General features: G+C 45.1%; 2 protein-coding genes and 4 long non-coding RNA genes across 58 annotated transcripts; 1 reads left to right on the forward strand and 5 right to left on the reverse strand.

The window, feature by feature from the left end:
• On the reverse strand, window positions 32,701-88,690 carry PROX1 (prospero homeobox 1). 14 transcript variants are annotated; one of them, XM_005656754.3, is made up of 6 exons: window positions 85,572-85,656; window positions 85,330-85,435; window positions 75,846-77,637; window positions 68,769-68,876; window positions 62,372-62,566; window positions 32,701-38,319 (listed from the first exon to the last, which is right to left on the reverse strand). In XM_005656754.3, the coding sequence occupies exons 3-6, from the start codon at window positions 77,568-77,570 to the stop codon at window positions 38,131-38,133; spliced, it is 2,217 nt and encodes a 738-aa protein (XP_005656811.1). In that variant the 5' UTR covers window positions 77,571-77,637; window positions 85,330-85,435; window positions 85,572-85,656; the 3' UTR covers window positions 32,701-38,130.
• LOC106507881 lies at window positions 84,541-278,141 on the forward strand. Of its 40 annotated transcripts, XR_002335978.1 has the most exons (13): window positions 85,079-85,218; window positions 85,509-85,644; window positions 92,406-92,540; window positions 110,318-110,436; window positions 117,767-117,878; window positions 119,532-122,130; window positions 126,009-126,177; window positions 178,701-178,773; window positions 182,207-182,370; window positions 271,202-271,296; window positions 271,569-274,072; window positions 274,827-275,997; window positions 276,161-276,420. XR_002335978.1 is itself a non-coding variant. In XM_021063830.1 (6 exons), exons 1-5 carry the CDS (start codon window positions 85,066-85,068, stop codon window positions 271,205-271,207), a joined length of 594 nt encoding a protein of 197 aa, XP_020919489.1. In that variant the 5' UTR covers window positions 85,042-85,065; the 3' UTR covers window positions 271,208-271,296; window positions 271,569-274,072. The 40 variants fall into 40 exon arrangements, 5 of the variants coding, with proteins under 5 accessions (XP_020919490.1, XP_020919489.1, XP_013845118.1 ...); XR_002335988.1 differs by lacking the exon at window positions 178,701-178,773; XR_002335990.1 differs by lacking the exons at window positions 117,767-117,878; window positions 119,532-122,130; window positions 126,009-126,177 and adding an exon at window positions 86,412-87,896 and having other exon boundaries at window positions 276,161-276,416.
• LOC110262308 lies at window positions 315,046-317,057 on the reverse strand. The gene is made up of 2 exons (XR_002347127.1): window positions 316,098-317,057; window positions 315,046-315,225 (listed from the first exon to the last, which is right to left on the reverse strand). It is a non-coding gene; the product is annotated as an uncharacterized LOC110262308 (long non-coding RNA).
• LOC110255529 lies at window positions 318,866-339,198 on the reverse strand. Its single transcript, XR_002336013.1, has 3 exons — window positions 338,592-339,198; window positions 337,206-337,273; window positions 318,866-321,081 (listed from the first exon to the last, which is right to left on the reverse strand). It is a non-coding gene; the product is annotated as an uncharacterized LOC110255529 (long non-coding RNA).
• On the reverse strand, window positions 346,667-356,638 carry LOC106505041. Its single transcript, XR_001299099.2, has 3 exons — window positions 353,959-356,638; window positions 352,649-352,800; window positions 346,667-348,876 (listed from the first exon to the last, which is right to left on the reverse strand). It is a non-coding gene; the product is annotated as an uncharacterized LOC106505041 (long non-coding RNA).
• On the reverse strand, window positions 376,563-441,560 carry LOC106508353. Its single transcript, XR_002336014.1, has 3 exons — window positions 441,303-441,560; window positions 390,648-390,741; window positions 376,563-376,771 (listed from the first exon to the last, which is right to left on the reverse strand). It is a non-coding gene; the product is annotated as an uncharacterized LOC106508353 (long non-coding RNA).

Below are 556,212 nucleotides of genomic sequence, written 5' to 3' on the forward strand. Positions count from 1 at the left end.
ACGAATGGATTAAGAAGATGTGGTACATACATACAATGGAATACTACTCAGCCATGAAAAAGAACAAAATAATGCCATCTGCAGCAACAAGGATGGAAATAGAGATTCTCAGACTAACTAAAGCAAGTCAGAAAGAGAAAGAAAAATAAAATACAGTATCGCTTATGTGTGGAATCTAAAATATGGCACAAATGAACTTATCACAACACAGAAACAGACTCGCAGACATAGAGGACAGACTTGTGGTTGTCAAGGAGGAGGGGAAAGAATTGAGATGGATGATGAGTTTGGGACTGGTAGATGCAAACTTACATGTAGAAGGGATGAGCAATGAAATCCTACTGTATATGGCATAGGGAATTACATCCATCTCTTGGGGTGGACCATAATGTAAGATAATAGGAGAAAAAGTATATATATTATACATATATCTGTGTAACTGAGTCACTATGCTGTATGGCAGAAATTGACTCAACACTGTAAATCAACTATACCCTAATAAAAGTTAAATTTAATTTAAAAAATGGTTATAAAGAATAAAAAAGCAAAGGGCAGAGTTTTATTTCCTAATACTTAAATGTCCCCAGCATCTTAGGGCAAGTTTTGTATCCAGCTTTACACATTTTAGCAAATCCAAATATCTTCATTCCTAGGGAATCAAGAAGAAAAAGCTGAGTTTCTTAGTCTGAGGTCACATCATGTGGTCCTCAGCCCAGGCTTATCCTGCCTCCTCCTTAGAATTCAACCCAACTGGGCAGATAATGGTAGAAGATGGTTTGGGGGGACCCGTGGAATCTTGAGACAGCCTCTCCTGACTGTTTAAGCACATGGATTATGACAAAAATCACAAAGTGCAGAATTGGCAGATTCTCCCAGAGCAGGAGGGGAAGGTGATAGCCTTCTCCAGAGTCAGAGGAGGGATGGGTATTGAATAAATCACAACAAATATGTGATATGTCCCGCGAATGATATGAAAAATTAAATACAAAGAAAAGTGAAGACAGGACTTAAATGTCAGAGCTGTGGAGAGGGTGAAGGGGGAGGTAGTGGGGGGGGGAGGCAGCAGGGGGGAGGGGGCAGAGTGCTAAATTTGTGCAAAGAAAAACACTGATGCTATGCCTAGTCTGAAAGATGACATGTTTCCCTGGTCCAGATGGCAGTTTTTTTAGCATTTTCCTTGCATTTTCTGATTGAACAGACTTCGCTCGGAGGCTGTTATTAATGTTAGAACTCGGGGGCCCGGGCTCCTGTTTTCTTGCCAATGCAGGTTGACCCTGCTGTTCAGGTGAAGGGGAGTTCAGAGTCTCAGAGAGCAGCAGCAGCTTGTGCTTCTGGGGAGATGGAAGGCTACTCCCGGCAGCCGATTCTGCCACGCCATAAAATGGAAGGACCTTGGCTCCCCGTATGAATTCTCTTTGTGATTTGGAAGACAAATACCTCCGCTGAGTTGTCTGTGAACAGGTGCTGCAGATGGCTGGACCCCGCTCTTACAGGCTGTGTTGGAAGCGAGGGAGGCTATTTTACTCTTCTGTGGCCCTGCTAAGTCATTAGCGAAGGGTGGACACTCAGGAGATAATGAGTTATTTGTAATATAAGTAACTTGGGGTGGGAGAGGGGGAGGGGTGGAGGCCGCCATGGAAGGTCTCCCTGTGAATAGATCATAAAGTTACTCCAGGGATAAAGTCACCGTGAGGCTTCAAAATGTGTCATGATTTCATTTGCCACAAGGCACCAGTTGGATACTTTTTCTTCCGGAATCCCAGGCAGTCGGGAATTCCTCAGAATCCTTCCTCATCTTGATATTGGATTCAGGGCTATCTTTCTAAGGGCAAAGGACTTCAAGGGAAGCCAAAAAGGAGGGGTCAAATATCACCTTCCAGAGTGGTTGGCTCTTCTTGAGATCTCTAGATAATGATGGATGCCCAATGCCTTTGTTCGGAGATGTCAGCCTGTGAATAAGAGGCAGAGCTCCTTTTGGTTTTAGATGTCACTGATGTCTATTTATAGTCATGGCCAAATGTGACCTCATCCTCTAGGTTCTGCAAGCTCAGCAAAGCTAGGCCAGGCTCACCTGGCCACAGGTCTCTGAGGAGCACCCCAGATGCTGCAGTGTGTCCTGTCAGCAATGCCAAGGTTTTGCTCTTTTTGCTCCTCCTCAAATGCCTCACAGCTCAGCACGTCAGAGGACAAGGTGAGCGGAGGATCCATCTTTGAAATCAGAAATCACATAGAAGTCCCCAAATACGTGCAAGAGCTGTTGTGTTTTCCTTTTCCTTCCCTCCTTCGTTTTTTCCCTCTCTCCCTTTCTTTCTTCCTGCAATCCTCTGCTTTCCTTGTCCTTTCTTGTTTTCTTTTCCATTTTGGAAGACTAGAATGGAGAGGGAAGAAGATGGTGAAACTATGAAGAATTGGATAAAGCGCTGATGGAAGGGTCCTGGAGACCCTAAAGGCATCTGGGGATTCAAGTAGGACCCCAGTTCCTTCTCATGGGTACTGAGATATTGAGACCCAGGCAGACAACACATCTGTAAAAACGTGTCAGAAAATGGATCGTCTTGGGATGAATCCTGCTGCTAGTGAGCTCACCCTAATTTCCCAGTTCATTTCTTGGGATCCCTTGTTCATCCAGCCAATACTCCCATGCTCTGCTCCCTCTGAAGTCAGCTTCTCTCCATTTCCCGGAGTTTTTCATCCTTGTTTGAGAAAAACGGACTTAGCGGTAAAGCTAGAGTTTTATATCGAAGACCGACTCCATTTCTATGACATGATCTACTTCGTTGAAGTCAATGAACATTTTTCCTTCTCTGAATCCAAGAATCTTTACTAAGCCATCAAAGGGAGCTGGCTCTAGAGATCCCTTCCTTCATATTTCAGTCAATACATGTTTTTTCACTCCTGCCTGAAGCACGTGCCCTCAAGTCTACAAAGCCATAGGAATCATAGATTCAGCTGAGAAATCTGTTAGGTCAATCATTAAAGAAATGCTATTGTTCAGTTGTGAGCTATGCATTGATGTGGCCAAGAGGGGTGACATAGTATGAAGCCTTGCTTAAATGTGGTCCCTGCCCCGCAGTGAACCAACATGGACTGAACTGTAGGTACTCAGAGAATCCCATGAAAACTTGGGGAAACGACACCCCAGTGAAGAGCGTTCTGCAGTGGCTGAGAGGAGGCCAATGATCTTAGTCCTGGGAAGAGGGTACAGGTGATGCCCTCAACGTCTTAACAGCAAAAACCATATTTAAACCACATCTGTGCCATCACAAATATGTATTCCAGAGTGAAACTTACCTTGATTTGAAAATACGTGTTTAAAGAGTTTTTCTAAGATGTGATGACCCAACAAGAAGCTGAACAAAATCAGGGAGTAAAAAATGTGCATTAAGAAAATAGCAATACAAATATTCCTCTTTCACTGAGGTCCCCATCAGCTAAAATCCCAAGCAGCTCCTTTGATTTCATTTTTGGTAATTGCAACAGAAAATTGCATCTGGACCGGCAATGTGTATACCATGCTTCAGCCCAGTGTGCTTACAAATTGCCAAGTTGCAGCAAAGCCCCAGCAGAAAGGATAGAGAGTTCTCACAGTAATACTGGCACGCCTTGAAGAGCAGTGCCATTTACTGACACTGTGTCCCAGGAAAAAGAAATGAACTGGAAACTGTACATCAGGGTTGTCATCAATGTCAACCGAGTTCTGATTTTTCTTCTCACCCCCCCCCATAATTTGGCTTTCAAAATTGCATCTGCTGTTCTCTCTTTGGTAGATACAAAAAAATATGCAGCATCTAATGGGAATTCTCCTTTTTTCCCCTCCTGGAAATTTGTTCTTTGGGAGATAAATTTGGATATTGAACTGAAGCAGTAGGAAAAACATTACAGACAAATCACTATCACCTGTGGGGGAGGAAGGGACAAATCCATTCTTGAGAGCTAGACTAGACATATTTGAGGAAAGATTTAATTCCATGCTGGTTTCCCTGTCCCACCCAGAACTCTCTTGGTGGTTCCCCCAGGCTGTCAGTAAATATGTTTCTAGAAATCCAAACTTATTTCGGTATTGACCTGAGTGGAACAGGAATACTTCTTAACCCCATAGCATTGCCGTTGGCATATTGCACCAGGGGGTTAATATATCTCTGTAATTGTGAGCGATCTAGAGTTCATTGGCGCTAAAGGTGCATGTTAGACCATGCTCTATTCGGGAGCAGTGGTGGCCAGCTTTGGGTTAGTGAATCCCTGTGTCCGTGTAGCATCATCTGTGTAAGGAGTTAATGTCACAGGATGCTGGGGGTCCTAAGAGGGACCTCCTCCCTAAAAGGTTGGGGTTATGTTCCGGAACACAGAACTTTCAGGGTTTACTCTCGGGCTGGTTTCACTTGAAGAATTCAGAGTCTGATCCTCTCCCTGACAAAAATCCAACAACCACATGACACATACACATCCCAAAGACTAAACAGCAATAGCATGTTTTTGAGTGTACGTGTTTTAGTTTGTTGCTTTTGTATTTACACCTCATCTATACATCTGGGCCAGCTTGAAAAAAAAAATTACACCACTTAATCACAGACAATCATTTCAAACAACTATTAACTCATTCCTTTGGTGGTTTTCCAAATAAAAGTTGTTTGACGAAAATCAACTACGGTTTCACGCTCTTCCCTACAAAGGTGAACAAAAACAGACTATTTCTGGAACAATCTGGCCAATAACAGGTGTCTACTGAAGATAATTTCACTTATGTATAGGCTGCAAATAATTATACCTTGATAATAATAGTTGTCTTCCCGAAAATACAGTATGGTTTGTTCTTTGAAAACGTTTGCGACGACACGAGTACGAAGTGGTTACATAGTAAAAATTCCCACTAAAACAGGAAAACAGTTGGAAAATAGGCACAGTCTGGTGCTTTTAATATATTCATCACTGTGCAAGATATCAGTGCCCGGTCCTCTAAATAGTGATCAGTCAGCCACATCACGCCAAAGTGGGTTTCTATCCATACTGAGGTTGTCTTCGCTCCGTCTCTCCTGACCCTGACTAGGAAAGGAAGGCGAGCTTGGACACACCTGATGGCTGCTTGCCGTCATGCAGCCGTGGGAAGGGCAAGGGTACTGAAGCAGCGGAATCAATCACTGGACTCATTAACCCAGCCGCCTCCCACCCCTCCCATGAGCTCCCCAGCCTTCCAACCTGAGCCCCCCCCCCCGCCCCACCTCTGTCATCCAGACTCACCCAAATCACCTTCAAGGGCCTGTGCACCTGCTCACTACACCACAGTTCCCTCCTGGTCCCTTGCGAATGGGCAGCAGCTACTTCGAAGATTTCCAAAATAAAACCTTCACTTCCCCCAACACATGCACACACATGCACAGCCATGTACGTGCGTGCGCGCGCGCGCGCACACACACACACACACACACACACTGTTAAGATTCCACCAGTGCCGGCATTGTGGACAGAGGCCCCCCTGCTCCCGGTTCCTAGTCCCCCTTCCTCTCTGCCCCCAACACCCCAAGCCTTTCTCTCCAGCCGGCCGAGGACACCACGCCGCCCACATTCTGAGACCTGCATGGCCACTGCCTTCGGTCTCTCTTGCTTGAAAGCGGCTGCCTCCCATCAGGGCTCTGTTTGCCAGCCCTGTACTGTACTTCATTAGGCAGCTCTCTTTAATGGTTTCAACAAAAGCCATCATTTTAGCCCAACTGCCTTGACTAAATTAAAATTTCCAATCTCTGTTTGAGTGCTCTGCAACTGATGTATACATAAGCAAAACTGGTCAACATCTGCCAGGGGGTTGGCCAAAAGTTCTGTAAAGATGTACTTCCCATTCCTGAAGCATGTGCAAAGTAACAGCGTCCTTATCCTCCTGAGAGCTCTCATGGTTTTACTTCACCATTTGTTCAAACACACTTTAGCGGCTTCGAAGCCATCCAGTTGATTCTCCCCTTGGTTGCCGTTTTATCTGTAGTGTCATTTTGAGTAATTGGGGTATGGTAGCTGATCAACTTACAGGTTTCTCATTGGCAGAAAGGGACCATATTGGCACCAAGAAAGAATATGATGGGTCCTCTCGGTGCATAAGCAAGTGTCCCTCTCTTGCACTTGGCTACCCAAGGCCATTAGGAAATAAGCTTAATAAAGCCTCCAAGTGTATATATGTCTTCGCTCTTCCCAGGCACAGGGAGGCGCCTATAGAAGAAACACCGCACACCAATGTGGAAAGATGGTCAATGTACATATTTAGTCAGTGATCTGTGAAAGTTTTTGAATTAGTTTTTAAAGCTTTGTTAAGACCAGAACGCACAGATGTTGAAAACAAGTTCAGATGTAGCGACAGATGGTATTTGATTATGAAGCAGACTGTTCATATAATACAAAGATGCTGCTTCTGCCATACACAAGTAACTGCAGAGAGTGCAGTAGAAATTTTGGAAGGCAGGCGCTTCGAGAGGGTCTTTGTGCAGCAATAACTTTCCCATTTTCCAGCAGTGCTAGAATTGGGATAATTTCCCCCTTTTCTTTTCAATCAGAGCCTCTCTCTGCTCTTCCATGCCCCGCCTCCCCTTTCCAGCCTCTCTCACTCCAGCCTTACGAACTCCTCCCTCCCTTTGGTGAATTGTCTCACCTCGCACCGCGTCTTTCAGTCTTTCACAACCGTGGGGTCGATCAGAGGATGCATGGCCTCATCCAAGGCCAACCCGTGCCCAGAGTTAGGGGAAAATAGGAAGCGGCTGCCAAGGTTCCTGTCGTCAAAGGAAAAAAGACTTCATCGTTCATGCTTTGCAATGAGAGCGTGACCTTTAAACAGAATCCAGGTTGTGACTTCAGGCATGCTGAGGTTGCTGCTGGCCCAGCACGGGCATCAGTGAGACTCAGCTGCCTTTTCTGTAAAATGGGAATAACATTGGCCCCACTGACCTCTTCGAAGTGCCCAGAAGATCACATAGGATGCCGGATTAGAAAGCATCTTGGAAAATAGAGAGTGCTACTAACAATTGCTATTGTCAGCGTCTGAAAATGGGAGGGCATTGCGTCTTAGCTGAAAGGAGAAATCGCCCTGGCTCTTGGGAATTCTCAATCGGAAATTCACCCTCCTTGCCTGTAGGTCCTAGAAAGAGGCCGTGTATCAGAAGTTGGGCTTATTAAATGCTGCAAAGTCAGCAGAACTCCAGGCTGGAGAGGTACACCCTCCAAATGGTTATTTCACTTTTTCCAAACTAGGGGCTTTGGGGGATCAGTGATTTAGAGATGGTGGCACCATCAGGAGCTGGCCAGCGATAGAACCTTCTCAGCAGGGAGGTCCTGAGTGTAGTGCCAGGAAATAGACACACTTGGAAAAGCAGAATGTGGATTCCACAGCCTCTGTCTCAGCCTCCTTCAGAGGCCAAGCTTTCAGGTCTAGGTGAGTTACTAGGCCTCATTTTTAAAGTTTTTATGGTCCAGTGACTTTTCTTTCTCAACACAGTTGTGCCCTGGGTTGGTGTTATGGTGGGGGAGGGGAGGAACGGGAAGGGGGCGCGGGCAGCGCAGCCTCCTTCCTGCACGCTTGCAAGCCCACCGCCCATCCCCGCAATCCAAGTCTCTTGTTTTGAAGAGCTTACTCTGTGCCAAATAATATTTACCAAACACAGATGAGCCACAGGAGAAGAAGGAAAGAACCAGGGTGCCAAGATAACTTGGAGGTTTCCAGGGGAGGGATGGGTGGACAGCAGCTCGGGGTGGATGAGGATGCAAACGGGAGTTGTCAGGTGTCCTCCTCGGGTGGAAGTCTGTCCTGTGATTTTTACATGCTGCTCCTACAGAAACCTCTTTTTTATTTTTCTCTCTTTTGGCTGCCCCTCAGAATATGGAGGTCCCAGGTCAGGGATCAGATCTGAGCCACAGTTGCAGCCTATGCTGTATCTGCGGCAACACCACATCCTTAACCCACTGTGCCTGCCAGGGATCGAACCTGTGTCCCAGCGCTCCAGAGATGCTGCCAATCCTGCTGCACTACAGTAGGAACTCCGAAAACCCTCTTCTTTTTGGTTAGCTCCATTCGTTTTCTGGTTAAAGAAATCAATCAAGTTTTTATTAAGACTGAAACGGATGGGACACTAAGTTAAAATAAATGCCCTGGGGCTAGATTGGCCAATAAGAAAAAGGATTTAAGATTGTGTCTCCAAGTTGCAAATGTATGTGCAAGCCCTCTGTATCTGGATGGCAGGCAGGATGGCTGACATAATTTACAGGTCTCAGTCCAGAATGAAAATGTGTGTCTCTTTGTTCAAGAATCATAAAGAATGTCAAGCGGGTGCCAGCAGAGCAGTAAAGCAAACGTGGGACTCTCGTAGGTGTGGGACCCTGGGCGGCCGTGAGGGTCTCGCCCCTATGAAGCTGGCCCAGGTTGAGAGGAGGGATGGAACGGCGACCTTCTCTTGTTGCCTCTGTTTAGAATTTCAGCACTCTGCTCAGGAGAGCTCTGTGGTTTGACTCGCAGTTGATTGAACTGTGAGACATTATCAGATGATCTGCAAGTCTATTCTGCAAGTCCATGATTTGCAGAATAGACTTGTGGTTGCCAAGGGGGAGGGGGAGGGCATGGGCTGGTTGGGGAGCTTGGGGTTAACAGATACAAACTATTGCCTTTAGAATGGATTAGCAATGAGATCCTGCTGTGTAGCCCTGGGAACCATGTCTAGTCACTTATGATGGAGCATGATCATGTGTGAAAATAGAATGTGTACATGTATGTGTCACTGGGTCACCCTGCTGTACAGTAGGAAAAAAAATCATATTGGGGAAATAACTATTTAAAAAAAAAGGATGATCCAGAATGAGGAGGAGGAACACGGAAGGCGCCAGTCACGGAAGGCAAACATGCAAGGAAGCAGGCTGGGCAGGGCTTCCGAAGTCCTGGGTTTGCTCTCAAATCCTAACGTTAATCAGACTTATGAACTTACCTGGGAGAGAGGAAGAATCAGACCTTCCTGCCCGGGAGTCTCCCAGAGTCGTGCTGAGCTGCAGGGGTGAATGTCATAGTGTAAAGCACAGAGGCGGGCAAGTTGCGGCTCCAGGTTCAGGCCCTGGGTGCTTGGGGGGGGAAGTGTCGGACTAACCACCAGTCAGGGTTGGCGAGGCACCCTTGCGGTGGGCACCAGCGCTACCACCATCCTATCAGGGGACACTGGTGATTCAAATCAGACCGCTGGATCCTCTCTCTGAATATTTGACTGAATATTACCCATTCCCCAGACTTGGTAAGAACTTTTAAGGCAAATTTGTGGGCGGTCCATAGACCCCTTATGAAGGTTCACTTGAGTAATGAAACCAGCTCCAGAAGAGGCTATGTTAGCCCATGAGAAATAGAAATAATAGTGAACTTGATGAGCAGAAACAGTATCACTCTGCTGATGAATCAGTGCTATTCAATTAAAGAGCTCCTTTAAATAGCAGGACCCAGCTCCTAATCCGGAGTAGGGATGCGGGAGGGTGTCTGGCCCTGGCTCGGGCTCTGTTGTGTGTTCTTGATCCTTTTCTCTGAGAGCTTTTTTGGAGGAGAACTAATCAGGTCCCCTCCCCCACGAGCCACCGTCACTCCCACACTGAGGGTCAGAATCTCCAAGGAACATATTTCAGTCACCTTGGCGGGGACTCTGTCTGAGGAAAGAAGACGTAAATAACTTAGTTTTTCCAGATGAGCCTGATTCAAGTGTCCTGCTCTTGGGGTAAACTGCCTCCATTCAAGCGACAGCACCCAGCTGGTCCATGCCCCAATTCCTGCCCATAGCATCGATGAGATGATGAATTTGTGTTGCTTTAAGTCCCAAAGAGTATGGTAAGTTGTCCTGCAGCCATAGAACACCAATACGTATTACGATATTTTATTATCACATAGTAATAGCTAGTAATAGACACTTACGGAGTGTCTACTTAGCTTTGTACTAAGGTATTTACCTGTGTTCTCTTAATTCTCCCAACAACCTGGTGATGGAGGTCTTTAAAGGCTGTTTGAGAGACAGTGAACCTGAGGTTCGGGTAACTTGTTCAAGAGCACAGACAGAATAAGAGCGGGATGAAGGATTTGAACCCAGGTCTGTCCTGTCTAGAGTTCAGGTCAACAAAGCATGAAGGCAATTCTTTTAAATTGTGACTTCTTCCTTTCTTTTCCAGCCTCCATCCAATCCACTGACTTTTGGTCCCATGTCAAGATCAGGCTGTGTGCTTGAGTTTCTGTCTCTTCGCTGTAATTTCTGCAAAGTGCTTGAGAAACCTAGCCCACCCACAGCCTAAAGAACGCCAGGCCCTGGGTGCCAAGCCTTCCTTGAGAGACACGCAGCACCCGGGCATGACCTGACAGGACCCTCATGACAGTCACTTTGGCTGCCTTCTGGGCCCATGTCCCCAGAGCTGTAATACCTTAGGCTCCAGCAGTTCTTCTCAAGAGCAACTGCCTCTGGTGTCCCCACCACCTATGGGACACTGCAGTGTGAATTCATTCTCTATGGCTGGGTGACAAACTACCACACAGCGAGTGGCACAGTGGGCAAACACATGACATGGTGCAGGCAATGGGAGGGCTTTGCAATCAGATATATTTGGATCTAAGTTTGGGATTTCTTAAGCCTCCTACTTACTGGCACTTAGCTTAGAACCAGTATGTAGAGGACATTTCTTAAAATTTGTGGAACAAATAAACGAAGTTAAGAAATACTTGTGATGATCCTGCTGTGTAGCCCTGGGAACCATGTCTAGTCACTTATGATGGAGCATGATCATGGGAAAATAGAATGTATACATGTATGTGTCACTGGGTCCCATGCTGTACAATAGAAAAAAATAGATTGGGGAAATAACTATTAAAAAATATAATAAGAAGAAATACACATGATGTCATCAAGATGGCGGAAGAGGAAGCCTCAGGCCTTGTTCTTTCATGGAAACACTGATTTAACAACATTACATGGTGAAGAAAGAGAAAGTCAAGAAGTATTGTTAGAGTTTTTGGGTATTTTCTTTTCTTTTCTTTTTTGTCTTTTTGAGGGCTGCACCTGCAGCACGTGGAGGTTCCCAGGCTAGGGGTCTAATCAGAGCTACAGCTGCCAGCCAATACCACAGCCACAGCAACACCAGATCCGAGCCGCATCTGCAATCTACACCACAGCTCCTGGCAATGCCAGATCCTTAACCCACTGAGCGAGGCCAGGGATCAAACCTGCAACCTCATGGTTCCCAGCAAGATTTGTTTCCGCTGTGCCACAATGGGAACTCCTAGGTATTTCTTATCATTTCTTATCCTAGGTATTTCTTATGACAGAGAGTTAAGAAAAGTCAAGTGCATTTGGCAGCCTTAGTGAAATGCATCTCTACTGATTTATGTATTTTATGATTGAAATTGTTTTATGATCTGGGAACTGATTTATTTATAAGGTCTTTTAAAGTTATAGATAATAAATCATGTTTAGTTACACATTGAAAAAATCACTTTCATAGAAAAATACATTTGGCAACTTGAATGTCTTATCTCAGAGTTTCCATGTGGAGCTGGGTTAGCTGGGTCCTCTCCTCAGGGTCTCACCAGGCTGAAATCAAGGCATGGGCCAGGACCGTGATCTCATGCAAGGTTTGAGGGTCTCATACAAGCTCTCCAGTTGTTGGCAGAATTCAGTTCCTTGTGGTCATAGTACTAAAGGGACCATTTTCTTGCTGGATGCTGACTAGGGACCACTTTCAAGTCATGGGGGCTGCCATCAGGTCCTTGCCATGTGGCCCCTATATAGACAGTTCACAACATGGCATTTACTTTTTCAAGACCAGCAGGAAAATCTCTTTTTAAGGGCTCACCTAATTAGTCCAGGCACAATCTAGGATAACTTTCTTTTGATTAACTCAAAGTCAACTGCTTAGGGACCTTAATCACATCTACAAAGAACTTTCATATTTGCCATATAATGCAACACAGCTGTGGGAGTGAGAGCTCATCCTGTTCATCCCGCACACAAATAAGGGACCATACAAGACATGTCCCTAAGGGATGGGAATCTTGGGAGTGCCCGAATATTGCCAGCCACACAGAACATTAAGAGAGCACAGCCCTCTCTGAGGACTAAAGGACCCTGAGGGGTTAGGATGTAGCAGATGTAATTCTTGAAGGTGCCTGAGGGAACTTGCAAGTGGATGATGACAGCTGCATGTCATGGTCCTCCAAGGCAACGAATAATGCTGATAGCTTGGGATTCTCTAGTTCAGAGAAATCCAGGACTTTCATTTCACACATTCCCAATTTTCAGTAACACATTTTCATCCATGCATTTTATTCTTCTTAATTATACTGGGGCAAAAATTATTACTATTTTTTTCAGGAAAATTTTTATTTTGAGGGTTTGCAATTGTCCTTCTTTCTCCTGTTTTCTAATATGGAGTAATTATGGATTTTAGAAGCAGTTCTCAGGCTCTCCTTTGTTGTGGAAAACCTAGGTAATGGGCATATGACAGAGAATATGAAAGAAATACACCCAGGCATTTCATAGGCTAATGTAGCAGTTAAGAGCACAAGTTCTGGAGCCAGACAGATGAGGTTTAAATCTCAAATTTTCCACTTACTAGCTGGGTGGCCTTGGGCAAATCATTTCTTTCTATATCTTCATGTTTTGGGTGTAATAATAGTATCTATCCTACCTGATTGTGAAGATTAAACGAGTTGATTTGTGTAAACTGGAACAGCGCCTGGGATACTGTAACTCGATGGAAGCATTTCTTATCATTACCATTCACAGAGTAAAGTGCTGTAAGAGAAGGAGGGAAGGGTGGGAAAATGTTTACACAAGAATTTGGGGAGCTTGGGAATGGAAAGTAGGAGTAGAGAGAGGGTGAGTTTCAGGGAGCTGATGCTGACATAGGGGAGATTTTAGAAGGGGCAGAGATGGAGAAGGAGAAATTTTGACATGTTTGTTGTGCTTTCACAGTTCATTTTGTCGTGTGGCATTTCATCCGGGGATTGTGTGAAGATTTGAAGTGCTTTTAATTACTGTATTGTTTCAAGAGAGAATTTCTTTAAATGCCCTCTTGGGTTTAGACTGGGCACGTTAAACTAGAGATGCTCAGTGGATGTCTGAGAGGGAACGTTAGACGGACAGTTGGAAGTAAGAGTCTGGGAGCCACCCAGCTGGAGCAACGCATTTGGGAGTTGCCTGCGTATAGGTGGTATTTCAAGCCATGAGACTGGTAAGATCACTTGGGGGTTGTCCACACTGGAGGGAAATCCGATAACAAGTTTGGATCTTACCTTTGTAACCTTAAATATCATCTTTAAATCCCTAGTTCTGGTTCTAACACCTTTACACTGTGTCTTTAGACTCCACCTCCTAACTTTGGCCAATCATACCTAGGCTTTTTCTTGGCCAACATTGAAAACATTTACATTCTTCTCTGCAACCACCTTTTAGTTCTCTGTCAGGTCCACATGCGGATCCTCAGCAGCAACAAGCAGTAAACACTATTGATGTTATTGAAGTGTGTCTTGGGAGTTGGACAACGCTAAGCCAAGCTGAGTGTCATGAATACATTTCCTTCTTTACTGCTTCAAACCATTCGTTAAATAGTTATTGATTCCCTGCTCCATCACAGGCATTGTTTTAGTTGTTAGCATATCATACAAAACAAATTGCTTGCCCTCATCACATTTACCTTCCGCATAGATGACTCCATATCACTTGAGAAAGAATGTTTCTAGAGTACATTCAAAAGTATTCTCTTTTGGAAAACCCTCTTTTTATCCCTTTTATCAGATTTTTTGTTGTTGTGGTTGGATATTATTATCACTACACCAGCTTTCTTTTAGTTAGTGTTGGCATGGTCTATATTTTTCTAAAATGCATTATCTTCACATAATTTATCAGTTGCTTAAAATCATGCTGTTTTATTTTTCTTTAATTTCACCTTCTTATATTTTTGTTTCGTCTATTTACTTTTTATTCTCTCGGAGTTTCCCTTTGTTGTTTTTTTTCCTTGTTATGAGATGAAACATAATTTCATTATCATTTCACAAATATTTTCCATCTTCTTACTCATTCTGCCCATTATGCAGACTCTTTTTAACTTTTCTCAAGCCATCTTTTATGGAACTATTGACTTCCTGTTCTAATTGGAACTAATTGTATTCTAAGCTTGCTGCACAGCTGTCAACCCGTCTTGTATATAATCCCTAGATTTTAGTTTTTATTCCACATCTTCCTCTTTTTTGGTTTTCAGCTTCATTCTGTTTGAATATAAGATATCTCGGGTAAATAGTTCAGAAAGAATACACGGAAAATAAGTTTTTGAATTGCTGCACATTGAATCTTTAATCTTTTTTTTTTTTTTGGTATTTTTTGTCTTTTTAGGGCTACACCCATGGCATATGGAGGTTCCCAGGCGAGGGGTTGAATTGGAGCTGTAGCCGTCAACCTACACCACAGTCACAGCAACACAGGATCCAAGCTGCATTTGTGGCCTGCACCACAGCTCATGGTGACGCTGGATCCTTAATCCACTGAGCAAGGCCAGGGATCAAACTTGAATCCTCATGGATACTAGTTGGGTTCATTAATTGCTGAGCCATGATGGGAACTTCCAGAATCTTTAGTCGTATGTTTAATTAATAGTTTGGATTAATATTATACCCTAGGTTTTCATAGTCAATACCTGAATAGTTCTTTAGGGAGTAACAAAGAATTCACGCAATAAAGAAGAAAAGAAAACCATTTAGGCAGTGGAAACAGCTATGCAAATGTACTAAGACATGGAATAACAGAGTATGTATTGAGAACCACAATCAATTCAATATTATAGGGACATAAATGGCAAGAATTGGAGGGACGGGAGAAAGTAGTGGGAGATACAGCGGAAGGAAGAGGTAGAGGTGTCTCCTAAGGGTCATGTCTGCCATGCTAAGGGGATTGGACCTAATTCTTCTTTTTTGTTTTTAAACTTTTTAGGGCTGCACCTGAGACTTACGGAATTTCCTATGCTAGGGGTCGAATCAGAGCTGAAGCAGCCAGCCTACGCCACAGCCACATCAACATGGGATCAAAGCCCCGTCTTCAACCTACACCATAGCTCACAGCAACACCAGATCCTTAACCCACTGAGTGAGGCCAGGGATCGAACCTGTGTCCTAGTGGATGCTAGTCAGATTGGTTTCCGCTGAGCCATGATGGGAACTCCTGGATCTAATTCTGAAGTGAAAGGGAACACCAGATTAGCCTTAATCTGGGAAATACCAGAGATGTGATAGACAAAGACTGATTGCTTATTACAGTTGAGTGGAGGATGGCCATGAGATTGGAAGAAAAGGGACCAGCCCAAAAGCAGCACTCATTAGAGCAGGAGTGGAGAATGAATGGTAGGGAAGTAGCCAGGGACAGATCATAAGGTGTATGACGAGCCACCCCAAGGAGTTAGAACTTTATTCGGGAGCAATGGTAAAACTCCAGATTTTGAAGAGGGGGATAGATGAATGCTTTAGAAAAAAATCACTGTGGATATAGTACAGGAGAAGGAATTCACGATGGGGTGGAAAGACTGCAGGTAAAATGGCCAATCATGATATTGTTTACTTCTTGCCATTGTCGAATCAGAGATCAGAGTTGGTGGGGACCTGAGTTAAGAACTGTGGCAGAGAGAAGGGACCAGATCTGAGTGACATAAGGAGTGTGAGCAGACAGCCGGGTAGCGGTTAATTAGATGCCGGGATTGAGAGAAGAAAGACGGAAGGATTCCTGGCTTCTCAGTTTGGGCCAGAAGATGGGTGGGCGAGGACACCCCTTAATGGGGAGAAGACAGTTTAGGAGGAAGGATGCCATGATATGGGTTAGAGGAGATTAGTCAGTGTGGCTCTTGACTATAAATTGCTTTTATCTGTCAGCAGAAGCAAAAAATAATAATAATAAATAAAAATAACAACAGCCGAGAGTTTTTCCTCCTCCAGTGTAAGAGAGCATCCATACCACACAAGCCCCCCTGGAAACATCCTCTCTTTGGCTCCCTGGCTCTAGAGCCTTCAAATGTTCCCTCTTTCCTCCAAACACAGGGCCTACTTGTCTCCTTGACTAGAGTATAAACTCCATCGGGAGAAGATCCACGTTTGCTTTGCTCACGTCTGTTTCCACGAAGCCTAGAACGAATGTTTGTTGAAGGAATGAAAGACAATGCCCTGAAGCATAGTGTGGCTGTGTCTGCAGAGCAATGACTCTTCTCTGACAACTCTCAGCAGCCGCTGGAGAGGTTGCAGGGCTGATTCCCAGACAGCCGTTTACCATGGGCCATTGGGGTACACAGTTCAGGCAAAGCTATAACCTCAAGGCCTCCAGGACCGCTTCAGGTTCTGCACAGGGGAAGCTACGCTTGCTGCCAGCTCACCCTGGGCATCACCCTGCAGGAGACTTGAATCTTGCCTGGAAGATGAGGGGGCACACACAACTGAAGTGCTTTCCTGCGGGCACGTTCGCCGTCTTGTAGACCCTGAGCTCCCAAGGGTCGCCTGGGTCTTGTCCATGACCTTCCCTGGACCAAGCTGAGGGCTGGGCACATAAGATGCGCTCAACACGTATGCATTAAATAGGCCAGTGTGTACATTAGGATGGAGCTACTGATCTGCATCTTATGTTGTTTTAAAGTAAGATTTCTTTTCTTTTCTTTTTTTTTTTTTAAATTGTTTTAGAGAGTTCCCTTCATGGGTCAGCCGTTCACAAACCCAACTAGCATCCATGAGGATGCGGGTTCAATCCCTGGCCTTGTTCAGTGGGTTAAGGATCTGGCGTTGCCATGAGCTGTGGTGTAGGTCACAGACCTGGCTCGGATTTGGGGTTGCTGTGGCTGTGGCATAGGCCAACGGCTGTTGCTTGGATTCGGCCCCTAGCCTGGGAACTTCCACATGCTGCAGGTGCAGCCCTAAAAAAAAGAGCAAAAAAAATTGTTTTAAAATTATAAAGACAATAAAGTTCATAAACATTCAAATAGTAAAAAAATTATACAATAAAAAGTGAGAGCTCCTCTTCACTTTTCTAACTCTCAAATATCTTTTATCTATCATTTATCTGTATCTATCATACCTATTTATTTTTATCAATCTGTCATATCTATCAATATATCCATTAATCTATCATCTCTATCATTATGTATGTATGTATCTGTTCTATTATCTATCTGTCTGTCTGTCTGTCTATCCATCTATCTACCTGATCTATCTCTTTCTGGTAGAAATTGGTCCAAAACATTTAGCATCAAGCAGTAGGCAAAACATTTTCTTTTATAATGTGCCCCAGCCCCACATCCAGCAGGATGGCTGAACATCTAAACCTGATTGCCTGAGGGGACTCTCTCTCTGCCTTGAGGTTGATCAAGGGCTTCTCCAGTAAGATTGAGGATGGGCCATGGGTCTTGAGTCAGCTATGCTTCTGTACTGTTTCCCGCTAACAAGGCTAAAGGCTACTGAGGCAGGTGGGTCTGCTGGGCATCGCTGCCACTGTGACATGCCTAGTGGCAGACATCTTTGCTTCTGCTGTCAACACTCTGTTCCCACAGGCAGCTGTGTAGCAATTCCACCCATCCCTCTACTTCAGGGGAGCAGGTCTCTCCTCTCCTCACCCAAATCCTAACTTCCCATCTCCTCTGAGTCCCCAGGGCATGGAGTTGGTCTACACTCCTTTCTTCTTGAGACACAAAAGTTTCCATCCTTTTTTTCCCTTAGGGATAGTGCTTTCACCCCATAGATCTGACGGTTAAAGACAAGTAAACCCCTGGAATGAGTGAGCCAAATTCGGAACTTAAAGACCAGATTGCCCTTAAAGGGAAAGCAAAAATAATTTATTCCTCCTTCTGCTCCTCCCTCTTCATTTCCCTTTAAGACAGGTACATAAGAAAGGCATCAAGTTCTCAATTACTCATTCTGTTAGACATATAGAGAAATACAATTTCAAATAGAAGCAGGATTATATGAATTCCTGTATTTTAAGTCTGAAATGCATCCATTGTGATGCATACCATTATTTTATGTTTTACTAAAAGGAAATAAATGCTACCTACTGTAATTATTAGATACTCTAGATTGTGTGATGCTTCACAGTTTCAGACATGTTGAAATGGGAAAATGATTTTTAGAATCAACAAAATATTGTACTACATTATTCTACTGCTAAACTTTTCTAGGTAGTAATTTGCCTTGGAGATTTTTCTGTGTTGATATATAAAGATCTACTTTATTTGAAAAATCACTCTAGGAGTTCCTGTCGTGGCGCAGTGGTTAATGAATCTGACTAGGAACCATGAGGTTACAGGTTCAATCCCTGCCCTTGCTCAGTGGGTTAAGGATCTGGCGCTGCCATGAGCTGTGGTGTAGGTCGCAGATGCGGCTCCAATCCTGTGTTGCTATGGCTGTGGTGTAGACTGGCGGCTACAGCTCCGATTAGACCCCTAGCCTGGGAACCTCCCTATGCCGCGGGAGTGGCCCTAGAAAAGGCAAAAAGACAAAATAAATAAATAAATAAATAAATAAATAAAAATCACTCTATAGTATCCCACATAAGGATACAAAATAATTCATTTAATCATTCAACTACTGAGAGATTTTTTTGAATTTGAAAACAGTGCTTTAATGAAGACATATATTTTATGCATTTTGTGAATATTTCCAGTTCTAGATGTAGAATTATTAGATCATATTAAATTTTGTCAGTTACTGTCAGTTTGTCTTCTAAAGAAAATCTATTTATAATCCCGCAGTAATGTCTGGAAGAGCCCAATTCCCCATGCACTTGTGAAAACTGAATGATATCTATATTTTCCATTTTTCTAATCTGATTGGCAAAATACTATTTTTTTGAATTGGTACCTCTCTGACTGCCAGCGAAGTTGAGTATATTTTCAGATATTCATTAGCTTCTTCATTTCTTCTCTGGCATTTTGACTATTTGTATCCTTTGATCATTTTACCATCAAGTGGCACAATTTTTTTATTGATTTATAGATGCATTTTATTTTATATTAAGGCTAAGGTCTATATACAGTGTATATATGTGTGAATATGTATTTTAAACTCTCGTCTATCAATAATTTATTTTTGCACATGTTATGAGATGGAAACCCAAATTTGTTTTTTCCAAATCATTAGTAAATCATCCTAATGCTATTTGTTGAATGGTTTATTTTTTCCTCCTAACTTGAAAGTTGTCTTTACTGAAGACCAAATTCTTATGTTTCCTGTGTATCTGTTTCTGGATTTTCTAATCTGCTTTCTTGAACTATTTTCTTCAATCCTTGTGTTAATAACATAGTATTTAATTATTGTAACTTTGTATTTTGTTTCTCTATCTATTGGAGCAAGCCATAGGAAAAAAATAGATAGAAATATACATTAATTTTTCCAAATATTTATTGAATGTCTCCTATGTGCTGGGATTTAAGTCCTTGAGTGTATCTAACAAATCTACTAAATCTTAATATAATTTTAACAGTTTTTAAATTTTCTTGGCTTTTTTTTTGGTGGCATTTTTCTTTTTTAGGTGAAGTTTAAAATTGTTTATTAAGTCATTTAGAACTCTAAATTTGATTGGGACTACATTAATTTATAAATTGACTGCATTGATTTTTAAAGTTATTGAGCAAATTAGACAAATTAATGTATCATTTTGAAACTTTCTGTTCAAAAAATTACCCAACATTTACATGCCCCAGTTTCCTTTTTTAAAAAAATGAGCATAATAATAATAATATCTCATAAAATTTCTGAGGTTAAAGAGAGCATCTAGACAATTCCTGCCACAGTATAAGAACATAATAAGGGGAGTTACTGTGGTGGCGCAGCGGAAACGAATCCAACTAGGAACCATGAGGTTGCAGGTTCGATCCCTGGCCTCCCTCCGTGGGTTAAGGATCTGGCGTTGTCGTGAGCTGTGGTGTAGGTTGCAGACGCGGCTCGGATCTGGTGTTGCTGTGGCTGTGGTGTAGGCTGGTAGCTACAGCTCCGATTAGACCCCTAGCCTGGGAACCTCCATATGCGTGCGTGCGGTCCTAAAAAGACAAAAAAAAAACCCACAAAAAAACAAAAAACATAATAAATGGTACTGTTACGTCATTATTATTGTTATCATTATTGTCTCAGTATTTTTTAAATCTTCCTTATGTCTTTACAGTACCATTTTATAGCCTTATTCCTAGTATTTTATAGGTTTGGTTGTTATTTTATTTCCATTTTTTGTTCTACTTGTTTCTTGTTAACCTGTAGAACAATAAAGGAAATGTGTGTTAATTGGCCACATATTTAATGAGTGCCCGGTATGGTCTCTTCCCATCCTCCCTCCAGTCTAGCTCTGGGGTACTGGGAATCACCAAGACTGAAGAAACAGAGGCCAAATTCAGGAGTTACGGCATGACTTCCTCTCAAGGCTGATGGGTTATCACTCCAAAATCAAACACAAATAGGCTTTCAATGCTCAATTGTTCATATTAATCTTCTCTCTGACCAGATTGTGTACATTGGAGAATTGACTGTATTGCATATGGAAGTAATTATTGCCATCAGAACCTTTGAAGACTGGCTTATACAAAATACACATTGGACCATCTACTTTGCAAATAGCCATTAATCGAAAGGTTAGGAGGCAAGTTTGTTTTGGGACACCTGGGAGAACTCAGGGTGCCCAACAAGAGGATATGGCTTGGTGGATTCCAGCCATTCCCAGAATGCTAAGAGAGGAAGTGGCGAACGGTTACATAATGTACTAGAATTTTTAGATACAGTAGTTTCAAACAAGAGATAGTGTTGGAGCACAGCAGCTGAGGCTGTATGAGTCTGAAAGGGTATCACTTCTCCTTGAAATTGTCCAGGAGATTTATCAGTTAGTTTACTGGGTAACCAAGTGACAACATGAATATCAACGGAAGAATACGATGGCCTTTATGGGGTTGAGATGAAAAGGCTCCCCAAATAAAGGTCTCCACATGAAGATTTTTTTGTGGGGACTGTGTCCAGGTCTAGGAAGCAGTCATACAATGTATATATTTGCCTTCTTTCAAATGGTTGGTGGAGCTCACTCAGTTTATACTCAGATCATTTCAAAGTGACTATTGCTATTCTGAACAGGGTTTAACCTTCATTTTCTCTATTCTTTCTTCCCATGATGGTGGCCCCTCCAGTGTCACTGGCCTGATTCCACTATGTCAGATGTATGCAGCAGAGAAAGGGGATACACCAGCAGCTGGAGGAGCTGAGCGGAAGGAAGGAGACGAAAACATATTAATCCCATTTTAAGCAACAGGCACTGTGTGAAGTGGTTTCGGATACAATGCCATAGTTAATCCCCATGGCTATCTTGCAAGGAGAGCTTTGTTATGGTTATTTTTTTCACGTAGGAAGAAACTGAGTCTTGGAGAAATTAAGATTTGAGCCAGGGTCTGTTTATCTCCAAAACCCATGGGTCAGAAGTGCCAGTTCATTCTCACTTCCAATTAGAACTACTAGACTAGGCCAGGTCTTCAGGAGTTCTGAAGGCAAGAATTATGTAACGTTGAAACCAAAGATGAGTCTCAACTAAGCTGGACCTAGCCACTTAGCAATGTGTTTCTTTTCTCTCTCTCTCTCTCTTTTTTTTTTTTTTTTTTTTGGCCATGCCTGTGACATGAGGAAGTCCCTGGGCCGGGGATCGAACCCTTGCCATGGCAGCAACCAGAGCCACAACAGTGACAATGCCATATCCTTAACCCTCCGCGCCACCGGGGAACTCCAGCAGGGTGTTTCTTTATTGGCAAAACATTCTGTCAAGCCCTCCCTGATGGGCAAGTCAAAAATGTTTCCTACAGAATGAAGACTTAAAGCCATCATGGGAATGCTGCTACCTTCCTCTTTCAGCTTCAAAATCTACTTGCTGGAACCAGGTCATGGGCTTGTAGAACTTTCTGTCTACAGTTTTGCTTGGTGTGTTAAGATCAGACGAACAGGGCTGAGGAAGCTGTAGGCAGACAGAATTAGTGATAATTCTTTCCCACAGTACTGCACTCCATTCTTTTAACATACCTCAAGTGCATGCCCTCGGCCAAAACAGATCTGGCAAGGGGGAGATTAACAATGATGACAAAAATAGTCCCTGACTTGATAAAACAAATATCAACTGGGTCAGGGGACAAGAACTGCCCATAACCAACCTTGGGATCTGATATGCTCTTCATTAGGACAGGATTGCACCATCTTAAGTATTTCACCTCATGCTAACTCTGAAGTTAGCTCTTCTACCGCTGCCCTTGAACTTAGTCAATATTTGCAAACTGCGGGGACCAAAAGAGGATACAGATCAGCAAGAGGGGTAAAAGTAAGATATTCTGGAATAACTTTTTTTGGTTGTCTGTGAGTTCATCATTCCCTGTTTGTTGATCTTGCAGAACCGAACTCCAGAGAGGTTACCCAGGTAGATGTTTTATGGACTGTCGTGTGCGTCGTGGGGTGGGAGGTGGCTGCGGTGGCCGTGGTAGATTTTCGTTGAATAGAAGGCGGCTTTGTCTGGGTCTGGGCTCCCTAATTTCCTCTCAAGATAAAGATGAGCTCATTTGAACCTATCCGTCTCCAGATCAGTAAACACTCTGCATGGGTCAGATTCCAGCCCTGGACCCTGGGCTCCTGCACTTCGGGAGCCCATTGATTTTCCCTTCCTGAGGCTTTAAGGTGAGAGGTCAGGGCAGGTGGGGGTGTGGGTGGCCTAGATTTCCTCTGCCTCCCAGCTCTGCCTCCATACACGCTCTGCCTGAGGCTCCAATTCCCAGCAGTGTGAGCATCTCATCTCACTCAGTCCAGAGCGAGTTTCAGCATCTTAGGATGCACGCTCCACCCTCTCCTCTGCCGCCCCACATTCCCCTCTACCCAGGCGTGATTTCCTGCCATCTGTGTCATAAGTTCATTTCTTTTCTGATCACTCCCCCTAAACTCTGGTCTTCCAAAATAACTTTCTGTACGTCTTTCCTTACTTCTTCCTCATTTGTGGTAGGGAACTGCCAGCCCATCACACTGCCACGCCAGCATCACACTGACCCAAGCCACACAGCATGTGCTGCCTTCCACACCCACCCACCTGGAGCGCCTTTTTAGGAGGGGGCAGAGCTCACTCCTGGGTGTGTAGCAGGTGCTCAGTGAGGGTCAATTCAGGCTGTTAAATTGAGGAAAAAAAGAAAAAGGAAAAAGGCACCAATGGTGCATTTAACATGTCAATAACCACTCTCTGGGGACAGTTATGGCTCCAAAACCAAAACCCAAAGTTAACAATACATCTTCCTTCCTTCCTTTCTTTCTTCTTCTTATTTTTTTAAATTTTTAATTTTTTTTTTTTTTTTTAAGTCTGCACCCAGGGCATATGGAGGTTCCCAGCTTGGGGCTGAATCGGAGCTGCAGCTGCTGGCCACAGCCACAGCCACAGCCATGGTGGATCTGAGCAGCAAAAAGAGAGGACCAAGGATGTGGCCCAGAGGACACGGGTCCATCCTCCTCCCCTGAGCACGATGGCCCAGAGACCCTCTGGGCCTGACCTCCTACTGTCCTCCCTGCGGCCCGCACCGTGGTCTAATGAAAAGGACGCATGTCTGCAGGTCAGGCCACTGAAGCTGGTCCCAGTGGGACCACTTGTATGGCCTTGGACAAGGGGTGTTCCCCACTCTGGCCTTGCTTCCTTTTTTTTTGGTCTTTTTAGGGCCGCAGCCACAGCATATGGAAGTTTCCCAGGCTAGGGATTGAATTGGAGCTGTAGCTGCCTGCCTACACCACAGCCACAATAACATGGGATCCGAGCAATGTCTGTGACCTACACTACAGCTCACAACAACGCCGGATCCTTAACCTACTGAGTGAAGCCAGGGATGGAACCCCCGCATCCTCATGGGTACTAGCGAGGTTGGTAACCTGCTGAGCCACAGCGGGATTCTGACACTACATTTTTCTACCTGACCCCCCCCCCCCAACCCTTACTGTTCATGGAGCACATTCTTTTTTGTTTTGTTTTGTTTTGTTTTGTTTCGTTCAATGGCCACACCTGCAGCATATGGAATTTCCTGGGCCAGGGATTGAATCGGAGCCATAACTGTGACCTACCCCATAGCTGCAGCAACACTGGATCCTTAACCTACTGCACACAGTGGGAACTCCCAGTGGGGCACATTCTATATCAGCACTTCACACGGTACATCTCATTTGCTCCTCAGTTTGAGAGGTAGGTGTTATTTTATGAAAACGAATGATGAATCAAAAAGACTGAAAACCTGAAAAGTCATGGATCAGGCTACAGATGCGGGTCCTGTCTGGTGGCTCTACGCCTCCTACTTTCTTCAGGAGCCCCCAACAGCTAAGGCGAGCTGGGCAGGGCACGCTGCCCACTGGACAGCAAAGCAAGACCGGGGGATGCAGGGCCTTGATTCCCCTCTGAAGGGAAAAGCATGCTTTCCCGCTGTGCTTTTGTCTCGTATATATGCCTCTTAGAAACAAAAGTTGTGCTTGATCACTGAAAAAAATCCACACTACAGAAATGTGTAAGATAAATGTGACAGTTATCCCCTCATCTAAGTGCTTCTTGGTCTATTTCTCGTCCTCAAAAGTAGCATTTACTATGGTGGCGTGTGTATGTGTGTGTGCGTACACTCCTCTGCACCAGCGTGCGTGAGCTGTATAGATACAAAGAAAGATATAGCAACGTAAAAATCCCCCGCCAGACTGGGGTCATGTCACATGAACATTTTCCTACATTTACTGTTAAAACTCAAAGACAGAGAAAGACAAATATATGAGATCAGATCACTAATACCTGGAATTTAACAAAACAATGTACAATAAGACTTACAAAACAGAAACAGACTCCAAGTTTTGCAACCAAATTTATAGTTACCAAAGGGGAAATATGGGGCAGGAAGGGTACATTAAGGGATTGGGATTGACACATCACTGGACATAAAACAGGCAGGTAACTAGGACCTACTGTATAACACAGTGCAATCTACTCAATACTGTGTGATAACCTATATGGGAAAAGAATCTGAAAGAGAATGGAGATGTGTATATGCATAACGGATGTACTTTGCTGTACACCTGAAACTAACACAACTTTCTAAGTCAACTACACGCCAATACAGTGTATTAAGAAAAAACTCAACAACATATTGTGGATAATTCTCTTTTTCACTACACAGCGGTAGCTCACCCACAAACTTCTAATGGATACATAATATTCCATAGGCCATGGAATCAAAATATCAATCTTAAAAGTGAAATCACAAATGGAAACTTTGGAAAAAGCCAGATGCAGTTTTTGAGTGGCTGTGGTGACGTATTAGGAAGATGGTTATTCTTGGGGTCAGTTCTACCCAAGTTAATTCACCGGAAACAAGCACAAAGTAACACAATTGAACAATTGGCCTTGTGATGGACATTTAATTTGTCTCCCATTTTCCATTATAACAGACAATCCTGCGTGCGTATTCCTGAACATGGCACATAAAATTTAGACAGGTTGGCTGAGGTTGTCCAGCTTCAAACCAATATCTGTGACTTTTGAATTTTTAAACAGGGTCTTAAGACTCAGGGTTAAGACAAGAGTCTTGAAAGTCAAGGCTTTTCATTTGCCACAGCCTGACTGTTTTTGGTGAGAGAAAAGAGTATTTTTAGTTTTTCAAGTTAAGCCAAAGGAATCAAGGCGTAAAGCCTCATCCTCAACAAAGGATAGAGGGACAACAGAGGAGGAGCTGGCCTGGACCACCTTCACTCAAGGCGTAAAGCTTCATCCTCGACAAAGGATGGAGGGACAACAGAGGAGGAGCTGGCCTGGACCACCCTTCACTGATTGGATGTTTTCCTGGACCAGGGGACAAAATGCTAAAGAGAAGAGGGACTTAATCAGACTCTTTCCCTGCAAAGGGGCCCTGCCCTTTCTGTCCTGGGCTGAGCCTGGGCTTTGGGTGCCAGGGATGGAATCGCCAAGTACGTTTGGAGTATAGAAGAAGGGATTCGTATCTATGCTGTGTCTGGCATCTAGAATATAGTAGCTATGCAGACACACCTTGGGCCAATGTAACATGGCTGCAGTAGGGTACAGACTTTACAGCACCAGGGACAGAGGGCATAAACCTCTGAGTGGCTTGTGAAAAGAGTCCACCATTCATGTATCAAGAGCACTGGAGGAAATACAATGGGGAAGAAAGTCAGCCAGTGAAGGCCTCAGGATGCCTCAGGGAAAGTGATGTGAACTCTGCAGGCTGGAAATCCAAAGCAATAATGGCCATTTTAGCAAACAAGACATCCTACCCTGATGACACGTTAGAGGCTCAGGACTCCTGGCTCAAGGACTAGAGGACCTGGCACTGTTAAACATCGGCCAAGAACCAGAAGCCTCCTTGCTCACACCCAGAAGCTTAGATGCCACCCCATGGGAAAGGAGCAGAAGGTGATGGAACTTCATCTGAAAAGGTTGAGCACATCTGAAAAGTGACAAGGTTCTTTTCTACCATCAGACAAAAAAGGAGCTTAAGGTAGAGACTGAGTTATAGAAGAAAAAACAAAACCAAAAAACCCCCACACATTTCAACTTAGCTGGATATGTGCCTCTCTGATTCCTGTCTGCTTATGTGTCTAATTATCTCCATAAGGTTGATAGCTAGATGGGGCATTGGTGAGGCAAAAGCATGCACATTAAAAAAATAAAATAAAAGATACTGCCAAGTCCTTCTCCAAAGTTCTAAGCAATGGCACCTCTCATAAGTTTCACCAGGTGGCCTGGGGTCAGTGCTGGCCAAGTCAATACTTCTTTAGAGCCTGGTACCTTATATTTTCCTCTTATAATATAGGCTCTAATTTTAAGTCAATATTCCCAAAAATGAAAAAGTCACAATTTCTTTTATGTCAAATAAATAGCCTATCTTTAATTAGCATATTACTTTAATTGATGTCTTTTCCTTTTTCTTCTTCTTTTTAAAAAAAAGTTTTATGAAGTACAATTGACTTAAAATGTGTTAGTTTCAGGTGTATAGCAAGGTGGATCAGCTATACATATACATGTATTCATTCTTTTTTAGATTATTTTCCCTTACAGGTTATTACAAATTATTGAGTATAGTTCCCTGTGCTATACAGTAGGTCCTTGTTCCTTGTCTGTCTTCTCTTTTTTTAAAAAAGAAATTATTGAAGGAAATCCTTAAACCTCTACTAGATGAATCTGACTTTTCCTAAAGACTCTGAATTCCAAAAAGACATATTAGAATGAGACATGGCCTCTGAATTAGGCAACCTGGCAAATTGAAATGGCTGAAAGAGCAAAGGCTACTTGGCCCCAGTAAAAGAAAAAATTAGGAGGCAATAAATAGCATGTGGTGATTGAGTTAGCTGACAGTCTCAAAAGATATTTGTTTCCCTTGTCATTAGAAGGTAGAAAAAAGCAAACCAATGTATAAATAAACTTTTTCCTGCTTCTCACCCAGAAAAGCAGTGAGTCCAGATCTTCCTTCACCCTAGTTTGCTACAATTAATAATCACTGCTTGTTTATAATATAGCCTTTTTTTTTTAACTATACTAATGGATTGAATTGGCTTATATTTTTATTTAGGATTTTCCAACTGTAATAAATGTGAGTTTCAAAAACCAAAAACATATGTGTGCGTATATACCTATATGTAGTTTGAATGATTTATCCAATATTTTAAAATATTTGCTAGAATTCACCCATAAAACCATGAAGGCTGAGTGCCTTTGAAGAAGGAGAAGAGATCCTGGTTTTGTTTTATTTTTTGAACATTTTCAATTTCTTTTAAGACTTTGGTTCTATTAACATTTTCTACTTCTAAATTTCAATACCTTCTTTCTCCTTAAAAATGCATCCAGTTCACTGGGATTTCCTGTATATCTAGCCATAATGTTGATTCTATAAATTCTTGGGTACTGGAGTTCCGTCGTGGCTCAGTGGTTAACGAATCTGACTAGGAACCATGAGGTTGGGAGTTCGATCCCTGACCTTGTTCAGTGGGTTAAGGATCCTGCATTGCCAGGAGCTGTGGTGTAGGTTGCAGACGTGGCTTGGATCCCGCATTGCTGTGGCTGTGGCGTAGGCTGGCAGCTACAGCTCTGATTAGATTAGACCCTTAGCCTGGGAATGCCATATGCCACAGGAGCGGCCCTAGAAAAGGCAAAAAGACAAAAATAAATAAACAAACAAACAAACAAATAACTAAATAAGTAAATTCTTCGTACTGAATGGAGAAAAGCCATAAATCATCCTCAGCTGGGAATCTACCTGTTCCTCATAATTTTTTCTAGAATGCAGATACCTACACTCAGATGCATGGACACATGCTCATGAACCTTACTCTGTGTCAGACTTCAAGACTCTCTTGCTCAACGTCATTGTCAGCTACTGGGTTATGAACAAGGATTTAGAGAAAACACTTCTTCTGGTTACCAGCACTTTTCCCGTTGTGAATAATTGGAAATAGGTCCATTGATTTTTGAAATTATTTCCCAACAGGTCAAGGGTAACAACCATGACAAAAAATCCATAGCTCCAATTTTCATGGTCTGGGGCTACTCACACCAAGGAATTTCCAATACCAGCAAAGCACAGAGTACTATTTGCACAAGCACTGGGGAAAACCCAGTGCTTTCTCCACCGGCAGATTTATTTGCAGAGACATAGGCATTTTTTCCAGGGTCGCTGCCAAACTATCTCCTGAGCCTGTCTAGCTAGCACCTGGGCCACTCAGCAGGGGGCTTTGCAAATAATCCCCTCCCCTTTGCCAGGGTAGAGCGATTGTTTCAGCCTGTTATGGCGCCTTAATCTTTCGAAGCTGCTCCACTCCTATTCTGGGGCCTTCCCAAGCATGACTGGCTGGAGGTGTGGCCACAGCTGCTATAGACCTGAGGCTGAGGGCAAGGGCCAAGGAAATAGCAGACATGGGAAGAAACTTTCAGTTCCTGGAGAACTTCTGTGTTCTTCAAAATTTGAATGTCCTGGGAGGCTGCCATGGGTCTGGGTGTAGTTCTGAGATCACAATTTTAAACAATATGGCAAGATGACAAAAGCCACCAGCTGAGGGAGAAGAAAGGGAACTAATAGTGATTCGGCACAAACCCACGGGCCAGGCAGGCTCTGTGCTGTTTCTATGGTAGAAAAATAATCTTCTTCTTCTTTTTTTTTTTTGATGGTTTGAGAGAAGTCACAGAAGCAACTTTTTTATTTTAATTTTCACATTCATCCTCGAAGACCTCTTCCTCTAGCCAGTGAGTGTTGTGTGGTTATTCGGCAGAGAACGCCTTTAAGTGAAGCTCCCGCAGAACTTACTTATGGAATTTAACACTCACCTTTGTGCTTAGAGATCTGCTCTATCATATCTGATGAGATCGTTGTTGTTCTAAGCAGAGAATCCCCTTTTGATTGTACCCCAATATAAAGATGAAGCTTCTTTGGCTACAAGAAGAGGTCCCCATCTGGTTCCCCCGCCCCACCCCCCGCAAGGTAAGAATCTCAGGAGTAAAAATCCCTGAGGTAGATTTTCTCTACAATTTCTTCAGCACTAATTATTTTCCTCGGTTACCAGAAAAACAAAGCCATGTCCAGTGGAGAAGGGGTCCTCCCTCTGAGTGACTTGGGAGACATTTGGAAGGGCTCTATGATCACGGGCAGGAATCAGCCCTGGAGAGAGAAGGAAGGATGCTCTGAAGATGATACTGAGTTTAGGCAAGGTGTATCCGTGAGTGACACTGCTCAAAAGTCCTGGCCTTGTGATCAGTGGGGAAGGCCTCCAGCCCCTCATCCCTCAGGTGAACTTGGACCTAATATGTAAAGTGTATTCCTGTGCATATATATTTATGCATATACCACTGGATGAGAAATATACCAAGCCAGGGATAGCTTCACGTTAACTTTATGAACAGACAGGGAGGCCTGGGGCCACGTGGAAGCACTAGATGCTTGGCGATGGGCAGAGGCACCTCATGAAGGGAGACTGGATCCTGAATGGGGAGAGAAAGACCCAAAGTCACACTCGGCCAACTTCAGAATTTTGCCTTTGTCTTGCCCTGCAATTTAAACTGCCTTTCTTAGGGGAAAGAAAAACATGTTAGCTTTTTTCTTTTTTCTCTTGGCATGTAGGAACCCTTTGGAGAAGGTCAGCATGGTGGCTGCACGGATGCGTTCAGACTGTTGTAATTCTTTTGACTCTTATGGACACTCAGAGGTTAAGTGTTGTGCCCAGGTTTCCCATGGAAGCTTCGCAAAGACTGTTAGAAATGAATTGATTAGAGGAAGGTCTCCAACACCCCAAGTAGGGCACTCTGTTTTTCCTTTAGGTAGAAAGGTCACCCTTTAGATTTTGAACTCCGGTGTCTGGACCCTTCCTCCAAAGGCTGATATAGCTGGTGTGCGTCTTTTATTTCTTTGGGCTTTTTGTCTTTTGTGGGGGGCGCTGCACCTGCAGCACATGGAGGTTCCCAGGCTAGGGGTTAAATCAGAGCTGCAGCTGCCAGCCTATACCACAGCCACAGCAATGCAGGATCTGAGCAGTGTCTGAGACCTACACCACAGCTCATGGCAACGCCACATGCTTCACCCACTGAATGAGGCCAGAGATCGAACCTGCATCCTCATGGATACTAGTGGGGTTCGTTAGCACTGCACCACATGGGAACTCCCACCTTTTATTTCTTTAGAAATAGTTCACAATTTTGCTTGGATAGCACACCGGCTCTTTCTAAAATCGTATCGGCTGTTTTCCTTTAGAGACACTTCCCTTGTATTTTATGCCTTCAGAAGTGTTCAGAGACCCCCAGAACCTGGCGACGCATGGCAAATATTTGATGTTTTCTTATAACTTGTATTCAGGGACATCTATTCCTCACCTCAGCATGGGTGAGTAAATTAACTGCAAGGATGTGGTGATTTTTAGCTGTTAGTCTTTAAGAAAAACTTGTAAATCATGTATGATGATAGATGGAGATACAATGAGTAAAACCATCCTTTTCTTTACTACAAGTTGGGGAAGCTTTACAGTATAACATGGGCAGTGGCAGGCATTGAGACAGATGTAGGTGGAATGAGGTTTGCGGTCAGGATTCAGATCAATATCGAGAGTGGTGATACACACTAATCTAGACCATTGCTGTCAGAGACATAAAAGCAATGATTTGAAGCTGGGTTTTTTTGCTTTTTAGGGCTGCACTCCCAGCATATGGAAGTTCCCAGTCCAGGGATCCAATTGGAGCTACAGCTGCTGGCCTACACTGCAGCCACAGCTGCAGCAATGCCAGATCCAAGCCGTGTATGCGACCTACACCACAGTTCATGGCAATGCCGAAACCTTAACCCACTGAACGAGGCCAGGAATCGGACCTGCCTCCTTGTGGATCCTAGTCGGGATCGTTAACTGCTGAGCCACGATGGGAACTCCCGAAGCTGTATTTTAATTAATTATTATTATTTTTTTTTGCCATACCCACAGCATGTGGAAGTTCCCTCAGGGATGACCCCTGTGTCACAGCAGTGACAATGCTGGATCCTTAACCTGCTGAGCCACCAGGGAATGCTGAAGCTATATTTTAATTAAACCTCCTATCAAAAAACATCACCACTTGCTGCAACTTCTTAGAGACTTAGTCGCTGCCCGGATTATCCAATCTGATTTAAAGCAAATCGGTACAAGGAACTACAAGAAGATGGAAGCGATGACATTAGTGCAAATGCCCTCTCTCTTTCAAGAGCAGTTAGAAGGGAATGGGGGTGGGGGGGATTCCTTTTTTTTCCTCTAAGCAGGGGATAAAAAATTTGGCATAGAGGGACAAAGGCATGCTCTTTGGCACAATTTAGTTAGGAAGGCTGGAATTTAAATTTGTGCCATGCATAGAAAAAGAGCTGAGAGCGGAAAAATACTGTTATCATTTAATAGTTTTGAGAATGCATTGATTCTAAGCACCCTCATGACAACAGGGTTCAAATATAAAGCTTTCATCATTGAAGAGAAAGCAAAAGAAGATGAAGACTCAATCATAGCGTGGAGGGAAAGGGAGGTGCAACTGTGAGTGACCTTTAGCAGGTCAACTGCAAGTAGGCAAGTGATTTCTGCTGATTCTTCGTGTTCCTGATTTGAGGATCAAGGAGACATGACTTTAAACCAAAGCAAAAGAGATGAAGGACATTTGCACAAGCCACCCACCCAATGTTCTTAGTATGAAACCTGCCGCCGATCATGTCTAAGGGTACATTGTAGAGAGGTTTTGAATTTACACGAGTACTTGGTTCGGCGTTCAGCCAGCGTAGAAACAATACAAGCTCTCACTCCCCAGATTTTAAGTAATATACTTGCCATCCTGTGACTCTGGGGGAACATCTTTTCTTGTTCTTCGAATCATTGAATCATTAGACATTCGCAATTGAGCTGAATTGAGCTCACGATATCATTTTGAGCCAAAAACGTTTGTCGTTTTTAAATGTGGAGGGCTAAAGTGAAATCTGTGCGAAGAGGCTTCAGAAAGCGAGCGAGCCAATTAGTATAAATGTCGGAAGACACAAAGATCATTTCTAGGAGCTGCATGTGTCCATGTCAGGTCTGCAGCATGAAAAATCGTAATAAAAGGGCAACTCCATAACTGGTACTACGGTCACAACTAGCCTGCTGTCCTACAGTTGGACAGAGGCCCCAAAACTGAATGTCACGTGTTTTTAAAAAAAATCAAACGGCACTGAGCTTGTAATGTATATTTTATTTTGCACAAGCTTGCATATATACTGCACATACATTCAGTTTAAGAGAAGATGGAAGGCACACAAGGCAGTTGGACTACTGTATCCTTTAAGTGGTACAAAGCAAAAGGTAAAAGTTTGGAGAGTATACAAAAGCTTAAACACACAAAGTAAAACCCCCGTCCCCCCCTCCCCCCCAACAACTTTTTTTTCCTGTTTTAAAATTTAGTAGCTGCCAAACTAAATTTTTTACTTTAACTTTAAAATCAATTGTCTACTGCACCTTTTTATTTACTTTTTAATATGGACAGGGAGTCTCATTTTTTTTATCATATCAATTAATATTACAGTACATCCTTGGTAATACAAAATTGTACACCTTCATCAAATAAATTAGGATAAATTAAACCAATAAATTATGCAAAGTCTTCAGAACAATAGACAACAACAAAAATCCACAATTGAAATTGCCTCTAGCTAAAAAAAATCAAAAATTGACTTTATCAGTTCAGTTATTGTACTATATTCAAATCAAAGGGTCTTTATTACAAAAAAAAAGCTTAATAATGCTATTTACAACATATTGCTAAATAATATAAAGGCAGTGTTTTGTCACGGTTTATACTATATACAGATGAGAAATGGCTGGGACAATATTGGGAGAAGCCATGACCTTTGATTCTTCTAGGTATCGCTGAGACCAATCCCAAATATATTTGCTTTTCCAATGCTCATATCGAAGTGGTAATATACAATTTTAAAATGCTTTTTCCCCCCTAGGGAGAGGATTCAAATATTTTAAAAATAAGGAATGAATCCATTTTCACAAAAGAGGGCCAGTCTGTTTGCCTTCTCTGCTCCTGTTTGGGCATGACTGGGGGTGTTAGATTTGAGAGAGGGCTCAGTTGAAAAGACTCAAAGTCCAGATGCTTCCAGCTTCTGTTATATTCTTAGAAGGATGACTATAAGAAGATGCAAAGGTTAAATACCAGTTTTGATCCCAGCTCTGAAGAACGAGCATTTTAGCTTTAGACTTAGAGATGGTTTACAACCAACAGATCTACAGAAGACAAAACTGCATTTCCTTCAACGTCACATGTAAGTGCAATACAGTAACTGCTTACTCATATAAACCAGTTACGTTCTTTAAGGGGAGCTTTTTGAAAACAATGTTTCTTGTCATTTGCAAACACAGAGTTTGTACCAGAACGAAACATTTGTACTATTCACACCAATGAAGATTCTATAATATACATGGCAAAGAGATTCTGCTCTGTTCTCACATGTACACTGCTTCTTTCCAGGGAGTCTGTAAACTACGTTGTCTCTGATGAATTTATGATTGCTTCTGGGGGACATCCTATTTGTAAAGCCCCCTAAATCTTTAGCTTTATGACTTACTATTAACCTGTATGTGTATGCACGGGTGTGGGGGGTGGGGAGAGGGTTTACATACTAAATGCCTTCATGTACACAGAAAAGAAATTTCATAAATTTACAGAAACTGCATTACCCTTGCCCTTGACATCTGATGAAAGAGACTGTTATCTTTTAAAAGTAGAGAGCAGGATTTTCAAGAATGCTTTCAACTGTCTATACAGTCACCGAAGTGTTCCTAAAAAATTCAACAGATGTTGTGAGAATGTAGTTATTTATTAAAATCTCATGTCTTACGTAACAACAGCCATGGGGTTAAATATTTACATTGCTTTATAAAAGTTCCCCTCTTGGTTTAGTGTTTTTGTTTTGCTATTTTTTTTTTGTTGTTTTTAAAATTTTAAAAAATGATATTCACCCACATCCTTAGCACAGCAACAAAGATTCTGCAAACATAAAACACTTTAATTAAATAATACTTGGAGGCACAAAGCAAACTTCAGAAATATGTGGGTGAACATTTCCTTAAATAATGACTACATTCTACCATCTTCCACGTTGTTTTACCATTTAATGTGAAACGTCCTCATTAAACAGCCAGAGATACAGTAAGAATTAAATGTTTTGTTGTTGCAAATAGAACATTCTTTTCACAAAACATAACAAATGTCTAAAATAGGTCCTTAAATCTAGATAGGAAAAGGTAAGCTTTCCACTTCACACGCAGATATATATGTATATTTTTACATGTGTGTATATGTGTGTATGTGTTTTTATGTTCACACATCTGCACACACATATATAGCACATGGTATGAAATATTGCTTCTATACTACTTTTCATTAGGCTAAGAAAACACAAGATTTGCACCACAGTTACAAAAAATTGGCTTCTACAAGAATTTTCAAAACTCGAATGCTGCTCAAACAATTGAGGAAAAAATAATTTGCGGTATCAAACTGTTCTAAAAATTCTCTTCTTCAAAAACGTATTCTCCCGCTTTGTTTTAAAAAGACACAAAATATGCATAGCTATCAACGTTATGTCAAACAGCCAGAAAAAAAATCTAGTGTTTATTGCAGCTGTAGTAATTGGAAATAAAGTCAAAAAGATGAAATTGAAAGCCACAGAAGGCACAAGAACAATTGTACTGGTGGGAAAAAACTGGTATTTTGAAGGATTTTTAAAAATCCCCCCGCTGGTGCATTTAGGTCTAGGCACAGACTATAACCTCAAGTGTAGATGCAAAAATAATTTAGGGTTAGCAGAAAATAAGTGGAAATGCGGTATTTCAACAAGGACTTTAGACTTTGTTTCCCTTTGTAAACTGCCCCTCGTCCTTCACCCTCCCACCTCGGAAAGTGAACTTGCTCCTAAGCAGCCAATTTTTACTTGGTGAGAGTTGAGCTAAGATTTGAAAGACGGTGATTTTTTTCTTTTAAAAAAACCTGGTTAAAGAGGAGTTTTGAGAGACAGGCTTTTGTCATTTTCCAATGCTCCGGGAGGCACAAGATTTTACGGTTGTAAAAGAGAAAAAAAAAAAAAAAATTCCTGAACGCAAAGTGATTGAGTTCTATTTCCAGGACAACAAGGTGAGCTGATCCTCATGCTGTAATTTCTACTCTGAAATCATTTCTATGCCTCGGTGAACACTGAGAGGATATTAACGTAGATTAGTGCATCAACATTTGGTTGTGAACACACACTTTTGCTTAATTTGTCTATTTAAATTAGAAAGGCAGGGGAGACTAAAACTAATCAATGCTGAATTTGCCCCAGATCAAGAAGATACTAGCAATCTGTCTATATAGGTAAATACACAACAGTTTGGCCTGTTACCTTGCGAATGGCAACACAACGGTGATATGAATTACACGGAACAGCAAAGACCCAGTTGTATACTGATGCAGACAATGGATGCCATACTCCTGGGCATGAAACAAGGTGAAAAGAGTGTGACCACAAGTTGAGATTGCTTCTCTACTTTGTGCTGATTGGATTTTTTGGTTTGCATTTTATTCCAATGGGATGATTATCCAAACCTTTTTTTTTTTTTTCCCCAAGCAAGCCGGAACAAGAACATATTGGATCTGATAGCTCTGTGTACGCTGAGAGTGCAAGCTGGGTGATGTGTTGGGTGAAGCCAGGGGGTGTTCCAGCCTGTGCTTCTGAGATCTGCCCACATTGCGAGAGGCTGTGTCTCCTGAATGATGCAGGCATCACAGGACTACGCCGTTTCATTTAAAGTCAGCAGGTTTTAAGGCTTTGTGCTGACAATAATTGCCTTCATACATTCCTGTCCATCAGCAGAATTTATAAATGATGTCAAATTACAGCCATTGGGTCAGCTAGTCAGTCACATGGGTCAACCTGCATTCTCCAAAGTCAAATGCAATTTTTATAAAAATCAGGGGGAAAAATGGTATTTATGTTGTATGTGATCTAAAATACCAGGTTTGTTACCGTGTCACTGGAGGAGATGTAGATCAAGTTACCTAAGGGGAGGGAGGGTTCTGGAAAACACTATTAGAATGAAAAAGGAATTCTTACTGCATCTGCACACAAAACCCAGCTACCAAAAACAAATGTGAATGCCCAAAGGCTCTTAAAAAGCAAGTATGGGAACATCTTTGAAAAACTGGAAGAAAAAAAAAAAAGAAAGAAAAAGAAAAAAGAGGAGAACCATTGAAGAAAGCATGAAATAGCAGCTAGCTTTCTTATGTGTGCTGAAATTGTGTCTTTTGGGTAAACTCCCAAACTCTCCTATTCTCTACAAGCTTCTCAGGTTTTGGTCAATACTAGCTTCTGAATTAGAAGAGACTTTATCAATTGCCTTAAAACGCTGTACCTAAAATGAAGAAACACTTAATCGACTGTCACCACTTTGACCATCCATCAGGGTAGTGTGGAAATGTATATGAAAATAAGTCATTCTCTTACCAACTCCTCTAGGGAGGGGAAGATCAAGTCAACTAGCAGCTGTCAACAAACTTCTAGTGTAGGCAGGAATTTTATGGTCAGGCTGGGATGCCCTTTATCCCTTACCACAGAAAGGTGTTCAGAAAATAGTGTTTTGGCTTTTCTTTTTTTTTTTTTTTTGACCAAAAAAAAAAAAGTGTTAAATATTCAACAAATAATTGCTCTTTTAAAGCATATAAACAGAGTGGAGCAAAGAATAAATTTGAAACTTATGTGCCTTTTCATATCTGAAGCAAGATAAATAGAAAATAACACGTTATAGGGGTTTTTCTCTATGAAGAATGATATCCACTCACTTATTAGCAAGAAGAGCCTGTTGCAGAATTTCGAGAGGCGACTAGAAATCACGCGAGGTTCTAGTCTCATCTTGAAAGAGTCAGTTTTGTACCGAATTGCTTTGCCTCCATAAGATACCAATCCTAGTTTGGGGTGTTGGCCATTTCTCTTAGGAAAGGCTTTTTGACAGTTAGTGATGATGTTTCTTTTTCAAATCTGGCCTTTTGGGCTACTTTTGAAAAGTGAACTATTCATCTGCCACTGGCATTATTTTTAAACATATGATAAAAAGCTACTTACTGAGTTCAAACCAAACATTTCAGTTTATCACGTGGTTTCATTGCATTTTCCTATCTCCTTAGCCGTGAAAATAAAAGACACATCACTGAAGACAGAGCTGCTTGCTGTGTCACGGGTCTCCCTCCGCCAACCAACCGCCAGTTGCAATAAACCATCAATCAAGCAAAAGCATCTTTAACAAATGCCCTCCCTTGCGAACACCGACGTTACACACGCCAACATTCTTTTTTCCCTGAAACTTAACCCTATTTTAAGTCTCCACATGTTAAGGGCCTTGGGCAAAAGTAAACTAAAGGCGGAAGGAAAAGAACCATCCCCTTGCAATGGAAAACGGAAGAAAGTGAGAGGAAGATGATGAGGAGGAATTACCAGCCGATTTCAGAACATATCCATGCCTCCCATACACATATACATGAACTCAAAATCTAGACACGTGTAACTTGGACATCCAAAGGGGACTGCGACTACTCGTACATTCCGAAAGAGTTGTTGAAATTTCTACTCATGAAGCAGCTCTTGTAGGCAGTTTGGGGATTTGAAAATCTCAGGGACTTCACTATCCAGCTTGCAGATGACCTTGTATATGGCCTTCTTCCAGGAAGGATCAACATCTTTGCCTGCGATAATGGCATTGAAAAACTCCCGTAATGTGATCTGCGCAACTTCCAGGAATCTCTCTGGAACCTGCTGATACAAGGAGACAATGGCATTAATAAAGTTTTCAGTTTCAAGTCTCCAGTTCTTCAAAGGAAATTGAGCTAAGTTCTTTCTTTCAGAAAGGGGCTTACATGGCACCTGCATTTGCTAAAAATGGCCGGCCTCTATTCTCTTATGTAAAGTTGTTATATATAGCAGCATTGTAATGTGGGGTTGACAGCTTTGGAGAGTTTTAGAAAAAGACTCGTGCAAAGGATACAGGCAGACCTTCTGAAAAACTGGGATTCCACTGTGCATATTTGGATAAAAAAGTTGGAACTTCTCACTTCATCCAATTGGTATATTTCAGAAGCAAGTCTCCACCTGATCGTTCAGAATCGGAATCATATTTCCATTATGAAAACAAAATGTGTTCTCAAAAGTAGACTAAGAAGTAGCCTTTGATATGAAAAATTAAAAAAAAACTCTCACCGTAGATGAAGAAAATCAAAGTCTGTTTCCTGCTTCTATCAGATGGCTGTTGACTCAAATACTAAATTGTGTATCAATGTAATTTACACTATAAATTGCAGGCAGGAGTTCCTGTAGTGGTGCAGCGGATATGAATCCAACTAGGAACCATGAGGTTGCGGGTTTGATCCCTGGCCTTGCTCAGTGGGTTAAGGATCCAGCCTGGTCATGAGCTGTGGTGTAGGTTGAAGATGTGGCTCAGATCCAGCGTTGCTGTGGCTGTGGTGTAGGCTGGTGGCTGTAGCTCTGATTGGACCCCTAGCCTGGGAACCTCCATATGCTGCAGGTGCGGCCCTGAAAAAGACGAAAGACAAAAAAAAAAAAAAAAAAAAAAAAAGAATAAAGTGCAGGCAGACCTCATTTCACTGTGCTGCTTGCTTCACTGTGCTTCGTAGGTGCTGTGTTTTCTGCAAACTGCAGGTTTGTGGCAACTGTGCGTTTGCGGAGCAAGTCTATCGGTGCCATTTTCCCAACAGTGTTAGCTCACTTCGTGTCTCGGTGTCACATTTTGGTAATCCCAATATTTCAGACTTTTTCGCTACTGTTAGATTTGTTATGGTGATCTGTGATCAGTGACCTCTGATATTACTCTTGTGAAAGGATCTGAGCTCACTGAAGGCTCAGATGATGTTTAGCATTTTTAGCAATTGAGTGTTTTTGAATTAAGGGATGCACTTTCTTTTTGGACATAATCTATTGCACTTTATAGGCTACAGGCTGGTGTTGATGTAACTTTTACATGCACGGGGAAAAAAATTCATGGGACTGGCTTTCTTGCGACATTTGCTTTATTGCGGTGGTCTGGACAGGGACCTGCACTATCTCCAAGGTATGCGTTACTCTCTCTACAACAAAAAGAGTAAGAGGATGACCTCAATGCCAAAACCCAAGATCCAAAATGTGTACGCAGTCCTAAAATCCTACATCGGAAGCTGCTTTGCCTTGAGATTAGAATTGCCCCACAAAAGAATGACTTACTTAGCTGATAATAACAATAAACCCCAACATTTTTGGAGTGCTTCTTCTGGGTCAGGCACTGTGTTAGGTCCTGAAGGTGAATTATGCCATTCAGTTCCCCCACAACTCTGTGATTATTAACCCCATTTTACAGTGAGAAAATTGAGGCTCACTTGTTCGGTCATGGGATTCCACGATAAACATTCTCCAACTATTCTTTTCAGAATCCTCTTGGTCAATCCTTATCTTCCATAGTGATTAATCTATGTGTGAGTGCGTGGTGTGTGCTTATTAATTGTCTATTAGTCGTTGTTTATTTAATAGTCTGACCTCTTGTCTAGGAAAAGGAATAGCTCTTGATGTACATATTTAGCCTTCTTTGTAAGTTATCTGGTAAAGCATGGCCTGTCTTTCCCCACAACAAGATAAGAGATTCACAGAATCATTCTATGGACTCGTAACTGTCCAAGTAGATACCGACACTCTGTAGATTTCTTCTACTGGGGGTCCTTATACAGTAACAATGTTTTATTTTTATAGTAAGTGCAGACATAAGTAAATGCACTGCAGCTGTATGTGTAGAGAGATCTGTCTACACATATACAGGAGGCAAAAGATTTTTGTCTCAGTTCAGATGTGCCATTTACCAAAGTAAAAGGGAGGGACTGTCCCTCTGAACATATTTGATCCCTGGCTCCCCCTCTTTTCTCAATCTGTGCAGTGGAACATTTTATAATGACAGTAACTGCTAAGAAAAAAACATGAAATGATCATCTGACATCCCTGCCTTACACATGTGGAGTTGGAGTGAGAAGTTCAGTGCTTCTCATGACAAGTCACCTGTCCTTTAAAAGAAACCCCAGGAACAAAAGGGCCCCCCCCCTCCTCTGGGGTCGACCAGAATCTAGAAAAGGTGCAAATTTTGGATAGCCCCTCCTCAAAACATACATATTGGCTAACTTCTTAGGACAAAGTTCCGAACACCGCCTGGAAAATCATGGAAGCAACACCTTGTTCCCCACGAATGTGCCAACTCGCACATCCCCGTGGTCATTCCCTGCCGAGAATTCATCTACCTTCTCTCCTGGACTTTGATGATTTTCTCCCAATCTCCTGCATAGACATGAGTATTTTTGGGACAGAAAGGGCCTGGAGGAACCATCAGCCCTCCCGCTCGCCTTATTCGACACACAAAGCCATTACGCAGCCTTTTCAAGTACTCTTCCCTCTTCCCCAAAGCCGGTCCTTCACACTTTATCAAACGGGCATTATTGAGAGAGGGATTCTGGCTGGAGAACAGTTAGGCAGTGCAACTACCCACTCTAACTACTTGGTTTGGGAGCTGTTAGCCAAATGCTACAGAAACATAATCATCGGCATTTATTAAAATCAACATTTCGAGAAGTGTGGTTTTCCTGGCCATGGGCAAGAGATCCATGAAGGAGACCTATGTTCCTCGAATGCTCAGGGATGTGGCATGGCGTGGCAGAGAGCTGCAGGGGACGGGAGCAGGGCAGCTGCTGAGATGAAGTCAGAGAAGGCCAGAACCCCTCCCATTCCAAGGACCCCCTAGGAGATCTGGGGACCCAGGGGCCAAGGGAGCAGGGGTGTTGTTCAAGACAGCCAGAGGAAGGAGAAGCTTCTAGAACAGCATCGGCACTTGTGCAGGGAGGGAAGTGTAGTTCTTGGGTTTGCCTGAGAACAAATCAAAGCTATTTCTTTGGGGGGGGGTGCTGCCTTCACCCCGTTATTCTTATCATTGGCCATGCTGGTCAGTTGTCTTTACTGGGGTTTGTCCTCTTCTAAACATTTGTTTCTTTTGACAGTAATCTTGGGCTGTCCTTTAAGATTTCTTGCACTTGTGGCTTGATGTTATTTAACTTTTCACTTACTTATATCTAATAGTAGTGAATTTATCATAAGATGTCTTTAGAAGAAAAGTCCTGTTTCAATTCTGTGTATCCCTCAAAATCTTTAACAGAATTCTTTTGCATCATCTTTGATAAATAGCTCATGAGACCCTGTCTTCGGTTTTGTTCCACATTGCCCTAAATACTTTTTTAAAAAGGAATTCTATTTTATTTTTGGCCGTGCCCAAGCCATGTGGCAGTTCCCAGGCCGGGGATCAAATCCACACCACAGCAGTGACCAGAGCCACTGCAGTGATAAGGCTGGATCCTTAACCTGCTGTGCCACAGAACTCCAAAAAAAGGTAATTTTAAAGTAATGATTAAAAAAGGAGAGAGAGAATTTAAAGAGTTGAACTAGATCTCAGGACTCATTTTATAGATGAAGAACCTGAGATTCTATGAGATAAAGAAATTATGAAATGGAGATGGATGGGAAGTAGCCTTTCAGGTGTTTTTCCACTAAGCCACGCTGGCTTAATGCATTTTCAGTAATTCCTACTTAGATGAGGCGTCAAAACCTTGACAGTCTGTGGATTTGTGATTTTCAAAAACCCCAGAAGAGCCAGTAACTTCAAAATAAGTGGGAATGACACGAATGATTCTCAGAAGGAGACTCTGGTTAGTGGTGTATGTTTGGGAAGGGATGAATTCTTTGTGAACCAATGAAATGGTTTGCTAATTGCGTGCTTCCTTTGAGGCAATACTCAAGCCAAGGATTGGGCTAGACAAAAGAAAGTTATCATCAGGAATTCCCGTCCTGGCGCAGCGGAAACGCATCCGACTAGGAACCATGAGGTTGCGGGTTCAACCCCAGGCCTCGCTCAGCGGGTTAAAGATCCGGCGTTGCTGTGGGCTGTGGTGTAGGTCACAGACGCAGCTCAGATCTGGTGTTGCTGTGGCTGTGGCATAAGCCGGCAGCTGCAGCTCTGATTAGACCCCTAGCCTGGGAACCTCCCTATGCTGTGGGTGTGGCCCTAAAAAGACAAAAAAAAAGAAAAGAAAAAAAGAAAGTATGAAAAAGAAAAAGTTATCATGAGATCCTCTAATACCAGAGCAATTCCTCCTTTTTTGGAGGCTCCAGAGAGGTAAATTGATGGGTAGCAACAGATCATCCGAGAGGATGCCAAGGAATTCCATCCACAGGTGGACATATCACCCATGAAAAAGAGACCCGTATCTCTCTCCGCCAGAAAAGTTTCCCCAACTCCACTTAACAGGGTCATGGGGGGGGGGTCCTCTCTGATGTTTTTTAGAGGGTGTCTTAGAATTCAGGCTTATGCGAATGGTGTTGCCTGTATTTTTCTGTACCTCTTCACACCTAATGGATTTCCAATCACTAATAAACATCTGCAGAACCGTCCTTAGTGACAAGTAATCCCTTATCTAGGTTTCTTTTAATAGAACCCAGCAATCTGCAGAATGAACCCTAGAGTATCTCCTCAGCATCAGGTGGTAACAGTCAATCAAGTCCCTGGAATGCAAGACAATGCCGGCCGCTGGGAGGGGGAGGGAAGGCCATGCCTCTGGACATGCCACAGGGGAAAACAAAGGGCTTCCAAAGTCTCTGGCTGGAACTCTGAAGCTATTGTGGGAGCCGCGGTGCTGAGTGTTCTTCAGGAGAGGAGAGTGGAAACTTTGCTTAGATAAAAGGCCTCCCGATATGGGAGCCTCACCCCAAATGGTCTTGCCTCTCCTTGCCTTGAGATTTGGAGGAGAATATTTCCACGAGGAGGTACCTGGGGCTTGGCTCTCAGCAGCCACCCATTTCCCCACAATCGTTTGTACTCAAGTCTCCTCAGAGCACAGGAGAGCCTTGGGGGCTTGGATGAAATGGGGAACATGGGAGGCTATTTTCAAGTCTGCTGTCTGTGGCTTGGTTGCAAGCCCACACACACACACACACACACACACACACACACACACACACACGGTGTGTTGGGTGGGTGGTTGTTTTGCTGTTCTTTTTTTTTTTTTTTTTTAATCAGAGTGAATGGCAAAGATGCATTTTCCCCCGTCTTCCTCCTCCTCTTCCCAGTTGCTTTACCTTCAAGGATGATTTGTTTTATTAAACTGACTGTCCCTAGCCTCTGCAGTACATAATAAAAGCCTGACATAGCAGGCTGCCTGCCTTCTGTGTCCTGCAGACACTCATCATAAGTGTCAGGACATACCAAGGTTAGCGGTCACTGGAAGTGTGCTCGCTGGCCCAAACCTTGCCAAACGCTCTTGGCAGCTGAATGAATGTCACAGAGAATAGAAGGGGAATTACAAAGGTTAAAAAGAAGACAGCCTCTCCTATTTTCTGGAGACAGAGAAGCTGATTTTTCACACCTCTGAAACATCCAGAGACTCATCCATCGGTGTCTTGCGGGGACCTAAACCTTGCCCCTTGCACAGCTCCCCGTGGATACCTTGCCTTCCTCCCTCCCCTTTAAAAATTGGTCCACTGGCCTAATTTCATCAGTGAAATGATCTTTGCTGAAACGGACAGAAAATAAACCAGGCGTAGACCTCTCTCTCTAGCCTTTCCCCCAGGGCCAAAGGCTCCCGAGGGCTTATCAAGCTTATCAATCAGTAGCTTACAATCTTATCAAGGGAGATCATCTTCTTTCTGTTCATCTACTATTTTGTTCAACCTTCAATGGGTGAAAGGGAAAAGGAGACACACCTACGGGCAGAAGTGGATAACTGATGGAAAGGTAAAATCTTGGCCAGTATTTTGGTGAATTAGTTTGTGCGGGGGCTTTTCCTTCTTCTCTCTCCTCCATAAAAAAATACTATAAAAGGGCACTAAAATGCTGACTGTAGAAGACAATGTCAAGGAGAAAAGGGTACTGGTATTTTGGATACTCTTCACTGCTCGCCTTGGAGAGAGAGTTATTCTTGTCACAAACCCTTTTGTCTGCATCTGCTGACTGCTTGCCTGTAGCCAGCAGCATACTTTAACTGTTTTGTCACCTCCTAACATCACATGCATCAGCTGTTGGGCTTTTGTTACGGGTATTGTAGAACTAATCCGCTGTGGCTGTTCCACTGTGCAGTAAATAAAACAGAAACGGGCTTCTCAGACAATTCTGCATGAATATTTCAGATGGCTTTTACAACTCCGATTCACAAAATCAAATAAATAAATAACTCCCACAGCCCCCCCCCTCCCCCGGCCTCTACCCACACACAGAAACAAAACCCCTCAAACTAGACCCAGATGCCTCCAAGTCAACTGCATTGAAGGCACTGACTTGAGCCTTCAAGCAATTGTTTGAGTGACGTTGAAAGAACAGCTCTCTCTCAACTTCAGCACTGGGTTATTCATATTTATTAGTAGAGTTAAACACATCTGATTCTGAAAACTGGGTAAGTGGCTCTGAAAATCTTGAGAACTACTTTTCCCCTTGGGCTTCCAAAAAAAAAAAAATATATATATATATATATATGCTATCAGAAATATATAATTACAGTGGCTCTGTTAAACTGCTTTTATTGTTTCCATCTGCATTTTCTTCCCTTTCACTCATCTGAAAGGGGTCACAGGAAGATGCCTGTGTACCCAATTCACCCTAAGAGCCTCTCCAAAATGTTTAACCTGTATAGGAGCGCACAAGGAAAAGCAAACTTTAGGCTGGGACTTCCCAAACTGAATTGACACCATGAGTTCTCTTACAGGATGGATAAGGTATTCATCACATACAGTGAGGACTTTTCTGGAGGACTTCTAAGGGTCTTGGGGGAGGTTAGAAGGAGACAGGGCACCTGGACGCGTCTGCAGGTGCGTGCACACACACGCATGCGCACTCAGATCCTAGGCCAGGCGACAAAGTTGAAGTCCTTCCGCGAGTATTCCTTCACCCTAGTATGCGCGACGCCTCTGAACAAACTCGCCCATCCCCGCCGTTTGTTAAGTCAATATTGATCAAGGGGAGACGTCTCTCCTGAGAGCGGGGGCACTAGCTGGGGACTTACGCTGCAGACGGAGCGGACTTAAATGGATAAACTCAGATCCTTTAGTAACTCCTCACAGAGATTACGAGACAAAAATGCAAGAACAGATGCGTTATTGCTCTTCCCCTTCTCTGCCAGAAGCAGAAGAGGGGAATCACGGGGTTAGGGAAGATGGGCACGAGGGGCTGTTCCTAGGGTCTCCCCCCGCAGTCCTGCATGCATTTCTCCTGTGTGTACAGCTGGGGTCTAGCTGGTCCTTCAGGAGGGAAGAGCGGTGTGGGATGCTATCCCGAGAAAACGGCCGGACTGGGTGCCAACACCCTCTCTTTATGGGACAGTTTCGGAGAGAACAAGCACGAATGTGCTTTGGGAAGTCTAAATTATTATCCAAAGGGAAGGTGGTGGTTTTGAACCTTAAGCACCAGCGCAATGCCTGGGAGCCCTCTCACTGTGATTAGTACATGTACGCGAGGCAGTGTTTGGAGAGATGCTTTGAGGAGGTTCGTGTGGGTGATTTGAGTGGCCGAATCAAGGCGCTGAGAAGAGCTGCTTTGTTTCCTAAGTTTTACTTCGGATGCTTCACCATCGTGACTAGAACCCTGTCCAGGGCTGGCCGATTGGCCACACGGGCTTCCCAGGGAAAACCGGTTTTAAAATCATCTCTAGAGACTAGGTGTTAGGTATTAGGCACTGAGCACCGTGGTCAAAGACTAGGTGTTATATTTAAGAGCTCCCACCAAATGGCTCCATGGTGTTTACATTTTAATAGGATGCTCGCACCTCTGTTTGGAAGGGCTGGAGTTAACCAGGGAGCACTGGCTACAAAAGTGCTTGCAGACGCCTGCCTGCCAGCCTACACCAAGTGAGGGCCAGGAAGATTCTGCAGCCACGACCGGGCTCCAGGCTAAAGTCTCTTTGACTCTGATGCTCCAGGTGGCATCCAGCTTCCAGGGACCTTACGGGATTAGGTCAGTGTAATGCCCACACAGTTTTAGGCCTAAGAGTGGGCTCACCTCCTACTTGAGTGTTTTGCTCCTTAAATACATGAAGACTAAATGCTTAAAGGAAGTGGCTAGAGTTCAAGGCTGTCCTTAAAACAAAACAACAACGCAAAAAACCCCGCCTAGAGGCCCCCCCCCCCGCCGCCCCATGTTTCCTCAGTCTAAGCAAAGGAACACATGGCAATAACAGTCGGTATCATTTTTTTTATAAACCTTCAAAAGAACAATGTTCTGTTGAGCAAAATTCAGTAGCATTCTGTAAACATTAATTTAAGGAAATCAATAGACTCGGTGAGCTAGAGCCATATTGCAAGATAAACTGGCCAGAGTGCCACTTTGTCAAATAGATTTTCGTTTTCTCGGCCTGATAAAGACAGTTTCAAAACGGGGCAAACGTGTTGCAACCAAGGTTTGAAAAGTATGTGGCCTTCAAACAGTCTGCTCGTTCCTCCTACAAAGCTGGATAAACATACTTTAAAAATGATAAGATGGTTTCGAATTGATTTGGCTTTCACATTTTACATATAGTAGATTTCTTGGTTGTCTCACAGGAAAAGACCAAAACAAAACACCACGCATTCAGAATAGAAAATAAATGTACTTGGGAGAAGGGGTTAAATTATCTTGCGGAAAAAGAGCTCTGGGGGGCAGTGGCAGTTGATGCTTGACTTTAAAAAAAGAAAGGAAGAAAGAAATCTTTATTCATGCTGACCTGATGGGCAACAGGCCTTCTTGCCAAAATCCCAAAGCCAAACTCTCTAGTGGGTTTGGGATCAGAGGTTTCAGCTGGTGGAAGCTGCTCCCGTTCTGTGAGCACCGGGCAAGGTCATGTCAATGTGTGAGGGGCTGGGGGGTGGGGAAGCCGGCCCTCAGCCCTGGGGAGGGCTGGGGAGGGGCCCTGGGCGAGATCCTTGGACAGCTTCAAGGTTTCTTTCAGCCAGGCTGAAAGAGCTGCCGGGATCATTAGGAGAAAGGGCAAAAGGAAAGCCTGTCTCCTGTCTGTCGCCATGGCAGGGACCTACCTCGCGCATGTGGTGATACCCTTCCAACTTAAACTGCCCGCCATCCCCCAGTGCCACGCCTGGCAGAGGAGCAGCTTGATAGGACACGGTGGACATGGTCCATGGGGGGGAAGGTAATAAAAAGAGCCAACAGCCACATGGAAACTGCAAGGAGGGAGGCTAAGGGTCCCCCTTGAAGGGACAATGGAACCAGCAGCCATGAAAAGGATGACAGGGAGTGGACTCTGGTCCTGTGGCGTGGGCGGTGAGGCCATCACCCCTCACAGGGACTTGCCTCAGCTGCCCAAGGAAGGGCAGAGGCCTGCCCTGAGGGGCTTGTGTCCTCACCTGTTTGAGTCTTTATCTTTTAAGAGCGGGTGTTTGGAAACTACAGCATCCCCCATAAAATGCCTACAGCTTGCAGATGTTGATAACAGCTGCGGTAAAAATACACTAGGATGGAGTATTTTGTATACTTACGACTTTTGCTGATAAAAAAGAAGGTTTTGGCATCTATGCTACCTGTGAATAATGCGTGTATACATTTTACCCATGTAACCATTCCATTGACACCTCTGCCTATAGCTATCAAGGTCCAAAAAACCCTCTCTCCCACACCCCCAGGAAAGGAAGTACGAGCTTGCTGGGAACAGAACGACACATGTCTTTATCATAAACGCTGTGAGATGGTCAAAGTTACTTTGCGGGGCTGAAATCTGGCTCACCAAATGGGCTTAAAGTGGCTCGTTTCTTTGCTCGGGCTTGGAGGTCTCGGTGGTATTAGGAAATGCAATGATGCTATTTGCTGTAAGGAAGTACGTTTGCCTTCGTGCCCAAACTCTGCACGTCTCACAGAGGGACTCCACCTTTAAATGAGCATCAAGCAAAATGAAGCCAAAGCACAATCACAGAAAAAGCATCAAAACCTAAAACCTAATACTCTCTCTCATCCCTCTGCTCCCAAGATATTATGAAGATAGTCTCCCAGCTTAAAAACGAAAAGCGCGCTCTCTGCTGGAACTGCTCATCTGGTAGGTGGTTCAGGTAAGAGCTGGATGGAGACTATGGCATCGGAGAATCACAGTACTGGGACTTCAGAACTAGGAAGGATCTCAGTTCGTGTTCCACCCAAGACAGAAGGAGCCTCAGGCAGGGCTTGGCACACTTTCTCTGCAAAGGGCTGGAGAGTAAATACAAAGGCTTGTGGGGCCACATTTGGTCTCTGCTGCCTATTCTTCTTCTTTTCCACAACGCTTTACAAACGTAAAAACCCTTCTTAGCAAGGCTCACAAAAAACTGAGTACCAGATCTGGCCGGGAGACCAGAGTTTGCCAACCCCTGCCCTTAGCCAAACTGAAGAGCTAACCACTCTTCTGAAGGCCTAATGCTCTTTCATTCTTCTCTAATCCCATGTCCCTCGCTGGGTCAGCACACTAGTTGTTCTTGCAAGGGTAGCTGGGATCAACTTCCCTGAATTCAACCTGCACTGTCATGCCACACCTCCGGGGCACGTAAGGTGGCCCACGTCTGCGGGAATAGTCGATGAGCCACCCACTGGGAGGCCAGGTCAGGCCCTGCTCCCCCTGGGAACTTTTCCTTGGGAGCTTTCAGGCCCGCAAATCTTCAGATGTACTAAAAGGAGGGAAGACTCTATCCCTCCTTCCTGACATAGGGAATGAATCAGTTTTGACGGAGAGATAAGCAGTACACCTGTCACTCTGTGGCGTCAACTAACTTCCCCTCCAATCAGCCCCACGAATGATGTGCCATCCGTCGCTGAGTTCAAAACAGGCTGAGAGCGCCTGAAGTTCAGCTTTTGCTACAATCACTGGGTGAGGTGGTAAAATAAATAGGGCCAAGCTTGGTGCCCTTCTTGGATGGGAGATTATTCAAAAACAACATGGCACAGCCTCTCCAATATTGCACCAAGGGAAGCTGGGGCACAGATAATCCGTAGTTACTCCTGTTTCGTTGGAGAATGCATTACGTGATTGTTTTCTGCAGCAGATTTACCTTCGTAATTAAGCTTCGCCTAGGCTAACAATGAAACTAGCCTGTGTGCCCTTTACTCGTGTTAACGGCGCCACGTGAGTCAGAGGCCTAGGGAGGGATTGCTAGGAAGTGGGGTTCAGGGAGGACAATGAGAACAGCACTGCTCCGAGTAAGCACCAAAGAAGGTACTGGAGCTACGGAGGATCATGGAACAGAGCTCCGGAGAACACGAGAACACTGCTGACAAGGGCTTATGCATCCCCAATAACATCTGAGTTGCTTTGGGAAAGGACTGGGAGGAGAGGGGAAAAAGTCTGAGAAATTCCCTTTTGTATTTCTAAAGAATTCTTTGGGGCTTCTCCTCCACAACTACCCTGTGCAAAACGAAGGATGACCCATATTTCAAAAGCAACCCAAGAGTTTATAAAGGTCTTTGAAATTCCTTTTTCAAGAGGAGCAAATATCTGGGAACAGCAGAGAAACAAGATTCCAGAAGGGCCCCGGGAGTCTTTGAAAGTCCTCTAGAACCCTACCGACATCTTACGGGTCGAGTCTCGAGGTAGTATTTGCAGTGGGAGGACTTAGGATGCTGTCAACACCTGGGGACTGGCCCGTGGAAGGCGATGTCAGGCCTCCACATACTGATTATTTTGTACACCTTCAGCTCACTTGAGATGATCAATCTTTGAAAAATCCTCTGTTAATAAAGGAAACGCAGTGGCCTTGACACCACAGCCTCCTTCTGCTTCCGATCACGCCTCTGCCTTCACCCCGACTCAGACCCCCACCTGGGTTCTCAGTGAATCCGTTACTTTTCCTAAAACTCATTTTCAGTATCAGCTTTAATTGTAAACGGTTAAGGTAGGCTAAAAAAAAAAAAAAAAAACCACCAAAACCAAAACCAAACAAAAACAGAGGTTGGGTACCATTACCATAAGAAAGATGAAAAATACATATCCACATGACCGTGTGAGGATTTGATACCTGCCAGCTACAAATGCATACGTACAAAATCCCAGTGGAAAAGGACCTCCAAGGCAGATGACTATCATTGCGAGAATGCGTAAGGAAAGGACGCTGCTGCTTTTGCAAAAATCACCAACCACGCCTAGCAGTGAAGGTAGTTCACTCAACAACTCCCTGAGAGAGGGCGAGATGTCGTTTATTACATAGATGTTAACATATATGACACATGCTGAGTGTCTGGGTTGAGCTGTGGCCTGGGTGGAATGTGGGTGGGGACAGGTATGTTAGTTTGTTCAGGTCCACACCAGCTCCTGGAAAACTCAGAGGCATGCGGGCTCTCTTGGTGAATGTCCTCTCTGTTTGGGTGCCTTAGCCAACACAACAAAGTGAGTACCAACTATAAGGACAGTAAATTGTCCATGAATTTGAAAAATCCATCTCTATGATCCCAGCAAGGGAATCACCACATCTCCCAGGGCGCTGTTGAAAGATCTGCAAAGAGGGCCTTGGGAGGACACTAACATGGGCACCCTGGAGACTTTGACAGAGACAATTAAGCCACAGCAGAGCCACAAGGGTGGAAGTGGCTCACGTGGGGACCATCTGTATTCCCAGGGGCTCCTCAATCACAGCTTAAAGCTCTGCATCAGAGGCAGGCCTTAGAGAGAATGCAGAATGTCCTCTGTTCTAGAACCACAGATTCTCAGAGCTAGACCAAAGCTCCATCGTTAATCTTATCACGTTACAGGTGAACAGAGTGGAGCCCGGTGAGGCAGGTGTTGCCAGAGACAGACCCTCCAACCTGGTGAAGAGTTCCCCCGTACCCTGTCACCTTGTCGCTGCCTTTCTTAACTGGTACCCGTGATTCCAGAGGCCCGGAGCTGTTCCAGGCGGATATCACCTTTATGGCCACCCTTGGGGCAGGAGGAATCACTTTCTCTTTTCAAAACCAGTTTCGCATTGATTCTTTGTCCCAGTTCTGACGAGAACTCCCTGTTTGCTCTTCTGTTTGTTTGTTTTCCTATTTAGGGTCAGTAGGAAATGATGCAAGAGTTAGGCTCCTGACAGCAGGGACAAGGTAACTTTTATTTGGCCCTACAGATGAATGAAAGCAAATGCTTACACAGCATTTACTTTGTGCTCATGTGGTCATGGACATTCATGTAATTCTCACAAGAGCTCTGAGAGGTAGGCACTATCATGTCCCCCATTTTGCAGATGAGGACACTGAGGCAGGCACAGAGAGGCTGAGACACCTGCCAAGGGTTCACTTCAAGAAAGGGGCAGCCCTGGGATTTGATCTCAAAGACCGGTTCCAGAATCGATGCTCTTAAGGTCTATTACTGTTATTAGTCCAAGACCACTGCCATTGGAAAGACTTTCCCAAAGGAATTCCTTTTAAGACTCCAAGGTGATGCTTTTCTATAAAATAACACCTACTTGTCAATGAACATGTTGCCTGCTGGAGAATAATATAGAGACCAGAATTTTCTTGCTTTGGTGTCATTTTTATAGACTCAAGCCGGAGACTAAGGCTGTGTCTTCATGATGTCAAACACGCCAACGCTTTACCTACAACACGGCTGAAAACATCTGCACGGCAGGGCGGATCCGTGCATTTTTTATTTGGCTGGATATGTTCCGTAGTCGTCATAATCAGATTTGCCAGGATACTTGCCAAGAGTCTCATAAATCGGTTTCATGGGATCACTGTAACCAGAAAAATGCTCCTGAGATGTTACTCAAGAAATCCAACTTCTGAGCATGAACTAACTTGTGGGGCAATCAAAAAAGTTCATCGGAGGTGTGCGGGAGGCACCATCCCCAGAACCGTGGGGTGGTTGCCCGCTGGACTCCTGCCCCTCTGTCCTGTAATTGTAACTGTCCCTCAGGAAAACACGGTCCTGCTGGAAGAGCATTACAGAAGGGCAGCTGAAATGATCAGGGGCAGCCCACTTACTGTGTGAGATTAGACTTTTAAAAGGATTAGAGCTCCTTAATCTGGAGAGATGAAGATTAAGAGGGAGTAATGATCAAAGTCTATCAAATCAGAAAGGAAATGGAGAGTATGGCCGCAGTCCTGTTCGCAAATCCCGGGATATTCTAACAAGGGCTATCCCTTTGGAGTCCCAGGGAAATCACTTTAACAGCCATGACAAGAAGATACTATTTTCACAGCAGGTAATACATTTAGAGAATTATTATCTTGAGGAGTGGTGTGTTCTGAGAATGGAGTTAGCTTTTTAAAAGGTTTAAATAAACCCAGGGTGATAAAACCATAATGATCAAATAATGGGAGGGTAGGAAGGTTCTGGGGATCTCTTGAGTCTTTTGAAAATGATTCCATTGATGACAGGCACCTGCTCTCCCAAGGTGCTCCCTGTCCAGGGCTGGTGGCCCATGGATCTGGTCCCTGCTCTCCTCGCTTGGTCAGCTGGCTTGTTCCTAACACCCGGAACAGGTCTCAGTGACTGGAAGGCTGGGAGATCTAGTGCGAAATGGCCGCTCATTCCTGGGAGGGGGTTTTCTTGAACCCTTGGCTGGGTCTTTGCCCTAGGATTCCGAATTAGAATTCAGAACAACAGTCTGACCACAACTCTTCCTCCTTTCTGGACCCCTTAGCATTAACGCCTACACTTTACTCAAACCTGGAGACGCTGGAAACATCTTAGGATGCAGCCAGTTGGGGAATAAAACTGGTTAAACTCTCTACTGGAGAAGCTCTTCCTAATGTGCTAACACAGATCAATTAATTCACATTTAAGGGGAAATTAAGCAGACCAATTACAGAGTACCCATCACAGCCCAAGATATTAAGCTCTAAAATGTACTGCAGTGGATGAAGACATCAGCACACCTTCACCAAAGCTGTGGCTCCGCACAAAAATACAGAATACGATTTGGGAGAAGGGTGTCCGCTTGTTTCCAAAACAGCCAAGCAGTCAGCCACTTTCCATACCTAGTAATAGGTCATTGTTGGGGGCTGGGGGGTTATGACAGCAGGAGGAGGGGGACCCACCTGGGTTTGGGGAGGGGGCCGAGTGGAGACCAAGATTCCATGCAGAGAAGAGAACCTTGAGATGAGGGTAACATGCTCGGCGAGGCCTGAGGACTATCTTCCGGACTCCCAGTTCAAAGTGCTTTCTGAAAACTGGTAAAATGTGGCCCCATGCAGGAGGACGTGAAAGAGCCAAGGAGCGGGAAGGGGTGCGGGGAGGCGGTGCTGCAGGAGAAAGGCGGCGGCCCCTACCTACCCTCCTAAGCTGGGAGCACTCCCTGGCTCTCTTTTCACATTGCACGTCTGAAAACGTTTGTCCTCACCTGGGGGAGCTCTCGAAGGCACCATTTGGGGACGGGAACAGGAGCCAGGTGGTGAAGGGAGCCGGGGTTAAGGGGTAGAGCCGCCTGGTTTCGCGTGGCGCCCGTTAGGGGGCTCCGGGCAAGGATACCGGGACATCTGGAGTTCGGAAGTCGCGGGAAGTGGGGGGAAGAACCAGGAAGATGAATACGCGATCATCAGCCACACAAAAGAACGGAGCAAAAAGAAGCCTGGATTTGGGCACTCGCGTCTGGCAAGGAGGCCGCCAGCAGGACTAATGAAGCATTTGTGGTGCGGGACGATTGCCAGCGCAACAAAGAAGATGCGCTTGGGCTCTGCAGATGTGCCAGGGCCCCCAGAGCAAAATAATGACATAATCACCATCAGTGTCACAGACCAGACTGTACACAAGGTGACAGGGGAGGGGGGAGCTGTAATCCACTGGCGGCGAGGCCTCTCCGGGGCCTGCGGTGGCGCCGCCTTGAGTCCCGGGATGCGGGCGCAAGTACCTGCCCAGCTCTCTGCAGCTGCATCTTTACACCCTAAGGTGAGGCTCGTCCCCACCGGAGGCGGCTGTTTTCATCCCATCCCGGCTCCCTCTGAGGAAGCCACAGAAATCTGAAGTGCTTAGGAGAGATCCGGACTGGGTGGAAAAGGCTGGAAAAAGAGGAGGAAGGGGGAGAAATGGAAGGAAAGAGTTTGCCGGCAACCTCCCTGTGCCTTCTAAGTCCTGGGCTCCGGCTTCCAGGAACCTGACCCTCGCTAGACAAGCTGAGGGTGAAACGTGAGCGGGGGTGTCAAGGTTTCCTGCTGCAAAGAAAAAGCAAGACATATTTTGGGGAGCCTGGGAGAAGCACCTTGGAAATAAAGAGTCCAGCCCCCACCCCACCCCCAAGTGAGTTGGAAAGCCACACGCGGCTGCCCCTGCCTGTGCCACACCAGGTCTCTCCGCCTGCCCGTCACCTGCCCTGGCTCCTGCTCCCTAAGGTGGGGTGTTAGTACAGCTGTCTGGCTTTTAAGTGACTTTTGTCAGTTTGAAAGTGAAAGTCTGTTTGAGGAGCTGAAAGAACAATAACCCAGAGGCCGGAAAGAAGGGCTGGCGACACAAAGGACTTAGGCTCCACTCGTGTCCCTTTTCATTGCTTCTAATGAAAGATTCATGAGAATAACTTTAATTTTTTATCACCCCGCCTTTTTGGTATGACTATATTAGTTGTGTCAACTTCCAGATACAGGTTCTCTTTAAACACCAAAGGGCCTGTTATGAAAGCGTCTTCAAAGAGCCACAGGGACAGAATTGATCCTGGCCATGCTGTAAGTCCCTGCCTCCAGAAGACAAGGCTCGGAGGGACATTCTTTACATGCAGTTCCCTTCGGCCTGGAGGTCTCTGGCTGAAGAACCCTCCAGCCAAGGGATCTTAAACCTTTCTGATGCTCTAGTTCAACTGCTCCTTGGAAGAATGATTCTATTTGTTTTCTTGGCGTCCCTCTGTTTAACAGGAACCGTAGTATAATCATCATTAATCGCTCTCTTTTCCCTTTACTTTTCAAATAGCTGTCTCCACAGTGCATCTTTATTTTGTGTGGCAGCCAAAAGGGCGGGGGCGGGGGGGGGGTTGGGGAACAGATTGTATTTGTTTTATGTCATGTCACCAAATAGCATTGAACGCTGGCTTGAGGCAATCATCGAAGGTGAAGGGATATTTTAAAAGGAGGATAAGCCACTTTCAAGAACCAAAGTCCTCCGCTTCATCAAAAGGCATGTTTGCAAAAATCCTTATTCCTGCAAATGCAGACTGAGATCGTTCAGAGGGGTGAGCGAGTGCCCATCTTCTGCCTTATGGCTGAAAAAAATCCCCCAAACTGCGGAAGGCCAATAAAATCCTGGGGCAGGGGTGGGGGCAGGGCAGGAGAAAATTTGATTGAAAATGGTATCTGCCACGTGAAAAGGGATCATCAACTTCTGAACAAGCTCTGGCTTCCCGAAATGAGTTTGTTTAATCGAGGCGACACAAACAGGCTGGTTTTCAAAAGGTTGTTAGAACTTGTGCAGACATTTAATCCAGGATGGGCCAAACACAATGATACCATCCGGCTGAAAGCTCCAACCACCACCAGCGGCTCTGGGGCTCCCTTTCTCCTATTGATAACCCTTTGTGGGGCCAAGAGAAAGAGGCCAGGCGAGGGGAACTGCGTGTCAGACAATGGACCTCACTCCACGCACTGCCTCTGAACTTTCCCCGTCTCTGAAGGACAATTAATTACGAAGGCCTTAGGGGTAGGTCGAAGCAAGGGAGAACCCACGGCCGTCCCAGCACCGCGGCTGCCACCTCTGTGTCTGCTAAATGGCTTCGCCTGTTGGGGTACAGCCACCAAGAGAGCCAATAGATCACTGGGGGGGTCGGGGGGCTGGGGGGGAGGAAAGCAAAAGATTTTTTTTGTGTGTGCGCCTGCCCTTGTATAATTCTATTCTCACTGTGAACTCATCCATACACAAAACACAAGGACAATTTTTTTTTTTTTTAAAGAGAGAAAAGCCACAGGGTAGGTTTGCCGCAGAAACGGCCTCTCAGTGGTGTGTTAAAAAGGATGGTCTTTTCACCACATCATTTCACAGAGGCAAAACAGACAAACACAAAGAGTTGAGACTTTTTCTCCGACATTAAATGGAGTAACTGATAAGGTCAGACATATGATACCTAAAGACATGAATCTGTGAACTCTTGAAGTCAAAGGGCCTCTCTGTGCCGAGGAACAATCTTTCAAAGGAAATAGATCATAGAACTCCACTGAATCCGCTTTAAACTTTATGAAGCAGGAGGAGAAAAAGCTCTAAGTAGGGAAGCTTGACAGAAGAGCCTTGAACTATTTTCTGAAGGAAAGATGAGACCCTCCCTAGGCTGCCACAAAACATCTTTTTTTTTTTTTTTCTAAAGGCTCCTCTGAACTTTGATATGTGCCAAGACACTGCCATTGAAAGCTGTATAATTATGTGCTATAGCCACTGTAGAAAATGCTTTGTTCCCCCCAACAAAGGACAATAAGCAAAGCAAAGCGACATTACACTGTATCTTTTTCTTTAAGAATGTTGAGAAAGGTCATGCCATGCTCTAACTAATAAAGCTGTGGAGTAAGGAGGTTTTAAAGTTGATCTTCCTGTGCTTGAATGTAACCCAATGACAAAAAAGACACAGGGAGCTAAAAATGCAATGACATTCCCAAATAGATGATAAATCAATGGGCCCGCTTCATTATACTGATCAACATCTTGAGTCTCAAAAGGACAGCGGTGCAAAAACGAAGCTTCGGGCATGCAGTTCTCCCTCTGCCCCTGCCACCCCCCCCCCATCCTTGCAGCCCCCTCCACCCGGCCTGGCGTCTGTACGGCTCCCCCCTTCAAATTTCAGGCGATCGTTCTGCACAAGGACTGTGTCCCCGGGCAGCCATGTGTGTACATATATTTAGAGAACATTCATTTGGTCGCTTAAAAGATCAATTTGGCTTGTCAGTGGTGGGACTGGCAGGGAAGGAAATGGTGAAGGTTTCTTTCCTCCTCACCACCCACCAAGAGTGCGTTGTGCGAGCATTTAAACGGCTCGGCGGCTTTGAGGCCAAAAGACTGCAACCGCAGTCAAAGGGTTTCACTCATGTGCCAGTTTTCCAAATGATCACTCATATTTAAGTATCTATTTGGAGCAGAGGGAAGCGCTTCCTAAATCCACCTGTCCTCATTTTTCTTGAAAGAGATGACAAGGCGCGTGAAAGACTTCCAACTGTACTAAATCTTCTCAAACGTGTGCTGGGTTGAGAGCGGGGGTGGGCTTGGTGGTGGGATGGGGGGGGCACCTGAGGGCGAGGGGTGGGGGGAGAGTCAGCGTGTGTGTTTACCTGTCCTATGTTCGCAGTGTGTGTGTGCTGGGGTCGGCGGAGGGGGGAGGCGAGGTTGGCTGCCTTTTCCTTTTCTCTAAGAGGAAAGCGTGAAAACACAGAAGGAGGCCTGTGGAAGTAGCCTTCTTCCCTGTCATGTGACACTTAGGAAAAAAAAAAGGCACCACACAGGCTCCAGGATGGAGCATCTGCCCAGTGAGTTATCAGTATCTTTGGAAGTGACATTTACAAGCCTGCGGATCAATGAATCAAGCTCTCCTTCCTCTGTGTGTTGAAGCCTTCCATCCAAAGCCTGGGTCTTTATGGAGGGTGAGGGAAGATTCTCACTCTTCCTGGGAGCTGGGACCCCACCCATAGGTCAGCCCTGGCCAGCCACTGCCGGCCCACGAGGGCTGACCGCAGCGGGGGAGGAGCTAGCTCATGGGACTGGAGAGTCAGAAGCAGTGCTCAGTGCAGCCTTAGAAACGGAGAGGGAGCCGGGCCTTGTTTCCTGCCTCTCTGGTGAGGCACACCAGAGACCAACCCTAAGTTCAAGGCCTATGCCCCCCCACCATCAGGAGGATCAGCCTGGATAAAGGTGTCGGTCACATGTTCCGCCCAACCTACACGCAGGCCATCCCAGACCCCCAGTCTCTCGGTTGTCCTGCCCTTCGCAGCGGCCAGCCTGCTGCCGTCAAACTGGCTGGATGGCTCCTGGAGCAATGCCTTTCACCTCTGTGCGACGTAGCTGAGGTCTTTGCAAAGACAGGTAAAGCCACCTTGGAAATGGACAGCGTGCATTACCTGCTACCCGGGCACAGCAGTGAGGGAAATACAGAAGTAATAAACTCCAACTCCTGTGGCCCGAAAGTCAGAGCTATCAGTGTGATTTAAAAACTGGGAAGGAATCCCAAACCTCCTTTGCCTCCCCATAAAAACCAATTTTGGAAGCTCTTCAAAGCGAAGGGAGAATGAAACATGGAAAATATATACCATAACACCTGGAAAGACAAATTTATTGTCACCAGTCTCATTCAACGGGAGAAGCAGGAGTGAACGAGGCGGCCTGTCACCGGGCACGCCTCTCCCCACACCTTCTTGGACTCCCATCAGGAGCCAGACGCCCCCGACCCCATCCCAGCCAACTGGCTTCTTTGAGCACAAACTGGAAGCCTGGTTCACCCCCTCCACCCCCTGCAGTGTCTTCTTCCCCTGGGTCTTCTCAAGCTCTCACCACCCCAAGTCTGAAGGCTGTGCCAAGAATCTTGGCAATTGTGTAAACTGATACAAAAGGCAGAGCAATCTCTGCTGTCACTTAGAAGGTCCTGACTCATACAGGCCAGGAAACGCAGGGTCTAGAGGAGGAGGGAGACACAAGCCACTCCCTCCCAGCCCGTGATAAACCCTCCCCATCTGCTTTCTTTTCCCATAGGCCAGGGGTCAGCAGCCACTCTAGCCTTGAAAGCCATCAGCAGCAGGGGCTGGAGGGGGGTGGTGCTAAGCGGTGACAGAGGTGCCACCAGCGAGCTCTGACAGAGGCAGAGATGAGCGAAAAGCTGAAAAAAGACAAGGCTAAGAGGGGAGAGAGAAGGAAGGAGAAGGCCAGGGCCAGGGAGAGAAAGGCTTAGCCCCCTTCTCCCTGGCTCCCTCATCCCCCACCCATTGAGAACGACTTTAAAAACAGACTCAAGCTCTCGACAAGCTCCAGTTTTCCTTGTAGGAATAGCCACATCGTGAGCACTCACATGAAATAAGTTAATAGCGGCAGAAGACTTAGAAGAGGGTCCAGGAGATAATATACAGTCAATAAACATGAGCTCTTTCATCATTGCCGCAAACCACGGACCGAAGTGAAAAGTGCAATCAAGAAGATGTCTCATTACTTGGCCAGCTAATACTCTATCGGTTTAATATATTCCTGTGAATTAACTGGATCTTTAGGCATTACGGAGCTATAACTGCAGTCTCTCTCCCAGATCCCACCTCTGTTTAAACATTTAGAAAGACAACTAGGTGTACACTTCCCAACTCTGCCATCCTCTTCACTTGCTCATATTAGACCATAGATTCCTTTGGCTTCATCTTTGGAAGAGAAACAGAGGCTGGAGTCAAGCAGGGCGCACAGTATCAGTTGAGGTATCAGCTCGAGGTGCTGGGTCTACTTCTAGCTAGCAGCCACGGCTCCCACTGGGAAAGCAACCATGATAAGCCCAGGGGCTTTTCAGGCATCTCACTTAAGCACTGACCTCCGCGTACTAAGGCACAGAAAAGGAGGATGCTCTTATCTGCAGCTTCCGTTAGTAAATGCCCCAAATGGAGAGGCTCAGTGGAAAACTATCTAGTGACACGAGGATCACGTGGGACAGTGGGTGTGCATGGGTGCACATGTGTGTGCATCGCGGAGGGGGCAGGGCAGAAGCCACGCTCCTCCGCGGTTCTAAGCGCATTTCCGGAAAGAGCTTAGTTTTAGTGAAGGAAGAAGGAGGCCCAGAATAGTCCACTAAACTTGTCTGAAGTCACATGAGAAGTGACAAAACTGCTCCCCGGGCCCCATCCTCTTTGCACTGAAGCAGTCTTAAAATAGACACTGCAGATAAAGGAGAGGTGGCCTGGCTGGCAGTGGATGTGATTCACAGAGAGAGGACTATCAGATGCTAATCATATTAAAGGAGGATTTAGATGATGCTAAATGGAGCAGCTCGTTGGGTACCTCTGGATGTCAGCCGTCCCCTGTTTGTGTCATGTTGGTCGTTGCGCTGGTGGGGGATTAAATCCAACCAGGTAAGGGTGAAACAACCCTAAGAAAGCCTAATGGGCCCTGGAAGATCTGTTCCCTCCAGGATGTTCCTCAGGAAAAACACAGAAACCATTCCACGAGTCTTGGTCGATTCTTTTATGAAGCTTGACCCCTGTGGCCAAACGGAAATTGGTCAACATACACTGGAATTTGCTCACTAGCCCACCACGGAATTCTCTCAGCTCAAAGCTGACAGCAACAGACTTCTCAGAAAGGGGGCAAGGAGACGGGCCGCTTTTCATACGGTTTCTTAAAAATGTTTAGCCATCGTCCTATTCTTCAGCCTTGGAAGACATCTGCTCAAGGGTTCCGTCCACAGAGTAAACCACAGAGACTTTCGAATACGAAAGCAGAAAGTACAAGAAGGAGCCTCACTTTTCATGTGTTCAGCCAAAGAAAAGCTTCGCTTATAACCCATTTGGCAAAAAAAAAAATATACTGGTCTTGGACAGCAAAGAGAAATTGGTGGCCTGCAGTCAAAACACTTCCAACTTTCAAGGAAAACCCATGACTCTCCCACTGCTAAGCCTCCACATTCAGTTCTTTAGAAGCCACCCAAACTGATGTGTGTGGCTAAGAGCACGGGGAGACAGGTTCCCAAGGAAACGGTAAAAGGAGGGTGGGCTGTGGGGGTGAGGGCTGATTGACAAGCCCAGACCGAGCTGTCCTACACTCCTTCGATGTTGAGAACTTCCTGGGAATTTGGGGGTACCTATTTCCTGTGTGAGCAAAGCAAGAGTATTACCATAAGGTCCCTGCATGAACAGAAGCGGGAGGAAAATTCCCATCCTCAAGATAATATAAGAAAAGGACCGACTCTGTCAACCACGGCCAGTCCACTCCCATCATCGGGGTCGGGGGTTCAGCCCCCAGAAGCCCTGCCCCACTCCCACCTCCAACTCTTGTTGCCTCAGTCAGCAGGGCTCAGCAGAATGCCTTTGTGGGTGCTGGGAAATGCACGAGAGTTGTTTCATAGAGAGTTGTCGTGCTGCAACAAAAATCGCTTGGGAGGCACCCTACCAGCCGGGAAAGGGATGCCTTCTTACATCCACTCATCCCACAGTGCTGCATAGATCCTGCTTTCTGGGAATCGCCTACACTGCTTCACGGGTACCTAGAACATGCTGCAGACATACAGATGTGTGTGTGAGGCTGGATGAACAAGAGGGGCACGCCTGTGAAGCCACACGGGTGCAAGATGAACTCACGGAGCTTTCCTCCAAAAAGAACAAAAACAAACCAGAGAAAGATGTCGATGAATCTCTTATCATCTGTACTTAGTAAATTCTCATGCCATTGCTTCCATAAAGGAAAACAAATGCTGGTGAAAGTTAGAAACCATGAAATCACTGCCCCCATCAATCTTTCTAGACTTTTAAAGAGAACAACTTCTGAAGCTATCATCAAACACAGGGTAGGTCATTCCAATCCATGTGCCGGAACCTAAATATAAAAAAGGCCTATTGAGTAGGGACCTCTTCCTGGAAGGGAATCACTCTGGGTGTTCCCTGCTGCCATTTTGTTTGGCTTCTCCAGTGGCCACACGGTGGGTCTTCCACATGCAAGCAGCAGCGTGGGGGGTGGGAAAGGAAACGGAGGGGGGTCAGCACCCAGGACTCTGTTGGGATCCACAGGGGGTGGGGGTGGGGAGGGCCCCTCATTGCAGTTCCACCTCTTGCCCCACTGGGGGATGTTGTATCAGATACCAGGGGAAAACAAAACCACAAAAACCAAAAAAAACAATTTGGGGCATTTCTAGAGAAAATACATTTTTTTTTTTTTGAAAAGGGAGATGACCAAAAAAAATAAAGATGAGTTCCTACCTCAAAGTCATTTGCTTTATTGTAGTGCATGTTCAGAGCCCTGTACAGCTCACAGTCTCTGGTTATAGACAGCTCTTCAGTACTGGTGACTCCATCGTTGATGGCTTGACGCGCGTACTTCTCCATCTGAATGTAGTAAAACTCACGGAAATTGCTAAACCACTTGATGAGCTGAGAGGTAATGCATCTGTTGAACTGTTAAATTTAAATGTTGAAAAGGATGAGAACATTGCCATTGTCTTCATTCACTCTTTAAGCATTTGAAGCATTTTTAAAGTTCCCCTCCCCTCCTTCCTTGGAAAGGCATGTTTTTAATGCCTCCAAAATGGCACCAAGAGGCACAAGCGACGAGGATATACTTACGGGACATTAGAGAACCGACCCACAGTGGAAATTGCGTCACGACCCTCCCCATCTCAAACGGAAACCTCACTCTAAATCAGATTTTCCTGAAGCTGAGTATCTTATTTGAAACATTGTTCTTCATCTTTCAGTAGAACAAATTGCATTTGTATACTTCTTATGGAAATTCGTTCAAGCCGTAAGGGTCCTGGGAAGGCGTTATATTCAAGTACCAGAGGTGGTGAGTCACGTGGCTCCACCATCTAGCATGATGATTTCTTTTAGTAAGAGAATTTGTGTCACCCCATGACAGCCTCATTCAGTGCTGGAAAACAGCTTTCACATAAAAGGGGAAGAATCTGGCACTTGCCTATTTTTCGGTAAGGGGTCAACCCTTGGCCATCGGCTCTGACCCCATTGATGTCCGCACATGGGACTCACGTCCAGGGCTGTCTGGTCAGATCTCTGTACCTGTTCGCATCCCTCCTACAGCCTGCTGGAGAGAGAACCCATGCCTTCCTGCCACTGGAGTCTATGCAGTTTGGGAGGTGTGGTTAAGACACAGAGCACAGCCAGCACAGGCAGAACCTTTATTACATTTTTTTCTTTTTTGTCTTTTTGCCATTTCTTGAGCCGCACCCGCGGCATATGGAGGTTCCCAGGCGAGGGGTCGAATTGGAGCTGTAGCCACTGGCCTACGCCAGAGCCACAGCAACGCGGGATCCGAGCTGCATCTGTGACCTACACAGCAGCTCACGGCAACGCCAGATCCCGAACCCACTGAGCAAGGCCAGGGATCGAACCCGAAACCTCATGGTTCCTACTTGGGTTTGTTAACCACTGAGCCACAACGGGAACTCCAGAACCTTGATTACGTTTTTCTAAATGCCAAGTTACTACAACAGGATTAGGCTTTGCAACTTTGTTTACCAAGGTTTCCCCGCTGACCTTTTAAATGAAGATGTCTTCCTGGGTTCACTGCAAATGATACCTTTCTTATTGACAGTCCTCTGTGCACGTAAAGGACAGATGCATCTCAACTTGCCAAGTCAAAACCAATAAATCCATAGCTTTATATCAGGCAGGCTGACAGACAACCCCCTGCCTTTTGTCATCACAGGCATCCCCTTCCCTGGGCCCCCAGAAAAAGAGGTACATTCATCAAAAATCAACAAAGACCACTTATCAAACACTGGCCATGAGAACATCCAGGCTCCCACAAGATGACAGCTAAAGTGTGTACCGGGGCTGTAATTACTACACAGAAAGTTGTTTCTATACTAGCCAAGATAATAAATGAATGAAAATTTATGGCAGAGAGTGGAAGTAACAAGGAAACAGAAGCAGGGAGACTGGTGTTTCTCCCAAAAGGCCAACTTGCATCATAATTGCCATGGAGTTGCAAGGGCCCTTACAGATAATTGACCAGAAAATGATTAAGTCATCAGCAAATCGCTTCTGCTTGCAAGAGTTCAAACATGTACTTAACCTATCCAAGAATTATATTTTCACTCTGTGTGTCTGCTCTGTCTCTATTCAGCCTTGCGGGGAACCCGATTAAAAAGACAACTGAAGGACCCCCGTTATCTGATCTTCTGGTTGCCGATTTCAATAGAACTTAAACCCATTACGATTTGCTGAACTTGGAGTTCTTTCCATTTTATCTCAGCAGTAAAATACACTGTCCAAATTTCCAGACACTGAGATAAGGACTACAGGCCCCCGTGACGGCTTACTGTTCCTTTTTAATTCTTTTAGAATAAGAAACAAAACATTACAAAATGATAGCAGGCTGTGCACTGGGGAATGAAAATTGCTTTGACATGGAGATTAGGCTTCTGCATTGTTACAAGACATTGTCTCATATGGACAAGAGTACTGTAGAGGAAAAAAATAGAAGGGTATTTTTTTTTTCTAGAATGGTCATGAATGACCTAATGGGGAAGGACAAAAAAGTAAGTGCACTTTGCCATTATTTAGGGATGGGACAGAAAGGGAGATTTAAAGCTTATTGTGAGCGAATGGAAATACCAGAGAGGAAGAATGGGCAAAAACAACAGCCGCCCCAAACAGGAGACAAGTGCAATGACCAGCACAACAGCTTGAAGAGCAGGGGCTGCCTCCACTAGGAGGGAACTGAGCCGCGTTCGGTTTTCGCTGCTGGCCACGCCAGAAGGCAGACCCCTTCTCTTTTCCAGCTCTTCACCTTGTGGGGGGGGGGGGCTGCAGAGAAAAAGCATGCACCTTTAAAGAGTTAATGCCCCCCATTCTGTAGGGGCTTCCAAGCAAAGGATCAATTGTTCTATCAAGGAAAGCTCTGTCGTGTTCCTGCAAAAACTAATCGCTACAATAAAGAGGCTGTGTTTCCACAGTGTACAAGTCTCTGTGACTTTGATTAATGCTTCCCACGGGACATCTCAGCCTCAATATGGGCTGAAGAAACTTCCTAAATATTCAATGAGCATGGTCAAAAGATGTATAAAACAAATCAATCTGACACCTTAATCTGGCCAGGCAGCAGTTGACTCGAGGGGTGGAGGGAACGAGAAACATCATTTAACACCGCGGCTTGAAAAGCCGTGAGCGTCTGTTCTTCAAAGCTAAAATGACACCGAATCTGTTGTACTTAGTGGTCTAAGAGTTATTAGTTTATACATGACAATCGGCACCCAGGGGCGCCCGGGAAGATGGTGGGGCCCGCGGAGCCTGGGCCTCAGTCCCCCTTTGGCCCCCTTGCCCTTCTCAAAGGATGGGAAGGCCTGATGAGCTGAGCTTTTTTGTCTGGCTAAATGTTGTGCGGAGGAAATTAAGCTAGACCCTCTGCGGGAACGTGGCAATTTGTGTAGATTCTTACTCTGGGAGTTAAGCTAAGCTGGCCCTTGTTTCATTCTTCCTATATACCATCGCCCAGCACCGTGCAGCTGCTCTCGCCCAGCCAACATCTCGGGGCTGTGCAGGACTTCCTCCTGCCTCTTTCTTTCCAAGGAAATTTACAAGCGCTCACCTCCTTTCCAAACTGATGGTCACTGGTGGAGTGTCTCCCTTCCAAGAACAAACAGAAGGGAGGAGGATCGCCCTGGCAGGGTTCACCTTCTGGAGCTGGGTGGAGGATTAACTCAGCCCAGCATCGATCTCCCCACTGGGCCTGGATGGACACCTGGGCTACGCCTTATTCATGACCCCAAATGCTTTCCGCTCCTGTTACGTCGCTCCGTTTCTTGCTTGCAAAATGAAATTCCGATCACTATTCGAAATGGAGTGACTTTATGATTTAGAAGGATCATTTTGCTCGAATTAGGAATTTCCTCTTCATATATGGGCCACAAACAAGTATATGCTTGTGTCACTGCGACAGGTATTACTTGGTCTGGAGACATATGAACATGTCCTTTCTAAAGATATACGGGCCAGGGGTTCACTTCTGATCAAACCCTACGGTCTCTCCTTCAATTTCTAGGGATCTCTCAATTCTGTGGTTTCTTGAATCCAGATTGAAATCGAATTTTGAATCGTACCTTCCTAAATAGAGAAATACCTAGTTATTTCAGCCTGGCAAATAGGGATCCGCATTTATATACTGATATCTTGATAGAGGTATGTTGTATACACACACTCACACACATATACAACACAACATACATATACGTGAGTATATGCATTATCAACATTCAAATTCTGGATTTTCCTTAATGTTAAAGAAATCAAGAACGCTCTGCCATTGTTTTCTAGAAAGTTTCTGCAGCATCTTGCCTGGGCTATCCACCCTTTCCTAAGCATGATTTCCCACCATCGCTAGCGTAAGCTCAGAGAATACAAATTCATTTATTACTAGCCAAAGAAAAAGCACAATAAGTTAAAAGTGTATAATTCATTCCAAAAACGAAAGAGAAATGACCTTTGGTGATTTTCTGCTTTGCATTATATGCCCTACTGTTTCCCCTCCATTAGAGTGGATAATTGGGAGTTAACCAGACTCATCTTCGCGCTAACAGCCTTCTCTCCCAGTATGGACAGAGTATGGCTAGAATCTATAATCTGAATATTAGCGCTTTTTAAAATGAAATAGGCACCCAGGTATTTAACTGTTATTTACGTAGAGTCGGGGATTATTTGCCAAACTGGATCACTAGGTGTATTTTAAAGGAATGGGAACAGTTTCTCGCTGGTTTTCACAGCCAACAGCCTCGCCCACCCTTGCCCATTCCCCTACCCCACATGCGTGTGCGTGCACACACGCACAATCATGAATGCTGCTCATATTTACATGTAGTGTTGGGCAGTGCTGGGGAGCTTTGCTGGCTCAGAATGGCTATTGCTTTCCACCCCCCAGGTGGCTGCACTTCAAGGGTAGGCGAGTGATCCGTACTATGCGGTTCCTAAATTCTTGGGCCTCCTTTTGGCTGAAAGGTGCTATGTAGATAACACAAGGCAATGTCATTGTATCACAACACTGCAGGCGTGAAGGCGGTAACATGGACACCGACAGGCACACAGATAGACACACACACACACACACACACACACACACACACACACACACACAGATGCACGTGTGCACCATAACAATTTTCTCTTTCCCATGTCCCCTCCTAGAACTGAAGTGTTGGGAGGATTCCCTGGAAGAAGAACTAGGCTCTAGAAGCTGGCTGGTCCTCAACCAGTTGACAAATGCCCTTCCATTTGTCAGTTTTAGATGCCCTTTCCCCTCGCCCCCCACGTCCAAACCCTTTCCTGGCCTTCGGTGGGCCATGGCACGTCTGGGGCTTCGTGAGTCTTAACCTGCCGTTTAAGTCCCTGGCTTCCTCTGCCTTCCTCATCTGCCCGGTCTGCTGGCACCGAATGAGGAAGAAATGTGCCTTCCACTTGAGGAGCTCAGCCAGGGAAGGAGAAAGATGAAAGGCTGAGGTTGATACACAATTCAAAAGCAAACAGGAGGGAAAAGAGAACTTTTCTTACAAGGCCAAACAAAACATCAGTGAAGAAGACCGAAGGGGCCTGGCCCGCAAAAGGGCCAGTGAAGCCACTCGGGGCTTCGGGCACAAAGCACACTGCGGAGAGGGGACCCGGCAAGGAAGGGGCCCGTTTTGGCAGCTCGGCTCCTGGGTTCTCAGTGGCAGAAATAAGGACCTATTGGGGGGGTTGGGGGGGAGCGCACCCCATCCTCCTGAACTCATCTCAGCTAATGTAATGTTTATCAAGTTCGCCGGATAATGACACCAGGCGTGTCATTATCGTCATCAACAGCCCATCTATGTTTTAAAAAGTTACAGATAATTAACACAACATCAAGTTGTTGCAAACAATTACTTAAAACCCACACACAGACACAGGCACGCACACGTGCACACACACACACACACACACACACACACACACACACACCCCCACACCACACACACCACAGAACCAGGAGGTCCCCATATTCTGTAGAATGAGGGAGGCTGCAGCTGTAGGCCGACAGCTTTCATATCCTCATTTGAATAATGTGTCCTGAATCTGTCACTTTATTCATTCTCCTTATGCTCAGTGTTCTCTACATCAACAACAAATTAAGTTGTAAATAAGAGACAATCATCACTTTTGTTTTTAAGCAGCTACTGCATAGAGAATTTCAATGTAGGCGCCTTTCGACGTGGGGGGGGGAAAGAGGTGCTAGAGTTTGCTCTCATAAGCACAAATATGGGGAAACTAACAGAAACAAAAACAGAAATTGTTTACTCTCGCTGAGGGGGAGGAAAAGGAAAACATTCTCGAAAGCACATCCCTCTGGTACCAATGAAATTTCTTCCAAGACGTTATGAAGACATGTCAAGATAGAGGCGAAGTTTCCTGGACTAGAGTGAAAAGCCGTGCGACCAGTCCTGGGCTTAAGACGCAAGGAGCCTCCTCGTGGCTTAGCCTGGTTTTAGACCAAAGGCCAAGTGCATTAAATCAATTACCACCCAGGTGTGCTCAGGAACCGGTTCCACACGCATCTCCATGAACTTCCAAGAGCTCAGATCACTACTTCGTGCACAGAAATGGAAAAAAAATTACGAATGAAACATGTGCTTACCTTCACATCAGAGAAGTAGGTCTTCAGCATATTGGAGCTGGGATAACGGGTATAAAAGAACATGAGCTTTGCTTTTTTCAAGTGATTGGGTGACAATCCTTCCTGCATGTAGGATGCAAGTGGTTAAGGAAACGAGCTCTTGAAACACAAGCACCTACCACCCCTTCCATCACCCTCCCACCTACCACCCCGTTCAAGAATCTGGGGGCCCACCCAGCAGCCATGGGAATTCTGGGAGATAAATGGCACCAACCATGGAATCCATAGGTACCTTGCGGCATCTCGCACAAAATGACCATTGCCAAACGTAACGGTGAGGAGGCACAATTTAGCTGCGGAATCTTGGCGACCCCGTGGAGCGGATGGCCACCCCCCCAACTCCCCCGCCATTCGAGGTCCTTACTCACTAGCTATACGTTCACTTGTTGCTAAGGAGACAAATGCACCCAACAGGTACCACACAACTCTTATCATGAGAGTTTTTTTTTTCTTCTTCTTCACAATTACAGTTCTGTTTGTTCTTCTCTCTGCTCTCTGCGGTTGACATCCAATTATTATACTAATGTACGTGAAAATATAAAATGCATTATTTTGAACACGGTTAGGCAAGCCTCACATTTTACCTTTTAGTGCTAATATAATGGAGCATCTTGACTCACTTTTCTTCCTATCTTATTATTATATCCTTTTAATTGTTTCCTTTTCAATAATAGCTAAAACTTGGGAGGGGTGGTTGGGGCCCTGAGAGAACAGGGAGGGGGTGGCACTTTTGTTAAAGCAACGATCCAAAACCAAATACAATTTGCCTCTCCTGGATTTACAGTTAACTCCTTTGAGAGTGGCCCAGTGGTTGGGGCTAACAAATCAATAAATGTGGGTTAGCAGATCAATAAATGGCCACTTACCCAAAATAAGAAGGCCTATTTATCTGGAAACATCATTACCTTTTAGATCTGTAAACAGCAGCAACTAAAACAGTTCCCAAGAGAATGTGAGTCTAACCATAACAATCCAGGCTTCCTGATTCTCCCCCAGATTCTTGGCACTCTTCAGCAGACTCGGAGCTGGGATGGCTCTGGTCACATCTGTGCCGCAGCCTGGCCCTGCCATTTCCTCAGCAAATTAATGGCTTTATAATTTATCAGAAATGAAGATGCACGTGGAGAAAATCAATGTGGTCCCCCACAAGGTCAATTAAGGGTCCTTCCTAGAAGCTTCTCTAAGGATTTTCTCTTAAAAGAGAGTCTGGGAAAAAAAAAAATAAGGAGAAACAGAAAAGAAAATACGCACGGGTGGGTGTGTGCAAACCCCCCCCCCACACACACACACAAACACACACACACACTTGGCTCACACATCCAGCAAAAATTTCACACTATATGAAGCAAGGTCAAAGAAACAGAGATATGTAGGAGAGGTTCTAAATGACTTCCGTCAAGTACAGCGTGACCAATCTTAGCAGGAGAGGGAAACCAGAACGTTACCAGAGAAGCATAATCAAATTAATATTGATAAGCTCTTGACTACTTACAACGGGGTGTTTAACCGAAGAGTCTGCTGAGAATTGGATCAATTAGCACCCCCTTTCATGGCACGCGATTTGAAAAGAGATCACCTGGGTTTGTAAATTGAAAAGTTAAATATTGTGCCTTTTGGTTTGGCTGCAGAGAGACACCGAAGGAAGAAATTTTGATTTTCTATCTGTAAGCCAAAGCAGCTTAACTGAACTTGTGTTTTTGTTTGAGATCCTTAATGATTACAAAGACGATAATTTATGACTGACATACTTCTTGTGCCAAGGGAAGAGCTGAAAGGCCTCCAGTAACCTCCATTAGACGGAGAGAGAACACTAAAGGAGCCGGCACACTTCAGGACCATCTGTCCAAATGGATAAGTGAAATAATAGTTGCAAGCTGTCTCCTATTGCCTCATGATAAGAGTTTTAGGCAAGTCCAAACTTCAACAAACATCCTCAGGTCTGGGTTCTAATCTGCTCTTTCAGACGGCTACATTCAAACAACCTTGTACATTTAATTATTAGTGGGGAAAAGTCCCAAATCTTTTCACAATGGGTCTCATACGAAACCAACGGTTTTGCTGTGGTTCTCAGACAATTACTGAGCTATCAAAACTTCCTGAAGCTTTCACGATCTTTAAATTATGCTAAGATGTTTCCATTCTTTTTATTTAAAAACAAAACAAAACAAAAAAAAACCCAGCAAATTGCTCATCTTCTTTAGATTGGATTTGGGGTTTTTTTTTTTTTTTAATTTCATGAAACAAACAACATTCGAATTTGCATTTCTCAAGTTCATTTTTGCTTTAAAACGCTTCCTGTTGGTAATACTTGGAATTGATCAGTTGAACAAGAACACAGACTACGTCTCTATTTCTTGCTCATCGGGTAATGACGCTAAAATTCCCATAAAATATATGTTTCTAATAAACTATTAAAAATAGCTAATGAAAGATTTAAAAGCCAAGAGTTAGATAATCCTTTTTTTTTTTCCTCCTCAAAATAAATCTGAACTGACCAATTGGTTAATTTCCCTTTTAAGTGCTTGTGCTGAAAAGCAACTGTTCTTCCAAGAAAGCACTAGCTGTTTCCAGGATACTTACACATGCACAATGACTCATGATGGAATAGATTCAGTAAACATACAGCTGTACTGAACACGAGCTAAGCTCCATTCAAGGCCAGGAAAGAAAATGAGCACAAATAAATATTAAGGAGGTAAAGGGGGGTGGGGGGAGGGGGGAGGGAACGCAAACAAGATCTGTCCCGGCAGCTCATGGGGCTTTGCCTCAATTCTCTTAGCCATAGCTTTGTGAAGACAGATGACATTCAATTCTATGTATAATGCAAAATAGACAATAACTGCTGAAACTTGAGACAGCTGCCAGGTGTAAAAAAAAAAAAAGAGAGAAAGAAAAGAAAAAAAGGAAAAGAAAGAGAAAAAAAAAAGATGATAAATCCATAAATTAATGAAAGACATCTGCTCCGGAATATAAAAGATCAGAGAGGTAGGGGACTGCAGCTGAACCTAAAGCAGTGTTCAAACAACCTGAGAATTTAAGTGTTGTCTGTTTACTAAGCACAATGTAACCTCACCTAAACAGCGCCGCTGAAGGAGCAGTGGAGGCAGCAAAAAGGCAAATGGGAGAATAATAGGTTGTGAAGGCTGCAGGCAGAAAATTCTTTTTTTTTTTCCAAGTGAACCCTGAATTGTGGCGAGAGGTCTTACAGGCTGCCGTGCCAACCAAATGGACTGGGACTGCTTACCTCTTTCAAACACATTGAGACCCGAAGAATTTTAGCTTTCTCTTTGACCTCTGATTTGCTCTGTTTCTAAGAGGCTTTCCCCCTTAGAAACCTTAAATGCAGAGAAAAGACCTAAACTCTCCCATTTAATAAAAGGGATAGAGCAAGTTCTTGCCCCACTAAAAAGTGTAACATAATTGGTGGGATGGGTAGTTCATGGAAATTTTTTAAAAATTCACTTATTTCATAATTTGGGCGGGGGGGGCAGGAGGGCAGGAATCCAGAGACTTCCAGTCTTTAACTTACACGGTTCCCTATACCTAATACACCTGCTAGAATTATACACGGTTCCTTATACCTAATACACCTGCTAGAATTACTAGGGCCCCACGTGACTTCCGAAAAATGTAAAAGACCCACTTCTATGGATTATTTCACCTTTTAGAAATTCATTTTTTCATTCAGGTTTTCCAGATGGATTGTCGTTTCAAGTTGCTCAACCATTTTCCTTTTTAAATTTTGAGTCGTCTTAACATCCTCCCCTCAAAGTCGAGCAGGGAAAGCTGGCTGGCACGGAGAAGAGGCGGTTTCTTCACCTGCGTGTCTTAAGCGCTTAGAACCCCACTCTTGTGCTTTACTTGGGTGCATGCAAATGTCGGAGGCCTGAACAAGGCTATTTTTCTTGAGATGCAAAGAGGATGAATGACAAGGAACATCAGGAAGAAAGACAATTGGCTGGCTGGTTCTTTTGGAATTTGAATAAAACTTAATATTTGATTAAATAGACTCATTTGCAAAGATACGGAACATATTTTTTTTAATATCAAAGATGTGAGCTTTTGGAGCAGGTGCTACTGACATTCAATTTAACATGCACCCTTGACTACTTCCTTTCGATTAGAAGGGATTTCGAGGTGGTGTGCTCTGTTTTGTACAACCTGGAGGCCTAAGGTGCTGAACTTAGGACGGATTGATCTGACAAGCTAGTGTTCTCAATCGTTCTTATCTTGGCTACTTTGTTCAAGGAAAGAGATGATGCCTTTTGGAGGGGGAAGGCTCATCCCATAAGAATTCAATTCTCCATCAGAGTTTGGAAAGCCATGAGCTAAAAATCAAACCATAGACATGATATTCCTGAAGGTACTGTTTCATCCCACTTCTCGTGTCTATTGATGTTTTCTAAGAATACCTGCAGAACAGGTTCAAACAGGGTCTTGTCTACCTACACTGAAGGAAGATCCCATGCTGTGATGGCCAGAGATTTCTTTAAATGAGAAGCTCGAGAATTTTGCCTAGACACCTTCAGGTAAGTCCAGGGGAGAACGCATTGCCATACAAGGATGGAGAAAAGGAGAAGGTCGTGTGGACCATAGACAAGGCTGCTTGCCTATCTCCTTCCTGAGAAATCCTGCATCAGTGAGAGAAAAGGGCAGAAAGGCAAGGTAGTAGAGGGGGAAGCAGAAACAGAGGCTAAAAGGCCAGCAGTTGGGAAAGTAATCATTAATTGCAGCAAGAGGCCACCATTATTCAGCGACACAAAAGAAACAACTCCAGGTGTCAGCAACTAACATCTCACGGGAACACAGGTGTTTCCAGACCATCGAGGTTCCATAGAATCTTCCCCGGTAGGAGAAAGAGAAGTTGTTCCTCTGAAGAAGCAGCAGCCAGATTCTCTTTAAAGCCTTTGATATGTATGGGAAGAAAAGGAACGTCTTTCCATTCAAATCCTCAAAATTCCTCACGGGATTTAGAGGGGGTGAAACAAATGAGCACAAGCCAAAGACTTTTTTTCTTAGAAGGCACAACTTACTTATAAAAAACAATCAAACAAACAAACAAAAAAAGCAAGCAAAAAAACCCACAAGTATAATTTTCTGCATACAGTGACGTCCAATTAAAAAATCCACCTAAACTGGCATCTTGAGTTAAAGGGTTTAGGACAGCCTCAGAAGACAAAACCTGGCTTCAAATATTCACCCACATGGGCATGTCCCTTTCCTCTGTGTGTGTGTTTGTGAGAGAGAGAGGGGGGGGGGGGGAGAAAAACAACCAGCACCATTTCATTACAACTGGCTTCAAAACAAAGTAAGGAGTCTCTGAGAAGCAGCATGGGCTGTAGCCCTGGCCTGATGTGAAACCCAGAAGATGCACGCCTGCAAAGGGTAAAAAAACCCACTCAAGGCCTTGTGTCTTCTTTGCCTTTCTCATCACCACCAGCTATATCCCAATTTGAGCAATGTTTATGGCCTGCTTATGACAGGTAAGGCTTGGTGCATGGCGCAGCCTTGCTCCATAACTGGTGGATTAAACTTTAGATCTTTGAAAGGTAGACATTAAAACAGCAGCCAAACCAAGACTCAGTTTCTATGTACGACTTGAGTCCTTCAATCTTTCTCTCAAGACATTATTCTCGTCCTCTCTGGGGAAAGAGACTCTGTGTTTAACTGCCAAGTGGGTCTCATACTTGCGGCTCCAATTCGCCTTATCAGAAATCTTCCCTGCTATCCGGAGTTGGCTGGAAGGATGCTCCCACTACCTAGGAAAACACATTTCCACCATATCAGGGACTTTGCCCTTACATGGCAGCCTCTGGAGTGGGCTCAGATGACGAAAATGTCCATCTCTCGTCATCAAGACAATTGCTCAAAATTCTCAATTTGGCAGTGGCCAGTTTTAATTGCAGAATTTTACAACCGTCTGGCAATTTATGATACAAGAAACCTGCCTCGACTTGCCCCCAAATGTTACTATCCTACCCCCGAAAACATCAACAATCACAAGATTTTAAAAGATTTACTGAAAGGACCAATTTACAGAGAAAAAAAGGGGGGGGAGGGAGTTAAAAATAGCTGGAGTTCAGGACAGGTCTAATAAAAAAAATATAACTGGCATCTCTACATAAAAGTCAGAGTCCAAATATAAAAGAGACATAAAAAGAGGCATTTTAAAGTCGAATACAGCTGAGTTTTATATTTAATCGTGCTCTCTCGCTTTCCAAAATAATTTGCTTTGTGTATGTTGGGACAAAAGATTTCTGTGTATGGCTGAACAGAGGTTAATCATGCATAGAGGCAGCTGCACCAGACCCAGAGAACAGACCTTGGGTGAACGGGAGAGAGACGGATGCCGTCTGAATAAATCAGTACCTGTATATTTCCTTAAAAAAAAAAAAAAAAAAAAGAAAGAAAAAAAAACCCCCACACACCTCACTTAAAGAATCAGGAGAGACTCCAACTTCCCATCCATATCCATCTTTCTCCCACGGCTGCCTCCCCCCAGTAAAGCGTCCCCCCCAAGATTTAATCAGGCCTTCTTTAAACGGACCAGGAGCCTCTCGGACAAGAGAATCCTTCTAATGGAATCTTAGGGATCTGAAAACGGACTTTTCTCTCTTTCCTCTATTATGAACCATACGACCTTAAAAAAAATCTGATCGAACTTAACATTACAGCAAGATTTTTTTCTTCCATCTCTACATCTGGTCTGGGGGCGGCGGGGGGAGAAGAAGAAGATATTAGAGGAAGAAACAGCAGGAAAAAAAAAAAAAAGACTGCTGCAAAAGTACAGATTAAATGCTAGCGCTCTGGGGCAACGCGCAACTTGTGAAAGTTGCCAAGAGGTGGGTTTTCTGGGACGCTCTTGTGCCACTGGAAGTGCCACGCGCCTGTCGATGAGAGCCTGTCACTGCAAGACTGCAGTGTCCAGAAGATGCTCATCTACATTATTCTAAACATTGTGTCCCCCTGACCTTTGGGGAAAGCCTTTGTGTTGGTTGGTTTGGGTTTGTGCTCCTTGAGGGGCAAACGAAAGGATATTGCACTTCCCGAGTAAGGTGAGATTTCGGACATGTCTTGAAGCTCTCCACACTCGGATTTGATGAGCGACAAGGAGAGCCCTTCTGCGGCGCTGGGTGGATGTGCTGGTGAACAAGGGTGGTGGCTCAGGTGGTGGGATGACATCTTGGTCCTCAGACTCGTGGTCTCCCTGGTTAAGTCTAGGGATTCAGGAGAGGCTCTGTCTTTTCCCGAGAAGGAGCCGGAGGGAGCACCTAACGGACTCTGAAACGGGTAGGCCATCAGGGGGAGGGGGAAGGGGTGGCGGAAGGTGGACGTGGTGAAGCCCGCGGTGGCCGACAGAGGCGACTGGTGCAGGGGCTGGTGGTGGCCGCCGGCGGGGGGGCCGGAGGCCGACTGGTCAGAGGAGTTTTTGCGGACCACCAGGGGCAGCGCTTCCGTCTGGTCGGTGGAACTGGGCATCTGCACGTTGCCGAAGGTGTCCAGGGGGTTCGGAATGATGACGTCGCCAAAGCACTGCAGGCGCTGGTTGGCGGTGTGGAAATTGTGGTTGTCCCCGTTGACTGCGAATCTGGCCTGGGGGATCTGGAGCGGGGGGAAGACCTGAGGAACCTGGCGGGAGGGCTTGGCCGAGAAGACTTTGACCACAGTGTCCACAACTTGCGACATGGCAGTGTTCAGTTCCTGTTTCAAGGTCTCGGCCAAATGTTTGCCTTCGGGTTGTAAGGAGTTTGGCCCGTGGTCTCTTTCTTTGTTGCTGCCTTCCCGCTTCGGCTTGTTTTCTGCCATCTCCTGCTCCCTGATCAGGGCCCGGGCGCGGTCGATGAACTGCCCTGGGTCCAGCTCGCACATCTCATTATCTGACCTCCCCACGGAGTCCTGGGCCCTGGCATCCAGCATCTCCGAGCGCATGCTGTCTTCAGACAGGTTACCATCTTCATCATTTTCAGAATCAGTGCTGTCATAGATTTGGTAGAACTTTTCCTGCAGCTGGCGCAGCTGTTTCTGCATGTCCTCCAGCTGCTGTTTCAGCTGTCGGCGCTCCTCTCGCTTCTGTTCTTTGCGGGCTGAAACCAGCTGCTGGAAACTCTGTTGCTGCTGCTGGGGCAGCTTCTGCTTGCGTTTGTTTTCTCGGTAACTTTCTCGGGGACTCACAGACTGCGGGGCCATCTCTCTTTCATTTTCATTGCCCCTTAATGCCACGCTGGGGGAATGGCTCATACCTCGGATTATATTCTCAACCCGGGCGCGCTTTGCTCTCAGGTGCTCGTCACACAAGCGATCCATATCAAACTGGCTCATAGTAGGCCTGCCAAAAGGGGAAAGACACTCAGGGGGGCTGTCTCTTGAAGAGTTGCTGCATATATCCTCCTGATGTACTTCGGAGCCTGTACTAGAGAGACCGCTGGCTTGGAAACTGGGCTCCGTGCCACCATTTTTGTTCATGTTATTTTTCAACAGCTGGGAAATTATGGTTGCTCCTGGAAAAGGCATCATGGCATCTTCATACGAGTTCGCCCTCTTCAGCAGCTTGCGGAGTACATTTGACTTTTCCCCATCTGCATGCTGCACCACTGAATACTCAACATCCTGCTCGGAACCTTGGGGATTCATGGCACTAAAAAACGTTGCTCTTGCCTTAGCAAAAAATGCAGATGCTGTCCCTACCGTCCTTTTCACTCCAATGTCAACTCTTCTCCTCTTGGTTTGCCGGCTTAAGAGGGCTGTGCTGTCATGGTCAGGCATCACTGGACAGTTATTGTGCCATCTTCAAAAGCTCGTCAGCTGGGCACAGCTCAAGAATCCCGGGACCCTGGCCAACAGAACAAAAGGACTGATGAATCATTTTCTTTAAATTTCTCCAAATTTCCTGACCTCAATCCTGAATCAAATGCAAAATGCATAGGCTCTGGGATTTATGGCACATTACAATTATTGCAATTTATTATGCACTCTGCTTGAAATGAAACATTTTTAAATATTTCTGCTCCACTGGTTTAAGATGGATTAAGATTAAAAAAAAAAAAAAAAAGCAAAAACTGCTTAAGCACCAGTAATATGATTCTCTTTCACAAATGCCTAAAATGATACTGTTTATCTTCAGAAGAAACAGTAGATTATAAGAACACAGCCTCTGACAACCGATTGATTAAATTTTGGGCATTGAGATTCATATTACAAAAGAAGATAAAAGTGGTCTACACTTCAGAAATAAGGTTAAATTTTGAGGATGCATGAAATTTGGAGGAAAAATTCCATTTCTGCAAGAAAATTATTGTGGCTTTAATGCCAAGGAGGGGAAAAAAAAGCTCTAAAAATGCAAATATTTCATGCGCACCCTTTATTACTGAATTTTAAAATATTTTTGTCATATGTGAAACGGGAAAGAGAATACTCCCATCAGCATCTTTCCAACATAAATGGTCAATTTAACATGGAAATAAATGCACAAATACTCATTTCACAAGTCTGCTTATTTAGCACAGATAGGCGTTTTTGAGTACTAAAATCACATGAGAAGATGGTATCTGTTGCTAGATTTTAATGTAAGTATGGGAATATTTATAAATTTTCCTGATGTCTTTTTGATGACTGAAATTATTATAAAGTTGGACTCGGTGCAAAAGAAGGGCACTGTCCCATTTTAGAAATCAATATGTGGAAAACAATAAATTGAATGAGGCAAAAGGATAAATACATCTTCAGCACTAGGTATTTTTTCTATAAACTGCCAAAATCATACTTCAAATGCCTAAAGAAACTCTTTTTAACACAGGCCAGTTGTGACTCATTTCTTAGGCCAAATTAAAGGGGGGGGGGAACCCCAGGAAATAAAAAGACTGAAAGAAGATACATAAAGAAGAAAGAAAATAACATCAGTTAAACCTGTAAGAAAGGGACATCCCATCTCTGCCTATGAACTTCCATTGTTTCTTGAGAACACGATATGCAAAGAGAACATCTTTCCTCGCATTTTATAAAAGGCACTTGACATATTTTGAGACTTACGCACCGGTGATGCTAACCCCAAATTTGTATAAAACGTTAAGATGTCACATCTTTTTGCTTGCAACGAACGTTTTATGAAGAAAATAAAAATATTTTTCCCACAGCGTTTATCTAATATGAAACTTCACGTTTGCTTAACAGAGCACATCTTCACAATAACAGGGTCTATTGCCAAAGGCAGCGTGCAGAGTGTTTGGAAGAGCTCCCATCTCTTTCGGTTCACCTGTAAAAACATCTACGTGCTCCCTAGGACTGCATCTGTGGCTAGTTTTAAAGAATGACTATCCATGCAAATAGGCATAATTTCAGCATGAAATAACCTGTAAAAATCAAGAAATGCTCCATGCTTAGATGGCAACGTGCATTATTTTTTTTTTAAGCAACAAAGATTTCCTCATGCAGTCCTTGTTCCCAGTTTTTATGTGAAGATAGAACATTCAAAGAAAGCCTGTTTCAGTGTGTCAAGAAAGCAACAAGATGCTTCTTTATAGGTTTTCTGTATGCTTGTGGATGAAATACATTTTTTATGTCTCAGGATAAAACTTGGAATGGAAACAGATCTTGAAAACTTCCAAGGAGGGGCCCAAACTGAATTCAGAAGGATTGCGACTCCCCCTCACACACTAATAATTGAAATTGGTTTCAGGAATACGAAGATGCAATGGCAACAATTTCACTAGCACGTTAGATCTGAAAAATCAGGTGTGGCTGTCAGGTGAGAGAAAGAAAAGGGGGAGACTGAGACAAACAAGAAAAAGGATGAATTGTTTTAAAGATGAGACAGACTTGCATTTGTGGGGTGGGGGAGACTCTTTGCAAGGAAGATGTGTGTGTCTATCAGCTTTCCAAAAATGGAGTTTACTGCCATCACTTAAAATTTTTGCCTTCTCTTTCTTTGTGCAAATAATGTTCTCTTTACTATCCCCTGAAAAGCACACAGAGCTCCAGTCAAAACGTTAACAAACTTTCTCAGTATTTTTCTTCCCCTGTTCCTCTTAACATCCAATCTCGATTTTCCCCCTACTCATCCTTGCTCCCGGAAGAGCATCTCCACAACAGAGGCTCAGAAACGACACGCTGGGGTAAGAGATGAGCCCAAGGTCATCTCCAGCCATCCTTCCTTTTCCGACTGCCATTCACCTCTGCGTCAATTGTACTTCCTCCCATCTAGCCCAGGTATCAACAGCTGCATTCCCACCTCGTGCCTGAGCCAAGAGGAGGGCTGTGCTCTTCCTAAGGCAGAAAGAAATGATATTCTCATCCTCAGCCGAGAGTAAGTGTACATAAAACATGCTTGTTGGGTCCTTTAAGAAGAAAATATCCTGTTCACTTCTTTCAGACTCACCACAGGAAACTGATGTTTGCCATTCTCTTTCAACTGGTCATTCTTAGATTAAATAATGATTCATTTCTGTTCTGGGCTACGAGCATGCATATACTTTTGGGGTTTATTGTAAAATATCAGCTGACACATAACCTTCAGGACAGAACAAATGGGAGAACGAGGCAAAGTTATGTAATCCAGCAAGACAAGGCATTATATTAATAGGTATGAATAATTAAATGTACCTCTACCTATAGCTTTGACCTAAACTCAGAAATAAAGGTATAGCAGTCGCATACATTAGGATTATAACCCGTGGAGGTTATAGACGAGATTAAATAATTAGAACTGGTTGACAGTAATACTTTATTAGCATCGTGTTCCATAAATAAGATATATATATATATGGAGATATATATATATATGAATATATTACCACTGACTACAATGTAAGTTAAATCACTTGAAAACCCTCTCAAAGGCTCTTCTGTGATCGCACCATTCAGAATTTAGAGAATGCTGTGGAATGAATTTATCATTGATATCATCCTGTCCATTAAGAGTTTAAAAATTCCTTTATTTCTCCATATACGTACTCAGCCACATCTCTCAACGACCATTATTCTTGATTCTCATTATATTTTAATATTCATATTTATTTTGAGTTTAACCAGGCAACGTGTGAAATCTTTTGATCAGCACCAGGGAATATCAATACCAGCGAGTGTGCAGAAAAATAACAATGTGGAATTTGAATTCCAATGTATTATTGATCAGGTACACATATTCTATTCTCGTAAACTCCTCTTCAATTAATATGAAAATCTACATGGAATATTTTTATTATTAAATATTGTGCTGTGTCACTTGGGCATCTAACTACACAAATGCTGTCATAATTCCTATACAAGGGCTATCTTCGCTTGGCAGCTTCCTCCCAGAAAAAAGATAGGAACAGACATCCCAGTGTGATCGAGTCAGATTTTTAACTACTCCAACCGAGTCTTCATTAAAATCTGAATTATCTGCAGAATGTCAGAGAATTTAACGTGGAGAATCCTAAGGAAGCTGAGGACAGTGTTAGGAGAAAAGAATTTTCAGGGAAGAAGTTCAAAGGAACACTGTCGTGTGATGGAGAAAGTGGTTCAATGCTCCACTTTAAGAAAGAAGTCATTTGGGGAAGGGCAAGGAACTTTTATGCATCTATCTGGAGTCCAGATTCTGGACAAAGAAGTGCCCGCTGTGGTTATTATTCACATAGTTCAGTCGAATCTTTCAGGAGATGGGGAAGTGGCAGGGTGGCATGGCTTCCTGCTTGGATTATTCAGATTATTGGTCCTTGTTGACAGAATGATGTGAGGACATTGTCGAAACCTCGCCTTTACTTCTTTTAGAAAACCACCTTTGAGTGGGCCTCTGATCTCCTTGGTTCAACCTGGCTATGAAATCTCAAGTGGAATGACACTAACAAAGAACATTGGAAATCTGTCTGGAAATCAGAAGTTCAGAAGGGAAATCAGATGATTTCATTTAGGAACTCCCCACCCCTGCCCCCTACCAAGCTGTCTCCTTTGCTGTATTTAAAAGTTCATTTCTGCCAATTAGCGACTTTTCCTTTGGAGATGTTTCGGCTTGCTGTCAGGTTAAGGAAGCCTTTGATGTTTATTGTGAAGAATCCGCTTGATATTAGCGAATGCTTAAATTAACTAAGATTGCATTTCAAAATCTCCTATCAGGCTTTAATATTTCCTATCATGAGAATTCTCAAATCATAACCATTTCACTCAAAATTCCTCCCTTCCATCAAAAACTCCATACATTTTCTGCCTGCAAAAGGAACACAGAACATTTACAGAGACAGGCCTAAAATATTCATTTCTCCTTATTTAAAAAGCAGTAATTCACCAAATTAGTAAATAAAAAAAGAGAGTGAGAAATAACTTCACGAAAAAACACACTTTCTGAAGAGAACGGAAATACTCTATGTGTCCTTTGAAGCTTTAGAAAACACCAGGCAATAAGGTTTGAGAAATTCCTTATGGATACATCCTTTCCCATTTATCCAGGTACATAATGAAAACCCAATAAGAATATATCACGCACAATCCATCTTCATATTCTAAAATCAGGAACATTTTATAATCTTTTGTTAATCCCAAACCTAAAAAGTCCTTCCATTACCAGTCGCAGATGCAAAACAATGCCTAGAAGAAATTCGTGCAAAAAGGCCTATTTCACTTTGAACAAATCAAGAGCAAGCCTGGTAGCTAGGTTATGTTTTAGGATTGTAAGGGCTACTTATCAAGGAAAGATGCTGGGGAATGAATAAAGTGAGAACAAAGATGCATGACTTTTTCCCCACAAGGTGGTGATTAAACGAAACAGAATTCTGCATCATGGACACATAAAAATATCAGCAAGTGCCAAGCACAGATAACCCTTATTAAAAATAAAGCAAGGGAACATATCCCTAAATGACATTTTAATTACAAAAGAACTTCAAAAGCATGCAAGCAAAGTACTGGGAGGAACTTGCACGTTTAATTTGAAAGAATAAATGACACATACTCTCTCATTTTCATGAAACAATGACCATCACCCCAGCCACCAAACCAACCAACAAAAACCATTCGCCACCTAAGCTATTTCTGTGCCACTCAAGAAGGAGCCTGTCTAACGAAAAATTTTAAAGGTCAGATTTTAAGAATCCAGATACACTGTTAACCCAGAATTCTCAATAGCTTCCCTCACACGTGAAGCCACGGTCCTTACCTTCGTCTGTGTCACCACGGCAGAGCCAGGTCCATGTTGTCACACATGGACAGGGCAACCAGATTACCCCCTCTCTCTTCCTCACCACCCACAGCCCATTGCGTTTGGCAAAGGCTCAGAAGTTCTTGCAAGATACTCTTCAGAGACCTGGCTGCCTGCATCTTGCATCAAATAGAAAAGCACAGTTTTCCTTCCCCATCAAAGTAAGAACCAGGACATCTGGCACATGTCTGGTACAATGACAGGCTCATTCTACTTTACGAGCGTATTTAACATATGACTTGAAAGAGTTCATGCACACACCCATTCTTTCTGGGCAGGGAAAAAGCAGCACGCTAAAAAGATAGGCTTTCACAACAGTAACACTTTCAAACTGACTTTGGTATTCTTGGCAGTTACACACACCACCCATGGATGTCCAACACCACACAGACACACACACACACACACACACACAAAAGACTGCTCTCACCACTCCCCCCAGGCTCTCCCCACCCCCGACACCCTCACAGACCTGGGAGACAGGCGCAAACAAGAGGGAAAAGCAAAGAGAAAGTCAATCTCTCTCCACCTGCTGCCTGAAGTGGGGGTACTTTCAGCTGCCTGGCCGACAGGAGCCTGAGACACAGCCTCGGCAGCAGCCTGCCAACATCCTTAAGGAAAATAAACAAACACATACCAACTTGTCCCCCCGCCCCCCTTCCAAACCAAAGAACTCACATGGCAGGGCTCACAACATGACAACAGCCCAGTTCCCATTAGTCTGGACAATCCTATTACCCAGGGCAACCATAAATTCATAAACCTCTGCAACCCTGGAGCGTGCACTGTGGCCTGGAACTGTTCAGACGCACACAGACACAGAGGAAATTTGCACCTGTCTTTCTTGACACAACACACCTGTCAGGCCCTGCCCATGTGCAGACTTGGGCTAATAGACCTCTGCCTAGCGAGGGTAGGAAAGGACATTTATTTTTTTGTAAAAGAAGATTATAGATGGGTGGGGCGGGGGGAAGAGCTAGAGAAAAGACTTCTAGCCTTGACTTTGAGAGAAGGCCACCCTGTGCTCGCACTGTTTTTATAAGCTCCAGGAGACAACGCAGACCTTCTTGGAAAAATAAAAAACAGGCAGGTGAGTTCCCAGCCTTCCCCCAGGCAGAGTGGGTTCTGGATTGCCAAGAACAGCAGTTTCCCACTCCAACCTGCCTCCTTGGGCTATTGAAGACTGTCGCTCAACCCCTCCTCCCAGTTCTTCCCTCCGCCTGCCTGGAGGACTCTCAACTTCCGAAAAAAGCTCAAAAGTGGCGGGAGACCTGAGAGTCTCTCTCCAAAGCTACTCCCCTTTACCTCCCTCCTGCCCCCCTCCCACCTCACCCCTCCAACCCACAATCTCCACCTACGTACAGTTTTAACCGGAGGAGTAAGTGGCGGGCACATCAGAAGAACAAACAACTTGCTAAACTGGGCTCTGGGTGATGTTTTCCCCCGGACTTGCCCTCTGGTCCCCCTCCTTGTCTGTTCAGGCCAGATAGCAGCGCTTCCCGCCCCCTCACTATTCTTCCCTGTAACAATCACCCTCACCTCTGCTCTCCTCCCTCTCCGGCCCTCCGAAGTGGGGCAGAACCGTAGGTACCACCCAGACCCACCAAGATCAGATCCAAGCAGCCCAACCAGCCGCGTCGACTGCCAGCGATGACTGTGAGCACATCCGCTGCCCCCACCCGGACCGCGATCCTTCTGTCCCCCCGCGGCGCTCCGGCCCCAGCCCCTCCACACCACGCGACCCCCTGAGGCTCCCGGGGCCATCTTACCCCCTACGCAACTTGACCCAGCCCCTGGGTCCTGGGAGCTCGGGAGAGGGGCGCCGCGCTCGTTTCCCGGGACCATCTCGCCACTGCTCCAAGCCGCATTTCAACATTTCGCCTTCGACAGCGGTCGGAGAGGAAAGTAATAGAGCGCCCCCCTCCTCCCTCTCCCTTCCTCCCGACTCCCTGGCCCTCTGCTGGGGTTAAAAAGGAGAAGTGAAAGGTATGCAAATGACAAGCAAATTGGAAGAGCCTGGAAGAAAGGCAGCTCTAATAAACAAGACAAAGAGAAAGGACGTGGGGACTGGCCCAGGAGTTTTCACCCGGGGAGATGGGAAGGATGGAGCTGGGAGGAGAGCGGGGACCCAGACGAACAAAAAGCAAGCCGGTCCCCCTCGCGGTCCTCTCTCCCGAGAAGAGAGGGCGAGAGAAAGAAGGAAAGGAAGCAAACGCCTCCTCACCCCCCAGAAACAGTACACAAAAGGTGACAAGATCAGCGACAAGTCCAGCACTCTCAGCCTCCCCCCGCCGCCACCACCACCCCCAAGCCGCCAGCAGGAAAGAGAAAGAAATAAAAGCCAAACGGATCACTTACTCTTAGGGACTGGGAGGAGCGGAGCGCTGAGTTCCACTGAGGCTCCAGCTTAGAAACTGTTTAGAGGCTATTTTATTAGGATTCATTTCAAGAGCACCATTTTATCCTGGGGGGGGGTGGGGAAGAGGTTTACACGGGGCTGAGTAACGGGAGTCTCTTTTCTTCTCTTCCCATTCAAGAACAAGCCGGTGCAAGTGATTCTGGAAAAGGGGAGGGGACTCGCGAGGGGAGAAGATACTTACGCGGTGCAGAGAGCAGTGGGACCGAGCCTTTTTTGCAGGCGGAGAGAGGAAAACACACGCGCGCACACACACGGTGAGATCTTGCGGGTGATGAATATGATAATTGGACCAGGGACGGTGGGTCCGTGCGGGAGCGCGCGAGCGGGCCGAGGGGGAGAGGGAGATGGGACAGCCAGAGCAGGATGGCCAGGGAGAGGAGAGGGGGCGAGGAGGGCAGCGAGGAGAGGGGAAGAGAAGAGGCGAGAGGAGGACCGCCGAGGATCGGAGAGAGGAGGAGAGGGAGGAGGAGGAGAGGAGAGGAGCGAAGCGGAGAGGGAGCGGGCGGACCCGGCGAGAGCTCTTTTGCGCCGCTCTGCTCTCCCCGGCTGCAATGGTGTATTATTTCCGAGCGCTCCCTCAGCTGAGGGCTCCGCTCCACAACAAGATTTACTTTAAGACACAGCTGAAGGAAACAGGAAGACTGCACGTCACAGTCTGACTGACGTACCCGGCCCCAGCACCCAATCGCGAGGCGCCTTCGGATTCAAGGGGGGATAGCGAGGCAAGAGAACTTGGGAGGAAAAAAAAAATATATAAAAGGGGTGGGGGTGAGGGGCTGGGAGGAGAGGAGGGGAGAGGGGCCCCGCGCTCCCCTCCCCCGCCTCCATGCCCGGCCCCCACCCTCACCCTCGCCCAGCCGCTGCTTCGGGGCGCCGGGATCGCCGCGCCGGGGCCGGAGCGAGCCATCTGCGGGCACTGTGCAAAGCGGGCGGGCGACCGCGCCAGCGCCGCTCGGCTCACGATCGCTCTTCCAGGACGCAGGTCCTTTTTTTTTTTTTTTCTTTTCCCTTCATTTCCCAGATACCGCTGATCAAGTTGGCCGAGCCGCCGAGCGAGTGAGCGCTCCTCGGACAGGGGTGCAGGAAGGCACGGAAAAGTGTTACTGGAGAATAAGTGGGGGTTTGAGGGGTGGGGATGGCATCAGAGAAGGGAGTGGGGCTCCTCAAATCCTTCCACTTTTTAAACGATCATAGCTAGTATCAAGAATACGTGTCATCCTCCCTTCCTTTGAAAGGGGAGGTGGACAATAAAATACAGGTAGGTTTGGGATGAAAACAATAGGTGCTAGAGGTTTCACGCCGGCTTTATTGCATCTGATATTAGAAGACCAGTTTTGGCTGAATCCTAGTCAATCTCCGGTCAAAACTGTTAGGCAGAAGAAGATTTGTCCTTGGTTACCTCTGACAGCGTTGTTTGGATTGTAGGTACAGCAGCCTTTATGGAAAAAAAAAATGTTGCAAACATTACCACACGATTACCGCTCAGTAACTCACTCACCCCAGAATGATCAAAGAGAGGGGTTTCATCGAGGATTTACACAGTTTTGACGCCTAGGTAGCAAACTTTAAAGTTTCCTGGGTAAGAAATTTCAAACGCTTAAATTTCGGGCTTCTAAGTCAAGCCATAGAAAACTCACTTTGGTTTGACATTTCTTGGACGAAAAAGAGCCCGCACGATTTCTTCAGATAAGGTGGCTCTTAAAGAACTTCTTGGGATTTGCAAGTTGCTATCGCTAAAGCGCAAGCTTCCAGCGGCAGCGAGAATGTCTCTTTCCCCGGGAACAGTAAACGGCTTTTAATAAAGCCACCGCGTTTATGACCTAAAGATCCTATAAAAGCTAGGACTTGCAAGGGCTGCGAAGCAGAAACATTCATACCTAGTCAATTAGACACTCCTTTTTTTGGTAGGATGGAGACAAGTGTGTTTCGTGTGTCCCTCGAATTTAATTAGATCAAAGGTTGAATCATGTTGCGCCTGTGACGACAGGATGTTTATGAAGTGTGTTACAAGTACACTGACCGACCACGACCACCATCTTCTGCAACACACACACACACACACACTTTTTCTAGGACATTTACAATTTCAGTCCCAAATTCATCAAACTGTGAAGAAGTCTAATTTTGAATAAGAACAGTGATGCTAATACATTAGTTCGAGTCCTTACCCCGTAGGGAACTTTTGGCACGGGATTCAACCATTGAGAAAAAGAAAAAACAAAGTCAGGCCGGCCTGGTTAGGTGTTGCGGATAAGAAAAAAAGACTCGCTTGAACACCCCCAGCCTTCGTTTCTCCCCTTTCACCGCCTCCAAACACTCCCTCCACCCCATTAGGGAAACCACAGAGACGCTGGCAAACACACCACCCATACTTCCAATAATCGACTATTGTATCAAGTGTTCTAATCGGGATGTGACAATTTAGGCTGGGGACAGAAATAATCTAGCAACGTGCCCATTAGATACAGAATGGAATAATGTCTCTATTGGTTGGGTCCTTTTCGAGGTAAGCGGGTGTACTGAGGGGAGAAATTTGGGTTCTGCGAAATGTATCAGGGCTACTTCCTTTCTTCTTTTTCCTCCTATTATTTTCTTCGAGTATCCCAGTAGGGCCTTGTTAGCGCCGGCCCACAAATAAACTGGCAGGAGTAAAGGACACATGCCCTCCACACCTTAAAACCATCTGCTCAGTCTGACATTTAAAAGGGAGAAGGGCAGGGAAGGAGGGGTGGGAGAAGGGGGAAGAAAGGAAGCTGAGAGGGAGAAAAGGTTCAGACTCGGGAAGGAAAAGGCTTGAACTTTAGCCCAGAAGTTTATGTCAATTGCACCCAGCGCTCGGGCGCACGTTTTGCACACACTACGCCCGGGGACTGGCGGCAGCAAAAGTTCCCCGTGAGCCCCAGTAAGTCTTTTATCACTCCCGGGGGAAGGTAGGCCGGAGTTGAAGTCGGGGTAACCCGCTTGGCAAACGAGGAAGCTCCCCCACCCCCAGCCTCGGCGGCAGAGGCTCGCGGCTCGCCAGCTCTGCCGCGGCGGTTCGCAGCCCGCATTTGGGCGCAAGAGTGGCTTGTTGATAGAGGAGAGCGCGCGACGCTGGTTGAGCGAACTCGGTCCGCAGCCCGGCTCCGCGAGCTGCGTCTGCGGAGCCCAGTCCTGTCCCCTAATGTCTGGGCGACGTACAGGCCAGACTCCTGGCAACCTCTCTCACCAGAGCTGCGGCGTTCTCCCGGGTCTCGGGCGGCCCTGGAGCAAGGCGAGAGGCCCGAGCCCCCTATCTCGGGCTACTCCCGGTTTGTTTTCTGATAGGAGCGAAGCGATCAGTCAGCCCGGAGACGAGGAGTCGCCTAGATATTGGCTCGGTCCCTGAAACCAGCGGCCAAGCCTAGGGTCAGTCCCTTTCTCCGCCCCATTGCCCACACGACCCCAATAACTTAAAAGTTAACACAAGTTCTGACCCGTCTTCCAACAAACCCCATCCTTACGGGCTGCGTTTGCTTATTTATCTGTGCGTTCTTAGTCAAACTCTTGCCCTTATCGCCTATGCATCTGGTTCTGGGTGAAACACCCTTCGCCTGGACATTTCCTCCGTGTATTCCCCCCTCGGGGTTCTTGCTTAAAGCCAGTAGGTGCGGACAGGAGAGAAGACTGCATAGAAGTAATTTAAAACCTTACAACCAACCATCAGCAGATCCTCAACAAACCGATTCTAGGAATTTCGACCAGATCCAGTTGAGAGACAAACGTGGATATTTATTTCAGGAGGATGCTGGAGATCCAGCCTGGACACACACACACCACCATCCACCACCACCCCGAAGAGAGGAAGAGAAAGAAATAAAAAAACAACTCTAGGGTGCAGGCCGGCCTGCTTCAGGCTGTCTAGAAGCAGACGGACTGACTGCCATATTCTCTCTCTGTCTCTCTCTCAACCCCTGTGCCCAGTGTGATGCCAAGTGCAACCTGGATTTGTTCTGAATTGAGGGGGGGGGAGTGAAATGCCAGGAGATCAGTAGCAAGTAGCAGCTGCAAGGTTTCTCTCCTGGGAACCCCACTGCTTAGAAGCCTCCGGAGTGATGTTTGTTTAACCAACAGCTTTCAAAGTAAACAGAAGCGAATCACTCCAGAGAAGTTGAAATATAACCCTTTCAAGAATTTGGGGTCAGGGTGCTGGCAGAAAAAGTATAAAGCCCCCACCCCCAAATCAGGGTCCACCACAAAGCCTAAAGGAGCCTAGAACTGTTAGAAAATTATACATTCATTGAAAGAGTTCATTTCAATAAAGAGGCCTCGAAGAAAATCACTCTTCTCCTGCAAACACACACCACCTGCGGGGAGAGGAGGCCGGTTGTAAGTGATGGAAGGGGCACACTACTACTGGATTTTATGGAGGTGGGAGAAAACGATCAAAGGGGGAGGTACGTTCGCTGCCCCGGAGTAGAAAGGAGTGGGCTGGGAGCTCTGCGTCGCCAACGCTGGCTTTGCCTCAGGCACCGAACTTTCCAATATCAAGATATTAACAGATGGTGGTGAGCACATGGAGGGCTGTTACTTACATAATCCAGCCACTCCGCCCGGTCGCGCTGAGCCCGGCGAGGCGCCCGCCAGGCCAGGCGCGCGCCATCCGAGGGGTGCTGCTGCCCGCCCCCCACCCCCGCCCCCAAATACCTTGCCTTTCTCCAACCCCATCCGGCTCTTTGAGGGCTAGGATTTGAAGAGGACGTGATTTCAGAAACACACACACACACCACACACACACACACACACACATCTGCTTGTGCATTATTTTCTTCAGTCCACATAGTGAGGAAGCCAAGGGCGGAGGGGATGGAGGAGACGCTTTCGGGGAGAACTGGGCGCTTTTCCTCCGAATCCGGAGGCGCTAGGAAGTGGAGTTCGCGCTATTTACACTCCTCCCTTTATGGTGCAGATTAGCACCTCTTTTTCTGTCCCTGAAATGCAAGGGCAGGCTCCGGCCGCAGCCGGGGGGGGCGTGGGGATGGGTGTGAGTGCGAGGGGACGCCTCTGCACGCGGGGGCGCAGTGGGCAAAGTTACGCAAAGCCTCTGCGCACCGCTACACTTCGGAGGTTTGGCAGGTTTTAAGCCCCGGTTCTCGCAGGCGGGGAGCCCCTTTCGGGCGGCGCGGCGCCGGCTGCCTGCAGGCCTTTGGCACCTCCCGGAGGCCCTGTCCCTCCCCGTGTGCCTGCGGACCTCCGCGTGCGTGCGGGGGGACGGGTTTGGGTGATGAGCTTCCTCCCCGATGGCGACTAGGGGCCGCCGAAACCCGCGAGAAACACGCCTGCGTGTGTTGGAAAAGTTTCGGGTCGGGAGGGAAGGCTGGGAGTCTCCTCTCCCGGCCCTCGGCGGGCGCGGCTTCTCGTCGCCGGCGGCTTTTGCTCCCGGTGCCCTCCTCCCTCCCAGCCAGCCCTTCCTTCTTCGCCTCGGCCCCGCGCTCGGTGTCGCGGCCTCTCGGGCCCGGAGACGACGTGCGCGAGAAGCGGCGGCCGGGGCGCCGCGCTGCGGACGGAGGGTGCGTCCCTCCCGCCCGTGCCCTCCGTGGGGTGCGGGTTGCCCCGCCCCGACCCCGCAGTCCGGGCCTTTCCCCCGGGCGGCCGCGGGCCGAGGAGCGCGCGCCGGCCGCCGAGGGCAGCCACCTGCTCCCCGCGGGGCGCGGAGCGGGGAACGTCCGACGCCGCCGAGCCCCTGCTGCGCGGCGGCCGCCCCCGCCCCTCGCCGCCCGCCTGTTGCTGCGGGGCCGAGGCTGCGGCGTGCTGGCAGCGGGTGGACTCGCTCAACCTGGGAGGTGGGGGCCACCGCCTGGGACCCGGGGAGGGGCGGGGACGCTTGGAGGGCTGGAGACCTCCCGTTCTGCCCACCCTCTTTATTGTATCAGGCTAAGGATATTTGGCATCGCTCCCAGCTTGCCTTTCTTTGGTCTTTCAAGTCAAGGATGTGAATTCGGAGGAGACGCTCTATTTTCAGGGGCTTTGATGGTAGGAGTTAAGTCATCCCTAAGGTCCATCTTACAAGGCTTTTATTCAGGACGCCAGCGAGTTAGAAATAAATAGGTGTGGGCCAGGCGCACAGAGGGAAAAAGAGAAGGAAGCTCCCGGTTTGGATTTATTTGGGGGAAGAGAGAGTGACTCTGGAAACTTGCATTTTGTTTAAATTAGGGCAAGACAGAGTTGAAAGCCAGATTTCTATAATTTTTCTAGTAATATTTCTTTTATGAAGTATCTAAGTGTCTGTTTGTCATCATTCTGAGATCAAAAGGAAAATCCATATGCTGCATAGTTTTTCGAAATTGCTATTTAAATATGTTTTAAATGTTTTATCCAACGTGGAGAAGGCCTCTCAGAGGCAAGCCTGGTGACAGGGATGGCAGGATGGTTTGATGGGGAGCAGCAGCTCCCCGAGATGGGTCAGTCAAGGAGAAGCCCCAAGGGAGCTTTTCAGAAATAGAGATTTTTGGGCCCACCTCAGCTAAGCAATCAGCTGGAGGACCTGGGAATCTGGGGGTCATGCTTGTTTCCAGTTACTGCTCAGCCAGTTGCAGACCTTGGGACCCTGAGCATGTCACTTTTTCACAGCCTCAGTTCTTTTTATCCGACTCCTAATTTTAGAGAGACTTACCTAAGTAATATTGTTCAGCACATGATTGGTGCTCAGTAAAATTGGAACCTATTTGGTCTACGAATGTATGTCCTACAGACTTGCGTTGGTCTGTACTCTTTCTGCACAGATCCCCCACCACCACCAATATTTTGGTGAAGCCAACCGGATTGGCATTCAGTATGTAAGTGTCTGTACATTTTAGCTCATGCATAGTTTAGCATGCATAGTTGCCACTTTGGGCACTATATGCTTACCTTTCTCCTTTTCAGGCCATAAAGTATAGAACTGGTGCATGTTCAGAAGCCAGGCCCTGTGCTCTTGGACTTAGAACTGTCCATTAGGCCCACTGGCAGGCAGGGGACATTTGCCAATCTGAAATCTGCTTTTTTTTCTTTCTTTTAGTCCTTTCACCTTCCCTGTTTTATAAATGGCAAACCTTTCCTAAACAAGCTGTCCATCCAACCGCCAAAACCACAGGACAAGAATTTCTACTCAAGGGGGAAACAGCAAGAAAGAAAAAAAGGTCACCATTCCTAGGTAATACTCAAACAAATGTATATCATCTGTCATATGTGTTTACATGTCTGAATGAACAACTTCCCCAAATCTATATCATGTAAAATACGACCCTTCCTAAAATTATGCTGGATCCAGTGAATACAGGCATCATCCCCCAAGGCGGGTAAGGCAGAGCCCAGCCAGACAGCTGTGAGAAGGGGGCCGAAGATGGGTGGAAAGAGTTGGTTGTGACTCTACAGCCATGCAGGGGAGCAAAGCAAGAGGAGGGGGATGGGCTGAACAGGCAGCAAGCAGACCAAGAAAGCTGAGGATTTCTGAGCTGGAGATGAAGGTCGATGGCTCATTGAACATCCCGAGGAAGGTGTTTGAGAGAAGTATCCTGGGGACTTGGGGCGTCTGTGGGCCCAGCCCCTAGGCAATGAACCCAGGAGCTGGGTGTGGGCTGTCTGAGTAGGGGAAGCCCAGCACCCCCCAGGTGCCTGTCCTCTAGGGTCTGTGGATGTCTTTGGGCCAGTGTGGAGGATTCCTGCTCTCTGCTTCCTGGGGGTGGAGTCCCCTGGGACTCTAGGGGACAAAACAAAGGCCCTCCCGACAACTATACAGAAACACACATCTGGGACCAAGCTGTAGAGAGACAGGTACCAACTTCTAGCTCCCAAGCACCTTCTGGGTGGAAAAAGTACTTTTGTCTACACTGGTGGGGGAGGGGAGCAGGAGCAGAGGTGAGAGGAAGAGTTTGGAGGGGCAGGGCAGGGTAGGAGGGGAGCAGAGGGATGGGAAGGGAGTGTGTGTGTGTGTGTGTGTGTGTGTGTGTGTGTGTGTGTTGGGGAGGGGGGAGGGGAGGGTATAGGTGAGGCAGGCGGTGGGGGGGGCTGGGTGTCTCCAGGAAGATTCGTGGGGGGTGGGGTGAGGGAGTAGGGTTCAGGGAGTGGATTTCTGGGAGAGGCAGGGGTGGCGGTGGGGGAGTCGAGGTCAGGAGCAGGGAAACGGTGGGGGGGCATGGGGATTTGCAGGAGGGGGCATGGGTTGTAAAGTGTGGTTTGAGGTGGAAGGGGAGGCAGGAGAGGAGGCCAGGCTGGAGGCCGGGGGAAGGCCGCTGCCTTGCCAGCTCCGGAGCCTCTGCAGGCACTTGCACACTCCCTGATCTTGGTTGGTGGGAAGGCCTCAGACCTCTCTTCCCTATGCTCCCCCAGCCAGCAGCCGGGGCCCCCAGTGGGGGGCGCTGTGGGAAGGGGAGAGGAGCGCCTGCCTTGGCCGCAGCCCCTCCGAGTGCAGGGTCCCCCCAGCGCCCCCCACTGGCGGCCGGGCATCCAGCTCCCTCCGTCAGGTCCCTCCGTCAGGTCCCATCTCCTCTTCATCCCCATCCGCGGTCCAGGGTGGCTCCCTCCCTCCCTCAGATGTCCCATCCTCTTCCCTCCCAGAGAAGGTGAGTTCATCTCTTGGTCTCCGCGCTCATCTTCTTCGCAGGTGGTGCCTGGGGGAGGGGAGAGAGGGCAGGAGGGGGTGTAGAACCTTAAGTGAGCTCAAAGAAGATGGAATCATTCCGTTCAACCGCTAATCACCATTGATTATTGCCAGCCACTGCTGAGAGTGGCCTTTTGAGGGACTGGAGTGGACCTGACAATTTGGGTTCTTATCCAATGATCTCTCTGCATTGGATCTAGCCAGGTGTCTGAAACCTCAGCGAGGAACACTAGCAGAAAGGGATCTGAGTGAGGGGCAAAAGTGTCAACACCTCCTTCTCTAGATATTCCAGAGTGGTCTTTCAGTGAGAATATGGGAGGGCGGGGAATAGGCCTGATGATAAGCAGTGGTAGATAATTCTAGCATCGACCGAGCACTTCCTAGGTCAGAACTGTGCCGGATGCTTCACCCCCAGCACTTCCATTTTCTTCGTTCTAAAATGCCCATAACTCACTGTAAACCAGCTACAATGAAAACATAAAATAAAATAAAATAAAAATCATTATATAAAAAAGTAAAAATAAAATGCCGTAGGACACACCATCCATCTGAAGATGACTTTAGGGAGAAAAGAAAAACACAAGGACCTAAATGCACAATTGATTGTAAGACACATTGATTTCACGAACATCATAAAATTGGAGAAAAAGTGAATCTTGGTAGTGAAGAAATAGGTACACTAGGTGTAGTTCTCCCTACAGCCCTGATGAGAATTACCCCCCCCCCTGCTCCCCCCCCCCCCGTGTTGTATGGATGAATATAAAGAGACTGGGGAAGGTTTCACCACCTGCTCAAGGCCCCAGAGCCAGTCAGTAGCAGTCAGAGCTGCAACTCAGGTTTGCCTGCCTTGGGAGGCAGAACAATTCCCCTGGGGGCCCTTGACCCTTTCGCCATCAACACCCCCCCCACACACACACACCCTCCAAACTGGGGTGGTTTCCAGGAGGAGAAGGTCACTCCTGGGGCGTGGGGGAGAGGTACAAAATCGTCAAATTACATTTTTCAGATTCAAATAAAGTCTTTAAAGGGCAAAAACCATGCATGCCAAGTTCTGCTGTGCGCGGCAGGAAGTCGAATTCAAGGGTCCCTGTATTGCAGAAAATAGAATTGTAAAAAATAAAAGGGGTGGGGGGAGAAAGTGAACGAAACTAATCCTATTAAACGTGGTAGCATGTTTTTGTGGCACGCAGAGAGAGATTAAGCACAGGAAAGGGGATAAGTACTGCTTCAGTTTCACTAAACTAATGTGACAACTTGTCATTGGAAATCTTTGCAGCTTGTTAGTAGATGACTAGCTGATTCAGAAGTGTTTTCTATCATTCCCTTTGTGTCGGCCAGGAGTTTTGTTTCTTTTTTCAATTTTCTTTCTTTTCCTGTTCCTTTCTTCCCCAGGCTGCTCTATTTTGCTTTTTAATCCTTCATGTCTCCTTCAAGTCAAAACATTTAGCTGGCTCTAATCAAGATTTGGTTTTGAAGATGCCCCTTGACCTGTCTTGCCCAGAAAAGCCCCAAAGGGGGACTCCGCTCCATCGCAACCCCGGGGTCTGTCCTGTGGCCTGAAAAACCGAGCTTCTGGGGAAAACCTCTCATTTCACATTTCATTTCTCTGCCTTCCGTCTCCGTCCCCCTTTCTCCTTTTCTTTGCGTATTTTTGGCTTCATCCTCTTATTCTTTCTTTTCTTCCTCCTTGTTTCTGTTTTCCCAATTTCCCTCTTCTCTCTTGCTTTCTGCCCATCTTTGCGTTCATCTTTTTCCTAGAACTTCTGTTACGTCTTTAATTCTGATAACCCTCTTATTCTTTCTCTCCTCCAGACAGGACAGTTACACTGGTAGAGAAAAGCTATGAATCTTTCCTGGTGGTTTCCACCGCTTTCCATTAGTTGCCCGTGAAAGGGCCAGCGTCATGGGGAGGGGACCCAGGGCTGATCACAGACAGGCAGGGAACAAAAGGCGGGTCTACATCAGGAGGAGGAAAGAATTTGAGGCTTGGTCAGTGTCTTTCCAGAGCAGGTGTCCAGCTTGTTTGGAAGCGTGGCTAACTGTCCCTCTGTCCCCTGCCTTGGCATCACTCACTCCCACTCGCCTCCTCCCTCCCCGCTCCAGCTTACCCCACTGGCTTCCCACCAGAGGCGAGATGTTGAGTCAATGGAAAAACAACATTCGCCAACATTAAAGGGAGACTGTTTAGAAAAGGAAGGCCCTGCCGAGGTGCAGAGGAAGCCTGTACATTAACACGGGCCACCTCTTATCTGGGGCAGCTGGGCCCGAGCTGCCTGTGCTGATTCCCTGGCTTTGCCAAGAGGCCTTCTCGGCAGAGGGGCCGCCTGCCTCTCGAGATGGGGGGCTGCTTTTAGGCACAGGCATTGCCAGCACTTTTAGACACAAAAAAACTGAAAACAAAAACAAAAGCAAAACCCCATGGCTTTTCTTCTAGGAACTTAACGGGAGAACCTGCGCCAATAAGCCAAAGTTTGCAAAAGTCAGGGCTGCTCTTGGCCTCTGTCTCTGGTCACCTCACCGTGACCCTGGCCCCTCTCAGCTCCAGTCCTTTTGAGGACTCCCGAGCACGGGAAGCACTGGCCACTCTGACCCGAACGTGAATTAAGGGAAAGGACAAGCTAAAGTGACCCGAAGGAGAAGAAGGAAAAGGCACGAGGGGAGGTTCACCCTGGCTCTAAATTGCTTACCGTTAAGTCTTGAGCCAGCTCCTGATGGAAAGATAGGGTAAATCCCTAATCAGTCAATAATTAACCGAAGCTCCATTAATGGTCCAGTCAACCAAATCCCGCTGACACCTTCAAAACCCTGCCGGCGTGGGAGGGTTAGGTGGGACCTCTTGACAGAAAGGTCTGTTTAGCCTGCCATCCTCTCCACGCACGGGTCATCGTAGAAAGGGGAAAATTATTCCTGTAGCTGCCGGTGAAATCTTTTCTTAGCTTAACTCCTTTGGATAACTTCTGGAAGTTTCACTTTTGGAAATCTCAGAGTGTGTGTGTGTGTGTGTGTGTGTGTTTGTGTGTGTGTTGTGTACCGAACAGCTTGGCAATCCGTTCATTTCCAGGTCGGTTTGCATCAAGTCCCGGGTGTGCTCTGAGGGGTCTGAGTGGTACGATGTTATTCTGTCTAGAGGCGCATATTCTCTCTCCCTAGCCGTCTCATCTCCGTCTCTGGTTTTTTCTTAGTGTCTGTAGATATTTCTGTTCCTTGTTTCTCAGTGTTAGCTCCTCCTCAATTTGTGATAAAAGGAGAAATGTGTTGTAAGTAATAAGCAACCACCCAGCCCTACCAAAGCTGCAGATTATTCTTGAATTTTAAAGAAGTAGGGCTTTAATAGACTAATAAAGCTTTGATTTTGGCACTTCTGGTGGAATCCAGGTCTTTTTACTTCCTACGGAAGCAAATTTTTAGGATGGTGGGTTTAGGCCTTACATTTTCTCTGCATTTAAATGTTTTACTGTTTGTTGTTTTGCTTTACTTTGTTGCTCTTCTGTGTAGCCTTTAGTGTGTTACCGTATGTTTGGAGGTAAACTATTAGATGAGAAAAATCAATGTATTCAGTGTAGTTTGAATTTTTCCTAAAGTCACATTGTGGGTCATGATTGTATGTCAGTTGATGAACTTCTAATGCTATCTGCTCAAGCCACTTGAAAACTTTTGTTCTTTTGGACATGGAAGAATAGGGTATGAGAGTGTGGCTCACTACGAATCCATCTCTATCACAGGTAAAAAACCAACAGAAGGCACCTTTGGCTCCTAGGGTACCAGTGGTTATTCCTGCAAGTTGAAGATGGTTCATCCAGCTACACTTTTGTTGGTTCCACAGCTCAGCCTCTGCAATCACCAACGCATTATTTGCCTCTCCTCATAGAACTCAGTAGTCTGGGTGCTCAATTAATCTTTGGCTGCTTGGGGGAGTTGCCAATGGGTGGAAATTCCGCCAATGATCTGTGACACAAACATTAATTGAGTGGTATTTCTTTTTTCCCCAACTCATCCATCTGTCCTTTCCGATGCAACCTTTGAGTTTCAAAAGGGTAGAAGGCAAGCTTTCTTTCCAGCACTCATTTAGCCTAAGAAGACAACCTACGAAGTAGGCAATGTATTCTACTGTAGCCTTGTAAATAACTCTGAAAGATTCACCAGCCTGAAGCAACGTCTTAAATACAAAACCAATTACGTTCACCCTTTTTTCCCCTTTGCCCATTAAAACTTCCTGCTTTCATGAGGCAATCAGTAAATGGCTAGATCCAATGTTGCTAGAATCAGTTGGGGGTACAAGTGAGAGTGGAAAACGTAAGACAGAAACAGAAGTTTTTTAGAAAATTAGTCATTATCCATTGTAGGTAGACAAATCAAGGGCCCAGTTTTCATGCTGATTTTGGATTATCCTAAAACTTCAAAAAACATATCACTAATAAGAGTGGTTTTTTATTTATTTATTTATTTTTATTTTATTTTTTTGTCCCTTTAGGGCTACACCCATGGCACATGGAGGTTCCCAGGCAGGGGTTGAATCGGAACTATAGCTGCCATCCTGCACCACAGCCACAGCAATGAGGGTTCCTTAGCCCACTGAGCGAGGCTGGGGATTGAACCCACATCCCGATAGTTGCTAGTCTGGTTCCTTAACCACTGAGCCATGATGGGAGCTCCTGATAGGAGTGGTTTTAAGTAAAGCAGAAGATATACATCAAGTTGACTGTGTGGTGTTCCTGTTGCTCGAATATGAAAATACGATTTTCACAAATGGAACCAGCATCTATTTTTCAATAGGTCGAAAGGCATTCATAATTGCACTAATCATTTTTGAATATTGCACTAATGATAGGAAAATGTAGGTCTTGACATTGGCGCGTTTAGTTACATTCACTGTGAAAAAAATGTTGTTTACCCCTGGAGAATTTCTTAAGGAAAAGAAAAATCAATCTCCATCAATGAGCAATATTTTTCTCCCCTAGGGATATTGATTTGAACATTGACTTCACAATGGCTGAGTTATTTCCCTCAGACCCCTGCGATGAATTGTTAGGTGACATGTCTTGTATGTGACAGTGAACATGGTGTTTCTGGTATAGTAATCTCGTCAAGGAGATCCCAACTTTGGAATTGTGGTTGGTTTGGAATAGTCCTGCTTTTGTCCATCTGGGTTGAATATTTCCGTGGGATGTATTCCAAGTTTAAAAAGCGTCATCGCTCATCTTTCTGCTCTTTTAAGTGAAGTATAGCTTTTTCGATGCTTGGGAGGGAGAGTCAGGTGGCAGGGAATAATTCACTTATCTGCTGGCTCCTCAACTGGGCACACTCTCAGCTCGTGTGTGTGCGTGGGGCAGTGGGTGGGCAGTGACGCATGTGTCGTCATGTAAATGTCTTTGTGATTCCAATTTCTCCCTTTATGTGGATGGTACAATGTCTCTAATTTGAAAATGAAGCAGATTTTCAATTTACTAGAGAAACCAGGATGTAAAGGAACGTTGTGGAAGGCGGAGAAGAGGGAGAAGACTCAGAAGTGTAGAATTCTTGTTAGTGTGAATGGTCATTCTTTAATTTATCTGTTAGAATTTGGGTATATATATATATATATATATTTTTTTTTTTTTTTTTTTTTTGCCACACTGGCAGCTTATGGGAGTTCCCTGGCCGGTGATCGAACCTGAAACACAGTGGTGACAATGTGGATCCTTAACCCACTGAGCCACCAGGGAACTCCTCTAATGTGTTTTCATAATGAGGTGTTTTTTTTGTTTGTTTGTTTGTTTTTGCTTTTTAGGGCCTCACCTGCGACATATGGAAGTCCCCAGGCTAGGGGTCAAATCAGAGCTACAGCTGCTGGCCTATACCACAGCCACAGCAACACAGGATCCAAGCTGCATCTGCGACCTTCACCACCACTCACAGCAACACCAGGTCCTTAACCCACTGAGCAAGGCCAGGGATCGAACCTGCATCCTCATGGATCCTAGTCAGATTTGTTTCCGCTGCACCACAATGAGAACTCCATAAGTTTCTTTAAAGTGCTTATTTATCCATCCATTTATTCTGTAACGATTATTCCTTTACAATTATTACACTTATTCCTTTACAACTGCCTATTCTGATATGTTCCTATCATCTGCCAGACGTGGTTCTCAGCCTTGGTGATAAGATAAAGAGGACCCATCCGAGGCATTCACCGTGTGGTTGCGAAGACATTCGGTCGGATAGTTATAAATGCACATTGACACAAAACACTTTAGGAGCCCTGAGGCTTATCTTCATGGCCATTTAGGGCATCGACGAAGCCTTCGAGGAGGAGCTGAGTGGACATAAGTAACGAATCAAACCAGGACCTTAGGAGAGGAACAGATAGAAATCTGGTGAGAGAAATCTTAAGCAAGTTCACTGGACCTCTCCGGGCCTTAGTTTCTTGGTCTGCAAATTGGGAGTAATAACAACATCTGCCTTTGGAGATGATTGTGAAAGTGAGATGATTGTGAAGAGTGAGATTGTGTGTGTGGCACAGAGGAGGCACGCCATAGCATGTGCCAGAAAAAGGTATGACAAGAGTGACATTGTAGTACCGTCTGCCATACGAATCGGACACTTCACATGCAGCACATCTTCGTGCTGACTGGGTCCTGGGCAGGAGACCGGCAGTTGGTCCAGAGGCCCCATGAAGGTGAAATGAGGGTAGGATGACAGGAAGGCATGGTTGCCTCTAGGTCGAGGGAGCCCGAGGTGGCCTCTTCCTGCTGGAGTGCAGAGCACCAGGGGAGGCCTGGCAGTGGTCTGGGATGGCCCAAAGCTGGAAGGGGACCAGCAGCCGTGTTCACTTGGGGCTTCTCAGTCCCGAGGAGTTTCCGCGAATGCGCACCTGCCTTTCTGTCACCTGGCTATGCTCGCTCCATCTTCCTGCTGCTCTCGCGCTCCCCGGGCTGCCTGCTGTCGTGTGGGGCCTCTGCTGTGTCCTCAAAACGTATGACTGAGTCTTCAGACTTTCGTCTCCTTCTTCACATGCTGAAACCATCCAGCTATTTCTTATGCCCAGGTGACCTCAGAGTGCTCGGACTAAAATGCTCACTTGGGTGCTTATCACAGAGACTCATGACTTGAGAATTGCGGTCGGATCACGGCCTAAAACTCTTGGTATTGCTCTTAGGATGAAGTCCGAAATCCTGCATGTGTCCTCCAGGACGTGGCAGCATCTCGCTCCCGTCCACGGCTCCCACCTCCTCTCTTGAAACGCTCCTCACATCCCCACGACACGGGCCCTGTTTCCTGGCGTTTCCAGCCCACGAACACCTTTCGACGTGTCGCTGCTGCTCTTTGAAAGGCCCACCCAACGCCTTCTCCAGACAGACCTCTCTCTCTAGTAGAGTCCTTTGCTCACGGAGCACCTCCCTCATGTCCTGGGTTAGAAACCCTCATGAGAACGTGCTCGCCACAGCTGTAGTTTTCTTTTATTCCGCTTGTCATAATTGCATAAGTTATTTGCACATAAACCTTGTTCATCCCACACGCATTCTTCGAGCCCAGACCGTAAGCCCGTCAAAGCACTCATCACGTTGCTTGTATTTTCATAAGTGAGGCAATGAATGAGAAACAAAGATATGATACAGTGTCAGGTAGTGACAGCCACTCTGGGAAAACGTTAAGCTGGGCGAGGGGACAGAGAAGACTGAAGATCAGCTGGGGATGATAAAGACGAAGGACTTTTGATTGGCCCGTTCGGGATAGAATTCCCAATCCCCAGCCCGTGCCCAGCATCTAGAAAGTACCTCACACATACTGGCTGAGTGAGAATCCTACCGGCTCAGGCAGCCACGAGGGGCGAAGGGTCGTGCCATGGGCTAAGTCAGGTGTGCAGCGGGCCTTGTTGCTCCCTAAGTTCCTGGCTGTGTCTGGGGCAGTGTAGACTGTGTGTTCGCCCAACACCCCATAGGGATCCGCATCAAACCGAATTCCCTGTTCACGCTGATTAGAGCCACACCTTGTGTGCGGTCGCTCGGCCCACTTTCTTCATGGCCGAGGCAAACTTGCAACTGGCTGCTGAATGAAATATTGACGCTTTGAAGAATTGGCGTTCTCACCAGTTTCTATTTGTACGGATGATCAGCTCTTTCTCAGGGAGGAGGAGGAGGAGGAGAATTTTTTTTTTCTGTGATCTCTGCGCGTCTAAATGACTAATGAAGTCAATCTGGGCCTGGCAGGTTTTTGCCACGACTTGGACAGACGTAACGCCCATGATGTTGTGTTACTTCTCAGCTGGCCGGCTCCCTGGTTCCCACTGCAATGATCTCATTACTGGCATTTCATTTTCCAAGTGTCAGATCGTCCCCGTTTGTGTTGTGTGATGCCCCTGTGTGGCTTGGACGCGAGGCTCTGCCTGCCACTTTTCTTGCAGCCAAGGTTAGCGTCTTGAAGAATATCTTTACGATTAAACATCTTCTATGTGCTTCGCTTTGTTTTCCTTTTGGTGAGATGGGGAGAGAGGGACATGCATGCACTCATAATTATCTTCTTTAGTTGGCAGGAAGGAACGTTTGGGACAGGGAGAGTCGCCATCCGGACAAACTGGGTCCATTCTCTAGACGTGGTTTGGACAAATTGAACCACGTGAAGGATCTGAGCAGCAGGAATGGGTTCCTCTTCTCTCTTCTGGACCCTAGTGCACCTTTTCTTTTGTGCTGTCACCTGGCTCCACGCCTCCCCCAGTGGTGGCCCTGTCTTTCCCTGCTCCCGGGGTCTCTTCTGGTTCTGCCCATCTATACAAGTCCAGGCTTTCCTTGAACCACTCTCTGGACTGGCAATGCCAACGGAAATCCCTAGGTGAGGTTCGTTTTGGCTCGAATCCGTGCTGGTTTGACCGTCCCTCCTGCCTCTGTCTGTGCATGACTGTTTATCTCCAAGACCAGCTCCCCAGCTCCCCAGCAGAAAATCACATATTTTATATCTAGCAATAACCGCCTTCTTCAGCATCCCGAGCCGGGCACTCATCATGAGATCTTCGAAATAGTTGCTGCTTGTGGGATTAAGAAAAAGGTGGAAGAGCAATAGAGGTTTTTTTCCCCTCCATTTCTACCCTGTTTCCTTCCATCTTATCCACGTGTACTGTATATTTATTCAGTTTTCACTTCGTGACTGTCTCCCTTCCCGTAAAGGTTGGGAAACACATCTGCCTTATGGACCAGGGTGTGCCTGATGCTGGCCAGAGGAAACAAGCCCAGTGAATCTCCACGGAGGAAAAGGAGCTTATTCAGGGTGGATTTCCACTCACCCTAAAGGAGCGAAATGGAGTCAAACTTTGGTGGGTTTTGTTTCCTGTGAGCCAATTCGTATGCACTGAGAAATTCAATTAACTGTATTCATCAATTTTTGTCTCTAGGTTTAGAGTCGTGAGGCTAAGGCCCAGAATTTCCGGTCCCACCCCTTTGGTGGCATGAAAAACAACAACAAGAAAAAAAAAAAAAAAACTTGGCCTGTTACCCCAACCAGATTTTTTTTCTTTGTCTCCAAGAAGGCTCAGCTGAACGCTGGATCCCTTACCCAGTGCAACAATCAAAAACTCAGAAAACCTCAGCTGCCTCCGATGATGTCATAAAACCCTTAAGAATGTTCACTGCTGCGTTGGGCACAGGTCCAGCAAACACAATTCTTTCTGCCAGTTATTCAGGGTCTTTGACAGATTAGGTGGTCTTTTTTTTTTTTTTTTTTTTTTTTCTTCTTCTTTTTTTTTTCATCCTCTTTAAAGGCAGTTCAGTTTACCTCTAAGCAAGACATTAGCTCCGGCTGCCCCAAATAACATTTTAATTGAAGTCTCAGTCCAAACAAATGCCCGGCCTCTTTATTAACCCCAACAGTGTAATTTTTCAACCTAAGACTGATGCAGGGGGAAACTGTCTCACTTAAACTGCCATGCAATGGAACATGCCAGTTTTCCTCAATCAGTCTCTTTTCTGACCTTAATTTGAACCTTAATCTCTTTTAACCATGTTCTCTTTATTAGCTGCTCATAGCCGTGGCACAATACTAATTTTCCTGTTTTTAGACTATCAGTTTACAGAGGTATTTCGCTCCCCCTTCTGCCTACAAATGTATCCAAGATTTCATGGACCTTTTTGGGAAAGGAAAGATACTACTTAACCTTTTTTTTTTTTTTTTTTTTTTAAGGTTTAGTAATTTAAATAGCCGCTTTGCAAAATGGTCTGTAGAATTTTAGGCTGGTATTTTTTGAGGTACCTTACAGTTCAGGTATGAAAAATTATATACATTATTGTCAGAAAAACCTAAAAAACCTTTTAAATGGTTACAAAATATCTTCCATCAACAGATAGGTCCACACTCATAAAAATAGCATGGAAACTAAGGCTATTATCTTAGTAATTCAGGCAAAAACAATATGTTTTTATTAGAAACGTCTAATCTTTGGGGGGAGACCTGAATTATCCAGATAATTGCTTCAATTCCTTCCTTTTTTTAATGCTTAGATATAATCAATGAGTAAGGACAGAGGAAAATCATTTTTTCTTAATTATACCTTCCCATTTTTTGACATTGGTGAAATGATCCGAATTAAAAAGAAAAAAAAATTCACCCTTTGCAATAACAATGAAAAAAAAATGTGTTTCTCTATTTGGAGTCTACCTTAATATAGCAGAACTATGTAGGTAGAAAAACAGTGCTTATGATCATGTGCTCAATTAGATTTATTATAGGTTTTTGTACTTTTTGGCATTAGCATGAAAGCATATTGGTTATTATTCTTTCTAACCTAATTGAAGGCTTTGTATCTCGTTACCCCTCTGTTCTCTGCTTCATACAATAGTTTGTTGATTGCAAAAATTACATTGCTGTGACTTTAAAGTCCTAGAACTAGAATTGTCATGGAAAGTTGGAGATTCAGCCTGGTGTTTGGAGGGCAAGGACCATGTGCCCTCTGGGTGTGAGGAAGTAGGCAGCTGGGAACAATGGCCTGTCCCCTGCAGTGTTCAGTGGCAGTAGCAGCGTGTTGGCACGATAAACTTTGCCTTCATTTCGCTGGCTCAAACAATTAGTGGGATTGAATCAGAGTTCTCCTGGATCACAGTTTATTATATGTTATTAAATTCCATTATTCGAGAAGTTGCTGCTACGATTATAAAACTTCTCAGCGTCTCCAGCATCTCCCTTCTCTGTGTACTTTCTTTTATGTTTCTCTTCGGCTTCTCTGATAGACAAGGTTTCTTTTCTCTCTCACTTTCTCTTTTTTTTTTTTTTTTTTTCGTTTTCTTTCCCCTTGGTACTTATTTAAAGCGCTAAGAGCTAATTTGAAAATACATCTTTGAAAGGGCAACAAAAATGAGATGTGAAAAAAAATGGACCAAGATTCTTAATTAGTCCATTATTTGACACGCACGATTTAACATGGTATGCTTAGCATTGTGCATTCCCCAAAAGAACAAGGCTCTTTTTTTTTTTTTTTTTTATCCCAAACTTTAACTCCCTCTCATTCATTATATCCCTTCTTGTCACTTTCCATTAGCTGATCATGACATCCTTTGCTGGAAGGGCGAGCAAGCAGATTACTTCCAAACTGGTGTAAGTGACACTCAAAAGACTGGCCTAAAGGGGCTTCTGAGACAGCACCAAGCTCCTCAGCCCCTGGAGTTGGAGAATGTCATTTCAATAATATCTCGGAGGCCATTGTCACATCATTTCGGTAGCAACTTGGCAACTTCCCAGAAGTGGCAGGGTGGGGTTTTCTGCTGGAACTCATGAGTGGTAGCAGCTAATGTTTTTACAGTTACTGATTATCACCTACTATATAATAATAATTATGATGGTATGTATTGTGCCAGTCCAAACCTTCTGTCCAACACCGTGCATTTTACAGATGAGGAAACTGAGGACCAAAGAGATTGAACAACTTATCTGATAAGGGGCAGAGCTCGAATTTTAACTGAGGTCTGGCAGATGCCAACTTATGTCTTTTTCCATGAGAACAGGCTATATGTACCACACCAATGTCTGGGAAACCCAGCCTGTCTCCCTAAATCTAAAGGATAAAGAGGTAATCAAAAGAATATTCATGTTAATGCAACTGAAAAATATCCCGTCACCAGGCACTTCTCAGTGGGGGCAGGGGCTGACTGAATGAGTCAGCCAGGGATCATCGAACAGACTCAGATAGATTGTGTGACGAAAAGAAGAGGAGAATCTGATGCTTTGGTCAGATCAGCCCTGGAGATGAGAAGTGTTCCCCGGCCCATCGTCCCTGCCTCCCTCCATCCTCCCCTCTTCCCAAAGGTCCCACCTCGGGAATCAGATCCTCAGCCTTGGAAGCCGTTGACCTGGGGAGAGCTGAATGGATGCAGGTGGAAAGTGGGACCCAGTCAGTCACAGACAGCCAGGAACTCTGGTCTGAACAGCGCTAGGACGGATCCTGGCTGCCCCTCCGACCCTCCCTTCAGCTTCTGGCCTCTGGTGGGCTTTTGCTCCTGAGAAAAACGTTTTCTCCATCAACCAAGTTTCAGCTTCTTTCCTTCCTTAAGCAAGATTTAGCTTCTTTTCCCAGTGACCCTTCGAAACATTTTGACTATAAAATAGAGAATATGGAAATACAAAGCAAACATTAAAGTTCCTTTACTGTTCTGCCAATGGGGAGAAACGGATAGTCTCCTGGTACCTATCTTTCCAGGCAAGGCTATCCGTATCGTACATGCTGGGTGGTAAAGCTGAGTGGTGACAGGGATAGACTCTGAAGCCAGACCACCCATCTTTAAGTCTAGACACTGCCGTCAGCAATGTCACCCAACCCCTCTATTCCCCAGGGTCCTCACAGGTAACGTTCCTCCCTCAGTGTTGTGACCATGCGCTAATATTAGCATGTGAAGCACCTGGCCCATGAGAACCACTTATTGCATCTTAGCTACTGTTACGTATGTGTTGATCTCATGTTCTTATCTTACTGGCTTTTGCTAACCATGCTCCAGCCTCCTCGGGTCCAAGCCCATAGATAACTTCATCCTCAGCCATGATTCTGTGTCTTTTCAGTCCATTTGGTTTGACCAGCTTCCCCCTCACACCGCTTCAGTGATTCTTCCAGGTCTCCATTCCTGTCCATTTAACCATAACTCTTAAATCAGCATTGCCAGCATCTTATTTCCACTCCTCTCTGATGGACACATTTCTGCCTGGATGCCCTGCTTACCCAGCCTGGCACCAAGGCAAAGCCTGAGCAGCCATCCTCATTCTCATCTGTCTTGAACTCCTTGAAGTGAGTACAGATGGAGGCAGTTTTAGGAACTGGTGATCACAGAGCAGCAGCAGCAGCAGCAGCAGCAGCAGCAGCAGTAGCAGCAGCAGCAGCAGCAACAGCAGCAACCCCTAGTTGGGACTGTCAATGACATTCTGGGTTCCATATATATACATATATATATAAATGCAAGGGCAAGTTTCTTGTTTAAACCATTTTAAATGTAAAAAAGAAGGTCATTATGAAGGTTTTAAAAAATCTTTTAAAAAATCCTCTTTGTCAAATCTATCTCAGTGATCATTGCACCACTGAGAAGGAAAACATGTACATTAAAAAATATATCCGTATTTTAACTTGGGCGTGTAGGCAATGGGAGAGCGGATGGCCAGCTACAGGAGTGGCGGGACAGGGACTTACATCTAGTGAAGCTGGGACCTTTCACGTGGACCTTTCAGACTAAAAAAAAAAAAAAAAGAACATGTTGATTTTACGTGCCAAAGTCTTGAAAGGGCCTTGACGGCTCCCAGCTTTGGTGTATTTTTCCAGATGGCAGATGCCATTTTGTGTTTTGCATAAACTGACTAAATTTGCTTGCTCTTTGTACTTATTTCAGAGGCAACCATTCTTTGCTTTCAATAGGACAGAAGAGCTCCTTGGCACTGCACCCCTCCTGGTCTGGTGCGGGAGGAGTGGTAAAGGGACTCTTCTGAGGATCCCCAGGCGCATCCCAAACTTGCTGCCTGCGCACTGAGGGGAGAGGTTGGGCCAGGGCTCTGGATTCTTGTTACCTACGGATGTGATTCGTTTGTGAGCGAATCACAGAATGTAAGCAGTGCTGGAGAACTTTTGCAAGTGATTTTGCAGCGAACAATTGGGTTCATGATGTTCTTATTTCACCTCCTCTGCAGCCTGCTAACTGCTGGTTGTATGATCCCTTAACTCAATGCCTTTGGGCTTCAGTTTCTGCACAAAAATTAGGATGATAGTAAAAATAACGCTTAACTCTTAGGATTTGCTGTGAGGATAATGAGTTATCCATGTAAAGCACTTAGAGCAGTGCCCGGCGCATGGTAGGTGCCCAGGAAACTGTTGATCACTATCGTTGTGATTTTTTTCCAGGGGAATGTTCGCTTTTTTCTGAGTTTCTCTCATTGACCCTGCCCTGCTCCCATCACCATTATGCTAACTCTTTGGGTTATTTTATGGAAATAGGCTAGTGGTAGAGCGGTTACGCTGCAGGCTTTGCCGTTAAACATTGCCAAGTTGAAATACTTAAAGTGCTACTTAATAGCTATATCTTTTCAAAAAGTGACTCCGTTTCCTCATTTATAAAATAAGGACGATAATCACAGTAACTACCTCATAACATTTTTGAGAGGCTTAAATGAGACCGTGCTTGCACAGTGTCTGGCAAGAATATACAGCATGGGGAGTTCCCGCCGTAGCTCAGTGGTTAACGAATCCGACTAGGAAGCGTGAGGTTGGGGGTTCGATCCCTGGCCTTGCTCAGTAGGTTAAGGATCCGGTGTTGCCACGAGCTGTGGTGTAGGTTGCAGACACAGCTTGGATCCCGAGTTGCCATGGCTCTGGCGTAGGCCGGCAGCTACAGCTCTTATTAGACCCCTAGCCTGTGAACCTCCATATGCCACGAGAGCAGCCCAAGCAATGGCAAAAAAAAAAAAAAAAAAGAGAGAGAGAGAGAGAATATACAGCATGGTGTGTATTATTATTTTTGCTGCTCCAAATATACTGGATAGGGCTCTTCTACCCCAAAATGCTTCTAGAAGCTGCCAAGGCTCCAGAGCTCTAGCTTTATGTCAGCTCCCCCACCAGAAAAAGAGGGCAAACACAGAAATAGAAAGATGCTGTGAGGCCATGACTTGACTGCAGCTCTTTGCCAAATCATGACACAGATTTGACAGAGTCAAGTATTGCTCAACGTGGATTTCAATTAAAGTTAGAAAACTCACACTTCTGAGCAGGCCAATACCAGCTCATTACACTGGGGATTATTCCAAAGGGTAGGAATTATTGAGATGGGAACAAAAGCCTTATTCCTCTATCCTGCCCCCCACCCCCAAATAAAGCATAGAGTGAGGGAGGTTGTGAGGAAGAAAAAGTTACCTGTGCTGGTGACCTTTCATGGAGGTATGTGGCAATTGTACATTATGAAATATTCAAATTTTATATTTTCTTTCTTTCTTTTTTTTTTTTTTTTGCTTTTTAGGGCCACACCCCACAACATATGGAGGTTCCTGGGACAGGGGTCAAGTCAAAGCTACAGCTGCTGGCCTGCAGTATAGCTCATGGCAATGCCGGATCATCAACCCACTGAGCAAGGCCAGGAATCGAACCCCCAACCTTATGGTTCCTAGTCAGATTCGTTTCCACTGTGCCACAATGGGAACTCCCTCAAATTTTATATTTTCAAAAATGTATTTATTTTTTCCCTCAAACTGAAAATGGATAGAAATTGCATCTGTAAGGGAGAGAAAACCCGCTAAACAATATAACTGTGTTTATGGGACAGTTGAAAACTGTCTAAATCCCTTTTATCCTCAGTCTCTATATACAATCAAATAAAGAGAAAACAACGGAACGCTCAAAACTCTTGCCCCAAAGCCAGCACAGAACCTGAAAGAAGTGAGGGTGAGGAGCACGGGACAAGGAACTGTAAAAACATCAACAGTCTTGCAGATATTTTGTTTGCCCTCCTAGATTTGTTTTGACCTCTCCCTTCCCCTGCCTGTGACTCCCAGCAGTAAAAATAAGATGGGATTTGAGCTGGAAGGAAAAGGCGCTGAGATGACTTCCTTTCTCAGTTCTGACAAGATAACAGCCTCGTCTTTGTTCTTGACCTCACGTTTAGACATTGCTGAGAACGTAGACTTCTGCAATTATCGTTAATGGTAAAACAAGAGAGGAGCAAAGCTCACAGGAGGCAAAAGAGAGAAAGTGCTTGTCAAAGGAAAAAGGAAGAAAAGTTGGAAAGAATAGGAGGGCGCAATGTTATTAAAGTGGGGAAGAGACCTTATGTAGTAGAAAAGATGCCAGAGGACTTTATAGTACTGTAGCAGAGGTGGCTAGCTGGCCCATCAAGACTTATCCTCTCCTTTCACAGAGCAGAGTTGCTTCTGGGAAGCAATTGCCTGGCCAGAGACTACATTTCCCAGCCTCCCTTGCACGGATGTGGGACTATGGACTAGCTCTTATCAGTGAAACAAGAGCAGAGCTGAAGAGGTATGTGTCACTTCGTTCTCAGTTAAGACTGTATAGGTCCTCCCTCTCTCTCTCTCCCTCTCCCCACCCTTCTACCCATCCTCTGGCTGGACCATGCCAGGATGAACTCAATGCCACCCACACACAGGAGATGTAGAGCCCTCACATGGAAGGTATCCGGATTACAGAATCACCGTTGGAAGGGGAGCAGCCCAGCAAGGTGGCCCAACCAGGAATATCCACATTAGATGTTTTGTGAGTGAGAAATCCACTTTCATATGTTAAGGCATTGAGCTTTGGGGGGATTGTTTGTTATACCAGCAAGCATTACTTACCTTGACGAATACGGAAATTGATACCAGAAGGAAGCTCCAGAGGCAGTCGCTTTCTCTTTTCATCTTTGCGTAAAAACCAGTTAATCACTTCCTGATATCCTCTTTTTCTTCCATTATGTTGTCCAAGGCAGCCAATAACAAGCAACACGTGCTGTTTTTCACCTATAAGCACGAGAGTCAATGTGGTCTCACTTTTGAGTTACGAAAGGCAACAGTTTTGCTGACTGCTTTTCCGCTGTGGGATAGGGATCTCCGGCCATCCAGCCTAATAGATCTGCCTCTAGCAACTTGACCACAAAGTCAATGCCACACATGGTAGGGTATTGTTATAGGACCCCGCATCTGGTACCAAATAGAACAGTCAAGTTTAGTTGGAAAAATGGGAGCCTCTTGTGGCAGATAGAAGGGGTTGTGCTCAACGAACCATTTCTTCTTCCTGGGTGCAGGGGGGCCACCACACTCCCCTCTCCCTTGTTATTTTATTTGGGCCCTGGGACCAGTTCTTTGTCGTGGGAGGTTAGCAGGAGTCCTGGGCCCACCTTTGGTCCAGGGAGTTGAGTGCATGTGTACTTTCTGTGGCTCTCTCCCCCTCTTCCTCAGGGTTCTTGGAGGGGGGCATGTGTTTGGATAGTGTAGCTATGGGATAGAAGCCACTTAGCTTACATCCTGAGCAAGAAATGACCTGTGTTTTTCAAAAAATAATTCAGTGTGAGTTGTTATTCTTTATTTTAAGAGGGTGTTTAGCAAAGATTTTTTTTAATTGTATGATTTTTAAAGATTGTACTTCATTTACAGTGATTAGAAAATATTGGCTATATTCTGGTGTTGTGCACTACATCCTTGGAGCCTATCCTGCACTCGGTAGTTTGTACCTCCCACTCCACCATCCCTGTATTGCCCCTCCCAATATCCCCAGTGGTATCCACTAGTCTGTTCTCTATATCTGTGAGTCTCCTTCTTTTTTTTATATTCACTAGTTTATTGTATTTTTAGATTCCACACATAAGTGATATTGTACAGTATTTGTCTTACTCTGACTTATTTCACTTAGCATGATGCCCTCCAAGTCCATCCACGTTGCTGCAAATGACAAAATTTCATTCTTTTTTATGGCTGAGTAGTGTTCCATTATATACATCTTCTTTATCCATTCATCTGTTGATGGACATGTAGGTTGCTTCCATGTCTTGGCAACTGTAAGTAATGCTGCTGTGAACATTGGGGTGCACGTATTTCTTCTTTAACATTTTTGGGTAAGGAGTGGAATAACCTGTATTTTGCTGTACTATTCGGGGTTTGAAGGTTGAAACTGAAATATCCCTGTCCCATTCTTACTAATATGTTTGAAGTAGTCCCTTCAGGGAGGAATTTGATAGAAGCAAGGAGAGGTTTACAGAATCGCTGGGCGAGCTGGCTGGGAAATAAAGGTTGGGTGTTAGCACCTTGTAAGTAACCTCAAGTGAAGAAATCACCAGGAAGCCAAGTTGCCACTGATGACCCCAGTGGCCTGCAGCACTGAAAGGGGTGATTCTGAAGAGGACACTCAGGGGCTGACATCCAGCCCCAGGTCTGCCCACACACCTGCTTGTAGCTACTGATAGAGAGAAGTGGTTTTTACTTTGATTACACCTCTCAATGGCAGGTTACACCAAGAACCCTACTGGCAAGGAAGCCGGGGAAATGTCGTTTATGGAGGCCCTGCCCTTGTGGTACAAAAGGACACAACAAAAAATTTCTGGTACAAGTTCTCCTTGTTTTTCTCAGGAAATTCAGGTGGTCATTCCTCCATAACCTGTTTTCTCTTGAAAGCTCCTTGAGGTCAGATTATTATTATTTTTAAAAAGTTTATGATTATACCTGTGGCATTTGGAAGTTCCTGGCCTAGGGATTGAATCCGAGTGGCAGCTGTGACCTATGCTGCAGCTGTGCCAGTGTGGGATCCTTTAACCCACTGTGGGGCCAGAGAAGGAGTCCAAGCCTCTGCAACAACCTGAGCTGCTGCGGCGGATTCTTAACCCACAGCGGGAACTCCTTGAGGGCAGATCTTAATCCATTCTCTATCCCCAGTGCCAGACAAAACCAGACAATAAATTATTCTGAGTTGATTTGAATGGAATGACAACAGAATCAATAGTAACTAAGAAAGTTCTCCCCGTGTGCTGGAGTTAGATTTTAAGATCATCTCTTAGTAGAATCTAATAATAATTCTTCCTAATGACAGCCCTAGATGCTGCCCCAGCTTAAGCCATTTTCCTTCCTAGCCTGCTCAAAGAGCATGAAGAGCTTCTTGCTCCACAATGGCCTTAAGCTTGAGTTCTGGGTCCTGTCCGCACAACCCAAGTGGGAGGTTTGACAATAGTTTGGTTTATTGGATCCATTGAGACTGTCAGTTACATATTTTTTGCTTTCACCGGCATTGTCAAGTTGGTTGTATAGAGTTAGTCAAAGCATTTCTTTCTTTATTCATGTGGTTCCAGACAGGCCCTTCATCCTCTGGCAGAGCTGGGATCTCTCTGGGAATGTGGAGTTTATGCGTGCCCACTGGGTCCAGGTTTGGAGTATTCTAAGTCAAACGAAGGTAGAGTGGATTTGGGTGTTAGGTTTGGGTTCAGCCATCAGAAAAGGATACTTAGGAAGGGGAGGGCCAGACCCTGGTGTCGTTTCATCTGAGAAGACACAGGGTTAAAACTCCGGAAGATAAAAGACATCCTCTTGATATTTATTTTCCTCACCCCAAAAGGCTAAGACTATTGTGTCTATAGTAAAAACAATGGTGGAATGACTCAGACTTATTTACAACCATCAAAGAAATGAAAGATACAGATCATGTCACTAATTAATCTTTTTATCATTATCAAGTGGTGACTGTACCCGGCTGAAGTGAGCTGCGTGCATAATAGCACAATTATGGGGATGTGATGATGTCACAGCTGCTAGTGCCCAGCAGCTAGCCTCTCTTTTCCATTCCCACCCACCCTGATCTGTGGCTATATTTAGGTGTTTTATACTGTGTACCTGGACCACAGTCGATTTTACAAAATTAAAAGAATAGAAGAGTCAGAGTTTTCATAGGAAAAATCAGGCTTCACAATGTCTATCTCCCTTGGTGACCCATGTTCCTTCTTGGTTAATATATTTTCTCCTGTGTTGCACCTAGAATCATGGCTGAAACACAATCATGAGTTTACTTTGTGTAAAGGGAAGTAGGGCATTGAGCAATCATCTAATGAATACAGTCAAGATGGTTAGTGAATCTGGAAAATTCCACTCTCAAAAAAATTACTTTCTCTCCTCTGTAGCAGATTTCCTCTTGGCCTTAATTATCCACAGAGTTGTCCAATTTTCTGATAGTCTCTACCGTTGTTGACATCACCTTAATAATTTATTTAATGGATCTCCCTGGGTTCACTTGGGAACCCTTTATTCTTAGTGGCTTCTTTTATCAATTAATTTATGTATTCAATAAACATTGAACACTGTTCCAGTTATCTATTGCTGTATAATAAGCTACCCTAAAACCTAGTGACTTAGTGCCGTAATTTATTATCATCATGTCTAGTTCTTGATGTGGATGGGCTCAGCTGGAGTTCCTCGTACAGTTCCGGTCAGTGGTAGCAAAGGCTAGAGTCACCTAAAGGTTCGTCCACTCTGTGCCTGTCGCTGGGCTTTTCAGGAATCTCTTTCTGTCTGCGACGTTTAGCTTGGGCATCCTCAGAGCCTGTTGGTTGTTTTGGTCATCGGCCTTGTTACCTTGTGACCAGCTTTCTCTAGCACAAGTGTTCTAAAAAAAATCCAAGTGGAAGTTGCAGAGCTTTTTTGGACCTGGCTGTGGATGCCGTGCAGATCACGTCTCTCTTCTGTTTGTCCAAGCAGTCACCAGCCAGCCCAGATTCCAGGAGCTGGAGAAATAGATTCTGCCTCACAATAGTGGAGTGGCTTGTGCCTTCAAGGAAGGAGAGAACCCATGGAGGTCATCTGAATCCAGGCTACCACAGGCACCTGCTGTGTGACGGGCCCTCTGATAGGTGCTGGGGAAAAGCTGAAAAAACCGGGCACTGCCTCTGCCTCCGAGGAGATTAAAGTCTAGCTTAATTATCTTTAGTTTGACGTGATGGTTTTTACAGTCAAGTGCTACACAGTAAATCTCAACATCAAGTGTATTTGGTTCTGAAACTGGCAAAACAGCTGTTCTGATCATTTGTGGTCTGGTCATTTTGACTTTTTCAATCACCAAACTGAATGAAATTTGTGGTTCTCTAATCTATAGCTTGATAACCAATTTGATGAGCTGGTTCATCCCTGTATTTTTTAAAACATAGTCTGAGCAAAACTGGGAAATTCATCTGTGGCTTAACCTATTGACTTCCTGCTGAGCCAGGAGGCTGCATCTAGCTTTTTAAACTCGTAATAGGGCCTAGAAGAGAAGCTGAAAAGTCAGATTTTGCTTCTGATGAGCTTCTGTTCTTCGGGCAGTTCTGATCTCCTGCAGCTGAAGCAATGTGTGACAGTTGCGGAGCAAGAGGGGCACCCAGACACTCCTGATAAACTAGGCTGGGCGGGATCTTTCAGCTTCCCTCCTGGGAATTGTCTTTTGGGGGAAAGGAATGGGTTATTTGCCTCAGTTTTCTTCTCTCTTGTCGTTAAAGGAAGGTGATTGAGGTTCGTTAAGTAAAAGGAGATTTCAGGACAGGAATGTTGACAGAAGAATCGGTGCTGTTCAGCAATTCTCAGATCTTATTGTTTTTGGCACAGTTTGTGTCCATGCAGGGTAACAGCTATGAGGGGCTGGGGGAGGGGGCTCATGATGACACAAGCGATACCTTGACATTTCAGAGACAAAGGTCCAAACCTGAAAAGGTCCAAGAGAACATAGGATTCCCGGGCACCCTTGTCAAGCTCCCTGCTGTGAAATTCGTACCATACTGGGCCTTCTAGGTTATATATGTCTCAGTGCCATCGCACGGAGTGTGAATAGGCATCACAGGCGATATTAGAGTAAATAAAGTCAGTAAAGTGAAATGACAACAATAACACGTACTTGGCCTTAAAGACAAGACAGGTTCAAGCAAAACTAAACCGTGGCATCACTGTCATGTGGCAAGTCTCCTCCTATGACCACCCTTCACTCAAGTTTTAGTGGCCTTGTAGCTCCTACTTCACCCCATGCATGTTTCTCTCACACTAGCGAATCTTGTGTCCCCTGGGTATGGTTACTAAATTAAACTTCTTTCCATTTCTCATGCCTATTTCTGTATCTATCTGAAATGCCTATGTCTACTTATCTGGAAATTCACAATAGATTTTAATGACATCCTGTTCTTCATTGGGCCAGCATATACGTATTTGATGTGTTTTGTGTGAGGTTGTTATTTTGTGTCTGCTGATAGATACATCACTTTATAACATTTCATTACATCACTTTATAACATTTTCACCTCCTTTCCCCAACTGGTTGGCAAACTGGCAGGCGTTTCCCTCTACACACAAACGTACATACATGTATGTAGCATGTATACACATGTACACACAGGAGAGACCTCTCAACACTGATCCACATGTTCCAAGCTCCAGTTGCCTCTTGTCCTTTCAGGTTAAAATCAAGTAGGTTACTTTATGAATACCTTGATGATTTAGATCAAATACATATTTTAATGGACTACTCAGATTTTTAAAGCACCTCAACTTCATACTCATAGGAATGACAATAATCTAGATTGTTGCTCATCTTTCCTCCGGGAAAATTCTTTTCAGAAATCCATGAGAAACATAAGTACTTGAGTCTGCAAGTACTTGTGATTGATTATTTGAGGCAAAAGTGATTTTTCCTACCCCCTGAAATTACAGAAGTCTTACTTTTCAACTTGAGGCTACCAAGCCTTTGAATTTCCATGTTGACCTTGTGGGTGTCTATCAAGTTTTGTTTTTATTGATTGTGAGAGAGTTACAAGCATGGCTTGGAGGATTTAAGCTCTTTCCGTATAATGTCTAAATAGTGCCCCAGTTGGACTCCCTAAATGAACACACACTTTGAGTTGAAACGTGTGGTTGGCCTCTGGAAAAAAATCTCCTAACCATCGTGTCATCCCTGCTCTTCCCTCTTCCACCTAATTTGCTGTCGCTAAAACCCTTTTATATACAACGTTTGGTGCTGCCCCTGTCTCTCCCTTAGACAGGAGCATCCCAACTTGCCAGATACCAGGGCCACCAGGAACCATTTTCCATTCTCCAAATCTCATGAATTATTTCGACATTCCCGATAATCACATTAACAGGGACTAAAGTTTTCTTCTCATAATTAGGCTTCTACTTAGAAGGTAGATCCAGTTGGAAGCATTAACATCATAATGGGCCTTTTTCACACAAAATGACGATGACTGAGAGCAGATCTTTTCTGGAAAACAGGTTTTGATGAGGGCAAGGTGGCGATTGAATTTGGGACAAAGGTAGCTCACCGCAGTCTTAAAGCCCTGGATTCAGAAGTAGGACATCCTACCCTATGGAGAATCCAAAATGATCCATTGACGTGCAGAAATCTTCTATTTATTTGAAAAGAAGATATTAACTCTTCTCTTTATTTTAATTTTAAATTTCATCTTAAAGGGTTTTTTTGTTTGTTTTGGCATGTGTATTTTTTTGAGGCACACAATACTGAAATACACGTGTACCTTGTAAGTAAAAATACCCAGTTTGGATATGCCTCACGATCTTTTTATTGGCAGAGGGACGTGATCTAAAAAGTTAGAAACCACTGCTTACAAAGAATGAATGTGAATGAGGCCCTCACGCTGCTACATGGAAGAACAGGAAATGGTTACAGAACAAGTATTTGCAACCTCAGAATTCTGACTCCAGTTATTCCTGATTTCAGTTCATTGATCAATAGGTAGTTTACTAACCCTCAACCTGACGCAGGACAGTCCCTTTTAAGATGTGGAGAAATTGCTCAATCTTAGGATGTTGACCGAAGAAAGTAGATTTTAATCATGCTTTTTTTTTTTTCATGTTGTTTTCTCAAGGGTCCCATGGGAACAGAAAGTTTTGAGGGTGTTTACTGTTTGTGCAAGATGACTGGTTGGGTAAAGAAGTCCAAAGTTTATCATCTGCAGAACAAATAAAGCCTGGGCAAAGGTAACTGAAATGAGCATCTCCCATCTTGTCCCTTCAGCATGTCTAAGGGGATGTTTGCCCCAAGGATTGCATAACCGAGAACCAAATCCATGCAAGTCACACGGAGAGGAGGTGCCTTTTAGACTCCAACCCGTTAAAAATAGTCACTGACGTCTATTCTTCGTGCTTTGATAGGCAGTTGATGGCGGTGCCTGTACAAAATCATTAAAAAAAAATCTATTTGTGGGTGAGCTCCTTCTAACTATCCAGGTATTACTTGCCCAACAACATCTGAGGGGCTGAATTAGAATTGCTTTCTCCTTCCCCAAAGGTAGACACAACATGGTGCTAGGCAAATGCTGAAAAAAGTTGACTAATCCAGGGCTCATCTGGACTTTCGGTGGTGGTGGTGACAAGTGACAGCAAGGACACCTGGACTATTTTTGTGATGACCCCATGGTGCTCACTGACGAGTATTCAAAATGGACAACGTGGAGTGTGACGCTTGGCTCTCTTTTAGAAGAGAACATCTGGGCATAAAGGTTGATGGAGAAGTGGGGATGTGGTTGGGTGGTTGAGCGTAAGAACTTATTGGGAAAAAATGCTTTGGGTCTCAGAGAGCCTTACTGACCAAATATTTACTTAATCATTCTCATTTTTTTGACTCTTTGTTGCTGTTTTTGTTGGAACGTGATGTTTATAAAGCCAGTCAAAGACGCATTTTATATAGTACAGTCATGCAGTGTGATAATAAACGAGCAGAAGCCAATTATGGATAGAGGCTAAGTAAATGACAGAGTTGACCTTTCATTGCAAAATTAGGTTTTGCAGAGTTTTATACACTTTTTCCAAATACGTTTATCACCCGAAGACTTTTGCTCAAATAGATATTTAAGAGAGGGTTTGAACATTAAGAACAAAGCCATCAGATGGAGCCTCTCTGCCTCCTTTTTGGATGGTTGAAAAAAAATTCTAACAGAACTGATCATATGTTGTGGGAAATGCACAGAGAATTGCCTCTGTCCATGTGAGTGTATGTGGCTATGCAAGGTAACAACTAAAACTCGTTAGTGTCCAGAGTGTCCAGATAAACATAGCATTTACTGTATAACTTTTTAAAAAGAAAGAAAAAAAAAAACCCAGTTTTCCAATATGGAAAAGATACATTCCCATATCTGAAGCCTAAGTCATATGCTATGACCTTGATTTGAAATTTCACTCATGACCAGCCACCCACGTGGAAAAACTAAATGCAGTACCCATTTAGTGTAGATATTTGCGAGTCCTGAAGACTACGAGACATTGAACTGGGTGGTCAATGGGTGTGTAGACTCTGGACTCTCAAAGTCCAGGGCAGACAGTTATCTTTCTGAGTCTGTAAACTTGTAGTTTTTCCTGAAAACAATGACCTTTGGAGGGCCCACCAAGCTCTAGGATTCCGTCAGCCACCTGTCCAGCGCTTCCCACGCTGTGTGCACCGTCTCTTCTCCCTTTAAAAAGGAGCTCCTTTCGGAGAAAGGTTGGGAACTGGGAATGTGTGCATGTTGAGAGGAAAAGTGAGCTGCATGGGGAGAGATGATGGAACAGTTTGTGGTTCCAAAATAGCCTTGGAAACTTGCAGAGGCTCGCAGATGAGCCAATGGATAATAATAAAAACAATAGTTCTATACCCAGGGACACGAAGGCATTTGGTGAAGAAGATGACAGAATGGCAGAGAAAACGGGAGGGACAGAAGGACCGAGCCGAGAGAGCCAGAGCGAGGGTGCACAGGAGGCGCACGGCTGGCGGGCTGCAAGCTCAGAGGGCCTGCTTTTCCAATCTGGCACGGAGCTTGATGAGTCTGTTTATTCAGCTACGGTATCAGACGTTCCCTTTTCCTGCCCGAAGAAGTCCCCTTTGAAGAACTGCTCTGCTGGGGAGTAGTTTCCCCTTGGACGGGCTACTCCTGTTTTCAGACCTAAAGGAAAAGTGCTGGAAAGGCCACAAGAATGTTCTTTAAAGCGATATTCCAGCGCCACGTGAGGGGAGGATGAAATAGCAGTAAAAAGATTTATTTCCTGGTTGAGGTATTTTTTTCCCCTCTCATGTGAATTTCGTGCTGCACAAAGGTGTCACATGAATGCGACGGGGGTCAGATGTTGTTGGGTTCCCTCCAGACCTGTGTGGTCCGGTGGAGGCTGGGGGTTGGGGCGGGGAGAGGGCAGGGGCATCTCAAGCTTCTGTAGGCCTGGAGTGAGGAAGGCACCCCTGCGAGAGGCAGCGGGCATTCACTAGCACTGCCATGCGAGCCCTGCAAGGCTTTACCTGCAGAGGACTCAACGGTGGTGAATTACCAAGAGGACCAGCCTCTGCCTTCAAAGCAGAGCAGAGCCGAGAAGTTTCGGGACTTGGGAGACAGGGCTCGTAATCAGATCGGGTCATTCAGAAGTTGACATTTTAAAAAAATTTGTAAATGATTTTTATTTTTTTTGATTTTTAACTCTGGGGTTTGACGATGAATTTCTTCGATTTCAGTGCCTCTTTTTCCCTTGCAAAGAGGGTTTTCCTCTCGCTCTCACGTGGATCCTGTGAACTAGCTTGGGCAAGACGTCAGCTGTCTCAGTCTGCCTCCCTACCAGAGGGTCTGGCCCAGCGAGAGATGGTTCCCCAGCGTGTTATGGGCAGGGGCACAACGGCAACCCAGGGCACCTGACTCCTGGACCAGGTCTCTGTTCTCTGTGGTCTTGGGACCTGTACAAAGGGACGATGGGAGTTGCCGAGAAAAAGGCAGGTGACCTTCTCCGTCTCCTCCCAGGCCCATAGAAAGTTGCTGGGACTTTGAAGCCAGTGCTTTGCTGTGCCCGACCGTGCTCTCCAGGACTGGCCTGAGGGAGGAGATTCAAAGCGAAACCTTCAGAGGGGAAGCTCAGATTCTAGTCCCTGTGGCTGCCCAAGCCTCTGGTGGGTTTGTTTGGTCTTTACCTGCACCGCATAAAGCAGGAGTTCTCCAGAATGAAAAGGGTCCTTTGATCCATCTCTGAGATGAACCCTTTGAGCGAGAGATGCCACTTCACGGCGAGGCCTGGCTTTCCCGGGGAGGGGATGGGACCCGCACTCTCCCCCTGACTCCCTTTTGAGACCCTGACTCATGGGGAGGCTCAGGGTCTGGGAGCGAGGCTCAGGCAGGGCTTACGGGAGGATTAAGAGAGAACCAGCATTTTCTTCCGGGCAATATGGGTTTGTCTGCCAGGGCTCTGGGGAGAAACCAGAAGAGGGCTCGTTACGCGCTGCCTCTTCTGCTTTGATATACGCAGCCTTGTATTTTATCTGTTTCTGGGTGTTTGTCTCCTCTCTACACGTAGAGCTGAAGTCGCTCGACATTGAGCCGTATCTTGTAATTATTTGTATCCTCTGAGGCTTCCTAGTGCTTAAAATATCTGATGCGTGAATGGGAATCCATTTCCAGCCACCCCCTTATCCCACCGTCTCTCCGCCTGTGGCTTGAATCGGAACCACCTGGGAAACAGGCACACGTACTTTGAAATAAGGCCTGAGCTGAATCTCACGTGAACCAAAGTTTAAGAATTGTTGCTTTATCCCTTTTCTCCTTGGCTTTGAGAGCTCTTGGTGACTTTGAGCAATGCTGTAACCACAAACACAGTCTCAGGTGTGTGGAGTGTTTTCTGATGTGCAAAGCTTATTTCTCATGTGCGTCTCATTGAATCCTCCTGGAACGGTCGAAGTTACTAACAATGAAGTGGGTTCTTTTCCCACTCACTTTGCAGACGAGGAGACAGAGGCGTGCTGGTCTTTGACTCGCCCGGCCCGTTTGTAGCAGGGCCTGTGTTCATCCCCAGGCTTGTGAGTCCAGGTACCGGGCTCTTGCCCCGCAACCCTTGCAGCTCCGTGCCTTTGCTGGCATTGCCGTTTTTTGTTCGAAAGTGTTATTATTCCTGGAGTTCCGTTGTGGCTCAGCGGTAATGAACCCGACTAGTATCCATGAGGACGCTTGTTTGATCCCTGGCCTCGCTCAGTGGGCTGAGGATCCTGTGTGGCTGTGGTGTAGGCCGGCAGCTGCAGCTCTGATTTGACCCCTAGCCTGGGGACTTTCATATGCCACGGGTGCGGCCCTCAAAAGACCAAAAAAAAAAAAAAAGAAGAAGAAGGTGTTTTTCCTGATGCAGCTGGCTGTCCACACAGCTGGGGACAGTTACCGTGATAAAGATATGAAGCCGGGAGAAGCTAACACTGTCTGTATTCCTAGCGAAGCCTGGAGTAGGCCAAGCAGCTAAGGTAGGTAATGAGATATCCTCTCATGCAAATATTAGAGTACAGAATTTTTGTTCATTATTTAATTGGAAAAGCAGAACTGGGTACCTGGTAAGAGGTAAGTCAAAGGCCGGTCTGTGTGTTGGGTGACCTGTGCTCTCCCGACTTCCTTTTACTGGGAATGGGGAAGGGCTAGGAAGCAGGCCGAGCCCCTAGAATTTGCTGTGTGACCGGATTCCCAAGGATGAGCAGTCCAGCTCTGTTGAGGCTGGCTGTGGTAGAGGTCTGGGAAGTTCCCAGCTAGGGCCAAACAGGTGCCCGAGGAAGAAGGGTGGGCCCGTGGAATGCTGCCAAGGTGGTATTCCTCTCCCTTGATTTAAAGGGTCCAGAAGGCTCTAGCGTTCACTTGGCACTCAAGGGGACCCATAGCCACACTTGGAGAGGCAATATAGTGGTTGCTGCAGGGCATTCTCAACAGAACTTTCTGGATGGCTGTTTGCTCATTGGCGAGTGGCAATATGCAGACAGCCGTCAGGAATGGAGTCTCATCAACTGAAAGAAAAGATGGGCCTGAAACTTTTGCTCGTGCTCAATTCTCTTCCACCCAGCTGGGGAAGGAGCGCTTCTTTCATCGTGGAGTAATAGATGATTGATTTGACTGTACCCTGATTAGAAAAGGTTTCATTTTACTTGTGCATGGTACATGGAATTAGTTAAGGGTTGCACAGGAAAAGAAGTGATGGACTATTGTTCACATTAAATTATAATGACAGCCTTCCTAACCACTGTGTATTTATTATGTAAGAAAAGAAAATGTCTGGTAAAATTCTGTATAGGTTAATAACACCTTCATAATATACTCCTTCTTTTCTATTGACTTGAATAGCCCTCCTACTGACTTTTAATGGATTATTAGAGTTAATTACATCAATTGCAATATAATTGATTCTTAAATACTATGTAGAAACCTCATACAATTATGGAAAAACAAAAGTTATCTAGACATCTCAGATCAAAAAAGATTTGGAATTCCTGCACATTTAATTTCTGATAATCACTAGTCAGTTTGGACATTAAGATTGCATGGTGTCCTGTTTTCTCTTTGCTAGGTTTTGACAGAGTTGATAGTTTTACAACATTTAACTCAATACGCATGGAAATATAAGATTAAAGCTGTGAATGCAATTTTTTTTTTTTCTAAAAAAAGATCACATCATGGCTTAAAAGCTAAAATGTGTTACCTGCCTAACATTGACAGAAACAAACTCAAGGGAAAAATCAAAAGTGGATTTGATGTTGAGTTTTAGAAATCTCTTCTCCACAGGTGTAAAGATTCCTGTGGGTCTTAGGGTTTGTTACCTGAGGGCTTTAAAATATGACAAGGGGATGAATTGCCTAAAGGGGCAAAAAATTTCTCGCATTTTATTACCAGACATGGGCTGTGTGTTCTAATGTCAAAACCACTGGCTGAAAAGTGAAACATCATTAATATCTGTTATTTGATGTCATACAGATCAAAAGAAGGCCGTATAATACAGTTGTTTGAATGCAACCTTTTCATTTTTAATGGATTTGGGAAAACCAGTTTGCGGGTATTGACATAGTTATAAATGTGAGTTTTCCAAGGGATTCTCCTGCTTCACAGATACAGATTTCTAGACCATTCTAAAATGGTCTACAAATGAATGTATAAAAGAGTGACAGCCTGATGCAGTGGTCAGGTCACTGGAATAGGCAGGCCCAATGCTTTCTGTTACCACTTAGCTCAGTGACTTACCCTGATTAGGTCTTAACGTCAGGGTGAAAAAGTCAGAGTGGGAGAGAGAGAGTAAGCGAAAGAGAACCTTTAAACTCTCCCTGGATGCTGCTGCCTTTGAAATCCTGGTGCTCTTATTGTCTATAGTAACTCATTTGGTTCTTAGTAGAAGCTGCCTTATTTCGGCACGTACGTTGTGTCTATCAATATGCCTCAGTATGTGCATGTGCACGTCTTATCTAGTTAACTTGGTTATAAGTTTCCAAGGGGCCATGGCACATACACCTCTATGTCCTCAGAACATACACTGCTGTTTCCTAGCACAGACCAGCTACTGTTTGAGCAGCCAATCCAAAGGAAGTGTTTCCACTTATTTCTGAAAATCTTGATATGATATAATAAGGATAATGACAAAACATCCCATGCATTTATAAGGATAATGACAAGACATCCCATGTAATACATTTTATCTGATGAAACTTTGAACTTTAAATCAGATGCATTTAAGATGTAAAATGTTACTCAGTTTTTTCATAAATTGAAATCCCATTTCCAGTAAAATTTTTAATAAGAACTGCAGCACCCTATCCTAAAGATCATCTGGAAGGGCAGAGCATGACAGTAGCCATGAAAAACAAACAAAAAATTAAAAGGACTGGGGACTACTCTAGTAGTTATCAAAACAAACTATGTAGTCATTGTTTTTAGTTTTTATTTAAGTACAATTGATTTACAGTATTGTGTCAGTTTCTGCTGTACAGCATGGTGACCTAGTCATACATATATATGCATTCTTTTTCTCATACTATCTTCCCATCCTGTTCTATCCCAGGAGACTGGATATAGTTCCCTGTGCTGTGCAGTAGGACCTCATTGCATGTCCATTCTAAATGTAATCATTGGCATCTACCAACCCCAGACTCCCCATACAGTACACAATGATAATGACCCAATTAATACAAAAGTTCCGTGATGGAGAACTGAAATAACCAAAAGATTAAAGTCCAGAAACAGAACCTAGAATATAGGGGAATTTAACAGTTATTTTACAGAGGCATTTCAAATCCGTAGCTAAAGAGGAGACTGTTCAGAAAATGGTACTAGGAAAACTGGCTCTCCATCTGGACTCATACCATACGCAAAAGTAAATTCCAGATGGAATAAAGCTCTAAACATAAAAATCAAATCTATACAAGTACTGGAAGGAAATATGAACGAAGCTTTTTTACTATTCTTGGGTGAGAAGGTCTTTGTAAATAAGACGGGAAATCCAGAGGCCATTAAGGAAAAGCTCACAGAGTTAAAAATATATACACTGAAAGTTAAAAGAGAAATGGCAGTTCGGGAAAAAATATTTGAGTTAGACATGACCTAAAAAAGAGTCACTATCCACCATTCAAATAGTGCCGCAAGTTAATAAAAAAAAACATTAACACGTAAAATGGGCAAAAGATGTAAAATAAGCATTTCTCAGCAGACATTGCCAATAGCGAAGAAACATTTGGAAAACATGCTCAACCTCATTAGCAGTAAAAGAAACTTGTCAGAAAAGAACACGAGTTGCCATATTCCCTGACCTATCAGATTGGCAAAAGGTGAGAGAGGGTAGATTGGATAGATCAGTTAAAATGAATGGATATGCTGTATATACTGCCAAGGATGGATGTCAGTCCTGGGCTGTTAGGTCAAAGAAGCGAGTTGTAGAATATTGTACCTTGCCTCATGTTATTTTGGTAATACTTCTGGAAACATGTATGAATATATTGTATAATTATTAAAAACTTTATGCATTGCAGATACATGACATGATCTCATATAGTAGCTGTCTCTTGGAACAGCACTAAGAGTTTAAGCATCTACCTCTATTCTTTGGATTACTTTTCAGCTGGAAAACATTCCTCTTATTATGCTTTATTTAACACTCATCAAGCTGAATAACTGGTCTTTAGGAGGCAGTTACAAGTCATTAGTTCATGGGGTGTAATTGAATTTGAGTATTATATGAACGGAGCGCGGTATTTTATGGAAATCTCGGTCAACTCTGATTAAATTCTTCAAATCAATCTTGTTGAATTGGGTCAGTTAAATAGGGATCTGGCTCCCTGCTGTCTTAGTCAAATCTTGTCCGGACTTCTTCAAACTTTAGGTTCCTAAGCTTTGTGCGACAGCTGTGGTAGATCTGTCTCCTCTGTCCCTTGGTGATTATTCCACGTGACATCCAAGGACGCGTCTCACCTGCTTCATGGACACTCTGTGCGTTGGCTAAATCACAGCCTCCTGGAACCCAAGCCGCCAGTGGCATTAAACGAGTCAATGTAAGTCAAGTCTTGTGATTAGTTTGAACTTGCTTCCAAGTTGTTTTGTTAGCAAGGAGTTAAACAAGTTCAGACCTTTGGTTGTATGGGTCTTTAAGGAAAGCTTTTTTTCCCCCCATTCCAATGACTTCCTGTTCATGGGAAAATGAGAGGAAATGAACCTCTCACAGGAGGATGGACCCACCCTTTTCCAGTCGTGTGGCTAATTTGTCAGGTGTAATATTGGCACCTGGTGGCTTGTGTTGGCTTCCTGCCCTCCCTTGCTGGGGAAGTATCCAAATACTTGCAATAGGCGGTAGACGACTTCAAAGCCATTTGTAAGAGAAAGGATATTGTCATTAGAGAACTTAGTGGGGAATACTCCCAGTCATTTAGAGATGTCAAGATGAAAGGAAAATTTTAAAAACACATTATCTAGATTTTTGTCTGATGTATCATATAACCCGCTAAAACAAAGCAATGCAGTGGACTTAGCAATAATACATTTTTAAGAATATGTATATATTGATTGAAAGTTTAGTTTTCCTGTTTTTGAGAGATTAGCAAAGGTATCAATTATTTATAAGGAGGTAATGAACTGTTTCTTTTTTCCTATTACTTTTTTTTTCTTTTCTAGGGCCGCTCCCACGGCATCTGGAGTTTCCAGGCTAGGGGTCTAATTGGAGTTGTAGCCACCGGCCTATGCCAGAGACACAGCAATGCGGGATCTGAGCTGCATCTACACCACAGCTCACGGCAATGCCAGATCCTTAAGCCACTCAGCGAGGCCGGGGATCAAACTGCAATCTCATGGTTCTTGGATTCGTTAACCACTGAGCCACGACGGAACTCCGATAATGAACTGTTTCTTTAAGGATACAATTCTTCTTGTTCTAAATCATGTTTAAATAGGTACTCTCTTCGTACCAGCTAATGGAATTATATCCTTTGAAACAGAAGGGGAAACCACAGTAATATCAAGTGGATCTGAGAAGTGAAAAAGGACAATATGGATTTTCAGAATTCATTAGAAATTTTGGATGGGTAGAGCTGGTTCCGTTCCATACCTTTCGATTTGCAGCGGGAAATAATCACTGCCTTTTGAACAATGGCGTAGTTAATTGTCCAGCAATTCAAGGTAAATTTGTCCACAAATGAGGATTAACCAAAGTATAATCAGTGGTCATTAAACCGTAATCAATTCTACGTAACAAGGGAACTTCTGTTAGTTTTTATGATTAATGTAAACTCTATTGGCTTTAATATCTGCAATTCTCACGGCAGAGTCAGCATTTGTGGACATGGAAAATAGACGGACTAAGCACACTTTCAAGGTGTCATCCGGTGTATGCTTCAGTCATGTGATCAGCAAGTATTTATTAAGTTTGTATGGGCCTAACATAGCATGAGAAAAGTTTCATATGTTATAAATTGAATAGATATTTGTTGAATGTTTACTCTATTGAAGAATATATATATATATATATATAGGTGGATTTGTTCTGGCAGCCCCTGGAGACTTCCATAAGGGGGAGAAAAAAATAAAAAATAATTAAAAAAAGGTCTTCCATAGGGGGACAGTAAAGATGCATTGCATAGGGACCCCTCGACTCTGGGAGTTGACGGCACATGTTTCATCTTTCCAGCGGTCTTCCAATCTTCCGCCCTTTTACAGCTTAGTCTGGCAAACTTGAAACACATGAACTCCTAGACGTAATGCATTCTGGGGTATAAACTGTAAATGGGGTGAGAGTTTAGAAAAGGGAGGATGAGTGAGATTGAAATTAACCTTTGAGGAGAGGTTGGTTTGCTGAGTCTTGAGAGTCACTAGTATTTAGACCACCCCCAAAGGAAAACAGTGGGCCTTTTGAGTGAATGGGAACTAGGAATGGGTGTAGAGGGGTGGGTCCTTTGAGGACGTCCACATGACGGTGGCACTGGCGGCAGGGTTCAGTGTGGAGGGAAAGAGTGTGGATTGGGTCAGTGGGGGATAACGTGAGTGGTCTGGTGAGCTCTGCAGAGGAATTTAGCTTTTGAAGAATGGGGTGTGGGGAGGCTAATGTGATTTCCATAGTCACTGAGGAAGATTTTTCTGGCCATGATTTATAGAACGACTTCAGCAAGGAGAGGCTGTCAGCAGGGAGACAGCTATTAAGGGGACTCTTTAGGGAGCCAGGGTTAAGAGACAACCCCAGAGGGTGATGGGAGGAACGGATAGAGAAAAATGAGCTCAAGAGACATTTTGAAGGAAGGAGGAGGCTTGGGGCTGGGTGGCATTGGTTGTAGGGGTAGGGAGAAGGAAGAGAAGTCAAAGAGTTCCCCTTGTGGCTCAACAAGTTGAGGACTCAACATTGTCTCTGTGGGGACACAGGTTCAATCCCGGGCCTCTCTCAATGGGTTAAGGATCCGGCATTGCCACAAACTGCAGCAGGGGCCACAAATGCGCCTTGGATCCCATGTTGCTGTGGTTGTGGCGTAGGTCTGCAGCTGCAGCTCTGATTTGCCCCCTAGGCTGGGAACTTCCATATGCTGCAGGTGCAAAATAGAAAACAAAAACAAAGGTAACTCCAAAATTTCTCTCCTCGAAGGCTGGGTGATGGATAACACCACTGAGCTCTTAATGAAGGGAAATGAGGAGTTCTGGTTTTAGGTTATATCTGGGATCAGCCGGGATGTCTGCAGGGACTATCCCATCAGTAGTTTGGCTCCTAGTGAGTAGCCAAAAGGCCAGGAAAAAATCACTGCGTGTGAATCCAAAGACCACAGCCTGATTTTCATGGTTGCTCTCATCCATCCCTATCCTACCTATTCACATTCATCTTCATCGACTCCCCCACCCTCCAGTCTGTACCCCTCCTCCTGGTCCAGTCGGTTAGCAAACTATGCTTTTTTTTTTTTTTTTTTTTTTTTGTCTTTGTGTCTAAATTCTTGCTCTTCTCCTCGCCTGGAACCCACTCCCTAAATCCCTAATTTTTTTTTTTTTAATACACCTCCCTGTGTGTTAGGGCCAGCTCAGGTCCTTTCCATGTGAAGGAAAAACCTCCAGTGCTTACTCTTCTTTCTGTTTTTTGGAGTCCTGGAGCATTTAGAGCTTACACTGTTTGTAAACACTCAATCATATACATGTCTTGTTTAAGCAGGTCAAACACGAATACCTATCTTGTTTTGTCAGTAAAACTATAAAATGCCTCGAGGGTTAGGATCAATATTCCTCCAGCACCAGTGAGGAATTGTGTCTGACTGCTAAAAACAGAAGCTCCTCAACAGTAGCTTTCAGAAATTAGGAGCTGGATTTTTTGTCATAGATGAGAAGGATGGAGGCCAGTGATCCAAAACTGGTTTGGCAAATCACGATCGGAGCAGAGACCCAGCCTCCCACGACCTTTCCTCGTCACCACCCTTAGCTTGGATTAGTCCCTCCAGAATCACAAGCTGGCTATCCTCACCAAGTGTAGTTATCCACGCTGCAGACAGAAGTGGGAAGGGGAGGGGAAGGCAGGCTTGACAACCTAATCAACCTCCTTTTTTATTTTTAATTTTTGGGGGTCTTTTTTTTGTCTTTTTAGGGCCACACCTGCAGCCTATGGAGGTTCCCAGGCTAGGGGTCCAATTGGAGATACAGCTCCCTGCCCCCGCCACAGCCACAGCAATGGCCAACACAGGATCAGAGCCACATCTGCGGCCTACACCACAGCTCACAGCAATGCCAGATCCTTAACCCAGTGAGCGAGGCCAGGGATCGAACCGACAACCTCATAATTCCTAGTCAGATTCGTTTCCACTGTGCCACGATGGGAACTCCCTAATCAACCTACTTTTAACCTGCTTCCCTAGAAGTTCCAGCCCACAAGTTCGGCTTCCATTTTGTTGGTCAGTAGTTAGATACATAGCCACTCCTGTTTGCAAGCAATGCTGCAAATGTTGTTTTTTTCAGTTGGGCATATAGCCATCCTCAACAACATCTGGGTTATTTTAGTGACGAGAAGGGCTGTTGGCAACTCATAGGCAGTCAGTTTTCTGTGCTCTGTCTCTCTACTTCTTTCTGAGTGTGTGCATGCACACTTGTGTGTGTGTTCTTGTTCAGACACATACACCCAACCCATATATATGGAGAAAGAAAGAGGATGCTATATCTCTGTATCTTTCTCTCTATATTTTTGAATGATAATGTATAGTATACATTGTCTGTGTATATACATAGAGATTTGTTATGTCTAGCTCTCTCTATATTTGAATACACATACACACACAAGCTAGACATTGTTAAAACTGAGCAAAATCCAGTAAAACTTACAAGAAAGTAATCTGATGTATTAAATATGATGCCAGTTGCCATGCCTGTTATAGCTGGGCATAAGTGGAGCTATTTTTACATAAATAACTATCGGTATTATTTGCACAAAGTTACACCAAGGCTTTTTTATTGTTATGGTAGCTTTGATTAGTTTCCTAGTGCCCGTAGTCAGCATCACTGTTGATAGGAATCTCTGAAAACTGGTCATACCCTCACATTTCTAAGAAGGGAAAAGTAATGAATTAGTGCATTGGGGTTAAGCTTCTGCATTCTCAAATTTCCCCTTGGTTTTCTTCCACTTGGATGATTTAACCGGTGATCCTTCCATTGTGTTTGTGACATATTTTTGAATGTTAGAATTATTATGAGCACGTATGAAAAGATGAAAATACACCAGAGGAAACTAAAAAGAAATCGGTTGACAATTCCAAAGTCAAAGCCAGGCTAACGCGTCTTCGAGAGCTTATAGAAGCATCCCATATATTGGGTCTTCCACTGGTCACTGTTTGTACTGTGTTGCCCTTTCCCACCCTGACTGTGCCCTCTTGTGTATTCCCAAGGCAGTGACTCCATCCTTTTATGAGCAGAGGTGTGACTAGGACTCCGGTACAACTCCAGGTTCCATGCCCTTTCTGCCGTTACCCACAACAACAACAACAAAAGCAGCCACATGGGGTTGTGTAGAAATGTACGGAGACCCTCACCAACCACGTGGTATACAGAGTGAATATTATGACTCCTCTTTAGATAAGGAAACACTATGTAAAAACCATGGCAGATGGTGGAAGAGCAGCAGTTGAGACACTATCATTGCCTCATTGGTCACTGGAGGAGAGTTCCCCATGTATTGAATTAATAGCTCTTTTTTTTTTTTTTTTTTTTTTTTGCCTTTTTAGGGCTGCACCTGCAGCATATGGAAGTTTCCAGGCCAGGGGTCGAATCAGAGGTGCAGCTGCCACCCTATGCCACAGCCTCAGGAACACAGGATCAGAGCCGCATCTGTGACCTACACCACAACTCACGGGCAACACTGGATCCTTAACCCACTGAGCAAGGCCAGGGATCAAACCCGTGTCCTCGTGGATACTGGTGGGGTTTGTTACCATTGAGCCACGCTGGGAACTCCCAATTGGTAGCTCTTAACCAAACCAACAGATCAGAATGCCCCAATCTGAACCCCTTGGATTAATCTATTGTGATGAGGTGACATTTGCTTGCAGGGCCATTTCCTAGACACTCTTCCTGTTATTTAGTCTTAGCCGATGTAGTTATGTCTTGGTAGCGAAACAACCAAATCGATAAGAAATATAAAATTTACCGTATCCTCTTGCCACACCTCATTGCCTTCAATGTGGCACTTGAGCTTTTAATTTTCAAAGACAACATTATTGCTTAGGGTTTCGGCATCTCTTAATCTGCTGGCTGATGGAGTGTGTGGCAGGCATTTTCACACCAGGACCATATGTGATATAATTACCTAAGCATCACCAAGGAGCTAGGTATAGGACCCGTTGCATATCTATTAAGGGGATGTCGGTGCTTAGGTAGCATAGATCAATGGCAGTGAAATAGTTAAAGACACTCAACATTAATTGGAACTCCCTTGTTTGTTTTCTTTTGAAACCTTAAAGTTATCCAAATGGAGTGTTAATTTAGAGGGGAAAAAAAGAAGAAATGTTTTCTTGGGAGAAGACAATATTTTGAAATGTTTTTAATTTATGAGAGCCCGTTTCCTTCAGTCTCCCATTGCTGCATGAGGTTGAACAAATGTTAGCTGCAACTAATTAATTAAGTTTGCAGAAAGTAGCAGCAGGGGATTGGAAACTTGAAGTGGAAGTGAGCATTTTGACTGTAAACATGTTGCCTGCCTGAGAGACTATATCTGGATTGAGTGGTTGCTGAGTTATCCAAAGAAATGCATTATCTCTGGGAAAATCAGACTTGGCAGAGAGGAAAAAATAACAATGTCTCTTGCTGGCAAATCCGTTCATTTATTTCCTGGGTTCATCTCATGTGTTTTGCTTGGTTGCTGCCACACAATATTGCAGTGCCATCCTCCCTGTGTATGAAGGTGACACCACAGACTTGCCCTCAGAAGAAGAGGAACTAATATTTGCTGCGTGCTTTTTTCTGTGCTAGTCTCTTTTATATATATATATTTTATTTCTCTATGTAGAGAAGATACAGTGCTCTCATTTTATACATAAGGAAATTAAAACTTAAGAGAATTTAGGAATTCACTCAGGCTCGGTTTTAGGCAGTGGAACTGGGGTTTGAATGCAGGTGATCTGACATTGGAGCTTTTTCAGCTGCAGAGGGATGCTTTCTGGGGGTACAGGGTGGGAAAGGGCTGCAGGGAGAATTGGCGGGCTCTTGCCTGGTTTCCCTTGTGGCTGAGGGAAGCTTAACTCGGGGGAAAGACCTAGGGCTGGGGAACCCAGAAAGGTGATTCTCAGGCCTGAAGATGATCTGCACATCACATCAGAAATACCGGGTTGGAGGCATTCCTGAGCAAGATTCCCTGAACTTGGATCCTGGTCCCTAGTCTCACTGGGCTGGTTGCATCCCTTCTCTCAGGAATTTGAACCCAGACATCATATCAAAAAATGTGAGGGGATTAAAGCAGAGAAGTCATGATACAGAAAGAGGGGCCTGGTCTGCCATAATGGACCCCAGGAAAGCCGAGGTGATAAGGGGGTAGAACAATCATGATTACTCATTGGAAGTTTTCAATAGAGAGAGGAGGCAAGAGCAGAGGCCAAGAGAGAAGTAAGAACAAAGCGAGGTGAGATGGAGTCAACCCCCAGCCCTTAGAGCTGTTTCTGTTCCAAGGGTCTTTGTGTTCCAGTCATGACACAGCTTATGCTGATCTTGTTATTACAAGCCTACCACTTCAATTTCATCATTTTGCTCTTTGCTCTGCCCACACTGGGCATTGTATCATTTAAAGGCTTGTAGAAGAAATGTGTTAGAAATGAAATAGACCAATTCAAGATGCTGAAAAATGCTGGAATGTCTGAGGAGAATTGCACATAATTTTCTTAGAGATTAAATAAGACTTAAGTGCATGTCATCAGCCTTCTATTGGGTTTACAATGGGTATTGCTGATAAAATAATACAAAATAAAAATTTTGGTATCTAAACCTGTACTTGGTAAAACATAGTAGAGCTAAAACTTGACTGGATGATGGATCTCCTTGACTAAGTTGAAATCTGCAAAATTTGAATGGGTAAAGTTAAATTTGGAAGCATCCATGGTCACAGATGAAAGCTCATGATGGTAGATGCTGTGAATGATGTTATTTCGTATGGCCAAAAATACTGCTCAATAAATCAAACCTTGGTATAACTTTGCGCAGAAAAACGAAACTAGATAAAATCATGTCAGTAAAATAAGAACAAAATAGAAAGATATTGGGAGAAGCCTGCCTATTCTATATAAAAATTCTTTGTGGGACTAATTTTGACTAATGGAAACTTCTGCTTCCATTAATAGTATGTTGTGGCAGGCTATTGGCTCCTGCTGTGAGAACTAGACAAAAGGGGATACATTACAAAAATTATATTTAAAACACTGGAGAACTAGGACACCTAAAGTATTAGATAAATTAAAATTCCAGGGAGTTCCCATCGTGGTGCAGTGGAAATGAATCTGACTAGCATTCATGAGGACACAGGTTCAGTCCCTGGCCTTGCTCGGTGGGTTAAGGATCCGGCGTCGCCATGAGCTGTGGGGTAGGTTACAGACGTAGCTCTGATTCTGTGTTGGCATTGCTGTGGCTGTGGCTGTGGCAGGCACCTGTAGCTCTGATTGTACCCCTAGCCTGGGAGCCTCCATATGCCTCGGGTGCAGCCCTAAAAAAGCAAAAAAAAATCCAGAGGGAAGTTCCGTCTCTAGATTTGCTGAGATGATTGGCCATTTTCTTTCCTGAGGACACTTGCAAGTGTGGTCACAGGCTGAGGGGCAGTCAGCCTTGGCTTACATAGTGGGATTCTACTAGAGAAGACAAACCTGCCGAGCAAGCTGACAAGCTGGGATCTAGAAGAGCTCTCAATGAATGTTTCAGCCAGTTTTCCAAGGATCATTGCCTGAGTGCTAGGGTCACCCAAGTCTGGGACAGTTTCCAGGCTAGGAAAGTAGACTGAAGCATCTCACTGCCTCAAAGTGTTTGGGGAACCCTCTAGATGAAAGGGCCTGCAGGACACACTGTCCTTGAGATATTCGCAAACAGACGTGGACTGTTTCTAACTGAAGCTGCAGTCTAGGGCTGAGTCAGCTCAAGTCCTGATTGAATGGAGGCAATCAGTTCCTCTCCCTCTCTACTTTTCAGAGGAAGGCATAAGCCCTCCGAGGGAAATAACACAGACTCCAGCCTCTGAGAATCTTTACACACAATGTCCGCTATACAATAAAATCTTATGAGGTTATCTGAAGAAGCAGAAAAATATGACTAGCAATCTAGGAAAAAAGCAAGCAAGAGAAGCAAGCCCATAGATAATCTAGATGTTGGAGTTAGTTCCAAGGATTAAAATAACTATTATAAATATGTTAAAGTGCAGGAAACAATATACAAAAGAGATGAAAAGGAAGAGAGGTCCAACTGAGAATTTGAATCTATATGAAGGACTCAATCAGCTATTCTATTACCTAAAAACCTTATATTTGACATGAAGAACTCAGGAGTTACCTCTGCGGTGCAGTGAGTTAAGAATTTGACTGCAGTGGCTTGGATCTTTGCAGGGGAGGTGCAGGTTTGATCCCAACCTGGCACAGTGGGTTAAAGGATCTGGCATTGCCACAGTTGCATTGTGGGTCACAGCTGTGGCTCAAAATCAGTCTCTGGCCCAGGAACTTCCATATGCCAAGGTGGTTATTAAATTTTTTTTCATTGTTTAGGTTTAATAGCATATTGGATGCAACAAAAGACAGGAGTAATACTCAAAGAAAATAACTAAACTGAATCATAAAAAAAATCAAAAGAACTGCATGGAACAGAAGAGATATACATGACACAGTCAAATGTTCTAATATATGTGTAATTGGAGTTCCATGGGGATAGGAAAGAGACAATGAGGAAGCAGAAATATTTGAAGAGATAATTGTTGAGCATTTTCCAAAAACTGATGAAAGACATCAACCTGTAGATTCAGGAGGCTCAGCAAACTCCTAGTGGGAGAAATTCAAAGAAAACTACTCTTAAGTACGTTATATTGAAACTGTTAAAAGCCAGATAAACACAGAACCAATAGAATTTGCTCTAGAGAATTGCTTCTTAGTGAAGATTTATTGATGTCAGCATTACTCTAATTAAAATGCTTACATTTACAAATCCAAAATCAACATGTTCTTGAGGTCAAATTGCAGGTGTAAAACCAAACCGGAGTAAAAGACATCTTCTTTTCTGGCATGAGTGGGTAGGTTTGTTCTTTGCAACCAAAGAACCTAACTGAAGTCCCCCTCTGAGTATTTCTACTTTACCAAGACTCTTCTTCCCTAACTGATCAATCTATCTTTTTGACTGAAGGTAGGGCTTTTAGTTATGCCTTTTTTTTTTTTTTTTCTTTTGGCATAATTTCTCTCTCTCTCTCTCTCTAATCCCAGAATTCCTAGATTTTCACAGGTGTATTTCTCTGGCTACAGAGTAAGTGAGCTTCCCCAGGGGGTTCTGATGAGGGACCTGTCTTGGTTACTGACCCTGAAAAGCGGTGTTCAGCCAGACCCTTTGGCCTTTGAGGTCTGTTTACTATGGTTGGAACAAGTGGTCAGGAAGGAACAGTGTATCAGGTTGTGCTTGCTTTTCTGGATTTGCTTAAGTGGTTTTTAAAAATAGATGTTACGCAAATATAACAGATTATGCCTAACTTGGGATAGTGGGAGCCTACTGCACCCCTGGAGATTGGTGCATTTCAACCAGTGTCCCATCTTGTGTGCAGATGAAGGAATAGAGATCTCTTGTCTAATCTGAATATTCGGCAGCACCTGCAGTTTTCCAGGTAGGCCTTGCTGCAGGTCTTCAGGTTGTTCTGTCTGCTTGTTTTTCCCTGTTCAGTTCTTGATACTAGTCAGACCTGGTCTGTATCCGAATCCCCATGACGCAGAGCCAGTCAGCCTGGAACTGCGCTGTTTGTGTGCTCAGGTCCTGAACCAAGTGTACAGGTACATGCCCCTTGCATATAACCTGCCTCATTATTCAGTTCTCCCACAGGTCTGGGCCACTCTTAAGACTGTGACCCTTTGATTTGGGGCCAAGATTTCCTTCCTAGCTCTTGCCATTCTCTCTCCCAGGAGCTAGATCCTGACCGAATAGCTGTTATCTGGGCTTCAACCAGTCCTGTGTGTCATGAGCTTATGAATATTGTTCATTCATTTATTATTTGTTGGTTTTTTTTTTTTTTTTTAATAGCAGCTTCCTTTTTTTTATTCTTCTTTTTAGGGCTACACCTGCAGCATATGCAGTTCTTGAGCTAGGGGTCAAATCAGAGCTGCAGCTGCCAGCCTATGCCACAGCCACAGCTGCACCGGATCCTTAACCCACTGTGCAAGGCCAGGGATCAAATCTGCATCCTCACAGACACTGTGTCGGGTTCTTAACCTGCTGAGCCACAATGGGAGCTTCCCATTATTTGTTTTTGTAAATATTTATATAAATATTTATCAATCACTTAGTATGTGTCTTACCCCCTCTTCAGTGCTGAAAATGTAGAGGGGAACAAAATGGTGTAACCCTTGTTCTCAGAGAGTTTAGATTCTAGTGGGGAAGAAAGATATTAAGCCAATAACCAGACAAGTAAATATCCAGTTACAAACTGTGATAAATCCTATGATGGATGAGAACTAAATTCTCAGAAGAAGTAGCAGGCAGGATCTAATTTGGATTGGGTGGGGGTGAGGAAAGTTCTCCCAGAGTTAGCCAAGTGAGGACGATGAGAAAGGTGAGCAAATGCAGGTGAAAGGTCTCAGAGGTGGCACTGAGCTTGGCCTCTTTAATGACTTCCACAGTGGCCAGTGAGATGAGAGCACTGATGGCCAACCCTGACTGTGTGAGCATCCAGTGGCTGCCATAACTAATCCTTGCAAACATACAGCCTGCAACAACAGGACTTACTTTCTCATAGATCTGGAGGCCACAAGTACAAAAGAATATCCCCGGGCTAAAATCCAGGGCAGTGCTCCTTCCAGAGGCTTGAGGAGAGCCTTGCTGTTCCAGCCGTTCTTTACTGTTACAGCTTTCGGTGGCTGCCCACATTCCTTGGCTTGTGGCCACGGCACTCCAGATCTTCAGATCTCTCTCTGCTCTACCTTCATGTCACCTTTTCTGCTGTGTTTCTCAAATCTCCCTCTGCCTCTCTTGTATAAGGACAACTGTGACTGTATTTGGAGCCCACCCAAATAATGTAGGGGAATCTTCCTAACTCCAGATCCTTAATCATATTAGCAAAATCCTTTTTTTTTTTTTTTCATATCAGGAAACATCTATAGGTTTCAGGGATTAGGACCTGATATCTTTGGGGGCCATTATTCAGCCCATTACTCTGGATTGCTTTAGTAATCCCTGGAGGAACTTTTATTTTTATTTTTAAAATTTTTTTACTTATTTTTTCGCTTTGTAGGGCCATACCCCTGGCATATAGAAGCTCCCAGGCTAAGGGTCGACTCAAAGCTACAGCTGCAACGCGGATCCGAGGTGCAACCTACACCACAGCTGATGGCAACACCAGATCCTTAACCCCCTGAGCAAGGCCAGGGATCAAACCCGTATCCTCATGGATGTTAATCGGGTTCGTTAACTGCTGGGAGCTCCCCTGGAGGAGCTTTTAAATCTGCATCGCCCACGCTCCACCTTACATCACTTAAATCAGAATCTCTCTGTGAGGCTGGGGCATGGATATTTTTAAAAGCCTCCCCAGGCGATTCTGAAACAACTGCTAGACTCTGTGGCAGATAACGTCTGGCCTAGAGCATGATGAAGGAAGAGCAGGTGTAGTAACAGGCAGGATGTCATCACAATTTGGACACTTCTCCTGCTTTTAACCTGATGGGACCTGTTGGCCATCAATGCCGACTGAAGGAAGCCCTCGCTGAATGGACCTCTTGGGAAGGTTTTGTGGTTTAACTTCACTGGGAGCATCTTGGCCCTGCTTCCTTCCATTCCTGCTTCTTCTTTGCCATCCATCTGACGCTGAGGTCTTGGAGCACGTGATGCCTCAGTCTGCCCAAGTTCTAAAGACGGCATAGAGCTTACAAGTGAAGGGGGCTCAAACGTCGCTCATACTTTGCAGGCCTCACACAGATAGAGCTCACACAAATACAGCTGGGCGCTCCAGAGCTGTAAGCCCAAGTCTGAAGATACCTTTGTAAATTTGTAGGAAAAAAACAAAACCAAACAACTAAGGTTTGAACTACAAACAACCTTAGAGGCAGGCCCAGAACTGAGGAAGCATGTCAGAGCCTCCAGAACTCATGACTTGTTTTAGCCGTAGAGAGGGGATATTTTTCCTTTCTCACTGGACCCACTTATCTATGAAGATGCTGGTGTTTTTCAGTGAATGTATTTGGGGAAAATGGTAATTGGGTCTATCAAGATCCCTGTGTTGATGTGCAGCTTTGGCCCTAAGGACAAACGTAGACTCGGAACCACATAGGCTTGTCACCTGGGAGCTACGAGGATGACCAGGGAATGTGCTAAGAATTTGATTGTCTGAGAACAAGAACCAATTTAGGGAGTTCCTCAGTAGCTATTTGCTAGTAGATCAGTGTTTTCAAAACCCAGTTAGAAAGTCCCAAGCCCCACTCACCCCTGGACCACTAATATCAGGGAAGCCATCTTTGCTTTTACAAATCACTGAATTGTCTCTGGGGAGGCAAAGAGGCAATGATCTCTTGGGGGCTGCTGTCTTTTTTACGGTCATCAGATCTTGTCATGGGCTCCAGCCACAGGGGAATGTTGGTAACACCTGGAAAAGGGAGGGTTGTCTCTTTAAGTACTGGGAATGTTTAACTGGAAATCCTTTGTGGATGGGTCCAAGATCTGTATAGCCTCTGTCCTTCTGATGTGGAACGCCTCCCTAGCACAGGGCCCCAATTGGTCTCCTGCTCTTTGTTGCCAACAACCATCTCAGCTTGGGCCAGACATCATGAAAAGATCCAGTAACAGCATGATGCTTCATGTGGGGGGTCCTTCCGTGGTCTTCCTCTTTGTAGCTACCCTCTTGTCTCCAGCATCACTTGCACCCCATTTTCTCCTATCACAATGCAAATATGAACTGTGTCTGTTTATTAGTGGGTTTCCTTCGGAGTACTCTTTCAGTTTAGGGAGGCTGGGGGGGGGCATTCTTTTCTGAATTTTTAGTGTTGCATATGCTCAATGCTCAAAGAAAGGTTTGACTTTCTGGTGGGCTCCCTTTCTGAACCTCTTTTTAAAGCTTCCTGTTGGACATACCCTTTCTTTTCCAAAATGGCAGTTTCGTGTCCTGTGAGACAGGAAATGCCTTTTCTCTTGATTGCCCCTTTTCAGTGGAAATCTATCACAAAGGCAATCACAAAGAATTCTTTCCTGCTAAGAAGTTGGGTGCTCCAGTCATACCTGTCTTATCTAGAAAGTGGTTCAATTATTTTCATCTCTGACAAAATGATGAACTTCAGAGGATTTGCCCAAGGAGAGAGGGTGGAAGGGTTGGCATGGCTAGCTTCACTACCCTCATGTGGAGTCAGAAACCTGAAAACAGCCTCGCTCTCAAGCATGCATTCCCCTCTTTGTCCGGGGAGTAACGATGGCTGAGGCGTTGGCATGCAGATACTTGCAGAGTGAAAATGGATACACTTCCCCAGCTCCTCATCCCTGGCCTGGAGGACAGCCTGCCAGCCGTGCATGCATGTTGGTTTGGCACTGAGACAAATGTTCCCTGGAGCATAGACTGAAACCACCAAACTGATATCACAGGGGACACCGGCCAAATCCTGACCTCGCTCTCTGCAGGTGAGAGGCTGTGGAATTAACCTGTGATGCTCTCCGGCTCCCGCCTGGTGGGTGGTCTGGATTTGTTTTCTTTTTCTTTTTTTTTCTTTTTAATGCCACATTTGAATCTCCTTGCTCTCCCCACCCAACTGGTATCTACCAGCCACAGAGCCACTCTGCCGGTCTTGGCTTGGGAACAGTGGGCAGTGACTTGGCTCCAAGAAATGGGCAAACCACACGATTTCTTCTTGCCCCTTGAGAGGGAAGGGCCACTCATGGGCTGTTCCAGCCTCGAGCCCGGGTGGCAGGGCCCTCGGGCTGGCATCGCTGGCATCTGTGGTCGCGGTCTGCTCCTTTTGCGTCCCTCTCTTCCGCATTTTTCCTCCCACCGTTCCAACTTCTCCCATCTCCCCCCCGCCTTTTTTGTTTCCAACCCTTATTTATTCAGAGCTTCCAATATTCTAAGTTTTTCATGAATCCAGGGCTTTAATTTAGCATGTGGGGTGCTGGCGCTTCCAGCGAGCTGCTTGGGTCATTATTTCCAACGTGAAGGAATAAAGAGGCAGCAGGGTGCAGTGGACAGCATGGGGGCTGGACGCCAGAAGGCCCCGTGCTAGTCCCTGTCTTGCATCTAAGCAGCTCTGGAACCCTGGCCGGGCCTCGCCCTGGCTGCCAGGCTCAGTTTCCTCCCCAGAGGGATGGGGAATCGGGGCGAGATGATTTCTAAGGCTCGTCTCATTCTGTGATTCTGTGGAGCTCACTGGCCACGTGAAATCCACATTGGGTTGTGCCAGTGTCACTTTCCTTTGTGTTTTGAAAAACTATATTGTTACGAGGATGAATGAGGAGATGTGAGCAGAGTCCCTAAGCTCGATGTCTCCAACGCAGAAGACCAAGGGGAAAACCTTCCTGGAAATCACTTTCCAGGGGCCATAGATTTAAAAAGGAAAAAAAAAAAAAAAAAAAGAAAATTACGCTTCCTGCCTTGACATGGGAAATGATGTTTTCCACCAGGATCCGAAAGTGATTCAAGTGGCATTTGTTGTTTTTTTTTTAAAGATCCTCTTTCTGTACTGTAGCCTGAGCACCATGCACTTGTTAGAGTAAAATTGTACTTTTGGAAGGAAAAGGTTAAAGTTGGCTACTGATATTCATCAGGAGATGGATATTTAATCTTTAATCTCTTGTCCTAGGCCTCTACTTTGGATCAGCTCATTATCCCGATAAACGATGTGTCATTCCCATTATTTATGTTTCACTGCAGCCAAAGTATCTGGACCTCGTTTTAGTAAGCGCCATTCATTTCGACCCATTCAGTATTAATCTCCCTGCTAACATCTTTCCTGTTCTATGTGCTGTCCCCTATTTGCTTTTATGTTTTCTGCAGAGTGTTTATAAAAGGATAATCTTTTACAAAGCAGACAGAATTTTTGTGTATAAACTGCTCTGTTTGAATGCCTCATTGATATACCATCTGAAAACTGAGGTGTTCAGCAAGATTAGCAAAGCCCTGAGCTACTGAGCTGCGGGAAAACATGAGAACCAGCGCCTTCTCTCCAGGAGGCAAAGGTGACGAAAGATGCCGTTGCCTTCTCAGGAGCCGCAAAAGCAGAGACATGGCCCACACGGGCCCCCATAGGCCCGGCTGCCTAGAAATGCCGGGGGTGCGAAGGCAGCAGCTCCGAAGTCCCTGGGAAAAGGGTCGAAGAGCGTGGGGATCCTCTGACTTCTTTCCTGGATTTTTTTTTCTCATAAAAATGCCATGATGCTGCACATACCACATCACTGGGGAGTCCTCACTTTGGCGAAAGCCTCTGAGATGCTCCTGCCGATGCTCGGTTGTTCGGGGAGGTCCCATCCCGTGTGTTCTCCTGGTTCACCTTGCGGAAGGGACGGTGGTGGGAACGAAGGAAGGGTCCCCGGCAGAGAACCGTCTCTCCCTGCCTCCTCCACCTCCTCTTTCCAGGGACTGGACCTCATCCAAGCCCCAGAGAGGAGGGAGGGATCCCTTCACTTCACAGCGGACAAAGAAGGGTCCTTTGTGGAATTTTGCATGGCATGGGGTCTCAATATGCCACCGATGCAAAGACTTAACAGATGGACTCTGAGAATAGGAATACATGCAAGGAAAAAAAATTCCAAAATATCAGTGAAAGGGGTTGCGAGTCTGGCCGCTGCGGGAGCTGAGCGCAGGGAGCCGCACCAAGCAAATGCTTTGGACCTTAGACAGGGGGAGTTCAGCTGGTAGAGAACCATGGAAGCATCTGAAACACAAACTGTGCTTGGGTGTTTAGTTGGCCGTGTGGTGGGGGAAAAAAAATCCCAAGAAGCACAGTGCCAAAAATTATACGTGCCTTCAAAGAGTATTTTTTTTTTCCCCAACAAATTGATCACTTTGGTTGCTCAATAGCAAGGCTTGTTATTTTCTCAGCAATGCCCTTTGGGCACACGAGCATTTCTGCCTGCATTTCCCCGTGGATCAGGGAAAAGTTTGACACAGACATGTGGCGGTGCCATTTTAATGGCACAAACCCTTAAATACGAAGGGCCTGCCAGATCTCTTTGGAAGATCTGTGCTATAACAACGCTCAGAATCTATCTGTCAAGACTCTCGCCGCAGTGAGCACTGTGCAGGACCTGGTTTGAGCGCCCAGATGCCATTGTGGGGGGTTTATTAGGGTGTTCGCTGGGATGGGTGCCCTTGCCTTGACGTGCTGTCCACACCAAGATGGGGGCTGACAGACATGTGGGGAGAACCTCGAATCCAGTTCTTTGGGGCCCTCTGTGTAGGCTCTGATCTCTTCCTCGCCACTTGGCAAGAAAGCTCTGTGCTTGCTGGGTTGGAGGGGGGGTTTGGGGGGTGTGTGGAGGGACTGGGAGAGAATGGGGAATTCTTACAGTGAGCCCAAAGAGTGGTTCTTTTTTTTTTTTTTTGGTCTTTTTGCCATTTCTTGGGCCGCTTCTGCTGCATATGGAGGTTCCCAGGCTAGGGGTCCAGTCAGAGCTGTAGCTGCCGGCCTATGCCAGAGCCACAGCAACATGGGATCCGAGCCGTGTCTGTGACCTACACCACAGCTCATGGCAACGCCGGATCCTCAACCCTCTGAGCAAGGCCAGGGATCGAACCCACAAGCTCATGGTTCCTAGTCGGATTCGTTAACCACTGAGCCACGACGGGAACTCCAAAGGGTGGTTCTTACGACAGGGAGTCAGCCTCACGACCGTAGGGAAGTTCGTGCTGTGGGCTCCTTTGGCTGTGAAGAGCTACCTTAAGAAGATACAAAATAAGCTTCAGTTGTTTCAGAGGTATTGATCTCGGCGGTGCCCTGTTTTGGACTTCATTTTTCCTATTTTCCGTGACTTTTTTCTTCCACACTTGTATTTCTTTTTCAATTACATTTTTTGAGTTATAGTCGATTTACAATGTGTTAGTTTCAGGTGTATAGCATAATGATTCATATATATACACATTATATATATGCTTTATATAGATGAAAGACATATATGTGTATACTTTTTCAGATTCTTTTCCAACATAGGTTATTATAAGATAGTGAATATAGCTGCCTGTGCTATACAGTAGGTCCTTGTTTATTGTATTTAAAAATTTTTTTTTAATTTATTTTATTGACAGAGTTGATTTACCATGTTGTGCTGATTTCTGCGGTACAGCAAAGTGATGCAGTTTTGTATATATTTTTTCCCTATTCTTTTCCATTATGGTTTACCATAGAGCATTGAATATAGTTCCCTGTGCTGTACAGTAGGAGCTTGGTATTTATCCTTTCTTTATACAGTAGTTTGCACCTGTCAGGCAAACCTCGGTAATCCCAATACACTTCTCTTTCTTCTTCCCTTTTTTTTTTCTCTTTAATTTTCTTTACCTCCTTCCCTTCATCTCTTTTTCTTCCTTCCTTGACCATTTCCAGCCCTCATCCTGGAGCCCTCAAGTATAGAACATGCCATCTTTGCTGCACAAGGGTCCCAGCATCAGGAGGTAGCCATGGCCAACCCCCAAGTGTCTAACATAAGGATGTGGCATTTCAGCACCTGTCACTTATTAGCGGCTGCCTGAAGCCTTGTGTTGAGAGGACTCTGCGATCCGGGCTCCGAGGGAATGACTGTCCTGATCAACTGGATGTGACAGCAAAGGACAGGGGGGAAGAGGGGAGGAGGAGCCCTCGTGACAGAAACTTGCCATCCTGGGTCTAAATCAGGGTTTATCAACCACGGCACTGTTGACATTTGGACTGGATGATTCTTTGTGGTGGGGACCGCCCTGTGCACTGTAGGATGTTTCGCGGCATCCCTGGCTTCCACCCACTAGATGCCAGTAGCACCCCCACAGTGACAACTAAAACTGTCTCTAGACATTGCCAAATGTCCCCTGGGGGGTGAAATTGCCCCTGTTTTAAAACTGCTTGTCTAAATAATTACCACAAGGACTAAATACAGGGATGTAAATGAGAAAGTTAAAGGGGCTGGAGGGATGCAGGCTGTGTGAGAAACAGGAGGATGTGTGACGGCAGAGAAGTTCTGTGAGCTGTGCGACATTCCGCAGTTGTCAGGTCATATCCACAGCTGGACCAGGACTCGGGACACAGAGCCTTAGAGCGCAGTAGGAAGGACTGGAGTTGGACTCTAGTTTCTCAGTCCTGAGGCTGGTGGAACTCTGGATCCCAGCATCCATGAAGATGCCGTGTTGAGTGCTGGCGTTCTCAGTGTCCAAGGATGATGGTGGTCCTTGGGGCTCCCGAGAAGGCGGAAGGGCCCCGGGGCCGGGGAGCAGGAAGGAAGTTCCCCGAGAAGCCCTGGGAACCTTTAATGAGCAATGGGAGCTGGGACCCTAGGAGATGAGAGAAACGAGAATCACATCCATTTTAAACCTCCTTTATGGGAACTGGTTTATTCTCCTTAAATTTCCTGCCTTGATCTGAGTACGAACAGCGAGCAAATACTAATAGATTGGATAAAATAAACTGGTGGTTTAGGATACATTCAGAGGGCCCGAATCTCTCCCAGACTCTGTTTCCATTTATGGAGCTGGAGTTTGAGCTTAGGTCGATTCAGGGAATGTGTGATGGGGTGGGAAGTTCTGGCTTTGACTTCAGCTCTGCTCCTTGCTCAGAATCTGAGACAACAAGCAAATCATCGCCTCCCTCTAGCCTCAGTACGTATCTGTGAAATGGGGATAGTTTTTCCTGCTTAGAAGGTTGTCGTAAGGACCGAACGAGATGATATGCATCTCCTGCCTTCTCCAGGGGGCGGCACAGATTACAGGCCCCCAAAGAGTCCATTACTTTCCTTCCTCCTCTTGTCCCCCTGAGCCTCGCAGTCACTCTCCTCCCGGAGTTTAAGAATGTGCAAAGGACAGACACTTCTGGGTTCTGAGAAATGCTTCCTTGGAACTGCCTTCAGCCACATTCCAGCCACCTTCAGAACACTGAGAGCTTAGTAAGAGATGTGTAAGCATCAGATCGGACTGAAGGTTTGGGTGAGCGTAAGTTTATCCTGAGGCCCTGGGTCCCCTTGGCACCACCTGTGTTTGGAGGCAAAAACCTCCTCTTGCACCTGTTCGTATCTCAGTGCAGTTGGAGGGGGTGAGCCGCAACCAGGTCTTTAACACGGTGAGGTGCGTCTTTTTCCTCTTTTTTTTTGGCTGCACCCACGGCACGTGGAAGTTCCCAGGCCAGGGATCCAACTTGCACCACAGCTGTGACACTGCCAGATCCTTAACCTGCTGGGCCACCAGGGAATATAGTGACTATGATACAAAAGGCATTTCAAGGAACCAAGAGAGGATGTACGTATCGTCTCAGACCGTTTCCTTCCAGAAGCTCATAGGATTGAACCATGAAAGTGCCACTCTTCAGATAGGAAGGGGCTTTGTGGAGGACATGAATCCAGCCCACTCTCTTCCTAGTTGGGGCCCTGGGGCTTGGGGAGCAGGGGTTTGCCTACCTAGCATGGCCATCTTGTTAGAAGCAGTCTTGGACCCTGAGTCTGGCTCTCCCATATCCTTTCATCAGCCTGAGCTTACTGTGCCATCCTGGCAGGTTCTGCCCTGTGCCCAATGAGAGCTGTTTATGGGCTTCTGCCCTGCTTTATGGATTTAGCCCTTTCTTCCTCACGAGGCCAGGTTCACACATTTTTTCGACATCATCACTTCTGTCACTCCCAGGTATACCTCTACTGCATTTATGTCACAATTCTACTGCTTACCCTCTCCTAGACACTGGGCAAGTTTCTTAGCCTATATTAGCTTTATATTAGTCAAGTCTCTACAGAGAAGCAGTACCAGGAGGAGATCTTCCACCCATCCATCTATGAATTTTATAGACATATTATTCTCTCTTTCTCTCTCTTCCTCTCTCTATATATATGAGAATATATATTCTCATATTCAAACATTCATATATATACATATGAACTGGAATTGGCTCACAAGTCCCCAGATCTGCAATTGACAGGCTGACGATCCAGGAAGCACTGATATTTTAGAGTCCAAAGGCTTTCGAAAAACTAATGCTCCAGCTCAGAGACAGTCAAGCAGGAGTTCCCCCTTACTCAAGGGAGGGTCAGCTTTTTGGTTTCTTCAGGCCTTCAACTGATTGAATGCGGCCCACCCACGTGAGGGAGAGCAGTCTGCAGTCTACCTACTTAAGTGTTAATCTCCTCCCGAAACACCCTCACAGAAGCAAGTCGGCAGAATAACGTTTGACTGAATATCTGGGTACCCCATGGCCCAGTGAGGGCGACACAGACGCTTAATCCCCAAGGGCTTCACGCTCTCCATTTATGGAACAAAGGTCATGATCGTACGAATAAGGTCACTGAGAAGAACCCTCTCTGATCCTATGAGTTAATGAATGTAAACATTGGTGAAAAGAGAGTGCCCTTATCGTTTCTCCAAAAATGCTGTCGTTATCGTGGGTTTTATTGAAAGCACTTACAGATAGGGACTAAGATCCAGACAGAGGGAGCTGAGGGTGCTGGGGAGGGTGGAGAGAGGCAGGGCTGGCTGCACGGCTGCGTAGCTGGTGTAGTCACTCGGGGCCCCACACGCGGAAAGGCCCTGTGCTTCTTTAATGCACTGCTGCGGCTATGTCAGCTTGCTTCATAATTGTTGAACAAGGGCCCCGAGTTTTCATTTTGCCCAGGACCTCACAAATGATGTGGCTGGTTGCGGGCTGCAGAAATGGAGACTCTTTCAAACATGCCCAGAGAGGTGTGCGCGAGCAGGCTGGGCTCTGCCCCCTCCCAGGTCCCCCTCCCTCTGCTGCAGGATTCTGCCAGCCTGAAAACTGCCACAAGACATTCATTTTTAATGACTCGTTATGGGCTTCTTAGCAATATATCTTTGGGTATTAAGGTGTGGAGTCAGAGGCTTAAAATGATTGATGTCTTAGCTCCACACAAGGGTCTCCCACTCGTACCCAGTGCCAGGTATCCACTTGGGAAATTTATGGGAGCTCTTGGCAGCCTAAGCGGCCATCAAATATTAATCAAAAATATGTAATAACTAATATATACTTAAAGAATTGAGGAAAATTAATATTCAAGGGAAGCATTCAGGGACCCATAAAAATAACAAATGCTAAAGAGACTCAGTCAAGGTTGGCAGGCTCGGAACTCAGCCTGTTCTCACACTTGCTTGGAGGTTCTGGGATTGCTGGCTGATTCTCACAGGCTGAGATGGCAGGAAGGGGGGTACTCGGTGCTTGTTCCGTTGGAGCTGGTCCCCTGCTGAGGAAAGGAGCAAACTTCTGCTTCGGGACACGCGTTTCTGCTCCCCCCTTCCTCTGTACCCTGTTCTTATAGCACCGAGCACGTCCAAGCTCAAGGGGCCGCTCATCCGCTATGGTTGCTCTTTCGGCAGCCCCTTGAGGACTGACTGTGTCTCAGCTCTCTTTGCACTCTCAATACCTGGGACCGTGGCTTGCCTAAAGTGTTAGGTGGACACATACAATCTCTCTGCTCTCGTGGGGCAAAATGGGCAGATTGCACTTTTACTTGGTTCAACTTTAAGAAACGATGAAAATGGACCTGGCTTTTTTTTTTTTTTTTTGTCTTTTTAGGACCACACCTGAGCCCCCCCCCCAAATGGGGGTTCCCAGCCTAGGGTCGAGGCAGAGCTGTAGCTGCCAGCCCACACCACAGCCACAGCAACGCCAGATCCGAGCCGTGTCTGCAACCTACACCGAAGCTCATGGCAATGCTGGATCCTTAAACTACTGAGCGAGGCCAGGGATTGAACCTGCATCCTCATGGATACCAGGCAGATTCGTTTCTGCTGAGCCACAATGGGGACTCCTGGACCAGGCTTTTTTTAGTACAACTTTAAAATTAAAAATGAATGCCCTCCGCAGAGCAGGTTGGAAAAAATTCTGATAATTCTTGCTCTCAGCGACTGAAACTTCGGATGACCCATTGACAGCAAGCAGATGTCCAGTCATTTACTGGGGCAGTCCCATTTTGCAGTTTGCTGGCCAAAATAAAGGGGAGGTAGACCTGCCTGAGCACTGGCCAAGTCAGCTCAGTGGTCTCCAGTTACTGCTTTCGGTCAAGAGAAAGTCTGTATAGGTTTTTCTTCCCTCTCATGTTTCTGGTCTTCAGCTCATTCTCACCACCACCCCGTGCCGGTCCTGCTTATTTTGGCAGCACTGGATATGCAACGGGTTGACGGGATTAACTTTTATTCACAAAATAAAAATGATTTAACCACAGAACTCAGAGGAGCAGGGCTGCCGTGAGTGGCCCTCCCAATCGTCTCTGTGGAAAGAGGGGGATGCCCGGCTTCCCTGGGGACGAGTGATGCTCTTTGGTCCCCAGAGAGAAGCGGGTGTCGACTTGGAAGGGAGAGGTTCGTTCGGGTGTTGGACCACCGCGGCAGTTGCCCGTCTCTTCTGTTATTGTGGAAAATCAGGAGCAGAGCCTGTCACTTGTCATCTGTTCTTCGAGTGTAACCAACTTTTCTTCCATGGGCCATTTGGTGTGACTGTGAGTGATGGCTCTGGCTAAATGACACCATCCTGATGGTGGAGTAAACAGAAGTGATGCTGGAACAGGCGCCTTGGACGCAGCCTGTGTTTTCAGAGAGCTGCCGAGGGGGCTCGGGACTGAGAGGAACGTGCAGCAGGCTTGGGACTGAGGTCTTGCGTGCATGCACCTCCTTTAATGCCTCTGAGCTCCCGAGGTACAGGCCGGGCTCCTGTGGGGAGAGAGACCTGAACACCCCCGCTTGCACTAGATTCCATGCAGGAGTTTAGAACATGCTTGAAATTTCAGTGTCTTTTAGCTCAGTGCCCTCATTTTCTAACCAGAGGCACAGAGAGGCCAAGTGGCTTGTCTTAGGTCATATGGCTGGTTCTGGCTGAGCTGAAACGAGAACCAGCTTTCCTGGCTCGTCTTTATGCATCCCTTCTACTTTGTCATATGTATGTCCCCAACTTCTTTCCTCTGTGCTTATGTACCATTGTTTTTGTTTTGTTTCATTTTGTTTTTGTCTTTTTAGGGCTGCATCTGCAGCATATGGAGGGTCCCAGGCCAGGGGTCAAATCTGAGCTGTAGCTGCTGGCCTGCACCACAGCCACAGCAATGCAGGATCTGAGCCGCATCTGTGACCTACACCACAGCTCATGGCAATGTCAGATCCTTGACCCATGGAGCCGGGCTAGGGATCGAACCCGCGTCCTTGTGATACTAGTCAGATTTGTTAACCGCTAAGCCACGACGGGTACTCCATATACCATTGTTTTAATAGCAACTGCTTGTTTTTTTGAGGTTTCAAGAAACCCTCTGCTGCCATATGAAATGTACACATCAGTTGTAAAGCTTAGTTTCAAAAATAGGAAAATGAGAAAAAGTGCATTGAGAAGCAGTCTGGCGTAGCGGATGGAAAAGTGAGTTCTGGATCTCAGGGAGACCGGGCTCCATTTCTGGCTCAATCCCTTCCCCTCATCTTGGGCAAGGTACTCCCTGTCTCTTAGTTTCATCATTTTGAGGCTAAAAATAATAGCTGCTCCAAGGGTGGACGTGACGAGGAATTGAGATAATATATGTAGATGCTTGGCACACAGTGCACAATAAATTTGGACTGTTATTATTTGTGTATGTGGTTGTGCACATACACTGGATCCGTGCACCAGGGAGGTGGGGAGGAGTCCTTCGGAGGGGGTAGCAGTTTGGGGAACGGCTGTGTGGTTCTCTGTTTCAATTTGTCTGAGAAGATTTTTTTTTTCTGAGATGTGGCACACTGCCATAACCCTGGGTTTCCAGAAGCATTTACTGGTCAGGCGCTAGGCAATCCTGACATCTGCTAATAAGCTACGCTGTTCTTCATATTTTTTGCTCTCTCCAGCATCCTCTCCCAGGATTGAATAAGCATTAAAAAGATAATTCATGCAAAGTGCAGCAAAGTGCCCTTTGTGGGTGCATATTTGCTTTGCACCTATCTGGCGTGTAGTAACTGCTCAGTAAACATCAGTGGCTCTCGTTATTGTATCCGTTATTGTGGAACTGTATGAGAGGTAAAGGAGCAAGTTATTATTAATTTCACAAATAACTTTGGGTTCGTCTATCTGGATAGCTTATTAATTTCCCAAGTGTCTTCACAACCCAGTTGGGAGGAAGAGGATGCATCTTTCCATTGTACAGGTGTGGTGACCGAGTTCCTGAAAGGTGACATCACCAACAGGCAGTGACCTAAGAAGTCAGGGCCAGAACCAGGGCTGGAGTACAGACTTCCTGGCTCCTGACCCAGGTTCCCTTCTGCCATGCAGGCTTCATCGGCAGCTGGAGAGACCAGGGAGGGATCTGTTTCAGGACTCGCTCAGTTGCCCTTGAAAGTTTATCATCTATGACTGAGTGTTGATCAAAAACACACTGATTCCTGAGGAGACCTTACAGGATATCCTGTTGAGACTTTTCCTCTTTTTTTTTTTTTTTGGGTCAGTGCTTTGCTGGCAGATTAAAATTTAGCGGACCCCATTTGTAGGAAGTCTGATAAAATATTCTCTTCTCAGTTGCAGACAATTTCTCCATCTGCCACTTGGCCGAGAGAATCAGACTCAAACACCCTCATGAGAGAGGAGAGTGACATCAGGCAGAGGAAAGTATAGGAAAGAGCAAGGGGGTGTGGCTGGGCACAGTGTCTACCTGTCTGATGGAGGGGACCAATCCGTTCTATTAAGCAGCTGCTTTTTCTTCACCAGTTGACCAAATCCACCTAAAATTACTTTTGTCAATTATTTGGTATCTGGTAGATGCAGCTCTATGTATGCAGTGCATAGATTTTAAAGAAACAATAAACTTGAGTTTGGGCTGTGGGGTGTACATGAGCTAGGGAAGGAAAAGATTGGTGCCCATATGAAGTGAGGTCAGAAAAACTGACTTGGGGAAAAAATAATGCAGTATGCTAAAGACATTGCAGGAAGTCAATGTAATCCACCTAAGGAGGCTTTTATCATACCCATTATTTGCAAAGAAATGTTTTGGGGTAGATAGAAAATGAAAAAGACATGGTCTTATATTAGAATTGGTGAGGAAAACATTCCTTCATTCAACAATCCTCAGCAAGGCACTTTGCTGGATCCTGGAGGTTTACAAGAGGAAATCTACTCTCTTGGACCCAAGGTCTTGGTGGAAGAGAGCAACAGGGCAAACAGGACCATAGTGTGGGATTCACCCTTAGAAGGGGGTAAAGAGGGTATGGTGATGGAGATTATCAGAGTGGCTGGGGTGGTGCTCTTTCAAATCAAGGAAGCCCTAGAGAAGCATTATTGGTAAAGGGAATTTCAAACACAAAGATCTAAGAAGAAAAGCCCTGGTCTATTCTAGAAACTGCCTGAAAGAACGCGTAGTTGAGGTGTAGTGGGAAGAAAGATGATAAAGCCAAAACAGGAATCTAGATGAGAAACGACAGGATGGGACAGTTGGATGGAGACAAGTGGATAAATTCAAGATCTTTGTGGGGGGGGAATGGTGGAGGGTGTTAAGATCAATGGCCTTGGCTGAGGGGTTGGATATGGGAGTCAAAACACACCTAGATTTCTGGATTAAGAACTTGATATCTGGCGGTGCCACTTACCATGACAGGAAGCCCAGAGAGGGAGTATCTTTGCAAGGGGGGGAATAGAGAATTCCATTTGGAGGCTGCATAGTTTGGGGAGAATGCCCAAGTAGATATGCTAAGTATGTGTGGTTATATATGATGGTCTGGATTCATGACAGGTAAACTATTAATAGAGAAATAAACGGATAAGAGAAGTGCTAGGTGTATTCAGAGAATAAAGCAATTAATTCAGACGAGGGGTACATAAATGACCACAGGGATATATCAAGTTCAACAAAGACCATCAGCAAAGGAACAGAAAGCGGATAGGGAGGGAACTAGAGAAGTGCCTTTCTTTATATGATGAAAAGGTTGATGATGAGTGATCTTAAAGACTATAGTTCTAAATTTCTCCCCAGAGAATTTAACTAGGAGAAGGGACCGGGTGAGGTCTGCTCTATCACTGAGAAAACGAATATTCAAGCCACAGACTAAGAAAAAAATTGTAAGATGTATTATATATAAAAATTGTAATATATACATAATTGTAAGATATATATGATATGTATCATATATAAAGATCTCATATCCATAATATATAAAGAATTCCTACAAATCAACAAGAAGACAAACAAAAAAATGGGCAAAAATCTTGAACAAACATTTCATAGAAGATCATGTACAAATAGTAAGAAGCAGATGGAAGCTGTTAGACACTAGGACAATACAAATGAAAATCATGATGAGCTGCTATTTTACCCACATGAAAATGGCTAAAACCCAAAAGAGGGTCACTATACGTGTGAGCCTGTGGAGCAGCCAGAACTTTGATGTGTCTTTTGGCAGCAGTGTAAAAGGACACACCCCTTTGGAGAATTATTGGGTAATTTCTTAGAAAGTTGAACGTGTATGTGCTCTATGACCCAGTCGGTATCTAATTCTAATTCTATATAAGAAAAATGAAAACGTATGTGCACAAAAGGACTCTTACAGAAACGAGGATAGTAATCTTAGTCATAAGAGCCAAAGACTGGAAACAGACTTAATTTCCACGGGCAGGAGAATGGGGAAATGAATGGTTTATCCGCACAGTGGAGTCCGATTCAGCAACACAAAAGAACAAGCTACTGAGAAATACAACATCTCAAAAATATGATTCGAGTGAAAGAAGCCAGACATAAAAATGTACTTGCTTTATGATTCCATGAACATGAAGTTGTAGAATAAGACAAATTTTTTTTTTTTTTTTTGTCTTTTTAGGGCCGCACCCACAGCATATGGAGGTTTCCAGGCTAGAGGTCCACTTGGAGCTGTAGCCACCAGCCTACACCACAGCCACAGCAACATGGGATCCGAGCTGCATCTGTGACCTTCACCACAGCTCACGGCGCTGCCAAATCCTTAACCCACTGAGTGAGGCCAGGGATCAAACCCGCATCCTCATAGATGCTAGTCGGATTCGTTTACCGCTGAGCCACAACAGGAATTCCAAGAACAGACAAAATTGATGTATAGTAATAGAAATCAGAAAGCGATTCCCTGGTAAGGGGCATAGGGAAACTTTCTAGGGTGATGGAAATGGCCTCTCTTATTTAAGTGGTGGTTACAAGGTCTGTACATTTGGTGAAACCCATTGACTGAATGCTCAAAATCTTTAGATCTTGTGTTTTATTATAAGTAACATATATCTATGAAAAACAGTCTGGATAGTCTAATTTCAGAGCCTAAACTCTTTTTTTTTTTTTAAATTTTCCCACTGTACAGCAAGGGGGTCAGGTTATCCTTACATGTATACATTGCAATTACAGTTTTTCCCCCACCCTTTCTTCTGTTGCAACATGAGTATCTAGACATAGTTCTCAATGCTATTCAGCAGGATCTCCTTGTAAATCTATTCTAAGTTGTGTCTGATAAGCCCAAGCTCCCGATCCCTCCCACTCCCTCCCCCTCCCATCAGGCAACCACAAGTCTCTTCTCCAAGTCCATGATTTTCTTTTCTGAGGAGATGTTCATTTGTGCTGGATATTAGATTCCAGTTATAAGTGATATCATATGGTGTTTGTCTTTGTCTTTCTGGCTCATTTCACTCAGGATGAGATTCTCTAGTTCCATCCATGTTGCTGCAAATGGCATGATGTCATCCTTTTTTATGGCGGAGTAGTATTCCATTGTGTATATATACCACATCTTCTGAATCCAATCATCTGTCGATGGACATTTGGGTTGTTTCCATGTCCTGGCTATTGTGAATAGTGCTGCAATGAACATGCGGGTGCATGTGTCTCTTTTAAGTAGAGCTTTGTCCGGATAGATGCCCAAGAGTGGGATCGCAGGGTCATATGGAAGTTCTATGTATAGATTTCTAAGGTATCTCCAAACTGTTCTCCATAGTGAGCCTAAATTCTTAAAGTACATCCCAATTTTAAGGGGACAAACAAGCAAGGGCTACACTGAGAAAATTTACTGAAATAGTATGGGTGAATTTAAGTTATTAGAGTCTGGGAGTTCCTGTTGTGGTGCAGCAGAAACAGATCCGAGTAGTATCCATGAGGATGAGGGTTCGATCCCTGGGCTTGGTCAGTGGATTGGGGATCCCACGTTGCTATGGCTGTGGCATAGGCTGGCAGCTGTAGCTCTGATTTGATCCCTAGCCTGGGAATTTCTATATGCTGTGGTGTGGCCCTAAAGAGCAAAAAAGTAAATAATAAATGAATAAAAAATAAATAAATTAGTAGACTCTAATGGTCTTGCTTTCTGAGTAATGCCTGTGATGCCAGCCCACAGCTTCTCAGGTTGGTCTGTGTTCATGTGGACACGTTGACATGCGGTTGAATTGGAGACATGCAATTGTTTATGTGGTTACAGTGCAATATGGCCCACACCTATGTAGCACCTATGGTATGCTAGGCCCTGGACGTGCTGTGTTTCCTAAAGTAGCTTGTTGGCTCCCAGGGGACAGGTGTTTTGGCACTGCTTTCTCTGGCTTCCTCCACAATATGGCTTGTTCTCTCCTTGATTGCCCACAGAATGATGTCTGCAGAGAGACGGTGCTGTGTAAATATTTGGTGAACGAATGGAAGAAGAAATGAGTTAATGATTCACATAGATTGTGTGAATATAAGAACTCAGTGTCTTATTTCTTTTTTAAAAATAAATGTTACCATACACCTGACATTAAAACAAAACAAAGCAAAACAAAAACCCCTTACCAGTTTCTCTTCACTGTCTAAATCAAAGAATGGAATAAGCAAAGAAGATACAAAAAATAAAATGCTCTTAAATGTTCTTTATCTATAAAGATGTAGAAAATAAAGGGATATTTTCTGTCCCTTTTGCTTCTGTTATTGAAGGCCAAACTGATGACAACTGTTCTAGTGGTTGGACTTTGGATTATTAAAAAATATTTTGCAAGAAATAAGCTTGGCTTATGGAACCAACAATGAGATAACCTACTTTGGTCAGAGTGACAGCAACAGTTGATATTTCTGGGGGAAAACACTAACCAAAACAAGAACCGAAAAAAGTCCCTTCCCATCTCAAGAGGCAATGGGGTATAAAGGAGATTACACTTAGCTGAAGATGCCAACAGAGAGTCTTTGGAAGATAAGTTTAGTGAGGGTCTTTTGTCAAAATTTACGAACAGTCAAGATTTTTTCCATGGCATATAAAGTGGTAAAATAAAACATGCAATGAGTTTAAGTCTAGAATAGACTTGTAGAAATAAAACAGAATTAACCTGGGTCAAATGCTTCGTTCTCTGAATGCTTCTCTTAACACTGTGAATTAGCTAAGTGATACAAGAAAACAAGTTTAAGAATCACTGTGTTGAAAAATAGAATGTAATAAAAATTTATGAGTCAGCAACCGGATAAAAAAAAAAAACAATTCTAATTGTACAAATTTGGTGAACAAGATGAAAACTTGTTAAATACTCGGAAATTTGGATGAAATAGGATTTTATGTTCTGAGTCTAAAATTAAAACACCCAGGCAGTGTGTATTTGTTGAATATTTTTTGAAATTTGAAATTAATTCATTATAAATTAATGAAGAAAATTAAGGATGCATTTCATCTCTGTCTTTCCATGGAATTTGCTATTTCCTCCAAGAATACCTAGTAAGAGAGCACAAATGTTGTTGTCTGGAGAATATAAATAGACACGAGGTGGGGGGGTAAGAGGGAGAGTTTCAGGAGAGGGAGAAGTTGGGGTTACATGAGCTTCATTGACTTACACTGTTTGACATTGAACCACAGATTTGGTTTTGAGTTTCCTGATGACCACATTAAAAAGGGAAACACAGTTTACTGGCATGATTTATAACAGAATGTACATTGATTGTAGGGACCTTAGGCAAAGAGTATCCTAACTAGGAAAAAACACAGCTCAAATGGCTAAAAGCAGTGTGTGTATGTGTGTGTTGATTACAGGAGACCAAACAACAAAATGGATAGTGTTTTCGATAACATCCCTTTAGTAACTAGAAGAGAGGATTTTCTGAAATTCCTTCTCCAGTGTCAAGCTGGAGGAAGGCAAGGCTGCATACGAGGCCAAGACAAATAAGGAGGGGTTGGGCTGTAAATGAGCCACCAAGTCCTCCAGAGCAGGCTTCTCCTGCAGATTGAGCTGTGAAGAACTTGGAGTTACCTTCTCTGACATAGGTCTTCCGTGAGTGTGCTGGGTGGTGATTAGACAGCGTTAAACATCAGCTTCGAGAAGGAGAGTGTTGGCAGACGAATGAAACTTGAGAAGCCAAGCTAGGGGAGGAGGTGGCTCGTGGACAGTGGTGGGAAGTGGCTGATGACTGTCCTTCTGTCCTTCGGAGTGACTCTCCGTAGCTGATGTGGTATCCTTGGGTTTGGCCATCCAGAGCTGTGGCATCACCTTTTGCTAACTGAGTAGCATGAGTGAAACCTCCTAATGTCTCGCTGGTCAGTTGCCGCATCCTGCGGCAGTGCTGGGGAGGGAGAGCTTGCTCCCCACTCCTGATGGTTCTTTCTGTGCAGGAGGTGTGGCGTTCCGGGTCCTCTCCTTGTTTGACTCACTTGCTCCAGTGGGGTGATTTAGTGGATTGGCACATTTAGGAAAAATACCACTCCCCTTGCTTTCTGGGGAGCTGTCTGCCTGCCTGCAGGAGGCATGTGACCTCTTCCCCCTCTCCACGGAACAGGCCATCTTCCCAGGTCCAGCATCCCTCTGCCTGGGAGAGCAATTCTGCGTACCTCTGGGGCACTCACACTAAGCAGTGTCTTGTCAGTGGGCCTTTATTGGGAATAAAGTTTTTATTTTGGCCTCCCGCTGCTACTCCTTTGTTTTGTTTTTCAGTTGTTCAGATCTCACGTGAAGCAGGGTGCTATTTATGGGCCCCTTTCCAGAGACCTCCCCCACCCCAGGATGGACTGTTTGTTTTAAAGTTTTATTGAAGAATAGTTAATTTACAAGGTTGTGATAATTTCTGCTATACAGCAAAGTGACCCAGCTATACATGCATACGCATCCATTCTCTCTCAGATTCTTTCCCCACATAGATCACAGAATACTGGGTAGAGTTCCTTGTGCTATAGAGCAGGTCCCCATTGGCCAATCATTCATGTACTTCAGTATGCATAGGCCAATCCCAAACCCCCAGTCCCTCCCTGCCACCTTTTTGGAAACCATAAATTTTTCAGAGTATGTGAGTCTGTTTCCATTCTGCAACTAAGTTCATTTGTATCCTTTTTTGGATTCCACATATAGGTGATATCATGTGGTGTTTGTCTTTCACTGTCTGACTCACTTCGTTTAGGATGATAGTCTCTAGGTCCATCCATATTGTTGCAAATGGTATCATTTCATTCTTTTTTGTGGCTGACTTATATTCCTTTGTGTATATGTACCACATCTTCTTTATCCATTCCTCTGTTGATGGACGTTTAGGTTGCTTCCATGTCTTGGCTATTGTAATAGTGCTGCAATGGACATTGGGATACATGTATCCTTTTGAATTATGGTTTTCTCTGGATTAGGATTCCTGGATCACATGGTAGAGAATGGCTGTCATCAAAATGTCTACAAACAATAAATGCTGGAGAGGGTGTGGAGAAAAGGGAACCCTCTTACACTGTTGGTGGGAATGTATGTTGGTGCAACCACTATGGAAAACAGCCTGGAGGTTCTTCAAAAAACTAAAACTATAACTACCATAGGATTGACTATTTTTTAATCATACCCATCTAGTCCTGGCTGTGGGGTCTAAATAAGATAATGAAATGGCACAGCCGTGGTATGGTGTGAACACTGTTTAATGCTGTTGGTTGTTTTCCTCTGATCCATTTAGTCTGGAGGTATAATTGAGTAATACAGATTGCAACATCCATTATAAGACGACAGTCTCTGACACTGAAAGAGAATCTGTGGAGTCTTAGGCACTTTCCATCAAATCCTTACCTTCTGGTTTAAGGGGCCTGCAGACACCAGACAAATACATCTGTTTTTCTGGGGCGGCCTGCAGTGTCTTGTTCCTTAGAGTGACAGCATTGATGTTGGCTGCAGACGTGGCTACTATCTCAAGATTCTTCCCAGCACCACCATCGGGCTAGAGCCTGGTGGTGACATCCTTTGTTGGCCTCCAGGTAAAAAGCATGGGGTCTCTAGAAGCAGGTGCCAACTTAATAAGTGTTAGGCATGGCCAGGTGTTAAGGGCCCTGTTGGACATGTGTGCAGGATAGAGAGGACGGCATGGTAGGCTTCCCCAGGTGGCTCTTGCTGTAGAAGACAGGGCTCACACAGACACCATTTCTGGAAACGTGGTTTCCCAGCATGGCTTTGCATGCCTTCTCCATCTGCTCCAGAAGCATTGTTCTGGGCACCTTGACAGGAGGATTTGAAAGGAAAAGGGAGAACAAAAAAAAAAAAAAAAAAAAAGTTTTATCATCTCCAGATACCTTCAGCTCAGGGATATGAATGAAAAACACTTACCTTGTGACCTTTCAGGCCTACTGCAGAAGGAGAACGGGAAAATTTTAAAAATATTACAACAAACACAAAAGGCACCGTCTTGTTTCTTTTCTGTCCTTATTTGCTCTTTATTTAAAAGGGACCAAAAAAAAAGAATTCTGGTATTTAAGCCAACCTGTTGACAGACAGTTTGCTCTGCTTTGATTTGCACTTCATTTGCATGAATAAGAAGTAGAGAGAGAGTGTTGTGACTTAGTGATATAAAAGCTATTAGAGGGGGCCTTGATCATTACCTTCTTTGTCAGAGGGCAATTGTATCTTGCTTTCAATCCCCAAATGCCATTTAAAACATTCCCCAAAGCTATGGAGATTGACAGAGTATGCAGATTCCTTCACTTTGGGGCATGCAGAGTCAACTGCAGACTGTAAAATTGACCAGATCCCAAAGTGAAAAAAAAAAAAGTGACTTCTAGATGAATTAGAGTGTCTACGCAGTCAAGGACACATGGGGGACGGGCAGCATCATCCATTAGAGCCAGAAGCTGGGAAAGCCAAGAGGAAGAGCACAACCTTCCTCTTCCAAGGAAAACCTCCCTGGTCCTCACCAAGATGCATGCCCCGTCCACTCACAGTGGAAACAGTGCCAGGGAGAGAGGGGAGGGCAAGGAGGCACATCCCTTCCTTTCAGGACTTGACTCAAAGTTGCATGCATGGCGTCTACTCACGTTGCATTGCCCAGGCCTTTCTCACACGGCCACACTTGGCTAGCTGCAAGGGAGGTTGGAAAATGCTGTTTTTAATGTGTGACCATGTGCCAGGGTTTGCCCCTGTGAAAGAGAGGAGATGGTTACTGGTGTCTGGGTAACAGGCCTGGCCAGCAGGTTTGGGGAGAAACTGTTGGAAGGCTGCTCTTGCTTGCTCGGGAATGCAGAAAGCAGTATTCAGGTGGGTCAGGGGGCAAACCAAGTGATGAGGAGCCTGGATGCTCCTTTTCCTGTGACTTCACATCCAGCAGTTTTTTTTTTTTTTTTTTTTTGTGGTTTATGACTGCTTCCAAGCCCATGTGTTCAGCCCCAGGTTACCTTGTAGTTCTTAAGACTTGTTTTCAACTTTGGGTTAAGAACATATATTCATGGTCTTTTGTCAAATGATTCCATTTAATAACCATCAAGTGAGCAAATACTACAGACTACTGGACACATCAGCTGTGGGAACACGGTGCTCAAAGTGTCTGCCCTTAGGAGTCTTGCCATCCACAACAGGCTTTCTCAACCGAGAAACTATTGGTATTTGGGGCTGGATAATTCTTTGTTGGATGGTGGTGGGCTCTACCCACTGGATGTCAGCAGCCACCCCCTCTTAGTTATGACAACAAAAAAATGTCTCAAAATGTTGCCAAATGTCCTTAGGGGAGGGGGGGCAGGGGCATAGCCCCTAGTTTAGAATCATTGATTTAAGGTGTAAGTTAGGTTACTGGATCTCAGTATATGAGTCCAAGGCCAGAAGCATCAGTGAAGATTTATCAGAGTCATCAGAAACTTGCTAGAAAAGCACATATTAGATCCAACCCCAGAAGGATTGAATCAGAAACTCTAGGAATGGGACTCAGGAATCTGAGCTCAAACAAGCTCTCCGGGTGATTCTGATGCTTCTAATTCTAATACTTGAGAACCACTGAGCCAGATTCTTCATTAACTGGTTTCAATTCAGTGAATTAAGTGGTACAGGAAGGCATATCCTGAATGCCATGGGAAGCCAGAAAAATGCAACTCATCCAACCTGTAGGAGTCAAAGGAAGCTTGTCAAGTAGGCAGATGTGATGCCTGCATCGGAACATTTGTGTAGAGAGCGAGCAAGTGAAAAAGTAGAGGAAGAATAAATAAATCTACCCAGGCCTGGAGCAGCAAAGTGCATTTAGTGTCACTAGACCCCAAAGTCTTCAGTCAGGCAGCTAGGCTTTGGGACACGAGGGGCAGGCGTGAACTTGGTTGGGAGGGGGGATCTGGCCTGGTATGTTGGACAGTTGTTTTTAGGCTGCTCAGCTTCGGAACCCTTGGTTGTGCCCACAACATGTGTAAGTTCCCAGGCCAGGGATCCAGTCTGAGGCACAGCAGTGACAACACCAAGTGCTTAATCATCAGGCCACCAGGGAACTCTTTTTTTTTTTTTTTTAAATTCATGAATCTTGTGGGACACCAGGTTATTTTTGCCCTGGAAGAACTGCACTTTCAGAAGCCAATTCTCCCCTGCCCATTGGCAGCTAGGGTGAGGGCATGTACCTTAGGCCTGGCAGTCAGATGCCCCCTCCCAGACTGTGATTCTGGAGCCAGGAAGAAGAGATACATGGTACTCAAGCCAGTGACTGTGGCAATGTTGAGAACAGCATCCTCTTGTCATGTTTGGCCATGGAGCTCTGTCCAACATGAGCTATTGGCGTTCTCACCAAGGCAGTCCTTTGCCTGTGGTCCTGGCTGTCCAGGCTCCCTTGGTTCTTTCCCATTTTCTTCTCTGGTTCTTTAGCCTTTCTAGTGATTCTGTGAATTACCTTTTAGTAAATTCCTTCTCCAGGAGTTCCCGCTGTGGCTCTATGGGTTAAGAACCCTGTTTAGCATCCATGAGGATGTGGGTTCAATCTCTGGTGTTGCTCAGTGGGTTAAGGATCTGCCATTGCCACAAGCTGCAACATACGTCGAAGATGCCCCTCAGATCCCGCGTTGCTGAGGCTGTGGCGTAGGGCAGCAGCTGTAGCTCTGATTCGACTCCTAGCCTGGGAACTTCCATATGCCGCAGATGAAGTCCTAAAACAAAAAAAGGAAATCCTTCTCCATTTAGCTATTCACGGATCATCATCAGCTGGAGATGGTTTCTGTTGCTTGCAGCTAGGAATCCTGGATGTTACATGTGAGAAATGAAAAGCCTCTGCAGAAGGGCTGTTTCCCACTTAACGTCTATACAAAAGGAGATGAAATAACGACACCAGTCATTTACTGAGCACATTCGCTTTCAGGCCCTTTACCTAGACTGTCCCTTAATCCTGGGAATATCCCGTGAGTTAGACGCCAGTGTCATCATCCTCATTTTATTCATGGAAAGCTGAGTGTGGAACCCAGTCGTTCCGTCCTCAGAGCCTGTTTCCCTGACAGCCATGACCGAAGCCCCAGCCAAATCCCATGGGTTGTAGACACGGCTCGGATCTCATGTTGCTGTGGCCCATACCAGCTCAACTCCCTACCGCAAATGACACCCCGTCTAAGCTCGCTTGTGTATCTGGCAGTCTTTCCCATATGTTTCATTTTACCCACATGGGGTGTCTGCTCTCTGATTCGCATGATCAGGCACTCGTTTTCATGTCACCCTGGAGTTTTTTCATCTCTCTCTGATATCTTTCTCTTGTAACTACATCATAAGTGACCTGAGGGCTCGAATCAGAAGGTGGTCACAGGCCAGAAAGGTTGAGGACGTAGCTCTGACCTTGCAGTGTTGCAGTGGGCAGGGACAGTCTTTAAAATACTATATTAAACAAGTGGTTCACAAGCACACTGGCCAATCAAGGCAGCCAATGGCTATAAACATCTGAACTGCCTGCACTGTGCAAAGCATGGACTAGTAGCTTTAGCTGTTAAAAAAAAAAAAAAAAAAAAAAAAAAAAAAAAAGATGAGTTCCCGTCCTGGCATAGCAGAAATGAATCTGACTAGCATCCACGAGGATGCAGGTTTGCTCCCTGGTCTCTCTCAGTGGCTTAAGGATCTGGCATTGCTGTGAGCCGTGGTGTGGGTTGCAGACACGGCTCGGATCTCATGTTGCTGTGGCTGTAATGTAGGCTGGCAGCTGTAGCACCAATTCGACCCCTGGCCTCGAAACCACCCTATGCTGCGGGTGCGGCCCTGAAAAGACAAGGAAAAAAAAAAGTGATGGATAAAGTTCTTTTGTAAGTTGTATGGCATGACAAACATTCCTAGCATTGTTATTTTGCCCGTGTCTCTTTTAGCTGCCCCAAAGCCTGGTCTCATGAACTTGGTAGGTTCTTAATAAATCTCAGAATTAATGGAGGAATGAGTGGATAATCAACAGGATGCATGCTTCCAACCTTCTGTCAAAATCAGCAATTCCCTATTTTGGTTGAATGGGACACCCTGCATCATCTCCTTGATTGTTTGTTGGTGAGGGGGTCATGAATTTCTCAAAGAACCCCCACCCCCCACCGCCATCCTTAGCTTTGATTCACAGATTTGGACACATAGTGATGCGAGTCATACTGCATCTTCAGGGACATGGAGACATCAAACTAAGGAAGCTGGCTCAGCAAGTCCAGTCTGCGCCTCCCTGGGTCCCCTGGCTCAGGTGAGGGGACAGGTGTCCTGCCATGCCCAGCCTCAGGAATGGGCTGACAACCTAGGGGCTCCGGGTGGCAATTCTCCAACGAAAGCTGCCGCTTGAGAGAGCACCGAGTGGATGAGCCTCGATCGCCCCCGAGCCCACCCTACCTGCCTGGCACTCAGAGCCTGTTGCTGAAAGTTCTTTTTGTCCTTCTGTTCCGTCTTCCATCGCTCTCATGCCGACAGCTGCAGGAACACATGGAGGTTGCTTGGCAGCTGCTAGACACAGATGCTGGGCTCTGTAATGTACTTTTCCCCCCTCTGCTGCCGCTTCTGAGTGTTTCTCTGGCTGCCTGGATGTCTTCGTCCCTGCCTGCGGGAGGGGTGTATGCCGAGGTGCTAGTGGGGTGTGAAACCTTGGGGAACTGGTGCTGCTGAGCTGGCAAGATGGCTAAGTCCTCGAGATCGGCTTTGCCTTTTTCACACTCAAGTGTCATTTTTAACTGTTCTGCATGCCTGAGAATAATTTCAAGCTGGCCTGGAGGAAAATAATGACGGGGTGTCTTTTTCTCTGCACCCTCGAAGCCCCCGCCTTCAGCCAGGTCATTATTTCACGGCTGCTTCCTTGCAGTGATCTCCCAGTTTAACGGGCCTCTTGGCCTCTCGCCGGCCCCTCTTCTCCCACCTTCTGTGGTGCTGCCACAGTGATTTTCCTGTAACCAAATCTGACCACATCACTTCGTCTTTTTTGAATCCTCATAGCTTGGAAAATTAACGCTGAGCTTAGTGTGACTAAAAGGCCCTCCGTGACTCATCTCTGCTGCAGCCACAGCCATTCTGACCGAAACAAATCCGCTGGGTCTTAACTCGATCTTGCACTTGTACTCACACAGCCTGGGAATTTCTTCCTTCCTCTTCTGTGTGTTCACCTGGTTCGTTCCATCTCAGCCGGAGAGATCGCTAGGGCACTCTTTTCTGGGTGTAGCATCCCCCTTGGCCTGATTCTCGATGGGCCAAACTGGAGAAATTCCCAACAGGGCCATTTCCGTATGGAGATAACCCCTCAGGCAAAGCTGCTGCCGATGAAAGAGCCTACTCTGTGCCAGAGAGGATGCAATGAGCTCTCTGGTGGAGGCAAGTCCAGGACGTTAGAGGACTCAGACGCCTCTAATGTTGCTTTGGGAACCTCCCCAACTCCCTTCTCAGTTAATAGCTCTGCAATACTTTAATCGTGTTTTCGTTTTTCTGTCTCCCGAACAATCTCAGAGTTTCTTGAAGGCATGGCCTACGTCTTTCTTAAGCTGAATCCCTCCTGCCCACTCAGTGTCCATCTCAGAACTTCAAGGAGCTTCTTTGGGCACATGTACCTCTACAAGTACATGGTTGTGTCCACCTGGAGAGACTCTTGCAAGATGCCTTTGCTCTGGGCCACCGTGTGTCTGTCCAGGTGAATGGTGACCCCAAGAAAGTGGGCTGGAATCCTCTTGGGTTGAAGGGCATGCGAAAGTACATGTGGGAAGTCAGGGCGCCTGCAGTGTCTGAAATTGTTGACCTTGTTCCTGGAAACTGGGGCCCTCGTCTCGGCTCTCATCTCTTCCCTCCCTCTTGAGAACCCCTTGCCTCTGACTTACTTTCCTTCTGCTTCTGGTCAGAGAAGGCATCCATGAAAGGAAATTGCATTTTACTTCAAAGTCATAGTTATATACATTAGAATTCTGATTTTTGGAGTTCCCTGGTGGCCTAGCGGTTGAGGATCTGCTGTTGTCACTGCTGTGGTTCATGTTCTATCCCTGGCCCGGGAACTTCTGCATGTTATGGGTGTGGCCAAAAAATTGATTTTTACCTTTGCATTATAGAGAAATTAGAAAGCTCTGTCAAGTGAGAAGGGAAAACAAACTTTTGCGTATTCCTCCCTCCCTGCAGTGCGGCCCAGATCACTGCCATTGAGGTGTTGGTACACTCCCTCCAGCCTTTGCTCTACACATATGTACAGAAAGTGTTGGAGTGAAGGCTTTGGATGCAGGCTGCCTGAGTCTGCATCTTGGCTTTACCACTTACTGGCCGGATGACCTAGGCCATGTGGCTGACCTCTCTGTTTTTCCTCATGGCTCAGTGGGGTTCATAATGAGACTTAGGAGTTCCCGTTGTGGCTCAGCAGAAACGAATCTGACTAGCATCCATGAGGATGCTGGTTCGATCCCTGGCCTTGCTCAGTGGGTTAAGGATCCAGCATTGCTGTGAGCCGTGGTATAGGTTGCAGACAAGGCTCGGATCCCTTGTGGCTGTGGTGTAGGCCAGCAGCTATAGCTCAGATTTGACCCCTAGCCTGGGGACCTCCATATGTCTTGGAAGGGGGGACCCTAAAAAGACAAAAAAAAAAAAAGGGCTTAGAGCACAGCGCTGTTGAGAGACTGAAAGAATCTATCAAGTGCTTACAACCGTACCTGGTGCGTAATAAGCATGAATGCATTTAATTAACAAATATTTTTTGAAGGCCTGTGTTATGCCAGGCACTTTTCTCGACAGTATTTAACAGCCAAAGGAGCTGCTGCTATCAGGCAGCTTATATTCTGGTTTAACCACCCAGTACATTAACTCGTTTTGTTATTGAAAGAGAATCAAGTTATATACTGTATGGAATCTGCTTTTCTCATTTACAGCATCTTGCTCTGTGTTATAACATTTTTCGGTGTCATGAAATCTTGTATTATGCCTATAATAGTGATATAGTATTTCATTGGACGGATACCATATTTTATTGAATACTCTCCTTTTACTAGATATTTTAACAGTTTCCAACTTTTCACTGTTTTAAAAGCCAGTATGATGAAAGCCTTTACACATGTCTGTGTACACTGACCTGGGTATTCCATCAAGGCAGAGTCTTGGAAGTGGCGTCACAGATCGGGAAGATGTACACGTGTGAGGCTTTGGTGGAAGGTTCGCTTGGCTTCCTGTGAGCGTCATGTGCCAAATCGCCATCCTTTGTGCTCTAGGTGAGAGCACAGTTCCTCATCCTCCCATCCGAACCAGTCCTGATGGGAGGGTTTTTCTATTCTTTCTGCATTTGGCAGATTAGGGCAATTGGTATCATGTCATTTTTTATTTGATTTTTTTTAACTTCAGAGGCGAAGCTGATTATATGTGTGTGTGTGTATATATATATAATCTATTTGTGGTTCTTATTTTCTCGTTGACCACTTGTGTCCTTTAAAGCCTCTAACACTAAGATGGTCTTGGATGCTTACACTGAATAGCTTCTCTCTGAAAGACCTAGATCCTTGCCAAGCTTTGTGAGGCAATGGTTTCAAAGGACATGTGCCCAACCTTCTCTGTTATGAATTTGCATTTTCCACTAAAAATGTCTAATATGTTATAAATTTGACTTTTGTGCACTTTGGCAGTGATGTGGTTTTAATACTAATGAACCGCTTTTTGTACAGCATCTCAGGGAGAGCAGGGGTCACTTTGCCCAGGCCGAAAGATGCTAGGTGTTACCTGCTTGTGTATAATGGCGGGATGAGCTGGTGCGCACCTGTATTTTCTTCCACGGTAGGTGTGGGCGTAGCTGAGTGCATGTCTGTGTCTGCCTGTGTCCATGTCTGGGTCTTGACTGAGGTCAGGAAATAATATGTCTGTTTCGGGGGTGGGGGAGGGTCTCTGTGAAGTCACATGCGTACCTTTGTATTTCCGTGTCCTGAATCTGTCTCCCAAGGGACATGTAGTTCAAACTTGGCTTCTTTTAGGAAGCCTGCGCTGCTTATCCAGTCATCCTCTGATGACTTCCCGCTGAACTTCCTGAGCACATGTGTTTCATATCTAGACGTGCAAACGCAGTGCTAAAAATGTGCCCTCAATAACTCATCTGTAGTTGTTCTTACACACAGAACCCTCTGCCTTTGCCTCTGACCATTTGGAAATGAGGTCCAGGCTTTATCCCAACCCGTCCGAACAGACCCAACCCACAAAGCCTTAGCGAGTGATGTAGAAGCGACTGCGGTGTGATGGGGAGATGGAGGAGCGCTACACCCTCCAACACCTGCCAGTAAACAAAGACCAAGAGTTCCGCCTCCTCTTGTCAGAATTCCTCCTTAGTCATGGCCCCTGGGTCTCCCTCTCCCTCTCCCTCTCCCTGAAGCTTTCCCTAAAGCAGTCACTGAATAGCAACTCCGTTCCTTGTCGCGGAATTTGAGCTCCCTTCTGAGTGTCTTTGTCAAAGGCATCCGCTGATCTTAACGCCCAGGAAAGCCAGCATTTATTCAACCAAAGTGAACCTCTTTCTGTGGGAGGGTAAACTGCTAAAAAGAGTCAGGGTTTTTTTGCGGGTTGTTCCAGCAAGCTACTTCGTCAGGATTTGCTTTGTGCCTTCATCCAGTTTGATGACAAGGACTGTCTTCCATTCATTTCGTGTCCTGTCTCAGCCTCCTTTTCTTCCCATGCGTCCTCCAGGGCTTTGCACAAAGTAGGGTCTCAATAAATGCTTGCCCATCAGGAAGGAAATCTCCTCTGCGGTCCCATTACTGAGCACAGCATTTGGAACTTAAAAGGCACATGGATATACAGGCAAATACATGATTAAGCCTTGGTTTGTGTACCCCAGTAATGCAGCGGGTAAGAGGGTGTGGCCCGTTGGACCCCGTGTCGCTGGTGTGCCCACTGCTGTCCAGGGTGTGGGCAGCTCTGCAAGACTCAGCTAATTGACATCCTTCTCCTTCTAGTGCATTTCCCTTTTACTCTAGTTGGCTCATAGGATCTGCTTCTCTAATTCTTTTTGCGTGTCTTCCTTCATAAAGCATTGGGCCAACTCAGGAGGGGATTTTCAAGATCCTTTTCCCAGAATATGACCTGCCTGCCATGGGACCTCACCTCCTGCCTCAGCCTTTGTGTGGTGTGGTTCCTGGGGCGGGGCCAGGCGGGGACGCTGAGCTGTCCTGGATGCTGTTCTTTTGCATTTCTCCTTTGACCACACAAGGGTCAGGACAAGGAGGAAATCAGGAGACAACGGTAGAGATATATTGATTGCCAAAGGGGCAGAAGGGGCCAGAGAAAGTTATGGGAAAGCAGAGGATTCCACTTGGAAAGAAAGATAGCTGGGCGATGGACTAGAGTCCATCCCTTGCTACTTTTTGGATTGCTCCTTGCCCTGTTCTGAGACATTTCCTCTTGACTTCTTTGTGTGGTTTCTGGGAAATGCACAAAGTGAAAAATGCCAACCAAGTATGAAATGGTGGGAAGTGACTGGGAGCCAGAAAGGAATTTCAGGGTATCCAATGCCCAAGGAAATCTAGAGGTCAACCCAGAACCTGGGGCTCCTTCCCCAGATAAAGTGTCAGTCTAAAATGTGTTCAGAGAGAGAACCTCCCATCAGCTCCTGGCTAGTTCTCACCCAGAAGATGCCGTGCTTTCTTTTTTCTGCCCCTTCCCCCAGAGGTAGATCTCATAGGATTCGCGGAGACGAGAGTCAATGCTGAATGAAGAGTAAGGTTTTCTTTTATAACAGTTTTTAGCCACCACGGGTGTTTGCATAGATGCATCCTGCACCTCTTTGGCTCAGACCCGTGTGTTGTGGTTTATTTTTTAAAAAGTGGATTCGATTGTGGTAAGAACCCTTGCCGTGCGATCTACTCGCTTAACAAATTTGAAACTACGTGGTACAGAATTGTTAACTGCATTAAGTGTAGGTAGGTATTTAGGGTATACTGCACCTCTTATGCCCATAGGTGTATTGTTAGGCATTGGTCCGATGTTGTCCAGCAGATCCTCGGCGCTTGCTTATCGTCTCAGCTCAAACTTGCTGCCCATCCGTTAGTACTTTTCCATTTCCCTCTCCCCCCCAGGCCACCAGTGCTCTTCTACTCTTTGATTTTATGCATTTGAATATTTCAGATACCTCCCCTAAGAGGAATCAGGCAGTCTTTGTCCTTCTGTGACTGGTTGATTTCATTTAGTCTAATGCCGTCAAGGCTCTGCCTTTAAGCCTCTGTTCATGCTTGGGTGACAGGGGATCTCAGAGCATGCTTGCCCACCTCTGCCCCTTCTGGAAGTCAGCGGCCTCCTGATCCCTGGAGTCCTGCTCCCTAAACCCACGGTGCTCCCCCTGAATTGTCTCCCTGAGGTTTGCCTGGCCCGTCCGCCCTGCCTGGCCCTGTGGGCTGCCCCTGCTCCTTGAAGCCGGACTGCCCCCTGTCTGCCCGGCTCTTTCCACTCCCCGGGCCTCCAACCCTCGCCATTCCTGCCAGACCTGCCCTGCCGAGGCCCCTGCCTGGCAGGACATGGTGCCTCTGATGACTAAAAATAGGAGTTGTAGAAAAGAACGGTGGGACCCAAATAAAGTCTGAGGCAGGAAATATAATGATCCGCCGAAAATATGATTCTGTGGCTTCCGCGGGAGCCCTGTCTCTGCTTCAAAGCATGTGAGCTATCTTTATTTTGCATTCAAACTATCTTTTGGGGCCAGGTTTCCTCCATAACATGGCTTATTACAAAATGGATCTGAAACCCTAGGGAGTTTATCTGTAGTTAGTTTTTTTTTCTTTCCAGTAACTGTGGGTCGGAGGTATTCCAGCCATTATTAACTAAAGGACTACTCTGTTTTATGACATCTAATCAGGTGGATGTCCCACTGGGAGGACAGATTGTGTCCCTTTTTTTCCCTCTGGACTGAGGAGATAAAGAGATAAAACTCATAGGTTGTTTTATTTTTTTTTTTAAAATCAACAGCATGGTTCCCTGGGAGCTGGTCACGTGAGCCTGTTCTGCTTGGGAGCCTGGGCTTAATGGGGGAACCGGAGGGCTTGTGAGTAGGACGTTTTGTCCTCCCAATGGTTGGGCTTGGTCTGGTCTGGAAAAATTCCTGTTCAGGATCCTCTTGGATTCTGGTGGTTTAGTTGTGTTGTCAGATGTCTTTACTTCCCTGAGAGGCCAAGTTCACCTTCCATTTGGAGTTGGAGAGGCTCACGATGCTACAAATATTAGGCAGATAGTTCCTTGGAGGATTTATGCACCGTTTTCATTTCATAAGGTGGGCCTGATCATACCTATGTTGACATTTCTCAGGGCTCTGATACCCGCAGGCATGGGTACATAAGAAACATCCAGTTCTATTCAAAAGCAGGTTTCGTTGGGGCCTTAGTTGCCATGCAACGCCAACATCCCAAACATCCATCTCTTGGGCCCATCATACTGACTCTAGCATCCCTACTGTTAAAGAAGGGATGCTCCTTGAAACTATGTTTTCACCCCATGTCATCTCTTGAGATGACTTGTGTCTTGAAATAGGAGTACCGTTTATTGGTCCTGAAACTTCCTCCTTCAAACCAGGAGATGTCCCCTGGGCTCGGAAGTTAGGGATTTGGGGGTTTGTGAACAACCCTGTTTTCACGATGGAACTTTTCATGATAGTGTTACACTTCCTCTGACATTCCCTCAAGGTTTGCTTGTGCAGCATGAGTAGGTCTAATTCCTTCAGGCGGTGCTCACCCAAAGGTCCCTCTGATCCTGTGATGGTTGCAAGTTCTCTCTGAACTGCCTCGGTCCTTTGGCGGTTCCACGTGTATTAGCAACTGTCTTGTCTTCCTTAACTGGAGGCTCCCAGAAGGCGCGAAACACCTTCTTAGTAATATCTCTGCCAGTGCCTGCCCGAGAGCTGTGCCTCCATAAACACTTAGAAAATTGAGGTGGGTGAAGAATTTATGGCTGAGAACTTAAAGGAAAGTCGGTCAATTTCAGTGTCTCTGGTTCTTCCTATCTTAGGGCTTAAGAAACCTCTAGGAAGCAACCTCAGGGCTGCCCAACTTTTAGTAGGAGAGCAGGGAAGAGATTTCATGAGATTTAAGAGGCTGAGAAAGGTATCCTGCCTAGAAACCCCTTTCCAACAAATCCACATAGTTCTCTAAAGACGCATCCTTTGTTAAAATGAGGGGGTCACCCGCTGTGGTGGGTAAACTTACAGGCTCTGGGCCTGGGCCGTCTGGTTGGAATCTCGGCTCTGCCATTTCCTAGATGTGTGGCTTGACCTCTTTGGGCCTCCGTTTTCCTGTCTGTAACATGGGGGTAACAGTAGCAGCCTGCTTAGCAGGGTTGTGGTGACAATGAAATGAACAAATATTTCTAAAGTGTTTGAAGGTGCTGGAAGAGAAATCAGTGGTCAATAGCCAGACCAGCAAATGTTCCTGGGAAGGTCCTGGGTAGATTGCACACTGGGAGATGCCAGTGTGTGAATGAATGGCTTCCTCCCACCTCATGCAGGAGACAGTAGACAGTGGGAACTCCTGGTAGCACAGAACAGTCCAGAACAGCCAGGGGGAGAGCCTTCTGGCCTAATAGCAGAAGTCACCTTCTCAGAAATAAATAATAAGAATAACAAAACACACCGTTACATACCAAGCACCTCCCCTAGGCTGGACCCGGTGATCAGGGTTCTCTATTACCGAGTTCAGTTCTTAGGGCAACCTGGGGAGGTAGGGGGCTGTTTCTTTCCTATGGAAGAAAAAGCAGGGGCTGGGAGAGATGGCTTAACTTCTCAACATCACATGGTTAGCAAAGGTAGCGCCAGGAGTCAAAGCCTGTGCTCCTAACTAGTTCATCCTTTGTGTCTTCATCTTATATCTATCAAGGATCTTCAGATCTTTATGTCATTTCTCAGGTGGGTATCATCCAGGATGTTGGAGTTTACATTATCAGTTAGAAATCTGGCTGATGGAAAGGGCACTGAGTTAGAAGTCAGGAGATCTAACTTCTGGTCTAACGTTGCCACTGACTCTGCCATCCGGGACAAATGGTTTACCTCTGCTGGGCTCCCCAGTGGGACCAAGTAATGCCTGCCCTGCCCATCTCAGGAACTATGGTGAGGAGCAAATGAGATCATTCTCTTTTAAATTTATCGAATCATGAGTGCTCCCTGGAGGCTCAGGACAGTGCTAGCTGCATTTACGTGTATTTTTCATTATGGTTAAATAACTTAGGACACACCTAAAAATGCAAGAGAGTGTTGTTCCTGTGAGTTTGGACAATATGAACCAGTTTTTTTGGGGGGGGCCTGATTGCCCCCAGACAGACTGAACAACAAGGCTCTAGAGCTGGAAGAATAAACTGTATTTTTGAGAGGGAACCTTACTCTTGCATTTCAGCCTGCCTCTTCCAACTCTTCCATGAATAGCAGGCACATTGTGAGGGTTGCTTTAGAACCAAGATGCCAGTGAGGTTGGAGAAGCCTCATTGGAGCCCCACCGTGAGATCTCTGCAAACTCGAGGTCCTCGAGGAGTACTGAGTACGTCGGTCCCTGCCTCCATCCACTTGCTCTAGTGAGATGTCGGGCTTGCTCCATGCTTTGCTAAGAGGAAAGGTATCAAGATGGAGAAGAAGGGTTTAGGAGCTAAGGCACTAATAAGAACATAATCTAGGGTTCATATTTGGCTGGTATGTACCAGCGTGACCATGCTGATCTTTCCCAGCCAGCACCTGCCCGGAGATTGGTCCATGCCCACCTTGGGTGGCTTGTTAGATATATTGACTCTCGCCTCTGGATAAAGGGCACCTGCTTTTTGGCTTTGAGAGGCTCTTCTGAATTCTGTGCTCTGTCAGGTGCCAGCTCTTTTCCCATCTGCCTCCTGGGAACACAGAGGTAGCACAGGAAAGAATGTGTGGGCTCGGGGCCGGGCTCCACACAGGGCAGACACACCGACGTCCGGGAGAGCCTGGAGGGGTGCTTCCACTCAGCTGGCTGAACTCCGAGAACGGGAACCAGATCTTCAATTCTGCCTCATCTACAATCCTGTGCTGACGCTTAGAAAGTGCCCAGTGTGCGCTCAGTGAAAGAATAAAACCATCAGAAAGGATCCGGAGAACGTCAGCCTAGTGAAACCCTGGGTAATTCATGGTAGAGGGTGAGTTTAAGACACTACATCACACCTCTTGGAGTTCCCTTGTGGTGCAGTGGGTTAAGAATCCAGCATTGTTCAACCTGCAGCAGTTCAGGTTGCTGCTGTGGCACGGGTTTGATCCCTGGCCTGGGAACTTCCACCTGCCGCCACAGGAGTGGCCAAAAAATAAGTTAATAAAAGACACTTTTTAGAGAATTTCCAGTTTAGGGTGGCCCATCCCATCCCTATGAGACAACGATAAAGGACACACAGATACGCATTTTATTTGTGCAAACAGATTGAATTTTTAAAAATAAAGGTTATCACCGAGTAAATGAAAGAACCAAAGGAAATCGAGGGCGAATAGAGATTTTTCTTGGACGGAAAGGGCCTGGGAGAAGCAAATTCCTTTGGAAACAGCCCAACGTGTGGCATTTCTCATCTCTTCCTTTTTCAAAGGCTGGTTTTGTTGGGTTTTTAACTGAGAGCCTCAGGATGGAAGGAGAAGCTATCTCCCCAGCACAGAGTTTTCTCCCCCTTTTCCAAAGGGAAGGCAGATTTGGGAAACTGGCACTGCCCCTGCCCAGATGGCAGCCAGCAGCTGGCTCTGGCAAGCGGAAGTTCTCACTCTCGGCTGCTGGCTGCCCGGCCCCTCCCGTTTCCCCAGCAATGCCGGGGCCATTGGAAAGGAGAGAATGTGAGAGTCCTGCCATGCCAGCAGCTCCGCGCCACCCTGACCTGGCTTCTCTGGCTCTGGCACCCAGGCCCGCAGCCGGGGCGCAGGGGGAGCGGACCCAGGAGCCCCAGCCAGTAGCTCGGGCCTCCCCCTTCCTGCCTCAGCTGCTGGCTTGGCCCACGCCGAGCCACACAATGGCTCCTGACAGCTCTGGGGCTGCAGCACGAGGGACAAAGGGTGGTGCTGATTTCAGGGTGAGTGTCCTGGCCATGCACCTGCAGGCTGGTTTGGGTGACAGGGCCCAGACGATCAGGCTGGCCCGCGGCTGCCCGCATCCCACGCCAGACACCATCCTCTCTCCACCTGTCCCCGTTTTCTGCACTCGAGGCACATTTTTCTCTCCCCCTTCTCTCCTTTTCTTCCTTGTCCCTCTCCTTTCTCTTTCTTGCTTTCCATTCCTCTCTCCCTTGCTCTCCCCTTTTCTCTTGCTTACCTCCCTCCCTCTTTCTCTTCCTCCCCTTCCTTTCCTCACAGCGTGTCTTTCTCTTGCTTTTCTCTTCTTTAGTTTATTCTTCAAACGTTTATTGACTGCACCTTCTCTATCAGTCCCTCTACGAGGTCCTGGGGGAACAAGGATACAGTATATGCCTGGCCTGACCCCGAGGCGCTCACAACTCCGTGAGGACTTTGGCGCAAGAGATGAGTCTGTGACAGTCACTACAGTAGGGTGTGTTAAATACTAAAAAAGCCCACAACTTCTAGGAATATAGAGGAGAGGCCCCTTCTGGGGGAGAGGAAGCTGCGGCATTGCCAGGTTTCAATGTAGTTGCTTATTCTGCTTCTCATGTTCCTGAGAAGAGGTTTTATATCTCTAAGGTCTGGTTAGAACAATGAAAGATTTGCTTTTTGTTTCAGTTTCTGTTTCTGATTCAGATACCAAGGCTTTGAATTTTTCTCATGTCCAGTTTATCCTTTTTTTTTTTTTTTTTTTTTTTTTTGTCTTTTCTAGGGCCACACCTGCAGCATCTGGAGGTTCCCAGGCTAGGGGTCCAATCGGAGCTGTAGCCGCCTGCCACAGCCACAGCCACAGCTACGTGAGTTCTAAGCCGCATCTGCAATCTACACCACGGTTCACAGCAATGCTGGACCCTTAACCCACTGAGCAAGGCCAGGGATCAAACCCTCAACCTCATGGTTCCTGGTCAGGTTTGTTAACCACTGAGCTATGACGGGAATTCCCATTTTTTCTTTTTGGATAGCACTTCTGCTGTTGCATCTAAGACCTTTTTGCCTAACCCAGGGTCTCCAAGAGTTTCTTCTGTATTTTTCTTTTATCATTTTACAGCTACATTTACATTTGTGTCTGTGATCCACTTTGAGTTCATTGTTGCATGCAGTAGGATAGAGCTGTTGGGGGTTTTGCTGTCGTTGTTTTGCATGTAGGCCTCCACTTGTTCTAGTTCTGTTCGTTGAAAAGACGCCTTCCCTGTCGAATTGCCTTTGCAACATTATCAAACGTAAGGAGACTATATTTGTGGGAATCTTTTGGATGGACCCTTTGACAAGAGTATTTGAATGTCCACTGGATTATCTGACATATTCTCTATGTCTCTCTCAAAATAAATCTGTTGCTACTTTGTAAATAGCATCCTAGGCATAGACAAGGGTTGTTGCTCAGCTGGGCAAAAGAAAAGAAATTTTGGCAAATCTAGATTAGAATTCACTTTGCCCCTGATTACAGTGTGACTTTTGGTTTTAGGACGTTTTGACCTTTTCCCCCCCCCCTTTTTTTTTTTTTGTCTTTTTTTAAAGGGCTGAACCCACAGCATATGGAGGTTCCCAGCTAGGGGTCACATCGGAGCTGTAGCCGCTGGCCTATATCACAGCCACAGCAACATGGGATCTGAGCCACAGCTTGCAGCAACACCAGATCCTTAACCCGCTGAAAAAGGCCAGGGATTGAACCTGCATCCTCACGGATGCTGCTGGTTGATTCGTTTCCGCTGAGCCATGAAGGGAACTCCGGACTTGATCTTTTAATCTTGAAGAAGTGAAGGCAGGACTTGTTAAGAAGTGTCATAAAGATTAATGAGGGGCACGGCTGGGAGAGGACCTGGGATTTGCCTCGCCTGCATCCAGATATTTCTGTAATACCCTCTGTCTCCCTTTACAGTGAAATATGGGAGGGGGAAGTGGGGGAGGACGGTGCAGGCAGCTCTGAGAAGAAGTTTAGTGTTAGGTTAGAAGCACTTTCAAGGAAGGTCTGTCTTCTTTTGTAAAAGACTGTCCCTACCGTGGGCAGAAAACAGGTCCCCTCGGAAGCTCTTGTTTACCTTCTGCTGCATCAAGTCAAATTCAAGAATTACCCGGGAGATGGGTTTAATGTTTTAGTCCCCATGGCGTTCCTTTGGCCTTCCTTTACCAATAGAAACATTCTTTTACAAATTTGGAATGAAAAGTATGCAAAATGGTGTCTTCATATTGCTTAAATGCTTTCCGCCCATGCCACTCATGTCTGATTTTTCATGGCCTTAAACCACCATCTGCTGGAAGGGGGGGAAGGACCCTTGCAAGGTCATCGTGTCCTGCCCTCCAGCCTCAGGCCCGGCTGCACTGGGGACATGAATAAGAAGTGTTTCTACCTTTCTCTGAGTGGTTCCCATCCTTGGAGGGCTTTATCTTTGGGCTAGGCTCCCTCTTCCTGCCAAGGACTGTGTTCCTGGGTGACCAGCAAGGACTCTTCATTCGCACCATACACGCTGGACAGCTTGTGATCATCGTGTTGTGTCTTTGACCAGCTTTGCTCTCCTCTCCTTAATAAATCATTCAAACACTTCAAGTCCAAATACTAACACTGGGGACAGCTTGTGATTAACCTCTCTCCACTCCAAGAAGTAGCCAACGTCAGTGATTCTTCCTCCTAAAATTGCTTAACCAGTTTTTAATACACCCAAAAGACTTTCGCCTAGAGCCCTCTGGCCATCTATTTTCCTTAATGGTCTTTTATGAGGGACCTTATCAAAAGCTTGCAAGGAAATCCAAGTAAATTATGTTCCTTGGTTCACCTTTACCTACTATTTCATTAACTTTTTCAAAAACAATATGACATAGTTTTCACCATAATTAAAGGGGTTGGGAAAAGGGAACTTTAACTACCGCTTGACAGTTTCCGTAGTTGCCTAGGAGAGTTGGGTCACTGCTCGTATTCTGCCTCTGCTTAAGGACACTAATTCATTTCCCAGGCTGTCTGGCAAGGTCAGCCACTGGTTCAAGGTGGAAATGACAAGTTTTTAGGCTTTCAAGTGTGCAGTACTCAGCTCTCCAGAGAGCCCGGAGGAAGGAAACCACAAGTTTACCCAGGTCTGGCCCAGACAAAGAGGAAATGATGGGACTGAACCAAGACCAGGGCAGAGGGCGGTGTCTCCGTGGAGCGAGGGGGAGAGCCAGCCCCGAGGGCTCAGACCCTCCCAAGCCACGCTTTATTTGCCTGGGAAAAGGAAGGGCCGAGCATGGCATTTGGGAAAATGTTCAGGGTTCCAGGGGCCGTGTGTCAGGCCAGAATGCAAGGGCGGGCAGAGGCTGGTGGAAGGAGAAGGAAAGAGTTAGAAATAAGCTCGCACGCCTGGTAGGGGCAGCATTAAAAAGGATGCTGATCAGCATCCCCCGTAATTGCAGTGCGTTTGTGGAGTGTCTCCTGTGTGCAAGTGTGTGCCAGGCATGTGCACAGGCCTCTCTCATTGAAGCTTAATAACCGGGGGTGGAAGATGGCATCGTCCTCATTTGCAAATGAGAAAACGAAGGCGCAGAGAGTTTAAAGGACCTGCAGGTCACACCGTTTATGAATTATTAGATTTGGGAGGCCATCTCCTTCCCCTGATTCTGAAGCACACAGATTTTCATGATGCTGGCCCCTCGATTTTTAGCCAATTAGTACCAACTTCTCCCATAAGTCAAATATTCTGGTGAACGCCGTGGTCTAAACCTTCTAAATATGATTTGCCGGTTTTCATAAAATAGGTCTCATTACTCAGTGGTTTAAAAAAGCAGACACTATTTAATTTGCATGAGTAATTCACAAAAGCATTTAAGGGTTACAGTTCTCAAAGCATCCTATGAATCTCCATTTTTACTGGGCTGAGAATTTGGAAGGACTTGTTTACAGAGGGCTCTGGCTGACAAAATGCTAGTAAAATTGGCTTTTCCTGTAGAAAGGACCTAGCAAGGAAAAGCAGAAAAGCTTCCATTTCTTTCTGGCTTACTTCTTGGTTTCCACTGGCTCACTGCCTATTTTTCCTTATGTCCCAAGGAATGGGCCATTTTTAGTCTTTTCCACGACTTCGAAAGCCCACCGTAATTGTCCTACCACATGCTTCATGCCACATAGAATATGATGCTTGCATATTGGAAAGGTTTTTTTTTAAGTATGTTTTGAAGACCTGCGTCCTCTCCCCAGGTGCTGTATTCCAGGGACCATGACACCTCACCTTCCGGCTCCTGCATCCTTCCTGCAGTATCTAAGGGGACAGGTAGGTGTCTGTGGCACATGGGCCAGGCTGAGTAGCCCAGCTCCTGGGTGCTGCACTCTTGATTTGCCAGCATAGTGACTCTTCATTCAAACCAGGAGTCTGAGAAGCCGAGGAACCAGAAAAGCAACTTGGACTTTTCTTTAAAGGATGGATGTGCTAATTGGAGAGAATGCAAACATGGTAGCCAGAGAGAGAAAGAAATCTTTTATTCTAGCATCAAAACTGGGAACCTGGGTGAGGAAAATAAGGCTCCTGTCTTAGGAGGGGAGGTAGTCTGAGCTGCTAGTCCTTACTAAGGTCAAAGTCTGAGCTCAGCAGTTTGAAGTCCCAGTGTGCTGGAAGGCATCAGCTCTGAGGTTCATCGGGTGTGTGGCCCCGAGGCAGGTCCCCATGTGCCAGGCCAGGCAGAGGGCTGGGGCCCCTGGACCATGCTGGCAAGCAGCAAGGGTCCTGCCATAGTCACGCAGCTGCGTTCCAGTTCTTGCTCTGCACCTTCTAGCCTCGGTGACCTTGGACAGATAGATAGACTGTGGTTTCTTACTGTTTCAGTTTCCTCATCTGAAATGTGGGAACAATGTCTGACTTATCTGGTGGCTTGAGGAGTAGGAGAGATGGAGAGTGTAGGCAAAGTGCCTGACAGCACATAGCAAATGATTTCTTTCTTATAAATGTCTGGCCTGCTATCTTTCCAAATGCTGAAATGGATTCACAGCACAGCCAGTGTGAGCACTTTTGTTTTCTATATTCTCTTCATCGATGTAAAGACATAACATTTCTTAGATTAAAAAGTGTAGTGACTAACCACCCCCCCCCCCAACCACACAGGCACCTTGGACCTATGTTGTGGAAAGAAAAGGTTAATAACTTAATAATAGATGAAACACCCTACAAAGCCATACAAGCTAGATGACATTATACTCTTTCTATCCACCTTGCATTCTACCATTTAAAGCAGGGATCGGGCCTCTGGGCAGTTTGACCAGCAACTTTGTATCATTGATACTGTCTGGGGTTAAAAATCACATGCACTGCTCTCAGCTGCGTTAAAAGCATGTAGCATTTTATATTTTCAGTCTGATTTTTCATCTTGCTCTGACCTCTCATCTCTCTCTCACAGGGAAGCAGAGGGGGACCAAATAAACTTGATAACTAAAGACAACCCCTTCTCTTGGTGGCAACAGATTCTTTGGGGTAAATGCCCGGTCTTCCAGGGGTTCACGTCTCGCCTCTGCCTGTCAGCTAGATGGCATCCGGGCGCAGGAGGCGGCTTCTGTGCCCTCACGGGGATGGGGAAGGGGACCTTGGGTTGGCTTGTTATCTCTGATTCCTGGCTGGTCTTTGCCATAGGATGCGTCTGATGCATTCCCTGGGTCCCTTGGGCTGGTGGCCCTAGAGAAATGGCATCTTCCTCTGGTCTTTGGGGGTCTGTGTTTAATTCTGCCCATTGTCCTAGCCGTTTGCTTCCAGAAGTGGTGTCCTTGCCTCCTGTGGCCATCTGGTTCCAACTCCAGGCCCCTGCACATCCTCTGGCCTCTCAGTACCACTCTGTCCTCCCATAGGTGTACATGGAAACTTCTGGATTCCATGTGTACCAAGTGCAGGCCTTGGGCAGCCAGAAGCTCTACTTCAGGGCACCTAAACAGTTAGACCAGCCCAGCTAACCTACCTGGCAATGGTGCCATGATGCCAAGGCCTTAACACAAACGCAGGCTTCTGGGTGGAGGAGGAGGTTGGGGTGGAAATTCTCTTGGTGTATTCACAGGAGAGCAAGAAACAGGTCCCATTGCTCTGGGGACTTCCTAGTGTGGGTAGTGCAGGGGGTGAGGGACATTCGTAAGTGGCTGGTTTCCTTCTTCCTTGATTTTTCCATTTCTTCCTCCTCCTAGCAACTTTCAGCTTTCCCTCCAGGCAAGTGAAAATGCCTCTTATGTCATGGTCTAAATTCCTATACCTATAAAATTCCATATCATCTCTCAATGCATTGCCTTGCTTACAGAAAGGGAGATTTTGAAGTTGAGAAGTCCCTTTTCTCAAAGCTTAGCTTGCAAGCTTATCTATCGTTGTATTAAGCACTCAGAAAACACTCATTTGATGGTAAATGTTGAGCAGTGACTTCCTTTTTCCAGCAGGTATTTACGCATCATTTAAATATGAAGAAACATTATTTGATGGATGGGAACCCTAAAGAATCATGATTTAAAGGAAAAGGGAGATTATGTCACTTTAACCTTAAAAAAACAATACCTGTTGGGTTTGCTTTGGAGATTATCTCGCCTTGGTTATCTGCTGGCATTCCACTCATCAGTGGGGTTTAGGGATGGTGCTGGGGAGGAAGGTGCTTTGCTGAAGAGCCCCCCGTCAAAGCGCCGAACGTAGGGTCCAGTTGTGCTGAGACCAGAAAGTGCCACCACCTGCCCTGAAACGTCCAAAGGCAGGACTTTCTTGGGCTGCCTGCCTTTGCCGCTCCCTCTATTTCATCATTAGAAGCTTCTACTCATTTCCTTCCCTCTGGGTTCATCTCAACTCACTTTAAGAGTTGAGCTGCCGTCTTGTTTTCAGGAGGTGACCTTCTACTCACCTTGCTTGATTTGGAGATCACGAGAAGCTGCCTCCTGCAAACAGAACTTGCTCAGAACGTTGCTGAATCCCTTTAACAAATATTCATTGGGCGCCTACGTGCCAAGCCGCTGTTGTGGGCGCTTGGCCGGTCTCTGTGGTATCGAGTGTGGAGGAGCAGAAAAAGAGGACCTCCGAGGAGAAGGGAAATAGAAAGACAGGGATTAATCACCCTGGAAAAGCACCAAACACGCCATATACCACCCACCTCATCAAATCCTGCAAAAGCTAGACATTTCTGGATTTTCGTCTGTTCCTCTCTGTGCCCGTGTTTTGTGATTACTTGGATCTGTTCTAACTGGGCCCATATCGGCCCCCCTCTGGAAATACAGCAAACCCTTAGGAGGTGCTTGGGACTCTGCAAGTGCTTTGATCCCACATTTGTAATATAAAAACAAAACAGCATTGTTGTTCGGTAATCTAGTCGGTGACTGAGTGAAGAAAGATCATCTCTTCTGAGCCTGGCCAGCCGTGGGTGAGGAGTCGAGTGAATGATACCTGGTGACGCGGGGTAGAGAGCTGGCCGTGTCCCAGGCCCATTTCCTGTTCCTGAGCACACAGGGGCATTTCTCTTCCTCCTGGTTGGGTTGGGGTCATGTGACTGGTTCTGAAGGCCATAAGCCACTTAAGGTCTTCCCCTGAAAAGCATCTTAAATAGGAGTTCCCTTGTGGCACAGTGGGTTAAGGCTGCAGTGGCTCAGGTCACTGCTGTGGTGCAGGATCAATCCTCTGGCCAGGAGCTTCCACAGGCTGAGGGCACAGAAAAAACAAAAATTCGTCTGCAACAATATTCTGACTTTTGCTTCCCCTTCCGCAGTGAGTTTAGATGCCACTGATACAATCCCAACATCACAAAATGGAAGGAGTTTGGGTTCCAGAGTAACCAGCCTCGCAGGAGAGCTGCCAGACTTGCCTTGGACAGTGACACGAGGGAGAAACAAACGTATATGTGAGATCGCTGAGGTCATGTTACCGCGACTGGTATGTATTTGCTCTGACACAGAAATTGGTGCCAAAGGTGGGTTATTGTCATAATCAAGTCATATTCTCTGACTGTTACATGAACCTGCATATGTATCATTGGTTTAGGAATTCAGCAACAGACTGAAAAGAAACTAATACCAGGACCTGGAAAGATGGAAATTCAGGTTATTCAGTGACAATTCATTTGGTACAACTATTGCCTGCTTTAATTAGGAGGTCATCCCATCACAGTTTTTGTCTTTAGAGCAGTTGGTTAGAAAACAGAATCTTAGCAATGCTTTTGGCTAATATAGGTATATGTATTACAAGAAAAAGATGACTCAAGAAAGAATCCATGAGTTTGCTGGCAAAAATAGATACAGAGTTTAGAAATTTGGGCTGTAGGATTAGAAAAAAAAAGTTTGCTCTGGACTCTAACAGAAAGACACGGTACCAAAAGAAGGCTTCGAGTGACAAATATTCAGTAAAAGTTCTCAACCTGCTTCCTCGACATGTGAACACTCCTGGTATTTTGAGATCGGGAAAACCATTCCATTTTCATCTGCTGAGATCTTAAAGCCTGTGGCTGAGGTCTAGCGCTTTATCTTTGTCATCTAGGCCTATGGGACATGACCTAACCAAGACACTAGTCAAGACTCTAGTCACTAGAGAAGCTCAGGTCAAACAGAACCCAGCTGGAGACTTGGATGACATTGCAGCCCATCTAACCCATCGATAAATCCTTGAAGCTTTAACCCTGCCCCCCCCCCCCCCCCCCGTGTTACAGTGCTCTCTCTTTCAGGAGAAGGATGGTGGAATTACTTTGCATTGGAATTAATGGTGTAAAGAGCTACCTTCTCTCTGAGTAATGCTAATTCGTCTCCATCCGTGGTCATTTGCTGCCTATTAGAAATAACCTGACAGCCTGCATCTCATTACCATTGCAGCAGGTCCGGCTCCCAAGAATAACCTTCTAAGGAGGATGAAATGTACGCCAGTGGCATCTAATACCAGGGCATTCACATTCATATTTTTAGCAGCATATATCAGTTAGCCCAACCTTTAGTGTACTCTATGTACTTTTAATAATCTCCATAAAAGCCTGATTTCCAATCCCTAGGCTCAAGCTGACAGTGTAAATAAAATCACCCAAATCCACAGGGTAAGAGAAATGAAAATGACAAGGATTAAAATTTGGTCAAACCTCTTTCTTTTTAAAAATTCTGCTTCCCTTCCAATTGGATCACGACCCTCTGTGTGCTCAGCTTAAGACCAGACGGTATGCTTTCACTTTTATTCCTCTCTGCAGCAGGCTTACAGTATTTAGTGAGAGTCGGTGAAGAATGTGTGCTGGGTAGGGAGTTAATACCATAATCCCCTATCGTTGGGGTCAAATGCTGAATAGAGCAAAAGAATTAGAAAACATGGTACATACAATGGCAGGAAAAAATGCATCAGCACGCTGTTCGGTGAACACTCACGTTCACCACGGGCAGGTGATGGCCATGAGGTCCTAGAGCGGATAAAGAGATGTGTACTTGAAGTCCAGAGAGTGCCCAGAAGCAGGGACGGAAGGCTTGGGCGAGGGCTTAATACCTCTGTTCCCTGGAAGGTGGGTGTCACTATTTTTATTCGCTTCTTTCCAAGTACCTGCTCCGAGTTCATTCCTAAGTAACACATTTAGCCGCTCGGTTGTTTCCCAGAGCTGAACCTTGAGGGATCTCTTTTCACTCTTCAGCAGTGGGTGTGAATATCGTTCTCAAAGCGCCGTAATACATCTGTCTCTGGAGGATGCTCTTAACGAACAAGTAGAAATTTGAGGCACTGCAGGCCAAAAAGGGTTGAACAGGCCCCCTTCCACTGTATCCTGGGAAAGTCAACCAGACTTTCCTGGAGTAAGATTACAGGCAAGTAAATGACTTTGTGCGCAAGCTTGGTAAACAGAAGTGACTGCGTGGCTACGTGTGTTTAAGTGGGTTGATCGCAAAGTGACAAGTTGAATTTAACCAGTATCCTTTGAGGTAGCAGCTCTTGTAGAGTCAGCATTTTTAATTTGTTCCTTATTTTTAAATTTACATACAGTAAATTCGGGAGTAGAGAATTTTATCTTTTTGACATGTGCAGAACTGTGTAAACACTCCTACAAGCCCCATAGAGAGCAGTTCCATCACCTTGGACAGTTTTCTGTGCTGTTTCTTTGTAGTCAGAGGGTTCACTCCCAAACCCTGAAAGTCTTAAATACATCTGTATACAATGTTACACATGTGTAATATACACCCCACATCGTATATATATTATAGCGAAATAACAAAAACATCATCCACACATTTTACATACATGTGTACCTTTATATACGTAAATATTTAGAAAGCCAACTTTCTTTTGTCAAAAAGACTACTTACGGCTCAGTAAGTTCAGCACGTGCAGAGTAATAGCCTAACCAGCTATTGTATCAACATGAACAAAAGTGCTCGTTAAGTGGATATTGAATTGAATACTAACCCACAGATGGAGTAATGGTTTTTACTTAAACTTTTGAAAGCTACGTGCTGCAGTTGTACCGTAAAAACACAAAGAGAAATGAATAAGGAAAAGAGGAAAAGAATGTGTGTGTGTGTACGTGTGCTATGTGTGTAGGTATGTGAGATTTCATCACAAATCTGCTAGCCCCCTAGACTGAGGAAGAAGACTAGTTTTTTGCACATGACCCGTACTATGTGTATACATGACTAAATGACTGAAAGCCAATGGCCATAAAGGAAAATTATTACAAAAATTATTAATTAGGGCTTTAGAGTTTATGTTTCTGAGGACTAAACTTTGCTCACTTAGGAGTTCCCGTCGTGGCCCAGGGGTAATGAACCTGACTAGGATCCATGAGGACGCAGGTTGGATCCCTGGCCTCGCTCGGTGGGTTAAGGATCTGGTGTTTCTGTGGCTGTGGTGTTGTGGTGTAGGCTGGCAGCTGCAGCTCGATTCAGTCTCTAGCCTGGGAACTTCCGCATGCCACACGTGCAGCCCTAAAAAGCACAAATAAAAAACAAACAAAACAACAACAAAAAACCACAAGCAAACAAAACCACAAAAAACTTTGTTCACTTAAAGAAGACACTGAGTAAGGTTTGATTCTAACCAGGACGAATGACATGTTATGAATAATTCGGCACATTTTGTCTCTCCTACAGGGTAGATTGACTAAATTACTAAAGAAATCTTATTCCAAGCAAATAAATCATTATTGAAATAGAAGTATTACTACGTCCTTAATGTTACGTGTTATCTTTACGACCTTTCCATTAGCCAAGGTCAGCCCCTCCGTTTTCACTGGCTCCCCTTCTGGAGGGTGTTCTTTTCCTCTTGCTTCACTCCCGTGTTCATGGAGAAATTCTTTACACCCTTAACTAGGTAGAGACTCTGGGCTACACCTCCAGCTCAGGTTTCCCTCACAACTTTGACTTTGTCCCACGCTCTACTTGATCTCTCTCACTGGCCATGCCATAGACCCTAAATTGTCCTAAATGGAACTCAGAATCTGTCAAACCAGATGGTTCCTCCTCCATAGAATTTTCCATATACTTTTCTTAGCTCTTATCTCACTTCCTGTTTCTTTCGCAGGACTGCGAGCAATGAACACGGGTCTTTTTCCTAGTGCCTGGCACAGTGCCTGGCATCTGGTAGGGATTCACAAATATTTGTGGAAGGCATGAGGGTGTATGACACTCATATGCATATAAATAGAAATTTATTTCCATCCCCAACCCCCCTGTTTATGGTTTTTAAATGGATGAGTCGCTCTGATACACATATAGATATAAGCATTTATTTCCACTCCAGCCACCAACTACCCTATCCACACAATGTCTAGAGATCAAATAACGTCTGCTTTATGCAGCAGAGAAAAGACTTAGCACCTTGCAGTTTCTTTCCTATTATCTTTTCTCATTGAAATCATATTCTCTTTTTATTCAACATTGTAACGGAAGCTTTTCTCCGTGTCTTTAAACCCCAGATATTAGTTTCACCCATTGAATAACACTGCCTCGGAAAGGAATTCTTGCTTTCTACCAAAAGTTCAGCCGGGAGCATCCCGAGCCCTTCCTGTGGAAGCTCCCCTTCTTCCGCAGTTTCCACTCTACACCAGCGGTTCTCAAAGGGTGGTCCTCAGACCAGCAGCATGAGCAGCATCTAGGAACTTATTAGAAATGAAAATTCTTGGAGTTCCCATTGTGGCGCAGTGGAAACAAATCTGACTAGGAACCATGAGGTGGCAGGTTTGATCCCTGGCCTTGCTCAGGTGGGTTAAGGATACAGCGTTGCTGTGAGCTGTGGTGTAGATGGAAGACGCAGCTCGGATCTGGCATTGCTCCGCCTGTGGTGTAGGCTGGCGGCTGCCGATCCAATTAGACCCCTAGCCTGGGAACCTCCATATGCCACGGGTGGGGCCCTAAAAAAAAGAGAGAGAGAGAAAATTCTTGGTCTCCACCCCCCTCCCACCCCCCACCCCCTTTTTGAATCAGCAACTCTGGTGTGGAGCCTGAGATCTTTGCTCTCCAGGTGATTCCAGTGTACAGAATAGTTTGGGAATCACTGTCATACACTGTCCACGAAAGATCCACCTGCTGCACGGGAATTTTCGTGCACTAACCCTTTTTCCACCCACTCTCACTGTGCAGTAGCCCCCATCAGTTCCATACCATATTCATCTTGAGAAAAGCCTTCTGTGTTTAACGATGTGTCTTCAGAGCAGGACCTGGCTTCTTGTATGTAAAACATAAATGTCACGATGGTATAAGGCGATAGTTTTTCTTTTTTTTTGCCTTTTTGTCTTTTTAGGGCCGTACCCACGGCATATGGATGTTCCCAGGCTAGGGGTCCAATCGGAGCTGTAGCTGCCAGCCTACACCACAGCAACAGCAACTGGGGATCCAAGCCGCGTCTTCAACATACACCACAGCTCACGGCAACGCTGGATCCTCAACCCACTGAGTGAGGCCAGGGATCGAACCTGCAACCTCATGGTTCCTCGTTGGATTTGTTTCCACTGAGCCATGACGAAAACTCCAAGGCAGTAGTTTTTTTTTTAACTTCATTTTAGGAAGAGAAATTTCTTCAAATGAAATATTATGTAGAAGCAGTGCTTGTGTGTGTAGGGTGTGTGTAGAGGGTACAAAAAAGAATCATGATTGAGTGTGGTTGAAGGGGTTGGGGAAGCAGAGCCGGCTCATTGCCTAGGCTTCCATCTACTCTCCCCCATGATGCCCCCAAGGAACAGAATCTGAGGGCCTCAGTGGAAGGAAAACGAGGTGGGGAGGCGGGAGCCCTGGACTCTGGTTTGTTTCTTTGGGCAAATCATGTAGCATCACTGAGCCACATTTTCGGTGCCTGAAAATGATCGGTAACTTGAAATTTCTCTTGCAGCTGGATGTGTCTTCTTTTCCTCTTTTGCTGTTTAGCTTTGGGTCGAACAAGCTCTGAGCTGTTTAGAAGGTTCTTCCTCCCTTGGGGACACAGGAATACATGTTGGCTGTGCCCTTGGCAAATCCTGTCTTCCCCTTTGGGGTCAACTAGCAGGCATTGAGGAATAGATGGGAGTTGCCAGTAAAGAGAAAGACATCTTCCACCAGAGTCCTGGTAGCACTGAACAGATGTTCAACCCCAGCTTTTGACAGGGACTGTGCGCTGATGACACGGGGATATGGGACAAATTCAGGGAGTGGCAGAACAGAGTCGCAGGGGCCTTTTCTGCAGCCTCGTCCTCCTCCCCTTCTGCCCCCGCTCCCCTCCCCTTTCTCCTCCTCTCCCGCAGAGACAAGGCGCTGGCCTTAGTCACTCCTGCCGTGTTACTCAGCCCGACTCTCTGTGTGTCAGGCCCATATCTCTGATGGGTACCGAAACGTCTGGGTGCCCTCGGGTGCCGTGCGTGTTATGTTCACACCCCCTCCTGCAGGCGCCTCCGTATTTCCACCTTCTCGTTCTCCCTGACCCTTCTCTTCTCCCTTTCAGCTCCCCCGACTCTGCCTGAGGCCACTTCTTAGAGACACCTCTAAGCCTGTGCCGACGATCAGAGCGAGGGTGGAGACAGGCAGGTCTGAGCTGTGCCATCCCATTGCCATCGACGGAATGTTTCTGTCCCCCCCTCCATCCCCAAGCTCGAGTGTCAAAAGCCCAGGCTAATGCAGTGCCCTCAGCAGTGGGATTCCTGTCCTTGCAAAGGAGGCTTCAGCGAGATCCTTCTGCCATGTGAGGACAGAGTAAAAAGATGCCCATCCCTGAATCAGGGAATCAGCCCTCACCAGACACTAAATCTGCCAGTGCCTTGACCTTGGACTTCTAGTCTTCAGAACTCTAAAAAATTTCTATTATCTATAACCACCCCCTCTATGGTATTGTGTAGCCAGAATAGATTAAGACGCCTAATGGTCTGTAAAGTAGGCTGTGCCTGTGCACGTGTGTGTGTGTAAGAGTGTGCGTGTGCTTGTGTGTGCGCATGCATGTGTCTGTGTAGGGCAGTGGCTGTGGAGGAGTGGGGACCCGGAGGGGCAACGTGGGCCTGATCTTACACTCTTGTAACTTTGCTCCCCCAAAGTGTCCTCTGATGCTTCTGGAAAAAAGGTCATTCTGGCCTTGGCTCAGCAAATGGCAAAGGTCTAATTCTCTGCGATTCAGAGACCTTGCTCCGTCCGTCATTCCCTGTTGTGTCAGAGGTTTTGACAGAAATACCAGATGCTCTTTAATTAAATTTGTGGACCAAAAATGGCCTGACAGGGAAAGCATAGTGATAACAATCCATGTATACCTTTCATTTTACACTAGACGCTACTGCTTGTGCACATATACTTATGTTTTCAAATGGGACTTTTAAAATGGAATCTATACATCTGTGGGGATTTTTTTTGCCTTTATCATATGGAAAACGAAAGCATAGCCTGCTTGGTTTGGACAGCTGGCAGCATTATCCATCCCTCTTTCTTCTCTTCAGTATTTTTCGTCTCTTTTCCTTCTGCAAGTACATCGTAAACAGGGGCAGGTCTCACCCATCTTTTGCCTTTGCGTTCCCCTTTGTCCTCTGGTCTCCTCTCTTTCTCTGAGCCAGGCTCACTGAGACAAGAGTTGACACATAGGGTCTACAGCGGTGCCCCTGCTCTGCTCCTCACCAGTCCCCATGAATCCACTCACTTCCACTGCCGCTCAACCCCCACACCCCTGGCTGAAACTGCTCTTGCTAACTCCCCTGTCCCAGATCCCATGGCAGCCTTTCAGTCATTATTGCCTTGGACCTCTATAAGAAAAATTCATCATTGCCTTCTTGATTTCTGCCTTTGGGGTCCACAACCCTTCTCTCTCCCAGTTCTCCCCATAGCACGTGGATGCATTCTTCGCAGCCTTTGCTGGTCCTTTAAATGCTGTTGTTCCTTGAGGCTCTGCCCTGCCCTGTGCCTTCTGCTTTTCTAGGCTACGAACTCCTCCTGGGCAAAGCCGTCCACATCCAGGGGTCCCGCCCTCATCTATGTGCTGATGATTGATTTCCAAACCTATATCCTCAGCTTAGATCTTCCCCTCATGAGCTCCAGACATTTATTTTAGAATGCCCCCATTTAATAGGTACCTTTAAAGTAGTCTGTTAACACATTACAATTATCGTCTTAACTTTTCAATTCTGTTCCTTTTGTGTGATGAATCGCACCATCCAGCCACCCAAGTAAGAAATGGAGATTCGTCCTAGACTTGCCTACACCTAAGTTCAATCAAGCAAACACTCCGAGCACAACAACCCTTGCTCATCTCTCCACCAACCGTCGTCACTGCTGCCTAGGTTTTAGTTCAGGTGTGCTCCCTTTTCACCTGGACAGATGCCTTCCAGCTCTCAGCCTTTAGTCTGTCACACCTACGAATTGCCTTCAATCCCCTGTCCTGGTGATCCTCCCAGAACGGCGTTGTCCAAGACGGTAGCCACTCGCCACATCTAGCTATTAATTAGAATTAAATACATTTAAAGTTCGGGTCCCCAGGTACCCTGGCTCCATTTAAAGTGCTCCGAAGCCCGTGTGGCCAGTGGTGGCCCATTGAACAGTGTAGATAGGGAGCATATCCATCACCGCAGAAGTTGTATTGGACAGTGCTGTTCTAGCATATATCGTGTCATAGCCCTGCTTGCTTCCCCCATTTAATAGGTTGCAAAAGGGGGAAGCAAGCAGGGCTATTCTTGCTTCAGATTAAACTCCAAACCCCTTGGCCGGGCATGTAAAATCCTCCCTGCCAGGCCCTTCTCCTTTCCACTGTCCCTCCACTTAAACCTGTGCTCTGTCCCGTCAGCCAGCGGGCCTCTGTCCCCACGCCTATGCTTTTGGTTATGCTGTTTCCTCCACATAGAGGAGGAAGTCCTGTGTGTTCTTCAAACTCAGCTCAGGCACCATTGCCTTGTCTTTCTAGGCAGACTTTATACTCGCCTTTTTATATTTTTTCCCTGGCAACTTATATTACCATGATACTCCTCATTTAAAAAAAAAGAAAAGAAAAAAGAAAACAAAACTATTGATTCACTGTGGAAGGCTGAACAATGCCCCCTAGCCCAAGACAGCCACATCCTAATCTCCAAAACTGATGACTTTGTTACCTGACATGGCAAAAGGAAGTTTGCATGTGTGGTGGAGTCATACAGCTCTTAAGATGGTAGGATTATTATGGATTATCCAGATGGCCTCCTTTTGCAACCACGTAAGAAGGAGGCAGGAATGTCAAGGTCCAAGAAGAGAGAGAAGAAGGATATGGGACCATGGAAGCAGACTTTAGAGTGATGTGAAAATGGGGGTGGGGGGCACGAGTCAAGGAATTCAGGTGTCCTCTAGAAGCTGGAGGGGACAAGCAAACAGGCCCTTCCCTGGAGCCTCCAAAAGGAATGCAGTCCTGTTGACCCAGGACTTGTGACTTCTAAAACTTTATTATAATAACCTTGAGGGTGTTTGTTGGTTTTTTTTTTTTTTTAAGGCTGCACTTGCAGCATATGAAGTTCCCAGGCCAGGGATGGAATCTGAGCTGCAGCTGTGACCTATGCCATAGCTGTGGCAACATCAGATACTTTAACCCCTTGCACTGGGCCAGGGATTGAATCCTTACCTCCATGCATTCCAAGACACTGCAGTTGAATTCTTAACCCACTGTGCTATGGCAGGAACTCCCTAACCTTGAGTTGTTTTAAACCACTAAATTTGTGGTAACTTTTTATAGCAGCACATTTACTTGTCCATCTATCCATTCATACATCTATGCCACTTAGCCTTGGATGCAAATTTGCTGAATACCTGCCTTGTGCCAGACCTAGCAGTCTATATATAATAAGAATAATGAATAAGGTTCAGTTGTTGCTAGGGGAGGAATGATGGAGGAAAGCAAGAAGGCAGGAACCCTGGAAACCTGGAATTGGAAAGCTCATGAGGGGCCAGACTGTGAAGGGCCCCTCCTGCTGCTGTAGATACTGCAGAGCCATTGAAGGTCTTTGCATCACTAGTTCATCATCGGATCTTTGGCGGCGCTAGCGTGGAAATGGATGGATGTTGGAGGAAGGAAGACACGTCAGGTGGCTGCATTTTTTTCTGGGTGGGAGACGAGGACCAGAAGGAGGACCTTGGGAGCATGGTCAGGAAGTAGACGGGGTAACGTTGGGGTGGTATTTCAGAGGTAGAATCGATGGGGCTTTGTGATCAGTTAAACAGTGTGCATGAGAGGGCAGAATCCAAGATGACTTGGCTCCAAGATGACCCCGAGAACGGATGACTCCAAGTCAGTGCCTGGCACACAGTGGATAAGAAACAATTGTCTTGAATTGAATTGTGTGGCAAGAAGACAATGGAGTAGATCATCACTGGGAGGAAAGGATGATGCCAGGGAATCTGAACAGTGGAGGGAAATAAATAGAAGAGAGTGTGTGTGTGTGTGTGTGTGTGATTGTGTGTGTGTGTTGGCGTGCATGCACACGCACAGCGTGCTGGGGGAAAAGGTTGTGAAACATGTGTCTGGAATACTTTTTACTACTCAATTTAAGCTTTTGCTCTTTACGCTAGAGTCATGTTCATGAAAGTGAATTGAAAAAATTGTATAACCACCATGAAGATGCCAGATTTCTCTCAATGGCAAGTTTAGCTGCTGTTTTGATCTGAAGCAGTCTTGAGCAGGGGAGGGAGAGCAGGGGTGTGGGTTGAATTTTTAGTGCATTTGCTGTATGATTCTGGAATGAGGGCAGCGCTTCTGTTTTCTTCCTCTCCACATCCCCTTCGTCTCAATCTGAGAATGAAATGCGCTCTGACACCAGGCGGGGCTGCTTAAGCCTCCCTTGCCCAAGACCCTCTGCAGTGGCCACGTGGTGGTATGTGTATGCTGCGTGGAGATGGATATCAATGATCTCTGCCCCTGAAAGGGACATCCTGGTTCCACAACACTGATGGGGGAATATGCACAATTGTCTAGCAAAGGCCCTGAAGCTCTTGCTTCCCACCAGCCTTGCTCTGTGGCATGCTACTTATGGTCCCAGTACCCAAGAGGGTCCATGGTGGGGGCGGGGGGAAACAGATCTCTTCTTGGGTTTGTGTTTCCAAAGCTATGAATTGTGACCTTGTAGAGGTAAGGGGAAAAGTCTTAGGGTCCACTTACTTTGGGGAATTCTGTTAACAAATGTCCTTACGTCTGCAAGACCTCTCAGAAACTTTATAGATGTGAGCTATGAATGTCTGAGACAGGGGTAAGGATTTTCCTAAACACACTGGCCTCCAGAGCGCTAGGAGCATTCTGTGGAAAGGCGCTCCCTGCACCAGAGTTTGGAAAGAGTGGTCTTAGTGAAGTAGAGAGGGGCCGTGGTGTTCTTATGCGCTTATCGCAGGAGGCTGTAACAAAGACCCTTAGCCACTACTCGTCTTCACAAAGTCTCCAAGGAGTGTGAATCACTAAAGATCCACTGAAATGATCCTTGGACTGATCTTTCCGGTCTGACACATTTAGTGTGGATGGGAACTCACTTCGCTGATGACCCAGGATATAGGTGTAAATCGAAGTCATGCCCATCATCCTGCCACATCGTCTCAGCTTAGAGTTTGATTTCTTCTCTCTACCCCCCAAATGGCTTCTTTTAAAAACAATTCATGTCGGTTTCCTTCTTTAAACATGTTTTTAAAATACTTTGAAAACACTAGGTAGTTTTCTTTGGCTATTGGAGTGTAAGACAACAATAGTATTAATTCATTTCTATTCTGTTTCTTCTAATCCCATGTGACTACAAACGCACAGTATTTTGCAGTGTTCTCCCTGGATCCTTAAAACAACTTGACAAGGGGGAAATGAAACCCCACTGTTTTATTTTGCCATAACCAAATACCACAGACCAGGTGGCTTACAAACAGCCGAAACGTACTGCTCAAAGTTCTGGAGGCTGGAAATCTAAGGACAGAGGGGCCACGTTCTGGGGAGGGCCTTCTTCCAGGTTGCAGACAGCTGAGTTTGCCATGTGTTCTTGGAGGGTAGAAGGAGCCAGGGAGGCCCCTGGAGCCTCTTTTATAAGGGCACTAACTCCATCCATGAGGGCTCCACCCGCCCACCCCGACCCAATCACCTCCCAAAAGGCCCCACCTCCTGATCCCATCAAACTTATTGGGCATTAGGTTTCAAACACATGAATTGGGGGAGAATATAAGCATTCGGCCTATAACACCCAATCTGTAGAAAAGTGAAGCACATAACATATTCGGATGCTCAGTTGGTACTGGGGATCTGGCCAAGCGTGTTATGTGTACGAGCTCATCTGAAGCTCCCATTGCTCTCTACATGGGGACATGCTCTCCTCATGCTAGAAATGAAGAACTTGAGACTAAGAGAATGAGGGAACTCATCCCAAATCGCATAACTTATAAAATGTAGGTGTGGTATTTAAACCCATGCTTTAACCTCCAAACCCACTCCCCTTCCACCATGGCACCCGTTAAAGCCGAGAACAAGGGCAACTCAAGATGTGCCCAAGTTTACACAGCACGTTCGGGCAAGTGTTGAATTGGAACCTCACTCACTTGCCTTTCAGTCCAAGGACCTGTCTTGTACACACTCTTGCTCAGTCACTGGAGAGCATTTTCAGGAGTAGGTAATGACCTGTGAAATGTCACCAACAGCAGCCGCAGTCACAGCTGCGTGAGAGTGACAGGAAGAGGTCAGACCTTACGTCTGCGATTCGCAGAAACTTTGAGGGTGGTGAGGGAAATACAGAAAAGGGTTCAGGCATCTCAAAGAAGAAGAGGCCTTCTATAAATCCAAGGCAGTTACACACAGCCTCCTGGGTTCACAATTCCAGTGGGCTCACTCACATTGGCCAAACTTACGTGTGCTGGTGCCCAGTAATGGTCCCTCTTGCATGTTTCGGCTTCCAGATCATTAGGCTGAGGGAGGCGAGGACTTCCCTTGAGGAAACAGTCGTTACTCTGCTATTCCCTCAACCCTGTCATTGACTCCGGGAATCTCTGAGAATCTCTGGAAGGGACTTCAAAAGTCACTGAGTCCAGCTGCCAATATAGTCCCTTGATAAGCGGGCAAGTGGGAATAGAAAGTGAAAGTGCCGTTAATTCTCAATTATTTGGATGTAGATTGTCCACAGACATGGAGGGAGAGATTTGTGTGTTTGGAGACAGTGCTTGGGTCTCTTTCTTATCTGTTCCTTCTCCAAGCTCAACCATCACAGATCATTTCACTGTCCCTTAGAGGCTTTGCTTTCAAACTTTTGAAATCACATAAACTGCAGCCCATTTTCATCTAACGAGGTTGATGCTGCCTTCATTTTCATTCCAGAAACTTTTGGCTATTCCCCATTCAGGAGGGATTGACTGCATTTGAAAGAGGATGACAGAGGAATTATTCTCCCTGAGATTACCCTTCAGCTCCATCCCAGAACTGAGAGGCTCTGCTAACTGCCACTGCCATAATGACTAGCAATCACGGCACAATCACGGAAATGAATTAAATTATTAATTTCAATAGCACCCCATGGTGCATTTATAAATTCCACCATCTGGGGAACATAAATACGGAGGTCCACATTCTAAACTTGGAGGCATGGTGCTCGGTGCCAAGGGCTGTATCTTTGAAGGCAGTAAAGATTTTTCAAGATACTATATGTGGAGCGGCAAGCTGTGCATTTGAGAGAAGGATCTGTCCCTGGGTCTCTATTAGCTTGACTATTTATTTAAGGCTCTGCTCTCCCTTAGTTTTTTAACCAGTTCTTATCGATGGACCCAAATGTGTAAAAATCGTGGTTTAGAACGAGTACAGGATGGGAAATAAAATCGACCTCTGACCTGAACTGTTTAGTTATCTACCCCCTTTTCTTCATTTCTTCATTTGCTTTCCTCCTCTCTCAAAGTCTCTTCTCTTAATGACAAGCTTCGCTTATGCTAATTTCTGTGTTAATGAGTTCCTCGTACTGGGACAGCTCTTCTTGGGTTTTGAATATGTTCAAAAAAAATCTATCTAAAGCCTTAAGGGAATTTTTCCTGAAGTAGAGAGGATGGAGCTTCCTGAGTGGTGTGTAACCTACTCTAATCCAAGAGATTTTAAACTCTTTTTCCTTATGTGGAACCATTGGGCCCGGTGTTGGGGTTCCGTGAGCCTTCCCGGTTTGCCATCTGTGCCATCCTCAAGGGCTGGTGAGAGAGGGGCACATCTAAAGAGCAGACGTAAGTGGCTTCTACAGAGCCCTGCAGGGACTCCCTAGGCTACCGTCTTCCCCCAGTGGACCACCAACTCAAAGCCAAGCAACAGCCTAGGCCTCTGCCGCTGGAGTGTGACCTCCTAGTATCCATAACAACTACGTCTTCAGCCGATAAGTTCACTTCAGGTACGTGAGAAAAATGCATAGCTCTCTTCAGGATAAAGAGTTCTATAGCATCCATGATGTCGGGCAGCTCTCGACTTTGTTTTCTGTGTATCCAGGGCTTGAATGCCTTTTGTGTGTTGACTGGCTGATGACGAAGCTGACGATGGAGCAGCATGGCCGCTCCTTTCTGGTGCCTCTGCATGGGCACATCTAATCAGACATGGCTGAGTCAGTCTTGTAAATTAATGTAAGCCTGCATGCCAATGTGGTTTCTAACTGAGACAGGGGACAAACTCTAAAGGTTGTCCCCTGTGCTGCCACCATCCACCGCCGATATTCGCTGGCCGTTCAGTGAAACATAGCTTTCACATGTGAGGTTAAATAAAGATATTTGGGGGATGGCCTGTTCTAGCAGCTGTCTTTTAGAATGAGTCCCTTCAGTTCCTTGTAGAGCCAAACATCAGGGTAACTTGAGATGCGGTGACCCAGAGCTTTGGGAAGAGGTGGTTTGTGCCTGATTCGAATTTCATTCCTTCATTGTTTCAGAGGCCATTCTCATAACTTAGCCAAATTAGCTTCTCATTAGCCATGTTACAGCAAGAGAATAAAGAGAACCTGCAATCACAATGGATTTAAATGAAACTTCTGATCTTCATGGCAAGGTCCTTGCCAACAGCTTCCCTTTCCGTCCCTGGATTGTAAACCTAAACGTTCATCAAATTGGAGGAGCTGGACCTCTAGGGACTCCCATGTCCTGAGTTTATTAATGACAATGAAGGGCCCCAAATCAGTGATTTATGCAGTTTAGCCACGGCTCTCCCCAACCTCTGTGGGAGTTAGTAGACTGGAATAATTACAGACTAAATAGTGATGATAAGGAGGAAATGTACTGTAGTTGGAGTTAGTGGGCTGAGAAAACAAATGTTTCCAGTCTCAGGAGAATCTGTCTGCTGTTATAAAGGAGAAAAGTAGAAGCAAAGAGACCTTGCCCTGATCCGTCTGAGTTCAGTACGCCGGGAAAGACGATGTAAAGTTATCATAAACAACAAGAGGAGACAAACACAAAAGGCCCTGCAGCGTCCCGCTCCCTGCTCAGCCTACCAGCAGCAGCAAGAAGACAAACAGTCGGCCCTGGTTTGGAGACGACAGTCTGGAAGAGTCCCCGGTTGGCTCTCAGAGCCACTGCTCATGAGACTGGAGGAACCCGTGGAACGCTGCCTGCATGTGCTTCTGACTCAAGCACCAAAGAAAACTTCTTTCACACCAAGAATTGAGAAACTTCCTATTCCGAGGTGAGCCAGGAAGTTCCTTCCGTGTGAGCCTGTCTCAGCAGCAGCTCTTGGTAATTACAAGGAGTCTTTATTCTTTGGGTGTCAGAGCAGCTCACTCTAAGCCACCAGCAGCTCTGTGTTAATGACAATTCCTCTGAGGCCCAGGTCAAGTGGCCTGCCCAAGGCCATGTTGGAGGGCCCAGGTGGACCACAAGCTCAGGAAGCACAGCTTCCTGCCAGAGATAATGCCTCTCCCCTACAGTCTGCTTGAATCTCACTCTCTGGATAGACATACTAACTCTGCCCTGCAGCCCATAAAGGGAAAGAAAAAAAAAAAGGCATTTCTTTCTAAGATGAAAGCATATGGTACCATCAAGGGGGGTAGGAGGGAAGAAGGCTGCCTGGGAAGATTCAAAAGTGTGCTGGTGACACCTTCAAAGGCAAATCGCACAGGAGAGAAGAAGATGTTTTCTCATTTCTTGAGCAATATTGAGGCAGCCCTTCAGCCCAGGAAGGGTGCCTGCCTGTGTGAGGACCAGCTCCAAACTCACCCAGTACTTCTGTTCAAGGATAATTGGTAACACCAGGTAACACCTTTTAGGTGAATTTTTCTTTTTCTTTTCTTTTTCCTTTTTTTTTTTTTTTTTTTCCTGATCTTTTTAGGACCACACCCACAGCATATGGAGGTTCCCAGGGTAGGGGTTGAATCAGAGCTGTGGCTGCCGGCCTACAGCACGGCCACAGCAATGCAGGATCCGAGCCATGTCTGCGACCTACACCACAGCTCATGGCAATGCTGGATCCTTAGCCCACAGAGCAAGGCCAGGGATTGAACCTGCAGCCTCATGAATGCTAGTCAGATTCATTTCCACCACGCCACGACAGGAACTCCCAAATATTTCTTTATAGTAAGATCTGATGGCCAATTTAATGGCCTCAGAATAGAGAAACAATACAGCTCTATGGAGAATTATTCGGGGAATCTAAATAAAATCCAGAGAATTCACACATTGATCTCTTCTAATATGGCCTCTACAAGGTAGCATAAGTTGGCAAACATCAAAACAAGATCTTTCTAGGACTCACCTGGCTTCTCATTCTTCCCCTCGGACAGCTGCCCAGTTTTTCATAAGGGAAGCAGCATCAGATGTTGCTGCATTAGGAGAATCTAATGAGGAAGAGGCTGATTTCTGCTGGAGGGGGCACCCTGGCTGCCCTGCCCAGCTGCCCTGCAGGCTCAGAGTGCAGGAGCTCCTGGCACAGCATCATAGAACCTGGGCGGGCGTGTGTGACACACCTGTGAGGACACACAGCTGTGCTTGTTGGGAGGCTCCCTGAGAGGGGAGGGACCTGCTTTACTGAAACCTCTGCGAGTCTGACTACAAGCCCATCTCTGATGCTCCTTTAGGGCTGTCTCTGAAGCTCCCAAGAGACTAATCACAGGAGTCTTCTGCTTTGGGGAAATCCAGCCACCTCTGGATTCCTTGGGAACCTGCCTGACATTATTGGCTATTCCTGGGTACCCAGGACATGACCAGGAATCTCTGGATAACCCATGTGATTGTTGTATAAGGAGGTCAGCCCCCCACCCCATTCCAAGGCTGTCTCTGGTCCGGAGCAGGGGCAAGGATGACCTGTTTCTGCGGATGGATGGCACCAATGTCTAGCTGCCCAGAACCAGGCCTAGATCCTGTCCTCTGGTGTCTACATGCTGTATGTTTGCCTGGATCTCTAACACTTGTTTCCTGACTTGTTCATCCGGGGTTCTCTAGGGAACAGATGCTGAAACAGAGATTTGCGTGAACATGTGTGGTGTAGTGGGGTGTACCCTCAGAAATAACATCCTGCAAAGGACCAAGGGAGGCAAGATTGGACAAAGGGGGAGAGTGGAATTGAGATGCAGGTTTAACAGAGGCTTCGCTAACCTCACAGGGAGCTCTAGAGTGGAGGTGGCCCTTCAGAGTTGTTCTGAATCGAGGCAGGTAATTCCAGGAATGTTGTACTTTCTGGTCCTGGGTGACCTGGAGGATTTCAGCATAAGCTGGTTCCTGCGGCAGCTCTTGGCACTAGCTGGGGGCTTCCCGGGGACACGGGTGTATCTTTGGTGAGGTAGCCTCTTTCTGAGGGCAAGTCCCAGAGAGGACATCAGCTGTGAACCACCAGGAGCCAACTTACAATTGCTGGGGAAATAGGTGTCTTGGTTCATCGTGTGTGTGCATGTGTGTGTCTGGGTGTGTGTGTGTGTCTGGGTGTCCCGTGCCAAACACTGAAGTCCACTGCTTGAGCCATTCAGATACATTTCGTGTGTCCAGTAAGGTTATGCAGTCTGAGCATAGCTCCTCCAGGATCCTGGGCCTCTTTGGGAAGGTTTTCAAGACTAAGGTCGTGGGACCAACTCTAGTTCCCGCAGCTGTAGCTGGTCTTGAGACCACGACGGAGAGGCCCTGTCTCCATCATCTGCTATCCACTGGCTACTTTCCCTTAAGAGCAGCACATCTGCCCTCAGGTGGGACCTAAGTCTTGGTGGCTTCCTTGATGGAATAATCCAGACCCTCATTCCTGGAGGATCCGAGTCCTCTGTTAACGTGCCCGCCTCAGACCATGACCGTTGCCCTTGCCTATTTGCTGTCAAAATGGATCAGCTGGGCACCAGCCATCTTCTCTCCTGCCCCCACTGTCACAGCCTGACCTCTTCCTCCTGATCAGAGTCAAGTACCCCAACCAGTACCGTGGCTCCCTTCCTCGTCTGCTTGTCTCTAGGTTGAAGGATCCTCAAGTGACCAGGTGGCAGCGAAACTGAAAGGTAAATGAGATTCTTACTGTGACCTTAATAAAAACACCCCCACCCCTGGGAACCACAGAGCCTAAAGTTGTGGGGATGGATAACTCAGATTTCTCAAGTGGGCCACAGGGAGTGAAGGTGAGCAGAGCCACTCCTGCTTCCACCTGTTGGCCCCCACTCCCATGAACTTGCCCTCTCAAGGCACAGCGCCCTATGGTGGTTGTTGATTAAAGATGGATGTCCTATCGTTACCCTGCTGGCTGCTCATGCATTGTGGGAAGCCTGGTCATCTCATGGCTGGCTGTGCTTGGTTGCCTTGCTGACCCGCAGGCTCATTACGATAATTGGACCCACCTAACTTCTGATCCTTCCATACAACCACCCGACCTGTGTCCTACAGCCAGGCTGTCGTCCCCATCGACAGGGAGCCCAGTTTTGTAACTGTATTCCTATCCTCTCCTCTGGTCAGCAAAGAGCAGCCAGTACTGAGTTCCTCCATGATGCTGGTGCCTCTCTCACTAATGTATTTTTTAAAATCATTTTGGTGAATGGAATATGCTCTGGATTCTCCTATTAACTAGATGTTTTACAGTCACCTCATATTGGAAGTTGAGATCCTCAGGGAGCAGACTCTGAGATGGAAGTTATTTATTTATCATTAAAGAATAGTTGATTTACAGTGTTGTGCCACTTTCTGAGAGTTGGAATTTAGTGCAGAGGAAGTTTCTTCAAGATGCTTCTGGGCTCAGCAGCTGGGAGAAAGGAGGCAAAGGCAGAAGGTAGCCCTCTGACAGTTTCCACACAGGCCTCGGCTGCCTCATGGGGCTTTGAGATGGGGCCAGCTCTTCTGAGCTGTCCTGAGTTGGAGCACGTGGGCCAGATGCTTATAATCCTACCCCTGTCACTGCGTGCGGACTGCTTCTGGGAAAGGGCCATGTCCCTGGGAAAGGCAGCTCTGTTCCCTTGTGTTCCAGAAAGAGCATACATCTGGGTCGGTCACCTGCTAGTACTCCAAGCAGCTGGGGAATAAGTCCTTCGTTCCTACAGGCGGGTTCTGGAGGTGCACCCCAGCACCTGCTCTACCTAGGAAAGTCAGCTCCCTGAGCCTTTTGGTCCCTTTTAGTCCCATCTGCTGCCACAGTCTGGGACTTCTCCTTTACAAATTTGCAGAAAAATTGAAATCAAAAACGTTTTCTAGGCGTTCCTGTTGTGGCTCAGCAGTAATGAACCTCACTGGTAACCCTGAGGATGAGGGTTCGATCCTTGGCCTTGCTCAGTGGGTTAAGGATCCGGCGTTGCCGTGAGCTGTGGTGTAGGTTGCAGACGTGGCTTGGATCTGGCATTGCTGTGGCTGTGGTGTAGGCTGGCAGCTGCAGCTCAGATTCAACCCCTAGCCTGGGAACTTCCATGTGCCTAGGGTGTGGCCCTAAAAAGACAAAACAAAACTTCTAAAAATGTTCATATATTAAAAAATTGATAAAGACTAAGCAGTCAAGTGACTGCTTTGTTTTTCCACTTTAACTTTTCATGATGTCTCTTACATAAAGAGCTGGTGACTTCTAGAGCTTAGATTTGTATGTTTTAGGGACCACAGACTTCAATTAAAAAAAGAAAAATCGAGGCAGATTCCCTCTTGGCAAGTCCCCGGAGCCCTGTGTAACTGCAGCCTCACAGGCTGGTGTGGATCCTTTCTGCCTGTCCTCTGAAAACAGGAAGAAAAGAAGGACCCAGGCCGCCCTGCGGCTCCAAACGACAGTGGAAGGCAGATTTTGTAGGTGTCCAGGGATAGGCACCCGGCGTTAATGAGGTGAGAATGTGTTTCCAACCTGTCACAGCCACAGTGTCAGGACGCCGTCCCTCTGCTCATTCCAGGGAATGGTGTCAGGACCAGGCCACAGGAGGTGCCTAAAGACACATGCCAGCGCTGTTACGGAGAGGCTGGAGGGGCCGAGGCAGAGATGGAAAGACCATGGATTCAAGTGCTGAAAACCGGGGTCTGTTCTCAGTCCAGGAAGCCTGGTCTCCGGGACCGCTGAGCAAATTCGTGAGGCTGGTGTCTAAGGTGACACTGGACCTTCCGCAGATGCTGATTGCAGAGTGATGGGTAGGCCCCTCAGGGCCACAGAGGCACCCCTCGGAGCAGGGTGGTGGTTCACCCGAGCTCTCCCCTGACTGTGGTCCAGGTGCCTCAGGTCACATCCACTCCCTTGCCTTTCTTTGCTCCCTTTCTGGCTTCTGTGTAAATTGTGCGGTGTGTTTCCGGTTTCCAAACCAGCAAGTTTAAACTCCTCTGCTTGCCGCCAGCCAAGTTCTGTTACATTCTAGATGCCCCCCCCCCCAATTATTTTTACTGATCAACACAATGTTCTCCCCTCCTGGCCCCCTGCGGACGGACACAGCTCCCTCTTCTTACTTCAAGGCCTTTGCTCATTCTGTGTCTTTTTACTCTTTCCAGTTTCCACGCTTCCTTTAAGTTCCACATAAAAATTTACCTTCTGTGTGAAAATTGTTTCACTTTTCCCAGTGATTCATCTCTCCCTTCTCTGCAATCCTCTGGTAGCCAGAGGCATGTCAATGCAAGCTGACGCTAGAGGACCGATGTTTAATAATGCTTGCATGGTGTTTCTTGTGCATGAACTCGTTTTGCCCTAAACTTAAAGCCTCCTTAAGGAAGGCGTCCAGGTCTTCCTCTGCTTTTGGTAGGCACACACATTTTTTGGGGAGCACTGGTCGATGGAGTTCTTCTTATCCCCCAGCCAAAACCATCTAAGCTGGGAACACAGCCCCACATATACATACCCTGAGCCCTGAGGATATACCAAAGTCTGTGCTTATCGACCCTCTTCTACCCAATCCAGAAAGGTTCTGTGCATCAAAAAACACAGCAACCTTTATGCAGGACCATTTGTTGTTCATTGTTCTACTCGGTTGTTTCAGGTTGGAAATTTTGACTTCCTGCTTTTGCACAGTCATCTGGCCACGCTGCCAATGAACTAACTTCACTTAGGAAGACTGTCAGATCCTGCCTGGTTCTCAGGCTCTTTGTCTCAGATCAGATGTCCTTGACCCCACTTATAGACACATCCCTCTCCTAAACGCCAAGGCAAAACTGAAGTTTACCCCGGACAACGACAGCAGACCTTGGGCTGGAAAGCTGAATGGTTGACCTTGGCCTTATTTTGAGGCTGAGGCTCCACATTTGCTCTGGATCTGAGATCTGGATCCTGTCATATTCTCTTCCTCAGAAATGCAATCAGTTCTCCAGCATCTGCCTTTTAGAGGGTTTATACCAGTTGCACACCTCCCTGATTCTGCCTGCTTTTTTGGGCCTCCTGGGGTTGACCTCAACTGGGTTTCCCAGTAATGCTTCTCTTTTTAAACCACATGAAATGTCTTGACACCAGTCCTGTGCCGAATTCCCACCTAAGTCCACACTCTACCTGTTGGTGTCAACTTCTTTCAGGCCTGTTGTAGAATCTGAACTCTGCCTGCTTTAGCTTAGGGATTTGTTCTGACCTCCGTCCTTCTCAGGCTGCTCTAGGCTCTTCTATGTAACTTAACTATTTGCTGGGAAGTAACAAGAGCAAGTGTCATCAAGGCTCAGTGGGTTCAGCACGTGATATGTCGACAACTCAATGATCAAGGCCTGAAGTGGGAGGACAGGTGGGGGCCGGGGACATCTGTGGCTGAACCCTGGGAGAGCAGCACAGCAAAGATGTGAGGGGGATGCAGTTCCCATTGTGGCCCAGCAGTAACAAAACTGGCTAGTATCCACGAGGAGGCAGGTTCAGTCCCTGGCTTTGCTCAGTGGGTTAAGGATCCGGCGTTGCCGTGAGCTGTGGTGTAGGTCACAGCCTCAGCTTGGATCCTGCATTGCTGTGGCTGTGGTGTAGGGTTCAACCCCTAGCCTGGGAACTTCCATATGCCGTGGGTACGGCCCTAAAAAGCAAAAAGCAAAAAAAAAAAAAAAAAAAGAAAGAAAGAAAAGAAAAGAAATTCGGCCAGTTAATAACCCTACAGTGGCCTCTAAATGTTCAAGTGAAAGGAGGAGTCCTATGTCTCTAACTTTAAATCAAAAGCTAGAAATGATCAGGCTTAATGAGGAAGGCACATTGAAAGCTGAAACAGGCTGAAAGCCAGGCCTCTTGTGCCAAACAATTAGCCAAGGTGTAACTGCAAAGGAAAAGTTGTTGGAGGGAATTAAAAGTGCTACTTCTGTGAAGGCACCAATGATAAGAAAGCGAAACCGCCTTATTGCTGAGATGGAGAAGGTTTCAGTGGCCTGGATGGAAGGTCTGGGGAGGTTTGAGAGGACCGACTCTAATTTTGGAAGTTCTACCTTTGAAAGTCAAGTGCTATCAAACAGCATTGCGTGCTGCAGAGAAATCCTTCATGACATGTCAGGTTGAGGTGGTGGACGTCACTGTTGTCTTATTTTAAGAAATTGCCACAATTACCCACCTTCAGCAAGCACCACCCCAATCAGTGAGTAGCCAACGTCGAGGCAAGACCCTCCCCCAGCAAAAACATGACTCACTGAAGACTCAGATGATGGTTAGCAATAAAGCATTTTTTAATTGTTATGTACATTGTTTTTTTAGATATAATGCTACCTCATACTTAATAGACTATAGTGTAGTATAAACATCACTTTTACATGCACTGGGAAACCAAAAAATTCATGGGACTTGCTTTGTTGTGATAGTTGCTTTATTTATTTTATTTTATTTTATACTTTTTGCTTTTTAGGGCCGCACCCATGGCAAATGGAGGTTCCCAGGCTAGGGGGTCTAATCAGAGCTACAGCTACTGGCCTTTGTCACAGAAACAGCAACGTGGGATCTGAGCCACGTCTGTAATCTACACCACAGCTCACAACAACGCTGGATCCTTAACCCACTGAGCAAGGCCAGAGATCAAACCCGCAACCTCATGGTTCCTAGTTGGATTCATTTCGGCTGCATCATGATGGGAACTCGAAATAGTTGCTTCATTATGTGGTCTGGAACTGAGCCCACAGTATTACCAAGGTATGCCTGTAAATTGTATGCATGTGCTTGGCGGGAAGTGGGGGAAGTTTCATTTTGTCTGGTGCTAGAAAGAGTAGAGCAGAAGGAAGAGTTAGCAGCCAAATGCACAGGGTCAAAAACATATCTTCTATAAAGTAAGACATATTCTGAAATAGAACCACATTCTGGAGTCTAGAAGTATAATTCGCCTTTGGATGGGCAAACTAGCTTCTGGGCATAATGTCTTCTGATTCATTAAGTAATGCTGCCCTTAGTATATGAGAACAATATAAAGCTAAACCACTGCCATCAGAAGTGGCTTTTTTTTTTTTTCCTAGTAGAGAAGATGTTTCTACAATGAACTGTCCACGCTCTACCTCTCCTTGTTCTCATTACGTAAATCAACTGTGTCATTGCTGATTGACTCTGCCTAGAGTTGTGGTCCATGACTATAGAAAAGCCCTCAAACTGATCTGAGAATTGAGGTATCTTCAATTTTATTAGCATCATGTCTTGACTCACCTACTCAGTCATTGCATCCCAGGAACTTATTAAAATAACTTACCTTTTTCAGGAGTTCCCCTCGTGGCTCAGTGGAAACAAATCTGACTAGCATCCTTGAGGACTCAGGTTCGATCCCTAGCCTCGCTCAGTGAGTTAAGGATCCAGCGTTGCTGTGAGCTGTGGTGTAGGTTGCAGACAAGGCTTGGATCCCGTGTTGCTGTGGCTGTGGTGTAGGCCAGTAGCTACAGCTCTGATTTGACCCCTAGCCTGGGAACCTCCATAGGCTATAGGTGTAGCCCTAAAAAGACAAAAAATAAAGTAACTTACTTTTTCTACAAGTGGCATGCAACTAATTAGAATTTTTCAAAAAATTCCTTAACGATGATATTCATACATATACCCTTGCACACAGAGACACAAATGTACAAGTTCATTACCTTTCAGAACAAGGAAGTTGTAATTAACAGTTTAAGAACCGCTCCAAACCTCTGCACTGCCATGGAGAAACACGAGCCATTCCAATTGTAAAACCCTCTATGGAAATATCTCTGCCACATATTTCTCAGTGGACACTCAAAAGGAGTGTTCTGTTTATGGGCAGAGCTTTAGGCATCAGGACTAACAGCAGGGAGGGGTTGCAAAGCAGGGCACTAGGGGTGGGGTTCCACGCCTGCAGAAGATTCAAGTGGCTCAGACCTGAGAGTCTCTGAGAGAAGGTACAGCCCGGCGTTTTCCAGCACATGCATCCCAGGTGATGTTCCCAAATCCTTTGTCACTGCCCAGACCAAAAACCGCATTGACAGCAGTTCTTGTTGGACTGAGCCATGCAAGGATGGAAGATGCTTAGAAACTGCTTGTGGATGTTCAGACTGGAGTTCTTTGACTGGAGAAGCTGTCGCTTCTTAACAGCCAGCCATCGCAGGCTTTTCTTGGCTCCAGGTGAAGAGGTGACTTCCTCCTTTGATTCGCTGTTCATAATTGGGCTGACTGTTAGCGGAGGTAGTGAGAAAACAATGCTAATGAGGTCAGGGGTTCATTGCCCACGTGGGTCAGTTAGCTTTCGTTTGTTCTCTGGCCAAAAGTCTACATCCTCTAACTACTCTGATGACAATAGAGATTTGGAGAGAGTAAGGGAACGTGGATGGGCTTCGAATCCTATTCTTGCCACGGTGGAATACAACTCCAAGATCATCTGCTTTTGCAGCAAAGTCATCTTCAGGGTTGAATGACTGCTCATTAAGAAGCAGTAAGGAAAATGAAAGGTACAGTTCCACAGTGGCGGTAAACAGGCTAAAGCTACAGGATCCATGCTCACAGCCAGAGTATCAGCTTGGCCATTCATGCTAAAGAGGAGATAGCAGCTGCAGAGGTGATTATTAGTCACAGCCAATTTTCAGCTTCTTATTGGCCAAAGGTTCAGCATTTCTAGATGTTTGCGTAAGGAGTAAAGTGGATTGGTTTGCGTTTCTTTTCCTTTCTTTTCTTTTTTTCACTTCCAGTCTCAATTGAAGATTCTAATGAACAATGAAATGCCCATTGATAGAAAGAGAAGGCTTGAGGAATCAGCCCTGGTGTGACATAGATCAGGGTTTTTTAATCACAATTCATCATTTTTCCTGCTATGCCCTATTTTCTCAGAATTACTGTATCTTCCGTAATGCTTTGTGACCGTGTAAATCAAAGTAGGCACTAACCAAACACAGTGGAAAAACCATGGACTTCTAAGTTGATCTTAGTTGTGTGTGTGTGTGTGTGTGTGTGTGTGTGTGTTTGCATACTTGGGGAGGCTACTTAACTGCTTTGAGCCTCAATTTCCTTGCTTGTAAAATGGGAATATTGGTGCTTATTTCTCAGGGCTGTTGGAACAATTCGATGATAGAATATCAAGAAGTCTGGCAAGTCTAATGTGGTTCCTGGCCTATTTTAAGGCTGACTAGAGTTCTTATTATCAGCATTGCATCTATGTGTAATTGTTTGGCCATATCCCCCCCCACTTTTTTGCAAAACCAAATGTGTCGAGCATCTATTATGAATATCTCATCAGCAGACGCTGTGGGTTGCCTTCCCATATTCCTTGGCCACCTGAATTCACTAGCAGCTGCAGTGGGCAGGTGACATCTTCCCACCTCAGGGACCTGGGTCTTTCCTCTCCTTTGCCTGAGGCCATTCAAAGGCACTTGCAAAGACGTAGAAGAATTTATGCTACAAAGGCAACCTCAACCCCAACCGAGTGAAAGAAGTGTGCAGGTGGAGGGATTCTAAAATATTGTCCACATGGTTTCCCAGAAGATTCTCAGTGTGATGGAGCTGAAGTTGCCCGCCCGGAAACCCACTCATGAATTCACCTTTTTTGACTTTTCTGCCTTCTCTGTCTTACTTTCCCCATTTCTTCACGTGTGACTCCTGGACTCACTTTGCAAATAATTTCCTAGTCCCTAGTTTTGTACCTCAGGGTTTATTTTGGGGGAACCCACACTAAGACATCGATCCTCATGGGGTTTTCAAAAAATTGACATGCAGTAAAATTAACTTTAGTTTTGCTGGGTAATTCTTTGAGCCTTAACAGTATGTACATTCCTGTACCCATAGCCACAACCAGGATACAGAACAGTTTCGTCACCCTAAAAATCCCCTTAACCCTTGGCAACCATTCCTATGAGGTTTCCCTTTTCAGAATGTCATATAGTATGTACCCTTCTGCCTCTGACTTCTTTCTTCAACACGGCGCCTTGGACTTTTATCCCTGTTGGTTGTGTATTAGTAATTCATTCCTTTTCATGGCTGAGCAGTATTCCATTGTGTGGATATAAGATGATCTGTCACTTTATTTGTTAAAGGACATTTGGATTGTGTTCAGTTTTTAAAGATTATGAATAACCCTGCTCTAAATATGCACATAGGCTTTCGTTTCTCAAAGGTAAATAAATACCTAGGAGTGGGTTTGTTGGATCGCGTATGCTCAACTTTATAAAAATTTCCAAAATGTTCCAGAGTGACCGTACGACCGTGCACTCCCACCCGCAATGTGCAGGTGTCCCAGTTGCTTCACATTCTTGCAAGCACTTGGTATTGTCATGATTTTTTTTATTATTTTAGCCATTCTGAGAGGCATGTAGCGGTATCTCTTTGTGGTTTTAATTGCATTTTCCATAATGGCTCATGGTCTGGAGCATTTTTTCACCATTCACTTGCTTATTTACCATGATCTTTTTTTTTTTCTTTGGAGAAGTGTCTGTCACGTTATTTGCTCAGTTACTTAATTTGGTGATTTGTTTTCTTTCTGTTGCATTTTGAGAGTTCTTTATAATCTATGGATATAAGTCCATTATTAAATATGTGATTTGCAATTATTTTCTCCCACTCTGTAGCCTTTTCCTTTCTCTTAATCATAGGGTTTTCATAAGAGCTAAGGAGTTTATACTCTAAGTTCTTTAAAAACTGAATAGACATGCTCCTTTCCTGCTAGTTGGAGGAAGGCAATATGGGGAAAAGTTTGATTCGGTAGTCGGGCAAACCTGGGTTTGACCCCTGGTTCTGTCACCCGTGAACTACTTTGCCATTGACTAGTCTGTTAGTTTCTCCATCCACAGAGTGTAGGCCACAGTACTTACCACACAGAGTTACCGGGAAGAGTAAATGACACCGTAGGTGTCAAGGGCTTAGCCCAGTGCCAGGATGTTGTAAACGTTCAATAAATGTAAAAATTATATTCTTGATACAGTATTTCCCTAAGCCTTTTGGTGATCTGCTTCCTCTGCCTTAATTGTCCTGCCCCATCCTACCCCTCACTTCCTCAGTTCCCACCTAAGATGATTCCTATTCAGGGGCCTTTGACATCACCAGTTTGGGTCAGGCACCCCTTCTGGGTGCTCCCAGAATATGCTTTAAAGACCTTCCGTCGGTCTATGTTTTAAGCACAGTAAGCTGTGAGCAACCCGAGGTCAGGGCTAATGTCTTTATCATCTAAAAGTATTCCGGGTCGCGTTTGATGAATGAATGAATAAGTAAGTGAACAAATTCATCTCATGCTTTGTCTGGGAGTTCCAATTAGACATCCCTCTGATTATCGCCCAATTCGGTCCCTTTAAGACAGCCTTCAACACCCTACATGGATGCCTGTAACTTACACGGGGTCCCAGCTTGCCGTCAGCCAAACAGACACTGCATCTTTGACAAGTTGGATGCCGAATGGAGAAACTTGAATGCTTTGCATCTATTTACTTTTACCACATGCCATAAAAATTAAAAATACATTGTACCACAAGTGCAGTATTTAGTGTCTCACTTTAATTACATTCAAGTGTGTTGCTAAATAGTCTTGAGAAAACCTTAATGACCAGCTGTTCTACCCTTTTCCCATATGTCAGAAATGGTTTCTGAAATCACATTCTGGGACAGTAAGGTTGTGTAATTAGACCGTGTATAGTTAACACGTCTAGATTTTCCGCTTAAACTGTGGATCCTTTACACTAACATATTGTGTGATTCTGCCGGTTTGGCGCAATACAGTTAAATGACATGCCAGCAGCGACGGGGATATGCAGACTCCATCAGACTTGTTACCACTACTGCATCTTTATTTCCTCATATCTTTTTCATCGTCGGGATGGCGTGCTTTTGTGTGTGTGTGTGTGTGTGCTATGCAATATTCAGCATGTTTGGCTGACAAATAAACTTAGTAAAGAGGGCTGTAAATTTTTAATATTCCCTTCATCATGCCATTTATCTCACTAGAATTAGATGTGAGCGTGGCTTTTGCATCCTTTCGAACAAAGAGCCATCACTCAAACACACAGCAACCATTTAAGGCAACAAAACAAAACTGAAATCCCCCAAGGTTGCAATAGAAGCCAATATTTTCCACGGCTTCTGGTGGGGAAATGGGGATTTTTACTTACCCCCAAACTCCCCAGTTTGGGAGATAAAAGAAGTTGAATTTAGACAGTTGGTTATTGTGGAAATAAGTCATTAATTACTTCCAGTTGCTTGACTCTGAGCTTAATGGGTTGTTTTGAAACTGTAGTAATATTTTGATGAAGTTTGGTTAATTCTTTGATTGTTGAGTGTAGACAAGAGACCAAAACAGAAATATAAAATAAGGAAATGGGAAAATACTGTCAACGAATAATATTCTTTGGCTCTTCCTTTCCTTCTCCCTGCGCCCTGCCCCCCCCCCCCGAAAATGTCCTTTGACATTGTCCCAAATTGCAAAGCCATATATAGCTCTGATTTCCAATTGAAACTTGCCCATATAAATATATTAAGACCAAGTCACAACTGAAACATTTTTGAGTTCTAAAGCATCAAATTCATTTTTGAAAAAGGCTGCGAGAGAGCTTCACTGTTCTAAGACCGATTTACACCATTTTTTTTCTTCTAAGCTTGAATTTCCAGTGACTTATTTAGATGTTAGCACTGACAGCTGTAATCATGTTTTAAATCTTGCTTTGTATCCTTAGTTATAATGTTGTTCAATTAATATTCAGAATAATGGAAGCGATAGGCCCTTTTGAAAAAGACTTGAATACAGTCCAATGCTTTGGGAAACTGACTCTCGAGAGGATTAATCAGCATTTAAAACTTGCATTAATAAAAATCTGATCTTCTGCCGTGCGGCATGCATAATACTTTTCATTTTTTAAACATTTGGGTTTAATAATACTGCATCCTTTGTCCTGATTTTTAAAATGATTTTAAAATTGAGCTCCTTCAGATCAATTTTGCCTTGACCCTTGTACATAATTGGACACTTGCAATTTAAAAACATAAGGATGCTCTTTTGCACGGTGCACTAAACTGTATTTCCACTATTAAAGATAAGGGCAAAAGTGGACTACAACTTAGTACTTACCATTTCGTTTTTTTCCCCCTCAATTTGTATCCAAAGAGTTTTCTGGCTTTCTTCAAAGCTCAATTATCCATACCCAGTCCTTGAGGAAAACAAGAGCTAAAAACTATGTTTTCATAATGAAAAATGATCAATCGTAATAGGATCTTTGACTGTAACCAGTATCTATCAAACAATTGATGATTAGCAGTGCCTGACAGAAGCATTGGTGGCAGATGCAGTTTTATCCACAAACCGACCACAGGTTGTGAGGTGGTTGGGAGTGGATTTGAATGGAGAGTGAGGACCAAGGCTTCTAATAGGAACGAGTCTTGTGTTTAAGACGTCTCAGAGGATGGAAAAGGTTTTTGTTGGTTGGTTTCCATGTTTTCCTTGCTGTGGAAGGGTTTGCCCACGTGTGGCTGTCAGGGAGGTAGGCCACAGCGCGGGGCCCTGGGCCCCGGTGGGTACCCTGCGCTCTCCCAGAGGGAGTGGCAGTAGGGCCTGCTTCCTGGATACACCCCCTCAGGATCCTGGCTTTAGGGGAGTTTGTTTAGCTCCCTGGGGGAAGAGAGTACCCCCCCCCATCTGGGGGGCAAATTATAGACATCTTGACAGGCTCGAGGCCTATTCTGCTCTTAGCCCAATATAGTGTTTCTAAGACTCAAATTAGATTAGGTCGGTTCCTTGCTTTAACGTGTAAATGGTTACCCCTGGTCTATTAAAGAAATCCCAAAGCTTTAGCGTTATTGGCATTACCACCATACCTTCGCTATCTGACCCCTGACCACCCTTCAGGCTACGTCTTCTCCTCTTCTTCTGCTACCTCTAGACACCTTCGCCTTGTGTCAGAGTAGCCTAGACATCACTCCGAAAACATAAGTGCTTTTCTTTTGCCGGCGCCCTTGCTCAAAGAACACCCCCTCCTTTGCCCTTTGCCTGCATGGAGAGCTCCTACTCATCCTTCAGTGCCCAGCTCAAAGGCCTCCTCCTCTCTGCGGCTCTTTCTGAACTTTCCTTGTGTTCTCTCCTCTTTCTCCTTCTTCCACCCTGTCCCCACCCAAGAAGATTCACTCGCTCCTACACATGCGATCCCTCTACTGTAGCAACTATCCCTCATGCTATAGGTATTTTTTTGTTGTTGCTCCTCTCACAAAATTATGTATTGTGCAGGTATTGGAATACTGGCTCCAAAGCTGCTATTGCATAAATATTTGCTGATGTGAATTGCCCTTTAAAATGCACTAAATGGGAGTTCCCGTCGTGGCGCAGTGGTTAACGAATCCGACTAGGAACCATGAGATTGCAGGTTTGGTCCCTGCCCTTGCTCAGTGGTTTAACAATCCGGCGTTGCCGTGAGCTGTGGTGTAGGTTGCAGACACGGCTCAGATCCTGCGTTGCTGTGGCTCTGGTGTAGGCCGGTGGCTACAGCTCCAATTGGACCCCTAGCCTGGGAACCTCCATATGCCGTGGGAGCGGCCCAAGAAATAGCAAAAAAAAAAAAAAAAAAAAAAAAAAAGACAAAAATAAATAAATAAATAAATAAAATGCACTAAATGTATTTCATGATCTTCGAACTGAAAGAACATCAAAGAATTTATATGCAAAAGTTGGTTTGTTTTCCCTAAGTCTATCAAATATAGTAATATATAAATTAAGAGCTTAGACCTACTCTTTAAGAACTTTCTTTCAAGAGATACATAATTTTTCTATTCCTGACCATAAGATGTATCTAATAATTATAAAAATATCCACTTTTTTCTGATCTTGGAGAAACTTAGAAAGGAAGTAGATTGATTTCTTGGTTTATACTGTATATCTGATAAAATTCCCAACCTCCAACGAGAATGGCTCTTAAATATAGATCTCAGAAAAGTGTTAGGTCACATGCAGTGTAAACCTACAGAGACTGCATTGAAAGAATGCTAAAAATACAGTTTTCTATACAATGATGTAGACGGGGAAAGCAGCATTACTCCACTTCAGATCTATGGTAGTACCTGCCATACACCCTCCAAAGTCATAGTATTTTCCAGAAGAACAGATCCTAAGGCTATTGCCTGTCAGAATCACCTAGAACAGGAGGTGGAAAACTATAGCCCACAGGCTAAATTCAGCATGTTGCCTGCTTTTGTAATAATAAACTTTTCTTGGAACACAGCCATGCCCTCATATTCTCATATTGTCTATAGCTGCTTCCCCACTACAGTGGCAGGGGTGAAGAGTTGCAATGAAAACTGTATAACCCATGGAACTGAAAATATTTTTACCATTTGGTTCTTTGCAGAAAATGTTTGCCAACCTTCGACCTAGAAGTTTCGCTGGGGTTTTGTTTTTTAAATAATGCAGGTGCCTGAGTCCTACCTTAGATTAGTAATTGGTAGAATAAAACCTGGTATTTGTGCTTTTAAGAAGCTCCACATGCGATTCTGATTATAGACTCTTAATTTTTATTTTTCAAGAAGTTAGCCAGAAGAGGATGTGGAGAAAAGGAAATCCTCATACACTATTAGTGGGAATGTAAGCTGGTGCAATCCCTATGGAGAACTGTATTTAGTTTTTCCTTTAAAAACTAAATACAGAACAACCATGTGATCTAGCAATCCCACTCCTGGGCATTTATCCAGAGAAAAGCATAGCTCACAAAGATACATGCACCCCAGTGTTTATTGCAGCATTATTTACAATAGCCAAGACATGGAAACAAACTAAATGTCTATCAATAGAGGACTGGATAAAGAAGAGATGGTACATATATACAATGGAATATTATTCAGCCCTAAAAAAGATAAAGTAATGCCATTTGCAGCTACGTGAATGTACCTAGAAATTATACTAAATGAAGTAAGTCAGACAGAGGAAGACAAGTATCACTAATATGTTGAATCTAATAAAAATGATACAAGAGAACTTACAAAACAGAACCAGGCCCAAAGATTTTAAAACCAAACTTATGGTTACCAAAGGGGAAACGTGGCAGTGGAGGGATAACTTAGGGGATTGGTATTGACATATGCACACTACTATCTATAAAATAGATGGGTAACAAAGACCTATTGCATAGCACAAGGAAATCTGCTCAGTGCTGTGTAATAACCCATATGGGAAAAGAATCTGAAGATGAATGGATATACATATATGTATAACTGATTTACTTCACTGTACACTGGAAACCAACACAACTTTCTAAGTCAACTACATGCCAATAAAAAATTTTTTCAAAAGAGAAAAAACAAACAAACCAAAAAAGTTATCTATAAACTGTGCCAAGCAAATTCTTAGCACAGGAATGTCCCTCTGTCCCTCTAAGGTAAGCACCGTATTTTACTTACCTTTGTATCCATGACACCTAATACAGCTCCTGACGTTATAGATGCTACGATGCTTTTGTTAAGTGAATGAGTGAATAGGCAAGGTAAGGAACCCACTAAAAGTCACAATACATTGCAAGTACCTTCTCAGGCCCTGGCCATGTGCCCTATTACTTTCTAGTGAGATTTCTTTCTTTCTCCCAACTTCCACCTAACCTAGAAAGACACAAACGCTACTGATTCTCTGCGGGTCTGAAATGTTAAAAAATTTTCCAAGAGTGTCAAATGATGCATGCCTTGGTCGGCATAAACATGGCCATCATCTCATTGCTTGGGACCTGCAGGAAAAAAAATTCAAGTCATCATGAGAAATGGTGCAGATGGTATATTTGGCATCACCAGCCTGCGTAGATCAGAGATGCATTTATTTACATGCCTTTGTTTGCATTGTGACCATTTATCTGGGCCCTTGCTCATATTTAACCTTTTGAAGGGTCAGCAGGGAGCAGGCCATTTTGCCCTTGGGATTGGATGGAACAAGCCCCCTGTAGGGATGATGTTTGCCTTTCTTCCTACCTGCAAAACGCTCGTTTCTTACAGCAGCAGAAAACATTTGGTTATGTTATCTCGTGGGTCCAGGAGGAGTGTGGACTGTGCCAAATTTAAGAGCCATTGCCAAATGCCATGGTTCGCATTATGTAGACAGCACGCCAGTGGAACTGGCGCTACTCGTTGTAGATTTGAGCTCTCGCCTCAGAGGCAAAGGATCCCTGTTAGTTCTTTCCAACTGGGATCATGCCCTTCGCCGTTAGTTGTGAGATATCTTTGTGTCTGTGCAGGCACCACTGGCTGACCACTGCCGCTGACCTCTTCTGTGCTGGGACAGGGAGCCCCCAGAGCGGTATCAAAACGGTCTCGGCTCCCATGGGTGACTTGCAGAGGCGAAAATACAGCAGGGTGCCTTAGAGGGGGCCTTGGAGAGCTTGGCTCTGGATGCGTACAACAGAGACAAGTTACCTTCTCTGAGCTTTGGTTTCCTCATCATTCAACAGGAATGATCAGAGTTGTTATGACAACTGAGCTCATCCGTACAAATTGGCACCAAGTAAGTTCTCAATAAATGTTTTTATTGTTACTATTAGAGTTGATAAATACAGCTTGCTTAACACACGTGGTGGTTGCGAAGATGAAGGAAAACAACTGATTTTGATGTGCTCTGTGAATCTGCAGATGTGAGAAATGTGTGTTTCCCAGGGAAGGAAGAGTAATTGCTTATAGAAGGGTTAGTGCAGGTTTGTGTGCCTGACACATAGCGAGGCCAAATGAACCAAAATGTCAGAGTTTGGGGAGGAGAAAGTTTTATTACAGGCGGAGGAGACAGGTGGCTCATGCCCCGCCCCCAAAAAAAACCTGAATTCCCTGAACAAAATTGTAAAGTTTTTTTTTTTTTTTTTTTGCACATTTGCGGTATATGTCGGGTTCCCAGGATAGGGATTGAATCAGAGTTACCACTGCCAGCCTACACCACAGCCACTGCAACGTGGGATCCGAGCCGCGTCTGCCACCTATACCACAGCTCACGGCAACGCTGGATCCTTAACCCAAGGAGTGAGGCCAGGGATCAAACCTGCCTCCTTATGGATCCCAGTCAGATTCATTAACCACTGAGCCGCGCGGGGCACTCGCTGTAAAACATTTTTAAGAGGCAGGTGAGGGAGGACGTTCACAGGGGAAGGGATCCGCCCCTGCGCAGTTCTCTGATTGGCTGATGGTGAGGTCATAGGGCGGTGTCAGAGGGGTTGACGTCATCAGTTCTGAGGCTCTGGGAGCCCTGGGGGCTGTGTGCTCCTGGACAAATTGTTAACGTTTTCCATTTGGGGGGTGGGGAGCAGGGTTCACATTTATACAGCTCAGGAACTGTGCATCAGATCCTGCTATGTAGGTATCTCAGAGGGGAGCTCAAGCAGAGGATGTGGGGGGAGGGCTGTCGGGGGAGGGCCGCTGCAGAGGCTCTGTCGAAGCATGTTTCAACATGACTAGTTGACCAGGAGTCCCCAATATTTTTGAAATAAGAAGCTGCTGAGTCAGATGGAGAAATACAAATACTGTATGATATCACTTATATTGGAATCTAAAAAATACAGTCAGCTAGCGAATGAAACAAAAAAAGAAGTGGACGCAAATACAGAGAACAAACCAGTGGGGAGGGGGAAGCAGGGAGGGACCGTGCAGAGAGCTAGCTGAGAGGAAAAAGCGGTCGTTAGGGAATTAAAATTGAAAGCATCTCTCATTTGATAAATAAAAATTAAACGCAACAGAAGGTAATAACAGAAAGCAACTGATTTATGATCAGCACAAAAATTAAAAGATGGGGAATTTAATTTTAGAGCGAAAAAAGAGCAGCTACTGTTCATTTTTCCAAACCCTGGAGAGACCAGTGGCTTCTCCGTCGGTAGGCAGGTGCTCTGATGAGCTGTGTACCAGTGAGGAGGTGGCGGATGTGATGGTGGGACGGCTTCTGAGCAGAACCAAGGTTGGACCCGGATCTGCCTAGACTGCACTTGCTGCTGTGTGTTGAGATGTCCCCGAGGGAATGGAAGGGGACTTCTTGCAGAGAAGGTGTGTGCGGCGGCTGAAATGTGTGAGCCATCTGCTCGGGCTGGCTGTGGGCGGGGGGGGGGGGGCGTCGGGGGGGGCAGCAATCAGGAGGGAGAAACAGTTTCAGTTTGAGGATGCGGTCCTTCGTTCGGCCTGGGAGCCTAATGGTTTCAGCCAACAGGCATTTATTGCTTTCCTACTGTACGTAGACCAGTGCAAAAGGGTTTTGCTTTGAGGAGGCTGAGCGAGGTGATCATTCTCCTGGCGTAATTTGAAAATGTGAGAGGAACCAAGGCCGTCTGTGAACATAATGGGAAGGTGTGAACATAGTCAAGTCCATTATTCTTTACAGGCGTATCTCAGTGTGGCTTCATGAGGAAGATGGCTGCACAGTGGTCTCTCTCCGGTTTTGAGGAGGAGTCTTAAATGCAATGGGAATAATTCCCAGATGGCGAAGATGACAGCCACTAGCCATGACACCCAGTATCAGAAGCCTCAGGGTAGGGATACCCAACCGGTCCCCTGCAAGCCCTGTTCATACCACTCTGAGACATCCACCTGTCCGTCAATGCAGGAAGAAGTCAGGTCTGTCAACCATAACTAGCCTGTTTCCTATTTCACCTTCCTAGCAAAGTGCAGGGCACATAATAGGTGTTCAGTACAAACTTAAGACTCATATGATACATATATTTGTTATACGACTAGATGTTGTGGGTTTTTCTCCATCTGAACTTAATAATTTTGGGGGGAGGTGCTGTAGGTAGAATTGCGCCCCCCCAAATCATGTGTTGACGCCCTAATCCCCACTGTGACCACATTTGGCCTGAGGAAGCCATGAAGGTTAAGTGAGCTCATAAGTGAGACTTCCAAGAGGATGAGTGTCCTGGTCAGAAGCAATAGCAGAGAACTGGCTCTCTTTCCCTCCTCCCTGTGGGAGATCTCAGCACGAAGGCAGCCATCTGCAAGCCAGGAGAGAGCTCCCAGCAGAAACTGGCACCTTGATCTTGTCCTGCCCGGTCTCCAGAACTCTGAGAACATAAACTCCTGTTGTTTAAGCCACACGGTCTGTGGTGTTGTGTTATGGCAGCCCCACCAGACCAGGACGGGGGTGGAGGTGGGGGCGTGAGATGCTTGTAAATGTTTTCAAGCTGGGTCTCCTGGAACCTGTGCTCAGTGAAGACTGTAAAGCCAGAGGCTGTTTGTAAAAGTGGGCTTTCTGTATGATGCTGGGAGTAAACTCCAAATAACCCATCTGAGTCCCAGGGTCCTATTTGGAAGACTTTCTTTTAACATTTTTTAAAGATTTTTTGTTTGACTGATTGTTTTGGGGCCGGGGGGGGGGGTTGGCTGCGCCCACCGCATATAAAAGTTCCCTGGCCAGGGTTGTACCAGAGCCAAGCAGTGACAATGCTGCTGGATCCCTAATCTCTAGGCCACCAGGGAACTCCTGCAAACCTTTTTTTTTTTAAGATGAAAAGTGTTGAACAGAAAGAAGCAGAGGGTGAATAAAAGAGGAGAGGAAGAACTCAGGAATGAAAGAAAACACGCTTGTATTGGCCTACAGAGAGTAGAATGCTTAGACCAAATTTAGTACTGAATAGTTCCTTTGAAAAAATCATGTCTCCTAAAACCAACTCCAAATGGAGTCATATAAACCCAAACACTAGCATCAGGGGAATTTTCCAGTGAGGGAGAACATTTTCGCAATATTAGTAATTTAGTTTTCTCATAAGGAAATAAAAAGGAAATTAATTCAATGATTTGTTCAGAATAGTTATAAAAATGTACAGGCTCAGAGATTAGTGGCAAATCTAGTTCCTGCTGGAGGCGGCAATTCTTTGGTCTCCTAGAGGAGATAAATTCTAATACTTATCTGTGTTGAGGCAGAGAAGAGGAAGGGCTGGTGCTGTGGCTTCTGCCCCCTTGTCCCAGAAAAGGTACAGGCATAGGGAGTAGACCTCCTGCTCTCCTGCTTTATTATTATTTCTGTTTCCTTTTTTTTTCCCTTTTTCATATTTACTTGACTTTTTTCCCCCATTTTTATTGTGATATAATTGACCTATAATGTTGTATAAGTTTAAGGTGTATGTTGTGATAATTTGATTTATATGTATATTTCAAAATGATTATCACCATAAGGTTCAGCATCCATCACCTCACAGATACTTTTTGTCTTTGTATGTGTGTGTGTGTGTGTGTGTAGAACTGTAAAGATTTACTCTTAGCAACTTTCAAGTATACAACACAGTACTGTTAACGGTTGTCACCCTGCTATACTTGAGATCCCCAGAAATCATTCATTTCAAAACTGGAAGCTTGTATCCTTTGATCACCTTCATCCATCCAGCTTACCCGCCTCAACTGCCAGCAACCACCAATCTACTCTTTGTTTCTATGAGGTTTTTTTTTTAATTAATTTTTTTTTTTTTTTTGTCTTTTTAGAGCTGCACCCATGGCATGTAGAAGTTCACAGGCTAGGGGCTGAATCAGAGCTGCAGCTGCTGGCCTACACCACAGCCACAGCAACTCTGGATCAGAGCCACTTCTTTGACCTACACCATAGCTCATGGCAACACCCTATCCTTAACTCTCTAAGCAAGTCCAGGGATCGAACCAGAGCCGTCATGGATATTAGTTGGCTTTGTTACCACCAAGCCACAGTGGGAACTCTCTATGAGTTCATTTTTAGGTTTCACATATAAGTGAGATCATACAATATTTATATTTTTCTGACTTATTTCACTCAGCATAATACCCTCAAAGTTCATCCATGTTGTTGCAAATGGCAAGATTTTCTTCCTTTTTATGGCTGAATAATATTCCATTTTTTCTTTCTATCTATCTCACATTGCTTTATTCATTCATCCATTGACAGACACTTGGGTTGTTTCCAGACTTTGTTTATTATGAATAACGCTGCTTTGACCATGGAGTACAGCTATCTCTTTGAGAGAGGGATTTCATTTCCTTTGGATATATACCCCAAAGTGGAATTACTGGATTCTATGATAGTTCTTTTAATTTTTTTGAGGAAACTTTGTATTCCTTCCCATAGTGGCTACACTCACGCCAACAGTATACAAGGCTTCTTTTCCACCATATCCTTGCTAGCACTTGTTATTGCTTGTCTTTTTTTTTTTTTTTTTTTTTTTTGGTCACATCCACAGCATATGGAAGTTCCCAGGCCAGTGATCAGATCTGAGCCACAGCTACAACCTGCACTGCAGCTGTGGCAGTGCCAGATCCTTAACTCAGTGCACTTGGCTGGGGATCACAGTTGCACCTCAGCAGTGACCCAGGCTGCCCCATCTCTTGTCTTTTTGATGGTAGCCATTCTAAAAGCTGTGACGTGATACCTCACTGTGGCTTTGATTTGCATTTCCCTTATGATTAGTGAGTTTCAGCAACTTTCTACATACCTGCTGGCAAGTTTATATATATATATTTTGGGAAGCTGTCTATTCGGGTTCTTTGTCTTAATCGGGTTCATTAGGGAGTTTGTTTTGTTGGTTTTTTGCTGTTGAGTTGTGTGTTTCTCATATATTTTGGATATTAACTCCTTATCAGATATATGGTTTGCAAATATTTCTACCATTCTGCACACTGACTTTTCATTTTATTATTTCTTTTGCTGTGCAGAAGCTTTTTAGTTTGATATGGTTCCACTTGTTTGTTTTGGTTGCTTGCGCTTTTGGTGTCAAATCCAAAAAATGATGCCTCAAAACCAATGTCAAGAAGCTTACCCCCATGTTTCCTTCTAGGACTTTTTTAGTTTCAAGTATTGCATTTAAGTCTTAATCCATTTCAAAGTAATTTTTGTGAGCAGTGTAAGATAGGGGTCCAGTTTCATTATTAAAGAAACTACCTTTTCCTCTGAGTATTCTTGACTCCTTTGCCAAGTATTGGTTGACCATGTACACTTGGGTTTATTTTTGGGTTCTCAATTTTGTTCCATTGATCTATGTGTATGTTTATGCCAGTACCATATTTGAGCTCAGAGAGGTTAGGGACAGTGTCACGGTCACATTTTGTAAGTAGTGAAGCTGAGATTCAAATATAGATCTCTCTGAATATAAATTACTTAAGCACACACAGACTAGAATAATATGATCCAAAAGGGCTTGGATCATATTATTGGCAAGAAATAGCTAATCAAGCCATGGTCTTCAGTTTTATGTTAGAGCCCAACGTGTGAACTATATCCCCTTCCATCCCACTCAGAATCTGTCCTCCCATCAAAATCATGAGGTTGTGGGTTCAATCTCTGATCTTGCTCAGTGGGTTCAGGATCCAGTTGCCATGAGCTATGGTGTAGGTCAGCAGCTATAGCTCTGATTAGACCCCCAGCTGGGAACCTCCCTATGCTGTGGGTGCAGCTCTACAAAGCCAAAAAAAAAAAAAAAAAAAAAAAAAAGTTCCTGAAAAAAAAAGCAAGGTTTTTATATAAAGGAATAAGGGAAAGATTGTAACAAGTTTATGTATTATTGCGGAAAAAAAATAGACTTGAAAACAAATATGTCCATTAAAGGCACTGTGATGAAATTTTACAGAAGAGGGTGAGAAAGAAAGGTGATTAGTTCTAAGAAGTGGGACGAAGTGGGCAGCAGCCGCAGATTTAAAAAGTAGGTGATTTTTTTGAGATAATATTTAAAAGATAAGTAAATATTACTTTGCTAGCCAGGGAGAGGGGAGGGGCTATTAGAAGCATTGCAGGTAGGAAAAAAAAAAAAAAAGTTGAGCCAAGGTATAGATCGTGGTGGCATGGAATAGCATTGCGAAAGACAGAGCTGGGAGGTGGGAGAAGTTTCCTGTGATGAGCACATAAGGTGTGGGCAGAAGTCTGGTGAGAGAAGGGTCTAGAGAGGAGACTGAGCACGCAGTTAAAGGGTGTGAACTTCATCTCCAGGGCAGTGGAGAACTGTTAGAGGGTTTCAAGCACAAAAGAGATTTAAATAGAAGTACTTTTTGGGTTGTTGTTAAGGAAGCGCTCAGTTGATGGTTGTATTCAGAAAGTTTTGACGAGGTCAAGATCAGAGTAGACAGGAGTTTTAAGGAGAGAGAACAGTGGGAAGAATGTGGGAAGGCTAGAGATCAGAAACAGCTTGGTTCATGAAACAAAGTGTTCAGAGCAGAGAGACCGTACCAGGGGCTCCAAAGTGAAGCGATTAGGGTCAAGCTGCAGCAGGGGGCACAGAAGAGAGAAGTGACACTGGGGAGCTTAAAAAGAAAAGGCAGCGTGTAGGCGCTGACTGACTGTGTGGGCGAGTGCAGGGGCTCAGGCGACTCCCAGGTCAGCTTGGGTGACTGCGTGGACAGTTATGCCACTTAAGATAACAAAAGAGGTGGTAGGAGCAGCAGATTTGGGGAGGGACCTTGTTCAGTGGGGTTTGGTACATATTGTTTAGAGATTCTTGTGGAACACCAAGTTGAGATGGTCCATCCAGTCGGCAGTATGCAATTTAGGAATGAGGTTTGATATAGAGAAGACAACGCCTGCGTCCACAGCACATAGACCGGTAGACGTTCAGGGCGTGAAGGAGTGATTACCTGGCGGGAATGTCATCCAAGGTATTGTGAAATAAAAGCAATACTAAAGACAAAATCCTGGAATAAAGGGAGGATGTCAACATTTGGGAAACAAGCAGGGGAAGAGGAACCAGAGAAGAAACTGCTGGGATTCTACACTTTTGAAGGGAAAAGAGAGAGTGGTAAGAAACTAGAGAGATTCAGAATCAAAGCAAAGACTTAACTTCACTTGGTTAAAGCAACAAAGAGGGAGAGAGGGAAAATCCAGCAGAGGTAGATACTGCTTCTGAAGAGAAGTAATGGAATTGGGAAAAGAATGGTTGAAGGGGTTGAGCACATACTGAAGGGCAGATGGTACATCCCAGGAAACTGGGGGATTCAGGGCAAATTGTAGGCGGGGCAGGGAGGGCTCTGGAATTAGTCATAGATTCAGGGATGGGAATTTCCACTCTTAACCTTAGTTTTCTCTGTAAAGTAAGATGCAGATTCATTTGCTGAAAGAAGGGGGTTCATGATGGGAAAGGAATGAGAAAATGGATAAGGGTTGGAATAGCAACTTTGGGAATTGGAAGAGGGACTTGACCAGGTCTAAGCGTAGAGAAATGGAGGGATTCAATGGAGTCGCATGCCCCTCTGCATTTCTGGAAGGAAAACATGTCCCTGACTGTCAGAAAAAGAATAAAAATTTCCAGAGTATATGAAGTCAGCCAAATACATTGTGAAACAGGAATCATATTCTATTCTAAATATGAATACCCACAATTTTTATATCAAAAAAAATTTTAAAGCCAAGCAAACTAAGCACTGGGATGTATTAGGAATGAATTCTTAGTGTCCAAAGGTCCCACAGGAGAGAAAGAACTAGCATGGTCCGTGAATAAAAATCATCGTTCTAGGGAGTTCCCGTCGTGGTGCAGTGGTTAACGAATCCGACTAGGAACCATGATGTTGGGGGTTTGGTCCCTGCCCTTGCTCAGTGGGTTAAGGATCCGGCGTTGCCCTGAGCTGTGATGTAGGTTGCAGATGCGGCTCGGATCCCGCGTTGCTGTGGCTCTGGCATAGGCCGGTGCCTACAGCTCCGATTCAACCCCTAGCCTGGGAACCTCCATATGCCATAGGAGTAGCCCAAGAAATGGCAAAAAACAAAACAAAACAAAACAAAATAAAAATCATCGTTCTAGTACCTTCCTAACTAAAAAATAAAAGTCCTCCAAGCCCAAGAATACATAGATTCTACTGCTATTTTTGCAGCGAGATAGGTTTATAGACTGCAAATCTGAGGTGACACAAATTTCAGCAGTTGTGTGAGTGCTTCACAGCTCAGCCATAAGAGCAGTGTCAGATGGTAGATGGCCAGTCTGACCCAAAGCAGAGAGTGTTTGTGTCCCTTGTAGCAGAAGGACAGAGCAGAGGGTCCTTCCCCGGAGAAGCAGCTGAGTCCTAAGTGGAAGGCCCATGTCCAATTGAGAGGAGCGTTGGATCAAAGCCTTCCACATCCCTCCCCCAGTAAGACAGACAATGTTCTGGTCAGTCTAATCAAGACGAAAAGGTAGAAATGAAACACCAATCACCAATTTAAAAAACTCTTTATAATGGCGTAACAGAAATATACTATGTTGATATGATTTAAAAGTTCTCTCTGAAACCAACATCCGATGTAATTCTTAAAAGTAAAGTAGCAGAAAGGTTCTTACTAAACATAAGACCATTGTGACATCAAAATTACTCATTTTATGCTATTCTGAAGGTACAGCCGAAGCAAAGGGCAGAAAAGAGAAAGAAGAAATAGGATTATTGGAAAAGAAAGAAGAGATATTATTTATAGCTAATATGATTATCTGTTAGAAAACTCATAAAAATAAATTTTAAAATTATTTGAACTAGTTAAGGAATTTAAAAAGATCAATTACAAAAGTAATATACAAAAATTTACTAGGTTCCAGAAGTCGGCAACCAAAAAGCACTAGGAAGAGTTCCCGCTGTGGCACTGTGGGTTAAGAGTCTGACTGCAGCAGCTTGGGTCACTGCGGAGGCAGAGGTTCTGTCCCTGGCATGGCACAGTGGGTTAAAGGATCCAGCACTGCCTCAGCTGTAGTGTAGGTTGCAACTGTGGGTCAGATTCAGTCCCTGGCCTGGAAACTTCCATATCCTGTGGATGAAACATTAAAAAAAATAAAGAAAAAAAAAAGGGAAGAAAAAAGTTCTGCCCACCCGAGTAATATAAGTTATAATATCTAGGAATAAATTTTAAAAAGTTCTATCAGAGCTCATGAAAAATAATTGGTAAATTTTACTGAGGGACCATTAAAAAAACTTCTAAGTTGGTGCTGCTGTTTTCATGAGTGATGAAATATGTATGTAAAAATATTGATAATTCCTAAACAGATATATAAATACACAAATCCAGAATTTTTTGTGGGAGTTCCCATCATGACTCAGTAGTTAATAAACCTGACTGGTATCCATGAGGACACAGGTTCAACCCCTGGCCACGCTCAGCGGGTTAAGGATCTGGCATTGCTGTGAGCTGTGGTGTAGGTCACAGATGCAGCTCGGATCCCGAATTGCTGTGGCTGTGGCATAAGGCAGTGGCTATAGCTCCAGTTCGACCCCTAGACTGGGAACCTCCATATGCTGTGGGTGCGGCCCTAAAAAGACCAAAAAAAATTGTTTTATAAAACTAGTGAAAATTATAAATTTTCCTACATAAATGAGCTTATTCTTATAAAAGCCAAGGAAGAAAACTGAAAAAATTGAGAGGGAATTTCTACCACCAGAAAGCTGTAACTTATTATAATGTTCATTTGTATATCCATAGATTGAGATAGAACCAGAAATAAACCTTAGTATATAATTAAGAACTTAGAATATGAGAAAACTGAAATTAAAGTTGGTGGAAAAAATGGTGGATTGACCATTATATGAAACAGTTTTAATGGTTGACTGTTGAAGTTGCATCCTCTGCTAGACCAGTGAAAGCGTCTGCCTGAATTTGCAGGGCTTTCCCCCCGCCTGATACAGACCCACATCTCCTAACAGCCCTGCTCCCCCAGCCTCCCAGGCATGACCTCCCTTGGTCTGTATGTCACACAGAGGCCACAGTAGTTGCCGCAGTCAGGTCCAAGCCAGCTGAGTCCAGGGAGCCCAGACTTTCCCAGCAGCTACCTGGAATGTTTGAGTGACACAACTCAGAGGCAGAAACCTTGCCCATTGAAAGAAAGGAGACAGAGAGTTGACAGATTGGTTCCCCTCTCTTCATCCCTGCCTGTCCTTTTGGACTCAGGCATGGGCTCTGTCAGCTGCTCTGCTTTTGACACCCTGCATCTGAGCAATGGCTGTGTCTTCCTGTGAACCGGTGGCTAGCCTGGTACCCATGCACGGCTTTGACCTCCTTCCCTTCCTTGCGTCCTCATCCTCCTTTCCTCACTCTTCATGCCCTGGAATCTGTCCCTGGAGACAAGACAAATACCAAAGAAAGGGACTGGCTACATAGATTTTTGCAAATTAATAAGATGAGATTCTCTGCACCTCTTTCATATTTTCATATCATGAAAGTTGTCAGAAAACGTCCTCAGCATGTACTGGAATACAAGCAAAAAGTCATTTTATATAATTTTGTAAGCAAAATTATTTTATATAATTTTGTAAGCAAAGCTTACAAAATTATATAAAATAAACATTTAAGTTAAAAAAAAACCCTAAAGACTTTACACAGTATATGCAATTCTCTTCTCTTTTTTAACATCTTCTCCAAGATCGAACTAAACTCAACAGGAACTCTGGAATGCTGAGAAGCACAAACATTAAAAAATTAATGATGAGACACTCAATGTGTTTTTTTCTAGAATGATTTTTGCTGATTTTTTAATCACAAAATATTTTTAAATAATTTTGGGCCATAGACCTAAAAGTAAAAGGTGAACCTACAAAAATTCCAGAATAAAACGTAGCGCAAAATCTTTAGGAACTTGAGGGACACGAAGAGATTTCTAAGGACATAAAAAGCTCAAACCACTTCATGATTTTAGGGAAAAAAGTGACAATTGGACTTTATGAAAATTTAAAATTTTCCTCTCCAAAAGATACTTTTACAAAATTAAAGGGAAAGACACACAATGAAAGAAAATATTTCAATGCATATTTTTAACAAACAATTGCATCTGGAATAGATGAAGAACCCTTATAACTCAATAATAAGAAACTCAGTTTTGAAAATAGGCAAAAACATTTGAACACACACTTTATAAAAGAAGATATGGAAATGGCCTAAGCACATGAAAATATGGTCAAAATCATTAGTTATCATGGAAATGCAAATAAACTGCACACCCACTAGAATGGTTGAAATTAAAGATTGATAATGCTAAGTGTGGGCAAGGATGTAACCAGAGCTCATATGTATTGCTGTGGGAATGTAAAACGGTGCCACCGCCTTGAAACATTGTGTTTCTTAAAAAGTTAAACATTTACCTACCCCGTCACCAGCCATCCTACTCCTGGGCTTTACCCAAAAGCAATAGAAGTATATGCCTATCCAAAATATTGTGCACAGTGTTCATGGGAGTTTATTTGAAATAGCCCCAAACTGTAAATAATCCAAATGTCCAACAGCAGGTGACTAAATAAGCAGATAGTAGTATATCCATACAATTGAATATTACTCAGCAATAAAAAAAAAAACCAATGAATTACTGAGGTATACACCAATATGGATGAATCTCAAAGTGATTATGCCAAGTGAAAGAAGCCAGATACAAAAGATACTAACCCACTAATACTGCGTGATTAGTTTTCATTCTCTGTAGCATTTTCTATAAATGTAATCTAGCTAGCAGATTAATCTAATCAAAGCCAGATGAGTAGTCTTCTACGGCCAGGAGTAGAGGGAGGGATGGGCAGTCAAGGGGCACAAGGTAATTTTGGAGAATTATGAAAGTTTTCTGTGTCTTAATAGCGGCGGCCGTTTCATGGATACATACATTTGTCAAAACTCATTGTCTTGTACACTTTAAATGGATATAGTTAATAATATATAAATTAGATGTCAATAAAGTTATTTCAGAATTACTTTCTTCCTGCGTTCCTTGCTGGCTGAGATCTACTCGATCTTGATTGGTCCTTTGCTTATTGCCTCTTCTCCCACGTAGTATCGTATGGCCATAAGCGATACAATTATAACTGCTTCTGCGTATGGGGGGATGAGGGGCATCAAGGAGGAAGAGTTTGAAATTCCAAAACGCTAGGGGATTTTTGGTGGAGAGAAAGTTCCAGAAGCATGGAAACCAGAGGAAAGGTATGGGACTTGGAGAGGGAGGACAGAATATTGGGAAATTTGAGGTGGACAGACTCATGAGAGTGTGTCATAGCCATGTCTGATAACCTTACATGTTCCACAAACAAAAAATAACATCTGAGAGATGGTCCTGGATGGGCTGGTAGTTGAGAGTGTCCTGTACTACAGAGTTCAGCAAGAAATGAATAAAGGATTTGATTGACACAGCAGGGAGTCAAGGGATGAGCAGAAAAGCCAGACAGGGGGAGATGGACCTCTTGTGGTCTAGGAGGGTTTTCAGGCCCCATCTCCTCCTACGAGGTGCATGGGGACAGCATGCCACTGACCATTGATTATATTCATGTCTCAGCTTCACAAATACTCAGCACCTGTCTTGACTCCCCATGTGGAGAAATTGGGAAATGAAGTTGCTTGTACCCTAGTTATTGATAGGCCTTTGTCTGAATTTCTTTTCTTTTTCTTTTTTCTTTTTTTTTCTTTTATGACCACCCCTGCAGTATATGGACGTTCCAGGGCTAGGTATCAAATTGGAGCCGCAGCTGCAAGCCTGCCTATGCCACAGCCACAGCCACAGCCACAGCAACACCAGATCCGAGCCACATATGCTACCTACGCCACAACTTCCAGCAATGTTGGATCCTTAACCCACTGAGCAGCCAGGAATCAAACCCTCATCCTCACAAAGACTATGTCAGGTTCTTAACCTGTTGAGCCACCACAGGAACTCCCTGATTTTCGAAATAAGCACCAAATCTGTTCTCTCTCCAGCTGATGGAGGCATGATGCTCACGATGTAGTTCCACCTCCCATGAGCCACACCCCTAGTCTTCCCTGCTAAAAGGAACATGTTATTTTGCATAGAGTGTGTCCATTGAAGATCTTCGCTTTGTACTGCTAAGGAAGACCCTACCAGCTGGATCGCGAGGTTGGAACTGTGGCTGAGAAGATCTACGCCAAATAAATTTACTATAATGACTTTGATCTGTATCATTAGTCTTAGATAATTGTACTGAAGCAGACATGACTTTCTTCCAGAGGCAGACTGTTAGAATGCATGACATAATAATACAATGATTAATCTGACCCAGCCCTCACAGGAGGGCCAAGAGGTACACATTCACAGGCTCCTAGAACTGCTGTAAAAGGACATATCAACACAGTATTTGGGGGCGAAGCATCAATCCTAAAATATGTCGTTAAGAAGAACATCTGGTGGAAACACATACTTGGATCCTTAAACTCCTATAAAGAGGACAATTCACAGATTATAAATAGAGTATACTTCTGAGATATACATATATAGTCTTTTGCCTTTTCTTGAGCTGCTCCCACAGCATATGGAGGTTCCCAGGCTAGGGGTCCAATCAGAGCTGCAGCCACCAGCCTATGCCAGAGCCACAGCAACGCGGGATCCGAGCCACATCTGCAACCTACACCACAGCTCACAGCAACGCCGGATCCTTAACGCACCGAGCAAGGCCAGGGATCGAACCCACAACCTCATGGTTCCTAGTCAGACTTGTTAACCACTGTGCCACAGCGGGAACTCTAGCTTCTGATATTTTAATTTGGGGTTTCAGAATTTAAACTTAGATGGCTGATCCTCAGCACCGTGTCTTTCTTGTGAATAGAGAAGGAGTCCCATCCCCCCTGAGTTCTGTTTTTTAAAACAAGGTAGAAAATTTATACAAGGTATTGCTAAATGATACTTTCCAAGTATTAGTTATGGATCCATAGGTGATTGATTGTGTACTTGACTAAGCTTGGTTGCCAAGATAGCAAAGAAAAGAGCACCCTTACTGTTTTTTGATGTTCGTTTGTTTCTGATCGTGGTTGTAGAAGAACTGGAAAAAAAAAATGGTTTCAGGAGAGAATAACTAGCAGGCAAATTAATTAAGGTCTGTTTGTGGATTTTCCTTTCAAGGCATTGATTGGTCTTAACTAAAAGATTCTATTTTCATTCAAAGTGTTAGAGCCCACAGAGGCCATCAAGTGGAGGCACAACGGGTATCTGGGAGAGCAGGGAGTATGGGGTCCTGCAGAGTTTACTGCATGCTATCCCTCTCCCCCACTTTTTTAAAGCTAAGATTGAGATCGAACATTCCAAAATACTAGGGATTACTAGGTGAAGAGAAATATCCCAGGGGTCCCTAGAGGCATAGGATCAAGATATACAGGGAGGAACAGGGCTTGGGAAGCTCTGGGCTGAGGGTTTTCCATGCATTACATTTAAACCCCACAACGACTCTAAGTTTTATTACTGTCCCTGTTTTTTCAAATATGAAAACTGAGGGACAGAGAGATTAAGTGATAGGTGCCTATTCGCAGAGTTAGTAAGTGGAGGAGCAAGGATTTTCATCTCTACACTGTGGGCTGAAACTATGATTAGTAGGTAATATGTCATGTCAAAAGTAACTAGCCTGGTCTCCTTCATTAAGCAGATGCTTAGGAGGTACCAAAAAAAAAATGTCATGGGAGTATTAATTCATTTGCTCTTCCTAGTAGGACAGTCAGCTGGTACCTATAGATTTTACAGTCTCAAAGTGATAAGAAATGGTCATCCTTAAACCCTGTGTGAGGGAGAAACGAACACTCATACCCTCTGCTCTTCCCGTTACGTGTCGTCAGTGTGGTTCACATAGGACCCTACGCTGAAAACCAAGGTTCCTCAGTGTGTGTGGTGGAGGCACCTTGTGAGGGAGGGGGTGAGGAAGAGGAGATGGTTCCTATTAATCTGCATGCAGAGTTCTTTAATTTGCCCCACCATTTAAAAATGACCAGTTAGGAGTGCTTGGTGGCTCAGTGGGTTAAGGACCCGGTGTTGTCAGTGCTGTGGCTCTGGTTACTGCCATGGCATGGGTCTAATTCCTGGCTTGGGAACTTCCCCATGTCTTAGGGGTGGCCAAAAATGACCAGTTAAATCAATAACTTTGCGGTGGAAGTGGGAAGATGCACACTTGTTAGGCAACACATGAAAAACACAATCAAATCACTTGGCTGATTGCCTTCAATCAATACTTGCAAAATTAGGAGAGGCGCTCCAACTGGTTACTTATTTCTGGCAGCCCCTAAACTCCCAGCTATTTTATTAAAGGAGTTTAAGGTAAGGACAGACATTAAGGTTTGGCCCATGAATTGCCCTGTTCTAGCAGGAGAGTAGGGGGCTGTGGAGGTGGGTGAGGTACTCTAAAGAAACATACTGGTGTATTTGCTCAAGGAACTCTAGCAAATGTGTATCTTTCTGCCATTCACCTAATATTGAGAGATTTCTAGCATTCTCGCCATTGAAGTCGATCCCTGATATACCATAAAGAAGTTCCATGTTAGCAGATTTTTGTCTTAATTTTTATTTATTTTTTTTCTTTTTAGCATTTTTGTCTCTTGCTTGTAACTTTGGGAAGACCGAATGAAGCCTTCCATAGCTAATAAAAGCAAACTCACGCAAATAATCACCTTCTAGTACTTCTTTCCGCATATTCTAATTTTTTAATGGAGAAAATGCATTCTTAAATTAAATATGCATAATAAGGAATACTAATAATAAGAATAAAGTGGAATATGTGAGAATGAATCTAGTGTTGTAAGCAAAATGCATTTGATTTGCAAAGGATAAAAGCTGGCTTGAATTAGTAAGAATCAGTGCAAAAAAGAAAAGCCTCATAATGTTCATAAATTGTCCATAATTGTATGGATTTTAAATATAAAAGTTGGCAGTGGCAAAAGCTAAAAGCCATTAGGAGAGATACCATTGTGCAATGTACTAGGAGCAGCAAGTCACAATCTTATGAAAAAAAATATTCTAGCTCGAGTTTTCTAAAATTTTGATAACCATACTTGAGACGTATCTTGATATTTACTACAATGCATGCATTGTTCAGCATGGCATGGCCTAATGCATATATGAATCGTATTCGAAAAGAGCTACTAATTAACATGAATAGTCTTCTTCCATGAAGGTCGTTTATTGCAAAGTTCATTTTTCCCCCATTTTTTCAGGCTGAATTTCGCTAAAGGAGTCCTCAACAACAGCCATTAGTTTAAGAGACTAGTCTGTTTTCTCTCTGACATTGGGTCATAGTTTTAAAGACTCTTTTTCTCCTGCCAAGAAGCCATAAAAAATAATATTTAAAAGTAAGAGAGATGGAAAAGAGAAAACAATCTTTCTCTTAGTGAGCAGTACATCCACTCCTTAAGTTTTATTTTCTCATCAACTTTATTCTTTCATCAACTTCTCATTTTTAGTATTGAAGACTTTATTTAGCTCTTGTTATACTTTATTTCAGATGAAGTCAATAAGTTGTTTTTGAACACTGGGTTGCCAATACCTTTCTAAGATTCATTGGGATTGCCTCTGAAATGTTCTCCAAATAAATAAAAGTACTTGGGGACTGTGTTCTACTGTTATGCGCTGAAGGAACTTCCGGAACATTTCAATTTCACTCTTTCGGTTCTGGGTCTCATAGGTGTTTTGGTTTAGATGTTTCAAGAAACTTAATTAAGAGGAAGGGACTCCCAAGGATTATTGGGAAACAAGATTGCCCACTGTTTTAGTTGGAGCTTTGTCTCCATTTGTGATGGTTAATTTCATGTGTCAGCTTGGCTAGGTTATGGTACCCAGTTGTTTAGTCAAATTCTACTAACTGTTGCCATGAAGATGGGGTTTTTTTAGATGTGATTAACATTTAAGTAAGTAGACTTTGAGTAAAGCAGATTATCTTCAAAAGTGAGGATATGCCTCCTCTAATCAGTTGAAGGCCTTCAGAGCTAAGACAGATTTCCCAAAGAAATTCTGCGTCAAGATTGCAACATGGAAACCCTGCCTGGTTTTTAAGCTTCCAAATTCTGGGCTCAGGATTACAATACCAACTTCTCTCTGAATTTCTCACCTGATAGTCTGTTCTATAGACTTGTCAGCCCCTACAATCACTGAACCCATGTTTTAAAATCTCTCTATGTCTATGTCTATATCCATATCTATTTCAATCCTATTGGTTGTCTTTCTCTGGAGATTCCTGACTAATCCAATACACCACGTAAGTAAAATTAGTGGTAAATTTATAGTACAAAAACCTGTTCTCCTAACCACTTGACTTATAAAATAGAACTGGATTTTAGGCCAGGTTTTCATGATGTAACAAAGTGATTAAAGAGCCGGTCACTTTATGATTTTGTCTACATGATACTAGATACCCTATTTGGTAAACACATATATTATTTTTGCTCATCAATCTGGTTTGAATAAGTCCCTAAGCATTTGACTGTTTCATGCAGTTTTTGATGTCTAGAGACTATGGAAGCCTTGAGAGGCTATTGTTGGAGCTGACTGAATCACCCCAGTGAAGCTTGGCTCTTGAAAATAACCAAGAGGTGGTTCTCACTTTGTGTTGTAATGTATAACTTTTTATATCATTTTAAGTTTTGAACCATGTAGGTGTTTTATTTTATTTTTATTTTATTTTATTTTTTGTCTTTTTGCTATTTCTTGGGCCACTCCCGCGGCATATGGAGGTTCCCAGGCTAGGGGTCGAATCGGAGCCATAGCCACCGGTCTACGCCAGAGCCACAGCAACACGGGATCCGAGCCGAGTTTGCAACCTACACCACAGCTCACGGCAATGCCGGATCGTTAGCCCACTGAGCAAGGGCAGGGATCGAACCCACAACCTCATGGTTCCTAGTCGGATTCATTAACCACTGCACCACGACAGGAACTCCCCATGTAAGTGTTTTAAAAGTCAAAATTAGGAGTTCCTGTCATGGCTCAGTGGAAATGAATCTGACTGGCATCCATGAAGACGCAGGTTCGATCCCAGGCCTTGCTCAGCGGGTTAAGGATCTGGTGTTGCCATGAGCTGTGGTGTAGGTCACAGATGCGGTTCAGATCTGGCGTTGCTGTGGCTTTGGCCTAGACTGGTAGCTACAGCTCCGATTGGACCCTTAGCATGGGAACCTCCATATGCCACATGTGTGGCCCTAAAAAGACAAAAAAAAAAAAAAAGTCAAAATTAAGTAAAAGGCATCCAATCATCCCTTTACCCTGCACCCCATTGCCCAAAATATCTCACACTAGCAGTTAGCCAGTGAGAGAGGATAAAATTCCTCTCCCATCTTCCTGATATCAATGTCCCCATTCATGGAGTCAGTATTCAAAATTGTTTTCTATATATTTGTTGACAGTTCAGTGACCGTCTTACTCAGCTCAACAATGTATCTTCTCACAGTTCTAGAGACTGGGAAGTTCAAGAGCAAGGCCCAGCAGGGGTTGGTTTCTTTGAAGGGCTCTCTTCCTGGCTTGCAGACGGCCACCTTTTTGCTGTGTTCTCACGTGATCTTTCTCTAAGTACCTGCCTGTGGAAAGAAAGACCCTCATCCTTAGGGTCTCATTTAACTTTCAGTACCTCCTAAAGGTCCCATCTCCATGCACAGTCATATGGAGGGTAAGAGGTCAATATATGAACTTGATGTGGGGTCGTGGGGATACACCTCAGTCTATGGCAATGAGACACTCTGGTTTATACTCAAGATATTTCTTTTTTGGATACTCTTCTGGAGACTACAGTGTTGTAGGGGTTTATTGAGCCGGGGTACAAATGTCTACAACATGAGTGAGTGTGATGAATGCTGAAGGAAGGGTCTACAAGTGATGGAGAGATCACATCCAGCTGAATGATTGGCAGAGGATCCTGACAAAGGAGCCCTTGCTTTAGGCACTGAAGAGAGGTAGGATTTTGGTCCATGGCAGAGTGGGGAAGGATTTGCAGTGTAAAGATTAGCAGGAGAAAAGCAGTGGGGGATGAACGTGAGGATGAAGCTGGTCAGAGAAGCCAGACTGTTCTAGGTTGTCTGCAGCTTATGGAAGTACAGCAGGACGTATGAGAAGGGTAGACTGAGCCCAGAGAACAGAGGGGCTGAAATTTCAAGGGACTTGTTGGGAAGACATTGGTGAGTCACTGAAAACTTCTGTCTTGGGTGGTGCTGGTTATTTTATAAACCTCCTCTCCCTGCTACTGAACACACTACCTCAAATGTCTTTGCTGGAGAAGTCTGATTTTATCATTAAGAAACAGATTCCTTCAGCTTTGGACCAGTCCCTAAATGGAAGCTTGCCCTTGTGCAGAAACATGTCTGTGAGGGATAAAACCTGACGGGGGTTGGGAAGGCAGTCAGCGGGGAGGAAGGAAGAGGCTCTGAATGAAGTAGTTCCTTTAAATGAAGAGCAGCAAGGATGCTGCGGTGTGTTTTCCTGTTTGGGACGTTTAATTCTTCACGGTTTGCTTGGCTGTCAGAACGCTTCACGTTTTTATTTGTGAACATACATGCTGATCATCCTTAAGACAAAAAAATCTGATGGCAGGTCCCTCGATGCCCTTGTTCAGAGCAGATGTTGCCGTCAGAGCTGGGCTTTCAATTCTCACCTCTGAGATGTTGTAAATTGCATTAAGAAGCATCTCTCCTACACTCTTCATGTTTCACATACACTTGTTAAGGTAATGTTAGGTAAGGGGAGAAGTTGAAATTGACACACGTAACAGATTTGTAGATCATTAAGATGGAGCCATACTGCATTGATGTAATTACTCACAGCTCATCGGACAATGAAAATATACAAAGGCAACAGGGACGTCAAAAAGAAAGAGATGCACACACTTAGTTCATCGTTACAGAACAGTTCTATGGACCCGTCAGGTTTAGAAAGGCTTAAACATTACCTTTTGTGTAATGGAATCAGAGAAGGGTGGTCCAAAGCCACTGTCTTCACATAGAAAATAGCAGAGATCGAAGGGTTATGGGTCCTGAGCTGAGAAAAGAAGTTTTGCTCTTGGTGTAAAATGAATGTCTCTTGTCCCACTTCTCACAAAGGAGAGACCTCTCTCTAGTACCCTGGTGTGGGGCCACCTCACCTCTCCTTGACCTCTTCTGCAGGCTGAAGTTTGAACATTCCAATTTGTTGTTCGGGCTCTGTTGGACGTAACCTAAGTCTGGATGGCAGGGTGAAAATTGGATAAACAGCCATACTGACTCCAGGGAGATTTTTTTTTTTTTATGCAAACATCTGGTTCTTGAATTTGGCCATAGTAAGGCCTAGGGGAAGGAGAAATTTCAATTGATGAAATAAGATCAAGAAGATGTTGCCTCGCTCATTTTTTTTTTTTTTCCTGTTTCAAGGAGTATAAAATCTGCATCCCTCCAGCATCACAGAGGGAGGAAACTCTTTCCAAGTTTCCTCTGACACTGGGTTTATGCCCAATTCTAGTTTAGGTGAGGTCATGTGGATGCTTTTTCTGGTACTCTGCTGTACTACAGATGTAACCCACTTTGAAAGAAACTCCATGCATACATATAAAAATATGAACATAAATATGAGTAGAGCAATCCACCAATTTTTATTAGGCACGTCCCATGTTCCCAGCACTGGACAATATACCAAAGTGTATTAAAAAATGTGGAGGGGAGTTTCTATTGTAGCTCAGCAGGTTTAGAACCTGACATAGTGTCCATGAGGATGTGGGTTCGATCCCTGGCCTTGATCAGTGGGTTAAGGATCCAATGTTGTCACACGCTGCAGCGCAGGTGGCAGCTGTAGCTCCAATTTGACCCCTAGCCCAGGAACTTCCATATGCCACAGGTGCAGCCCCCACTAGAAAAAATAATAGAAATTTTAAAAAATACAATGAGATCCTGCTGTATAGCCCAGGGAACTATATCCAATCACTTGTGATAGAATATGATAGAAGATAAGAAATTTCTGTCAGAAATTGACAGAACATTATAAATCAACTATACTTTAATAAAATTATTTCAAAATGGAAAAAAAAAAGATGTGGAGGAACAAATCCTTGCACACAGGAAGCTTAAAGTTTATTGTTTGTGTTTTCATTTTAGTCTTCTTCTTACAGCCTCACCTACAGCATGAGGAAGTTCCAGGCTAGGGGTTCAGTCGGAGCCGCAGCTGCTGGCCTACACCACAGCCACAGCAACACCGGATCCCAGCCACATCTGTGACCCAAACCACGGCTTATGGCAATGCCAGATCCTTAACCCACTGAGCGACGCCAGGGATTGAACCCACATCCTCACGGACACTATGGCAGTCAGGTTCTTAACCCCCTGAGCCACAGCAGGAACTCTGGAAGCTTAACGTTTTAATGGGAAATTGAAGTGATAACAAAAAAGACAACCTATAATTTAGTACTAAATTGCGAGGTACCAGTATGAATAAATGTGATTATTTGTAATAGAAGACAGGGTGGCTTCCTGAAGCTGGAGATGGCTTTACATAGGAAGTTTGGATCTGCGGCATCCGAGGTGCAGAGGAGCCCTGAGCAGGCAGAGCCTAGGAGAGAAGCATTTCCAGTGGGGAAACAGAACAACAAAGGCTACTTGTCACCTGCCTGGTCATCCATTTGCTAAGAGCTATTTGTATGGGGCGTTGTTATCCCTACTTACCACTGGGGAGGTGAAACTTGAGAACAAGGAACTACCACCACCAAGAATAATAGCTAACACTCATTTAGCACTTTGCGTATTTTAAACTATTTAAGCCTCCTAACAACCCTACCTGGTGGGTACTATTCATATATCCCATTCAGACTGAGGAGCCCTGAACACAGACTGGTCAAGTGATGAGCCCAAGGTCACCCAGGTAGTAAATGGCTGATGTGGGATGAAGCCCAAGCCTCTCTGGTTCTAAAGCCCACACCCTAAGGTACTGAACCGGCAATGTGCTGAGCAAAATGATACTGGCCTTTGCAGAAGGGGTGAGGTTTCAGTGTGGGGGAGGGGAGGAGGGGTGGGTAGGCATTGTTCGCATTCGTAAGCAGTTCTTGGTTTTAACATGTGAAAGGCCATAACGACTTTTAAATTCAAGACCCAGCACCCACATTCAGGATCTGCAGACCTTTACAGGACACCAGCATTACATAAAACACACATCGAACCCTTTTGGTACAGAAGGAACCCTTTCGGTACAGAAGGAAGCACATCAGAATCTCGCTCCATCTTGAGACTTCCCAGTCCAGCCTTCTGCCAGGCCCAGGGCCACAGAGATACGAAAGCAGAGGCCTCCTGCCTCCGCGCAGCTTCTCATGAAGGACCTGTTACTAATCTTAAAACATTGCTGAGGTCTTGGTAATTACCTCCTACACAGACTTGGATCTCTGAATTCAGCGAGGATACCTGATCATGTGGGCCTTCTTTGCATCTCTTGGTAGAACAACCGACCAACCCAGTTGGGAAAAATGTATGACGTCAGGTTGATGTTCAGAACAGGCCGTATGGTGGGGGTGGGGGTCAAGGAGAGAGAGACCCAGACAGAAAAGAGGAGAGAGAGAAAGTGCTGTAGTCAGAGAGGATCCAGGCTAGTTTGTCATTATCAGAATGCCTTCCTCTTATGTAAACCCTATTGCGAAAATTCCATTAGTTATGATTCATTTCTTTAGGCTTCTTTCCATCGTAAAGCCAACAAATCTTCTGATCCAAAGGTATCTACTGCCGTGGGTTTAAACATAGTCTTCAACAGAATAATTGATTTTTCACAAACACATGCTTCCATATCACCTCAGTATAAGATAAAAGGTGAGCTAGTCTGGGAGAATCAGGTCCCAGGAAATGGGGACTCTCTCTCTGCTGGCTTGGCCTTCCCATGCTTTCCACGTTAGCCCCTGGGGCACCCCCCGCAGAGTCGTTCAGGAGTGGAACTTACCATGAAATCTCTCATGTACCCGAATTAGGATGCAAGTAACAGAATACCTGACTAACCCATGGCTTGCTTAGACAAGATAAAGCTTCATTTTTCTCATAAAACTAGAAATCTGAAGAGGGTGGAATGCCAGGGTTGGTTCAGTGGCTCAGAGATCTCTAAGCTCATGGCTTCGTGATTTCCTTGCTTTTTGCTTCATAACCTGCAGAAGGTTGCCTCAGCTCCAGACATCTTATGTTTGCTCAGGGCAAGAAGATGGAAAGGCAGTGCTAGCCATATCTGTTCCCTACACATCCAGGAAAATAAAGGCTTTTCTGGAAACCTCCAGTAGACTTCTGTTTAGGACCTACTGGCCTGAAATACGTCACACGGTCCCTCTAATCTCCAAAGAATTCTGGGAAAACATATTTAGCCATGTTGCCACATCGAAGAATACTGGGATTCTATTCTCAAGGAAGAGTATATTGGGGCTGCTGAGTAGATGACTACCAGCATAAGACACAGGCTGATTTTTTTCCTTATGTACCTCATGAAGAAAAACATTGCATTTGCAAGGTTTCAGTGATAGAAACGGCATACAAAATTTGACTAAGAACCTGGGGATTTCCCTTTTGATAGGAGCAAGGAAGTATGGGTTCCTGTAGGAAGTTGACGGAGAAGGGGTGATGAAAGGGGACAGAGGTGTAAAGAAAACGGCAGAAAAGAGTTAAAGATGAATTACCGGCAGTTCACAGGGTCCTCCATGCAGTTTTGATGGAGTGTACATAATTCGTCTAGTAGAACAGCAAATATTCTGGAACAGTGAGCCTAATATAATGCAGCTTCTTTAAAAATAGTATGTTGTCTCAAGTGTAAGCATTGTGGCTTGTTCAACCAAATACAATGTGCCTGATTATCCAGAAAACCGATTTGTTGAGGCAAAACTGAACTTCTTAAATATGTGATAGAATAGAGGCAAATGTTGTTAAAAATGTGTTTAAACACACACACACACACACACACACACACACACACACACACAGGCTCCCATGTCTCTCCCTTCCTTTTAAACAGATAGTCAGGGGACAATTTATCATATCTGTTTTGGGGTAGAGTCATGAAACATTTTCAGTGGAGAGCATGAATGAGCAGGGACTTGTCCTGAAAAACAGAACACAAAGAAATTATTAATCATGTTTCCCTTTGTCTATTTGCTGTTTCGCTTCTGAAGGGAGTATTAGTCCACTAAGAGATGCATAATTAGGAGATATGCCAGATGGGTAATCAATGTGATTTTAAATTTTTATGGTGAGAGAAAACAGGGTTGTAGCTTAGACCTTTTTTTTTTTTTTTTTTTTTTTGGAAGGCACTTTAGTTCTGTGCAGTTAAAAAACAAATATTTTGCATTAGAAAGTTACTGTCTTCCGTGAAATTATGTCAAATGTGTTCTTAAATCCCCCTTCTATTTTTTTTTAAAACGGATGAAATAGAAGAGCTGAATGGATCTACCAAATGGCCGAGCAAAGCTATCATGCAGAGATGGGAGCCGAGGCTCCCTGCAAGCAATGACTGGAGCATTATTTAATCATAATCATCATTATATAAAAAAAAAAAAACCACCCATAAACTCCACTTCCTTTCCCTTGTTTCCCAACCAACTGAAACTGACTCGTTCTTTCCATGCTCAGGCTAGAAGGACATTTAAAGGAAGGGCTTTCCGAGTTTCGCATTGAAGCAGAGTGAGATCTTCAGCCAAAGAGGTCACTGCTCGGCCCGTCAGCTGGGCTTGGTGATGAGGTCACCTGAGAGGACCAGGAAGCAGAATAGACATCCCAAGGGCTGTGCTTTTAAAACCGTGGGTCCAGACACATTAGGGAACAATGAAATCAATTAAGAGGGTTCTGACTGCATATGACTTCTTCGGGAAATAGAGTTGCACAGATAGAATAAAAAAGTCGTGTGTAGCCAGAGTGTTATTGAGGAAGTTTTGTTGCAATAATATACTTGTGTTCTTACATTGATCCTGTTTCTTTCCGTGGGTCGTGGTCAAAGTTTCAATCTCTTGCTCAGGGCTGTGTGACAGGCAGGTGCTCTTGACTTACAACCTGGATTGGAAGGAGGGGAAGGGGGGGGGTGGCAGGGGTGGGGGGCACAAGGCGGAAATAGAGTCCCGGGCTCCTTTGTCCGTGTTGGGATGTGCCCTGGCTGGTTGCACCTGTAACCGTGGGTGTCTACATCTTCATTATTTGCACAGAGATGGTTTCCACACGAAGTTGAGGTTTTTGCCGAGGTACGCACGTGGAAATACCGTCTGGAATTTGATTGGAATTGTATGACCTTACGATGACATCTTTATTTCGGTGGATCTGCCAATCCAAGTGTGAGGGGTGTGTCTATACTTATGCTAGTCTTTTTCTCAATCCCTTAGCTCCATTGAAGCTTTTTTTTAATTTTTTTTTTTTTTTTTTTAGGGCCACACCCTCAGCAGATGGAAGTTCCCAGGCTAGGGGTTGAACTGGAGCTGCAGCTACTGGCCTACGCCACAGCCACAGCAACGTGGGATCTGAGCCGAGTCTGTGACCTACACCACAGCTTCAGTCAACGCTGGATCTTTAACCCTCTGAGCGAGGCCAGGGATTGAACCCACATCTTCATGGATACTAGTTGGGTTCATTACCACTGAGCCACAATGAGAGCTCAGTATTTTTTTAAAAGAGCTTTTCTTTTTATACTTGTTGATGCCTCTGTGTTTGATATGTTTTGGTTCTATTGTGAATATATATATATGTGTGTGTGTGTGTGTGTGTGTGTGTGTTTATTTTGTTTGTTTGACATCTTTCCCCCAACATGTACTGAACTCTCAGGCTCATAGAACCTGTGGATGGATGACTTCTCTGTGTCCCTGCCTCTGCTCACGCGCTTCCTCTGAGCAGAGAAACTCCCTGCACTGCTTGAAGATGCTGGTGCAGTTGTTACTACTGCTCTGATTGGCTGCCGCCCAGGCAGCACCGTCTCTCGGGTCCTCCTAACTAGTCAGGTTCTCCTCTTCCCCGCCCACCATTCTCCACAGAGCCATTGTGGTGATCTTTAAAAACGAAAATTAGGAGTTCCTGTCGTGGCTCAGTGGTTAACGAACCCGACTAGTATCCACAAGGATATGGGTTCGATCCCTGGCCTCACTCAGAGCGTTAAAGATCTGGCATTACGGTGAGCTGTGGTGTAGGTTGCAGACTTGGCTTGGATCCCATGTTGCTGTGGCTGTGGGGTAGGCCAGCAGCTACAGCTCCAATTCAACCCTTAGCCTGGGAACCTCCATATGCTTCAGATGCAGCCCTGAAAATACAAAAAAAATAAAAAATAAAAAATAAAAAAAAAAAAAAAAAAAATTAAAATCAGATCATGTTACTTCCCTCCCTAAGACCTCTCATGGCTTCTCTTGCCTTTGCAAAATCCAAACATGTTTCAGGACCCACAGGCTCCCCACAGTTTTGTTCCTGCCCATGTCTCTGGCCTCACCTCCTGGACATTTCCTCATTGTTCATGATGCTCCAGCCACGCTGGCCTTCCTTCAAGCCCTCAGTTCTCCAAGCTTGTCTATCCTTTGGCACATCTGCTGTTGCCTCTTCCTATGATCCTGGGTTGCTTCTGCCCCAGATGTTGATCACGTGGCTAGTCCGTCTTGTCGTGTGAACACTAAGTAAGTGTTTTAATTAATTTTGATTTTGAGGAGCCTTTTCTGAAACACGTCTAAGGTGAAGTGGTACTCTCCCTACATCTAGTCATGATCCACGCTGCTTCTTTTAAGACGTTATAATATTTGCTCTTTTCTTACTTGCTTCTTTATTATCTATTTCCCACTCACCCACCTCCCCAACAGCCACAAGAATGCAAACCCCATGAGAGGAGAAACTTTGTCAGGGACTGCTATCTGCCCAGTCCTACAAAGGCACTAAATAAATACTTGTTGAATTAATGGATGGTCCCATAAACTAGGAATGATACCAAATACAAAGTGCGAAAACCACTCAGTCCTTATCTTCAGAAACTCTACAGTGTGAAGGCAGTGATGCTGTGAAAATTACCTGCGCAGTTTTAGGAAGTCATTTTAGTGTTTGCATGTGTACAAGCAGGGCTAGATGGAAGGGATTCCTTTAGAACGTAACTACTGAGAATGTATTTTATTTTTTATCTTTATTGTTATTATTATTATTGCTTTTTTTTAAAGGTCCACACCTATGGCATGTGGAAGTTCCCAGGCTAGGGGTCTAATCAGAGCTACAGATGCCAGCCAACACCACAGCCACAGCAATGCCAGATCTGAGTCGCAATGGCGACCTATACCACAGCTCACAGCAACGCCGGATCCTTAACCCACTGAGCAAGGCCAGGGATCGAACCCGAAACTTCATGGTTCCTAGTTGGATTCGTTTCCGCTGTACCACGACAGGAACTCCAAGAATATATTTTAAATGTTAAAGATACATTTTAACTATTAAGAATATGTTCATTGTTAAAGATATATATTAATTTGATTTTACAATGTGTTTTGAAGACTTGGCTCTAGGTAAACTGGGAACTTGTGGAGACATCCTCAGATGGATAAGGTCTCTCTCCGTGAAGGAGAATGCTTTTCATGTGATGAATGAACTTGTAACAACATAGGAAGGCAATGGACTTGACCCACAGTGGAAAGGATGCTCTCGTGAGGGCAGTTAAGGGACATGGGGGCCATGGCTCCTGTTGTCCCGGTACCATGGTGAACACTCTTTGCTTTTTCAGAGTAAACCATTACCGACTAATCACACTTGAACTTATTGAAACCCATTTTGCATGAATTTAACATTCTCCCTCTAAAAGAAGTAAGGGTAATTTGATCTATAATTCAGAAGCAAGCCCGCCCTCCCCCACCCCAAATGCAGCAGCAGGCTGCCCTGAACCATCACACCGCCCATGGCTGCGATGGAATTGTCTCTGGCTCAACTCCTGCCGAGGCGCTGCGTCCTCCCACCTCCCGCACTGCCTAGGACTCCTTTGGCGAGGACTGGATGATATTTCCGTGTAGAGCAGTGCCAGGTGTGGAGGGCCAGGCCTATCGCTCCTTGGACCTTGGACCTTAAGTGGTTTACCAGGCTTCCTCCTTACCTTTCTATTGGCCACAGACTCTCCGCTGAAACAGAGACATCCTGCACTGAATGAGTGTGGACATCTCAGAGCCAAGAGATGGAGGATGGGGAATAGAACAGACGCAAAGAGAAGCCCTTCCAGTTTCCAGAGAGCATGGCAGGGCCGTTTACCGCAGAACCTCGTCAGTGGTTGAAGTTGATCAGAATCTATCCAATATCAGCCTAACAAATGAGTGAATGACCCCAGATTTGAGGAGAAACCATCTGATATGATTTCCCCTTTCCTAGTAGGAATGTGAGAGTCTAACACCTGGCTCCCTGGGACTGTCTAAGAACCGGTGCTCTGGATATCAGGAGGGTGCAGTTTTCTGGCCTCAGTTCCATGAAGTTTCAGTGGTCTTGAAGGTCAAGACCATTGCCATGAAGATGTGATTACCTAAGAGTGTCTCAAGTGGCCTGTTCAGCACCAAGTATTTAGCTGAGGAGAAGGGCCTGCCATGTTTCCATCACAGAGGTGAAGAAAGTGGTCATGACTTGGCTTTTTTGGGCCACAATTTTCCATTCTGGGTTCTGTGAATCTAGCACACAGCTCTGGCCTGTGCTACTCCGACTTCCCTCTTCTTCTCGGCCCTCCCTAAAGCTTGTCTGAAGAAGGCTGAGGAGCCATTTCCTGACCTCCACCCCCCCAAACCCTAATACTTCTCATTACCATTCCATCAAGCAGTAGCCAAGATCAGAGTTCACAGGACAGGAAGGCCTATAAGGAAGCTTCAGCTGGTGGCCACCTGTACCTTGCCACTGTAGGTCAGGTGTCTGGGCATAACTTTCCACTAGATTGAATCTGTTCCTTTATAAATCTAACTCCAAAAGCATCCCTAGAAAAATTACCCTAATGCAAGTAAGAATAACCCAGGACCCTTGATCCTTATCTAGGGTTGGGGTTTTCCAAAAGTGTTTCCTTTGTGTGGTGGTACCACTGTTCCCCACAAATTATTATTATTTTTTTATTTTTATGGCTGCACCTGTGACATATGGACATTTTCTGGGCCAGGGGTTGAATTGGAGCTGCAGCTGCTGGTCTACCCCACAGCCAAGCAACACCAGATCTGAGCTGCATCTCACCAGATCCAAGCTCTACCTGCAACCTGTGCCGCAACTCATGGCAACACCAGACCCTTACCCCACTGAGCGAGGCCAGGGATTGAACCCACATCCTGAGACAACATTGGATTCTTAACCTGCTGAGCCACAACGGGAACTCCCCCCATGAATATTTTTTTTTTTTTGTCATCTTTTTAAGGCCACACCCATGGCATATGGAAGTTCCCAGGCCAGGGGTCAAATTAGAGCTGTAGCCACTGGCCTACACCAAGCCACAGCATCTGCAGACCTACCTCACAGCTCACAGCAACACCAGATCCTTGAACCACTGAGTGAGGCCCGGAATCGAACCTGCAACCTCATGGATGCTAGTCAGATTCCTTTCCACTGAGCCACAACAGCAACACCCACCCCATGAATTTTTATAGGTATTTATCATCATAGAGTTTGCATTTATACCAGCCAATTGTCTAAAGATGACTCAGAAGATTCATTGCTTTGAAATACTCTGCTTTTGTAAGGCAGGCTGTCCACCTCATAAGAAAGAGTAGAACTTTCTGAAAGTTGTGATATAGAAAAATGTGATTGAATATCCACTATTCTGAAATCTCCATTCTTCTTTGACTCTCTGGCTTTCACCCCAGTGACCACAGGCCCTCCGTGGTGACATCCCAGTTAAACAGCCTGTGATAGTTATCCTTCCTCTCACTGTCTACTTAACCTAGTTATAAATTTAGGTAGGACCTCTTCCATGTGGAATACCTGAAATTCTATCAAGCCCTCCAAACCTTAATTAAGGAGAGTATTAAATGATGGGAATTCCAACTCCCAAGGGAGGGCCACTCTAGGTGTCTCCACGATCATGTGGTTTTGGACATGGCTTGGCCACAGTTGGTGCACAGATCTTCTCATTTTTATTTGTAAACTATCTAAACCATTATAAAGACTTTAAAATTGAACCGCATAAGGTTTTTATGAACTGTCTTTGGCAACGTTTCTAAATGGTGACTAGAGAAGTTTTTGTGCAAAGTCGGTGAGGATAGCCTTAAAGGAAACTTGCTCATGAGACACCACGCTCTGTGGGTAGCTGAGCATAGCTGTAAACACACACCTGGGCCACACTCGCACGGCACCTGGGGACAGAAGGGTTAGGATTCTGATCTGAGCAGCTGATGGCAGTCAGCTCAGCAACGGGGGCTTTGCATTCATGGGCAACAAAGCCAGAAACAGGATCTCTAAGTGACAATATTACACTGATCGTGTAACTTTTGTGATTTTCAGCCTTTACTTTAGGAATTTTGAATTTGACCTGCTATTATGCCTAAGGAAAACAAGAGAAAAGAAGAGTGTGCACAAGGGTGGTTTCACTGGCAAGTTTACAACAAATGCAACCAATAGCGTCCTGTTCTCCCCTTCAGCGAACATTATATTAAGTTGAACCATATGAAACTGCTGTTTCTCCAGGTCAAAAGCAGCTGAATATCAGCAATTTCCTATGGTTCACCTAATCTATTGTTGCACACCCTGAAATAACATAAAACATCCCACCAAGCCTGAATCCTTTTGAGCCAGCAAAAGCCACGCAGTGGCAATTCACGCCACATTCCATTATAAAGTAGTATAGTGTTAAGGAAATGAATGTTATGCTTGCTCTAATTATTGCTTTTTAATAAATCTCTCTAGTGAAGTGAGTTTCTGAGTCAATGTTAAGGCCATGGTGCCAGTTTTTTTGTAGACTTGTGGGACTCAGAGCTGCTATTACAACGTGCTGATGGCAACGTAGATCGTGAGGAGAGGAGTGTCCAGATGGGGTATGATGACCTCAGTCCTAATTCTGAATAATGCTGGCCCCACGGTATCTGATCAGTTGCTTGGAACATAACAGCAAAGCAGGGAGGTGTGGGTCAAATCCTATGAGTTGAGCTGGCTTTTAGTTTTTATCCAGGGATGTTTTCAAGGGTAGCTGATGTATGTGGTTAAATCTAGAGGTCGAGGGGAAGGAAATAAATCCAGAAAAGAGATGGGTAAGGGCAGGGTGGGGTTTTATGCTTTATCTGGGTTTAAAGTGTGGCTTCTGGTCCTAGAACCAGACTCTTCAGCAGGGCAAGGCAAACCAAATTGAGGCTTCTTCCTCCCAAAGTTAAATTGCTGAGGCAGATGCCCAGTTCCAAGATGAAGCCAACAGGGTCAGCTAGGACCTCAGGACTACTCAAACATCAGAATATTCCTCAACAGATTCAGGGCCCAGATAATTTTTGACTGATGGTAGAGAGACCTGGAGGGGAGATCTGAGACTAAATAGCTGGGCCTGGGTCAAGTACAGATCCTGCTCAGAGAGTAGGTCAGGTACGAATCCACTGGACAGAGACGATTGCTTCCTGCCCCTCAGAAATGTATAGGCTGGAACCCAAGTGTGGAAACCATCGGTAGATCTGGTTGTGAGGCAACCAGCAAGGGGCTGACAGCCTTGGCTCATATTTCCACAAAGACTCAGTTTTAAGATGCACTTTGTCAGCTTCTGATTATCTACTATCTTCCACATATCAAATTAGGTTCTTTAATTCCTTTAGCTCTGGTAACAACTTCATGAGGGTAGTCCAGTATTCCAATCTTAGAGATGAGAAGACAGAGACTATAAGATAAATTATTGGGATAATTATCTTATTGGAATAATTATCAGAACTCAAGCCCAAATCTTGATGTGTCCACCGATGAAGCCATGTTTGTTTCCTACTGCTGCTATAACACATTACCGCAAATTCAGTGGCTTACAACAGCACACATTTATTCTCTTATGGTTCTGGAAGACCAAAGTCTATGATCAAAGTGTTGGCAGGGGTGGGTCCTTCTGGAGATTTAGGGGAGGATTAATTGTCTGGCCTTTGTAGGCATCTAGATGCCACCCGCCTCCCTTAGCCTGTGGTCCCCTCCTTGCATCACTCCAACCTCTTCCTCGTCACATCTCCTCCCACTGATTCCAATCCTCTCGCCTCCCTCTTAGAAAGACTCTTGTGATTAACCTGCGCCCGCCCAGCTCATCGTCTTGTCTCAAGATTCTTAACTCATCACGTGTGCAGATTCCCTTTTACTAGGTAAAATACCATATTCTCAGATTCTAGGCTTAGGAGGCAGACGTTCGAGGGAGCCGGTATTTCGCCTACCATGGGAGGGAATGGAAGGAAGTGCCCAGAGCTGGGCAGCTTGCAAGTGGCCAGACAGAGGGAGAGTTTTAACTTTCTCTGAGGCTGATGCGGAACAGGGACAGGGAGCAGCAACAGGAGTCCCACAGCAGGCAGGCACTTCCGTGGAGGCTGGCCAGAGGAGACTGGTTCCCAGTGGGAGAGGTCTACCAGCCTAGGGATCTCTGAGCTGCCCGAAGCAGTAGGGACCACAGACAGATAGCAGAAGCATCTTGCAGCTAAAGAAAAAGCCATAAAGGTGATGGCCATCATGCAGAAAGGCCCACCTCCGGCCCTGCCTTTCTGGAAACACATAAACTAGAATTCTCGCGTGACCTCACAGAGTAGGGGAAGGGGTCCCGCAAATGACTGAGATTGAATATTGGTTGGCTTGACCCGTGGGGGCTGAGACAAGATTAAATATCATTTCAAGAGTTATTAAGGGACTCTGACCTTGAACCTTTGTATTCGTTTAAAGCCTTACCTTTTGTAGTTCCAGACTTTGGCCATGGCCAAAGAAAGTAGGAGAGCAGGTAAAGGCAGAGAGCAAGGAGTGTCCTGCCAGGGTGCTCCAGGCACTCTTTACAGCCAGGAGGAAAGAGAAGGAACATCTCAGGTCCTTACTCAGGGTCCAAACCTCATCCAGACGAACCTGCTAGTTAGTTAGGCTCCTTCGATGGCAGATATCGTCTGAATAACAATAACCATATTAATAAGGATATCCACCAGGGGGGAATAAAAAGATGGCAGGGTATTCCCAAGAGGAAAATTAATTTCCTTTTATAATCCGCTGTAGTTTATTTCACATATTCATGACCCGCCCAGTATGTTTTTTCTTTATGACGAGCCATAAAAATGACAAAATACATTAGCCAAGTTCTTCGTTTCTGCTAAAATGACCATATTCAAAAATAATAACAGAGACTTGTATCAGCGATGCAAAAGATGCATGAAGTAATTGGGGCTTAATTTGTACACAAACTGTCAAGGCAGTTTTCCTCACGGCCTGCATCTTCTGAATTCATTAGTCTCTAATTACGGCCAGTGGGGACCAGCAGTTAGAAGGTTAAAGAGGTTCTGACAGGCCTAATCATTGCTCAGGAAGCTGAAAATGTATGCAAAGTCTCGGCAGATGGGGTGAGAGCGGCTTCTGCCAAGTGATAACTGTTATTCCTTTGCACCTCCAAAGCTGTCATCCTAATAGGCACATTTTAAATTTATTAATGCTCTAGTTACAATGCATACACAGTCTCTAATGGTATGTCATTCTGAGTATATAAACTGAGCAATTAACACATATTACCTGGTAATGGTAAAATTATTTGTTGCCTGTTTGATTTATTTATTTATTTTTTGGTTGTCTCCTAGTCCAGTAAGGATTGTCCCAGGAAAAGCTTCCCTTTGTTAAACAAGAAGCAAAGCTACCTTATAGGTAAATTTCTCTGATAGGAGAACCCATCTGAGTGCCTTGGTCCAATGCTTCACCCAGCCTGTCCCATCCGTCACCGTGTTCTGGCCACTCACATCAGCATCTAGAAGTTAAAAACAGTTCAGGTGAGACACTTGGTCCGACTTTGGGGGAGAGGCAGAGACAGTCCATCTTTAATGAAAGGACCCTTTCAAGTGAAAAGAGGCTCAAGGTCGTATCTCTCCTTTGTGACGTCATGCTCACTCAGAGACAGAGAGATGATGTGTTCTTTAGTTTCCAATTCAAAAGTCATCAATATCTTATCCTTCTCTGGTGCCCTCCCTGACTTGAAGCCTCATTGCTTTTAAGCTAACTAATCACCAGGAAGAAGTGTGTGTGTGTGTGTGTGTGTGTGTAACAAACGAGATCTTTTGTCTTTCCTGCGACTATAGCCATGACATGGGAAGGGCCGTTAATTAAATGCAGCACTTAGCGCAACAATTGTTTGCGTGGAGAGGCTACAGCAATGGAGACAGCTGGAATGGATAGTCTCTAAATTGTAGGCTTCATCCGGTCCACAAGATTCATAAGCGGTCCAAATAGCATGATAAGATGTTCATCTCAGCCACAGAGCAATTATCCGCTCGGTGACTGACCGCCACTCTCTGCATCCGCCGGCCCGTTTCACCTAATTGATTTACACTGTATAGAAGTCATATAACAACAACAACAAAAATGTCACCGAGACTTTATGTTAATTAAAAACTGTGATTAGATGTCCCTATCAGGTGATCTGTTGGAGATTTTTATGCTGTACAGAAAAGGTATCAAACTCTTAGGTAATAAGTTTTCTTTGCCTGAGACCAAATAACCCATCCATTGTAGTTCTTTCAGTGGCTGGAAGAAGAGCCCTGGTGGATGAACGCACGTGAGCTGTGTGACCTTGAGCAAGCGTCCTCACCTCTCTGAGCCTCAATTTCCTCATCCCCAAGGTGGGAAGTTGGCCTAGACAATCTCTGACTTCTGGAATCTCTCCCGGTCCCAAAAGTCCATGATTCTATCCAGGTCCACAGCACTGTGTAACCGGGAGAGGATTCTCCAGTCGAGCCCCAACAGTAGCCAGGAATAGGTCTGGTCTTTCATCTTCTACTTCCTGTTTTCAACTTGGAAGTTTAATCTGGTTTGTGACTCTCCTGCTTATTTATAACGTTTTAAAAAGATATGTGCACAGTGGACTTTTTCCAGCCCCTTTGCTGTATTTTTGCTATATGATACATCCGTTTATTTCCAGAGATTAAAAAAAACCCCACCTGTTTCAGCATCTCTTTAATGGGAAGTCCAGTGAGGAGAGTCTAGACGTGCCTGCAGGGTCAGCTTGCTCGTGTGAGTGGCACCGCGGGGAGAAGGGCCATCCTGGGGACTCTGTGAATGGTGCATGTGTGTGGGCTGCGCACGTGGCCACACCCAGGCCTGCAGGGGTGGACCTGGTCTGGGTCACCGGTCAGCCCTCTGGCCTCCTTGGACTCTCACCTTCCTGCCTGTAGAGTGACAGTGCTGGACAGACTCCTCCCAGACTCTGTTTCTGCAACAACCTTGGATGATTCTCACTCCTTTTGAGCAAAGGGCATTTCCTCAGAATTAGCGCCGTGGTTGCTAAGTGGTTCTTAGAGGAGCCAGCGGGTAGAGACAGGAGTCCTGACAGCCACATACAGGGGAAAAGTGTGCCTGAAATCCTGATCACATTGTAGACAGCAAGCCATGGTGTGGGACATGACTTCTTCTCCAGGAAAAAAAGAAAACTACTGGTCAAGGTTACTAGCCAGAGGAGTTCCCACGGTGGCTCAGCAGTAATGAATCCGACTAGGATCCATGAGGAGGTGAGCTCAATCCCTGGCCTCCTTCAGTGGGTCTGGGCTCTGGCATTGCCTTGAGCTGTGGTGTGGGCTGGCAGCTGGAGCTCTGATTCGACCCCTAGCCTGGCAACTTCCATATGCCTTGGGTATGGCCCTAAAAAGACCAAAAAAAAAAAAAATTAGCTTAAGAAAACAAAAATTAAAAATTGGCCTTGGCATGTACCATTCCCTTGGGAATCTTAGGGCAGCATTTCCTCCTTCTTGAGGTGTGGGCTCTGCCTTTCCTAATTCTTCTGGGAGAGGCCCTGCAGCTCCCTCTGCTCTTAGAGCAAAGGAAGTGTGGTTGGGGGTGATGGGAACAGTCCCATCATTTTGTAGACGGGGTTTACCAAAGAATGAGCCACCTATATCAGAATTCTTAGAGGGCTTGTTAAAAATTCAGATTCCTGGGCCTCGCCCCAGTCCCGTGAATCCCAGGGGATAGAGTGTGGGAACCTCTATGCTTATATATGTAATATACATAGGCATAGCTCCTTAGGGGATTCTTATCTCAGCTGACGTTGGAGAACCACAGTTCTGAAAGGGAAGGCCAAGCTCTCTGGCTCTTCCCCCCCAGGACCAGTGCTCTTCGTTTCACACTCAGCGTGACTGACCCACAGCTTCATGGGGAAGGAGGAGTGCCCAGCGGGGATGCCCCTCCCCAGGGGAAGGTCACAGCTGTGAGCTGGAGGTCAAGGTTGCTGTGGGCAAGCCCTGTTCTGCCTAGAGAGCCCCTCCTTTTAGCAGAAGACTTTTTCCCACAGTTGGAGCCTGGGGGCCTTTCTTGGTCTGAAGCACTTTTACCCAGAGCCTTAGTGGTCAGGCTTCAGCAGACTTCAGTGGTAGGGCTTCAGCAGCACATGAGAGTCCAAGAAAAATGGTTCCCCATCCCCCACCCCGACACTGACCCTGCTCTTCGCACTCGCATTCAGTGACGCACACGTGAAAGGCCCCTTGTCGCTGCAAGTCCTAGAACGGTGACAACCTTGAGAGTCACTCAAGCCCAACTCTTAATCTTAGGGGAGAAGAAAATTAAAAGATAGATCGAGCTACCTACCTACCTACCTACCTATCTCTCATCTAGCTAGTTAGCTAGCTTTGTAGATCCCAGACTCAGCGCAGGGGAACAGTTACCAGCAGCAGTGTAGTGTGGCGGGGTCAGAACCTAGGCCCATCCTGCCTCAATTCAGAGCTTGGTTCCACCACAGGTCCATGGATCCTGGGCAAGATGCTTAACTTTTCTGTGCCTCCGTTTGCTTATTACAGGGAGAAAATCATAGCACTTCCTTCCTAAGGTTGTTCTGATTGGATGAGTTCGTAAATGTGAAGTTCTTAGCAAAGCATTTGTTGGATGTTAGCCACGATTAATTCTGGATCATCTCTGAGCAGGCTAGTGTGGGCGTGAGGTCTGGGCAGCAGCAAATGGCCCTGAGCTTAGAAGGTCCTGTTCCTGGTTGAATGCTCTGTCATGGCCATCATGAAACCCTCAGTAATGTTTAAGCAACGAACTCCGCATTTCCATTTTGTGCTGGACTCCGCACGTTCTGTAGCTGGTTCCACCTGTGAGATTATGGTGCTGAAATCTAAGGTCTGTATATTTGCCAGCGAACGTATAGGAGATGTTGGTTTCATCTTAAGAATCTTGGGGGTGAGGAGAGCCTTCTGACTAAGTCTCAAGCCTCAAGAGCCTTGAATAAGAGTGGCACATCTGTCCTCAGACGTATCTTTTTAAACATCTATTTAATGAAGTTTTATTTATTTACCGCATAAACAAAGCTAGATGTCAAGGAGCAGAGAGAGAGGAAATGTTTTCATAGAACCACATGAGAAATAATACAGAAAGAGCTCCTTTGAACCACAAGAAAAAGCCAAAAGCAAAAAGGGCAAACATAAGGCAATTCATAGGTGTAGAAAGACAGGTGGCCAAGAAACATACGAAGTTACTGAACCTTACAGTCTGAGGAATGAAAACATGTTCTCTTCATCTCCCAAGTTCCCCCCAAATACATAAAAATATACAGAAAAATAAACAAAAATAAAGTCTATGTGTTGCTGCTAAAATGACCAAGTGATCATTAGCTTATCAAGAAAGGGCCCATTTTCCCTAAAGAGAATTCTTTGGATAATGAGGCTAAGATAAATATACTCTGCACATTTATACGGAGCCAATGAGTATCTGTCTTTAGCAATATAATTTGATAATAACATTGTTACTTATTTTTGTTGTCATGCCACACCCACGACATATGGACATTCCCAGGGTCAAATCAGCACTGTAGCTGCCAGCTTACACCACAGCTCACAGCAACGCTAGACCCTTAACCCACTGATTTCTACAGTTGGTCAACTTTTAAATGAACAGTAATCACATCTTAAGTTTTAAAAATTGTAACATGATTCTCCATTTCTTGTATTCATTTCTTGCTTTTAATAATAGATGTTTAAATCTTTTTTTCTCCTAAAGATAGAGATGTCATAGATTGTTAGTTTTCTGCCTCCTCTAAAATGCTCATCAGGAGTTCCCGTTGTGGTGCAGCGGAAACGAATCCAACTAGGAACCATGGGGTGGCAGGTTCTATCCCTGGCCTCACTCAGTGGGTTAAGGATCTGGCGTGGCCGTGAGCTGTGGTATAGGTCGAAGATGCAGCTCAGATCTGGTGTGGCTGTGGCTGTGGTGTAGGCCAGCGGCTATAGCTCTGATTAGCCCCCTAGCCTGGGAACCTCCATATGCCGAGGGTGCAGCCCTAAAAGGACAAAAGACAAAAATAATAATAATACAATATAAAATGTTCATCGTAGACCTGGGCCTCAGTCATTGGTCAATAACTAATTTTAAGTGTGACCAGTAAGGTGACACTCACCTCATGGGAGCTGGTGAACACATCAGGGTAACAGGGAAGTTCATGTATCATCACCCCTTCCCCCATCGCATGTTTTGACTGTACTCAGGTCAGGAGCTTTGATTAAACTCCAAGAGCCAGGTTGTATGGGGGACACAACTGCTTATTTTTGTTGAAACTGCTAGCTACCTTTCCATATAGGGCAAAGGATTTTTCCTGCTAATATTCTACTATAGGCCCTTATTAAATTCTGGAATATTGACGCTGCCTAGGACTTCAGAAATCATTTTCTCCGTGCCTCATTTTGCAGTTAAAGATTCCCCACACAAGGGGTGATTTCTCAAAGACATACAGCTCATCCGTGCTTAGCAAGGGGTTCACCTGTGTCCTAGGCCACTGGACAAGGGACGAGCCACATGGTGGGGCCGGTCTGGGCAGGTTACTCCAGCCTCGACAATCCAGTGAAAATAGCTCTGTGAGTCTTCAGTGACTGCTCTTAAGACAGCGGCAAAGACGTCTCAGCCCCGTGCAGCTTCCACCTGCCCCTGGGGGGCTCCCTGGGGCAAAGGCGTGAGAGTCCTTCAGCTACTGTTTTCTCTCTCTTGTTTCATGACTTCGTTTTATCCACACACTCTCTGGGAGACCTGCACCACAGATCCTTCTGTGTCCACCTTTGGACCAGCAGCTTTTGCATGTAATACTGAGGCCTGGTATCTTTGTTTCTGGTGCTGTGAAGGTGAGTCCTTCTAGCTGTGAAAAGGAGACCCCAAGGTGCCCCCCTAAAAGCATCCAAGAGAAGGGAGACGCGGATGTGAAACTTAGTACAGACTCTTCAGAGCCTTGACTGTAACCCAGGAGTCTGGCTTCCCCAGATGCCCTGCAACTCCTTTGAGAATCGGTTCCATTTCTCTCTTCACTTGCTCTCTGGCTTGGCGAGACATCCCTCTCTCTCCCCCTCCCTTTTCTCTGGTCTGGCACAGCTGGGGAGGGGGCGGAGGCTGCTAGGAGCCGGGCCTCAGTGCCTCGTGTCAGTTGTTCCTGCGAGAGGAGCAGCGGGTCCCCAGGCAGCCCGTCCGTTCCACTGCCAGGGTGGCAGGAGATGGGCATCAACGCAGGCCTGGGGGCTCCCCGTTTCTTGGCAGTACAGATGCTGTGATGTCTGCAGAAGCCCTTTTTCTTTAGGTGCTACCTGTCAGGTGAGGGGGTTGAGAACCTGGGGCATCAGGACTCCTGTGGACCAGATGGAGCTGAGTTAACGAGTGAGGCTGGGGGTGAATTAATTGCTACATGATTCTGGTTGTTCAGTTGAGGGTGTGAGGCAAACACAGGTCCTTCAACCGGGCAGGAAACAAGAGTCAGCTGGGAGGGATGCAGATGGCCCTCCCTGGAAACCGAGGGAACAGGTCCTTGTTGTGTCACTGATTTGGTTACATTTTGGGTCGAATCACATCCCCTCGGGTGGGCTGGGGACCTAGGGTCTTTCTCGCCGGATGTGGTTAATGTAGTTGCCCTTGACTTTGCGGGACTCTCTGGAGCTCTATACAGTCTGAACTACATGTAGGCAGGAGTGAGGAGAGAGAGGGAGACTTTCTAGGTGGCAGCTCGTTAAGAGACCCTTTTCCAAAACTAAAAATCTAAGAGACATTTGGCCTTTTCTCTTACTGGCTGTGAAAAGTTGCCTAATCCCTTTTTTTTTTCTTTTTAACCTCACTTTCTTCATTTGCATTGGGCGATCCAATTTGTACCTGCTTCTTAAAGCTGTTACGTCATCTAAATGAGATAAGATAGGTACCAAGTTTACAATGCTGCTTGGTGCATCTAAGATCTTGATAAAAGTCTTTGACTGTTTTATCATTATTGGTGTGTGTATGTATGTGGCTGTGATCGCCAGCACCAAAGATGTCACAGTCACGGCAGAAAGAGCAAAGTCTTCATGTTTTGGCTCGACTGAGTGGAAAGAGAGAGAGTGACCCCTCGCTCTGGGATCCTCCATCCCAAAGGAAAAAGGAAGTAAGAAAAGATTCCAAGAATCACAGACTCACATTGTAGCCCCCTCCTACTCCCACGTCATTATTAAACCACGGGCCCAGCTTGCCAGCCGTCAAACCTATCCTGAGCTCTCGTAAGCTATAGAGCTAGAGGCCTTAGACATTCACCCATCAATACATGGATTCATTGATTCATTCATTCAGCAAATATTTGAGTGTCTGCTGTAGGCCAGACACCAGGATAGTGCACTGACCAAGCCAACAAAAACTCTTGCCCTCAGAGAATTTAGATTCTAGTTGGGAGACAGACAGTAAACACATGATTATAAAATACACTATCCGGAGTTCCCGTCGTGGTGCAGTGGTTAACGAATCCGACTAGGAACCATGAGGTTGCAGGTTCGATCCCTGCTCTTGCTCAGTGGGTTAAGGATCCAGCGTTGCCGTGAGCTGTGGTGTAAGTCGCAGACGCGGCTCAGATCCCGCGTTGCTGTGGCTCTGGCGTAGGCCGGGGGCTACAGCTCTGATTGGACCCCTAGCCTGGGAACCTCCATATGCCGCGGGAACGGCCCAAGAAATAGCAAAAAAAGACAAAAAAAAAAAAAATACACTATCCTATGGTAAGTATCTGAGATAAAGCAGAGTGGAGGGCTGAGGTGGGGGGATAGATCTGAGGGAGTCTTTCCAGAGGAGGTGATACCTGAACAGAGGCTCCAATGGGTGGAATGAAGATGCTAGAGGCAGAGGACACAGGAGGTTCAAAGGCCTTGATTTACAGTTGAGCAAAGAAGGCAAAGGAGGTGGAGATGAGAGAGACATGGGCTAGAAAATCGGCACGGTCAGGAGTTTAGACTGTATTCTCCCCCCAACCCGGTGGCACCCATGGTATGTGCAAGTTCTCCGGTGAGGGTCTGAACCCGAGCCACAGCAGGGACCCCAGCCGCTGTCGTGACAATGCTGGATCCTTAACCCTCTGCACCACAAGAGAACGCTTAGATTTTATTCTGCGTGTGATGGGAAGCCAGTGCAGCATTTGGGTGGAGAGGGTGGGGGGAGAGAGGCGTGATGTGACTCACACTTTGGGAAGATCACAGTGGTGGTTGCTGAACAGAGAACGGATAATCGGGAGTCCAAGAGTCAAAGCAGAAACCTGTTAGGATGCTGGTACACGAAGCCAGGCAACAGCTCCAGGGCGATAGGAGTGGAGATGTGAGAAGTGAGGTTCGAGCTGGTAGGGCTTACTGCTGGAGCATGAGAGAAAAGGAGAGCAAGCGAGGATGTCCAAGCAGCTGGAAGAGTGACTTGTCCTTGGCTGAGAAGGGGAAACCTGGGAGAAAACCAAGCATGGCAGGGAAGCCTAGATTCCTGCCCTGAACTGCTTTGCTTAGTGCAGAGACACTTATCAGACTTCCCAGGGGAGGGGTCCGACAGGCAGTGGCAAAAGCGAGTCTGGACCTCCAGGAGAGGTCAGGAGGTGGAGACACAGATAGGGATTTGGCAGTTATCAGAGACTTAGCATCAGGTGAGATCAGTGAAACCTCTGTTTTCGTAAATGAAAAAACCTGCGTATCAGAATCATGTTTCTTATGATTCGACCTGATATTTCACCCCGTGAGTGTGAGAGGTGACAAGGGACAGTAGACTAATAGAGAAAAGCTCCAAGGCCTGAGCCCACGGGGCTCCCATGACTAGGAATTAGCAACAGGAGCAGGACCCGGCAAGGAGTGTCCTGGGATGTAGGAGGAAAACCAGACATCCCCGGAAACCAAGTAAAGACTTCAAGGAGCAGGTGCAGTGTCTCCTCTCAGACGATGCTGTGTGGTCGGGGAGGGCACACAGGAGATCGTGAGACCCTGGCCCCTGGGTCACCCAGGGCACGTTCCTGACCGCCAGGAACTGTCAGACCAGCAGGGCCACTGCCTGCACCCGGCAGTTGGTTAGTGCCTGGATGCCACTATGATGCTTTCATTTAGGAGGCTGGCCGCTCTTCAAGAGCACGACAGGCCTGTCATGAAGAGGGTCCTTCTGGAGGGAAATGAAGAGTATTGGCTTATTTTCCCAAACGATCACATCAAAACAAAATCCCCCATGGCGGGCAGCCTCTCCCCAGCTCCTTGCTTTGGGTGACGCAGGTAAAACCTCAGTTCCTGCCCCCACCCCCGTCTTGTTCAAGCCACATTTCTTCGGGTGTATCATGTATGCATTTCCTGTTCTTGACAATGTCACCTACTAGGATGTGAATATATATATATATATATATATAATGAGATCTGAGTGACCCAGAGACTGTGGCCTCTCTAGCCTGCTGCCCTGGGGGGACCAGCTGGGGAAGGAGAGGATGGGGAAGGAAGCAGGCAGGGGACAGGGTATCAGGTGACCGTGGTTGACTCTTTGGACCAGTGAGATGGGGATGGTAGAAATGGAGACAAGAAGAGGGAGAGAAAAAATAAGGACTGAAACCTGGAGGTGGTCTTGACTCTTTTTATATAAAAGGCAGCAGATTTCCAGGCGAATCTGTGCTTTTTACCACGTTTACCGCCACCACTTAAGCACAAACAAAGAACGATACTGTGGAGCTGGGCTTTGGGTAAAACATTAACCCTCTTTTCTTTGCAGCGTCTGCTTCCTTCTGGGCTTCCCTGGGAGGAGAAGGGGCCGGGAATGGGCACGCTGCTCCCCTCACCCTGAATGGCTCCCCTGAGTTCCTCTGCGTTGTTTATTACACGTGAGCCCCCTGTGTGCCCAGCACCGAGCTGACATTGCACAGGATTCAGAGATTGAAAAAAAAACAGGCAACAGAGGCACGTTTGTTTTAAAAGGCTTAAAGGGCAGCAGGATAAAAGGGGGGTCACAGTCTAGAGAAAAACTTGGAAGGAGATTGACTTGAGTTTCCTCCCTCTGTCGCCTTTTGCCCACGGCAGGACCCCTTCTGCTCCTGGGTCATCTCAGGTGCTTGGGTCCAAGAGGAAGGTTAGGGGCTGACTGTGTTGGGCTCCAGAGGACCATCTGGAGGCAGAAATACTTGCCCTGGGGGAGGGGGCTTTGGAGGCTGGGATTTTCTGGGGCTCTCAGTTCCCACTATCCAGGGTAGCTGCCAGCATGGCTTGAATATAAGGTAACTCTCTGGAGGGGTTTGCTCTCACCCCAAAATGTGTTCTGGGATTCAAGTTTCCAAAGGCTGACTCCTCTCACTCAGCCGTGAGGGACGCCTGCCCCCATCCTCCTGGGTCGTGCACATGCTAAATGTCCTGTCCTGGGACATGGGTCCCAGGATGCCAGAATGTGCCCAAGGAGGTCCCCGGGCCTTCTCTAATCAGAAATTTGGATTCATGTGTCACCACAAAGTGTGGGAGGGAAGTGGCCTAGGGGAAATGACAGATTTCTAGGAGGCTCTCTGACCAAGTCCAGGCCCCCAGCCCCAGGTGAGTGAGTCTGTAGTCCTCAAGGACTTGGCCACATCTCACCTCCCCAAGCCCCCCCCCCCCCACCCCGAATACTCAGGGCAGCAAGAGAGACGGAGAGACAGACGGGGCCGCCACAGGCTGTCTGTAGACCCTCTCTTAGCTCCATTCATTTTACTTTCTTCTTCTCTTTCTTCTTTCTCTGGGGGTGGTGATGGGGGAACCAGGGGAAGCAGTCATAGGGCAGCCTCGGGGCAAGCTTTTCCTGGGTACCGTGCTCAGCACCTATGTGCATTATTTCATTTAATTCTTATAAAACCCTGAAGATAAATATTATTATTTTCGGTTGCATTTAAGGAAATTAATGCTCGGAAAGTTTAAATCAACTTGACTGAGGTTGAATAGGTGGTACTTCAGACGCCTCCACCCAGACATCAGAAGGTGCCTGGGGTCCCCAGATGCACTTGCTCAAGTGCCAGGAGAACGGGGGGATAATTAGGAGGAATCTGGCATGAATGGGGAGGGGCCCTAATGCTCTTGTCCATTTCAGTGCTGTCTGCTGTTGATTTTTTCCGCCAATCATATGGATTTAAAGCCAGTTCTTAGGAAGCCTTTCTTGGAGTTCTCATTGTGACTCAGTGGATTAAGAACTGACATAGTGTAGGTGAAGATGCAGGTTTGAGCCCTAGCCTCACTCAGTGGGTTAAGGATCTGGCATTGCCACAGCTGTGGTGTAGACTGCAGATGCAGCTTGGATCCAGTGTTGCTGTGGTTGTGGTGTAGGCTGGCGGCTACAGCTCCCATTCAACCCCTAGCCTGGGAACTTCCATATGCTGCAGGTGTGGTCATAAAAAGGAAAAAAAAAAAAAAAAAAAAAAAAGGAAAAAAAGAAGCTCTTCTTGGCTTATCCATCAGTTACCTTCCTTTCCTCCTGTTCATCAGCATCTGCAAATTAGAGAACAAACTCCCGTTTGTCCAAACAGTTGCTTATCTACCCCACCCCCACCCCAAGGCAGCTAAATGAATAGCAATGAGCCACTCATTTTAAAATGATCTAAGTTTCTCAAATCTCATTCATGTCTCTTTTATATCTCAATTTTCTATAGATTGAATGACTCCAGATGATAAGGTTTTAAGCTGTAGTAATTTGTCCCTAGAGTAGCGCCAGACTTGGCTTTATTTCAGCATTAATGGCAAAAGCAGCAGCAGTATGAACAATGACTGACATAGCCGAGCAGTTATATGTGCTGGGTACCGTGCTCAGCACCTATGTGCATTATTTCATTTAATTCTTATAAAACCCTGAAGATAAATATTATTATTTTCGGTTGCATTTAAGGAAATTAATGCTCGGAAAGTTTAAATCAACTTGACTGAGGTTGAACAGGTGGTACTTCAGAGGCCTCCACTCAGGCTTCCACTAAATTCTCTTAGAATAGTGTTCCTTAGAGTGTGGCTCTTGAGCTACTGAAATGAGAAAGATCTAGGGACTTGGTTAAACTTCGGATCCTGGGCCCCTCTTAGGCTCAGAGAGTCAGAATTCCTGGGAGTGTGGCTTGGGAATCTTCATTTGTAAGCATGTTCCCCAAGAGACGCCTACACACATCGGATTTTGCAATGCACTATCATCTGACTTTTGAAATGTTTTAAACACACTCTATGATCTCAGTGGCCAAGGACCTAGACATTGGGAAGGGAGTGGTAAACCCTGGGAGCAGGATTGGCCCTCCCTCCCATGGATCAGTGGGGAAGTTGGAGGCAGAGATCTGTGTTTTAATCCTTGATTGAACTTATGCTATTTATTGAATCTCTCTTGGTTTCCATCTCATCCATTGTAATTCAGGAATGATACTTTTCAAGATGGTGGTGAGGAACAAAGGAGATTATGGGACAGTGGAATGGCATTCAAAAAGGAGAAAGCGCTCTACAAATGTATGTGATATTAATCACAGGTTTGCCCTGAGGCTGGGAAGATGACTGGGGCACAGTGCATAGTGCTGCGCCCTTTGTGTGGATATAGAGAATAAGGAGAGAGCAGTGAACACTCCTAGGGACTGGAGATCTTGGGATGTGTCTAAACTCCTTGAGAGGGGCCATTTCCTTATGACATATAGGAATTTACTTCCTCTAAGCCCAGGAGGCACACTTTCTATCTGGTGCTGCCTGCAGTTAACAAGCTAATTCACATGGGACCAAGCTAATTCACAATTTCCCCCTTCTGTTCAGAGAAGACAAAAGCACCTCCCCCTCCATGGCCACACCCTCTGTTGATGCCATTTCCAGTAGCAAGAATATTATTAGTCTACAGTTCAATGAGACCCACTTGTATGGATGAGGGAACAGACTTAGGGAGGTTAAGTAATCAGTCCAGGCCAATAAGTAATAGAACTCCAAGACCTGAGTTCTTATCCTCTATACTACACTCCTAGAAAAGGATCTTAGGAAAAGGGTGTGTTAAGCTTTGAGCTGTTCTGAGGACTCTGAGTGAATGGCCATATTTGAAAGCAACCTCTGCCTTTCCCTGCCCCTCTACAGTGCGGTCTGAGTTACTCAATTAGGGAAAGAAATAATTGGCAGTGGAGAATGCCTCTAGCAGTGGTAATTACCTCCAGCGCCTTGTTGGAGTAGTCAAGCTACATAGCAGTTTATGCTGTAAAACCTTAATTATAATATAAACAGCTGCCCTTCAGTCCTGTGGGGCAAGCTTCCCCTCTTTCCTTCTCTGGCCTCAGCCCCATGCCTCCCTCATGAGTGGTCAGGGAGGTATAAGAACAGAGAGGGGCTTTGGGGAAGAAGGGAGTTGGGCCTGTGTGTTCAATGGGTTGGGGAGACTAAGTGACAGGGGGGGTCATTGTCGGGTCCCTTCTTCCAATGAGGAAGCCAAAGGCAGCATCCCCATCTTGGTACTACTCCCCCTGAGTCTCTTGGTGGTAGAAGGACCCAGAAGTCAGTAGCCAGCCTAGTGCCATTTGGCTCAGACAGGGTTTAGCAGGATATGGTGTCATTTTAGGGTAACATCTCTTTTTATTTACTTCCCTGTAAGGAAGAACAGAGTCTTCCCTTCTAGATTCAGACTCCAGGGCCATGCATAGGGCCATAGGGAATGCCCAGAGCTCTCTAGGTACTGTGCCAGATGTGGTCATAGGGATTCTTCATTTAAACTTCACAACACTTGTATACTTGCAGAGTTAATATCTCCATTTCCCTGTTGAAGAAAATGACCTTTTGAATTCAATTAGATAAGCCTTGAAATGCAAATAACTGAGAGGGTCAAGTTCAGTTAGGTTGATGGAAACTGTTCAACGAGGAGGGGGCAGATCACAACCAGGCAACGAGGGGGCCCTGGAACAGGGTGCTGATGAGGGGAGGAGGACTAGGGAACAAGAGGGGCTGGAGACACTGCTTTGCTGAGCTCGAGATTTGCCCATGACTGGTCCTGGTGCCCCACAAGGAGATGACGGGGTTTAGAACCTCTACTGAAAAGGTCAGGGGTCAGGCAGTGTGCTGAGGTGGGGGAATCTTTTTTTATTATTATTATTACTCAAATGAATTGATCACATCTATAGTTGTATAATGATCATCACAATCCAACTTTGTAGGATTTCCATCCCACAACTCAAGCACATTCCCCCACCCCCCAAACTATCTCCTCCAGAGACCATAAGTTTTTCAATGTCTGTGAGTCTGCATCTGTTCTGCAAAGAAGTTCAGTCTGTCCTTTTTTCAGATTCCACATGTCAGTGAAAGCATTTGATGTTGGTGTCTCATTGTATGGCCGACTTCACTTAGCATGAGAATTTTAGGTTCATCCATGTTGCTAAAAATGCTGGTATTTCATTCATTTTAATAGCCAAGTCATATTCCCTTGTGTATATGTACCACATCTTCTGGATCCACTCCTCTGTCGATGGACATTTAGGTTGTTTCCATGTCTTGGCTATTGAAGATAGTGCTGCAGTGAACATCGGAGTACCTGTGTCTTTGCAAGTCATGGTTTTCTCTGGAGAGATGCCTAGGAGTGGGATTGCTGGATCAAATGGTAGTTCTATGTTTAGTTTTCTGAGGAATCTCCATACTGTTTTCCACAGTGGTTGCACCAATTTACACCAACAGTGTACTAGGGTTCCTTTTTCTCCACACCCTCTCCAGCACTTATTGTTTGTAGACTTTTGGATGATGGCCATTCTGGTCAGTGTAAGGTGGTACCTCAGAGTGGTTTTGATTTGCATTTTTCTAATAATGAGTGATGCTGAACATCTTTTCATGTGCTTTTTGGCCACCTGTATGTCTTCTTTGGAGAACTGTCTATTTAGATCTTCTGCCCATTTTCTGATGGGGTTATTTGTTTTTTTGGTATGGAGCTGCAGAAGGTGTTTATAAATTTTGGAGATTAATCCCTTGTCAGTTGATTCATTTGCAAAGATTTCTCCTGTGGGTGGTCTTTTTATTTTGATTAGGGTTTCCTTTGCTGTGCAGAAACTTTTAAGTTTGATTAGGTCCCATGTGTTTATTTTTGTTTTTATTGTCAACACTCTAAGAGGTGGATCTGAGAAGATGTTGCTGTCGTTTATGTCAGAGAGTGTTTGGCCTATGTTTTCCTCTAAGAGTTTTATAGTGTCTGGTCTTATATCTAGGTCTTTAATCCATTTGGAGTTTATTTTTGTGTATGGTGTTAGGGAGTGTTCTCATTTCATGCTTTTCCATGTGGCTGTCCAGTTTTCCCAGCACCACTTACTGAACAAGCTGTCCTTTCTCCATTGTATAGTCTTGCCTCCTTTGTCATAGATGAGTTGGCTGTAGGTGCATGGGTTTAATTCTGGGCTTTCTATCCTGTTCCACTGATCTCTATTTCTGTCTTTGTGCCAGAACCATATGGTTTTGATGATTGTTGCTTTGAAGTATAGTCTGAAGTCAGGGAGCCTGATTCCTCCAGCTCCATTTTTCTTTTTCAGGATGGCTTTGGCTATTCTGGGTCTTTTGTGCTTCCAAACAAACTTTAAAATATTTTTTTCAAGTTCTGTGAAAAATGTCCTTGGTAATTTGATAGGGATTGCACTGAATCTGTATATTGTCTTGGGTAGTAGAGTCATTTTGATAATATTAACTCTTCCAATCCACGAGCATAGTATATCTTTCCATCTATTTGTGTCATCTTTGATTTCTTTCATCAGTGGCTTATAGTTTTCAGAGTATAGGTCTTTTGTCTCTTTAGGTAGGTTTACTCCTAGGTATTTTATTCTTTTGGATGTGATGGTAAACAGGATTGCTTCCCTAATTTCTCTTTCTGATCTTTCATTGTTAGTGTATAGAAATACCTTTGATTTCTGTGTATTAATTTTGTATCCTGCGACTTTGCCAAATTTGTGGATGAGCTCTAACAGTTTTCTGGTAGAGTCTTTAGGATTCTCTAGGTATATTATCATGTCATCTGCAAATAGTGATAGTTTTACTTCTTCCTTTCCAATTTGGATTCCTTTTATTTCTTTTACTTCTTTGATTGCTGTGGCTAGGACTTCCAAAACTATGTTTAAGAGTAGTGGTAAGAGCAGACATCCTTGTCTTGTTCCTGATCTCAGCAGGAATTCTTTCAGCTTTTCACCATTGAGAATGATGTTCGCTGTGGGTTTGTCATATATGGCCTTTATCATGTTGAGGTAGGTTCCCGTTATGCCCACTTTCTGAAGGATTTTTATCGGAAATGGGTGTTGGATTTTGTCAAAGGCTCTTTCTGCGTCTCTTGAAAGGATCATATGGTTTTTATTCTTCCGTTTGTTAATGTGGTGTATCACACTGATGGATTTGAGATATTGAAGAACCCTTGCATACCTGGGATAAATCCCACTTGATCATGATGTACAATCCTTTTAATGTATTGTTGGATGTGGTTTGCTAGTATTTTGTTGAGGATTTTCACATCGATGTTCATCAGTGAAATTGGCCTGTAGTTTTCTTTTTTTGTGGTATCTTTGTCTGGTTTTGGTATCAGGGTGATGGTGGCCTCAGAATTAGTTTGGGAGTATCCTTTCCTCTTCAGTTTTTTGAAATAGTTTCAGAAGGAGAGGTATTAGCTCTTCTCTAAATGTTTGATAGAATTCGCCTGTGAAGCCATCTGGTCCTGGACTTTTGTTTGTTGGAAGTTTTTAAATCACAGTTTCAATTTCAGTTCTTATGATGGGTCCATTCATCTTTTCTATTTCATCTTGGTTTAGTCTTGGAAGATTGTACTTTTCTAAGAATTTGTCCACTTCTTCTAGGTTTTCTGTTTTATTGGTGTATAGTTGCATACAGTGGTCTCTTATGATCCTTTGTATTTCTGTGATGTCCATTGTTACTTGTCCTTTTTCATTTCTAATTTTATTGATTTGCGTCCTCTCTCTTTTTTGCTTGATAAGTCTGGCTAGGGGTTTATCAATTTTGTTGATCTTTTGAAAGAACCAGCTTTTCGTTTCATTGATCTTTTCTATGGTTTTCTTTGTTTCTATTTCATTGATTTCTGCTCTGATCTTTAGGACTTCTTCTGCTAACTTTAGGTCTTGTCTGTTCTTCTCTCTCAAGCTGCTTCAGATGTAAAGTTAGCTTGTTTATTTGAGCTTTTTCTTGTTTCCTGAGGTGGGTTTGTATTGCTTTAAACTTTCCTCTTAGAACGGCTTTTGCTGCATCCCATAGGTTTTGGAGTGTCATATCTTTGTTGTCATTTGCTTCTACGTATTTAATTTCCTCTTTGATTTCTTCGGTGATCCATTGGTTGTTTAGTAGCATGTTGTTGCGTCTCCACATGTTTGTGTTTTTTGCAGTTTTTTTCTTGTTGTTGATTTTCAGTCATATAGCGTTGTGGTCGGAAAAGATGCTTGATATGATTTCAATTTCCTTAAAGTTACCAAGGTTGGATTTGTAGCCCAGGATGTGATCCATCTTAGAGAATGTTCCATGTGCACCTGAGAAGAATGTGTATTCTGTTGCTTTTGGATGGAATGTCCTATAAATATCTATTAAGTCCATCTGGTTTAATGCTTCATTCAGGGCCTGTGTTTCCTTACTGATTTTCTGTCTGGATGATCTGTCCATTGCTGTAAGTGGGGTGTTAAAGTCCCCCACTATTATTGTGTTATTGTTGATTTGTCCTTTTAAGGTTGTTAGCAGTTGCCTTATATATATGGGGTGAACCTATGTTGGGTGCGTGATATTTAAAATTGTTATATCTTCTTCTTGGATTGATCCTTTGATCATTATGTAGTGACCTTCCTTGTCCCTTAAAATATTCTTCATTTTGAAGTCTATTTTGTCTGTTATGAGTATTGCTACTCCAGCTTTCTTGTGATCTCTCATGAAATATTTTCTTCCATCCTCTCACTTTCAATTTGTATGTGTCCCTAGAAGTGAAGTGGGTCTCTTGAAGACAGCACATATGTGGATCTTGTTTTTGTATCCATTCAGCCAGTCTAAGTCTTTTGGTTGGGGCATTTAGTTCATTAACATTTAAGGTAATTACTGATATGTATGTCCTTATTGCCATTTTATTAATTGCTTTGGATTTGTTTTTGTTGCTCTTTTTTCTTCCCTTCTTTTGTTCTCTCCTCTTCTGGTTAGATGACTGTCTTTAGTGTTGTATTTGAGTTGATTTTTCTTTGTTTCTGTATCAATTGTAGATTTTTGGTTTGCAGTTATTCTGAAGTTTTGATATAAGAGTCTGCATGTATATGAGATTGTTTTAAGTTGTTCTCTTAATTGCAAGTTCATCTCCAGTGTCCTGCATTTGTACCCACCTCTTCTCATGATTTCTGAATTTGGCAGTATAATTGTGCATTGATGATTCTGTATCTTTACTGTATATAAACCTTTACTGATGAGCCTTGCCATTTGTGGTATTTTTGTTTCCTGTTGTTGTTTTTTCTTTTCTGCCTAGAGAAGTTCCTTGAGTATTTGTTGTAAGGCTGGTTTGGTGTTGCTGAATTCTCTCAACTTTTGCTTATCTGTGAAGCTTTTGATTTCTCCTTCAAATCTGAATGAGAGCTTTGCTGGGTAAAGTAATCTTGGTTGGAGGTTTTTTCCTTTCATCATGTTAAGTATATCATGCCACTCCCTTCTGGCCTGCAGAGCTTCTGCTGAAAAATCTGCCCATAACCTTATTGGGGTTCCCTTATATGTTACTTATTTCTTTTCCCTAGCTGCTTTCAAGATTTTCTCTTTGTCTTTAATTTTGGTCATTTTGATTAATATTTGTCTCGGTGTATTCCTTCTTGGGTTTATTTTATATGATACTTGTTGTGCTTGCTGGATTTGAGTGAGTGGTTCCTTTCCCATGTTAGGGAAGTTTTTGGCCATTAGCTCTTGGAATATTTTTTCTGTCCCCTTCTCTCTCTCTTTTCCTTCTGTTACCCCTATAATAAGGATGTTGTATTTCACGTTGTCCCAGAGTTCTCTGAGACTCTCTTCATTTGTTTTCAGTCTTTTTTCTCTTTTCTGTTCTGCATCCATAATTTCCATGAATCTGTGCTCCACCTCGCTTATTCGTTCTTCTGCCTCCTGTATTCTGCTGTAAGCTGCTTCTAGTGAATTTTTTATTTCGGTTATTGTATTTTGCATCTCTTCTTGTTTAAGTTTAATATCTTGTATCTCTTTGCTCAGTGTTTACTGTAAGTTATCTTCTTTGCCTCCAGTTTATTTCCAATGCTCATCTTCAGCATCAACAATCTAAAGTCTTTTTCCTGGAAGCTGAGAATCTCATCGCTTAGCTGATTTTCCGGGGTTTTTCCTTTCTCCCTCATCTGAGTTATAGTTCTCTGTCTTTTCATATCTATAGGTTTTTGGTGTGGTGACCTTTTTATAGATAATAGAGTTGTAGCCTCTCTTATTTCTGGTGTCTGCCCCCCTTGTGGCTGAAGTCAGTATGGGGGCTTGCTGTAGGCTTCCTAATGGGAGGGCCTGATGCCTGCCCACTGGTGGGTGGAGCCAATTCTAATCCCTCTGGTGGGTGGGGCTTAGTCTCTGGGTGAGATTAGAGGCAGCTGTGTGCCTGGGGAGGGTCTTTAGGTAGCCTCTTTACTGAGGGGCGGGGCTGTGATCCCACCTGGGTTGTTGTTTGCCCTGGGGCTTCTCAGTGCTGACGGGTGGGGCCAGATTTTCCCAAAATGGCCACCTCCAGAGAAAGGCACACTGATGAATATTCCTGAGAGCTTTTCTTCCAATGTCCTTCCCTCACAACAAGCCATATTCACCCCTGTTTTCCCAGGAGGTCCTCCAAGAACTGCCGTCAGGTTTGACCCAGATTCCTATGGAGACTTTGCTTTGCCCTGGGACCCAGTGCACATGAAAGTCTGTGTGCGCCTTTTAAGAATGGGGTCTCTGTTTCCCCCAGTCCTGTGGAGCTCCTGCACACAAGCCCCACTGGCCTTCAATGCCAGATGCTCCAGGGGCTCTTTCTGTCAGTGCCAGATCCCCACACGTGGGAGTTTGATGTGGGGCTCAGAACTCTTACTTCTGTAGGTGAGTCTCTGTGAACCAGTTACTTTCCTCTGTGGAGCTTCCCAGCTGGGAGGTATGGGATTGTTTATATTGCGTAATCGCCCCTCCTACCTCTTGATGTGGCCTCCTCTTTGTCTTCTGGAGTAGGATATCTTTTTGAAGGTTTCTGGTCCATTTGGTTGAAGATTGCTCAGCCTTTAGTTGTGAATTTTGTTGATTTTGGGAGAGAAGTTGAGCTCCAGTCCTTCTATTCGCCATCTTAATCCCATCCTTAATTAAAAAAAAAAAATTATAGTAGATTTACAGTGTTCTGTCAATTTTTGTACAGCAGTGTTCCAGTCATGTGTATACATACATATACATATATACACATACATACATATACATATATACATATATATACATACATATACATATATATACACACACACACATATATACATATAAATACATATACATACACATATATATACACACACACATTCTTTTCCTTATACCATCTTCCATCATGTTCTATCACAAGTTATTGGATATGGTTCCCTGTGCTATACAGCAGGACCTCATTGCTTATCCATTCTAAATGTAATAGTTTGTATTTACCAACCCCAAACTCCCAGTCCATCCCACTCTCTCCTGCTCCCTGTTGGCAACCATGAGTCTGTTCTCTATGGCTATGAGTTGGCTTCTGTTAGGTTCATCTGTGCCATATTTTAGATTTAACATATTAGTGATATCATATGATATTTGTCTTTCTCTTTCTGACTTACTTCACTTAGTATGAGAATCCCTAGTTGCATCAATGTTGCTGCATATGGCATTATTTCATTCTTTTTTATGGCTGAGTAGTATTCCATTTTGTATATGTAACACATCCATTCATCTGTCCATGGACATTTAGGTTGTTTCCATGTCTTGGCTCTTGTGAAAATAGTGCTGCTGTGAACGTATGGGTGCATGTGTCTTTTTGAATTGTAGTTTTGTCTTTATATATACCCAGGAATGGGATTGTTGGATCATGTGGTAGTTCTATATTTAGTTTTCTGAAGAACCTTCATACTGTTTTCCATAGTGGTTGGACCAATTTACATTCTCAAGAGGTGGGGTAATCTGATGGTCTTTGTGGGCCAGATGGAAAATGTTGTCTTCAGATAGAGTGAGCAAGATAATCTCCTGATGAGCAAGGCTAATTATTATATATGATTATATTTATAACCATGTATAATTATATTTAGAAACATGTACATGTTTAATAATGGGTATATGTATAATAAGACACTAATTTATACAAGAATAAATATATGCGTATTCATAGGATGGATGCTCTCATGTTCAGGAATGTTTCACAACTTGTGATGTATGATCAAAAAGTTTAAAGTCTACTGCACTAGTTGTTAACATGATTACTTGGATCCTAGAGTTTAAAATACAATGCCTGGAGTTTCTGTTATGGCTCAGCAGGTTAAGAACTTGACATAATCTCTGTGAGGATGCAGGTTTGATCCCTGGCCTCACTCAGTGGGTTAAGGATCTGGTGTTGCTGTGAGCTATGACATAGGTTGCAGATGTGGCTCGGATCTGGCGTTGCTGTGGCTATGGTGTAGGCTGGCAGCTGCAGCTCCAATTCGACTCCTAGCCCTTGAACTTCCACATTCCACGGGTGCTGCCCTAAAAAGAAAAAAGAAAAAGGAAAAAATTAAAATTAAAAAATAATAATGCTCAAGGGGTAATGGCTCATTTACCTTGTTAATGACTTGCAATGGCAATAATTATCACTCATGGAGTACCTATGGCTTTGCTCTCTCATATCATCCTACAGAAGTAAGATAAGGTGGTGTCCGGAGTATGGGGTCTGGAGCTTGACTACCTGGATTCAAATCCCTGCTCAGTCATCTCTTGGCTGTGTGACTTAAGGTAAGTTACTTACCCTCTCTGTGCCTCAATGTCTTCATCTGGTGGATGGAGCTCACAGACTCTAGTCTGTCATAGGGTAGCTGTGAAGATTAGACGAGTCGATGCATGTAGAGAGCTTCTAACAGTGCTTGACCTTGAGCAGCCATTCAGTACATTATACATTAGCAAGGTGGGATAAGGAAATGGGGGTTTGGGAAGGTGAATGGCTGACTCCAAAGCACTTACGTTGGGATCCACAGTGGAAACTCTTCTAATCTTTTATCAACAACCAGATGAGAAGATACATCTGCTTCTGCTTCTAAGAGTCGGTGATTCTCATCCTTCTCTCTGCACTTGCCCTTGCCGTGTCCTTGGTCAGCACAGAGGAAGGACAACAGCACATCTCCCTCACATCGGAAGTGGCTCCACAAGTTGGCCTTCACTGCCATCAACCCTAACAGGTGTGGTGCTCTATCTCCACAGTCCTCCAGAGCGCCCTCAAGTCCCTCAGGGTGTCTTTACTCCAAGAAGGGGTTCTAGACTAGACAAGCAGAGGTGTTGCAGAAAGGAAGATACTGCAAAGGGTGTGCTCCCCAAACTGGGGAAGACATATGGGCAGAAGGGCCTGGGCTGGACCTCACATCCATCCCTCTTCCCTTGGGGTCCTTGACCACCCTTGAGAATGGCACCTACATGCTCTAATTCTCCATAAAATCCAGAGGCAAAATGTCCCTGCTGTAAAGACCTTGAACCCTTTTTGGGAAGGTTTTATGAACTTAATATCATGGGTTGCTCTAACCCCAACCTTTGTCCTGACAGCATCCGCTCAGGGAGTTTGAGATTCAGCCAGTCTGTAAAGAGCTTCAGATCCAGGGCTTTGAGGTGGGGAGAAGTGGTCACCTTGGAGAAAGCAGGAAACTGTGGCCAGCTGGGGCATTCTTTGCTATAGATTCCAAGAGACAAACTTGCTGATCCCAGGTCAATTCTGCCCCTGCTTCCCTGCATCTAGAACCATCTCTGACTCCACCTCCCATTAACACCCCAGAACAGATTCCCTACCCACCTCCTCAAGAAGAACATTGCCTCCGGGGATTTTCTAAGAGTTTTTAGGATAAGCAGCAGTTAGAAGCTAACAATAAGTAAAATTTCCAGAAATCAAGAGAAACTTGCAATGTTCCTTGACACTTTAAATGATGCACTTGAAACAAGAGGCTTGCATTAGGATCTAAATTAGAGTTCTTGAGTGGCTTTTTCTATTTTTTCTTTCACGTTAACCTGACTACAACTTTATCTCCTCCATTCACTTCCAAGAAGTCCTTATATAATAAAGAGTTGAAGGCTGAAGCCCTTGCTTCCTCAATAGGGGGCAGGCTCACCAGCTCCATCTTGTCAGTTACCTCTTAATGGTTGGTAGGATGAGGGAAGCTTTCTCAAAAGACAGTTAAAATAGTGCTTTAAGAAATCCTCCGCCAATAAAAAGTTGCTTCCAGAGTTATAAAGTCAGTTTTCTTAACCTCTCAATCTCAACTCAACTCAAATTACAAAGTTTACATGCCTTTGGGGATGGCTGTATTAAGTAAATAGAGAGGAATGGTCACATTCAGTGTAAGCTAAAACACCCAAGGCTGGCAGTAGGAAAAGGAGCTACCTACCTATCAGGTCTTTCATAAAGCCAGTCCCTTAAGTAGAAAGAATAAAGTTCTCTCAAGACTTACCCTATGGACTGCCTTTCACAGCTGGTTCATATTTATAAGCCAATTTGTCTGGAAGTAAATCTCTTTAACACACCCAACTGACTCCAAGAGGTGTGTCCCATGGGAACCAATCTTAAATAACCGTCTCAAGAAAAGTTTTAGCAGCAATATTGTCAGTCCTGGAATTTCCACCTTTGGGGGGAAAAAAATCAACAATAGAATGCTTGGAAATACAGAATACACAGAGTTTAGCAAACTGCCAAATTAAATTCAGACACACACACACAAATTTGCTAATACCTGGTTAAAGAGTTGGCATGGGAAGAAACAGACTTCTCATTCAAGCCTGAAGCTCGGTAATGGGTCATTTGACCTGAAATAACTTGGGCGGAAGTTGGCCTTATTGTCTTCCACAATCTCTTCCCACACAGTCAAAAAAGGGGATGCAATCTTAAGATTTTTTCTTCCTCATTCTCTCCCGCCCTTTCTCCTCTCCCTCCCTCCCTTTTATTTTCTCTCTCTCCTTCCTTCCTTCTTTTCTTTCTCTTTCAATCTTTGGGCATCAAAAAGGGTATCCCAGAAAACTTCAAATGACGTTTTAGAAGAGGACCGTGTGTTGGTTTCAGTTGTTTTTAGGGTGGGGGCTTGAACAACCTCATCTCAAAAACGGAGATTTTTTTTATTACCTCTTTTGGTTGAGATATAATTAATATATAATAAAGCTATCTAATTTACTGAATTGGTCTGATTCACAAGTTAAATAAGGTTAAATCAAAGAAAACATGTATAAGTCCCTCTAGACAGTGTCCAGGGTTGACTGGATTATAAACAGACATAACCACTGAGGTCACTTTTTAATTTAAAAACCCTCAATGGCTCCTGACTTCCTACAGAACAGTCTAAAAATCTAAGGCTCAAAAATGTCAGGCTCTCCTTTCTAGTGCTACCTGCTGCCCCCATCTCTTATACATACCATTTGTCAGATGCAACCAGATAATAGAAATTTCCAGTCTCTCAGCTTCCTCCTGCTGCCCCAGGTCTGCTTATCAAGGCCCTGCCCATCCTTCAAAGTCAGAAGTCATCTCCTCCATGGAGTCCTCCAGGTCAGTCCCGCTGGTATTCATTTCCTTGCCTATGGCCTATCTCATTACATTGTTATTGCTGCTAAGGTATTTGACACATTCTGTTTCATATTAACTACTTCCTGTGACGAGCACCCTTCTTTCGTGTAATTTTGATAAACATTCATTGAGCATCTATAATATGTGGGCAGAGAGCCAGGCATGGGGAGGAGCTCGGCAGAGGTACAGAGATGAGTGATGTGGTGTTTACTCTGGAAGAGCTCAGGGCCTGGTGGGGAGCCTTGAGGTGGCAAGTCCCACCATGCACGATCCATCTCCAGCAGTGTCTACGGTTTCCATGCACACCAGATATAGATGCTAATACAAATGAAGCCGTGCTAAAGGTGAAAAAAAAAAAAAATCAGAGCGTTAAACATAAATGCCTCACCGAGCAAAAGAGGTAACTAAGGCTTGAACAGGTTTGGTCACGTGTCCAAGATCACCAGCAACTTCAGAGTTGGAAGCAGAGTTATAAGTAACAACAAACCAAGCTGGAAAGCGTCCAGCTGGAAAGATGACTGGCTTTCCTGTTTGTTGTTTACCCTAAAATTCAGAGTTGCCCTTGATCCTAAGAGGCCCATTCTTGCCCTTGGAAATAAACACCATTTCCTTTTTTTTCTCATTCACTTTTATAAATAAAAGGGGTCAGAGATCAGCTTGTACTCCAAACTGTTGTTTATCTCTGTATAATTAAAATTATTGCTATTATTATTATCATTATTGGCATCGCCTGCAGCATGTGAACGTTCCCAAGGATGGAATAAACACCATTTCTTATGACATGCCACTCGGTGGCCTCAGCAGGACCTGGATTGGATTTCTGTATCAGCTCCTTACCTGCTGGATGCCCTGGAATGAGAGACTTGATTACCTCTTGCCTTCATTTTCCTCATCTGTAAAACAAGGATGGTGTTATTTTTATTTCCTGGATCAGAGGGAGGAGGACATTAATATATGAATTAGATTAATATATGGAAAGAACATGAGGCCAGCCCCTGCCCCCAGGTAAGTGGTGGTGGTGGCAGTGATGGCGGCAGAAGTAAATGTTACCATTCAAACACACCTGCGAGTTGGAAGGAGCCTCCTGCTAATGGCGCATGTGTTCTAAAGAGGTTGTCTGTTAACTTGTCCCCTAGTAATTTGGGACGTCGGTGTCTGAATTTTTAAATTCCGGGATTCCCACTTCCATGTTTTTCCACCCACTCCTGACAGCACTTTGGGAAGTAAGAAAGAAATTCATTTCATCCTAGTTTTCTGGACCTCTTTTTTCCTATTCCACCAAGCTCTGTGTCTTCAACCCCAGGTGCCCTATCGCAGGGTGAGGCACGCAGTGGGGAGCCAGAGTGATGCTCCTGTAATATGAATAATTTGGACATTTCTCTCCCCATTCTATCTAATAGGTCTTTCTACATAATCCTTGTATCCCCAGGAACTGGTCCTTCTCCCTGGATTTCTGACCACATCTTCTTACTGATTCCTCGAGGACAGCTTCCGCTAGAGCTTTGCTAGTTCTGAACTCCTCCTTCTCAGCCATGCTTCATACTCATTCTGTACCCCAATTAACTGCTCGGGGGGCAACCAGCCTACTTCCATGTTAACTTGAACCTCAAGCAGCCAGGCCCTCCAAGGTATTCGGGTGACACTGAGTTCAGACCCATCTTGTTTATCCTCTCTATGTAGCATTAACCATCAAAAAACAAAACAAAACAAAAAAAAAAACCCATAAGAAATTATGGTTCAAAGAGTATACTTTTGATATTGAAATTATTGTACTTTTCTCTAGGTCCTTGAAAATCAGTTATTTGTGAAGGCATTTATGGTAAACTTTGGCCGACTGGAATATTCAGTTAACCAGAACACTTGCATAATGTGAAGCTGTAAACACTTAGATTGACCAGCTACTCTATGTAAGCTCTTTGCTAGATATTCTGGGTTAGCAATTCTTGACCTTTGTCTGTGGAATTCTGCGAGGTTCACAAATGGACTTTAGGAATGTATGGACCCATTGAGTTTGTGTGCAAAATTTTATATTTGCATATTTATGTTTTGTTTTGTTTTGTTTTCCTACAGAAAAAGAGTCCATACTGTTGCTAAGTTACAATTAGACCTTATGTCAGGACCCTAGATGATTAAGCATTTTCTCCATGGCATGTGCTTGGAAAAGGATGCTTTATGCAAGAATGTCACGGATGGATAAAAGTTACCAAGACTTGCTATATAGCACAAGGAACTCTACCCAATATTCTGTGAGAACCTATATGGGAAAAGAATATGAAAAAGAATGGATATGTTGGAGTCCCTGTTGTGGCTCAGCAGTAACGAACCTGACTAGGATCCACGAGGATGCAGGTTCAATCCCTGGCCTCACTCAGTGGGTTAAGGATCCGGCATAGCTCTGAGCTGTGGTGTAGGTCGCAGATGTGGCTCGGATCCTGAGTGGCCCTAAAAAACAACAACAAAAAATGGATATGTGTATGTGTATAACTGAATCACTTTGTTGTACAGCAGAAATTAATACAACATTGTAAATCAACGACACTTCAATAAAACTTTTTAAAAACTGGAAAAAAGAGAACAAGATGTTGTGAAAGAGCAACAGAGCTCTTAGAAATTGAGATATGTAATTATGACAGACTCATATACAGACTGGGTAAACAACAAGGCCCTGTATTCAATACCCTGTGATAGACCACAGTGGAAAAGAGTGCGAAAAGGCATATATATATATATTCTGAATCACCTTGTGCAGCAGAAATTAACACAACACTGTGCATCCACTGTACTTCAATAAAATTCAAGACGTTTAAGAAAAAAAAAGTCACCAAGCATTTGCTAAATTTCTCCCAGAAAACAGTTAATCCAGGGGTGGATTTCTGGTTCCCACAGAATCACTCCAAAAGCGATTCTGTGCTTGGCCGTTGTTTTGTTTTCCTTCACTTGAGGGGAACCCTGTTCAGACCCTGGAGTGGTAAAGCTTCCGTGCTTGCCACCCCCTCAACCCCTACCATGAAAACCCCTTTTCTCATTTCCTTCCTTCCTCACCTCCACTGTTTCTTTGCTATGTCTGCTCCTGTATGCTCCAAGTTCTTCACCCTGCCTGTTCCCTGTCTTTGCTTCTCTCGCTCCCTCTCCGTGCCTTTCCTCTGCTCTGGCTGCAAACCAGCTCTGTCATTCACAACAGAGCAGCTGTCCCCGGCTGGGAGAACCAGCCTCCTTGGTTTTAGATGATCCCGGAACAAGGCAGCGACTTTGGTCTCTGGGCTCCTCAATAGCCCCAACAACAAAGCTGTGGTGAAAGAAGGTGTCTTCTAAGGAGTTCACATTACGGCCCGTAGCAAAAGAAAATGGTGATATCGTTACAGCCGCCAGTTTCTGCCCATTGTCTTCCTGGTCAAAAACATGCCCCCTCCAAAGGGATGGGATGCGTTTCAGTACAATTTGAGAATGTTCAGTAACCCAATATTATCTTGCTTTCCCTCCTTGTTTCATGTTACTTTCTGATCCTTGAGTTCTCCCAAGTTCACAGCGGTCCATGACATTACGGTGACTCGCTAACTTTCCCATTATACGTACCGTCAATGGGAGAACAATAGAGGGTGTTATTCTGTATTTCGCTTCCCTGTCACTCAGGGCTTTATCTCCGCTGATACCCCGGTACCAGACACAGAAACCAAAGTAGGTTGTCTTGTCTTCAGCGAATCTTGAATGCCTTTTGTTCCCAGAGGCGTTTTGTATTCATCAGTCAACTGAGGACTCGTGCTGAAGAAGGCCTCCGTCGGCACAGCCCCACGTGCAAAGGGGATACTCGGTCTGTGAAATATTCATGGCAAAGGTACCTCAATCGTGTTCACCTTTTGGCCCCCTGAACCCGAAAGGATCACCCACCAGAACCTGCCGATCTTGTAGGACGGGAATATTTCCTGCACGAAATAACCTGCCATGTCTCATATCCACGCTTGATATTAAACCTATTCACACAGGCCCATTTATCTTCCTACTCTATCTACCAGCACCGCTTTGTCAAACAGTTTTAATAAAAGTCCAAAGGTGACATGAGAGTAATCAAAATTTAATCCGATTTCTTCCCCCTTCTTAGAAAGGAAGATAGCCTTTCTCCCCGACCCCCCCCACCACCACACTGCCTCTTTTAAAGCCTCTCTCATGGCACTCAGGGACTGTAGTGAGGCCAAATTAAATGGCGTGGTGTTTATGTTTCTGAAGAATAAAATCTTACCAGATCAATAAACTCATGTCTGAACAGAGAGTAACTGAAGAATATAATGGCTGTTAAGTGGATGCAATCAGTGGATAACCGCTGGGTGTCAAAGTCAACCAGAAAATAGTCAACAGAATCCACAGCAATGCAGAGACAGGGGAAAAAGCAGAGGCGCGGCAGTGTGACATAAAATACCACGTCCACAGACTTTACTCTCTGAGTTCCTAATAAAAAAAGAACTCAAAACTCAAGCTTCCAGGGAAGCTGTTTTTATGTGGATCTAGATTTCCGTGGCAAGGAGGACCTGCTTCCACGGTACGGAAAGGAGGTAGGCTTCAACATGGAAAAAAAAGGTAGTGAATGAACCCCATGCTCACCCCAGCTAAGTGCTGCCTACTTTAGGAGTGCCTATTGTGTATTAGATACTGCTAACCATTCTACATGCACCCAGAAGAAGGTTTTTAAAAAGCCCAAGAAATGCATTCACAGATTTAATTTAGTGGGCTCTTTGTCACTTTGGAGCCTGAATATCCAAAGTAGAGTCTGGCCAAGTTTATACTCCACAAGAGAAGTCTTTAAGAAAGGGCTTATTACAATAATAAATGCTGGAAAGGGTGTGGAGAAAAGGGAACCCGCCTACATGACAGGTGGGAATGGAACTTGGTGCAGCCATTTTGGAAAACAGTATTGGAGGTTCCCCAGAAAACTAAAAATAGGGCTACCAAATGATCCTGCCATCCCACTCCTGGGCATATATATATCCAGAGAAAACTCTCATTTGGAAAGATACATGCAGCCCAGTGTTCACAGCAGCACTATTTACAATAGCGAACCCAAATGTCCATTAACAGATGAATGGATAAGGAAGATGTGGTACATATGTACAATGGGACAGCACTCAGTCAGGAAAAAAGAATGAAATAATAGCATTTGCAGCAATATGGATGGCCTTAGAGACTGTCATGCTGAGTGAGGTAGGTCAGAGAAAAATATCTGTCACTTATATGTGGAATCTTTAAAATACAAATGAACTTATTTACAAAAAAGAAACAGACTCACGGACACAAAAAACAAACTTACCATTACCAAAGAGGAAAGGGGAGGAAGGATAAATGAAGGGTTTGAGGAGTTCCCATTGTGGATCAGTGGTTAAGGAACCCAACTAGTATCCATGAAGATGCGAGTTTGATCCCTGGCCTTGCTCAGTGGGTTATGGATCCCGCGTAAGCTGTGGTAGAGGTCGCAGACACAGCTTGGATTCCATGTTGCTGTGGCTGTGGTATAGGTCAGCAGCTATAGCTCTGATTCGACCCCTAGCCTGGGAACCTCCATATGCTGTGGGTGCAGCCCTAAAAAAAAAAAAAAAAAAAAAAAAAAAAAAAAAAAAAGGGAGAGAGAGAGAGAGTTTGGGATTAGGGATTATACCCTACTGTATATAAAAGAGATAAACAATGAGGTCCAACTGTATAGCACAGGGAACTATATTCAATACCTTGTAATAAAGTATAATGGAAAAGAATCTGAAGAAAAAAAGATATAAACCACTTTCCATAGGATTTACTCTCTGAGTTTCCGATTAAAATATATATAAATATATATTTAATATACACAATAAATATATATATTTATAATAATATATGTGAATCACTTTGTTGTATACCAGAAACTAACACAACATTGCAAAGCAGCAATACTTCAATTTTTTAAAAAAGCGATTGTTACAATTTCCCAGCGCCTTTGGAAATGAGAAAGGTTTAGGTGAAGATGAGCAAAGAGAACCCAACCTAAACAATTGTCCTGGATAAATCACAGTTGCTGTCTTTAACACTAGTGTAAAGATTTTCACCCAATAAATGTCACATGATACTCCTTAATCACAAAAATCTATGCCATAAAAATGAGAAACAGATCCACCAGCCAGGTGCATGTTCACATTCTCCCTGATAGTGAAAGCTGTGTCTCTACAAGGAGGCCAAGTTCATTTTCTACTGTCAATCTATTGGGGGTCTTACTGGCACAGAACATCTCCAGCAGTAAATAGTTGAAAAATCTTTACCTTTAGCTTCACAAAGCAGCAACAGCAGATTGAATTTCTTAGCAGTCCTTTTCCAAGTTCACTGGATTTGCGTTCTCCAGTAGGAGATGATGTGAAAATATGTAAAGTGGCAGCAGGTACATTCATTTGCTGGTTCCTTGCCCCATGGCTGGTCTTCTCAATTCCATTAAGACCATTCCCACTCCGTTGGTAGACAGGGTTTCTCTCCTCATCATTTGCTCTTTTTATATTTTTTAGAATGTGTTAGAGAGGCATACCTCCTTCCTTATAGTTTAAGAATCATCCTAGGTGGAAACGGTACCTTTACTTATTCTGTATTCAAATTCCAAGTTGGTGGCAGAGCACTGACTGTTCCAATAACCGAGGTTACTAATAACACAAAGGAGGCTGGACCCATGGAGCCTATTCATACCTTCACATACCTTGCTCTTGTTTGAAAACCGTATTTGAGAAACGTAATCTAGCGGGCAGAGGTCTCCCCTGCACATTTTCTAACAACAGCACCATAGCCCTTTTGACCTTGAACCAGCTACTCCCCTCTCCACGTTGTCCATTCTCTTCCCAAAGCACAGCTCACAGATGACCATCCTATGTAATGATGGGCTCTGAAAACCCCAGGTGCCCAGCATTAATCCACCTGCCTGGGCCACTTCCTCCTCCTTAATAAAGCAAGTTATTTCTAGTGAGTTTCATCCTTTTATCCCCCTTTCTTCCTGTGTATGTACCTGTGTTGAATTTGTAACATAGATACCATCCTGTATGTGACATATATACATGTCATAAATTTTTTTCAATGTTGCATTTACAATAGTACAGAGGAAACAGAGTCACAATCACAATTATGTTTTGGAAAAAAAGGCGGGAGTTCCCGTCGTGGCTCAGTGGTTAATGAATCCAACTAGGAACCATGAGGTTGCGGGTTCAATCCCTGGCCTCGCTCAGTGGGTTAAGGATCTGGCGTTGCCGTGAGCTGTGATGTAGGTCGCAGACATGGCTTGGATCCCGAGTTGCTGTGGCTGTGGCATGGGCCAGTGGCAACAGCTCCGATTAGACCCCTAGCCTGGGAACCTCCATATGCCGCAGGAGCGGCCCTAGAAAAGGCAAAAAGATGAAAAAAAAAAAAAAAAAAAAAAAAAAAGGAAACAAAAGGAAAAAGAAAAAAACAAAATTTTAAAAGATACTGCATTTCTTAAAGAGTAAGTCTGCCTTTTTACTGCCTTGGATATAATTTAACTTCTTAAAAGAATATCACACACATGTCATTATCACAAGTCCATGCAGATGGGGCTGCATTAAGATGTCACTAAGATGACAAAATTACAGCAATTTCAAGAGAGAAACCAGGTGATGGAGAGAGTCAGCTAGCTCAGCAGAAGTCTCCCTGCCCTCCACATGGGCTCCCCAGGACGAGGCGGCAGAGGCTGAGGCTGCCGGCACCCCAGAAGGCTGTTGGTGTGCGTTTCACCAGGCTACCTCATTCCAGCCTCTGAGGTCCACCCACTCTCACTAGTCCGGAAAAGGGTTAGTTCATTTCCAATCAAAACAAGATGCTGAACAAGAGAAACTTCAAAGTGGAAACCACCTCACACCATGACCAGCACTGGATTTTTGACATCGTTTTGCTGCTCCTGATGAAAAGGAGAAAAGATAAAGACAGTGCAAGGGTTTAGTGTCTGCGAAGAAAGACGGATGACACTTAGGGCCAGGCTGGTGTGACTTCTGGGCTCGCAGCGCCTCTCTTTGCACCCACTCTAGTCCAGCAGGAGAATTATCCTTTGCTCACCAGATGTATCCAGATGTCCCACCTACGGACAGCACGGTCAGAGTGGGATGTCCATCCCCATTAAGAGATGTGCCCAACCTGGTACTCGTGACCAGGGCACCATCCATAGCGAGTGATTCCTCACCAATAAGTCAATCTGAATCCTCGGCTCCTATTTTTCCCATTTCCATATTGAATTAGAGCATCATTCGGGGAACATGAGCCTTGGAAAGGAAATTGGAGGTTAACCACTCCAACTTCCTGTTCGATACATACATTTCTTCTGCAGGAGCAGTGTTCTTCCTGTTTCTCTGACACCCCCCCCCCCCGATGACGTGGAATTCCTTGTCACAGGGGCATCTCCTCCTGTCAGCTGGGAATCCTGCCTGTGGGAACTCCCTTAGCTTTCTTTCTAAAATAAAAACATTCAACTGGGGAGTTCCCGTCATGGCACAGTGGTTAACAAATCCAACTAGGAACCATGAGGTTGCGGGTTTGATCCCTGGCCCTGCTCAGTGGGTTAAGGATCCGGCGCTGCCATGAGCTGTGGTGTAGGTTGCAGATGCAGCTCGGATCTGGCACTGCTGTGGCTCTGGCGTAGGCAGGTGGCTACGACTCCGATTAGACCCCTAGCCTGGGAACCTCCATATGCCATGGGTGTGGCCCTAAAAGGACAAAAAAAAAAAAGCAAAAAAAAAAAATTCAATTGTGATCACATCCATCAAGCATAGTTTTAGTAAATAAGCCCATTAGGTGCTGACCAGCCCATTACCAGCATGTTAATGGGGAGCTCAGGCTGGGCTGATCTTTAAGCCCGACAGCTCAAGTCAGCATTAGCTGCTGCTTAGAAAAGCTGTGAAACACCATCCCTAATGATTGAACAGCTTGTTCCCAAAAACACATTAACCAAGGGAGCTTTTAAATATTAAGAAATAATTACACCAACTCAGTGCTGTCCGTCCTCAAAATTACATCACATCAGGGCTCCACTAGATAAATAAATTTAGGAAAGGAGCGCAGGTCTTCTAAAATGAAAAACTGTACCCAGTGAAATGTTATTTCCAGTGGATGGCAGGAGGGCGGACAGAGGGGAAGGAAGAATTAATGAAAATATTCTGACTACTTTCCCAAATGAACACTTAGAGTAGCCTCACCCCAGCCAAACTCATCCCCTGTTATCAGCATTTCCCACTCCTGTTCACCATCCACACCAGCTGGGGTCAGGTTAGAATTGGGAGGGACCACAGAGTGTCCTGGGACCGATAGCATCCAGTCTGACCACGAGGGTCCACGTTAAGCCCGGGTCATAGAGATGCCGGGACTGACCGTCCTCATTCCATCAGGGCAGAGGTGTGGCTTTACCTTTCTGGAATGGGGAATACGATCTGGGGACAAGACAAAGCAGACTTCCAAGGGTCTAAAACATCATCCCCTGCGTAAAAGCTACAGTGCCTAACGTTCCGTCATTCCATGCTGTCCTCTTTCTGGAGAACTGCTGAAATGGTGAGTGAGCCTCAATAGGATCCCTGGGTCGTTTACATTGGAGTGTGAACAAGTTCAATCATTTTTCCTTCCCTGCGCAAAGGAGACCCTGGGCGATCAAAGGCCACCAGGCCTGCTGGTGGGAAGGGCCCTAAAGGAAGGAAACAGTGAGGCACACTTCACCGCTTTGCCCCCGCCAAGGTCAACGGGCGCAAGCTCTGGCGCTCCCAGGCCCTGTCCACCTCCAGCCCCTCAGCAGTTACAGAGCAGAGCAGACCTCAGCCACAGCCTAATCCCAGGTGGATTCTGAGCATGCAGGCCAAGCAAATGGGGAAGCCACGTGGTCGGCTTGGGCTAGACTTGATTTTGATGGAATCAACGCCTACCTGGGTAAGCCCAGGTGTCACAAGACTTCACTTTTTCTGTTGCTTTTTCCGTTGCTGCAAAGACGCTCTGCCGTTTGGTCACCTTTTGAAGTTAACGGCAGGGCGTAACTGCATGTCCATACTTTATAGGCTTCCTAATGACCTGCTTAATTATTTGCTTTCTTTGGGGCCAGATTTGCAGCTGTTTTAGGCACAGAGAGTCCAGGCACTGATGCAGCCTGGTCTCTCTGACGGGTCCGCACAGAGTTGCAGGCATCATGATTACTGAATTCCAAGAGACTATCTCCCTGGGGCATACAGACTGGAATCTGAAGCTCTATTTGTATTTTATTTATTCATTAGGTTGGCAGAGGACTTCTCCCCAGAGAGCTCTAGGTGCCTACTCTAAAATTAACGTCTACATTTCCCAACCAAGTCAACAGCTTTGTAATCCTTTACAGCATTTCTTGTGTTCTGAGGTTTAAATAGATTCGGAAGCGAGAACACTTAGGTCTAAACTCCGGATGCTAAACCCATACCAGTGATTACAGACGCAGCCTCAGAATCTTTCTTCACACACAGACGTAACTCACTTTATTGTACATTGCTTTGCCATGTGTTGCGGCTGTTATGTTTTGGACAAACTGAACTGTGGAGGCAAAACCCTGCGTCCAGCCAGTCTATTGGTGCTTTTGCTCACCTGGCATCTCTGTGTCACATTTTGGTGATTCCGGTGATATTTCAAACTCCTCATTCTTCTTAGATTTGTTATGGTGATCCGTGGTCAGTGATCTTTGATTGCTATTGTAATCGCTTGGGGGCGCCATGAATCGCACCCATCCATGGCAGGCAACGTCATCCCCAAATGTGTGTGTTCTGGCTGCTCCTGCAACAAACGGGTCATCCCTCCATCTCTCTCCCTCCGCTTGGGCCTCCCTGTCCCCTGAGACACAACAGTGTTGAAATCAGGCCAGTTAATAACCCTACAATGTCCTCTAAGTGTTCAGGTGAAGGGAAGAGTCACATGACTCTCACTTTAAATCACCAGAGCTAGAAAGGATTTCCCTTAGTGAGGAAAGCTTGTTGAAAGCTAAGACAGGCTGAAAGCCAGGCCTCTTGCACTAAACAGCCACGTTGTGGGTGCAAAGGGATAGTTCTTGAAGGAAATTAAAAGTGCTACTTCAGTGAACACACCAATGAAAAGAAAGTGAAACCGCCTTACTGCTGATATGGAGAAGGTTTTAGAGGTCTAGCTAGAAGGTCAGACCAGCCACAATGTCCCCTTCAGCCGAAGCCTAAATCAGAGCAAGGCCCTAATTCTCTAAGACTGCTAAAGGACAGGAGGAAACTGCAGAAGAAAAGTTTGAAGCTAGAAGAGATGGGTCCACAAAGTTTTAGTAAAGAAGCCATCTCTATAACATAAAAGAACAAGGGGAAGCAGCAAATGCTGAGACAGAAGCTGCAGAAAGCTGTCCAGAGGATCGAGCCAAGATCACTGATGAGGGCAGCTACACCAAACGACAGATTTTCAATTTAGATGAAACAGCCTTCCACTGGAAGAAGATGGCCATCTAGGACTTTCATAGTTAGAGAGGAGAAGTCCATGCCTGGCCTCAAAGCTACAAAGGACAGGCTGACTCTCTTGTCAGGGGCCGATGCAACTGGTGACTGGAGGTTGAACCAGGACTCATCTGCCATTACAAAAATGCTAAGGCCCTTAAGTATTGTGCTAAACTTTATCAGCTCAGCCTGTGCTCTATAAAGGGAACAACAAAGCCTGGATGACAGCACGTTTACAACATGGTTTACTGAACACTGTAAGTCCACTGTTGAGACTTTTACTGTTCAGAGAAAAAGATGTCTTTCAAGATGTCACTGCTCACTGACAATGCACCTGCTCGCCTAAGAGCTCAGTTTAGAGATGTACAAGATTCGTGTGTTTATGCCTACTAATACAACATCCATTCTGAAGTCAGGTAAAAACCTTCTGGAAAGGAGTCTCCATTCTGGATTCTGTGAAGAGTATTTGTGATTCATGGGAAGAGGTCACAATTATCCCAATGAACAGAAGTTTATAAGCTGATTTCAACCCTCATGCATGACTAGATGGGTTCAAGATTTCAGTGGAGGAAGTAAATGCAGATGTGGTGGAAATAGCAAGAGAACTAGAATGAGAAGTGGAGCCGGAATTGCTGCAGTCTCATGATAAAAATGCTTGAGGAGGTGCTTCTTATGGATGAGCAGAGAAAGTGCTTTCTTGAGATGGAAAGTACTCTTGGTGAAGATGCTGTGAAGATAGTCAAAATGACAACAAAGGATTTAGAATATTACATAAACTTCATTGATAAAGCAGGAATGGGCTTTGAGAGGATTGACCCCAATTTTGAAAGACGTTCTACTGTGGGTAAAATGCTAGCAAACAGCACTTCATGCTGCAGAGAAGTCACATCTCACTTTGAGAAACTGTCACAATCACCTCACCCTTCAGCAACTACGACCCTGATCAGTCAGCTGCCAACGTCGAGGCAAGACACCCCCCCCCACCAGCAAAAAGATCACGACTTTCTGAAGGCTCAAATAATGGTTTGCATTTTTAAGCAATAAATTATTTTTAAATTAAGGCATGTATATTGTTTGTAGACATAATGCCATCGTAGAATACAGTACAGTGCAAACAAAATTTTTATATGCGCTGGGAAACCCAAAAACTCACATGACTGCTTTATTGCAATACACGCCTTATTGCAAGTGGCAGCATTCGTGTGTGGCTATCCCTTATGCCCTTGCATGTGGACATGGATGTTTTAGAGGCTTCTAGATCTATTCTCCTCAGGCAAAACAATTCTATGCCATCTTCTAGGTGCTAAAAGGACCCTGAGAAGGTGTCATCAGCACAGGTTCGCCTCTGCTGCTCTGTCAGTTTGTCTTTTTGCTCACAGAGCCATCTGTTTACATATTTCAGAAATCCACCATTGTCATCACTCAGGAAAAAAAGTGGAGGGATATTTAAATGCAATTTTTATTTGGACGGGGAAAATTTTATTTTCCCCCTCCTAAGAAGGAATAAAGCTGTGTCTTGGAGTTCCAACACTTCTATTCCACCTTGAACCACCACCTGCAGGATACCAACCAACACCCAGACCCAGTTTCACTTGGATTTCCTGATACCTGTCCTTCTAATTATTCCTCTCAGCTCTGAGAAGAGAAAGGGCAGAGAGGTGAAGGTTTTCTTCCAAATCGGGGGCAAAGTCTTGCCTTGTGAGAAACAAAAATTTCATTGTTATTTTTACCTTTTTATTTATGGAACGGTGTTATTTTGTCTTATGTCTGTACATGGCAATTAAAAAAAATATGTAAGTACCAGGCGTTCAGCAAATTAGAATACTTAAGATGGGTTTTGAACTTCCGCCAGCAATAGGCTCCAAAGCCAGTTCCTCCTATTTGCATTGTTGCATTTATCCATTTCCAAACATTAGAAGATCCATCTATCAGATTCTGTGTAAATCCAGCACACAGATAATTTGTAAAAAAGCTTTCTTTCAAAATGTTCTGCGGTTTTTCTAATCTCGTCGCTTTTCTAATTTTCTAATCACATAACCTTGAAGTCGAAAGACACAGCCTGTGATAATCTGTGTACACTGTCTTCATTATTATCACAGACATTTCTGGAAAAAAAAGAAAGAAAGAAAGAAAACACACACACACACAAAACACACACACACAAAAACCCCCTTCCGCCCCCCACACATTCAAAGCTGCCTTTAAAGTCCTACTTTAGTCACAGTTCAATCAGATCCACATTAGTCCTACTCATCAGACAGAAAAGTGTTCATAGCATAAGGGGGATATTGACTTTAAAAATTTACTGGCGAGGCGTTCAGAGCCTGCAGGAATGTCAAAACTCCAACCTGCATTTTGATGTTTTTGCCTCCGGTTAGTCTTGACTGACATGCTTGGAGCACTTTGGTCTGTGCTCTGGCATCCATTAACTGTCCTTGACTCAATGTTATCCAGGCCGTTATGGGCAGCTCGGTGCCTAATGGTTTCAGTGGATTAGACGCCCCAAGGTGTAAGGAAAACTCACGCCCCGTTTTAAGGGATCACATTGGCTATTCTTGGCTTCATTAGGGGGGCATTGTTTGATCCTAAATAATGAGAACCTGTTAATTATTATTCTGATAATTGGGCCTCATGTGGGAGCATGGCAGAGCGCGAGGTGTTTTAAAAGGAAGCAAATTTGGAAAAGGGAGAAAGAAATGTCAAGGTTGAGGTGTCTTTGAGAGGAGTTTGTTTATATGCAAAGTGTTTTCACCTAAGTGAGGACGCGAGGCTGGATGGTGGAGAGGGAAGGAGGCCGGAGCCAGCTCAGGTCTGTACTTACTTCAGCTACGGTGGATTACAAAATTGCTACCTTGGGCAGACCATTCAAAGAGGCTCACCAGTCCCACGACTGAACCTGTAATTCTGGATGCAGAGATGGGAATTGCTTTCCTCTGGAGGAGGCAGAGAGAGCCCGTAGAGAAGGTCCGGGTTGAATCCCAGCTGCTCTCTGGGGACAGCTGTGAACTTTGTTTCTTTCTGTGCTATTGCTTTTTGCTATTTCCCCCATTTGTACATGACAACCAAATCCATTAAGGGTGTCATGAAAGGACGGCTGCCTGGTCCGGCAGGAGGGGTGGCTGTCTGCCCAGGAGGCGCAAACAAGTGTCGGGCCTGCCTGGGGTGGCAGGGAGCAGATGACCCTTATGTGCAAGGAGTCGGTGGTGGCTGCAGAAAGGAGGTTGCCTTGAGTAGATCCATCCCAAATGAACCTCTGAGAAGCTATGAGAATTCTGCTTTTTCAGACTATGTGTTAGTTAAAAGGGTTGTTTCATAGGACAGAAATCTGGACGTGGGCTCTTTCTCCTTGGTGAACGCTGTGTTACAGCATTCACATTCCATTTTAATTATATTTATGCCACCCATGTAATTGTGCATGGGAGCACAATTTTTGAGCAAAAATTCCAGAATCTAGGAGTCCATGCCATATCAGGTCTTTCTTGCAATCCAAATAAGAGCCAACAGGAGTTTCCGCTGTGGCGCAATGGAATCAGCGGCATCTCTGGAGCAGCGGGACGCAGGTTTGATCCCCGACCTGACACAGTGGGTTAAGGATCTGGCGTTGCCACAGCTGCAGCATAGTTCACAACTGTAGCTTGCACCGGAAACCTGGCACAGGAACTTCATGTGCCTCGGGGTGGCCAAAAAAGGAAAACAAAAATAAACTCATAAGGACCTACAGTGTCTCGATCCACTTGAAAGAAGGGTTGGATTTAAACTAATGTCTTCATTTCAAAGGAGGAGGGAGAGTTTGTGGGAAGGTACACTTGCATTTGAAGCTTTCACCTGGGTTTTTGTCCGACTTCCATATACTTCAGGTAGAGCTGGCCAGCTGAGATGAGAGGTGGCCTGCCTATAGACCGGGTGACAGTGACCGACGGGAAGAGAAGAAATAGAGAGAAGGACCACGCTCATTTTGAGTTCCAGTGCTATGTTCACCTGACTTTGCTTGGTTCTAAATCCCACTCTTCCAATTAAACCGGAGAGACTATCAAAAGTGCGTGTTCAAAACGGTGACACAGCCTGGAGTTTTGGACTTGCCTGAGCCTTCTTCATGCGGCTCTGTGATTCTCTTTTGTAGTGCGAATGTTCTTTGAGATGCACCATGGGAGGCAGAGCAGGAGGAAAGGGTGGGAGGGCCAGGGCCACAGTGTTGGGGAATTGAAGAGTTAGTGGCCAAAACAGGTGATCTTGCCTGTGATCTCTCAACTGCTCCTACCAGCTTCAATGCATCTCATAGGTTCATCAAAATGACACCGCACTTCACTAGAACATGGCATACTAAGTGTAGTTACTGGAGAGCAGAGCCATCTTGGATCCTGTGCACAGAGAAATATTAAAGCCAGAGTTGGCCAACAGAGGTAGGCAGGCAACACCGAAGGGCAAGTGGAGACCTAGACGGCACTTGACCACTCGTTCCCCAGTGACCTTGAGCATCACTAGCTATGCCTGGTCTGATTCCTCATCTGTGAAGTAAAGCTATACATCTGCCCCCAGACCTGAAAGAGATGTGATGATGCTAGAGTAAGGTGTTATCCTAAAGGCGTTTGTAAAAGTAAAATACTGTCTTAACACGAGGCAATACTATTGTTTTCAGATATGCTGCAACAGTAGGGATCCCTAACACGATCCCTTTCTTCTACCTCCCATCTTGCTGCTTTTGCATTCTTATCTTTTCATTACCAAGTCCATCAGCTTCCTGAGGAAATTCCCCTAAGAACCTAAGACATTTCTTCCATTGGAGCAGAGTCATAACTTGTTAGGAATAGTACCTAACACGTGGCCTACGTGCAAATATCTGTTAAATTTAATACAAATCACTGACGCTGATGTCTTGGCAGTATCTGGAATACACACTTGTTAGCTAAAGAATGCCACTTTTCTGCCTAAGAACGTGCCCTTACAGGTGAAGAACAGAAGACTGGGCACTCAAGCTTCCTTTTCAACAAGATTCTCTAAGAGGTTTTAAAACTTTTTTTCTATCACTTTATATCTTCAGCTACATCATTTCTTGAAATTTCAAATTCTAGCTTTCCTTTTGCTATTTTCTTTTTATCTGTCCTGGAAAAGCTGCCTCATGCGTCTCCAAGGGACCAGGAACCACATCTTCCTGGAATTACTGAATAGGCATGACATTAGTTGGAAAAGTTAAGGCCTGGGAGAATCAGGGTAGTAAACCTACAAAGCAGAAGGATCTGGATAGGATAACATCATGCCTTTTAGTTTGTTTTCATACAGGATGCTCCGTCTCCTTCACCTAAAGAGCCAATTGCCACTTTGATGAGACATCTGACCACCTTACAATTATTACAGAAAGCACAGTCTCTCTCTGAAGAGCTCACAATTTTCTAAATCAGATGGATGATTTATCATCGAGGGTCATGGGTCAGAGACACCCCTGGAGGAAAACACTATTTATAAGAAGGAATAAAGCTTTGTGTACTCACAGAGCTTCCCTATTCCAAACAGAAAACCTTCCTCAGGTGTACCAGTAGACACTGATCTCATCTTATGTCTTGACATTCGCTAGGGCAGAGGATTGCCAAGGTCTTTGTTGCCTTTGAACTTGTACAAATAGTTCCACTTCAGTGACAGTGAGTCAGAAGCCAATCTTCACAGCTGCTTCTCTGTTCTCTGGATGGTGGAGTGTTTGTGTTTCATGGATAAACCCTGGATAGTGGATGTTACGGCAAAACATATATTCTCTCTCTCTCTCTTTTCCCCTTAAAATAGTCATGGAGTGCTTCCTCTGCTTTTTAGCTGAGGTTACACCGACAACTCTTCTAAACTTGGCGTTTTTTATTACACACAAAATATCTATAGTTCAAAATAACCTGTTCTTTTGTGACTGCACTCTCCTTAAGAAAAGAAGTTTGTCAGGCCTCTACTCTTCCCCGCAAGCCTTGTTCACTAATGATGATGGTGAGAAAGTCATAAATACCACTGATACTCACTCTGTCAAAGTAAAGCTCACTCAATTAATCAAGTGACCATGGGATGGATTAAAAGCTGATGTATATAAGAGAAATGCAAATCAAAACTACCATAAGATACCACTTCACACCAGTCAGAATAGCCATCATTAAGAAGTCCACAAATAACAAGTGCTGGAGGGGGTGTGGTTCTCCTGCACTGCTGGAGAACAGTTTGTACATACCTTAGAAAACTATACATAGAACTTCCATATGACCCTGCAATCCCACTCTTGGGCATATATCCGGACAAAACTCTACTTAAAAGAGACACATGCACCCGCATGTTCATTGCAGCACTATGCACAATAGCCAGGACATGGAAACAACCCAAATGTCCATCCACAGATGATTGGATTCGGAAGAGGTGGTATATATACACAATGGAATACTACTCAGCCATAAAAAAGAATGACATAATGCCATTTGCAGCAACATGGATGGAACGAGAGACTCTCACACTGAATGAAATGAGTCAGAAAGACAAAGAAAAATACCATATGATATCACTTATAACTGGAATCTAATATACAGCACAAATGAACATTTCCACAGAAAAGAAAATCATGGACTTGGAGAATAGACTTGTGGCTGCCCTGGGGGAGAGGGAGGGATTGGGAGGGATCAGGAGCTTGGGGTTATCAGATACAACTTGGAATAGATTTAAAAGGAGATCCTGCTGAGTAGCATTGAGAACTATGTCTAGATACTTATATTGCCACAGAACAAAGAGTGGGGAAAAAAAAATGTATACATGTAAGAGTAACTTGGTCCCCATGCTGTATAGCGGAAAAAAAAAATTAAAAAAAAAGCTGATGTAAATATTTAGAATTCGGCATTTGAGCTGAACGGGAATCCGGGATAAGCCAATTTGGAAAGTGGTTTGTAACCATGCCCAAACCCACCCTCCATTTCCCCATCAGCCACTTATGGGTTCACCAGTATGTAAATTAGCTGTGCGACTTTGAAAGGCTGAGCAAATTCACGCCGTTTTAGGAAACTTCCTCCTCTTCTTTGCTTTGTATCCCAAGACAAAGTCATTAGCCTGTTTGCCCAAAGAAGGGATTCATTCCGGGGAGTTCCCTGGTGGCCTAGTGATTGGGGATCTGGTATTGTCTCTGCTGTGGTGCAGGTCCCATCCCTGGCCCAGGACCTTCCACATGCCACAGGTGTGGTGGGGAAGGGGTGGGGGGAGAAAAAGAAAATGAAAAAGAAAAAAAAAAGAAAAAGAAAGGATTCAGTCCAGAGCTTTCAGATGATTCTCCACACCGTCGAGCTCCTCTTACATCCGATAAGTGAAAGTCGTTAATGTACGAGAAAATGGTTTTTTTCTTTTTACCTTGAACAAAGGCACTTTTATTTAATAGTCACAAGTAACAAAAGCCCATCAGGTGTGACTTGTTCACAAGTTTCCAGGAGGCGACGGTGTGGGAAGCTAATACAGATGACATTAAACAAATCTGTAAGAACAAGATCATGACTTCTTTCCTCATCTTCCCAGTGACTGTTCTAGTAGGTACAAGACTTCACGAAGCCATTGGTCCCACTGCACCATCAGATAGACTGGACAGCATGCCTTATCCTTTCCAGGGAAGTGTTTCCAATCCCTTCGTCTGGGTCAGCACGGTCTTCCAAAGATTCTGCGATGTGTGAACCAATTCATCTACGATTAAGAGGGGCTGAGCTGGCGTAGCAAACTGTATGCTCACAGGGTGACCTGGTTACCAGTCAAGAAGGATCATCTCAGTTACAGCTGTTAAACCCAAGCGTATGGCCTTTGGTTCAATCTGAGTAACCTGGCAGTTCATGAAGCAGCTCAGGCTTACCTCTCTGAACGTCTTTAACACTAAACTGTGGATACGTGCTGTGCATACATGCACAGACGTTTTCAGTAATTTAACAAATATTTCACATCAGATTAGAAATGCCAGGCACTCTCCTAGGTGCTAGAGACGGATGACTGAACAATCTAGACTCAGTTCCTCCCCTTTTGGGCTCTTACCGTCTGGAAGGAAGACAGACACAACTCATCACTGATGTGCAACAGAAGGGAAAAAAAAAAAAACCCACAGTTGCTTTGACTAAATTCAAACCTTCTTTTTTTCAAGTAAATGAGTTCAACTGCACTCTGCTTTTTACTCTCCAACATTCTTTTACCTCCGCGCCCCCCCCCACCCCATGGCTTCTTCTCACTGGGTCTATATATAGTAAGGGCCATATGACTGTCCCAAAGGAGACTGGTCAAGTCGCAGGAGCCCAGATTTCTACAGAGCTGTGTGGTCTGTTTTCTTCCCCTCTACCTCCAAAAAGGTCGCTTGAGATAAAGTCTGAACATATATCCCCCCACAAAGGAAATTTCTCTGTGTGTCTATATGTTTCTATGTGAAGAGAAATTTTAGAGATTATCTGTATGACTGTTTTTTCCAAATGCATGCACCCCAAGTGTCCAACTGAAACCAATGTACTTGTACCCTCAAATCCAGAAGTTTCCATAGCAAATTGGTTAAGGGGGGGGTCAAACCCAGGAGTGTAAGAAAGAGTTTGTAGCATGGGCCATCTCTGTGGTGTCAGATGAGTGATCAGAATTGCCCTCTCCTGAGGATCTGTAGCCATTTGGCACAATTCACTCTAGGTTTCCTGTAATTCCATTTCTATCATAGCTGCTGCAGGGCTCTGATACGTGTGGGCACAGGGTGTGGTAAGGGAGTTGAGGCAGGAATGGAATTTCTGTGGCATCAGTTTTGGTTTGCATTGATGTTTCCCAACTCAGAAGACATGTACTGTAAGAAGTAGGTCAAGTTTAGCAGAATGTTTTTGGACACTTAGCAGATGGGTAAACAAGAGCTTCTGAAGTTGTTAGTTTGACGTGCCTGGTTGGTAAGTAAACTCTTTGGCATAGACCTACTGCACCCCAGAGGAACAGAATCCACTTCTCTTTGGGTACAATGCATTTTGTCTCTATTTAGAACAAGCGCTTTTCCTAGGCTGCATTGGCAGCATCAAGGAAAGGAAAGTCTGCTGGTCACTACACATCATTTCTAGAGACCGGCCCAAAGCTACATCTTCATAAACCCTATCATGCTGTTCAGTCATTCAATGGAAGAAGAAGAAACAAGTCTCAGAATGGCTTCGTGACTTTGTCCAAGGCCACCTGGCCAGTATGGCAGAGCAGAGGGGCTCTATTCCCTGGGCTGTGACCACACTTGATTTCCACTGTGTCCCTTTTACGGTGTGAAGCATGGAGATAAGGAACCATAAATGAGCCAAGGGGAACAACCATGAAGTGTGGTTTAAGAGGTGCAGGGGAGGGAGAATCATCTTTTTACTCCAAAGAGAACAATTTTGTTATAGATTTGAATGCCAGTGCCAGGACCAAAATAAATAAATAAATAACAACAACAAGCAAGTCAAAAAAATAGACCATTTGCTACTTTAGACTTTCTTATCCTAGGTCCCAGTCCTAGTCTTGCTCACCAACTCCCCACTGTCTCGGCCAATTTTCGATGTCATTGTTGCACTTTTTTTCCTTGCCCCCTCCCTCCCTCATTCTTATTCTGTCTCTTCCTCTTTCATCGGACTAAAGGTTCAAGTATCTTCATGGCTCAAAGGTCTTGGTGTCATCCCTTAGAAAATGACCCAGCTACCTGTGCTGCCTCTCCACAGAGCCTGAACGAACCACAGGCTAATAGATTTGTTCCCTCCATAAGAAGAGCTTCAATTTTATTAAGCACCTACTATGGATGGCACCCAGTGTGATGATGGCTTTATATTTATTGTGTTATTCACATCTCAAAACACAGAATGAGGTATTATGGTCATTTTATGGAGAAGAAAACTGAATCTAAGCACTTTGTTCAAACTCACATAGCTAGTAAGTGACAGAATTTGGTTATAAACTCGTGGATGATTTCTAAGCTTGTTTTAGCCATTCTACCAGGTCTTGAAACTACCTATGTGTATGAATCCCCATCCATGGCACACGTTGCTAATCATTCATGAAAATTTTACATCTGAGCCTAGGATCTTTCTGAATCCAGCCCTTCAGACCACCTCTATCACTTGTTTAGAGTTGGCATGGAGATAAACTATTTGCCATTGCTGCATTATTTTATTTCATCCAAGCAGTCCTGATCCGTGGGGCTAGAAGAACTCATGATTTTGTTTGGCGTTTATTTTTCTGTTTTATAGAGTTGTCATAGTCTCAGTAGTTCAATAACAGACCCACTGGTAGCTCCCAAGATACGCCCCTTCATTTGCAGACTTATTCCTCTGACTTTTGTATTTTGAAGGCCTGTAGCATTTCCAGGAGTCACTCCCCTTTCCTAGCTGCAAGCAGACCACCTAGAGCTCCTGGGTGGAGACCCCAGGCTATTTGGTAACCACCCACATGGCTAATTTGACACAACTGCCTTTGCCAAAAGAGCTGCAATGCATGGGATTTTTGATGCTACACTTGACAATTCATACATAATAAAGTATGTAGTTTAGGCTACGGGATCATAAATGAGAAACAGATGGTCAAATATATTTGACTGGTTTCAAGGAGGTGGCATATCCTATCAAGCCACACATGAAAGGTTTTGCACTTGGTAACATCTAAATAAACAGGTGCGCCCTCTCACATTTGTTCTTCCATGAAGTGTATCAGGGATGGGCAGTGGTTTCCTCCACACTCAGTGTCTCAAGGGCCTAAGAGGGAAGGGAAGAAGGAGGAAGAGAGAAACCCATCACAAAGGGTATCAGAAAGTCTATGAAGCCTTGTGCTGACTTAGGATGGGGGGGAGTGAGGTGGCAGCAGGAATCTGCATGACTGTCACTTGCATTGTCGGAAGCCAATGCTCAGCCCCTCCCTGTGGACCAGCACCACCCAGTTCTCACGGGCCAGGTGTCATCAGGTGTCATCGAGGGGTCTGTCACAGAGGAACGAGCACCGTTCTGGGCTCCAACCCCTCCATCTCAGTCTGGCTCTGCCACATACTTGCTGGGCAACCTTAGACAAGTGCCAAAGTCTTCTGATTCTCAGAAGCCTCATCTCCAAGGGCTTATTCCCAACGCTTTTTAGAAATCAGAGTCCTGTGGAAAAAATTTTAAACTACAGGTGCCACAGCACACCCTCTGCCATCTGGATTCAAATGACATGGGAGGGAGCTCAACGGTTTTACCAAGGTCCTTGGGAGAATCAGAACCACTGGACCAGGTGAGGTTCTCAGCAGAAAGAGGGATTCATCAGTGGCTTATTTGAGGGTGGGGTGGGGGGACCAGCTTTAACCCCTCCATTTTGGGTCCCATTTAAGTTCTGAGGGTCCGGTTGGAAAGCTCAGAGCTGCCAGTCCTTAGCAGAGAGCAGAAGGGGTGGGGGGGTGACCTCCTCCTCGTAGAGTTGGCCACGTTGGTCTGGCTGTTGGCACCAAGTGGGTGCCCGAAGCATTAGAAAGTCAGTGAAGGTGAGCTGGTAATTAGCCCAGTGGCAGCACGAACAGAGGTCAGACAGCCCTCTTCTGAAAGCGGGGCTTCCTCCCCTCCGTGGAGTAGTAAAGCCTTGTCGTGGCCTGAGGTTTTTTTCCCTCTTGACTAATCCTAACAACAAAAAGGAACTTCTCAAGGAAACTCGACAATGGAATTCAAAAGGAACAATAGAATTGGACTGGATTTGTTTAATTCGGAAATCAAGGTCACTAGAAAGTACCACAGCTCTTATTTGTGTGGTTTGGGTTTTTGGGGTTTTGTTTTTTTGTTTTTTGTTTTTTTTTTTTTTGGCAACATCTTTCTTTTCATTTGATGGTCCTGTCATCCCCAGAACTGTGTATGTTACTGATCCTGTCTGTATTCAAAGCTGTTATTAAGTGGAGTCTTTTAGATTTTAGAGAAATGATAATGGTTCCAAAGATGACAGAAAGTGGCAGCTGGTGACAAAAAAACCCCTTGATAAGACGACAACAGTAAATCAAACTACCGCCACTTTTTCGTTTCATGTTTGTTAATACCACCTCGCCTTTTGAAGTTTAAAGCAAGGTTCAAAAAAGCCAGGTGCTGAATCATAATATTAAAGCAAGTAAGGAGCTCCATGAAAGCGTGGAGATCTGAGGGGGGAAAGCAACAAACACAGCTTTCAACTGCCTTTTGTCGGCCTTTCTGCAGATGTCACCAGCGGTTATCCCAGCAGAGGGTTCGGCTTGTAGCAGCGCCTCTGGCTGATTCCCGCGCTGCGTTTCAAGTGTCAATCAAAAAGGAAGGACGCAGCTTAGGTCCTGGTCATTGTCCTGTGAAAAGAGCCAAGCATTTAACATTGATTTAGCTCCCTCAATATACAAAGATAGAGCCAGCTTTGTGCATCGAAAAGGGCCTTTGGCAAGGTTGCTTGTAGAGCAATTCCACTGCATCCAGTGCGCCTTGGTTTAGCTGTCACACCGCGGTGTCTGGAGCCCTCTGAAAAGTTATTCAGGACTGAGTGAGCAAATTAAAAGGAAATCACCCACTCCCTGCAAGAATGGGGCCGGTGGTGGGGAAGGCCTGTTAGAAGCTCTTGGTCTTGAAAACCTTTAAAATAATAACAGTAAATACCCAGCGCTTTGGAAACAGGGAGTTAGAACGAGCAAGAAAGGAAGCTGGAAGAGCCCCAGGAAGCAGGGTCGGCCCCGGGAAGGGGAGCAACTTCGTATGTTCTTCCAACTTCCTTCTCGCCGGTCTGTGTCCCGCGTGGCCTTCGGGGCTGAAAGTCTGGACCACTTCCTACGGTGCCTCCTCTTTATTGCTGCTTCCTTTTCCAGTGAGCAGACCTCGCTGGACCGAGGAGAGGAGCGTCAGAGCTACATTTGCGTTTCACCCAAAGGCCTGGTTGCTTTTGTTACTCTTTTGCTTCTGCTGCTTTTTCTCTTTTTTCTTTTCCTTTTCTCCTTCTCCTCCTCTTCTTCCTCCTCCTTTCCCGCATTCTTTTTGCCTTCATTTCCCTATACAATATCCAGTTATAGCATCACAGCTTGGCTGTGTATTTTTACTTTTCAGCTGCTTGCTCTGGTGCCCACGTGGGTGAGTCTGTCCCAAGGCAGGGCACCCTTCTCGCTTGCCAAGCCCTTCTCTCGTCACTAAAGGGTCACGCTCCCTGAAATGACCAAGTGCAGGGAAGGTCTCAACATCCCTGGTTGACGCAGTTTAACAGCTGTGACTGATGTGCCCTGGACGTCCAGGTGTGCTCTCATTTCCAGCTCTTTGCAGTGGGACTGGGGTCCTGGGATGAGTTTGAGCTCCTAGGAATGTGACCAAAGTGTGGTGCTTCTGCTTTGGGGTGCTCATAGTCAGTATACCCCGGCCAACTTTTCTGCCCCCCTTAGAGGCTGGGCATTGAGATGGCAGAGCCCCAAGACAGAAGTCACTTCTAACACTGAGTGAAGGCAAGTCCCCCCTCCACAGAGCCACCCAACCCTGGTGAATTATGCAGGAGCAAGAAATAGACCTTTACTGAATTCAGCCAGAACCAGAGTCTGATCCATCATGTCTGATATGCCCAGTTGAGTTCGAAGTATCCTGATTAGGCACTCACGGAAAAGGAGTGGTCCTGAAATTCTGGCTAGCCCGAGAGTTTTCCAGCCACTGATGTAACCTATGTAAATATAGCAAGATGACACATGGAAACACAGCAGCATGAAAATGGCTCATTGTCCATTTAGCCAAAGTTCAGACTCCTCAAGGTTGAACAGTCCGTCATACTGAGGGGTCACCTCTTCATTTATACCCACGCATAGCCCAATTCCCTTGCCAACGTGTCCTTAAGATGCACCTGCCTATCAACACCTTGACTAAGAGTCAACCAAACCATCTTCCTCTTCCACTCTTGAACCAAAGCTAGTGAGTGTGACTTTTAGGAAACGGTCAACCATGCTGATGACTGCCACTGCTGATTTTTTTTTTTAACCTCACTCTGTTGCTGATTGTATTTATACCCCCATCCCTAGACACCCACTCGTACACTGACTAAGAAGACACATCTTCATCCTTCTCCTTGCTACTATGGACAGAAAACAATTCTTCTCTGTAAGGTTAACCAGATGCCTCTAAAAAAAGAAAGCATGTTGGTTTTATCAAAAGCTGAACTTGTCTGGGCTTCTCAACATGGCAACTCGTTAAGAAGCCTTCTGACTGAGACTGCTGGTCTGGTGGACCGAGTCGTCTCCTGGAACTCATCACGTCTCGCAGTCCAAGCAGTCACATGGGTCACATGCAGATATACCCTGACTTTGTGACTTCCAGCTTCCTCGTCATGAGGACAACTCAGCTTTGATTCCTAGGCTGTGATTCATTTTTCAGTATTCACCAAGTTTTTAAACCACAACGGGCAGCAAAGGCAAGACATCTGCCACCTGGGGAAAGTGAAGTCACAAGACACTGAAAGAGAAAGAAGGGAAAAAATACCGAGAATCCACAGACAAGCCGGAGCAGATGTCATGTGACATGTGACTTTGTAACCCCAAGTGGGTGTGTCAGGCTCTGAGTATTGGGGACTGGGCAGCAGGAGGGTGAGGGAAGCTTGTTCAGAAACAAGAGTCATCTACGCACTGAGTTGATTAAAGATTTAAGGAGCTTTTGGGTCTTTCTACTCAAAGACTATTGTCTTTCTCTTGCTGCTCCATCTCTGTGCCTCCCGAGGGCACTCAGGGCCACTGTGTAATGAGAGTATGATTTAACCATCTCTGGCCTTGAGTTACAATGTCCCATCCCTTCACTGTGCTCCTGAAATGGGGAATATTCGTTGTAATTTTTAGCATCAATTGAATTGCATCCCTACGCTCTCTGTTCCACACTTCTTCCTCAGATGTTTGGAGTGAGGCTTCTGGGACCCCAAGAAGTGCTGGATAAAGAAGAGAAGAGAAGTCACATTCTCCCGACCCCTCCAGGCACCCAAACCCAACATGGAGCTCTTGGGAAAGTGCCCAGAGCCTCGGAACCCTGGGTGAGGTGTGACAGCTCACGTGGACTGAATGGGCAGCTGAAGACTGAACCTGACCCTGGTGTCCTTCCCTCAGGACCGTAACCCCTTTGGTCAGAGACACCAAGCCACAGCGGAGGGACCACGCGTCCTGCCTGCTTCCATCTGAGCCATGTCTCCAGTCACTGCAGGTAGCACTCACTTCACACTGTGTCTCTAGCCTGTGAGAGCCTTACGCCCCTTGCTTCATGGACAGCCAGGAAGTTTGTGTTGTCCTGGCACCCGGAGAACCAAAAGCAAGTGAACAGACACACAAAAGAATCCGATCGCATAGCTGGAATCATGTAAACTCAGATAAACAAAACAAACAAACAAACGCAAAATCTTCTCTAACATTCTGATTGAATCTAATCTTTACTGTCCTCAGAAGAGACATTTACACAGGGTGGAGAAGCAGGGAAGGAATAGAGAAGAAAGGAGAAGGGTGTATTTCAGGACACACTTGTGTAGGCTGTGGCCACCGGAACCAAGCCCGGGCCTTGTGCCATTTTGATGGACTGCAATTCATCAGCGCAGTCAGAGCTGCTATGAGAACCCGCATTCCGCCCGGCCTGGAATAACCAGCCATCAAGAAAGTGGGTAGCAATACCCCTATCAGACAAGATAGACTTTAAAATAAAGAAGGTTCTAAGAGACAACGAAGGACATTATGTAATGATCAAAGGATCAATCCAAGAAGACAATTTAACAATTGTAAATATGCGTGCCCCCAACACAGGATCACCTCAATCTACAGGGCAATTGCTAAGAGGCTTAAAGGAGAAATCAACGACAAACGAAGACCAGGAGGCCACCCTGGCCTTCCAGGGAGGCCGCAGTGGCACAGTGGCATGGACGGGACTGTGGGTGCAGACGGCCTGGGGGCCACCCTGCCTCCGGCAGCCACTGGCTACCTGGCCTGAGGGCAATTTAACCCTGTCCCCCTTCATTGCTGGAGCCATGGAAGAAAGATGGGGGGAATGACTGTGCCTGTCAGTAATGGCAGTGCTGTGATGAGGATGAAGTGAGATAAGGCGTGTGAAACACCGCAAAGGGTACCCAGCACACACCGAGGGATCCTCGGATGCAGCTCTGACCATTACATCAGCTTCTGGTGAAACAGACAACGACTGCATCTGGGAGGTTAGGAAGAAAGACGAATACAGGACAAAAACGCGAAGCAGGTTTGCTATGTAAAATGTGGAAGATCCAGAGAAGTAAAATATTAAATTTACCTGTAATTTCATTGCCCAGAGATGATAGCTCATGTTAATATCTGGGCAAATATTATCTAATATATATGTGTGTGTGTGTGTGTGTGTGTATATAAATATATATATATATATATATAGAGAGAGAGAGAGAGAGAGATGCATATATATGTTTTTTGTTTGCTTGCTTTTTATGGCTGCGCCCACGGCATATGGAGGTTCCCAGGCTAGGGGTTAAATTGGAGCTGTAGCTGCCAGCCTACACCACAGCAACATTGGATCTGTAACCCTCTGAGAGAGGCCAGGGATCGAACCTGCGTCCTCATGGATGCTGTTCAGATTCGTTAACCACTGAGCCATGAAAGGAACTCCTTTAATTATATTTATGTAAATTATGTACATATTTGCATCTATAAAGTTTGATTGTGTACACACCTACAGATACCTATACGCATATATTTTATTTCATGAGACTTACACAATATGTACTGTTGCCTAGGACTGCTCTTGTCTATGAAGGAAACAGGGCACATCGGGAACACCCCCACCTGCAAATCTCCTACCCTCCTGGCCCTGCAGTTTTTCAATGAGGCACTTTTGTATGGTTCTCATTTTGGCCCCCATGAGAATATAAGCCTTCGTCTCTACGGCATCTCTCACCCCTCATTCAGTGCTGGCCTCAGGGCTTACTCGCTATACAATGGTGGGATGAATTCATATTTAATTCCAACTTTTCTCTTCACTGTTCACTCCTTTCTAGTAACTTTGGGACAGGTTTCTTGAGTCATCAAGTAATGGAGTTCCCTAGTGGCTTAATACTTAAGGATCCAGCGTTGTCACTGCTGTGGCTCAGGTTCAATCCCTGGCCCAGGGACCTCCACATGGCACAGTCACCCCCCCCCAAAAAAAAACCCCAAACAAACAAACAACAAAACAAAAACCCTCTCACTTGAGAACAAACAAACAAAAAAACGTGAGTGATATCCTCTGAGGAAATGCAAACGAATGTAACTCTTTTCCCAAACAAAGCACAAAAGAGAAAGTGAGACCATTAAGAAATACACACATGGAATAGTTCAGTGCAAACGATTCTTCAGTGCCTGTGGTTTCAGAGTTCCCCGTGCAAGGTGTCTGAATGTTCTTGCCTATGAAGAAGTAAGCACTTTGCTTATGCCCCCAGTTCACCACTGTCTTGTGTCTGCCTTGCGTTTCTAGTGTTCCGTTTACCTGTCTGTCCTACCATTAGAATGTAAGTTCTCAGGGAGGGCCCCAGGGAGACTTCGTGGGCTTTTCCCCAGCACCTCGTATTCAGGCTCGCTTCTGGAAAGGGTCCGTGGGTGCGGGAATCAGGTCAAGCCTTCGCTTTTTACTGAAATCACGCTGAATAGGAACCCAGATTGCCCTGACGAGGTCTGGAAATTGACCAAAATTTGCATTTTGGTGTCAGGATTTAATTCCCTGATGTTACCCCCCCGCCACCAACCTCAATCCTCCACTCTCCAAAGACAAACAAGCTATACTGTAACTGTTTCCGTAGCCAGGTTATAAAGTATTAATTATGGTTTTTACTCTGATAACTTGCTGAAAGGACAATGAACTGTTTCTAGGAGATGAGATCTTGCTATCACCTCCTCAGGGCACAGTGAGTGGGGGTGAGGGACCAAGATGTGTGCACCTGGAGGGAGGGCACACAAGAAAAGAAAAAGGGACAAGCCACATACATCCCGACACGTGGAGAGAGCAGCTGCCCCTGGAAGGCTTCACCCCAGAAATGGACTTAGGGAGTCACCCCTGGAATGTTGACATGATGGCCAGCATTCTGTTCATCTTGGCTAAGCTATAGCACTTGGCTATTTAGTCAAATGTCAATATGGGTGTTGCTGTGACGGTATTTTTAAAACATGGTTGGAGCTCCCATGGTGGCTCAGAGGGTAAGAACCTGATATAGCGACTGTGAGGATGCAGATACAATTCCTGGTCTTGCTCAGTGGGTTAAGGATCTGGCCTTGCCATGAGCTGTGGAGTAGTCTGTAGATGTGGCTTGGATCTGGCATCACTGTGCCTGCGGCACAGGCCATCAGGTACAGCTCTGATTCGATCCCTAGCCTGGGAATTCCCATATGCTGCAGCTGCAGCCCTAAAAAGAAAATAAATAAAATACAGTAAAATGTGGTAATACCTACAATCAGCTGAGCTGAAGTAAAGAAAATTACCCTCTATAACATGGTGGGCTTCACCCAATCAGCTGAAGGCTTAAGCATGAAAACTGACATTTTCTAGAGAAGAAGAAATTCTGTCTCAGGACCACAGCATCATCTTCTGCCTGAGTTGCCAGCCGGCTTGTCTCCCTTATAAATTTTGGACTTTCCAGCCCCACACTCATTGGAGCCAATTCCCTAAAATAAATCATATACAGATATATACATATTCTGCTTCTTTGGAGAGTCCTGACTGATAAGAGTTAGGAAACAGGATCAGCTCAGAAGAGGGAACGTTCACTGGGGACGGTGTGCCAAGGAAAAGGGAGAAGGAATTCAAGGACATTCCCAGGGCTACTGCCAGAAGTGATGGACGGACCGGGGACATGAAATAGGTCTGGGATGCAGGGTCAAAAAAAAAAAACACAGTGCCTCCTCAGGAACCAAGGTGGCTGACAGCAGTCGCTTGGACCCCAGGGGCATCAGGTAGAAGCAAGAGTGACCAGCAACCCTGATTAGCATGCTCGCCACACCCCTCCCCGCCCCCACCCCAAAACGCCCCCGTGTTTCTTGGCTTGCTCCCCACACCAACTCGGCAAAGGCGGGGCTGAGATGCCCGTTTCACAGATTAGAATATAAAGCGCCGCTGGGTACCCCAAGGCTGGGGACTGACTCACAGATGCAACAGAGAGACAGAATGGTGTCTGTCTCTGTCACCCTGAAGAGACAGAATGGTGTTTCAAGCCCAGTCAGGCTAAGACGAATCAGGAAGCCGGGGTCAGTCCACCTCTTCTGCACCCACCTGGGCCTGAGCGGGCGCAGCCTCAACGCAAACAAGGGTCCCGCAGGTTAGAAACGCTCTCATAGAAAACAGTCCTCAGGATGCCTGTCCAGGGAGAAGACATCTCCCAGGAGCATCGCGGGCTTTGGAGGACAGAGCCTCTTGGAGGGGACCTTGAGGGGTGGCGACCAAAGTTACCCATGGGCAAAAGCAGCTGGGGAGCCATCTGTCTGGGAGAAGCCTCCGGCGGGTTTCATTAGCCCCCTTCCTGCATGAGTGGGAGGCCTGGCCGGCTGTTGGGAGGCGGTTTACAGCAGAGGGAACAGAAGGAACCCAGTTGGCCCTTGTATAACCTTGGCCTCATTAGCATCGAACCAAAGCCCACTGCGCTATTGACGTCTGGTAAATATCCACCCATCCCGGAGACGTCCCCGAGCCCTGCCTGGGGGCCGTTCAGACACCAGACAGGGCCTGCCCGCTCCTCCTCCATCCCCGCTTTGTGATCCGGGAGCCGCTCCTCCCCGCCCACCACGATGCGGACACCACGCTCAGAAACCACTCCATCTTCCGGGAGGGGAAAGCGGGGGAAAGACGGACACCCGGGGTCCCCTGGCCGAAAGCCCCCCCCCCATTTCCTCGCTCCAAAGGGCCAAACAAATCAACCCGAGAAAGGCGGTTCAGCCAGCGAAGCACACCCAATTCTCTTTCCACCTGCTTTGAAAACTTTTCATTTCTTACAGCACATGACACATTATCTTGGCGGAGGTCAGGGGATAATGCAGTCGGATTCTCGCGACATCGTGAGAGTTAATGTTTCTATGTGCCATTGTGTCCTGCGCGAAGAAAGGCGGCGGGTCACCTGGGGTTAGCACAACACAGCGCGGGAGATGGTCGCATCCACCAGAAGTGCTTTGAAAATGTTGGACACTATTGTGCAGAGGGGCTCTTTCCTGGCCCGCGCTGCATAATGGGCCTCCAGTGCCAAGGAGATAAACGATACTATCCTTGGAGTGTCAGAGCTAGAGCTCTCCAGGAGCTGCATTCATAATTTCCTGGAATGTAAGGACTTGGATTTTTTTTTTTTTAATAGGAATTGAAACATATAATTCAATAGAAGTGTCACTCTAATATAATAATTGCCAAGGAAATTGAACCTCAAAGAAGGAGATAAATTGCAATTTACCTTTATTAGAGCACTTGGAGCTGGTGATGTTTTCTCATCAAGAAAGGCCCCTCCCCCCAGGTATCTTCCCCGTCCATCTTTTGAATGTTCATCCTCATTCACGCTGCCCTCTTCAGCGGTACCTTTGCTTCTTAGATTTCCCATCAGCACATGTGGCCCCCTTTACACGCTTATCATTGCAAAGTGTTTATATTAATTGCTCTGGTGAAAGCTTTGTAATATAAACTTCAGCTAAACTCTTCATTGTCAAATGTCAGCTTCCTCCCATTCTGCTAGAACGCTGTCTTTGCTTTTGTGAGGATAAGTGATATAGTGGTGCTCTGTATATTTAAAGGACTATGAGGATCAGTTGCTGTTATTGTGATTCTACACATCTTTCTTACAATGAAATGATCTTTACGTAGGCTGCATCATTCCGCGACTGAACTAAGTCCGGGACCCAGAGGAGACAAAAAAAGAAAAAAGAAAAAAAATCCCCTCAGCCTCCCCAGGAGATGTTGCTTGAAACCTTCTGAATTATTATTATTATTATTACTATTATCATTATCATCATCCTTTCTGGTTGTTGATAGGCAGTGAAACGTCTCAGCTCCGCATGCTGTAGAAATGCACCACCTGCCCCCTTCTCATCCCGCCCCACGGTCGCTGAGCCAGGCTGTCGCCCTTCTGCCAGCCCTGGATTCCCGATCCATTGCTATAACCACCCCCTCCCGTTCTTTCACCTACCTACCCCGGGTGACTTCCAGGGAACGGCTGGCGTGAGACTGACCCAGGTCATGTGACCACACGGAACACAGTTGGTGCACCCCTGGAAAAGAAAGAAGGGGAGACCCAGTCAGAACTCAGCAGTGTCTTCCTTCTTAGGGATCCCAGAAACCTACAGCGAAATTCAGATTCAAGTGTGGAAGCAAAGCATCGAGGGGAGAGGGGGCTAAGTAACAAAGAAAGAACAGGCGGACGAATGAAAGAAAGGAAGGGAGAGAAGCACTAGGGCGGAAATGAGAGGCTGAGCACAAGCCTCCGGACAGAGTCTGCGGCACTGCAGCAAGTGGGGGCAGTGAGCTACAGAGTGTGCGCCCATGATGCCTGCAACCATGGAGCATCTACACGTAGGAAGACAGGGGATGGGAACGGAATTAACCAAGATGAAAACAGATGCATGATAGGCTGTCAGGATCACAGTAGTATTTCCTCCATTTTCTGGACTTTCTGTTCTCCACCGTCTTAATAACAGAAAAGTGGAAGGAGTGAGGACGGGGAGTGTGGATGAGGTGGGGCCATGGCTGTCCCTTCCAATTCCCTCCCACCCCAGATCCCAGGCTTTCCCAGCTGGGAAAGGAAGCCTGGCGCTTTATCTTCAGTTGGGTGTCCCGTGGTCTCTTCACCCAGAGTCCACTGGGCTTGAAGGATGAGCAGAAGAAAAGTGGAAGCCATGGAGAGGTGTCTGTAGGGCTGGGCGGATCCCAGAGACCCTGGCGAGAATTCCTTCTAAGTCAAGAATTGCAGGAACAGCTCAGGACTGTTCTTAAGTCACTTATCCTGGAGGTTCAAATTCAACTTCTTTTTGAATTGAAGTTATTTTCTCCCTTTTTTTATTGTACTGCCACCCCACCCCCACCCCCCAATGGCAGCACAAAGGAAATGAGTCTGGCCTGCAAAGAATGAGGCAAAGAACCAAAAACGTCCCATTGTCTAGAGGACAATTAAGTACACAAAGCTTCGGGCTCTGATGTCCCCTAGATTTGAGTTGTCATCCGCATTTGGCAATTTGGTTAACCCTGCTGGGCCTCAACCATCTCCAGGGCTAAATGAGGGTCATTTATCCTGCCTCGTTGGGTTGTGATGAGAGTGAGAGGAAGCATCTAGCGTTTGCAATGTGTGTAAGATGCTTTGAGCATTTAAATAGTCACAGGTGTAGTTCCCACTCCCTTCTGACCCCAGGATTCCCACGCCTTCCTGTTCTCTTCCCTGGGCCTCTTCTACTTCCAAAGAACAGAGACTAACCCTCTGAGATTACATTCCTTGTTATCACACGCCTTCGGGTATGCCATTGATTAAATCACAACCCATAAAATGTTCCAACCTCACACAATAACAAAGTCTTGTAAAACACACTTGCCTGACAAGTTTCCTGTACCGAAAGCAGGTGTCGGGGAGCTGGGGAGGAATGCTCACCAGGCCAGGACCCAGGGGGGTTCCAAGCTGAGGAACATGCCACAAACACGTGGAGAGACTGAGCAAAGACACTGCTTCTCAGGTCTGTTTTCTCACCTATAAAATGTAGGGAAATGATCAGGAATTTTAAAACACTCGGAACCAGAACTTTAAAATTCTTCTCTGTTCCAACAGAATCTTAACCAAAACCGAGATACTCTGGTTGCGGCAGGGGCAGCGCCTGGTGACCCCTCCCGACTTGGTGGCTCTTGCTCCATGAAGGTTGACCTTGAGGCTCATCTGCAAAGTCACAGAACAGAATTGGAAAGCACAGATTTTTACACTGTCGTGAGCCACTTTGCAATCTAATAGTCCACAATTATACAGATTTCTGTTCTACTTTGTCAATAGCTAGACACGACATGACTATTTTTTTCGTTCCTTTTTTTTTTTTTTTTTTTTTTTTTTTAAGGAGCACGGGTGTGGCATATGGACATTCCCAGGCTAGGGGTCAAATCGGAGCTACAGCTTCCGGCCTACACCACAGCCACAGCAACACCAGGTCTGAGTTGCTGGCAGCCTACACCATAGTTCACAGCAACAGCAATGCTGGTTCCTTAATCCAGTGAGCAAGGCCAGGGATCGAACTCATGTCTTCATGGATACTGGTTGGGTTCATTACCACTGAGCCACAATGGGAACTCCCAAGATATGACCATTTATTTTTTTAAAGTATTTTCTTTTCTTTTTTTTTTTTTTTTTTTTTTTCTTTTCAGGGCTGCACCTGCGGCATATGGATATTCCCAAGCCAGGGGTCCAATTGCCAGGGCAACACCAGATCCTTAATCCACTGAGCAAAGCCAGGGATTGAACCCACATCCTCATGGACACTATGTTGGGTTCTTAACCCACAGAGCCACAATGGGAACTCCATATTTTCAATTTATATCAAAGTATGTTATCACATTGCTTCCGTCATGTCCATTTATTGACATTTTAAAAATATTCAAATCATAATATTGCCTTCCTGAGTGCCTGTCACTTCCTCCCCTCCCCCCTTCCCTTCCCTCCTCCTCCTCCCTCTTCTTCTTCTTCTCCTCTGATTGTTTTATTGTTCTCATTGCTGCCCTTTCCCAGGAAAAAACTTCCCCTCTGGCTGACACTCTCCATTGCTGAACTTCTCAGCCAGCTTCCACCCCAGGATTGCCTTGTGTCTTAGAGAGAGAGGAAGGAGGCAGGCAAGGTAGATGCTGGATGCTCGTCACTGGGGAATGCTTCTCCCTCTCCCCCAGGTGGTGTTTCTCATTCCTATTTCTGTCCCAAGCTCCTCCCCTCCCCTGGACCTCCTCTAAACTGGTCCAAGGCCCCCCTGGCAGTGGCGTTACCTCGGAGGCTTTTTAAAAGCACAGATTCCTGGGTCTCATCCCGTATCTCCTGAAATCAGAATCTCTGAGGTTGGAATCGAGGGAAGGCGATGACAAAATGAGCTCCCCAAGTGATGTTTCATCTCCTTACATTTTGAAAACCACCTTTCAAGCCTCTCTCCCCAGTTTCTCCCATCCCTCCACCTCCCTCCTTTGCTCTCAGTTTTCATCCTAATCACCAGCTAACTGGTGGATGTCACTGCTACTTAAATGTGCTCCCACTCTGGATCCCTAATCATTCCCATTGTGCTCCTCAAAGCTGAGTCAAGAATGGCTGCCTTTTTATCCCCCCCTCTCTCTACATTATAGAAGGAAGCAGGTCCCTGCCGCTTTTGTCATCCCTCCTTCTGGGCCGAGCTCCATTTGCTGGTGAACAGGGCTTATCTTCACTCTCCCCCTCGAAATACTGTAACATTGAGCATCCTTTCATGTCTGTGCTTTTAAAGTAAATCTTTGGACAATTAAAGATATGAAATGGCTAAATAGAGTTCTGCGGGCGTTGTTCTCTCCTTTTTAAAGGTTTAATCACACTTAATGGCTCTCTTCAAAACTTGAATTTTCCATTTTGGTGTTTTGACTCCATTGAAAGAGTTTACTAATATTCTTTCAAAAGTATTCTCTGCTCAAATGAGCTATTCAATAAAGTTTTATGGCAGGCTATAGGATTGACGGCTAAATGGAAAATAATTTAAAGGGAGATCAGCATCAGGGGTGCCGTTCATTGCTACGGTTTTTGTTAGTCAAACCATCATCGTCAATATCGAGTCCATTAAAAGTCGATGGGAAGGAACAAGATTATCATTTGGATGTAAGGGAGACCATTGCACATGCAATTTCAACAACCCCCTTTTCCTTGAAGATCGGTTATTGTTCAGCCTTGTGAGTCTAGAAATAGGAAAAACCCTCTTTCTTCCCTTGCTTCCTCCCATCTTCCTTCTCCACCTCTCTCTTTTCTTTCCTCCTGAAGAGCCGTGGACAAAAGAGTGGGGGTGAGTGAAAGGAACCAGTCAGATTGTTTTGAACAAATCGCCCTGACTCCAGTCTTGCTCCTGCCGAGTTCTCTCTGGTTCTCACTTGTCACCGTCAGGAGCAGGAAGCCGGCTGGACACGGAGGACCCCCTGGGTCATACTCACAGTCCAAGTGATAGAACTGGCTACTCACAGAGGAAATTTAGTGGAAAATAAAAGCCGGTACTCCCTGACAGCATCTCTCTTAGCCCCTAGACTCTCTGATGGGCTAAGTGATAGGGGGATGCGAGAGATCCTAAAGAGATACATTGGCTCGGAAAAGAAAACCGATGCTCTGTGACCTCATTGGCACACCCCTCATTGGCACACCCCTTCTCCCCGCTGCCCTCCAGCCGGCTTTCCTCAGTTCCTTCTTCCCACAAAGTGCCCGTGAGCACGTGCAGCATGCCCAGGAGTGTGCTAAGTGCTAAGACAAGTTCAATGACCACCTCACCCGAGCAGTTTCACATTTGGCTGAAGAAACCACAAGTCATGCAGATAATGGAAACTGCTCAGAAGACCTGATCTGCGATCCAGGCATTGTCACCTGCTAACCATGTGATCTCTAGGAAGGCATTTAACTTCTCTGAGACGCCCTGTTTCTCTTTCAAGAAGAGGGCTGCTGAGATCAAGTAGCATTCATGACGCTCTGAAAGTATCTCATTATTTGTTTGCTGTTTTACGTCCCTTCCTCTCCTCCCCCAATGTAAACTCCATGAGACCAGGAGGCTTGGCTAATTATTCACTTCTGTATCTCTGTACCCAGGACAGAGGCTGGCACAGGGCAAATACTCAGGAAATAATTGCTGAGTGGATGCATGGATTCTGGTTATAGAAATCTTGAAGGCTGAACCACTGACCTACCAAGACTTGCTTGGTAGGATTTATGATGTAGGGGAGAAGAAGAGTATTTCAGGAGTTCCTGTTGTGGCCCAGGGGAAATGAATCCGACTAGGAACCATGAGGTTTCAGGTTCGATCCCTGGCTTCGCTCTGCGGGTTAAGGATCCAGCATTGCCATAAGCTGTGGTGTAGGTCACAGACACGGCTCAGATCTGGTGTTGCTGTGGCTCTGGCATAGGCCGGCAGCAACAGCTCCGAATAGACCCCTACCCCTAGCCTGGGAACCTCCATATGCCATGGGTACAGCCCTAAAAAGACAAAAGGCCAAAAAAAAAAAAAAAGAAAAAAGTATTTCAAAGAGATAGCAGCAGAGGGAACAAAACAGAACAAAAGCAAGTTCTATTTCAAAGTACTGAAAAGACCAGTTTGCACTCAGGAATAATTAGATGTGCTCTGGGAACCATGGATTTGGACCTGATCTTAGAAGACCTCATATCCCAGCAGTAGCCGGTGGGGAGACAGTGATGGGCTCTGATCAGGGTTGTTACTTGAAAAAAGTAATGTTCTAAAGCGATCCATCAGGCAGCAGTATCCCGGACTGAAGACGGTAGAGAACTAAAGTAAGAGGACATTGCAGCAACAGAGCCTGAATTAGCACCACGGAAATGGCCTGTAAAGGAAAGGAGAATTAGGAGCCTGGACAAAGCGAGAATCAGTGGGGCTGGGTCCCCAAGGAGCTATGAGGAGAGGAAGGAGAAAGCATTTAAGATACAAAGACTAGAGTGCTGGTAGAATCAACAGAAACAGGGACATCTGGAGGAGGCCACGTTTAAGAGACACAGAGTGGCGTGGTTCTCCCTCCTTTCGAGGTGCTGGTGGAACACCCGGGTGGAAACGTGCACCAGCAATGGCAAATGTTGGGCTGGAGAAAGGCCCGCGGGTGGGGGCCGAAGAGAAGCAACATGGAAGCCATCCCCTTGGAGGTGACAGAGAAAACCATGCGAGGTGCTGACGCCTTAGAAGACGAGGAGAATAGAGGCCCAAGGGCAGAACTTGAGTGAGTGAGGTGAGAGGCAGAGAAGGAAGAGCAGAGCAGCAGGAGCACTTGGGGAGGATGGAACATGGACAGGGAGGGAAGACGCCCGCTTGGTTCAGGCTCACGAGAGAGACTTCTGGAAATGCCTCTCGCTGTGTCCAGGTCAGGATCCACGCGCAGGAGAGGGTCATTACGGGGAATGCCCTCATGAGCTTTGCGAGGATGCTCCATCACGCCAAGGGCCACAGCACAGATGTCAAGGGGAATGAAAAATCAGAGAAGGTGTTTAGAGCCGCCCACGCGGAGGTCGTCCAGAAGAACCGGCGAGGGCCTGTAAGATTTTCCTATGTGGGAACTTACACCACCAAGGGACGTGACACACTGTCAGCCTTTCTCGAAGACTGCACACTGGAAAGTCCTGTGTTTCCTTATCATCTCCCATCCACAAGGAATGTCACATGGGGAGGTCTGCACAAGCCATGTGATGGCAGCCCAGTTTGTGTCCTCAATTCCAAACAGGTCAACAGTTACTGATTAATTTCACCCTCTCAAAGAGGAGACACTTCTTTCTTATTCCCAACTCTGGCCATCACCACTTCTTTGGTTTGCCTGTTTCTGGAACCAAGTTCTCACGAATAGCATGTTTCTAAGACTCAGAGGGGGAAAAAAAGGTAATAAAATCTTAAACAAGCCTTCGTCAAGTGCTAGGCTTCTACAAATTTAATTTCCTCCCAGAAAGACCTGTTGGGACATTGGGTTCCATTAGCTACAAAGCTAATCTGACACCTAAGTAGGCTAGGCTGCTGGCTGGCTACTTGTTAACATTTTGGGTTACACTTTAAAGTAATTCCCCTTCTCTGCAATGCTTTCCCAAATCTGTCCATTTAAGCTTGGAATTCCTTTAAAGGGGACGAAGCCATGAATTCACAAGGAAAGGTCAAGCTTCAAATACAAAAATCTATGCTGTGTCCACACTCCCATCACCAGTTGGTTTAAATTAGCCCTAAAGAAGAGATGCCTTCTAAGAAAGAATAAAAGCCACAATGTGATTTTGTAGGATTCACCATAGCGTCTCTAAAAGCTGGTGGTAGGGAACAGTATCGGGTTTCGAGTTTCTTAGCCCAGCTGACTTGGCTTACCTGGTCAGATAAAGGTCAGGGCTGGGGCTGAGGGTGGGGGCTGGGCTTAGGTGCCCAAGATTTCTTGGCTTGTTAGTTCAGGAAATTTTCTTCAATTCAGCAAGCTGCAGGAGTCTGTGACAGGCTTATACTGAGCCTGGAAACACAGTAGTGAAAGAAATACTTGTGCGCTGAAGAGACTAGATCCATGGCCTAGGCAGACTCCTAGGCACATCATTACCGAACGGAGCGAAGTGCTGGAGACAGAGGACCTGGCATCGCCTTCGGGTGGTGGATGAGCTGGGAGGGACTCCCAGCCTCCCAGGTGGGGGAGGTCACAAGGGCTTTTTACGAGTGAGTTAAAAGGAACTTCGAGGGTTTGATTCCTGGCCTCGCTCAGTGGGTTAAGGATCCGGCGTTGCTGTGTGCTGTGGTGTAGGTCACAGACGTGGCTTGGATCCTCCGTTGCCATGGCTGTGGTGTAGTTGCAGCTGCAGTTCCGATTCGACCCCTAGCCTGGGAACCTGCAGGTGCAGCCCTAAAAAGCCAAAAATAAATAAATAAATAAATAAACCAAAAAAAAAAAAAAAAAAAAAAGGAACTTTGAGATGAGATTCCTATCTTTTCTCCTAAATTAAGATTTGCGCACAGAGGCCTTCTCAGGGTCACTGCAGGAACATTCTGTCTTGGTCTCTCTCCATCCCCATTCTCCTCTGAGGAAGAGCAAAGAAAAACCAGTCACTAGTAGAGAAGGCTAAAAAGTTTTACGGTGCTTGGTAATACTTTCAGGCCAGCTAACCCATCAAGGCTAAACAGAGGGGAGTTCCCTGGTAGCTCAGCCGGTTAAGAATCCAGCGTTATCACTGCTGTGGCTTGTGTCACAGCTGTGGCACAGGTTCGATCCCTGGCCCAGGAATTTCCACTTGCCACAGCCAAAAGAGAAAGATTAAACGGAGGATTCCTTCCAAGGGTTGGGACCCACCGATCCTCTGGTAGCAGCCTAGTGCATCAGAATGACACCTCCTCAGGGAGGCAGTGGGGGAAGGTGGCCAGGGTTGGTGGCCTTGTGCCTCCCAGGTCAGCCCGGGGGCTTGCTGGGATGGATGAGAGAAAGCCAAGGGAGAGCAGGGGGTGAGAGGGACCCACCCCCTAGGGAGCCTTCAGGAAAGGAAATGGCTTACCTCTGACTGGTCTCGTGAGGAAAGAGGTGAGGAGGGCAAGCCTGAGGTCATCACGCCTGGAGGAGACTCCCTCACCCCAGCTGTGGTTTTCCAGAGCCTTACTGGAGAGCCAGGGTCTTCAGCTTTGGACTTGACCGGGTGCCTTCACTTGCTTGCTCTGCCGTATGACCTTGATTGGAACCAACGCTCTAGCACTAAAGTTGCACTTGGCAAGCTTCGCACCGGCTCCTCAAGTTGGAGTCCTGTCCCACAAGAACATTCACTGTGAGTTATCAGAGGGACTCGTGCAGGGGGCACTGGAGGCCAAGGCCAGCTTGAACAGCATTGTGGAACCAGAGCTTTCGACTTTGTTAGCGCTCCTGAGACACTGGGACGAGACCCCTGGGTCTCTTTCTGATTTGATCACACTTTTTTTTTTTTTTTTTTTTTTTTTTTGTCCCTCAAGCCCTGAGAGCAGAGACTTGCCAAGAGGAGGGTGGGATGGAGGCTGATCCTGGATACTTGCCAAGAGGAGGGTGGGATAGAGGCTGATCCTGGATCCTTGCCAAGAGGAGGGTGGGATGGAGGCTGATCCTGGATCCTTGGGTGCTGAAGAAAGGAGGAGATGGGCAGTCAGGAGAGCTGGAAACCAACCTGGCTGACTGCGCTGCCACCGCCCCAGGCCAGCCATTCTTGGCTCTAGGAGGTTCAAAGTCTTTAAGAAAGACTCCCCTCCACCCCCAAAGTTTTTATTTCCAAGAGAAATAGCTTCTCTCTCTGCATGTTTCCTTCAATGCTCAGCAAGCCCTGTATAAGCACACGAAGGCTGTAAACCTGCTACTTCGCTGGGGCTGTTTATTTCCAGTCGACAAATATTGTGCCAATGTTCACTTCAATTAGGAGACACATTTGACAATCTGACTACTCCATCTGATGCCTCAAGGGCAAATTTCAGCTCTTTCAGGAAGGGATGGGCCAATAAGGGATCCTTATGAATAAAATATACAGACAAGGAATATTCACGGCAGTTTGGGGACACCACCTTCTGCAGCCAGGAGACTGAAATGTCTACATGAAAAAAATTCACATCAATAAAGCATGGGGCTGGTTCAGCTGGAGGGAGGCTGGGAATTCAGAGTGAAGGCTATAGGGCCTGCTTGCCCTTCGCCTGCCTGGAGTTGGAATTCAGTGAGAATCAGCACGGTGGAGCCTAAGACATTTGTCATTCTAAGGAAGAAAGCGTTACAGCAGAGTTCAACTCACGAAGACTCTTACTAGTCTTAGTCCAGCTTTTAAAATCACCCTAGCAACTGGAAGTCTTCTGTGTTTTCTCCCCTCTTCCTTATCACCCTGAAGGCAACCAGAAAAGCAGCTCAGCATCCTCCTTTACAAGCTTTCTATGCCCTGGAAGGTGGACGTCAAGGACCAGACCCCGCTAATAGAGCAAATCCTGCTTTGAATGGACCCTGGATCCACGTTACCTGTTTCCTGGCAGCAGCAGAATTGGGGGAGTGGATGAGATCCTCGGCTGCCCCACTCAGCTGCCTTGGACAAATGCTGTCAGCTCCCAGGGCTCCTGTGTCCCCATCAGGGCCGAGGGAAGTCAGTTCCTTCCTCATCTCACAAGGTTGTCACGTGCTAAGAGTGGAAGGAAGGGAACGTTTGATAGAAATGGCGGCACCTTTGCTATTTAGCTCCTGTTTCCTGAGCTGACCTGATCAGGGGTGCAGTGAACTCCCAGGGACAGCTGGGTCACAGATCAAACAAACAAACAAACAAACAAAACCCTTTAGGTCAATGCATCTCAGACTTCACATTCATCTAGTTCCTTTGTTAGTTTACTGGGTTAGCCTAAACACTTGTTGGTATATTTGTTTCAAGAAGGACCGCACTCAGCTCTACATAAGCTTATTAACAGAATATGATTCTGTTTGTATTTTAATATTAGCAACTGTTAAACGGTCTATTCTGAAAAGGGCATATTCTCAACAGCTATTGTTGGAACAGAGAGGAGTCTCTTGAGTGACCATCAATACTCTACTCTTTGATCCTTAGGACACTGTTATTGCCAGTGTGATGAGCAAATCTCATGGAAATTAAATTTCTTTATCATAGGGGGATTCCTGGATTCACACTAGCATTTGGTAAAGCTCGAGTTATTCCTCAATTGTCTGATTTTCTGTTATTCATTCCTTCATTCACTTGGCAAACCTTTATCGGAACCTAGGATGGGCCAGGATGCCGGGGAAGCTACGAAGACACACTTTCTTCCTCTAGGAGACAGAAAGGCAGAGAGCCTCATGCACGAAGGAAGTGAAGGGAAAGAGAGCACGCAGCTCTGTGCAGGCATATTTGATCTGAGCATGTGGGTGACAGGATATTAAGCAGAGAGCGATTCGTGTGCAGAGGCACAGGGTCCCCGCCAAGACGGCACGGCTCTGGGTTTGAGAACCGGCCTTGGTTTTTATCCCTCCTCCCCTGGTGCCCCCTCCTTTTCACCTCTCCCCCCTTCCTCTCCCCTGCTTCCCCTCCTCCTTCCTCCCTGCCACCACTTTCCTCCTCAGTCCCTTCCTCGCTTCCGCCCTCATACTTGAGCAATCATTTTGGTCTCCTCTCCAATCCAGGTATATCCGAACAGAAATATACAAAAAAAAAAAAAAAAAAAATCAAACACCCAAATTTCAGGCAGTGCTTCAATAAGCCCCATGATGAGAGGGGATGGCACCCCTCCTCCACCAGTGACCAGCCCGGAGACACCCCTGCCTCCCCCTTGGTCTCCCATGTGGGGAGACCCCTGGTGAGACCCATCATTCTTGCCTTCATCCCAGCCACCGGGCTGTATTTTTTTCTACACGCTTGAAAACCTCTTTGAAGACCCCGGGGACCTGTGCTGGACGTGCAGAGGATGCCCGAGTGAGCAAAGGAGGCACTGAGCCGTTGGAAGTTCATCAAGAACCCAAAGGCAGAGGTGCGAGGACAGACGTCATTTACATGTCCTCGGTTGGCAGCACTGTCCCACGTCCAGTATGGCCAGTCATCTCTGCAGCCTTCACACATCTCCACCGTCAACAGGAAAATCACGATGCAAGTCTAATGAGAAGAAAAGTTCCATTGAAATTATCGGGATTCTTTCTGTCTGATCCATGTCGCCCATACTGCCCTGGAAAGCAGAAATTACTAACTATTCTCTCCTGCTCTGGTTTTCAAAAGTTTGTAAAAGAGAAACTGCTTCCGATATGGGCCCCAGAAGCCCTAGGGTGCGCCCTTTCCTCTCCCCCAAATTCATCTGGCTGTGCTTTTGAGCCAAACAACGTACCTCCTCAGACTTCATAAATCGTCATTCCTCTGCCCGTCCAGAGAGCAGAAATTCATGACTTCATCTCCATCAAACAGTGTAAAACCCCAAACAAAAATACATCTGGACAGACAAACAGGATGCCAGGTTTTGCTTGATGAGAAGGGAAATAGCTCAACCCTGGCCCCTTGAAATGAAGGCTTTATCTCAAAACATGTTCATGGCCCCTTAACAGAGTCGCCGAGACCAGCGCCGCTTATAATATCCAACATAAACTAGAGATGGAGCTCATTTTGCTCAGTGTTTTGTGACCTGGAAAACATTTTGTTGGAGCCTTTAAAAAAAAATTAGCCCATGTTCATTTTTCCCCCCCTAAATGCAATGATCATCATTTTCTGTTCCTTGAGCCCAGGTGAACAGCTAGCCAGGGAGCTGGTGCGGGGGGAAGGTGGCCTCGCAATTTCCCGACACGGTTAACAGGCCGTTAAAATTCTGTCCTGCTCAACCTTCACGTCCGTGTTCGGGAATCAGAGGCTAGAACTACGAGGGCAAAATAAATGCACATCCTGCCGACCAGTATCTGCGTGTAAAGTGGACGGAAGAGGCAGCAACAAAGCACCGTTCACTGGCCGGTTAAATCATCCATTATCCACCAAACTGGATACTAAGGCGAAATTCATCTGAATACATATTTTTCCTTCAAAAGAAATTTGTTTGCTTGTGTTCTGTAGGTAGGTCACGTGTGATGCATTTTTAAATAGAAGGAGATCCATCTGGAATCTCCCCATCGAAAGCAAAAGCAAAAGCAAAGGTGACCCGAGCTGAGGTCCTATCAGGCCGAAAGGGAAAACCTCAAACTGTTGATAATTCTCCCCCAGCTCCTCTCACCAGGGCTGCCTTGTAATGGGGGGGTGGGGGGGGGCGTAATTTGGGCCGAAGCAGCAGCAGGCACTATGCAAATGTTTCCTTAATTGTATCCCAGCCATTACTCAATTGTGGAGGCTTTTAAGATAATTTATTAATATTCTCTTTACTGTGGATGAAGCGGAGGGCTGCTGTGGGTTTTGGTGGGACGTGTGTATGTGTGTGTGTATTTCTTCTTGAGTTATTTATTTGATAATGATATTAAATATTAGAAACTCTAACAGCTGGTGTGTTTATCCTGACTTGAGTGTATTAACCTCTTTAGCCCTTTTTTCCAGAAGAAGGATTCGGCATCACAGATTTGACTGTCAGCTGTGGTGCCTGGCGGCCCAGCCGACTGGCATCCTGACAGAATCGAAAGTCCAGAGCGGCAAGTAAACACGGATGACATTGCGGGGAGAGAGCACATGATAACTTGAGGCACCTGCAGCTGCCTGCACCCAAATCAAAGTAAGGGCTGAGCTCACTGGAATGGAAAAACACTGCATTTACCGGGAGTGAGTTGGCGCTGTGTGAGGTGAGGGAGGCGGGGGCTCCATGGACGGCAGGGGAGGGGAAGACAGCCCTGAGCGCTGGCGTTCTGCCCACTGACAATACTCAGCTCAAGTACCTTGAGGGAAAGCCCTGGGTCCTAAGGCCCCTTGTGTCCCATATGGTGAGTGAGGACGGGCTGACAGGTCAGTGGGTGAAGGATGCCCTGGGGTAGGCTGAGCCACTGGGTAGCACAAAGGTCAGGTTCACCTGCAACATACGCGTCTAGCCCTGGATCGACCCTTTACTGGCTGTGTGACCTTCAGCCAGTTAGTTATTCTCCTGGCCTCAGTTTCCACATCTGTAACAGGAAGATAATTACACACAGTCATGGTCGCGGTGAGCCACAGTCAAAGGACATAATGAATGTGGACAAAACATGAACACAAAGAATTACTGGTTTCCTATTTCCCTTTACCCCACGAGAACTGACTTGGGCCCCTTCCCACCTGGGGCACGTCCAAGCTTGGGCATGGACTTGAAGAGGGGGAGGATCCCCCTCTGGAGTGTGGGGGGCTGCTCACCCCATCTTCTGGGCCTGAGTGTCCCTGGAATGATGACACTGGCAGGAAGGGTAAGAGGTGGTACAAAGCAGTGCTGTTGGGGGTCACAGGCAAGACTCGCTTAGAAGAGACACGTTCTCTTCGGGCCCCCGCCAGAGTCCCCGGGCCCCCGCAGTGTGAGATTTGCTGCTCTCAGCACCCAGATCACGGCTCGGCTGCCCATAAACACTAGCTGGTGTCGGCGAAGGCTTTGAGGAAATCACGACGTTCAAGGTGTAACTGACCCAAGCGGAGGAGACGCAGCATCGGGAGGGATGGAGAGCCGGGGGGCGGGCTGGGGTTGCTTTAGGGCAACAGATAAGGTGCTTCCGTTGCTCCAGAAAGCCAGGGTTCTTCCTGTTTAACACTGTGTTTGGCCTTCAGGAGGTGCATGCCTTGGTTAATGAATGAGTGGGTGAACTGTTGAATAAAAACAAAATCCACATCTGCAGTGGAGCAAGTGTTGGAAGCACATTTCCATGAGCCGCTGCACTTCCGGCAGAGAAGAGCCACTGCACTTCCGGCAGGGAGTTTCCGTGTGCTGGGCAACTCATCCCAGAAGCGCTTGAGCTCATCTGTACCCAAGGCCTTGAACCCTTGTTCCCTCCAGCTGTCACCACAGAGGCCAAGGAAAGCACAGCCTGACCACATGCCCCAGGCCTGTCCTGTGTCCTCTGGGACCCTCCCTCCCTGGTGCCTCTGAGACATGACACACTGGGGGGACCTCTCGGTGCCCACCCACATGCAGCTGTAAAGCACGGAGGAGTGAATGCCTTGTGCAGGGCAGGAGCTAGTAGAATCCCTTACATGTCATGAAAGGCTCCTAGAATATTTTTTCATCACTTAACTTGGGTACACAAGGATTAATACATTCTCAGCACACATTTGCACTATGGATTAAAAAGTTAAGCAAAGACAATTGAACTAGATTTGTTGATTCATCTCCCCGTCTATTTAAACCAACCTGAAATGTCCGATGGATTTCAAAGCTACAAAGGCTGGGGGACAGCAGCGAGTGGCTGTGGAAGGATTCGGAGCTCCCAGAAGGCTGGACGGATGCAGACTCCCAGCTTCTTTCAGAATTCGTCCCCCTCGCGGGGATCGGGGTGGGGGCAGGGTTTGTAGTTGGTACAATCTTCTTCCCAGTCTTCTCCACGCTCGTCTCTGCCCCCTCTGTGAACACAGACAGCAAGGTCATTCATGCACATGAGGTCATTCAAGGTCATTCATGTGAGTCAAGGTCATTCATTCATGTGAGGTAAGCATTCAAGCTGCCAATGGTGAATCAATTCTATAAACAGTAACTGAGTACCGACAGAGTCTTTGCTCCTGGGTCATGATCTGGGGTGGTGGGGAAGGAGTAGATTCGTGGAGGCAGTTGGGTCTTCTAGCTGCATAAGGCCCTTGGAAAGAGGTACAGATGTAAGTGCTGGAGGGGCTCAGAGAAAAAGCCTCCCCACAAGGCCAGGTGGTCCTGGAAAGGCGAGGGTAAAAGGAGTCTGTGATGTGGGAACGCGGAGAGCGCGTGACCGTGGGAAACATGGTGAGAGATGTTCTGTGATGGGGTAAGAGTGGGACTGTCTGGGGGGCAGAGGGGCAGGACAATCCAGTGGGACCCTGGGAATGGCCCCCTTATTCCAGATCCAAAGGATTCCGTCTGTGGCTGCCTTTGGCAGAGCGAAACAGATTAAATTTTCTTGGACCAAGTGATCTCCACAGACAGACACCTTCGCTACCCAATCACCCAGATTGAGGGTGTCTCCACTGCCTGCTCTTCCCTACACTGCAAGGATCAACCCATAGCCAGGAGCCCTCACTGGATCCACAGATGAGATTGGTATTTTGCTCCTAATATGATGTTGGCCTTACACCAAAATAGCCTTTGCCTGAATTCTGACTCTTCTCCCCAGTTGTGGGGAAGAAGTGCGCTGTCACTGGAGGCGGGAGGGTAAGGTGGTGTTGGGAGACTGGGAGGGGAAGAGAAGGCCCTCTGTCCCAATTCAACAGCAATCTACGACCCAAACTTGGAGCACAGAGAGGCAGTTGTCTCTTCTTGGCACATCTATTTTTTTTCCTTTTTCCTTTTTCATTGAAGCATAGTGTATTCACAATGTTGGGTTAGTTTCTGGTGTATTTCAAAGTGATTCAGTTATTATTCTAAGAGATGAAAGTCTGGCTGGAAACTGAGGATTCAGGTTTTAAGAATGGCTGAAAGCAACCACCTATGTCTCAGAAAGAGGCAATGAAGGATCCACTCTTTTGCTTTGTTCTTGGTGATGAAGAACTCTTGGCTTGGACGTAGGGGTGAATGCAGAAGGAATCTAAGTCTTGATCTGCAAGACTTGAGAAAAAGTCCCAGTCAAACCTGTGTACTGTTTCCTTCCCTCTATCCATTTTTAATTCTCTTCCCTCCAGGTGCTTAGTGCCTTCCAGCAAAGTCAAGGCCAATCAGTTCAAATTAGAGCTTAATCTTTATCTATAATTCTTTCCATTTGCATTTTGGCAGGCCTCTCTCCTTCCTCCATGGATCAATGCTTCATTCAAAGGAATGACTTTCTAATAGTGGAATCCCTAGTGATCAGCACCTTGTGAGGGGTGGAAGTGGGGGTATAAAATCTTTTCCTGCTTTTCCTTTAACTTTGCCATATCAACACGGTGAGGTTAGCTCTAGGTATATGTCAGCCAACTGACCACAGGCTAAACTGGGCCAACTGCCTATCTTTGTACATCAAGTTTTATTGGAGATCACTGCTACTCCCATTTTCTTAACATATTCTTTACGGCTTCTTTCAGCCCTACAATGGTACAGTTGAAGAGTTGGGACAGAGACTGTATGGCCCACAAAGCCTGAAAATATTTACTCTCTGGTCCATTACAGAAAAGATTCGCTCAACCCAGTGTAGATTCACACGTATCTTAGATTTACTGTGAGAAACCTGGGTATTGTCCAGTCAGAACCTGCTTTGACCCTATCAAAGGATATCTCCTCTGGAAGTACAAGGAATGAAAAGTGCCCTATGTCCAGGCATTTCCAAAAATAATATGGTGCGACTACAAAATAAAGCCTTTCACATCCTTTATCTCTTTTAAGACTCACGATGACCCCTGGGGTAAATATTGCTAACCCGGTTTTGGAGATAAACTGTGGCTCTGAGAAGTTAATCAGGTGCCCTGTGTCTAGCAGAGGGTAAAGAGTGCAGGTAGGATTCAAATCCTGCTCTAGGATGTGATCTTAACCAGTTCTCTCTACCTCAACTGATGGCAATTACTCCCATGAATTAAGCATTTATTAAATACCAAGTACTATGGAGTATGACTTTCTCACATTTTCTCATTGAACCTTCAGACCAATTCCATCAGACAGACATTTTCAGCCCTATTTCCTATGTGGTCTCCATAGCTTTTATAAAGTGTCCCCAAACTACGAAGCACAACAGCAGCGATCAATGACGACCCTTCATAAACCCTTCAGTGCCACGATGCAAGTCAGGTCTCTTTCCCTTCCCAGCAGTTAATTCTGTTCATCCCCGGGGAATGCATCGGTTCTGCTACTTTTTTCCGGCCTGGGGGAGCTCAGCCTTCCCCATCCGTTTCCCCCATCAGGGCAGCTGGACTTGTCTTGCAGAGTGGCAGGTGGCAGAGGGACTCGGGGTGTCCAAGCGGGAGGTGGGAGTGACAGAATGGACCAAAGCATGGTCTGGCTGAAAAGATGAGAGGAGTGTGGTTTCTCAGCTGCCGGCGTGCTCTGGCTCAGGAAAGACGTCAGCACTGGTGTTTCCAGCTTTCCAGCTTCCCGATACGTTAGAGCCACTGGGCCACAGAGAAGCACCATTCCGGGCAACTGCAGCGCCAACACAGCATGCTCTTGCCTGCTCTCCAGCCCTTCCCAACCCGTCCTGCCTGCCAGGATGATTTTATCTTCTCTCACATGACTCTGGTGTTAACGCATTATACCACCACGGGCTCTTTGGGCCAGATGCACTATGATCATCCATTGTCTCTGTAGAAAATTCATGGTCAGGCAGCAAGTGGCTAAAATTGTTATCTATCTGCTCCTTCCAAGACCTTCAAGATACCCAGTTCTGCTGGGGGCGGGGGGTCAATGAGAAGAACAGAGTGATTCTGAGGGGCCATGTGCCCAGCCGTCTGGATCTCTTGTTCCTTGGCTCCTCCAGGTACTTTAGTTCTTCTGGTTCTACATTCTCAGTTCTTTCCATGACTGGCAATAGGGTGTTTTATCATTACCGACTCTAGCAGAAAAGACGGAAAGTGGGGTTTGAGAAACTGCAATCAAAAAGAAAGCATCTCCTTGGTTACTGATTCGACCCTGGAAACTCGGCAGGGGCGGGGGTGGTGGAGGGGGGCGGAACTCTATCATGCTTGAGTGTAAGTGCAGCTGGAATCCCATCTTTGGCCCTACCTGTCATGGTCTCTCCTGAACCCCAGATTTGCACAGGCAATTGTCTATGAAATCTCCACCTGGAGGTCCTTCAACCCAACAGGTTCAAAAGAGAGTGGTTTCAGGTCTCGCCATCTACCCAGTCTTCCAAGTCAGCCACTTGCCTGTCACCCCTGGCACATCCTCTTCCAGCCCGTGTACATCCATTCCCTTATTCAGTGTCCCAGCTTGGACCTTCGTCATCTCCCCTGGACTGTAATCACCTCCCAGCATCCCCTCCAGCTTCTAGGAACCTGTAGACTCTTTGTCAAACTAGAGCAGAGGTCAAGATGTCAGTCAAGACAATGACTACACAGAGAGACGGAGAACTGGAAACAAAGATTTGCCCTGCAACTTTCAGTAAAATGAAAGTTTGAAAACTGACAGGTGTGTGAAGATGTGATTCCGAAGATGTGAACACTTGGGGACTAGCCAGGCAGTCAGCCAGGTAGATGGATCATTTCAGTAGGATGCTGTCAAGGCTGTAATACACAGTACAACCTCACAAAAGAGTTCATAGATGAATGCTTACTATGCACCCAGCACTTGCCTTATCTCCAGCCATTATCAACCCCACTTTAGAGTTCCCATGGATTGGGTGACCTGGAACAGGTCTGAAATGTGGCAGAGCCGAGGAGACAGTCTGATCCTGGATGTGAAAAAGTTCAACCAAACCAAACCAAACCAGCCCAACAAAAATGTACCTTGGCCCAATTTCTTCTGCTAGTTGCTCTTTCATGTCTCTGCTCTCTTCTCTACCAAAACCCTTCAAAGGAGTGTCTTTACCCAAATTTTGCTGCGATAGAATCGACATATAGCGTTATATTAGTGTAAGGTATATAATGCAATGCTTTAATACATTGCAAAATGATTATCACAGTAAGTCTAACATCCGTCATCTCACGCAATTCCATGTTTTTCTCGTGATGAGAACTTTTAAGATCTACTCTCTCAGGAGTTCCCGTCCTGGCTCAATGGAAGCAAATCTGACTAGCATCCACAAGGACACAGGTTCGATCCCTGGCCTCGCTCACTGGGTTAAGGATCTGGCGTTGCCATGAGCTGTGGTGTATACAGGTCACAGACATGGCTCGGATCTGGTGTTGCTGCGGCTGTGGCGTAGGCGAGCAGCTACTGCTTCAATTCAACCTATAGCCTGGGAACACTCTATGTGCCACAGATGTGGAGCTAAAAAGATTAAAAGAAAAAAAAATCTACTCTCTCAGCACCTTTCAAATAAGCAACCCAGTGCTGTTAACCACCGTCACCATGCCGTCCATCACATCCCCGGGAATTAACTGTCTTGTAACTGGGAGTTTGTACTTTCTACCGTCTCCACCGATTTCGCCATCCCTCACCTTTCACTTCTGGCAATCTGTCCTGTTTCTGAGTTTGTTTGTTTGTTTTCAATCCACATATAAGTGAGATTCCATAGTATTGGTCTTTCTCTGTCTGGCTTACTTCACTTAGCATAATGCCCTCAAGGTCCATCAATGCTGTCGCAAGTGACAGGATTTCCTTCATTTTTATGACTGAATAGTCGTCCGTTTCATATATATATAAAATACAATATATATACACGCAACTTCTTTATCCACTCATCCACTGATGTTAGATTGTTCCCACTATTATAAATAATGTTGCAATGAACATGCGACTGTAGATATCGCTGAGAGAGTGATTTCATTTCCTTCAGATACACACCCAGGAGGGAACTGCTGGATTGGAAAGTGCTTCTATTTTTAACTTCTTGAGGCACCTCCATCCTGTTTACCATTTACAGTCCCATCGACAGGGCACAGGGTTCCCTTTCTTCACATTCTCACCAATACTTACATCTGTCTTTTATTTAAAACAAAATTTTTTTTTTGTCCTTTGTCTTTTTAGGGCCATACCCGCAGCATATGGAGGTTCCTGGGCTAGGGGTCAAATAGGAGCTACAGCTGCTGGCCTACACCACAGCCACAGCAATGCAGGGTCTGAGGCACGTCTGCGACCTACACCACAGCTCATGGCAACGCTGGATCCTTAACCCACTGAGTGAGGCCAGGGATCGAACCTGCATCCTCATGGATACTCGTCAGGTTCATTAAGCTCTGAGCCACGACAGGAACTCCAACATTTGTCTTTTAAATAATAGCCATTTTAGCAGGTGTGAGGTGCTATCTCATGGTGGTTTTGGTTTGCATTTTTCTGATGATTAGTGACTCTGAGCCTCATGTAATTGCTGGCCATGTGTATGTTCCCTCTGGAAAAATATCTAAATAGTTCTTCTGACCATTTTTTTTAAAAAATGGAATTATTTGGTTTTTTGCTATTGAGTTGTATGAGTTCTTCATATATTTTGGATATTAACCTCTAATCAGATATATGATTTACAAATATTTTCTCTCATTTCATAGTTTGCCTTTTCATCTTGTTGATGATTTCCTTTGCTCTGCAGAAGATTTTTGATTGGATGTAGTTCTACTTGTTTACTTTTTGCTTTTGTCAAATCCAGAAAAAAAAAACAAAAAACTATTGCCAAGACAGATGCCAAGGAGCTTATCTGCTGTTCTCTTCTACGAGTTTCATGTTTTCAGATATAACATCCAAGTCTTCAATCCACTTTAAGTTGATTTTTGTGCAAGGGAGTTTTCCATATTAGTAATTCCTCTCATTTTCTCTTACACTCCATCCTGTTCAGTGTTTGTCTCCACGACTCTTCCAGAACTGCTCTTGACCAGGTCGCCAGTGACCTCATCTTGCTAAAAGGAATGCTAACATCTTGGTCCTCTTGGTCATCTTCCTTGACCTTCTCATACCTCTTGAACCAGGTCCTTTTGATACGTTTCTTGACCTGGCTCCAGAACCCCACTCCCTCCTCCTTCACAGGTGGCTCTCGCTCAGCCTCCTTTGCTAGTCTTCTCCTCTCCCCAACCTCGTCCTACTGGAGTGTCCCAGGGTCCTGTTCCCAAGAGTGCCCCTGGCCTGGCTGTCTTTCCATCTTGACTCACTCCCTTGGTGATGCCACTCAATCTCATGGCATTTAAATATCATGTGTATGCAAAACCACTTCCAAATTTATAATCAAAATTCAGAGATCCCCTCCAAAATAACTTTAGATGTGTACTTGACATTCCTCTTGGATGTCTATAACAGACACCTCAACTCAACACGCCAGACACAAACCCCCTGATTTCCCTTGAAAAACCTCCCTTCTGTCTGATTTAGGAGGAACTCCGCTCTTTCAGTGCTGAAGCTTCAAATCTCAGGCCACCAGCAACCTATCAGGAAATCTCCTTGGCTTTGTCTCCAGATTCTATTTGGAAACAGACCACCTGTCACCACCTCTACCTCTGCTACCTCCATCATTCCGCTCCTCCTCCCCCCGTCTGTCCCCCTGCTCTGCATTCTCTTCTCTACACAGCAACCAGAGTTAGCCTTAACAAGTAAGTCAGATTAGGCCATTCCTCTTCCTGAAATTCTCTAAAGACTCCCCATTCGTCTCAGAATAAAAGCCAGAGATTTCACAAGGGCCAATAATACCCTATGGGTTTGAGAGCCCAGAGCTATTCTCACTCTTGGCCACCCGCATGCACCCTGATCCGGTCACACTGGCCTCCTTGGTGTTCCTCAGACAGCCCCACCACAAGCCCCATTGCACTTAGCAGTTCCTCCTGCCTGGAAGCTCTAGCTCTGGGTATCTGCAGAGCTGAGGTCCTCCTGCTCCTGCAGTCTTGGCTCAGGTACCACCTCCTCCAAGGTCTCACCCTGACCAGCCACAGAGTGCCCCCAACTCTGCCCTCCCAATTCCTCCTTCTCAGCTCTACTGTGCCTGTTTCATAGCATTCATCCCCTTAGAACATACGCTAAACTTGCTATTTCTTGTTTAGTGTTTAGGCTCCATCTCCCCCCACTGGCACAACAGGGGCTTCAAGAGGGCAGAGATTGTGTCTGTTTGGTTCACCATGTCATCTTAAGCATACAGTCATGGCACATAGTAGACAGCCAATACCCATTTGCTGAATGAATTACCGATTCATTAGTCTGTCACACTGGAACCACGGAGGCAGAGGAAGATCCTACAGCGGGTCTTCATCGACCCAGAAACCTAGTGGGCACAAGGTCCCGGGTACAGGAGGGAAGGGGATCAATCATTTCTCCGCATGCCCTTCTCCTGCGGTGGTGTAAACACAGATTTAACCCGAGCATCCTTCAAAGCACTGAGCCTTCCCAGGAGAAAAGCGCTGACGAAGTTCAGGAGGATGGGAGCTGCTAAGGGTGAGACTTTGATTTGCAGAATTTCAGTTTATTGGACAAGCATGTCCAGGGTGCTTTCCTCATCGTGGGACTGGCTCCCTTTGTCCTTCCTCTTCCATCCCGGCCCCTCAGCTACACCCTGCGATCAATCCTCTTCCCTGGGGGACCAGGCGGGACTCGGTGCTCGGGCGAGAACAGCAACACAACCCCAATCGATGCTGAGATCAATGCTGGTGTTTGAAATCCAAATCTGCGGCATTCACTTCGTCCGGGGGCATTTTCCTCAGCTGATGGGGACTCCAGGAGCTGCAGCCTTTTTCCCTCTAAATTGAAAGCGATTTTTTTCAGTCACAGTAGTGGGTTTCTGAACTGCAAACCGGAGAGGCGTTTTGATTCCACAAACAGCCCCCAGAGGAAACCATTTCAAGCCCGACATTTTTCTTCTTTAGCCAAGGGACCCAATCGCATCATCTCAAAACTCTCCTTCCCCCAGGCCTCTCCATCCCTTACACACGCACGCACACACACACACACACACACACACACACAGAGAGAGAGAAAAAAAAAAAAGCCTACCTTCCATTGAACTAACTTAAATGGGAAATAAAATCAGTTCCTTTGGCCTATTTTCACTCCATCAGAATGAGGAGGGGAAAAAATGGATTCTAAAGAAGAGTTCTAATGACCTTACCTGCTTAGAGCTGCAAACACCAGAGGATCTTATTAGCTGAAAAGTCTCTTTTGTGTTCGCATCTGTCTAGGTAGGGACACTGCCGGCGTGTTTGTGTTTGGCCAGGGCTGCCCAGCCGCCCAACGTCCTGTGGAGAGAGGCACCTTGAAGTGCCCCATAGCGACATCACAGAGCCCGGGGCTGCCTATCTGGGTCAGCAGAAAGCCAGCTCCCCACAGGCAGCCGGCACTTCCAGGGAAATTGAGGATGTGTTAAGAAATGCATGCTGGTCCCTGGGCTCTTGTGACCCGCAGCTCTCACCTTCCCTTCCCCAGAAAGACAGAGGAGTCTATGGAAAGGAAAGGGGTAGGTAGCTTCTAGAAAGAGCACTTGAGGAGGAAAAGTCAGGGAATTCCTATCGGGGTGCAGCGGAAATGAATCTAAGGAACCATGAGGTTGTGGGTTCGATCCCTGGCCTCGCTCAGTGGGTTAAGGATCCGGTGTTGCCGTGAGCTGTGGGGTAGGTTGCAGATGTGGCTTGGATCTGATGTAGCTGTGGCTGGAACGTTGGGCAGCAGCTGTAGCTCCAATTTGACCCCTAGCCTGGGAATTTCTATATGCCGCAGCTGTGGCCCTAAAAAGCAAAAAAAAAAAAAGGAGTAAAAGTCAGAAAACATGCCTCCTCACCTCATCCTTGCCTGGCTTTCAAAAGCTGTCTTTCCTAAAATTGAAATATTTTTCTATTCTACTTAGAATGGATAAGCAATGAGATCCTACTGTATTTCACAGGGAACTATACCCAATCTCTTGGGATAGAACATGATGGAAAATAATGCAAAAAAAGGAATGTATCTATAGGTATGACTGGGTCACTTTGCTATGCGGCAGAAATTGGCACAACCTTGCCAACCAGCTATAATTTACTTAAGAAATAAATTCCATTTAAATTAAAAAAAAAAGCTGTCTTTCCTGATGGAAACAGGGGGTGTTCCAGGACATCCCCCACCTTGGGAGAACACAGAATCCTGGGATATCAAGAGGTCAGTCGATTCATCCCCTTCCCCATTCCCATTTTACAGATGAACAAACTAAGGAGCAAAGAGGAAAGGCTATTCAGCAGACAGGGAGCAGAGCTGGGCCTGACTAGAGTGCAATTCACTTCAGAATTTGCACATAGGAAAAACTCACGGGGGACAATATTTGGTAGGGGGCAACAGGGAGACTTTTTTTTTTATTTTGCTGGAATGTGGTTAATTTGTAATGTTGTATTAGTTTCAGGTGTCCAGCAAAATAATTCAGGGGTGTGCGTGTGTAAATATATGTATTCTTTTTTTACATTCTCTTCCATTATAGGTTATTATAAGGTATTGAGTCCAGTTCTAGGTGCTATAAAGTAGGTCCTTGCTGCTTCTCTTACATATAATACTGTCTATACTTTGCTACCAAACTCCTAATTTATCCCTCCGCTCCCATCTTTGGTAACCATAAGTTTGTTTCCTATGTCTGTGAGTGTAGTTTTGTAAATAAGTTCACTTGTATCATTTTTTTTTTTTAGATTTCACATATAAGCAATATCATATATTTGCCTTTCTCTGTCTGGCTTACTTAGTATGATAATCTCTAGATCCACCCATGTTGCTGCAAATGGCATCATTTCATTCTTTTTTTTGGCTAAGTAGTATTCCACTGGCCACATGTACCCCATCTTCTTTATCCGTTCATCTGTGGATGGATACTCAGGTTGATTCCATGTCTCTGCTATTGTAAACAGTGCTGCTATAAACACTGGGGTGCACATATCTTTTTGAATTACGTTTTTCTCTCGATGTATGCCCAGGAGTGGGATAGCAGGATCATACGGTAACTCTATTTTTTTTTTCTCTTTTTGCTTTTTAGGGCCACACCCATGGCACATGGAGGTTCCCAGGCTAGGGGTCTAACAGGAGCTACAGCTGCCAGCCACAGCCACAGGCACAGCGATGCAGGATTGGAGCTGTGTCTGCGGCTGACACCACAGCTTATGGCAACACCAGATCCTTAACTCACTGAGGGGGGCCAGGGATTGAACCCACAACCTCATGGTTCCTAGTCAGATTCGTTTCTGCTGTGCCATGATGGGAACTCCCCTATTTTCAGTTTTTTGAGGCATCTCCATACTGCTCTAGGAGACATATTTGGAAGCTGCTTTTGCAGGCAACATACTGATTTTTCCCTAAGAGGCATGTTTATTTGGAAGGCCTTGCTAGAAGCTGATAGAGTTTATGGAGGACAGGAAACACTTCTCTCCTCAGTACCCTTCCGGCTCACCAGAGATCTGGAAAATTCTGATTCCTTATCTAAAGCATCATCCACCCCTCCTCCCTGCTTTCCAGGGAGCATCTTGTAAACAGAGATACTTATCCGAATCCCCTTCAGAGCAGCTCCTGGAGTGGTGATCACTGCCCTGCTCTGGCTCAGGCTGGGTGACGCCTGGGGGTTCAGAGTGCCTTGCGGCCCATCAGACTCCTAGATGGCAGGGAAACGACTGTCATTCACTTTTGTCTTGCTCAGAAATTTCAGATCCCTCGGCTGGGAAGGGCCTCGTTTCTCTGCTCACTCTACCTGGACCTACCCTAGCATTTTCTCCTCCAAATAGTTATTTGCAGCCCCCAGCTCTCAGGGCTTCCTTGGGGCTGCTTTGCAGGAGCCTTACCCCAAAGGGCCCACTTCGTGAGCGAAAGCCCTGCGGGGCCTGGCAGCTTTGCCCAGACTCATACCCCCTAACCCTGCACACAGTTTACAAGAGGAGCCATCCAGGGCTCAGCCATGGGTCGTGTTCCCTGTCCTCCTGAGAAAAGACCTCTGAGTCTGGCCTCGGTGCTGGCAGGTTGAGAAGCTTCATAATCGAACTAGAGGCCTTTACTATCAGGGTTTCCTTCAGCTAGAACGTTCTTCCCCTTCCTCCTGCCCGGAAAACTGTGCATTTACACACAGTCTGTCCTCCCTAACGAATGCTTCACAGGACCCCAAGCCTGGGGAAGACTCTGAAAAAAAGACGAAAAGAAAGATTCTAAATCAAATAACTCGCATGCCATTTTGCTCTAGCCCCACATCAACTGACCAGAGCAGTCATACACTAACCCTGTCGAGCAGCAAAATCGTCTGAGGCTCTTTTTCAAGATGCAAATTCTTGGTTTCACCAGAATCAGGATTCCTTAGTGCTTGTAGAACTATAGGGGTGGGATTGAGCAGATTTTTTTTTTTCCAGCTTGTTTCTTTTCATTTTCATTATATTAACATGTGCTTTGGTTCAAATAAAAAATTTACAAATCCAGACGGGCTTATGAAGAAAAGCAGAAGTCCCTTGATCTCGTCTACGCCCTCCCAGCCATTCCTCTAGGCTTTTATCCCCAAAGACGACCGACTCTCCCTCCTCCTTCTAGCTATTTTGATGAGTACCCTTGTGTGTCGTATAGCGCATCTCTGTTATTTTCAGTTCAGTTATCAGCTTGAGGTGTTGTCTATCATGGAAGAGGATCTGGCTCATATCACTTTCCTTCCCTTTGTCCACCCCCCCCCACCCCCAGAAACGAGTATGTGATTCCTCTCTGTCACCCAAACTCCTCAGCAGGGAGCAGCACACTCACGGGGCCACTTCCTGTCCGTCCCCACCCCGCCCCCCAATGCACTATCCACAGACAGTGCTGGCAAGAAGGGTGGGGGCACCACGCCTGTCCATCGATTGATTCTACAAGTTGAAAAAAATCAATAAACGGTATTTCTGCTACGATGCTCCTGTCTGTGTTGTTCTCGACAGAGCCGGGGACAGTTTGTCCTGCTGTGCATGCGACTGGTAAATAGGGGACAGTGTCAGGACGTGGGGTTGTACTGGTTCTTGGACGATGTCCCCACCCCCATATATTAATGTTTGCAGCAATCAAGTACAAATTTTCTCACAATTAGGGAGGCGTCCTTGACGCTCCATAAAGGTCTTAAGAAAACAAAATTCTGGAAGAGCGCCTTTCATCCTTTCCAAAAAAGGTGGGTTTAAGAAAGAGACTCACAGACATAGAAAACAAACCGTATGGTTGCCAAAGGGGAAAGCTGGGGGAGGGATATATTAGGAGTTTGGGATTAATATTATATATAAAACAGATAAACCACAAGATCCTACTGCATAGCACAGGGAACCATAGTCAATATCTTGTAATGAACTATAACGGAAAAGAAACTGAAAAAGTATATATATATACACACACACACACACACACACACACACCTATGTGTCTATATATGTGTATATGTCTAACTGAATCACAGGGAACCACAGTCAATATCTTGTAATGAACTATAACGGAAAAGAAACTGAAAAAGTATATATACACACACACACACACACATACACACACCTATGTGTCTATATATGTGTATATGTCTAACTGAATCACAGGGAACCATAGTCAATATCTTGTAATGAACTATAACGGAAAAGAAACTGAAAGAGTATATATATACACACACAGAGACACACACATGTGTGTGTCTCTGTGTGTATATGTCTAACTGAATCACTTTGCTGTATACCTGAAACTAACACAACATTGTAAATCAACTATAACCCAAATTTTTAAAAAAGGAGGTGGTAATTTAGTACCTTCTATATTACGTAATGGAAGAAAGCTGTAAAGTACAGATGTTGCTGTTGCTGCTGCAAAGATACCGCCTCTGTGTTAAAAAGAAAAAAACCAGCAGATTGATGAAGAAGGCTGTCCCAAGACTGTACATGTTACTCTTGATGACCTTGACTTCTGCTGGATATGAACATCTTCAAGGACTGACTTGTCCAAGGAGAAGCAGAACCCCAGTGTTCACTGAGAAACTAACTGTGATTCTAGCTGCAAATGCCAGGAAATAATTATTTGTGCTAATATTTTTCTTAGGATTATTCCTGGTTTTGTTAGAGCTTTAGTTACAAGTTTCTCAAGTTTTGAGTCACCAGCCAAACCCTATTTTTCCCGTAAGCCCTCTTATTTTTATTGTGCAATTTTGTAGATCATGAAATAGCTCAGGAATGCCTATAGGGGAAATGCCTGATTGTGTTATAGCAGAAATGCCTTAGATTTACCTCGTAGCTGCGTTGATATGGCCACTGCAACATTCAAAAGAGAGTATTCCTGGAGGCAACTTTGAATAAACGATTCCTTCCTTTCTGCACGTCATCTTTATCATCTTCTCAAGTTTCGAGCTCTCTGCCACCATCTCGAATCTGTTAATTACTGTTATTCCTAGAAACTCATTTTGCTCCACCCTAGACAGGTTGCTCAGGCTCAACCATTCTTTCCTGGGCTCCACATCTTCCTCTTCCTTGGTTTGGCCACTTTTATTTACTGGCATATGTTCTTAAAAAACATCCTATGAAAGAGGGCAGGAGGATTCTTTGGAGTCCTTGCATGTCTGAAAAGGCTGTATGTCTAGCACTTCACTGAAGATTTGGCTGGGTTTAGAGATCTAAGTTCAAAAATTTTGCCTCTGAATTTTAAAGGCACTGATCTATTGTCCTCAGCATCTAGCATTTCTGAAAAAGAGCTAGGATACAACATGATTCTTCTTTCCGATTTTTTTTTCTGCAAGCTTTAAGGATCTTTATTCTTACTGTTCCAAAATGTCCCATGTGTGTCTAGTTGAGACCCTTCTTACTCACTATGCCTGGCACTTGATGTTTTCCACTGATTTTGTTGATCTGTTTAGAGATCAACAAATTACGGTATATCTATCAGTGGAAAACTACTCAGCAATAAGAAGGAATTATTAAACGGCACAAATGAATCTTTCCACAGAAAAGAGAATCCTGGACTTAGAGAATAGACTTGTGATTGCCAAGGGCGCGAGGGAGGGAGCGGGATGGATTAGGAACTTGGGGCTAATAGATACAGACTATTGCCTTTGGAATGGATTAGCAATGAGATCCTGCTGTGTAGCACCGGGAACTATGTCTAGTCACTTATGATGGACCATGATAACGTGAGAAAAAAGAATCTATACATGTGTGTGTAACTGGGTCACCATGCTGTACAGTAGAAAATTGACAGACTACTGTAAACCAGCTACAATGAAAAATAAAATAAAAATCATTACATATAAAAAAAAATATATATATAGGCAACAACTTGGATGGATCTCAAGGCCATGATGCTAAGCGAAAAAAGACAATCTGTAAAGGTTTCATGCTGCATAATTCCATTTATATAACATTCTCACGCCCATAAAATTATAGAGATGTGAGAGAGATCTGTGGTTGCCTGTGGTTAGGGTTGGGGAACAGTGTAACTAATAAGGGGTGATATGAAGGGGCTGGAACAGTTCTATAACCTGATTGTGGTACTGGTTCCTCAAATACACACATTTCATAGAATTATATACACAGACCAGATATACATAGTAAGGAGAGAGAGAGAAACTGTAAAAACTGATGAAATTCAAAGTTGTTAGTATTGTTTATCATTGTTTACATCCACATCAGTTTCCTTGTTTTGACAACTTAGAATGCGTACGTAAAATATTTTCACTGGGGGAAGCTGGGTGAATAGTATCCAGAACTCTGTATTAGTTAACGTAAACCTGTTGTTTACTTTAAAACCCTCTGGGCTAGTGATTCCTAAATAATTTCAAAATAAAAAGTTATTTAAAAAAAAAACAATTTCACAAGAAACAAAGCTGTGCAGGTGATTCCAATTACCTGTAATGCTAAACTAGGCTCTGAGAAGTCCTACAAAAAATTCATCCCATTGAACTTTGTTCAAACCAGCATTTACTAAGCTCATTTGGTTAAGGAACCTCTTTGTGACATGATATTTAGAAACATACTCTGGAAAACTCAGTGGGAAAGGATGAGATAAGAAATGTCACTATTTCTGCAAACAGGCACTTCCTTGAAAGCTTAGCAAAGGGTGTAGAGTCCTCCATCCTCACCAGCTAATCTATAACTTCAGCTGCCTGATATCTTTCCCATTTAAACATATTTTTTTAACTGAGTTTCCAGAGCTGTTCTGCCCAGTGTGGGTGCTCTTAGGACCCACGTCCAGGTCTAGGACTTCAGGGGTGTGAGACCATCTTGCAAAGCTCTTCCACCAAGTAACCTTGGCCATAGCTTCACATCCCTGGAAGCTTTACGTCTGGGACCCTGTTCAGAACACCTCCAGCTCAGTCTGGGGTTAATGTCACAGTGCTCAAAGCAAATCAACCTTGCATTCCAAGATAGGAGATCTAGTCATCAGCCAACTCAGAGAGTGGTGTCAGATGACAGAAATCTCTCTGGCCGGGCAGGTGGGGAGCAGGTTATTGCCCTGGACCTTTTTTCTTGCTGTAGATATAAAGGCAACTTGATTTGCTTGGTTTACAGAGCAGGGCCCGGCTGCTGCAGGCGGACCTGTGCCGACTAGTAAACTGGACCACCGTTCCCTAACGCAGTCCCAAACACCGCTCTGCTTGCCCGCATCGACCTCGCCTTGAACTTCTCTGGAGTTACATAACCTTGCCTCCCCTCAGTGCTTTTGAACTCTGTTTCCAGAAGGCCAATTTGCACTGACTTGTGTTTTTTGCTGAAAAGCCTGGAAAGTCCCTGTCACAGGCATTATCAGCTGCATATGCAACCTTGGGGATTCACACTTGTGTTGTTTTGAAATCACGTGTAACACTAAGGTAAAAGTACCTGTTTCCAAGTAGCTGAAAGCACCGTTTTGACTCCTCAGTAACTGGTCAGTTCAGATAAAGCTGTCAAGCTGCGTGTGCCCCAGAACCAACCTAGATCTTTGTCACTGTGATTAGGAATGCCTTTTGGGGTAGGATTTACTCTTTTCTTAGAAAAACAACTAATAATAACAACCAGAAAAATCCCCACACGATTTCACTGCCCCGGCCCCAAGTTCAGAGCCGTGCACACAGCTGATAATCAAGAAACACGCAGCTCACCTGCATGGTCTTGTAGACGTCAGAAGAAGTCTGGCTTCCAGGTCAAGGGGCTGGATCCTGGATTGTTCCTACATGAGATGAGAGTGTTAAGACATCAACACTGTGGAGAAATAGGCACATAGCAAATTACACACAGGCCAACATGTACGAGTGAGTCAGGAGCTGCTGCGCTCAGTGGAGAACAGTGTGAAGGGGCTGGAAAGCCCACCTAATCAACTCAGTGGGCCTCCAGGGCTGCTTGGAGAAGAGTGGGACTACCTCTGGGTGACACCATTTTGGTTTCTCTTTCACCCCTATTACTGGAAAAAAAAGGAGAAATCCAGGAAGACCTGGGATCTGCTTAGAATGACCAGCTGTCCTAATTTGCCTGAGACTGGGGGTTGCCCAGGATGCAGGAATTTCAGTGCGAAACTAGAACAGCCCTGGGCCAACCTGGGAGGCTTGGTCATCCCACTGAACATCCTTAGAGAATGTGGATTCGGCTGGTTAAGGTCAGAGGGATGTGAGAGATGGGAAGGGCCTCCAGGCGTGTGGCAGAAAAACCCGAGGTGACCCCTCGCCCCCGTGACCCCACCTCCTGGTGCTCACACCTTGTGCAATTCCATCCCTTTTAGTGTGGGCAGGATCTGGGACTTCCTCCTAACCAACTGAATGGGAAACATAGCAGATACCACTCCATGTTAGCAACCTGGAGCTGGGACTCTTCTTGCAGGCTTGAGCAAGTGAGCAGTCCAGTTGGAGAAGCCCACATTGCAAGGACATGTGGGCAGCCTCTAACCAAGAGCCGGCAAAAAGTCACACAGCTGCAAGGAAGTGAATTCTGCCAACAGCCGGATGGGCTTGGAAACAGACTCTCCTCCAGTGGAGCCTCCAGATGAGAACACAGCCTGGCGGAAGCCCTAACTGCAGCCTGGTGAGACCCTGACCAGAGGACCCAGTTAAGCTGTGCCTGGACTCCTGACTCATGCACGCAGGGATAACGGAACGTGCATGGCTTCAAGCTGCTAAGATTGTCGTAATTTGTTCCACAGGCACAGAAGATGAAAATGAAGTGTTTTCAAACATATCGCTATGCCTTGAGTGCTCACACAGGAGAGGGTTCATATCCCCCCTCCCTCACTCCTGGGAAGGTGGCCCAGCCAGGTGTGGGCCCGATTCCCTGAGCCGAGGCCTCCGTGACCACGCTCCCTGCTCCACGGACAAACCACACAGCATCTGGGAGGACCGCCTTGTTTCCAGACTAAGAGTCTCAACATCAGAGAACCAAGGTTTTAAAAACTGGTCACTTCTGACTTAGCATCACTCTCCTTGTGTGGCGGCGACCAGCTTTCATTAGGATGTTACACCGGCTTTTAATGAATTGTCAAGTCTGGAGTGAAAACTCACCTTTCGCAAGGATTCTCTTCCTTCCTCTCTGTCTCCTTTTCTTCCTTCCCTCCCTCCCTGGCCTCCTCCTCTTTCGGGTGCACGCATTTCTCTTGGTCGGAGAAGAGGGTAAAGGGATTAGAACATCAGCATTGTACCAACGGGTCTATAACAGGAATGAGGACCCTGCTCCGAGAAATGGAGGGAGGACCTCCAACAGGATAACTGACAGTTTCCGCATTGCGGGCCAACCTCAGAGCGCCTTTGTTGGACTGGCCTGGCCCCCACCTCAGTGCAATTATCTATTTCAGAACTTAGTGAGGGAAACAGAAGCAGGGCAGCACAGAAGTCTGATGCACCCACCTGTGAAGCCACAGCACGTGGGGGTTTGGGGGGGTCCCTTCCCAGCTCCTTGTCACCTTACCCCTTAGACCTAATATCCCAAGGCAACTGACTCGGTCTCAGATTAGCCTATAAAATCAGGAGCTGCCCTGGGTACTCTGAGCTCTGGAGCAAGGCTGCCAGCCACTCAGGGCTATTTCCAGTTGGAGCAGATCAGGGAAGCATCCAACTCTCCCCGACTTCCCCCCCACCCCGCTTTCACAAAAGGACTCACCTGACTTCTCAATTATGGGGCAGCCAGTGCCCCAGGCATAGGAATGAGATTGCTTCAAAACCATGACATGGGGGAGTTCCCGTTATGGCGTGGCGGAAATGAATCTGACCAGGAACCATGAGGTTGCAGGTTCGATCCCTGGCCTCGCTCAGTGGGTTAAGGATCCAGCGTTGCCGTGAGCTGTGGTGTAGGTCGCAGACGGGGCTTGGATCTGGTGTTGCTGTGGCTGAGGTGTAGGCCGGCAGCTGTAGCTCCGATTGGACTCCTAGCCTGGGAACCTCCATATGCTGCAGGTGTGGCCCTAAAAAGCAAAAACAAAAAACAAAAACAAAAAAACCCATGACATTGGTGCTGCCAGGGCCAAGGCACGAGGCAAAGTAGCTCTAGAACTGGGATATTAAGTATGTACTTTGAAAACTAATGGATTTCCTTAGGCCTTTCCCCCAACCTAAAACGTCCTTGAGGTGAACTTTCCGGGATATTCATCAGTGGGCCTGGTCGCCCATCTCTACACAATATCCTCCAGAGCAGTGTTTTTTAAATATTATCTGGGGGAAGAGGGAGGTCTTTATATAGCTGCGTGAGGTATGTCACCAACACAGCCTCAGTCAAGGAGAAAGGACACAGGCACACACACTCACACAGTGAAAAATCCCATGAGTCAACCTGCTCTATGTTCCACTGACTGCGGTACATGTGAGGAAACCTCATTTTATTGTGCTGTATTTCATTTACTTTTGCCCTTGTAACATATTAGTCAAAGCAAAGAAGAGAACATGGGCCATTTTCCTATATCCCCCGTTACCAGCCACTGCTATGTCATTATTCTGATCACATGGCCAAACTACCGACTTAACGGGATCAGTGGAAACCAAGCCTCTGTGATGTCTAAGGATGCTATTTCATGAACAAGTTCACGGAGACGCCTTAAGAAAAGGCCGTGGGCTGTGGTCATCTGGCTGGTGCATCCTTCCATCTCCCGCCTTCTCGAATATGGGGTACAAAGCTAATTTCTGAAGAGAACTGTAGGTCAGCAATCATCCCTTTTGTCACATGCTTAAGCCTGAGCTGTATATAAATAACCGACAGTCATTTTTTTCATGTGTTCTTTTTTTTCCATTAGGAAGATGGGTTTCTTCAAAGCATTTTGCTATTTTAAGGCCTCAAACATTTCCAGCACTTGCACAGCGTTGCTCTGAGCCTTGACTTATTTACAGAGAGATGCCGAGCTGAGATAAGGCTACTTAATAATCCACCAATTCTTGCTAAACACAGTTTCTTTCCATATCCTCAGTGAAATCTGGGAGTAAGCACTCTCGGATAAAGCCTTAGATGAGGCTATGTTTTTATTCTGGAGACGGTTACCTGAACCCTGAGTTATATGGAATGGCTTCCAAGGATGGATTTTCACATTGGTCAGTGGCTAAATCGTTTTCAAAGGCTATAAGGTGAAAATCCACAAGGAGTGTGAAAGAAGGAAATTTTCAAATTCTCATCCTTACAATAACCCTGCAAGATAATATTATCATTCCCACATTACAGAAGCGGACATAGAGGACTAAACTGCTCATATGTGGCAGAACCAGCATTTGAACCCAGGTCAACCTGATTCACTGTATCTGTGACCCCCACTGTCCCCCACATGCCATCACCCTATAGAGCCATGAGGACTCTGACAGAAGAGCAGGCATTGCTTTGTCATAAGGTACTATACATACTTTAGTTCAAAAATTAATACACATATCACATATGTATTAAGCATTTACTTTGGTGTCAGGGACAGGGCTAGGATCTGGGAATAAAAATTTAAGTTACTGCCTGCCTGGAAGTGCTATTCTAAGCGCTTAGACTAGTGATATTAGTCAGCGATGATCAACATTTACTAGCAACATGAAGGGGTTAACCCTCCTTATATTAGACTTACACACACACACACACAAACACACACCCCTCATACAGACACACCATTCAGGCTGAATCCTTATGATGCCTTTTCTTCTTCAAAACCACACTTGGATTCAAGTGTGTTGGACCTGTGGTTGCCCAGCGGGGGTGGGAGGAAGAATGAATTGGGAGTTTGGGATTAGCAGATGCAAACTATTATACATAAGATGGATAAACAGCAAGGTCCTACTGTACAGTACAGGGACCTCTATTCATATCCTGTGATAAACCACAATGGAAAAGAATAAGAAAAAGAATGTATATATGTGTATATATAAACATACACTATATGTATAGTTAGGCATACATATATATATGCTTAACTGAATTATTCTGCAGTACAGCAGACATCAACATTTTAAATCAACCATACTTCAATAACATAAATTTAGCAAAAACACACTTGGATTCACTGAATCTGAATAAAGCAAAATTAATAAATGAGAGGACATACTGTTCTCTTCTCCTTCACCAAAGAAAGCTCAGAAAATGATACCACCTTGATGTGGGAAAAAAAAACATGCATAACTCTAAAGAGATTTTTTAAATGGATCTATTTGTTTTTCAAAATCCTATTAATAATAGAAAAAAATAAAAATAAAGAGAAACTTGTATCACACCTCCCCCCCCCCCATAGGACAACCAATACTGACATCTCACTATCTATTGTGGTCACAGACTTTTTCAAGGCACGTGTATATAAACACAGGCTTGTGCCCTGGATACTGTTTTGTAACCCACATTTTTCATTGTTTCTCATCGACATCCTGCCATGTAAGTATATGTGGATATCATTTAAAATAGGTATATGCATAATCCACTGTTGACTCTTGATGGTTTACTAATCAGTTACAACTACTGGACATTTCAGGTTGCTTTCAATGAATGGTGTTCTACCAGACATTCTTGTCCATTCATTGTTTTTTTGTTTGTTTTGTTTTGTTTTTGTTTTTATTTTAGGGCCGCACCCGGGGCATATGGAGGTTCCCAGGCTAGGGGTCGAATCAGAACTACAGCTGCCGGCCTACACTGCAGCCAAAGCACCTTGGAATCCGAGCTGCATCTGCGACCTACATCACCACTTACAGCAACACCGGATCTTTAACCCACTAAGTGATGCCAGGGATCAAACCTGTGTCCTCATGGATGCTAGTCAGATTCGTTCCCACGGAGCCATGACGGGAACTCCCAGTCATCTGTTTTACATTTTATTTTATTCAAGTATAGCTGATTGACAACGTCTCTGTTGTACAACAGAGTGGCTCAGCTGTACAGACACACGTACGCTTTCCCACACAGGTTATCATGGAAGATTGTATAGATGTCCCTGTTCTATACGGCAGGTCCCTGCTGACCCTGTTGACCACCCATTCCATCTACAGAGGTATGCATTTACCAACTCCAAACCCCCAAGCCACCCCCCACCCCATTCATCTTTGCGCAACAATCTGATTTTTTCCTTAGGATGTATTTCCAGACATAGAAATGCTGGGTAAGAAACTGAGCACAGGGGTGAAGGATTTTTGCTCTCCGGAAAGTCTGTCATATTTCACATCTCACCAGTGGAAGAAGGGGCCCATTTTCCACCCTCTCAATGTCTGTTGGAGATTTTAGACGGCAAGAGAAAGCTCTAAGACGACATGTGACGCTTAATCCCAGGGACAGATCCTGGAGGGAACAGGTCCTCACAGGCTTGGAATAGAGGGGTCATTGCCTGGAGGCAGAAGCCTGCACTTGATCTTCTGCTCTCTCTTGGTCTGAGGTTCCTCTGAATTCACTGATTTTCAGTGACAAACAGGCTTCCAGGAAGCTTTCCCTCCTCCTGCCTCTTTTGATGCTCACAAAAAGACAACAAATAAGAGAATCTTGGCCGGTGTAAGTCCGAGGGAGCTATTTTTGCATTGGGACACGATAAACAATGCCGTATGTGGAAGCACAGGTGCAGGTCTTGATCCCTTGTTACCAAGGACCATCACAGCCATAAACTGAGGTGGAATAGAGAAGCGAGCAGATGGAGGCGCGGACCCCAGGAAAACAAAGTCAGACAGAAGTTAGGAAAGCTTGTTCTGGGTTACCAGGGAGACTCTGGGAGATTTCAAACCCTCATGCTTACGACTGAGGATGGTGGAAGGCTAAGGAGCAACCTGCTCACCTCTGGAGACGTCCAGAGTCCTGCTGACCCTCGCCTGGCTCCTCAAGGCCACAGCTGGTCAACGAGAAAACACTGCAAGTTCTGGCACCTCCAGCACGGACCTGTTCCTTTGGTACTGCAGAAACTTAACCGCTGTCTTTTCAGCGTTTACCCCCCACTAAGCCCCCCTGGGCGCACGTGCTGCTCTCCCCTGCTCTGCGTAGACATTTACCCTCTGTTTTCAAATGGGTTCACCCTGCCTCATGGTTCAGGATGATTCACTGGAGAAAACCCCTCACTCCCCAAGGAATCAGAGAGCCCCTAGTTCTGCTGCTGTGAAAGTCAGCCAGCCCTGCAGTGTCCCTGCTTCTCAGTTTCTTAGGCGCAGCTGACATGGGACCTATGTGGACAAGGAAGAGGGCAGGGTGACTCAGCTGCCGCTGAGCAGTGGAAGTGCTGGATGCACTCATCTCTCCTCCCCATCCCCAGCCCCCTGGGTTCTCTGTCCCTTTTTTCTCCCCAAGCATGGACCTCAGGCCATCAGAGCCAACGGGAGGAAGGGATCCTCTTTGAGAAGAGGGACACCAGCCCCTGCCTTGCTGGACCGCTGAGAGTACTGCCCGTGGGGATGTTCACACTGCGACTTGCAGATGAGGAAACAGAGGCATCGAAAGGTGAAGCCAGGGCTGGCACGGGCATTGAGTGAGTTGCCACAGGTCAGGCTTTCAGCACAGGTCCCGGCACACATCGAAGACTCTAAATATGAGCCCTTCTTGATTGTTCATGATGCTTAACGTTTATCACTGCAAAGCTTGGTGTTCCTAGTGCCACGGGAGCTGTGCCCGACACTTAGAAAGGACACCATACATGGTGACGGCTTGACAATCGGCGCCACATGGGACTCTTGTTTGATACCAGTCCTACATCTTGCTCACAGAACTGGAGTCACACGTCTCCCCAAAGACTCTGGCCCCTCAGATCATTTCCTCCCAGAACCCTTGGCCTCTGCTAAAGCCTTCTTTCCGGGGCCGAATCTCACCCTTCCCCCAGGCTGTTTCTCTCGTCACTGCAACGTGCTTATCTGCTCTACTCGTCCCTCTGTGAGCTCCTCGGCCGCTCACCATGGATTTCACGCGGCATCCAGCCTCTGCTTCTGGCTCCTTCTCCCCTGTGATTCGGCTCCCTTTGTCTCCGCGTTGCTGAGTCTGATACGTGCGTCGCCGGAAGGTCAGGCGCGCGTCTCGGCTACACATTTTATCTCCTGCCTCCGCCGTTGGAAAACAATGATTGCTGTCCTGAATTTTCTGTCGCTGGTAACTTTTTCCCGTTCTCCCAACAACTTTTTTTCTTCTTCCTGAAAAATCACCAGTGGTTTGTGTTCACCTTTTTTTTTTTTTGTCCTAAATACCCACTTAAGCATAGCTTTTGCAGAAGGCATATAGAAGCAGAGGACGGGAGAATCTCTTTTCATTTTCTTTGATGTGTCTTTGTGGTTGGGCATATGCATGTGTATTTCCAGCCTGGCCGCCTCTTCTTTGTGAGCACCCTGGAGGAAGAATGGCTTCACTGCTGTCAGCAGTATCTTCTAGCCTGTTGGTAAACCACTCTAGTGGCTTCTCAGCAAAGAGTTCCTTCGGAGATCTCCAGTTCCACTCCCATTTGGAACATTTATTTATCTTAAAGTTCCTGGAGGTCCTCTCATTGCCTGGCTTTGCTTTCCTTCTCCATTTTGACACCCTCCCACCTGCTAATAAGAAATCCTTATGGTCAAGGCCAGAGCCAAGGTGGAATGCTTTCTCCCCCTTCCCTCTGATGACTTCGTCCCTGCCCCCTCATCTCAGAAGGCATATTTTCCTAGTTCGTATTTCCACACAGAGCATCCTGACCTGTGCGTTTTAAGCAGGACTCAAAATTTATCAGCTACAGTTCACTCTCAATCATAGGTGCACATTCTGTGGACCGTCTATTAATCTCAGACCAGCCTCCTGTGATGCTTACCAAGCAGTCCACCTGCTTCTTCACACTCCCCAGCCCCCCTGCAGTTAGGTGGGGTCCCATGACAGGGTCTGGCCAAAGAGTGTGGGTGGGAGCGATGCGCCCCACTTCCAGGCAACAGCACAGAAGAGCCTGAGCAATTCTCCAGCTGTTCCTTCTCCTGCCCTGTGACTGAGGAGGCCCCGTGTTGAGATGGTGGGGCCATAAGACTGAAGCAGCCTGATGTGTTCTGGACCCCTGCTGAGAGCAAGAAAGAACTGGAGTTCAGGCCTTGGGCTTGTTGGGAGCCCATCACAACCCAGCCCGTTCTAATAGTCTAACGTTTTGTGCTCCAGGGCTACGGCGCTCCTTATGGGTTTATGTCAATGTTCTGAAAACGTACATTAATCTTAATACTGTCCCACACAAGACATAGGCAGAAAAATATCAGTTACCAAGACACACACATAGCAGGTGCCTTTCTCACAACCTAGATAGGTCAACAGATCAACAGACAGACATAGATTATGCCAAAGCACCACATGGAAGGGAAGACAATGGAAAAATTTTAGTATTCTTAGATGCTTAAGCAGCAGAAATTTCAACTGCTTAGTAAAGCAAGAGGAAGATGCGGCAGGCTGCCCCACACATGAGATCTAAATGGATTCCAGAATTAGAGACACGTTCAACAACTCACGCCAGCACCACCAGGAGGAGAGTGAGATCTCATTCTTAAGAAACACAGTCATACGTCCCAAAGGCCAAATACTTCCTTATTATTTCAGCTAATGCCATGTGCCTTTTGAAAAATACATTTAAAACAACGATTATTAAATCTCAGACAAAACTTTTGGTGGGGTGTGAAATATGGAGTGCAGTAAATAATGTTTAAGACACCAAATCACATATCATAAAAGAGAAAACATGGATACTTCCAAGTTTAAAGTTAATTTTTTTATATGGTAAAGTAAAGAGATGAGTCACAAATTGGGAAAAGATCTTTGTCAGCATGCAATTAGCAAGGGATTTGTATTCAGAAAATCTTAAGAACTTCCTCAAAAGAAATCAGGAAAAGATCCCACACAAAAGGAGGAAAAGTGGGTAAACAATATGAATTGGTAACCCACAGATGGGGAAGCCAAATGGCTAAAAATAATGTGAAATATACTCAACCTCTCTAACAAGCAGAATTATCCAACATCCCTGGATTTTTATTTATTTCATTTATTTTCATTTGCCTTTTTAGGGCTGCACCCGGCACACATGGAACTTCCCAGGCTAGGGGTCAAATCAGAGCTACACTTGCCGGCCTACACTACAGCCACCGCAACATCAGACCCGAGCTGTGGCTGTGACCTTCATCATAGCTCATGGCAATGCCGGATCCTTAACCCACTGAGTGAGGCCAGGGATTGAACCTGCATTCTCATGGTTACTAGTTGGGTTTGTTACCACCGAACCACAATGGGAACTCCAACCTTGGATTTTTAGCTAAACTCTCATCATGACACTTAGTAAAAAAGGACATTGCCCCCAAAGCAGAGATTTACTTTAAGACAAAAGGGAAAGGAACTCTAGATTTCTGTGCTGAAGCACTACCCACAGCAGCAAGGCCAGGTCTCAAAACATTGACCTTGAGAGAGCCCAGAATGCCTTTGAGAAAGCAAACATCTCAAAGAAGGATTTTTCTTTCTTTCTTTCTTTTTGTAAGCTACTTTCAGTATGTTTTTAATTTTGATTTTTATTAGAGTACAGTTGATTTGTAGCGTTGTGTCACTATCTGCTGTTTCTTTTTATCCACCTGGCCTGCTTTCTCCGAGGGGCCCCACAGCACCAGGAGAAATGTGTGTTAAGGCTCCTTGCAACAGATGCCGTGGAGAAGACCTCACTGTCATCAGTGCAGCCGGCAAAACTTCCTGGAAACTGCTGTGAAATATTTCACACTGCTGTCAAAGACCATGTTGCCAGGCTCGTGCCCAGTGTTTTCCTCATCACCGTGGACAGACTGCAGCAGTTCATGCCTTGTATCGAAGTAATGAGTTATAATTGCTGGGAAAATTTATGTTGAAAAATTCTGCATGTTTTAATGCTGGCCGTCACTTATTGGAAATAAGATTTATTCGTCCTCTGGTAGGAGGCTCTGCTGGCAGCTTTCCTTGAAGATAAAAAGTGTTCGGAAGCCAATGAAAACCAACCTTCAACTCCAGCCCCAACAGTACCCTACCTTCTCTTCGCTAGACAGCTCAGCTCAGTGGCTGAGGCAGGCTAACAGGCTGATGCTCCAGATGGACTGGGGGCAAGTTCTATAAACTCTCGGAACTCAGTTTCCTAATCTGTAAATGTGGAAAAGAATCGTGTTTCTTGGGCTGTGGGAGAAGAAAGACGATCGGGCACGGGATAGGACCTGGCACACAGTCAGCCTGCAGTGGTTGTCAGTGCTCACTTGGAACAAGATGAACAGACTGTCAGGGTTTCCTCCGCAGGGTCCACCATGCTGCTGGCTCCGGGCTGGGCTGTGGGGTGAGTGCACTGGACGGTTTCTACATCAGTGGCCCTAGTGTGCAGCCAGCCAGCCACAGCCTGGCTCTCAGGGCCCCTGTAACCCTGGGCTTGCATGGGTGAGATGCATGACCAGGGTAGGGTGGTGCCTGGAGGTGGGGGAAGGGCTAGGTGACACGTCCTACACCCGGGCCCTGCCTTCACGGCCTCCATAGCCTGTACATTATTCAATGAGCCATACATTTTTTCCTAACTAGGTCTCTGCCCCAGAATGTCTCTGTGCTCACTGCCATATCCCCAGCATCTGAACAGTGCAGTGTAGGTATTCAGTACAGCTTGTTGACGGAATTGAACAAAAATTCAATTGAGAAAATCCAATGTTGCCCAAAGTTACTGTCATGGGTTGCATTTGTCCCCTCAAATTCCTATGCTGAAGTCCTACCCCAGAACCTTGGCATCTGACCGTATTTGGAGAAAGGGCTCTTTAAAGAGGTAATTAAGGTAAAGTGAGGTCATCAGGATGGACCCTAATCCAAGGTGACTGGCATCCTCATAAGAAGAGGAGATTAAACAGAGACACGCGCAGAGAGGAGACCCGGTGAAGACACTGGAGGAAGGCAGCCATCTACAAGTCACAGAGGGCGCCCCCAGAGTGAAATCAACCTTCAGGCACCTTGATCTTGGACATCTAGCTTCCAGACAGTGAGAAAATAAACTTCTGTGGGTTAAGCCACCCAACCTATGGCGCTTTGTTACAGCAGACCTGACAAACGAATACGGTCCCTGAGAAGGCTTCTGCAGCAAAACTAGGTCTAGTTTCATTAGCTTGAAGCACTAACTCTTGAATAGTCCACCCTTCAGAAACAGCACCTCTTTCAAAGTGGTGCCAATCCCCCACAGCTGCCACCCAGGACTCCCCCTCTGAGAGATGCCACTCTCCCAGGGCAAGGCAGACACCTCCAATAGCCACTCTGGGCTTCTGAAGAGGCCTCACGTGGGATTGCTTACTGCACAGAATCTCTTGTTTACCTGGGGTCTTGCTTCTCTGGAGGAAGAGGGCAGCCATCTCATGAACCTCTCATTTCCCAGCTGAGCAATGTCAGCAGAGCTATGAACACGTCCTGCGTGCAGCGTACTGGGCTCTGGGAGAGACAGGAGATGCGGTCAATCCCACTTCTCTAGGGAGACCTATGGTCTTACAGGAATAATGCAACCTACAGACCCGACACAGTGGAGGCACAAACACACACAAGGCAGGATCTAGTAACCCCCAACCTAAATAGTAGGTAAATAGATGCTACAGTGATTCAGAGAAGAGGCTGGACTCAAGGCTGGAGGGAGGGGAGGGGAAGCCAGAGGCAAAGTCTCCTGTGCTTGTAATACTGGATCACGGTTGTCACAGTGCAACATTGGGACTGACAGTGGGGTGGGAGTAGGGTGGACCGTCCCACCTCTGGAGGACAGCAGAAATCAATGTCCACGAGGGTCTCAACAGGAGAAGAGAAGAGACTGGAGATGTGGCAAGGCCAGCCACCCATCTCTAGATTCCTGGAGCAAATGAGCAAAGCACCTGAGCTAGGGCCAGTTACTGACTTTCTGACCATGGGTTCTTTTGCCCAAACCCTCACATAGGCTCCTGGTATGTTTGGGAAGGTCACGGGGAGCTGCCTCTCTCTGCCCTGTTACATGCAGACCTCAGTGCACCAGCCTAGACCACATCCAAACCCTGCCCAGCCAGCATCTCGGCACTGGCACATGGGCAAACCAAGAACGGAAGTGGCACAGTGGGGAGAGAGCGTTCTCCTGAGAAGGTGAAGTAGTGAACGCTACCCATTCATTCATCCTGTCTTCCCAGATGGACACAGCCTCAGGTGTGCCTTTAAACCCCACTGGTATATGAGAGGGGTGAGAGAGAGCAAGAATGAGAGAGAGCAAGAGCGAGAAGGAGAGAGAGAGAGCGAGCAAGAGAGGATGAATTCCCATAGGCAGCATAGCCTGGGTTTAGAAGAACCACTAAGAAAGCCCTTGGATCTCTCCTGGCCTGACTGGACTCCTCTCCTGGGTGTGTGGTGTGAGGAGAGGGGCTGGGCAAACTTCTTCGAGATGCCCCTGAGATATGGCAGCAGTGAACAGGCTGGTTGTCTTGGAGTAGGATGGAGGGCCATGTCAAGTGATGACCAGAGGAAGGAGGAGGCACAGGAGGCCCAGCCTCGGCCCCATGTTCACCTCCCATCCTAGGATGAGACTTCCCCACCAGCACCTGTCACCTCCCTTCTCCCTGGCCCGCACAGCCCTAGTGGAGCAGGGAGAGAGGGTGTGCACATGTTTAACCAGTGGATTTCATGAGCCACAATTCCTCTGCCTCCCTCACATATGTCATTACTGTTACTTCAACTCATTCACGTGTTTGCTCAGAAGCCTTCATTGAAGATTCTTTGCTAAAACTCGAGTTCAATGAACAGCCTTTTCGTGTATCCTTTGGAGCACTTGGGAAGATCACTCTGTACTTTGACACAATGTATCTCTTTTCCAGGGACCGGGATGGAGGGGGAGAGAGATTGTGTAATCTCGCCTTGGTAAGATTACACAGCAATGTCACATGGCATCAAAACAGAGGGCATGTAGTAGTGGATTCCTTTTAAATTCTTTTATGGAAGTGGAGTTGATTTACAATGTTGTATAATGACTCATATATATATATATTCATACATGTGTACACACACACACTCACACACACACACACACATATATATGTTCTTTTTTAAAATATTCTTTTCCATTGTGGGTTATCCCAGGACACTGAATTTAGTTCTCCGTGCCCTACATGGGATCTTGTTTATCCCCTCCGTATATAATAGCTTACATCTGCCAACCCCAGCGTCCCAGTCCATCCCTCTCCCTCCCTCCTCCCCCTTGGCAACCACAAGTCTGTTCTCCTTGTCCGTGGGTCTGCTTATACTGTGTAGATAGGTTCATCTGTGTCATATTTTAGATCAGGAGAGGACCCTTAATATTTCTTTAGCCAAAGGGGATATAAGAGATATAAGAGGGTGCAGGTTCAAAGTGCAAATAATGGCATCGCGATCATTCTCAGCCCTTCCAGGTGAGATCTCTCTGTGAGTCACCACCTCTCCAGACTCACTTCCCAATTCTCTGCCCCCAGAGCGAGTCCTCTGACAGTTGATTCTTTACTGCTGTGCAGGACAGCTGAACACATGAATTTATTGGAGTTACTTCCTTCTTCCTTGCTGTAATCAAGCTGCAAGATGCCTGTTAAAATTCCAATCAAGAACCTTTGGAATTTTTTTTTAATTCCCTTAAGCCAATTTTTTTCAATGTCAAGAAAAATTTGTGATGAGCCTCCAGGCTATCCTCTGTTGAACACTTCAATTCTAATGATAGATGGTGTGACTAGATCTTAAACACTCCCCGACTTCTCTTAATTGACTGGATTTGGCTCGGTTCCTAGAATCGGCTCTTGGTAGCCTCCGACCATGTAGACTGTTCAATATAGTGGAAAGAAGGTGGTAATTTCGTGTGACTTTGAGCAACGTCTTCCCTCCTTAATGCCCGCTTTGCTCCAGCCTGCGCAACGTACGAGGAAATAAGATCCCCCATGATTCTTGTTTGAATGGCTGAACATCAAAACCTCATACTCACTATCCTTTTACTAAAGTCCATGCTTCTTCCGGCGGTATGGTGCTTCTCAATCATTTGAATTTCTCAGCTTTTATAGATTCATAAATGTTTAGATGCAAGGAGTGAGAAAGAGATATGGGCAGATGAAATGTCCTGTTAGAAAAAGTGGAAGAGGAGTTCCCTGGTGGCCCAGTGGGTTAAGGATCTGGCCTTGTCACAGCTGTGGCTTCAGTCACTGCTGTAGCATGGGTTCCATCCGTGGCCCAGGAACTTCCACATGCCACAGGTGTGCCCCCCCCCAAAAAAAGTGGAAGACACAAAAAAGAGAAGGGAACAGAAAAGCAGGAAGAACAAGAGAGAAGGAGAGATAAAGAGAGAGAGAGAACTAAAGCCTTTTGGCACAGACTCACCTCTCAACACTTCTCAGAAGAAACGCGATTAGCACTAAACTTAGCACTTTCTGTTTTCTCACCAAAAGGTTTGGTACAACCGCCATGGATGTTCCCCAAACTACCTCTGTAACTCTCTGACCAAGGGTGTTTGGTCACAGATGGCAGCTTTAGCAAATATAGGGTCTCAGGATGAAAATCCTTTGGGCTTTCTCTGAAATTACCCTTCTCTAGGCAGTCGGGATGGAAGTTCCAGCAGCTTGGTCTTCCGTGTTTAACTTGACCTTAAGTAATCACTGACATTTACCAAGGCTGCCTCAATAATTCCCAGGTCAATATTTTATGTTCCTGGATTGTGCTTTTGACAGGGAATATCTATTTTCAAAGGTAATATATACTGAATATGGTATGTACCCAGAAATAGAAGGCAGAGAGAAGATGGGCTCAAGGGTAGGGAAGAGGTCCTGTGGGGGTGGGGCAGGAGAGCTCCGCCCACCAGTCAGCGTGGCCACAGCCGATGGGTGCATTGGTACCTTGTTCTCTTCTAACTCCTGGAGGAGGCAGGTGCTACCAAGCTTTCTGAGCATCCCAGTCCCACGCGCTTGGTCCTCTGCTTGCACCTTTTTGCCATGTAGCTCACGAGCTGCTACAGGAAGTGACATCTCTTCACTAGGCTTTTCACTATTTCCTCCTCACAATGTTTGCTTCCCTTAATTTTTTTTTTTTAACCACTGACCATGCTATGAGTCAGCCTTTATCTCCCCAAACCTGACAAAATGAGTCGTAGAGACAGTCTCAGCCCCTAGTCCCCCTTCCCAGTCCCAGGAGCTCTTCCTCTCGGCATGGCCTCCCCATCTCACCAGCGCTGCAGGAGCAGCTCCCTCACCTGCTCAGATGGAAGCCAGCTGTCTCCATCTGAGGGCTCTGCTCTCCAGGGTGGCTGCCCTCTGCAGTCCTCCTCCCATTAGCCTGTAGTAGCCCATGATTTTCACTGAGCAGAGGGTGGGGCTGGGCTCCCTGGAGGACATTCACAAGCAGCTCTGCGAATTAAACACACTGTGTATCAGTCTCGATGTCGCCTGGGTTGGTCTGACCCAATGGGGGACACTTGGCCAGGGCGTGCTTCACAAAGATGCTGACCGCTTGTGGGTTTATCATTCATCTGTCATTGTGGTGCTACCAGGAAATTCGGTGGACCTGACCCGCCCTTGACATGTGCATGCAGAGGTCTACAATGACCCTCTCTGGGGCAGCTCCCCTCTTGGCACTCTCAATCTCACCGAGAACTGGTTTCCATTTTTTTTTTTTTTTTTTGGTTGCCCCAAAGCACATGGAGTTCCTGGGCCAGGGACCAGTTGTGAAGTGCAGCTGTGACCCACATGGCAGCTGCTGCAATGCGGGATCTTAACCCACTGCCCTAAGGAGGGGACCAAACCTCTGTCCCAGGGCTCCAAAGACGCTGCCAATTTCGTTGTACCACAGTGGGAACCCCTGGTTTCCAATTTTTAATTCACTTGAATGAAAGTGGCTCTGAGTACTTACACCTGCGTAGAAGAATAGGGTAAAAATCACTAAGGATAAACATGGACTGAACACTTTCTTTATCAACTCTAATCTCGGAGTCATTCAAAATCAGTGCTTCTGAGTATCTCTGCTGCACCTGTCATGCATGGCCCGGACTAGAAAGATGTATGGATATGCTTGTCTCTCCCAATCTCATAGCACTCTTTGATCAATGGTGGCAAGTAGTTGGCATGAGGATTGCCACTGTCTTCTAAACCAACTGCAGGCCTGCGTAATAGCTCACCCTTCTTTTACTAACAAGCCTAGATTCAACCTCAGAATCTTTTTATACCTAATGCTCCTGGTGCTCTTTGTCAATCCATTTAAGTTGGTATCCAAGATAAAACCTATTTGCCTTATTTATCACAGACCAGTATTTTTCATCTGCACATTGCAACCCACTGATGAGTAAATAAAGTTAGTGGACAACAACCAGTAGGAGGGAAGGAGGGAGGGAGGGTGGGAGGGAGGAGGAAGAGAGGGAAGAAAGAAGGGAGGGAATGACTGAATGGGGAGGGAGGAAAATAAATGGAACAATAAGAGTTGGGATCAAAAAGGATATACCAAGAAAATCACATAGAGAAAGTGTAAATTTTTGGGGTGGTTACTCCGCCCTCTCCCCTCCCCCCAGACTTACGCATCATCCTGCAAGGGACCGGAGCTATCATCCTTTATGTGCTCTATCACTGCGGCTCCCTTGCCCCGGCTGTGATTGGCCAGAGGGGAGCACCAGCAAGAAATCCTGGAGGGCAGTGGCTTTGCATCCTTCCACATCTGCAGCCAGGTCATGTGACCCCTGCCACGCCCAAGCTTACTGGACGTCAGTATGCTTCCTTATGTATTTCTGTCTAGGGGATGTTAAAAAAAATTACGTTTTAATACAATTTAAATATTATTTCCAGAAATTTTGCTTCAGCAGTAGATATGTATATACATGTATATATACCTACCTCTAAACACACACACACACACACACACACACACACAGAGTGTACAGGTCACAATGTAACATTCATTCCTTGTTATGTTACTGTGGGCCCAGGTCAAAAAAAAAGTTGAAAGTCACTGCCCTAGATGGCAGGTTAAAAGACTTACTTGTGAGTTCCCCTTCACTTAGCGCTTCTGAGGATGCTAGTCGGTAATCATTTCTGAGCTCCTTGGACTTAGCTCTGTCCAGTGCACCCTCACTGAATCACAGCTGCGTACGCCTTTCTTATTATCATTTGTTCATTCAACAACATCAGACACCAGCCATGCTACAGGCCTCTGTTAACCCCTGAAGCTCTACAAAGTTCTCTGACCCTCTGGTTTTATTTCCTTAACTGGCAGGGAGTTCTTTAAGGGCAGGGCTTCCTCCAGGTTTTCCTTCTTATCTCCACTGTCCTTCTGCTCAAAGTGTGGTCCACATACCAGAAGCATCAGCATTACCTGGTTGCTTATTAGAAAAGCAGAGTCTCAGCCCACCCAGAATCTGCATGTTAACACACTCTCCAGGTGATTCATAAGCAAATGCATGTCAGAGAGACACCTCTCCAAAGCCCAGCCTGTGCTGGATGAGGATTGGGTGCTTAGAAATGGAGGTTAGTTGACCGAGAAACTCTTGAGACTGGAGAAGATGATACCTAGCAGATGGCATGTGTGGAGGATGGGACCCCAAGAGCCCCGCTTCCTGAGGCTTTGGGGACAACAGACTCTCTGGGCCTTAGCTGTCCTATTGAGAAATTGAGGAGATGTTCTTTGCTTGCCAATGGCATCAGCCTTTTGTGGAATACAATGGCAGACTTTGAAAAGTCCCTAAGGGAGGGACCACCATGGTTCCCATGGAGCCAGAGTTCTCCTGGAACTGCCCATCTGTAAAGGGGGATAAGAGTTGCCCTCCTTCCCACTTGATGTGGACAGCCAATAAAGGCCCAGGTGCAAAGAGGTGAGTGGGCACCAGCCACATTATCTGAGCAGTCTCAGCTTCTGGGTTGTGGGGGACCTGAGCATTCTACCATTTTACCACTACAATCTGCAAGAACAAAAGGTTTCTGAAGGCCTTTACAACATTTGAAAGTTTATCTTAAAGAAATGGGTAATTAAGCTGATTAGCAGAAAATAATTTACTCAGCTCGCTGAAGGTTGGTAATTCCAGTCTGTGTGCACAGCACGGAAGGTAATGGAGGAGGAGGTGGAGTTGAAGCAGCCAGATGATCCCTGCCCGGCCTCTCTTACACATTTTCATAGGCACTGCAGAGTCGGGCAATGGTGAGAAGAATGGCAGTGGGAGCCTGTAGTGAGGAAATCATGATGGATGAATAGAGTCTCTAGGAAATCTGTCTGGATGATGATTAACATAGGGTAAGTGGGGCTCTGATGCTCTAAGGTAGAAGCTCAAACTCAGGCGGAATCTGGTCTACAAACTCTGTTGTGCAAATACAAAGCCTGGCTCTGAGAAATTACCTCTTTCTAAAATAATCGCACTCATTCAATCAATATTTATGAAGGAGCAACTTTGTGCCACACATCACCAGTCAGAAAATACAATGCAGAAGAAAACACACTTACTGCTCTCTAGGAACATTCCTGATTTCATCCGTTTCTATCTTAAAGCCCTCAGTGATTTAGAAGGTGACATCTAGGTAAAAAGATTAGTGGTTGCCAGGGGGTATGAGAAAGGAAGAGATAAAGAGGCAGAGCACAAGACATTTTTGAAGAAGTAAAATGATTTGTATGATACATAGTGGTGGACACATGCATTATAAATTTGTCCAGACCCATAGCATGTACAGCACAAAATGTACTTTGAATGATAATGATTTGTCACTGTAGGTTCATCAATTGTAACAAATGTACCACTGTGGTGGGGAATGTTGATAATGAATGGGGGAAGCTGCACATATGTTGGGGTAGGGGGTATATAGGATATCTCTGTACCTTCTTCTTAATTTTGCTCTGAATCTAAAATTTCTCTAAAAAATAAGGTCTATTAAGTACTTTTAAAAGAGAACAAGAATGCCCACTCTCACCAGTTTTATTCAATCTAGTACTGGAAGTCTTAGCCAGTGCAATTAGACAAGAAAAAGAAATAAAAGGCATTTGAATTGGAAAGAAGTAAAGTTGTGTCTATTTTCAAGTGACCTGATATTATATCTAGAAAATCCTAAAGACTCCAGAAAAAAAAAAAATGTGAGCACAAGCAAATTCACTAAAGTTGTAGGACACAAAGGCAGTATACTGAAATCAGTTGCATTTCTACACACTGATGACAAACTATCAAAAATAGAAATTAAGAAAATAATCCCAGGAGTTCCCTGCCATGGCTCAGTGGAAACAAATTTGACTAGTATCCATGAGGATGCAGATTCGATCCCTGGCCTCACTCAGTGGATTAAGGATCTGCATTGCCGTGAGCTTTGGTGTAGGTCGCAGACATGACTCGGATCTGGAGATGCCGTGGCTGTGGTATAGACCAGGAGCTACTGCTCCAATTTGACCCCTAGCCTGGGAAACTCCATATGCCATGGCTGTTGCCCTAAAAAGAAAAAAAAAAAGAAAGAAAAAGAATCCCATTTACAATTGCATCAAAAAGAAGAGTAAGGATAAATTTAACCAGGAGGTGGAAGATCTGTACACTGAAAACAATGAAAAATAAAACAAGATGAAAGAAATTAAAGACATGAATAAAAGGAAAGTTATTCCATGTTCATCTACTGGAAAAAATAATATTGCTAAAATGTCCATACTATTCAAAATAACCTAAAAGGTTCAATGCAATCTCTATCAAGATTCCAGTGGAAAATTTTACAGAAATAGAAAAAAATAACCCAAAATTTCATGTGGAACCACAAAAGATCCTGAATAGCCAAAGCGATATTGAGAAAGAAGAACAAAACTAGAGGCATCATGCTTCCTGATTTTGAGCTATATTACAAAGGTATAGTAGACAAAATAGTATGGCATTAGCTTAAAAAACAGATCAATGAAAAGAATTGAAAGCACAGAAATAAACTCATGCATGAATGGTCAATTGATTTTTGACAAAGGGGCCTAGAATATACAACGGGGAAAGGAGAGTCTCTTCAATAAACACTTTTGGGAAAACTAGACAGTCAAATGCAAAAGAATGAAACTTCACCTATATCTTATACCGGGCACAAAAATCAACTCAAAATAGGTTAAAGACTTGAACATAAAGCCTTATCTATAAAACTCTCAGAAGAAAACACTAGGGGTAAGCTCCTGGACATGAGGGGTAAGCAATGATTTTTTGGATTTGACACTAAATCAAAAATAAACAAGCAAGACTACATCAAACTAAAAAGCTTCTGCACAGCAAAGGAAACTATCAACAAAATGAAAAGACAACCTATAGAATGGGAGAAAATATTTGCAATTTACATATCTGATAAAGTATTAATATTCAGACTATGCAAGAAACCTATACAAGTCAATAGCAAAATAAAGCAAAATCCCAAATAACACAATAAAAAAATGGACAAAGAACTTGAGTAGACATATTCCAAAGAAGACATGCAAATGACCAACAAGTACATGACAAGGTACTCAACATCACTAATCATCCAGGAAATACAAATCAAAACCACAATAAGATATCACTTCACAACTGTTATGAGCCTCGTATCAAAGAGGCAAGAGAACAAATGAAGGATATGAAGAAAAGGGATGTGGAAGATGCTGAGAAAAGGGAACCCTTGTATACTGTTGATGGTAATGTGAACTGGTACAGCCACTATGAAAAACAGTATGGTGGATTCAGCAATCCCACTTCTGGGTATATATCCAGAGAAAATAAAAACAGATTCTTGAAGAGACATGTACACACCATGTTCAGTGCAGCATTGTTCACAATAACCAAGGTATAAAAACAACCTAAGTGTCTGTCAACAGATGAATGAATAAAGAAAATGCAATAAAATGGATAAAATATATATGCAATGGAGTATCATCTAGCCTGAAAAAGAAGGAAATCCTGCCAATTGAGACAACATGGATGAATCTTAAGGGCATTATGCTAAATGAAATAAGCCAGACAAAGAAAGACAAGTACTGCATGGTATACTTATATAAAGAATCTTTCTAAAAAGACAAACTCATGGAAGTAAAGATTAGAATGGTAGTTTCCAGTAGCTGGGGTGTGTGTGAGGTAAATAGATAGAGACTGGTAAAAGGGTACAGGCTTTCAGTTATAAGATGAATAATGTCTGAGGATCTTGGGTGTAACATGGTGACTATAGTTGATACTACTGTATCGTGTATTGAAATTTGCTAAGAGAATAGAGCTTAAGTATTCTCACTTAAAAAAAGAAGATAAATGTATGAGGTGATAGATGTGTTAACTCTAGAGTGAAAATAGTTTCACAATGTGTGTGTATATATATATATGTGTGTGTGTGTGTATATATATATATATATTTATCTTTTCACAAAGTGTAGAATATTTTCCACATCATATTCTACACTTTAAATACATCAGAATTTTATACCTCCATAATAAAAATAGGAAAAAAAAAAGATGACATCTAAACTCTTTGGCTTGGCCATTCAAACTTTGGCCCCAACCCACCTTTCTAGTTTCTTCTCTGGCCAACCCCATCCCTGTCATCCCTCCCACATAAACTCAACACTTCAGCCAACTAAAGCACATTCCAACTCATCAGCTTAGCGTGCTTTTTTAGGTCTCATTAACTTCACACATGCTCTTCACTCTATCTGGAAAATCCTTTTTCCTTCTTGTCTGCCTGGCCAACTCCTATTCATCCTTCAGAGCCCATCTGAGAAGTCATCTGTCTGTGTAGCCCCCTGATGTCCTTGAGCAGTGATAATGATTCTCTCCCAGTGCTTTACAACACATAATACAATTCATTTAGCAGCAGCCAGCACTGGACCGAGTTTCTGGAAAGCAGGGCCAAGTCTTTTTTACCTTTGTATCACCATTTGGATCAAGGGTAGAGCTGGAACCAGGACCCAAGCTTCTAAATCCAGTGGTCTATTCCAGTCCTCTGATTCAGAGTCCATGAAATTTGGGTTTTATTTTATTTCTGTTATAACTAGTTCATCTTGGGAAAATAACTCAGTCTTTCTTGTTTGCCTCAACTTTCCCATAAGTTAAATAGATATAAAGAAACTTTCTCAAGTCTTTTTCATAGGGATGCTATAAATATTAGCCACTTAACAAACATCTATTAAAGCCCTATTGTGTAAAACCCAGTGTGAAATTTTATCTAGGCAGAAAAATATGAAAAGTCATAGTCCCTGCTCCTAAGTAATTTATCATTTAATTGATAAGAAAAAATGTATACCTTACTGTTAATAATAAAATACAGAATGTGTTAAGTGCTAGAAGAGAAGTACAAATTAGCTACAGAAGCATGAAGAAAGGAATTACGTAAGTATATAAGTGCTTTATTATATTCTAGAAGCTGTTTTTTTTTTTTTTTCCCTTTTGGGGACACAACCATAGCACATGGAAGTTCCCTAGCTAGGGGTCGAATCAGAGCTGCAGCTGCTGGCCTATGCCACAGCCACAGCAAGGCCAGATCCGAGCCATGTCTGCAACCTATACCACAGCTCATGGCAACACGGAATCCTTAACCCACTGAGTGAGGCCAGGGATCGAACCCTCGTCCTCATGGATACTTGTTGGGCTCATTATCACTGAGCCACAATGAGAACTTCCTAGAAGCTTGGATTTCTGACATTGCCAAATTACATTAAAATATTCTGTAATACGAGTCTGTTTATGTTCATGAGACACCTTATTAATAGGAAGCTTGAGGAATTCTGAAGGAGATTGTCTACCTCTTTAAGAAGGCCAAGAGGGAAAGGTATAATTACGGGCATATCAGTTCCATGGTAAAAAGCCACTGGTCTGATCATTCAGGAGATTGAACGTTCTGGAGCAAGCTGTCTTCAGGGGCATCAGACAACATTTCTCAGAATTAGGCAGACAGCCCAGGAATCCTGGCCCAGAGAGGCCAGCTGTGGTCCTCAGTGCCATCCAAATGGGTGCTTGGACCAGGGTCTTGAGCTCTAGAGTAAAAAGCCTTCCCCATGTGCAAGCCACGGGATGCTAAGGATTATAGAGAGAAAAAGAGCCCATGTCTGGGAAATACTTACACAAACTAAACAGACTTCTGTATTGTAGAATTTTTTGGATCCTTTAACATATGAATGTCCTTTAGACTTTTGAAGAGCAAAATAAATACAGCAGTATTTCCCAAATTTATTAGATTAAAAAACCTTACATTTTACAAAGCATTTCATGGAACTTGTATCATACATACTGGAAAATGCTGAAGAAAGAAAGAAGGAATCTAAAATGTTCCAGTTACTTTTAACATAAGTTTGCTTATTTACTGTAAGCATTTGATAGGTGAGCTTGGCAGCACTGTACCCTCCCTTCCTGCACCTTACTGATTCATGGTAGCAAAGAGAAAAAAAAAAAAAAAAAAGCACAGGGTGGGCTCACAGAGAGAGTAAATGAGCTGATTTTTAAATCTCAAATATCTTGCCTGGCTTGATTATGTTTTTCCTTCTTGCAAATGCCAACAATGATGAAAACAGACGATGGACTAATCTTTCTGATCAAATTGCATTCCTGGAATCCAGGCTGATTTTAAACAAATCAAGAAAAACATTCACTTCCCAGAGTTTACCTCTTAAGGGGAGATATCTTTGTTTTCAAAGCCCTCAGTGAATTCTCAAACGGCAAGGATCTGAACCAGGAGTGTCAACTAGAATTCTTTGGGGCCCCAGTTCTTATCTTATTCTGCTGGCCTCTCACTTACCTGGAAGACCTGGACCAAATTCAGGGCGAGACTATGCATTTAGATCCACTCACAAAGGACGTCTGAGACGTTTAATCATCTCCCCCATTCAACTGACATGTATAGAGAAATGGTTGTGACCCAACATGGTTCCAGAGGAAGAAAAAGACAGTCTTTCCCACATATGAAGATAAGTAGGTACACAAGGGTACAGTCCCCCGGCTGTTTTAAGCTCCCAGATCGGCCTCTGATTACTTCTCACATCAGAGACAAGTCAGTTCCCATAAAAGTAAAAAATGACCTCCCAACACATCTATAACGTGCACATGGTCATTTATGCAAATCGCCATACAGACTGCTTTCGGCTTCCTCCCAACTGTCTATCCTTCTGACCTCCTGGCCTGTCCTCCCTTTCTCCATCTTGCCTCACAATTTTGACCTAAATGAGACTCTCAGCTCCCCAGCGATGGCCCTTCCTCTCCTCCTCATCAACTGAATAATCTCTCTGGTTCTGCCGTCCCTCCTGCCCCCACTTTCCACCCCTGCCGACGCTGGGGGACTCCTCTCTGCAGTCCCCCTACTGCGCTCTCCCCAAGGAAGCCTGCAGACCGAGGGCCCCGCTCTCCCACTCACAGAGCCCACAGTTAGTCCTGCTCAAGAAGGCTGATTGGCAAACAGCCTGTGAATGGCCGCACTGTTGGCCTCCTCTGCCCCCACCAACAGCAGCAACGTTTATCTCCAGGTTGAATGGTGGAATACAGGAAACAGTCTCCAAAGAAATCAAGCCAATCTGCCTAGAAGGGCTTAGAGTTCCCAGAGTGGAAGTTGATGCCCGAGAATAGGGCCCTCCTTGTTTTGGCACCAGTCAGAGAATGGATTCGAATTTCTGAGAGAAATGATTTGAACCTAGACTTCCATAGCTCAGAACACACCCTGAAAGGAAGCCCACAGTTTGTCTGCCCTGCACACCTGCCCAGACGGGGAGTCAAGATTCTTAGGACAGAGAATGGCTAGAAATAGCAGGCGAAACCCATGTGAGCCATGTATACTAGTCTCCTGAATCTTTCAATCTTAAATGTGAATGGACAACTAAAAACCAATCAACACTGAGGAAGGAGAATAAGCAGCAGAAAAGGGAAGACTTCCCTACTGGTCTGAAGATGTTAGGTCAGCACTTTCTTCTCCCTAGAAATCATCCAAAGCGTAAGAAAAATATGCTTAAATCCAACAAACAACATTTTTGGTGAAAACAACAATACAACAACAGCAACGATATAATAATTACATAGCAATGATTATGTACTGTTTTAAAAAGTTTGAACACACTAACTCATTTAACTCTGCACTAAATGATAGATATAACTACTATTCCCATTTTTTCTGATGACGTTATTGAGGCACAAAAAATAACCTACATAGAGTCACAGCGATAACAAATCGAGAACTACGATCAGAACGAAGGCAGTCTGATGCCAGAGTTCAAGGTCTTCACCTTTGTACACTGTCACTACCTTCCACAGAGGAATGTGCATATTCTCAAGAATGTGTAATGTATGGTCAAAACAGTTTAAATCAAGCAGAAGGCAGAAATGAAGAAAAGAAAAACAAAGAATGAGGAGAGGGCTGGTAGTGACAGATATGAGAAAGCACTAGCAAAGTACACTTAGGGAAAGCAGAGTGCACTGAAATCCAAAATATATCCATAATTTCCAACAATTAGTATGAGTTCTGAGGTAAATGAGTTTAGCGGCAGAAGCTCTTCTGTATCTGATTGGTTAGAGATGCAGAGGAGAGGGGCTAGAAAAAAAATGCAAGGAAATACGCCACCACTTTTGTGCCTTCCTTGTGGCAGAATATGACACATACGAGTCATACTTTCAAGGAGGAATCTGTCTCTGCAGCAGCAGGGAAAACTGTGAGTTGTGAAAAATAGTTAGTTGTGGTGACTGGCCTACACACACCCCATCCCCCTCCACCCACAGAGACCCACTCTTAGCTTTAGGAAAATGCAACTTATTAAAAGATGAAAATTAACTGGGAACTTACAAGTACTGAAACAAAGATATCCAAGAACAAGAGCATCAAAACTTGGTAAGAAATGAAAAATATTTACTAAAAATTATGGTTATGAAGCAGATGAAATTTATGAATAAGCATTTCTAGCAAATTAAAAGTAATCAGTTGAAGCAATTGCCTCTATAAAGCAAGATTATAAAGTAGAAGTGTGAAAACTCAGGGAGAAGTAGTAGGAATAGGAACACATAAAATATGAGCTAGACGATTCATGAAAAAATATTAGGTTGAACCATACGAAATTTTTTGCATCAAAAAATAGTCAAACGTTGGCTATTGCATATGGGTAATATAACAAAGGAAAAATACAAAGTAAAACCAAACCATTATAGAAATAAAAATGGAAAAAGGATCAGAAATTATCTAGACTGTGAAAAAAATAAGAAAGGACAAAGAGTATTAATTAAAAAATGCACAAAATAAAATGGAAATAAAAGATCAAAAAGAAAATACAGAAGAGGTACAAAGGAAATCCAATATAATTACAGACCCAAAGAAGAAAACCCAAAACAAAGAACAGACAAATATTTAAAGTTATAATATGGCTAAATATTTCCTGAAATAAAGAAGACTTAAATGAAACTTTCCACAGAAAAGAAAAATCATGGACTTGGAGAACAGACTTCGCTTGCCAAGGGGAGGGGGAGGGAGTGGGATGGACTGGGAGTCTGGGATTAATAGATGCAGACTGTTGCCTTTGGAATGGATGGGCAATGAGATCCTGCTGTATAGCACTGGGAACTATGTCTAATCACTTCTGATGAATCTATACATGCATGTGTAACTGGGTCAACACACTGTACAGCAGAAAATTGATAGAACACTGTAAACCAGCTATAATGAAAATATTAACTAATTAAAAAAAGAAAAACTTGAATCTATATATAAGAGGGCACAAATGGTGGCCAGAGAAAATTGAAGAGCAGTCCACACTGAGCCATTGCAATAAAGTTTCAGACTTTGAAGATTAAACTCCTTAGTCAGCAAAATAAAAAACAGGTCACTTTTAAGTGGGATTGCTCCATATTTCAATGCCAGATGAGACTGAAGACAGAAAGAGAGGCAGCAAGAAAGTGGTGGCATACTTACTTGCTTAATAACTGTGACTGTTGCCCACTGAGACCTAGCATGCCCCTTGAAATAAACCACAAAGTCAAACTGAAAAAAGAACAGTGCCAGGAAATAATGGAGAAACACTTACATGACATTCAAGAAAAGGAAGTGATTCAAAGGTTTTGTATCCAGCTAAACTAACTGTTTAGTTACAAGAAAAATAAGTTTGAGCATGCAAGCACTCAAGGAGTGTAGTTCCAGTAAGAAATTCTTAAGGAAACTACCAGAAATGAATTTTGACCAAGTAAGGGATAACAAAGGATAGTGCAGAAAAATAATATTCTGGAGAATTAAATACATTTATCTATATACATAGTGAAGGGAGCACTGGCATGGAGTTAAGAGATTTTAAATCTATTCTCAGCCTAATATATTATATAGTTTTATATTTATGTCAACGCTATTTTGGAAAAGTCACTTAGACCTACAGCTTCAGTATCCTTAGATGTATAAATGCAGGATTTGGACTAGACAATACCTAGTATTCCTTCAAGTACAAAAATGTATTTATATTTAATTCTAAACAAAGTAAATGTTTGGGTTTTAAACTTCTAAGTTTGGGACAATTTCTTATGCAGCACTAGAAAACTGATACATTGGCACGAGACTTCCCTTTGACGTATGTAGAATCAGGAAAACCTTTGAATTTGGATTACATTTACAGCTAAATTATCAATTAAATAAACCTAAATCATTTCAAACATTATTTCTGAAAATAATTTTCAAAAATTTGCCTCTACATACCATTTCTTTAAAAATATATACACGTATTTGAGCAACACAAAAAGGAACTGAGAGAAAAAGAGAGAAATAGAGTGGAACTAATTCAGAAGTGTTCTTTAAAATCCAAGACAGACAGCTGTGTAGCAGCTCCAGAAGGCAGTCTTTCAAAATTGATTATTTAACAGGTGCTTGATTAAGAACTGAGGGAGCTTAGTGATAGGAAAGCCAAAGGAACAGTAACTTCTTCAAAATGCCTCAGGTTAATAAAGCCCCAGAAACTTTACTAAAATGGCAGTTTCATATATATATTTGCTGCATCCCCAGCATGTGGCAATTCCCAGGCCAAAATGGAATTCACACCATATCAGAGGCCCAAGCCACAACAATGACAACACTGGATCTTTATCCCACTGAGCCACCAGGGAACTCCAGTTTCCTATAAATTCATAGGATTTGTTTTTCATCCTTCTGACACACAGAGGTCTTAACCAGGAATCTAGGGTAGTTGTTCCTTTCCATTTTCAAGGTCCTAGCATAACATTTTTAATGTGGTATATTGTGGGATGGTGAGCCAGAGAGGTTGTCTGCAGATGAAATCATAGCATGGTTGCTGAAACTCTGAGGTTTTAAAAGTTCTGCTAACCCTGCCAGGTAAAATCAAACTATTCTGCTATTTGGGGGATTTATGGAAGAGAGAAAAAGATTTTTACTAGGCTAGTAGCTTTATACCAAGTTTCATGGATCAAAGTATTTCATTTCATTGAGGAGGCAACATTTAGAATATCACCTACATTTGAAATCAACTGATTAAGCTTGTCATGATCCAATGGCAGATGCAATAGAAATGACAGTCGTTCTAGCATTTAACATAACTGATGGTGGCACTAATCTATATAAGCAAAAAGAAGAGTAGAATTTGTCTCTTGAGGAGTTCCCATCGTGGCTCAGTGGTTAACGAATCCGACTAGGAACCATGAGGTTGCAGGTTCAGCCCTGCCTTGCTCAGTGGGTTAAGATCTGGCATTGCTGTGAGCTGTGGTGTAGGTTGCAGACGTGGCTCGGATCCCGTGTTGCTGTGGCTCTGGCACAGGCGGTGGCTACAGCTCTGATTCGACCCCTACCTGGGAACCTCCATATGCCAATGGAGTGGCCCTAGAAATGGCAAAAAGACAAAAAAAAAAAAAAAAAGAATTTGTCTCGATGTCATCTATAAACAATATTAGAACAACCAGATAGCCTAACCATACAGGGAACTTCAGGCCACACGAAAGGCTATATAACTTTGGGCATTTCTTTTATTTGTTTGTTTAGCATATGCAAAAAACCTACAACATATGGAAGTTCCCAGGCTAGGGATGGAATTGGAGTTATAGCTGCTGGCCTACCAGCCTCATCTATGACCTACACCACAGCTCACAGCAATGCCAGATCCTTACTCCACTGAGTGAAGCCAGGAATTGAACTTGCATCCTCACGGACACTATGTCAGGTTCCCACTGAGCCACAGTGGGAATTCCTGGGCATTTCTTTTAAATCCTGGTATCAGCTGCCAGCATTCAGGTTATAATTCCTTTGCTCTGATTCTGTGAGCACAAAGACCAACCATTAGCTGTGGTGAAATCAATACCCATATCCTATGCAGCTGATGTCCTGATTATGTGTACCTGATTCAAATAACTCTAACTATATATATACATACATATATAGTTTTAAATACATATACATGCTTATACTTTTTATTTACTAACCATACTAAGATTTCTATTTAGACAATGCCCTAAAAATACTGGGTGTATGGTTCTTTTTCTAAAATAGTTTCAGAAGAGTTTCCAATATCCATGATTCTCAGTCCTTATAAGAGTTTCTGGTTAATTGAAACATAATTGTATCCATTAATGATCATCAGATCATACTCTGCTCAGAAAGGTGTGAAAATATGAGGTTGAGAAATGTGCTCAACTGGAACAAAAGGAGATGGTTAAAGTTTTAAATACGTTACATGCTGGACACTTCCAACTTTTCTCCTCTTCCTTCAGCTTCTTTCCTAAGAAGAGATTACACAGGAGGAATTATTCCCTCAGCACGTTAAAGGTAGGCAGTATCAAAAATCCCCTCTCTTACTGATGAGGTATCAACAATTATGGGCTGTTGCAAAAAAATGACTCCAAGTCTGGGGAGCTGGGAAGTCGAAGGCAGTTCACTGGAGGAAGTTTAGATTTTAATGTGACCTAGAGCACGGCAGGGGTCCAAGCCGAAGGTTCGCCAGCTTTCTCATCTTTATGGTTAAAATAAGAATTACAATGAAGTTATTGATAGTCCAAGATGTTGCGTGCTTTATTTAACATGCTCACTTTGGACTCTCTCCCCTTTGATGAATATCCTCTGCTGTTTTAATAAGCTGTTCTTTTAAGTTATGGGCTTTTAAGTTTTAAGTTGTCTCAAAAGGACCTGCAGGTGGATGGAAAAGGATGCTGGTGTCCTTCCTAGCTGTATCTACAGGACTGGTTGATAAAATTACGCTGGAGTTCTTACTGTGGGGCAATGAGATTGGTGGCAACTCTGCAGCACTGGGATGCAGGTTTGATCCCTGGCCCAGCACAGTGGGTTAAGGATCTGGCATTGACACAGCTGTGGCATAGGTCGCAACTGTGACTTGGATCTGCTCCTGGGCCCAAGGGTAGCCAAAAAAAGGAAAAAAAAAAAAATGGCCCCCTTCTGGCTGAAGGCAAACTCCCAAAGGGAAGCCCAGCCCATTGAGCTTGCAATCTCAATCCTATTATGTCCTTGTACTAGGCTGCTGGTCACATGGAGAACATCAAGAAAAGGGGAGACAAAATCCCATCGTGCAATGGACTTCTCACAGCTCTCCTTGGAGGCTCCACTGCCTTTCCCCATATCCATCTCCTGAAAGTCCTTCAATGCAGTTGAAAGCCAGCACTTCCTTCTTGACTGCCCCAGTATCACGCTCTGTCCTCCAGCCGTGGGGCCATGGATTGCGTTGCTTTCTGCTTCCCTGCCTCCAGGGTAGGGACAGGTATCGTATCTCCTCACCTCCCACATTTTCAAATCTTAGTTCAGGGCTGGCATCTTGAAGCTACTACATCTCATTCCCAAGACATTCTGAAGGTACTATTGCCCACCCCATCTGCTGTGGACTATCACCACGCCTTCCTCTCGTTCTTTGACTCAGCTTTTAAAACTCACCCCAGGATCACCACCAGTCACTCAATAAATACCTGTTGACTGTCTACTCATTAGGAAGTACGACAAAGACTCAGTTGGACAAAACTGCCGCCTCAAGGAACAGACTGCACCTTCTGTGAATGGATGAGTCCCCTCACCTGGGACCCTGGCCTGGGCCAGCTGCCTGGCCCTGGGGTCCCCTGGCCCTCTCTGTGCATCTATTATGTCTTTCCCACAGTGGACATCAAAGTCTCCACAGGTGTGTGAGGTTTTAGGAGGTTTGTTTTTCCTGCCCCTCCAGCACCTGGGATGCAGTAAATGCTCAGTAAGTGCTTGTTGAACGTGAACATATGATTGTTAAATACAACGGTGCCAAATACTCCTGATTGCCTCTCCAGCATCCATTTCCTTCCTTCTTCCTCCTTTCTAGCTCAGCAAAACCCAATTAGTATAGTTCAGGGGATCCATCCCTTCCATATGGTCATGCATGGCCCTAATCCGAAAACCACCCAAGTGATTCAGAATTTGCACCAGGACTGGGGAGCGGCAAGAAACAGACTTTCCCACTGTGCTGGATGGAAGAAGGGAAAGTAGAGAGCAGAAAAGTCCTAACATTCCTAATGGGGAAGTTGGCAATTCTTGTTAAATGATGGTAAAGCATGCAAATTGTCACCTGCAGAAACTCAGGACCCCAGCCAGATGCTTACAGAGACGGCAGTACTAGGGGAAATACAAAGGGGAATTCAGAATATCAGCACTTTATATATCTTGAAGCCTTCAGTCAGGTTTTACCTGAATGAGACCAGCTCAGACTAAAGGTGGCCTGTCTGAAAACAGGGGGAAAGAAAGAGCTTTGCTAAGACAGGTGCTTTCCATCTGTCTGTCTGTGCTCAGAGATCTCAATGGATTGACCAAGAGTCCAATAACTTGATGCCTTTCAGGGTTGAAAAATTAGAATTCTCTAGTCTTAGATAAAGTCAGTGGGAGCAGAGGCAAAGAGGCAGGTGATGGAGCAGGAGATAAGATTGAACCAAACTATAATCCGGATCCCCAGGCCTCTCCCTGCACCTTCTGTTCGGCATTCTCCACAAAGGAGACACTCAGGCTTATTGTGAAGATGCTGGCTGGGAAAAATCAGATTATGGGTGGTATCTGCCTGCCAAGCTATTGTGTCAAGTTGCCTCAAGACAGAGACCATTGAACGGAGGGGGGCCGGGGTGATGGACAGAACCCAGAGGCCAGATGAGTGGTGTGAATTCTCAAACTCAAGCACTATGACAAGATCTTTGCCCCATGGAATGGACTGGGAACAAACAGAGTAGACACCAACCTAGTTTTTAAAAGAAATTTATTATTGGCTGTTGAACACAAAGCCCCAAACTCACACTGACAGGAGGTGGGTTGCTAAGTTTCTAAGGCCCCAGCAAGGATATTCTATTTTGGCTTCTCTGATTTGGCTTCGAAGGACAGTGGACAGTCGTGATTCTCCAAAGAGCAGGACCAGGGGCTGCCTGATGCCACTGGGTCCCTTCCTCAGCCAGGGTGCAATTCCTGCTCTACAGCCCACTTGGCTCTGTGTCCCATTCTTCCCTGAATGAGAGGTAAGAATACACCTTTCAATTTTTTTGGTCAATCACTGAATTTGGATGTTGGGTGCCAGGAACATATATCCTTTCTCTTTTTTTCGGCTACAGCATGCAGCAGCTTGGTGTGGGATCTCCGTTCCCAGACCAGGGATTGCACCAGGTCTCCAGCAGTGAGAGCGCTAAATACTAACCACTAGACCACCAGGGAACTCCCAGGAACATATCCTTAACAAAACGAAGTCCCACCTTCAAGGGGCCTGTGGTCTAGATGGGAGGCATGGCCATACCGCACACAAGGCGAGAACCACAAACCGCAACAATGGAGGCAGCGGGTCAGTGGAGGCATCTGGAACAATGTGATTCCCCAACTGAGATCTGAAGGATGGAAGAGGAGTTCCTCAGAAAGAAGGCTGGGCATCAAGAGCAAGGTGTCACCAGAAGGCACTTTTTTTCCCCACTGTTAAAGTTTTATTGAAACAGTTGATTTACAATGTTGCGGTAACTCCTGCTGTGCCACAAAGTGATTCGGTTATATACGTCCACACAGCCATTCTGTTTCAGGTTCCTTTCCCACATAGCTTATCACAGAATAGAGGGTAGAATTCTCTGTGCTGTAAGTTGGGCCCGTTGGCCAATTATTCCATGTAGAATAGCGGGGGGCGGGGGTGGGCATTCTTGGGAAGCCCGCTCTGGCTGATGAGTCTGGACTAGAGAAAGGCAGGAAGGAGGAGGCAGTGACATGATCCAGCCTGAATGCCAGCCTTGGGGGTGGATTCTCCTTTGCCTTTGTGGGCATATCCTGAGGTCCCTGCCAAGCCTCTGGGGGCAGGGCCTTGAGTCTGTCCCAGGATCAGATCTTCAGGGAAAGCGAAAGCAGGCCTTCTGCAGATGCTCAGGTCCCTCCTGTGTCACTTGTCCTTGAGCCTCTGGCCCCTTCAGGAAAGCTCTCCAGCCTCAAGGTCAGAGCCTCCTGCTGGCGGAAGATTCATTCTGATAAAGGCTTGAGTCCTGATAAGCTTACTTCCTCACACCTCTGATGAAATAACCCTGAAAAATTCCTTCCCTTGTGTGAGCTTTCCACAACTCTGCTACCTCCCAGATGAACTGAACACTCCCAGGAGCTAAATACTGCAAGAAAACCCAGTTTCCCTAAAGCCATTTTGTTCCTGGATCTTTTCCATCATTAGAACATAGAGTAATTTAATTTGGGCTCCTGGGTCAACCACACTGTTGAACAGGTACTGGGGAGACAGAGGCACTTCTCCGAGACTGTGATTTCAACTAAAAGCAAGTATATCCTTGAAATCCTGGCTACCCAGATAGCAGCAGAAGTTTCTAAAAGATGGAATCTAATAGAAAATCCTGCTTGAAATATTTATGAAATTGTTTTAAGGGCACTTACCAACCCACTGAGGAGTCCCTTTGCACAAATGCGTAATGTACGATTCCAGAGAGGCCTCTTTACGGGGACCCCAAGGTCTCACAAGAGGAGTTTGCTTCAGACAGGAAAGAAAAGCATGAGATAAGAGGACCGCACATCCGCTCAAGTATTTGCATTTGGAGGTTTGCATTAAAAAGAGAATCTCTTTGTACAGTCCTGATTGGGGATTTTCAATTAAAGCTGAGTCTACCAGTTTTAACTTGGCTCAGCAGAGCACAGCAGAGGATGGGGTGCCATGGGGGTGGTCCTGAGCCAAGGAGGCTCCCATTGGATGTGCTGACCAGAGGAAGGGAAGGGGAGATGACCTATTCCCGGAGCTCATAGGCTCAGTTTTTAAGTAAGGGGAGTGGGCAGCTCTTAGAGTTGGGGAGTTCCAGGGAGAGGAAAAGGGTCCCCCTGACATTCCCTCTTGGTTTTCTGGAAAGGAAAGCAGTCCAGGAGGAGTTGGCAGGATAATAAAGAAGGCAGCAGCCTGGAGGGCCTTGGTCTTTCGCAAAATGGAAAGGCTATTTAGTGTCCCTTCAAGTGGCTGACATTTGGGGTGCTCACGCCATGCTAGTCATGCGGCAAAGGGTTTGTTATTTCATTATCCATTTATCCCTTGCACCCTCAACAACCTCTGAGATAGATGCTCTTTCTACTGCCATTTTCTAGCTGAGAAAACCGAGGCTCAGAGAGATTGAGAAATTCATGAAAAGAGAGCTGGCAACAGGTAAAGCCCAAATTGGAATTCTCATCTGCCTGACTTCAACGCCCAGGCTCTAAACCACCAGGGCAAACTATATCCCCTTCAAAGAGTATGAGATTCCCTTGTCTCGCAGCTCTGTTCATCCTACTTCCGAGTCTTGGAGACCGAGGTAGAACCAATTCCCTTTGATTGGCCAATCAGTGAATGCAGTGGTGGGTATATTTCAGGCAGGGTGTCCCTGGACAAGCAGCTATGTGTCTAGTGGCTAACTCATGAGATGGGGCAGTCCCCAGGGAGTGGGGGCACATGTAGCATCTGGTTCTTGGCTCCCTCCCTCTCAGAAAATCTACTGGTTTAGCTGCCATCAGGAAAGTGGCCTGCTAGGTGGAAGTAAGTGTTGTTGGTCAGCAAAAAACACAAGCAAAATACCTTTCCTGAGGACCAGTGGAAAGAAACAAAAGAGAAGGAACAGGAAATCCTCAAGAACCTTGCTGTCTGATTGGAGAGACGAGACAAACATACAGAGTAAGCCATCCAAGGGCCTTTCAAAGCCACAAACACGAGCCATTCCGACCAGTGAGAAAAAAAAAAAAAACACGGGGAGCACAGAGCACAGGAGCAAGCCGATGGGTATGGTGTGCGTATGGCGGGGCGGGGAAGGGGAAGAGGTGACAGGCACGCCTGGAGAAGGTTTCTTGCAGGATGGGTGCTTGGCAATGGCGAGCCGGAACAGAGGAGGGCAAACCTTTGGGAGATTCTAACAGGAACCACGCTCCTTGCCCTGGACCACACAGCAAGGGGTGGGGCTTAAACAGTTCCGACCGACAGGCCTGATCTTACCCACCTCCAGACTCGGCACCTCCCAGTCCCTGGCTGGCGTGACCCCTTTGTTCTGCAGTCTCTTGTCCCCACGGCTTTGCACACCACCTCATGGCAGGAAGCCTTTGCCTCTTCAGAGCCCCACATGCTTTGCAGGGAGAAGGGATTGCCAGCATTCTTTTCCCCCAACATGTAGCTGTACAGCTATGTTGGCTACGATGTGTTCCAAGAGAGCTTGAGTTGTAGTCTGTGGATTCCCGAGGTCTTCAAAACTCAGGGAATGAATCAAATGAAAACATGTGGGGAAGGGACTGGCTTTCCGCACACCCAATCTACACCTTCAGGTCGCCATCTACCCGGGCTCCGCATGAAGTTCAGCCTCCGGGTTGACTCTCTCTTTGAGGGAAAAGGCCTGAATGAGAAACCCCAACCCTCTTTTCCTGCAGAGCTAACAGGCTCTTGTCTTCTAGAGAGACTCCGCCCTGGTGGCCACAGGAGGGGCTCTCATACATTAATTGCAGACATACAGCTCTGGAGACCACCTCATGCAGCGTTTCTCCAGGTGTGTTCTCCAGACGATCTGCACCCAATGACCTGGAGGTTGTTTCAAAATACAGACTCCTGGACCTGGCTGTAGAACTACGGCACTAGAATCCCCGGGATCCAGGATGTGAAGTGGCTTTTCAACAGCTCTCAAGCATCCTCAGAGGCAGAGGAATTTGAGATGCTCTGACCCAGTCCAGAGTTTGCAAACAAGCAAACGAACATCCTGAGAAATTAGGGTCTTGCCTTACACGGCCCATCATTACAGGAACCCAGTAAAAACAATCTTGAGTTGAAGAGAACAAAATGGAACTGAACGGTGGAACATGACAGCCCAATGGGAGAACCCAGCCCTTGAAACACCCCACAGGGAGGAGGACACAAAGGCAGCAAACTGCTTTGTGGTAGCACCAGGCAGAGCTTTGGAACTTGCCCTTTCAGCCAGCAGGTGGGTCCTGTGAAAGCACCACCAGAACTAGTCCTGGAGCTGAGGACGGAGGGTGCTGGTGAAGCACTGAAACCACAAGGGAGGCAAACGAGAAAGGACTTTGGGGGACACACGAAGGTCGATCCTTCTTTTGTTCCAGCCCAGCACTCAGTTAACTCTGCAGGAAGTCGACCCAGCTCGACCTCTAAAATCCAGACAGAGGGAGGAGAGGAGCTTTGGGTGAGGGTAGGGGGTGGGGGGGTGCTCCTCTGACTGCGTTCAGGAGCCAGAAGAGGAAGATAAGCATTCAGTGAGGTAGAACTTCCATGAAGAGTTACTTGGATTCACCAGCAAGGTGTTGCATTCCACTGTTCTCCCTTTCTCTCCAGCCTTCCATTTTTACTTTCCTCTCTCTTTCTCTCTTCCACCCAAATGAAAGGAAAAAAGAAAAAAAAGATCAGCATTAGTTAGAAGGAAAGTAGAGAGCAGCACCCTGGGAAAATTCCCAGCTTTCTGAAACTGTGTTTTCTATAAGAAGCTGGGGAGCTCACTGCAGAGCAGGGGATGGTTGTGTTGTGGTGCCTGGATCACTGAGTGCGTGGAATGGGGCAAAGGGTCCAGAATGGGGAAGCAGAGGGCTGCCAAAGAAACTCTATCTGCTTCCCAATTATGCCTGGGGCTGGATCCTGAATCAACAGAATTCCCTCTAACACAGACGTGCCTTCAAGAAAGAAACAGAGAGGGACAGGGAGATAAGTTTAGAAGAGTTTAAGGAGCACTTAGGCTAGTTCTCTTAGGAAAAGGGCACAGTACAGTGTGGCAACCTTCACCCATCAGGTCTGGCAACCTGCCTGTTCTCCAGAAAGTTTTGGAAACACAGGCAGCTAAGCGGTTCCTCCCTACTCACGCTTCTCTGAGAGAGGTTAAAGCAAAGTGATTTATCTCTGGGCACATTAAAAGCACCTCTCTCAGGAGGTTCCCAGCTGTGGATCCCAAAAGATCAGGGAATCAGAGATAGTGTGAGGAGGGTGGGGGGTGAGGAAGAGGCCGTTCAATCAGGCCCATAACATGAAAGAAGAGATATGAGTAGTATTTATGACACCTGGGAGCCTGAGGACTCTCCCAAGTAGGATAAAGCCAAGACTAGCAGAGGTGACCTTGAATCGGAGAGTGGGAGGGTCAGGATAGTCACACTTGGGCAGAGGAAGAACAACTTCCTCTCTGACCATGGCCTCCACATTCCCTAGGTTAGCCTCCAAGAGGGTGGGAACTAGCAAAACATTTCTTAGAAGCAACAAGAGTTTGCTTTCCCTGGGAGAAGCAGAAGAAAGGGGGAAGCTAATTAAATGAAAATTGAGGAAGCTCAGGGCTGCACACGGGCTGAGAATAATCTGGGAGGGGTCATCAATCATCATAAACTGGCACTGACTCAGCATCTTCCCCCCCGCCCCCCAAGGGCATGTAGTACAGGCACTGGATGTGACCAAGGCCACCAGTCACACGGACTTTCCTGGAGCCTGAAAAGAAGGAGTGAAATAGGGAGTCAGAACCAAGGAAATCAGATAGTGATATTCTAGTGTGAACCAGCCCAAGACACCTATCTCTCGATGAGAATTAATACTTCATGAGTTAATCATTCATTTGTCAGTAATCATGGCTGTGTTAGGGACTTTTATTTTTAGTTTCTCATATATTTATGCCTTGTTTCTTCTGCTGGATTGTCAAGTCCTTGAGGTCAGACTCAAGAGTCTCTCTCTTCCACTTCTTTTTCTCTTCCCATCACTTCATCCCTCCACTTACCCACCACTGTGTGGCATGTCCCCCCATGGTTCTTACTGCTAGAAATGCAGAGGGAAATACTGCTCATTCCCGAAACTTGACGAGCTTGTGGAGCTATATATGTACATATACGCAGTAGTGCACATAATTCAACAAAGTGCCAGTTTGTTAAAAAGGAGATACAGGAGTTCCCGTCGTGGCGCAGTGGTTAACGAATCGACTAGGAACCATGAGGTTGTGGGTTCGGTCCCTGCCCTTGCTCAGTGGGTTAACGATCCGGCGTTGCCGTGAGCTGTGGTGTAGGCTGCAGACGCGGCTCGGATCCCGAGTTGCTGTGGCTCTGGCATAGGCTGGTGGTTACAGCTCCGATTGGACCCGTAGCCTGGGAACCTCCATATGTCACAGGAATGGCCCAAGAAATAGCAAAAAGACAAAAAAAAAAAAAAAAAAAGGAGATACAGCACCATGGATTCTCAGACTAGACGGTGGTGGTAGCAGGAAGAGCTCAGGCCCTAGAAGAAAATAAACTAGAGTTTTAAGATCCAACTCTTCCACATAGGAGCAAAGAACCTTCCAGAGTTAAACTTCTCTATGATGGGAAATAACAGAACCGCCTTCAGAGAGACAAGTTGAGACTGAAAGATACAATGCATGTCACGAGCTTGTTATGGAGTCTAGCATGGATAAAAGTGCTCCGCGTTTGTCACACATGCACAAAAGGAAACTTGTGACATGGTGCCAAGACATTCACTCTTCCTGATCCTCCACACAAATGATTTCACGGATAACTATTTCCTCAGGGCATTTTCAAATTCTCTGAGTGAGGTTCATTTGGGTGAGTGGCCAGGAATCCGAAAAGTGCGAGGATACCAGGAGTTTGCTTTTGAACTCCACTGACCCCAGTTTCCAGCTCAGGGGTTCTTTCTCAGCTGGAACCAACAAGGAACTAAAGCCACTCCATGCTCCCTCCAATGTGCATGCAAAAGCTTTGCGGCCACCAAAGAAGTTCTACAGAAAGGCTGTTGAAACACATGTGTGTTTCCCATAGGGCAATATCAGAAGTTGATCTCACTTCACTGTTTGGGATGGGGAAGTCTGGTAAATGGTTGAAACTGGGGGTCTGGAATGAGCCGTTGTGGCCTAAGACAGTAGACACCAGCTTCTACTCAGGGGTGGTGCTCAAGCCAACCTTGCATGTGTTCTCAATGCAAATGGAAGTGATGCCTATCTCACCTCCCCCAGAGTCGATGCTTTCTCCACCTGGTCCTGGATGTTCAGCCAATGAGAACTCCAGTGACACTTCTGCAATAAAAACAAAACAAAACAAAAAAATCAAGGGGGCATCCAAACGTCCTGTTTCAACTTTGCCATCAACTCTCTCAAAAAACAAAGACAATAAGCAATGGATGGCAACACCCAAAAGCCGAGTTCAACAATTATATTCTTTTACTTTTCAATTTAACAGACTCTTACGTGGGGCATACGACATGCCAGACCCTGTTCTAAACAATCTCTTACATGGGCACAGCGTTTTTAAGAGTTTGAAAAGAACTGTTACAGGCATGACCCATTTGATAATTATAACAAGCCAGAAAGGTAAGTTTGTTGTCTTAAGTCTTGTTTTACAGATTTTTTTGAAAAATGAGTTTCAAGAAAATAGTTTTCCATTCAAGGTCATTCAGCTTGTGACAGAGGCAGGATTCCCAGGTGTTCTGAGCCTGTGTTCTTCCTACTACACAAAGAAAAGTGAAAAAGTTCCTGTCTTCAAATTGCTTACGATAAAGAAAGGGAAGACTCCAGCCTGCGATATGGACATTTTAACTCAGAGCAACAGGGAAGCAGACCTTGTAAGGGGGTGGAGAAGGAGGATTTACAAAGAGTGATGTTGGGGGATGGGGGTAAGTGAGTCAGGCTGTTTTTTGATTCAGGCGACACAACCCCACTTCAAACCAGCTTCAGGCATGGTGGGATTCAGCACGTCAGCAAGGAATTGTCTTCAGGACTTGGCTCCCTCAGGGCCCTCTTTGCTTTGTGTGCTTCTTTATCAGCTTCATTCTCAGGCAGGAATCTCCAAGAGGCGGTCCTGTAACTCCATGCTTCCACTCTACCCATTTAGAAATCTCGGCAAAGGGAGTTCCCGTTGTGGTGCAGGGGAAACGGATCCAACTATTATCCATGAGGATGCAGGTTCCATCCCCAGCCTCGCTCAGTGGGTCAGAGATCCGGCATTGCCACAAACTGTGATGTAGGTTGCAGATGCAGCTCGGATCTAGAGTTGCTGTGCCTGGGTGTAGCTGGCAGTTGCAGCTCCCATTCAACCCTAGCCTGGGAACACACAAAGAAACCTTGGCAGAAAAAACGCATTTCAGCATCTCTTCCCAGACAACTTCAGCAGAAGACCAGGGCTGCAGTTCTTTGTGCTGACTTTGGTCACGTGTTCTTCTCTCAACCAATCACTGTGGCCAGAGGGACCCATGGCTTGGACTGGCCACCTCTGACCATCTATGACCAACATCCAGAGAGCCTGAGGATGAAGTCAGTCCCACCAGAATCACAGGGTCTGAGGGGGTGGGGGTGGTTTCTGAAGGAAAAGTGGGGTACCATAACCTAATAGGGATGAACATGCTGAACCCCATGTGCTGTGTTGGGGGCAGCTCTTGGGTCTCCCATGCAGGTGCTTTAATGATAAAAAGGAACAGGACAAGGCAGAGAAGAAGCCCCGGGAGGAGGAGACATAAAGTGCCTGTTCTAATTCCAGCTCTTGCTGTAACTCCAAGGTGACTTCAAATACATCATTGAGCCTCCCTGAGCCTCAGTTCCTCCAGGATAACAGGGACTCACCATTTAAATAATAGGGAAAACAGCCGCCGCCACCCCCGCCCCGGGGGGCTGCTGTGAGGATCACGATGTGATCCAACTGCATGGATGGATATGATCAACTGGATGAGATCAGACAGGAAAGCCTTTTGAAATGCTAAGGGGAAAAGACTTATCCACATCAGAGTGTATGTGAGCAGACAGGACACAGGAATAGGCGGGGTGTGTATGAGGACGAGCAACCAGACCGGACCACCCTGCAGAGCAAAGCCAGGACGATGAGCGCAAAAGCTTACGTCCTGCAACCCCACTCAGAGCAAGGCTGAAACCTGGTCTCAGTAAGTCAGTGTTTTCCTTCTTTAGAGGGGACTGGTCCTTATGGCCATAGGTTGGTGTGTGGCAAGGAGCCCCCAGTGATTCCGGCCTGGGAGGACTTCCCCATGTTCCGCCAGCTTTCCCAGGGGAAAGGGGTGGATGGGGGGTGGGAGGCTGGCTGGGCCCTTGGCCAGTGTTTGGTTTCTGGGAGGCCCCGTCTCCTGCCCACCACCAAAGAAATCACAGCAACAGGTGGGGAGCGGAGAGCTGGGGAGGGCCAGGTCAAGGTCCCTAGAGGGTGGGGCAGGGGTGAGGAGGATCAGAAAGTAGCAGGTGGAACCCGGACAGTTACAGCTTTCTCATGTGACCAGCCCTGATTAAGGAAAATCACTTTTGTTTACTCACCAGTTTTCTGGGTCCTTCCAAGGCGAGCTAAACTGCCAACTTCTACCTCCAGAGTTTTTCTCAGTCCAGGAGGATGCAGTGAGGGTGCGGGGCAGGGGCCCGGAGAGGAACACCCTTTTCCGGATGGTGTGTATTGTGGAAAGAGCACTGGCCTGGGGACCTCAGGATGCAGATTCCTCCGGACAGTTAAGGGGCTGGTGGTCTGTTCCACTTCTCTCTACCATCCTGAGGATAAATGCAGGATGATGGCGAGCACTGCTCAGCCAGAAAAGCATCTGAAGTGGATGCTGAGGAGATTCTGCTCCGGCCTGGCTTGGGGACAAATTAAGGGGACTCCTGACCCCTGTGATCTGGGCTCTCCCAAGGAGATTCCAGAGAGGAATGAGAAGGAGGATCCATACCCACTTCCTTGCTTGGAGCACGTCACACTTTACAAAGGGATTTCAAATAGCTGACCTCATCCATTTCTGCCTATGATACAGGCAGACAGGTTTTATTCCAGAAGCAGTTCAGGAAGTCGCTGTCATTTGTTCACGATTCCAACTGCCGATACGCGGGAAACCGAGACAGGAATCCGCTTCAAACTCCCAAGTTCAATGCCCTGTGTCCATGGAGTCTGAAGCCCCAAAGCTTGGCCCTCTTCTCTACCCTGGCTGGCCCTGCCCTGGAAAGCCTGTTTGGGGTCTTTCCCTCGAGATCCTTTGGGATGGTTCACGGAGCACAGAGTATGGAGCCTCAAGCGTGGGTTATCATCTTGGATCTGTCCAATCCACCATGGCTCAGGTAACTCACTTTGGGTTTTTGTTCTGTCACTTGCAAAGTGGAAGTGGCCTTACCCACCCAGCCCACCCCACTGAGTGTTAAAGCCTCAGTGGCAGAGCTTTGCAAGGGCTTTAAAGAGTTCCCCATGCTACTGGTGCAGGCAAGCAGGGCTTCCCAGTTTCTGTTACTCTGGCTCTTCTGCCCTTAACAGTGGTTGCTCCCCTCGGCTCCAGGGAATGGAGAGACGGTGTCACCCCTGCTCTGGGCTGCCACTAGCTCGTTCATTCACTCCGGAGCCCTCTTGGGTAGCCCATTCTCACTGGCTCTGTCTTGGGCAGGCTGCCCAGGGACCGTTTTGCTAGAAGGATGAGCAGTAGGGGGGGAAGAGCAGCTCCACAGGTGAGGGAAAGAGACAGCCAGCACTGAGCCTTTAAAATGTAAAATGTTCTCTTGGGAGTGTGCAAAGACCTGATTTGTGGGAGATCAAAGTCGGGAACGCACCGCTCCTCCAGAATCAAAGGCTCCTTGCTCTCAGGAACAGACAGCCCTGGTTCCCCCTGCAAGAAAAGCGATGCGTAACAATGGAAGGTGAGTGGCTGCCCCCTCCCACAGGCTGGGATGGGGGCCTGGCTGTGTTTGCAAACATCTGCACCTGGGCTGCACCTGCCAGGCAAGGACTGACCTGGAAGCAGCCGAGTGCACCTGCTTCTCCGATTTCCCTCGTTCTGGGTGGAGGGGATGGTCCCGCTGAATCAGGTGCCTCTCTGCATCCCCTTCCCTCTTGCAGTGGCTTGGCTGAGGGATGGGGCGGGGGCAGCTTCCAGTCGCAGCACCTCTACTCCTCCCTTCTGTGACCTTGGCCAGGCCCCCTGATTCAGCCAGGGTTACTCAACAATACTGTGAATCCAACCCTTATGCCCTGTTCACTCTCAGGGAGCTGTGGGCTCAGCCTGGATGATGGATAAGGCCTTGCTCTGTGGTTGGAATGAGCCATGCCTGCGTGGTTGCTGGCAGGGGAGCACAGAGAAGGAGGGAGAAAACCCGAGGCTTCCACAGCACACAGTTCCAACCAGATTTCTTTTATTCATCAAGAAAACGAAGGCCAGCAAGAGGGATGAGCCTCAGTTTTCCATCCCTAAACCCCACCTATACAGGTATCTCTAAGCACACCCACCGAGCATCAGAGGATAAGGAGCCCCCCTTCTTCAAGGCTTACCAGGATGCCTTGACTCCACCCTCTCCACATCCTCAAGACCTTGCCCCTTTGGTCATATTCGGCCTCCTCCTCCATGGGCACGTCTTCCCTCCAGTCTATGAACACACTCAGCACATCCCGTCCTCTCAAATAAACAAAATTCTTCTCTACGCCCCTCTTGGCCAAGACCAAACCTCTTTCCTCCTTGTTCATCCATTTCTCCAAAGACTTGTCTATACCCTGGAACTCCATTTCTCTACCGTCTTCTCACCCTCAAACTAATTTGAGTCTGGCTGCATGCAGCCTTCACCACTCAACTGAAACTCCTCTTGCCAAAGCAATTGGAATTTTATTTTTATTTTTATTTTTTGCTTTTTAGGGCCACACCCACAGCATATGGAGGTTCCCAGGCTAGGGGTCGAATCAGAGCTGTAGCCACCAGCCTATGCCACGGCCACAGCAAGTCGGGATCCAAGCTGTGTCTGCGACCTACACCACAGCTCACGGCAACGCCGGATCCTCAACCCACTGAGCAAGGCCAAGGATCGAACCCGTGTCCTCATGGTTCCCAGCTGGATTCGTTAACCACTGAGCCACAATGGGAACTCTTGAAGCCCTCTTTTTCTACCCACTCACGACATACAGGTGTTCTAGAGTTTTATCCTACATTCCTAACATTATCCATTCTCTCTTAGTGTTTTAACTCTCACATATAAACTAAGAACTCTTACAGCAATAGTTACAGACCCAAACTTTTCCTCGAAGGTCACACTCGTATAATCAATGATGGGCTAGATATTTACCTGGATGGACCACTTCACATACCCAACGAGCTCATCGTCTCATCCCTGAACAGCGTTTCCTCCACCATTTCTAATCTCAGTTGCTGGCATTTCCACCCACCTGTCATCAGGCCAGACCTGAGAACCCATCCCCCTCTACCCGAATGCCATCAAACTTTAACTCCTATTGGCTGTGCATTCTCAGAAAACTTCTCAAAATCTGTGCCATCCTATCTTTCCTACCCCAGTTCTAATTTACATCCTTATCCTCTTTCCCATAAACACAAAACAACCTCCTAACTGATCTCCCTGCCTCTAATCATTTCCCTCTCAAATCCATCCTCTATACACACACACACACACACACACACACACACACACACACTGAAACGCAGGTCTGACCAGGGCACCTTCCTAGTTTGAAACTTCCATTATCTTATCATCACCCCAGCCTGATTCTTGTGGACTGCCAAGACTGTTCTCTTGTACCCAACTTCTGTCTCATTTCCTACAGCTTTCAGCCTGACACGTCCATGGCACGGGGCTCATCCTAACTTCTCTACCTAGAATATTTCCATTGTGATGTTAGAAACTAGATGTCGACCACACCAGAAAGAGCTGCAAGTTAGATTATTCAATGGAAAACTGAAGAGCCTGCCCGAATTCCAAGTTAGACATTTCTTTCTCTTCTGTCTCTACTTCAAAACAGAAGACTAGAATTTTATTTTCTAAGATGCAGCGCTGCCCATCCCATCAGTGCTGAGCTGTGTGATACTGAAGAAAGAGACATGTCCAACTGTCCCTTGGGAGGACTTTCTATACAGAGAACCAGTCCATTTACGAATGCGGGACCGAGCGGGGCAGGTCCCCAAACCCACGATCATTCAGCCAAATGGTACAGGTATTCCCCGCCTCTTGAAAGTTCACTTTATGCCACTTCGCTTTTATGAAAGACCTTCATTAATACCTATTTTCATTAACCTAAAGAAATCCAAAGATTTTTGCTTTTTCAAAAAAGGCTAAAAGTGAAAATAGGGTTCAACATTTGTTTTCCAGGAGATGTTATAGAGGCAGTGTGTACCCCAACAGTGAGAGTGGCCTCACTAAACTCCTCCAGGAACCACACACAGCATCCCAGCCTAGTCCCCCACAGCTTTGAACTGTATCTGTGAGCATCTGTGTCTTTCCTCAATTTATTGTGTGCATCCATTAGCAAGACATGTCCTAAGGTAATTGCTTCTTCACTTTACATTATTTCTGCTTAGGAAAGATTTCAAAGAAACACTCTACTTATAGATAGTGAGGAAAACTGTATCTTTCTTAAAATTCACCAGTGCCCATGAAGCAGCGCCTAGATAAGGGAACAAAACAACTCATACAGACTGTGTTTCTAGCCTTTCCCTGGGCTTAGTCCATTCAGTCTTTTTCCCTTCCTAACCTCCGAAGGAGGGCCAGGGATGGAGCTTGGAGTAAAATTTCCAAATATGTGGAATACTGTATATGTGGAAGCAAAAGAAAGGAAAAAAAAAAAAAAAGAGGGGAGAGGGAATAAATGGGTATGGTCAATGGGTGTATTTATTAATTTAATACATATTTATTATACATTAATTGTGGGCCAGTCATTGTCTTAGACGTAACAGTGAAGAGACAAAATGTTTGAAAATTCAGGTAGGGAATTCGATTTGAAACATTTTTCCTTGTTGATGTTTTAGTAAATGGCAGTATCCCAGTGGGACTGGACCGTCTGGTTCATAGTTCTACACAATTACAGTATAAAGAAATGATGCCTAGAATTCTGGACTTAAGGTTCGCCACCTGTTAATCTCTAGAATATATAAACAACTTATACAACTCAACAGCAAAAAAACCAATCAATCAATGGAAAAATGGGCAAAAGACCTGAATAGACATTTCTCTAAAGAAGATATACAGATGGCCAACAAACACATGAAAAAATGCTCAACATCGCTGATTATAAGAGAAATGCAAATCAAAACTACCATGAGATACCACCTCACACCAGTCAGAATGGCCATCATTAATAAATCCACAAATAACAAGTGCTGGAGGGGCTGTGGAGAAAAGGGAACCCTCCTGCACTGTTGGTGGGAATGTCAACTGGTACAGCCACTATGGAGAACCGTTTGGAGATACCTTAGAAATCTATACATAGACCTTCCATATGACCCCGCAATCCCACTCTTGGGCATCTATTCGGACAAAGCTCTACTTAAAAGAGACACATGCACCCGCATGTTCATTGCAGCACTATTCACAATAGCCAGGACATGGAAACAACCCAAATGTCCATCGACAGATGATTAGATTCGGAAGATGTGGTATATATACACGATGGAATACTACTCAGCCATAAAAAAGGATGACATCATGCCATTTGCAGCAACATGGATGGAACTAGAGAATCTCATACTGAGTGAAATGAGCCAGAAAGACAAAGACAAATACCATATGATATCACTTATAACTGGAATCTAATATCCAGCACAAATGAACATCTCCTCAGAAAAGAAAATCAATCATGGACTTGGAGAAAAGACTTGTGGCTACCTGACGGGAGGGGGAGGGAGTGGGAGGGATCGGGAGCTTGGGCTTATCAGACACAACCTAGAATAGATTTATAAGGAGATCCCGCTGAATAGCATTGAGAACTATGTCTAGATACTCATGTTGCAACAGAAGAAATGGTGATTAATAATTGATCACCCTAGGTTGATCCTGAGAATATATGAACCCCTGAATGCTGGATGTATATATAAAAGCTCTCTCTCTGTTTTTTTTTTTTTTTTTTTTTTTGGCCACACCTGCAGCATGCAGAAGGGACTGAAACCACACTATAGCCATAACCAGAGCCACAGCAGTGACAACGCTGGATCCTTAATCCACTGAGCCACAAGGAAACTCCAAGATTCTTCATACAAAGGGAAACTACTATCTGCCTGTGTTACATAGTTTCAGAATATCCTGGAAAAACATCTCCCTCTTCAGCCAATAGTGCCATTAGAATAGCCCTCTACATTGTAGTGTGAAGTAGGGTTTTTTTTTTTTTCCTTTCTCCAATCTTACCTATTGCTAATGCATTCTGCATGCGGCTCCTAAGAGATCTCTCTAAAATATACATCTACTGTCATATTCTTCTCCAAAGCCTTGCAATGACTCCTTTTAGCTCTCGGATCAAGTTCAAACTCAACTAAGCCTATGTCATCCTGCATGACCTGGCTCCATCTTCCTCTCCAGCTTCCCTTGCCCGTCTCCTCCCCTCGTATTGAAACACGTGTAGTTCCCTAAGTGGAACACGTGAGTCTAGGCCTCCATACCTTGGTGCACACTCTTCTCTTTTTCTGAAATACCTTCCTTCTTCCTCATGTCAGAAATTCGCTCAAGCATCCCTCTTTACCCAGCCAGCGGGCTAGGGCTCTGTGCCCGCTGTCCGCAAGTGCCCTCCCCTTAGCGACCATCACACGGGACTTTGCTTCCCAGGTACCATTCTGCCCACAAGAGTCCCTGAGAGAGAGTCCTGGTCATGCCTCTTTGTGTCTGCAGGGGCCAGGATGGCACCTGTCGTAGAGGATGTGCTCTACAAATATCTTACAGCAGGTTTAGTCTGAGGGATGGAGACGAAAGAAAGGAACGGGACGGGTGGGAGAGGAGAGGGGGAAGGCACTGAGAATCCTTGGCTTTCAGTTGGTTGAGGACTGAGTTCTGTTTCACTGATGGACAGATGGTCACACTCCTCTGCCCCATTGGCCCTTAGGTGCCCTCGGTCAGCTATGCACACTGACCAAAGTCATTGCCCAGCCTTCCATTTTACTTTGCCCCCTTGGATGAGGGCTGGGGGTCGGACCTGTGTTGAGCTTCCCTCCCAACTGAAAACAGAACCACTTCTTCCCCAAGCAGCCTTCTCTGTACACCCCACTGTGTCCCCTCATACACCTGTTCATCTCTCTGTGATCCAGTTTTTAAATGCATCAGTGAGATGCCCCCCAACCTGAGCCGATCCTTCTGCTAATACAAAGTGGCAGCTTTTAAACAGGGTAGCCTCCAATTGTCACTTTCAATCATAGGCTCTGCGGAGGGAGACTCAGAAGGACTTAATCGTCTTAAGAAAACAAACAGAGGCCCTCTGCCACAGAGCCGCGTGCCGACAGATAGACAGATAGGAGAGAGGACCGAAGCTGGCATGCCCAGGATCCTTCCTGTGGTCCACCGCTGCTGCTCCAGCACTTACAGACCAGGTCCCTGCGAGTGAAACTGACAACTCGACATGTCCCTTATCCTTTCCAATTAGCGTCCAGCTCCCGTTCTTCCCCTCTTGCTGTCTGCCTCCCTCTGTGCATCTGGCCCTTATAAAGGAACAGGGACTCTGCTGTTACTCCCCGCCCAGCCCTCCCTCTTCATCTGTGCTAACCTCAGACCATTAAAACTTAGGATGTGACAGCTGAAAATAGAAAGACTCATCCACGTGGGATCTGGTCTAGCATCCTCGTTTCACAGGTGTGGAAGGAAGCTCAGCCAAGGGGAGCCACTGATAAATGGTTACACAGACTGGAGCTCAACCCAGGTCTCCTCCTAATGCCTAGCCCAGATAGTTCTCTTCTGCTGCATCAGGGGTTCTCAAAGGGCGACACATTGGAATCACCCAGAGATCTTTATAAAAAATCAATAAAAACCCTTGCTCAGACCCCACCCCCAGAGTTCTAATTTCATTAGACTTTGGGGGACCCAAGCATCAGGAACTTCCCACATGGTTCTAATAGGATGCTGAGTTTAGAACTGTACATTCACCATGATGCTTCTCAGCCCATCTCCCAGCCTCTGTCCAAGTTCATCAGGTATATGTGCGGATGGGCCAGGAGGAGATGAAATTAGGATGAAGAAGGCTGGGTAAATGTACACTGGAAGCTCAACAAAAACTCTAGTAAGAAGTCGTAGGGGCCAGACCGGAGATCCCTACCTAGGGAAGCCTTAGTTCCTTCTGAAGAATGTGTTTTCCATTTTGTTCAAACCCCCACCATCGACCATTTTTATTGGCCTTAGAGCTATGGGTACTAGGTGTCATTCATTCACGTGGGGTATTGTGAAGACACAGATAAAAGAGAACTAGCTCTTGATTTCTGGGACAACAGATGGGCAAAAGAAACACATGCAAAATAACATAAAGCTTTTATAAAGAACCATGCTTTCAGAAGACTGCACATGCATCAGCCCTTGGGCTGTGCAAACACCTGGTCCAGGCGTCATAACTTCTTGGTCTTGTAGGCCCAGTATGTGCTACTCACAGCAGGCACTCCGTAAATGTTTGATATATGGACTGAAACTCTGAGCCTCAGGGAAGAAGGCACCAGAAGTAAGAGTGGCCTCATAGGACAACCCAGTAGTGATCCGGCCCATCTGTAAGGTCAGGCTCTCGGGGGACCCCAGGCTACATGCCCTAAAGCTGACTCCCCACACCTGGCTAATCACGTGACTCACATGAGGCTTCTCACGAATACAGATTCTCGGTCCCCACCCAGACCTACTGAATCAGCATCTCAAAGCCCGGTACTTGGGACTCTGCATTATTTTCTAAGCACCTCAAGCAATTTTGAGAATCAATCAGGTTTGGTCGTTTCTACTTAAGGGAACCTTCAACCTGAAATTGAATTGCTACAGAATGAAGAGATTTAGCATCCTACTTGGACTCAAACTGGCTAAACTAATTGATTTCAGTCATGACGTGGCACCTTGCTAGACTCCCTTCGGCAAACCATCTACCCCTCTGTGTCTTGACTGTCATTTGTAAAGTCTGCTGTGGGTGGTGCTAATGTGGGTAACACATGCAGCACATCCTCTGGCAAAAAAGGAAGCCATCACTATCTGGAGGCACTTGCCATTTAAAGCATCCCTTCTGTGTTGGAGAAGGGCGGGAGAAGCCTAGACTTCTAGGGCGTGGGAGGCTGACTCTCTTTCTCTCCATCCTCGCCAGTCAGGACAGATACGCAGATGCAGGGAAGGCAGTCAGGACTTTCCTCTTAGGCACTGTCTCCCAGGGTCCCGGGGGGTAGCTGAAGGGGTGCAGTCCTTGAGCTCTTGGAAGTCACTGGCCTTTATTCAACTCTTGGATCATGATGTGACCCAGTAAGACCTCGAACCTCTTTGCAAATGGGATTAACAATCTCCTAAGTCCTGCCATCCTCACAGGGAGCCTGGAAAGATCACAACAGACCCAACCACAGTTCAACCTTGTCTAAGGTGGGAGTGACGAACATTTGCGATGGTCAGGCACCGTGCTAAGGGGGCCTGTATGCATTATCCCCTCCAACCCTCAGAATGATGCTAGAAGCAGGTTTTACTTTATACCCACCCTCCAGATAGGGAGCTAACTCTTGGCAAAGACTCAAAGTCTCACAACTGGTGCAGGTGGAGCTGGCATCCAAGCCCAGGCCACAACCGTAATGGCGCCTCGGGTCACTAGAGTCCATCAGAGTTTCACAAACCATCACATTCCTTGTCTCTTCAATCTCTCATTGGCCAGGAGGGCGAAATACTATTTTCTTCAGGGTCTGAGTATCATATTTGCACCCAGTTATGACCCTGAGGCCTGAGTCTTTCCACATTCTACTTTCTCTGATGACAGAGGGCTTCAAAACTGAATGCAATGTGTAGAGAAACACTTGCTAAATAAGATGGTACTTTAAAGAACACATTTCTCATCAAATTGAACTTGCTGAATTTAGCTTTATACATTTAAAAAAAAAAAAAAACAGCCAGCTGTTTTGACTTGCTAGGGACATAACTGCAGATGAACCTCTACTTAGGAAAACTTGGCATCTAAGAATCCATGATGACAAAACACATATATTAAGGGTGAGTGTTCACACATTATAAAGGGATTTGCTTTAGGGTTTTTAATGGTTCTTTTCTAAATTTTCCCCCTTTCATTAAATACTTGATAAAATGATTGGGGCAGGGAAAGGGAGGCAGAAAAAAGTCCACCTGTTAAAGAAAGAACCCCCCTGGGAATGTCTCTCAATGAAAGTCGCTGGAAACACAGGACCGCATTGACCCAAAGAAATCCTATTGTCTACAACTTTTCAGGAACACGACTATCCCACAAAGAGAAGTACACCTGAAGCTTCTTGATGTTTAATCGGAGGTTGCCACTAAGGCTCAAAGGGCTGGATGTGTGCCTGGTGAGTGAAAAACATCAGCACGAGATAGGAATCAGTGGCCGGCCCCCTTGTGCTGAATGCTGCCTTCGGAGTCCCAGCCTGGCTCTCCTGGTCCAGAGATCTATTTCACGAGAACCTGAAAACCTGCCAAATCCATCACCCGTGATGGGCAGGTCAGCAGAGGGGCCCCTGATTTATGTCAAACCATCCGAGGAGCAGAGCTGCCTTCCCACAGGTCTGTCACCTGATCGGTGAATAAAGCAAATCACTGACCAGGGGGATGGTTCACGCTCTTCATTTTTAGGGATTTTGTCAAGAGAGAAATCACCAGATTCACTTCCAGGCAGGACAATATTAGCGTCAGGCCCCCTTTTATATTCTTCTTAGGGCCAGGAAGGAACAAGAGGGAAGGATGTGGGCCAGGTTTTTGGCCGGGGGGTGGGGAGTGGGGGGTGGGGGGGGTTCTAAGGAAAGGTACATTCCCCAGCTGGGGGGGGGGGTAGGTCTGAGATGCTGCTCCGGGGATTTTTGGAGTTGTGAGGCTCTGATCTGCACGGGGAAGACCCAGCGTTGCACAGATATTCATTTGTCAGCTTCCTCTGTGACTGGGCTCAAGATGCTGTGTAAATAACTCAGCCAGGGAGGACGGCAGAGCAGCACGCTGGCAGTTACTGTGCTATGAAATATGCATTAATTGCATTAAACATTCAGTCTGAACCTCAGCGGCGAGGCCCTTCCTGTCAGTTTTTATAGTGCGCAGACAGAGCCCAGGACGAGGATGGCCGTGGCCTTCTGTGTAGACCCCAATCTGTACCACCCCGAGCTTCTCCTCAGATGTTCCCGGCGTGGCCTGTGGCTCCCGGCTCAGCAGCTCGGTGCTAATGAGGCCAGGGTCGCCGGCTCTCACTCCCTCGGAGCCCCCACCTCTGCTCGGCATCCCCAGACGCCGCTGACTCTGTCTTGACGCTCAGCCAGCATCTCTTAGATCTGCCGCTGGTCACAGAGGGGCTGGGTGTGACGATGGAGGGCTCGGCAGAGTCTGTCCCCACCCGTTGGAAAAGCGGCTCTCCTCGAACAAGGGGAGGCAGTTTCCGCTTGGACTTGATTATGACATTTGAAAGTTCAAGGTGTGTTTTATACAGGGAAGAAACAAGAGTGTAAGGATGCCTTTGAAGAGAGATTTTTGCAGAGAGAGGGAGAGGGATGGAGAGGGAGGGAGAATTATGTGCGCTGCAACAGTCAGGCCCCAGGATTTCAAGTGCCTTTGATCTTGCTATTTATACACAACGGAGTCCAAGAGTCTCACTCTGGCATTCAAGGCCCTCTTCAGTAAGTCCAAGCCATCCTTCCTAGCCTTACTGTGCCCAGATTCCCTACACTGCAGCCATATTCTAGGCAAGGTGAACACTGTATTTCCCAAGTTGGCTTTCCTATCTTCCTGCCTTGATTACACAGTTCCACCATCAAGCGACCAATCATCCTGGTTGGCCAAGGACTGTCCCAGTTTCAGCTCGGAAAGCCCACGTCCCAGGAAACAGCTCAGAACTAGGCACGCCAGGTCAGTGGTCAGCCTGCGGTTCCCTCCACCTGGAAGTGATGGCTCCCCTCCCTGTTTTTTTGCCTGGATAAATTCTTCAAAGTCGTGTCAAATCCCATCTTTTTCATCACCCACCCAGACTTGTTCACACTGATTTATCTTCTTCCATAAACTCTAACAAACATAGTTCACTTACCTCATTCCCTCTTATCAGAGCATCCATCCCACCAAGGAAGGGCCTGTATGTGCTGGGATTCTGCTGGGCACCCTGCCCGCGGGGAGCTCACAGTCTATAGGGGAAACAGATAATGCAGCACACAGGTTACCATGGCATAAAGAGGCAAAGGGGCAAAGTCTATTGTCTCAATATTAAAGAGAGAGAGAAAACTGTTAGAGATAGACCAGAGGAGTTCCCGGTGTGGCTCAGCAGAAACAAATCTGACTAGTATCCATGAGGATGCGGGTTTGATCCCTGGCCTCGCTCAGTGGGTCCGGGATCTGTGGTGTTGGCTGGCAGCTATAGCTCTGATTTGACACCTAACCTGGGAATTTCTGTATGCTGCGGGTATGGCCCTAAAAAGAAAAAAAAAAAAAATCAGAGATGTAAGACTAGGGAAATGGCTAAATAGGGATGGGAAGTTCTGAAAATGTGGCAGATTTGCTAACAGGACAGTAATTCTTGGCAGATCTGAGGTCTTCATTCCTTATATCCCTTCATCACAGTTCTTGCTACAGTAAGTGGGGAATTCTTTTGGGTTAATACATTTGATTTGCGTAGGAAAAAAACCAGTCTCATAATTCTATATTTAAAGAAAAAGGGAGTTCTCTGGTGGTCTCGTGGTTAGGACTCAGTGCTTTCATCGCTGTGGCCGGGTTCAGTCCTTGGTCTGGGAACTGAGATGCCACACATCAAGCTGATCCACACTGTGGCCAAAAAACTGATTGTTGTATTAATTCATTTTGTAAAGGTTTTTTAAAAATAAGGAAAAAATACATTTTCTCCTAAGTGCAATAATAATATATAGTCATTTTGGAATATTTAGGAGACTTCATATATATACCACATACACATATACACATATATACATATATACACAATATGTATATATGTGTATATATGAATATATACATATACACACACATACATATATATATATTTGGATTTGGTTGTGTGTATGTGTGTGTTTATCCTATATTGTCATCCAGGGATAATCACTGTTCGCATTTTGCTATGTAATCTTCCAGAATTCATATAGAAATGAAGGTACAGATTTTTAAAATAAAATGCAATTATTAGAAACGTTGTTTTCTAACCCATTTTTAACATCAGATTCCCTTTCCACATACCTGTGTTTGTATATGTATGTGTATGAATACAGCTTCACTTTAATAACGTACATCATTTATCATGCTAGTGTGCCTTCATTTATTTAAAATCTTCTATTATCGGACAAGGAGGTCATTTCTCATTCTTACTATTATAAATAAATGGCAATAAAGGTCCTTAAAAATACACCTTTCCACAGACACCCAGTACCATCCGAGAGACCAGCCCCTCACAATGGAATTCCTGAGCCCGAGGATGGACGTATTTGAAGGCATCTGACACATTATGATGCTTACCCAGCTACTTATATTTTATTCAAATTTGGTTTCCTGGACATTTTGCCAGCCAACATACATGTGGTTAAGTCATAAGATCGGCAATGCCCAAAGAGAATTCTTCTAAGCAAATGCCAACTTACAGGATCACCAAACACACAAAAGCAGGAGAAATAAACTCGGGGGCAGCATAAGCCGAGGAAAAACCAAAACGAGCCCACTCTTGCGGGAAGGTAGTTAAGCTGTCTTCTTAAGCTCACTCTATCAGAGTTATTGCCACTTATTCATAAGGGCGCCCAGCAACAGCTGTGCACCTGGCCGAGCAAGCTCTCCAAAGAAAGATCTCCATATGTTGCAGGGCGAGGCACGTGAGCTGGTGCTCAGACAGAAAACGGCCTTGTTTCCTGGTTCCTTGTGAGGATGCTTCCATCAGAGAGATGGGAAGGAAAAAAAACCCAGCTCCAAGTCCGGTGGAAGAGAAACCTGTCATCTTCATGGTTTTATAGGGTTCAAAGGGCTCCCTCATACCTGGTTTCACCTGGAGGTGGACAAACAAAGCAGGTCTGTTAGGGACACTTTTATTGTTGGACTTGCCCAGAGGCCATAAGCAGCAAGCGACCGAACCAGGCCTGCAACCTAGGGCTTCTCGGAGGATCTTGTCTCTGTACATTCGAGTAAAATACAAAAGGGAAAAAAATGTCTGTGAAGTTTCAGCAGAAAGAACATGGGAGGAAGTGGAATTCCCTTGAAATTTTTGCAGAATTTTCAAATATGTCATCAGACTATGTCTGGGTTAGTTGTAATTACTTTGTTTAAAAAATGGAGCTGGTGAAGGGCCACTGCCCCAAGGAACATGTGGGCGTGGAAGTTGTGAAATTCTGGTTCTCTCAGGAAACTGTGGAGATGATTGACCATGGACTTAGCACCACCTTGTGTTTCTGAATAAATCTCAGTTTGGTCATCTGAAAAATGGGCATCTAGTCACAGACACAACTTGGATCTGGCATTGCTGTGGCTGTGGTGTAGGCCGGCAGCTGCAGCCCCGATTCTATCCCTCACCTGGGAACCTCCAGAAAGAAAAAAAAAAGAAATGGGACTCTGTATCTACTTCTCAAGGGTTTTGTGAGCATGAAAAGGCTTCATTTGGCACGTACCCTCCAATATTCTGTCTTATTCTGTTTTTTTTTTTGTTTGTTTGTTTTTTGGTCTTTTTGCCTCTTCTAGGCCTGCTCCTGAGGCACATGGAGGTTCCTAGGCTAGGGGTCTACTTGGAGCTGTAGCTGCCGTCCTATACCATAGCCACAGCAACACAGGATCCGAGCCGCAACCTACACCACAGCTCTCGGCAATGCCAGATCCTTAACCCACTGAGCGAGGCCAGGGATTGAACCCGCAACCTCATGGTTCATAGTCAGACTCATTTCCACTGTGCCATGACGGGAACTCCTGTCCTATTCTGTTTATTCTTTGTCACCAGTCTGTTTAATCTCTTCCCAAAGACTCTAAGCTCTCTGAGGACAGGAATGACATGTGGCTAACCTTTAAAGCCCCTCTGAGGAGGGGTGGTGGGTAACATTCCTTTGAAGCGCCCACAAAGAGAGGCAGAATACATGCTATCTTATAAAATCATACTGTAACATGATCAATTTTATATTGCTATACATAGCATTTGATATTAATATAGCAAGACATTTTGACATAAATGGGTTCATAATCAGATATTTTTCTTTATTTTTAACTTTAACAATATAACTTGGACACCTTGCCATGTAGATGCATATAGGTTCTCCTTACTCTTTGTATTATAGCTACATAATGTTTCATTGAATGAACTCAAAGACCATAAACAGATTTAACTTTTATTCTATTGATTGAGTCTTGGACATTTAAAATTTGTCACTTTTACAAATATTATATGCAATGAAACATTCTACACATATACTATGTGTCCACATATAAAAGTGCTTCTTTGGGAGTCCCCGTCGTGGCTCAGTGGTTAACGAACCCGACTAGCATCCATAAGGACATGGGTTCGATCCCTGGCCTCCTTCAGTGGGTCAAGGCCGAGAGCTGTGGTGTGGGTTGCAGATGCGGCTGAGATCCTGTGTTGTTGTGGCTCTGGCGTAGGCTGGCAGCCACAGCTCCAATTGGACCCCTAGCCTGGGAGTCTCCACATGCTGCAGGTGTGGCCCTAGAAAAGACAAAAAGACCCCCCAAAAAAAACTGCTTTTCTGGAGTCAAACTCAGAAATAACAATTTAGGGTCAGAACCCATGTATCATTTATATTTTACATTTTGAGAAATATGGCCAAATTGACCTTCAAAAGGCTGCTCCAAAATACCGTCCCAGGCACAGGAATATTTGTTTTATCTAATATAGACCAACTCTAGATTTTATCATTCTGTTACATTTTTGCCAACTTAAAGAAAAATTATATCCGGTGTCTTTCATTTTCATCTCTTTTTTAAATGGAGTTGAACATTTTACTGGCAATTCATACTATTTCTGTGTGGATTGCTTACTCACACCTGTTGTCAATTTTCCTATTGATTTCTTTTCCTTACTGATTTATCTGAATGCCTTTTTTTTTTTTTTTTTTTTGCTTTTTAGGGAAGTTTCCAGGCTAGGGGTTGAATCGGAGCTGCAGCTGCAGCCTACGCCACAGCCATGGCAACACCAGATCTGAGCCACATCTGTGACCTATACCACAGCTTGCAGCCACGCAGGATCCTTAGCCACTGAGCAAGGCCAGGGATTGAACTCACATCTTCATGGGTACTGGTTTGGTTCTTAACCCTCTGAGCCACAACAGGAACTCCTATTTGAATGATTTAGATACTAAAGATATTACCTCTTTATCTACAAATCTTAAGTACTTTTGTTAGGTTTTAACTTCTTTTTTATTTTGACAGAGAGAAATGCATGTGAGGGTTTTCCTGTTGACTTCGGTGGTTTTATTTATTAAGATGTCTCTTTGCTCTTTCTGGTTTTGTTATTGTGCTTTAATGGCCCTATTTTATCATGGCCTAATTAATGCATTCTACATTTGTGAAATGATAGGAACTGAACAAAATAATTTATAGTGTTCTATGGTTTTGCATGATCGAAAACCACATTAATTCAGACAAAACACGTGGCAGCCAGTATAGATTTCTGGAAACAATGTATACCAAAGCACACATTTTAACAAAACATTTAGTCCTTCCATATATAAACTGCAACCATAATTTTGACAACAAAAACATTGCTAAGTAGAGGTGTCAGTGGCCCTTTTTTAATTAAAAAAATTCAAATTCAGCCATTCAAATATATCTGTTGAGCTCCACACTAAGGATATTAATCATGGCCATCTTTTTCACAGCCCCCCTAAGACATGGCTGTGTAACGTGACAGATGATTGGACCAGGAATGTACACCTGCCCCAAGAGCAGCCAATCCATTGGCTAGATACCAACCAATGGCCTATTCGAGGTTTTTTTGTTTGTTTGTTTTTTAAGAGCAAAGTAAAGAAAAAGATCTGGGCTAGCCAAATTTCTTTTTCAGTAATTTAATTTTTAGAAATGGAAAGAATAAACTAGTTGGCAGTAGACCTTGTGGCCAGAAGTCATAATAGAGAGCTGTGCTCTTCTAGGTGTAGGCGGCTGATTTTAAAACGTCAAAACTCTCAGAGGGGCCAGCTTCAAGGGCATGCAGCCAGTGGTCAAACAGGGCCCCGGGCTTGGATTTCATGCTTAATTTTATTTTTGAATTTGGGTTTTGCTAGTGAAGTGGACAGGACGACGAAACATGCACGAGGGGACACAGCTTCATCTCACGCGGCCCAGCCTTCCCCTGCCGCCTCTGCACCCTGCAGTTCTCAGCCCTGCTCTTCCTCACTCCCCCTCACTCTCCTTCCCTCCCCCTCTATGCCCCAGCCAGCCAGGAACGGAGTCTGGGCCAGAGAGGGTGGTGCTCTCGTGACCTGGGGTACCCAGAGATGAGGTGTGGCGGCAGCTGTCCCTGCCTGGGGCTGGCACACCATGGCTCATTTGGCAGACAATCCAGTGGAGCAAATCTCTTGGCCTCCCCTGATCCAGGTATCTAGTACATTATCACAGGTGGAGGTTGCAAAACCACAGGGCCTTGTAGGGGAGTCGGGGGGGCATGCCTGTCTGCCTCGGATGGGGCAGTGAGCTCATGGGAAAGGATGATTCCTGGCTCTACTGCTGTGCCCCTCCCCTGGGCATGGTGCTCCCATCTGGTGGATGGCAGGGAAGGGGAACCCAGCTACAGGTGTGAAGACACAGGGCCGGGCCCCTAGGCATCAATGAAGGTCTGCACTGCAGTATTCCCATGGCCCAAGAAGGAGGGGATTAAACAGCAAATAGAAACCACCATACAGGTGGAGACAAAAAGAGCCAGAGGAAGAAAGAGGCCCCTGAAGAAAGGAAGCACTTCACATGTTAGTTTACCTTTAATAGCACTCACTTCCTCCCTTTTGAACAAGGGACCCCCTCGTTTCGTTTTGCAATGAACCGAGCAAATGAGGTAGCAGGTCCTGGCTCCAAGTCGGCCAGAGTAGCCACTGGTAAGGAACAGAGAACAGAAGAGATGGAGAGAGAGGAACTGACACACAGCAAGAGGAAGAGCTTCTGCGGATCTGAGAAGCCCTCGATTCCAGTCCAGAGACTCCGAATCGATCTCTTCTCTTGAGGTAATGTAAGTGGTTTCAGCCTCTTGCAACTAAATGCACCCGAGTAAATGATGAAAGCAAACTGTGTCTGAAAGGCAGTTTCTAGACAGGATACAAGAATCATAAGCCAGAGGCCTTGTCGCAAAGAGAATGAAATGGGATAAAATAACACACAGTAAATAAGAATAGTAAGAGCAGTAACAGTCACCCCAAGGGCACTGACCTCAGCTGAAGCCCTCTACACGCGTTCTCACGTTCAATCCCCCCACAAGCAGCCAACCCCCAAGGACGGAACTAGGAAGGAACTAGGAGTTTACGGATGGAGGAACAGAGGTTTAGATGATGCAGTTGGGAGAGCCAGGACCTGACCTGCAGCCGATGAGAAATCTTCTCAGATGGTCTAAAGCACTAAACTACTACCTCGGGGGCAGAGGCCAGGTCCACTAGGGACATGGGAAAATGCCCCTTGGAGGCTGTGCCCAACAACTGGCGAAGGGTTGCCAAAGGAACACCATTCAATAAATGACCAAATGCATGAACTGGATTTAAAGGAAAGCTGGGCAGGGTGGGCAAAAACAGAGGCAGGCCATTCAAACAAGGGTGTGATGGACAAGAGCGAGGTGAGCGTGGGCACTGGGCAGGAGACCAGTTTGGACGGAGCTGAAGGCTCTCAGCAGGAGCAGAAGGCTGATGAGACCAGACACTGAGATCGCCAGGCTGAGGATTTCACCCCGTATTTGGTAACCATCTTGAGCCACTGAACACTTAGCAGCAGAAGAGATAGGATCAAGACATGTCTTAGAAAAGTTAAGTCGTTGGTAGTGAGTAGAATGAATCAGAGGGAAGGATTTTAGAAAACTGCTACAATAGACCAGGAGGGCTCAAAGACGGTGGACAGGAAGGATCTGGTGTGACACGCTTCACAGGAATACACACAAGTCATTGCACAGGTATCCAGGCTTGAATGCCTGGGAAAAAGGGAGCTGTGCCAGCAACACTAACCATCATCCCGTGATCAATTTCCTACATGGACAGAGGAGAGAGGGGAGAAGGGCATTCTGGGAAAGATCTTGAAAACACTATGTGCTTCCTGCATTTAAACTTTTACCAGCAATAGATGTGATAAATGCTTTCTTCAAAATTTCAATCCAGGGGTTCCCACTGTGGCTCAGCAAGTTAAGAACCTGGCTAGTATCCATGAGGATGTGGGTTCAATCCCTGGCCTCGCTCAGCGGGTGAAGGACCGGGTGTTGCCTCCAGCTTCAGTGAAGGTTGTGGGTGCAGCTCAGATCCGGTATTGCCATGGCTGTGATGTAGGCTGGCAGCTGCCGCTGATTCTACCCGTAGCCTGAAAACTTCCACATGTCTCAGGCATGACCCCAAAAAGAAAAAAAGAAAAAACTTTCAATCCAGGTCAATCACATGAACATGAAATCAGTGGGATCCATATGATAGGAGTTTTAGAAACACAGGCAGTCTTAACATGAAAATAATGATGTTTTCACTCCACTTAATTCAATCTCCACTCATTTAGAATCTGTGATTCTTCTAGCTGGTGAGGCATAGATATATACCTTATTGAAGCAAATCCATACTTTATAAACTAGGACAAATTGCAAGTCTAAATATTTCAAGGGGATATCTACGGCATTTAAGAGAGGAAGATATTTTTACGTAATTCCCGCATATCCGTACAAGCGTCATTGACATAAAATGGCTGTTGTGAGGTTCTTTAGAAATTCCTCTTGTTTCATTACAGGAGATCCTTTCACTCGAACAGGACTCGGTCTGTGTGCTTGAGTTATCATACGCTCTCCAAAGTAATAGAAGCACATTCCTTAAACACCTCCTCCGTTTCAGACTTCTTCCTGATTCAGACTGACCTTTACCATACATCACTGTAAAGAAATCCCCGCGGGGTTAGTTATCACGGTGAGCTGCTAGTCATCTGAAAGGCGAGGTCAGTGCCTCTTTGTAAGGTCTGCTCACACTCTGAAAAGGGCCACTGGAGTCATGACAAGGAGGCTCGCCCAGGCCGTTCCACCCCGCCGCCTTCCAGATCGCCCCAGCACACGACTGAGACTGTTGCTTTGAATTTTCCTCCACCTGAGATCCCACCATCACGCTGACCTTCTCTGCCACTGGCCTCTGGTTTCCACACTAGGACGTGGCTCAGGCAGTTCATGCACCAGTAAGTGGGTCAGTCCTGTAGTTATCAACTTATTTGTAATTTCAGAAAGGCTGCATAGCTGGGAAAGGAGTCCTCATTGGTTAGGGTTGAAAAAAAGGGGTGGCCTAAGCTGGTGGATCTGGAAGCAGGAACAAAATGAGCCAATGGTCTGAGGGCCTTCAAGCACACGTAAAGAATTTTCTCAAGATGAAAATGGTTCCGGGCTGAAATAAACAACCAGGGAAGGCTGTGAAATCCACTGCTCTCAGGGTCCAAATTACAGACCCTCACTGCTCTGGGCTGGTCTCTAAAGGCACAATGATCTCAAAAGTCCTCTCAATTTGCACGTTGGGAAAAGAGACCACATGACCACAGTCGATGAGAATGATTTTTCCCAGCCCTCAAACTCAGTGGCATTACCGCATTGCCCTACTGTGTCCATTGGGGACAATGGTACTGTGTTCCCTACATAGCTGCTCTCTGATTTTTTGAGGCATAGCTATGAGATCAGGTGCACCACAGGGTGAAGAGTAAATAAAGGGATAAAACCACAACCAAAGGACATGGATCCTTTGTCCAGTGTACTCACTCTTCCAGCCTTTTGAGTATCTGAGTATTATCAATGCATCTGTCTTCCCGAGTGCCTTAAAACGAGCCACCTAGAATTGTTCACAGTCTCTGCAGTTCCGCACACGGTAGATACTCAGTAAATGTGGGGCACATGAAACTGGGCAAGGGAGAAAAACTGATTCTAACTGATTTCTAAATGGACCATATTCTGCTCAGTGGAAATCTGGAGGTTTTCACTGATGGGTAAAGCACATCACTTCCCCCCTTTTGCATCCTAGACAGGTATCCTGAGACCTCTGGGGGAGGTGGGTGGCACCTGAAATGAGCTCAGGGACATCAATAGCCCCTAAGGCTTCCCGAATATGGAACTTAATATTCTTCGAATTCAGTAGAGATACTGGCTCACATTTAAATGCCAGCCCCCTCCCCAATCTTCCTCCTGGTCACTCCACTTCAGTGCCTTATCTTAATGTACCCACCACACATTCACCCGTTTCAAAACAAAGACACTTCCTGAAGAGAAGTTAGCTTTAGGGTCTCCTGTAGCCAGGCTGAGGTGCCCGGAGCTAATATTAAACCAGTGACCTCAGATGCCCCAGAAAACATATGGTGGCCCCTACACCTGAGACTGCTTGTTCTCCGAGCCAAGACACACACCTGCTGTCGTATAAAGTGGATTTCCCATGTGAAATTGTCCCTGACGCCCCAAATTGAATTGACTCCTTTGCAACCTTCCTTAAGGAAATGAGTTAAACGCTTAATCAGTGAATGTATTATCAGGTATAAACAGGGATGGAGGAGATATCTTACCTGGAGTAAGATAAGCTACTTCCCTTTTCCCTATCATTTTCTTTTTTTAAAATCTTGATTGATCCAAAGGTTTCCAAAAGTATTTACTTCTGTCTGAGTGATGTGAACAACATGCACTTCCAGGCACGTATGCATCTCTGGCATATTTACATGTAATTATTGTTTTGAGGATAAATGTTAAGAGAGCTGTAACAAATTGAATCTTGAACATGTATGCCAGTGAGCTGCTAAAAAAAAAAAAAAAGAGAAATTCTTCAATCAATAAAGTCCCTAGTTTCTATTTGAATTTGAAGATTGCAGTGACTTTCCTTTTGCTCATTAATATAGTTGGTTATTTCTGAGAAAATATTCTTTGACACCTGCTCGTCACAGAAGGCAGTCTGAGAAGAAGAAACCAATAATCAATGTTTTGAATCTATATTTTATATTATTGGAAAGGGCTCTAAAGGTATGATTCTCCAAGACTGTGGGGCACCGAGCTCCAAGCAGAGCGTAGCAGAATCACAAGGGGTGGAAGAGGATTGCAATGATACAAGTTTCCTCACCTCCTGTCTCATTCAGTCCTGCCTGCCTATGAAAATATCAGCTAATGAGCAACTGTTACTAATACACGCTTGTTCTCAAATGCCTAGGGATGGAAACAGTGTAAAGAACTACAGTCAAGGTTAAGTTTAGGGAACAAAAGTGACGCAAGAAACTGGATGGGACGGGAGACGGGAAACAGGAACGGGGAAATCTTAGCAGGCATTTCCTCCAGTTTTCTTGGTCACACATCACTCACCATTACCTTTTATACCTCCGAGCTAATTCCCTTTGACTTTTTCACTGTCCTTCCATTTATGCAACCCAGAACTAATGTTTGATTTCTTTTATTGCTTCAGATCCTGGTGCCAACGACATTAAAATTTTATCTGCCTCTGGACTCGGGATTCCTCCTCGCAAGTCTATTGCCTGTGACCGTGGAGGATCTGTTTTACCTCTAAATTTCTTGTCCCTGATCTCATTCCCTTATTTGTCACGACACTGAACTGGATAATCAAATTACCTGCCTCTCCTCTTCCAGGACTTAGAGTTTTATGGTCCTTACCGCCTACACTTGCTCCTCCCTCTGACGCCTCGTGCTCTTCAGCTTCCGCACGTCATCCTTCCCTCTGGCTGGGGGAGCAGGGCTCCCCTAGAAAGTGTACTTAGCTCAGCTCGCACACCTTTTCCTTGTGGGCCAAACATTCACCCTGCCCCATATGCCAGGGTCAGTGACACAGCTCAAAACCCCATGCACAACAGTCCCCCAACCCAAAGGTCTGTAGATGCTATCCCATGCAAGGTGACATACAGGGCTCCTAGAATATCTTCCCCTAAATAACCCACACCGCTGACCTCTGCCTTTATGGGAGAACCTTTAAAAATCGTCAGGAAGCAAAAGAAAACCCCAACTAGGAATCGATTGTTCTCTATTATTCCAACAAACATGAAGGTTATTTGTTTCCTCCATGAAGGGGGATGTGATTGTCCTGATCTGAAATGATCCCCCTAGTCTCTACTTCCTACCCACTCAGCACCACCCACCCCCAGCTCTGTAGCACATGGGCGTGTCATACATCTCTGCACAGAGTGTGTCCATGCTACAAAAACATAGCTCTCAGAGGCAGGGACCCGAGACAGCAACATCTCTTCCAGGTACCTGCCCAGGCACAGCACAATGCCTAGCACTCAGCAGATTTTCAATATGTATTTGAGGAAGGGAAACAGGAAGGGTGGGGGAGAGAAACGGAGGACAAGCATCTAGTGCTATAAGACAGCCGGGGACAGCACCAGCCCCTAGCTCAGGGGATCTGTGGTTCCCCCAAACTTCTGTTTTTCAAACTCTCACTTCTTAAGCTCCTATTATCTATTACTCAAGTGTGTTTGCATTTGCTCTGCTTTGGACTGAGATTCCTATCATTTTTTTTTTCTTCTGTTTTCTGGTCTTAATTTCTGAATTTCTTGTGGTGCCATTCGTCAATATTTCTTTGGATTCCTTTAGGAAATATAAGTCGGTTTCTAGCATGTGTCCCTCATCTTTCTGAGAGTTCCAAGGGGAAAAAAATTATCTAATGTGTTTTAACCATGTCTACTTCTCTTTTAAATAATTCCTCTTTGTCACATCTCAGCCATCCAGCCGCCTCCTTCAATGACTCTTGTGTTCCTTACGCACATGGAAAATTTTCCCATGATTTCTCTTAACCTTCAGTGCAATCTCTTTTCATTCACTACCTTTGCCTTTCTTATCTCTTTTTACACTCTCTGGACTTTGTTCCCTAATCCCCAGCTGCCTCTGTACCTGATGCTTAATGCCTCACATATGCCTCTTTCTTACTTTTGATTACTTTTTTTCACTTGTTCACCCACATTGTCGATTCTCTTCTTGCCAGGACTGCATGCCAGATGACCCCTGGGTTTATATTAATTTATATTTGAATACTTTTCATTTCCAACCATGGTCTTCGTTTCTCCCCTCACTTCAGCTTTCACCTGGCCCCTCTGATGCTCTTCAGAAATGCACAGTGTCTTTAGGAAATGGGACAATGACAATGAACTCTGCTTCCAGCTTCAGCTGCATCACCTGCTCCTCCCAAGTAACATGAGGTCAACAAGATGCTCTTCCGGTTCCAGAAGAACGTGTCCATAAGGAACCAGTCCTTGTAAACAGGAGGATGAAAAGTCCCTTCCATGTGCGGTCGCCCAATCATATGACACCAGGAAGCAGATGTGTTACAAGGAGACCCACAGAAAGAAAAAGACCCCTTTCTGCCAATCCCCCTCAGTGACTGGGAGCCAGAGGACGCCTTCCGAGGAAGAGAGGGCTCTGGACCCAGAGATAGGCTTGGGGCCCCCGTCCTGGTTTTGCCGCTAATGAGCTGTGAAATCTCAGCATCCTTCTCTCCCCTGCCTCGGCCTCAGTTCCCCTCATCTGTAAAATGGGAGATGAACTCCAGAATGAACAGTCCCACTTGCAAGTCCAAGAGTGTCCATGGCAATGGTTCTCTCTCGGCGGCTGCGATAATTAAGACATAAGCGGGGGGATTCCCTGGTGGCCTAGCAGTTAGAGGATCCAGCATTGTCACTGCTGTGGGTTGGGTCACTGCTGTGGCACACATTCAAACCCTGGCCCAGGCACTTCCACATGCCACAGGTGTGGACCTTGTGCTCATTACCACGCCCCCCTTGTGTTCTTTTCTCCACCCCACTTTATGCCATCGGCGGTGCTGACCTATTTTGTAATGTGACTCCCCCACCCCACCCCCATGCCACCTTCCCCCAACGTTCCAGACCTAGGAAGGCTCCCAAGATCATGGAAACACAAGGGGCTGTGGGGACAGTGCAGTGTCGGGTGAGGCCAGCCCTGGTGCAGACGTCCTGGTTCACGCACGACTGGAAAACCTCTGACATATTCCTTGGCCTCCCTCTGTGTTTATGTTTCTCATCTGCAAAATGGGGACAGCATGCATACCCAAGCCAGAGGGTTCCTGAAGGGTTAAGGAAATTAATATTCATAGAGCATTAGAAGCCTACCTACCTAGCAGGAAGTCAGCACTGTGTGAAAGTTAGCTAGTTGTGTCTTGGAAGCCTCCGAGTCTTAAAATAAAAGACTGAACTCTAACACATCAGTTTCAAGAAACCGGAAACGAAATCAGGGTTTAGAAGCTATGGAGGACTGTTGTGTTTTCCTAAAATTACAACACAGAAGCTGCTGGCATCTTCTAAAAGCACACACACTGGTCCTAGGGGAACTGGTTTTAGAGCTCAGATCTCAGATTTTAACCCGGCTCTATTATTTTATATCAAAACTTCAGTTTCTATAGAAATATTCAGTATATTTTTTGAGAGTAACAAACCAATTAAAGAATGTTTCACAGTAGGTCCCTTTTGGGTTCCAAACTCAGAGAATCTGTATGATCTCTGAGACCTTGTAGTTTCTGTTATAGATACAAGTTGTAACCATGAGGTGACCTAATTTTAAATTTCTCTCTGCCACTACAACCTGACATGTATCTTCTCCAGCTGGTAAACTCAGTCAACTCATAAAATCTACCATGTTTGAGAATATCCTTCTCTACAGGTAAGGGGATAATTGATGAGGGAGAGGCTTTCCAATAGTAAGATGCTCATGAGACCTGGATATCTTATTGTTGGATGTCTGGACACAGGAGAGATACAGTAACCTTTGGGGTCTCTGGGACAAGGCCTCTCTAGTTAGGGGACACTTGGAAACATCTCATAGTTTTCAAAGACAAGTCACACTATGCTGCAAAGCCGGGAGACAAGTCACACTAAACCACAAAGGGCAGTTCGTTAGACTTTGCCCTATGAAAAATAATCCTTTGTAGGGCCTGGCTAAAACTTAATGGGTGAAAATTGTCTCTTGAAATCAACTTGATGTGAATATCAATGTTATAGTGATCACAGCTCACCGACCTTGTCCTTCCAATGTCTAAATATTAAATGTCTGCAAACCCATAGGCTGATAAATTGGAAGAACAGAGCTGTTACTTAAGAAAACAATAATGGCAAAAACAGAGAGGCAGCAAAGAATGGGGGCACATCTGAAGGCTCACTGTTATTAGAAATATGACTTTTCTCAAATATTAAAAATAAATCTTTAATTCCCTGCATGCCAGCCAGAGTCTTTTTACAAACATCTGGATAAAGGAATCATACCAAATCCATGGTGTTTTGAGACATTCCTGGAGCAGAGATGTTCTTGAGATTATGCTTTTGGATTACTTGAATAGAAATAATAAATACTTTCAGTACTTAAAGCTGTAATGCTTTGGGTTGGATTTGGATTTTTGTTTCATTTTAGTAAAAGGTGGAGATTCAAAGTCGGCTCCTTAAGCAGAAGGATATTCTGGATGTGAATATAGTTTATTGCTTCCTGACCTACATTTCCCCCTTTTTTCATCATTTGAAAAGTTACTTGACAAGTTGAGCGCCTGCAGCTCAGCATTTCCAAACATCTGCCTTGAAGGAAGCACTTTGCCTCAGATTTTCACATGATGATCAAAAGTGGGTTTAACTTTCTCAGGTTAAATGGGAACATGGGGGATGGTCTGACGGGGATAGAAATATATTTGAGAGCAACATGAAAGAGGAAAAAAATACTCAGAGCTATTGGAAGCTTAACCCTAGAGTCAGCTGGGACTCCCAAAGACAGCCTTCCGCTGAGAGATGAATCATCTGTGGTCTGGGGCTGGTTCTGCCCCAGTTTGCCCATCTGTACATTGGGGACTTCAGAGTCTGTTTCCTGGGAAGAATGAGAAGTCAGTGGAGGACGAAGATGTGAACCAGAGTCCTAACTCTGCCACAGAGCAGCTGTGTGACAAGGGCACAACATGCGATCCTCTGAACTTGACATTCCTGTCAAAGAGGTCCCTATCGCTCCTGGCGATAATTCAGAATCTCAAAAGGAAGACTCGAAAATGCAGACTGGTGCTTCATACCAGCCTGAGGAAACTGGAAATTAAAATAAAGATGTTCGTGTGTTTAATTCAATCCATTAACAGTACAGGTAGACCTCATTTTCCTGCACTTCACTGTGCTTCACAGACCGTCCATTTTTTACAAATTTCTTACAAATGGATGGTCTGTGGTAGCCCTCCATCAGTCAAGTCTACTGGTGCCATTTTTCCAACAGCATTGGCTTACCTCATGTCTCTGCGTCACATTTTGGTCATTTTCACAATATTTCGAACATTCCGCGTTATTATTAGATTTGCTATGATCATCTATGATCAGTGACCTTTGACTTGGCTATTGTGTTTGGAAATTCCATGAACCACACCCATACAAGACGGCAAACTTCACCCATAAATACTTTGTGCATTCTGACTGCTCCACCAACCTGCTGTTCCCTCATCTCTCTCCCTTTCCTTCGGCCTCCCCGTTCCCTGAGACACAATACTGAAATTAGGCCTGAGAAAAACCCTACAATGGCCTCCAAGTGTTCAAGTGAAAGGAAAAGTCCTATGTCTCTAACTTTAAATCAAAAGCTAGAAATGATCAGGCTTAGTGAGGAAGGCACACTGAAAGCTGAAACAGGCTGAAAGCCAGGCCCTTTGTGCCAAACAATTAGCCAAGGTGTAACTGCAAAGGAAAAGCTGTTGAAGGGAATTAAAAGTGCTACTTCTATGAACGCACCAATGATAAGAAAGTGAAACCGCCTTATTGCTGAGATGGAGAAGGTTTCAGTGGCCTGGATGGAAGGTCAAACCCAGGCACAAGACTCCCTTCAGCCAAGGACTAATCCAGAGTAAGATCCTAACTCTCTTCAATTCTGTGAAGGCCGAGAGAGGTGAGGAAGCTGCAGAAGCAAAGTCTGAAGCTAAGAGAAGTTGCTTCACGACGGTTCAGGGAAGAAGCCGTCTCCATGACAATAACATACAAGGTGATGTAGAAGCTGTAGCGAGTTATCCAGAAGATCTAGCTAAGATCATTAATGAAGGTGGCTACACTAAACAGCTGATTTTCAACATAGATAAAATAGGTTCTCTTGGAAGAAGATGCCACGTAGGACTTTCATAGCTAGAGAGGAGAAGTCAATGTCTGGTTTCAAAGCTCCAGAGGACAGGCTGCCTCTCTTGTTAGGGGCTAATGCAGCTGGTGACTTGAACCTGAAGCCAGTGCTCATTTACCATTCTGAAATTTGTAGGGCGCTTAAGAATTACGCTCAATCTGCTCTATGTATGGAACAACAAAGCTTGGGTGACAGCACATCTGCTTACAACATGATGTACTGAATATTTTAAGCCCATTGTGGAGACATACTGCCCAGAAAAAAGACTTCCTTCAAAGTATTACTGTATCAAAGTATTGACAACACGTCTGACCATCCAAGAGCTCTGATGGAGATACAACGAGATCAACACTATGTTCACACCTGCGAATACAACATCCATTCTGCAGTCCATGAATCAAGGAGTAATTCTGACTCTCAAGTCTTATTATTAAAGAAACTTTTTTTTTTTTTTTTTTGCTTTTTAAGGCCACATTCATGGCATATGGAAATTCCAAGGCCAGAGGCTGAATGTGAGCTGCAGCTGCAGGCCTACACCACACCACAGCAACATGAGATCTGAGCCATGTCTAAAACCTACACCACAACTCACGGAAACACCAGATACCCAACCCACTGAGCGAGGCCAGGGATTGAACCCACATCCTCATGGATACTAGCTGGATTTGTTTACACTGTGCCACAACAGGAACTCCCAAGAAATGTTGTTTTTTTAAAGACTCTAGCTTCCATAGATAGCAATTCTTCTGATGGATCTTGGCAACATCAATTGAAAACCTGGAAAGAATTCACTATGCAAGATGCCACATAGAACATCTGTGGTTCACGGGCAGAGGTCAAAATGTCAACACTGACAGAAGTTTGGAGGATGTTGATTTCAGCCTTCATGGATGAATGTGAGGGTTCGAGACATCGGCAGAGGAAGTCACCGTAGATGTGGTGAAAATAGCGAGTGAGAGGTAGAGTCTGAAGGAGTGGCGGTTGCTGCAGTCTTATGATAAAGCAGTTTCTCACGGATGAGCGAAGAAAGTGGTTCCCTAAGGTGGAAACCACTCTTGGTGAAGAGTCTGTGAGGACTGTTGAAATGACAACAGAGGATTTAGGATATTACATAAATTTAGTTGATAAAGAAGCTGCAGGGTTTGAGACGATTGACTCCACTGTTGCAAGCAGTTCTATAGTAACATGCTCTCAAACAGCACTGCATGCTACAGAGAAATCACTGATGAAAGGAAGAGTCCATCGATGTGGCAGTCTTCATCATTGCTTAATTTTAGTAAGCTGCCACAGCCGCCCCGACCAACCTTCAGCAACCACCACCCTGATCAGTCAGCAGCCATCGACGGCAAGGCAAGACCCTCCACCCACAAAAAGATAAGGACTCGCTGAAGGCTTGGGTGATGGTCAGCATTTCTTAGCAATAAATTTTTTTTTTTTTTTTTTTTTTTTTTTTTTTTTGCTATTTCTTGGGCCGCTCCCGCAGTACATGGAGGTTCCCAGGCTAGGGGTAGAATTGGAGCTGTAGCCACCGGCCTACGCTCGGATCACAGCAACGCAGGATCCGAGCCGCGTCTGCAACCTACACCACAGCTCACGGCAACGCCGGATCCTTAACCCACTGAGCAAGGGCAGGGACCGAACCCGCAACCTCATGGTTCCTAGTCAGATTCGTTAACCACTGCACCATGACGGGAACTCCCTTTTTAGCTATAAAATATTTTAAATTAAGGTATGTACATTGTTTTTTTGCTACCACACACTTAATAAACTACAGTAAAGTGTACAAATACATTTTTTCACATCACAGCATCATTTGTTTATACCAGTATAGATTCATGACTATATAATACAATTAATTTAGATCTACCTTTTGTTTAACCCCATAGATAAATGACGATCATTTAATTCATAACCAATACAAAACATTATTTATGAGATACTTTTCATTTTGTTTTCATAAAAGCCTTCCAGGCTGGCATGTAATTTTCACATATCACATCAAATCTGGATATTAAATTTTCATCAGAAATATGTGATGTAGAATTAGATTTCATAAAATTTGCAGTTGAAAAAGTTGATGAAACATAGCTTTTATATGTACTGGGAAACCAAAAAATTTGTGTGACTCACTTTATAGTGACATTTACTTTACTGCAGTGGTCTGGGACCAACCTGCAGTATATCACCAAGGTAGGTGTGTACATATCGAACCTACAGTATGAACCTGAACAAGGGTTACAAACATGAGAAAAATCATACAGGGCCCCTGCAATTTCTGAGTTTACAATCTAAGGGGGAGATAAAATTGATGAAAGAATCACAGAAACAAGTGTGAAGTTATATTAAGTTAATGACTGAAGAGCCTAGAAAAGAAAAGATCACAGAGTAAAAAATAACATTAAAATGTCAACAAATGACTTTGTAAGATATTCCAAAATTAGGTCAATAAGAACTTGAAAGCATCTATAGAAAATTAAGTGTGCCAGTATTTTAAAATCATCATCGGTTCTGAAATTCCAAAATATGTCACAAAGAATGGGTTCCGTGATGTATTGTAGGGTTAGCTACCATCTTCTGGGGCTGGGATTTGGGGGAGTCTTCCTGCTTCAACCCCACATCTGTTTGGTCTCTCAGTCAACACATTTTCACCATCAAAGTGCTATATACCCGACAGGACCACCAGGCACTGGGGATACAGCCCAAACAAGAGCTCCTGCCAAGTGAGTCTTTACTGTGCAACAAAAACTGGGGCCGACCATGACTTAGTAATCCCACGATTCTGTGGGCTGGCTAGCTCAATCACATGCTTGCATTCAGCTGGAAGGTGGGCTAGCCTACAAGATCTGAGATGGCCTCCTTCTGGCACTGTGTCCAGCCGCTGGACAGGCTGTTGTCTGGGCTGCCTCGGTTCTCCTTCATGCAGCCTTGTGGGCAGCCACAGACCAGATCGGCTTCCTTGCAACACGGTTCCAGGGCAGTACTCCAAGAGGGAGAAAGCAGAGCTGCACAGCCTCTTAAGGCTTAGCCTTGGAAGTCATACCTATAATATAAATCACTTTTCCTACATTTTGCTGGTCAGAGTAAATTATGTGAGCATTCAATTCCAAGAGGTGGAGAAACAGACTCCACCTCTAAGGACTGTGTATGCCAAGGTGGGAGGAATTTGTGGCACGTCATCATGACTAAGAACCCAAAGACCTCCTGAGTTCATATCCTGCTCTGTCACTCACACACTCTCTGGCCAAGTAGCACTAGGCAAGTTCCTTCACCTCTGTGTGCCTCAGTTACTTTACCTGTAAAATGGCAAAACTTAACAGCTACCACTTCACCGTATTCACAGTGTCGTCAACAAGATTAATTAAATAAGTTAACATATGTAAAGCCTTTAAGAGAGTACCAGGCTTGGGAGTTCCCATTCTGGCTCAGCAGAAATGAATCTGACTAGTATCCTTGAGAATGCAGGTCCCATCCCTGGCCTCACTCAGTGGGTTAAGGATCCAGCATTGCCATGAACTGTGGTGTAGGTCACAGACGCCGCTCGGGTCCCATGTTGCTGTGGCTGTGGTGTAGGCTGGTGGCTACAGCTCTGATTTGACCCCTAGCCTGGGAACCTACATATGCCACAGGTGCCGCCCAAAAAAGACAAAAAAATTTCAAAAAAAATTAAAAAAAGAGAGAGAGAGAGCCCCAAGCTTATAGCAAGCACTGAATAGAGATTAGCTATTATTATTATTATTATTATTATTATTATTATTATTATTATTATTATTTCAGTCTATCTGGGAGATATTCATCAATAAGTTGGACATACAACTATTTCATTAGCACTGGTGTAAGTGCTCTGAAGAAAAAACAGAAAGTAATAAGAACAAAAGATACAGGGTATACCAGGGAGCTTTCCTGTGCAGTGATCAATTGCTGAGGGCTGAATGGGAGAAACATGAATTCGGATGGAGACGGGAAGGGCTTTCCGGGAGGTGGGTTGTTCACAAGCTCAGGTAGGAAGCATCACAGCACACAAAGGACTGAAAACGTACTCTCTTCCTTCTTCCCTTCTCTCTGCACTCGCTTACAAGAGCTGAATATCAGCAATTCCGTTTTTTTCTGACCGTCCCTCTAACGTATTCATAAAACCTTTAAGGGAGTTTCCATGGTGGCCCAGAGGTAACGAACCCGACTAGTACCCCTGAGGACTCGGCTTTGATCTCGGGCCTCGCTCAGCGGGTTAGGATCTGGCATTGCCATGAGCTGTGGTACAGGTCACAGACATGGCCTGGATTCAACCCCTAGCCTGGGAACTTCCATATGTCAAGGGTGTAGCCCTAAACACACCAAAAAAAAAAAAAAAAAAAAATAGGGAAGCAGTGGGAAGGAGCCCCAAGTTGCTTGTCTTTGGAATCAGACGGGCATAGGTCCCAGGCCCGCCTCTGCGGTTCACCAGCTGTGTACACTGGAACAAGCTGCCTCACTTCTCTGAATCCCAGGCTCCTCAGCCTTAAATTAAATCCAAAGCACTTTACTTTTAGGGTTGTTGTGAACAGGGTAGGATAGTCAAACTATTGAGCAGTCAGAACAGACACCAACGGGCACCTGTGCCAGCGTTTACTGACGTCTCAGGCACGTTGTGAGAACGGAATGATGTAGCGTAGTAAAGAATCTTCAAAGTGCCTACAGTTGAGTGGGAGCAAACAACTTGCTTGTGTTACTACTGTTCATGTCTAGTGTTCCCTTTGGCTCCCAGGTCCCGAGAGGACTCACTGGGGACTGTGTCTCCTCTCCGCTCCCAGTTCCCCCACTGGGTGACCAGCCCACGCTCCACAGTCAGCAGCTGACAGCCTGGCTGGTGTTTGCATCCAGGAGACTTAACCCCCTCCAGCCCCCAGAGACGGCTAAGGATGAATTACGCACACCAGCCCTGCCATGAGAGGGAGGCTTGAAGCCGAAAGGTTTGAAGAGGATGGGGGGACCCCTTCCTAGGGGGGCTTGCCTCTGCCCCTCACTCCTGGAAGCACCCCTCCAAGGGCAGGGCAGCTCAAGGATTCAGCAGCCCTTCTCTTTGCCTCGTCCCCCCTTCCCACCGACTACCACTGTTTTCTCTTTCTCTCGCCCTCTCCCTTGTTTTTTTTTTTTTTTTTTTTTTTTAACATGCAAGTTGCCATGAAAAATTTGTTAATGAAATATTTGCTCAGAAGTCTGCTCTGGGCTAGACTGATAACCTATCTGTGTTTGAGTTTGGCTTCCCATATTCTAAATACTCATCTTCTGTCTGTTTAGCTTATTGATTGGTTTGGCAGGAAAAGAAGCCTTGTCATCAGTGACCAAGGTCAAACTAAACAAAAAGGGAAGAGGTGGGGAGGGGGGCATGAGCCGATGGGCTCAGGAGACAAGAGAGGCTTCTTCAAGTTTCCTTGAAGGGACGGCCCCTCCCCTGGCCCACCCCCATCCCCAGGTTTCAGTTCCGCCTTAGGTGGCAACACGAAAGCTCCTGGCAGAGGGGCTGGATGAGGACTCTCACGTGCAGGTGCTCCAAGGTGAGAAGCTCACAGATGGCGTGAACTTGAGATGTTTCTGGGACTATCCCTGGGTGACGTATTAGGAAAAATAAGGGAGGGCAGCTCGCACTGCTGTGAAGAGCGTTAAAGGATTTCCAGGCTATCATCACTGATCACTCTGCTGAAGTCTAATTTCTCTCTAAGGGAGACTGGTTTGTAGTTACAGGGCAGTTGTTAAAAGGAACGTGTACATAGACACAGACACATGCGTATGAATGGGTCACGTTGCTGTACAGCAGACGTGGGCACAACAGTGTAAATCAACTGTGCTTTAATAACAAATAAATCAACCAAAATTAACAAACAATAAAGCCAACTTAATGGCACACATTTTGGCCCCAATCATTGATAACCCGCAAGCATTTACAACTCTACTGGGGTCTGAATGCCTTACTTAATGTTTCTGCTTCTGACCTGGGGCTCCCCTTCCCCGGGGGACTCTTCTCTGCCCCGACTCCCGGAAGCACCTCTCCAAGAGCAGGGCAGTTCAGCTTCAAGGATTCAGCAGCCTTTCTCTTTATGTCTTGTCCCTTCCCACCAACTTAATTATGTCTCTAAAGGCTGACAGCTAACGAAGTCAAAGTCAGTGAGCGCACACTAGTTGGGGAACATGAGGGTGCCCGGATGTGTAGACAGACGCCACACTTGGGCTGGAATCCTCCTTCCATCAATATTAACCGTATGACCACTGAGCCTCTGTTTCTCACCTGTCAAACATGGGCCATAATGTCTACCTCCGAGTTGCTATGAGGAAGGACGAGATTGCATCTGTCAGGAGCCCATGAGTAATGAGAAATCTAGAAGCAATGTGGGGGATCAGATGTCTGCTACAGGGGTGTTACTAGCCTGCCACCATGGGTAGCCAAGTTACTGATGACTGTGCCAACTTCATTCTCTCACCCACTGAACACAGGGTACAGAGATATGCCCGGGCTGTGCGGCACTGGGAATGCAGGTTAATTAAGACACAGTCCTGACTCTCCAGGAATGTATCATATTTGCTGGCGCAAAAGCACAGACACATAGAAAGTAAGTGGCCACAGATGCTGTGGCTCAAAGGACAGCTGAGGATACAAAGGAAGATTGACCATGTCCCCTGGGTGAGCAGAGGAGGGACAGAGGGTCCAGCAAGGCTTCTCAGAGGACATTTTGAAGTAAGAGTCACTTGCCAGGTGGACAAGGGAGAGAGCAGGCACGGGGAGCAACACTATCAAAATGTGGATTGCACAGCCTCTTCTGAGAGTTGCATGTGGGTCTGGGAACGGGAGGGCTAGTGGGGACCAGGAGGGGTGAGAGATGGGCTGGAGAGGAGAGTGGGGGCCTGGGGCTGCCTGCAGGGGCCAGGAAGCCTGTGGGGGTCAGGAATGGAGGCAGCCAGTGTGGACCCTTCAGGGGATTTGCCCACAGGAGGGAAGTGGTCAGGCATCAGTTATCAAAAGGACATTAGAGACTTTTCTATATCAGAGGCTCGAACACACTCACAGGCTGTAGAGGAGGAACCAGCAAAGATGTAGCTGAAATTAAGGGAGGGAGAAGAACTGCCCAGTGAAGCCAGATGCTGGACGATGGGTCATGGGAAGGGATGAGATCAGGAACCCAGAGCAAGGCTGAGCCTTCGGTGAGGAGGGCGATGGCTCTCCCTCTCTCCAGGCCTGGATGGATGAAGTGAGAGGGTAGGTGCAAAAGGGAGTGAGTGTTTATGGGTGAGGACAGAGCTTTAGTGCTTGTCTCTGAGAGCTTTGCATCCTCTATGAGTTAGAAGGCAGGTTATGTGCTGAGCAAGAGTCTGGGACGAGAGAAGAGGGGAGAACCTGTGGCATATATTTTCTGGGAGCTGGGAAAATCTACTTGGCCACATTAAAGGGTTGCCCAGGACCCCGAGGGCCTGGCTGAGGCCACAGATCTGACATGTGGGTGGGGAGTGGTCCTCAGATGTCTATTTGGGGGATTCCTTCCTCTGAATTCAGTTGACAGAAGGCATGAGGCAAGTGGGGAGGGGGATGCCGGATGAGGTTTTGCGGGATCCTCTGGTCGTGGAGGCCAAATGTGAAGACACTGAGGGGGAGGGGAAGGCCGAGGTGATGGATCGAGGGCTGGAGAAAAGCGAAGCCCCCTGCGATAGTAACAAGAGAAAGAGCCTGACATCAAACAGCAAGTGGGCTGGGAGCAGGGGCTGAGGGTAGGATGGTGTGACAGCCGAGTCACATACTGGGTTTACAGAGAAGAGTGATGAATTCCAAGGGCTGACAGAGCCCAGTGTGTGGCCTGGGAGCAGTGGCTGCAGCGAGTAAGAATGACACTTGCTTGTTTCTGGAATGTCACCAACACACCGCGAGACTGGGGCACCAGAAACATCACCTGGGTGAGTTGTTAGCCACCAACAGGGCAGGATTCCGAGAGACACTGCACTGAATATTTTTCTTTTTACAGCCGTATCTGCGGCATATGGAGGTTCCCAGGCTAGGGGTCAAATTGGAGCTGCAGCTGCTGGCCTACACCACAGCCACAGCCATGCCAGATCTGCCTATTTCAATGTCGCCTCCTTGACCTACTGAGCAAGGGCAGGGATCGAACTCGGGAGTCCTCATGGAGACTATGTTGGGTTCTTAACCTACAGAGCCACAACGAGGACCTCCCCCCCTTTTTTTTAATTGCACTGAATGTTTAGGACCATCTTATTCTGTGCTTGGCCCATGGATTCCAGAAATATCTGCAACAGGGAGGTGTGTATGCTTCCATTAAAAATGGGAGGGAAACCTTAGACCTTTTGTTGAAGCCATGCTTCCCAAACTCCGAACCTAGGCACCTGGGGCAATGCAACAAACCCACAGGATATTTTTACATTTCCTAGGAAACCCAGCAATAGCTTTCAGGCACGACACAAATGACTAGTTTGAGGTTGTTCATGGTTTCAAGCGAGATGGTGCTACGTTCCTTTCAGATCTTTGCAAGAACTAGGATTTAGTAGGTGCTGTGATAAAAAGCAAGCGCTGAGCAAAAAGCGAAGTGGAACACGAGGAAATGAGAACGCTGGGGTCCAGCTGGATTCCACGGTTTGAAAAGTGCTGTGTTGAAAACACACTCCTGCCCACAAGTAAGTAGGTGTGGTTACATACGAATAAAATAAAATATGACCTTACCTTCCATGTATATGCATTGTTCTTTTCAAATGGCTACTGAAGTATTAGGACACAGGTACTTACTAAGTTATTTGGACCTAACCCCTTAAATGGAACTTTGGGGTATTTCTTTTGGCCTCAGAGCACCATGAAAAATAGCACCAAGGCAGAAAGGATGCTGCGAGTAGAGAAATTCGAGAATCTTTGGGATTAACAGACTATCCGACCTTGAGTTTCTGTTGTGTTTCTTAAGTCACAGAAAACTAGAGTTGGAAGGAACTTTAGGGGTAACTAAGAACAGCGCCTCTCATTCTACAAGGACACAGCTAGGCAAGGTTAAGGGTATTGCTCAGGGTCACCTGTTGTTGGTAGAATGAGAACGAAAATCTTGTTTTATCTTTCCCTGCCTAATGTGCCTTTCCCCCGAAAGCAAGAGGCTTAATTCCCTCAGATCATGTGTGCAATAACAAAAAAGTTCACTCACTTTCTCTCAAAAGTCCTATGGATAGAAGTGAAAAACACATTCTCACTCAGGCTGTGCTGGCTGTTCCCCTTGGTGTGAGCCCATGTTGACACTGGGTCATACTAACTACGAACCATGACACATCCTCACTTCCCGACACTCCTCCAGGACCCTCTAAGGGAAAGCAACCTCTTCTTCTTAAAAACTTTTTATGGACGCACAGTTGATTTACAAGATTGTGTTAGTTTCAGGTGTATAGCACAGTGATTTGGTTACACACACACACACACACACAAATTCTTTTTTCGATTCTTTTCCATTACAGGTTATTTTAAGATAGTGAGTGTCGTTCCCTGTGCTCTACAGTAGGGCCTTGCTGGTTATCTATTTTATACGTAGCTGTGTGTACATTTTATTTTATTTTATTTTATTTTATTTTGTCTTTTCGCCTTTTCTAAGGCCGCTTCCGAAACATGTGGAGATTCCCAGGCTAGGGGTCTAGTCGGAGCTGTAGGCACCAGCCTACGCCAGAGCCACAGCAACGCGGGATCCGAGCCGCGTCTGCAACCTATACCGCAGCTCATGGCAACGCCGGATCCTTAACCCACTGAGCAAGGGCAGGGACCGAACCCGCAACCTCATGGTTCCTAGTCGGATTCGTTAACCACTGAGCCACGACGGGAACTCCGTGTGTGTACATTTTAGTCCCAAACTCCTAATGTCTCCTTCCCCCACCTTTCCCCTTTGGTAACCATAAGTTTGTTTTCTGTCAGTGAGTCTATTTCTGTTTTCTAAATAAGTTCATTTGCACCGTATTTCTTAGATTCCACATACAGGGGCTATCACAGCATATTCGCCTTTGTCTGACCTCACCTCTAGGTCCATCCCTGTTGCTGCCAATGGCATCATATCATTCTTTCGCACGGATGTATATTGCGTCATGTTGTATATACGAGGACACCTTTTTTATCCATTCATCTGTTTATGGGCATCTCGGTGAAAGCGACCTGTTTTGACTGTGTCAGAATGAATTCTGGAAATGAAACTGGTAGATGCTACCTATTCTAGAAGGCTACTTTCCTTAAAAGCTTCTCATCCCCAAAGTTTTGGAGAGTGTTAAAAAAACATCAACGGTTCAAGCAAATAGAGAATAAGGAAAATGCACAGGACACAGACATGGACAGTTAGCTCGGCTCCCTCACGAGCTCCTGCCCCTCCAAGGCCATGGCTCTAGGATTAGAACTGTGATTCATAAATGTTATGCATGTGATGACATGATTTTAGAAGCAGACAAACTGGCTCAAGTCCCTTTCCCACGAGCTGAGGGTGTACACAGGGATCCCTAATGCCGCCCAGGAGCGCTCAGGGGGCCGTGGGGGGCCGGGGGGGGGCCCTCTCTGCTTCCTTGCTCTTGCACCTTCCGCCTGGTTGGGTGGAGGGCTGGGCACTCTCTGCATCTTGCCTCCCACCACGGTTCTCTGCATCACACTCTTGGCCAAAGTGGTCCCAACCAGGGAGCACAACTCTTCTCATTTAATGCCCCAAGGCAACACCTGTGTCAGACCCAGACCAGTGGTAGGGCTGAGGGTCCAGCCCAGACCAGGAACCAGCTGCCATCTCAATGTGAGGAACCGCTGTCTGGAAAAGTCACCAGCCATTCATTCCCCCTCACAGACGTCTCTCATTAGCCCTGCACCCCGCCCCCTGCCCCCAGTTCCAGCTTTCCACCACCTTCCACAGACCAAGCCCTTGTCTCTCGACCATTTATTCCACCTTCTCTTCCAAAGTCCAATCCCTAACCCTAGGCAGGAAATTCCAAATTGCTCTCATTCTGATGATTAGAGAATTTTTTTCCTTCAGTGGCAACTCATGGAAGTAGCCCCAGTTTCTAGCTTCTCCAAACGAGTAGACCGATCAAAACTAATCAAGGTGTTGATACCCCTTCAAGGGGCTGTCCTTTTTTTCTAGCAATGACTACAAATCACAGAAGAGGGTTGCCTTCAAATAGTCAAAACTTTTCATGTTAGAAGGATACTTTACAAGCTGAAAACAAACATAGGAAAACCAACATGATTTTTCAAAATGCCAGCTTCAGATGCTGCTGTATTTGTTTCTCAAGCTACCAGCGCCACTGTTTCCAAAGATTGACAGAGTTGTCTCTGACAGGCTCAGACCCAGAAACAACACCCAGAAGGGTGGGCTCATTTCTTTCTAGTTCAAGAGCACGGGAGGCATGAACCAGCAGCCGGAGCAGCAGTTCGGGCATCTGAGGGCTTTAGGATGATAAGTCGGAGCTGCTGTTGACACATGAAGCTTCAGTGGCCCAGCCAAATTGATCAAATATAAACCCAATTTCCGATTTGCAGGGTTGGGTGGGCTAACAAATTGTATCAGAGGCTTTGCACAGAAGCCTTTAAGAAAACGGAGCTAGTGCCAGGAACCCATAACTCACAGCCCCTCCCTCCGCCTCTAATACTGGATCGTCACTATTCACACATAATCCAGGTGGGTGGCAGACCTAACTCAGGGCAGGGGGATGACACAAAGGTGGGGCCATAACCTCAGGGACCAGAGCTAATGACAGTAATAGTGGATACATTTTGAGGAGCCTCCGTGTGGTCCAGGCATCTTGATATACACTGTCTCACCTATTTCTCACAACAGCCCTAAAAGATAATGATTCTTAGACAAAAACCATGGGAACCATGACTGACTGACTGGGAACCATGAGGTTGCAGGTTCAATCCCTGGCCTCGCTCAGTAGGTTAAGGATCTGGCATTGCCATGAGCTGTGATGTAGGTCACAGACCCAGCTCAGATCCCAAGTTGCTGTGGCAGTGGTGTAGGCCAGCAGCTATAGCTCTGATTGGACCCCTAGCCTGGGAACCTCCATATGCCGTGGGTGCAGCCCTGAAAAGCCAAAAAAAAAAAAAAAAAAAAAAGATAACGACTCTTATCATCTCTTTGTCAGGACAGTTTAATGAAATGTTTACCAATTGACTTCTCACAGGTATGGCTTTTGTTTACCTTGTCGCCTGTCTGCTTGCCCCCAAAATACACCTTGGCATTCGTAGCACATGGAGTGGGATGAGGACAGAAAAAAACAGTAGCACATGGAGTGGGATGAGGACAGAAAAAAACAAAATCAACAAACAAAAAAATGTTCTGGAGTTCCCGTCGTGGCGCAGTGGTTAACGAATCCGACTAGGAACCATGAGGTTGCGGGTTCGGTCCCTGGCCTTGCTCAATGGGTTAAGGATCCAGCGTTGCCATGAGCTGTGGTGTAGGTTGCAGACGCGGCTCGGATCCCGCGTTGCTGTGGCTCTGGCGTAGGCCTGTGGCTACAGCTCCGATTCAACCCCTAGCCTGGGAACCTCCATATGCCGCGGGAGCGGCCCAAGAAATAGCAACAACAACAACAACAACAAAAGACAAAAAGACAAAAGACAACAACAAAAAAAAAAAAATGTTCTTAGCTTTTGAGCTCCAAAATGTATGCCTACTCCCAAATGTCAGATTCAGAATTGGGGTAGAGGTAGACTTTTTACCCCTGTAGTTGAGAGGGACTCTGGACACTTGAGGGGGTCTAAGGGACTGGAAGTGGCCTCACAGCTGGGCTACGAAGACTAGAGAATGACAGGTGTAGACAGTGGCCCAGAGAAGAGCTAGGGCTGTGGGTGTCTCTGAGCTGTCAGAAGGATGGATGTTGGCGGTTGGAGAGCAGAGCAAACGGCCTAGAGCAGCAGGTATCAGGATGGTCAGGTGATAACACCCTCCTCATGCCCTGATGCCCCACAACTAACCTCTGCTCACTCTCCACTCCACCTCCCAAACCTTATGCCCACCAGGAAGAAAAGACAAATGAGGAATTTTACTCCGCATTCACTGTGACCAAGTCTTCACCATCTGTAGCACTGAGGCTCGAGGCAGCAATGATGTTCAGTTACAGTAAAGCAAAGAAAATCTTTTAGTCATATCTGAGTTTGTTACAAAGGAAATTAATCCCTGCTATGCACAAGGGAACGGAGGTTTGGAGAGATTAAGGAACCAGCCCCAAGGACACACTTGGTAAATGAGAGCGCTCATCTGATTTCAGAATCCAAGTCTGTACCTGCTCAGCTCAACTGTTCCCCAACTGTATCAAATCTATCAACACGCCTTGTCGAACTAAATGTGAAAACAGAGTGACCACAGAGTTGCTGTGGCTGCGGAGTGAGGACCGAGACCCATCACCTCCCAGGGGCCCCTGCACTCTGTCCCTCGGGGACTGTCCTAGGCAAACACATTTGTTTACTGGCCCTGAATACAACTGACCATTTTTACCTTCATGTCTTTGCTCCCTAAAAAATGGGCCCCTCCTTGCAGTTCCCACTGTGGCACAGTGGGTTAAGAATCCTACTGCAGCAGCTCAGGTCACTGTGGAGGTGCAGGTTCGATCCCTGGCCCAGTCCAGTGGGTCAAAGGATCTGGGGTTGCTGCAGTTGCAGCATAGACTGCAACTGTGGTGTGGGTTCAATCCCTGGCCTGGAACTTCCATATGCCATGGGAACAGCCATTAAAAAAAATTTTCTTAAAGGGCCCCTCCTCAATCTCCATCAATTTAAGCTCCTGTCAGTGCAAACAAATAGTAGTTTCCTCTTGCAAGATCCTTCCTTACAAACTCTTTTAACTCAGATACCACTGCCTACTCTAAAAATCACCAATTGGATGGATGGATAGATGGTAAATGTTTTGGGCCTAAGAAACTTCCTGGCTCACTACTCACTTATGTAAAGGGTCATTTTGTTTAATTTATTCCAAAATCTTCCTGGAGGTCCCTGATTGCTCAGTGTGTTAACAATCCAGTGTTGTCACTGCTGTGGCTCCAGTTGCTGCTGTGGTGCAGGTTCAACACCTGGCCTGGGAACTTCCTCATGCAGTGGGCACAGCTCAAACAAAAATTCTCCCTCATGAAGAAACGCTTCTGTAGTCTTACTACTCATAGAAGAATGGGCATCACTTCGTAATTTTCTGAGAAATGCCCCCTCTTACAGGATCAGAACTTGCATTGTTTGCAAGTTCTTCCAGCAATTCTCGTGTGCCTTCACTTCAGTGAGGTACCTCCCCCATCCTCAGCCCTGCCTGCAAATAAGTGTCACCTGGAGAGAAAAATGTGGTGCTCTGGCCCCAACTCAGGTGGAAGATGGGGCTGGGCCAGCAGTAGTTTTTAAAAACTCCCAGGAAGACCTAACCTCTTTCTCTCTTTACTCTAGGTCAATGGGTCAAGGTAGTTACTATTCTTTGTGTTATAAGGTTAAGATCAGAGACCGGGAACAGGGCCTGTTGAGTAGAGTCCTGGCTAGAATCCATGGTCTTGACACTTTCTCTTCTCCTGTGCTCAGCGCCCATCCTCTTCCTCTGGAAAGCTGCTCCTTGCCCAAGTCAAACCAGATAGGGCTAGTGGAAGCCGCCAATCATGGCGCCATTAAAGACAGGAAAGAGTCGAGACTCTCTGAAAGCAAAGCTATAAGATACAAAGCTGAGCTACTGGCTACCCTGACGAGGAGAGAAAGCTGGCTTGAGAAATGAGGCTGGTTCTTGGGAGAAGAACCCCAGAGGGCTTCCCCAGCAGCTGGCACTCGTTCCTGAGGCCCCCAAGTTTAGCAGCCAAACTGCTACATTCTTCGTCCTGCCTGAGCTGGCATTTGGGTTTCTGGCATGATAGCTCACCGATTCTCACCTTCAGCAATGAGAGAGGTCTGAGCCTCAGGTTCCCCATCTGCATCATTTGAACACGGAATTATTCTCAAGATTAAATAAGACATTTACATAAAATGCTTTAAGTGGGGCCCATAGGAAACAGTCACATTATGAATATGATTATTTACTTGATCTAGTTTTTCCTTGAGATGCATTTCTAATCTGAGTCCTGTGAGTTTACTAAAAGGAATAGTGAATTTTTTTCACTTTTTTCTAACCCTTTTCTTGATGTCCAGATATTAGATTAAAAATACTATAAGAAGAAATTTATAACCTGATCGCATTTATAGATACAGATGCAAAACATCTAAATAACTCATTAACAAACGAATCTTGGTATGTATAAAAAAAGAAATTCATCATGATTAAGTAGGGTTTATCCTAGGAGAGCAAGGACGATTGCACATTAGAAAATAATTAAAAGGTTTACAAATTACAACCATCTGAGTAAATGCTAAACAATCACTTGACAAAATTCAATATCTATTTGTAATTTAAAAAATTATTAGTCAACATAAATACAAAACACTTTCCTGAACCTGATGAATGCTATCTACCAGAAACCTATAGTAATCATTATACTTAGTGGTAAAACACCAGGATTTCCAATAAAATTGGAATAAAACAAAGATCTTTTCTCTCCTCTCTAAATTTAACACTATCCTGGTATTCCTGGTCAATATACATACATACACACAAAAAAAGAAGAAGAGAAAGAGAGGGAGAGATGGGAAATAAAAGAATAAAAGTCATTATATATGGAAAATGTGATCATGTATCAAAAAAATGAAGATTTAATTGAAAAACTGCTAGAACTAATAAGTATATTTAGTAAAACCCTGGATACAAAATAAGCATAAAAAAATCATTCCCATACACTTATTATTATTATTCCAATAACCAAGCATAAATATAGAAATGGTACCATTCAAAATATCAACAAACTATAAAATGTCTGGGAATACACTTCATAAAATCTTCACTAAAAACTATAAACTTTTCCTCAAGGGCATACAGGAGACTTGGCTAAATGAACATATACACCAATTTGTGGATGAGAAGACTCAACTTGTATACATGACAATTTTCTCCAAATTAATCTATAAATTCAGTGCAATTCTAATCAATATCCCCAAGATTTATTGATTCTAAAACTCATATGAAAGAATGTAAATACCAAGAACAGAAGGACAATTTTGAGAAAGAAAAACTGGCAAGGAAGCCCTTGACCTATTAGTTATTAAGTTCTTTGGCTTCCCTCCTCCTTTTCCTTCATTCTCTTGCACAACCCAGGCAATCCCATAGTGGTAGTGATAGATGGCAACGATTACAGCAGGAATGGCAGCCAGTAGCAGAGCCACAATTCTCGGGGAAGAGAACCTTCCTCAGCATTCAGTGAAGCAGGAATTCAGGGAAGCAAATCCCATTGCTCTTTTTTTATATATAGTTGATTCACAGTGTAGTGCCAATTTCTGCTGTCCAGCAAAGAATATAAATATAACCCTAACCCAATATTCCATCATGGTCTATCCCCAGAGATTGGATATTGCCCATTGCTTTTTTTTAGTATTATTTTCCATCATGGTCTATCCCAGGAGATTGGATATAGCCCATTTTTTTTTTCCTTTTTTTTCTTTCTGTCCTCCTACCATTTAGCACAGACACAACTGCATGGAGGACCAAAAAGGGGAGCCCAAGAGAAAGGAAAAGCACCAGGAAAATCACAGAGAGGGAGGAGCTCAGGACAGTAACCCAGTGAACTTCTGGGCTCACCCCAAACCCACACTTGCTTGATCTCATCCTAATACGCACATCGAAAGACTTTGAGAACCGAGCTAACAGACTTCCACCCAGGTCCTAGAATGACCACTTGGTGGTGCACTCATGGGACAGATCTGGATAGCATCGCAAGGATGAAAATGAACTGACGTTATATCCACAGCCTACAGAAGGCAGGTGGGAACTGAGGTCTAAATCTAATCATCAAGTAAAACAAAACAAAAACACAAATACCAACAATATCCATAAGATTCGAGCAAGATCCAGAATCTCATTCATAACCTAATATTCAAAATACAACTCAAAATTACATGTAAGGAATCATGAAGTTCTCAGCTCACATGGGAAACGGCCATCCACAGACGTCTACAAGGAGATGACACCCACAGTGGAATTATCGACAAGACTTAAAAAATTATAAAAATAAAAATGCTTAAATGACTAATGCAAATACTCTTGAAACAAATGTTTTTTTAAAAAAATAATTAGCAAAGAAATTGACGATAGAAAGAATGAAATAGAAATTTTAAAACTGAAAAATAATAAACTAAAAAAGAAAAAACTGAATGGACTTATTAGCAGCCTGGAGATGACAGAAGAGTCTGTGAACTTGAAGACAGATCAACAGAAATATTCCAATGTGAACAATGGAATGAAAAATGATTGGGGGGGAAAAAAAATGAACAGAGGCTTATTGACCTGAGGGACTCCAACTAAAGTTTTAATATTTATGTGGTCAGAGCTCTAGAAAGGTACAAGGAAGATGGAAGTTCTGAAAAAGCGTTTGAAGAAATAATGTTTGGGATACCTCTAAAGTTTGGCAAAAGACAAAAACCTAAAGGTTCAAGAAGTTAAATGTACCCCAAACACAATAAACCCTATGAAATCCACACCAAACAAATCAGATTCATATTTCAGGAGCCAATCCCTAAACACACACGCGCGCACACACACACGCGCGCGCGCACACACACACACACACACACACACACATCCTTTTGATTCTGTTTCTCTGGAGAGTCCTGACTAATACAGCTGTTGTCCAAATACAAATCTTTGATGGTTGCTGAACTGATGACCTCAGTTCCTTAGTGACAGCTGCCTCAAGACCAACTCAGTTATTTGCAATGGACGTCTCTCCAACATAGCAACTTGCTTTATCAGAGCCAGAAAGAGCGAGAAATCTGCCAGCAAAGACAAAAATCACAATCTTTTGTAACCTAATCATGGATATGACATCCTTTGCTGTCTCCTATTGGTCAGGAGGAAGTAACTAGAGTCAACTTCCACTCAAGAGAAAGGAATTACATAAGAACGTGAATATCAGAAGGTGAAGGTCTTTGGGGGTTGTTTGAGAGTTGGTCTACCTGTATTAATAGCAAAGTAGGCTTCAGGGCAAAGAAAGTTCCCAAAGGTAAAAAGAAATAATACACATTACTAAGAGTGTATCAATTTACCAAAAAAAGCACAGCCACCCCCAATGTGTATACACCTAACAACAAGAGCTCCAAAATACAAGAAGCGAAAACTAACAGAAATGCAAAGAGTAAGTAGACACACATATAATTATAGTTGCAGACTTCAATAGTCCTCTGTCAGTAATAGAACTAGTAGACAGAAAATCAGCAAGGAAACAAAAACTGACCAATACCACCCACCAGCTAGATCTAATCATTAACCAGAAGCAACAGAATACACATTTTTTCCAAGTGAACATGGATTATTCCTCAAGACAGGCTGTACCCAGGTCATAAAATAAAACACTGACAAATTTAAAATAACTGCAATCATACCAAGTATATTTTCTATCATAATGCAATCATACTAGTAATCAATAAACAGAATTTAACAGAATGTCTCCAAACACTGGGAAATTTAAAACACTTAAATATTATGAGGTGCAAACTACTATACATAAAATAAATAAAGATAAAAGGATATAGTACAACACAGGGAATATAGCTAACACTTTACAACAACTTTAAATGGACCTAGAGATTAGCATATATACTAAATATTTATTGAACTATATTCTATTCCACATACAAGAGATATCACATGATATTCTGTCAAACTTACTTCACTTAATATGATAATCTCTAGGTCCATCCGTGCTGCTGCAAATGGCATTATTTCATTCCTTTTATGACAGAATATCACACGATATTCTGTCAAACTTACTTCAATTAATATGATAATCTCTGGGTCCATCCGTGCTGCTGCAAATGGCATTATTTCATTCCTTTCATTCCTTTCATTCCTTTTATGAGTAATATTCCATTGTATTCACATCTTCTATAGCCATTCATCTGTCAATGGACACTTAGGTTGCTTCCATTCCTTGACTCTTATAAGCAGTGCTGCTATGAACAATGGAGTGCATATATCTTTTCAAATTAGACCTTTTGTCTTTTCCAGATATATGCCCAGGAGTGGGACTGCAGGATCATATGGTTACTCTATTTTTAGTTGTTTAAGGAACCTCTATACTGTTTTCCAGCATTTGTTATTTGTAGACTTTTTAATGGTGGCCATTGTGACAGGTGTGAGATGATATCTCATTGAAGTTTTGGTTTCCATTTCTCTAACAAGTAACACCTTTTCATGTGCCTGTTGGCCATCTATATGTCTTCTTTGGAGAAATGTCTATTTAGATCTCCTGCCCATTTTTCAGTTGAGTTGTTTGTTTTTTCTGTCATTGAGTTGTATGAGCTGTTTGTGTATTTTGGAAATGAACTTATTTACAAAACAGAAACAGACATAGAAACAAACGTATGGCTACCAAGGGAGAAGGGGGGAAAGGATAAATTGGGAGTATAGGATTAACAGGTGCCTGCTATCATATATAGAACAGACATACAACAAGGATTCTCCGTACAGCACAGGGAACTATATTCAGTATCTTGTAACAAATTATAGTGGAAAAGAATTGAAAAAAAGAATATATATATACATAATATACATATTTATATATACATAAAACCAAATCACTTTGCTATACACCTGAAACTAACACTATATTGTAAATCAACTCTACTTCTATACTTCAGTTAAAAAATACAAAAAAAAATTATTTAAAAACCTTAACCTCCTCCAACACTCTTCCTGAGACAGCCTAGAGCAACCAGGTACCCTTTCAACTTTTATGAAGTGAGTTGGGACTTTTGCACGTTCCCACAACCCATCGTACTCTACACGTGTATTCTCACAACTGCTCTCTTAAGTATATGCTCCACTTATTTCGTTTCTATTTACCCTTGTCTGCTCAACAGGATGATAAGCACAAAGACCATTTGGATCTTTGGATCTTGGATCTTTTTCTCACCTGGCACGATGTTGAGCACACAGCCAGTGCTTAATCTATAATCAGCACCAGGCCTAAATGCCCATCTGGAGATTGAGTCATGGGGACTCAGTGACCACATCTGTGGCGTCTGGATGCAGTCACCTCACTGGCTTGCCCAGCGTCTGGCCAGTGGCCTGTGTTCTGGGTTCTACCTCTGGTTCCCACTTCATCTGTCATTAAACCCCACACCTCCATCTGTTGGCCCCAATCCCTACGCTGCTTCTTAGTTTGCAAATACTTGCGAGTGCCTACCCAATGCTCCTTCAGGGCCCATCGCCTCTGGGTGTGCCCTTCACTGCCAAGGGTGACATCTCCGATGGATGAAGGGAAGAAGATGGATGAATAAACAGAACAGCCTGCCTTCCCTTTAGACCTCACCAGACTTGCCACTACGGGTAAGTGCCACTTACCATGTCTTGGCCATGCCATTGCTTTCATCCATGAATCTTACCACTCCTCCAAGGCCAGTACCCAAGCCCGGCTTATTAGCAACTTGCAACACATGCTTAGTGAATACCTAATAGGCCTAATAATGAGTTCCTAACACAGAACTGCCTTTGGTAAGGCTTCCGACTCAATGTGACCCGTCTCTTTTCTGAACCTCTGGAACACCGCCGGTCAACGTCTCTCATTGCCTGGTCTAATCTATTTCAGTGTTTGCCTTTGCCACCACCCCAATTAGCTGGTCAGCTCTTGAGAGTGACTTTTTATGCATTACTATCTTTATATTTCCGGCATCCCTCGAAGGCAGGGTTGTGTGGCTAGTAAGGCGCAGTGGGTATTTCTGATTTGACTCAATTCACTAAACTGGATTAAATGGCTAGATAAATAGGGAGATGAATGAAACTATTAATACACGGTTCTGCACATGGCCCCACAGTGCCCAGTCCATGGTTCTTCACAGAAGAGACCCTCCGTCAACGCCGCTGACGGACTGATTGATGTGTGTGAACACGACAAGGGAAGATTCCTGGAGAGTCAGAGGTTTTTATTTGCTCAATATGTTTTGGCTTCAAATCCTAAAACATTTATAGCCCCCGAGGTTTCAAAACCAGAACGGCAATCGCCTTCTTTCTAGAGCTAGGTTTCCACAGAGACAGGCCTGGAGAAAAAAGTACTTCTGAATGGATGGGTCTGAGGCATATCTGAAGACAGAGGATTCCAAAGGCTTTCCTGGCCTGCCTCTAGGACGGGCTCTATTATTAACCTCCTCTGTGAGGCCCGGCTTCTGTCTGGCCTTGTGTGACTGAAATGGTTTTCTCCTGGGCTCATGCCGTGGCTTTGTAAGCCACAACCACTTCCCAGAAGCCAAGTCAGTCTGAGAGATAAGGGAGGCCCTGGTGGTTCGTGGTTGTAGAAGGCGTTCCCTGTGACATTGAGCTTGGGGGAGGACAAGCAGTCCACAGCAGGCCCAAGAGAAAGAGACAAAGCCTGGAACGGGATGTCCAGAGGGCACTTCCCAGCCCCAACCCTTCTAGCAGCAAGCCCCTCACCAGATCAAGTGCCCGTTGGGGGTTAGGGGCAGTGAATGCCCTCAGTCATAAGTGCAGCCAACACCAGAGGTGTCTCTGATAGAAAGAGTGTCAAAGAAAGAAACACAGCTCAGGCCTGCCAAGTTGTGAGCAGGGCACTCTGGGAGAGCTGAGTGGGCATGGAGGGGCCAGGGGTAGGGGCGAGGGGGGCAGGGACAGAGTGAGACACGGGCTACTGCAGTGGAACTCGGGCTGTCGACATTTCCTGCGGGTAGTGTCAAGCAGGTCCTACTGTCCAGACCACAGACCAGGGAGACGAAGATCCTTCCAGTTCTATTTGCAAATGAAGGGGCTGCAACTTGTACCCTCGGGGATAAACACCCCCCAAAGCAGACAGCCAGAGCCTCCACGACTGCCAAAATCAGTGGATGCCTGCAACAGTGTGATCACAAGGGCTCTGGGCAAACCTCCCAGCATTAACAAAAATAATAATAATAATTTTCCCACGAAGCAGATAATACCTGAAAGTCCATCATTGCTTGGCCTGAGGTTTAAAGTTCTGTAAAACTATAAACACGTAGGGGGCCTTTCCAAATATCCTCAGTCATTTACACCTCAGTGTCTGGAACCTCTTTAGATCCTTTGCTGCCCACAGGTTTTCTGAGGGTGGGTGTGGAGGAGGTGAACGGGGCAGGGAGCTCTGGGTAATTGAGGAGGGTGGAGGAGGGGAGAGCATGGAGGGACCCGACCTCCTAAAGAGGCTGTTTCCTGCCATGTCATCTGGGGCAGCCTCACAGATCACTGTCGGATCCCCGTGGATGCCCCACTCCAGGAAAGAAGTCGGGCACCAGGTTCTCCTAACCAGGGCCAAGCTCATGGGCATAAACCTGCACCAGCCGCCAGGGCCCCACACTCAGAAGGGCCCCGTGCCTTGTTTGACGCTCTGCTGTCACCGTCTTGGAATTCTTACATGTGTTTCAGCCAAGAGCCCCCACGTTTGCAAGCTGACGGCACCTTGCACATGAGGAGCTAGCCCATTCCTCATTTCCCCAGACAATGCCACCAAACCCCTCCGAAGGGAGGTCGGCCGAGCCTCCCAATTCTCTCGTCCTCACACATGTATCCTTCAGTCTATTTTTACACATCAGGGGATACTGGAAGACATGTCCTTAATTCCAAGCACTTTAATTCACCTCCACCAACTAAGCCTCTTTCGAGGTGACTTAGGTGTCATGTGATCCATCCTATTATTAGCACCTGCCCAATGATTCCCAGCCCCCCAAACTCCCGCTTCCCCTGCCCTTACATATCTCTCTCTCTCCAGAGAAAAGTGGCACGTGACCTCCTAGCCTCAAGAATACTTGGCACAGGTCCCTGTTTCTCAGCCCTATCTATTGTTCTCGTCCAGAATGACACTGATTCTAAGAGTCTTGCTGACATTTCTGACTTTTCGTGGGAGGGCCATTAATCAATCAGCTGCATCTGTTTTGAAAAAATTAAATAGCTCAAGTCAAGGCAAACACAGTAAATAATGTGTCAACAAATCCAGAGAGTAGTGAGGGCAGGAAAGGCAGGGTGTTGTCTTCTCATTATGTGAAATGCATTTAATCGGCTGCTGGATCCTCCACACCCAGGCTAGGGTTACTGGAGGCAGAAAGAAGAGATCAAAAGCTCTTTAAACATGTGGGGCCTGAACCAGGGTGTGAAAAGCGTGAGTGGACTCTTCAACACGTGTGTCTTGGAGAACGAGCTAGCCAGCAGGAGGCCCATGAAACGGTTCTTCAGAGAAAAGGAGCTCTGACCTTCCTTGTGGTTTGAAACCATAGAAACATACTCTCTCTGGATTCTTTGGTAAGTGTGGCCTTCCTCAGGACAGACAATAAAGCAACAGTGGGCAAATATGGTTTCTGGAGCCAGACTGACTGGGTTCCAATCTTGGCCCTCTCCCCGGCCCTGGGCAAGTTACTTCACCACATTGCACCTCCATTTCCTTAACTGTAAACTAAAGACCTGTCACTACCCCCTGGTTATTGAGGGGATAAATGAATTGGTGTTTGGCGGATTAAAGACAGTTGCAAATTCTTTTACATTCGTCCCACGAAGGTGGGATCTTATTTCCCCGCCTGTTGATTCTCGGCTGGTCCATTATGGCTTTGGCTAATAGCATAAGGCAGAAGTGAAATTTGCCAGTTCTGGGCCTCAACTCTCAGAGAACTGGTAGTATTCACCAGCTCTGGCTGATGGGAGAGGCCACATGGAAAGGCAGTGAGACTAGAGGAGGAAGAGGAACACAGCCAAACCCAGCCTTCTAGCCACTCCACAAGGCTCCAAGCACGTGAGTCAAACAACCGAGGGCCCTGAAGACCAGCTCAACCACCTGTATATAATTGCAAGACCCCACCAGACACACTCTGAAGCAGAAGAACGGTCCAGCAGACCCCTGCCCAACTTTCTCACCCATAAAATTGGGAGATGCAGTAAAAAGATGGCAGTCTAAATCTTCTAAATTTTAAAGTAGGTTGTTAAGAGAGTTCCCTAGTGCCTAGTGGTTAGGGATTCATTGTTGTCGCTGCCGAGGCTTGGGTTTGACCCCTGGCCAGTAACTTCTACATGCCACAGGCACAAAATGAATGAATGAAGAAAATGTGGTATATATACACATCAGAGTACTACTCAGCCATAAAAAAGAACAAAATAGTGCCATTTGCAGGAACATGGATGGAACCAGAGACTCTCATACTGAGTGAAGTAAGTCAGAAGGAGAAAGACAAATACTATATGCTATCATTCATATCTGGAATCTAATACAGGGCACAAATGAACCTTCGTACAGAAAAGAAACAAACTCATGGACATGGAGAACAAACTTGTAGTTGCTGAGAGGGAAGGGGAGAGTGGGATGGACTGGGAGTCTGGGATTAGCAGATGCAACTATTGCATTTGGAGTAGATAAGCATGAGATCTTGCTGTATAGCCCAGGGAACTATATCTCATCACTTGTGATGGAACATGATGGAGGATAATGTGGGAAAAAGAATGTGTATATATGTATAACTGGGATACTCTGCTATACAGCAGAAATTGACAGGACATTGCAAATCAACTATAATAATTTTTTTAAAGTAGGTTGTTAAGTAGACACACATAAAGGAAACTATATACCACTCTCAACTTATATATAGAACAACTTATATACAAAAACAGGACAGGGCCTGCAACACAGTAGGCATTCGGTGAGTGTCTACTAAATTCTTCAAGAACATACTTGTTTTGGTCAAATTAGATGGATTTAATTTTCTGAATATTTTAAAATGCTGGAATCTGGATCTAAAACTCCACATCCTTGGGCTCATTGCAGTCAACCCAATGTACTGTATTACCTCTTCCTCTGCTACCTCTGTTCATACAGTCCTCTCTTCCACTTCCTAGCCCTGTTCCATTTTCAAATACTTGCATCCATCTCCCTCCTATTCATGTTTTATACCCATGCTTTTCAAACATCTATAGGTAGATAGGTCACCTGGACATTTTGTAAAAGGGCAAATTATAATTCAGGAGGTCTGGGACAGACCTGAAATTCCGTGTCTCTTACAACTCCTTAGATGATGCTGATGCACTGGTCCACAGTCCACACTTTGAGTAAGAAGGCTACAGTCTCAGCTCAGGTATTACCTCCTCCAGAAAGCCTTCCTGGTTTCCACTCTCTCATTCCAATGCTGAGTTAGATGCTGTTGAAGATTCTTTGGGCTGCCTGTTTATTTATTTATTATTTTTTATTTTTTCGCTTTTTAGGGCATACCTGCAGCATATGGAAGTTCCCAGGCTACAGGTCAAAGCAGAGCTACAGCTGCTGACCTATGCCACAGCCACAGCACCACCAGATCTGAACCGACTCTATAACGTACATCACAGCTCATGGCAACACCGGATCCTTAAGCCACTGAGCGAGGCCAGGGACTGAACCCACATCCTCATGGATCCTAGTCGGGTTCGTTAACTGCTGAGCCACAAAGGGAACTCCTTGGCTGCCTGTTTAAAGACCAACTTTTATTTTCTTTAGTGCTGGCAAAGCCCCCATTTTATTTAAAGTCACCTTTTTCCCCCATGACTTGATAAATTTTAACAAATCTAAATGCCCTTTTTGGTGTTACCCCCCTTTCTACTGCGACTTTTCACAGGTGGCCAAGTGACTTGGTTAGGAACTGCTGGAGGTCTGCTACAGTGAACTAGGTACTATTTAGAAAGTCTTCTTCACTCTTAAAAAGTGACACATCAGGAAGAAACAAGCCTTTATCTCTCTCTTGGTGTCCGTCTGTTGATAATATTGATGTCTGGAGATACTGCAGCCACCTTGGGATCATGAGGGGAATTCTAGACAATATACTGAGTGAGGATGGCAAAGTGAGAAGACAAAAAGATCCTGGGTCTGTGTCCAATCACTAAATTAACCAACTCTGGGCTTTCCTCTGTTAGGACTTCTTTTAATGTAGGAGATGGCATCTCTTTATTGTTTAAGCCATTTTTAGTCAAGCTTTCTGTTATGAGTGGCTAAGAGAATCCTACTGTGGAGTCGTATGCCCCAGCTCTGTTCTACCCAGAAGCCAAATGTGCATCCTTCTCACTGCACTTTCCACATTAGTCTGTGGCTACACATCTGTCTCCTCTGGTCAGGTTCCTCTTGAGGTTTATTATCTGCATTCCCAGCACCTGGTGTAAAGTAAATGGCATGAACTTTTATGCACTAAAGTAAACTCACCCCAAGGTTTTCAATGAAAGAAAAATTAAATTTTAGCCACTTTAGGTGTTCTCCCCTGTCAAGGTTGAACCTTGAAGAACTGTGTCTTGATGCTTTGCACTCATTGGCCTTACCTCCCACTAACAGCAGCAGTCCCGGAACACAACCTCATTTTGATATTAACCCAAACGAAATATCATTAATAATGTTGCAGAAAGGCCAAATGACTCATTCTGAGACTGAAAATAATAATTAAAAAAATCATTATAATGATTATAGTAACGTCTTGCCTTTGAATAATAATACTGGATACCATTAGCAGAGTCCATCACACCCCAAACACTCTTCCATACCCTTAACTCCCAACTAACAGGGATGCGTAACTTGCTAAAGGCCACAGGGCAAGAAAATAAGTAGAACCCAGGCGTCTGACCCCTGAGCCTGGGCTTTTCCCACTTTGCTCCCCCAAATCCCTTTCTGAGCACTGCATCCTTGTCAACGTGACTTTACACACATGATCTCATTCAGTGTTCTCCAAGGAGCTGTGGGTGTGATCAGCCACATTGTTTTAATATTATCCATGCTGCTAACTAAATATAAGTTACCTTGGGATCGCTATAGCGCTTCCCCCCTGCCTCCTCTAGTTCACTGTTTTTAAAATCCATTTCAAATAATAAACCACTTTTTAGAAGGGAAAAGAACCCAATGCGACTAAACTGGGAAACTTTTTTAGTGCTAAAGAAAAAAAAAAATTAAGTTGGCCCAGTTTTTCATAGTGGCATGTTGATGAAATGCCATGAATGAAATGTGGGATGAATGAATGAAATATTTCAAAGTGGAAAAATAAATCACAAGGAAGAACCAATTCCCCAAAGAAACAAGGCTGCAGATAGCAATTCCCTAATTTCCAGCCCCACGCACATTTTTCATTCTGAGAAGACCCCTCTGTCAAAACCTCTTTGATGGAGACATGGAACTAGAGCAATAAGAGATCTCATTCTTGAGAGCATCTCTCTGCTTCCATCCCAAGCTTTAGGATGGTGGAATGTCTTTGTTCCCGTGACCCAGGCGCTCAGCACTCATCACCAGCCACTCAACGAGTCCCTTAGAAGTGAGGACAGAGCAGGTAGCGCCCGATGCCTGGGAGCAAGGGAGTCAGGACACACATGCTTTCATCTCTCACAAGAGCCCGTGAGTTTTCCTACTCAATGCTCCCCCGAAAAACAAAATCTTCTTTCCATGGATCATCTAAAGCATAATACTGATGTTTCCCTAATGCACTCATAACATGCCTCCAATATTTAACTACCTGAGCCATTGCTGAATGGCTGTATTTCCAATTCAATCACAAACAGTGATGGAGCAATTCTAAGCACAGAAAAGGCACGCAGTTCATTTTTTTTAAATTAAACAGAATGAGGCCAGCTTGATGTTTCTCCTTCCACCTCCACATTCAGGTCAAGGCTTTGCCCTGTCCCTTCCAATCCTCTGCGGTCAGTGGCACACCTTTGACTGACGCAGACTTAAGTTACTTTAGTGGGGCCCAGGGGTGGGACCTGGCAGGAGGACCATGGCTGTTGTTCCCATCAGACGTGGTGAGCCTCCTGCCAAAGAAGGGGAATGGTGTCAGGCAGCCACCACGTGGCGATCTCACGTGACGCGCCCCCCCAGTACCTCTGGGAAAGGGTGAACTCGGTAGCATCCTGTCGTTTCGCATGCGGAGGGAGGGGCCAGGCTAGAGAAGCAGGAAAGCAGTCGTCACAATCTCACCATCAGAGTCAGCACGACCTCTATGAAGGGCTGTCTCAGGTTGTTGAGCTGCTAAAACAACATGCCACAGACAGCGGCTTGTAAACCACGGAAACCTATGTCTCACAGTTCTGGGGGCTGGAAGTCCAACAACAAGCTGACAGCACGGTCGGGTTCTATGCGCGCCTTCTGGGTCACTGACGGCTGACTTCTCTCTGTGTCCTCAAAAGGTGGAAGGAGCTCGGGAGCTCGGCGGGGTCTCTTTCATAAAAGCATGAATCCATTCATGCGGGCTCCACCCTCGGGACCTAATCAACCCCAAGTCTCCACATCCAAATACCATCACATTACGATAACATAGGAATTTGGGGTTGAGAGATAAAAACATTCGGACCATAAAATGGGTCTAAACATATGCCAGACCATCACGTGGCCATTTGATTGGTGATCCACATGGACTACTGTGCTGGTAACCTCTGTGGGCCTCCCTAATGACTGACAAGGACTCTGAGGCCCACAGAGGTTACCAGCAGCTCATGGCTCGAAGCTGGCAGAGCGAGGGTACGAACACAGGCCTGGCTGCTTCCAGAACCACACCTGTTCATTACACCCAGCTGCCACTCACAGATCTGCCTTCCTGGGGTCAAGGACTCCCACCGGCATCAATGTCTGGAAGTTTTGGTCTCAGTTGCAGGGACACACTTCATACCCTGGGTGTATCTATTGCACCTGCCACATAAGTCACGAAAGATCAAGGCTCTGGATTTAAAATACCCCTGCGACACCTATCAGCCTGGCATCAAGGATCTCCAAAAACAGCATCACCCTCCAACACCGTGTATCTGCAGTGCCCATCAGCCTGGGCTTCTCACTTCCCCCTACCTGCAGGCCTTGCCCTGGCCACCTCCTGGAGGGCCTCCCTCCCCCCCCTCCACCAAAGCCTGAGAGCCGCCTGACCAGCTCAGCCCACCCCCACCCCACCCTGCACCTGCCCACATGTCCCCTTTCCTGAACTCCTGCGCCACTCACATTCTGCCCCACTCAGCTTTTCCTTACAATCTCTCATGTACTGTACATTGATAGCTTTCTGTTTTTAATATCCTTTTTCTGACTGGATTATAAGCTCCTTAGAAGCTGGGCCCACGCCTTGCCTTCCAATGTAAGCCTTGCTTACATGGCTTTCCAACCCCGTCCTGACCAAATGCCAGCCCATTGCAGTGGGGAGTGGAGGGAGCTCATAAGCTGAAAGGATTCTTCAGAGCATTTGACCCACGAGGCACTTTGCTCACTTTGGGTGTGGAACTAGAGTTGGTCAACTAACCAGCTGATTTTGCTTAGTCATTTGACCTCCCCCTGCCGCAGCACAGTCACCGAGGTGGCATCCCACCCCACCCCCAACAGTCACCCCTTGAAGAGAACCACTCCCCCCCTCAGAGTCCCCATGGTGACAGGCAGAGCCAGGCTCAAAGGGAAGCGGGCTGGATGCTTCCCCCAGACTCGGTGTACATTCTCGCAGGGACACAGTCTGTCTTAGCAGCAGCTCAACCGACTCCCAAAGTCCCAGCCATCTCCTGCATCAAGGCCCCCAGATGGCACGTTCTGTGGAGCATGCGGTGAGGGAGGAGGCACCAGTTAGGGAGGAGAGCAGCCTGAGGGCTGAGTGCCACCAAATCCTCTGCCCCTCTGTCTCGGCCCTTCTGCAAGACGTCTTGCTCTTAACAGGCCTCCTCATGGTGAAAGGAAGCCGCGGCCACATCCAGCCTGCGCTGAGTGCTCGAGGCGTTTTGGGCAAAGGAGGCTGCTTTCTTCTTTCTCAGCAAGCCCTCCTTCCTTCCTCTCTCAGGCTGAGTTGGAAAGCTCTTGAAAGGTAGCAGATTGCAGGCACTGAAGGCGGGTGTCTTCTGTTTATCCACAGAACGAGGACATCGGCCAACGTGAGAGCCCCTGTCCCGTCCCTTCCATGTGCTCCTGGCTCCAGAGCCCTCCCGAAGCAGCCCGCCTGGGCTGTCGAAAGTTCCGGCTCCCCCCACCCCAGCCTCCCCCTCCCACATGCTGCTTCAGAGGGAGCTGGAGATGTGTGCTCTGTGGCAATGGTGCTCAGACTGTAGGATGGTGACCCACTGGAGGGACATAAAAGCAACTTACCAGGTCACAGCTAGCAACAGTTTGGATGAAATAGAATGGACTAGAACATATCAGTGCATCACAAACAGGAATGGTCTTGTTTCCTTAGATTACTGCCACACACACACACACACAGAGGTAAAATGCACTTCTGCTTGTGGATTGCAATTTCAAAGGTTTGTTAGGTCCCTGCTTCATAGCCTGGGATGAGCCTAGCCTTGCCCTCGACCCTGGTTCCAGCATGGCAAACGGCTGGGGCAGGGTAGGATGCTTCCTCAAAGCGTCCCAGCCCTCTCTTCTCACCATCATTCAGTAAAAAAACACCTGCTAAAGGTGAGGCACAGGGATAAGGATGTGAAAGACCAAGAAAGGATTTGCGCCCTTCAAGAGTATGAATCGGGAATAATGCTGAGACGAGGCCGGCGGCCTGGAAGAGAAGAAGACACACAAGACATCTGATGATACGGTGGAGCGCGACGTTAATTCCCCCTGCCACGAGCACCCTTGGTCCTACCCAAAGCAGAAAATCTTTGCTGTCTAAGGTGTGGTTCTCAGAACTAGGAGCATGCTGTTAATTTGCCTCCAGATTAAGGCGCACCCTTAAACTGGGTTTTTAGCCCTCCCTGGCCAACCCTCTGGAAAGCCAAACGTGCACAGGACTCTCACAAGATACCCTTTTTGCCCCAAGGGAGTCCTGCTCTAGTATCCACACTTCCATGCAATGTCTAGAAAAACTAGAATGGGGACCAGAAGACTAGACTGACATATTTCGCTCTGTGACCTTGGGTGACCCCTTTTACCTCCCTGGGAGACAGCTCTTCAGCTACCATCATGAAATGTGGACAAGCGGCCATACCCAGTCAATGGCTTTGTAACGTGGTGAACCTGGCTGGGAAAAGACACATATCCAGAAAGAATGAGGATGAGACGGACTCTCGAAGGTCTTTCCCATAAAATGGAAAGCTCTTTCTTTTCTTTTTTTCTTTTTTTTTTTTTGGTCTTTTTAGGGCCACACAGGCAGCATATGGAGGTTCCCAGGCTAGGGAAACCTACGCCACAGCCACAGCAACACCAGATCCAAGCCATATCTGTGACCTACAGCACAGCTCACGGCAACGCCAGATCCTTAACCTACTGAGCGAGGCCAGGGATTGAACCTGCAACCTCATGGTTCCTAGTCAGATTCATTTCCGCTGTGCCATGACGAGACCTCCAGAAAGCTCTTTCTTCCACCCAGCTGTAGTCAAAGCCAGTTCCCTGCTGTCTGGGACATTTATTCCCTGAAGCTACGAAATGCCTGTTATCCGATGAAATGCGAAGGATTATGGAGCACCGCTGACTTGAACGTGAATTAACATTCACAAATCAACCAACCACACTGGCCTTAGGGATGGCTTTGCTGGGTGAGGGCAATCCTGCCTGGGCAAGAAGGGTGGGCATCTCCTGTCTGGCACCAGCTTCCTCACCCTTTGCCCAGAGATGTGACTCTAGCACAGCGACACTGAGGCCCCGTGGCTTCACAGGCAGCAAAGTTAGAGTTACTCTGAAAGCCCTTGCTTGCAAATAGAGGTCCCCTGCCTTGAAGATTAGGGAAGCTTTATATTCAGCAAGGCAAGGCCAACAGATACTTCTTTACTGCCACACTGCCTGCTGCCAATTATTACACCAGTTCTAAAGCCAGAGAGAGTCTTTCCTGACTTGGACAAGTGTCTGGAGTCGAAAGCTCATCACTTTGCCTTTCTGGACATATTCCCCATGTTTTTTGTCCCAGTTCATCTCAACGGGAGCCTGCACCCTTCGCCAGGACCCTTCCTCTCACTCTAAGCTTACTCCAGCTCCAAATCTCACCCCCTCTAGCAGGTGGGTAGTGCCAGTGCTCCTTTCATGGTGAACTATAAGGAGCGACAAAGATTAACCGATAGGTTAGAGGAATGAGCTGATGGTGGAGTTCAGCACAGTGAGACTGGGTGGTGCCACGTGGGACAGAGTTATTAGAGTCCATATAGTACTTTCAATAGTTAGTCCACCCAGCAGCCACTGATACAGCTTACTCCTAAAGGCAACTTTGCTCATTTCCACCATCCAATAACAAGTGGCCACCCAAAACTGTGCTACCACCTGTACTGAATTCTACCCAACAAATGCCTTCTTGGGTGATTGGGGACCATGAGCTGGGAGTCAGCGATAGACGTGAGCCATCTACGCAATGGCAGAAGATGCAGACGTGGTGAAGGCACCATCCCAGGGGAAAGCTGTACTGATTTCCTCAATCCCCTCACGGGGGGCTTGGTTTTGAAAATGGCCTCAAAAGGTAGTAACTGCCTTTTCTTTTCATTCTCTAAAGGAGACGCTCAAGATAACATCAGGAATAATTTCATAAAGATATTTTACATCTTCCCTTTGCCAAAGCAAAGCTACGTCATGATGTATGGAAAGATCTCCTAACAGTCTCACTAAAACCCAAGTGATTATATTAAGGTGACGTCCCAGTATAAAAGCAATGCCTGAATCCACAACTTCAGAGTTACACTATTAATCTTAAACTTGGCAAGATTGTATTTTGCTAAAGTTGGATTCAAAGAATATTGACCCCGCATCAATCTCTACACATATGAAGCACTTCACTGACTGTTTATTAACTGTTCTTATATTTTTCACTTACTCGCCATGCAGGACGAGTGGTAATCCCCCCATTTGATGGATGAGAAAAACACAATGAATTGCCAAAGACCCTCAGCATCCGAGTCAGGCCCTCAGCTCTTCCCTCTTTACCATGTGGTTTTTCACATTCCTGAGGTCCCTTCATTCATATAATTCATCTTAAAACCAGCAGTGACCAGAGTCATTGCCTATAAAAATGTCGGATGCAGTGGCTCCTACTGAATCAGGATGCAGACTTGGGTATTATATAAAGCAAGGGGTTCTCAAACTCGAGCACGGATCAGAATCCCCCGGAGACTTGTTAGACTCCACAAGTGGAGACCGCTGGCTCCACTCTTGGAGTGGGAGTGTCTGATTCACAAGATCTGAAGTGGGGCCCAAGAATTTGCATTTCCAGTAACCTCCCAGGTGGTGTTGATGCTTCCAGCCCAGGACACACACCTGGAGAACCACTGAATTAGAGATTTTCAGCTGATAGCACCTGAAAGACAGAGGTAAGTCTTCCCTCCTCTTCTGCATCTGTCTGTGGTCTGGTCCAGCCATCTGGCCTCACTACAAATTCATCACAGGATCACTGCCTCATCTCCTGGCCCCTCTACTGCTGAGGTTTCCCAAGAAAGGAGCCTGTGCTGTGAAGGCCATGGGCCTCCTTCCCTCCCGCATGCTTCATAACTAGACTAGTGATGACATGTCCCCACCGTGGTGAGATTCCAGTTTGATAGCTATATGATTATGGATCGTTGCCTTTCCCTGTGGATTCTGAGAAACATCAAAGATTTTAAGACAGAAATGAGGAACACAAGCTTTAGCCACGGGAGCAACTCCACTAAGTAGCTCCAGGAGCTAAATACCATCCCATAGCACAGTCCCCCAGCCTTCCCACAAGATCCAAAATGCACAGTGGTATGCTCAAGGCTCTGAGAAGTCCTGCAGAGTTCTTTCCAATTCTGCATGAACTACATAGCCGCCCTTTCTTTCCCTGATAATACTGCCCATCAGTCATGGAGTAAAAGCATTCTGATAAATACACATTAGAAAGTATTCCATTAAGAGGTGAGCTGCAGATCCTACGGAGTTGACGGGATAAGTCCTTCATTTCAAGTTTACTCAACAACCCTTTTGTCAAAGGACACACACAGGAAGCCTGTCTTATAAAACCCAAGGCATGAGGGGAGGGGGTGGGGGGCAGAGCAGAACGCCTGCTCCATACGGGCAGCGGATCCCAAGAAGACGCAAAGAATGTCTCTCAAATTTATGAAGCAGGTGGGTCACCCCTCTTTCCTGGTGAAGAGTGGGTGAGGAGGAAGATGGAGGCCTGGAGCGCTATACAAACCGAGTGCCCTTGGCATAAAAGTCAGCAAGGTGAGGGAGCAGCAGCCCCTCTGGCCCTCCACCCACAAAACTGAGCAAGCATCAAAAGGACAAAGCAGCCATTAAGATCTCAGAGAAGGTTCACACAGGAAGCAATACAAGGTATCACAGAAGCACTGATGATGGCAACCCTTTTGGCAACCCAAGAAGAGAGCTGTCATAATAGGGCAGGCATCACACACTTGGAGGCCGCTGAGTCCAGGCCCCCCGCCCCGGGAGATGGGCTCCGAAACAGGAAAGCACCTAGGCTGCTCCTTCTGCCCACAAATGCAGGCGACGCCAGCTGATGGATCTGCGGAGTCCTTGCACAAACAACTCCGTCTCCTGAAGCAAATGAGCCCGGAGAGAATGATGTTTTCCTACCTGAATAGCCTCGCACGTGGCAGTCAGCCGACATCTGTCATGAAGAGTCTTCCTGAAATCCCGGATGCGGGCCGCGCGCAAACAGTTCCTGCCCAGGGAGTGTGTTCCAGACGCCAGTCACCTTCCCGGATCCAAACAGACTTCAAGGTCACAAGGCAAATTCTATTTTCCTGCGAGAGAAGGACAGAAGCCTTACATAGGAAGCCCTAAGACGGCCTGGGGTCAAGAAATGAGGAGAGGGTGTTTCCTCCGCGGAGGTGGGTCTTGCCCCCCTGACAGTAGGCACCTCCTCCCAACATGCTCCTTGTTCCTGCAGAGACGCCGCCGGGTCCCTCTGGGGACTTGTGCAGGTGTCAGCACTCTCCAGCAACGCAATGATGCTTGACCAGTGGTGAGCATGGGCTCCCTCAGCTCTTTATCCATCAACAGCCCCCCCAGCACCTCGCCTTTCCTCAGCCTTCAAAAGCGCTCTCTGAAGCCTTTCAGGGAATAGGCCAAGCGTGTGAAGAGACAGGGCTTCCAACAGAAAACAAACCAGTTCATAAAAATACGGAAACATGTGCAACCTCACTATGACTCAACAATAAATTTTTTTTTCTTTTTTTGCTTATCACCTTAGTGATTAAATAGACATTAAAAGGCTAGGTGTGAGCAAGGATGTGCTTTAAAACAAGGAACTGCTGATGAGAAACTTACTGGAAGAGACTTTACAAAATCTTGGTAAATCTCTTGCTGTATATATCTGAATAACTGGGAAATGTGTTCACAATAGCTCTGGTTTTTAAGATGGTTATAAAATGGTACAGACTGAGCTTATCTGTCGGTGTACAAGGGTGTGTGTGTGTGTGTGTGTAAATGTATCTGGAAGGATATATTCCCAACCTTTAGTTATTGTCTTCGTTGGATGTGTACCATCCTTAGGCCTGGAACCTTCCAGAAGCCCCATAATTTAGAGGGCCTCACTCTGTCCCTTCTCCAACCTGCCTCTCTCCATGAGGCAGGGTGTCTGCAAGGCCAAGGGGACAGCCCTAGTTCACTGCCCCTCTCAGGCACACTCTAAAACCAATTCCCATTTGCAGGGCTGTACACGCTTCTTCCTGGGCCCCTCTCCTGGAGGGAACTGTATTACTGATAAGCACGCCCTAGACCTGACAGGTGGCCGGGAGGGAGCTATGTGCAGGGGTGTGGATGCTGCTGGCCCCTGGAACTGCAGTGTCCACACCTGCACAGGAGGGCCCTCCTGGGGAAGGCCTGAGTCATTGCTGGGACAGGGAAGGAGGTAGCTGGGAGCCTGGGGTCAGCTCTCCCCCGGCTACCACACTCTGGCTCCAGACTTTGAGGCGTCCCAAGATTCTCAATTTGAACCTGTACTTTTGGATTGTTTCCAGGGTAAGAAGAGAAGATGCTTCATTTACTAGTTTGTCAGCTGGATTCATAACTTCTACATGTTTAGACATATGGTCTGTGGACCTTCACTCCCACTCTTGGCTCAGACCACAGGCAAGTTAGAGATGGGCCTGCTTTGGATGGCAGAATTAAGGATATTTTCATTCTCTCTCCCCTCCTCTCTGTCTCCCTTTCTCTCCTTCCTCTCCATCACTTTTTAATCTCTCCCTAAGTTCTTTTTTTTTTTTTTAACTGGATACTAAGAAACTGGTGTTCTTTGTTTTAGTAATTCCACATCTATGAATCTAATCTAAGAAATGATCAGAGATATTGACAAATATTTGTGCATCTAGAAATTAAAATAACCTAAATGCTAAACAATGGGGAAATACTGAAATAAATTACACTAGGTCCATACCATATGGATAAATACCTTAAAATTATATTGATAAATCCATATTACACAGATGAAAAGTTTTCACGAAAAATGCTCACTACAATATTAGCTGGAAAGCAAGTAGAAAAATTATATAGTAAAAGTTTTAAGATATAAAAATATGAGATATATATGTTTGTAAAAGATAGCAAACCAGCAAGATATCAAGTATGTTTATCTTTGATCAAATTCTGGATGAGGATTTTTTTCCCTGTATATTTTGGGGGTTTTTTTCCTGCAATGATTAAGGGTTACCTTTATAATCAGGAAAAACTTGTTTAAAAGTCTCAACATGTCTGTCCCCGTGTCCAGGTTTGTGTTTCCATGAGGAAGCCATACCCTGGTGGCCTTTGACGTAATCTACCAATGAACCCTGCGTCCTGTCACCACCCTGGAATCCTGCTTTCCAAGTGCTATTTCCCTTCTGAACCTTCTGACGTTTGGATTCCGAGGGCAGCTCTGGGGCCTCAGCCTAATCACGGAGCTGCCTCTTTCCTGGGCCACCAGGAGGGTTCCCCCCCACCCAAGGGAGCAACACAGAAGCTCTTACAAAAGCTGAGCAGACCCACCTGCCTGTTCCCGGTGGGGACCCCGCCTCATTCATCCCAACTCCCCACACCACTGCCAGCCCCTCCTTGCCCAGGCTCCAGGAAGCAGCTACTGTGATTATCACTCACTTCCTGGGAAAAGATCTGATCAATCACTTCGCATAAACATTTACCCTCCTGAGGGTCTGATTTCTAACAGGGAGTTGGCACACTGAGCCTGGGGAAGGAATCTCCAAAGGCAGAATGGAGACATTTGGGGACACCGTTGGGAAGCAAGCTAACTGGTGCCCTGGAAACCAAACCAAGTCAAACACCTCCTTCTGGCAAAGTCCACTATGACCTAGAGGATGGAAAATGGAGACAATCTCTCCTGAGCATCAGAAAATGGAAACTGGAAGGAACACCAGAGGAGCCCAAATGCTTCTTGCTCAGACTAGAAATCAAGCACAAAGCGTCTGATGAGAACCGCTGGGAACTCCCAACTCTCAACCTGGACCTGATGTTTTTAAGTGGTGAGACAGGAGAAGCGAGGGCCCTTGTTGTAATTGCCATTAACTATGGTCAGTGCACTAAAAACTCTTCCAACTGACAGGCTAGCATCCTACTATTATTTCCCAAAGTATGGGCTTCCTCCTGCTCACTGCCCCCACTTCACGCCCAGAGCTTTGCCTTAGGACACTGGCCAGAGGCTCCGTGGTCCCCAGTGTCCTCGAGCTCTCAGCAGGCAAGCTGGGAGTCAGGAGTGGGGATTCAGTCTGGAAGTCCGTTGTAAATGCTGGAATACAGACCATTAGAGACAGATATTTACCAGTAAAACCATGTGACAACCATTCTGGCCCCCAATTTCCTCCTCTAAAAAAAGGGATTATATTAAATTTCCAAGTCCTTTATTCTTCTAAGACTATATAGTTCTAAGGGCTTATATTTCATTTTCTTTTTTCCTAAAATCTGAGGTCAATTTTCCAATTTGTAATAATATTGACACACCCAAAACCTTTTTCCGAAATTAGACTTATATCCAGCATGGTCCTTTTGGCCCCTCGTTTGATACTTATTCTTTCTGAATTAGTTTTGTCTTCCCAATACGTGCCTTGGGGGCAGGGCTCAGAGAAAAGCAAGTCACTCTTCTTTGTGCGGCCACCTCAATGCTGAAAACACCGTTCACCCCTGATACGAGTTCAGCAAACAGGAAAATGAACTGGGCTGCCTGGAAGGTCTCAGCATCACTTCCCGGGAGACACCTCAGCCCTGCAAACGAGCTGGCCTGGGGTGAAGCCTGCTCTCAGGCCCCCCTCTCCCACCCGTCTGTAAATGGAGAGACCTGTTTAATGAGTTTTAAATGAGATTATACTCAAAGGGTTGATTAACATCCAGCACCGAAGAAGAGCTCGGTAACATCAGCTCTGATGTTTTATTATTTTTGTATTTCTTTTCTCTCCTTCAAGTACAGAGTTGAAAACCCTAATCCCCACAAGGAGAAAAACAGTTGGTGTCCAATCCGCCTCTGACACCTTGGGAGGCTCCGGGAGGTGTCGCCCACACAAATTCCTCCCCCACCCCCACCAGCCCGGGTTTCGACCTCAAAGCTGCAGCCCGGGCTCCATCGGTGCACAAACAGCTTGGCTTGTTGCCTTGAAACTTATTGGCACAATAAGAGAGAATGATTTCCCTGTCCACACTCCCTCAGAGCAGTTATTGTTTAAGTATTTCCCTTATTCCTCCTTTACCGGAAAACAATACCTTATAGAAATTAGCGGAGGAAGACGCTAATGGCACCTTCCGCAGTGCAGCTTCTCTGGCTGCCCTGACTTGGCAACGAAGCCTGTTTGGAGCCAGTCACATCAGACCCAGGAACAGAATGTGACAAAATGAGTCCCCCGGGGACCGATGTGGGCACCAAACACTTGGCAGCTTGGGGGCCAGCAGGGCCAGCGATAAGAGATTGGTTTCCTCAATTGATGTCCCATTTGGACCGCCTGCCAGCCCCAGAAGGTCGTCGCCATGCTATGAAAATAGGGGGTTTTTTGTGTGTTTTTTGTTTTTTTCCTCTTTTCCACTCACCCTTCAGGCCCTCCATGGTATTTCTTCTCTGTCCCTTGGGAAATTTGTGGGAAATTTGTCCCTTTGTGGGATCTGTCCTCTGCCCTTCTTTTGTGAGCATACCAAGGCAAAGATCCATTTCATTTTCAGACACGGTGTCTGTCAATAAATGGCTTTTGCTCTGTCTTGGAGGGGGCGCAGACATCCCTTATGCAGGGGAAGCATTTCTCATTATCTTCTTGACCTCTTGTGCCATCTTCTTTTCATCCTCTCCTTAGGCTTTTCTCAGCAGGGTTTGCACTCGCTTACCCTCCGGCATCGGCAGCATCCTTCTCAGCGCCGGGCGTTGTACGCCTGGTACACGGGTCCTCCCCGTATAACTGCGATGATTTCCCCTCAACATCCCTCAGAGCCTTTTACTCTGCAGATGTCATCCTTGCTCTGACCAAACCCAGCCCTTGAGCTAATCTGGTTCTAAGTCCCCCATCCATGGTTTGGGATCGGCATGTGCACACTGGGGTATGAGAAATGACGGGCCAGTGGGGAGCTGCCCTAAAGCACGGAGTACTCTACCTACTAGAGTCTGTGATGGTCTCTGTGGGAAGAGAATCGGATAGAGAATGGATGTGTGTACATGTATGACTGAATCACTTCGTGGTACAGCAGGAATTATCACAACCTTGGAAATCAACTCTACTTCCATCAGACTTTAAAAAAATGAAAAAATAAAGAAACATGCCAACCGTAACTTGCAGGGAGACCAGGCTGGAGAAACTGATGGCTCTGACACTCCAGTGCATGAACACTGTTCTAGATAAACAAGATAGGCTCCCTGTCCTCGTGGGGCTTACAGTTAAGTGAACAGGAAAGAGGCAAATAAGCCGATGATGCTAAGAGATGAGCCTGAAGAGCCCAGACCCTCACAATAGACATCCCAACAAACTCCAGCTTTAAGGTCTTTGAGGGCCACACTGCAGGACCCCCCATCTGTCAGATCCAACCACTGGCTGGAGGCAGCATCTATTTTCACATTAGATTGAGGTGCACTCCTTTCAAGCATCTAAAATGCTGGCTTTTCAGCATTTGCTGTGATAAAAGAAGTATTGCATAAAAACGCAGTGCCTAATCTAACACTAAGGTTTAAGAAGGTGGACAGTGTAGGCAATTGTGGTTATTTAAGAATGAATTTTAGAAGTTCCCATTGTCGCTCAGCAGTAACAAGCCCAACTAGGATCCATGAGGATGTGGGTTTGATCCCTGGCCTCACTCAGTGGGTTAAGGATCCAGCATTGCAGTGAGCTATGGTGTAGGTCACAGACGCGGCTCGGATCCTGCTGTGGCTGTGGCTGTGGTGTAGGCTGGCAGCTGCAGCTCAGATTTGACCCCTAGCCTGGGAACTTCCACATGCCATGGGGTTAGCCCTAAAAAAGAATTTTTAAAATGGATTTTAGACATTTACAATGGATAAGCAATGAGGTCCTGCTGTACACCACAGGAAACTAAATCCAATCTCTTGGGATAGACCATGATGGACGATAATATGAAAAAAAGAATGTGTGTATACATATATGACTGGGTCACTATGCTCTACAGCAGAAACTGACACAACACTGTAAATCAACTATACGCTAATAAAAAATAAAATAAAATTAATAAGATAAATTTTAAAAAATAATGGATTTTAAATACTCTATTTCCTTCAACATGTGAGAGTTATTTTTCAAATGGCTATTAAGTCACAGGGTAGAAAGACAGACATGACATTGTTCAGACTAACTACTTAATCAGAATACCTGTTAGGGATTTCTCTTGACCTCGAAGCTCATGAAAAAAATTACTGAGGCACTTAGAGCACAGCAACAGAGAAAGTTCAGGAATCTCTGATCTAAGCTGAGACCCAGAGGATGAGGCTTCCTTAGTTGGGCTGAGAAGGAAGAATGTTCCAGGCCAAGTAACATGATATACAAAGCCCAGATATAAGAGAATATGGGGGGGGCTGGGGGGGCTGTGAGTTGTCCAGTATGTCCTGGACGGATTCCCACCCCTCCTCGGTAAACCACCCCTTTCACTGCTGCCTCCACGCCCACTCACTCACACATGTGCACACCCCTCCTGTCCCCAAGATCCTGCCCCACCACCTCCCATCCCTCCGAGGCCTGGGAGCCCATCCGAGCAGGGAAAATCAAGACCTAGAGATCTGACAAGCCTCCTGGAGCAGTGGGGCCAGGCAGATGGTCACCCTGGGAGCGTCGGGTGGCAGGCAAGACTGGGGGTGCCGGCAGCCCACATGGCAGGTCTGGCAGCAGGTGACAAAGAGCCAGCCAGAAGAGACTAGATTTCAGGGACAGGACCAGTCCCCGGAAGGAACGGAGGCCCGGAGCAGGAAACCAAGCAGGGACACAGTTCCCAGAAATGGGGCACAGAGCAGAGGGCCAGTGACAGAGAACAATGCAGGAGCCCAGGTACAAAAGATAGGCAGCAAAGCTGAGAGGGACCGGCTGAGAAGTGGTCTCTTTACAACAGGGGAAACCCAGAAACAACGGGAATGTCCAAAGGAGGGGATTCCATCAACTACGGTAAAACAACGCCATGGAAATAATGCAGGAGACGGAAAAAAAAAAAAAAAAAAAACACGTTGTGTACGAGCATGTGAAAATAGGGGAATGTTTCCTAAATCAGGTATGCTCTTCAGCTGAGGCATTAACTTGCACCATAACCTGTAAAGTAAAATGCCAATCTAGTGTATACTGTTGGACCCAGTAGAGAGAAAAGACGAAACTTAACAGTGGCTGGAAGGAGACATAGGTGGGCAGAGTGTAGCCGATTTTAGGGTTTTTTTTTTTTTTTTCTATTTTTCTCTATTTTCCCAATTTTCTAAAGTTAACATCAACAACAAAACTATCACCTTGGTTTCTTTAATAAAAGACAAATGCAAAACCCAAAGCTGCTTGGAGTCATAACTTTTCCCAGCAGAGACCAGAGTCGTAGGAGCAATTGATCTCTCCAAATGCACTGGTTCTCAATTCAAAGATGGAGAGGCAACAACTGGAAGGTAGGAGATGGGGCTACCCGGATGTTTGAAGGCCAGCTTGGAAATAGGAAGACTGAAAAATAGAAGACCAATGCCCAGGTACCCCTCTGCTGCCACCTCTTTCTAGAGTTCCGTTTCCTGCACTTCTGCTCCCGGCCAGGTACTGGGTCACTCCCCCATTGCACCTGCTGCTCAAACAACCTCTGAAGCCCTGGGCGTCTGATGAGGGGACCCAGGAGGTAAGGTCAGGATTTTCACTAAGCAGATTCTCCTTCAAGGAAGCTGGGAATGTTCTTCTGCTTTTATTATTTTTTTTCTTTTCTTCTTAAAGCTTAATGAAATTAACCGTTTGTTTTTTTTTTTTTCCAGATGCCCTCCCCTCCCCCTAGTCACTCTACCTTTTTTTTTTTTCCGTCTTTTCTAGGGCTGCACCCACAGCTTATAGAGGTTCCCAAGCTAGGGGTCTAATAGGAGCTATAGCCACCTACCTACACCACAGCATAGCAACATGGGATCCAAGCCATGTCTGTAACCTACACCACAGCTCACGGCAACGCCGGATCCCCAACCCACTGGGTGAGGCCAGGGATCGAACCCGCAACCTCATGGTTACTAGTCGGGTTCATTAACTACTGAGCCATGACGGGAACGCCTTGAAATTTTCTTAATTGAACTATTTGCTGTGAAATATTGAATGTAACTTTTCTCTGAGAAAATGAACATTTTTAGCTGATACAAATTACCTATGTAAGTCTGATGTTTTTAGCTAAACTTTGTGAATAAAGATATGGCTAAACCAGGGAATATAGGTGAATTAATAAGGAAGGCAGGGGTTTCCCAAACAATTCTCCTATAAATTACTAATGTAATTACTTTGCTTAGCAATTATATCTGATTTTGAATGGTTACTTCTTGTTAAAAAAAAAATATAACTTTCTGAGTAATACAATAATACTTTAGTAATAAAATGTTGTTTTATTAAAAAAAGAAGTAGTGGTAGCATCGGGACAGCCCTGTCTGAGCTAGTGACAACCTAGGGGGTCTGGGCCAGCAGCCCTGGGTCTGAATTCTGACAATATCCAAAACCAGTGACTTTGGATAAGCCACTTCTGAGCCCATTTCTTCATAAAGCAGGGAAAAGTAATAACATTGGCCCTAGTGGGTTACTGTGAGGCTTCAATGAGATAAATCTGCCTGGCAGGCTTTGTCAACTACCTAGTGCCAGGCCTGGGTCAGATTTCCCTTACTACCTGCCAGTTGGAGGGTCTACTGACCCACCAACATAAATTTCTGGAGCATATCAGAGATCTCCTAAACTCCATACAGCACATCACCTTTCCTCAAGGTCATTAAGACTCTGTATTTGCTTCTTTGTCTCATGAAGACAAACCACATGGCTCTGATCTTCATGGGAAAAATGCAAATGAGAGCCTCTTCTGTCTCCATTAGGGAAATTCCACCAATAAAGTCCCAAGACTACAGGGCAGGAGGGAGGCTAGAGAAAACTAATGAGAAAAGTCCTTGGTCCTGTTTCCTTGGCATGCAATACTTCTAGCTAAGACATCAATACATCTCTGCTTTCCAATGATTTTAATCTTGATCAGAGCCTCAGGTCATGACAGAGGAAATACAAAGTCTCAGAAAATTAATCAGAAGAATCAAGCCCAAGATGACCTCATCTTTCAGAGATCCTAAGAAGGCCATCAAATATTCTCTCACTGAATTCAGAGATTTTATGTTGAAAGACAAACGAATTGATAGATGAATGAATAAATGATGAGAAAATGAAGACAGGAGGTTTCATTTGGAGGAATGAGAATTATTCTCATCAAAAGGATATGGCCGGAGTTCCTGCTGTGGCTCAGAGGGTTACAAACCTGACGAGAGTCCATGAGGATGTGGGTTCAATCCCTGGCCTCACTCCGTGGCTTAAGGATCCAGTGTTGCCACAGGCTGAGGTGTAGGTCACAGCTGTGCCTGTGGTATAGGCCTGCAATTGCAGCTCCAATTCGGTCCCTAGCCTGGGAACTTTCACATGCTCCAAGTGTGGCTCTGGAAAGAAAATAAAAAAGGATGTGGCCATTTTAACTACCAAAAAAACCACAGAGAGTGGAGAGAATCCAGTATGGGGCTTGGGCTTCTGAGAACACACTCAAGAAACCATTAGGTTCCAAGAAACCATAAAGCTTCCCATCCAATGAACTCCACCCTCAGAGCCACCCGCGCTACTGAATAAAGCTGTCGCTCATCCGACAGATGGGACTCTGTGCCATCCCCTCTCCTCCCTTTATTTTCCTGGAGACCCCCAACACCAGCCACTGTCCTCAAACCACAACCTGTCATAGGCTGCAGCTCCCTCCTAAGCCATCTTCCCACCCAACCTCTGTCCATTCCTGCTTCTACTGCAGAGTCAGTCCTTGCCTGGCCCAGGGGACCCCATGCCACCAGCCCAAGTGCAGTCCCAGGCCAGGCAGGGGAGCAGCCTGAGATCAACAGCTCCTACACCCGGCCGCTTGCTTCCCAATCCACCTAGACTCTGAGGAAGCAAGGCCCTGGAACCTGTGGCCACCTCCCCAGTCCTTGACTATCTGAGACCTTTATGTATGTTGTGAGGACTTTTAAAATAAACATATTCAAATCCAATAGAAAGAAATAAGAACCTTTGCCTTGAACTTAACTCATGTGGATTGAATCAGAGTTTTGTTTTGGAAAAAGACAATCAACTCGTTTTATGGAATTTTCCACCTGTTTCTGAAAACCCTGCATCTGGCCCCGTGCCATACAAGGGATCAGGAGGCTACAGTCTGCTCCTGCTGCTGCTTTGTGCTTGCCTCGTAATTTCCTTCTATCTTGAAACGCACTGCTTCACCTGGAGAGTTTCACAGGCCAGGCACACTGTCTCATCCGCCCTCCCAGCCTGGGAGGCCACAGAACTTTCCCTGGCATTCCATAAATTCAGCCAATATGTGTGGTGATATAATGCCCTAGCCCTTATTCATTTATTTATTCACTCACTCAACAGATATTCCTGAGTAACCACTAGGGACAAGCCATTATATTGGAGACTATCTCACCCAGGAAAATAATCTTATCAAAAAATGCATACTACAATTGTTTCTTTAAAAGTAGGAGAAATTCTGGTATCTTGTTAGTGGGGAGCAGTGGGGGTGGCGGGGATGGAGGGTGGTTCCCAATGAGGTGGGAATGAAGAGGGGCACCTTCTTGCTTTGCCACCTCCTAAAACAGCTGTCTCAAGTCTTAACACTTTGGTCTTGCAGGGAAGAAAGGAAAAGCAAAGAAGAGATTCAAAGGTTCCAAGGAGATGGGTTAGCAGAGATTTGAATGCCCTCCCTGAGTAGAAAAACAAGCTATTTCCCCAGAAAAAAAATCACCAAAATGATAAGGATACCTATGCCTCTTTGCCTGTTTAAAAAGTGATTTTGGAGTTCCCATTGTGGCTCATCGGGTTAAGAACCTGTCTAGTGTCTGTGAGGATGTGGGTTCGATCCCTGGCCTTGATCCAGTGCTGCTGTAGGCTGCGACATAGGTAAAGATGAGGCTTGGATCCAGTGTGGCTATGGCGTAGGCTGCAGATCTGATCAGACCCCTAGCCTGGGAACTTCCACATGCTGCAGGTGTGGCTCTAAAAAGGAAAAATTTTTTTTAATTAAAAAAAATTTAAAAAAAAAATTTTTTTTAAGTGCTTTTCACGAAGACAAAGGGGGTAGCAAGGGACACACTGGATGCTTCCAGGGTGTGTGGATGGTCCTGAGCCATCTGCCACAAATGGAAAGAAGCTTCTTAGATGCAGCTGAGCATCCTTCATCCCCACAGCCAGCATCCTGGGCACCCAGGCCAACTCAGGGCTTCCTAGACTCTGCAGCAAAGAGGAGGAATGGATGGATGAGGGAGAAGACAATTCTGCTCAGTTTCACGCATCACACTGCTTTTTCCACCAAGCCCTTCAAGTCCACATTTGAGTCCAGAAACACCACAATCAGTACAAATGACAGATTTGAGGGGAAAAAAAGTAATAATGTAAATCAGCCAGCTAGAACAGATTTTCCTGTGATTGAAGATGGCAATAATAAGACAAAAGACAGATTTTTGCCTTCAAGAAACCCTCTCTTCATTGCAGCCAAAGCAACACAAAATTCAAGGCAAACATTCCACTATTGTCCCCCCACTGTTTGGAAATATGTAAAGAGAAAATCTTGCCATGATTTTTTTTCCCCTAGTTCTACCAGAAGTGACACTTTTTTTTTTTTCCTCCAGCTTTAACAAATGACAGAATATGATTCTTCTGGTACTTGGAACGGAGGACAGACGCAGCAAAGAAAAGAGCCTGGATGGGAGACAGTCTGCAGGAAATTGTAAAGCTGCTAAGAAAACAGAGGCCCCTCAACAGGCTGTCTTCACAACATTAGTCTTTTGAATATGATGAAAATATTATCTGCCTTATTGATCACCAGCTCCTTAAATAGAACGGAGTTGTTTATAACAAACACAACCAGCAATCTTAAATGTGCAAACAATAACACGCTACCCTCATGGCCCAGCTTCAGATCCACTGCCAAACACCAAGCAGTGAGGATGAAACACCATGCATTTTGTTCATGAGGACTTTGGGGGAATCCCAAGAATCTAAACCTGTCACAGGATTCTAAATAGAAGATGCAGGCATTGCTGCTGTGGCTCAGTGGTTAACGAACCCGACTAGTATCCACGAGGACGCAGGCTAGTACCCCCAGCCTCGCTCAGTGGGTTAAGGATCCAGTACTGCTGTGGCTGTAGTGTAGGCCAGCAGCTACGGCTCTGATTCGACCCCTAGCCTGGGAACCTCCATATGCCACAGATGCAGCCCTCAAAAGACAATAAATAAATAATAAAGATACAGTCTGTTTGGAAGCACTGAAACACAGGGTCCCCAAATTAGTTTCTTCCAGGAGAGTTTTGAATTTTTTTCTGATCTTTTGGTTTCCCTAAATGTAGACTGCTAAAGTTGAATGGGGTCCTGGGGATCATTTAGTCCAATCCACCCATTTTATAGCTAGGACAGTGGAGGCCCCAAAGAAAGGAAGTGACTTTCCCAAGGTCACATAGATAGCCAGTTACAAAGCTGGGGACAGATTTTAGATGTAACACTAGATGACTCAATGCCCTGGGTGGGTGAGCTAAAAGCCAGTTCAGTTTGGGGATAGGCTGAGTGGCTTTGCATAGCAAGAGTTCTATGTGTAAACACGAGACTGTCTACCCTTGAAGCCAGCCGGCGACTTCCCACAAACATGCCGCTGGATTATCTGCCTTCCTCATCTCCTTCTCCCACCTCTCCGTCCAGTTTTAGGGCATAAAGATGGGTCACAATGATATCGTTGGCTTTGAAGAACAAAGATACACTTCCTCATGGATATTCTCATGGCACAGGTAAGACTTGTTTCTAGAAGGATTTTTTTTTTTTTTCATGCATCTTGGGACAAGCTATTCCTCTACTTCTCTATGCCACTTTTTTTTTTTTAAACAACCTTGAGATTGAGAAGTGACTTCTTAAAAGCCTAACTTCCTTTTAGAATTCGGCTTACGGGCAACACATATCAGCCCATCTGTGTCCTCTGCTGGGCAGGCATTCAGCACCTCTTTCAATGCTCCTAGGTTCATCGACCGCAGTCCCGACCCTGTTTTCACACTGTTTATTTCCAACACTGTTCTATGAATACATTTTCTAATTAACAAGAAAGTAATAGGGTCCCTCAGTCAGAGTAGCTCTGGCGTCTCCGTACTGAGCAGGTTCAGGTGGAACAGACCTGCGAGCTTCGAAAGCAGACAGAAGCCAGCGCTGCCTGGGTCATCCAGCGCTGGTCCTGAGCTGCCGCTGACTCTCGGAGAAACTTATTCACCAAGCTCCTCTGTTCTTCCGTTTCCTCCTCTCCTCTCCTCTGACACGGATGGTCCAGCTAAACTTGGCAAGTATTTTACCACCCTCCTGCCGCACCTCCTCATGGTTTCTGCAATGCTTTCCTCGGGTCCTCTTCCCGAGCCTGTCTCCTTCTTCTCTGAGCCTTTCCCTCCTGAAGCCCTGAAACATTTATTCTCCCAGATGTGGCCTTGGCCCTGCTTCCCTCACTCCTATGCTGGCTGGTGAGGCCCAAGCCAGTCTCACACCTGAGCACCGACCTGCATCTCTCCATGTCTTTAGAAGGGCACCACGTGGACATTCAGGTATCTATTCCGCATTTTCTTAACTAGCAGAACGCACAGGTGGATATTTATCTTTTCCAAATCTGTAAATAGGAAAAAAATTTCTAAACCAAAAAGCAAGGGAAGGAGCCAAAAAGGAAAATATTTCAACATCTGTGTGATAAAGAAAAAAACCAACCTGTTTGCATTTCCGTGTTCAGATATGCCATCCTCTGCAGCTCTCGGCCTGTGCAGCCTCTAATCAGTAACCTGCTTTTGGAACTGTCTATCCTGACATTAGCTTTGGCTCCACTTGGAACAATGCCCACCCCTGCCCAGCCGCCATCCCTGTGGTCTGTCCACACGGCCACCCCGGCTGACCCGGATAAGGTATCCAACTTAAAATGCATCGTTTTGCACTTGGTAATCCTCTCATTGTCTCCGTCAGCGTGCATCTCAGTATTTGACTTCACAAGGGCAAAAACTGTGTCTTCAGCTCCTGGCATGGTGCTAGATTTGAGAAAGGTTTACTGAATGACTGACAGAACAAGAGAATGACAATTATGAGGCCAAGCAGGAGGGAAATAATTTAAGGACTTGAATTCTTCAGAAGTAAGGTTTTATGACCAGCTGTCAATGGTCAATGCTCACGATCAGCCAAAATAATGTAAAAGATCAAACCCCAAGTGATGGAAAAGCCCACCATCCGAGCCGCAGGGTGTTCTCACTTGAGGGCTCCCTTCCAGACAAGGCGGACACGTGTTGATACATTGTACTTGACTGTTCCACTGTAGCCAAACCTACAGAAAACCACATCTGCCAATGGCTGGTTTTACCCTGTTCTCTTCCCCAACTGGACCCCACTTACAGGGCTGGTGGAAAGAGCCCTTCGAAGGTGGGAAGATGACATCTGTCCGGACTACTGGAGCACAGGAGTGAATGGCCATCGAGCCACCAGGCAAGAAAGCCACTCCCACACGGACACCCATTAGCCTACTGGACAGCCCCCGAGGTGTCACCGAGAGGGTGACTGAAGAGGGACAGAGAGTATTCTTCTCACCAAGGTTCTCTAACCTCTCCATCCCTCTTCATCACTCACCTGAACTGGCCAGGCTTTCCCATCTACTTTGTGGTACTGCCTTCATCTTTCTCATCCAGCCAAGCCCTCGCCAATCCCTACCATTTCCATAGCTCAGAGACCTAAGTTCTCTAGCATTTGAATTTAATTTACCTCCTACAAGTAGTTTTTCATGTCCTTTTCTCTCTACATGTCTGCCTTTCTTTTCAGTATTTAAAATACAACAATGGGGGGGGGTATGCGCTTGGGTTGTGGGATGGAAATCCTGTGAAACTGGATTGTTACGATCATTATACAATTACAGATGTGATAAATTCATTTGAGTAATAAAAAAAAATACAACAAAATAAAACAAAAAAGAAAAACAAAAGGGAAAAAAAAACTTCCATATACACAATCTGGGAGGAACTGGGCCCTTCACCAGGCCACGGAGGAATCCCTACAAAATGTGGGAGCTCTCACTGGGTTAAGAAACACACAGTTTCAGATGGCTTTTGTTTTTGTTTTTTAATTCTTCCGTGGCATGTGGCAGCTTCAAGTGGGATCTCAGTTCCCCAATCAGGGATTGAACCCAGTCTGCAGCGGTGAAAGTGCTGAATCCTAACTGCTAGACCACAAGGGAACTCTCTATTTTATTTTTTTATTGACGTATAGTCGATTTCCAACATTGTGTTATTTTCAGGTGTACAGCAAAATGATTCCGTTATATGTATAGATGCACATATATCGACATTATTTTTTCAATTCCTTTCCTTAGAGGTTATTATAAGATACTGCATTATAGTTCCTTTGCTGTACAGTAAATTCTTAGTTTATTTTATGTATGGTAGTGTGAGTCTGTTAATCCCATACTCCCAACTTATCCCCCCCCAACCCAGTCTCTGATGTCATGAAGTTAAAAATCTATGAAATTACCAGTCTGGCACATCAAAAGTGGTTCCATGCATATTATAAGCACTCTGTTCAAACTTGGCTTCACTAGGACTCCTCAGGTAAAGGCCTGATGCACATTCAACAAAAAGTCCGCAGGACGGTTGCATGGTGTCCTAAGCAAGGCACAGACTGAAGAGCTGGCAGGATAAAGCCATCGGCTTCCAAAAGCAGCGAGGAGGGTGCTGGGGCACTGATGGTCTGTGTCCCCAGGGCTCGTGGTCAGGAAGGGGACACCTGTGTGCCTGCCTGCTCCTTTCTCCCCTGCCCTTGCAGAGGAAATGCAGCTGGAACGTCCTTCCACCACAACAATGAGGAGAAATGGACAAGAGCCTGTTTCATCACCTCTTCCTCTGCCCTGATGGCCTCCTGGGGCCTGGAGAGCAAGTTATCAACTGTGTTTTAGAAGCTGCAAGAGGAAGTCGCTGTCGTTACCTTGACAAGAGTCATTCCTTCCTGGGCACAATGGCTGGAGGTGGAAATTTTAGCAGGAAAGCCGACGGAGGTCTTTGACTCACGTGCTTGTGTCTGGGTCTATGGGTGAGGTCGCAGGTGTACACTTGTGTCACCATTTATGATGCAGATCACAGTGGAGTCTTGCCCTGAAGTGAAGGCCAAAGAGAGGAAGAGTCTAGGAGCCGGTGTTGGCGGTGTCCTCACCACCCTAGAATGGAGTCCAGTTTTGTTTTCATAAACAGGAAATCTCTCTTTTCACAGCTTAAGATGGGATATAAAGAACTATTGTTCTGGGAGGCTCGCTTCCTTCTTCTATTTGATGTTTCTAATGGATGACCTCCTCCCCCAAAGACCAAGAGGGCCAAGATTTTTTTCAGCGAGATCCAGCCCGGGGCCACTTCTCCAAGCTGAAAAAGCTTGACTTTGACATCTTCTTTACCCTTGCTCACTTCTGTGCCAACACTTCTCTGCCTTCTAGCACCTTGTCCCTGGTCCTGCCTGGCCCTTCCTACCATGAGTAATGCATCCCATTGCATCCTTGCCAAAGAATCCATGCCTTAATGGGTCTGCAGGTCGCACTGGGGATTGAATGTACATACATCCATATACAGAAAGTACTTAGACCCACACCCTATAAATAAGCACTACATAACTGTGAACCAATAGCACTGCAGGAGGCAATAATTAATGAACCATTATTGTTGGGAAGATTGGGGTGGTATAAGCAAGCACTACTTGAGGACTTTGATTAAAAGTCACCTCTCAATTATTGGATGAGAAATTACAGGGGCTCTTTACCTTGGCTGTCTAAAGCAGTGCTGTCAGATAGAAATACAGTTGGAGTCTATGCCATGCTAATTTTTCTAGTAATCACATTTTCAAAGGAAAAAACAAAAAGATGAAATAAATGTTAATAATGTATTTTATCCATGAATCCAAAAAAAATCTCATTTCAACATGCAGTCAATATAAAATTATGAATGAAAAATAAACCCATGGGACCTCATCAAACTGAAAAGCTTTTGCACAGCAAAGGAAACCAAAAAGAAAACAAAAAGACAACTTACAGAATGGGAGAAAATAGTTTCAAATGATGCAACTGACAAGGGCTTAATCTCTAGAATATATAAGCAACTTATACAACTCAACAGCAAAAAAACCAATCAATCAATGGAAAAATGGGCAAAAGACCTGAATAGACATTTCTCCAAAGAAGATATACAGATGGCCAGCAAACACATGAAAAAATGCTCAACATCCCTGATTATTAGAGAAATGCAAATCAAAACTACCATGAGATACCACCTCACACCAGTCAGAATGGCCATCATTAATAAATCCACAAATAACAAGTGCTGGAGGGGCTGTGGAGAAAAGGGAACCCTCCTGCACTGTTGGTGGGAATGTCAACTGGTACAGCCACTATGGAGAACAGTTTGGAGATACCTTAGAAATCTATACATAGAACTTCCATATGACCCCGCAATCCCACTCTTGGGCATCTATCCGGACAAAACTCTACTTTAAAAGAGACACATGCACCCGCATGTTCATTGCAGCACTATTCACAATAGCCAGGACATGGAAACAACTCAAATGTCCATCAACAGAGGATTGGATTCGGAAGAGGTGGTATATATACACAATGGAATACTACTCAGCCATAAAAAAGGATGACATCATGCCATTTGCAGCAACATGGATGGAACTAGAGAATCTCATCCTGAGTGAAATGAGCCAGAAAGACAAAGCAAATACCATATGATATCACTTATAACTGGAATCTAATATCCAGCACAAATGAACATCTCCTCAGAAAAGAAAATCATGGACTTGGAGAAGAGACTTGTGGTTGCCTGATGGGAGGGGGAGGGAGTGGGAGGGATCGGGAGCTTGGGCTTATCAGACACAACCTAGAATAGATTTACAAGGAGATCCTGCTGAATAGCATTGAGAACTATGTCTAGATACTCATGTTGCAACAGAAGAAAGGGTGGGGGAAAAAACTGTAATTGTAATGTATACATGTAAGGATAACTGACCCCTTGCTGTACAGTGGGAAAATAAAAAAAAAAAAAAGAAGAACAAAAATTTTTAAAAAAATTATGAATGAGATATTTTACTTTTTTTTGAATAACAAATCTCTGAAATCTGGAAGAGAGTTTACACATCATAGCACAACTCGGTTCGGATGCTACACTCTCTGTGATTCGAGTCAAAAATGTAATCCTACCGAAGCAGGGAAATTTTAATGCAAAAAATGGTCCTCGCTTCAATTTTTCATTTTCAACTGAAATTAAATTTTAAAGTCAGTTTCTTAGTCTCACTGCTTACAGGTCAAGTGCTCAATAGACACAGGAGCCCACTGCAGGGAACTGGGCAGGTCTGAGCTGCCCACCAACTCCCTGCCCTGCCCTCAGGCCTCCCAGCAGGTTCACAGCACAGCCTGGCCCAGCCCTGCACTAGTTCCTCTGATGCTGGGCCTTGGCTCATGCCTTTCCCTTACCTGGGATGCCTTCCTCTCCTCTATGCCATGGCCTCCTTCAGCTCCAAAGTCACCTCCACCATGAAGCCCTTCTCAGCCACTTCCCCTTAGGACTTATTAGCCTTCCCTCCAACCTGCTGTGCTCAAGGGTGTGATACAAGCAATTTGAACTCTTTTGTACTATATGCTGTGTGTGCGTGCTTGTGTGCATTCTATTTTCCTGACTTGGTTGTAAACCCTTTAAGAGAGCATCCCTGGCTTTACAAACCATTCCCTCGCACCAGGCTATTGTGGTAGCCCCATAAATGGTGTCCCTGCTTCCTCCCCCTGCCCCCTTGAAAATCCATCCTCCACTCAGTAGCCAGAGTGACCCGGCTGAAAACTTTCTGGTGACTTACCGTTTCTCTTAAAATGAAATGTACATCTGTTCCTCAGCCTGGCCTCTACAGCTTTCCTAGAGGACCCTGCCTTCCTCTCTGGCTTCACTGCCTCCCCTGCCACTGTCCCTAGTCACTCTGGCCTTCCTTCTGCTGCTTGAGCACCTCAAGGTCATGTCCACCTCAGGGCCGGTGCCCTTGCTGCAGCCTCTGTCTGTCACACTCACCCCAGCCCCCAGTCATGCTCAGCTAGTTTCCTCCTGCTATAGGGGAGGTCTTGCCTGATAGTCCATCAGTCTCCGCTCCCACTCCTAACCCCGGACTTAGGCTCTTTCAGGCTCTTTGTTTGATTTTCTTCATCTGTTCTTCCAACTTTGTTGATCTCTTCTTACAACTACTTGAAATCACAGTTCATTAATTGACTGGCTTGTTCAATGTCTCCCTCTCCCCTAGGATGTAAGCAGGGGGCTCACCCCTTCTGTTCATGACTGTACCTTAGGGCCCAGAGGCTTAGTGACATGGAAATCTTCAGTTAATATTTCAAATGAATGGATGAATATAAAATCCCATGGAACTCCTGCAGTTGGTCAAACCCAAGGAGATGCTGGGTGCTACACCAATCCACGATTCACAAAGCAGATAAAACAGTCGTTGCAAACCCAAGTGCCTACAGAGACTTGGCCACAGAGTACGAGTAAGGCACTGCAGGGAGGGGTGGGGACTGTGGAGAGTGCTGGTTCCATTTACAAGAGGCAAAATCACTCAGCTCAAGTCATTACTGTCTCATCAGAACACAGGCCTCGTGTTATCTGAACCTCCGATGTTTTAAGAAAAGCTAGAATTCAGTTTTTTAATAAAATGTTCTAATTCTTAAAATATAGAGACAGGGAGTTCCCTTCATGGCTTAGTGGTTAATGATCCTGACCAGGATCCAGGAGGATGTGCGTTCGATCCCTGGCCTCACTCAGTGGGTTAAGGATCCAGTGTTGCCATGCACCGTGGTGTAGGCCAGCAGCTGTAGCTCCGATTCAACCCCTAACCTGGGAAGCTCCATATGCTGCAGGTGCAGCCCTAAAAAGCAAAAAATAAAATAAAATAAAAATTACAGAGACAAAATAAAATACGACGGCTGGATTTACTTAGCCTACCAGTTTGCAACTCTGAATTCTAACGGCCCCCGTTTAATTTTTATTTCTTATTCAATTTCACTAGAACCTTTGCCAAAAAACAACATGAGACCCATGATTTTCCCTTTCTTTTCTATTCTGCATTCCTCTTTAGTGTCTCCTTCAGCTCAGTAACTCAGAAGTCATTGAGGGTTTCGAGCACCAAATCAATGACTTTTGCTTGCAATCCTCCTTTTCTTTGATCATGTTGGACCCTGGGAATCAGTCCTGCAGTGGGGGCTGAAACACACCACCCAGATCCCCCTTCAGGAATGAACGTCTGATCCCCTAAACTGCTGGGACCCCTGCCTGCTGACAATCTTTAGCTCTAGCCTCCTTTAGGGATGATCTAAGATGAAGAAAGCTGCCTTGACCAAGGCCATGCCCCTTCTTGATGCGGGGGTGGGGGGGGCACATCCATTGACAGATTGACACAAAGGTACAGAGCCCTGTCTCTCTTGTCCCAACTCAGAACTCTCTGAAGGGCCACAAACACTTTTCCTAAGAGCACTTGCATTTTAAGGGGAAACAAAGGTGTTCCCCATAGGGTCTGCCAAGGTTGTAAGGCCAGGGCAGCCTAAGTTCTTCCTCTACCTAACCCGTTTCATGAACCTCCTTTTCATAAATCTTAGCACCCCTTCATCAAGTCTCACACAGAATCTTCATCCGAGTCTGCTCCCTGGGAACCTCCAGTGCGACTGTTGGTATAAGAAGGGAGACTATGGACTAGATGGCCCACACCTGGCTGGCAACAAGGACCCCCTTTCTGGTGTTGGGCCAAGTACAGACGGCCCCTGGCACAAGGCTACACGTCCATGGTCAGAACTTTCTGATGTGATGAAATAGCTGGAGGGGAAGGCAGTAGCTGGGGCGATAAATCAGGTATTTGAAAACCACAGCAGGAAACATAATTACAGGACAGTGGAATCTGGTAACTGTAACTGGTAAATCCTTAAAATGAGGAAGTTTAATTGAGGCACTGAAGAAAGACTATCAAAGTTGGAACATGAGTTCCTGGGACTCTGGGCCTCCTGTGTGCAAGGATGAGCTTGGTCAAGAACAGGAGTCGCCATCTTGGTGGAGGAACTGACCCTGACCTACAGGAGGTCGTAGGGCTATTGTTACAGGATGGGGACAGAGAAGAGTATGTTTAGCACTCAGGTGATGCACCTGGCCAGGTCTTGGTTCTCTCTTGCCCAATTTTGACAGTAAATGGACAAGCACAGCCACACTCATCTGAGAAAAGCCTGATATCCAGTGGCTCAGATTCTCAAACGTAAGGCACCAGCGAAACCAACAAGACCAGCAGCAGCACTAGCTGATGGTGAAGGGAGTCTAGGGAGAGGGAACAGGGGAGGGGTGGGGGCAGCTGTGGCTCTGACACCAGCCACAGTGGCCAGGGCTACAGTTTGTTCACCAACTGTCCTCTTCCAAGTTTTCCTCAGGAAGAGATTCAATCCCCATTGGCTCCTGGAGGAGCTGCTCTGAGAACGTATACGCAGTGATTCTGGAGGGTATGGGGGTGGACCGGTCCAGCATAGCGGGCATCGTAATGCACTGCTCAGATCTCCATTCAGGAATGGACTAGCCACCACCCCCCCAATCCGGCTTCTAGCAGACCATCCCGGGAGGCCAGTCACCCCTGGGAATGGCCTCAGTTGAAGACAGCCACCTCACCCAGGGTCACACCCCCTTCACAGAGCAGCCCACTTCCTGTGACTAACTGGCATGGGGGTACAAAGGCTCGGTCCCCGTACCCGAACCCAGGACATCCCTGAAGGGTCATCCCAGCTTCAGAGCTCCCAGACGTCATCAGAAGCCTCAGCTAAGATCACATCGAAGCTCAGTATCGCCCTCAGCCCAATCCTGCTTCTTCTCATCTCCTCTACTGGTTTGTTAATTCCAAAAACACTCCCTAAAATCCTCCTGGAGGTTAATCTTCTTCTTAGGATCTGCTTCCCAGAAAATTCAACTTTGGACATGCTGACTTTTCCTTCTTGAAGTCCCCCTTCATTTTCAAATGCTGCCTTTCCACTACTCCTCTGATGGCCTCTGCTTCCACCCATGCACACTTCTTCTTCCCATTCCTTTAAGGGTAAACGTGGCTTGCCTCAGTCAACTTTCCTTGAAAGAGGATTCTCTTTCTTTCCATTTTTTAAAATTTTTTTTTTTTTTATTTTCTTTGCTTTTTAGGGCCACACGCGTGGCACATGGAAGTTCCCAGGCTAGGGGTGAAATCAGAGCCACATCTGCCGGCCACAGCCACAGCAATGCAGGATCTGAGCCACATCTGCGACCCACACCCCAACTCACGGAAATGCCGGATTCCCAACCCACTGAGCAAGGCCAGGGATTGGACCCACATCCTCATGAATACCAGTCAGACTCGTTTCCACTGCGCCACAAAGGGAACTCCCGAAAGGGAGGATTTTCTGATAACAGGATGCTACCTACTAGCCCAAGATTTACACTCAAGCCTACCTAAGTGGACTGCTGTGGCATCTTTGGGTCTCCTACTTTTCACATTCCCTAGAAGTAAAGTATCAGTTTCTTTTGTTTGGTCCCAGGAAATACAACAGTGGGTGATAGCATGGCAAATAGTCTTCCCAAGTCAGGAGGGTACTGGAAGTTTCTCTAATTCTTTACAAAGAGTTACATTTTGTAATGTTATCACCTCTCCCTCCCTCATTCTGGTCTACACACACAAACACACACACACGCATGCACAGTCAACTCATCGCCAAAATAAAGCAAAAACACAAACCCACAAAATACATGTGAATTCCGTCTTGCTGCCCATCTTTCAGTCCCTCGCTTGATAACCTCCAACTTCTGGGCAGCAAGCCAATCCCCTTTTTCAGCTCACATCACTCTTTGATCTTTCGGACCAAGAGACTCCTAGAAGACCGACAGGTGGTATGATATAATGGAGGGCACATGATCTGAGAGCAAAGAGACCTGGGTTTTAGGCAGAGTTGTGCCACTTACTAGTTTTTCTTAAGCAAGCTCTTGGTTTCCCCACTTATAAAAGTAAGAGAATAGTCCTTGACCAACCAACCCTCTCCCCTCTTCCTAGGACCACCAAGAAGCTAAACTAAAAATGCACATGTGTAAATTAACAGGAAATGGAGGCGCATCCGTCAAGGCAAATTTCCCTTTGAATGTTCTCTTCTGATGTGCATGCTGCCTCAAGGAAACAGCTAGATTTAAGTAAGTGCAGGTGAGTCTAACTCAGGGGTCCCAGGCCACCTGGAAACCCACAGATGACTCAAGCCTGATGATCCACTGGGGAAGGAGGTCTCCGGAGGCATTAAGCCTCTGCTGAGACCACCCACCGCCTCCCTCCTCTGCTCTAAGAGGCCAAACCAAGGGCTGCTTCCCCTATGCTCCTGAGAGACCTAGAAGTGGCCTACTTTTGAAATTCCCTCATCTGTTGTTTACTTTGGGGAACCTACTCTGGAACGTTCATTCTTTCAAGGCTCATCTATGTCCCCCAGTCTGAGAGCAAGGGGGGATGACCACCTCCCACGCTAATCCCTCCAAAGAGAAGTACCTCCTGCAGAGGAATCTACCCTTTGCTCCATTTCCGCTGGGAGAGGGAACCACAGAGCACAGGTGACTAGAGCCCAGGGCGATGCTGCTTTGGGGCAGAGCACAGGGGAGATGCTTGGAGGAGCTGCCACCCTACAGTTCAGCTGAGGAGCGGGCAGAGAGGTGTGCTGAATGAGACTCCCAGAGGTTTGCTTGCTCGGACTTTTGCCTTCTCGCAGGAGGACATCTAAACTCAGACAAATGGGCATTTCATATTTCCTGGATGATCTTCAGGGAAGTGGGGGGGGGCGGTCTTCTCAAGTTCCTCAGGCTCCCTTATTCCAATGTTTGAACATTTCAAAGATCCAGAAGTTCCGCCATATAGCCAATCAAAACCTCCATCGCTCTGCCTTAAACCCATTTAATCCATTCATTCTCTTATTTATCAAATACTCTAATGCCTACAGTGGCCAAAGCATTGAGTAAGCTATTTCCCTTCCAGAGTTATCAGCAGACATGGATGACGGCGGTTCACCACCAACTTCATGAAAACCCTTCGTCTTCCTGAAGGCACCTTGCCTGCCATCTCTGTGTCCCTCGCCCCACTCCATCTCCAGCCTATCATCCCTTCCCAGTGTTGAGGGAGGTCAATGATGAGGGGCCATAGCAAGGTGGATGCCACCCTTGATATATAGAGCAGGAACCCAGGGCTGCCTCTCCTTCCTCCCATCCCCACCCTCTTGTGGAATACTGACTTATTTCCCTTTAGGTCTCTGGCACCCAACACAGATCGGGCACTCAATAAATAGCTGACATAAATAAAACAGCCCTGATGCTCGTACAACTTCCATGCCTGCTTGGGGCTCTGTCAATCCCCGGGCAGGTCCCAGCAAACATAAAGGCAAAAGGAGATCTTTCCCATCAAACACAGCAGGCAATGGGAGAAAGGCGTGAGATACGGGAGTTATCACAGAGGGTTTCCAGGGATACAGAGCAGTGCCTAAGAAACTGGCTTGTCAGTGAGTCACCCCCAAAAGGGTCTGGAGAATTAGGGCACACATCCAGGCTGATGAGAACAAGGGAATCTGGCACACACCTGCCACCTTCTGCAGTCTGAAAGCGTGGGAACGTGGACTGGGTCAACAAGGGCAGTGTGGGAACCCCCCTGGGAGCTGAGGACTGGCCACGTGACCTCTCAAGGCCACCACCACCACCAGGATGCTCCTTACCTGTCTCTCAGCACCCAAGTCCCTGGCATCTGTACCACCTACTTCCTGGTTCTGAAGCCCAAGGAGGTAGGAGGGGACGAAAGAACCACAAAGGCAGAGCACTGACTTCCCGGAGCCTTAGAAGGATGGTGGCCTTCCCCTCATCTGTCTCATTCTCTTAAGTTGAGTCTCTTCCTTCACTTTGCTAATAATGTAAAGTATCAGCTAAAAATTGCAATGCATGCATTTCATTTGAGTTTTATTGCCCTAACAGACAGCATTAGATTACAAAAGAGGACATTTTTCTTCTCAGTTTTAGCTTATTCTGATGATTTATGATTAGATACAGCAAGAGTTCATAAACTTCCCTGACCTGCTGACAGTTTTTACAGGCTCCCAGATTTATTTCCATCTCAAACTTAACAGCTTTCATGTGACTGATATTCCCAGCGTCCCGGCATGGCTGAGCCAGGGGCTGAGAGAGCCTCTAATCTCCATGTTACTAATTTAAATGAAGTCTTGGTCTGTTGTTTAAAAAAGACATCAGTCATCCCGGGGAGGTTTACAGATCCTCTTGTAATGTAATGTCAGCCCCTTCTGAGATATGAGGTTTATAAAGCCTCACGATGTTGAGTGTTGGCAGACAGGCCAAGGTCACCGTGTATGGCAAAGGGGAGGGGCGGGGAATGCACTTCAGAGCGGGAGCAAAGGATCCCCAAGAAAGAGTGTTCTCCCGAATTGTTCCAATTCAGTGCATCCCATCCCTACCTGAGGCTGAGGAGCTCTGGAAAAATGCAGCCCCTGGCCCCTGATCACAAGAGCATCCTGGGCACCTGCTCTTTGTTCCCATAGGACCCTCTGCACAGGGCACTTTGAGCTGCTCCCCTCTCCACCTGCAGACAGTTTCCTGGGCTTCGGAAGCTTCAGGAAGGAGGGCGAACTCCGGGAGGCCCCCCAGAGGCGGGGTGGGGTGGGGGTGGGGAGAAGGGCAGGACTCCATCCACAGAGCAGAGCGAGGCAGAGCTGGGAGAAGACGGATTCCTTGTGCCGGCCCGGGCTGTTCTCACACATTCACACGCCCGGGTGTCTGAAGGTCACTTACAATCAGACCTTCACTGGGCAGGAGTTGCCTTTGTTGCTTGGAGATCAGATAAGAAGTGACAAGTAGCAATAAGCTCTGGCTCCCTGGGGAGATGGTGGAGGCCCGCGGGGCTGAGGGCTTAGGGGGAGGGGGCCACTTCTCATTCCCCTGGGAGAAGAGGGGGGTGTGGAATAAATGCTTCACCCATGCACAGCCCCGTCGGAAGCGGGGAGAGGCCAGCCCCCTGGAGCTCGGCAGACCAGGTCATGCGTGATGAGGGTTCACCGTTCGCAGCCCTGGACCAACAGGGGCCACGGGGATGAGGGCAGGGGACACTGCTGTTTCTGCTGACATTCACCCAGTGCCAGATGGATGCAGGCCTTGGGCAGGATTTCAAACAACCTTCGCAGCCACTGACAGTTGAGAACAGTGAATCAAATGGCTATTATTATTGCCACTTTACAGATGAGGCAACTGAGGCTCGGGATAGGAGAGAACTAGCCCAAGACCACATACCTAGTAATTGGCAGAGTTGAAGGTTTAATTCTAAGGGCCAGTTTCTTACCCACGACATCCTCCTAGCAACTGAAAAGACTACAGATACGAGTTCCCTGGTGGCCTAGCCAGGTTAAGAACCTGGCATTGTCATTGCCATGGGTTTGGGTTCAAATCCCTGGCCCCAGAACTTCTGCTTGCCGCAATTGTGGTCAAAAGAATAAATAAATTAAAAAAATAAAAAGACTACAGATACTAAGAATAACAATATCAAAAACCAAACTTCTGTCTGTCTGCAATCCTTTGGAACCAAGACAGTTGATGATTTCCCCCTGCTCTGGAGACAGACTAAGAAACACTGGTTTCTTTCAGTATTTAAGCAAGATTCAGGGCCTGCCAGCATCATGGGCTCTACCTGGAGTGGCAAAGCAAATGCAGTTTCCCAGTGGGAACCCTTCCAAGCTCCACAGGGCAACACGTGCCCTGAGAGATTCGTGTGCACAGGACATTTGAGAACCACTCATCTTATCAAAGCACATAGCCGGTATCCTGTCGGACTTCAGCAGCCAGGGGAACTACACAGCTTCCCAGCAATTCCTGATTTCTCTCCTCAAAATGCAGCCTCTCTATTTGCTTGACATGAATTCCTAGAGCAGAATATTGGAAAAAAAAAAAAAAAAAGCCTGAACACACATTTCAAAGTCACTTCAGAAAGGTTTGGAAAATTTCCACCATTCCTCGTCATTTATCTCTTCATCTAGAGCATCCATGGATAATGGTGCTAGAGAAACAGCTGGACAAGGCAGATGTTGGCATTTGTTAAGTGCAGCCACTTCCCTGTTAGAATACCAGATGTCTCTGTCCGGGGGGATTTTCTCTGGAAAATCTCATGAACCCCACAGCACCTTTTCTCGAAGAGTGTTCTATGGACCAGCAGCACCCCCAAACTTCTGGGGCTGCTTGTTAAAAATGCAAATTCCCAAGCTCTACTCCAGGCCTACCGAATCAATACTCTGGGGGATGGGTTCCTAGAATCCACATTTGTAACAAACTCCCTGAACGGTTCATACATACACTCAGCTTTGGGAACATACCTGGTATGGGAGAAAGGCCCTGGATTTCACAATCAGGGGACCTTAGCTCAGAACTAAACGCCACAGTCAAAGCCTCACACTGTTGCTTGCAATGGAAAATGGTGCAACCCCTTGGAAAAGCAGTTGGACAGCCTCTTGTACAGTGAAACATGCATTTACTATAGAAGCCAGCGGTCCCACTCCTAGAACGTTACTCAAGAGAAAGGAAAACATGTCCACACAAAAACCGGCACACAAGCACTCAGAGCGGCATTATTCATAGTAGCCCCAAATGTGGAACAGCCCAGAGCCCATCCACTGGTGACTGAATGAACAAATGTGGGCTCTCCACACAATGGAAGGCTCCTCAGCCACAAAAACCAACAACGTAGTGATACAAAAGGGTAAATCTCAAAACAATATGCTAAGCGGAAAAAAATCCAGACATGGATGACTACATATTATATCATTCCTTTCAAAGGAAATTCTAGAAAAAGCAAAACTAATCGATAGTGACAGAAAGCAGATCCCCAGATGCCTAGGTCAGGGATGGGGGAGTGGACTGCAAAGGGGCATGAGGGAACATGTGAAAGTGATGAAAATGTCCTGTATCTTGATTTTGGAGGCAAAATTATTTTTGTTGAAACTCTTCAGCTTCCACACAGTGGGTGCATTTTATTGTATTTGTGGAAACTCTTCAACCTCTGCACAGTGGGTGCATTTTATGGTCTGTGAATTATAACTCAGTAAAACTGATTTTGTAATACTTTGTGAAGTTTGAAAAAGCCTCGTCATGTTGAGCTATGTGACCCTGACCAAAGTACTTAACTTCTCTGTTCCCGCCTCCTCATCCCAATCCAAAGTAGTTTCCAGAATTCCATTGTGCCTCTAGCCCCAAAACCATCCTTCCGACTTTAAACCTCTAGAAGCCCCACTGACTATATCAAGCTGTCATTTAAAATAAATAGGTTAAGTGGTTCAAATGTTTACATCAATGTTGAAATGTTCTTGGTGATGTAAAGACATATTTACCTTCGACGACATGACCCTGGCTGACAAAGCTTAAGAGTCGTGTTCCACGCAGTCGGGAAGGATGTGAGGTGTTTGGGGCCAATAAGAGATGGAGACCATGCTTGTTTGGGCTCCGTTTTTGCCTGGAAGGAGGATCCCAAAGCCACTGGAGAAGAGGGTTGACCTCACATATTTATGGATAGTACATGACAGCCCAGAAGAATTAAGACGTTTACGCCAAACGCCCCTGTCAAACAGGGGTCCCCCTCAGCTTTCACTTGCACCTTACAATTGCAGCCCCTTCGTTCATATACTCAATACATTCTCCTTGAGCCCATATTTAAAGTATGTGCCAGACCCAGAGGACAGCCACTGGGGGCTCAAAAATGAATTTCAAAAACACCCCACTTATTTCCTGAGCTACAAGAGCTCAAGGCATATTCAAAACACAGATACATAAGAAACAAATAAAAGCAACATTTTGTGATGCCTGGATACAGGCAGATGCAAAATGCTGTGGGTTACAGAGGAAGTCAGGACGAGCCCTTGCTTGCTAGGAGTAAAGAAGGCTCCACGGAGGAATGGAGGCTTTAGCTTCATCCAAAACGATGATTAGAAGAGCAGCAGACAGAAACAAGGGGAAAGAGGCTTTCTGAACACAAGAAACAGCCTGTGGAACAGCAGAGGCCTGCAAAGGCTTGAAGAAAGCCTGATAAGGTCAGGGAATGCAAAAACTGATGGTGGGAGCGCAGACTGAAGTAGACACTGGAGGTAAAAGCCTTGTGTGAGGGGGATGGCCAGCCATTGCTGGGCGCCGCTCTGCTCACACTTGCTGGCGATGGTGGCTTTAAAGTGCTCACACCTGCTCTCTTCGCTGGAGGTTGCCCTTGCCGGATTAGTGCCCCCTCATCTAGAGATGCCTGAGCTTTGAGAAGCCCCCACCTCCAAAAGACTCACAGCCAATGGCTAACCTGCCTTGCCTCTGGGCAGGACATCCTCCGGGGGTTGCAATTCTTGCTCCAGAGCGCCCCCTGGGATCAGACAGCGGTAGCACGGCTCCTGGAACATTTGTGTCTGTTTTCTTCACCAGTCCCAGTCTGCTTCCCTCAGTCACTTACAGGCATCGTCTGTAAGCTCCTCCTCAACAAAAGACGTTAGCACTTCTAAAGGAAACTCAACCCAAGAATCCAAGCCAAAAATCCTAGGTTTCAGTCTCTAACCAAAATATCACGGCGCTTGTGCTTTTGCTGTGCAGCCCTGGGATGCCTATATTTACTGTTTGTGGTTTTCTTTCCTTTTGCCGTCACCTGTGCCCCCTGAGGACTCCCCCATGGAGAGAAAGCAAGACCCTCTCTGAAAGGAGTAGCCTCCACTTTAGAACGAGGCTTTCTGATGGCCATCTCTCTGTGGACAGATCTACTTCTCGGGCTACAGGGGACTCTGGCACCATCCCTGGCCCCTTCTCTCCTCTGCCTCCTAACCCATCAGCTCCCGGTCCCTCTTCTGTTCGTTTTGGGGCCGGTGGTCCTGCTCCTCCAGTGCTGTGTCCCTCCGCCGACCAATGGGTGCCGGGCTTGTGACTCATTGGATCATCCGCTCCTGTTGTTCTTCTGCTCTGCTCTGCTCCGCTAGACTCTGTCCCCTCGGCCGTTTCTAAAGCATCTCTGGCCGCATCCCTCTCCCACGCAAGAACACAGCAATGTCCATGCAATGGATGTAGACGCACTGTGGCGAGGAAAGGTTGGGGCACGGAAGAAGCGGTATCACCTTGGACCAATGACTGATACTTTCTGTAACTTAGTATATTTATCTATAAAATAGAAATAAAATTTCTATCTTTAGTGGTGTCTAGAGATAAACAAGAATAGAAGTACATGGCTGGCTAGGTCAATTTAAAATACTTGATCAATTACATTCCAGCCAAATGGCACCCTGTCGTTCAGCAAGCATCCTCTAGCCCTTCCTACTTCTTTGTTTTTCCTCAAACTTCTCTCCCACCTAAGAGAACTGTGAAAGTACCTCAGTGAGTAACCCCTCAATCAGGGATTTATATCCAAAACGTATAAAGAACTCAAACAATTTAATAGCAAAAAAAAAAAAAAAAACCTTACACAAATAATCTGATTAAAAAAAAATAGGCAGGGGATCTGAATAGACATTTTTCCAAAGAAGACTTACACATGGCCAACAGGTACATGAAAAAATGCTAAACATCACTAATAATGAGAGAAATGCAAAGCAAAACCACAATGAGATATCACCTCAAAACCTGTCAGAATGGCCATTATCAAAAAGACAAGTGTGGGAGAGCATGTGGAGGACAGGAAAGTTGTGCTCTGTTGGCGGGAATGTAAATTAGTGCAAACACTATGGAAAGCAGTATGGAGACTCCTCAAACAATAAAAATAGAACTACCATGTGATCCAGCAATTCCACTTCTGGGTATTTAGCCGAAGGAAACCAAAACACTAACTGGAAAAAAATATCTGCACTCTCATGTTCACTGCAGCAGTACTTACAATAGCCAAGATATGTGAGCAACCTAAGCGTCCACTGATGGATAAACGGATGAAGAAAATGTGGCATAAACATACACAATAGAATATTATTCAGCTGTAAAGAAGAAGAATCTTGCCATTGGCCAAAACACATGGATCAACCTTGAGGGCATTATGCTAAATACGCCAGACAGAGAAAGACAAACACCAAATAACCTCACTTATGTGTGAAAACTAAAAGGGAAAAAAAAGACCAAGCTCACAGCTATGGAGAACAGACAGGTGGTTGCCAGAGGTGGAGGGGGAGGGGGGGAGGAGAAGCCAAAATGGATAAAAGTGGTTAATAGGTACAAACTTCCAGTTATAAAAGAAATAAGACATGGGGATATAATGTAGGCACAGAGACTAGAATGGATCGTATACTGTACATGTGAAAGCTGCTAAGAGAGTAGATCTTAACAGTTTCCCCCCAAAAAGGACGGGACCTTGTTTGGTTCCTTAGATACATGGCTCTTTTTCCTGGCTATTCAGCCCCAAAAGAGGCTATGTCTTGTGACCCAAAACAATGTAGAAAGGGGTAGGTGCATAGGCTCTGACTGGCAACTAGGGAGATGTCAAGCATCATTTTAATGACAATGGGGGTGGGGTGGAGAGTGGCTAAAGGGAGAAGGGGAGGAGGGGGGAGGCAAAGAGCAGAAGGGGACACCTCAGGCCACTTCCCTTTCAGAGGGTGCCAGTCGACCTGTCATTGGTATTTTGGAGCTGTGAGCAGAGAGCAAAGGCGCAGGTGCAGAAAGCTTTCCCTGGCCCTGTGGTGTCACCACGCCCTGCCTTGGGGGGTGAGGCCATGGAAGCCAGTCCTGTTCACCACAGCCCCCACCCCACCCTTCAGCAAGTCCTCATCCAACCCACCTCTGAAGGCCTGGTGACCCGTTTGCGTCTTGGGAATGGCAGTCTAACAATCGCCATTCATTCTTGGGAATGACGTCTTCCAGCCTGACTTCCCTGTGTCTAACGGCAAGTTGAGCCTGTCTCTTATTTTTCCCTGGGTGAGGATGTAAGGATAGAACTGAAGATCAGGGACGTCCTACTAAGCTTGGTGCTAAATTCTGACAAAAGTGTCCACGAACAGCACTCAAGCTACATCTGCAGGACATGCCCCTCCTCAGCCAGATCCATGGAGCTTCCAGTGGAGCATCTCAAGTCCTGCTTGCAGGTCTTAGGAGGCGCTTTTACCAGCATCATTCCTGATGGACACCGGGGCCTCGTGCTTCCCCTCCTTACATATGGCTAAGAGCAATAAATGCTAATACCGAATTCACAGGTGCTATGCGGCAGGCACAGGTCACTGCTTTACATGATTAAAAAAAAAAAAAAAAAACCTATATTAAAATTCATTTCATCACCATAAGAAGGCTGAGAGATCGACACTCCTTTCATCCCCATTTTACAGAAGACCCCACGATTCAGGTTAAGTCATCTGCCCAAAGTCACACAGCCATAGGATGGCAGAGCTGGGATCGAAGCTGGCAGTCAGGCTGTGGAATTGTGCTCCCATCACCTCACTGCCTTTGGGGACCTTCCTTAGCCCATCTCCCTGCCTCCCCCCTCCCACTGCCTCTTCCCATCCAGCCTGTGTATCGTGGCTCTTACCAGACAGGGGTGCTATCGTGTTCCTCTCTAGGCTGGAGCCCACCATGGCTTGGTCCTGCCAGCCCACACACCAGGCATGGGGATCAGGAGCCTCCTCTCCCTTCCCTTGTCCAGCCTCAGAGGGTCTGTCTGCCTCTGCCACCAAGCTGACCCACATGCCGCTTACAGAGGTTCAGACTCTCTCCCATGTTTCTACATCCCCAAAACCTGGATTAAGACTGCTCATCCCAGATGTGGAGGTATGACCAAACCTGCATGGACCCTCCTTATCATGGACCTTCCACTATTCATATCGTAATATGACCATGACCTGGTTTATACATAAATGTTTCAGGTAAGAATTCTGGGTCTCTCGTGGTTTTCTTCCCTATTATTTTTCAAACTGTCTGGAGGGAAAGGGCTGCTTATCTTTCTTTAGCAAGGCTAGTAGAGATCTTCCATGATATAATTCCAGGGAAATTAAATTCTGCTCACCGATGCCCCAAATTCCACCATTAGAGATTCATTTCTTTGACCATTAGAGATTCATTTCATTTTAAGGGAAGATTTCTTCATCTTCCCTTAAAATGAAAATGCTCTTAGTAAGAGTTACCAATTGAGCCTGTCTAGCCATTTATTCTTAGCATAGATAACCTGAAAAGATTCTAATCCTATATCAGAATTTGAAGAAAGGTAGGACAATAAGGAGAACAGAATAGTATGAGAGCACCAAATTTAGGAATAGGTTAAAAAAAAGAGAGGAAAAGACACAGAAAGCGGGTGCTAGTGATGCCCCCAGAACAACTAATCTCCCCAATGATTCTGTTGCCCCATAGCATGCTCAGCATTTTGACAAAGATTTTCTGAGGCATGGACGAGCTCGTGTTCTTTTTCCTTCTGACTTTCACCCCCCAACCCCCTAACAGCTGATGCAGCAGATCTAAGAGTCAGGGCTGCTGGCACTGGTCTGCAGTTCATCTGCTTGTCTGCCCACCAGCCCTTCACCAACATTCCTTGGACCTCCAACCCACCCTGGACGTTTCCAAAACCAGACTTCCTGAGATGAAGGCTTTCGTTGCAAGCCAGAGTTTGGGCACGGAGCCTGGCATGTGAGGTCCTTCAGATAACCCACTGTTTAGATGCGTTCATTTCCAGGAACACAGGCTCCCCTACCCCCACCTCGCCTCTCTGTCCCTTCAAAGGGCACCACCATGTAGCAGCAGCAGTGTATCATGATATCATTTCTGATATCCATAGGTTTCTGCCATTAGTAACCGGGTTTTATTCCAGGAAAAAGCAATATTCTTTGACAAAAAGCCATTTGCCGAGCAGTTTAAGTGACATTGCGAAGAGTGACACCACACACCGATGAGCCTGTTTTCTCTGCTCCTATTCACTGAGAAACAGCTAATGCCCCAGATAAAGAGGGTCGATCACATGTGACTTATTACACGAATCCAGCGCTGGATAAAGAGCCACAGGAAGAGGCCACCCTAGGCAGCCGCAGCGCTGATGAGAGGTCCGACCAAGGGGACTCTTTTTCCTCCCTACCTTGGAACGGGGGAAAGAGCATCAGCCCCACATCCTTGAGGCTTTTCCTAAATGGCTTCCGTTCCTTCACCCTTTCTCTTCTAGCTACTAACGTGGCCAAGCTCGGGTCTCAACTAGCCCTGGAACTATTGTAACCGGGTTTAATGCAGGGCGTTTCCAGGAGGCAGATGTTTTACCAAGCAGGGGAAAGAAAGGTCTGTTTCTTATTGACGGAACCCTAGCATGTGTAACAGAACTTCAAAGATGCGAGGCCAGATTGGGCAGGCAACATCAAAAGCTTTTGACTGGTGCTGAGTAAACTTTGTATTCTGACATACAAGTTCTTATCTATTCTGCTCCAGACTTGAGAGAGAGAGGCTGCATCTAACCAAATCACATTGTTTTTCCTCACAGCTGCCAACTTGGAAAAATATCAGGGCACAAAGGGACCATTAAAAAAAAGAAAGAGAGAGAGAGACACACACACACACAGACATGTTTTGTTAGTTCCTAAGCAACACGATATTGCCAAGATGGGGGCTCTTTGGAAAATGAGAAGACATTTGCTACACTGGCCACTGAGGCCACTCGCTAATCCTAATTTTGATCATGTTGTAGAGAAATTAACAGTATGTACTTGGATAAAGTCTGTTCCTCTCCCCATCTACTTCACGGTGTCTCTGTTTCTTTGATAAACATTCACTTTCTAATGAGGCCAAATCAATGGTTTAATTATATCTGAACTCAAACAATGAAGCTATTTCCTGACTCGAATTTTTTTAAATAATAAATTCATTTATTTTTAAAATTGTTTAAAGGAATTACATTCACTTCCTCGGGTTACCTGCTTTTTTCCATTATTTAAAAGAAAAAAAAAAAAACCCTTTAAAATGTGTTTCATTTGAACACAACTGAACATAATAATATTTCCCCAGCCTGGGAACTAGAGCAAATCAGGAGAGCCATCTTTGTATCAAAGCCTGTATGTGCCTCGCTCATGTGGGCTTGCTGTAAAGAAGCCAGTTATTTCCTCTGAGAATGTCAATGTGTGTCTACACTGGGGAAGGGAGGAAGAGCTCCACAGGAGGAAATTAGTTTTAAACCTGGGGTTTTCCTCTACGTTGAAAACACATTTATTTAATCAGAGGGTCCTTCGGAGGGTCTTGTGTGTGGATTCTGTCCAGGACGCCAGGGCAGCTCCAGCCCACCTTCCACAGCGCCCGGCCCCCTCTGAAGCAGGCAGCTCTGCCTTCCCATCCCTCTGCTTTGAAACGCATCCCCAGCTTGGGCGCCGGAGCCCAGCCCCCTCCTGATCTCCCCCGGCCTCTCGGCTCTGTGTCTCTGTGGTCGCATCCGTATCTAGAGAAGCCTAAACAGGAGCCCATGTGGGCGGGTGCCATGACTCTCAGCCTTGGGTGAGGTTCGGAACCCCAGGTCCCTGCTGACCTAAGAGTGGACCAGAGACCTGGGGAGTCAGCCTCACCTGAATGCTTATTGGAAATGCAGAGAAAATTCTTTCCCGCCCGCCTCTCAGATCGCAAGGTCCAGCCACCTACAAGCCATTTTGAAAAGGCTGTTTTCCTCCGAAGCTCCTTCTCGGCACCCTCACGGCCTCCTGGTACCCTCCGTCATCACAACCCCTTCCCTCCTCCGTCTCTGTGTCCCCTTCAGTGGCTGGCCTTGTTCCTTATGCTGAGAAGATACCCAACCACAACCAGTTCGGTCTAATTGAAATCATTCCCATGAGTTCCCTGAATTGTCATCTTTAAGAATCTTCTATTTTATACATCAAGGCCAGGGGAATAACGGTATTTCTATTGAATATGATTTATAAAGGCCACCTCTTTAGAGGAAAAAGCAAGCAGAATATTAAGGCAGTTCATCTACTTGGTGACGCATTTATTAGACCAATAACCTATAATTGAAAGAAACATAAGCGTTTAAAGACTAATGTATTTAGCATATTCGGCTGTCAAACCTGATAGTATTAATTATCAGAGTAAGACATTATTTTGACTTTGGTTTCTGACAGAAGAGTTATTTCCTAGTATCTTTTACTCACTGGCGCTTTTATAAAAGAAGTCCAGTTGGGTCCACCCATTCTCATTAGGCTGGCTTTACGGTGACAAGGAAGAGTGGGTGGGATCAGGGTTGAAGGGTGTTGTGCCCCCTGAAGTGCTATAGGGACTGCTCAGATTCATTAGATAATCTCTCCACCCTCCACGCCATCCGCCCTGGGTCAACACATCCTTGACTCACTTGATAAAAAGCGGCCACTGCCCTGGATGGCTCACAGGCCAGATGATGCTGACCCCATAACCCAGAGGTCCCACTCCAATTAGAGGCAAATGAAAAGTTCCTCACTGACAAAGAATGAAGTATTTCTCAGGGAGAAACCTGGCAGCCAATGGCCTTTTATCCTGGACAGAAAATGCCACTATCTCCATGACGCTCATGCACAACTGGATACTTCTTTGGGGACCATGAGAAAACCAGGGTCTCTTTTTCAGCTAGGACACAGGTCAACAGCAAAAGCAGGATTCGACCCTCATAGGCCTGACTTCTCAGCAGAGTAGGGAGATTCCCCAAGGTGAGAGTGGCACCCAATCCACTCATGTGGGCCTGAATTACAAGCACCATGGCGGAGCTCCCGTTGTGACTCAGTGGGTAAAGAACCCAGCATAGTGTCCAATGAGGATGGCAGTTTGATCCTTGACCTCGCTGAGTGGGTCAAGGATCCGGCATTGCCGCAAACTGGGGCAGATGCACTTGCATCTGGTATTGTCAGAGCTGTGGCGTAGGCCTCGACTGCAACTCCAAACTGACCCCTAGCCTGGGAATTTCCAGATGCTGCAGGTGTGACCGCAAAAAAAAAAATTATTTTTAAAGCACCATGGTACCTCTGTTTTTGAGTGCCCTCTCTGTGCCAGGCATCTCACACACAGTATCTCACTTAGTCCTTACGATCACCCTGCAGTAACTAGTACAATTATCCCTTTTGACAGATGAAAAAACTGGAACGCAATAAAGTTAAGTGACTTGTCCCAAATCATTCAGTTAGTAAACCACAGAGCTGGGCTCAGGACCAAGGCCCCCCACTCTGACTACATCTTACATCATGGCTTGTCTTCTCCAGGCAGAGTTTCCAAGGTCTGATCCCCACTCCCCCTTCTTCCTCACTCCGTACCTTCTGCAACGAAGCTCTACAGGTTACCCCCCTGTGCTTCTGGTTCCATGTCCACTTGCTTGGGAAGCAAGCCTGCTTCCTTTGCACTTTGAGTTCTCCATCACAGAGGACAATGACTTCAACTCACTTCCTATGGAAAGGACTTGGGAAAGTCTTTGGTCTCCTTGAGGCTGTATGTTTTTATATGTCTCTGTAGCCCTGCCCACCACTTAGATAACGTCTCAGACTCACTCTGGGTTCTGCATACCCGCTGTTGAATGATTCAGTGAGAGAAGGACCACTGAATGCTCTGCAGGCAGTAATTCCATGCTTCTGCCCTGACCACAAATGATCTATTTAATTGATTTTAGTGACTCCGCAGTAGCTGTTATATTACCTCAGGGCAAAATTACTCATTTCTTGCTTCTAAGACCTAGTAATTTATATGCTGAACATGTAATAATCTATTGTATCAAATACCCACTCCTATTTAAATAAAAATAGCTTGCTGCAGCGCATAACAGCCCTGGATACACAAAATAAGTACAGGTGACTTATGAGTTTGCACAAAAGAACCTTCTGTTCTGGACACAGCTGTTTCAGAAAAAACACAACTAAGAGTATAGAAGGAAGCCGGGTAGGTAAATATTAGAAGAGGCCTTTTAAAAGCAGCCCTGATCACTGGATCCTTAGGATGTGTTTGTTGAGCAAGGATGCCCTAACCATGTTTAGTATGGATATAGCATTTAACAGTGCAACAGACGGGCACCAGGAAGGCTGTTTTTTCTGAAGATGAGCAAACGCAGATACAATGGACCAAGCTCACAGCTTCAGACCAGGCAGTAAGGTACCTAACAGGAAGGAGCAAAGACCCAGGCATCACAGGGCTGGGACGGCCTGCATGACAGTCTCCAAACAGCATAGCCAGTGGGAAAGGAATCTTTATCTCCAAGCCCAGCATCCCTATCACTCCATCCAACCCGACAGTGGGTAGATGTATCTTGGGAAGGGGAAAAGAAAAAGGGAGGTGGGTCCTGGCAGAGAGCACCCCCATGCTCTCCTGCCCACTTCCCCGAGCCTCTTAGGCCTGCTGGTGCCACTGGAGCAGGGGCCACTGTCTGCTGCTTCGCAATTGTCAGGGGTGTTTGCAAAGCCCGAGACACGGCAGTCAGTGCTTGCCATCATCTTCATCCCAACTCTTTGCCTCCCAACTCCCCAAGTCACTGCTGGCATAAAGAGCACTCCTCCTCATCCCTTTGCTGTGGTCAAGTTAGAAACCACCCTGGCTTTGGGGTCCACCTGCGTTTGAACCCAGGCATTGCTATTTGCAAACATGTGATATTAGACTAATGACTTCGACTTGCAAAATGGGCATAATGTTGCCTGCCTCCTAAGAGTTCTAATCAGGAATAAAAGCTAGGATATAGACTGAGACTCTAACCAAATACCTGGCACAGGAAGCCATGCTCTATAAATCTTAGTTCCTTTCCCTGTTGCTCTTACTTTCTGTCCCTCATCGGCGGCTCCTTCTTCCGCTCGGGGGTAACTAGGAACAGCTGGGAAATACCTGGTGAGGTTTGCTTCATTCCATATGCCCTCGAAATGAATCTTCTCTCCTCTGTGTTCCTCTTACCATTAAACTCCCTTCCTTTCATCTCTGGGGAAATCTGGAAACCAGAAGAGGTTCTGGCCTCCCGTGGCAAAGGACTGGGACTGAGCTGGTTAACAGTGTCCCAGAGTGGTCTGCACTGACAGTGGTTTCCCCAGAACTCACCCAGTGTGACCACTGAAAGTCCTGCATCCCTCGAAATACCTCATCCAAGGCAAACCGGGGCCACTGGTCCCCTTCACTGTCTGCAAGGCAGCTGCAGAGACAAAAAGAAAGCTCATCACTTCTCAGATGGGCAAATAGCAACAAATGACTTAAATGAAACTCGGTCAAAAATCTACCTGAGACACAGGAGTCCCGTGATCCTGTGGCTGAGTGTTCTTGTCAGGCAACACAGGGTCACCTGAGAGGGACCCCACATGGGACCTCAAACACTGTCCTTTCAGATGTCCCACAGGCTGGACATGACAGGCAATGGAAGAAATTCAGAAGACACCTGTTTTTATGGTACAAAGAATACCTTTCAGGGCTTGCTGCTGAATAAGGAGATAGCAGCTGCACACCCAGAAGTGAGGTTGTTATAATATTAATCTACTGACAGGGTTGACCCAGGCAAAGCAATGCTCCCAGGCCAGGAAGTGGGTTTCTCTATTCTTGAAATACAACAATACAAAAGGTTACATGCTAGAATCATTTAGATATTGGGGAAATCCCAACTCTTTCACACTTAACCAGCTTGTGAGACCTGGAAAAACTGCTTAATCTATCTATGCCTAGATTTCCTGGACCAATAAGACCTAGATTACAGGGTTGTTGTAAAGAATTAATAAAATAATCCATGTGAAATGCCTAAAACAGCTTTCATTTCCGGTGTTGTGGAAGATCAGATTACTTGAAGACCCTCCCAATATGAAACACCTAGAAAATACTGAATAGATTATAATAAACATCTTTTTTAAAGCAATAACTGGGTTTATAAGAAAGTGGAGGAAATTTCCAGAGACCCAAAATAAAGAGAGAACTGAAAACCAGTTTAGAAAATAGCTGCCTATGGGAGGGCTGCCAGATTTGGTAATGCAAGGGCTTGGATGTGATTGTCCACATGGGGTCAGGAGACTAGGGCCTTGAGTCCATATGTTGTAAAGAAGTGAAATGCAAACACCTTCCCCTTCTGTTCCCACAAAAAGCCAGAAGCCTTGAAGGGCTAACCAAGTTGTAGGAAGAAATAAACAAAATCTTTATTCAGACCCAGGAAAATGATCAAGAAGTTTAGCTATCTCAAACTGAGCCTAGATAAAGAAAAGAAATAGTGTCCTCTGATAATTCATGAGCACAGGCTTGCCTTCATATGGGTCTGAGATTCGACTTTGCTCTAAATGCATAACTCATACTGAAAGTGACTCAGGCCTATGACTCTGGTGTGCATGGCAGAAACAAATTTTAAAAAATTACCTGGATTGATAAAACCTTTCCTAAGTTGGAATAGTCCCTCACATAAATGTCCACTACCATAGGCACAATCCAAATTTACAAAGGCTATAAGGAAGCAATCCACAATGGAAGAGAGTCAGCAGATATGGCAAATAGAAGAATCTTAACCCCTGATAAAACCCACTTAAAATAAACTATCAGAATTAAGCCAAAACATAAAATGTTGAAATTATTAAATACGTGAAAGAATTAAAAAGACACAATAAAATGATGCTATTAGAAAAAAAGAATTAAATCGAATTTCTAAAAATGGAAAATATAGTCATAGTTTAACCAACAGATTAGATATAGCCAAAGAGAGAATTGGTAAACTGAGTAATGACTATGAGGATGAAATATCTGAAGGTGCAAAGTGAGGGCATCCAAACTGCAGCAAAGAGAGACAAAGATATGGCACAGAAGCTAAGATTTGAGGATGACCATTTACCATTGCATCAAAAAGAATAAAGCATCTAGGAATAAATCTATCTAAAGCGGCAAAAGATCTGTACTCTGAAAACTAAGGCAATGATGAAAGAAAATGAAGACCAGACAAACAGATGGAACATTATACTGTGTTCACAAATTGGAAGAATCAATATTGTTCAAATGACCATACTACCCAAGACAATATGCAGATTCAAGGCAATCTTTATTAAATTACCAATGGCATTTGTCACAAAACTAGAACAAAATATTTTAAAATTTGTATGGAAACACAAAAGACCCTGAATAGTGAAAGCAATCCTGAGAAAGAACAGAGCTGGAGGTATCAATTCCCTGACTTCAGTCTATACTACAAAGGTACAGTCATCAAAACTGTATGGTACTGGCACAAAACATAAATATAGATCAACGGAACAGGATAGAAAGCCCAGAAATAAACCCACACATCTATGATCAACTAATCTACAACTAAGGAGGTAAGAATATACAATCGAGAAAAGATGGTCTAACATCATACACAAAAATAAACTCAAAATGGATTAAAGGCACAAATCTAAGACCAGATACTAGAAAACTCTTAGAGGAAAACATAAGCGGAACACTCTTTGACAAAAATCACAGCAGTATCTTTTTGGATCCACCTCCTAGAGTAATGAAAATAAAGGCAAAAATAAACAAATGGGACCTAATGAAACTTAAAACCTTTTGCATAGCAAAGGAAACTATGAACAAAACTAAAAGACAACCCACAAAATGGGAGAAAATATTTGCAAACAAAGAAAATGATAAGGGATTAATCTCCAAAATATACAAACATATTATGGAGCTGTGTAGTAAAAAAGAAAAATCAAAAAATCAAAAAAATGGGCGGAAGACCTAACTAGACATTTATCCAAAGAAGACGTACAGGTGTCCAAAAAAAACACATGAAAAAATGCTCAACATTACTAATTATTAAAGAAGTGCAAGTCAAAACTGCAATGAGGTATCACCTCACATCAGTCAGAATGGCCATCATCAAAAAGTCTACAAACAGTAAATGCTGGAGGGAGTGTGGAGAATAGAGAAGCTTCCTACATTGTTGGTAGGAATGTAAACTGATAAAACCACTATGAAGGACAGTATGAAGGTTCCTTAAAAAGCTAAATATAGAACTACCATATGATCCAGCCATCACACTCCTAGGCATATATCTGGAGAAAACCATAATTTAAGACATATGCACCCCAATGTTCACTGCAGCACTATTTACAATAGCCAAGACATGGAAGCCACCTAAATGTCCACTGATAGAGGAGTGGATAAAGAAGATGTGGTAGATATGTATGCAATGGGATATTATTCAGTGATAAAAATTAGTGAAATAATGCCATTTGCAGTAACATGGATGGACACAGAGATTATCATACTGAGTGAAGTAAGTCAGACAAAGATAGCTATCTTATGATATCCCTTACATGTGGAATCTAATAAAAATGATACAAAAGAACTTTTATTTATAAAATAGAAACAAACACAGATTTCAAAACCAATCTTATGGTTACCATAGGTGAAACCATTGAGGTGGGCGAGGAGTAACTTTCCAGGTGGAAATAACATATACACACTCCTGTATAAAACAGATAATTAATAAAAACATACCGCATAACATAGGAAAATCTACTCAATAATTTGTAATAACCTATATGGGAAAAAAGAATGGATATATTTATATGTATAACTGATTCACTTTGCTGTACACCTGAAATGAACACAACACTGTAAATCAACTATATTCCAGTAAATTTTTGAATAAAAATTAACAAATAAATGTCCTTAATGCAAAAAAAGCAATAAAATTTAAAAACTAAAACTATAGAAGAAAACATATATTGCTTTAATCATTATTATTATTAGGTGGGCAGCAGCTCTTCCAACACTTTATTATAAAATTTTCCAACACTGAGCAAAGTTGCTAGAAGAATACAGTGAATACCTATATTCCCACTGCTTAGATCCACCATTAATATTTTGATTTTACTATATTTGCTTTATCACATATCTATCCTTTATCCATCTCTGTATTTATCTGTCAATCCTTCCTTAGTTTATTGCTATCATTATTTTGTTTATTTAGGGGGTTTTTTTTTGTATGTGTGCATTTCAAAGCAAATTACACACATGACTACACTTCCCCCTAAATGCTTCAGCAAGAATATCATTAAACAGAGTTCAACCCACACACCTACAGCCAACTCATCTATGACAAAGGAGGCAAGAATATACCATGGAGAAAGGACAGTTGTTTAATAAGTGGTGCTGGGAAAACTGGACAGCCACATGGAAAAGAATGAAATTAGAACACTCCCTAACGCCATACACAAAAATAAACTCCAAATGGATTAAAGACCTAGATATAAGACCAGACACTATCAAACTCCTAGAGGAAAACATAGGCCAAACACTCTCTGACATAAACGACAGCAACATCTTCTCAGATCCACCTCTCAGAGTATTGACAATAAAAAGAAATATAAACAAATGGGATCTAATCAAACTTCAGAGTTTGTGCACAGCAAAGGAAACCCTAAACAACACAAAAAGACAACCCACAGAATGGGAGAAAATCTTTGCAAGCGAATCGACTGACAAGGGATTAATCTCCAAAATTTATAAACAACTTCTGTAGCTCCATACCAAAAAAACAAACAACCCCATCCAAAAATGCGCAGAAGATCTAAACAGACAGTTCTCCAAAAAAGACATACACATGGCCGAGAAACACATGAAAAGATGTTCAGTGTCACTCATTATTAGAGAGATGCAAATCAAAACCACTCTGAGGTACCACCTTACACCAGCCAGAATGGCCATCATCAAAAAGTCTACAAACAGTAATGCTAGAGAGGGTGTGGAGAAAAAGGAACACCAGTACACTGTTGGTGGGATTGTAAATTGGTGCAACCACTGTGGAAAGCAGTATGGAGATTCCTCAGAAAACTAAACATAGAACTACCATTTGATCCAGCAATCCCACTCCTGGGCATCTATCCAGAGAAAAAACCATGACTCGAAAAGACTCATGTATTCATTGCAGCACTATTTACAATAGCCAAGACATGGAAACAACCCAAATGTCCATCGACAGAGGAGTGGATCCAGAAGATGTGGTACATATACACAATGGAATATTACTCAGCCCTTAAAAAGAACGAAATACCAGCATTTTTTGCAACATGGATGGACCTAGAAACTATCATGCCAAGTGAAGTCAGCCATACAATGAGACACCAACATCAAATGCTCTCACTGACATGTGGAATATGAAAAAAGGACAGACTGAACTTCTTTGCAGAACAGATGCTGACTCATAGACATTGAAAAACTTATGGTCTCTGGAGGAGACAGTTTGGGGGGTGGGGGGATGTGCTTGGGCTGTGGGATGGAAATCCTGTGAAATCAGATTGTTATGATCATTATACAACTACAGATGTGATAAATTCATTTGAGTAATAAAAAAGAGTTCAAAACATGTTTACACTTGTCTTCTTTTGATCTCAAATTTACATACAACTAAATGCACAAATAACAAATGTGAATTGCTGTGTGACCCAAACCTCTATCAAATATAAAACACTGCCATCACTCCCAGAAAGTTCCCCCAGTCAACCCCCCTCCCCATTCCCTCAAAGTCAGCCAAGTCAGCCACTATACTGATATTTTTCCTGCCATGCCTTAGTTTCACCTATTCTAGAATTGCACATAAGGGAAACCCTCATTTTTGTATAAGGCTTCTTTTACTGAACATACGGATTTTTGTTGCCATCTATGACACTGCATGCACAGCAGATCATCCCTTTTTATTGCTAAGTAGTTTTTCCATTATATGAATGTACCAGTTTGTTTCTCTATCCTCATATTGATGGATATGGGACCTCTTTCCACTTAGAGATTATGAAAAAAAGCTGCTCTGAACAAGGCTTTTTGTGAGCATAGGCTTTTGTTTTTCTTAGGTAAACACCTAAGAATGGAATTACTGGGATCAGAGAGTAGGTGTACACTTATATTATACCACCAGACCTTTCTCCAAATTAGTTGTACAATTTTACATCCTCAGTGATACATGAGAGTTCCAGTTGTTACACACTGTTGCCAACATTTACTATTGCCAATCTTTTTAATTTTAGCCATTCTAGTGGGTGTGCAATGGCAGCTCATTGCGGTTTTAGTTTACATTTCTCTAATGACTAATAATGTTGAACACTTTTTGATGGGTTTATTGGCCAGTTGTATATCTTTTTTATGAAATCTCTATTCAAATCTTTTGCTGACAGCAATCTTCTGCATGACAAAAAATTAAAGTAGAAAACAACAGAATAATATTAGTAAGGTCATGGAAACAACCTAAACACCCATCAATAGATGAATGGATTAAGAAGATGTGGTACAAATAACAAGTGCTGGAGGGGCTGTGGAGAAAAGGGAACCCTCCTGCACTGTTGGTGGGAATGGAAACTGGTACAGCCACTATGGAGAACAGTTTGGAGATACCTTAGAAATCTATACATAGAACTTCCATATGACCCCGCAATCCCACTCTTGGGCACCTATCCGGACAAAACTCTACTTAAAAGAGACACATGCACCCGCATGTTCATTGCAGCACTATTCACAATAGCCAAGACATGGAAACAACCCAAATGTCCATCGACAGATGATTGGATTCGGAAGAGGTGGTATATATACACAATGGAATACTACTCAGCCATAAAAAAGAATGACATAATGCCGTTTGCAGCAACATGGATGGAACTAGAGAATCTCATCCTGAGTGAAATGAGCCAGAAAGACAAAGACAAATACCATATGATATCACTTATAACTGGAATCTAATATCCAGCACAAATGAACATCTCCTCAGAAAAGAAAATCATGGACTTGGAGAAGAGACTTGTGGATGCCTGATGGGAGGGGGAGGGAGTGGGAGGGATCGGGAGCTTGGGCTTATCAGACACAACTTAGAATAGATTTACAAGGAGATCCTGCTGAATAGCATTGAGAACTTTGTCTAGATACTCATGTTGCAACAGAACAAAGGGTGGGGGAAAAAATGTAATTGTAATGTACACATGTAAGGATAACTTGATCCCCTTGCTGTACAGTGGGGAAAAAAAAAAAAAAAAGAAGATGTGGTACATATATACAATGGAATATCACCCAGCCATAAGAAAGAAGGAAATAATACCATTTACAGCAACATGGATGCAACTAGAGATTCTCATACTAAATGAAGTAAGTCATAAAGAAAGACAAATACAATATGATATCACTTACATGTGGAATCTAAAATATGGCACAAACAAACCTATGTACAAAAGAGAAACAGACTCATAAAGAACAGACCTGTGGTTGCCAAGGGGGAGGGGGAGGGAGTGAGATGGACTGGGAGTTTGGGCTTAGTAGATGCAAACTACTACATTTAGAATGGATAAGCAATGGGGCCCTTCCGTATAACATAATGAACTATATCCAATCTCTTGGGATAGAAGATAATGGAAGATAATATGAGAAAAAGAATATACATACATATATATATATATATATATATATATATATATATGACTGGGTTACTTTTCTGTTCAGCAGAAATTGGCACAGCATTGTAAATCAACTATACTTTAATTAAAAATAAATAATTTTTATTTAAAAAAAATATTTAAAATTTTTTAAATATTTCATCAGTGAGGGTCCAGTCAGAAACCACAGCAGCGATTTAAGCAGAAAAAGTTTAATATAATGAATTATTAACTAGTAAAAGATGGTTAACAACTAAACTGGGGGGAAAAAAATACCTAAGGTATAGATAGGTAGAAACTACAGGAAAAACTGCTATCCTTAGGAATCAGAGGAAACTGAACAAGAAAAGAATTTAAAATCCCAGAGGATAGTCAACAAAAATAATAATAATAAAATCTCAGAGGACAGGACCCTGCAAAGCTGAAATTTAGGCTCTGAGAATAGGGCATGGATGCCATGGGAACATGATGCCCACTGAGGTGGTAACAAAGAAACTGGCCACTGATAAGCCACCCTCCAATGTTTAACAAGGAGACTGGCTGGAGGGTGCCACAAATAAATGAGGACTCTGCACTTTGATCTGCTCAGCCTGTTGAGACAAAAAGCAGAACATCAGAAGGAGAAAAAAGTTTCCTGTTTCCTTTTTCCTCTTCCAGTCTTGTAGTGTCCCTCTGGTGCCCTCTCTTGACAGAACTTAACATGGAACTCTCCATCAAGGGAGAAATATAATCTACAGAGTTCAGGTTTTATATCACAAAATATGAAAAAGAAAGATGGATTTGGAGCTAAGCAGTAATAAATTAATTAAGAGGCACAGATATCTTCCAAGAGCTTAGAAAAAGAAATACCTGTAAACCTAGAATTCTATACCCAGTTAACCTATCATTCTTGAGTAAAGAACAACAATGACTAAAAATGGTTTTTCTTTGTTACACTTCACAGAATACATACAAGAGAAAATGCGTAATGTATAGGTAAATTAAGACTTTTTCAGGCAATCAAAAACTGAGAATATATCACTAACAAACTCTCGGTGCAAGAACCACCAAACTGCCTCCTTTCAAGAAAAACAGTGAATTCAGAAGGAAAAATAAAATGCAATGAAAAAAATGTTAAGAAAAGAAAGGTAAATTTATGAGTAACTATAAATAAGAAAGGATGGTATAAATCTATAATAATTTTAAAACATAAATTTGTGGTATAAAAGCAAAGGGTATTTAAAATGTTGGACAATAATATAGGACACGGAAAGAAACAATCAGTTAAGCTTCCTGTATTTTTGGTAGGAGGGTAGAGATAATGGCCTAACCACCTAATAATCCAGAAAACAATGTGATGGGTACTCCCTCAAAGTGTGTAGCACAATCTTGGATGACAGATTTTAAAGTATATGTGCTATGATGTTAAGCTTGCCTCTAAAGAACAAAAATAAAATGAACAATCTTAAAATAAGTAGCATGGAGAAGAGAATAAAGAGAGCTTGATCAATTCAAAATAAAGTAGGAATGGAAAGAAAAAAGAAAAAATTAAATCACAAAAAAAATGGAAAGCACAAAATCTTTGGGAGAAATAAATCTAAATGTATTGGTAATTCCAATAAATATAAATGAAATAAACTTCCTAAGTAAAAGACAGAGATTTTTTTATTGTCTTCTTTAAAAAAAAATCAACTGTATATATCATATAAAAGACATAGCTAAAATATAAAAGCATAGAAATACTCTAAGTGAAAGGATGGAAAAAAGACATTACATAAGTACTATCTTGTAGAATGCTGGTGTCATCATATTAATATCATATGAAATAGATTTCAAGAATTATTAAAGAGGTACTTTATAATGATAAAGAGAACAATTCATCAGGAAACTAAGAAAACTTACAAACTTCTATTGTCATAAGTTTGGAAATACACATAACAAAAATTAATTTCAAGAAGAAACTGACAAATCCATCATCACAGTAAGAGATAATATACTTCTTTCAAATTAGTAAATCAAGCAGATCAAAAATCAATAATGACATAGAAGATTCAATAATACAATTAACAAATGTCACATAAAGTCATATAAAGAACATTTCAGGCAACTTTATAGAATTTTTTTCATGCACACATAAAACACTAACAAAACTTGGTCACATGCTAGGCTGCAAAACAAAGTTCAATAAATGCCAAAGTATTGTTATCATGCAGATCGAATGCCTTGACTATTCTACAAGTATGTTAGACATCAATTACAAAAAAATTTTGGAGATGTTAAAAGCATACTTCTAAGTAAGATGGTTAGCACATCCCTTTTCTGAAGTGAAATTAGTGACCTCAGAACAGAGAGAAAAAACCTGGCCTCTAAGAATATCGAACATACAATCTTGACTCCCCTAGGCTTGCTTGTCTGTCCAACAACTAACTTCCAGGAACTTCACAGTTCTTTAACCTGAAAAGTTTGGTTTATCATAGCCTTCCTGGAGCAGACATATCCAGGTGGAAAGTTTCCCTTTCACTCTTCCAAAGGACAAAATAATTGTCTTAAAGCTGACTTTGGCTGTCAATTCTCCAAAATGCTTGAGATATAAGGGGATGCTCATTGGGATTAGAGTGTGTAACTGATGGGTGAGTGGGATCCTAAAAACAATCATGTTTCAGTGTTTATCCAGAGCTGTCCCCAAGAAAAAACAGTGCTGACCTACATGCCTGGCTACTACTGAAGTTCTAGGCCTAGGGTGGGGTTTGCAGTCTGACAAGACAAGAGTCTAAAAAAGAGAAGTGGGCACTTCGTGCAGCAATACAGACTCAGGGAAACAACAGTAAGGGAGTCTAGCTCTCTGGATCCTAATCTTCACACTCCAACATCCCCTTGCTCTGAGCCCTGGACACACCACGAGAGCATCCCTGTACAAATGGCAGAGTAAATCACTCCACCTTAAATGGAATGTGCTAGTAACCTAATTTACTAGTCTGTCTCTGGTGAGTTTGGTTAATATAACTCTAGTCCTCTAGAGCATAGGTTCTCAGCAGGGGCAATATCGCCCCCAAGGGGGCAAAATTTAATTGAGGGAAAATACTGAAACACTGCAATGACTTATGGCCTTCCAAAGGGACACAGCAATAAACAGATACTTTGTATGTCTGTGGTATAAAATTTCATGAGGGAGAGGAAAATTTTCAAGTCTAAAAAGTCTCCATAAATGTACAACAATTTTTTTAAAAAGACTCAGAAACATCCCTCTAGAGAATACCAGCTGTAGGTAGACAAGATACATATAAGGTTGGCAACCAGATTCTCCCTTAATGTAATTTTGTATCTAGGTACTGGCCAGACTAACTAACCAACCCCTCCTTCATTAACAGCTTTTCTTTTTTTTTTTTTTTTTACAGCCACTCCCATAGCATATGGAAGTTCCCAGGGCTAGGTGTCAAATGGAGCTGCAGCTGCCAGCCTAGGCCACAGTCACAGCAATGCCGGATCTGAGCTGCATCCATGACCTACACCACAGCTTCTGGCAATGCTAGATCCTTAACCCACTGAGTGAGGCCAGGGGTCAAACCTGCGTCCTCACAGACATGATGTCATATTCTTAACCCACTGAGCCACAACAGAAAATCCTCATTAACACCTTTTAATCTTCAGGAGAAGGCATCAATTGGGTTGATAAAAGGACCCTTTCAATTTTTCAATCAATCTCTCAACAAATATTTACTCGGTAGTAAATATTTGAGCCCTTGAAATGTGGAGCTGCATTGTAAGTGTGAACTAATAGGAGACACTCCTTCATGAATCTCCCTTGCTGCTGACTATCTTGCTTGGTATGAGTCTTAGTCCTTTGGGACGTTAATAACAAAAATACCACTGGATGGCTTAAACAACAGAAATTCATTTCTCACAGTTCTGGCAGCTGGTAGCCCAAAATCAAGGTGTTGGCAGATTTGATATCTGGTGAGGGTCCGTTTCCTGGTTCATAGACTGACATCTTTCTGCTTGTCCTCTTACGGTAGAAAAGGTGAGGGGGCTCTCTGGGGGTCTCTTTTATAAAGGCACTAATACCACTCAGGAGAGCTCCACCCTCATGACCTAATCACCTCCCCAAAGCCTCCCATCCAAATACTATCACAATGGTGACTCAGTTTCAGCATGAACTGGGGCAGCGGATGGCGGGGAAACACACAAACATTGTCTATAACAGTATACCAAGAATGTGAAGCCCTGATGCTTTTTACCCGGGGCATTTGTCAGAGCTCTGTCTGCAGTAAGCAACCTTGAAGAATGAGATAACAACTCCCTCTGGGGCAAAAAGCCAGCCTCCCTGCTGCTCTCTATTAACAGGTGAGTTTCCCAAGCTCAAAGTTCCTCAACGGTGATATAAACCCATGTGCATCATCTATCTGGGCCCTCCATGTCACCTTCATGGGACTTTGGGGACATACTAGTTTCCTATTGCATAGTAACAAATTTTCACAAACTTGGAAACTTGATACGTATTAGCCCCTAGTTCTATAGGTCATGAAGCCATGCAGAGTTCTCTGCTCAGGGTCTCACTGGCTGAAATTAAAGTATCACCAGGCTGAGCTCTCATCTGGAGACTGGGGAAAAATCCACCTCCAAGCTCATTCAGGCTGTTGGCAGAATTTAATCCTTGTGACTATATAACTGAGGTCCCTGTTTTCCTTGGGAATGTCAGCAGGGACCACTCTGAGCTCAGAGAGGCCACCTGCATTCCTCACCATGTGGTCTCAGGTGGCCTTCTCCATGTCAAAGACAATAATTTCTGACTGTAAATCCCTCCCATGTTATTAATCTCTGTCTCTGGACTCTAGCCCCCTGTTTAAAGTGGTCAGACCCACCTGGTTAATCTCAATTCTTAAAATCTATTTTAAGTTCAACTGACTTGAGGTCTTAATTATATCTGCAAAATCCCTTCACAGCAGTATTTGGTTGAATAGCTAGGAGAAGATGTGTATATGTAAGGAGCTGGGAATCTCTGGGACCATCCTTGAATTGTGCTGACTAGGGGGGACCAGGTCAGCTGAAGCAAACACGCTAATACCATACTGCTTGCTGTGCCATGAGTAATAAAGTCCTCTATCTCTGACCCAAGACTCTCATCTCTTCTGCTAGCATCCATGAAATAGGGTAAGTAGCTTGTCAGAAGGGTAAAGTCAAATCCCAGACCTGCCATAAAGTCCACTCTGGACTTGGAAGACTTTGTGTATAAAGCATCTCATTAATAATGTTTAAGTTGATGACATCGATATAATAATATTTTGGATATATGTGATTAATTAGGGTATAATATTAAAATAATTTTACTGGTTTTTTTTTTTTTACTTTTTAATGTAGTTACTAGGAAAATTAAAATTACATCTGGAGGAGGATTGCATTATGTTTCTGTCAGGCCGTGCTGTCCATATGCTCGGCTACTATTGAAGTCCAAGGCTCTCTGGCAGAGGTTACAGTCTGGTAACACAAGAGCTAACTGTGTCCTTCAAATATTTTATTTGGCCATGACAGTGTTCAAGTTCTTTATTATTTCAGTGACTTTAAGAGGGTAGGTATCTTCTCCTGGGCCTCTCAGACCCCTCCACTCCCCACTTTTTTCACCTGGTCCAGTTACACATATACTTACCTACTGGCTTCTGGAAGTATTTAAATTCTGTGACTCTCATAGTCACACCCATACTTTTGTTGGTTTTATTAAAAGATACTAACACAGGAGGGCTACCAAAGAATAGCATTCAACCAAAGGTTAACTCGCACAACCCTAAAGGACCAGAAGAATTTCAGAAGGAGATGATCCCCAACGGCAGGGTGGTGGCCATGAGTCAGGAGACCTGGTCCTAAACCCAGCTCTGTCACTGGTTTCACTGGGAGACCTTGAGCAAGTCAACTCTCCTCTGTGGGATTCCATTCCCTCAATGGCAAAGTGAAGGTTGGAACTAGAAGGCCTCAAAGTGCCTTTCTGAAGACCTACACACGATGGTGGAAGACCATGACTTGCTGGTGGAAGCAGTCCGAGAGCTACATGGAAGCCAAGACTGGGAAATCCTTGCTTCTCTGAAAGGGAACCCTCCTACACCATTGGTGGGAATGTAAATTAGTGTAACCACTATGGAGAACAGTTTGGAGGTTTCTTAAAAACTAAACATAGAACTACCATAGGATCCAGCAATCCCACTCCTGGGCATCTATCCCAAGAAAACCATAATTCAAAAGGTACATGTACCCCCAATGTTCAGTACAGCACTATTTACAATAGACAAGACATGAAAGCAACCTAAATGTCCATTGACAGAGGAATAGATTAAAAATATGTGGTACATAGATACAATGGAATATTACTCAGCCATTAAAAAGAATGGAATAATGCCCTTTGGAACAACATGGATGGACCCCGAAATTATCATACTAAGTGAAGTCAGACAGAGAAAGACAAATATCATACGATATCACTTACATGTGGAATTTAATTAAAATGATACAAAAGAATTTATTTACAAAATAGAAAAAACACACAGACTTTGAAATCAAACCTATGGTTACCATAGGTGAAACAGTGGGGGCAGAATAAATTGGGAGGATGGAAATAACATATACACACCACTGTATGCAATAGATAACTAATAAGAACCTAATGTATAGCACAGAGAAATCTATTCAATAGTTTATAATAACCTATATGGAAAACATTGATATATATGCATATAACTGATTCGCTTTGCTGTACACGTAAAAGTAATAGAACACTGTAAGTCAACTACACTACAATAGAATTTTAAAAATAAAATAAAATAGGAGTTCCCACTATGGTACAGTGAGTTAAGGATCCAGCATTGCCACATAGGTCCTATGGCATAGGTCCCGGCTGCTGCTGGGATTCATTCAATCCCTGGCCCAAGAATTTCCACATGCTGCAGGTGCAACCAGAAAAAAATAATAAAATAAAATAGATTTAAAAAAAAAATACTTGCTTCTCTACCCTTTGCACATATTTCCTCACTGTCACGGGCCCCAAAGGAAAGCAGAGAGTCAAGGAGAAGCAAAGTCCTACAAAGCTCCAATGCACAGTTTGTCAAAGAAGGAGGTCACAACCCTCAGAGGCTCTGTTTGGTGCTCTCCATGCGTGTAGAGCATTGGAGTTTTGGTCCCGCACCCAAGTGGTAGATAATCAAGCACTGGCAGCATCCTGCTCCCTACATCTGGTCCCCTCTCCCTCCCACTCCTGACAGTGGAATTTCATAGAATCCAGAGGCAGATGCTGTGCATTGGTGCTGAGTGGATGCGAGCAGGGGCTGGTGCCTGGCAAAGTCCCGCTCCCTGCCCATGACATCTTTTCCATAACCTGAATTCTTTCATTAAAAAACATCTGCCAACTCCAATTATCTGCAAAGATGTGCCATGGCAACTCTCTTTGCAAACCCTTTTGTAGCTGATGCAAACAGGTGGAGGCAAAGCCTCCGTGGAGCCTCTCAAGGGTAAAGAGAGATGGGGAGGGAAGGAAGCTCCTCAAGTTGTGCAGAGGGGGTGGATGGAGATCTCTTTTAAAATTTCTCCATCTTCAAAGTTCCCCTTCTCATCAGAGAAGGTTGGAGGAACTCAGGAACACAAGCAGCACCCTCCTCCTACCGCAAAACAGGGACTGGCGCCTACTGACAAACCAAACCGGCAGAGATTGGAATTCAATCACTTGGGTCTTACTTGTGTGTATTCATGCTGCATGTTGCCCAGAGTGAGTCTGCTTGGTCGGTGGGAAGAGGAGACCAGATCTCTGCTGCCTTTGTCCTCTGTCCCATGAACTTCTGAAGGAAAATCCTTCACGATATTCATAAAGAGGAGAGCGAACATTTGCATGCCCAAGGCAGGAATACAAATGGAAGCCACACGGCAGGCATCCAGTGTGAAGCAAGCTAACACGCTGGTAAAGAAAATATTTTCTGTCCTCATGCTGTGCACGCACACTTTCAGATACACCTGGAGGGCCAGTCTCACACTGAGAATTCTCAGACTCCTTCGAATCCGGCCTGGGATGGGGACGTACAGAGAAAGCCAGCCCGGGATTTCCACCTGCTGCCCTTGCCCTTGCCCTCTGTGGCTCCACTCTGTACAGCACCAACCTCTCCTACACACAGACACTCCATCCAGACACCCAAGTCCCAAATATCAACCACAGCCCCCACCCCTGAAAACCTGCAGGCCCAGTGTGTGCATGCAATGATCATATTTTGCTCAGGAAGGCAGGAAAAAAGAAAAAGGTGAGGTCAGCCCTGAAAGGTCAACCCGGAGCATGATCTGGGAAGGAGAGTGAAGCGGACTGGGGGCAGGGCGGGCACACGTCCTAGTCCCACGATCTTTCAGCTCCCAGAGAGAGCGCAGTCGGAAGAGAGACAAAGCAGGGCCCTGAGAGAGCAGCCCAGGCAAAGACCACCCTGGCTGGGCCGAAAGCATTCCTGATCTCAATCTCTCCCACTCTGCGGCCTCCTCTTAAGATGGATCCAAGGGAGTTCCCTTCATGGCTCAGAGGTTAATGAACCCGACTAGGATCCATGAGGACGCAGGTTCGATCCCTGGCCTTGCCCGGGGGGTTAGAGATCAGCGTCGCTGTGAGCTGTGGTGTAGGTCGCAGACGCAGCTCAGATCCTGAGTTGCTGTGGCTGCGGCTTAGCCCGGCAGGTGCAGCTCTGATTCCACCCCTAGCCTGGGAACGTCCACATGCCGCAGGTGTGGCCTTAAAAAGAAAAAAAAAAAAAAAAAAAAGATGGATCCAAGTGTCTCTCCTCCTCATCCACGTGAGCATGCGCCTCTCTTCCACATCCAGCCCATTTCAAACACGCTACTTTCTCTAAGAAGAGTATCCCCCTTCTTAGAGAGGCGACGATCCCTCCTTGGTCCCCACCCCACCTGGAATAAGCCTGAGCTCCCCAGGATCTGAAGAGGAGGTACTGAAGGCAATGATGAATGACCTCCTCAATCGCAGGGTGAACAGCCCCACCTGACTGGGTCTGGAGGGAATGGCCTTTGTGCTTGGCGTGTCCTCCACGGCACAGTCCCTAGCATGGCTCCGTGTGGACAATGAGCCAGCCAATGACTTTTAAATGCTTGTTTTCTATTTTTTCTGATCGTAAAGTATAAAGCATTGAGAGATGCTTTTAGGCGGTAATGATATCTGGCGTGTTTCGTTAGCAGTCCTTAGGACACACTTCTAAATCTGCATTAGGAAAATCCCTTTCATTAGTGAACAGACCTGCTTAGCAATGTCTTTATATTCTTTTGGTTTTTATTAAAGTATAGTTGATTTACAATGTTGGGCTAATTTCTGCTGTATTTATAGTCTTAACATCTGCCTTCTTGTAAGTTCCATCCATTGATGCAGTTTCACCTGCTCTCTGCCACAGCCAAGCTCTGGGGGGCAGCCAGCCTGCTCCCTCAGTATAAAGCTAACAGCGCTCGTGCCTTCCCTTCTAGGGCCGGCTGTGACAGCTGGCACAAAATGCCCAGCACCATGATCATTACATAGTAGGCACCTAAATAATTTATTCTTGTTACTTGCTTAACTTCTTTCCATTTCTCATTAAAAGGTTAAAAAAATAAAAAGAAACACAGATAACTCCCATTCTCCACATATTTCTCCACTTTTTTTTTCACTCCCACTCCCCCTCCCCTTACTTTTCTTCCTCACATAGGGCAGCGCAAGGGAAATCGGAAGAAGAAAACCATAAATGCCCCTTTCTTAAAATTCCAACTCAAACTTGGCCACAGACAAAATATTTACCCCCAACATGAAAATATGAGATAAACTATCTACATTTTTTTTTGGATCTTTTACCTACAATGTGTCAACTCTTCTGTCCCTTCCAATCATCTTGAATAATGTCACAATGAGGAACTCAAAAAAATGCCAGGTGGTGTCTCAGAGTTTTTAATTTTACTTGAAGTATAGTTGACAGTGTTCCACTGTACAGCATAGTGACCAGTCATACACATCTACACATTCTTTTTCTCATAATATCTTCCCTCATGGTCTATCCCAAGAGACTGGATATATACAGTTCCCTGTGCTGTACAGTAGGACCTCACTGCTTGTTCATTCTACATGTAGTAATTTACATCTACCACTCCAAACTCCCCATCCATCCCACTTCTTCCCACCTCCTCCTTGGCAACCACAAGTATGTTCTCCATGTCTATGAGTCTGTTTCTGTTTTGTAGTTGGGTTCATTTGTGCCACATTTTAGATTCCACATATACATGATAGGATATGGTATTTGTCTTTCTCTTTCTGACTTACTTCACCTAGTATGAGAATCTCTAGTTCCATTCACGCTGTTGCTGCAAATGGCACTATTTCATTCTTTTTATGGCTGAGTAGTATTCCATTATCTTTATGTACCACATCTTCTTAATCCATTCATCTGTTGATGGACAATTAGGTTGTTTCCATGTCTTGGCTATTGTGAATAGTGCTGCAATGAACAAGGGGGTGTTTGTGTCTTTTTCAATGAAAGTTTTGTCCAGATATATTCCCAGGAGTGGGATTGCTGATAGTTCTATATTTAGTTTTCTGAGGAACCATCATGTTTTCCATAGTGGTTATATCAATTTACATTCCTACTAACAGTGAAGTAAGGTTCCCTTTTCTCCACACCCTCTCCAGCATTTGTTGTTTGTAGACTTGCTAATGATGGCCTTCCTGACCTGTGTGAGGTAATACCTCATTGAAGTTTTGATTTGCATTTCTCTAATAATTAATGACATTGAGCATATTTTCATGTGCCTATTGAATATGTTTTCTTTAGAGAAATGTCTATTTAGGTCTTCTGTCCATTTTTCTAATGGGTTATTTGGTTTTTTTGGTTTTGTTTTGGTTTTTGGTTTTTTTGTTGTTGCGTTGTATGAGTTGTTTGGATATTTTAGAGATTCGGTCCTTGTCAGTTGCATCATTTGCAAAGATTTTCTCCCATTCTGTGTGTTGAGTTTTCGTTTTTTGAATGGTTTCCTTTGCCATGCAAAAGCTCTTGAGTTTAATTGGGTCCCATTGGTTTATTTTTGTTTTTACTGTCATTATTCTAGGAGGTGGTGTTTCAGAGTTTGGAAGGAGACTAAATTGGCAAAAGACTGAAGATGTAGTGTCTTGATTCCTCTTCTGGCCACAGCGATGAAGAAACCCCATGGCCAACTTCCCCAAGTAGTCCCGGACAGTGGTATAAGAGTAAGGAAACCAAGCGCAAGGTTAGAAGAGGAAAAACAGTTCAAGAGAAACAAGTTGTGGTAGAAAAAGAAACTGTGATTTCACTTGGAGAGAGTTAAGCAGAATTAGTTTATGTCAAATCCAAAATAGCACCTCCTTGGATTTCTAAACGTACTTAGGAGTACCCACACTGCACAGAACTCAGAACAGCATTAGAACTTGTCAAAAGGGAAAAAGGGGAAAATATTACTATTCACAATCAGCAATCAACCAAATGTTGATAAACATTAATAAGAAATAGCAGTCATGAAATATGCAAGCAATGCTGCATTTCAGAGTTTGAAAGTATATAAACGGCATGGTATGACTGTTCTCAACAGAGTGGTATTTTCAGTCACATTTCCTAAGAGCTGTACCCTAGCTGCTCTGCTAAAACCATCTACTGCCAAGGACCTTGCTCTCAGGAGGAGGGTGGGCATAGGGGAATGGCCCCTGGGTATGTCCTGACTCTTTAATAACACTTGTTGATTGCAACCTTTTCAATTTTTTTCTTTGTGGCAGCCTTTGGAGGATCTTAGAAAGATTTTCTGGGTAAACTGTCCCTAAAACAAGTTGAATACCTGATTTTATGATGAAATTTCTTCCATGAACAGATGTGTGTGTGTGTGTGTGTATGACCATCAGAGATAAAATAGCTCCTCTTGTCCCGAAAACTGGACGTGAGTTTCGCTCAGCCAAGCCACACGGGTTATTTCTAGACCTTTAAAAACCCTATCTCCATATCATACTTGGCAAGATTATCCTACAGATGTGAGTAAGGGGATATTTTAAAAGTTAGCACGAGAAATTCTGAAAGAGAGAAAGTATGTTATGCTTGGAAGAAAAGCCTAATAGATCATTTTGGGTATGCAAAGAAAGACCCTAAATATGTCTTAGAAGGATAGACCAAAACAAAAAAGGGTTAATTAAATATCTCTGTGTTAAGATATGAGAGGTAATTTTCTGTATCTACAATCAGGCAGGAAGACAAGAGGTTCAGAGCCTAGAGAAGATTTAGAAGATGTAGAAGAGGTCAAGGGAGAGAAAGTAAGTGGGAAAAAATGCAACATGTAAGGAAAGGCCACCAATATTCCAGATGCTAGGTATGGCTGAGACACTTTGACAAAGGGCCATAACTAATATTACATTCTAAGCTGTTACACAGAACCATGTGGTAACATCCCTCCTGTGCCCCAAACCTGCAGTGGATCCATGGTGCTGGGAGGTAGGATGGAGGGAGAGGTGCTGGAGATGAAAGGACTTACAAGTGAAAAGGGACCACATTTCACGTTTGCATCTACTCCCCTCACAGTAGAGATCAAAAATTCGCTAACTACAGGAATCTTAGTGACAGAAGAGTATGAGTCCCTCCACTTCCAAGAATCTTCAGAGGCACTGATGGGAATATTGGGTTTCATATGGCAATGGAGACTTTGTTTAAAAACGATTTGAGATAAATCACAGACTAGGAGAAAAGACATGCAAAAGACATATCGGCTAAAGAACTGTTATCGAAAATTTTCAAAGAACTTTTATTTATTTGTTCATTTATTTATTTTGCTTTTTTTAGGGCTGCATCCATGGCATATGGAAGTTCCCAGGCTAGGGGCTGAATTGGAGCTATAGCTGCCAGCCTACACCACAGCCACAGCAACTTGGGATCTGAGCCGCATCTGTGACCTACACCACTCACCACAACAACGGATCTTTAACCCATTGAGAGAGGCCAGGGATGGAACAGCATCCTCATAGATACTAGTTGGACTCGTTTCCACTGTGCCACAACGGGAACTCCCTCCAAGAACTTTCATAACTCAACAGTAAGAAAACAAACAACTTGGCTAAAAAATGGGCAAGAGACCTAAACAGACACCTCACCAAAGAAGGTATAGAGATGGCAAGTAAACATAAGAAAAGCTATTCAACATTATAGATCATTCGGGATTTCGATACCACTGTGTATATCAGAAGAGCCAACATCTGAAACCCTGACAGCACCAAATGCTGACAAGGACGTGGAGCAACAGGAACGCTCAACCGTGGCTGGTGGCGACACGAAACGGTACAGCCCCTTGGAAGACAGCTTGGTGGTTTCCTACAGGGCTAAACATATTCTTGCCATGTGATCCAGCAGTCATGCTTCTAGGTATTTACCCAAAGGCGTTGGGTAAATTTATGCCCACACAAAAATCTACACACAGATGTTTTTAACAGCTTTATTTGTAGTTGCCAAAACTTGGCAGCAAGCAAGACATCCTTCAGTAGGTGAAGGATAAATGAGCTGCGGTACAGCCAGACAAGGGAATACCATTCAGCCTTAAAAAGAAATGAGCTCGTCAAGCCATGAAATACACGGAGGAATCTTAAATGCATATTACTGAATGAAAGAAATCAATCTGAAAAGGCTATGACTCCAACTATATGACATTCTAAAAGGGCAAAACTACAACGACAGTAAAAAGATCAGCAGTTGCCAAGGGTTAAGTGGGAAGGAGGAATGATTTAAGTGGGAAGGAGGAATGACAAGGCAGAACACAAAGGATTTTCAAGGCAGTGAAACTACTCTGTACGATACCACGGTGATGGATACATGTCCTTACGCATTTGTCAAAACCCACAGACCATACAACACCAAGAGGGCACCCTAACTTATGGACTTTGGGTGATGATGATGTGTCCGTGTAGGTACATCAGTTCTAACAATTATCCCAGTCTGGTGGAGGATGTTTATAATGGGGGAGGTTTGGGGGAGGAAGGGTGTTTATGGGCAATCGCTCTCCTTTCTGCCAAATTTTGCTGTGAACCTAAAACTACTTTTTAAAAATAAGCCTATTTAAAATGATATGTTTATATTTTAAAAGGATGACTTCAGAAATCTGTAGGACACAGGATCTCCCGGATGCTGCATTCGGGTTAAGTGACCAACACTTAGGGAGAGTAGAGAGGCACAATTGTCAGTGGTCCAGAGTTCCTGAGGAGTTCGTTTCCATGCGTGTTCACCAGTGCGGACCGCTCATTTACTCCCAGGCGCACTTTCCCACCCTCTCGTGATTGGGCTGAACAGGGACCAGTTCTGGCCAATGAAATGGGAATGGAGATGGCTTGCATCACTTCCTTGCCAAAGCAAGGACTCATCAGTGCCTGGACCTCCGGGCTTCCCTTCCCCTGCTGTGGCCATGGCAGAAATGCACATGGGATGCAAGGGTTGAGAGGTCAAAGCAGTCTGCATTGCCAGGCTGGAGATCCAGAGGGCAACTGTTATGGCAAACCTATAACAACGCCTCTAAGGGGCTTTGCATGAAGAAGGAATAAAAACTTCTGCTGTGTTAAGCGCTGAGGCTTAGGGTTGTTTGCTGCCAGAGCCCAAGCTGGTCTATCTGCACCGCTACACCAGGTTACAGGTTCCAGTTCAAGTTCATTGAAGCCTGACTGGTGCAGATACGCAGAGCAGGAAAACCAGGAACAAGGGAAGGCTGAAACTTTTGTGGGGAAAACAGTAATAATTTCGGGTGAACTGAGTTCTGAGGGTTTTTCTCCACTTGGCGCAATGCTTAGGTCAGGGCCATGGTGCCTGTCTGGCTTCTGCTAGTTTGCTCGGGAATGTATTTTTAGGGGAGAGCAGAGAGGGCTGCCATCCATCATTTCGGAAAGTCATGAGATTTACAGAGATAGATGCCTAAACAAAGGACAAGCGCATTAACAAATCTCGCTGTCCAAAAGTCAGGGCTAATGTTAACCAAGATGAGCATTACTGCGATTCCATCAAGATGTCCTGTTATTTATTTAACTTTTCCATTTTCATTTTTTATTTGGGTAAGATAATTGCTTGTGATAAGCCTCGGGTGTGGAGGTCTGGTGCATACAGAGTGGCAGGGCGAGCTTCAGTCTGTAGTCTCTGGATGCACGGGGGTGGGGGGGGCAGGAAACGATATATTAACATATTGAAATGATCTCAATTAATGTCCTTTAGCGGTTTTCTTCCAAGAAGAGGACCTCTCCAAAGTGAATGGCCTACTATTAACAAGAACAAGCCTATTAGGAGGAAAAAATGTGTTTACCTGCTTGAAGACAGGAGACCTCTTTGGAGCAGATTTCATAACAAACAAATATATATATATATATATATATATATATAAAGTATTTCTTTCCCTGGGTCTGACACCACAATGTCACTCATGCATTTTATCATTTTACTTCATAGCACCTACACCAGAGCTTCCCACTGCTCTCTGGCCAACACCCTAACCTGGACAATGGTAGGCACTAAAACAGCATCAGTCCTAAAATGGAACATCAGTCAATGGGACCGGATTATTGAAATGATGACTCAGCATACACTCATAATCCTTTTGGGAAAACCATGACCTCAGACTCTCCTGTGCTGCTGTGCAACCCCCTCCCCACTTACTGCCCTCTCTTCTGGCCTGAACACAGCAGAAGCTAGAAGCCAATCTGCGTGTGGCCCCTGCTTCTGTGAAGCTGGTAATGGCTTGAGGCAAATTCAAGTGCTCCACTGGCCGCCAATGAAAACAGCCACTGGTGTTCACAACCAGCCCAGAACTGGTCTGGCTCCCTTTTCTTTTTTTTCAGATGAGAAAACCAAGATTTGGAGAGTAAGTGACTGGCCCAGGGTCACACTTCCATTGTGGCTGCTGAAACCAACCAAGAGGAATGGGAAGTGTGTGCGAGAAGCATGGTTCCTTGCCCTGACATGTCCTGCCTACCAGAGACACTCACAACAATAAGTTGTATCCTTTAAGTTCCTTTCAAAATGAAAAGATGTGATAGGTTGTCACCCTCGTCATCTGTCGACTCACATAATCGCTCAGGGCTTTATCCCAGCTCACATATCTCCCGGAGACTGTTCCTTCTCCAAGCCTGACCTTGCTCTGCCATTGTGGTCCAGCCACCTCTCTACTCCCTCCAGTTGAAGGACTCCCTCCCCTTCACTCCTCCCAGGCTTCCTGTCTCCTCTTTCTCCTGCCACTCCATCCTTCCACCTGACCATAGATGACAGTGAAAATCCAACGTCCTGCCTTCAGACACCATCCTTGACAGCTTTAAACTATCCAGGGAAACAAGGCTCTATGCAGCTCACAAGAGGGGATGGGCGCCTGTGTCTTTTGTGAGCCTCTCCAGCCTCATCGCTTGCCCCTCCCAGTGGCCCTGGCTATTCCCAGGGGAATGACTTGCACTTCCCGAATTGGCCATTCTCTTTCCCCCCTGGCCTTACATTTACTGTCCCTTTCTCCTGGCATGTCATTTAAACCCTCATCACCTGGTTCAGGCTGCTCCCCTGTTCTCTTTGAGAGCGTCGGGACAGCTCTTGTCACATCAGAGTGTAAAGACTAGTTTACTTGTCCTGGTTCCTTACCTGACACTTAGTTACCTAGGGTGTAACTTACCCTACAGAATTTAACTGCTTGTCCATACTGACACACGTAATCATAAATGGCCTAGTAAAATAACATTCAAAATAATAACTATTATATTTTGTTACACATTCCTATAGAAGCTTTTTTTTTTTTTTTTTTTTTTTTTTTTTGCTTTTTTTAGGGCCACGCCCATGGCATATGGAGGTTCCCAGGCTAGGAGCTGAATCAGAGCTACGGCTGCCGCCTACACCACAGCCACAGCAATGCCAGATACGAGCCACGGCTACGACCCACACCACAGCTCGTGGAAACATCAGACCCTTAACCCACTGAGCGAGGCCAGGGATCGAACCTGCAACCTCATGGTTCCCAGTTGGATTCGTCTCCACCGCGCCATGACGAGAACTCCACAGAATCTATGTTAACACACACTGCTGAAAAAGCATGATGTCTTAACCATGTCCTGAGTACTTGTCCATCGCTCCACATACCCTACGGTACTGAAGACTGAGGACCGTGCGTTTTACTCTCGTCTCTTCTCCGTGGCTCCTGACGCCTCCCACAGGAGGATGAAGAGGACTCAAAGCGAGAAACTCGGAGAGCCTGGGCAGCGCCCCGAGAGAGAAACAATGCAGCCAGAGCTGGGATCAGGAGTTTTTCCTACTGTGGACCCCACCTCTGCTCACTCACCGTAATGGGCCATCCCCCCATCTGAAGATGGGCACGGGGCCCTGTGCGTTCTTGTTCTCCCCAGGTGGGAGGAGGACCAGTGTGTCCAAAGATCAAAGAAGGACTGAACGCAGGACGGAAAACAGCTTCCCGCCCACCTGCCCCCTGAAGCTGGCGGCAGCAGCGCCGCGCTGAGAAATGTTCAAAAGCCACGTCAGGGCTCAGCAGCATATATGGTAACATAATCAGCAACGGCTCCCAAAGGCTTGAAAAGGAGATGATGGCCCAGGTGCTAGAGATCTGCCATCCAGGTCTAGAGACCTGTAAGTAGGGAAATCATTCCTCGGGATGCTTCAGCACTCCAGCTGGAGATGTATTAAATTACTCGTCTTCATGCATGGAAGGAGGCAGGGGAACAAGGTGGTGGGAGAAGAAGACAAAGTCCCAAAGTCAAGAGCTCAGCAAGAACACGGCCAGCTGCGGGCTCAGGAGCGCCCCCACGGAGCATTCACCCCCAGAATTCAGCATCCCCTGCTCTACCTGGAAAACTGCTGAGCCTTCAGGACATGTTCACTGTAAACTTTCTGGCGAAGTCTTGCCCAGGTCCTCCCACGTGCGCCATCTGTTTGAAGAGCCCTGGCCTAGGTCAGCACTATAATACTTGTACAGGGGACCCATTCCATTCTTAGGTTCAGCTGTATCTCCCCCTGAGAAAGTACCCCTTGAAACAAGCGCCCGGAGTCCCCCCCGTCAACTCTGGATTCTCAGTGCTTCTCTCAAGGCTTTAAATGGATTTTGGTAGTTATTAAATTACAAGCTTTCCCCAAGGACAGGGTCGAGGCATTCCGGATTTAAAAATTCAGCTCATCTTTTTTCTGGGTAAACTGAGATTCCGATCTCTTCATCCTGTTGCCATGATCATGGCTCTGATGGGGCTCATGGATCCAATGGATCGATCCAGCGGCTCCACTGCTTCACGTCGTAGCACCACTCTGCTGTCTTCGCTAGAGGTGGCAGAGCATGCGAGGCAGGAACAATGCTCCATCCATGCTTGACCACGTCTGCTAGCCCTTGCTCCAAATAGCACAACTGCAGCCTGGCCCAGTGCTCAGCATCTTCCCATCTCACTCTGTGGGGATGCCACAGGCAGAAGCGGAGCCCAGCCTGGAGCAGGGCCCCAGAGAGAGACGACCCCCCAAACCCTGTTGACTCTCCAACTGGAATGGCTTGGGGAAAAGAAACTGCTGTGCTCTGGGTCAGGCAAATGAGCTGCAGCAACTGCACCAACCGCAGAGACGGATGATAATTCCTCTTGCCAACAGGGAGCCTCCATCGTTTCAGAATATGCTGATTTTGCTGCAGAGAAACCAGGCCAATTCATTCAACCATTTCCAGTGTCCTCATGCATTTGTGCAATGGACGTTTTCTCCAGGCTCCGTGTGACCGAACGCGATTGCCAAGGTTTTGGTGGTTCATCACCAGGATGGCTGCTCTCCCAAGAAGGAAACAAAGGAAACACGCCTGCCCGCTTGCAGATGACCTGCTGGGAGGGGAGGCTTGCAGGCCGTCTACATTCCCTGAGGATCCTCAGCTCCCAACACGGCAGTGGGCTCGAGTGGATGGAGCTGAGGTCCTCTGGCAGGTCACTTCCACTTTCAGATGTTATCACCTTTCAGACGGTAGTATCTGCCCTGCCTCCATCGAAGAGGCGTGGTGCGAACGAGAGAACACTCGGTGAACACAGTGTTCACAGCACCCCTCTTATGTCCTTCACGGCCTTCATCACAGAGCACGTGGATTCTGGGAATATCCCTGCCTTGTTCAATGTCCCCTCCAGCTGAACGCAAGCTCTCTGGAGGCAGGAATTCAGCACGGTGGTGCATGCACAGAAAAAGTCATTCTTGGCCATCTTTATCAATTTCCTGCTCTGCCCCCTCAAGACATACTCCTTCCTACCTCCACACCTGTGCTCAAGCTGTTCCTTCGCTTCAAAAACACCTTCCCCTCATCTTTCCAGCAACCTACACCCTATTCTTCCCTAAAGGGCCACTTCAAGCCCCACTGCCTCTATGAAATTATGTTCTCATCCCTCCTTAAAAGCTTCCTTGGGAGTTCCCACTGTGGCTCAGCAGTAACAAACCCGACTAGTATCCATGAGGATGCAGGTTCAATCCCTGGTCTCGCTCAGCGGGTTAAGGATGCAGCATTGCGGTGAGCTGTGGTGTACATCACAGATGCAGCTTGGCTCCTGCGTTGCTGTGGCTATGGCTGGTGGCTGCAGCTCTGATTGGACCCCTAGACTGGGGACTTCCATATGCCACAGGTGCAGCCCTAAAAAGCAAAAAAAACAAAAAACAAACAAAAAACCCAACCTGGTTCTTTGAAAAGGTGAACAAAATTGACAAACCCCTGGCCAGACTCACTAAAAAGAGGACAGAAAGAACCCAAATAACCAAAATTATAAATGAAAAAGGAGAAATCACAACGGATACAGCAGAAATACAAAAAACCATAAGGGAATACTATGAACAACTGTATGGCAACAAGTTTGACAATCTGGAAGAAATGGACAATTTTCTAGAATCTTACAGCCTGCCAAAACTGAATCAAGAAGAAACAGACCAACTGAACAGACCGATCACTAGAAATGAAATTGAAGGGGTCATAAAATCACTCCCTACAAATAAAAGTCCAGGACCAGATGGCTTCACAGGTGAATTCTATCAAACATATAAAGAGGAATTGGTGCCTATCCTCCTTAAACTCTTTCAAAAGGTTGAAGAAGAAGGAATACTCCCAAAGACATTCTATGAGGCCACCATCACCCTCATTCCAAAACCAGACAGAGATACCACCAAAAAAGAATGCTATCGGCCAATATCATTGATGAATATAGATGCAAAAATTCTCAACAAAATCTTAGCCAACCGAATCCAACAACATATCAAAAAAATTATACACCATGACCAGGTTGGGTTCATCCCAGGTTCACAAGGATGGTTCAACATACACAAATCAATCAGCATCATGCACCACATTAACAAAAAAAAAGTCAAATATCATATGATCATCTCAATAGACGCAGAAAAAGCATTTGACAAAGTCCAACATCCATTCATGATCAAGACCCTCGCCAAAGTGGGTATAGAGGGAACATTCCTGAATATGATCAAAACCATTTATTTATTTATTTATTTATTTATTTTATTTATTTTTTTTTGTCTTTTGTCTTTTTTGTTGTTGTTGTTATTGTTGCTATTTCTTGGGCCGCTCCCGCGGCATATTGAGGTTCCCAAGCTAGGGGTTGAATCGGAACTGGAGCCACCGGCCTAAGCCAGAGCCACAGCAACGCGGGATCCGAGCTGCGTCTGCAACCTACACCACAGCTCACGGCAACGCCGGATCGTTAACCCACTGAGCAAGGGCAGGGACCGAACCTGCAACCTCATGGTTCCTAGTCGGATTCATTAACCACTGCGCCACGACGGGAACTCCCCAAAACCATTTATGATAACAAAATGGTAATAACAGCAAATATAATCCTCAATGGGGAAAAACTGAAAGCCTTCTCACTCAAATCTGGAACAAGACAGGGATGCCCACTCTCACCACTGCTGTTCAACATAGTTTTGGAAGTCCTAGCCACAGCAATTAGACAAACAAAAGAAATAAAAGGCATCCATATAGGAAGAGAAGAGATAAAACTGTCACTGTATGCAGATGACATGATACTATACCTAGAAAACCCTAAGGACTCAACCCAAAAACTCCTTAAACTGATTCATAAATTCAGCAAAATGGCAGGATATAAGATTATCATTCAGAAGTCAGTTGCATTTCTGTATACCAGCAATGAAATTTTAGAAAAGGAATACAAAAATACGATACCTTTTAAAATTGCACCTCACAAAATCAAATATGTCGTAATACACCTGACCAAAGAGGTAAAGGACCTATATGCCAAGAACTATAAAACTTTAATCAAAGAAATCAAAGAAGATGTAAAGAAATGGAAAGATACTCCATGTTCCTGGATTGGAAAAATCAATATTGTGAAAATGGCCATCCTACCCAAAGCAATCTACAGATTCAATGCAATCCCTATCAAATTACCCAGGACATTTTTCACAGAACTAGAACAAACAATCCAAACATTTATATGGAACCACAAAAGACCCAGAATCGCCAAAGCAATCCTGAGAAACAAAAACAAAGCAGGAGGCATAACTCTCCCAGACTTCAAGAAATACTACAAAGCCACAGTCATCAAAACAGTGTGGTACTGGTATCAAAACAGACAGACAGACCAATGGAACAGAAGAGAGAATACGGAAATAAACCCTGACACCTATGGTCAATTAATCTTTGACAAGGGAGGCAAGAACATAAAATGGGAAAAGGAAAGTCTATTCGGCAAGCATTGCTGGGAAACCTGGACAGCTGCATGCAAAGCAATGAAACTAGAACACACCCTCACACCATGCACAAAAATAAACTCAAAATGGCTGAAAGACTTAATATACGACAGGACACCATCAAACTCCTAGAAGAAAACATAGGCAAAACACTCTCTGACATCAACATCATGAATATTTTCTCAGGTCAGTCTCCCAAAGCAATAGAAATCAGAGCAAAAATAAACCCATGGGACCTCATCAAACTGAAAAGCTTTTGCACAGCAAAGGAAACCAAAAAGAAAACAAAAAGGCAACTTACAGAATGGGAGAAAATAGTTTCAAATGATGCAACTGACAAGGGCTTAATCTCTAGAATATATAAGCAACTTATACAACTCAACAGCAAAAAAAACAATCAATCAATGGAAAAATGGGCAAAAGACCTGAAGAGACATTTCTCCAAAGAAGATATACAGATGGCCAACAAACACATGAAAAAATGTTCAACATCCCTGATTATTAGAGAAATGCAAATCAAAACTACCATGAGATACCACCTCACACCAGTCAGAATGGCCATCATTAGTAAATCCACAAATAACAAGTGCTGGAGGGGCTGTGGAGAAAAGGGAACCCTCCTGCACTGCTGGTGGGAATGTAAACTGGTATAGCCACTATGGAGAACAGTCTGGAGATACCTTAGAAATCTATACATAGAACTTCCATATGACCCTGCAATCCCACTCTTGGGCATCTATCCAGACAAAACTCTACTTAAAAGAGACACATGCACCCGCATGTTCATTGCAGCACTATTCACAATAGCCAGGACATGGAAACAACCCAAATGTCCATCGACAGATGATTGGATTCGGAAGAGGTGGTATATATACACAATGGAATACTACTCAGCCATAAAAAAGAATGACATCATGCCATTTGCAGCAACATGGATGGAACTAGAGAATCTCACACTGAGTGAAATGAGCCAGAAAGACAAAGGCAAATACCATATGATATCACTTATAACTGGAATCTAATATCCAGCACAAATGAACATCTCCTCAGAAAAGAAAATCATGGACTTGGAGAAGAGACTTGTGGTAGCCTGATGGGAGGGGGAGGGAGTGGGAGGGATCGGGAGCTTGGGCTTATCAGACACAACCTAGAATAGTTTTACCAGGAGATCCTGCTGAATAGCATTGAGAAGTATGTCTAGATACTCATGTTGCAACAGAAGAAAGGGTGGGGGAAAAACTGTAATTGCAATGTATACATGTAAGCATAACCTGACCCCCTTGCTGTACAGTGGGAAAAAAAAAAAAAAAAAAAAAAAAAAAAAAACAACCTTCCTCTGCCAGCCAGTTCTTGACTATGAAGCACACCGTCCACTGCCCTCAGTCACATACTCATCCACACTGGCACTTGGCATGGGTGGGGTCACATGGCATGTTTTCTCTGTCCTCCTAAACCCAGTGTCCTGCTCGGTCCAGCTCTGAGTCTGTGAGTGCTCCCTAACACAGGACGGACTTCTCCCACAAAGAGCAGGAGAGTATTAAACTAGCCTGGGAATTAAAATCCTCCCCATCTCCCTGGATCTCCTTGACCCATGTGGATCTACCACTAATTCAGAGACTCAGCCAACTCAGAAGCTGGTCCTCTGCAGACACTAACTAGGCATTCTATAAATCCAACTCAGTCCTGACACAGACTACCCAGAGTTGGCACAGACCCCCAGGGTAAGGGCTCAGTCCCACAAAAGCTCCCCCCCCCAATTCAGACACCCCTCGCAAATAGTGGGTCCCCAGGTTACCCACACTCTTGTCCAACTTGGCTACAAATCAGGAGTTCCACCTCCCCTCCCCAGGTTTGTCATTTGCTCAGGAATGCTCTTTACTTATGCTTACCTGTTTATTATAAAGAATACAACTCAGGAATGGCCCAATAAAAGAGACACATAGGGCATGGTACGGTGGAGGGCAGAAAACGAAGCTTCCATGCTCCTTCCAGGAGCATCCCCCTCCCAGTACCTCAATGTGTTCACCAACCCAGGAGTTCATCACATCTCATTGTTCCAGAGTTTTCACAGTGCTTAATCTCCAGCCCCCTTCCCATCGCTGCTTCTTGGAGGTCAGCAGGTGGGGATAAAAACCTCCAGACTTTTGGTGACTCACCTCATTAGCATAAACATGGGTCTGATCAAGAGAGGCTCAATATGAATAATAAAAAACACTTCTCCTATCACTCTTAGAGTTTTAGGAGCTCTGCGCCAGAAACAGGAATAAAGACCAAATACACTTAGCATGGTGCCCTCCAAGTCCATCTATGTTGCTGTAAAGGGCAAATTTTCACTCTTTTTTATGGCTGGGTAGTATTCCACTGTGTGTAGATATATACCATATCGTCTTTATCCATTCAGCTGTTGATGGACACTTAGGTTGCTCCCACATCTTGGCTATTACAAATAATGCTGCTATCAACACTGGGCTGCACCTATCTTTTCAAATTACTGTTTTGGGGTTTTTGCAGATATATGCCCAGGAAGAGAATTGCTGCATACACCTATAACTTATATACTATTGTATAGGAACTATACTTCAGTTAAAATATAAAAGACCAAATATATTCTGTATTATACCACAACAGCCAAGTGTGATAAAGGCATCTCTCTTGACATAGATGAGTTGGGGACCCTCTGAAGAGTTAGTATACACCTCCTTTCCAGTAATATCAGCCATATTAGTCTGCTTCCCATCTTGCTGTGGCTGCTAGGAAGCACAATCTCAAACCTGTTGTTTCATCACAACAACTATATTAACCTATCTGACTGGCAACATTGCTCCCTCTTGTCTCAATCAAGATTTTTATTTTTGTTCTATTCCATTAATCTCACTGCACATGGACACAGATTCTTCCTGAAAAGAGATGAGGTATAAATAAATTAACTGATAACATAGCCAGAGGACCAGCGTCTAAAGAGGAATTAATAAAATGAACCTCCAGATGGAGCCTGCTGACCTAAGCTGATCGGCTTTCTCAAAGCCAAGAGCACAAATCCCCATGAAGTCAAGCTTTCAGGGTCAATAGGATACCACTTAGAACTCTACTCAGTGTCAACGTGGAATGTCCTCAGTGTGAACTTAATCACAGGATTAGCCATGACAGGGGCGTGGCAGGGATGCTGGGAGTAGAGACGAGGGGCCTGTCATCGGCTGGCCCAGAAACATAGACGGCGCTGAGATCAGAGTCAGCTGTCGCAGGTGAAGACTTGATGAAGGAAGCCAGACTTCAGACGGACCTTTTCTGTTCAGAGGGGTGAGCTTCTTAAGGACCGCAACGGGGCAGGGCTTGTTTTTTTTACTTTTATTTTTATTAGAGTACGGTTGATTTACAGTGTTGTGTCAATTTCTTCGGTACGGCACAGTGACCCAGTCATACGTATATACATGTACATTCTTTTTCTCATACTATCTTGGGCTTACCTATTTTTGACTTCTCAACTCCTAGCACAGTGCCTGGCACACACTCAATCCTCATCAAGTGTCGTTTCTCTCCTAACGTTATTCTTTGTCTTCCTTCCCCCTATAACCATGCACATCATGGAGCAAAGCAGTTTGTTTCCATGAGGGAAAAGGCTCCGGGGCTAGAATCAGGAGACCCAGGCTCTGGGCTCCACTAACAGGAGTTACATGATTTGCACAAAGCAGAAGAGCAGTGGTTGAAGGATGCAGCTTAAATCGTACTATTGGACTTGAGCACTGACTCCTCCCCCTGCTCTGCATATCTTAGCAGCCGTTTAAGCCCCCTGTGCCTCCTGTTTCCTCTGCTGAAATATGCAGGTATATACCTAGGAGGTGTTGTGTGGATGAAATGAGTTACCGTACATGAGATGTTTAACTCGTACTAAATACCTAGCACATACTAAACAGTCATGTTAGCTTTTATTCTCTTTAACAAGTCACGATGTTTCTAATGTTTCTTAATGCCTCCATCTCTCAAGAGTCAGGCTTGAACAAGATAAGAGATGTCAGATATGCAGCTTTCATCACTAAAGGCAAACTTCAGAGATATTGCACATTCGGTGCCAGATCAGCTCAAGAAGGCAAATATTGAAATAAAATGAGTCATGCAAGTATTCTGGTTTCCCAATACATATAAAAGTTATGTTTACACTGTATTGTAGTCTATTAAGTGTATAATAGCATTTCATCTTGCAAAAACAAATTGTACATATTTTAATTTTAAAATACTTTATTGCAAAAAAGAACGAAAACCATCATCTGAGCTTTCAATGAGAAATCATCTCTTTGCTGGTTTGGTGGAGGGTCTTGCCTTAGAATTGATGGCTGCTGGAGTTCCCGTCATGGTGCAGTGGTTGACGAATCCGACTAGGAACCATGAGGTTGCAGGTTCGGTCCCTGCCCTTGCTCAGTGGGTTAACGATCCGGCGTTGCCATGAGCTGTGGTGTCGGTTGCAGATGCAGCTTGGATCCCGCGTTGCTGTGGCTCTGGCGTAGGCCAGTGGCTACAGCTCCGATTGGACCCCTAGCCTGGGAACCTCCATATGCCTCGGGAGCGGCCCAAAGAAATAGCAAAAAAAAAAAAAAAAAAAAAAAAAAGAATTGATGGCTGCTGACTGATCAGGGTGGTGGTTGCTGAAGGTTGGGGTGGCTGTGGTAATTTCTTAAAATAAGACAACAATGAATTCACCACACTGATTGACTACTCCTTTCATGAATGATTTCTCTGTAGCATGCAATGCATTTTACCCACAGTAGAACTTCTTTTGAAATTAGAGTCAGTCCTATCAAGCCCATCACTGCTTTATCAACTAAGTTTATGCAATATTTTGAATCCTTTGTTGTCATTCAACAATCTTCACAGCATCTTCACCAGGAGGAGATTCTACCTCAAGAAACCATATTCTTTGCTTATCCATTAAGAAGCAACTCCTCATCCATTCAAGTTTTATCAGGACACTGCAGCAATTCAGTCACATCTTTAGGCTCCACTTGTAATTCTCCTTCCTCTGCTCTTTCCATCACATCATCAATTACTTCCTTCACTGAAATCTTGAACCCCTTGAAGTCATCCAAGATGGTTGGAATCAGCTTCTTCCAAACTTCTGCTAACGTTGATATTTTGACTTCCTCCCAATAATCACAAATGTTCTTCGTAGCTTCTAGAAGAGCGAATTCTTTCCAGAAGGTTTTTAATTTACCTTGCTTATTAGATCCATCAGAGGAATCATTATAGCAGCTATAACGTTTCAAAATTTATGTCTTAAATAACAAGACTTGAAAATTAAAGTTACTCCTTGATCCATGGGCTGCAGAATGGATACTGTGTTAGCAAGCATGAAAATGACATGAATCTTGTGCATCTCTATCAGAGGTCTTCCGTGACCAGGTGCAACATCAGTAATACTTTGAAAGCAACATTTTTTTTTAAGCAGCAGGTTCCAACGTGGGCTTAAAATATTCAGGAAACAATGTTGTAAACAGATGTGCTGTCATCCATTGTCGTTCTATTTATGGAGCACAGGCAGCATGGTTTAGCATAATTTCCAAGGGACCTAGCATTTTCAGAATGCTAAGTGAGCATCTGCTTCAACTTGAAGTCACCAGCTGCATTAGCCCCTAACAAGAGAGTCAGCCTGTCCCTTGCAGCTTTGAAGCCAGGCATTGACTTCTCCTCTCTAGCTATGAAAGTCCTAGATGGCATCTTCTTCCAACAGAAGGCTGTTTTGTCTACATTGAAAATCTGTTGTTTAGCGTAGCTGCCTTCAGTAACGACCTTCGCTAGATCTTGTGGATAACTTGCAACAGCTTCTCCATCACCACCTGCTGGTTCACCTTGCACTCTGATGTCACTGAGATGGCTTCTCTTCTGAAACCTCATGAACCAGCCTCTGCTAGCTTCAAACTTTCCTTCTGTAGCTTCCTCACCTCTCTCAGCCTTCACAGAATTGAATTGTCTTAGGGTCTTGCTCTGGATTAGTCTCTGGCTGAAGGGAGTCTTGTGCCTGCTTTGACCGTCTATCCAGACCACTAAAACTTTCTTCATAGCAGCAATAAGGCTGTTTTGCTTTCTTATCATTGGTGTGTTCACTGAAGAATAACTTTTAAATTAAATTCCTTCAAGAATGTTTCCTTTGCATTTACAACTTGGCTAACTTCGGGGAAAGAGATCTAGTTTTCAGCCTATCTCAGCTTCTGACATCTCTTCCTCATGAAGCTTAATCTTATTTCCAGCTTTTGATTTAAAGTGAGAGATAGGCAACCCTTCCTTTCACTTGAACACTTAGAGACCACTGTAGGGTTATTAATGGACCTAATTTCAATATTTTTGTGTCTCATGGAATAGAGAGGCCTAAGAAGGGCGAGAGATGAGGGAATGGCCAGTTGATACAGCGATCAACACACACCACATTTACGAATGAAGTTCTTCATCTTCTATGGGCATGGTTCATGGCACCACCCCCAAAAAAAAATTACAATAGTCACATCAAAGATTACTGATCACAGATCTCTATAAGAAATATCAGAATGAAAAAGCTTGAACTATTGCAAGAATTACCAATATGTGACACAGAGACATAAAGTGAACAGATGCTGTTGGATAAATGGCACCAAAAGACTTGCTCATCACAAGGTTGCCACAAATCTTCCATTTGTAAAATAAAAAAAAAATGCAGTATCTCCAAAGCACAATAAAGTGATGCACAATAACAAGAGGTGTGTCTGTAGTTCCTCTGTCCATGACAGACATCACTAATTGATTGCAGCACTCTAACACTGGTCTCCCATGGCGGTACAGCTTCAAAATCTTTCCCAGGGCAACACGCCAGGCAGCTACTACCAGTCTTTCACAAGAATGAGCACAAGAAATGAAACCTATCTGTTATCCTGGGTAGGGATTACCTTAGAGATTCTACGACTCTTAATGAACGGATCTGAGACACCAGTGAGGAGATCGAAAGAAATGAAGGGGTCTGCCTGGACGAGAACTTCAGTGCCATTCCAGGTACCATCTTTGATTGACCAACCCCTCCAAACACACAGCTTTGAGATGTTCCCATTCGTCAGCCTCCCCTGGGACAATGACTGGACTGTTTTCTCCCTTCGCAGTGTAATTGCAGAGATAAAATGGTGTGTGGCTAATTGCTGGGTAGGCTGCAAACAGAGCAACCTCATATGTAATTTCAGATTGGCAGAGACTGTAAATTATTCAACATGATAACCAAAAGATTATAGCAACGTGTGGAAGTGGAGAGATCATTTGAGGGAAACAAAAGGCTGGCTTTGAAGCCGGGGGAGTCACAAACAACCCTGTATAAAAGTGAAGAACATACTTGGGGCCAAAAGACAGCAGGGACAGCTGAAGCTCAGACCTGGGGAGAGGCTCAAGGATCCTCGCTCACCAGGAGCCTCCGTTCCTATGAGAATAATAAATGACCGTGGAAAGTAATTCTTAGTTACCCGTGAGAGTCCACAAAGAGTACAGAACAGTATGCACCACGATGACTACAATAGCCCAGCTGAAAGATCTGCCCATCAGGCCAGAGCCTCCTCGGACTCCCCTTTCTCCATCAGCAGCCCCTCTATTCTCTCCCTTCCTCCAACCTCTTATTTTCCTCTGCCTTCTCCCTCCAAGTTCGCATCCCATCATCCCTGTATCCTGGTAAAGCCCTTCCCACCCTCCTTTTCTTCCCATTCCCAGGGCCACTGCCGTCATTTGGGCATGAACCGTCATGGTGGCCCCTGGGCTCCAGCTTCCTGGCTCTGAACCTCTGCTGTTCACCGCCACCTTTTCTTGGTTTCTCAGGGAAAGCTCTGATGAGAACACTTCTCTGGGCAAAACCTCCCATGGCTCCCAGCCTGGCATCCAAGGAAACCAAGCTCCCAGCCTGGCATCCAGGGACCCATATAGTATATGGCTCTACCTACCACATTCAGGCTTTTTTTTTCTTTTTTTTAAATTAGAGTATAGTTGATTTATAGTGTTGTGTCAATTTCTGCTATACGGCATAGTGACCCAGTCATACACACACACACACACATTCTTTTCCTCATGCTATTCTCCACCATGGTCCATCCCAAGAGATTGGATAGAGTACCCTGTGCTGTACAGTAGGACCTCATTGCTTAGGCTTAATTGCTGCCACTTCCTTCTATCCCCCTCTGCTTCCCCAGATAGCCTAGAAGCTGTTTCTGAGACACACTCTCTCCTCTAGAAGTCTTTGATTGGTTGTTCCCCCACAGACTCCTCAGGCCAAACTTAGGTGACTCCTTCGAGATGTTTGCACAGGCTGACAATCACCTGCTTGAGCTCCAAAATCGCAACACGGCTCCTGGGGCAGTGGAGTGCTGTCCATTCCTCTCAAGGGTGGCAAGGAGCCTGCTCCTACCTCCTAGGGACCCCCTGCCTGTACTACCAGGCATCCATAGCAGGGGCTCCCCCAGCCCTGACTGCAACCTTGATTGGCCTTGGCCTGGCAGCAGTGGAGGTTAGGCTGCTGGGGATCGTTGGGATGTGGTGGCGAGGGGGTTGGCAAAGGGGCCACAGGAGGTAAACATCTCTCTAGAAGCCTCTTGTGTCCTTCTTTATCTCCTACATTCTCCGAGGTTGTTCCCTGATTTCCCCAATTCCCTTTAACGCTGTTAAAGGCAGAGCCACAATACTTTGATGGGATTCAAGTCATGTTCCCCGCCCCCTAAGCAACCCCCAGCCCATGAGGTGCAGGCTAAACCGCAGACTTCCTCCCCTTTAACTCCTGTCCTGTGGCTCTTAAGGTGTAGAGATCATCCTGACACAGCCCCCGTTGGAAATCAAACCCTCACCACCTCCACTCTGTGCACCTCCAGGATGGGCCTGCCTTGGCCGCTCCCCACCCCTTCTGCCCATCTGCTGGGATGGCACAGTGCCTGCTCACAGGTTGGTTGGAGCCTATGGAGGTGCCAGGCAACAATGTGTTTTGATGGGCAGCCTGCAAAAGGTGGCAATTGCCATCTCTGGTGAGTGAAGGCCATGAGCAGTGCCAGCCCTGGCATGCCAGGTCCATACACTTGTTCACACCTGTTGACTCTCCAGTGCCAAGAAAAGCATACTTGAACTAGGGACAAGCACAGGGGGAGAGGACATTCTCAGAGCACCAGCATTTTTGGGTTCCTTGTGTGTGGCGGGGGGCGGGGGGCGGGCACAGAACCTACAGAGATCTGGTCAGTCAATCCCAGAGCCACCTCTGTGTCCGGCACTGGAATTGCTTTGTTCGGCCCAGGAATTTGGTCTCTTACACAGTCTGTGCTCGCTGAGGAAAAGGTACCCAGCAAAGAGTCTGCAACGCAGGCACCGTTCAACACAGAGACTAGCCTGGTCTCCAAGCCAGAGAGCAGAGACAAAGAGAAGGGCAGGCTGAGTTTATGAAAGTTCTTTCCACCAATAACCCACAATACTTTGAACCCTGGTAAGGTACGTTCAATGCAACAGGAGGCCGCCAGTTCCTCACTCCCCTGCCTGTCCTAAAGAATTGCTGTGTTCTAGCTGGAACATAAGCCCAGAGCCAGCGTCAGATGGAAGAAGTTTCACAGCTTAGCTCCACTAACTGCCCAAGGGATCCTGAGCAAGTTACTGACCTCACTTGAGCCTCAGGCTTCTCATATCTAAAATGGGGGCAACTACACCTGCCTCCTTTGATTGATACAAGATAGGACAGCGCAAGTCAAGTGCCTGGTATGGTGTCTTACACATAGTAGGTGCTCATCAAATTGAACTTCCTCTTGTGTCCTGCCATTCCCTGCCCTCTCTCATTCTCCATTCCAAATTTGACATGTCAGGAGCCAAATGATATTACAGATGTCAGTCTAGGAATAAGTCATTGGGATTAAGTAGCCAAAGAGATTCCAAGTGGGAGAGAAAAGGGATGAGAAAGAGATGGGAAATAGTGACACTCTCCTATTTCCCTTCCTAAAAGGCCCCTTCTATCTCTGCATTCCCATGTCAACACCCCATCCCGGTAACAGCTCTTGTTCCATATTCCACCCCTACCCCAGCTCACCAAGACCCTCCCAACACCTATTTAGGCCAATCGAAGTCAGGAAAGAAAGCACATAGGGAATTCTCATCATCTAGAAACTCTATCTATGGACACAAGACATTCCTACACCAAGCTCTTGACATTCCTGCTTGCTATTCAGTGGCGCCTGCCACGTGCCAACGGTCGTGCTGGACAGGAAAGTGACACGGGCAGGAGCCCTGCTCTTCAGGCTCTCAGTGTAAGATGCAGAAACGAGCTCAAAAAACCCTTAAATAAGTCAGAATGGACTGAAGCACTAACAAAGGCGTGAGCAAGCAGTTCTGGGAAAATACAGCTTTAATTGTTCTCTACTTTCCACGCTTGGCTGGTGCTCATGTGCTTGACCTTGTCCCTCAGAACTGCCTCCTGCCTTAAGGTCCCTGAGACCAGGACCCCCATCCACTCCAGCCTGGGGCCATCACAGAAGATCTTACTGACCCAGAGAGCCGTGTTTGCACTAGAAATTATGAGAGGCCAAAAGAAGTTTGTGTGGCTGGCCTGACCATGCTGGTTTTGTGCGGGTACTTCAATGGTGGTGCATTAGATTTTAAGGTTGAGTGACACACTTGGGGACAGACCTGGACAGGGGAACATCATGTGTAAGAATAGGATCTCGAGTCTAGAGCAGAGAGCCCAGAAGACAGCTCAGATCTGCCAGATCCCAAAGGGGAGTCCCCTGAGGAACTGTCCTCAGCGCTGGATAAGGTAAGTGAAGAAGCAAAGGAAGGGCAGCAAACTGTTAGAAGAGAATACACAAGCAAAGCTCCACCTGCTTCCAAGGCAGGGGGGTCAGGCAAAGGCGGGATGGGATGTGCCAGGGATCAAAACAGAGGCATGCATCTTGGAAGTGGAAGAAAATTCTTGAAGGGGCACTTTCTGGATGCTTCAGGGCTGTCGAGGGAGTGTGGACCCCTAAAGCTCCAAGGAGGACAGAGGGTCTGAGATGAACAACAGATGCTTGATCAGAGTGGATGGGATGAACCGCCCAACCCCAAGAAGAATCCAGCTTTCATGTCCACAGGAGAGCCAGAGCAGAATCCACCCACCAGGAGGAAATCGAGTTAATTCATAAAACATAATACAGAACTCTCTCATGTATTACATAGGTGCGTCTCTTTCCGGGGATCAATGGTGAGCTAAAACATGGTCCCACCCTCATGGAGCTTAACACAAGCCCTGGAGTCAGGAAGTCTGCCTTCAGAGCCTAGTGACTCCACTCAGGAGCTGGGTGAACCTGGACAGGTTATGGAATCTCAGTTTCCTCATCCTTAACACGGGAATAAAAACTAATACACAACTCAAAAGGTTATGGTGAGAATGAAACCAGGTGGTCCGTGGACGTGCTCGGCCGTATGCTTCGAACAAAGGCTCGGTGAATGTCAGAAGCTGTCATTATTGCTGTTATCACTGATAGCCTTCCGTGGGCTTTATTATTAGCTTCAAAGGGCAGTTGGGGCGAGAGAGATGAATGCAATATAAGCACAGAAAATGTCATTTCAAACTGTGAAAAGGGGTAAGTGACAAGCACCATAAGCTTATGTGACTTGATCGGGGGATCTGAGCCTGAAGCCGAGACCTGAGAGCTATACAGGTGTGCACCATGGCAAAGCAAATACAGAGATGCGAGGGGGTGAGTGAGACCAGGGTTCCAGGCAGGGGAGACAGTGTGTGCCACGTCCCCTAGTCAAGTCCAAAGTTATGGCACGAAGCTGATCCCCCCAGCTTGTTGGTGACTCCCCAAGCATGTAAGGTGGAAACAGGAAGCCGCAGAAGGCAGGGAAAGGCCAATCTCTGGTCCCTATGGTGTGGGCGTGAGGTTGAGAAAAGATTCGGGAGAATTGGTGTTTCTACCCACAGCAGGCTGACGGCTGCTGGAGACACCCAGCAGAGCCCTGTGATCTGGAACCCGCAGGCCACCCAAGTGCCAGCAGAGCCCAGGCCCATGGCCAGACTTGAGGAAAAAAAATAGAACTGTCCATGTCCCTGTGCCACCCAGGAGGCTCAGTGCCTGTCCTGCCCCAGGCCAGCCAGCTCCACGGTGCTCCCACTTCTGTCTGCAGAGTCACGTGGCTCCCCTTAGCTCAGCCCAACACTGCCCTGAAAGGAACAGCTGGCTCCAGCCCCAGCACGACAGCGCCCGTCTGACTCAGCACATCCATGACCGCCCCCCCGCCCCCCGAGTCTTTCCCCAGGGCCCCCACCTCCTCACTGTCTGTCCTATGGGAAAAGTCTGGGCTTAGGAGTTGCAAAGACCAAAGGATAAATCTCACCTCTATCACTAACTGTGAAGCCACCTCAGTCTCCTCGTCTGTAACATGGGGCTGATGCCACCACTCACTGGACGATCCCAGAGGGACAAAGAGGTGATGTGTGTAAAGCACTTCACACACGCCTGCCACACACACTCTGCAGGATCAGTAACACGGCTATGACCATAGGACTGATCCACGCGGGGCAGGAAAATCAATCATTTGGGGAAAGTGGTGCTAACAACCCCCACTTGGAGTCTCTCAGGATCACCACTCATCACCTTTGCTCCCCAACTGCCACCTGTGTGCCCTTGGGCACGTTAGTACCCATTTTCTGCTGTAGTAGTCACATCCGCAAAACATGCCTATCACCTGCCTTGTAGGGTGGTTATAAGGATTAAATAGATTCATCTCTATAAAGGCCTGGAACCCAGTATTTCCTATGATAGTAACGATTATTATTTCAACTTGGATTATAAAAAGGCCACTCTGGCTGCTATGCAGGCAAAGCGAAAATAGAGAGACCAATTAGAAGCATATTGTGATAAACCAGGCAAGAGGCAGTCACTCGGATCAGAGGGGCAACAGGGTTAGAAAGAAAGTCTACGAAAAAGAATGTATAAGAATGTCTGACTGGGTCACTGTGCTGTGCAGCAGAAACTGCCACAACGCTGTCAGTCAACCATACTTTAATTAAAACATTTAAGAATTAAAGTCAGGAGACTTGGATGAAATGATTCGAGGCTGGGGATGGATAAAGAGAAAAGGCCCAAAGACTGGGCCCTGGGGCCAGAAGGTGAACAGAAACCCAAAGAAAACCAAAAGTCTGGGCCGAGGAATTTTGAAGACCAAAGTATAAATCTCATCTCTTCCACTTACTGGGGAGCATCCAGGGTGGCAGGAGAATAGAGAGAAAGGGTGTCCATGGGTAAGAGGTAAGAAGGGATTTCCCTGGCAAAGGGAGCAGCTGACCAACCACACCCAAGGTGGGCTGATGGCCGAGCAGGATAGAACTGGGGGTGGGCACGGCACTTGACAATGTGGGGTCACCACATGTCTTCTTTGGTGTGGGGGTCGGGGGAAGCCTGTACAGAGCAAAGCTGCTTATCCTACTTTCCAGAACAAGGAGACAGAGACTTGTCCAGAGACCCGGAACCAGTCAGTGACTGAGCCCTCTTCCTAGACCTACTATTGCTTTAATCTACTCTTGGATTTAGTGTGTAAGAAAAGTGACTCTGGGTTAAATCTGCTAAAAAGGAAGGACGAACAAAAGGGAGGAAGGGAGGGAGGGAAGTCCAGAGGAAGAGAAAAACAAGGAACCTTCTATCTCCTGCCCTCTTCGTACGTCCCTCCAAGAGTCTCTGAGCCTGAGCCCTCGGAGTTGGAAAGAAGGGCCTCCAGGTGTGCGGATGCATGTGCCAGTGAAATGGGCAGAAGAGCCCAGGGTTTGGACACAGAACAGCAAGAACCACTGCCATCACAGCTCCCACCATCAGGTGCAGACTCCTGGGTTGGTGCCTTTTTATATACCTTAACTCAAGATTAAGGATCTTAATCCCTAATTCTGCATTTAAAAAGCAGAAGCCCTGTGACCCCCCAGAACTGTCATTTCTCTCATCACCTCAGTTTTCTCAGCTGGAGCATGGTGGGGGGCGGGGACTTCCTAGCACATAGGGCTTTCTGAGGATCAAATGAGAGCCTACATAAATATTATTCATTCGATAATTGATATAGCGACTCCAGCTACTGAGTCAGAACAGAGAATGCCCACGAGCACGAAGGGCGGTAATCCCGGTATCCAGGGGTTACTATGTGGTGGCTCTTTAGATCTGCTGAAAACTGGTGACTGAGGAAATAATTTTAGTCCCATTCACAGATTTTTAAATAACTGACTGCATGCAGGGGAGAGGATCTGGCTGTGGGGAGGGGTGGTCGCTAGTACCACGCAGCTGCTATGGCTGTGAAAATTTAACCTCAAGCAGCCTAAACATTCATTTTACAATGTACACTGCTGATTACTTAATTATGTCTAAAATATAAGTCAGACACACTACAAACCCCAGGGAGTAAATTACACAGATCTATGAAGCAACATCTATGCACTCATCTGGTCTCACATTTCTGAATTATCTTTTTCCCCCCAGTGAATCTGAAAAAATCTCTTCCGTTTCTGCAGAATGTATGGCTATTGCAAACAAATGATCATTTTCTCAGTATTATGAGCTCGGCGGAGGAGAGCCCATCTTCAATTTAATGTTTCGGACTCTTACCAACAGGTTCTTATCTTTATGTATATTTGAACCAGGAGATCTACATATGCTTGATCTCAGCATGAACCTCCCTATGACCTGATTTTGTTGCCATGGTCACCAATTAGATGAGTCTTGTTGACTGCAGAACAACAGTCAAAGGATTTCTATTAAGTTCCAGGGTGGAATAACAGTCATATTTTGTGAACACACTTTATAGATTATTTTTCCCATTTGCTTGCCCCAAGGTCTGCCTCCCTCTATCTGCTGAGAATGCAGTTGTTACATAAAATTCAAAGAAAATGCTTCCTGGGGCCAGTAATTAAATTTTCCTATAAAACGAATGGATCCGCTGGACTCCTCGTTCCCTCTGCTCCCTCTGGGACATGGCAATGGACTCATCTACAATCCTCCTTTCCTGAAATAACTCTACCCTCCCCCATGGCCTCCCGTGCATCCATGTGTGTAGAAACACACTACAGCCTTTACCGACATCAGCTACCCCATAGGCAAAACAGTTCAGGGTGATTTTGAAAGGTTTGGCTTGGTGAGGTTTTTCAAATAACCATTCCAGCCAATGAGTGTAGTCAGTGATTCAATCATCTCATGAAAACCATGCCTGATGATTTATAAACATTAATGTTACAGGTAACATGTAGGCACTGGGTGTTTTATGACTGTTGGCGTTTCTAGTGGCTACCTACACAAATTAGCACAAACTCGATGACTTAAAACAACAGAAATTCATTCTCTCACAGTCTGGAGGCCAAAGTCTGAAATCAAGGTGTAACAGGGCAGCACGCCTTCCAGAGGCTCTAGGGGAAAATATTCCCTTGCCTCTTCCAGCTCCTGGTGGCTTCGGGCCTTCCCCGGCTTGTGGATGCCTGGCTCCAATCTCGGCCTCCATCTTCACGTGGTCTTCTACCATACGTGTGTCTTTTCCTCTTTCATCTCTTACAAAGACACTTGCATTGGATGTTGAGCCCACTGGATAATCCGGATGACCTCACCTTGAGAAGCTTAATTACATCTGCAAAGACTCTTTTTCCAAATAAGGTCACAGTCACAAGTTCTGGAAGTTCAGATGTGGATCTTTGGGGGGTTACCACTCAACCCACTATCCTAATGGCCTGCTTTTCCAAAGCTTTTATAAAATTAAGCTTAGAATTTCTGTATGTGCAACGTCAGATACTTATCACCTATTTTGAACTTAATGCAATGCCAAAGACTACTTACAAGAAAATATACCTGTCAGCACTTCCTTCTTAATCAAAAGTTAAAAGTTTGATTTTAAATTGGAAAATCAGGTGTACAAATGCTTGAGACATCATTTTTTTTAAAAAATCCTGGAAGTTCCTGTTGTGGCTGACCTTGTCCCTGGGAGGATGAGAGTTCAAATCCTGGGCTCGATCAGTGAGATAAGGATCCAGCATTGCTGCAGCCCGTGATGTAGGTCAAAGCTGCAGCTCAGATCGGGTATCACCCTGGCATTGGCATAGGCTGCAGCTCCCTGGCCCAGGAACTTCCACATGCTGCAGATGCGGCCATAAAAAAAAAAAAAAAAAAAACTAATAAACTACCAGGATTTCTCAAAATGGCTCTAAAATCAAAATTACCTCCAACAAGGAGAGGCATTCTGAGGGTAGTGAAGAAACATAAGAATGACTGGTATTGAGACTATCACTGAAACCACTCAGAACTAACCAAATAAACAAGAATAAAATGGATGAAAACAATCAACAAGCCATAAGCAACATGGAAGACACAGTAGAGGCAATACACCTGAGCGCCTGAGTGAAGTTATCGCGAGCAAGGCCCACCAGGGAACTTGCTTTGTGGACCGCTGTTAGGACGGCTGACCAGCACATGTGATACTGACGGGGCTACTCCTCGGTATTAACTTGTGTCATCGCACCACCTTGCCACGTGCTCTATGCAATATTATTTTGTTCTTGTGATGGCTGCTTCTGATCATGTGGCTTCAAATTTCAAGCTATTTCAGGTATCAGTGTATTTCTCCTCCCCTGTTAAGATGCTGTCCATGCCAGAGTCTGGGATGGAAAGTCTGGAGGGTTTTTGTTCATTTTTGTTTTGTTTTTTAGCCCCTGCTAAAGCAATATACTAAGAAACGAGTTAACAGTGGCAAGAGGGATGGGAAAGAGGCAAAACAGAGGTAGGGGATTAAGAGACACAAACTACTATAAAGTAAATAAGACACACAGATATACTGAACAGCAGAAGGAATCTAGCCAGTATTTTATAACTTTAAATGGAGTATAATCTATAAAAACATTGTATCACTATGTTATACATCTGAAACCAATATAATATTATAAATCAACTATAAAGTTAAAAAAAAAAATGAAGGTTAAAGTTTGTGCTCTCCAAATATCGTTATAGAAAACCTCCCTTACGTGCCCATTTTCTGCCACCCCACTACCTTAAGAAAACAGATGACATGCTGTCTCTCCGACTGCCCTGCCACAACATCCACCGCCCTCCTTGGGTACCGCATGAGTTCCCTATTGCTGTCGCAACAAACTTCCATAAATGCGATGGCTGAAAACAACATGAGGGTGTTACTTTACAATCTCAGAGTCAAAAGTTGAAAATGTGTCTCACTGGGCCAAGATACGGTGTCAGCAAGACTGTGTTCCTTTCTACAGGCTCTATAAAAAGAATCCTTTCCCTTGCCCTTTCCAGCTTCTAGAGGCTGCCCACATTCCGTGGCTCATGGCCCTCCTGCTCCCATCTTCAAGCCAGCACAAGAGGTCTTATCACACTGCATCACTCCAGCCTCCTCTTTTGCCTGCCTTGCCTGCCTCTCCCACATGTAAGGACCTTTGTGATTAGTCTGGGCCCATCCGGATAACACAGGCTGGGTCCGGGCATCTCAAAGTCCTTAATCACATCTGCAAATCCCCTTCTGCCATGTAAAGTAACATATCCCCAGCTTCTAGGAACTCAGACATGGTCATCTTAGCCGGGGGCAGGAAGCGTTATTCTGCCTACATCCAAAAACAAAGCAGGTCAAGAATCCTGGCAGGCTAGCTCCCTGCAGCCCCCATACTGGCCACCCCTCCAGGTTTGGGTGCATCTCTAACCACCAGGGGGGTTTCATTCCTTTGTCACTGGAAGTAGGTGGCAGGGGGAGCAGGGTGGCAGTTAGAGGTAGCTGGCTAATGGTCAGGTCATCAGCAGCTGAGTGTTTATAGTTTACAAGTACAAAACTACCCCTTTCCAAATGACTGTCCCAAAATGTTCACCCCAACAGGAAATGAAGTACAGGAGTGCCTCACTACAAGAAAACCTGCCTTTACATAGATAATTTGCCAAAGCACCGGAAGTCGACAAACCCTCACCCTGCTGGAACTCCCAGCAGTTTGCACCACTTAAATGTCTACTAATGGGCTAAAGCAGTTACTAATAGGCTAATAAGCAAGCCATTAACAGCTTCTTAAGTAGCAGGCTGGGGGAGTTGATCCTCTCAGTTATTTAAAAAAAAAAAAAAACAAGCCCTAAATTGAGACAAGAATTGTTTCCCTTAAGGTTGACTTACTTGGCTCCAAATATGGAGACAGCAATTGCTCAAGTTACAGAGGAATTCCTCCCTTTATAAAGATATTCATTCTGAAGGATCCTGCCAGATTCTTCCCTTGGGCATCGAAATGTTGGCTTATTGGCTATGAATTACTTCCAGAATCACTAAGGAATAGAGACATTTTCTAATGGAGCCTTAAGAGACGTAACTGTTTAAAAATCAATCAAAAGGAAAACTGAGCCTGGTGGCAATTGTAATAGGATCGTCCCAAGCATAATTGGCTAAGAGTGCAAGTGAAGTCAGGGTCCTATTAAAAGCTGATTATCCCTACCATGAAGCTAGAGCCTCCTATTCATTCACTCAGCCAATAAAAGACTTACTGAGCACATAGTAGGTGGTCACCTAGCACAGAACATTGGAAGATAAATGGGTGAAATTCTGGGCTGTTATGGAGTTTACATTCTGTAAGTGGAAGGAGTGAAAATAAATAAAAACAGCTACATTATATGTTAGGGGACAAGTGCATGGGAAAAGAGAGAGCACAGGAAGGTAGTAGCCCTGGGCAAGAGGAGAAGCAGCGAAAGGATACCCCCTTAAAAAGGCAACATTTAAACAAAGGCTGGAAGCAGGTGAGCGTGGTGAGTCAATAGGAAATCCAGTCATTGGCCAACAGCAAGTGCAAAGGCCCCGAGACAGGACAGTATCACATTTCTTTGAGGACAAGTAAGGAGGTCCATGGAGCCAGTGAAGGAGGGTAGATGAAGTCACAGGGGCAACAGGGGCCTGGATTACATGGGCCTTAAAGGTCGTTGTAAGAACTCTGGGCTTTTTTTCCAAGAGGAATGAATTATTGCTGGAGGATACAGAGCAGAGGAGGGAAGGAATCCTGGTCCTGCATCAAAAGTATCCCTAGTTGCTTCTGGGGGCCACCAAGGTGATGTCCACCAGCGGGCGTGTTCTCCTGCGGTACCCTCCTCATCCAGAATCCTCGTCCTCCATCCCCTACCAGTGCCCTCTGGGAAAATGCCGATGCCTGGCCAGAGGGCCACCCCCTGACCTCCTGAGAGGCCAGTCCTGGGCCACCACAGCAGTGCCAACAGGGCTTCCCAGCCCAGTTCTGCCCTTGGAGAGCTGAGTCCCAAAGCCACACACTTTGATACAGACGCGTATCACCTTTCCAAATAGGTCCTCCGGCTTTTACTAAGCCATTCCTCTTTCAAAAGAAAAGACACTCCCCACCATGTTTCCATTTTTCCATTTCCAGGTATACTTCTCTCATGATTGAAGATTTTTATTGAATTATGTCTTCTCATAGCTCCATTTTCCGTGAGGGTATTATTCCTCTGAAGTCTTACTATATGAGTTTAAAATATAGCCTCTTTTCTCACTTCTTTGGCTATATCCTGCGGTGGAAATCCCTCTGATGGCAGGAGATTTTTTTTTTTTAGTTGTATTTCCCTCCAATACTGAGCACCAAGCTCTGCAGACAGTCCACTAGTGCTACGTCGTCAATATTGGCTAAATTCGTGTTTGTTAATTCCCTGTGACCTCAGCCCTGTGCTGGGCACTACAGCAATCACAGAAGTGAAAGGTGCCCGCCTCCTCCCAAATAAGCTTATATGTTCCGGTAGATAAGACAAGTCTGGGAAACAGCATCAAATAACTGCAGAATATGGTTAAGGGCAAGAATTAAACATTCTCATCTTTGGCTCCTGTTAATTCAAGAAGGAACTGGGTGGGGTCAGAACAGCGGAGAATGGTTGCCCAGGGAAAACAGGACTTGAACCGGAGGCCTTGAAGGACTCACAGAGCCACCACACTCCATTCAAGAGGGAGATGCAGCATAAGTGGCAGCCACCATTTCTGTGGCTCAGGCTATTTTTACAACCAGCCTTGTGAATGCCTATGTTGTGGCCAATAACCCCTGCCTGAGTTTCCTGGGTTTACACAAGCTTTTAAGTTTGGGAATAGAGACTAGACCTCTGCAAAAACCCTATCCACGTTCCATCCACAACAAAAATCAAGGCACAAGGTACTTACCTATTATATTACATGAGCTTAAATAACAGGAATAAAAATGGGCCTAACTTGGCGGCAAAAGAAGCCAGGCAGCTGGGGACACTGAAGGGTTTGTCATAGGTATTTAGGATCTGGTGACTGACACTAGGAATTATCACAAATACCTAACAGAGGAAACTTTTCTACTGATGGCCGAGGTACCAGATGGGGCTTAGGAATCAAGAGCTTGAAACTAAAGGGGGCACTATCTCAGCTACATAGCATTATACCAAGAGGCATAATAATACTATTTGTACCACCTTGGCAATTCACCCTCCACTAAATGAATCAGCACCCCGCAGTAAGCAGGAGCCCACAAAGTCATCGGGAAACAGGCAATTCAAGATAGAAACACAGTTGTGGTCTCTTTCTGCCCAATGAGAAAGAAACCAGATATTCAGCTGCTTGATAAGTATTTAAAACTATGAACTTACTGACATTCTTCTTCCACCAATGAAAACAACGCTTCAGAACACATGCATCCATAAGACATGTCTATGGACATAATAAAAGAGCTTAAAATGGCTGTAGGAATCATGGAACACCAGCTTAAAGACTGGTCATCCAAGAGATGAAAATGATTTTTGTATGCTGGCATTAAAATTTGTCATCTCCGGGTGCTATTGCAGGGGAGAAAATTATAAAATTCATTACCTGAGGTGCTACTTACCCTTTATTACCTAACAATTGGTATTTATTGATTTAATAACCACCTATGTGGATCCCAAGTGTCATTATTTGCCTCTGTTGACCGAGCCCAAGTCCCCGCGAAGAAATTAAAGTTGTGTGAAGTGTAAAGACTTCACATTTATGCAACAGATCTTCTCCAGGCAAGGCTTGAATAAGTCAGATTACAAACAAAGGTTGCTGGCTAGGAATCTAGTAGGTCTCTGCATTATGGAATAACTATTTTGAAAAGTGAACAACTCTTCCCTAATATATGGAATGTGTAAAACTGGACTTTTGCTTATTGCATTTTCTAAAAGTTGAGTTCGCTTGCCTTTGGGGTTCTAATTCCTCAAAAGAAGATCAATTATTTTTCTTTAAAGATGAAACAACAATCAACTCCCAAAGAAGGCTACAGTCAGAACCTGGACTCACTATCTTATCATTCTCCTGTCTTTAAGTCTTGGCCAGCTTTGATCTTTAGCATATGATTTCAGGGTACTCATACACACAGGTTTGCCCAGAACAGTGCTGGTTACACGTGCCGTGCCGGCATGACTATTTAAGGCAACTCACTCTCAAAATGTCCTGAGTTGCATGACACATTACATAGCTCCCCCATATATTACAGATTCTAAGAAACTATGAATTTATTATATCTTGAAATGAATTAAGAAGACAGCATTTGGGACATTATTCCCCTTCCCCCAAGGATGAAAGCATGGCTCTTTTATAATCCACTTGGAAAGTTTTGCTAAGGATCAAGTCTCCATCCACGAAGTTGCTGACTGTACATTTCCAACCCCAAATCAAAATCCTCTCTTAATGTCCTTCTCTCTACAATGGCCCTCTTTTGTCTGTGGTTCTTTGAACACTGTGGATAACAGTTGCATGTTAGCAATTGAACTCAATCAACAAGAATATACTCAGCGCCCCAAACATACCTCGGGTAATGCAAAAATCCCTGGTATATCAATCATTGGATTAGACTATGATTCCTCACCATTTTTAATGCCCTTGTACCCAAAAATTTATGTGGAAACTGAGGCTGAAGGAAAAGGATAAATTCATTGAGGACACAGCCTAATAGCGATTCCAAGCTTTGCCTAACAACCACCACACACAAACTGTGCCCTAACGTAGACATGCACAGTCCTTCCCAGTGACAGCAGAAAATCTTCAAAAGAGACACAGATTCATTCTACAAATGTCCTATTTTCTGGCTATTTTTTATATACTGAATTGTAATGGAGCTAATCAAGGTTCAAGATTGCTCTTTCTGGGGGCCAAATTTTTCTTTTCTCCATGTCATGCTTTTTATTCAGAAAATAATTTTCTTTGCATTGTTTTCACAAAAGCTTTCCAACACCCCCAAATAATGCGGAGAAATTGGCTTTTATTTTGAACAGGCTTTTTCAATACACACTGTATCTCTCAGCATATCTATTATATTAATCTAAGCCTTAATGATACAATGGGTAAAAACAGTGTACGGATGTGTATAAATGAAAAATTTAATAGATTTCCCTCTCAATGTAATAGAATTGGCATGAGGCATTGGAAATAGGAGTGAGAGTAGTCACTCAAGCATTGTGTTTACATGATATTTAAATACAAGTGGCTGGGGTATAAGTACTCCTGAGTACACCTGAAAGGGATGGTGCCTCCTAATCATTGTTTCAGCAAGTGACAGTTGTTTACACAACAGCAGCACATTCGCTGCTGATTTGAATAATAAACATGCTTAAATACCAGCTGGATAATAGAAGGATAATTGAAACATAGTTTAAAGCTCTGATTTACAGGCATTGTGGAAACACTTTTATTTGCTGTACAATGCCACACTTCTGTGTAGTCCCTGGGGGGAGAAAAAAATAAGGCATTGTTTCAACCACTGTGATCTATTAAACTTGATTAATACACCTAGCATATGTACCCATAGCTCAAGCCATGCCTGGGAGTACTTGAGACAGCTATTGTACAATGTGTTTTAGCAAAACACTTGAGGCTATAATAGAACCATTTAGGAGGCCAGCAATGCAGTGTGTCCACCAGGGCCCTGAACAACGGATGGGAACACAGGTATCTGAAACAGAACCTGAGTGCATCACCCAGGTCCCATGATTCACAGGCGAAAAATGAGAGGGTTGACCTGGATAATCATTAATGGTAAAGCTTTACAAAGTTATGATTGTAAACGCCAGCACATCTTTCTGTTTCTTCACATGGCCATTTTCTTCTTTCTATGCCATTGCCACTATCTTCATTCAGGATAGTTGACCTCTTAACCTGTCACCTGACCTGGGCATCTGCTCCTAGGGCATCCCTGTTTCAACCAGCTCCCACAGCATCACCAAGTGAACGGACCCTTTTCAGGTAGGAGCTACCTGCCCAGGTTGGCTCTTGTGGGAGGCAGCACCTGGAAGCAGTCCGTTACCATCCAGGTCCACAAATCTGGGGCCCCTGAGACATGATTGCACCTCTCCTCTTGGAATAGGTCATACTTGGGGAAGTGGCTCCCATAACCAAATTAGCAGGAGCCTAATTTGCCAGTTGGGATGTTAATGTGTTCATTGATTTACCAATTTACCACGGGAAATACACCTTAGAGGATAATTTACATGGGTCATTCAAAACACTCTCTCCTGGAATGACTGCCTCAGAGGAGCAAATTACATGTCAGAAAGTTGCTTAATGAACAGAAAGTAAGAGCAAAAGGAATGGGATGAATTGCCACTTTTTACGCCCAGGAAAATGTTGCCTAAAAGTAATAGCACTTAGGCATCAAGCCAGATATCTATTATCTCCAATTCTTACAAAAACCCCCAGGAATTATTACTCCCTTTTCAATATAAGGAACTGATCTAAAGCCACATTGCTGCTGAGTTATCACTTTGAAGCCACACTAGCTGCTAACTAATGACTAATCATCGTATTGATGACCAATAACAATCACCATTGGCTAATATTCGGGTATTGCTCTCTGTTTCCGTCTCTTAGATTGGGCTGAATAAAAAAGGGCTCAGTGTTTGTTTTCAGACTCCTTTTTCGGTGACTCCCATAGATGTGGAGTGAGTGACTGAGTGAAAGGTTTAATAAACCTTAAATGACTTACTTAATGCCGGAGAATGTCTTTCTGTGAATACAGCTCGGCGCATAGTAAGAGAGTTTGGACAACTGTTGCACCTAATCCATTAAAGATGATGTTGCTTCTGTAAATATACCTAATCTCATCTCGTATGAGTCACTCACTAAAAGTAAGTTTCCATCACAACCATACCCCGAATCCTGAAGCCGCGTGACCAGCATCCTTCCATGGACAAAATCTATTTCTTAAGGCCATCGTCGCATCGTGTTACTCACCATTCAAAATCAGGTCCAAAACCAGGAGGTCCACTTTCAGAAGAAAGGACAGCAGGGCCAAAAGGCTTTACTCAGCAGGGCATGGCACCATCTTGCCCTCAGATCCCCTTCTAAGGGAATCTGCTCCAGTCAACGTCACTGTTAAGGGAATTACTTTCTACTTCTCTCTGAACCCCAGCTAAATGGAAGGACAAGGGCCATGATCCAAGGACAACAGATGCAGAGGCCAGCCAACAACCTACCACATGGCCAGACATAAAGCAAGAGCTGGGTCAATCATCTCAAGTTCTCTCTGTCTCTTTCTGTCAGATTAAAGGTGGGCAGTTGGTTATAAAGCCACGAGGTACAATCAGGGCCATGAGGCATCAAAGCCAATTAGTTATACAGAGGCAGGAACTATGCATAAAGAGAGAAGGCCTGGAGGCCTTGGCCTTGACTCAGTTTCTTGAGATAAGGAATAAGGTAAGAGTGGACCTTCCTCAAGTATTGTAACCCTGTTTATGATGCTGAATGTTGATATAAATGAAGTAATTTTCAGCATGAAAACAAAACACATTTATATTCTTGGGGAGGGATGCTTAATTTTATCGAAAGTCTTTCTTGCCATTCATTAAAATGAGGTGTGGGGTTTTTTTTTTTCCATTTCTGAACTATTTATGAGTAATTAAAGTGATTTCTTAATGGGGAAAAATCCTGTATAACCAGAATAAAAATTCTTGGCCACAATCTATTTTTTTAATTTGCTGGCATTTTACTTTGTTTTGATTTTTAGCAAATTTTATTTGCTAATATATCACTTACAATTCTCTTATGATATATTCATCATAATGGATATAGCCTAAGAGAAATTGGTTACTAATTTTTGAAATATCCTCAGAGAAACTCGTTACTAATTTTGGTTGTAATCTTTGCGAAGTTCTGGTATAAGATTATGCTCACTCAGCAAATGAAATTATAAACTTTCACTTTCACACTGTTTTCATGGTTAGAAGTAATTTTAAAGCATAGGAATCACCTATTCTTTAATACCTTGAAAAGGTAAACATAAAAAGACCTTAACCCTTCTCTTACATAAAACAAACTTTTTCAACTTTTCTGGTCACTAGTTTATTCAGATTTATTGTCACAGAAATTTTTTTGGCTTTGCATGCATAAGTTCCTGCACCAGGGATTGAACCCATACCTCAGCAATAACCAGAGTCACAGCAGTGATGATGCCGGATTCTTAATTCACTGAGCCACTGGGAAACTCCAATCTTTATAGAATTTTTAGTTAGTATTATACAACTTTAATCAGCAATTTGTCAAAATTTTAAAAACTTTTTCTACATACGTAAGTTATATCCCATTTTGATTCCTACATTAATCACATTTTCCAAGTTTTAATAACTTTTTCATCTTCTCAAAATCCTAGAATTTACCAACTACGCTACTTTGTAACTGTTAAAGAATTTGTAAATCTCTGCTTCTTTTTGTTTTGTTTTTGTTTTTAGGGCCGCACCCACAGCATATGGAAGGTCCCAGTCCAGGGGTCGAATCAGAGCTACAGCTGCCAGCCTACATCACAGCCACAGCAGCGCAGGATCCGAGCCACATCAGCGACCTACACCACAGCTCACGGCAACACCAGATCCTCAACCCACTGAGCAAGGCCAGGGATCAAACCAGTATGGTCAGGTTCATTAACCACTGAGCCACGACAGGAACTCGGATAATCTAGTTTTTCTGTGTGAATTTTTGTATCTTTTTATCATCATTCTAATTCAAAATTTCTGTCAGAATGTCTGGGTGTGATTTTCTTTTCATTGGTTTTGCCTGGAGTAGTCTTTGAAATCTACTCATAAGTCTTTCTTCAGCTAAAAAAAATGTCTTTCATCACATATTTATATATTTGGGGTTTGCTCCTTTCCATTTATTCTGCCCCACATTCAGAGGCATCAATTACTCATGTGCTGTCTTCTCCATTCTCTTCTCCACTTCTATCATTTCTCTTAGAATTTTTAATCTTCCTTCCCCTTCCACATTCTTATAGAGCCTTTAAAGTTTGTGCCTCAAAACATATGATTTTCTTTTTTTGTTTTTCTGTTTTTGTCTTTTTGCCTTTTCTAGGGCTGCTCCCACGGCATATGGAGGTTCCCAGGCTAGGGGTCGAATCAGAGCTACAGCTGCCCGTCTACATCACAGCCACAGCAACTCGACCTACACCACAGCTCACAGCAATGCTGGATCCTTAACCCACTGAGCGAGGCCAGGGGTCGAACCCGCAACATCATGGTTCCTAGTCGGATTCGTTAACCACTGCGCCACGACGGGAACTATCCAGTATGATTTTCTAATACATCATTTAGCGCTCTATTTTATCTCTAAGTACTGCTGTGAAAACTTTGGATTTTTTCCCCTATCCTTCCATCTCTGTTCATCTTTCTTTTTGCCTCCTACTACGGCATTTTTCTTTTCCTCCTGTTGATGTGGCCTCTACTGAAGATGTCAAAGAATTTTCTGAACTTTAAATCTGATGGCTGACATTCATCTCTCCGTAGTAGGCATTTCCTTGAGTTTTTCTTTATTCACAATGTTTTCATAGCCTGTGCTTAACCTTGAACTAGGTGAGTCATACCTACCTTTAGACTTTGTCAAAACACATAGCGAGGTGAATGCCTGAGTCTCACTTTGAACTAGGACACCATGTTGCACCAAAGCTCTTTTAGCACAACTTGACCAGAATAAAAATCAGGGATCGTGACTTCTTACTTTCACACCCATCCCAACTCCTGCCTCCATAACACGGATGGAGGACCCAAAGGCATAAGACTCTTGCAACCAAAGATCCCTGTGACAAAGAGCAAACTGCCACTAACTTCACTTCTGAAGCTACTTAAACATCGCCCTTTGAGAAAAATGCAGAGAAATGTTCTTAACATAACCAGTCGCACAGGCTGGGTGCCTATGACCATAGACAGTGTCTCCTCTGGTATTTTTAGAGCCCCGTATCACTACAAGCAGCATCCCCACTCTCTCTGCTACCACTGTTCCCACCACGTGACTTTCCAGAACGTGGCTACTCTTAAACTGCATTGGCCAGCTCAGAGCCACACTCTACCTCCCCTCACACCCGCCCCGCTGGGCTGCCCCGGGGGTCTGCTGAAGGGACTGGCCACACACGGTTTCCCAGGGGAACAGCAGTTCCCACACAGCATTCCAAGGACATACATGCTTTTAAAAAAAAAAAATGGGGGACAAACATTTTCAGGACTTGTTCACAGGCACTTTACAAGAGGGAGAGAGAGCACACATGCAAGAAAGATAGTCAGCATCGGCGTGCTCAGAAACATGGAAAAGGACATTTCTCTATCGGTGACAATGCCTATTATATGACATTCAAACACCACAAGTGCTATTCAGCTGCTTGTAAGTCACGAAAGGTGAGTGAAAACACTTATCGCCTTTGTAGAAAGGGAAAAGGAGGTGGAGAATCCTTCACACAAAGATCCACTTTGACTTAAAATACCGGGTAAGCAGTACTAGGAATCTCTGCGCACAAAGCCCACCTATTAAGATTCTGAACAAACAGGGAGCCTCAATACCACAAGGCTCCGTTGTTAATATGTGGTTAGTTATGTCAAGGACACCAAACAAAGCTGCTTTTCATGTGTCCGTTTGAGCTCTCCCAGTTGATAACCACAGAGACTCCTGGGTCACAACCCCAAACGGGCGGCCATTGTGCCGGAGAACACAGCAGATGGTCCCCAGTGCAGGCAGTGCCACCAGGGGACCGGGCCTTGTGCCACCTGGGCTGGGGCTCAGCAAAACTCAGAAGGAGATGAAGTGTTACTCAGAGGCCTGTTGGTTCTCCACCCCTCCCCTCCTCCCCCAGCTCTGAGGCTCACTGGAGCTGCCCTCCTCCCAAGCAACCCCCTGCCCCTGCCTCGGGGGCCCCAGGACGGCCTTCCCTCTGGACCCTGGCTCTGCCAGGATGAAAATCTACTTAATGCTGAGGCTCCGATGGCGGCTGACAGAGTAAGCCCAACTCCTTGCCAGCTGACTGAGGCATTTTGTCCAAAGTAAAGGTAGCGTTTTAACAGCTACCTTCAATGCGTCTTCACCACTAGGCTGGGAGGTGAAGGGAGGGTGGGTGAGGAGGCACAGAGCAGTTTCTCCTCCAATGATGCACCTTCCCCTCCATGAAAAACATATAAATATAAATGTACACACATACATATATACACAGACGCAGTGTCTGACTCCACCTAGAACAAGCCCCATCCTGCTTCTGCCCCGATTCCATCTCACTAAGGTGGGAGCAGCACTTCCTGGATCCTTTGCTTCTCTTCTGATTAGCAAGTTATTCTGAAAGTTCCCTGAAGGGGAGGTCCTGACCCAGTGGGCCCTAAGCTGAGCTGTTCCATAGCCCTGCCCTCTCTAGAGGCCACTCCCCTTCCCCACCGCTAAGAGTTTTGTGCTTTTTAGGGGCACACCTGCAGTCTGGCAGTTTCTGGGCTAGAGGGGGAATCAGAACCACAGCTGCCAGCCACAGCCACGGCCACAGTGACGTGGGATCCGAGCCACATCTACAACCCCCACCACAGCTCTCACGGCAACACCAGATCCTTAACCCACTGAACAAGGCCGGGATCAAACCCGACTCCTCATAAATACCAGTTGGATCCACAATCCCGAGCCACGCGGGAACTCCCATTGCAGTTTTGTTTTGGGGGGGCTTTTTGTCTTTTTAGACACACCTCTACTGTCAAATGCAGCAGATGATACTGTAATATTCCACCCTGTGTCTCCTCCACTTGACTCCAGACTCCTCCAAAGTAAGGATGGTGTCTTAGGATTTCTGTATCTTCGGCATTCACCCTGGAGTCTGGGATCAAGTGGATGCTCAGTGTTTAATAAATGAAGGAATCTGGAGGAAAATGAGCCTTTTCTTCACTTTATTTTTTTTTTTTTTTGGTCTTTTCTAGGGCCATACCACAGCATATGGAGGTTCCCAGGCTAGGGGGTGAATCAGAGCTGTAGCCACTGGCCCACACCAGAGCCTCAGCAACTTTTCTGCATTTAGATCTGTGATGTTATCCACATACCCAACTTGCCAGGGAGGGTGATTCTGAAACACTGCGACCTTGACCCCACAACCACTCGTGCCCCCTTGATGCTCCCTCCTGTTGGCTTCCTAGTCTTTCATCTCCTACGCGTGCCGCTTGTGCCCTCCCTGAGACACTTCTCCACACCTAGACTACCACCTCTCTGTTCCTACAAGGGTGCTCAAAAATGCACCTTCTTATGTCTGCCTTCCTTAAGCAACGGCACTCAGAGCCTGGCCTTGCCTTGGTCATGTCCCACCAGATTAAGAGGCATATTTCCCACTACACTATTCTACCCTTGACTCTTGAGATGTGCATGTCCCAGCTCCCCATTAAGAGCTCAGGCTCCCTAACAGCACGAACTTCCAGATCCTGCCAAAGCTTCCCTCCCACTACATCACAACGAGGGTCATCTGCTCCGTATTTCATATTTAGTCGGGGGACAATTATGATGACTCCCCAAAGGATACAATGCAGGGTTGCACTTTGGGGAGGGGATCAGGAAGGGCCTCGGGAGTGTGTGACTTTTAAACTGACACTAAAGGATTCACAGAACATAGTCAAAGGCGGGGAAGGGCCTAGAGAGAGGTCACATCCTACAGCTTCCACCCCAGAGCACAAAGGGGCAGAGCCAGGACGGAAACCCAGGCAGCCAGAATGGCACCATGCCCCACCATGGGGAGCCATGTCAGGCAGGATTTCAGTCCTAAGAGAGAGAGAAGGAATCGTAGAGTTGGAAGCCAGAAAATGGAATGATCGTTGTTGGACCTTAAAAAAGAATCACTTGAGAATGGACTGGAAGAAGACAGAGATGCGTCAGAGAGACCACTGGGAAGGAGAGATGACGGAGGCCAGGGCCAGGTGGAAGCAGTGGTGGTGGAGCAAAGCGGATGTTCTCCAGAGATGCTCAGGTGGTTCAGGTGGCAGAGATGTCAGGACTGACAAACTGACCAGATAAGGCAGAAACTGCTAGTCTTCTAGATGTTCTTATGTGCCCTAACATTGCCAGTAATTCTGTATATTTCTCTTAATTTTCTGCATTAAGAAATGAAGGTCTGGAGTTCCCGTCGTGGCGCAGTGGTTAACGAATCCAACTAGGAACCATGAGGTTGCGGGTTCGATCCCTGCCCTTGCTCAGTGGGTTAACGATCCGGCGTTGCCGTGAGCTGTGGTGTAGGTTGCAGACGTGGCTCGGATCCCGCGTTGCTGTGGCTCTGGCGTGGGCCGGTGGCTGCAGCTCCGATTGGACCCCTAGCCTGGGAATCTCCATATGCCGCGGGAGCGGCCCAAGACCAAGAAATAGCAGAAAGACCAAAAAAAAAAAAAAGAAGGTCTAAAGAAATGGCAACTTCAAGGTCAGAGAGGCTGTAAATGGTGTAGCCAGGATTTGAAATGTATGTACACACGTCTGCCTTTCCTGGTCTCTGAGGGCTAGGCCCATGTCTTAGTCGTTTTATATTCCAAGCCCAATGGGGTCCATGCCTGGCATATGGCAGGGAATGAATAAATTACTAAACGAATGAGCAGGATGAAAGGCCCCCACAGGCTCCAGCTCTGCCCCTGACATTGCCTTTTAGGACATTACCACAGAGAGGCAGGTCTCACTGTCCCCAGGAAGCACCATCAGAATCTTCCAGGCCTACTAAACGACAAGTTCACTCAAAAGTACCCTAATGTCACATTTCTTTGTCTGCTGTCAGGCCCCAGGTGTTGGCACCTGCCCATGGGCCCTCTCTTACCTGGCCAGCTAGAGTTCTGAGTCTGCACCTCAAAGTTTCATCAATCCCTTAAGTAAAAAAAAAAAAAAAATTAAGCCGAATTAAGCTGGATGGCTTAGGTATTATTTAAGTTCCTCCAAAATCTTAATAAATTTCACAAATATTTAACAAGGGAATTAATTTATGTAAAGATCTGCACATATTTGATAAACTTGAACCAATGTTAATAAATCCTGTCCTGTTTTAATAACTGATGGATTAGGGTTCTATTTCCTACAAACAGTAAATACATAAAGGAAATATTTATTATGTGTGTATATATACTGTACCTGCCTTTCAAAGATCAAGAGAAGATTATCTTTGCCTAAAGGACTTTAAACCATCGTGGGGTGTGTGTGTGTTTGTTGGGAGAAGAGAGTGAACCAACACATGTTCAGACTCTCAAGCCAAAGATGACTTCTTGGATGAGATGGCCTGCGGGAAAGAAGACGGAAAGCTCAGACTATATAAAACTTCCAGAGGAGAGCAAGGACAAGAGTGAGAGAAGCCCTCAAGTACCTATACTCTATTTTTTTTAATAGCAAATGCCTCTGCCATTCATTGATTCTCCCAGCCCTGCTTCCTATTTTCTCCAACCAATAAAATCGTCCCATCCTTCTTCAAGACTTAGCACCGACTTCTGCTCTTGCATGAAAACTTCGTTGGCCCCATCTCCACCTCCAGGCCGCAGCCTCTGATAGCATCCCGTAGATACCTACAGGAGAGCATTTATCTACTGGGCTTATCAGTGTGCAAGTAAGTCTGTATTCTTCACTGCCTTGTGAATTCCCTCACAGTCCATCATCAAGGACCCACATTCTCTCAACAAATAGCAAACAGTGTTTGCCAGGTGATAGGCTAGATAATGACGGTGCAATGGAAAGAAAATGACAGGCAGAAGATTCTTGCCTTCATGAAGCTTTTCGTCTTGCCTTCATGAAGCTTTTCGTCCCAGACATTGTTGGGGCCTATCCACATCCTTTCAGCATTTATCTCCATAGAAAGAAGGACTGGTGAGGTGGGTGGGGCAAGGGCAGGAGAGGAGAGAACTCTTAACCTATAGAGGACAAGCAAGAGTGTCAGAGAATCAGTCCCCCCGCTAGCAGTCCTCAACCTGTGATGGATGGAGAGTATGTAGATACTCCTGCTTCCTTCATCCTTGGTTGAGATAACAATGCAGCATCTTTTTTTTTTTTTTTTGTCTTTTTGCCATTTCTTGGGATGCTCCCATGGCATATGGAGGTTCCCAGGCTAGGGGTCAAATCGAAGCTGTTGCCACTGGCCTACACCAGAGCCACAGCAACGCGGGATCCGAGCCGCGTCTGCAACCTACACCACAGCTCGCAGCAATGCCGGATCATTAACCCACTGAGCAAGGGCAGGGACCGAACCCGCAACTTCATGGTTCCTAGTCGGATTTGTTAACCACTGCGCAACGACGGGAACTCCAACAATGCAGCATGTTCTATACTGTTCCCAAGATCTCCCAGCAGGATTGAGCTCTAGCCGCTCAGAGTAGTAACTGCCTTGAAAATAGTCCCTTTGTGGGCTTCTTATCTCACATCCCTAGTTGCTCCCAGATTTTCCTGGGATCATCTTCCAAATAAACTATTTATGATGGAATTCCTTTTTTGGGGTCCGCTTCTGGGAAAATTCAAATAGAGACACTGGAGAATAATGAAGTAAGAAGTTGTATGATCCCACCTTCTTGGTGTACATACTCATCCTTTAAATGTGACCACATGCAATCCTCATCCTTCGAATGAGGACTTATGGGCTGGACTTACTGAGTTGTTTCTAGTACACAGAATATGGTTCACGTGATGAGATGTCAGGAGACTATAAAAAGACAGTGGCTTCCGTTTTGGGCGTGTTCTCTAGGGAAAGACAGCTGCCATACTGTGATGCAGCCCTGGGGCAAGGTCCACCCAGCAAGGAACTGAAGCTTGCCAGCAACCACATAAATGAGCATGGAAGCAGGTTTTCTGAGACCTGCCAATCACCAAGTGAGTGAGCTTGGAAGCAGATCCCTCCCCATTCAGGCCTTGAGATAACAGCAGCTCCAGCCAACACATTGACTGCAACCTCGTGAAAGATGCTGAGCTCGCCTAGCTATGACTCCTTACCTATGAGAGATAATAAATGTTTGTTGTTTTCATCTGCTAAGTTTTTAGTAATTTGTTATGTAGCAACAGATAACTATTAAAAGTGATATGATAAAATTCTAAGATGTGATATAATTATATCATGGGCTGTCTTCCTCCTTTTGAAGCAATTATGTTAGTGTAAAAGAAAATCTTATCACATCACTGAAAATAAGAAAGGGGTCTCACCTACACATCTGAAAATTTGGGTTCCCATGAACACAGGATCCTAAAAATAGACTGCCACTGGCCTATCCTGCCTATACCTAGAAGAGACCCTTCTTCTACAAGAGCTTTTTATTTATTTTTTTTACTTTATTTTTGTATTAAAGTACAGTTGATTTACAATGCTGTGCCAATTTCTGCTGTATAGCAAAGTGACACAGTCATTCCTATATACACACACACACACATATACACATATATATACATACATATGTGTGTGTGTGTATATATATATACACATACACATATATATACACACATGTGTGTGTATACATAAAATATCCTTTTCCATCATGGTCTATTCCAGGAGAATGAATATAGTTCCCTGTGCTATACCATAGGACCTTGTTGTTTATCCATTCTGAATGTAATAGTTTGTATCTACTAACTCCAAACTCCCAGTCCATCCCACTCCCTCTCCCTCTCCCTTGGCAACCACAAGTCTGTTCTCCATGTCTGAAAGTCTGTTTCTTTTCTGTAGACAGATTCATTTTTGCCATATTGTAGATTACACATATAAGTGATATCATATGGCATATGTCTTTCTCTTTCTGACTTAGTCCCCTTAGCATGAGAATCTCTAGTTGCATCCATGTTGCTGCAAATGGCATTATTTTCATTCTTTATTATGGCTGAGTAGTATTCTATTGTATATATGTACCATATCTTCTTAATTTATTCATCTGTCAATAGACATTTAGATTGTTTCCATGTTTTGGTTATTGTGAATAGTGTCGTTATGAACAGAGGGATGAATGTGTCTTTTTGAATTACAGTATTGTCCAGATATATGCTCAGGAGTGTGATTGCTGGATCATATGATAATTCTGTTTTTAGTTTCTGAGGAACCTCCATACTGTTTTCCATAGTGGCTGTGCCAATTTTTACATTCCCACCGACAGAGTTGGGGGGTTCCCTTTTCTCCATACTATCTCCTGAATTTATTCGTAGACTTTTAATGATAAACATTCTGACTAGTGTGAGGTGGTACCTCATTATAATTTTGATTTACATTTCTCTAATAATTAGCAATGTTGAACATCTTCTCACGTGCCTACTGGCTATTTGTACGCCCTCTTTGGAGAAATGTCTATTTAGGTCTTATACCCATTTTTTTCAATTGGGTTGGTTTTTTTGTTTAGTTGTAAGGGTTGTTTGTATATTGGAGATTAGGCCCTTGTCAGTTGTAAGGGTTGTTCGTATATTTTGGAGATCAGGCATTGTCAGGTGCATTGTTTGCAACTATTTTCTCCCGTTATGTAGGTTGGCTTTTAGTTTTTCTTATGGTTTTCTTTGCTATGCAAAGGCTTGTAAGTTTGATTAGGTCCCATTTATTTATTTTTGTTTTTACTTTGATTGCCTTAAGAGATTGACCTAAGAAAAAACTGGCACAGTTTGTGTAAGAGAATGTTTTGCCTATGTTCTCTTCTAATTTTATGGTGTCTTGTCTTATGTTAAGTCTTTAAGCCATTTTGAGGGTGTGTTCTAGTTTCACTGATGTACATGCAGTTGTCCAGTTTTCCTAGTGTCACTTGCTGAAGAGACTGTCTTTTTCCATTTTACAGTCTTGTCTCCTTTGTGGAAGATTAATTGACTGTATGTGTCCGGGTTTGTTTCCGGGTTCGCTATTCTGTTCCATTGATCCATATGTCTGTTTGTGTGCCAGTACCACACTGTCTTGATCACTGTAGCTTTATAACATTATCAGAATTCTGGGAGAGTTACGCCTCCTGCTTTTTTGTTTCCCTCAGAATTGCTTTGGCAATTCTGGGTCTTTTACGGCTCCATATAAATTTTTGGATTATTTGTTCTAGTTCTGCGAAAGATGTCATGGGTAATTTGATAGGGATTGCATTAAATCTGTAGATTGCTCTGGGTAGTATGGTCATTTAAACAATTTTAATTCTTCTAATCCAAGAGCATGGGACATCTTTCCATTTCTTTGAATCCTCTTTAATTTCCTTGATTAAGTTTTATAGTTCTCAGCACATAAGTCTTTCACCTCTTTGGTCACGTTTATTGGGGTTTATTTTTTTGGGGGGAGTGATTTTAAAAGGTACTGGTTTGGTTTTTTTTTTTACATTTCTTTTCTGATATTTCATTGTTAGCATACATAAATGCAACCACTATGTGAATGTTAATCTTGTATCCTGCTGCTTTGCTGATTTTGATTATCAGAACATGCAGTTTTTGTGTGGAGTCCTTAGGGTTTTCTATATATATAGTATCATATCATCTCCATATAGTGACAGTTTTACCTCTTCTCTTCCAATTTGGATACATTTTATTTCTTTTGTTTGTCTGACTGCTGCGGCCAGGAATTCCAATACTATGCTGAATAAACGTGGTGAGAGTGGGCATCCTTGTCTTGTTGGAGATTTTAGCACGAAGGCTTTCAGCTTTTTTCTGTTAAGTAGTATGCTGGGTATAGGTTTGTCATAAATGGCTTTTAATATGTTGAGATATATTCCTCTATACCCATTTTGGTAAGAGTTTTTATCATGAATAGATGCTTTTTTCTGCATCTACTGAGATGATCATGTGGTTTTTGACTTGTCTTTTGCTAATGTGACATATTACACTGATTCATGTATGCATTCCTTGTGAACTTGGAATGAACCCCATTTGCTCATAGTGTATCATCTTTTTATGTGTTGTTGGATTCAGTTTGCTAAAATTTTCTTGAGAATTTCTGCATCTATACTCATCTAAGCTATTGGCCTATAATTTTCTTTTTTGATGGTATTTTTGTCTGATTTTGGTATTAGGGTGACGGTAGCTCCATAGGTATCTTTGGGAGTGTTCTCTCATGTTCAATATTTTGGAAGAGTTTAAGAAGGACTGGTATAAGTTCTCTGTATGTTTGATAGAATTTTTCTGTGAAGACATCTGGTCGGGACTTTTGTTTTCAGGTAGTTGTTATTGTTATTATTATTATTATTACCTACACAATTTTACTTCTAGTGATTGGTCTGTTCAAATTATCTCTTTCTTCTTGATTCAATTTTGGTGGGCTGCGTGTCTCTTGAAAGTTGTTCATTTCTTCTAGGTTGTCAAATTTGGGGGCATATAATTGTTCATAGTATTCTCTTATGGATTTTTGTATTTCTGCAGTATCCGTTGAGATTTCTCCTTTTTCATTTCTTATTTTGTCTGTGTGGGTTCTCTTGCTTTTCTTCTTGGTGAGCCTGGCCAGAGGTGTGTCAATTTTGTTTACCCTTTCAAATAACCAGCTTTTGGTTTTATTGATTTCTTTCAACTATTTTTTAAATCTATATATTATTTATGTCCTCTCTGATCTTTACTCTCTCTTTCCTTCTACTGGCTTTAGGGGTTTTTTGGGTTCTTATTTTTCCAGTTCGTTTAGGTGGTAGGTTAGGTTGTCTATTTGAAATTTTTCTTGTTTTTTTGAATAAGGCCTGTATTGCTATGAACTTCCCTCTAAGGATTGCTTTTATAGTATCCCTTAGACTTTGTATGGTTGCATTTTCATTGTCACTTGTCTCAAATTATTTTTTAATTTCCACAAAACAAACACTAACAGACATAAAAGGAGAAATTGATGGGAAGACAATAATAGTAGGAGACTTTAACACACCCCACTCACATCAGTGGACAGATCTTCTAGACAGAAGATCAATAAGGCAACAGAGATCCTGAAGGAAACAGTGGAAGAGTTAGGCTTAATTGCTATTTTCAGGGCATAACATCCAAAAAACCCAGAACATACATTCTTTTTAAGTGTACATGGAACATTCTCTGGGATTGACCACATACTGGGACACAAAACTCAGCTCAACAAATTTAACAGTATAGAAATTATTTCAAGCATCTTCTATGACCACAACAGCATTAAATAGAAATCAGCACAGGAAAAGAAATAAGGAAAAACCAACTACATGAAGACTAAATAACATGCTACTAAAAAGCCAATGGGTCAAGGAGGAAATCAAAAAGGAAATACAAGAGTTTTTTAGAGCCTATGCCCACACTCTCCTACACCTAGGTAAAGCCTCAGGCAAGCAGCTTCAGAAAAGGGGGATAAACAATGCAAAAGAGAAGTTCCCAAAGTTCCCCACCTTCTCTATGGTGCTTTGTTTGCATCCAATAAATCCATGGATGCCTTCTCACTCACCAGGAGTCACTCTTTATCTTAGAAGCCATATCCATCATGAACACAATTGCTGAAGAGACCCTACTAGGGGCCAGAAGAAGTTGCCACAACTGCCCTTAATTGGGCCTTGATGTCCTTCCAATGGCTTAGATTTTTAAAATTTTTTTGAAAGATGCAAACTACCAGCACTCACTCAAGAAGAAACTGACTTCCCATTCATTGCTGATGGGAATACAAAACATATAACCTCTTTGAAAAACATTTTGGCAGTTTCTTACAAAATTAAATATATACCTACTATATGGCCAATCAAATTTTTATATACACAATGACTTGTACATGAGTCTCCATAGAATTTTTTGTTTATTATGTCCAGAACCTGGGTTAGGGGAAGGAATGTTCATCAATTGGTGAATAGATAAATTGTGCTATATCCCCAAAAGGAATACTACTCAGCTATAAAAAGGAAAACCTTTTGATACAGAAACAATATGGATGAATCTCAAAACCATTGTGCTGACAGATCTCAGATGCTAGAGAGTACAGAATAAATTATTCCCATTACATGAAATTCTAGACAAAGAAAAACTAAAATGATGGAAAGTAGGTCAGTGATTGCCAAGGATTACGATCAAGGAAAGGGATTACCTACAAATTGGCAAAAGGAAACTTTCTGGGATGAAAGAAATATGGTATATGATGATTATAATAATGATTACACAACTATATACATTTGTCAAGACGAATTATATAACTAAAAATGGTAAATTTTATTATATGAAAATTTTGCCTCAAGGAACTTTATTTTTAAAAATAACAGCAGGTGACTATTTTTTTTAATAGATAAGGGGCAATCTGAGAATAGGAGATTTACTGGAAGTTTTTTAAAATCACAAAAGTAATAACTCAGTGGAGGAAGTGAAGAGCCGAATGCATGTTAATGAAAACTGAGTTTTGATTTAAAAGACTATCTTGAGAAATTCACCCCAAATATATGGAAAAAGCCAAAGTACGTGATTTAAGAGAGGAACTTTAGGACTTGTGTAAGATAGAGCCAAGAGAACAATTATCAATACAAAAAAAAAAAATGTCCAAAAGAAAAAGTAGTGGATGAATGAGAACTAAAAACTAAAGAAGTAATAGAAGGAAGCCCTCGCCACTGAAGAATGACCTAAATATTCAAATATCAAAAATAAACATCTTGTTAAACGTTTGAAACTTTGAGATGAAAATGTGTTAAGTTTCCCGATGGACAAGATTAGCAACAATTAAAAAAAACAACCTCAGAATGTCACAGGATTCTCATAAGTAACACTAAAAAAGAAAAGACAAAAGAAAGATGATTTATATTTAATTCTTATATCAAATGTTTGTCATAGAATCTGCTATTCAGTGTAGTAATTACTTCTCCTAAGCACGGAAGAAAGAAAATTTTTAACATGTAAGTATTCATGCATTATATCTCTTTATGAAAAAATTACTCGTGAAAAATTCAGATAAAGTGAACATGAGTTCAAATGAAGACTTCATGAAGGAAGAGGACACAATACTCATGAATTAACTGTTATCAAGGAAACCAATAATATATGTAATTACTTCTAAATAAGTGTTAATAATATGGGTATGAAAAAAATTGGGTTTAAGAGACAAATAAGTATCAATCTGGAAATGAGAATTTTGATTTTCTGAGACTCAATAGGAGATGGAAAGAAAGGAAGAAAGCAGAGCTAAATTTAATTTTTGTCAAAAGGGTAATTTCAGTTCATGAAATTAAATTTGAAAAATACATTTTAAAACATTTATTGAGTGTAAAGATTCTCAATGTAATGCGATAAAGATTGCTTCCATGACAATCATATTACAATATACAAATATATCAAAATATTACACCGTACACCTTAAGTGTACAAAATATAACATGTCCAATTTATGAAAATTTTTAAAAGCTAGGAGAATTTAAGATGTTTAAATTCCAAGCAACTTTGTGCACTGGTTGTGAGGGGAACGACAGCAAAGAGGTATCATTCAGGCAAAAGCTAAGAAAAAGAAAAAATGACACCAAGGCACATGATAAACAGAGCAGGAACATAAAAAGGGACAAAAGCAATACCAGGTACAACACTTATCCCAAAATAACAGAAGTCAGTTTTCTCAAGTTATGCAGGAAAAAAAAACAAAAACAAAAACAAAGCTAAACATAAATTCTCTATAAGAGATCTACTTGAAATGACATAAAACCAAAATGTTGAAAATAAAGAAATGGAACAATGATTCTTTTTTTTTTTTTTTTTTTTTTTTTGTCTTTTTGCCTTTTCTAGGGCCGCTCCCACGGCATATGGAGGTTCCCAGGCTAGGGGTCGAATCGGAGCTGTAGCCACCGGCCTACGCCAGAGCCACAGCAACGCAGGATCCGAGCCGTGTCTTCAACCTACACTACAGCTCACGGCAACGCCGGATCATTAACCCACTGAGCAAGGGCAGAGATCGAACCCCAACCTCATGGTTCCTAGTTGGATTTGTTAACCACTGCGCCAAGATGGGAACTCCTAGAATAATGATTTTTACATTTACTTTTTTCCCTCTACTTTAAACACAAAAGTAATAGGCTTTTAATTGAGCTTTTAAAAGACAAGAGTTACATATCAAACTGGATAAGCATTTCTAGGGGCAAAAAATGAATAAAAACCACTGAAAAGGCAGAGAAAAGAGAATAAAACCAAAATAAAAATTTACCAGGGGAGTTCCTGTCTAGTCGGTTAACGAATCCGACTAGGAACCATGAGGTTGCGGGTTCGATCCCTGCCCTTGCTCAGTGGGTTAATGATCTGGCGTTGCCGTGAGCTGTGGTGTAGGTCGCAGATGCTGCTCGGATCCCGCGTTGCTACGGCTCTGGCGTAGGCCGGTGGCTACAGCTCCTATTAGACCCCTAGCCTGGGAACCTCCCATATGCCGCAGGAGCGGCCCAAGAAATGGCAAAAAGACAAAAAAAAAAAATTTTACCAAGTCAAGAGGAGCATCAAAAAGAGAAAAGGAAAAAAGGGAAATGAGTGGTAAATAGAAAAACAGGACAAAATGGTAGATTAAATTCATAAATTATACATAATCATAATAAATTTAAATGAATTAAAAGACAGTGTCCTCAGATTGGATTAAAAACATTAACAACGGTAACAACAAAATTGAGTTATTATGCCTCTTAAAAGATCTACACCCAGAAGAAAATAACATTATGTTTGAAAAACAAGGAAGGAAGAAATATATACTAGACAAATACTAACCCCAATAAAGCAGATTTTAGCATTAATGTCATCAGGTGCAATGGAATTTTAGGTGAAACACCTTAATTAGACTAATGAGAGACACGAACATATTGAAAAAACAGAATACATTGATTTGATGTAACAGCCATGATTCTTGAGTGAAAGGCCCAAGACCCATCAGGGATCCTGGTTCACTTAAAAATTTGCATTTGGGAATGACAGCTCATTTGATGTACAGTGTCTCTTTTGTATTATTGCATCAACTGAAATTTCAGTGTAAATATCTCATTACTATTCAAGAAATGTGTTTCCACCTAGATTTTACTTTCAATTTTACATGGAACATTTATAACAAATGACTGCATTCTACACAACAATTTCAAAGAACTGACATCATAAAAACCATGTCTTCTGACCACAGTGCACTTAATAATGCTTCAACAATAAAGAAACATTTCCTCTTAAAAACCAAACATTTGGAAACTAAAAATCACACACCCAAATGACTCCTGAGTTAGAGGAATTTACAAATAATTTCTAACTAGAAAAGTTCTATTTATCAGAACTTGAAAGGCACAGCTAACATATTACTTAGTGAAAAATACATAGCCTTAAAAGCAATTATCAAAAATTGACAAGATTAAGAAAAAAGTAAAACATTTGTTCAGAAAAGTAGTAATAAATAAGAAAAAAGAGAAGACACGAATAAAAAATATTAAGAATGAAGAACAATTAACTACAAAAACAGTATATATATTTTAAATTATACAAACCATGGTATGCAATAGATGAAATGAATGATTTTCTAGAAGAATATAAATTATCACATATATAGTACAACTTATCAAAATTCAAGGTGGAATAAAAATGCTTTGTAAACTAAAAATCACATTTTAAAAATTGAACAGGTAGTAAAAATATTTTCCCATTTTTGCCTCCATCTATCAAAAAAAAATGGATGAGACCAACTGGTTTTCTAAATAAGTTTTACTAAATCTCATCCAAGTTAGGTTTACTAAATCTTCAGGAACACAAAATTTCATGTCATTTGTTTAAAGAAAAATGGAATCAGAGAGAGTGCTTCCTATCATTCTATTACATGAGACTAGCATAGCCTTGATATACAAATAAGAAAATGACAGAACAAAAAAGAAAAATATAGATGATCTCACTAATGAGCATAGCAAAGAAACCAAGCAAAATTTAACAAGCTGAATTTTAACAAGTAGATAAAGATACGTTATTAACAAAGAATTTATCTCAGAAATAGAAATATGACAAGCCTGGTGTCCTGGGGCTCTATTAGTTCGTACTCAGGAGTCAGGATACTGGGGAAGGGAAGAAAAAAGATTTTCAAGTTATGCTGAAAAAATAAAAACCAAAGCCAAATACAAATTCTCTATGAGATTCATTTGAAATGACGCAAAAACACTGCTAATCTCAGCACCACGAAGTCGCTCAGCACAACTCTCAGATCTTAGCTCAGGCGTGAGTCTCACCCACACTCCCCCAGGGTCGCCAAAGATGCCCAGGGCAATTGGGTGCCTCTGGAAATTCCCTTCTGAGGAGGAAGGGGCCAAACTAAAAGGAGAAAAGCCCCAAGCTGGATTCTTCTTGACCTAATTTACATCCGTCACAAATCCCAACCTCTAAACCCTCTAGCAGAGCACCTTGGACGGATGCCTTATAAAGATAGAAACTGCCCGTCACATGAGTTGGACTTAGAGTGAAAGAGGTGAAACAACAACAACAACAAAAAGAAGACCAGGGGCTCAGTGAGAGAAGGAGCAAGGTGAGAAACTGCTAAAACCCAAAAAGCCAAAGTGATGTCCTGACAGCAAAGCCCCGGCTTCAGGCTTCCAAGTGGAAGTTGTTCCCTGGCTAATTTAACACATGCGAGCTAAATGTGCTACCATCAGGAGTCCGCATGTCAGGTTTCCAACACCACCTGTAAAACCTCAGAACAGACTAGGTCCGCACCCCACCCCCCCCGTAAGCCTGAGTCAGAGTAAGTGGGAAGATTTATAAAGGGGAGGGCCAATTCTTCAGCTACATTGGTTTAAGGATGGGGAAATAAATGAGTGAAACCATTCGCTCAGAGTGTTTCATGAAGCAAATCTAATGTGGGGTGACGTGACTTTAACTCCTCAGTAAATCAAAAAGCTTAACAAATATTAGGATGGCAAAGACGACCTGTGTGGGATGGATTTGCTCTTTCATCCGTTATCATTTAGGAAACCAAGCGCTCCAGAGCAAAGCAGCCGGCAGGTCATGTGACCAGGGGGGGAGACTCCGGGAGGCAGTGGGAAAAGAGACCGAGTCCCCCCCCCCGGGGGGGGGGACGGGACCGGGCGGCTAAGAACCTCAGAATCAGCACTCATCTCTCCGATCCTCCAGGAAGGATGCCCGTGTTTTACAACCGGGAAGTTTGGGAAAAGCGAGGTCTGCTCCTGGGCGGACACTCCCTCAAAGCAGACCAGTGACAACCCCACAGCAGCCCCTGGCTTATAAGGCACAGATAGAAGGCATCGTTTCCTCCACAGGGAACCAATTCGCATGTTGTCCTGGGACACCCTCCCCCCGACATCCCTGGGAATATGCCGTGTGGGAGAGGAGGCCCCCAAGCATGCAGGTCTGAGAGACTGATTTCTAAGACCTCGCGTTGCAAAAGCTTTCCACCTGAAGAGGGCAAATCAATAGGACGACAAGAGCCAAGAGCTTCATCCTTCTCCCATCGCACACGTCAAAGCCAACAGCGGAGGCCAGACAGGGCCATTCGCCCATGAAACAGCTAGACCCTCCAAGCCTGGAGCTGGAAACCCTTAGGAATCACCCCATCCTGAGTCACTCCGGCAGGACTCCAGCAGTGACACTGACCCCTGGACCATGTCCTCGTGGGCCTCCAGGGCCATCGAAGGGAGCAAGGGAGAGGCAGGTGGGGCCGGTGGGGCTCCTCGCTGGATTCCAGCAAAGCACCTCTGGCAGCACACATGCTCCACTGACATTTTGCATAGCTTGGGAAAGAAAAGGATGCCTCAGTTTACAGACAACCAAACTGAGGTGCAGACAGAAGAAGAGCAGGGCTCAACACCTCGCCAAGCTGTAGGAGTTTTAATACCATAGAAGTTCAAAGGAAGAAAAAAGATTAGATGCCTAGGGGCTCCTGAAGCCCCCCTTAGTTAACACACCTTTGAAAGGGGAGATGAGCAAAGTCAAGATCCTGGGTTCTCAAGGTAAATTGGTGACTGCCTTTGAAAAGACGGCACCAAAGCTGGGGAGTGGTGAAAGGGGACCCAGGGCGGAAATCCTCTCCAGCTCAAGGGCATCACATGCCTGCTTGGCAGGACCCTCCAGCACAGAGGTAAGAAGTTCACCCGAGACAACATGGACCCATGCTTCCCAGAGGTGCCCACCCAATAAAATGGCCAGTCGCACGCCCCTCCCTCAGTCACTCCCTCCCCCCTCACGGATGGCTCTGCAACCGAGGCTCGGAACAGAAGCACTCCTCCTCATCGCCTCTAGGGGGCCCCAGTGAGAGGAGACATTTGGGGTGATGAAGCTTAGAAGCCGGGGCTGTTTCCCAGAGCCCAGGAAGAAACTTCCTCAGGTACCCAGGGATTTGCCTTGACTGCGTTAAAAGGGAAAGAAGAGGGAAAGAAAAATGAGTTGTAGAGGTTCATTCTGAATTTTGTCCTGATATCTAACCAAAATGGCCTCTTTTTTAAGTTTTGAATTTTTATAGTATTAGCCTCTGTTATTATGGGTCTAGGAGTCCATAATAGTCCCATTTTATTAGATCCAAATTTCCTATTTAGACAACAGAGCCTAAGAGCCTCTTCAGAACAAGTAAATAATATGCATTTTCCAAAGTAATTTGCAGACGCAAATACATATGTGCTCTGCTCAGATTACCAAAAGGATAAAATCACCAAGAAGATGATGATGTTGTTTAATAATTTCAAAACTAAATATTTCTGCACCCAAGCAGAAATACCTACCACGTCCTGGAAAGGGCCCCTTCAGCCTGCTTGATAAATTACACCTTATTTTACTGCCTTCCACATGCCATTTCTGATGGCTTTGGAAAAGCAGCTGAGAGAAAGTCATCTTCAAACCTGCATGCACTGTTTTCAGGAAGAGATGTTTCCCTGTCCATCTCCCACAGCCTAATCAACCCCATGAAAACATCCTGGCATCTACACTCAGATACAACCTTCAGGACAGGAGGAGAGCTTCCGGCTCCTGCAAGCTCCAGGCCCCTTCTGCAGACTGACTCCAAGTTCAGCTCTGTTTGGGATGGGCCCTGGCCAAAGAGAGCCCTGCTAAAAGCTCACACTCCGCCCCAAGCACCCCCAGGCACACAGAGAGGAACAGTTGCTGCACCTGCCCTGAGCCCAGGAGCGGGTGGGCTAAAATTAATCCGAAGCCTGGGGTTGACTGCTTGGAAAGAGAATAGGGGATGGGAGAAGGAGAGACCTGGAGGACCAACCTTGGAAAGGCAGCCTGGGTCTCTCCTAACTCTGCTGAAGAAAGGAGAGGGAGGTGCTGACTCTTAGATCAGGGCTGGGTGGCAGCTGCCTCAGAGCCTCAGGACACACCTGGTGGGGGGCAGTGTCCCTTCACTCCCCACTCAGATCCAGCTCTCTGCCTCCCCTCTGAGAGGCCCTTCCCACTGCTGTCTGCTAAATCCAGTCTGCCTGATTCTTCAGAATGCTCCTACATTAATCCTAGTCATTTTGGAAGATGTCTTTTCAGTCCATAGTCTAAAATAGTCAACGGGAAGAGATGAGTCAAAGTCCTAAGTGGTATGTTTCAACCAGATGTGGACCTGTGCGCATATGCCCAGACAGGTGGATTGGGGTGTGGGGGGATGCAGCACCTTGGGCTGGGAATGCATCCTACTCCTTCCACTACCGAGCACTGGGGTTCCGCTTTCCTCTTAGGAAGTGGCTTAATGCAAAAGTAATGATCCTAACCCACATGTCTCTTTACAAGAGGTTTACTGCTTTTAATGAAATAAACAAAGAAGCAGGCAGAGCTGGGTGCCCACCTGTGGCTTCCACAGACCGTCCCTGCTCCCCAGCCATGGTCCAGAGCGCATCCTCCCACTCCATTCCCACCCCTCTCGTGGGCAAGAAAGGGAAACTGAGGACTAGGATGAGGGGAAGCGTTTGCGCTTTCTACGCTTTGTTGGGTCAGTTTTACAGTTCATGCACCACCGAAAGACCGCTGGCCACAATTCAGTGACACAGGAACTTGGCACAAAGCGCTGATCGGTGGTGCATCAGTGATCAGTGAGAGACTGGTTGGCACTGACTGTTGCCATTGCCAGGCTGATTAATGTCACAGGTAGACAAGGGAGGCTGGCCTTCCCCTGTACCTGTCACATTGCCCAATATTTCTTGGTTCTGCGCACAAGGGTCATCTTCCAGGTGATAAAAGCAGATGTTTAAATCTAGGCATTTAAAGCTCTGAAGACACCTCCCAAAGCAGAGTTTGGGGGGAACAATATGCAGATGGCCACTCTGATATGCTGAAGAAGAGAGCATTTGAGATGCTGTGTCAATTCTGATACAGGCTCCAAGAAAGAGATCACGGACCTTTAGAGGCATGCCTTGGGTTAACGTGTAAAACTAACTGCAAGTTAAAAATACTTAGCATTTCCTTGGAAGGGTGGTCCTTTATCCTTTCTTATAAAGCGCTTCCATTTTTTCCATTAGACTTGTCTGCTCCCCCAGGAAAGGAGCTGTGTTTACCCCTTCCACTGCCACCCTCCTACACACCCACCCTAGGGACCAAAATCCAGTGACCTTTTAGACAGGTGCTCCAAACAGGTTGCTGACACTTAATGGGGCTTCCCAGCTCGTGAGCTTGGTAACCATTTTCCATCTCCCGCAGACACACACACACACAAAACCAAAGGCCCCAAAAAACTGATGGTAGATAAGGACGCCCTTTGGCAAACATCAAACATCACTAATTTCCCAAAGCCTCTGAGGCTCCATCAGAAGGCCAGCAGAGTCACAACAGCCACTTAATGATGAAACTCTTCC

The sequence above is a fragment of the Sus scrofa genome, chromosome 9 (assembly GCF_000003025.6).
Source record: "Sus scrofa isolate TJ Tabasco breed Duroc chromosome 9, Sscrofa11.1, whole genome shotgun sequence".
Lineage (NCBI taxonomy): Eukaryota > Metazoa > Chordata > Mammalia > Artiodactyla > Suidae > Sus > Sus scrofa.

What these genes read in the sequence shown, in the direction of transcription:
- PROX1 (XM_005656755.3), bottom strand. Translation starts at nt 77,570, where the DNA reads ATGCCTGACCATGACAGCACAGCCCTCTTAAGCCGGCAAACCAAGAGG. An exon ending in CACCTTACTCGGGAAGTGCA is followed by an intron (nt 68,877 to 75,845) that starts ATATCCTTTCGT and finishes CTTGCATCCTAC; the next exon opens with ATGCAGGAAGGATTGTCACC. An exon ending in CCTACTTCTCTGATGTGAAG is followed by an intron (nt 62,567 to 68,768) that starts GTAAGCACATGT and finishes TAAATTTAACAG; the next exon opens with TTCAACAGATGCATTACCTC.
- LOC106507881 (XM_013989663.2), top strand. Translation starts at nt 85,066, where the DNA reads ATGGGAAGGATGGAGCTGGGAGGAGAGCGGGGACCCAGACGAACAAAA. An exon ending in CCAGAAACAGTACACAAAAG is followed by an intron (nt 85,219 to 85,508) that starts GTGACAAGATCA and finishes TTCCCATTCAAG; the next exon opens with AACAAGCCGGTGCAAGTGAT.